General features: G+C 42.6%; 3 protein-coding genes, 2 long non-coding RNA genes and 2 pseudogenes across 14 annotated transcripts; 3 read left to right on the top strand and 4 right to left on the bottom strand.

Annotated features, from left to right (window-relative positions):
* The first annotated feature begins 40,554 nt into the window (after positions 1 to 40,554).
* LOC101525405 (heterogeneous nuclear ribonucleoprotein A3-like) lies at positions 40,555 to 41,775 on the top strand (annotated as a pseudogene).
* Positions 41,776 to 77,576: 35,801 nt separating this feature from the next.
* On the bottom strand, positions 77,577 to 88,858 carry SERTAD4 (SERTA domain containing 4). Of its 3 annotated transcripts, none has more exons than XM_058669144.1 (4): positions 88,363 to 88,858; positions 83,388 to 83,579; positions 82,132 to 82,247; positions 77,577 to 80,044 (listed from the first exon to the last, which is right to left on the bottom strand). In XM_058669144.1, the coding sequence occupies exons 2-4, from the start codon at positions 83,560 to 83,562 to the stop codon at positions 79,301 to 79,303; spliced, it is 1,035 nt and encodes a 344-aa protein (XP_058525127.1). In that variant the 5' UTR covers positions 83,563 to 83,579; positions 88,363 to 88,858; the 3' UTR covers positions 77,577 to 79,300. The 3 variants fall into 3 exon arrangements, with proteins under 3 accessions (XP_058525127.1, XP_058525128.1, XP_058525126.1); XM_058669145.1 differs by lacking the exon at positions 88,363 to 88,858 and adding an exon at positions 87,974 to 87,991; XM_058669143.1 differs by lacking the exon at positions 88,363 to 88,858 and adding an exon at positions 87,490 to 87,794.
* A 418-nt stretch (positions 88,859 to 89,276) lies between these two features.
* Positions 89,277 to 134,940, bottom strand: LOC131481236 (uncharacterized). Of its 6 annotated transcripts, XR_009246164.1 has the most exons (5): positions 134,652 to 134,940; positions 134,250 to 134,422; positions 133,716 to 133,817; positions 90,873 to 90,905; positions 89,277 to 89,291 (listed from the first exon to the last, which is right to left on the bottom strand). It is a non-coding gene; the product is annotated as an uncharacterized LOC131481236 (long non-coding RNA). The 6 variants fall into 6 exon arrangements; XR_009246160.1 differs by lacking the exons at positions 89,277 to 89,291; positions 90,873 to 90,905 and adding an exon at positions 105,510 to 105,772 and having other exon boundaries at positions 134,652 to 134,805; XR_009246162.1 differs by lacking the exons at positions 89,277 to 89,291; positions 90,873 to 90,905 and adding an exon at positions 106,557 to 106,592 and having other exon boundaries at positions 134,652 to 134,929.
* A 1,375-nt stretch (positions 134,941 to 136,315) lies between these two features.
* On the bottom strand, positions 136,316 to 318,748 carry SYT14 (synaptotagmin 14). 3 transcript variants are annotated; one of them, XM_058669142.1, is made up of 9 exons: positions 318,650 to 318,748; positions 307,558 to 307,605; positions 238,951 to 239,115; positions 229,205 to 229,420; positions 187,640 to 187,911; positions 182,332 to 182,781; positions 141,616 to 141,805; positions 139,130 to 139,207; positions 137,107 to 137,895 (listed from the first exon to the last, which is right to left on the bottom strand). In XM_058669142.1, the coding sequence occupies exons 1-9, from the start codon at positions 318,660 to 318,662 to the stop codon at positions 137,582 to 137,584; spliced, it is 1,746 nt and encodes a 581-aa protein (XP_058525125.1). In that variant the 5' UTR covers positions 318,663 to 318,748; the 3' UTR covers positions 137,107 to 137,581. The 3 variants fall into 3 exon arrangements, with proteins under 3 accessions (XP_058525124.1, XP_058525125.1, XP_058525123.1); XM_058669141.1 differs by lacking the exon at positions 139,130 to 139,207 and having other exon boundaries at positions 136,316 to 137,895; XM_058669140.1 differs by lacking the exons at positions 139,130 to 139,207; positions 238,951 to 239,115; positions 307,558 to 307,605; positions 318,650 to 318,748 and adding an exon at positions 234,042 to 235,156.
* On the top strand, positions 164,343 to 170,446 carry LOC131481237 (uncharacterized). Its single transcript, XR_009246166.1, has 3 exons — positions 164,343 to 164,914; positions 165,198 to 165,387; positions 170,118 to 170,446. It is a non-coding gene; the product is annotated as an uncharacterized LOC131481237 (long non-coding RNA).
* Positions 318,749 to 364,507: 45,759 nt separating the features above from the next.
* LOC101525645 (regucalcin-like) lies at positions 364,508 to 367,524 on the top strand (annotated as a pseudogene).
* Positions 367,525 to 387,489: 19,965 nt separating this feature from the next.
* UTP25 (UTP25 small subunit processome component) lies at positions 387,490 to 415,358 on the bottom strand. Its single transcript, XM_058669139.1, has 12 exons — positions 415,197 to 415,358; positions 414,927 to 414,966; positions 413,582 to 413,816; positions 411,402 to 411,572; positions 408,017 to 408,105; positions 405,624 to 406,034; positions 403,495 to 403,714; positions 399,448 to 399,650; positions 397,804 to 397,986; positions 397,581 to 397,693; positions 396,693 to 396,938; positions 387,490 to 388,236 (listed from the first exon to the last, which is right to left on the bottom strand). The coding sequence occupies exons 1-12, from the start codon at positions 415,301 to 415,303 to the stop codon at positions 387,993 to 387,995; spliced, it is 2,262 nt and encodes a 753-aa protein (XP_058525122.1). The 5' UTR covers positions 415,304 to 415,358; the 3' UTR covers positions 387,490 to 387,992.
* Between the last annotated feature and the right edge of the window lie 22,001 nt (positions 415,359 to 437,359).

Below are 437,359 nucleotides of genomic sequence, written 5' to 3'. Positions count from 1 at the left end.
GGTCCGGGGTGGAGTGCAGTAAGCAGGTGTCAGTAAACTGGTCGCAGATTTTGCCAATTTACTGGAAACCCAACTGAACTGCAGATGATGCGTGCTTTTTTTTTTTTTTTTAACTTAGTGTCTACATGGCTGTAGGGCGATTGCAGTATACTTCACCGCTTTTTAAAAGTATCTATTGTGTATCTGAAATCGAAATGGAACTGGGTATCAGGAAATGAAGTGGACCTGGGCCTTTAATCTAGCAGCTCTAGATCCAAAAGTTGAGATGCAAGAGGAACTCGGGAGCTGTTAGACTCAGGGAAGGTGGATCAGCTCCTATCTCTTGTAAAGATTGAAAGGCAAAGAGACAGAACAAGATAGCTTCCACTGATGGTTCATTCCCCAAATGGCCAACACTGTAGGGGCGGGTTCAGACACCCTACCCACACTCCCCACCCTGCAGCCACCGGTAACTCCAGCCAGCTCTCCCACTTGGTGGCAGGGACCCAAGCTCTGGCAGCTTTTACTGCTTTCCCAGGGTGCAGCAGCAAGAGCTGGATCAGAAGCAGAGCAATGGCAACTCCAGCCAGCCCTCTTTGGGGATGTCAGTGGTTAAGCAGGAGCTTAACCCACTGGGCCCCACCACCTGCCTGCCCCTGACACATACATTATGACATTGTCACATATGTTGGAGCTGCATTGACCTGAAAACACAAAGCAAAACAAAACCAGTCTCATCACAGGTAAACAGCAATTACACAAAAACAGCCAACACTTAAGAATAAGTAATAGACTGGCTGCTCTATGTGGAGGAAATATGTAAAGTGTTTTTATTCTATAGAGATTTAATCAAAGGAACAAGAAAACAGAAGCCATTTGTTATATGGACAAGACACATGAATAGACAATCCACTAGGGAAAAAGAAGAAACCAAATTAGGGATCAAATATATTGTAGAGAGCTCAGAGATGTATAGTTAAATAAGCGCATGCCATGTTTCACAATAAAATTGGCAACAAGTTAATAAGTGACATTAAAAACTGGCAAGAGTTCCATCGGATAACACACATAATTGTCAGGCAGACAGGCAATTTGGCAATATCTAAATCCCTAACATGTATCAAAACTCTTAAAAATGTTCAACAACCATTTTGAGTTTTGAATTCAGTTTACTGGAATAAATCCATAGGAAATAATTCATCATATAGAAAATATTCCTTTTTCACCTCTTCTAAGGTATAACAAAAAGTTGGATACATTCAAGGTATACAGTGTGGTGTTTTGATATTCATGTACAGCATGAAATGATTATCATGGTAAAGTTAATAGTCATCACTTCACAGTTACCTTTTTAAAACTTGTTTATTTGAAAGGTGGGAAGAGAGACAGATCTTATCTGAAGGTTCATTTCTCAAATGCCTGCAACAGCCTAGGCTGGGTCTAGCCACAGCGAAGGGCAAGGAATCCCATTCAGGACTCCCACATAATTGACAGGGACACAACCACTTGCCTCCCAGGGTACACATGACCAGGAATCTGGAATTGAGAACCAACCCAGATCTCCAATAGGGAATGCCGATGTCCCCAGCAGTGGCTTAACTGCTAAGCCAAATGCATGCTCCGTAATTACCTAGTTACTGTGTGTGTGTGTGTGGTGTGTGTGTGTGTACACCAAGAATACTTAAGATCTACTGTCTCAGGAAATTTCAAGTATGTACTGGCTGATATCAACTATAATCACCATGCTGTACACTAGGTACAGAACTCATTTATCTTAACTCCAAGTTTGTATACTTGGATCAATGGCTTCCCATGTCCCGTGGTATCACAGCCCCTGGCAATTACCATTCATTCCTCTGTTTCTACAAGTTCAACTTTTAGATGCCACATGTAAATGAGATGTGCAGTATTTGCCATCCTATGTCTGGCTTATGCCATTTAGAATAATGTCCACTAGACTAATCCACAATGTCACAACATTGCAAATGTTCCATCTGTTTTGAGGCCAAATGTTATTTCACTGTATGCATTGTTAAATACATAAAGGCCATTGATTTAGACTGTGAACCTGGACCAGGCCCACTAGCCCAGCCTGTATGGAGTTCAATCAGAGGATCTGAGCTTTGCTTGGTTGCAAGAAGCCCTAGAGCCAATTATCCAACTAAACTGTAACCAATTGACAGGTTCATCAAATGAACTATAATCAATTAAGTTTATATCAATGCTTCAATTCCATTTTTCTGTAAATGCTGTCTGAGCACCTTGTTAGCCAAAGTTCTCACCATCTGCTCTGGCTTCAGGAGCATCCCACTGTGTGAGTCAGTTTTGTTTTGTTTTTGCTCTAATAAATTCTATCCATTTAACTGGTTTAAGGAATTCTCTATAATAATAGATAAAATGACTTCTTCACCATTCATCTCTTGATGGATGTTTGTGTTGTTTCTATTCCCTGGCTATCGTAATAATGCCAAGAAAATGCTCTTTATAAACAAAGAGTTGAATATTCATAAATGTTATAACTATTGTAACAATAGCCAAAATTATTAATACAATGCATAAAAAAATATTTTCATCGTAATTTGTACAATTTAGGTCATGATGGGGAAAGTTTACTGCAACATGTCAAAACATAGCAAATAACCATAACAAAAACCAAACATCCTGGAAACTACAGTTTAAACTCTAAAAGGCACAAGTTTCATAATGCAGAAATCTTTTTAATTTTGTAATAAGATACATAAGATTCATTATCATCACCACTTTATGTACACAGGTCCACAGTGTTAAGGTCTCATTCCTTCACAAGGTTGTGAACCCCTAGGCTCCTCGTTTTGCAAAAACGGAAACTGTCTACCCATTAAACAGCCTTCCTTCCCTCTTCCCTCCAGGTCCTGACCACCACACCACACTTTGGATCAATGAAGTTCACATTAGAGCTTTGTTTAAAGTGCAATTCTGCAGCATTTCTCCTTCCTGACTGGCTAGCCTCACTTAGCAAAACTGCCCTTAGATGTATCCTTAAGGGTACAGCATGTGGCAGAACTTCTTCCTTCTTAAGGCTTGTCTTACTCCATTGTGTGGCATTACTCATTCGTATGTATTCAGCCATCCAGGATCTCAGGTTACTTCCACCGTTTGGCTATTGGAGATGATGTTGCTATCAATAACATGGGTACACAAATGATTCTTTGAGACCCTACCTTCAGTTCTTTTAGATATATATCCAGAAGTGGAATTAATGGGTCATGTTAAATTCCACTTTTAATAGTGATGGCATCATTTTACATTCCCTCTACCAGTGACCAGAAATCCAATTTCTCAGTATCCTCACCAAGACTTGTCATTTTGTATTTGGCTATTTATTGCCATGGTTATTAGGTGATATCTCACTGTGTTTTGATCTGTGATGAATGATCCTGATCATCTTTTCCTGTGTTATTGACCACTTACAAATATACTGGAGCAATAAATCTGATCAAGTCATTTGCCCATCTTTTGGTTGTATTGTTTGGATTTTTGGATACTATCAGAAACTGAATATGATTTGAAAATATTTTCTGTAGTTCTGTGGATTTCCTTTTCATTGTTGATTGTGTCTGTTGCTGGAGAAAAGTTTTGAGGAAGCCCAATTTATCTGCTTTTTCTTTTGTTACTGATACTGATACTTTTGATGTCATCTAAGCAATCACTGTGGGCCCAGCACAGTGGCCTACTGGCTAAAGTCCTTGCCTTGCATGCGCTGGGATCCCATAAGGGCGCTGGTTCGTATCCAGGTGCTCTACTCCCCATCCAGCTCATTGTTTATGGCTTGGAAAAGCAGTCAAAGATGACCCAAAGCCTTGGGACACTGCGCCCACATGGGAGACCCAGAAGAAACTCTTAGCTCCTGGCTTCTGATCAGCTCAGCTTCAGCCATTGTGGCTGCTTGGGCAGTGAACCAGCAGATGGAAGATCTTTCTCTCTGTAAATCTGACTTTCCAATAAGAATAAATAAATCTAAAGAAAAAAGAAAGAAATTATGGCCTAATTTACTGCCACCAAGGTTTTTTTCCCCCAGGTGTTTTTCTAAGTTATGTTTTAGCTCTTACTTTTAGGTGTCTGACTCATTTTAGTTAATTTTTGTATATAGTGTAAGATAAGCATCCAACTTCACTGTATTATCTGTGGATATTTGGCTTTCCAGGTATTGTTGAAAAGCAGAGACATCTGCTTTTGTGTATGCATAATTTTTTATTTGCACAAAAAGTTTTTTTAAAGATTCATTTATTTGAAAAGCAGAATGACAAGGAGAGAGAGAGAGACACAGAGAGACACAGAGAGATCTTTCATCCACTAATTCACTTCCAAATGTTTGCAACGGCCTAGGCTGAGCTAAATTAAAACCAGGAGCCAGTAATTCCATGTGGGTATCCCATATGAATGGCAGGAATCCAAGTGTGTGGGCCATCCTCTTAGCACGAAGCTGGATTCAGGACTCAATCCTAGCTCCTTAGATATGGGATGGGGCATCCCAAGCGGTGGCCACACTCTGCACCACAGAGCCCACCTGCACATACTTTTCAAGAACAGGATTTGGAGTTGGAGGAGTGGCCGGTAAGAGACCAAGTTAGAAATCAGAGATGAGATCTGTGAGAGTAAACAAGTAGCAAAATGCAAACAAACATTTTTAAAAATAGGGTTTAGGGAAGAGAGGCAATGGAAGAGTAGACAAAACAAAAAAGGATTTCTTCCCCTCCTTACTGCCTCACACACACACACACACACACACACACAGCAGAAGTGTGTGGCCTTCGAAGATTTGTGCTCTGAAGCTGCCAGGCCCTGGGGCTCGCCGACTTGGAGCCAGAGCAGCCAGCCCCGCGGCCAGACGTGCCTAGAGCTGCCTTGACTTGGAAGATGCTTCTGTTCTGATGGTACAAGCGAAGCCAAGGAGTTCGCCTGCCGTTGAGAAGCACGCTGGGAACACAGGCAACTGAGCCAAATGGATGATAATTGAGGCTTGAAAGAGGGAATCAATTTGTCCCCAGGGACTGTATTTCTTTAAAAGCAAAAATATCAGAAATTAGTATGTAAATGTGGGTAATTAATGGTCAGCCACTCTTTATGCCATTATTTTAATTAGTCATTAATCAGGCGCCTGCCCTGGGTGTGTTTTCTCTCTGGCACTCCTAATGATCAGGATCTGAGTATCCCAGCAGACAGACAGCCCTCGCTAGCACCTGGCAGCAGCTCTCCATGCTGCAGAACTGCTTAGCAGGGCTTAGCTGGGACAGCTCTTCTTTTCAATTTCACCATCACCAGTCACAGAAATCATACTCATTCAACAGAGACACAAATGGTCGTTAAGACTTAAAGACACTAAGACAAAAGAGTAAGATTTCTAATTACAACATTTCACACCCAGAAAATAACTGAAAGTGGTTCTGCAGGCGTCCCCGCCCGCTCCACCTGGTACAGACTGCTGTCTGCTCTACCTGTGAGAATGTCAGCCTGGGTTCCCGGGGTTCTCCACAGCCCTCATCAACGGAGCCTTTGTCCAGCTACCCAGATGGCACGTGCTACCTAAACTCAGCGCTTCACTTCACTGCATTCCAACTTTAAAAGTGAAGTTACATTCTAGCTGGGGATTCACCAAATCTACAAAAATGAACAAATGAAAAAGCACAATTATACCATAGTCCTGGGGTGGTCCCTTGGATTAGTGATGAAAATACTGGTTGGGGGTGCCTGCAACACATATCAGGGTGCTTAGGTTTGAGGCCCAACTCTGCTTCCTGTTCCACCTTCCTACTAACGGAGGCAGAAGTAACGGCTCAAGTACTTGTCCCCCTGATAATCACGTGGAGACTTGAAGCAGTTTGTGGCTGCCAGTTGGTGCCTGGCACAGCTCAAACAATTTTGAGAACCTAGAGATTGAACCAGACAATAGCACTCACTCTGATCATTGTCTGTTTGCCTCTCTCTGTCTCTCTGACTCTATGCCTCTCAGATAAATTAGAAGAAATATATAAATGCCTAAAACAATATATTTCAAAGTACCCATAAATACTGAAGAATACATTCCTATCAGCAGCATAAACTATGAAGAGCAAAGTTCATTGTCACTTTCTCCAAGAAGCATTCCAGCATTTACATTCTTTGATATTTTCCCAGAGCACTTACCACTCTATGAACTTCTCTTGTTTAGTTACATATTTATAAGTATTACTCAAGCTGGCATTATTTGGGCTATTTGCAAGACACAATGTATTAAACAGATTGAAATAAACTTGCTGACTTACAATTACATCGATTGATTGATCGATTAGAAAAACAAAGTGACAAAGTGAATAGAGAGAAGCAGAGAGAAAGAGTTCTTCCATCCACTGGTTTACTCCACTGAATGTCTGCAAAAGCTGGGGCTGGGCCGGCCAAAGCCAAGAGCCAAAAACTCCATCTAGGTGCCCCAGTAGTAGCAGGAACCTGAGCATTTAGACCATGATCTCTGACTCCCAGGTATATCAGCAAGAGCTGGACTGGAAGCAGAGGTGGGAATTTGATCGCAGCCATTCCTATATGGGCTGTGGTTGTCCCAAGCGGTGGCTTAACTGGCTCTGCCACAGCACCTAGGAAGTAGATGAGTCCCATCACTGGACTTCTAAGATTTGTACACAGTATTGGAAGTACTATACTAATTGCTCTGAACAGGTTTATGAAAGATTGTAATGAATATCAGTTGATTAAGACAAGTCATCCGATCTTCTAAAAACAAACTTATTTTATTCTATGATGTGAATATGGCCATCACAAGACAATTAACATTTATATTGCATATTGACTAACAGAAAAAGAATGATAAAATAGAAATTACAGGAATATTAAAATTCAATCACCAGATATCTAGAATTATAAATAATTATGTTAAAAAACATTGAGTCAAAGTAATAAGTTTTAACTTCATTTGAAGTGCATTTCAAAAAGAGAAAGAGCAGATAAGACTTTATGGGGGGCTTGGCAGTGTGGCCTAGTGGCTAAGGTCCTCGCCTTGATCCCATATGGCTGCTGGTTCTAATCCTGGCAGCTCCACTTCCTCTCTGTCTCTCCTCCTCTCAGTATATCTGACTTTGTAATAAAAATAAAATAAAATAAATCTTTAAAAAAAAGACTTTATGGGGACTTTTTATATTATTTAAAATATTTTTGGTGTATAAATTCCAACAAAAATCGCAGTCAACAATACTAGTATGCTACTTGTAATGGCATTTTCCAAACTAGCAGGGTACTTGAACACACAGTATCTGGGACTTGTCAATAAGCCCCTGAAAAACTGTTAAACAAAGGGCAAGGAATTACTGGAACAATTTCTTTTTTCTTGATTCTTATTAATTTGGGAGGCAGAGAGACCAAGTGAGCACTAACCCACTCATCCACTTCCTAACCTGCTTGTGATGAGCAGGACTGAATGGACATCAAAGCTGGTGCCAAGAACACAACCCAGGTCTCCAACATGGAACCCAGTCACTTGAGCCATCACCACTGCCCTCAGGATAAGCATTAACAGGAAGCTGAAGTCAGAAGCTAGAGCCAGAAATAAACCCAGGTATTCTGCTGTGCTTAGGAGTCAACTGCTAGGCTAAAAACTCTCCTCCCAGAACCAGGATAGATGTGGGACTGACTAGGCTAGGACTCAACCCCCTACTGAGCCATGTGTGAGCTGTATGTGGGTATGGAAGAGCCATGACTGGGCTGAAACATCCAACAACAAGAACCAGAATGGGGTGAAAACCAGCCAAGAAAAGCCACTGTTCCTGCCAGGAAAGGAGGTGAACTGAGTAGGGCTGGCTCATGGACCCCCTGGTATGCACAAAATCTGGCATTGGGAGGGGTTCTGATGGAGGGATTCTGATGGAGGAGCCTGGGCAACTCCTCTGGCAGGACACAATCCCTGCAGGTAAGCGCAAGAAGCAAGATAGGAAACAGCCCAGAGCAGGCCATGGAAAGTTTCCCACTGGCATACATTTGGCATGGGTCAGGGGCAGACCAGGCTGAATCATTTCACATCATCCACTGGCAAATCCGAACACCAGAACAGAGTGTGGGTTGAGCCAGGTTTGGTCGCGACAAAACCCAGTGCACAATATGGAATGCCAGGGTGAGGTTGCCTGTACTGGATGTGACTGCAGCACCCAACCAGCACGAGTGAGAACCAGGAAGGGAGGGGGCAGAACCGGCAGGGGGATTAAGAGGCGGGTCCCCTTGCCGGACAGCTACTCCCACTGGGGAGCGTGGGCTGGGATGGGGACAGTCCAGACTAAGCAGGGCTATAACACCTGTGTGCCGCATGTGGACTAGATCAGGGAAAAGCCAGGCTGGGCTGATTATTCCTACTGGTGCAAGCATAAATTAGAGTGGGTGAGGGTTGTTTGGGCTTAGCCACAGCATCAGCTGGCAAAAGCTGGCACTGGGGGTTAATTCTGTCAAGTCAAACCACAGAACCACCCGAAGAGTGCATAAACCGGGATTGAAAGAGACCCAGGAGGGAAATAGTGGGTTCCCCCCACTTGGGTTACTCCCACGGGAGGGCATGAAAACCAGGATGGGGGCTGGGTGGCTAGACAGAGAGGCACTCAACAACATCTGTGAGGGCTGGATAGTTGAGTTGGTTCGATGGAACTAAGCTTTAATACCCATTGATAAGTACAAGAGCCAAATGGGATGTGGAACAGACTGGACTAGTAGGCTATACATACTGGCAAATCAGGGTAGGAGGCGGGCGTGGTGGGGGTTATTGTGGGTCGCTCCGACTAGGCTGCAGCTCCCACTGGGTTATGTGAGGGCCGAGTATGTGCTGGGCAGAACCAGGCTGGACTGCAACACCCATTGGTTCCAGTGCAAGTCGGGACTGAAACCAGAACCAACCCAGCAATTGCAACCACCAGCTGATCGTGGAGATGGACTGTGCCGGGCCCTGTGCTTGCTAGAACATATAAGAATCTAGTCTGGGAATACCTCAAAGTATCTTTGGAGATCTCCCCAATCCAACTGCTGGACTCAGAACCCTAGCCAAGAAAAGATAGAAGAAAGAACAAGTCAATCAACCACCTCAGCTATATGTTGGCAGCGAAATATTGGTCAAATAAAGACTCTATGATGGACTATGTCAATCAGTGGATTCTTCAACGACCTCATGGTGCTTGGAATGGCGAAAATGGCAGCGATTCATAACTGGTGAACTATTAAAACCACTTGAGCAAGGATCTTAGAGCATGCCCCACATCCGGGACCTGGGGAGGGTGGGAAACTGGGTGGGGCTTCTCCCTCAATATCCCCCTTTACCTCAGATACAGGAAGGAAACAATATGGACATAATAGTCTTACCCACCTCCCTAATGCCCATGAACCTTTTTACCATAATTAACTATGTAAAGATTGCCAATAATATAATTTAAAAAATAAATTAAAATAATAAAAAAATTTAAAAAAAGAATACCATCAAAAGCTGAAACAGGGAAAAAAAATAAAAATAAAAATAAAAGCTCTCCTCCCCAGCACAAGGTCTTATTGGTTCCCAGAGCTATTAATGAGATTTAGTTGCAAATGACTTGGCAAAAGAAAAAGTGAATTGCACAAGTAGATGTAATACATGTACTATTGAATGCTATGTTAGCTGAAAAATTAAAATATATAATTCTTTAAGATAATACCAGACCTTGGGCCTGGCGGTATGGCCTAGCGGCTAAAGTCCTCACCTTGAAAGCCCCGGGATCCCATATGGGCGCCGGTTCTAATCCCGGCAGCTCCACTTCCCATCCAGCTCCTTGCTTGTGGCCTGGGAGGGCAGTCGAGAATGGCCCAATGCATTGGGACCCTGCACCCGCGTGGGAGACCTGGAAGAGGTTCCAGGTTCCCGGCTTCGGATTGGCGCACACCGGCCCATTGCGCTCACTTGGGGAGTGAAACATCGGACGGAAGATCTTCCTCTCTGTCTCTCCTCCTCTCTCTGTATATCTGACTTTGCAATAAAAATAAATAAATCTTTAAAAAAAAAGATAATACCAGACCTAGTTAAATGCACATTGCTGCACAACTTTCTAGAACCATGCTTCTCCTGTGGTTAAAATCCAGTATAGAGCTTGGAATCCATCCCTCAAGGAGCTAGATACTGAAAATTGTTCAACTCTTCTAGGATTCATAAAATGATAAAAATCTGTGTTTTAAAATTCTAACCCCACATACAATGGATTAGATGTATTCACAAAACTGGAAGAAGGGAAGAATGCTGTGCTGGTCAATATTTTGTAAGTTGGAAAAATAACAACGGCAGTATGAAAAATAAAGCCAGCATACAGGGCTAGGAAACTTAACAAAGCTTTTAAAATATTGTTCGACACTACCAATAACTGCTATGTTTCTACATCAATAATGTCATCTCTAAAATAATTTTTCTATGTCTCTTGAAGTGAAAGTTGTGAAATGTACTGATAAGGACTTGTTAAATAGCCAAAACATTAATGGGTTTTGTTCAGGTTGGAGCTAAATCACAATCAAGTTCACTAGCCATCCCAAAGGATTGTGTTAAACAGAGTGAAATAAACTCAAAAATCATCATCACATTTTTCTAGTTGAAAAGCAATCTTGGGGTTAGGATGCCCCTTGGGATGCCTACACACCATGTCAGAATGTCTGGTTTGGGTCCTGCTCCTCCACTTTTTTCTTTTTTTTTAAAGTAGATAACACTAGTTTAATTTCTATTAATATTCATGAAATTCACAAATAACTTCTCAATTAGATTTCTAAAAAAAAGCAAGCTAATTCATAAATTTCAGTTATGGAGAATTAATATTGATTATAATTAGCTATAGTTGACAGATTTATGGTAACAGAATTCTATCAAAAAAACAAACAAATGAAAAGCAAAATCCATCAAAGCCAGGAAAGTTGATAAGTTAACTAACATGTGTATCTTCAAAATCTAGCATTCTTTTTTGTGTGTGTGTGTGTCTTAGCTTCTCCACTTTTTTTTTAATTCATTTATTACATTGTATTATGTGACACAGTTACATAGGTACTTGGGTTCTTCCCACCCCTCCCCAAAACCTCCCACCATGGTGGATTCCTCCACCTTGTTGCATAACCACAGCTCAAGTTCAGTTGAGATTCCCCCATTTCAAGTGTATACCAAACACAGAGTCCAGCATCTTATCCAACTTCTTGTTAAATGGCACCATGAGAACCCACAAATGACACTTCCATTACTAGAGTCCCTGTCACCAACATGGGAGATGCAAATAGAATTCCAGTCTCAGTGGCTTTGGTCTTGTCCGGAACAGCTGTTGTAGGCATTTAGAAAGTGAATCTGCAGATGGTCTCTTCCTTCTCTCTCTCTCTCTCTCTCTCTCTCTCTCTCTCTCATTCTCCCTCATTCTCCCTCACCTTCACTCTCTGTCTCTCTCATTAGAAATAAAATGAAAATAACTTTTTTTAAAAAGTGATCATTCTAGTTTCCTTTTGTTTGAAATATTGTTGCAGCCTATTGAAGAGGAAATAAAATGAGGGATATTGTTACATTTCACTGCTCAGTTTCAAACTTGTAATCACTATTTGCCAGAAGAGAAATTATAAATATTAGGGAAAAATTTCAAATGAAAGAACCATTTTCTATTCAAAACCATGAATCAATAATTGACCTAAACTTGGTGCCCAAAGCAAGTGAATGAATTATTGCAACTGCATTTTCCATTTGCAGCAAGCAAACCATGATTACAGGACAATAGCGTCATTATCATTTTAGAGTAAGATTGAAGAATTTCCTTTTCTAGGGAAAAAAGAATTCATCTTATTCATCTTTATTATTACCATTCACAAGGGCCTATTTGTATGAACCAAGATTTTCAACCTTTCAAACAGATTACAACAAAAGAGAGAAAGAAACAGGCTTATGAGTATATGCACATAGTATTGTCCTTGTATATTCTGGGCTGGAATACACTTAGAAGCAGACAAGTACGTTCAGTGCATTAAATAAAACCTTGCCTAACTTATTTTGCAGTGCTTCCTTAGACCTTTTTTCTATTCTACCTTCAAATATTGAAAGATAATTTACTGCTATATTTTTAGTTCTTTACAATAAAGGCAAGCATTATTCTTTAAAACTTGTGATTCTATTGTGTGAGAGAGAGAGGGAAGGAATAATGTACTATGTTGCCATGCAAAATAGTATTTCCTAGCAGTAGGTCTGAATTTTAAGGCTGAAAATCAACAGTTTGTACCCATCCTCCTCTGAAACCAGTCCCTGTAGAATATAACTCCAGAAGGGCAAGACTTTTATCTTGTCTTGCTCGCCACCAGATCTCTGAGAGCATCTGGATCAATGCTTAGGCCCCAGTAGTTGCTGGGTAACTCAAAGAACTCACCATACTGTTGAGGGAAAATCAATAGTTTGTCATTCTCTTTTTGTTTGCATTGTTAGGGTCTCTCTTAGAAAAGAGAAGTGACTGTGGGCATTTCCTGATAAAGCCTGCAGGTTGCTAAGGAATGACCTTCAACCCCTGCTGGGTGGATAGACAATTGTGAGTGATCTTGGACTTTAAGCTTAGGTACCCTAGCTGGGGCATGACTGAGAGCACCAGGGAGAATGTGTGCAGGCCACATTGCAGCTTTGGGCAATAAGACCACCACTTTTCAAGGTTGGTAGAAGCAGCTGTGTGTTGGGAAGGCTGCTAAGCTCTTTCTGTGGTTCCAGAAATAGTTCTAGTCCCCAATTCCTCACTGAGTTGAGCCGAGAGGACAGATGTGGGAAGCAGTCTCTAGAAGTAGAGGAAAGGGGCACGGACAATTTAGATTAGTTTCCTTTTTATAAAATAGGAATGATACTCATATGGTAGCATATGGATGATATAAAGATGAACTAAAACACAAAGTGTGAAATCCCTGACCCTATAATATGCACTCAGTCCTAATGGGACATCCTTACTACTGCCAATTGAATATACATCATGTGGAAATATTAACCAAGATATTATTTTTGTGTTTCTTCATATTTATTACTCTTTTTTGATTCTGCCAAGTTCCTTACACGTTGTTCTCAGGCACAGAGTAGGTAAGACAGAATTTTGAAAATCTGTTGAATGTCTAAATGGGTTTGCTTTAAACCCATACTAGAGACAACAGCTTGAAAGACAGGACTTTCTTTTATTCTGAGAGCTGTATATTTTGGGAAAGAAGAAGAAAACAAGTGTGGAGCTGTTTCCTAATTTTTGGGATGAGGCCCAACAGCCACTTCCTGAACCAAATCAATTTACTATCGAGGTAGTGTTTTTTCCAACTTGAACTTAGACCTACTCTTGGACCATAAAATTAATTTACTGAGAGAAAACCAGCATGAAGAGCTACTAAATACATTGGAATAGAAAAGATCAGAATATATGACAAGGTACAGGTAAATATTGTTTTCCAAAGCTCTGGTTTATCTGGTTGTATGCATGTACTTAGCCATGATGGAAAATATATTTCCTATTGTGGCCACAGCCAAAGAAAATTGACCATCAGTGAGAACACATGTGTCTGCTTTCAGACCAGCTATGGAGAAAGCACGGCTCCTGCAAGGATTTCCGCATTCAGAATGGTGTTGCGAGAGCTGAGCAGCCGGGCTCCACAGCAGCTGCACAGAGTCCCAGCCCCTTGGAAGGCTGTAAGATGCGAAATGCCTCTGCTCACCAACAGGAATGCCCATGAGGCTCTGAACAAGCCAAAAAGGACCTCAATGAGATGGAGGCTGCACATAAGGATGTGGACAAAGAGATGATGTGGACAGGTGGACAACAGGAACTGCGACTGGCTCCGGGCAACAGGGCCAAGCAGGAAGTATCATCCTGTAAAGATCCAGAGCATCACAACCTGCCAGACGAGAGCGAGAGAGAGGAGAAATATGCCACTCGTCAAATGGCCTCAACAGGCCAGGCTCCAGGAAACCAGGAGCCAGGAATTCTACTCAGATATCCCCTGTGCCTGGCAGGGATCCAAGCACTTGGGATCATCTTCCCCTGCCTTCCCAGGCACATTAGCAGGAAGCTGGATCGCAAGTGGGGCAGCTGGTTCTCAAACTGGCAGGCCTTGCAGTGGCTTCACCAACCTGCTTCACCACTCCAGGCCCAAAAAATTCTTATAGTTTTAGGGGTTTGTTTGTTTTTTACATTTCACAAGGATTTTATACAGTATCAACTTGTATTGATTAAGTATTTACAGGATATGGTGTGGTATCTCAAGACCCTGATAAAATTATGGCAATTAGCCTTCCACCTCATCATTTGTTTATATTCAGAACTTTTTAACTCCTTTCTTCTCATTTTTCAGAAAATAAGTGACAGGTTATTGTGAACTACAGTTGAAGCCATGATTTTATTATATTTTAAAACAAAATTGGCCAAGTTTAATCACAAATTAGGAAAACTTCTGGATGCTGAATTTGTGATCTGAAGTCAATTCTAAATAGTTACATCCTTGAATACCAGGGCTATGACTGTTTGTAATAACGAATCTGATATGTCATTGTCTACAATTATTCATTCATTTATTTGAGGGGCAGAACGAGAGACGCAACTCCTGTCTGCTGATTTATTGCCTGCAACAAGGCCCGGATCCAGGAACTCAGTCCAGGTCCCCCCATGGGAGGTGCAAACCCAACTACTGAACCATCATTGCTGCCTCTCAGGGCCTGTGTTAGCAGGAAGCGGCACTCAGCAGCCACAGGCTGGCATTGAACCCAGGTCCTCTGCTGTGGCGTTTGGGTATCTTACCCACTTCTGGCAGGTTGTTGCTGATGAAGCTTTCAGGTTTGGAAACCAGAAAATTCGGAGCCATTTCCAGAAGGGAGAATGGTTAGGAATAGGTCACCGCTGTATGGCTGGAACACACTGCTCTTTGGAAATAATGGTGGTGCACGAGTATAGACAAGATCTTTAGGGAAGTTTTTGTTTTGTTTGCTTTGCTTTGTTTAACAAGGGAAAAGCCAAGAACTACCGGCCAGAATCAGCAGATGAAAAGGGCTTACACAGAACTGCATTGGGCAAATCTAAAGACCTGTGCATACCAGAAACACATTTTTAAAATTTATTTATTTGGAGTTGCACCAGATGGTAGGTGCTTACGTATTTGAGTCATCTTCCACTGCCTTCCTGGGAGCTGGATAGGAAGTGAAATAGCCTGGACTCAAACTGGCACACATCATGGGATGCCTGCATCATAGGCAGAGGTTTAACCCATTGTGCCACAACTCCATTCCACAGAAACATGTTTATCCAGGTGAAAACTGCTCAAATTAAGGAACAGAAGGGCATTCTATAGGTCCCTCTCATGCCACAGTACCACTTGCCCTGGTGCCTGCAGGGTGGTGCATGGGATGGCAAGCAGGTGTTCCTAATGCTGTATGTCTACTCAGCCCTGGCCTTTTATTGCCTTCTCCAGGGCCACCTTCTTCTCAGAGCTCAGAATCTGGGTGGGACGTGTGATGACTGAGCCACATGGAGACGCGCCAGAGATTCCTCCTCCTAGGAACCTCAACCCAGGCTGTAATCCAAATTCCTCCTCTGGAGACCCCAGGGTGCAGATGACGCTGAACGGCCCTGGCCCCCTCACCTCTAGGCGCCGCTCTCTCCCCCCAGGGACCCTTCTCTGAGTCCTGCACAGTCGCTCCAGCTTCTTCGCTGCCAGGCACTACTATTCCACAAAGGTGTTCAAGTGCAGAATTTGACATTGAGGCGAGGGATGTTTGAAACTTGGCTTTTTTCCCACAAAACAAGGAATATTTTTGTCCCACCCTGGCACTCACTTCTCCACACCCTCCCTCCTTTCAAAGGCACCGCTGAGTTGGACATCATGACATCACTTCCCTTGGGTGACTCCAGCTCACTGACCCCAGGAAGCAGAGCAGCAGAAAGAGCCGGCACACCTTCACTCACCCTCCTTGTCCCGCGGCTCACCTTTGAGGCAGGGCTCGGACGCCTTGAGGAAGTGGCCATCTTCAAAGTGTTCCTGTCCTAGCAGCTCCTTCAAACAGCTTCTTCGGAAGCCACGGGTCCCTGTAGGCGTGAGGACCTACCACTAGGTGGCCACACGAGACCTTACTTGTTTGTGTAGCTCCCAACCCACTGGCTGGAGACCAGACCCTGCTTGGGGAGGTGGGGCGGCGCACGGAGTGTGTCAGTATGTGTCTGTGTTAGACAAAAACAGGAGCTCAAGAAAAACCCATGTTACAAAGTACCAATTTTCAAAAGAGGCAAGTTACAGGCTTTTCCTTAATGTTTATAATGGAAGGAGTTAAAGGACTAAAAGTCCTTAATACTGTCCTTATGTAGGCCACCAGTTACTTAGCAGCCCAAAAGTTACTTAGCAGAGAAACTAAAGTGTTAGTCTATTAACGTTGCTAGCCACGGAAAATGAACCAGAAACGAGGTCACTGCATGAGAGCTGAATTTCCCTAGGAATCTGTCTCAGATTATGAGATCTCATGAGTGCCTATCCTGCACCCTGTCCCACTCTAGGTACCAAGGCTGCAGCTCTGCACAGCACCACCAGGCCATAGACACTCCTGGAACTTACATTTCGAAAAATGTAGATATATAGAAAACAATCACGACAACTTCTCCAGCTCTGTCATTCTCGCTTTCTATGACAATACCCTTGCTTTGCCCAGCCCACACATGTAGAAAATATGAAAGAATAAGACACAGTTTGGGCTTGAGAAAAATAATTCCATAATCTGCTAAAGTGAAATGCCACACAGATCTCCTGAGTTAGGATGCAGTATAACATGGTGACTTTACCAAAAGGAGTTCCAGGAAAACTTGGGGCCGTGGAATTTCCAAGTCTTTCTTCTTGATCTGTCACCATCTTGGGTAACACAGCCTCCGGGGTAGAGAGCAGTGTGCACGCTGAGGACCAGAGACAGCAGTATGCAGCAGAAAAGAGGAAGGAAAAGTATCCAAAATTCAGAACACTGGGAGGATTATGGGAAAGCTTGGAATCTGAAGGTGCGGCATTTCAGTGCGCTGCCAAGTTTATTTCAACAGCCAAGTTAAACATGACACAATGGAAGCTAGCTTCCAGACTGCTCATAAGAGAAAGTAGATTCCAGTCCGGAAACCTCAGGCGCATCTGGGAGGTGTCTGTCTTGACCTGCAGAAGGGTAGTGTAGGCCTTGCAACTCTGTGGGTGCACATACAAGCATGTGTAAGAACGAGTTAGGAGAAAGGCTGTTCATGTGGGAACAGCAACAGAGCTGGGAGGGACTTTATTGTAATGGAATCCATCAGACAGTTGGCAGAGGAAAGGATCTCTCCCAAGATCCTGGAGTTACTAAGATGATAACATCACAGCTTACTCCCCAGTTCACAACACCAGCCTAGTCTAACTGCTCTTAAGGCTATACACAGGTGTTCATTGCCTTTCTCTGGATTTCCTTTGTTTGTCTTAACATGTGCTGGTTGGATGGCGCTAGCCCCTCACTCCCTGGAAGAAAGATAGGAAACTTATAAATGTGATCTAATTTGGAAAAAAGGGTCCTTGTAGACATAATTAAGTTACAGGTCTTGAGATGAGATTCTTCTTGATCAAACTGAACCCCAAATCCAATGGCAAGTATTTTTATAAGAGAAGGCATGTCTTAGGTGCAATGGTTAAAACAATGTCTGGAAACTGGTGTTGTGGCTTAGTGGTTTAAGCTGTAGCTTGCAATGCTGGCATCTGAGCACCCATTCAAGACCCAGCTGCTCCACTTCTAACCTAGCTAATGTGCTGGGGAAAGCAGTGGAGGAAGGCCCAAGTTCTTGGACTCCTGTCATGTAAGAGACCCTGATGGAGTTCCAGGTTCTTGTAGGAGCAGTCATCTGGAGACCAGCGGATGAAAGCTACCTTTATGTATGTGTGTGTCTCCCTCACTGACTCTCTATAACTTCTTTAATTCTGCCTTTTAAACAGATCTTTGAAAAAAAAGTGCTGCTTGGGACACCCTGTCCCCACAGCAGGAGTGCCTGGCCTTGAGTCCTGACTCCACCTGATCCCAGCTTCCTGCTCCTGTGCACCTCAGGAAGTGATGGCTTGACAACCTGAATCGCCACCACTCAAGTAGAAGACCTAGACTGTGCTCCCTTGTCTCTGTCCTGACCCTGGGGACTGAACAGGTGAGATGAGATAGAGATCATTCTCCTTGCATCCACCCCTCCCACCCCATTGCCTTTCAAGTAAAATAAAGAGAAGGTATCATCTAGGGAAAAAAAGCAATGGGAAGTCTAAGAGTGGAGTGAGGCAGCTACAAGCCAAGGCACGCCAAGATCTGCCAGCACCTGAAGCCACGAAATAGACACAGGGTGGATCCAACCTCAGTGCTTCCAGGAGGTTCCATCCTGCAGGGACACACTGATTTTGGGTTTACAGCCTTTAGAACTGTGGGAGAATCAACTTCTGTTTTGTTTTGTTTTGTTTTCCTAATGTTGTTTATGCTGCAAAGTTCATGTCACCTTATCAAGCCAGCGGTATGAGTCAGGAACGAACGAATACACCTGTGGTTCTTTCACTGCCCTGGTTCCATTGCCTCCTCACCAGCAAAAATTCTTTTACAAAGGAGCACTCCCCAGTTGTGTGAAAGCTCTTTGTTACTGGCAAGAGGATTGCTTAGGGATGGTCTTCTTGGAAGAAGGTGAAAAGGTTGGGTTCTGAAAGCCCCTAACTAGAATCAGCCTGGAGAAGACTCCAAGAACTTCTCAGATGCCGCAATACTGTCTCCAGGATGGCCCAAAGGGAGAGTCAGTGGGAGCAGGAGACGACAGGCTCTTCCTGTCTGTGATGTTCAGGGTGGCCATGACTGGCTTTTACTGGAATTGTATTCTCCCTCCTGGCATGGGAGTTGTGGTGTGGGGTGAGCTACCACCTGTGATGCCGGCATCTCATATCTCAATTCCTTCTCCAACTTTGGCTACTACATTTCCAATCTAGCTTCCTGCTAATGTACCTAGAAGACAGTAAATGAAGCCTCAAAATACTTTGGCTCCTGCCATCCACATGGGTGACCCAGAGAGTTCCTGGATCCTGGCTTCAATCTGGCCCAGCTCTGGCAGTTATGGCCATTTGTAAAGCAGTAGATGAGATCTCTATGCTTCCTAAATAAACAAATCTTTTTTAAAAAAAATTGTGTTCTCTCTGGATATGAGACCATATTAGGGGATCATTCCTTTATCATCCACGTTTGTGAGTGACTTTGTATGGTGTTGAGCAAGGGGTTCATACCTCAAGTGAATTTAAATAGAAGTGAGTTGTAAGTAATACTGCAAGACAAGTCTATTGCTCAATACTGTGCCTTCCAATGTATTTTCCTTTTCATGTGGTTGTTGGCACATATCTGGGCTGGGAAACAGGATCATCCTTTGGGGAGGCTTTTTTTCTTTGTGTTTCTCACGTTGCAGAAACACACACACACACACACAACTTTAATTTGTTCTCCCAAAGGAAGGGATAAAAAGATACTCAAACTACTCAAGTTGCTATAAGAGCCAGGATGTAACTTTTGTGGTTTTGTTTGCTTGCTTGCTTGCTTGCTGTGCTTCATAGTTTGTTTTGTTTTTTAAGGTCTACACAAAACAGAAAAATAGCTGCCCTTCTGGTAACCCATTCATTCCAGGGACCAAGTGGATTACTGTTTTTGCAAAAGCTTACTTGTCCTGGCATCCCTCTCCCTCTCCCTCTCCTTCTCTCCCTTAGCTCCAGGCTCCCCAGGCAGGGGTAACAGGTCTGTGGGGTCGTTCTAAGGAAAGTAGGACAGCTCATTCCAAACTTGGTTAGAACCATGCCATTTCAGGAATTCCACTCTGACTCCAAACTAAGGTTTAGCATCTCACATCCCATTGTCTACACATGTCCAACAGTTTCATTGGGAATCTATCTTTCGTCTGAAAGCAGGGATGCATGTTCCATTATTCCCCCACATCTGTATGTGATAGACCCCAGTACTCCATCACTATATATTTCCATAATTGAGAAGCCATGAAACCAGGTCAACAACTGGTGTGAGTTAGAACAGCTACAACAACAACAACATCAACAACAAATTACAGCACCATGAAAAAACGCGCCACTGAGTAACCAACACATGAGTGACAAAAAGGAAACACAAAAGAATGTTACTTTTATATGCCCAAGGAACTACCACTATTAGAACTCCTGAACAAAGGGCTTGGAACGCAGCGCTTCTGAACCCATGTTGGAGGTTTTGGTCCCTGGGTTGATTGTTGTTGTAGCTCTAACTTGAAGCTTGAGCAATCAAGAGATGCCCCAATAGACTCCATAAAGGGTGTGGCCCTGGTGAATCTGTGTGTTGATGGTGATAGCAAAGTCACCTTTCACAGGCGCATGTGAAATAGAATTGATAAGGGTTGGATAGGACCTTATTGAAACAGGTAAAGAATCCTAACAGAGCACATGGTAAGAAGAGCTGATAAAACTTGGCTTACTACTACTAAGTTAACTCCCCTGTACCCAAGGAATAGGGGAGTTAAAATCACACCTCGCCAGGGACAGTGCGACTTTTAGGCTGTGCTCACAATGGCCTGGGTGTTCTGAGCAAAGCCTCAGGAGATGCCTTTGCATGGTGGGAACAGCCCATAGCAAGTTCTGAGACTTGCCTCATTAGCTCAGCCACAACAGTCGTTATTTCATCTACCCCACCTGCGGTAAGAAAGGTTCCATAATGAACAAAAACATCTTCAAACCTTCACAGGAGATCTCATACACCCCAGGCACAGGGTTTCCTTGACAGTCTAGAGATTTCATAGTAGGTTTTCAACGAATTTCCTATTTGCTAATACACACAACTTACCAAAAAGAGGATTTGAAACAATAATCACTTATAAGCCAGAGTGACAGAGAGAGGAAGAGACAGAGAGACTTTCCATCTGCTTGTTCACTCCCCAAATGCTTGCAACAATTGGGATGAGGCCAGGCTGAGCCCAGAAGGCAGGAACTCCATCCAGTGCTCCTACGTAGGTGGCAGCAACCCAAGCCCATAGGCCATCAAATGCTGCCTCCCAGGCACAGCAGCAGGAAGCTGGATGAGAAAGCGAAAGGGTCAGCACTTGATCCAAAGCACTCTATCCAATATGGGATAGAAATGTCTCGAGTGTCCGCCTGCCCTGCTGCAGTCACACTTCACTAATGGGGAAGAACAACTGACATATCTCTAAAATGCACTGAGAACGAAGCAGCTGGAATACTGAATTGGAACTGTACCCTAAATCACCATGAATAGAAAAAGGCTTTGAAGAAAATCCTGCAAGTCCTAACCTACAAATAATACATAATGAAAATACGGTGTATCTTGCACACATCAGGAATGAACAAAGACAAATTTGAGACATTTATATTGCTTCTATCTACTGGAAATGAGCAAAATAGTGAGCGGCCATGGATGTGTTTGCCACATCTCAGTGCTGCTTGCACAGATCTATTTGACTAAGTTTCCACAGGAGGAAAAAAATAGTGGCCAACTCTTAAGTTCTGTTTCCTTATGCATTTTGATTTACAGAGATTATTGGTTTTTAAAAAGGAAATTTGAAAAAAAAGTAAATCCCCACTAATAAATAAAATCTGTGTGGATGTTGCTAACAGATTAGAATGCCACTAACCTCATACTGCACAGCACACAGATCAACAAGCCTTTCCCTCCAGGCAGAAGGTCTCAATGGAAATAGATTTCAAAGTAGAAATACACTCTGAGACGTAACTAAAAGCCAGGCTAATTGTGTTTCTTTATGGTAAGTGGGTGGTGGACCATTTGCAGAAGCCTACCCATTTGTGTAACTCTGTCAGACCAGATGGACCTGATCCAGGGTGGAGCATTCTGAGGGCCAAAGCAAACTCGATCGACCCAAGCCAGATCAATCCATTTGCAAAGGACCTCCTCGTAAATCTATCACATCCCCCTCTGACTTGAGCTAAGCTGCTGAAGGGGAAAAAAAGTGATCTTCTAGAATGCTCTTAGGAACTTTACTTGGAAGGCTTCTGAGGGCTGATAGAGTTTTCTGGAAACCTCCTGGCTTGATAACATTTCTTTGTTTAGCACAGTCCCTAGCCACAAGGAATGATTCCAAAAGCAGGGTCAGCATTACCTAGCATTCCAGATTAGTGCCAGTTGCATGACAAGCTGGGGCAAGGGGATATCATGAATCAGAACATATGGACCAGACACAGCCCTTCCTCGTGCAGCCACAGACAAATCCAAGGGATGTGGCACAACCGCCGTCTGTTTCCAAGCAGGCAAAGTGATCCAGGAGGGTCTGGTGAGAAAGAGCCAAATGGGAATCCAGTTTCATGAGTTCTTGGCAGCAGCAGTGTGCGCTGTTAGGGGCAGACTGCAATGCTAACAGAAACCAGCAAGCTCCATGTGAGGCGTGAGACTGGGAATAGGCCCAAGTCCTGGGAAACTGAGCTGGCAACAATCAGCTCAGCGGCTGGAACACAGGCGAGGCCTACATCAGATGCCAAAAGGCCAGGACAGAAGGGACCAGGCAGACAGCCTGGCTTCTCCTGTGCCCGGTAGCCAACTTCAAGGCTGTGCTCACAACGCTGCAGCCATGGACAAAAGGCAGCAAAGTCTCTACACTCCAGCCATGATGGGCACGGAACACAGCTTCTGAGTGGGGCTTCTGTAGTCCCTCCTGGGCCCCAGCCAGGACAGGGTGGAAAAGGCTGGGAAATCATTCCACAGCATTTGGCCATGAGAAGGCTAGAAAGTCCAGATCAGAAAGAGCACATTGCACATCAGGTTTACCTCTTGGTTGGTCACCACCAAAGCCCCCAACTCTACGTCTGCATCTCAAAAACATGTTTTTACTGTAAAACCAAGAGCAACTTTTCTTTGGCTTGAATGGATGCAAGTGAATTCCACATTCAAGAGAGTTGAACCACAGTTCTCTGAATAGTGGTGGAATTCTGGGAGAAGCTGGCGGAGGTAGAGCTGGCTTTCCCATTTTCTGCCATAAGTGGACCACATCTTTGCTTTTGTGCATTTTCTCCAGAGACTGGGAACAGTGCCAAAAAATGTTGAAAGAAAGGGGTTTCTAATTGGAAACAAATCCAGGTTCTCATTTACACAACTCTGAATGCAAATGTGCAAAATCACGTCACAAGTCTCGTTCTTCATTTTTATCAAGTCCAAAAAAGCCAAGTATCCAGAAGCCACTCCAGGTCCCAACATTCAAAGCAAGTACCTTTTGCTGTCTGGAACTAGTTTGCACCATGCCACATAACCCCCTGGAAGCTTAGCAAAACCCGCTTTCAACTTACTACTTGCAGCTGTTTGGAATTCCACGCGGCTGCTCTGCTGAGCAGCAGAGCTGAACTGGGCGAGCTGTACAGTAAACAGAGGAGTCTCTGCCAGGCCTGGCATCTCCAGCACCGTGATTTGCAAACATGTTGAATTGCTATTTTATTCAATAAACAGAACTTACAATAGAAAATAGATTTGGAAGTTACATCAAACTTGTTTATCCTGTTGCAGTGGGCTGGGGAACGCTATTGAGCTTGAGTTATGAGGGAAATGCTGTTGGGAGGGAGTGGGCAGGATTTGCTGTCAGTCTCTCCCAGCCGTGTAGGAAGCCCTCAGTGGATGCCTAGGCCTCGCTCAACACACAGCTGGACAACAAATCTTTCTCTAGTACTAGTTCCATAACCCTTAAGACTGCGCATGTCTCGTAGTCTCAAGGTCGTTCATCAGAGGCCACTTTTCTACATGTGTTCTATGGTGCCCATATATAGAATAAAGGACCTCCAAAAATTCACGAAAAAGGAAAATATAAAAGTACTTGCCAAAAAGGTTGAAATCCATGTACTGATCCATAATATGCATTTTCAATGACTTCTTGGGAAGATGCCTCATGTGTGTAGGTTTCAGTGCTTAAAACTGAAATCAACTTACTTTTTCCAATTTTTTTGTTTATTTTCATTTTATATTTAAGAGGCCAAGAGACAGAGATAGAGAACTGTTCACTGGCTCATCCTGCAAACAGCTACCATGCCTACAGCAGCCAAGACAAGGTCAGGCCACGGCCAGGAGTTCGGACCTCAATCCAGCTCTCCCTCACAAGTGGCAGGGACCCAACTCCTTGAATCGTCACTTGTTGCCTCCAAGGATGTGTCTTGATGAGAAGCTTGAATTAGAAGCAGAGCTGGGTATGGATACAGGCATTGTGACATCTTACCACTGAGCCAAATGGTCATGCCTAAACATATCATTTAATTCCAAAGTTCACTTGATTTGAAAGGTCAAGTTGGAGAGGGAGCAAGAGATCTCCTACCTGCTAATTCACTCCCCAGTTGGTGACAATGGCTGGAGATGGGCTAGGCTGAAGTCAGGAGCATCTCCAACCAAATTCGCAACCTACCTGCTAAGCATCCAAGCACTCTGCTGCTTTCCTAGGAGAGTTTGCAGGATTCAGAATCACAAGTAAAGCATCCTAGGACTCCAACCAGCACTCTGATGGGATGAGAGCCTTGCTGGTGGTGGCTTAACCTGCTAGGTCCAGTCACTGGCCCCCTGGGGCTTTCTGAAGTGCCTTGGTTTGTAACTTTGCTCTTGTGTTAATCTCCTCACTCAGTCTCTGAGCCTCCATGCTCTGTCACCAGGCCCTCTGCTTGCAGACCCTGATCAAGAGGACTCCAAGGGGAAGGGGTAGTGCCTTTGTACATGTCCTGGGTGGATAGCAAGTGGAGAGCACACAGCACAACACAGAGGAGGAAGCAACTCAAGGGTTTGCCCACATAATAAGCTGCACTTAACTTTGCCAGCTCTTTCCATCTGAGTGAGTGGGTGTGGTCATTAGAGTCAATGCTGATTCCTGCAAGTAAATAGGGCTTGCTATTTGGAGGAAAGGGAAATTGTAAGAGAAAGTGTCTCATTCTGCAGTTTGAAAGCAGGTAATCTCTGTAGTCTGGGTTTCTATTTACACTGCTTTTCAGCAATAAAGGGTAATATTACCTTAACAACCCGCTAGTCAGAAGCACGCAGGATACTTAAGGCGTCAGAGAAAGAGGCATTTACTCTGATGAGCCACTTTCCCCAAACAGCACCAGATCGACACCATTCGCCCAGGAGATGGCTTTTTTTTTTTTAACATTATTTCTAAAAATATTTCCTGGTGTGACATATGATGTCACACACAGGCGCCCCTCATTGGCTTCGAATACAGAGCCTCGGGGCTCCCCACCCCCACACACTAGTCAGGGGAGAGGAGAGAATGGATGTAGCACTAGACCAGACTTTCAAAGCAGTACGTTCTACAAGTTAAAAACCCGACCAAGTGATTGTGAGGCAGAAATGGCTTAGTAATTGGATCTGGGTTCTTCCAGAAACACCTCTGGGAACTTGAGCAATCAGGGGAAGGGAGGGAGCGGCTGAACTTCCGGACCTGGGGACTTGGAGGGCCAGGGAAAGTTGGCTTTCTCTTTCCAGAGTTCTGACCTGGGTGCTGCACCCCCAGAAGACTGACTTCAAAAGGGCATCTTTTTGACACCTGTTCAAAAGCTCCAGTGACAAGCCACACCCACTCCCACACCCACAGCCACCAGGCATTGTTCTCTGGAATCCTCTTGTCTCAACTTGCAAGTAAGAAGGATCGGAGGACAGATTCAGGGAAGATTTCTCCCCTCCCTGGATATGGCCTAAGACGTACAATGTTTTTGGGGTTGTCTTTGTTTGTTTGTTGGGATTTTTTTTTTTTTTTTGGTTTTTAGTCATCAACAACTAGTACTTACAAAGCAAGCAAATGCCTATTCTTTGACTGAAACAGCTTAGCTGGGCACTTTGGCATTGATGGGGACCAGAAATCTGTACACTTAGAACTCTCATGAATTCAAAGTCAGTGACACCAAAATTTGATCATCTTGACCTTTGAAGAAAGGATTGGGTTTTTCTACACTTTTTTTTCACGCTGTTGGACATTATCATCAAAACTGCATTCAGGGCCCAGCGTGGTAGCACAGCAGCTTAAGTCCTTGCCTTGAACGCTAGGATCCCATATGGGTGTTGGTTCTAATCCCGGCAGCCCCGCTTCCCAACCAGCTCCCTGCTTGTGGCCTGGGAAAGCAGTCGAGGACGGCCCAAAGCCTTGGGACCCTGCACCCAGCTCCTGGCTTCGGATAGGCGCAGTACTGGTCGTTGCATTCACTTGGGGAGTGAATCATCGGACGGAAGATCTTCCTCTTTGTCTCTCCTCCTCTCTGTATATCTAACTTTGCAATAAAAATAAAATAATTCTTTTTTAAAAAGCTGCATTTGAAGCTTCTAAGTGGTGTTCACTAGCATGGAGGTGGATTCTGCTCTGTGCACAGCAATCTGAACAGCCTCTGGGAAACCCTACAAATGGTTAACTCAGCTGAAATTCCTTACAATGGATTCAACAGTCTCAGAGATGACTTTGGAAGACAGGTAGTGAGGGGAGAAAAGGTCCAAGTTGTGACTTCAGAATTCCTGGGTTCAAATCTTAGCTTACGAAATTCCTAAGAAACATTGGCCAAATCCCTTACTTCCTCAGAGTCTGAACTTCCTGCTTCATTGGAAGAAGTCCTTCTCTTGTGGGAAACTGTCTGTCAAACCCATCTCATTAAAAATAACCTGTTCTGGGCCCGGCGGCGTGGCCTAGCGGCTAAAGTCCTCGCCTTGAAAGCCCTGGGATCCCATATGGGCGCCGGTTCTAATCCCGGCAGCTCCACTTCCCATCCAGCTCCCTGCTTGTGGCCTGGGAAAGCAGTCGAGGACGGCCCAAAGCCTTGGGACCCTGCACCCACGTGGGATACCCGGAAGAGGTTCCTGGTTTCCGGCATCGGATTGGCACGCACCGGCCCGTTGCGGCTCACTTGGGGAGTGAAACATCGGACGGAAGATCTTCCTCTCTGTCTCTCCTCCTCTGTGTATATCCGGCTTTCCAATAATAATAAATCTTTAAAAAAAAATAACCTGCTCTTAGAAGATAAAACCTCTGAATCTAAGTTTCTTCAAATGGAGCCCAGGAATTTTTTTTAAATGTTATTTATTTACTTACTTATTTATGTATTTATTGTGGCAAAGAGGAAGCAGAGAAGATGGGAGAGAGAGAAAAAGATCTCCTTTCTATGGACTCATTTCCTAAATGCCCAAAGCAACTGGGAGCCAAACAGGGAATTCAATGCAGCTCTTCCCATGTTGGTGGCAGGAGCCCAATTACTTGAGCCATCAGCTGATGCTTCCCTGATTAGGGACCAGCAGAAGCTGGAGTCAGGGGCCGAAGCAGAGCATCTCAGCTGCTAGACCAAGTGCCTGCCCCAGACACCTGCATTTTTTAAGGATTATTTATCTACTTGAAAGACAAGTGACAAAGAGGGCAGGGGTATGGACAAGGACAAGAGAGAGGGTGGAGGTGAAAGTGGGCCCTCCTGCCCTCTAGATTGATTTTCCATCTGCAATTCACTCTCTAAATGGCTTCAATGGTCAGAGTTGGGCCAGGTTGGAGCAAGAAATTTCATCCTGATCTCCCATATGGGTGCAGGAGCCCAGATACTTGGACCATCTTCCACTGCTTTCCCAGTCATATCATCAAGGAGTTAGACTGGCAGCAATGCAGCCAGGGCTTAAATCCACACTGCACTATGAGATGCCAGCATTGCAAGCAGTGGCCTCACCAGCTGTGCCACCACACCAGCTCCATGAGTGTGTACTTGCAAATGCCATTCCGTTAGGTTTCACCTTGGAACAGCACACCTGCACCACCTGGCAACTTCCTGGACATGCACCTGCTTGGTTACAGCAGACTTCCTGAATCAGTCACATTCAGGATTTAACAAGCCTGATGGGTGGTTGTGAACCAGTCACATACTGAAAGCCACTGCTCACGGGAATCACTTCCCTGTCCAGAAGCTCACACAGGTCCCCTGGAGGCCGTGTTAGAATGCCTGGGATGTGGGGTGCAGGAGGGTGGGGAGTTTCTATATTGCTGGTGTTCCGAGATGATGCTCTTGGAGCTAACCACATTTTCAATAGTGAAAAGTTGAGAGACACAGGAGTCCTCAGCAGAAAGCAGCCCGTCCGGGCCAACACCTGACAAGACTGCAAGAGGAGAGAACTTCTCCCAGTAATACCGTATGTCCCCTCAAAATTGCTTCATGTCACTCCCTAGCGCATGGTGCTAAGTACAGATGCATGCATTGGGAGGCCAATTGGGTGCTGGGGAATCTGTCTAAGATAACAACTTCCAACCCTTACCAAAATGGAAGTCTCCTGGAAGTCTCCAACTCAATATCTTGTCTGAAATCTGTTGGCCAGGAGTTTTGGATAAGAGGGAAGAGCAAAAAAGAAGACTGGTCCCCAATTCCCACCCCCTGGGACGAGTTGTTTTGAACCCCACAACCTAAAGCAGTCATCTTGGTCGCCTCTGGGGGAAGACTTGGCTAAAAAGGGGAACGATATTGACCTAAAACCCAGAGGCTGTTTGCAAAGGTGGAGAAGCAGCTGTGAGCTCGGCCTGTCCTCCTGGTTCCTGGGGCCCCTGGGCTGGCCTCACGGATGGACAAGGCCCTCCTCAGAGCACAGGGCGCTGAGAGCAATTCTCCTGAAAGGGGAGGGGAGCAGCATCTTTCTGGGTTTTAATGAGATCATTTATTGTCTCTTTGCTCTGACGAAGATGGTAAATGTGACGGGGGAAATATAAAGGATAATTAGTCCCAGAGGTGACTCCATCCCCTACAATCTGTCTTGTCTTTCCCCTCAGCCTGGTGAAAAGTTTACTGCTTTCCAGATGCGCCTGGTTTCAACAGTGAGGGGAGCTGGTTCCTTGGGAGCGACAGGCTTGTCAGGGGAAAGCTGCCTTCTGAGGAAAAAGCCCGAAGCTGGGGAGAGGATTCCTGAAGCGAGGGTTGACGTGAGGAGGAAGCCGGGACCCCGAGTGGGGAGTGCTGCTGGCTTTGGTGGGGTTGGGGTTGGGGTTGAGGGCTGAGCCCATGGGAGGAGGCAGAGGAAGGCTGGGGTCAGCCCCGCGGTGGGAGCGACTGCTTGGTAATTAACTGCTGAGGAATCTGGCAGCCTCTGACAGAGACAGGAGACATGGCTGAGGAATGCTCGCCTGCAGCAAAGCCTGCAAGCCCCAGCCCGGCCTGCCTGCCTGCCTTGCCTGCCCACAGGGACTTCCTGCTTCATCCAAGGGAGGGAGCCCAGGGCCCAGGGCCCAGGGCCCAGGGCCCAGGACAGGCCTTGGCTGCTACCGTGTGCTCTGGAGCCCACTCAATGGTCTTTGATAAATGCCAATGCCATGCCCATTTTAGAAGCCTAGATGTCTTGGACCCTGCCTGTGGCCTCTGGTAGCTTGCAGAGAATCCAAGGAGCCGGGAGTCCCTAGGAAAGCATGGGCCAGCTAGCAGAACTACTCCTCTTAGGGGCACCCTGGTCTGGAAGCCCCCATGGGCAGGTAGGTGGTGGTTTGGTGGGAGGAGGTGAGTGGGAAACGGTGTCTGCCCTGAAGAGGGAAGGTGTTGATCGGGCATGGCTGCTGTCCCAGCTGTGGACCCCAGGAAGTAACACAGCACAGGCAGGGCAGTTTAGTGACTTCACCCCCAAGGCCATGGCATTGGACAGTGGAGCTGGGCCATGCAGTCACCAGTGGATTCGTGTAGTCATCTCCGCGGTGGATCAGTCACGGAGAGCAGGCTCTTAGCACAGCCAGCTGTGGCTCTCCGGTCTTGCCTCTCACACCTGCAGCTCTCCCCCTGCCCATGCTGTGACCCAGCCATGGGCCCATGTGCCCCTGCACTTCCCAGCTTCCCCTCTCCAGAAGCAAACAAGCCTGTGCTCATGATCAATGGCGCCAGGTGCAGGGTTCTGTTACAGCAACAGAAAGCACACTAGGATGGGGGATCTAGGGAAGGCTAGGCCGCTCCCTCTCCTGCCCTGGGTAGGCGCACAGGGAGTGCAGATTGAGGGCTGGTGGTCCAGCAGCACCTGCGGGCACTGCAATGCCTTGGAGGATGGCAGGAGGGGGTGCTGAGTTTGGGAAAGCCTTCCCCACATCCCCTTTCCTCCCTCATTATGCTCTGTGTGATGGTTCCTCCCACTAATAAACACACCCTGTGTCTCAGTTCAGTCCATCCCAAAGCAGACCCTGAGCTGGGGTCCAAGTGGGGCTGAGTCAGCCATGAGGCGCAGCACTGACAGCCAACAGTACCACTACAAACAGAAGAAAGAAATCAAATTTCAAATTAAAAAAAATTTACTCCATACTATCAATATATTCATTGTTACACCAGAGCAGTCGTAAAATACCATTTGGATAGAATGTTTGGGGAAGAGGGGATATGACAGAGAGCTTAGAGCCACAGAGGCCAAAATGCCTGGGACTCTCCCAAAGCACCATGTGGCTGCAAGGACAAGGACTGTGCCAAGTGAGTTATGCATACCACACAATCCCTGCTCACACTGCTGCCTCTGGGTACCAGTTCAAGAAGCTGAGACTTGCAGAGGTGGTGAGACACGGAGAGCTGCAGGTACTGGGCTGGGCAGCTAGAATCCCAGCTGCGTGGTCTCACTCCTGAGCTCTGGCCAGCAGAAGCATGAAGGACCTGGGTGGGTGGCATGGATACCGGGCAGGGTATGAGGAGACGTGCCTCCTCTCCCACTGTTTCTGTTCTCCCTGCTGGGGACCAGAACAGGCCCAGGCCTCCAGCAGCTCGCCATCTGCAAGCAGCCGTCTGGAAGCATGGCTGTGGTTCTTGGAGCCGCTCCGGCGGCCTCCGCCAGATGCGTGTTTGTGGCTTTCCTCCTTGGCTCATTTCCCCAGGTTTTCATTCCTTTTATTCTGAGTTGGAACTGAAGGTTTTCCAACAGGGTCCATGGTGGACACCCAGAAGTCAGTAGGGACTCCAAAAGGAAGTCAAGACCAGGGAAGGGGGCCAGGAAGAGGTGGGGGTGGGGATGGGCCTAAGTACACAACACTCAATCTGTTATTACTCACATGTGGCCTGACCGCCGGTGGACCAGCTCCAGGAAAATCTGAACCCGGGCTGAGCCTCCCGGCGGGCTGGCCAGGCCTGGATGCCCCCAACGCCCCCTGCCCCAGCCCAGCTTGTGTTTTCCAAATCCCCATTACAAGATGTACTGAGCTGGGGCTCTCTCCGCCCTTCGGGTCCCAGCCATGCTCAGTGAACCAGAGCTGTGTCACTTGGAACAAAACGCAAAAACCTTTCTGCTTTCCAGCTCCTTCCTCTGGCACAGCAGGCTGCTCTGTACCCTCTGCTTCTTCCCTTCCCTGTTCCCCCCCCATCCCCCCCCCCCCCATGGCTCACGGGGTCATTTCTAAGTTGGTGAGTCTGGAAAGCTATGTCTGTGGCTAGAAATAAAATCAATCTCCCAAGTCCCCAAAGGACATTAGGGTCGCCTCAGGCCACTGCCCTGTCGAGGACTCTCTGGCCGACCTAGTTGAACTATCCCGGCTGCAAAGAGCACACAGCCTCCCCAGACACCTGTGCCTGGCCTGGTCTGCAGAGCTCCGGCTGGGGAAGGAAGATCCAGGCAGTGCCTGCCACCAGGATGGGGCAGGGTGGGGTGGGGGCCTTGCCACAGAGGCTGCGTGGTCTCAGTTGGTTTGTCCACCTTCCCCAGCCATGAGTGGAGCTGAACTCCGATGGCGGGGTGTCTGAAGAGGCTGTCATGCTTGGGCACTCTGGTTCCCAGAATCCAGGGGGGACGGCTGCTGGAGAAACCCAGGCTGGGGAGGAGTGTGAACAAGGACACCTCAGGGACTGGGGCCTCTTTGTCTCCCAGCTGCCGGCAAGGGGCTGGCAGAGCAAAAGGGGGGGAATTAATTGCAGGGGCGGGGAGGGGAAGGGGGCCCGGTAGGGTAAGCCGAATGACACCTGACAGCTCTGCAAGAGCCCCCAACCCCCACTGCTGGGGGGTGGTCCTGCAGATCCCCTTCACGAAAAGAAGCTAATTGCTGCAGCCGGGGGAAGGCAGCATAAAAGGGAGCAGGGGGGCCCACACCCACCAGGCCTGGAGTCATGCTATTTGCTGCTAAATTAATATAATTATATTACCTAATGCAAAAACCACGTTAAGAACGGCTTTCGGCTCCAGCTAGGAGCTTCTGATGGGTTCAAGGCAACATCTTGGTTTAATCCTCCCCCCCTTTTCCACCCTCCCCCCCATCAACTACAAATGTCAGAAATAAATTATCGAAACCAGATGTGAGGTTTTGGGTGCACATTTTCAGGCAGTTCTGCACTCACAGATGCCTTGTATTAATAATGTACAGTTGTGACAGGAAATATGGTTTAGAGTCCTGGAAAAACATGAAAGCTAATTCCATTAGCCCTTTTCATGGTACCTACTTCTTCTCAAATGCTCAACTGGTTTGGATTACAGTGAAACTCGAGAGGAAAAACCGATTTGGTCTGCAACGGTAACGCGGCTCTGGTCTCCAGCCGCGGCCCAGAGCGACACCACCTTCCCAGGCACCTGTTGACCTACGTGCTTTAATGCGAAGAACCAGAAACGAGAACATCTGGGCCCTGTCACTGCTCAGGGGAGATGCTTCCAAACAACCCATCCTTTCTTGCTCATGGAGACCTGGTAGACCAGAGCCCAGCCACAGATCCCAGCTTCACACTCAGGTCCTGGGACAGTCACTGTACACCTGGCCTGTCCCCTCACACTTTACTTGGAGCTAAGGAAAAACAATAAAGCACTTTTATGCTCAAGGAACCAGATAAACCCTGGTAATTGATCTCGGGAGAAGGATTATTAAGGGGCTAAATGCAATGCTTTGCAGAACTGGGGGTATAATAAGCATGAAGCCAAACAAATGCACGATTTGTTATCTATATTTCATCATTTGATGCATTGCAAGCAACTGGCTTGAAAATGGCTTTTCTCTAGGAAGGGAGAAGGCACTGAAATAGCTGTAACACATCCACAGACAGTTATGCTCTGTTGCTAAAACATGTCTGCACACTGATGTGATACGAAGGCCAACACAGGTGGGAGGATGCTCTCACTGGTCTCCTCTAAGGTAGGGATTCTCTTCCCTTCCAGTTTATGCCAATGAACAGTGCAGAAAGCAGGAAAGAAAAAAAAAATAAGAAGAAAAAGAAAGGAGAGCAGGAAGGGAGGGAGAAAAGGAGGGAATGATGAAAGAAAGGAAAGAGGAAGGAAGAGAGAGAAAGAGAGGAAGAAGAAGAAAGGAAGGAAGGAAGAAAAAAGAGAAAGAAAGAAAGATGGAAGGAGGAAGGGAGGGAGGAAGGAAGGAAGGAAAAAAAAAGAAAACTAACTGTTCCCGCCTCCACTTGTGAGGAAGGAGCAGGGTGACCAGCAAGGCGTCTGACTGAAGGCTTTCCTACCCAGAGTGACTTTGAAGGTGTAGCATCTGACAGGATTACAACGTCCTCAACAACAACATTTAACGTTTATTGAGAAGCTACTACACACCCGGCATAGATCTGCCTGATCTCCCAACTGTGTCATCTCATCCTAATGCCACCCGATAAGGCAGGTGTTGTACACTTATATTCCTAATTTGTAGATCAGGAGAATGGGCTTAGGGATGCTTGAGTAACTTGCTGGAGGTCAGAGAGTTAGCAGCAAAGTGAAACCTGATTCCAAAAACTGTTATCTCAATACAATTTTGATGGGAAACAAAAGTGCATTACGAAGAACGGACAGATCCAAGTTGTACTATTCTGTTAATGAAACTCTAATTTCCAGCAAGGTACACAGTTAATATTAAGAATATTAACAAAAGGCTGCTCTGTAGACACTATATGCTAATGGTGCCAATAAGCCTGGGAGTGGAAGAAGCTACTGAGGATCAAGAATCGAAAGTTCCGGCTTTCAGCCCTCGTCTCAGCCTTCATTGGCCATAAAGTCAAAGCAATTAGCCTTTCTGGCTTCAGTTCCTCTACCTTTAAGGATGACATGATAATACTTGCCCTGCCTCTGGAGATCACTGGCAATAAAGGCCATTCAGATTTTTTTTTAATAGCACTGGGCAAACAGATTTACCTTTCTGACCCTCCTTTCTCTTAACTATAAAACTGTGGGACTAAATTCAAGACCATGCAGCTTCACCTCATGCCCGGAAACTGCACAGCTCGAAGCATGCCATGCGGAGCTGGCTCACAGGAGCCGGAGGGCAGACAGGGGCAATGCCTCGTAAGACAGAAGAGCTGAATACGTCACAGCACAGCCACAGCAATTTCCAGGAAGCGTTGGAACAACAAACGTGAAAAGCAGAAAAAAAAGTGCATCAATGAGCCCACACTTGTCAAAGACAGACCACCAGCCCCCTTCCGCCCCCAGAATATGTACAGGAATATATCCTACATACAGAACACTGGAAATATAGGTTCTGTATTGTATAAAGTAAATAGGAAACATAGGGTAAGGGTTGACCACAAGCAAGGAAATGAGGTAGGGAGAGAAGACTACATTTAAAAATAGGAATGACATATGTTTACTGAAGGTCTGCATTTCAGTGAAGAACGGAGTATATGGGTATTAGCTGTTTGTAAGAAGATGAATCACTCATTAGATTTTCCAAATTAGACATGCTTCCATTTAGACCACTTGAAGCGCTAAGTGCCAGTCATCACTATTGCCATCATAGTGGATAGTTCCTTAACACAGGCAGTTACCTTAGGTGCTCTGAATCTCTCTTTCCTTCAATCATGTTTTTACTAACATTTGCCCAACAGATCATTTTTCACACCTTCTCAAGTGCTTCATTTGTATTCTTTTTTTAATTTATCTATTTTTATTGCAAAGTCAGATATACAGAGAGACGGAGAGACAGAGAGGAAGATCTTCCGCGTCCGATGATTCACTCCCCAAGTGACCGCAACAGGCCCTTGTATTCAACAATACCTATTGATCTGTTGGCAACCATTGGCCTGGAGGTCTAACATAGCAGTGAGCAAAACAAAGTCCCTATGCCTGTGGAGTATACTTCCTGGGGTCTGAGGCAGCATAAGGAACAAAAATAAGTAAATAAAATACAAGTTGGTCTTTAAAAATTTATAGATTACATTTATCATTGAAAAAACTATGTAAGGAGTTTGGGGGAAAAAAGGGTTTTTTAAAAAGATTTATTTATTTTTATTGCAAAGAGGAGAGACAGAGAGGAAGATCTTCCGTCTGGTGATTCACTCCCCAAGTGACCGCAATGGCCGGTGCTGTGCCAATCAGGAGCCAGGAGAAGGGAGCCAGGAACCTCCTCCAGGTCCCCCACATGGGTGCAGAGTCCCAAAACTTTGGGCCATCCTGCTTTCCCAGACACAAACAGGGAGCTGGATGGGAAGTGGAGCTGCCGGGATATGAACTGGCACCCATATGGGATCCCAGGGCGTCCAAGGCGAGGACTTTAGCCACTAAGCCACACCACTGGGCCCTAAAAAAAAAAGTTTGTAATTCAAGATGAGACAGAGGACAAAGAGAGCTCCATCTGCTGATTCAATCTCCAACTGCCCACGACAGCTGGGGCTGGGCTAAAGCCTGAGCTAAGAGCTGGAAACTCAACACAGACCTCCTAGGTGGATGGAAGGACCCAAGGACTTAAGCCATCACCACTCCCTCCCAGACTCTGCAGTAGCAGAAGGTTGGAACCAGGAATTGAACCCAGGGATAAGGCAAACTAGGCTAAATGCTGATTCCAGATTTCAAAATTTTTGCATGAAAATAAATTTATCTTTTAATTCCATTTCCATGAACCTTTTTAAGTTTCCTCACTTAAAATCAGGGATACAGAGTTTGACTAAGAAAAAAGCAAGGAAAAGGCAAGGAAGTAGAATACACACACACACGTATATGTATATATATATACAAACTACATTAAAGCCGGCGGTCAGGAAAGACCTTTGAGCAAGTGATATTCGGGCAGAGATGTGCATGAAGCTCCTGATGTGATATGCAGTCTCATCCACAGGAATAACCAGGAAAATGCCCAGGGTTAGCAGGAGACCTGCTACGATTTGTTCCATCCCCACCACACACACCAGCCTGGGTTCCTGTCTCTTGCCTGGTTCCCTGTTACAGCACCAGTCAGTCCCATTTTCCATGTTGGATTTCCCACAGAGGCAGCCTAAAGGAACCTTTGAAAATGCAAACAAGATCTTGTAAGAACACTGTATAAAACGCTCTGGAGAGCTTCCCAGCGCTCAGAACCACAGCCCAAATCTTTACCTGCCTGACAACAACCCTGGACCAGCTGCCTCTCTGACCTCAGCTCCCACCCTGCCTTGCTCGACCTTGAACAGGCCATGTACATACCTGCCCGGGCTGCTGCCCGGGCTGTCTATGGGCCTAGAGTTTCAATAAATGGACTATGATTCATCCAACTGCTCTGGCCAGGGATTTTTTCACACCCCACAATCCCTGGGCAAGTTCTGATAGGTTTTCTTTCTAAAGAGACCTGAAGCCAGATGTACTTCTTGCCTCTGCTATCCAAGCCAGCACCATCCCTCCCCTGCAGGACAACAGCCACCTTTGCTTGCTATCCTATCCTTCACTCAGGAGCCAAAAAGCCTTTCAAAAAAATGTATTCAGTACTCAAAAAAGTATATGTTGAATCCAGCCATGGACTAGGATCGCTGCTGGTGATTCAGCAGTGAACAAAACAGAAAAGGCTCCTTGCCATTTAGGGGAGCAAGGATTTGGGGGAAAGAAATGAAGAAGAGCTCTGCTTTGCACTTGTTCAAATAAGCAACTAACTGGGTGAAATCACACACACACACACACACAAATATGCTTGTAGGCACAGACACCAGTAGCCAGGGACACTCACTTGTTTTCTGTCTAGGAGTTTAGTTCTGCAAAGTCAACATTCAGGATGCTCTGTTCTTGCCGGAATTGGAATGCTTTGCACCCAGCTGCTGAGAGATGCCTTGATTTCACATTCCAAATCACAGTATGTGTGTTGTACCTTAAGAGCTAGCTGAAAATCATAGAATTTCTACACATTTCAAACGTGAGAAGTATAGCTTTTGGGTAATTCCTATGAACATAAGCACTCCATTTGGGTGACACGCTCATGAAACAGGCTTTGCAATAAAATATGTAGGCAAGGAAACTGCTTTGCTGATACGTGTCACTTCCAACAAGGACTTGAGAACAGCCATGCAGAATTGGGTGATTTTATTTGATTTGAAAGGCAGAGGGACAGATGGACAAAGAGCTTCCATCCACTAGTTTGTTCCTCAAATGCCCACCACAAACCAAAGTCAGGAGTCATGAACTGAGTCTGGGTCTCCTACATGTGTAGCAGGCCCCAAGCACTTGAGACACTATCTGCTGCCTCCCAAGATGTGCCTTAGCATGCAACTGTATCAGAAGCAGGGTATCCAGCACTCGAACCAGGCACTTAGTGGACCATGGGCATCCCAAGCACTGACTTAACTCTTGCACCAAATGCCCACCTAAATTTTAACTATCATCAACTATAATTTTACTTTGGTTTTGATTAAAGTGCATCTTCCAAGTGACCCGAGTTTTACTTTGGATGTTTGTCCCCAAGCACCTGAAGTACAAGAATTATAGTGTATTCCTCATTTGAACTCAGTGCCTGGTAAAAGCACAGAATTAATGTCAGTTGAATGTATGCATGGAAGTCTCATGGGGCGACCTTTAAATCTATGTCTGCTAACCAAATTGGAATGAATATTGCCACAAAAAATGCATTTCTAGCTTTTCATGAGCTTTTCAGCAAAAACTTATTATAATTGATACTTTTCCAAGGCCAACTGCTAGAATTTTGTTCTCTCTCTCCAGTTCTTTCTGTCTTCTAAAGTCTCTGTTTCAAAATAGTTCAGTTTCAGGAAATAGAAATCTTGCCACCCATTTAAAATGTAAATAAATATCTCACTTTGGGCTTTAGGTGCTCAAAACAATGTTGGTAGGGTCAATGCAGTAGACTCAAAACTGTGCCTCTGGAATTGTCCTAGAACAGTACCTTAGAACAGGCAACATGTGGGACGTGCAATCTAGGTAGAGTGAACTTGAAGCTGATGAATTAAAAAAAAAATCCCTATGACCATGGCCATAGTTGGAATCAAGAATAAGAACTCTGTCACCACCATCACCATCACAGCCACTGCCTCCTGACACCTGAGGCTGCTGACACACTGCCTAGCTGCCGCTGAAAAGCACAAATCTACATCATGGTGTTTCCTGCTGGATCAGGGGATGGTCCTGGACAGGACCCTGTGATACAAAAGCTCAAAGCCTGGCTCAGGGCTAGATGTTGCACAGCTGCAGGAAGAGGCCTTGCCTCTCTGCACCCAGTGCATCCAACTGTCACCAAGAGCCCTAGCAACAAAGGGGTCTGAGAAGCATCAAGTCTCACTAACCAGTATATGTAAATCATTCAGGAATCATACCTGGGGAGGTAGAATAGATTTACTCAGCAGTTGACCACAGCCCTTGCAGCCCTTTCACCCATATGGGAGAAAAACACAGAGTTACACATAACATTGATCATATGCTCATTAAAAGAACGAAGAACTATCTGTGGCATCCACAGAATGAGAGCACTGCGATCCCTTAGTTCAGTCCATTTTCCATTTGCTGAAGCAGAATGGCAGAGTGGATAGCAGACACAGAACAGACGGGGTTGGGAAGTCCAACATGACATTGACACCTGGTGAGGGCCTTCCTGCTGCTTCATAACATGGCAGAGGGAGACACGGGGCAAGACAAAGAAAGCTGCTAGCTCTGTTCTTTCCTTCTCCTCTGCTTATGAAGCGACTAGGGCCATCAGAGGGGCTCCATTTTCATATTACCTGATCTTAGTTTCATTAACATACAACATTCAAGATTAGGTTTCTAACATGTGAACTTCAAGGGTGGGGACGCACTTAAATTCTAGCATCTTTCATGAACAAAGAAATACTTCAACCAGAGGAGGTATTACACAGGGTGCTTGAGCAGAGAGATTATGATTAAGGCAAGGACTACATATGACCCAGGCAGGAGGACAGGGATAGAGAACAAGATCGTACATCTGGGAACATCTGTCTTGGAATCCTTTCAGCTTCTCCTGTAACACCAGCTTAGAACAGCAAGGGGATGGGCCAACCCCATCAGGAGTCTGTTTCTTATATTTGTGCCCACATGCAGTGACTTGGGCAAGAAGAGGCTGTGCTTCACAGGTGAGTTTCTGGGGCCTCTCTGAGAAAGTTCTGGGACCTCCTTGATCATTGCGAGTCCAGCTCTCAAGTCCTGCAGGGATGTCAAGGATTTCTCTGTTTTTATTCATTACTGCTTGGGATTTCTGGAGTCCGAATTGTATCAGAATTCGTAGGAAGGGTACTGCCTTGTCACTCTGTAACTCTGTAACTCTGATTGCTCCATTCCAAGATGGAGTGAGAGGGTCAGTGCACTGGTGTAAGTAGACCAAGCCTCTGGCTGGGATGCTGGCATCCCATACAGGCTCTACTTCATGTCCTGGTGCTCCACTTCTGATCCAGTTCCCTGCTTAAGGCCTAGAAAAACAGAGGAAGATGGCTCAGGTCCTTGGGCCCCTGTACCAACGTTGGGGACTGAGAAGAGGCTCCTGACATCAGCTTGATTAAGTTTGGGTCCTTGCGGCCATTTGAGGAGTGGCCAGCAGATGGAAGATCTATCTCTCCCTCTTTCCGTAACTGCTTTTTTTTTTTTTTAAATGGAGGAAATAAAACTATTAACTTAGAAGGGTGTAGGAAGGTTCAATGAGATATTATTACATTAATTTTGTTAGTAGTTTGGAAAACAGCAATTAAGTGCCAAGTGAAAATTGTCAGATAGTATTGGTTTTTTTTTAAAAGATTTATTCAGTTTATTACAAAGTCAGATATACAGAGAGGAGGAGAGACAGAGAGGAAGATCTTCCATCCAACGATTCACTCCTCAAGCGGCCACAATGGCTGGAATTGAGCCAATCTGAAGCCAGGAGTGTGGAGCCTGTTCTGGGTCTCCCTAATGGGTACAGGGTCCCAACGCTTTGGGTCATCCTTGACTGCTTTCCCAGGCCACAAGCAGGGAGCTGGATGGGAAGCGGAGCTGCTGGGATTAGAACCGGTGCCCATATGGGATCCTGGGGCGTTGAAGGCAAGGACTTTAGCCGCTAGGCCACGCCGCCGGGCCCAGATAGTATTGGGTTTTGATGGATTCTTTTCAGAAGTTGGAGATCATGGATTGACTAGAGGCAGACTGTGGAGAATCTGAAATAAAACAAGGAAAAGAAATAGAAGCAGCGAGCCACAAAGGGCCTTTGGCAATGAACCATTAGAATAAATGTCAGAGTTGACCAGCCAGATGAAATAGAGCCTGGAATAGTAGAGCAGAATCCAGTTAGCAGGCAGAAAAGTGGCTGGTACCCATATGGATTCGGATGCAAATTTAGCTATCCTATCAATAGCAGAATCATGGCATCTCTACAGTGTTACATTCAAGTCTAGGTAGACAGTTCAGGGACATCATGGTAGTTCTGCAGTGTTGGAGATCCAGGCTTCTTAAGTCAATGAAGGAGACCACATTAAACTTGAGTTGGAAGAGGTGAGTCTGTTCTCAAAATGGAGGCTCATAACCCAAAGGAACCAGAGCAGCTGAGTTGGTGGTCTGAGCTTTGAAACTACAGATGATAGCTTGAAAGAACATTTTGAAAAATGGGGCACACTCATAGATTGTGTGGTAATGAGAGACACTCAACCCGACCCTCCCGGCAAAAAAAAAAAAAGTTCCATGAGGGTTGGTTTTGTGACTCACTCTTGTGTTGAAGGTGGTGTAGAGTAATGTGTACATGTCATGGAACCAAAGATACCTGTTTCTAGAGAGGATTCTTTAAAGCCTGGAGCCCATCTAACAGTGGGGAAGATTTTTGCTGGTGGTATTAAAGGGGATACAGAAGAATATAATCTGAGAGACTACACTAAGAAATACGGCAAGGTTGAAACCATAGAAGTTATAGAAGATAGGCAGAGTTGCCAAACAAACAAGGACAAAGAAGATTTGCTTTTGTAACTATTGACAATCATCAACCATGATACGGTTGTTTCGAAACACCAGACTATTAGGGACATAGCTGTGAAGTGAAAAAAAAAAAAAAAGCCCTTTCCAAACAAGAGACGCAATGTGCTGCTGGGTCACCAAGAGGCCATTGAGGTAGAACTGGCAACTTTATGGGTCATGGAGGGAACTTTGCAGGTGGTGGAGGTAATTCCAGCTGTGGTGGGAACTTTGGTGGAAGAGGAGACTGTGGTGGTGAAAGTGGGGGCATCAGAGGAAGTTATGGAGGAGATGATGGTCCTGGTTACAGTAGCAGGGGAGGCTATGGTGATGGTAGACCAGGATATGGAAACCAAGGCGGTGGATATGGTGGAGGAGGAGGATATGATGGTTACAATGAAGGAGGAAATTCTGGAGGTGACTATGGTGGTGGTGGAGGAAACTATAGTGGACAACAGCAATCAAATTATGACCCCATAAAAGTAGGCAATTTTGGTGGGAGAAGCTCGGGCAGTCCCGAAGGTGGTGGGAGAAGCTCGGGCAGTCCCGATGGCGGTGGGAGAAGCTCGGGCAGTCCTGATGGCTGTGGGAGAAGCTCGGGCAGTCCCAAAGGTGGTGGAAGAAGCTCAGGCAGTCCTGAAGGTGGTGGGAGAAGCTTGGGCAGTCCCGATGGTTGTGGGAGAAGCTCGGGCAGTCCCGAAGGTGGTGGGAGAAGCTCGGGCAGTCCCGAAGGCGGTGGTTATGGATCTGGTGGTGGACGTGCTGCATATGGTAGCAGAAGGTTCTAAGAACAGCAGTCAGGGTACGGGTCTTAGCAGGAGAGTGAGCAAGGAGTTGTCAGGAAAGCTGCAGGTGACTTTGAGATTCTCACCCCAAATGCATTAGAGGAACTGTAAAAATCTGTCACAGAAGTGATGATGAGCCACAGTCAGAAAAGTTACTGCAGCTTAGACAGGAAATCCTTCTTGTTCAGGACTGTCATAGCCAGAGTTGACAAAAAGCACAGCTATTGATTAGTGTAGTGTCAATTAGATACATTCCTGGGGTCCTTAAAGGAAATAAAATAACAAAGGAGAGTCCAGTTGCTTCTGTCCAACTCTGCTTTTCTCAGCCTCAACTCCACCTCCTGGTCTAAGATGGCTGCTCCAGATCCTGCCATCACTTTGATCTCCTTATCATGAGGGAGAGGAGAAATGTTATGGTGGGCACATCCTCTTCCAAAAGGAGGGATCTGGAGGGGGCATGAACTCTTTCTCAGCATGTCTGTTTAGTCAAAACTTAGTCACATGTCCATACTGAGCTGTAAACAAGGCTGGGAACTAATTATGAGTAACTAATTATGTACACAGCTATACCTTGGTGAGGCTGTATTAAAGAGAGGATGGGAAATGCACAGCGGGCCGGCCAATCAGTTGTGCCTGCTGAAGGACTAATTTATATTTGGGGATCCAAATGAACTCTTTAGTCCTAAGGATTTTTGAACATTCCTGGCAAAGTCGTGCTATATTGTTTATGAACAATACTCAAAAGGCCAAACCATATGCAGATCCAGAAGCTAAAAGTTTCTTACAGTGACCAAGATGCTACCTGAGTACCAAAGCCTTAACAATGTCCATGGAAGAGACACAAACTGTCCAATTCCCCTCTGGGAAAATATTTTGAAGAGCAAGTCAATAGCTGTTACGTTACTAAACTTTCTGTCTTCATGATTGATTCCATCCATTACCAGAGATTTACTACACAGCTTTCCTTTTCTGAGGAAGGATTATTAAAGGACTGAACAGGCCAAGCCCTTTCAGTTTGATGAAAATACTCAAATGATTATTAGACTTTGAGATATGCAGTGAAAGTGACGAAGGAGGGTTTTGGAAGAGAGCCAAATGCTAATGCTGATTTCAACAGCTGAGCGAGGTCGGTGCACACACTCCAGGAGAGCTCCGGTCCCTCTCCTGCTGTTTAATGCCTAAGATACAGGTTTGCAAATGTTGAAGTGTTTCCAGTTGCCCCGAGACCTTTAGGGAGGAAAGTGAGATACAAATAAACTATAGGCTGGATTTCCTTACTTAGAAAGGGAGAATGAGGTCATCTCTTCCATGTTTCTCCATGCTCTCCTGGTGAGGGACGTAAAAATTTTAAACAAATATGTTGAAAGTGGAGAAGAGTTTCATATTAGTGTCAGTGGGATTTTTTTCTTGTCTTGCAACTGCTGCACTAGAAAAACTGAGAAAGGAGGTAGAGAAAAAGGAAATGCAAGAAAATAGAGAGGCATTTGGTTCTTGCGCTTTTGAGCTTTCTTGGTACCAGGGGCCACTTGGATAATTGTGTGAAGCCTACAGATCCATCATTTTTTTTAAGATTTATTTATTTTTTTTTTCATTGGAAAGTCAGATATACAGAGAGGAAGAGAGACAGAGAGGAAGAGCTTCCATCCGATGATTCACTCCCCAAGTGAGTGCAACGGCCGGTGCTGTGCCTATCCAAAGCCAGGAGCCTCTTCTGGGTCTCCCACGAGGGTGCAGGGTCCCAAGGCCTTGGGCCATCCTCGACTGCTTTCCCAGGCCACAAGCAGGGAGCTGGAAGGGAAGTGGAGCTGCCGAGATTACAACCGGCGACCATATGGGATTCCGGGTATGCAAGGTGAGGATTTTAACCACTACGCTATTGAGCCAGGCTCTGGATCCATTCTTTAAATAATGTTTCCAAGCACATAAAATAGATTACACAGGCTCTCCAAGAAAATCAATTATATTGAGATTGGGCTCTTAGATGTGGAACACTATTAAAGAGATCATCTTGGTTAATGCAGGTGAGCACAAGGTAATACTACAGGCCCTTATAAAGGAAGGTCAGGGTAAGAGAGGGGAGATGGACAGGTCTCTGAACATGGAGGAACTGACCACACAGGTGATCTCAAGAAGATATAAAGAGACACTTGGCAACAGATCGTTGAGTGAGGATGGCTCTTCTAATACCTTGGTTTCAGTGAAACGGCACCTTTCAGGCCTGTCACAATGGCTCAGTGGCTACATCCTTCTCTTGTGTGCACTGGATCCCATATGGGCACTGGTTCATACCTCAGCTGCTCTACTTCCCATCCAGCTCCCTGCTTGTGGCCTGGGACCCTGCACCCATGCGGAAGACCTAGAAGAAGCTCCTGGCTCTGAATTGGTTCGGCTCAGCCATTGCGGCCATTTGGGGAGTGAACCAGTAGATGGAAGATCCTTCTGTCTCTCCTTCTTTTCATAAATCTGGTCTGCCTTTTCAATAAATGCATCTTTAAAATGTATCTTTGATTTCTGGCATCTAAGTGTTATTTCAAGCCACTACATTTGTGGTAATTTGCTTCATCAATGGTCAGAAACGCACAGACACACATATGCAGATAAACACCCTTACAGCAACAGTTACTACTTTTTAAAAAAACCCTTATTTTTATTTAATAATCAGGGTGAGAGAGAGAGAGAGATCTTCCATCTGCTGACTTACCTCCTCAAATGGTCACAACTTTGAATCAAAGTTGGGAGCCAGGAGCTCCCTCAGGTCACCCACATGGATACAAGAGCCCAAGGCCTTGGGCAATCTTTCATCACTTTCTCAGGGCATCAGCAGGGAGCTGGATTGGAAGCAGAGCAGCTGGGATTTGAACTGATGCCTGCCCAAATGGGATGTCAGCACCACAGGTGGTCGTTTAGCTAGCTATACCAGCATGCTGGCCTCTACAGTTACTGCTTTTGATAGCTTTGTTGTGATATAATTTGCCTACCTTAGAATTCAGTAGTTGTTTTTGAGTATTCAAGTATACATGCAAACAAACCAAAGAAAATTTTGAAACATCTCATCTCTTTAAAAAGCCTTTAGATCTTTCAGATCTGAACCACTAGCCCCCATACTTCCCAGCCCTAAGAAACCACACATTTGCTTCCTGCCTTGCAGAATTCTCTGTTCTGAATGCTACCTATGACTGAAGCATTCCTTTAGGAAGCACTGACATATGTCATAGCATGGATGATATTTGAAGAAGTTTGCAGTGAAAAAAATCAGTGACAGAAGATTACATGTCATGGATTAGAGTTTCACTTCATCCACAATTTCCCCAACACTGGTTGTTACCTGTCTTTTTGATTCTTGCCATCCCAGAAGGTACACTATGCTATCACCTTGTGTTTTTCATCTGCATTTCAGGGCCCGGCACAATGCTTAACTGGCTAATCCTTTCCTTGCAAGCACCAGGATCCCATATGGGTGCTAGGTTGTGTCCCAGCTACTGTACTTTCCATCTAGCTCCCTGCTTGTGGCCTGGGAAAGCAGCAGGGGATGGCCCAAAGCCGTGGGACCCTGCACCCACATGGAAACACCCAGAAGAAGCTCCTGACTCCTGGTTAAAGCCAACTCAGCTCTAGCCATTGTGGCTGTTTGGGAAATGAACAGGGGATGGAAGATCTTTCTGTCTCTCACTCTATGTAAATCTGCCTTTCCAAATAACTCAATCTACATTTAACTGTTGGCTAATAATGTTGTGAAGGTTTCCACATCATTATTAGCCATTTCTATGTCCTCCTTAGAGACCTATCAGCTCCTTCACCCCACTTTACAATGTGGTTTACTACGCTTTCTCACTTTGTTAGCAATTCTTGTCTTGTGATGAGATTACATCCTGGTAAACCCATTACAAATGAAAGTACCATAACTTGAAAAACAGATTTTAATATATCTGACCTACTGAATATCAATGACTTAGCCTAGCATACCCTAACATGTTCAGAACACTTATGTTAGCCTGTAGCTGTACAAATTGTCTAACACAAATCCCATTTTACTATAAAATCTTGAGGATTTCATGTAATTTATTGAATCTCTATATACAAAAAATGCTGTCAGCACAGTACACCATAGCATCTTGGTTGATTACTTTTGAGGTTCACTTCCATGGCCCAGCAAGAGAGGGGCTCACATTGCACATACTTAGCTAGCCCAGGAAAAGATCCAGTTCAAAATTTAAAGCACGATTTCTACTAAATGTGCATCACTTTCACATCACAAATCAAAAAAAAAATCACTAAGGAGAATAATTATAAGCCAAGTATTATCTGTACATTTGGTTTCAAGTCCCTTCTCAGAATAAGACTTGCAAATCTCTTCCATTCTGTGGGTTGTCTTTTCACGTTCTTGATAATGTCATTTGAAGCTGTCAAATTTTTAACTTTGATGAAGTTCAAATTATTTTTTTTGCTTTTGTTGCTGATACTTGGTGGTGTTAAGAGCACTTTGTCGTGAAGATTTCTCCCTGATATTATGGAAGAGTTTTATGATTCTAGGTTTTACATATAAGGTGATTGATTCATTTTGAGTTAATGTTTGCATATGGCATGAAGCAGGGGTCCAGTTTCACTCTTTTACATATGGCTATTGAGTTGACCTAGTACCACTTGTTGAAAAGCCCATCTAACATTTTGTCATTTTTGTTGACAAAAAAATCAATCATTTATAAACTGCTGGTTTGATTTCTCTACTTTCAATTTTATTCAACTGAGTGTGCGCCCACCCCTACCAGTACCACAACTGTTGCCCAGTGTTGCTTTGTAGAAAGAGTTATAATTAGGAAGTGTGCATCCTACTTTATTTTTCTTTCTCAAGACCGATGTGGCTCTTCTGGGTCGTTTGCAAATTAATTTTAGAATCAGCTTGTCAATTGAAAAAGCAGTGCTTAAAATATCATAGATTATTGTTTTTTCTTAACAAGTATTTACAGAATTTCTTTTTTTTAAGATTTATTTATTTTTATGGCAAAGTCAGATATACAGAGAGGAAGACCTTCTATCCAATGATTCATTCCCCAAATGACTGCAACGGCTGGTGCTGTGCTGATCTGAAGCCAGGAGCCAGGAATTTCCTTCAGGTCCCCCACGCAGGTGCAGGGTCCCAAGGCTTTGGACCATTCTCCACTGCTTTCCCAGGCCACAATCAGGGAGCTGGATGGGAAGAGGGGCTACCTGGATTAGAACAAGCGCCCACATGGGACTCCGGGCGCATTCAAGTCAAGGACTTTAGCCACTAGGCCACCGCGCTGGACCCTTCAGAATTTCCATAATATATGCCTCTTTGCCAATATTCCCTTAGGGTCATTGAGAGAGCCTTTAAATGTCTGGAACTTTTTTTTTTTATTATTGTATTGTATTGTTGTTGACAATCTTTACATAGTTAATTGCAGTTAAAAAAAAAAAGATTCAGGGGGTATAGGGAAGTGGGTAATACTATTATGTCCATATTGTTTCCATCATGTATCTGAGGTAAAGGGGGATATTGAGGGAGAAGCCCCACCCGGTTTCCCGCCCACCCCAAGTCCCGGATGTGGGGCATGCTCTGAGATATTTGCTCAAGTGGTTTTAATAGTTCTCCAGTTATGAATTGCTGCCAGTTTCGCAGCGATGAGGTTGTCCACTGATTGATATGGTCCATCATAAAGTCTCCGTTTGCCCCATATTTCGCTGCCAGCATATAGCTGATATGAATGATTGACCTGTTCTGTCTTCTGTCTTTTCTTGGTTAAGGTTCTGAGTCCAGAAGTTCGATTGGGGAGATCTCCAAAAAACCTTGAGGTATTCCCAGACCAGATTCTTGTGTGTTCTGTAAAACACTGGGAGTGTTCTGTAAGACTTTGCCATACCTAAAGCCAGTCTCTCTGGCAAAGCAGCACATAAACAAACAAAAACCTCCTCGGTGCTGGTGGGATAGTTCAACTGGCTAATCATCTGCCTCACAGCATCAGCCAGTACATGTCCTGGAGGCTCCACTTCACATCCTGCTCCCCGCTCACTGCTGGGAAAGCAGTGGAGGAGGGCCCAAAGTTACCTGGCTTCCTATTGGCTCAGCTCAGGCTGTTGTGGCCATCTGGGGAGTTAACTAGCAGATGGAAGATCTTTCTGTCTCCTCTTCTCTCTGGAAATGTGTCCTTCTGCTAAAAGTAAATAAATCTTTTAAAGATAAGAGAGAGAGAGAAAATAAAAGAAAAAGAGAAAAGAATTTCTTGACTAAGAGACAAACAGTCCAAGATTGATGAGGATATGGAATCACCAGAACTCTCATATATTGCTTGTGGGAGTATGTGAGAATATAACCATTCTGCCTAGCACAATGGTCTAGCTGTGAAATCTGTACCTTGTACCCAGATCTCAGATGGGCACAAGTTCTGTCCCAGCAGCTCCAGTTCCCATCCAGCTCCCTGCTTGTGGGCTGGGGAAGAAAAAAGGTGACTCAAAGACTTGGGACCCTGCACCCGCATGGGAGGCCCTCCAGAAACTCCTGGCTCTTGACTTCCAATTGGCTCAGCTCCAGCCGTAGTGGCCATTTGGGGAGTGAACCAGTGGATGAAAGATCTTTGTCTCTCCTTCTCCCTGTAGATCCACCTTTTCAATAAAAATAAAAATAAATCTTAAAAATAAGATATAATCACTCTGAAAAAAAAAAACCAGTTTTTGGCAGTTTCTTATAAACATTCCACCTACTCTATTAACCAGCAATTATACTCCAAACAAGAAGCCAAGAGAAAACAGAGTTAATATTCATATAAAGGCTTATGTTAGAATGCCTAGTGACTTTACTCATCATAATCTGGAAACTACAAATGTCTGTTGAGGAGAAGAGTGTGTAAGAAAGCAGTGATGCACGTATTCAGTAGAACATTCCTCAACAATAAAACGGAAACATGAAGTAAGGATGAACGTAGCACCATGGGCTTTGGAGTAAGATTTTGAAATTATTATGAAACAGCATACAGGTTTAAATAGCACGAAGAACTAATTTTAACTAAGTACACTGAATGTTAATCAGGAAGTGATGCTTCGGGGCTGGACTGGGCCTTCCTGCTTGCCCATGTCCTAAGGCACACATTGCTTTGTTCCTTATCTCAACTCCTTCTGCAGACACCCAGGGCAGGATGACCTGGTCAGGCTAATTCTAATCTCACGACCTGTGGACCTCTGGATCCTCACTGTGATGAAACCCCAAAGGAATGTATTGCCTCAGCTCTCAGAAGAAGCCTGGACCCCTGACATCAGCAATCAGACTTCTGGTAATTTCTCTAATCAACCTCTACTTCCTCGTAACTTCTTTAAAAACCTCAAAACACCGTTGTTGGTTCTTGAGACCCAGAAGTCCGCTACGGGCTCATCTGTTGACAGATTAAACTTTCTCTTTCCTTCATGCTCAAGCCTTGTCCTTGCTATCTGTGTGTGTGGGGCGGGGGGGGGGAAGGAGACAGGGGCTGAGCTCACAGAAGTATGAAGTAGGGCACCTTGCTTGTCCTTTCAGAGTCTCTATTGTATTTTTTTTTTTTTTTAAACATTTGTTTTTTTTTTTTTTTTTTTTTTTTGAAGATTTATTTTATTTTTATTACAAAGTCAGATATACTGAGAGGAGGAGAGATAGAGAGGAAGTGGAGCTGCCGGGATTAGAACCAGCGGCCATATGGGATCAAGGCGAGGACCTTAGCCACCAGGCCACACTGCCGAGCCCCCTCTATTGTATTTTTTGCTAAGTAGGATTGCTATAGGCTTGAGTAATGTCCCCCTAGAAAATTCATGCGTTAGTGTCCTGATCTCCTTAGTAACTGAATGGTTCACTATTCCTATGGTTTGGAGGCAGTCTTTTTAACTGGTGATGAAGTTGAAATGAAGTTATCGTGTGGGCCCTCATCCAACATGGCGGGTGTTCTTCTGGGAAAAGGAGGTGAGGACCCAGACACAATCCTAGTTCATTTAGGCTGGTATAACAGAGCACCATAAGGATTATGAACACTTACTGCTCACAGTGCTGGGGATGGGATCTGCAAAGGCAAAGGACCAGCACACTGGGTACCTGGCCAGGGCCTATTTGGCTGTGTCCTCAGATGGCAGAAGCCGTGAGGCAGCTCTGGGGCTTCTGTAATGATCCTGCCAAAAACTCAGTCCCTGTTCCTGGGACCAAGTCAAAGTAATGAGGATGGGCTTGCAGGTAAAGGAAAGAGAAAGAGGAATCTGCTGGCAAATGGGGGGGGGGAAAACAGATCTCCAAGTCTAAGGAATGACCGCCTTCCTGAGGGTTCTGGGGGCCTTTAGAAGGCTACAAGGAAGGGAGAATCAGAAGAGAACAAAGGATAGAGTAGGCCTCTGGCCAGGAGATAAGGGACTGCCTGGCGTCACAGTGCCTATCTAGTCTGGTTACATGTTTAACTTGTGTCCAAATTCCTGATTGGTCAGCAATGCCACATTCATCAAGGAAGGTTTATCCCTTGCCTAGCCCCCTCGAGACAATACTGGCCACCAAGGTGTTATCTATTGGAGAAGATTAGAAGCTTGTAGAGCCAGCTGAACCACTCCTTCAATTCCTTGAGTTAGGCTAAAGGAGGATGGCTAGGAGACCATTTAGGCTGGTATTACAGAGGGCTTGATTGTGTCTGTCATCTGCATTCAAGAAGGGAGGAGTTGGTTTCATTGGGGTCTGTGATCCCACAGAGGAGGACCCTGCCCTCATGACCAAATCACCTCCCTACACCATCATACAAAGGGTTGGTCTCTTGGCAGGTGAACCTGGGGAGGACGCAAACATTCAGTCCAAGACAGACACACTTGGAGAAGATCCTATGAAGCAGCGGCAAGGGTAAGACAAGTATGTACCAGTCAAGGAGAGGGGCTTCTTAAGACCCCCAAGTCTGCCACACTTTGATCTTGGAATTCAGCCTCCAGAGTTGTTGGGGGAAAAAAATCTCAGTTGTTCAATCCTTGTGGTGTTTTGTCAGGGCAGCCCTAACACACTAAGTACAGGAATCCTAATTTTTATGGATGGGGCTGTTGAGAGGATGACAAAAAGGCATGCAGAACACTGAGCATGGGGGAAGCCCGATCAAGGACAGCTGAATACTACTCTCCAAGGGGACATACACTGCCAAGCAAGGTGGGGAAGAGACCTTGGCTTTGGTGTGTGTGAGTCCATGAGTATTTGTTGTCAGTCACACCTGTGCATATCATGGCAAAGCCTGGAGGAGAGTATAAACTGTCCAAGGACAGCACTCTTGACAGAATAATCAGATGGCTCATCCTGCCAGCCAGGCCAGGGAAGCACATCTAGCCCTTGGTCTGTTAGCAGCTTAGTCGTCATTCGGAATGCCCACACCCCGCATGAGTGTGTTCGCTCCAAGTCCTGGCTACTCTGCTTCTGATCCCGCTTCCTGCGCATCTGCACATTTTGGGAGGCAGCAGGCGATGGCCTCTTTACCTGGGAACCAGCCACCCACATGGGAGACCCAGACTAAGTTCCAGCCTTCAGCTTTGGCCTGGCCCATCCTGGCTACTGCAGGCATTTGGGGACTGAATCCATGGATGCAAGATTGCTCTCTGTCTCTCTTCCTTTCAAATAAAGGAAATATATAGTACCTGAATGAAGTTTTACCATGGCACTGACATGCTTACTGGCTGACTATCCCCACTGCTTCCAGGCTGCACCTGCAGAGCTGGGTCACTGTGACAGAGACACTTGATCCCTGAGGCCTGGAATGTCTGCCATCTGCCCCATGTACAAAGACTTGACTGCCAAGACTGTCGAGCCTGATGCAATCAGGACTTGGTATATGCCTGAGTCTTCTCTGTGTTGTAGAAAGAGCCAACAAAAAGGCCAAGAAGTGGAGCTGAAGGATGCCTTAGATTCACCTTGCTGACCTCCTTGTATAGGCTTGAGGTCACACCGCCTCATGCCACAGGGGCAGCATGGAAGGACTACAGCTCTGCCCCATCTTCTTCACCTGTACATGCTATTTGGAGAAGGAAATGTCTTTGTATTTAGAACTCAATCAGAACAGGTGTGGCATGTAGTTTTCGCTGGGATTCCTGCCATTGTTCACTTCTGTCCTCTGCCCATCTGAAAGACTCATCCCTTTCTTAGTGTGCGTGTAGACAGCATGACGTCCTCCCTGCAGGAACCACGGCAGAGGGAGAGTCAGCATGGGGAAGGCAGAACCAAGCAAACGGAGGTGTCTGCTTGGCACCACAAGCCCTGAACGGCTCCCCCTCAACCCCTGCTCCCCATTTCCTCCTGCTAGCTCCCCTGCTTGCCTGCTTGTTAGAGCCCCGTGCTAATGAAATGCAGGAGGTAACACAATCCCCAGGCTCTGAATTCCTGGAGAATCCTGGCCAAAGGCTACCAGGAGCTGGCAGGAGGCCGGGAGGTGAGGGCTCTGATAAGGATCAAGTGCCCGTCTTAACATGGGCTGCCAGCTTAAGCCTGGCCTGTCAGCCTGGCCAGCACATGTTTGCAGATCTCACCCAGCCCTGCCCCCATGGCTGTCCGGCTTCCTGGGGAGAAAGTGCTCAAGCCCAGAGAGCCTCAGGAATGGGACTCTAATCAGACCCATGTGTGGAGAAAACCTCATGTCCTCTCATTCTATTCTCACCCCGGGGCGTGTGGGCGGGGAACAGGAGCTGCCCTGGAGTGGGGGTGGGGCACCCTGGTGATCAAGGTCCCTCCCACCTCCAGAGCCAGAGCCCTCCTCTCTGTCATCCTGCCAGGGAGCCCCATCACAGTCAAGGCTTTTGTTTCTTTTTCTTTTGCCAAAGCAGCAGCAATTGAAATGCAAGATGCTTGGGACAGAGCGAGGGGCAGAACACACAGAGAAAGCAAGAACATGTGTCTGCAGTTGGGGAGACAGAGCCCCTGCTGGACCTGAGAGGACAGAAACATTTCCACAAGAATGTCCAGTTCTGGTCAGTGCTGAGGCTAAGCCTCCACCTAGCCAGCATCCTATATAGGCACCAATTCAAGTCCTGGCTGCTCCACTTCTCACCAGCTCCCTGCTAATGCACCTGGGAAAACAGCAAAGAATGGCTTAAGTACTTGGGCCCCTGCACTCAAGTGGGAGACCTGGGGGAGACTCCTGGCTTCTGCCTTGGGACTAGCTCAGCTCCAACTGTTATAGTCATTTGGGGAATGAATCAGCAAATGGAAGATTATCTATCTATCTATCTATCTCAATCTGCGTCTAACTTTTTAAAATAAAAATATATCCTTTAAACAAAATCCAGTCAGTATTGCACACCTGTGAACCTGCATCCACAATCTTACAGGGCAGATCAAAGATATCCAGAGAAGGGACTGGAATTTGGTGCAGTTCAGATACAGCATGGGGCCCTCACATCGCATAGTGGATGACCTGGGTTCCAGCCCTGGCTCTCCATCTGATTCCAGCTTCCTACCATGCACTCTGGGGAATAGTGAATGACAGTCCTAGCCAGCCATGTGGGAGACCCGTATTGAGTTCCCGGTTCCTGATTTCAACCTGTTCAAACTCTGACTGTTGTGAGCACCTGGGAGTGCACTTTAATAAAGAAATTATTTCAAATACAAGAAGAAGTACACAAATTCAATGCAAATATGATGTCATTTTAGGGACTTGGGCATCCATGGATTTTGATATCCCTGAGGGTCCTGGAACTATTGCCCTGTGGGCACCAAGGGCCGACTGTGGTAACAGTTGAACAGAACAGTAAGGGATGATCAGGACCTTCCTCTCAGGAATACCAAGAATTTGTGCTTCCCGACTGCTTAGTGTCTGCACCACATGTGTCCATTCTACTGGTATACAGTGGGCACGTGCCAGGAAGTTGTTCCAAGCCCGAGGCCCCCACTCCTTTGGGTAGCATTAGATGAGGTTCCCCGGTGCTTCTGTGGCAGCATTTTCATCAAGTGCTTCCTGTAGCCCCTCATTTTCTGTGCCTCTGTTGATCTAACACACAGCACTCTGCTAACACAGAACTTACCAATGGTGGTAGTACTCATGAATGCATGAAGGTTATCAAATACATTTATTTTCTCTGTATGGCTCACAGCAGCCTTGCTGTGCCCAGCACCATACCCACCACTTCAGCACAATGCCAGGGGAACGCTTTAAACAAGGAAACACAGAACTTCCAAGATATGGCACCACAGGAGCTGCCAAAGGAACCCTGGGTTACCGTCTGAGAACTGACTCAAGAAGGCCAAGTGTGCCTTGGTAGCCTCAGCAGGAAGCATGGATGACGGGTGATTCAAGCACTGCTCTGTATAGGACCACAAATGATTCCACCCCCCAAAAAAGTTGAGAAATGTCAGTTAGGAGTTACAGATATTTGTAAATAAGCAAATTCACAAACAGAGTCAATTTCTTGAAATTAGTCCACTTCCTTCTTCTAACAGTTCCATGTGGTGGATATTATTATTCCCAAATAATAAACTGAAACACCAAGGCCCCGGACCGTACTGGGTGATGCAGCTACCCAAGTCATGCTTTGTGTGTCTCCCACATCGAGCACAAAATACGCAGGTGAGGACTATTCCGCATCCTCCTACCTAAGCACACCAGCTCAGCTCTTGCCATGGGTTGGCATGTTCTGTCTAACCTATTTGGGTGTGCTTCTAGGAATCAGGAAGCATATCCCTCATTCCTGTGTTGAATTCTAAGCACTTCTGCTGTGTAATTCCCAGGGATTCTGTAAACATTGTTGGGGGAGAAAACTCAGCCCATGTCCCTATCAAGGGAGCAGCTAGCGCTTCAGGGACTCAGGTGACATATGGTCTGGGGCACTGATTCATTCAACAGATCAACACTTATGAGGTTGCTGCCATTAGCCAAGTGCTAGCCTCTGCTCAGGATCGGACAAGACATATCTTGAACCCTGGTCCTTTTTCCAGGAGGTTACCTGTGCAATAGGGAGATTAAACATGACACACAGATCATGACCCAACCAGAACCAAGCATGGTGATTCAGAGAGGGTGAAGGCCGACAAGACAGTCCTTTCACAGAGAGGGGGTCTTGAAACGGACCTCAGACAGCAGGTAAGAGAGATGGAGAGATGGAAGCAAGTCCCAGCATGGGGAAGGCAGGAGGAGCGACACCCAGGGATGGGTCCTGGGTGACCAGAATATGAGAGGAGAGATCAGAGTGCGTTCTGGAACAACCAAATAACACCCATGAAGATGAATGAGACAACAGAGCCATTGAACAAGATTTTGGGGGGCAGGAGATACCCAGGGCAGCACCTTCTCACTTACCTCCCAGACAACCCTGGGTGGAACTCAAAAGAAGCCCATCCAAGTCACAGGGAGGCCTCAGTCACTTCCTGCCTGGAGTTCTGGGCATAAAACACTCTCAGGGAACAAATGACAGGGAAGATAAAAGGCCCTGCTGGAGGTTCTGCCTCAGAGACCCAGGACCACATCCACCGGCTGAATCCTCAGCCCCAATCCAGTCCTCATCTCACCCCAGGCCCCATTTCTCAATAAAATCCTTCTCATGAAGGTCATGTTCACCTTCATATTACTACATGCAAGGCACATCCTTTCCAGTTCTCAATTATATGTTTTCCTCGTAGAATGTAGTCATCCTGAATGCAGGAAATTGTGTATTTACTATTGCATTTCCAGACTCTGGAACATTCTGGCAAAATGGCTCTTGATAAATACTCTAGGAATGAGTAAATGAATTTGATTCTGTTGGCTTCTATGTGCCTGTTTCCCCTACCCTGTTTACTCTTTCTGTTCTGTGTAGACTTGTCTTTATCTTGCCCTGTAGGATCACTCCAAGCCACTACCCTCGGCTGTCCTCTCCTCCTATCTATACTTGCTTTCCTTGGAAAATCTTACTCATTACCATTTTTTAAACAATTATTTTCAGGCCTAGCGTGGTAGCCTGGTGGCTAAAATTATCACCTTGTGATTGCTGGGATTCCATATGGGTGCTAGTTCATGTCCCAGGTCCCTGCTTGTGGCCTGAGGCAGTAGAGGATGAACCAAAACGTTGGGACCTTTACCCACATGGAAGGCCTGGAGGAAGCTCCTGGCTCTTGGCTCCTGGCTTTGGATCGGCTCAGCTCTGGCTGTTGTAGCCACATGGGGAGTGAACCAGAGGTCAGAGGATCTTTCTCTGTCTCTGCTTCTCTCAGTAAAATCTAACAAAAATAAATAATAAATGAAATAAGTAAATAATTAAATAAAAATATTTTCCTTGGCAACTCAGATATACAGAGGTGAGGAGAGACAGAGAGAAAGATCTTGCATCTGCTGGTTCACTTCCCAGCTGGCCACAATGGCCATAGCTGAGCCAGGAGCCAGAAGCTTGTTCCAGGGCTCACATGCAGGTGCAGGGTCCCACGCCTTGGGTCGTCCTCCACTGCTTTCCCAGGCCACAAGCAGGGAGCTGGATGGGAAGTGGGGCCGCCAGGATAAGAACCAGCACCTTTATGGGATCCTGTCACGTGCAAGGCAAGGACTTCAGCCACTAGACTACCGTGCTGGATCCTAAACAAATCTTTTTTTAAGATTTATTTTTGGGTCCAGCACGATAGCATAGTAGGAGTGACATTCTATGACTTCCAAGGTTAGGTCATATTAAAGGACAAAGATTCTACCTAATTGTTTCTCTCTTTATCTCACTCTCTCAATTCTCATTGCTAAAACCATTCCTGTCGCGAGGGAACCTAGGCCACATGGACAGACCATATGCGGATTATCCAGCCAGCAACTCCAGCTGAGGTCTCAAGAACCAACATCAACATCAGATGATTGCAATTCCTAAGCATTCTGTCTTCTGAGACCTCAGACACTGTAGAACAGTTAAGTCAACCCCTCTCCTCCCTGTTCAAGATCCCAATACACTAAAATCATAAGAGATAATAATAAGTGATTGTTGCTGTCTTAAATCACCAAGTATTGAGGTCATTTGTTACTCAGCAATGGGTAACCACTACACAATCTGCGAGCTGCCATCTCCTAAAAGGAGAGACAGAAAGATCTTCCAACTGCTGTTTTATTCTCCAATGGCTGCAATGGCCAGATCTGAACCAATTTGAAGCCAGGAGCTTTTTCTAGGTCTCCCATGTGGCTGCAGGGTACCAAGGGTTTGAGCTTGCTCTACTGATTTTCCATGCAATAAGCAGGGAGCTGGATGGGAAGTGGAGCAGCTGGGACATGAACCAGTGCCCAAAAAGGTCTCAGCACAGGGGAAGGATCAGTCAACCGAGCCATCATGTTGGATCCAGTTCAATTTTTCCTTTGATCTCTGAATCCACTTGTTTACTTGCCTGCTCAACATCTGCTTCTGGATAACTTGAAGGGGAATGTGACCTCATTATGTCCAAAGCTAATCTCTAACTTTCGTTCAGACCCAGTCCTTTCAAAGTGTTTTCTTTCTTGGTAAATGGCTCCATCAGCCAATGATTCCTTCTAGACAGAATTTAGGAATAGTCTTTAGTGCTTTCTTCCCCCCACCCCACCCCACCCCCGCCTCCACCACCCCAGCCGACCTTCCTCAGGCCACATCAAAACCATCAGTAACCCGATCAGTCTTATCTCAATTTCTGCTTCCTCACTCTCCCCTTTTCCCATCCATCATCACTCTACCTGCCTCCACTCCAGCAGTGGTTTCCCCCATCACCACATGTAGCTTGCTTTTTTTTTTCTCTTTGCCTTTCACACTGCAATCAAAGCAATCCCTGTTTAGTACAGCTGAATGACTTTTCCTCTTAGGATCAAGATCAAAACCCTCGTGTGATATCCAGCTGCTCTTCTTCACCTCTTCCCTGGATCTCGGCTTTGCCACTGGACTGTCTCTGAATAGAACCGTGCTCGTTCCAAGGGTGGTGTGCACATGTGGGCCCTGTCAAGGAAACCCCCTGGCTCTTGTGTTTTACCCAGGACACTTTAAATCATTCTCTAGATCTTAGCTCAACCAAAGGAGCCCTCCTGTTGTGCGCTGTCATTCCTCCATGGGCTTGTCGATCACGATACATTTCTGCTTACATTTGCACGTCATCTGCGAGATTAATTGATTCGTGCCTCCCTTTCCAGTCCAAAAGCTCAGGGTTGGCAGGAATCACATCTGTTAGGGCCCTAGTGCCAGGAGAAAGCATTTAATAAATGACTGTTGTTTGGTTAAAAGGGTTGGATAAAAAGTGGGTAACCCAGCAGTAAATTCCACCTAGAAATGCATGTCTCAGGTGTCTAAGCCCAGCAGCACAGGGAGATTCTTTTGTTATTGTTGTTGTTGTTGTTCTTCTTCTTTTTAAAGATTTATTTTTTGTTGGATAATCAGATATACAGAGAGGAGGAGAGACAGAGAGGAAGATCTTCCATCCAACGATTCACTCCTCAGGCGGCCACAATGGCTGGAATTGAGTCAATCTGAAGCCAGGAGTGTGGAGCCTGTTCTGGGTCTCCCTAATGGGTGCAGGGTCCCAAAGCTTTGGGTCATCCTTGACTGCTTTCCCAGGCCACAAGCAGGGAGCTGGATGGGAAGCGGGGCTGCCGGGATTAGAACCAGTGCCCATATGGGATCCTGGCGCATGTGAGGCAAGGACTTTAGCCACTAGGCCACGGCACCAGGCCCAGCACAGGGAGATTCTATTGTAAAACCACAAAGGCTCATTTCCCCTTTCCAGAAGACACACTACTTTCTAACAGAACATAACCTTTGTCCAGGTTTCAGGTCCTCTACCCTGTGTCAGGCTATGGATGGCGATGAGAAGTCTTAGTTAGATTAATCACATGATCCTTTTGCCTAGGATGGATGTAGGAACAGTCATGGGATGCAAGACTAAAAAGGGACAGGAGAAAGCTATAGTCGGAGGCCTTGCAGCCTCTTATAGCCTGAAGGAGACCAAGACTCCACATACAGTAGTGGCAGGACTCCACAAAGAGCTAACAGAGTAACCAGCCTGGAGCTGCTCACTAGATGGGGCAAAAGTTGTTGCTTACTGATTTAAGCCTTCCACTCAACATCCCCACTGTCATGTGGAGCCAAGGAACTCCTTTCCATGAGCAGCTATCTTGTGCCTTATACAATGTTGAACAGCTCCTCTTACCTCTATCCATTAGATACCAGTAGCACCCCATTCCAGCTGTGATGACTAAAACAATCTACAGACCTTGCCATATATCCTTTGGGATGTGAAATTGGCCCTAGTGGAGAGCTATTGGTGTAAAGACAATTGAGCTTGAGTTTCTCTTACTTTCAGCCAAAAGTGCCTTAACTGACATGGCACACATGCATGCGTACGCGCGCACACACACACACACACACACACTTACTCATAGCAGATAAATCTGATTTTTATCTTTTCATATCCACATCTGCCTACTCTCCCAGACGTACTCACAGACCCATTCATACCATCACGCCTCTACCAATGCTTTCCTATCTTTGTTTCATACTAAGTCACAGTATCACTCACTTCCCCAACCACAAATCCAACTCTCACTGCTGCCACCATCTCCTGTCACTTGCTGTGGAAACTGACAACACTCTCAGTTACACAGCCTCTCACAGCTTTTGCTACTTCTCCCCGCACATCAGAATGAGGTCAAGAGAACTTTCCTTCAAACTTCTCTCAAGGCTTTCCTCCATCCCTCTACTACTCCCTCACTAGTTCCATCCATCCATCCATCCTTTCATTTATCTGTTCATCCATCTACCCAGATATTCATTTATCCAACCATCCACCTATCCATCTATCTACCATTTGTTCATTAACCCACATCTATCTTGTACACTTTTGTGCTGGGAACTACAATAGGCACTGGCTAGCAAGCAGGTAAGATACAGAACTTGTTTTTACAGAGCATACAGTTTGTCTAAGAAAATGGCTCACTGAGCCAGTAAGTACAACTACTGAAGTTATCTGACCTAGTGAGAAAAAGTGTGTTTTCACACCATGAGTAGCCTTCACATTTAATAAGGTATTTAACATGATGACCATAGATGATCTTCATCTATTCATGTAGCAAATCTGGCAGGATCATAACTGATGACATGGTTAGTGCATCTCCAGTAACTGGATGCACTTAGGAAAAGTAAGAAAACCCAAGTTTAACTGTTTTAAATCAGACTTTCCTTCCTCTCTGGACTTTTCCCCAACTGGTCTGAATTACTGAGGTCTAACTGTTTCTATTTAAAGAAAAAGGCAACAAAATCTGAGGGTGTGCCTCCCAAAACCTTGCCAAAAGACACACACACACACACACTCTACCACCACCAACTCCATCATCCAAACACTCTGCCCTCAGGACAGGGACGCACATGGACATATATTGTCAGGAAGTTAAAGAAAAAATAATAAAACAGAAATTGGGCACCAGTTCAAACAGCTTGAAGCCAACGAGGTGGAAGGATGGCCATAGGAGGGGCAGGGCAAGGGGCTGGCGAAGAAACTGCTCCAAACACAACAGCAAAGGTCTCGTCTGAAGATTTTGGATTTCCTCTTTGGGTCTTTCAAAGAAGGAGTCTCTGGTTCGGTTTGGCTGGGGGGCCAGCACTTGTGGGGTGTGGCCTTGGGCTCTGTCTTCCCTTGCACAGTAACTCCATTGTTCGAAGACTGCAGCCAATTTATGGAAAGAGGTGGAATGTTTATGTAACTGACTCCACTTTAGACAAGAAGTTTAAAAAGGGAAAAAAATGACGGATGGAAGGAAGCCAGTCCAAACAGGGTTTTTCTTCCTTTCTGGACACAGATGTTGGGGAAAAATTAAAAAAAAGAAAGAATGAAAGAAAGAGGAAAAAGGGAGGGAGCAGGGAAAGAGAGAGAGAAGAAAGCCAGGGCAGACAAGGAACGCCAATGTCCAAGTGGGCGGGAGACAGCCTGAGTCTGTCTTTGTGGCCAGGGGCACAGCCTGAAAGCAAAACCTGGATTTTTGGAAGCCACTGCTTTAATTAAATAGGTCAACCCCATCAGGACCACTCTGGTGTGGGGTCTGGACCTCATTAGTCCAACATGGGTGCGGTGGGGTTGACGGGCGGGGGGAGTGGATCCCCTGGTGTGTACAGAGGGGGTGGAGGCCTGAGATGAGGGAACTTCTTGACTGCTTTCCCCAAAGCCAGGCCCCAGGCAGCTGGAGCTGCCAGGAGGGCCAGACCACAGATGGAGAATGCGCTTCATTAAACACAAGGCCAATCTGCAGCCGGAGGCCCAGGCAGACTGGAAAAATCAGAACTGCTGTGAGGGGGCGTAGCAGAGACACATCTCACCCTCTAGCCAGCCCAACTGGGGAGCAGCTGGGAGAACAAGCCTACTTCCTGGACTCCCTGAATGTTCTGGGCTAACCCTGGACATGAAGGGCAAGCATTCCCATCCTTGGGAGCCTCATCGGGTAGGGGAGACAGACTCATGTCTTAAGGACCTGAAGGTTTGATGGGGGAAGACCTAAACCTGCACTTGAGAATGTCCAGTAAAGTCTGACCCTGGGATCGTGTCTAATGGCAGAGGCAATACTATGGTGAGCAAAGCAGTCATCTAATGCACCCATGAAACTGACATGAAGACAGGCTCCAGTGAATTCTATGCAAAATGAGGGTGTCACACACCCAACACTTCAGTGGTTGGGTTTAGAGATGATTCCTGCAGAATTTGGGGCCCTGGTTTGGTGAGGATGACCAGCTGTGTGTCTGTACTTGCATAAAGCTCTGGCACAGAGCCCAGAGGGCTTGGTGTGACTACACTGGGCAGGGGAAGATGAGGCAGAGTTGCAGTGTCTGAGCTCTTTTCATAGGAAGAAAAAGGTGAATCAACTGATGATCTTGTTTTCCCTAAGGCAATCAAATCCAGCCGTGGGATTTCTGGGCCAGATTAGGAAGACATCTCAGGGGCACATCCCAAAGACCAGCAGCCATCAGGTGTCCCCCAAGAACAAGGTTACCAAGTAATTGATCACCTACATGGGGGTGCTCTGGAGCTGATCATAGGGCTGGGTCCAGAGGCACAAACCAGGTTCTAGATCAATCAGGAGGGTGAGCCACATCTCCTGCCTGATTTCTCCAAGGGTCTAGGTGTGTATGCTGGGGAGTTTTGCTTTAAATACTCTCTCAGCCCCTCAATCCTTCTTGATGAATTTCTAAGAAACATGGATATTATGTAGCAAAACACATGTATATACACATACAGGGCATGACTTACACAAAGTATGAGTATGTGCAGGCTACATCAGCATCTACAAAGGCAGCTAGCTGCACACACATAGTCCTGCACGCCTATGCTTCGCAAGTCACATGAGCTTTGTAAGTCTCTAATGTGAGAGAATCTGTGCTTTGGTTTAGCACTAAAGATGCCATTGGGAACGTGTATTTTTCATTTTAGAGTCCTGGGTTGGAGCTCCAGCTCCGCTTCTCATACCTGTTCCTGCTAATGGACCCATGAGAGAGCAGGTAACAGCCCAGGACTTATGTCTCTGCTACCCCTGTGAGAGACTCGCATTGAGTTCCTGGCTCCTGCCTCTTGTAGGCATTTGGAAGGTGAAGCAGACACATGGCAGATTATCTCTTTCTCTCTGCTTTTCAAATATGTAAAATAACTTTTTAAAGAGACAGACTTCAGAAAGCCATTGCTGTATCAAGCCTCTGGGGGCCATGTCCCCAGGCTGCCAAGCAGCACTGTGACAGACAGGGAGTGCCCATATCTTGGCAGTCCCATCTTGCATTGTGTTCTAGGCAGTTCACCTTCCCAGTGAAGAGTGAAACAGAACAAAGCCACCTCCATCTTCAAATTTCCTTTGTGTCTGCACAGGGAAGCCATTTCCGTCCGACCCCTCTGAGTCCATCTGTGACTCAGAACAGAGCTACCTGGGGACAGGGGCACAGCAGGAAGGGGTCAGCACTCTTACTGAGGCCACAGCTCACAGCAGGCTCAGCGGGGCTTAGAGCCGGCAGCTTCCTGCTCCCAACAGAGGCAAGGCTCCACGGTCAGCCAGGTCTGCAGTGTGGCTTCCTCCAAGTGGCCCCATTGTTCTCATCCCCTCAATATGCTTAGTAAATTTCTTTTATGCTAAAACCAGATGGGTAAGACTCTAGCCTTTTTATGTTTGCTTCATTTGATGCACACAGACACTGACTGGTTCAGAGGATTTGGGGGCACTGTACCTGCAGTGTGAATGATGGGGAATTTTATCCCTGGCAGGGGAGAGGGGTGAAACAGAAGCAGAAAATCAAGCACTCATTTGCTCCCCTCTCTACTTCCTCTTCTCCTGCCCCATATCTGTGATCATCACATTTCACATCCCTGCATCCATGCACCGGTTCGCTAGAAGCAGGGAGGCCATGGGGACAGTTCAGCAATTCATGTCCAGGAGACCAGGATCTCAGCCACGCTTGTGGCAGTCTAGGGGTGAAATGGGGATGACATATCCATTCTCCATCCTGATCCCTCCCTTCAGGGGCTTGATGCTCCCCAAGATGGGACTCCCTGGATCCAGGAGGTGCTCAAGCCATGGTAGAAGTCCTGAAGCTGGTGCCTGGGCCAGGACGGTACCCTAAGTCAGGATTCCAACCCTAGCACTCCCCTGATGCTGAAATGAAACTGGCTGACTCTCTGGGCTACAGCTTCCACCTGCCAGATAGGATCGGATCAGAACACTTTTTTCTTTAAGATTTATTTATTTGAAATTCAGAGTTACAGAGAGATGGAGAACAGGGGGATCTACCTGCTGGTTCACTCCCAAGATGGCTTCAACTGCTGGAGCTAGAAGGATCTGAAACCAGGAATCAAAGCTTCCTTGGTATCTCCTACATGGACGCAGGAGCCCAAGGGTTCAGGCCATCTTCTGCTTTCCCAGGCCATTAGCAGGAAGCTGGATTAGAAAAGGAGCCACCAGGACTCAAATCAGAGCTCATTTTGGATGCTGGAACTGCAGGAGGTGGCTTTTCCTGCTACACCACAGAGCAGGTCCTGTATCACTTTCAGGCACAAGGGAGTCCATGGACGACCTGATCCTGGGGGAAGCATCTGGCTTAGTGGTGACACTGCCACTTGAGACATCTCAATCCCATAGCTCAGTGCCTGAGTTTGCATCATATTTCTGCTCTGGTTGCAGCTTCCTGCTAATGCAGACCCTAGAAGAGAGCAGGTGACAGCTCAGGAACTGCATTTCTGACATCCATTGGAGAGACCTAGAATGAGTTCCTGACTCTTGGCTCCGCCTACTGTGGGCATTTGGGGAGTGAACCAGTGGATGACGGGTCTCTATGTCTGTTAGTATGTATGGGGGCGTGTGTCTTTATATCCCTCTCAAATAAATATATAAAACTTAAAAAAATGAGATCCTCTTTCTTGTTCCCAACATCTCTTCACTTGCAAAGAAAGGCACGGAGTCCGCTAATGAAGAGGGTGCCAGGTTTCTCATCAGACTCCTGCTCTGGGGCGTCCTAGGGTCTCATGCAAATGCTTACCTGCTGATCCTGGCTCTGCCCTCAGAAGTCTTAGCCCTGCTGAACCACAGCTCCCTCACCTGAGAAATAAAGCCAGTGGTGTCATGCCAACTCCGCAAAACTGTCAGGAGGATTACATTATGAGGGGGACAGTATTTTGCTTTTTGTAAGCTGTCAAGTGCTTTATACATGAGGGAGGTTGGTGATCCAGCTCTCTGTCCCACTCTGAAATCCCATGGATGAGGACAGTAAGCCATGGCTGACAGAGTCCAGCCTCTCACCACTGGTCAACCCTCTCCTGACTTGTGGGACTTGGTGGAGGCCACATCATGTTCTGCTATTCCAGCTCTGTGAACTTCACTCTCCCTGGAGCACCCTGTACTCAGCACACCAACCGTGGCTGTCTAGATGTCCGTCGGGGTCCCTGGCCCTGTCTGAAACAGTACCCTATTCATTCATCTGCTGCTGTTCCACAAGGTAGCAGTGAGCACTCAGGAAGGACAAGCAGGGCAAATCCAGGGCCATCTGTCCCAGCCCATGTGTCCTCTGTAGAACCCTGTGTCTCTGGCTTCCCGTCTAACTGTGGGGTACAGAGCACATGAGCCCAGGACTCTTTCTCCCTCGGGATGCTTTCAGAGAAGGGACAAGTGGAGACAGGTACCTACAGCTCGATTAGGAGCCAGACACTCACCCAGACACTCCCCCTGTGCAGGGCTTTCTCTGTCACAGGCCAGGCCTACATGGCACCGAGGAGTACATCAAAGTGGCTCAACATGTGGCTCACCTTCCTGCCAGTATTTTCTCTGGACAAGATATTACTTGCCTTCCACCTTCTCCTCCCCTCTTGCTGGCAATGGCGTGGATTAAAGGCTCCTTCCTCTACTCTGAACAGGAGCTCTAGCTGCTCTGGGGGAACTAGTGCACCATGACGACCTCAGCTCCTGCACCTGATGCCTCCCTTTCCCCCACCCCACCGCCAAACCAACCCCTTCTGGAGTGTGGAATGATAGGGTTACCCCAAGAAGTTGACCCACCAGTACCATGGGGGTTTACCCTGGGCTGTTTTGGGAGTAACAGTAGCTCCCAATGCCTGCCTTTCTGTGTGTCTTTGGTCTTGAACTAGAGTGCAACTAAGGGGGTCCTAGCCACAAAACTATGGCTACAAAGAGGAGAGAGGATATGGCTGGGAGCCAGATGGAAGCTATCAGATCCCAGTGTGAAGGGTCATGGGCAACAGGCCTTGACCTTTTCCATATGGTAGTCTGCAGCCACATGTATCCAGCCATGAATGTGTCTTGTCCTGCCACATGCTGTCAGTGTAAGCTACACACCAAATTTCAGTAAGCACAAAACCAAAACAATCTCATTCATAATTTCTGTATTGACTGCATGCTGAAGTACCAATAATTTGCATACATGGAGCTAAATAAAAATGTATTATTAAACTTGGTATCTCTTGCTTCTTGGAACTTATTTTTAATGAGGCTGCTACATTTTAAAAATTTACATTCATGGTTCTTGTTAAGTTTTTACTGCAGGTGCTGGCCTAGCAAAAGCAAAGAGCCTACCCAGGGGCACATTTGTGACCTGGTGGTGAAAACCAGGAAGAGTGATGTCCATGTCCCATAGACGAGTACCTGACTCCCATACCCGAGTACTTCCATACCCAGCCCTGGCTCCTGCCTCCAGCTTCCTGCTGGTGCATGTGTTGAGACGCAGAGGTGATGGCTCAAGTAATTGGTCCTGTCACCCACATGGGAGACCAGAATTGAGTTTCTGGTTGCTGGCTTCAGGCCCAGCTCAGCTCCAGCCACTGCAGATCTATTCCAGGGTTCAACGAGCACATCAAAGTGTTCCCCAGCCTTGCTCTCAATTTTTGTTTTCAAAGGAAGCCAAAAGGCCCATCATGATCTCTGTCATGGAGACAGGGACCAGCAAGGCAGCACCTGCTACATCCTCAGTCATCATCTTCCATCGAGACCAGAAGCCTCTGAACAGCTTTGCCCAAGAGTGAGCCAAACCTGGATTGGAGCTCCTGACCCCCTCTATAGCATCTTCCCTCTAAGCAAATCCCCCTCACTTTCAGGTCTACGCAGATGACCTTGTGGCTCCTGGTGGAGGGCAGGAAGAATGTTCCCTGAGTGTCTAGGGACATCTGTCGAGTGCACTGAAGTTTTGGGGACCAGGGGCGGTAGTGATGGTGCCTGTTCCTTCCTGGCAGGAGGGCTTGTCACAGCCTCCAAGCTTCTAGAGGAGAGATACCCTTCCAACACAGGGCATGTTCTATTATTTATGAACCCCGAGGAGGCCTGCTCACGCTGGCCTTCCAACTGGTTAATTGGATTTCATGACAACTTTTTAAAAAGGAATGTTCTGAGGAGCAGTGTTGTGTCCTGCCCCAGGGGTCCTGTGAGGTTTCCTCCGTCTCCTTGAAAATGCAGCCACCGCTGTCTCATACGGAGCTTTAATCATACATGTCAGGCTAACTCCAGCTCTGGCGGAAGCCGTGGTGGAGCTGACACAGCCGCAGAGGCTTAAGGTTGGCGTGTAAGAGCCTTTCTGGGCTGCAATGGAGAAAATCACCCCTGTGTAAGATCGCAGGGGGCTTCTGGTGCTGTTGTGCCTCATTACAGTCCCCTGATGACACAGTGTGCAGCCAGGCAGGTTCAGAATGTCACAGGTTTGTTTCCCTCCAGGTGGACAGGGTCTTTCGATAACAGCTCCAGCTAAGGCAGTGGAGACCAGGCAACTGCACACCTGCCATGTCACGGGGTCCGCTTGCTGCCCTTCCTCTGTGATCAGTTTCACTGCGGTGGGTCAGTTCCCAGGCAGAGGATGTCTCCTAGGCATTCACTGTCCCACGGCCTGACCAGATACAAGGCCTGCTGTATAACATCTGCTCGTATTAAGTTATCCCTTTAAGAACAGGCAAGTGTTCTGGTGCTCTGGGGCATGCGGTCAGTGCAGCATGTTAAGCCCCGCTAGCCACGCCCATGTCCCAGGTTGGAGTGCCTGATTTGAGTCCTGCCTGCCACAATTCTGAACCAACTTCCTACTAATGCATATTCTGGGAGGCAGCAGAGAACGGCTCATCTCACCCATGTGCAAGGCCCAGGCTGGGTTCTTGGCTCCTGGCTTGAACCTGACCCAATCCTAGCAGCTGCAGACATTTGGTAAGTAAACCAGCAGATGGGGGCTCTCCGATGGAAGCTCTCTCCTGCCTCTTCTCTGTCTCTGCCTTTCAGAAAAAAAAAAAGATTTGAAATGTTTGGTGTGATGGTAAGATTTCTTGCAGAGTTCTATTAATTGGCTATATTCCTGCCAGGATGGGTTGTTTATGAGGCTTCCTAGGAGCAGAGGTTGGGAAAATTAATATTAGAAGACAAGGATACCCCATTCCCCCATTCAACACCTTTCTCCCGCAGTGTTTTGAAGCCAGGTACTTACAGGAAGAACATACCTAAAAGCCACTGTCCCGTGGACCCAGATCCTAAACGGAAAGGCTGGCAGGTGGGTTCTTGGGCTGATGAGGTTGAGAAAGGAAGCCCCCTAAGGGGCTCCCCCTTCTTGGCAGATCGTGTCTACTCCCTAAATTGGTCACCACATCAGCAAGAACAGCCATCATAACAGTAGGGCACACCAGATACTGTGAAACGTGACATACACATCTTACCTATTTGCATATCCCAACAACTTGGTTCTGGGGGTATCACATTCCCTTGGCGTTGCTCCTGAGGAAAGCAGAACATAGAGAAGTCAGGGCCTCCTTCAAAGTTACGTGAAGGAAGCTTATAGCTGAATTCTTTGACTCTGAGCCCCGCCTTTGATTCCTACTTCACCATGTCTTTAAAAAAAATGTTTCATGTATTTATTTTTTTGCATTCATGGAAGTGCCTCAGCGCACCATGTCTTTCTAAAAAACCAAGACTCCAACCACGATTCCAGTTAGATTTTACATTTGAAATGTCACAGAAAAGCACAGAAGTCGCCCCAGAAGTTTTCATACAAAACGTGGGTTTGATTGGCCTTAAGGGATGCGACTCTTGGCCTAAGTAGGGGCAGGGAGAGGTTATGGCTTGAGAGCTGGAAGGCCTTGCAAGTCAGGCCTGGCGATGTAGGACTATCAGCCACTGGACGGATGGGGAGGCAAGGCGTGGGTACCAAGGGAGTGATTCTGGGCAGAATCAGAGCAGGTGCAGGGGGGCACAAGTGCATGTCAATTCAAAAGTAGCTGGAGGACAGGAGCAGACTCACAATGGGAAAGGTCAGGGGACTGCAAGCCTCCAATGAGCTGCTCGCGAGGCCCTCCCTGCAGCCGACCCGAGTCTGGGCCTTGTGGCCCACATACTGAGCATTAGCCCTCCAGACCTGCCAGTGGGACTCAGGTCTTCCATCATGCCCACCTGCAGAAAAGCCAAAACAGCCCCCCATTTCTCCAGCCTCTTGTTTCCCTAATTTTATGATTGTATGAAAATAAGGTTCCCAGATTGCCTTTAATTAGCTTTAATAAGGCAGCCTTTTTGCTAATTAAAACTATTAAGAAACCATTTATTGAGAATGAACACAGTTGTTAGAACCTATGAGAATTCTGAACTAATATCAGCAGCCATCCCAGTCCATCCGGACACCTGCCCCATGCTTGAACTCAGGACACAGCTCAGGCTGCAGCCTGGGTTCCTTCAGGCTCCCCAGGGGTGCCACCAGCATTCCGGTGGCCCCTCTTTTCCTCAGAAGCCAAGTTCTCTGCAAAGCACGCTGGGCTGGGGCTGAGCAAGTCCAAACGCCAAGGCTAGGCCCAGGCTGCAAAGCCTCCATGGTCACTTGCCTGCCTGGACCTTGGTCTCTTCTGCCCTCAGCTGTGCCTGGGTGGCATAAAAAGCCTGTACCCCTCCAGATGTGGTGACACTAGGGTAGTTGACCAGGCTTGCATTTGCCTAAGGCACACCTTTGGGTACTTGGCGGGGAAGGGAGCAGGGTAAAAGCCCCAGGCAGGTGTTTCAGCTCTGGAGAGGGAACCTGTAGCCATGTGGGTGAGCAGCCTCTGCTGTCCACTCCTGCAACTCAGAAGCCAAGATACCTAGTGTGAGCAGCTGGCCTGAGACCCAAGGCAACGCTGACCTGCAGGTCCTGTGGGGGGGGGGGGGGTGGAGGCGGGGGCTAGGCACCTGCTGGCAGCTTTTGGGAGACCCAGGCACAGCTCGCACAGCACAGCTCGCACTTGCACTCTTCCTGCGGTTTGGGGTTAGAGCCAGAGTCTGGGGGCGAGGAGGGGGGCGGCATTTTGGGATGCTCCAGGCAGGGACTGGAAGGGACGACCCAGGTCGCAGGAGGTGTCCCGCGCCCTCAGCCCGGCTGTCTGCCTTCTCAGGACCCGGCTCCTTCCTGGAGCCTGGCCAGTGTTTGTTTGTTTGTTTGTTTGTTTGTTTGTTTGTTTGTTTTTTGGTTCTGGGTCAGAGGGCTGTGCCCTTCACCTCTGCTGGAGAAACGAAGGAAGAGCTCCCAAGGCCCAGCCTGCTCTGGGACCTGAGCTAAGGGCTTGGTGAAAGTGCTCCCAGGGCGGCGGTTAGGCAGAATCCTAGGGGCGGCCACGACAGGGAACAGGTGATGTACCGGGAGTCACCTCCGATTGCTGGAAGGAACAAAGGGAACCTCCAGGGCTAGGAGCTGGCATTTGCAGGTGACCCCCCATCACAACTGTACTCCCATGGCCAGAGCGCGGTGCCCCACATGCTCTGAAAGACCCACCTCCGCACTCCTTTGCCCTCTTCTTCCCGCACTGATCCCCCACCCCTCACACGCTGTCTTCTCCAAGGGTCTCTGAGCTGCTCCAAGGGTCTCAGTCCAGCGACCCAGGGTGCGAGGCTGCCACTGACTGCGCCGCCCCCTCCCCGAGCTGGGGGCGCTCACCAGAGCCCCCGCCGGGCCGCGCCACGCTTGCTCGGGCTCTTTGTTATGCTAATTCGCCTTCCCAGCTGGTGCCAGCTGCCAGCACAAAGAGCGCCCGAAGCCCTCGCCAGCCAGAGTGGGGGCGGGGGCGGGGGCACGGTCGTTCGGCACCCCCCATCCCCGCCCGGCGGGCCCCGGCTGTGCATGGGGAGCTACCCCACGTTCAGCCCTGCCCTACCCCCACGGCCTGCAGGGCATCCCCTGATTCACAGCCGGGGCTGCCCGCTCAGGTGCCAGGGCCTGATGAAAAGTAAAAGGCGGATGAAAGAGAAGCAGCCGCCCTGCAGACCACACAACTAATCCTCCCATAAACCTGGAGCAAATGAGGGGAGAGGAAGCATGGGCAGCTACAGATGTGGAGGGAGCCTCCGGGGATCCCCAAATTAAAACTCGTTGCAGGGAAGCCCTTGGACCACCACCAAATGACACTAATTGGGTTCTGGGACCATAATCTTGGCTGGTATGGGGCGGGGGAGCAGTTTAGGCACAGCTGCAAGGACTGTCTTCATAAAAAGAAGGGGGGGGGAGTCTGGTCTTTTATTAGGCATCAACCTGGGGGAGAAGGGGTCTTGGGGATCCCCGCGGTGTAGGCCTGCTGGCTGCTCCAGGCAAGGCCAAGCCAGGAGGAGCGGTGTAGCGCCTGGCTGGCTCCGAGCAAGCATGTGCGGGAGTTAATGACCCAGCCTTGGTGGGAGAGCTCTTGGGATTGAGGGTGAGGAGTGTGCGGATATGGAGGAATGTGTTTCAGACAATAGGTTAGCATCCATGCGCAGAAACCTCAGCAGCCGCGCCAGTGTCACCCCCGTGGGGGTGGGGTGGGGAACAGCACCCCGAGGAAGAAGAGGAAAGCAAGAGAAAACCGTGAGAAAGAGCCCAGGGTGTTAGGATCACGAATGCTTGGGCCAGAGGCCGTTGGAGGCCAGCCCCATCTCAGGGTGGGAACACTTCAGATCCCCCCAAGTTCAGGGAGCTTGATGCTGGTGCCGCAGCGGGAGGGGGCAGGGCAGAGCTCCGCAAGAACCTCCCACTTGGTTGTAACTTCGTGGTTAGGACACAGCATTTACCTTAGCATGAATCTGTCTGATCTGAAATGAGAGTTGTGTGATTAGGTACAGGTGTTTCCCTGAGTGGCTAAGAAGCCGTGTTCCACATCAGCGCAGCTGCACTTGGTTCCTGGCTCTGACTTCTGGCTCTGGCTTCCTGCAAACACAACACAGAGCCTGAGCTGCAGAGGGGAGGACTCAGACTGGGTTCCTGCCAAGCACGCGGGAGATGGTATTTTCGGTTCCCAGCGATGTCCTGGGTCCATTCTGCAGTCAGTCATCTTGGCTAAAACTGGCTAGACCAAGACTGGACTGACTGAAAATCCTAATTGGTCATCCTTACTCCTGGGACTTCTAATCACTGGATACAAGTATTGACCCCAGTGGCTGGATTCCCCCCACATTAAGAGGCCAAGGGCCTGGAGATGGCCAGCCTAGCTATCCAGGCTTCTTGCTGTTTCTCCCAGCTGACTCACGTGGCAACTGTTGTGCCAATGAGGAGATCCTGGAGCCTCATGGTGCTGGAGAAACACCTGTTACACAGAAGTCTCGGGACCCCAGCATGGTATTGCCTTTGTTTGAGCCACGCTCTGGTGGCCAGTTTGGATTTCCAAACCACCTGGGTCAGTTTTGTTCTCATTTTAAAACCCACCACTCAGCAACCATCACTGCAAGCATACCTTGCCTGGTAGAAAAACATACCCCTGAAACAGGGGAAGCAATGCACACGTAATTTTACAACCCTACTTTGAGACCCTGCACTGGGGACAAGTTTACTGGCAGCATAAAGTGATGAGTGTTTGCAGCAGGGACAAGTTCTTTCTAGGTGATCTGGTTTTTGAACTTAGAATTCATCAGTGGAAACTATCCTAGTTACTTCATGATCGGCCATGCCCTCAAAGTTGTAATTATCCAGAAAATTCTGCTTGGCCCAGAAAATCACAGAAGGAACATTGCTGAATCTAAATTAACACCCACCACCACCACCACCATTTCTTTTGCTTGCTACTGTACTTTTTTCCAAGTAAAGACAAGATCTAAGAGAATCATTCACTACAGTAACAGCGTGAACTTTGGCAAATCATAAGAATGAGTGAATGAGGGCCCGGCGGCTTGGTCTAGCGGCTAAAGTCCTCGCCTTGAAAGCCCCGGGATCCCATATGGGCACCGGTTCTAATCCCGGCAGCTCCACTTCCCATCCAGCTCCCTGCTTGTGGCCTGGGAAAGCAGTTGAGGACGGCCCAATGCTTTGGGACACTGCACCCGCGTGGGAGACCCGGAAGAGGTTCCAGGTTCCCGGCATCGGATCGGCGCGCATCGGCCCGTTGCGGCTCACTTGGGGAGTGAATCATCGGACGGAAGATCTTCCTCTCTGTCTCTCCTCCTCTGTGTATATCTGGCTGTAATAAAATGAATAAATCTTTAAAAAAAAAAAAAAAAAAAAAAAAAAAAAGAATGAATGAATGAGCCCGGCGGCGTGGTCTAGCGGCTAAAGTCCTCGCCTTGAAAGCCCCGGGATCCCATGTGGGCGCCGGTTCTAATCCCGGCAGCTCCACTTCCCATCCAGCTCCCTGCTTGTGGCCTGGGAAAGCAGTTGAGGACGGCCCAATGCATTGGGACACTGCACCCACGTTGGAGACCCGGGAGAGGTTCCAGGTTCCCGGCTTCGGATCGGCGCGCATCGGCCAGTTGCGGCTCACTTGGGGAGTCAATCATCGGACGGAAGATCTTCCTCTCTGTCTCTCCTCCTCTGTGTATATCTGGCTGTAATAAAATGAATAAATCTTTAAAAAAAAAAAAGAATGAGTGAATGACTTTTCATCTTTTCACTTGTAAGGGACATTCCCTCCACACAGCTAGTGTTCTGCAGGATTCTTCAAAACAAATTGCAGTAATTAAAAATAATGTCTTGGGGCCAGCATCGTGACTTATTGGGTAAAGGTGCCACCTGCAATGCTGGCATCCCATAAGGATGCCAGTTGGAGTCCTCGCTGCTCCACTTCGGACCCAACTCCTTGCTAATGTACCTGGAAGAGCAAGTCCTAAGTACCCTACATTCATATGGAGAACCCAGCTGAAGCTCCGGGCTCAGACAGTCCCTGTCCACCACTGCAGCGATTTGGGGAGTGAACCAGTGGATGATCTTTCTGTCCTTTCTTCTCTTTCTGTAAACTCTGCCTTTCAAATAAAGAAAATAAATCTGTTCGAAAACGCCTTTATGTTTTTCAGAGTTCCTTCTCAGGTGGTGATACATGTATTAAAGTGAAACTGATTTCATTCAAGCCACGGATAAGGAAATCTGGCATGGTTCAGCCTGTGTAGCCACTTTTAAGTAATGTTGTGGCTGCAGTGGGCTTTGGAGAACATTAGTCTAGACACACCTCAGGGATGATTACTTTTCTGTTTTAAACTATTTATTTATTTGAAGGGCAAGAGGTAGGCGAAAGAAATTTCCCATTTGCTAATTCATTCCCCCAAACGGCTGCAACAGCCAAAGCTGGGCCAGGTTAAAGCCAGAAGCCAGAAATTCCATTCAGGTCTCCTGTGTAGATGGCAGAAGTCCAAGAACTAGGGTCATCTGTTGCTGCCTTCCCCAAGCACATGAGTAGGAAGGTGGATTGAAAGCAGAGCAGCCAAAACTAGGAGCAACATTCCAAGACAGAATGCCAGGATCCTAACTGGCAGCCAACCTCCCAATGACTACTGTTTACATACCAAAAAAAAAAAAAAAACCCAAGCAGGGTAAAGTGGATTTGGTGGTGCGGGAGACAAGTTTGCACAACTTCGATGGCAGAGCTTGGATTTACATGGGCCTTTCTGACTCCAGACCCCACATTCTTGGCTCTCTACTGCATGTCAGGCTCAAGGAATCCTCTGCCTCTGAGTCTGAACTAACAGGAGAGACGCCCTGGACAACGGCCTACGCATAAGCATAGAGACGGTTTGGTGGGTTTATTGCAAAGCACAGCATTAAATAAGGACTGGGAGAATGAAAACAAAAAAACAAAAAACTCACCCAACTCCAAGAAAGCACATACCATTTCTCTGCAACACTTCAGGGAAAATGCTTCAGTTCCCGAAATGCTATTTCCTGTCTTTAAGAAGCTTGAAAAAGAAAAATACTTCTTGTCTTCTTACCGTTTTAGTCTTCACACTTTTTCTTAGAGAAGTGAACTCGTACTGCAAGATCCTCAGACTCCTTCCACTCTGCTGACTCCGAAAGCAACTCCCTGACCTTTGACCAAAATCCCTTCCTTAGCTTGATATTCTCCAGCTTTTCCTTTCTCTTCATACACAGGTGTTTTGAGTTTTGAAGGTAGTTTAGATATTTGAGTGCTGTGCCAGGTGCATTTCAGAGCCATCTACCCCCCTCCTGAGAGCAAGGCTAGGGCGACCCACACCTGAACCTCATTCCTTGCAATTGTTTCAGGGCTATCTGTAGAGAGTCAACCTGTAGGATATTAGAGCAGGGCTCCGGGGTGAGCTGGAGGGATGAGGCCTCCTGAACTCAGCTGCTCCCACCGAATGATCTGGATAGTCAGTCATCGACCACCTCGCGCTTCTTCCTCCCCAAGGTCTCGTACTTGCCTACTGACTTTGGGATTTTTACAGGAAGAAAGATTGCAACATCTCTCAAGTTCTGCTCGATGTGTACTCTCTTCCCAATACATGGCACTTGATTTTATAATTTTAAACTAAGGAAATAGTTATTTAAATGGATTGGAAAAATAGGGGGAATTTCATGAGACATGACTAATAACCTTCCTATCTGTTTCATTGTGGTCAAAAGCAGGTGTTTTCAGACTATGGATAAGCAGCTTGTATCTTCAAAATTAAATGAATCAACACCAATGGGGGAAAAAACCTCAGTCATAGACAGCCCACCAGAGAACTGTTTACCAAAGACGATGAAGCTCATGGCGGTGGTTTGCAAACACCACCAGACTAGCTTGTGTAAATTCCCTCCGTTTAGTCATCCTTCTTCAGCCTGTCACAGATACTGAGGGGAAATGCAGAAACAGGAAATTACAGACTATTTTAAACAGCATGTTTTATTAAACTCACTTGCCAATGCACTTTATGGCAGGATGCGAGCTTCAAGTGTTCATAACTTACATCTTCACAAGTACTTTTACTATTCTCCCAGCTAAAATATGGCAGGTACCCAGGCTGGAAACGAGCTCTAAACTACCTCTAAACTAGCAACTGTTTCACCCCAGGTCATGTCACTCTAGCACATAAAATGGAGATGTTTTAGAGAGATGCTACCATGCTTACACAATGTTGACTCTTCAGGAAGTAACAGAGGCATCTTGCAACTTAAAAAAAAAATCCTAATGCATTTATTTTAAACCACAAACTCAAAGCACAGCATTCATAAAATAAATGCCTAGAAACCACACATCGCCTTTTCTTTTATTATTTAAATACTGATTTTACTCTTCTAAGCACAGGACAATTCGGCATCTAGTTTATTCATTGCTAGCGCCTTCCTGAATCCTTGTCTTTGAGAAGACCTAGTGAAACCGGCAGAGATGTGGCAACCTTAACTACAAACAGAAGGATTTTAACTGCAAGGGTCCGTCATAAAGGTGGATTTCAAAACTAATTTTACCCCCCAAGAACATGTCCTGTTCAACTACTGGAGACTCGTAAAAGCTGCATCACATAGGTCCTGCTATCTTGGATGTCTGCTGTGAAAGATGCTGTCTCTTAACTGCTATGCCTTCTTTGAGTTGTTTTCTCCTCTCCTGATACACAGAAAGGAAGTGATCAAGTTCATGACTGGAGGGGCGGGTAGCCATGCCTTGCCAAAATTAACTAAGGGCTCTAAAAATATACGCCTTCATCCACTTGCTTCTGTATTTGTTTAGCAAAGTAGCTTGAAGCATTCTAAATTTGTATTGTCTTCAAAGGTTAGGGCAAAGCAGGAAAAGGTGCTTCATCGTAATGGTGGGTCGGCTGTCAGAGAGCAGCTTGTGCTTCTCCACGTGTCTGCTTTCCTCCTCTGCTTCCCTGCAAGGCTGGCCCCAGCTCCCCTTCAACGTGAACGCAGACCCCCAGGCTTTGAGGAGTGGAAACCTGGGATGGTTCCTTCCCCCTTCTGACATGTGTCTGCCAGGCCACCTTCTGTGAGCAGCCACTTTTAACAGAAAGGAGACAGGAGTGAAGGAGCTAGCACTCCTGAGAAGCAGGGCCACTTCTAATAAGCACAGATTTCCCTTAATCGACCTGGAAGTTTGGATCCTACCACACCAAATTTTCCCTAAAGGATGACACAGCAGTGAAAGGAGCTTCTTGCACAGACGGTGGTGAGCAGGGTAGGGTGGAGGGTGTTGTACCTTCTCCAAGTCTCTCCAGACCAAACCAGAGCACCAAGTTGACAGGTTTCGCCTGCGCCAAAGGGATGTCTTGGCCACTCTGCAAGAATCTAACTTGAGATGCCACGAATGGAAATGAAAAGGCTGGGCACTCAGAGACCATATAGTTAGGAGCCAACATAATTAGCATGGTGCTTCATGGTAACCACAGAAAAAGGTTTGTAATTGAGTGGGTGTTTGGGGATGACATTTGACGAAGGAAAGAATGTCTTTCAGTGTGTTGGTAATGTCCTGGATACAAAAACCTGAAGTGTAAAATATGCTTATGTCCCTGGATTCAAAGGCACCACTTGTTCGCGCACAGATGCATTCGAGTAGCTTCTGCTGAGCAGAGACCATGTCTCCGGTGAGACCTGTCCACCATCAGCAGCCTCTCATTGGGCAGCTGAGGCCTTCCAGGAGCACAGTGATAGTGGCAGGGCTCTTAGAAAGCAAACGGGCAAGTCTTCCATGCTTAAATCTCCATGAGGTGTGAAACACATAGTAAGAGTGCTACATTTGACAACTGAATGACCTCTCAACTTGCTTTCTCCCATTATCAAACACAATAGTGGCCTCTAAGAATAACGTGAATACAGAATGGTCTGGAATGCCACTGGCAAGCACTGGCAGCTGCTGTAACTGTTTATGGTTGGGTCCTAGTCTTTCAAAAGTCTGCCACTTCAAAAGGGAATCAGTGAGGATTCAGTGTTTACAGCTTTGGGTAATGCATTTTTTTTTTTTCCAGAAACTCTGTAAAAAAAAGGAAAACTCCCACATCCTTAGGATACAACCTTATTGATCACCACATCATCCATTCACACTGTGCCTCTTCACGGAAATCTAAATCTACACAGCTAGGACCATTCCACAACTCATGTGGGATTGCCTCTTAAAGGACTTTTAGTTTGAAACTGCTGTATGTCAGCTGTCCACAATTTCAGGATGCTTTAAGGCTTTCTTTTTTTTAAATGGGAAACAAAAATGGAAAAGAGAAATATAGCCAACAGCCATTAAGACAAACCTTAATGAATTTTGATCATTTTAATAAATATATATCAAGAAAACCTCACTTTATTACAACACATTCATATACAAGCATCTATCATCTAAATTGTCAACATCAAATGTTTATCAAATATTGAAAATAAAGGACAAAACATTACTAGGCTATTTCGCTATAACACAAGAACATGTTTCAAAAATTGGTCCTTGTGGACAACTGCCCAAATGATCCGACTCATACACTGTATGAATGAGACCTATATTTAATAGCAATAATCTTAAAAAGCTTTATCTTGGAGAAACCGGGAGGACTCACTTATTTCCTCTGTTTGGCATTGAGTTCTTATGAAGTTTAAACAGGCTCAAGTCAATGAGTAGCCTTGGCAACCGGCATACAGCCTAGCAGGAACAGTTGGCTGGAGTGGACGGAAGGCAGGCAGAGGGCCTCACCACACACTCCTGCAAACGCACAAATTAAAGACATCATTGCAGAGAATGTTGAGTAAATACACAGTAACTGTTACGGATGAAGTCCCATTTCTCCAAAATAACTTCTCCACAAGCTAAAATCTTTACATTCTTTAAGAGAAACCTTATTGATCACCACATCGTTTATTAACATTGTGCTTCGTAATCAATAGCAAAAAGTCATATAAAAAACCACATGCTTTTATAATCTAAACAAGTGAAATGATGCAAAACAGATGAAAGGATAATGCATGCCACTGGTTCATGAACTTCATTGGACAAGAAAACAAACCAAAACAAAACAACCCAAAACCCAGAAAATCCAAACCCAGCAACAGATGGTTGCCATAGAAAAGCCCAGGCAGCCCATGCTGGTTTCTCTCAGCTTTCTCCTTTGTCCCTCCATTCCCTATCCAAAAATGCCAAAGCCAAAAGCAATCAGGCATCGAAAATAAAGGAGAGATGTCGACTCAAAAGGTGAACACAATAGTTCAAAGTTAACAGTTTCCAAACCATACTGATCCACCCTGTTTTATTTTTTTTTCTCCTGTTTGTTAAATCCCTGCTGTAACTCTGATTCATCCTTAATTTTTACATTGGCAAAAATTAAGATAAAGTAAGGCACCAAGAATCGCCCTGTATACCACCTCTCTCAAAGCCTCAGCACCCAACCCACCACAGGCAAGCCAGGAACTTGCAGGGATCATGGTCTCCACGAACTGTGGGCAGGTGTGCTTTGTGACATCACGTCCCGTTTGCACATCACATGAGGCTGCTAAATACGAATACTTAACAGCATCAGGAAGCCAAATCACCTAGCTCCCTGTCTTCAGTCTCTTATGTAGAAAAAATAACTGCATCACATCGAAAAAGCAGACATCCTTTGCTGGTTACATGGCTTGGATGACCAAATAACCGTCTACTTAATTGGCAAACGCGTTGAAGGCTCTTAGCTAGTGTCAGGCTCCTTGGGGGGTAGGGGAGAACAGGGGCACTGGAGATGCCTCAGGGACACACTGTCCCCCAACCCAATCTATTGATCTTGTCTGTAAGAAAACTAAGATAGACTCTTCAGCATCAAGTCAACTGTTTTCTTGGGAAAATCACCACATTGATAAGTAGCTTGCTGATGCCTACTGTACAGATGTTTAATGCAACCTGCTCTCCAGGCATTACAACGACACGGCATGTTCATGGCATAATTTTTATCAGTTGTACAAAACTAGAAAATCCATTCAAAATAAAATTTATGAGAGCTAATTGATCATGCTGGGCATGCATCAAAGTTTCAGGGAAAAAGATGGCTCATATTTTACTTCCTTTGCTGCAACACAGTTTGTTACCCGGTGAAGGTTCCTTCTTCCTTAAAGACTTTTTCCAAGACTCACTGACATTGTGTTTTTCATTGTATCCAGTCTCAAAATAATCATAAAATTGGCCTTTGCACTCAAAAGCAAGGTCATGTCCCACAGGTTCATGGCTGAGGGGGCCACCATCTCTGCTGTCATTTGCTTTCTCATCACTCAGTGACCTGACATTGGTGACAAAGATTTCATTGGCAGGTATGTGGCCATCGCTTTTGTACAGAGGTGCACTGCCTAGGTCAAAATCAACCTGGTGGGAACAACTTGGTAATGGTAGAGGGGAAGAGGAAGAAGAAGATGAAGAGGAAGAGGAAGAGGAAGAGGAGGCGGTGTTGGAGGCACTTCCGACATTAGCATTGACAGAGAAGGGTAAATTTAGATAATGACCACCACATTCTTGGTAGAAGCAGCAGGCATGAAATTTCTCGCACTCCTCCTTGGCCATCCGCGGTCGTTTCCGGTACGGACAGTCTTGAGTCATAAACCACTCCTGGGCCGAGGTGCCGCTGAAGGAGCAGGCAGGGAGGCACCAGTTGTTCTGCATGATGATCTCTCCATGGATTCTTTTCATCAAGTTGTTGATGAGGACAGATCTTCGTAGGTACACTTCTGGGTCATCAATGAACTTGAGCTTTTCTAAAGACATATAAAGGATGTGGGCTCGTTCCTCAAAAATCGAGATGGTCTACAAGTCAAAAACAGAGAGAAAGCTTAGGGACACTGGCCATGTACGGCCACTGGCACGACACATTGCTTTCTCGGCAGTGTCTGAGTTTTAGAATGCTGAGGCCTAGCTTCCTCCAGCTTCACTTGCAGATGCTGTCCCCAGTCCCCAGGGAGGCTGAAATCCCTTTCTCTCACCCACAGGTGCTCCTGTCCCCTTCCTGACTTATTGTGTGCTCAAGCACTTGGGGACTAACCACATGCGGAGAGAGGTCGGGTGATGGCAGCGCCCAACTGGAGTGTTCACTCTTTTTTTAGGCCAATCAAAAAGATGTCCGAATTCACAATGGATTTAAGCTCTTAGAAGTCAGGAGAGCTGTTACTTAGGACAGCAGAGGGTTGGGACTAGAGCCAGGTGCAAGACATGATTCTGGCTGTTGCTGTGTTTTAGTTCTTGACCTGCCTGTTTTGTTATTAGGTGAATTTGTTATTAGGTGAATTTTGTCAAATTCACCAAGCTGCACTAGGATGTTTGCATTTTTAAATACATGCATAAACAGGCACACAGGCACTCACAGACTGTGTCAGTAACCTTTTTTTTTAAAAGATGCCGTGCTGCAGGTCAGACTAATCACCCTTCATGCCTGCTCTAGCCTTCAAAGAACTGATTTAAGTGCTGTCCCTCGTTTCACCCTCTGGGGTACCATCGCCCTTGCTAAAGAACAGAACAATAACAGAAACCATAAAGGAGACCTGGTCTACGAGTCCTGGGGACCACTTCTCCCAGGTCCTGGAGAAACCAAGTTGGCAGTCTAGTCAGGAGCTGGGAACCAAACCCAGCCAAGGCCAGCCCAAGAGAAGGGACTCTGCCTGCAGGGAAAAGGCCACTGGCTGGTGTCTTCGCAGCAGCATTTGAGGGGCGGGACGTGAGGCAGGGGTAGGAGCAGAGAGGAAAAATGAATAAAAAATTCTCTCTAAATTTCAGGTAACCACAAACTGGGGTTAGATTTTCCTTAATAGTATTTTTCTGGGGGGAGGGGATCTTTTTAAAGGGAGGTATTGTGAAAAAAAGAGCTATTTCAGAAGTTTAGTTTCCCACTTTCACAATCCTATGCACTTTCCCCCATTGCGTCACCTTCCTACTATATAAGAGAGCTTCAGAAAGTCTGAGGAAACATAGAATGAAAAAGCAACACAAGGGACACGCATTTGGGGTGAGGGCGAAGACACCCCACACTGGAGTGCCTGTGGTCAAGTCCCAGACTTGCTCTCTGTCCATTTCTCTGCCAACGTGTACCCTGGGAGGCAGCAGGTGATGGTCCCAGCAGCTGGGTCCTTGGTACCCCCATGTGGAAGGCAGACTGACTTTCTCTCTCCTGGCCGTGGACTGCCACAGTCCTGGCTGGCTACGGGCATCTGAATTGGCAGAGGGGAGATCTCTCTTTTGTCTCTCTCCCTGATCTTGTCCCTGTCTCTGTCTCAGACTTTTTAAATTAAAAAATAATTTTTTGTAAAACAATTTTTCATGAACTTTTTGAAGTTTCTTCACACATACCAGTTAGGTCCCCCCCCCCCTTGGGAATAATTGTGTATTTCAACAAACTTCACATATGTAATGAATGCATAATGAAGTACCTTTCCCCACTAGGAAGCACACATTGAGGTAAGCCTGCCTGCCAAAAGGTCAGAACAAGGCCTGAGTAACCAGTCCCACATAGGCAGGCACAGAAGCCCACTTACTGGGTTCAGGGCTCGGACTGGGGACAGCAGATGAGAGGAAATGAGTGTGCTCTCCCACTCGTGAAGGAGTTGAATCACCATAACCCTTAGCGCAACTAGGAAAATCCTAAATCATACGTAAAAAAGACATTTGTTGGCTTATATAATTTTGTTATTTCTGGGGGAAAAGATCTCTTTCTGGCTCTTTCTCCCAGTACTTATGAAAAATAACACAAGACCCAAGAAAGTGACAACGATTAATGTGGCTCTGCTGAGATATGGCTCATGCTCATTGCTTGGGTGAAACAATTTAATTTCTGGAACTGGATCAAGCAACTGTTACTTCAGTATCTTAAACTCTTAATAAAAATGACTATTAAGAAAACATACTTTATGGCTACAGCTGCTGAGTGGTGGGTGAAAATCCTCTTCTTCCACATACTTCCTCTTAAAGTATGTGATCTTGGATGTTGTTATAGGATTTGAAATTCCCCTGTAATGTGATCCTGTGGTAATAAATCAGATACGACAAATGACATGCGGTTTGCCAGAGGTTCTCCAAACAAAATACTTTCACTTCCTTTCCTTCTAGAGGGTAACTAGTCTGCATATTTGTCTGTACATGCAGTGATTAAAAATAAACGCTGGTCTTGATAGGTGCCATTACACACAGAATCCTGACCCAGGCCAGGTGAGGATTGCTGAGCAATGACAAAAGAAAATGACACATTTCAACATTTACTGCATTGACTTAATTCCAGGCACCGACATCAGCATTCGTACAGGGGAGGAGTGTTCCCAACTCTGAAATCACGTTAGCGCCCATTCAAATTGTCTAGGTGAATCCATGACAACATAACATTACTGTGCAAAGTACCCACATGCTTGACCACACCCACTGATGACGCAACAACCTCCAAAGATCACTGACTCTGGGCTAATAGACAAGTGATTGTCTGCACGTTCAAGTTGCAACATTCTCCCTTTGAAACTACAAAGGTAAAAATTATAAGGTATCTAAGATCCTTTCACTCAAAAATGTAATAAGTCAATCATGAATAAAAGTAGAGTCTGTTAAAGACCACAGCTTATAATACTTTCATTTTTCATCAGACAGGCTCTGTTAAATACTCACTTTATATTCTTTTTTTAAAAATAGCCAAGGCTATACAAAAGTCCAAAGGAATTCATCTTAGACTCTGAGAATAACAAAACCAGGAATAACAAATTTCTTAGCTCCAAAAGTGTTCCCCTACAAGAACCAGCACTGAGTATGTCCTACTAAAAAGAAGAGACACAAGGCTGTTGGCCCAAGGGCAGGTGCTTCAGGTCTCAGGGGATGCAGACTGCTTTGCCACGCCCACCACCAGGGCTCGCATACCTTGAGACAACCCTAACATCCACCGTCCGCAGGGTAGGAAACCCAAATGCAAATACTCCACTTGGCTGCTGGCAGGAGCGCAGGTGGATGTGGCAGATTGGACTGTGATTTAAATATCGCCTGTGGTCCTCTCCTTGGAGCCCTGGGCTGACTCCCAGCCCATGAAGCCTGACAACATTCGTTCTGGGCTCAGAGGAGCGCCCCCGCCACCACCTCCCATCTACCAGCCTGGCCCAAAAGGGCAACAGAAGGTCAAGGGGAGTACCTGCCAGAGGGGGCCCGGCACCCCGGTCTCCCTGCAGAGGGGCCTGCAGTGGGCCAGGGGGGCTCGGGCCTCTGTAGCTGTCAGCCTCCCATAGTGTCTGGTACCCGGCAATTTCAGCAGCTCCTTCCGAGACAATGGGCTCGCAGAATCTATTCATGGACAGAACCAGAGTCATCTCTGACAGCCTCAGACCTGCAAAGAGAAAAGAAGGAAAGCAGCCCTGGTCACAAGCAAGCCAGGGGATGGGCTCGGAGTCCTCATTCCTTTGCTTTGGGAAACTTTGACTCCCTGGTCCAATCCCTTCACCCTGCAGCATTTTGTATTTTTTTTTTTTCCTTCAGAGAAAACCTCAGCGAACTCTTGCTGCTATTAGCTCGGCCTCTGTGTTCAGCAATCTGCATTTCCTGGGCGGCTTTTGAAAACCCATTTCTTATTGTTCTCCGATTCCCCTCAGCCCTCTTCCAGACAGCTGCTTTGCCTCCTAAACACATTCTCCTCCTGACCTTCCCACGGAAAGTGTACCGCTAAGAGGCAGGGCCAAAACCCTTGCGCTTCTTTCCTATTAATAAGGCAAAATCAATTTTCTAGTCAATCCCCTGGGAGTCTCCTTTGATGAAATCCACTAATCAATCACAAGAAACTGGTGGGGGGAGCCCAACAGATGCTCAGGGGTTTGGCGTATTCTGCAACCTCCTCACCCCTTCCCCCCACCCTTCTCCTCCTCGGCTGGCCAAAGCCAGCTCCCCTCCAACACTCCGGGGCTCCCTCCACCTTCTCCTCCTGGGGCGCAGCCGATTCTGAGACACTTGGTAGTTGTTTCTACCAGCCCTGATCGGCCTGAACTGGATCTGCCTCCAGTCAAAACACTGCGAGATGAAGACAGAAAATTGGCTCCAGTTTCAAGCCCTGAGTTGCAGTCCCACAGGAGCCAAGCACAACATCAGCGGAGCAGGCAGAATATTAAACAGGAGCCAGGGCTCTGGGGCCAGAGGCAGCCAACAACTCTTCCCACAGCCAAAGACCAGACACCAGGCAAGAACTTTCCAAGAGGCAACACCTCCTGGCCGCCCTGCCCTCCGGTTCACGCCTTGCCTCTGGTCCAGCAGGGAGATGGGAAACTCTGCTCAGAGCCAGGGTAACACCTTGTACGGAGCGGGGGTGGGGAGACTCCTTGTCTTCACCTGGTCCTGGGCTGGGCTCAAGCTGGGATGCGGAGCTAAGTTCAAGGGAGATGGGAGCCTGTCATCCGGGCAAAGCAACTTGGGAGACCATGCCTGGATGGTGGGGACAGCAAAGCTGCCTCCCGGCCTCGTTAAGCAGCCAATTACTTAGGAGACCAAACAGCCATTCTCTCACTTGGCGGCTTCCAGAACTGTCACCGGAGTGACGTGGGGCTTGCTTTCTGAAGATTGACTGTCTTTAAGCTAGGGACTAAGGGTCTTGTTCTGCCTTTCTTTTCCCAATTACACAGCTCGTGATGTTCTGCGGAAAGGAGTGGCTCGGGGGAGACCATCATGAGACCATCATGAGCTACACGCTAGGACAAGGGCCACTTCCAGGTGAAAGCAGGGGGACCCGCCGGGAAAGGACAAACAGCTTCATTAAAGTGACAATGGCCTTGGGGCTGACAGAGCAGCTCTTGGCAGCAATGACTCCTGAGGTCTCCAAGCCAGGCCTTCTGACAGCCAGGAAAGCCATGCAGGTGGGCGGGGCAAAGGGGCTGCTCTGGGCAGTAACCCACCGTCACCTTCTCTTGTACAAAGCGCTTCCCAGAGCCATCAGCAAGGACTCATTAGGAAGCCTTATTAACACAGAGAGAAACAGGTTCAATTCATCTCTAGAAAGAAACAGAGTGGATCATGCCACTTATTTTTCTCTTTGAGGCATCAACCAAGACATTGAACCTACTACGTTAATTCAACAAACTAAGCTATTCTAACTTAAACTCCAAATCCAGGCAAGGCATCAGAATCTCATGGTGTTTTATTCTCTGGAAGACATTCCTTTGGTAGTTCGATGTGCTGTTCATCTATGCCTAGAGATAACTGTAGTAGAGAATGTTATTGCAGGGAGCTTTTATTACTCAGTAGCCCTCTGCTACTAAAGTCAGGATATTGTCAGCTTGCAATGTGCACACATTTTGTGCTGGACTCTGGGGTAAGATCCAACAACTGCCTGTGTAGAACTTTCCTAACACACAAACAAAAGCAGGTTGAACAGCCCACCTCCTTTCAGGAAAGCACCGCACGTTCCTAGCAGCAATGACTCGCTTGGGCAGGACATCACCTGAGTCTTGTTCTGCTTTGTAACAGTCAAGTTTGTTTATATTTTCATGACTTTGGGAGTAGTTTTTTTGATTGTTCACAATTCCAGTGTTTGCATTTGTTAGTCTTGTTCCCAGCATACGAAATTCTATCATTATGTATTCGAACTTGAAATGTGACCTAATGGTTTTTATCCTGGCTGTTTCTTTTGTTTACAATAGCTAATTTTGGTAAGTTTTTTTTTTTTTTTGAATTGGAACCAGTTATACACAACTGTTTAGGATAAACTGGAGTGGCTGGGTTCTGAGAGTGATTTATGTAAATCTGAATAAAACATGAATGAGTTGGGATTACTAGGGAATGGGGAGGAGATTTTACCAAAGTTTTCCTAGTCTATTTAGAATTTACAGTAGGATGTTAACAAATCAAGAAGGCAAGTTTGATGCTCTTGAAAAGCTGGCCTGTACAGTACTAAGCATCATTGTTTCATGTGAGTTTTTATCTGTAACACATGTAGAGATAGAGTTGGCATTCCTCTATGAGATTTCCATTTTAATTCTGCTACTGAATTCAGAAGTTCAAGTCCACAAATTCATGTGCTACTGATTGTTAAATTTTCAATGTGCTAATAATATTAAGTACCGCCCCAGGGATACAGATGGTAGTAAAATTGGTTTCTTTACCATCCCTCAGAGACGCACAGATTCAAAAGGAGGGCGAGCAAGGTGTGTTTTGTCTGTACTGGGACACATCTGCAGGCGCTTGCACCGTCTGTTTTGTCACCCAAGTGGACGTCCTGGGATGAAGGACCTCTCAAACATTCCCAGAAGGCTGGGGGCAAAAATGTCAAGTGTTTCTGGCAAATGTTCATAGTAAAGTTACCAGGCACGTCTATACACATTGTTTTTTTTTTTCTTCCCAGTTGAGTTGGGCTTGTGGCTTCTTTGGTGCCATTGTGATGCTAATGGGAGAGGCCAGCACACCAATGGGACAGCCCCGGGCTCTATGGGGACTCCAGGTCATTGTCCCCATACTCCCACGGCTGTGGGGAACACAGCATTTTCTTTAAAGCACTACAGCAGTTGGAGAACTGACTGCCGCTCTGCAGCCCAAGGGAGTGTGCCGGCTGGACCGCCACCAAGCAGCAGCCATACTGCCAAGTCTCACGGGTCCTGCCAGGTGGATCTAGGGCCCTGACCTCCACATTGTCCCTAACAAGATCTCAACAGCTTGTCTGGCTCGGGAGGGCGTTGGAAGGGTCTGGGTGGGTAGAATGAAATTCTTCAGCCCTTTAAGCAGACAGATGTCGCTTCTCTGCCGGTCCCTGCGGTACACCTGCCCGTCTGGGAAGTACGTTTCTCAGCCGCAGTCTCTCGAGGCTAAGGGTTTTAGTTTGGGCCGTGGAGCTGGGAACACTGGTGCTGGGTGCGGGGAGGCCGCAGTAGGGGACGGCGGAAGGGGGGTGTCGGGGTGTCACTCGGTGCTGACTTCGCCCAGCAGAAGCCGGAGGCGAGTGGGGGGATGTCTTAGGCTCGCAAGGTCGACCCCCTGCAGGCGGGCGGCGGCTGGCGCACAGAGCTCCGGGGGCGAGCGCCACAACCCCTGAAGCCCCTTCCCCCGCTGTGCTCGGCTAGCCGTGGGAGAAAGTCAACAGCACCCCAAGTGTCTGGGAACAAAGGCAAGTTGTCTTTCCACGGGGCCAGAACCCTGCGCCTCTCCTGCAGAATAAGAGCTATTATTATTCTTTCTTTTCGTCTTCCTTTTTTTTCCCCCCTTAAACCAAGTTTCCTTCTAAGGGAAATAAACACCAAAGGTAGGATTCCAAGGAAGTGACTCACGGCGGTTGGCAGGGCTCTGGCGAGGCTGGCCCGGGCCCCGCGCTCCAGCCCGCAGCAGATGCCGGCCCGGCCTCCCGGCCTCGCCTGCCCGTCCCACCCGCAACCGCTGCTGCCCGGGCGCCCGGTGCGCGCGGGGGACCCGAAGCGGGCACTCGGCCCGCACCTCCCCGCCGTCCGAGGCCGCCTCTGCCCTGCCGACGTGGCCGTAGCCGGGCACTCGGGAAAGTTGCTGGGACCAAGAAGGCGGGAGGGGAGGAAGGGAGGAGAGAGGCGGAGGCGTGGACCCGGCGGCCAGCAGCCTCAGCCCGCCCGGGGAGGTGAGCTAAGGACAGAAGAGCAGCCGCCGCCCGCAGCGGGGCTCGGCTGCCGGGGAGGAGGGCGCGGGGGCGGAGGTGGCGGGGGGGACAGAAGGTGTCAGCTCCCGCAGCGATTCCTTTTTCTCGCAACCGCGCGCCCCTGACATCCACAACCCTTCCCTGCCCACCTGCCGAGCGCCGCGGCTTCCAATTCTGGGAACCTCTCTCCCGTAGACCCCCTGTCCCCGAAGACAGACCCAGCTGCTTCCCCGAGCTGCTGGCCGCACCTGCTCCCCGGGGTCCGCTCCGTGCGCGCGCGGGCGGCACGGAGCAGCCCCAGCAGCCCCGGAGGCGGCGGCGGTTCCCGCCCTGCGCACGCCAGCCCCGGGAAAAGCCCGCGCCGCCTCCGCGCGCAGCTGTGCCCCGGCCCCCAAGCCACCCCGGCCTCGCTCGGGTCCTCGCCAGGCCACCCAGTTGACCCCGGAGCCGCGCGAGGACGCCCCCGGGGGCACCGGCCTTCGCCCTCCCCGCGGCCCGGCTCTCCGCCCCCGCGGCCCGCGCTCAGCCCGGCTCTTACCGCGGGGTCAGCGGGGAGGTGGCGGCCGCTGGTCCGCTTCGGGCTCGGCTCCAGCGCGGCCGCCGGTGCACAGCGGCGCGGGTCCCGACCCGGCGGCCCGGTCGGCGGCGGCGGGTGAGGGTCCCGACAGGTCCCTGCCGCGGCTGGGGCGCTGCGCCGCCGTCGCTGCAGACGGTTATGGTAATGAGCGGCTGTGTCTAGCGAGGAGCGCGTGAAACCCGTCAATCCTGTTTGCCATTTCCCCGTGGATTTCCGAGGAGAGGCTGTGCAGGATGCCCCCGGGGCGAGAGAGGGAACATGACAAGCGCCCGCGCTCCCTCCTCCCTCGCTCCCGCCGCTCCGCCGCCGCCGCCGCTCTTCAGGAAGCACACGGGGCGCCTTCCCCTCACCCCCACCCCAGCCCGCCCCTGCCTCCTTCCCGGCTTCCCGCCCGCCCTCCGCCGCCCCTCCCCGCCCCTCCTCTCGCGGTGCCCGGGGACACGCGGGCCCAGCTCCAGCCCGCAGCCCAGACCCCACGCGCTCTTGGGCTCCCTCCCTGGCCCCGGGGGCTCGACTCCAGCCGAGAAAAGGATTCGCACCGCAACCTTCAGGAGATGTCTTGTCTGTCTTTATTTGCTGTAGTTTTGTTGCTGTTATTGTGTGTGCGTGCGATTTAAAAAAATATATATATGCCTTTCCCACCCTTTGCAAAAGGAAAAAAAAAAAAGACTTTCTTCTCCTTTGCCACAGCAAACCGAGATGGGAAACAGATGTCCGTGCAAGACCCAGAGGTGGTTCTCCCGCCCCTGGCCGCCCCTGGCCGCCCACCCCCACAGGCAACCCCTCCCGGGCTGCAGCTCTGTGTGTATATATACATACAGAAAAGCAGTCTCCGTCCTGTGGCAACTTGAATTGGCAGCTCTTTCTGGGTGGGGAGCCTCGGAGAAAACCTACAGGAAAAAAAAAAAAGTAATAGAGGAGCTTGTCCTTGGTCAAGATCAGGTACCCGAAGCCCTAGAGTCACGTTACTTTACTAATGGTGATTCCCGCTTCCCCACCCCCATATGGGACTCTATCGGAGTTTGTGGTTTGAAACGTTAATTCCTAACTTCTGTCTGGGGACCCCTGCGTAGACGAGATGGGTCATTTCAGGTGTAATGAACGCAGAGGCGTGGAAGACTTAGCCCTGATAAAACCGAGAGATTGGGGGTGGGTAGGGAAGGCACCTGCGCGAACGTGTTACAAAGGCTATAATGTTTGTTTACTGCACTCCGCCAGATGTGCTAAATATAACAGTGCTTTAAAACAGTGATCCTCCGGCTGTGAAAAGCCCAACCTCTGGCTGCCTGGCTCCCTAGGCACCAAGCAGGCACAGAGCCGCAGAATCAGAGAGGAAAGGAGCGAGATCAAGGGTGAGGATTAGCATCTGCAAATTGAACTGTCTAATTTGCATGTTTATTTCTTAGAATTGTAATTAAATTTGTGTAATAAATGTTTTCTCTTTCATTTGTACACTTAAAATTTGGGTGATTGACATGCAGTTAAGTGAATTTCCTTTTTTGGTTAAAAAACAGTATAGTTTATTCAATAATACGAGTATTAAACGTAATTAGAAGTAATCTGTTCTGAAGGTGTTTTGTTGAACTTTGTACATTAAAGTCTCTTGGAGGGTTGAGGGGTATTAGGAAGCTGAGAGCAGGCAATTACGCCGGAAACAGGCAAGCCCGACAGACTACCAGGAGTGTTACTTCATTTTTTCCACAAGACATTCCAGGGTTCTGTGCCTAAAACTGGGAGTTGGCATCCATCTTGGCTTTATTCTAAACCATATTCAATTGCATTGGCTTGGGCACCTTATGGGCAGGCTATCACAATGGCAAGTTAAGGATTGTAAAGACGCTATTTTTTGGTAACCTGGTGGGAGCTGCATGTCCAGGTTTGTGGTAGAAGAATTTTCACTTGGGTAGGGAGAGAGGGTAAAGAAAGGTGCCAGGGCATTTAAAATAGAGCAAGTCCTTGCCAATCTAAATGAGTATCTAAAACTGGTTATTGTCTAACTCAAATAAAGAACTAAATAGGAGGGCTTGGAGGCATGGCTTATTGTTGTTTTTATCTCCCTATATTAAAGTTTTATAGCATTTAAAGGACTATGGGGAAATCCCCACACACACTTGGCTGTGTCAAAATACATAAAACCAAAAGGAGCAAATTACGCATAAAATTGAGAAATAAGATGAGACCAAGTATCAGCAGGGCTGCATTGGCATCTTTGGAGCTTTGACTCTGAAAAAAAAAAAAAATGAGCCTTCTGGGAACCTGCCACTGCCCTGGGTGGAGAGGACTCTTTCTACTAACGCTACCACCAAATGAAATCCCAGTACAAGTATCCAACCAATCCTGTTGACTCTGAACTTGACCCTCTTCTGTTCAGACACACTGGATTCACATGCCTTACAGACAGCTCTCCCTTCCCTGCTATTAATCCCAAATGCCCAAAATGTTACCAAAAAATAAACAAATAAAACACACACCTGTGTCTACAAGTAGCAAAGGCAGTTAAATGTCTGGAATGAAAAACATTATTTAAAAAGTTAAGTTGGTGAATGCAGCAATGGCAGGAGAAAAGAACTAACTGTAAATCAACAATATTCGGAGTATTATTTATGATGCATTGGAATATTCAATTGAAAAGTATGACGTTACTGTTTGGGTGTGTGTGTGTGTGTGTCCAAAGTTCTAAGACAGAAGTTTGATTTTAAAACTTGAAATACTGTGCGCTGTAAATTCACTGAAGGCAGTGATTGCTGTTTTTCAGTTAGAGAGTCAGACTTCCAACTGCTGAGGCCCATTTCACAAAAATGTTTCACATTTGGAAGAAATTTCTAAAGTAAAATTGGACTTTTTCAAATTACCACTGACATAGTGCTTATTCGGATGAATAAAAGTCTATGTTACTGGTTTGCAAAAACATGCAACATTTTTACAGTAAAAAGAGTTCAGCTCCCTCAAGTCCTCTTCTTCCACTCCCAAATCTTCTGCATCTAGCTTTTTGTCTTTCCTCATCACTCTCCCGAAACTGTCCTTGTCAATGTCAAAGGTCATTTCTTGGCTCTCACCTTGCTTTGCCTGTGAGCAGCATTTGGTTTAGTTGCTTTTTCCTTGGCCACCAGGACAGCCCTCCTGGCTTGCCTGGCATCTTGCTTAGTGTTTACTCTCTATGGCTCCTGTGCTGGTTTCTTCTCTTTTCTGTGAGCTCTGAACGCTGGGGTGCCTCCAGCTCACACCTTGTGTTACCAACCCCAGGTTCTTTGGCTCCACTGTAATCAGAAATTGAAAAGAGGCTGACCTGCAGCCCAGGCACATTTCACTGCATGCTTAATGCTTGAATGCATGGGAGACAGCACAATGGGAAGAGATTATATGGATGGCTCTTACACAGGAGCTGAGCAGTTGCTTTTATGGGTCTGGGGATCTGTGTTGGCTCCCCATTGGCACAAGGCATTTAATTGACACTCAGTTCAGTGTTCTGTGCAGGTGCTATTGATTTTGGGGGGCATACAATACACTTCAAGTGGCTGTGCGGTTCACTAAAGTCACCCCAGGAAGATTACATATCAGTGGCTTTTGGCTGTTCCAGTCATGTCTGCAGGCTGGAGAGGTCCCTAACAGGGCAATAGGGGGCCTTTTGAGGTTAGGATTTGGACACTCCTTACCCTTAATTGGTTTGGAGCTGGAACTGGGTGCCATGCCTAAGGAGGTAGACAGGGGCTTGGCGGAGTGGGTCCTGTCCCTCCCCCAACTGGGTCTTCCTGCTGCAGCATTTCAATCCCTCTACAGTTCAGTCATGTTCCAACAGCCAACAGCATTAGTTTTTGTTAAGTCTTTCCCTAGGACTCCCATTTCAAAGTAAAAGCTGGATCCTTGCTGTGATTTACGAAGGCTAGAAGTCTCTGTTTATTTCTCGGTCTCAACCGCTCCAGCCACTTTGGCCCCCTCTCCATTCCTCCACCATCAGGCTTTGCTTACATTCAAGACATCTGCCGGGCTGCTCTCTCTGCCTGGAGTGTTCTCTCCTAGCTTGCTGCAGATCATTGTCACCTCTGTTCAAGAATCACCTTCTTCTTTCATCAGATTTTACCCATTCATTTGAAAGTCAGAGTTGCAGGGAGGGAGAGGCATCGACAGATTTTCCCTCTGCTAGTTCACTTTCCACATGGCTACAACGACTGGGGTTGGGCAGAGTTGAAACCACGATTCTGGAGTTTCATCAGGATCTTCCATGTGGGTGCAGAGGCCCAAGCAATTGGGCCATCTTCTGTTGCTTCCCCAGGTGCATTAGCAGGGGGCTGGATCAGCACTGGAGCAGTCAGGACTCAAACCGGTGCTCATATAGTATGCTGCTATTGTAGGTGCTGGCTGTACTGACTAGGCCACGCTAGTCTCTTAAGCATATCAAGCCCTGATTGTTCTGCTCAAAATCCTTGTACTCCTACTTTCTTTGTGGCCAGATTGATCACATTCTAATAAGCTCTGTATGTTACAGATGTATTCCATTGATCACTTTTTCTCTTCTACTAGAAAAGTGAAGTCCATGAAGGCAGGGCTCTTTATGTTTGTTGTTTACTCCTGATCTTCAGCACCTTGCCTAGTACCTGGGGCATGGAAAGCACTCAAATATGTGTTGAATTGAGCAATTCACTGCTGATTTCATTGATGTATGGAAACCTGAACAAGGCTAAAACAAAGCTATTCTAGTCTACTGCATGTAGAATGGTGAAACATGCAATTAGTTTCATTAGCAACTCATTTGCTCCTTCTAGAATTCTGGCTCAGTGTTCTCATTTGCCCTGCAGCATTCCAGGACCTGAAGATATTCTTAAGACTTTTGGCACCCCATTATTTTATGTTTCCCCATCTGTCTGAGAATTCCCAGCACAATAGTTCATTAAAAGCATGCTGGAGTGGGAAGGGGTGTGGTTGCCGCACAATGGGCTAAATCATTGCTTTCAACACCAGCATCCCATATCAGAATGCTGGTTCGAAACTCCATTGCTCTTCATCCAATCCAATCCTATGCCAATGTGCTTGGGAAGGCAGCAGATAATGGTCCTCAGGCTTGGGTTCCTACCACCCATGTGGGAGACCTAGATGGAGGTCCTGATTCCTGGCTCTTGGACTCAGCTATCATATCATTTGGAGAGTGAGCCACTGTATGGAAGATCTCTCTCTTTTTCTCTCCCTCCCTACCTTCTGTTTCAAGAAGTTAAATATTTCTGTTTTAAAAAGAAGGCTGTCCCTCTCTTCACAAACAGATGTCTATTGCCAAGACGTTTGTCCCAAGTTGCAGTCTTAGACAAAGGTCCAAAGTGTGAAAGTTTCTCCATGATTCTGTCATATAATTTCTCAGCAAAACCACTCTTTCAGAAGCCAGGTACAACTCTACCTTCCTTGTTATTCTCTTCCGAAACTTGCTCAGCAGTGATTCAATAACTATGTGCTTTTCTGTACGAGATTTAAGGTAGGCACTGTAGGTGAGACAGAGATGAATAAGATACTGTTCCTAGACTTATGGGGTTGTCAGTATAATTAGTAGCATACGACAAGCATAGAAGTAGTGGTTCTATTTAGTAATGCAAGACATAAGAGATGCCAGGGAAATGCAATAGTGAAATGATCATTTGGCATTGGTGGGGTAGGAAAGAAAGACTTCTTTAAGAAAGTAAAATCGGATGCTGCTTTGAAATACAGGTAGCTCTAACAGGTGGAAATGGGGAAGAGTGGTGGGAGCAATTTGAGGAAAGACCCACAAGGTTGAAAATCAGGGACATTTTTTGAGAACAGGGAACCAGCTTCACTAGGGCATAGAAAAGTAGAGATCGATAAAGCCCTATTATAATATATGCTGGAAAAGAAGATGAATTTGATTTGAATTCAGTAAGCAGTGGGGAGCAGTAAAGATTTTTGAGCTGAAGAAAGATGTGATCAAAGCTGAGCTGGTGGAAAGTATTATCAGGAGTACTGAGTAGGACACTCTTTGGTTAGCCTCCCGAGGCAACATGCAGAGGGATGGCCTATACTTGAGAGCGAAACAGGAGTGACAGAATACTGAGGTAGGCTCTTTAACACATAGTCCCCAGGGCCCAGTGCAATGGCTCAGCGGCTAAATTCTCTCCTTGCACATGCTGACATTCTATAAGGGAGCAGGTTCATGTCCCAGTTGCTCCATTTCCCATTCAGATATCTGCTTGTGGCCTGGGAAAGCAGTTGAGGACGGCCCAAAGTCTTGGCACCCTGCACCCGTGCGGGAGACCCGGAAGAAGCTCCTGGCTTCTGGCTTTGGTTCAGTTCAGCTCCAGCCGTTGCAGCCACTTGGGGAGTGAACCAGCGGACAGAAAATCTTTCTATCTTTCTGTAAATCTGATCTGCCTTTCCAATAAAAATAAGTAAATCTTAAACAAAAAGAAATAAAGAAAAGAAAAAGAAACATGGGCCGGGATGAAGGAGTTCAGGCAGTAAGCAGTCCCTCCTAATTTCCCTGACAGCACAATACAGAAGCAACTACAGCATGCGCTGTGCTTCCTTGCATGACTGAATTGACTCATTTGCCATCACAGGTGAAAGTGATTTGATATTTCATCAGCTAATCCTAAAACAATCCCTGGAAAGATGTAAATCATTGATAATGAGCTTGGAGTGTTGTCTCTCTCGGGGATATTTGTATTTTAATAAGAGTATCATAATACTACAAAAATTAATCAAAGCAATGAATAATTAATAGCACAGTTTCAGATGTAATATCAGCCCATGAGTATTATTTCCAAATGGAAATCCCGCAACATGTGCGATCCCTTGCTTGGAGGACTGTTTGAGGAGACCTGTCTTGCTGAACAGACAGGGATGGCTCACAGAAAGTGTACCAGTTATTTCTAGAGTTGTTTTTCTAACATGTTTGATGACTATTTCTATTGAAATTCTTTTAATGCTAATACTATATTAGCCAAAATAATATGGTAACCAGGTAACATTCATCCCAAGCTTGCATAGTAGAGGGAGTTTCAGGCTGGGTATGAAATATGCATGGGGCCTGGATGATCAGAGAAGAGAAGGGGGCCCTGTCTGGTGATTCAGGGATAATTCACATCAGACCCATTTGGGAGGGAGAGAGGCACAGTCATCAAGGAGTAAGGGTGCTGGAGGAATCCAGGCCCACATTAAGCATTCCACAGGTTTACATTTGGGAGGAGAGAAGGGCTACTGTCAGAAGCCCAGCTGGTAGAAGCAACTACTTGACCAAAGATGGAGAAAGTACGTGTGTATAAGACTGGGTGGGTTTCAACTTTCTACACAAAGAACTAAGAGAATAAAAGAAAATGGTAACATACATATTTTTGGAAATATTACCCCCCTTTTTTTCCTTTGCTTCATCCATGGAGATACCCCTGTATCCCCTTTTCCTTCTTTTTGGGAGGAAGAACCTCAGTCTTTACTGAAACCCTAAATACTGGGGGGCAGGATGTGCGCGCATGCACACACACGCACACACGCACACACACACACACAGAGCCAGAGTATTGATTGAGAGTGAGATGACCACAGAGAGGTGCTGTGTTTCAGCTAAAACCCAAAGACAGCCTTGGGTGCAGCCCAGAAGAAATTTCCTAAGAGGGGACACAGTTAGCCAGCGGAATACACCCATGCTTAAGCCTAGCCATAACTCCGTATACCAAGAAGAAGCTCCAAGAATTCTGTCATCCTATTTCTTTTTTTTTCTTTAAAGATTTTATTTATTTTTATTACATAGTCAGATACACAGAGAGGAGGAGAGACAGAGAGGAAGATCTTCCATCCGATGATTCACTCCTCAAGTGAATGCAACGGCCGGTTCTGTGCCGATCCAAAGCCAGGATCCAGGAACCTCTTCCTGGTCTCCTACACGGGTGCAGGGTCCCAAAGCCTTGGGCCGTCCTTGACTGCTTTCCCAGGTCACAAGCAGGGAGCTGGATGGGAAGTGGAGCTGCTGGGATTAGAACCGGTGCCCATAGGGGATCCCGGTGCGTTCAAGGCGAGGACGTTAGCCACTAGGCCACGCCGCCGGGCCCTGTCATCCTATTTCAAAAAGTTACAAGGCAAAGAGAATGCATCCTAAAGGGGGCAGACTATGCAGAATCAATACCTACAAATAAGTTAACTTCAAAACTGGTTTCCTTCTCTATTTACCCCGTCTGTACATTGCTATAAAACAGGCAGGTGAACGCAACATGGTGGCATGGTGTGCCAAGCTCTCAGTTGCAACCAGGATCCCACACGAGTGCTGATTCTAGTCCTTGCTGCCCCTCTTCTGCTCCAGCTCCTTGCTAACAGTGCACCTGGGAAGACAGTGAAAGATGGCCCCCGGACTTGGGCCCCACTACCAGGTGGGAGACCTAAATGGCATTTCTCGCTCCTGGTTCCCACCTGGTCCATTCATGGCTATTGTGGACATTTGGGGTGTGAACCAAGGGATGGACTATTTCTCTCATTCTCTCTTGTATGCTCTGCCTTTCAAATAAATAAAATCTCGGGACTATTTACCAAGGCTGTTGCTTTTTTTAACCTCATACTAACATAATTCCTATTAGACTTTTTTATCTTAATGTATGACTATAGTCTATTTTTTGAAGGACTAAAGACTTAAAAAGAGCTTTGATAGCTGACAAAGGCAAGACTATATTCCAATTAAGTAAAAACTGGGCTACATAAAAATGTTTTGAGGTAGGTAGTTGGCTTCATGGTTAACATGTTGGTTGAAACATGTCATCCCATTTTGGGGTGTCTGGGGTCAGTACCTAGCCCCATCCTTGATTCTCTAGGAGGTAGCAGCTGCTAGCCCAGGTAGTTAGGTCTCTACCACTTATAACAGCAGCATGATGAGTTCCCAGTTCCCGGCTTTGGCCTAGTCCAGCTCTGGTCATAGTGGATATTTAGGGAATGAACCAGGGGACTGGGGATTGGAACTCTTTCTTTGCTTCTCTTTCTGATTCTCAAGTAAAGAGAAATAATTACATTTTTAAACAAAAAATGTAGAGATTTAAGCGGGATTCCAAATATGAAAGTCTTCAAAAACCTCAAGGAAAAGAGCATTGTCTTTTAACTGCATTTTCCATGAAGTTCTAGAAATACCCTTGAACTTATTAAGCATGATTACCTTTGTTTTCAGTAGTATGCTTTCTTGACGTAAAATAGTTAGCACCAGGTTTCAGTGTAGCATTGTATTTTACATCACTGCCTTTGATTTCCATAGGTCAAACACTTCACTGTGAAGACCTGGCATTGGGATGCCATGAAGACACTGTGCCCTATTGGGATGCAAATGAAAGAGAAACAGCACTTGAAAATCTTTCTTCCCACCTGCAGGCAGCAGCCAACTGGGTTCAGAGTTCTTAGAGGGGATGTCCAGACACATAGCATGAGTGAAGTGACTGTCTCATTGCCCGGTGGCAGGAACAAGGAACAAGGAATCGTGCCCTGGCACAAGGATACCAGTGAACATGTTAGTCTTGAGCATTTCATTCAGTGTTCCTGCCTGCTGGATGTGCAGATATGGTTGATGGCCATTTGGCAGAGCAGTTGAGACACCCCTTGGGACATCTGCATCCCATATTGAAGTGCTTGTGTTCAAGCCCTTGCCCCACTCTCGATTCCAACTTCCTGGAGATAACACTCCCCAGCATGCAGCTGTCTGAGTCCCTCCCACTCACACGGGAGACCCAGGAGGATTTCCTGGCTCCGGGCTTCAGGTTGGCTCTACCTCGACTATTATGGACACTTGGGGAGTGAGCTATTGGATGGGAGATCTGAATCTCTTGCTGTCTTCAAAATAAATTTTTACAATGTACAAGTATATCAAGATTCTTAAAGAAAACTGCTTACATGACAACATACACCATAACAAAGGTGTATTCTTTTTCAACAATGTAAAGGCAAAAGCATACAATTGGGGTGATTGGGGTGGAAGAGAGTGAGACAGAGAAGAGAATAAACCTGCAGCAGACATCACCTGAGCAGGAAATTACACATCCTGCACACACAGGCAGGCTCTGCACACACATGCACAGAATTCATCTCTGACAATTTAATTGTTTAATGGTAGGACTAACAAGGAATCCTTTCTAAAGTAATGGCATATAAAGGCTTCCCAGTGAAGTTAATATTCCTGTGGCATTTGATGGGTGTTTCCCATTTGTGCCCTAACAGACTCCTGGTGTCTGACGGGGGAGGTAGGAGGGACGGGAGCATATGTTCTACAGCGAGAGCTGGAGGGGGCCTCTGCCTGTGACCTTAGCCATGAGAGCCATAAATTGGAGGTTTTGATTGGCACCAGAGCAATGGCTTATGTCGGTTGTAATGTCTTGGCTTGCAGGCCTAAGGATCTGGTCTTCCTGGACTGGCGGCTGGGCGTTTTAAGTGCATAGTTGTCTGTTTTCTCTCAGTTCAGCAGAAGCAGGGTTTGGCAGCCATTTGCGCTCAAGTTGCAGGACTTTGGCTTGATCTACTCCCAGATAATGACATGCGTGATGCCTAGGCTGCTGAGGTCTGACTTCTTATCCTGAGCTGCAGTTTTTTCTCCTGTTTCCTTGTGGTCCAACCTTGCTTGTATCTGTGCTTTAATTGGATCACTGGGTGGCCTACCTGTTTCAGCAGTGTGCATAACAAGTCTATTCCAGGGCAGAGTAACAGTCTCAGGAAACGTAAAACTATTCTCATTTTATAGTCTCCCTTCTTAAATCCATATAGTTTTGTATTTATCACTCCGATGACTTTGGGTTTGGGTGGAGCATGGGGGCAGTTCGGCTGCTGATGTCAGAGTGGACACGTCCCTTTGGTCGGGAGCACGGTGTCCCTTTGGCTAGGGATAGCTGCCATGCTGGACTGGCTCCTGTCACTGAGGCATTCTCTGTGTCTTTCAGTATTAGGAAAAGCCTTAGTAGGCAGACTTGAAAATGACAGGCTATTTTTAACATGAGCTTTCTGCCCCACAGTTCTGGTTCTTCTATTATCATTACTTATTCATAGGCTTTTATTCCCAAATATCATTACCCTTTACAGTAATAGGATCAGCAAAGCAACCACTTAAAACCAAACAAACAAACGCAGGAATCCAAGTCCCCACGTGGAGCATTTCTTCCATTTTTGCAAGCTTTCAACTGGCTGCTCCCTGCCCACCGGGGGCCAAAGCAGTCCTCAGTCACCAAGCAGGCTGGCTGCTTCAGATGCGCCAGAGTATAAAAGGGCCTGGCCCCAGGGAATGGTAGGAAGGCACTGACAGTCCAGAGAACAAGAAGGAGTAAAAACAAGGGGAAAAGAAAGGTGTAGGGAGATGGGAAGCCAGCAGAAAATGGAAAAGGCGATATGAAAGGCTCAGGAAAATGTGTGGCATTAAAAACTAGACATATCCTTTTCTTTTTTTAAAAAAAGATTTATTTCTTTTTATTGGAAAGTAAGATTTACAGAGAGAAGGAGATACAGAAAGATCTTCTGTCCACTGGTTCACTCCCCAAATGGCCGCAATGGCCAGAGCTGAGCTGATCCCAAGCCAGGAGCCAGGAATTTCTTCCAGGTCTCCAACGTGGGTGCAGGATCACAAGGCTTTGGGCCATCTTCCACGGCTTTTCCAGGCCACAAGCAGAGAGCTGGATGGAAAGTAGAGTATCCGGGACAAGGCCCATATGCAATACCAGTGCATCCAAGGCAAGGACTTCAGCCACTGGGATACCATGCTGGGCCCAATTTCTTTGTGTGTGTGTGTGTGTGTGTGTGTGTGTGTTACAGAGCGAGCACGAGAGCAGGGGAGTGGGAAAGAGGCAGGGGTGTGGGTAGGGTACAGAGAGAGAGGTGGGAGAGAGAGAGAGAGAGAGAGAGAGAGAGAGAGAGAGAAAGAGAAATGTAAAAATCTTTCATTCGCTGGTTCACTACCCAAATGACCACAAGCCAGGCCAATGCAAGGAGCCTATAATTCCATCCTGGTTTCCTCCAAGTGATGGCTAGAGCCCAAGTATTTGGGCTATCAGTTATCTGCTGTGTTCCCAAGCACATTAATAAGGACATGGATTGGAAATGGAGCAGCTGGGTCTTGAACTGGCACTCATTCATATGGCATGGCAGCATACTAGGCTATGGCTTAACTTAACCCATTAGGGCCCAACACAGGCCCCAAGACATGGATGTCAAAACAGTCTTTCACAAAAAATAACCATCTTTTTAAAGTTTATTTAATTTCATCTACTGGAAAAACAGAATAGCAGAGACAAAGAAATTTATTTTCCATCTGCTGATTCACTCTAAATGTTCACAATAAACAGGGCTGGGTCAGGCCAAAAGACAGAGGCCAGAAACTCACTCCAGTTCTCCCATGGGCAGCAGTGGCTCAAGCACAAGAGCCATTATCCACTACCTTCCAGGATGGACCAGCAGGGAGCTGGGTAGGAAGGGGAACAGCCAGGGCACAATCTGGCATTCCTACATGGCATGTGGGCATCCCAGGCAGTGATGTCACCTGCCCCTAAAAGACACATCTTGTAACCTGATTTTCCACAAGCTTTCTGAAGTACCTGTGCACACTGTGCATTCCTTAAAAGCAGTTTCAACAAAGGAAAATCCATCTCAAGCAGACCCATTAAATGACAGTGGCTCTAAAGTGGGAATAATTAGTTACTTGCTGCCAAATACCTACAACATATAGAGAACCTACTATATTTCCTGAAGTTTCTATTTGCTATTTCATCTGCCCAACTTTCAATAGTGGGTATGATTATGCCCATTTCACAAGGAAATTGTGTTTTCAAAAGTCCAAGTGAGTTGTCTAAAGTTGTATGCCTTAATTCAGTGAACCTGAACTAATTTTTTAAAAAAGATTCATTTATTATTTTTATTGTAAAGTCAGATTTTACAGACAGGAGAGACAGAGAGACAGACATGTCTTCCATCCACTGGTTCACTCCCCAACTTGCTGCAACAGCCGGAGCTGAGCCGATCCAAAGCCAGGAGCCAGGAGCTTCTTCCTATCTCATGCATGAGTGTAAGGTTCCATGGTTTTGGGTCATTCTTAACTACTTTCCCAGGTCACAAACAGAGAACTGGATTGGGAAGGAGAGCAACCAGGACAGGAACTGGTGCCCATATAGCATCCCAGCACATGCCAGATGAGAATTTAGTCACTAGGCTATCCTATTAGGCCTATGAACCAATTTTTTTTTCCTATGAACTAATTTTTAAAAAGATTTATTTATTTGAAAGTTCAAGTTAGAGAGAGGGACACACACACACAGAATGAGAGAAAGAGAGATCTTCCATTGGTTACTGAATTGGAACAAGACCAAAGAAAAGTAAAAGAACAGCTTTATCATTGAGTAACCTGACAAACACTACCTGAGCCAGGTGATCAAGGGAAAACTCAAGCTGATAGCATACAGGAAGTACTGAAAATAACACTTTCCATCTAAAGTCTTCCTCTTAACACTGATTTGTTAATGGTGGCAAATGGACCATACTAGTGTTAAGATGGATAGGGAAACTGAGGCATGGTTTAGGGGAATTCTTGCTCTTGTCACCTCTACTTTGTAAACCTGAGACTGTTCTGAAAAACTTACAAAATCCATGCAAATATTTTGGTACACACAAACACAAACATTAATTGGCTAAGATTGGTGAATTAGTAATATGCTTAGATATAGAAAATATGTCCTGTTATGAAAATCAGTCTAGTCACAATGAAGAGATTTTTCCTTAAATGAATGCACCCTTGTTTCCCATTGCTGCCTGGATTTTCATGACTGGCTTTTGACTACCTGAACCTAGGACCAAATTGTTGAAGCATGCACTTTCTTCCTAGTTTCCACCAAATAATTAGTGTTGAGATAATGAACGAATGAATGTCATTGCACCATACACTTAGAGTGTGCTCTAGGATTCAAACCACCTAGCTTGGGTTTCAGAGTTTTCAGTGACAGAACTCCCTGTCCCTACACCCTGTCCAACAGCAAGCTACTGGGAAACATCAACAAATGATAATGCAGACAGGATGTACTAGGATTTTGAATTCAGACAATTATTTGATTAGTTGCAGTAACAATTTTAAATTTGCAAGACAAAGAAGCAAGAGGCAGAGAGAGAGAGAAAGAGAAAGAGAGAGAAAGAGAAAGAGAAAGAGGATAAAGAGAAAGAAAGAGAAAGAGAAAGAGAATGAGAAAGAGACAGTGTGTTTCCATTCACTGGCTTACTTTCTGAATAGGCACAAAATCCAGAACAGGGCCAGACTGAAGCCAGAAGTCCAGAATTCCATCCAGGTCTTCCATGTGGTTGGCAGGAACCATGGGCTATCACCTGCTGCCTCTTAGCAAGCACATGAGCAGGACATTGGAATAGGAAGTGAAGTTGGGTCTCAAACCCAGGCCCTCCAATGTGAGATGTGGATGTCCAAATGCTGGCTTAACTGCTTTGCTAAATGCTTTCCCTGAAAACATTTTTCTGTGACTAGATCCAAAGACTTCCTCAAATTACTAGAGAGGCTCATTAAACAAACAAACAAAACAAAACAAACAAACAAAAAAACCAAAAACCCCTCTGAATTAGTGGAAAGAATACAGAGCCAGCACTCACGAGTCTTAAAATGTGCAATCTCCATCTGATCCCTCCACTTCTGGGATTCTCAATTTTCTTACCAGTACCAAGCCCTTAAATGGATGGAGTTGCAATTATTTGTTGTTTGGCCATTAGATAAAAATGACTTTTTACTAGTTTTTAAGTGTAGTTCATTGCTAGGAATATTTCTCATCCAGTGATTTAGACCATGCTTACATGAGCAAAATGAAATGGAAAATGAGTCAATTCTCTGGATAGTAACTTACTCTAATAGATTCCTACATTTGCCTGCAACATCCAGATAATCAAATAAAATGTTTTTACCTTGAATTATCAGCATAGCTCTCTCACAGTCGTCACCTCTACTCTGAAGGCATAGATCCAAGTGTCAGAATTGAAATCCTTAATCGTAATAAGAGGAACAGGACTTTTTCAGGCCCTAATTTCAAGTGGGCATATTCAGTGTGCTCACATCTGTGGTTCACTCAGCAGCAAGACACACGCACACCATTGATTAGAGATGTTTTCAAGCTAGGCAGACATTTCCAATTCCACTTGATCTCTGAACTGATCAGACTTCTGTGTACTTATCTTAGGATCATGTTGTCAGTTCAGACCCCCAGCAGTTTGCCAGCGGGAAATGTTTTCAATGGGGAGGCAGGCTGGCTGTTGTCTTAGAGCATACATGCAGGAACTCAGCAATCTGTCCACGACTCTGTGTGTTCAAGAAAACTTATACACCAAATGTAAGCTGGAAGGAGTTCAAATAGTTAGCAAAGCAAGCAAGGAATGAAGGAGGGGAGACTTGGTGGATCTTTCTGCTCCCTGATGGAAAAGTCAGTTTATTAATTTAGTCTAGGAAATCAGCAATTGTATTTTTTCTGCTAACTCCATGTACAACTTTTCACACCTAACTATGCATAGGTCATTCTAAAGGAGAATTTAAGTCAACTGATAATGTAATTATACTGAGAAGACACACAATGACTACACTGACTCTGGATACTTTTTGTGACACAGAAAAATTCACCTGGAGAATGGCCCCATCACTCCTTAGAAAGAGCACCTGTCATGCTCTGTTAGTTTTCTAGGGCTACTGCCATGCAGCACCACAAACTGGGTGACTTAGACATCAGACAGGTGTTGTCCTAAACTTCTGGAAGCTGCATTTCCAAGGCCAAGGTGCTGGCAGGGCTGACTCTAAGGGCTGAGAGGAACAACCTTGCCCTTGTTGTGGGTACTTTTCTGGAAATCACTGGTCTTCTTTGGCTTTTAGATCATCATCCCTCTTTCTGTCTTCATCCTCACATGGTCTTGTCTCTGTGTTTCTCTGTGTGTATCCAAATATCCTTCTATTATGTAAAATAACACCACCAATGTCTATATCACCATCTCCCTAATATGGCCACACATTCTGAGATCCTGAGAGTTGGACATCAACCTGTGAATTTAGAGAGTGACAAAGTTCAGTCCAACACACACACCCCTCAATAGCTGTTTATACCGTAAAGAGCCAGTGGCTTGAGTTTCTCTTCTCGAGGCAGAGACAATGTCCTCAAATGCCCAGATGAGTTAATCTTTGACTTAGCAGCTGCAGCAATCCAAACCTCTTTCCATCCTTAATTTCTCTTAGCAGTAGTTCTCAGTTTTTTTTTTTTTTTAATTTCTGGAATCACCAAAAGCAAGAAAAAAGAGCACATTCCTCAAAGTTTCCTTTAAAAATATATCTGAATGTGCCACTGTCCTCCAGGACGTGGGAATGGTTTCTAAGACATTGAAAGAACCTTCCGGGCAGGCATTTGGCCTGTGGGTAAGATGCCAACTGGGACATCTGCATCCCATATTGGAGTGTCTGGGTTTGAGTCTTGGCTCCCCTCCCAATCCCAGCTTCCTGTTAGAGAGGCAGCAGGTGATGGCTCAAGTACTTGGCTCCCTGCCACCCATATGGGAGACCCAGATTGAGTCTCTGGCTCCTGGCTTTAGCCTGGCCCAGCCCCAGCTGTTATGCACAATTGGGAAGTGAACTAGCAGATGGAAGATGTCTCTTCCTCTCTCCATGCTCTCATCTCCTGTCTTTCCTCCTTCTTTGTCTCCCTCTTCTTTTCTCTGTTCACTACATCTCAAACAGATGAAAATGAATTCTAAAAATAAAAATGAGCATTTCAAATAAAATTGTAAAATGACCATGGTTTAATAAAAATACATACATAAGCAACATAGCTATTATCAAAATGAATATTATATGCTATAGCTACTGTATGTGCTTTATTTCTATGAGACTGGCAGAGCATGTGGGCTTCTATTACCTTTGCCACACACACACGGGAAGGATGCCTTCTGCTATGATGGCTACGGTGTCACTAGGGAATAAAAATATTTCAGCTCTGTTACATTCTCATAGGTCTATCATTGACCAAAATGTCATCATGCAGTGAATGGCTAGTTGTGCCATGATTTTTTTGGTTAGTTTAATATTTTATGTTTGGATTCTTAACAATACACAATACTTTCATGATTAGACATGTAATGAGCACAATTACATTTCCTTTTGTGTTAAACTTTTTAGTTTCTCTAGGATAAATAGATGTCAGTTTTGGTACAGACATTTGGCTTTGTAGTTAACAATGCCAGTTAAGATGCCAGCATCACATATGGCAATGTCTTGGGTGCAAGTCCCATGTGTGTTCCTGACTCCAGCTTACTGCTGTGCAGACCAGGCAGCAGGTGATGACTCCTGGCTTCTGACCTCTAAGAGTCCAGTCCTGGTTGTTGTTAGAATTTGGGGATTGAGCAGCTGGCAGATGGGCTGTCATCTCTCTCAAACAAATAAAAACCAGTGTCAGCCTTTTATTCACTTAGTTTCTATAATCAGTAATTTACCTTGAAACTCATGTCAGAATATGAATCTCCCACCAACATGTCCCAACATATTCTCTTATTTCCTTGTTCTCCTCTCTTCCTTTCTCCCCATCACACGTGTACATACATATTTTCTCCTTCTTTTTGGAAGCCTCGCTCTCATAGCCCTACCTTTCTATCCAATCAGAAATACTGGCTTCTTCTTAGTCTGTGGTCTCATCCTGGATCTTTTATTATCATTATTATGGCATTCACTTCACCACATTCCTCTGGTTAATCCCCTCTCCCTTGTTTTTTAGAGCTCATATACTCCTCTTACCTAATTGACTTCCTTTCTGTGGATTGTTAATTGTGACTGGATTCCTAAGAAAAAGCCCAAAGATGGTATATTTTCTGAGATTTTTGTGTGCCAATTACTAATTTATTGCCTCTTCATTCTTGACTTTCTTTATGATATTGGAGCTGGACATTTTTGCTTTGCCAATTGGAGCAAAGATTTTGCCAAAAGAGGGTCTTGCAAGGCCATCACCAGGCACAACAGAGAAAGCCTCTCTTCCCAGTTGCTGTGTGCAGCAGCCAGCAGGTCTGCAGGGATTCAGTGGCACCTGGCCTCCAGCAAGGTTTCTCCTCAAACTCCATTGAGTCCCTCCACGTCTGCAGCAGACAGCTCCAGCTCTCTCCAGCATGTTGCTTGCTGAACACTGATGCCAGCTTACCACTCCTCAGTCAGCAGCCTCCTGTGGACCAATTCCTTCTCAGAACTAGCAGGAATAATCCTAGAATTCATATAGAAACACAAGAGGACCTGAATAGCCAAAGTGATCTTAAACAGAAAGAACAAATGTGGGGGCATCATTCCATCAGGTTTCAAGAAATATTACAGGACTACTGTAACCAAGACAGCATAGTACTGGCATAAAAGACACATAGATCAATGGAACAGAATTGAGATCTCAGAAATGAATCTAAGCATCTATAGCCAACTGATACTTCCCAAAAGCATCAAAAAAATTCCACAAGAAGAAAGATTGGTTCTTCAATAACTGCCACTGAGAAAACTGTGTATCTATATGCAGAAGCTTGAAGTTGGATTTCCCTTCTCAACGTCTCTTTACAAAAATTAACTCAAAATGAACGAAATACCTAACTGCTAAGATCTGAAACCTTGAAATTACTAGGAGACATAAGGGATGACTTCAAAACATTGGGCATTGGCATGGGCAATGTATTTTTTGCTAAGACTTTAAAAATATATAGAATCAAAGCAAAAATGAATAAGATAACAAACTCAGAAGCATGGCAAACAATCAACAGAGTGAAGAGACAACCTATAGAATTGGAGAAAATATTTTCAAACTATTCATCTGAAAAAGGATTAATATCCAGAGTATACAAAGAACTCAAAGCATTTGACAAAATAATAACAACTCCCAAGCTACCTAGCACCGAAATAGCCAAGACTCTGAGCATTTTCCAGAAGAAACACGGATGGCTAACCAACACATCAAAAACTGTTCATTATCACTAGCCTTCAGGGAAATGCAAACCAAACTGCAATGATGCATTATCTCAGTCAAGTCAGAAGGACTACTGTGAAAAAGACAAAAAATAGCAATAATAATGAATTGTGGCAAGGATGTACAAAAAATTGGACTCCTTATACACTGAAGGTAGGAATGCAAATCAGTACTGTCAGGATGGAGAAGACTATGATGATGCCTCAAAAAAAAAAAAAAACTAAAAATACATCTACCATATGATAACTATTCCACTTCCGGATGTGTTTCCACAGGAGATGAAATAGCTTGTCAAAGATACCAGCACTCTTCTGTTCACTACAGTGCTAGTCACAATAGACAAGATATGGAATCAACCTAGATGTCTATCTTTCAGTGGATGGATGGATAAAGAAAATGTGCAGATATACAATGGAAACTATTGATTCACTAAAAGAATAAAATTCTAGGGTTAGCATTATGGTGCAGTGGGTTAAGCTATTGCCTATGATGTCGGCATCCCACATGAGTGTTGGCTTGAGTCACTGTTGCTCCACATATGATCCAAGCCCCTGCTAATATGCCTGGGAAAGCAACATAAGATATTCTGACTGTCACCCATGTGGGAGAACTGAAGAAGCTCCTGGCTCAGGCCTGGCCCAGCCCACCCAGATCTTTTTGGTCTCTTTTCTGTCTCTCCCTTAGTGTACCTTTCAAATAAATAAGTCCTAAAAACTTCTAAATAAGTCCTAAAAAGACTTCCTTAATTCTTATTTAAAATGGCTTTTTGCCTTTGTACACTTGTGAGATATAATAATTTTGACAACTTTAAACTCAAGTAGTTAAAAATTTCTCTAAAAGTGTGAAGCTGCTCTGTTGTCTTCACTCAGGAAATCAATGCTTCATTGTTTCAGAGACATGGCGGAAAGCAGCTGGAATAACAAGCTTGCTGCTCAGGTCTGTCTTTTTTGCATCCTGAATGAAAGAAAAGTCCTGAAAAGCAGGCTTTGTTGTGAGAGAAAATGTCAAACCTTCCCTTCACTTATCAAAACCAAAGCTTGGAGAATTGAAGTTAAATTTCTACATTAAGAGAATAAGAGACCTTAGAAATGAGATCAAGCAACATCCCCTTGATGGAGGGGTAGTGGATGGTACTTTTGGATGAAGAAAAGAGTGGCAGGAAGGAAGATGATTCAGGGGTTTGACTTGATGCAGGCTCTCCTAGGTCACCGAGAAGGGGCCTGGCAATTACAACTCTGGTGAAGGTGACCCTGGATATATGGGAACACAGGAGCCCCAGAGAAAGTCCAGGAGGTGGGAGGAGCCTCCATAACACCCAGGCTTTTGTTTTGGGTTATGAAGGCTAAAGAAAGGTAAATAAGGAACACCATCTATAAGTCAATAACATTTGGCATTTTTTCTTCTATTAAAATGGGTATTTTAAACAATAGATCAAGAAGAAAAGGTTTCTTGGCCTAGCACTGTGCTAAGTATTCCTCATGGATTACCTCTTTGCTTTTTCATAGTGGTTCAATCAGAGCCTATTACATAGAGGCCTAATGGAGATTGTAAGAAGACAAACCCCTTGCACAGGGTTTCTGGTAAGGGTTGAAGCCAGGACAGGATCCTAGATCTGACTGTCCAAGTTGACTGACAGGCTGCCTCATCTTGGTACCCTCCACTTCATTTCTATCCTCACTTCAGTCCTGCCTGCTAGCCTCATCTCTCCAAATTGAAGATGGTAACTCCGTAACTAAACATTCTGATTGGAAACTCATTCACACTGAACTGTTATCTCACCCAGACACTAGAATTTTTAAAGTTTTATTTTGGTATGAGTTACATATCATAAAATCAAGTGTTTTTTTTTTGTTTTTGTTTTTGTTTTTTTTACTAAAATAAATTCTGGGGCTGGTGCTGTGGGGTGGTAGGTAAAGCTGCCGCTTACGATGTTGGCATCCCATACGAGTGCCAATTTGTGATGCAGATGCTCTACTTCTAATCCAGTTCCCTGCTAACATCCTGGGAAAAGCATCGGAGCAAGGGCCAAGTGTTCAGGTTCTGAGCCCACAAGTGAGCTCCAGGTGAATCTCCTGGCTGCTGACTTCAGCCTGGACTGTGAGCTGGCTGTGGTAGCCATCGGGGAGTAAATCAATGAATGATGGATCTGTCCGTCTGTCTCATTCTCTCTCGTCCCATTACTCATTCAAAACCAATCAATCAAATCTTCTAGGAAAAAAGAATTTCAAGCAGCGATAGCAATGAAGTGAGTTATAAGGTTGGAGGGAGGCTGGGCCGTAATAAAAGAAAATTTTGATTTTGATCTTTGCCCTCACAGATGTGTCCTGTGCTGCCTGTATCAGTAAGCCCCTTGTTATTTTGGGAAAACTGGCAGATGTTGCGGGGAGCAAAGCTACTTTCTGGTGAGGGTTGAAGAAAGCTTTTCTTCCACAATTCACACTCTCCGACAGATCTGCAGGAAGTCTCCTTCTGGACAGTCAGGCTGCCAGTCTGTGGTTGCAGTACAACCTAGAGATTCATGATGCTGGTCTGCACAAAGTTTGAATTTTTTTATCTTTTTAATTTGTAAAATTATGTATTTGGGAGGGAAAGTACACAGAGAAGGGGAGAGCCCTCACTTGATGGTTGCATTATGCCCATTATGGGCTGAGGCTGGGTCAGGCCAAAGCAGGAGCTGGGATTCAACCCAGGTCTCCCACATGGGTGGCAAGCATCCAACTGCCTGAGTCATAACCTGCAGCCTCACAGAGTATGCATTAACATGAAGCTGGAATAAGGAGCATGGCTGGGACTTGAACCCAGGTACCCCTATATGGAATGGTGTTATTCTAACCAACATCTTAACCATTAGGCCAAATGCCTGCCTCTGCCCCTACACAATGTTTTAAAGATGATACACACTCAAAGCACATTTTCCAGTAGTCCCTGCTGGTTAAGATAAAACAAAAAGGATTAATTTCAAGATGTACCGTCAATTTTACAGTCATCAAGACAGGTGGTATTGATGGACACAGAGACCAAAAGGGAACAACAGTCAGTTTAGGAATCATACCACTGCTATGTAGTCATTTGATTTTTGATAAAAGTACAAAGACAATTTAGTGCCAAAGATCCCAGTCTCTCTCTTTAAGTTTTTAAAGATCTATTTATTTTTATTGGAAAGCAAGATTTACAGAGAGGAGAGACAAAGAGAAAGCTCTTTCATTAGCTGGTTCACTCCCCAAGTGGCCACAATGGCCAGAACTGAGCCAGTCTGAAGCCAGGAGTCAGAAGATTCTTCTGGGTCTCCCACGTGGGTGCAGAGTCACAAGGCTTTAAGCCATCCTCTACTGGTTTTCCAGGGTACAAGCAGGGAGCTGAATGGGAAGTGGAGCAGCCTGGACACAAACTGGCGCCCATATCGGATCCCAGTGCATACAAAGCCAGGATTTTAGCTACTGAGTTATTACGCCAGGTGCAAGTTCACAGAGTTTTCAAGAAATAATGATGGAGCAGATACTGTAATGCAGCACTTTTGAACACTGCTTGGGGCACAGGTATCCCATAGTGGACAGAGTACCAGCTGAAATACTACATATACCACACTTCTCATCCTATTTTCTGCCTTGGAGGCAGTTGATGATGGTCCAAGTATGTGGGTTTCTGTCACTCATGTAGGAGACCTGGACAAAGTTCCCGGATCCTCCTGGATCTGGTCCAGCCCAAGCCTTCCTGCCTGATAAGAGCATTTAGGGAATAAAGCAGCAGTAAATGTGTCTCTGTCTCTCTCTTTCCCTCTGTCTAGCACACAAAGGAATATTTCAAATAAACAGACCAACCTTACAAAAAAATAGTGACAGTACAACTTGATTCCCATAAGTAAAAAAACTCACAAAAACAAAAGTAAAAACCTCTATTCTTCAAAAACAATATTGAGAAAGTGAAATGCAAGCCATAAAACATGTATCTCCAATACCCCCCTAAAGACTGGTAAGCCACTAGAACCAGAAAAAGAAACAACACACTTTAAAATGGGCAAGAATTTGGAATATACATGACATCAAAGGACACATACAGAAGATGGCAAAAAAAAAAAAAGCCCAGGAAAAAATACTCAACATTATTAATCACCAGGAAAATGCAAACTGAAATCATGCAGTCACCGCTTCACTTACCAGAATGACCAACACTTACCTGACACAACAAAAACAGCTTTGGGACCAAATGCTGGAGAGGATGCAAAGCAACTGGAGAGCTCACACATGTTGTGGAGATGCAGAAATGGTTCTTCCCCTTGAGAAAACATTTGGCATTTTCTAAAAAACTAAAACCTACACTTGCCCTATGACCCAAAAACCTACTCTGAGATACTACCCAAGTGAAACACAAACTATGTTAGCACACAAAAATGTTAGTGCTTATCGCCATTTTCTTCACAATTGCCCCAACCCAGAAACAAAATTCTATCAAACTGATGCGTGGGTGTATGAACTGGTTCATCCATCCGGGGGAACACTACTCTGTAATAAAAAGGAGCAGATCTCTGAGCAACACACAATCAAGTTGAATCTTAAGACGCTTTGTGCTGAATAGGAAAAACCAGATCCCAAAGGGCATGCATGATTTGATTCTATTCACAAGGTATTCTCAGAAAGGCAAAACAACACAAAAAAGGCTGGTGGGTGTTGCAGGTTGCAAGAGGAAGAGGTTGAATAGAAAGCAGCACGAAGGTACATTTAGGGAGCTAGGATTGTTCTGTAACTGACTGTAGGCTGTGACCAGATGTTTGTCAAACTGGAGTTTATCAAAACTCATAGAGCTGTACAGTATCTAATGAATACATCTTCAATGGTGTATAAAATGTTCCACAGTGAGTCCAAAGAGCCTGCAAGATTATTTTCAACTTTAAGATAGTATTCTAATGGTTGCTAGTTGTTAAGTATTAATTATGAGAAAAAGTAGTTTTCCAAATTTAACTCTTAGAGAAAATACAATTGTAGAGTATTCCCTTAGCATGAATCTAAATAATGCTTTTCCGGTCATATTTATAGACATGCTCACATTTTCCCCCTCTCTAATATAGCTGTTAAGAATATGAAATCCTTTCAGTTTCTACTTCAACTGCAAGCACTTCTCATTTAGATTTTCTGGTGTGCCAGCAGTATAAATTCTGTTGCATCCCTGTACGCCTTTTGTTGTTTCTGTCTGCAGCATTTGCAAATCATGTTTAATTTTGTTTGCCCAGAATAATAATGACATGCTAAAAAATATCTATTCCATTCACACTTCACATTCTTATAGTCACACAAGAGGCTTAATGCTCTTCTGTCCTCTGAGGAAGCTTGTGATAAAACAGGAGAAACGTGATGAATAATTAAAAATGGTATATTTACTCCTGAAGAAAGACAAATCTTTGAAAAACCTCTGGCAGCAGAAGAGCTTCCCAATCAGGTATCATCTCCTTACACATAAATCGCTAGTGTTTTCAGGTGTCAAGGGATTTTAGAGTCAGATACTAATGAGCTAAAGATGCTCAACTTGGTCACTGAGAGTAGGAAGAATGAGGATTGAGTTACTTTCTGTTAATTCTTATCATTCTTCCATGTTGGTTAACAAGTAGACACTAGATGCTTAGCATTGTGCCAAAGCAGAGATAGGAAAGAATAGCAGATCTCAGAGAGCTTATTCAGAAAGACTTCATTGCAAAATATTCATATCATAGAAGTAGACTTCATTTGTTTTCATCATAGAAACAGATTTGACCCAGCACTGTTTTATATCTTATAATGAAAACATCTCTCAAAACAATAGTGTAGGTGAGGAATTGAGCATACTTGACAGAAGTGTCACTCACTCTCTATGGTTAATCAAAAGCTATACTGATTGGCTACGAACTTAAGACCCAATAGACTTTGAGACCCAGTGGCACGAAAAGCTGGCTCTGCAGCTCTGGAAATGTCACCACCTTTGTCCAACCTCAGTTTTAGGTACACAATGATGGTGGCTGACTTTAATGATCTCTAACATAAGTAACAGCTCTGAAAGCAGCGCTGATTCCGTATGCAACACCAGTTCTCAAATTATGTTAATACAATCTATAAACCTATATTACATATAATTAAATCACTGATAATTCATAACGCACTTCAAAATACTACATACTTTAGAGTCATTACTATGGATTTAGCAAAGTTCTAGTTAAGCAGAAATTTCAGACTAATGGAATCCTCATTAGATTGGCTTTTACAGGCCATTTACACAAATATAACATTCTAATTGTGGTGAAAATCGTACTATCATTTTTATAAGACAAAACTCAATTCAGCAATTAATCAGAAAACAAAGAGCTGTACTCCCTTCACACGATGCAGGGATGACTTTCTGACCAAGTGCCAGCAAGACCTGACCTCTCCGCTGCCAGGAGCTGCACACAGATCTGCTGGTGTTTACAGAAAACTGACCAACAGAGTGCTTTGCGTGCACTGTAGGTATTTGCAGTGAGTTTCAATACAGATTTAATAAGTCAATTAATTTAGAAACCAGTAAATTAATAATACAGTTAACTACCTTTAATACTTTGCTAATTGAAATTTGTAATATTGGGACAGGACCAAGTCGAAGTTTGCACTTCCTTCCTCGTTTCTTCATTCTAGATTTCCTTCACCAACCAGTTGTGGAAAAGTTACTATGTAACCTCTGTAATTGCAAAATCTTACATAATGTATCAAATACAAAATCTCTGCCCTTAAAAAGGCTCATAATATCCGGGACCTGGGGTGGGTGGGAGACTGGGTGGGACTTCTCCCTCAATATCTACTTTACCTCAGATATATGAAGGAAACAATACGGAAGTAATGGTCTTACCCATTTCCCTATAGCCCTTGTACCTTTTTACCCTAATCAACTATGTAAAGATTGTCAAAAATATAATTAAAAAAGAAAATAATAATAAAAGAAAAAAGAAAAAAGAAAAAGAAAAAAAGGCTCACAATATATCAGAAAACATATAATTTTAAAATGATGTGACAATGAAGTGATAGAGATTTTAGAGAATCATTCTTAATTTGTTATTCAAACACACACACACACACACACAATCTTTCCCCTTGATTGAAATGAACATTCCATATCAAATTTCAAAGAAAACCCTTAAATAAATTCAAGCATTTTCTAAGCACCAGTTTACACACAAATAACATCATTCTCTCTTGTTCTTGAAAGAAGAGGCAAAAACCTACACTTAAAAAAACACTTTTGCAATTGCTTTTCGTAGGAAAAACCCAAAATAAGAAAACTACATTGAAAAAGCATTTCAGATGGTAAGGATGGTGAGGAGACAGTCTGTATAAGCTGGTCTAGAGGATAAATGAGAAACTCCTTTTGAAGGGCTACACGGATGACTAATCAGGATGCTTTAAAATGTACACATCAGATGTAGCACATTTATTTCAGAAAATAGCTGAGGATGAACATAAAGATTCCTTTATTTGTTTACATACATTTACGACTGCCATGTCTTTTGGTGAATTGGCCCTTCATTATCATATAGCATTCTTTATTCTCCAGTTTTGTGGCTGGAGTAACTTTTTTTTGGAGGGGGATGCGAATATTTATTTATTTTTATTGGAAATACACATATACAGAGAGAAGGAGATACAGAGAAAAAAATCCTCTGTCTGCTGGTTCACTCCCTAAGTGGCAGCAACAGCTGGAGCTGAGCAGATCTGAAGCCAGGAGATTCTTCTGGGTCTCCCACACAGGTGCAGGGTCCCAAGGCCTTGGCGTATCCATCTACTGCTTTCCCAGGCCCTAAGCAGGGAGCTGCTGGGACACAAACTGGAACCCATATGGGATCCCGGCACATGCAAAGTGAGAATTTAGGCACTAGACTGATCACACCGGGCCCCGGAGTAACATTCTTACAGGTGGCTAACAGAGCAATGCAAATAAAGCAGCTGTTATAAGAAGTGGAAATCAGAAAAAGCATATTCTTTAACTTACTGTGTCAAATAATTACTTGGATTGTGCTTGAATCTGAGCAGGTACGTGCTAACTAGCAGTAACATGTATTTGTAGAAATAACTTTTGGCTGTTAATAGTCTGAGATGCATGATTTCAAATTGAGCATTAAACAAATAGTAAATTTCACATATTGCTCATAATTATGCTGGGGGCTTACTATCATATAAATTGTGTTATATATATTTATATTTATACGATACAATCATACTAGATGCTTTTCATTATTTTCCTATCATTTTGGATTTGGCCTTAATATTATCTCTGATCACCCTTTTGAGTTTATATTGCAGCATTTAAAAATGGTCAGTATTAATTAATCAAGCAGACTGCTTAACACAAAATAGAGATGTTAAGCTATGTTGCCATCTATGGACCAAACCCATCTCACCCAATCATTTGGATATTCAGAGAAAAATTATTGGAGCTCAAGGTTGTGCTGACACCTTGTGTCTAAACACATATGAGAAGGATTTCGTACAGTTCTAAGAATTCAACCGTGAAACCTAATGTGTAGCCATCTCCATGTCACCATTCCTATGGCTTGAATTTTTCTTAATTATATTTATGTCTCTTTCCATTTGCTCTCCCAAAATATGTCAATGTTTGGTGTGCAATACAGAAAACTCTTCCTGCTCCACATAATTTAATTGTATTATAAAGGTGAAGTAAAAGGTGTTACACTTTTCAATTCTCCTATTCCTAATTCATTAACTATTTAAAAAATAGCCATTTTAAATATTACTTATGTGTTGGTTTAGAAGCACTGAGAATAGGAACTATATCATTTACTGCAATCTAGTAAAAAAAATTTGCAGTTTTACAGGCATAGTTATTGCCATGGGAAAAAAAAAGATTCAGGAAACTGACTTTTACAGAGCATTTCCCATACGCCAGGCATTGTTCATGCATTCTATAAACAAGATTCCTAATACTTACAGCTGTCCTGTGTAGGTCCCATCATCAGTCTCCAAAGATAGCAGAAAAGGAACCTTTCCTGGGTTGGTCCCATTTTGAACTGCCCCAGAAGTGATAAACAGTCTTGGCTCACCTCTGCTTGAGGTCTTTGACACAGGGAAAACTTGGATGAGGATTTTGTTCTCAAAACACTCCTGAGAATCCTCAGGAGTGATTATATACATGTATCTGCCACTTCATCTTGGGTTTCACCTGGGTGGAGATGGAGAAGGCTAGATTCCATCTGGAAGTTCAGCTTTCTATCTGTGATGTGCTCCAAGGTCACTGGTAGTTAACAGATTTCAGTAGAGCTCTATCCATGTTCTAGTGACACTGAATTCATTTGTGCTGCTGTAGGTTGGCTCTCAGTTATCCGGGCACAGATAGTCTACAAGATGCCAGAATGTTTTTCGATCACTTCCTACAACAAACTTGGCCTCTAAAGAAGCCTTTAATGGTACACCTCTTTCTGTTCACATACATGGAAATACACATGTCCCAAGAGGGGAACCAAGCACCAAGGAAAATTGGATTGAGAAGTATTCCTCTGGGTGAGACTCTCTGCCACTCTCTGTCACAGTGCAGCAGCATCCTTCCTGAAGGTCAGCAGGTGACTTCTTGTAAGGACTTACCTGATTACCAGGTTAGGCCCACCCAAGATAATGATCTTTGCTTAATTACTTCAGTAGCATTTGTAAAAACCTTCACAGAAGAATAGTGTCTTCCTGAACAATTGGGAGTAGGCTACCTGCACCAAGAGGAATGGCTCTTAGGAGCCTTTTAGAATCAGCTTAACACACTGCCAGTTTAGCTGCATCCACAGTGTACACCAGATAAATACAAGGATACTTCATACCTTGTCACATCACTTGATATACCTGGTCCACATCGGTAAATCTAACAGTACAGAAAACTTACTTTTGTAACCTCTACAGCAAAAAATGATGACCATGCACCAATGGGCTTCAGAAAATAAAGCTTAAAACTCCTTGGATGACTCAAATGTTCCCTGCCCCCCTGTCTATGCCTCATGCATATTTGTAGTTTCCAGGGCACTTGGCACAACTTTAGTAGACACTTCATTTTCATGCCATGAACCCCAGTTGGATATTTTGAAATGTAGCCAAATGACTCCTATCTTATTTCACCCAAAGGTTTTCTGGAATATATATCCTTCTCTTAATATTACTGTATTCAGAGCTCCAATCAATCCAATCTGGCAGGCATTTTATTTCACAACCATCATATGGAGCAATTTCCCCTTCAAGACATTTCACTCTGTTGCTGTCAAAGGGAGACTCATTTAGTACAAAATCAAAATCAAGAGAAAATTAGGAGTAACTTTATTGGAAACAAAGTGGCAACAAGAAGACAGTAGCAACCATCTACTCTGGGATTTTAAGAAATAAAGACTGAATAGCTCCAAGTAACACAAATTACCAAATCCATGCTCACCTTCTAAAATTTTCTATAGACTATCAATAATCTATACAATGCTGAATGTTTCTTTTCTAGAAAATGTTCTTAGTAAGAAAAGAATCAACCAAAGGTCAATGAAAAGAGACCACATGACTTTGTAAAGGAAGTTAAAGCTGGAAGCTGGTGGTGGTGAGGAACAGAGAAGTTGCCATAGCAACCTTCCTAAGAATGGCCCACATAATGTAAACAGGAAGAAAACTTTGTGAGTTTTCCTCTGAAATCATACACTATTTTTAAAAACAAATCCATGTATCTCTCTACAATTATATTGGTAAGTCTGACACCCAAAAGGTTATGTCTCCTTTCTTCCGTAATTAGGATCCAGCAACAATGGATGGTGGCAAGGCCTTCACATGGTCACAAGTGAAGGCTGTCATTTTTAGTCATGCCTATTTGACATATGAATATGCAATTGTTGTTTGAATCTCTGGTTTAAAAGTTGAACCTGCCACTATTGCAGATAAACTCAAAATACTGCATCTACCTGGCAAGCATGTAAACACCCAAATAAAAACGGCTAATTTTTCACTAATGCATAATAATTCACTTTGAATAAGACTTCAAGTGTTTTTGTTTGTTGCTTTATTTATTTGAGAGAGAGACAGACAAAGAAAGGGGCGAGGGAGAGAACTAATTCACGTCTGCTGGTTAAATCCCCAAATGCTTTGGACTTAGGTGAAAGCCAGGAGCCAGAAACTCCATCCACATCTCCCAGGAGTGTGGCAGGATCTTAATTACTTAAGATATTGCTGCTGTTGTCCAGGGTCTCCACTAGCAGGGAGCTGGAGTCAGAAGCTGGATACAGCCCTCAAACCAAGGCACTGCATTGTAGGCATATAAACTGCTGGGCCAAATGCCCACCCAAGAGAAGTTATTTATTCATTTGAAAGAGAAAGGGAGATACAGAGACAGATCTTCCATTCACTCCCATAATGTCTACAACAATCAGGGGTGGGCAAGTTGAAACCAGGAACTCTTTGAGGCTGCCATATGGCAGGCAATGATGCACTTTGGTCGTCACCTGCTTCCTCCAATGTGCATTATCATGAAGCTCGATTGGAAGCAGAGGTGGGACTCCTTCCAGGTACTGGATATGGGCTGCAGGTGTTCCAGGTGGTGGCCTCCCCAATCAAACTTTTTAGAAAATTTACGTCACCCAAATGATGACTGTTTGTTCTAAACTGCAGAGAACAGAATTTTCCCAAAGTTAAAAAGATACATTTTACTTGAAAGGCAGAATGACAGAGTAAACAGTGACCTTCCATCTGCCCAAATGCTCACATCAGCCAGACCTGGACAAGTCTAACTCAAGAGCCTGGAATTCCATTTGAGTCTTCTATGTGAGTGGCAGGAACCCAACTACTTGAGCCACAATGTATACTCAGCTGCTGATTAGAAGGGAGCTGGATCACAAATAGAGTAGAGGGTATGTGAATGAGGCACTGCATGCAGGAATCCCTCATGGTGGCTTAACTTGCTGAATCACAACACTTGTTTTATAAGAAATATCTTTTTAACTGATTCCAGTATTCCAGTTTTCATTTTTAAGAAAGAGTTTACTTGGATCCAGCACAATGGGATACCAGCTAGATCCCTGTGTTGCATCTGCTGGGATCCCATGTGGGTGCTGGTTCGTGTTCATGCTGCTCCGCTTCTCATCTGGCCCCCTGCTTGTGGTCTGGGAAAGCAGTAGAGGATGGCCCAAAACCTTGGACCCTGTACCCATGTGGGAGACCTGGAGGAAGAGGTTCCTGACTTTGGACTGACTCATCTCAGGCTGTTGGAGCCATTTGGGGAGTGAACCAGCAGATGGAAGATCTTTCTCCCTGTCTCTCCTTCTCTCTGTAAATCTGCTTTTCCAATAAAAATAAACAAACCATTAAAAAAAGCATTTACTTATTTGAAATGCAGAGTGACAGAATGAGAGAAAAACACAGATTGAAATCTTCCTTCTGCTGATTCTCTCTCCAAATGGCTTCAATAAGCTGCGTTGGACCAAGCCAAATCCAGGATCCAGGCACGCCATGTTGTTCTTTCATGTGAGTGGCAGGTGCCAAGCACTGGAGCCACCTTTCACTGCTTTCCTCCATCACAATGCCAACATCTCCAGTTCTCTTATTTTTCAACTGAAAAGCCTACCAGCACGAGTACAACGTTCCTGACTCTCTGCAGTTGCCTTGGCAGCCAGCTCCCTGTGCTCATTCTTCTTCTGTAGTCAGTATGCTTCTTCTGTGATTGGCTCCAACCACTAAGATGCAGTGAAATGGCTGAGCTTCATTTAATTATTTATGCACTTCTTGCCCTTTGTAAATGGCAGCAGCAAGGGTTGAGTGGGACAAGACAAGTTCTTCCTCATTGACCAATGGTTTAATTATAGTTGGAGGTTTTCAAGAAAAGAGGCATCTTCACTATACTTACAAAACATTCTTGATCCAGGTCAGTGTCAGATATTTAGCAGAAAGCCAAAGATTTACTTTACTTAGCAAAAAAGATATTTAGGGCCAACTTCTCAAAGACTACTTCTTGGAATAATTATGTATGTGATTAGATTGTCATAGATTGTTTGGTAACATTCACAGACAATGTATAGCAGCTGATTGTTTTCAGAGAAATATGCTAATGGGAAAGAACAATCAAGCATACTATTAATTAGCATTACCGAAGATCTCATAATATTTTCACAAAATTGTTGTTAAGTGTTGAGAAGCTAAAGAGATTAGTCTACTCCTTGCCAGCCAAATTTAATTCTCATCTTGATAGTGGTAATTTAACTATTGTAACTGATAGTCAAAGTAGACATCGTATTTGATTACACATATAAATAAGCTACTTTAAAGAAATGGTAATTGAAATTTTATGTACGCTCTAACAGTATTTGCAAAGTGATAGTTTCATCCATAGTATTTTTAAATTTCTATCTATATAAATTTTCATTGAAAGGCAAAGAGACAGTGATCTTTCGAGTGCCACTTGACTAACCAATGCCTGATAAAGCCAGGACTGGGCCAGGCTGAACTCAAATCCCTCAATCCAGGTCTCTACATGTCGATGTCAGGGGTCCAAGAGCTTGAGTCATTGTCTGCTGCCTCCCAGCTGGATCAGAAGGGAAGAAGCTGGGACTTGAATCAGACACTTCAATATGGAACATAACTTAACCACTGTGCCAAAGGCCTACCATTGTTTAGTATTTTTAGAACTTGTTTGGAGTTCGAAAACTTCTACATTATTCTCAACGTCTAAATGATAATTCCTTGAAAATGGATTTGACTTTTCACCAATATAAACATATCAGTTGGCATCTAGACTTGTGATTAGGATATACATGAACACTACAGGTAAAACTAAGCAATATCCCTCAACAAAAATGTGGCAGATTTCACTTCCTAGAGACAACCCATTACATTCCCTGTTCTTGCACCTCTGCAGATCGTTGTGTCTTAGACAACACAGAACAGAAGTGATGCAGGAGGCTGGGTTGTATAACTGTTGCACATTTCCACCTTGTTCTCTTGGGAGAGCATAGTGCTCTTGGGACCCAGGCATTATGCTGCAAGGAAATGAACCCCGAGAGTTCACACATACGTGTCCCAGCTGACAGCTGTGTCAACTGCAACTGTGGTTAAGTGAACATTCAGGTGATTTGAGCTCCTACTCACACGGGTATTGCCAGTGAGTTATCCCAGCTGACACAAAAGGGAGCAGCAATGAGGTATCTCTGCTCCAGGGTACCCAATTGTACATTCACCAACAAAATAAATGATTGTTGGTTTTTGAAGCCACTAAATGCAGGCTGATTTGTTACTCAGAATACACATTGGAACAAACTTTGAAAACTAGACATGGGGAGATCCTGGCATAACACATGGCATCGGCTCTGGGTCCAGCTAGCAGGTATAGCTGGCAGGGCACTGATAGCATATTATGAAGGGATTTCAAAAGGTGATGGGAAAATGCAATTAAAACATTAATTTACTTTTGGTGCAAAAATGTTAAACCTATGCAGTTTATTTATATTACACATTTTCCACAAACATTTTGAAGATCTCTTACATTAGCAGGAATCTAAAGGACCTTGTGAAGGTAGGCAATGAACGTTGAAAAGTGGAGGGAAACATTATTAGAAGCTGGCCAAAAAAAAATCTTGGCTTCTTCATGGTGGAAAGCTGGCCCTAAGGTCACCTGCAGTGATACTGAAAATAAGAAATGTACTAACGCAGTGAGAAATCTCATTGAGAAGAATTGCAGGCAGAATTTTGAAAACAATACCTCATCTCCCACTGGCAATGCATCAGAAGAGAGGTAAAAGTGAATGAATGAATTAATGAATAAATATTTATATTTAGATATATGTAAATATATATTTATATATATTTTAAAGAAGAAAGGTTAAGAGAAAGAAAAATTAAATGTAGCAGCTAGGACTCACTACATGCAAAAATTCAGCCAGGAAGCCAGTTTGTTTCTCATTTGTAGTGTCACTTCTAGTCTCTCTAGATGGTACATGAAGCTCTAGGAAATAGCTTCTAGGCAAATCAATGGCACGGTGGAAAAAGCAGCCTCCATATAAGCCCAATGGAATGGAAATCTCTTTGCTAAGACCTCAGAATGACTTAAGGTGGAGTTTTATGGACATTTTCTTTTCTTTTTCTTCTTTTCTTTCTAAAGATTTATTTTATTGGAAAGGCAGGTTTACAGAGAAAAGGAGAGACAAAAACATTTCCATCTGCTGCTTTACTGCCCAAATGGCCACAAAGACCAGAGCTGAGCTGAGCTGATGCCAGGAGCCAGGAGCCAGGAGCTTCTTTGATGTTTTTCCAAGCCATAAGCAGGGGGCTGGATGAAAATTACAGCATCCAGACACAAAGTGATGCCCATATGGAATGCTGGTGTTTGCAGGTGGAGGATTAGCCAATTCTGCCATTGTACTGCCGCCTGGATATACTGAAACAGGCAAAAATCCTTCCAAGTGTTTTAAGGGAGTGCTTCACAGCCTCTTTTGTGAAACAAACATTTGCAGATCTTGAGGTGCTTGTCCCACAGCAGCTTCACAGATTCCTAGGTAGAAAGGGCTTATCTTGGAGTTATATGTGGGTATAGATTTTGTCTAATGGTAGAAAGTTAATACTTCCATGTAAAGCCCACAGTGTGGGGTGGGCATTGTGCACTGCAAGTTAAAACCACCTTGTGGGACACCTACAGACTTTAACAAGTGCCTAGTATCAACCTCCACCTAGTTCCAATCCAGCTACCTGGTAATGCACTGTCAGAGGGCAGATATGATTATGTGAATATTTGGGTTCTTGCCATCCATGTGGGAGAGCCACATGCAGTCAATGGTTCCTGACTATGGTTGACTTGGCCCAGCTGTGACTGTTGTCAGCATCCAGGGAATAAATCCATGCAGGGGAGATATCTGCCAATGTTTGAAGAAAAAGCCCACAAGGCCTTAAAAATTTATATTGCTTCAATTAAAGGGAAAAGAACAAGCCATTGGATCCCCAAATGTCTACAGGCAAGATAGTAGGCTGAAACTGCCCAGTTGCACACATGACCTACCTTTTGTGAAAAAGGCAGGCAGAAGTCTTTCTAGAGTAGGGTTTATAGTGGTTAGCTTCTGTCTGTTCATCACTGCCTGGTGAGTGTAGGTCAATGAGCATGGAACTTTTCTCTAGTTCTATAGAATGTTACTCAAGGAACTTCACCCATACTTAGATCTCATTGACATGACACATTTCTGAACTTTATATTAATGCCACAGTTGTAAGAGACTTAAAGCTCTTGGAAGAGGCCCTTCAGTAGATTCTGTACATGGAGAGATGTGCACCCTTGTGACCAGAGGAAATAGTGGGCAGATAGCACTGGCAGAAATGCCGGTCTAAGATAACCATGGTGACACATCTTTTCCCAAGCATTCACAAAATGGCAGTCATATTTCTTTCAGTGAATTGTGGAGTCTTTGCTTACTTCTTTTGAATCTAGGGAGAGCTTTATAATGGTATTGACTAATCAAGTGGTGCTCTGTGACTTCGGAGGACAAGCCACTATGGCCTGTCTGTTTTCTGAGTATACTCATTCTTGAAGTCTAGCTGTCAGACTGGGAGGAAGCCAGGCAGTAGAAAGGCCCAAGCCAAGACTCCCATTGATCACCAGCATCAACCACAAGGCATGTGAGTGAGTTTCACTCTAGTTCCAGTCACATAGCCATAGTCATCTCCAACTGTTGTCACCCCTAGTAATACCATGTAGAATAGATAGAAGTTCTCCTTGCTATGTCATGCATAGATTTGTTAATAAAATAAAGGGTTGCATATTTTTGAAGCCCACTTAGTTTGAACTGGCTTACTATGAAACAACAACAACAAAAAACTGAGTCAAGGAGAATGGAAAATAAGATAGCCACATATGATAGAATTATATTTAACCATAAAAAGGATTAAGTATTGAGTACAAAAACACAGAAGAACCTCAAAGACTGCATGTTTAGCAAAAGAAGCCAGGCACCAAAATTTCTATTTATTTGAAGTTCTAGAATATTCACCTATAATGAATAATTAAATACTGGTTGCCTTGGATCTAACTAAGGAAGGACATAGGGAAGCATCCTTGGTAGGTGGAAATAGTTTATATTGGACAAAAGGAGTGGGTCACAAAAGTACGATCATTTGTCAAAATTGCACAAGTGTATTTGTGCATCGCATTGTATGCAAAATTTATCATAAAATAAAAAATGTGAAAATTAATTGGGGACAGGCTGGAAATTGATCATACAAAACTGACAAAACGTTCATTGCTACGAAAGCTGATGAATGGTACCTAGATGTTCTTTGTTCTATTTTGTTTACTTTGTAGATACTTCAGCTTTCTCACAAATGCTTTTAAGAGAGAAAATACTGATTTTTGTCAAAAGGAGTTACTATAAAGCAGTACAATTTCTTACATGGCTGCTAAGTAGGCTGAAAAATAATACCAAAAGGATGTTTGTTGAATGTTTTAGCTAAGGTAGTATTTTATAAACAGGTAAATAGATAGCAAACACCAAGACTGCCAAAATGAAACACCCAATGCGATGTACAAATACTTGTTTCTAAAATGAATTTTATCATTCTATAGGGTTCAATCTTAAAGTAGCATGTACATTTCTCACTCTTTATTTACTAATTACTGTCCAACACCCAACGTTTGTAAAACATTAGTGGTAGAAAAAAGTTCCAAAAATAGAAGTCACTGCACACAAACAAAAACTAGTTCTGAATAATTGACCTGACAGAGGAATGGCACTAACTTATGTTACCAATAATTAAGATAGTTTATTAGCTTACATTTTTCTAGAAAGAATCGTTTACATGTCAATTTATTTTCAGCCTCTTCCAATTATTTATCAATATTCTTTACTAAATGGGGGGAAAGGGTAAAGATACTGAATCTATTAGTATGCTATCTTCATGTTGTGCTTAGTCTTATGTAACTGGTTTTTAAAAAATTCACCTATTATAATCTATTTTGGTTAAGGTATACACCACAGGCATACCACAAATCTCACCTATACATAGTAAACAAATATGAAATTTGATGAACCCCAAATTCATACTTTCAGTTCATATTTTCCTTCTGAGCTCTGGGCTTATATACGCAACATACTGGAAATCTTACCTGGAATCTCCTGACAGGCATCCAGAACCAAGTGACAATATTTCTTCTTTTAAAGAGGCTTACTCTGTGTGAGTGGATGGCAGCATCCTATATTAAACCACAGAGCCGGGAACTGAATGTCTTCCTGGATTTCACCCTCTCTCTAATCTCCATGCTGCATCAGCTCTGTCCTTTCCACTGTTTCCTTTTCTACATTCCTTCTAGAAACAACTACCTATGCTAAAACGTTTCTGACCAAGATGACTGCAACAGCAAGACCAAATTTTATGAGGAAACCGCAGATTGGTATTTCTCATGAAGAAGCTGTGAAGACGCTTCAGAAAAAGAAAACAGTAAACTGAATTCAACAATGGATAACAAAAATTATTTACCAAGTAAGATTTATTCTAAGTGTGCATGGATAGATCAACCATTGAAAATCAATGTAATTTACCAACTCAACAGGCTGAAGAAGGAAAAACCTAGATGATCATTACCAACCAGAAATACATGTGCCAAAACTCAACTCCTATTCACAATTAAAAAAAAAACAGACTCAGCAAGCTAGGAATAAATGGGGGCTTCCTTGATTTGACAAAAACCATGTACAAAATATCTAAGCCAACATCACACTTACTGGGGAGAAACCACACACCATCTCCTTAATACCGAGATCATGGCAACAATGCTCGCTGTCATCATTTCTAATCAACATCCAACAGGAAGTACCATTTGGAAAAATGAGGGGGAAAAAGCAAATTAAAGGTATATACACTGGGAAGGAAAAATAAAAGGTATTCATTATTTTTTGTAGAAAACATGATTGTCTATCTAGAAGTTTCCAAAGAATCTACAACAAAAACATCCTGAAGGATACAGGACATAAGATTAATGGAAGATGGGGCTGAATTGTGATGTGTGGCTTAAACTGCTGCCTGCCATGCTGGTATCCCATTTCAAAGTGAAGGTTTAAATAAATGGAGAAATATTTTATGTTTCTGGAATAGAGAACCACAACTGTGTCATTAGAACTGCAAAACACTATTTAATAGATGCCAACCAATCGGCTTTCAAGTTTATATTGATAGGCAAAAGACATAACATAATGTTGAAGAACAGTTAGGGTATCAGTAACCACGCTCCAACAAGGCACTACCCAGCAGTCAAGGCAGCGTGGGATCAGTGAGAGAACAGATGTGCAGATGAATGGAATACAGACTCTAGAAAGACTCACACAAGTCCAGGTAACTCTTCTTTGACAAAGAAGTTAAGGTGGGCCTGGTGTGATGGCCTAGTGGCTAAATCCTTGCCGTGCAACAGCCGGGATCCTATATGGGCACTGGTTTGCATCCCAGCTGCTCCACTTCCCTTCCAGCTCCCTGTCGTGACCTCGGAAAGCAGTAGATGGCCAAGGCCTTGGGACCCTGCACCCGTGCGGGAAATCCGGAGGCTCCTGGCTCCAGATTTCATATTGGCTTACTGGGTGGAAGATCCTTCTCTGTATATCTGTCTTTCTAACAATAATAAAAAAAAGGTACTCTTTTCAGCAACTGGTGCCAGAACCAATGAACAATCAAAAACAAAACACCAAAACCTAGACAAACCCTTACACCTCCCAATTTTATTTTTTACTCAAAATAGTCATAGATATAAATGTAAAGTACAAACAACAAAAGTTCTAGAATAAATTCTAAATGACCAAGTATGTGGTATTGAGATTCGTGGTATAACATAAGAAACACAACCTCTGAAAAGAAAAAAGGGATAAATCAAACTTTATAAACACTAAATACTTCTTTCAGTCAGACACTGTTTAGAGAATGGGAAGAGAGGCTGCAGGCTTGAAAAAACACTTGGAAAACACATAGTTGATTAAGGACTTGCATCTAAAATACACAAAGAATTCTTGAGTCTCACATTAAGAAAACAAACAAACCAATCACAAAAATGGGCCAAATTTAAATAGACACCTCACCACCAAAAAAGATACCCAGATGGAAACATTACATCCCATCTGTAGGAAACTGAAAATTGTAACAGTGAGATACTACTACATACCTAAATACATAGAATGGCAAAAATCCCAAACAAAAACAAAACAAAAAACCCCTTCACAATTTCAATTGCTGGCAGGAGTGTAAAACAGTAAGAATTTTCATTAATTGCTGGTGGAAATGTAGAATGCTACTTTGAAAAACAGTTTAAAAACATATTTATTTGAAAGGGAGAATTACAGGGAAAGAAAAAGTATCAGGGAGAAGGAGGGAGTAGGGGAGGGGAAGGGAGGAAGAGGGAAGAGAAAGGAGGAGGGAGAGAGGGAGAGAGAGCGGGACAAAGAATGAGGGGGGGACAAAGAAGAAGGGGAAAGGGGAGAGAGAGAGAGAGAGAAAGAGAGTGAGAGAGAATAACTTATACCTGTTGTTTCATTCTCTAATTGTCGCAAGGGACAGGGCTAGGTTCAGTTGAAGTCAGGCACCTAATATTCCACCTGGGTCTCCCACATAGGTACAGGGTTCCAATCATGTGTTATTTTCCACTGGTTTCCTAGGCACATTAGCAGGGAGCTGGAACAGAAGTGGCGCAGCCTGGACTAGAGAGAACACTCATATGGAATACCAGCACTGATAGCGGCAGCTTAACCCACAGTTTCACATATTGGCTCTATTGAGTTCAGGAGTTACTTCATGGCAATGGTAAATATGCCCAGTAATGCATTTCTCAGAAAGCATCCTAGTCAGTTGATGATCCATGACTGTGACTTGCACCCACTGATTTGGTATTTAATCATACAGAAGTAGTTGGAGTATCATACTTTTACAAATCATTATAATGTGCTAACCAAAAACAATATTCTACACATTTTACCGAGATCTTTTATTTTTAGATTGGGAATGAGTTTATTTTCAAAAGGGAAACAATATGGAGCATTTTGATAATTTATGAGGAGAGTTGATATAAATATTATTTTGCATACTAGAGATCAAAGCAGTTAAAGCCAATTAGTAAGTAAAACACAATCCTAACACATTATGATGAATAGCTACCCAATCTCTGTGTAACAGAAAACAGCTTAGTGATTTGCTAGCAAGAATGCAGATATGCTAATCTCCTGGAACTGCAATTCAATCAAACTTTCTCTGGAAGACAAAACAAGCCAAGACCAAGATGGAAGTGCTCTTGTTCAAAGTATTCAATAACAAATAAATTACCCCAAATAGAGACATTGCCTAGAATTCAGGAAAAAAAATGTGTGAGTACTCATAAGCAAGACTATCTTTTGCCCCAGTGGGAGCTGAAAATGAAAATTCAGCAGCAAGTACTAGAAAGCATGCAGGTCTCACACCACGAACCTATCTCCTTGGAGCAACAGTGGCATTTCATATTTTTATTGTGCTTCAGTAAACTTTACAAAAAGCAAAAAACAAGAGCAAAAACAAAAAACCTACACCAGCCCAACTGGGCATTGATATTCTACCCTTTCACAAAGTTAACAGAAAATGCTCTCATTTATGGGAGTAAGGATTCCAAGACAACCAGAGATTTGATGATGCAGCAACTTTAATTTCTGTCAATTTTAGAGCACCATATGTTTAAATTCCTTTTCATATGCAAAATAGTATTTGTTAAGTCTGTCGTTATAAATCTTTGTTGCTGGAAGTAAAACTGTCCAAAAAATGAGATGGGAAAAATACATAAGTCCAACGTCCTTGGGAAACAACACAACTATCTAATAAGACAAAAGTAAAAATTAACAAATTATTACTTCCAAATGGAAAATTACTTTGCTAAGCTGAGTGGATATGAGTGACAACGAAGTCCCATTAAAGGAAAGCTAAAACTACTTAATTTTGTTCTTAATTGATATAAATGTTAAAGCAGACTACTTTAAAATGTCAGAGATGTCTGTAAGTTTATTTTGGGGGGAGGCCAGACTTGACTTAGAAGAAAATAAAACGACCCAAACATTTTGATAGCAATATTTCATATCACATTTAAACAAGATTTCTTCTAAACCCAAGATTGCATAACATTTACATGTAACCACTTTTGCTAATGTAACTGATATTTTATTTTGCATAACAGTCATATTAATACTTATTTGTCAGTGATAAGAATTAGGGCTCATTTTTGTATATTATTATTAGAAAGATCAGATGTTTATCTATTCCATGTGAGTACTAAAGTATGAATTGATTTCTTACATAAAGGTGAAGAAAAGTAACTTTTAACCCACACAAAAATTTATTCTCTGAAAATTAAAATCTCCTTTGAATAGTAATTTTAACATTGTTTACACAGAAGTCAACAATTTCTTTATGTAGTACAATTATACAAAAGGAAAAGGCACCGAGACAATCGGTGTATATATAGTAGAAAAGTAGTTAGCAGAATAAAATGCAACATATAGCACAGATTCAATTATATGAAAAATGATCAGATAGATGCTCATTCTATAAAACAGATTTTTCACGCACTCATCTATTTATATTTTTGATCCAAAATGCAAACCACTATGTGACAATAATACAACACCTGTTGATAATCACACAGACATCTGTATATATTAACAAGATCCACTGATGGTTTAGAGTCACTAGCAAATGTGTTAGAGACAATTTAAGACCAAGGGAAACATTATTCAATAGTGAATTTCTTCAGGTTGTCTGAAAGAGTTTGCTCACAGAGCATTTAGACGTCATCATATAGTTATATCCATTATTAGAAAAATAAGTAAGAAAGCTCTGTAGAAACTATATTATTAGAGAGGCTTTATGCCTCAAAAAATGAGAGGGAAGAAAAAAGAAAGGCAGGAAGGGAAATAGTAAATAAAAGACCTGCTAATTGAGTTTTCCCCCAAAATCACATTATTTTGAGAAATAAAACGTATGAATTGTTGAGCAATGATGAGCCTCATGAGTTCTAGAAAAACAATAGACCAAAACCTTTAAAGCTCACATAATAATCATTCCTCCTCAAAACTAATTTAACTGAAAAGTAATATTTATGCACTTGTTTACCTTAAAATTCTAGTAAAAATCAAGCCAAGTTTGGCTGTCTCTTCTAATATCTTTAAAGATTCCTCAAAATTATTGTCACTATATTATTTTGCAGAAAATGTATTTAAAATAAAGCTATGCAGAAACATAATTTTATAATGCAAGCTAATATTGAAAATTTTCTCCTGATAAATATTTTAACACAAAGCATGGATATAGTATCACAATCAGTTTCTTGCTGTGCTTCTAATAATTGTTCAAACAGATCTAACACTAAGAGAGTCCATTTTTGTGCCAAAGCTAATCCGTTCTTCCCTCCTACAACAAATGTGACGTAATTGTGGGAATCTGTGGAATATTCTCAATTTTCATCTAAGAGGATTGTTCAAAGGAAATAAAATTTCTATACTCCTCCACCAAAAAAAAAGTTTTTCTATATTCCATAGTATTTATTTCAATTTGTTACTTTTGGAAATAGACTGGTTAAAGAAACATGAAATTTTAAAAACCAGGATTTTGAAAAAGGAATATACAAGCTAGAGAGGGAAGAGATAAGATCGAAAGAGAGAGATGACACAAGGACCTAGAATTCTTCACTTCACAGTTGGGGCTTTAATATCACTGAAAAATTATTTGGTCCCAAGGTGCCATCCTAGGTAGCATGTCTTCTCCTACGGGTGCTTACCGATTGTTCTCATCAACATTAATGAGGCATTCACACAGGAATGATGCTGAAGATCTACCCTGATGGTATAATGCCTTGGTCATTCCTGAAAATTGCATCTTCAACAGGAGGCTGGTAGCTCAGTGACGGACAAGGACCAGTTGGGATTAGGCTTATGGTAAATAGCAAAGAGAAGCAACAAACTAACAACTGAGGGGCAAGTACAAGCCTCACTTTCTCATTCAATAAAATATTCCTATTTAACATTAATTGCTCCAACACTATCTGAATATATAAATGAATTTTGAGAATATTTTAGAGGAGTATTTCATCTCATATATAGGACATTAATTTTAAGCACATTGTCAGATGACAGTAACAGGTTAAAGGAATTATCAGAAAGATGTTAAGACTTTTCTTTTAAAAGTAGTCTTGAATATTTAAAAAATTCAAAAGTCAAATACTACAAGTTAATAATGAAAATAACAAAAAAGATAAAGGAGGGCCCTTAAAATGCTGTCAAAATGAGGTTGCAATCATATCAAATATTTTGCACTATAACTAATACAGCCCTGACTTCATCCTCACAATTAATTATTTAGACATTCCTATGTACTAAGAGGTTTGAATTCCACAATAAAAGCATAACAAACCTTTGTTAGATTAATAATCAGGAATCTTCTTCAGTACCAGCCCACATAATATGATTTTAGGGTACTTCACACCATTCAAGACAAGTACATGCTAACAATTACCACGCTAACAGCAAATGTCTTAGGATTAGAGAACATCACTCTGCTTTATGTAGTCTCTGAGAGAGCCTGCTTGTCCTCCCTGCTGGCTGGTACTTGGGAGAAATGTATTGTTCAGCTTTTATGCACAAACTGTTACCTAGTGTGAATGTGTGTGACTAAGAGTGGGTAGAAAGGCAGGGAGGAAGAACGAAGCAGCACTGAAAGGGTTACACACTAGCTCAAGCAGGGGGAGAAAACAGCAAGTATCTCAGATTCATTTTGATAATGGACTAATAATCCCAGGCTACTGAACTATCATTTTAGGATTATATTAACCAGGTCTCAGATTATAATCAAATACAGAGATACCCAGCAGTTACAAAACCGTCTAATCCTCCAACAATATTATTTAAAAACTTCAAATAACTTCACATCTCAGTAGGCTGAGACAGCTTTCAAAATGTAGAACATATTACTATAAAATACGTCATATAAAGAAGAGTGACTGCATTTCAACTGAAAACATAGATGAGCCTTATCCATAGTATGTATTCTTGCTGAAAGAGGTTTTGAGGCTGTCCTATTTACTTGCTAGTTCAACTAAAGGACCCTGAGAAATGACAAAGCAATGAAGTAACTGCATGAAACTAGAGCAGAAGTGATCTACAGAGGTCCTAATGAGGAAGCCAGCACTGAAGGTCATCTGATCAGTGCAATGACAAGGAAGTCACTCGGGAAGATGCTAAAGAGAGGCAAGAAGGCTCAACCCCACACAAGAACGCAAAACTGCCATCACCCGTGGCTGCATCCGTACATGTGCTCAAAGTCCAGTCTTATTCACTTAGAACACTGACACAAACGCTAGCTCTATCACCCCAGGGATTCTCCTTGCTTAATAACTATCACTATATAGTTACAAGAAGACAGTAATTCAAAGGAATATTTAAGAATCATAAAACATAGCATATATTTACTTTAGCAAGAAACAATTGAAAAGCTGTATTATCTTTCCTTTTAAGAAAACACAAGACAAACATCCTTAACACTACTCCTGATCTTCATCTCTCTCTCTCTCTCTCTCTCTGATTTAGCTATGGTCACACCTAAAGATCTAGCCTATAAGGTGCTGGAGCATTGCTATCGATGTTTCTAAGTAGTAAGCTCATTATTCTGCACCATTATCTCAGGCAGAATTTCCTGGGGTGCATGTAGCTCCTTGGACTTCACCCCAGACCAAATGAAGCGGATTCTCTGGAGCTGGAGTTTGGAATACGAAATGAAGCTCTCAAGAAGCACTTGCTTCTGGTTTGTCCCTGGGAGGCACATAAATCTGGAGTTTGTTGTGAGTCTAACTTGTTTTCATTCTGTCAGACTCACCTCAGGAGTCACCTTCTCCTGGTGGGCCAGAGACACATGCAGCGAAGCTAGCTGTCACTCCCGCGTCTCTTTAAGGGGAAGCAGGAATAAACTGCAGTGAGTACCAAGACAGGCAAGAGGCCTCTGGCCAGGGACTTGAGCTAAGACACGGGTCTGACCGCTATGGGTTCCTAGGGTAGAAGGGCGCTCATGCACTGGGAAAATACTTCAGATGCCCAGAAGCAGTGAGAAAGCACAATCCACTGATTAATGCACTTCCAGAATATTCGTATATGTGTACACGAATCTCAAATATTTGGGAATCAAAGTCATCTACAAATACCATTTGTGTCATAAAAGAATAAACTCCTGATCATTTTTTGTCATTTATTTTTTCATACCTAATTTTGTCATTCAATTAGGGTGGGTAGGATTGTCATTAAACTCAATCTTTTAAAGAAACTGTTTTTTGCAAGCAGTGACGTGGAATGCAACCTGCATGTGTCTAGTACAGGTTTCAGAGTAATTTACAGTTGGATTCTGAGCCTGGTTCCATTTAGGTACTTACTGACTGATGACCTCGGCAAAGTCGCTTAACCCTTGAGCGGTGAAAAAAAATCACTGCAGTTTCTTCATTGACAAAATGTTCATAATTACTTCCCTCAGAGTACTGCTGGAAGAATCAACATAATAAGTTATGGAGCCGGCCCTTAGTAATTTATAGCCGATAGTAATATCATCTTTATGACATACTTTGGAGGGCCTAGCTGATATTTCAAATTCAACTTTGGAAATTACTTGTAGCATGGCTACCCTTGCAGTCACTACTAACTCTGGCTGCCTCCAGTGTAGACTACACGTGAAATAATATAAAAACCATCAACCAATATGAAAAACTTCTATGAGCCACCTGTAGACAAATGGCAATTTTGTGCAAATAAATGTATACCATTTGTATGCATATCTGGATAGGTATCCTGAGAAAACATGTCAACGACTATTTCTTTAGGTCATATGCCACCTAAAACACACACCTTCCAATTGCCTATTTTTAAGTTAATTTAAAAGACTGGTATCATTCGATCTCCATATCCATTCTCACCTTGAATAACATCTTCAATTCTATTCCTTCTCTCTCTGTCAGTGCAATCTTATTCTGCAGTCACTGATTATGCCCAATCGCCTATGATAAGTGACCTGAAAATGATGACGGTCTTAAAGAAACCACTCAATGGATAGCCCTGGGCATCAGCACCATGAAGTTCTTCTACCAGGCTGCAAATGTAAACGTGAATTAAATCAATACTTTACCACTTGATCAATTAGTTTTCCCCCTTTTTAAACTGTGGTACAATTCGTTATTTTTGTCAGCAAATATGATGCTATTGAGGATTTACTGACTGTATGAAGTGATGGTCAGTTGGACTTCAAGCACAATAATGGACAGGACTGAAGACACAGCACCACCCAACAAAGTTTCTGAAAGGTAAGATGATTATCTTACCGCACCAATACTTTACCAGCCTGAAATACTCTTCATTATCTGTGCAGTAATAAACATCTACGCTTGGCAGTGCATTTGGAAGACTGTGATTCTAGGACCAGGAGCTCTCACAACTGCCAGTCAACTGGCACCTTTAGACTGTTTCATTTTATTATAAAAGTGATGGGATTTTAACAGAATAATAAAGAAGTGAGTTGTCTGTCTCAACTTTCTCAGTCAACACTTGCTGCCCACCAGTGGGTCTCTATTTGCTATAATTACTGAGATATAAAATTTTGTCTCTAAGCTTTCATGCAAATCCAAGCACATAAGTATTGTGTCATATATCAGACTCAGTAGATGGAGTCTTTTGAGTCCAATGCAATCTCTTTCTAAGAAAACAGACAATTTTGGAGAATAATTACTTTAAGTGTGTAAAATCACAGGACAGTGGCAGCAAATATCACTCCAAACTAAACACAGTATCTGGCAAGTGTAAAGAGGGAAAAAAAAAGAATCCATAAGGTGGGAGGTGTTTTCCATTCAATTTTCTGAGAAAGCCAGGATTGATTCACCTTGGCCAATGAACACTCAAACGCACACATATGTTATTTAGGTGTGTATGTATGGGCATGTGTGTCACTTTACAGTCTTCGAGAAGCTGGGATGAAGAAAGGATCCTTCCTGACTATTTTAAAACAGTTGATTAATTTTTAGCCATACAGTGCTTGATCATTACACTGGCTTAACTCAGGTTATAACAAACCATACACCCAAATCTGGGCATAATCGAAAGAAAATGGTGCATTTGATAACGAATTAGGTCTTATCCTTACTGAGAGTAAAAGCACCAAACTGGTCTTTATTAATGTGTTTGATTAAGCTTGGTGCAGCTACAAATAAGTGAACTTATAGTCCACTTCCTAATAACTCTTATTTATTAGGACAATATCAGCTGTCAGCAATACAGTTGTTTCAAACCTGGGAAATACTGATCAAGTGTCAAATGCCTACGTCCCATTTCCTATAAAATCTATAGCCTCCTTTTAAGCCTTGCTCCCTACTGCTGCTGAGAAGACAAACATGAGATATTTATTTCATCATTTGATGAATGCGTCAACTTTACAGCCTAACTTATATTTTTAAAAAATTGGAAAAAGCTCATTGATACAACTGGAAAAGGATGGATTTTCCCTTTTAATGCAACCCTAAACTCACATCTCTAAGTTCCATGTTACCCAATATGACATTTGCATTTTTTAAATTTTTTTGTGTATGAATGCGTACAGCTGCCAGTTTATAAATAAAAAGATACAGAATTTTGATTTTTAAGGCCCTTTAGTACAGCCAAGCCAGAGTAAACAAATGATTTTGTTATTACAGTAATAACAAGCTTTAGCTTACAACTAAATATAAATTCCTATGAATAGGAATAGGAACAATAACACGCTGCCTTTTAGTAACTGGTAAATATATAGTTCTGTATAATTTAACCAAAAATGAGAAAGAAAAAAAATTTTTTCATATATAACACACAAAACATACTCTATTTAGTAGAGTATATATGCATGAAATTATATACTAGGTAAGAAGCAAAATTAAAAAGAAAAAGCTTATAATATTTTTGATAAACTGGAATTCCTAAATATAAAAAGAATAAATCAAAGTGTGCTGTCATTTAAAAAATTAGTACAACCTTTACATGTGTCTGAGGAAATAAAGATTTTTGTGACATTGTTCTGAGGAATCTTTATATTTATAAAAATTGAAGGCCTAATTTCGCAAATACAACTTTCAAGCTGTATGAGCAAATTTAGCTTACAAGAAAGGCACAGGATGACGTCACGTTGAAGCACGTTGTTTGTAAATTTCATAAAATCTCATCACAAGTCACTAGAAACTTTGTGAATCTCAGAGGTGTTAACAGGATGTTCTGAATCAAACTGAGAACTGGATAGTCTTTATATCACAAATACAAATTGAAATAAAAGTCAAGATTTAGAGAGAACAGTTTCTTATTCTGAGTGCTACCTGCTTTATGCAGTGTTGGTTACTAAGTACTCAGAGCAGACACTTCTCTAATTTGAATTGTTTTCAACTTTTAACAGCTTATCTACTGTATTTTAATTTTGTTAAAAAAAGTATTTTCAAATTACTATAGTTTTAAATAGTTAATTACTGAAGGGAATTTTAAAGTAAAGGCCTGCTCTATTAGCTTCCTACATTGGAATACAAGAATACAGGAAGTGCTTTCAACAGAAAGTTACATAGTTCTACAGTACAACCTGTCTAAAAGACTTGCAAGGGACCAGTACAGTGACTTGGTCTCTTTGGATCAGGCAAAAGCAGATGTAAAGGAAGACGTGAAGCTGAAAAAAAAAGGTAACACATTTAGAAAACTCCTTCACAAAAATGAGTACTTACATGCACTTGGATTTAGTGTTAGTAAAAGAACCAAGTGCACAAAAGGAAAGTAGCTGAAATAAAAGTTTTCAATGTGACTGCGACCCTTCATCATTAGATGTAACTTGCGATGTAGCTGGAGAACTGATTGTTTCGTGTCAAGAGCACATTACAAACACCAATTATAATGGATGTTACGGGTGATACTCAAATACTGTTACAACCAAAAATCTGACTTTGAGAAATACTGAATATTTCATTTTGCTAAAATGAAACTAACTTCAAATCAAAGGTGTGTCTCTGGAGGACTGTTAGTTTAGCAACAACGGTGTCAGATTCCCCAACAAGCTCTACCATATAATTTTTTTTTTCTTCATTAATGTCAGTGTTAGATGTTCTTTCCATTGGATTGAAAGCATTTTGGTAGATCATTGAATATGCTTCTTCAGAGTACAGCTCTTCTAGTGATGATTAGGTAAAAAGTAAGATACGGTAATCAGAAATAATACGCACAGCCTTGGGCTGTCGTGGCGCAGGTGTCCTGGCCATCACGACTCTAGCAGCGCATGCCATCTACACACTTGCTGTCCTTTCGACTCTTTCATTTCAGTCCAGTGATTGAGCTCCTCTTCTCCAGAGCTGTTGAGACCTAAAGAAATCCAGCCTATCATCTCTTTTCTTTTCATGCTGCGTTTGTTATACACAGACAGTATGAGTGTCACATCAGAAAGTTGAAACAGGGCCACTTGAAAAACAAAAGTCTCCTTGTACACTGGGTTGGGCTGCCCTCTGCGGGTGGCTGTCTTGCATTTGGACATCTCTTGACCCATGGAATCCAGCAGAGTTAACTTAACATACGTATCTGAAGAAAGGAATAACATACCACAGATATCACTTGAAACAAACTCAAAATCATTGTCTTGTAACATACGCTGAGAAGATGAAATAAACTTCACAAGGATATGGTGTATACCATGTTTAATGGTAATTCAAGTGATTCCATTTTAACATAGATGCTTATAAAATGTGATAGAGAACATTAAGTAGGCCAAAAATACTTTGGGGGTAATATAGCTTAACCTCACTATTACTCAACAATAATTGGAATTTAAAGGTATACCTCATAATCCTTCCTTCCCCGTCTCCTTCCCTCCTGCCCCCACCACATCCCTCACCACCCACCACCACCCCTGCCAATCCCATCCCCTTTAGCTTCACTAAGCAGGACGTCATAGCATTAATAAACACTTAGCAAGCTCAATTAGCCACAACACTGTAAAGCATTCCACTGTGTTTTCAGAGAATAAGAATAAACAAACAAATAGAAATGAAGGCAAATGGAGAGGAGGAAAAGAGGAGGACAAATATGCAAAAGATGACATCGAAACAGCTTAGGATGAAATGTCAAAAAAATCTCTGCATGGATGTGGTTTTAAAATATATCTTAAAAACATCGAAGTGCTAAAATGAAGCCAAATGCATTAAGAGTTCAAAGTTTAACAATAAAACTTTCTCTTGCTTTCATGCAACAGTACATTTAATGTGCTTTAAATAAATACCACAGAAATTCTTTTAAGCACAACTGAATGTGAAATTTTAAGTATGATAACTATTTTCTTGAATTAGAAAAAAGAACCTGATGTGATGCTTAGTGTACGAAGTGAAACGTAATAGTTCACTGCCTGATTATTTGGGAGAAAATCCTCGCTTTAAAGATTGTGCTTTCAAGTTCAATAGATCCATGCAAATGATCCTCAGCATGTTGATCCATCATGTGTACTTCGAATCAAAAGTCAATTCGTTTTAAAGAAAGTTGGAATATTTCTCATGAAATATCTTTCTATTACATGAATCAAAATACAGATAGATAAATAACTTTCATTTAAAAAAGTTTTGCCTGCTTTATAGATACTCCGAATACCATCATCCATAATCAGAGATAAATTCTACGTTAGTTTTTATTTGAAGTACCACAGATAATAAATGTGCATTTTTTCAGAAACCAACATGGTGGACAGCTTCACTGCTGGCAAGTTTTAGGGGATTTTGTTTTTGCATGAAAAGACAACATCCAATTAGCCTCTACAGGAACTCACCTCGGATTATATAAACCTGTCCACCTATCAAGTGTTTTAGACAACAGAACAGTCCATCTGACAACAGGGGGTGGAAAGCAGTAAAAGAAATAATGACCAGATGTCAATCGTTGGGTGAAAGAGGGTCAAAGGTTAGAATTAAAGAGGAAACACTGTTCACTGGGGTGGAAGAACACAAAACTTCAGCATTTTAATTCAGGCTGAGGGTTGAACAAAAGGGCCGTCAGGTAAATTTCATGGAATGAGAGTTTTTACGGTCATTGTGTAATCTTAAATAAAATTACACCACTTTAAAGGTGGCATCTTTATAATGATATCATCTTGGTATAAAGCACATTGAACATAGAATCATGCAAATTACCAGACTATAAAAGACTGAACAAAAGTCATTAAGGGTCATTATTATTATGCAAATGCTAAGTTTGTCCATCCAATATTTGAAATTTACAATACTTTCATTATTCCCAATGTGATATAAAATTAAGTTACACAAAATAAAATAGAGTTATTAAAATTTCTGTTCTTGAATGTTGCTATTGTTTCTTCAGCTAATACTGGGATTATTCAGTATGTAGCATAATTCAAACCTTAGATCTTTCGTATAAGTAAAAGGCTACAATTTTATATAATTTATTCAGTTTGTGAAAAACTGCTCCAACTGTTTTACATTTATGTTATAAATATCCTACTTTTGCTTTATAAATCCTTTGTGTTCAAGCAATTATTTTTAATGTTGACTTGTATTTACTTCCTAGTTACCTCCCAGCTAACACCATTAATCATCCTTGTACTGAAGACTGAATTCTAAAATCATGGTAATTGCAATCACTTATTTTTTTTTTTACCAAAAAGATTGGCTCTAGGTTGTAGATGCAAATCTTTCTTAATCGGTTTGCTACCTGCCCCTGTCCCTGCCACATTTCATTTTAGTTTGTGGTTCTCTGGTTTCATCAGACTGGCTACAGTAGAGATAAAAACAAAAAAAGCAAACCAACAATTTTATTCTCCTGCTTTTTAGCTCTCCAGTGAAATACTTATCAAAAAAGTAAACTATTCACCAAAGCATGATGGCGAACAGGTAGCCAGTACTGCATTGGAGCAGTTTCCAATCAATGTCTTACGGTAGGGTGTGCACTCATGTGTCTGCCGCAGGCCTCCCCCTGTGCCCTCTCTTTCAGGGATGATTTTACTCATTTACTTCTCAGCATATTTGAGTCTGCATTCCCAGTGCACATTAATGACGATAACCAAGTCATACTTCCAAATCTGTTTGTCCTAAAACTGTTTCTTTTCTGCTACTAACTTTTCCTTCTGAAGTGAGGAAGCAGACATCATAATCCCAGCCTTCTCAGACACCTTTCTCTGATGTGAGCCTCATAATTATGCTGAGACACATGGTATTTATTTTACCTCTAAAAAACCAGACTTAGGTCATTCATTTAAGGATAGAAATATGAATATTACAGTAGCCTTCAGCTTTTTGGTTCAGGGATAGATGTATTCCATGATATACCAACGAAGTGAGCTCTCCAATAATACTTGGGGAAAACCAAATATATATTTATGACTTTTCATTTCCGTGAATAAAGAACTTCCATGACATTTAGAAGTAAAGGCAATTTAATTCAAAGTCAGAAAAAAAACCCGAAACCTTTCCTTTTTCTTTAATAGCTACTTATTACTTGGAGTGAAAAACTGCACAAAGCAAGTCTGTGGGGAATCTTAAACAAATTTAAGGTTGTGTTAGTATCCAGGATTTCCTTTCAAATTTTCAGTTTAGGGTGCTGACAGATATAATTTTAGAAAAGTATGAAGACATACGTAGATAGCTTAAAGCTCATCATGTGAGCTTCTCTGTACTCACTCACCTGTCCCCACCCCAGGGACCTGTGAGATGCACACAGAGCAGGGCACAGGGTGCCCAGTCCCACTCCTGCCTGGCATCTGAGGTAGACAGCAAAGCAGAACTTATTCTGCCACAGGTAAAGCCCAATCCGTTCCAGACAAAACCCTGGCAGCAGTACTGGGTTGCAGTTTCTGCTTCAATCATTAATGGGCAAAAAGGGGAAGACTCGGAAGTAAATATATCAGTTCATAGTACTGCATGCACACAGGAAACACAGAAGTAATGTTTGGGTAATAACAAAAGCTACACACAATTCTAGTTTATATTTGGGTGTACTAGTTGCTTTTTTAAAACACTGAAACTTTTTCTGGCATTAAAACATAATGGTCATGACAGGCTTAATTTATTCTGCAGACACTATGAAAAATTAAAAGTCCTGTCACCTTACAATTAACATTTTGAATTTCAAATTTTCCTACTTCCCAAACGACTAGAAGTAGAAAACACGAAAGAGATTAGTTGACGATTATACCGTTTCATTTGATTGGCTAAGACTAAATGATAGGATTGAAGCTCCTAACGCTGAGAGTCCCGTAAGTACAGAAAACATTAGAATCAAAAAACTGTTTTTTTCACTCACTGGGTGGTCTGTTTGCTGCCAAGTTTTTGAAGTGGCTGCCTTTTATCACTTCTGCTGATAATCTTCCAGTTGTGGCATTATAAAGCAGGCCGACGAGAATTTCGGGAACTGAGCCGTGTTCGAGAGACTGACAGGAGGATGTACTCCCACTACAGGACATTTCTGACATGCTCATTTGGGAGTCACAGCCCTGGAATTAAAAATAAAATTTTTATAGTATCCTATAAAACAGATGTGTTAACAAAGGTATGTTATGTTTTTTGGACTTAGGGTAAATCACAATCAAAGAGTTACAAACCAAATTCCCTCAACTTCAAGTTAGGAAGCTTGTCCTTAGCAACATTTAGTACCTGGATCTTTTTTCATTATATAGGAGTCAAAGAATAGGAAATGATGACCTTCATAAGCTCCTGCATATTAACATATAAATAGAGAATTTTTCTTAAATTTATAGGTGTTAATGAACCATTTTCTAGATGGATGTGGAAAACTGTTGAAAGACTTAACCTATGAGGCAAGCATCGTGGCACAGTGGGTAAGGCTGCCACCTATGACACCAGCGGCCCACACAGGCACGTATTGGAGTTTCCTGTTAACAAGCCTGGGAGAGCAGCAGATGGCCCAGGTGCGTGGGCTCCTGTACCCAAGTGGGAGACCCTGGATAGCCTCCTGACTGAAGCTTCAGTCAGACACAATCCTAGTTGCTCTGACATTTGGGGAGTAAACCAGTGGACAGATCTCCCTCTGTAACTGCCTTTCAAATAAATAAAAATAAATATTTAAAACTCAAAAAGTAGGACATTAACTAAAAACAAAACCAAAAACAAAACCCAAACAAATCACTTTCTAACCCAGAGACTGATAGAGATTAAAACTTTAACTGGACTCTCAAAGATACACATACTTTAATAAAATTCTCTGTTATTTATAAATCAACACGTAAAATACAAAGATGCCTAGATGTTTTAAAGGATGGAAAAAAATTTTGCCATGCAATCAAGAATCAAATTAAAAACAAAATAAAAATGGATATATCTAAATATCAATCCGCGTTGGCTTTAAGGTAATGACTACTATTAGAAATGAAAAAGTATACATAAAAATAATAAAATATTCAATTTACCAGGAAGATAAAATAATTGTAAATCCACACTCATTTAATAACATGAGAAAGCAAAAAAAAAAAAAAATTGCCAGAACTAGAAAGAAAAGAGAAGCTCAAGCTTGTAGAAATGTTAGCACACTTCTCTCAGTAACTGACTAAACAAGCAAATATGGTAAACATGGAGAAGACCTGAATATCATCGTGAGCAAAACCTGGTCCAGTGGCCATAGGTAGAATGTTATGTTCAACAACTTTAGAGCAGACACTTGCAGGCAGCACGCAAGAGGATGCTTTAAAATCCTGCTAAGTAACCATGAAATTAAAATGATGAAAATCATTCATACTTTTTATTGATTAAAAATCCAAACTTTTCTAGAGAATAATAAAAATTTCTATATTCCTGGAAATTAAGATTATATTTCTAAACAACCCAAGGGCAACTAAATGTTAAAGACAATGAATTGTTTGAGAAGACTAATACAAACGGACAGGCTTCCGAGCAATCAGATAAAGAAAACAAAAAGGCACAAAAAAACAAAAATAAAGAGATTCAGGGATGGGCGCTGTGGTACAGTGTGTTCACCTGCCACTTGGTATGCTTGGATACCGTAAGGGAGGGCCAGTTCTAGTCTCAGCTGCTCCGCTTGCAATCTAGTTTTCTGCTAATAGGCCTGGTCACTCAGGGAGTGAACAAGAGGCTAGAAGATCTGTCTCTTTTTCAAATATGCAACTAAGTAAATAAGTAAACCTTTTTAAAAGATTTATATATTTTTATTGGAAAGGCAGACATACAGAGAGAAAGAGCAACACAGAGAGAGATCTTCCATCCACTCCCCAAACAGCTGCAATGCCAAGAGCTAAGTCGACCTGAAGCTAGGAGGCCAAGGACTTAAGCCATCCTACACTGATTTCCCAGTCCATAAGCAGGCAGCCAGATTGGCAGTGGAGCAGCTGGAACTCAAACCAGTGTCCATATGGAACGCCAGCACCAGAAGCAGTGGTCCAGCCCACTATGCCATTATGCCATTGCGCCAGCCCCAGTAAATAAATCTTTGATAAAATAAAAATCTAGCAAAATTTTAAAATAAAAACCAAACAAGGACATTACAAAAAAAAGAACTACATGAATTTTTCATTCATAAACCTAGATTCAAAAGGCCTTTATAAACTTTTAGCAATCCAAATCCAAGAATATACAATGTTATACTTACAGAAAAAGAAATGGTTAAGCTTCTCCTTTGATGCTGCCAACTACCCATAGTGTTACCACTTTGGTCAACATTCTGGTGGAGATAACAGCCAGTGAAAGGCCTAGACCTAACTACAGGCAATAAAATGAGATAAAAATTGTTGAGGGACAGGCAGTTTGAGCTAGTGGTTAAGATGCCCGTGTCCCACCTATGAGTACCTGGGATTGATACCTTGCTCTGCTCTGCAACTTCCTGTCAATATAGGTCCTAGCAGGAAGTGATATGACTGGTCACTGGTTTCCTGGTTTCCTGACTCCTGTATTGGGTTGCATAGAGGGGCCATTTCAGGTACCTGGGGAGTGAACCAGAGATGGGAGCACACTGTTGCCAACTCTCAAGTAAACTAAAGAAAAAGAAATTAAAGTATGACGATTTAGAATGGAAGTAGAGAAAATTGTCTTTATATGCACATGACATAAGTATGTACTCAGGAAGTCAAAATAAATCTATAGATGAATTACAGTTATCTGCAAAACTTAAAAATCCAAAATTACTGTATGTTAGCAATAGATTGTACCATAAAATTGAAATAGTAAGTATTCTAGTGTAAAATGTAAATATCTAGGAATAAATATAACAAATGATATGCAAGGCCTCTGTCCATTTATAATGAAATAAATGAAAGGCAGGCCTGGGCCTGGTGCCGTGGCTTAGCGGCTAAAGTCCTCGCCTTGAACACGGTTCTAATCCCTGCAGCTCCACTTCCCATCCAGCTCCCTGCTTGTGGCCTGGGAAAGCAGTCGAGGACGGCCCAAAGATTTGGGACTCTGCACCCACGTGGGAGACCCAGAAGAGGCTCCTGGTTCTCGGCTTCGGATCGGCACAGCACCGGCCGTTGCGCTCACTCGGGGAGTGAATCATCGGACGGAAGATCTTCCTCTCTGTCTCTCCTCCTCTCTGTATATCTTACTTTGTAATAAAAACAAATAAATCTTAAAAAAAAAAAGAAGAAAGGCAGCCTAGACAACATTATTCATACTGATCCAAACAGCAAATAGATAAAAATTCTGCAGTGAGTTCATAGAAAGATGTATTAGAAAGCAGTGAAAATCAGTTTTAACTACATTTATGCATGTCATTTTGAGTGAAAAAACACTGAACACAAAAGGATACCATTTATATAAATTTTAATCACACACACACAAAAAAATGACAACAGCAAGAATCTAGGCAAACTAAAGCATGTTCCAGACACATGACTAGCTGATGAGATGGTAAAAAAAAGCACAATAGTGACCAACATCAAAGTGAAAATAGTTTATCTCTTGGCATTGGAAGAGAAGGAAAAATGATGGGGGGGGGCAGGATTGGAGTTTTGGGGTGGGATGAGGCAGGTACTGGCTACATGTTTCTTTTTTTAACATTTATTTTTATTGAAGAGCAGATATACAGAGAGGAAGAGAGAGAAAGATCTTGCATCTGCTGGTTCACTCCCCAAGTGGCTACCCTGATCAGAGCTGAGCTGATCTGAAGCCTTAAGTTAAGAGCCAGGAGCTTCTTCCGGGTCTCCCAGGCAGATGCAGGTTTCCAAGGGTTTGGTCCATTCTCTATTGCCTTCCCAGGGCACAAGCAGGTAGCTGAGTAGGAAGTGGAACAGTTGGGACTCAAACCGGCGCCCATACGGGATCCCGGCGTACACAAAACAATGATTTAGGGCTCGGCAGCGTGGCCTAGTGGCTAAGGTCCTCTCCTTGATCCCATATGGCCGCTGGTTCTAATCCCGGCAGCTCCACTTCCTCTCTCTCTCTCCTCCTCTCAGTATATCTGACTTTGTAATAAAAATAAAAACAAACAAACAAAAAAAAAAAACAATGATTTAGTCACTAGGCTATTGCGTTGGTCCCTATGTTTTTTCTTCACATGTATAGCAGTTATGTTATTTATAATAAATAAATGGTTTACATCTCTGGTTTTTTTTTTTTTTTTGTACTTTTCTAATGGGAATTGGGTTTTACAAGACAACAGAATGACACGATGCAAGAACACAACCTAACATACAATGGTAAAAACATGCGCTGAAGACTTCCTCTGAAGATTCCTAGAAGGATTCACTCTGTGAGTAAAAAAAAAAAAAACTTCACATTCAAAATTTTGAAAATTTTTACAAATCTTCAAAGTTAAATCTACTGCTTTGTATATGAGTAATGACGGAGGACTACTGCATAACTGGGAACTGAATTAACTCATTGGACTAATGTTAAGGATAGAATCTCTCAGACCCAGAATGGAGAACCATAAGGAAGGCACATCTTACGGTTCTGAATTATAGAGCAAACAGCATAGTTTGGTATGATTTGAAGATACTTGGAGCAGACACAATTTTAGTCCGATTCAGTTCAGATCTATCATCACTGAGGAAAGCAGTGTCACAGCGTGCTTCCACACAGGTGCAGCATTTGTGACATAGCCTGTTAGACTGGCAGCATCTGCCTATATACCGTAACACACGTTTGTCATAATTCAGTATTCTTCACTTTGGCTGACTGCCAGATAATACGATTTGATCCCAACAGCTGCTTATCAATAGGGCCACATTGCTACCTTAAAGAAAGCCAGGGGCACCTCAAGAAAGTGATGGTAAAGGCCTGCCCACTCCTAAAGGGAAATACCAACTTCTCTCCCTGACTCCAATGCTGAGGAAATTCTCATGTCTGAGTTAAGCAAAACAGTGAGAGAGCGGGAGGATCCTTGGTGGTCACATTCTGTTGGGGAGATTGCAGACACAGTGCAGAACCCTACTCAAAGAGTTTCATTCTGAGCTCTACCTGAGACATCGTGCTAATCTCACAGCCTTTCCAAGGAGACCACTGCAGCTGCCTGCCCGAGGCGGGCCATGTGGAGCCAGTCCAAGGAGGCCTGGGCTCCAGCACACGCAGGACACACCAGCCACCTAAACGGGGGAAACAGCAGCAAGCGCAAATTAACTGCAGAGGCTCTGAGCGACACTGGCATCTTTCCTCAGACTATTCCTCGGGGCACGCTGTCGCTCCATTCTGTGTGGATTCAGGAAACTCTGCCTACCCCCTCCGCACATCCCATCATTAATTTATAAGTGGGGCTTGCCTGGGCGGCAGTAACTGCAGGTGATTAACCCAAAGTCAAACAAATTCCAGTCTTAACTAGGTCTCCTTAAAGGAATAGTCCCACAGGCTCCCCAAAGTGAAAACTCTTCCCTTCTTGCATAATATTTTATTTCTTTTTAATACTTCTCCTCCTTCCCCCCTGGGTCTTTTGCTCCAGGGTGTAGGATTGTAAGTCGTTCTGTGAGAATAGAGAAAAATCGATTTAATTTTTTCGAAAAATGAATAAGCGTGTAATGTTTACCGTAGCCAGAATACGAGCTTTAATTTCTTACTGGTGTTACTAGGTTAAGATTGGGTGGGAACTTGTCAGCACAGAGGGAATGACCATCACATGAAAAATACGACTGAATTTTTACTAACCAAACATAGTGGGCTTTTTATAACTGCTGAACTGATTCCAGCTTACTGAAAACTAGTTATACTTGGTATTTTTTAAGCTGAAACTGCTGAATGGCACAATGACAGTTACTAGACACTTGAACAGTTTCTGTTGAATGCTCTCTGATGGTGGCTGTTGGGGAGTGACTGCTTTTTAATTTCATTTATACATGAAATGCTGCCTTCCCATTTTTCTGAAAATGAGCAGTGTGTGTGCAGAGGGACTGAGCAGTTGCACGAGGGAGTCACCTGCTGAATGGCTGCAGCTGCCACCCTTGCCAAGCTTCAGCTCAGCGGCAGCATTGCCCCTCGGGGCTCTTCCTCAGCCCCAGGGAACTCAGGGAGAAGACAACCAGAGGCAACCTCAGCAGAGGGAAAGCCAGAGCAGCAGAACTCCTCCAATCCCCAGCCTCCCACTCACTGCTCTGCCAATCCAGGAAGGAAAGTGTATTTCCACAGGGCTTTGTTAAAACACCATGTGAATCCAATAGCCACTTGAGCCGAGCAGTGGGTGAAAGGGCAGTTGGAGCACTCCTGGAAGCTGGTCCACCTAAAGCAGTAGGCTTTATTAGGATCCTTCCGGTTACAAGACACCGAATATCTAATAGTTACTGGTTTAAGCTACATAAAGGAATCCAGATGCTTACAGAACACAAGAGCTTATACAGAGGCAGTTTCAGCTCACTTTATCCATTTCTTGGGTTTCCTCTCTGAATCTAGCTTCACTCTCAGGCAGGTTCTCAGAGTTGCCAACTGGTTTTCAGCAGTTCTGCCTGTTGTGGGTATGAGGAGGGTGGCTTCCTGATGGCTCACATCAGACCCCAGAACTGGCTAGCCAGTGCCCATGAGATTCACTTCTAGGGCTCTGAAACAAAGTTGGCCTCATTGGAAGCTCATGGCAGGCTGACTCCTAAGCAAACTGGGTACTGCGGACCCAAGAAAATAGATGGCTACAACTGCAGGAAAAACAAAACAAGACAAAACAAAACACAACACCAGATATTAACTGCGCAGTCCATTCAACCGAGCTGTCCGTCCTGGGCTTCCCAGACCCCTTAGCCTTCAGTGAGGACTGTTGCACTGCCGTGCCAACTGGGATTGCCTCCTTCAGGCTTTCTGCTGAGCCAGCGTGCAGACATGAGCCCTGCAGGAGCCATACAGTGGCAAGGTCACTCAGTGCAAGGGAATGTCACTACACTTTGAGCGCAGCTCCAACACTTAAGCGGAGGGAGAGTAAAAAATACAAGCAGAGAATTCTCACTCCTGCGTGTGCTGGAGCCTGATACTACACCTGTGTATTGTCACTGAAAAATTAATGTATCTGATAGTTTCACACAGATGAAAAATTAAAAATTGTTTATCCTAGAGGAAGAGAGAGGGAGCTAGAGTCTGAGAGAGAGAGACAGAGATCCCTCATTTGCTGGTTTACATCCAAAATGCCTGCAACAGCTGGGGTGGGGTAAAGCCAAAGCTGGGAGCTGGGAACTCAACCTGCATCCTTCCAGGTGGGTGGCAGGGGACCAACTACTTGAGTCATCAGCTGCTGCCTCCCTGGGTACGCATCAGGAGGTAGCTGCAATTGGGAATAGAGCCAGGACTCAAAGCCAGGTACCAGATTTGATATGGGACGCGGCTGTTCCAGCTGGCATCTTAACCAAGGTGCCAAAAGCCTGTCCCCAAAATAATTTACAACAGTAGCATTTGATGACAGCATCATGGGGAAATAATTTTGAAAAATCCCTGCTGTGATCCAAACTTTGTCTAACAGGGTATACCAAAAAGTTAATGGAAAGTGAAATTAAAGGCTGCAAAAATTTTGAAATTCATGCGCAGTAGTTTCATAATATGCATTTCAAGGAAGTTTATAAATTAAAAATATTTTAATTAGTCATTAACACTCAAAATAGTTTGTAGATATAATTCTAAGAATATAATATTATCCTTCTCCATCCCACTCACCCTTTCTTCCTCTCTGTTTCCATGAACTTTCTGAATAATCTGCAGATAGAGTTCCAAAAATCTTGGATCAAACTTCTCCCACAAAACTTTGAAAAATATATATTTATACACACGCATATATATGTGTGTGTACAAATACATATATATACCACATATATGTAAATACACACATGCATATGTGTGTTCTTTCGGGTGACTTTAATAAAAAACAATCTGAGAGTTCCAGCATATATAAATGGGACTAATGTGTAATTTCTTTGCTTCTCAAAGTTATACAAATCTCCCAAGAAAAGTTGGATTTCTCATTTGCTCAAATAGCTTACATGGCTCAGGAGTTACTTGTTTGGTGCACTTACATGAAACTCGCTCCTAAAACTCCACCATTGCTTTTTCTCTGTGAAAGGTGATCCTCTTGGCTACTGATTAATCAGGTTTTTTTTTTTTTTTAATTTCTTGTGTTCTATCATTCCTAAACTATCTTTTAGAAAGTTGTTTTCAAGAAAATCACTTGTTACAAATTTTTAAATTTACTTTTCCTAATTATCTTGAAATGTCCTAAGTTGGTGATTATGCCTTCCTTCTCCCTTTAACGTACTGCTTGTGTTTCTTTCCTGAAGTGTATACATTTTTCAAATAATTTCAAAGAACAAGTTTTTTAAGTCTTTTTATAATTTACTTTACACTGGTTTCCTTTTCTAGCTTTCTGAGTCAAAAGATGCTTAGCTGATCAATCTGCTCTCTACCTCATCCTCCCAAAGTTTCTTTCAAATTTCTAATATTGTTAGAAATGTTAGAAACCCCACAAACTTGCTTTCATTTTTATTAGATTCTAAATATTTCAAATTTCCACTATGTTTTATTCTGTGGCCCTCAGTTGAGTTGGAAAACATTCTGTTTGCGTGAACATCTCTAAAATACGTTTCAGGGGATGGAGGGAGGGGACTGCCTTTTTTATTTGCATCACTGAATGCTAGCTAAGTGTCCGTCCTTGGACACCACATGTGTGCTCTGGGTTCAGAGAGGTCTGTCCCATTCTGCTTACAGTGTTCTTTCCCCACACGCACACATGGCTAGTTTCTTGCATCTTCCACTATCCACTAATAGTCTTTCCAAAACATTTTATTTGATAAAGAGATACTGGGGCAACAGGGAAGGTGGGAGAGGTACCTTCCATTCATGGTTTGACTCCTCAAATGCCTTCAGAGCCAGGAGTTTAATACCTTGCACCAACCACTGAGCCATCACCTGCCTCCGGCCAGGATATACCTAAGAGGGGGAGTGGGATCTGCAGCAGAGCTGAGACTTAGATCCAGATGTTCTGACATGGCACAGGCTATTCCAAGTGACCTAGACACTGCCCTCTGCCAGCGTCCTTGGTTCTCTTCACCTTCTTTTTCCTTCCCCATAGTACTTTTCACCTTGTTACACATCATACATGCATTATACTTATCTCCCATCTTCCCTCTCCTACCTAGAATTAAATTCCACACAGGTTGAAATGCTTCACTCATGCACATAGAATATCTAGAACAATGTCTGGCAAGTATAACAAGTACTCAGGGGGCCCAGTGCAACAGCCTCATGGCTAAAGTCCTTGTCTTGAGTGCACTGAGATCCCATATGGGCGCTGGTTCATGTCCCCACTGCTCCACTTCTCTTCCAGCTCCCTGTTTGTGGCCTGGGAAAGAAGTAGAGGACGGTCCAAAGTCTTGGGACCCTGCACTCACATGGGAGACCTGGAGTCTCCTGGCTTTGGATCAGCTAAGGTCTGGCCATTGCAGCCACGTGGGGAGTGAACCAGTGGATGGAAAAATTTTTCTGTGTGTTTCTCCTTCTATCTGTTTATCTGCCTTTCCAATTTAAAAAAAAAAAAACAACTTTAAAAAAGAGGAAGTCCTCAGAAGGTTCATGGAAAACGTATATTATGAAAAAACTATCCATGTGGTTAAAACTTTTTCTGCACCAAAAACTGTCTACTAATTCAACATTTTTATGAAGCATTTAAAGTACTGTTGTAGATAATATATGTTTTTTAAAATTATTTATTATTTTTAATTCATTAATTACATTGTATTATGTGACACAGTTTCATAGGTACTTGGGTTCTCCCCACCTCTCCCCAAACCCTCCCACCATGGTGGATTCCTCCACCTTGTTGCATAATCACAGCTCAAGTTCAGTTGAGATTCCCCCATTACAAGCATATACCAAACATAGAGTCCAGCATCTTATTGTCCAGTCAAGTTCAACGGCTTCTTAGGTATACCCTCTCTGGTCCGAAGACAGAGCCAGCAGAGTATCATCCCAGTCAATTAAAATCTCCAACATACCATCAGCAAAAATTTACATCATCATGGAATTAATTGACATAGTAATGAGTAACCAATATGGTAAAAGTAAATGCGAGTTCTTAACCACCTTCTGTGACCACCTCATTGACATTTCAATTTTAGTTTATACACAACATATACCATACCCTGGCAATAAGGGAAATCCAAATTAAAGCATCAATGAGGTACCACCTAACGCCAGTAAAACTGGCCCACATGAATAAAAGCACCAACAACACTTGTTGGCGGGGAAAAGGGAACCCTACTCCACTGCTGGTGGGGCTGCAGGCTGGTACAGCCTCTATGGAAATCAGTATGGAGAACATTCAAACAAGTCAAAATCAACATACCGTATGATTCAGCAATAGCACTCCTAGGAATATATCCAGAACACTTGTTTTATGAGAAACCAACATGCACTCCTATGTTCATAGCAGCACAATCAGTAATTGCAAAAACATGGAAGCAGCCAAAATGCCTATCAGCAGAGGATTGGATAAGAAAGCTATGGTTCATCTACTCCATGGAATACTACTCAGCTACTAAAAAAAACCAAAATGCAGTTCTTTGTGGCCAAATGGGCCAAACTGGAAACCATAATGCTAAGGGAAATGAGCCAATCCCAAAAGGTTAAATACCACATGTTTGCCTTAATTTAAGATGATATGATGTTATGTATATGTTTAATCAATATATAATGGACTTCTAATTTTACTACAGTGTGGCCAAAGAATGAAGTTTATGTGATATAGATATTTGGATTTTTGTTTTAAAAATTTATTTTTATTGGAAAGATCAGATATATGGAGGGGAGAGACAGAGAGAAAGATCTTTCATCTGTTGGTTCACTCCCCAAATGCCCACAGTGACTGGAGTTGAGCAAATCCAAAGCCACGAGCCTGCAGTTTCTGCTGGGTCTCCCACACAGGTGCAGGGTATCAAGGCTTTGGATATTCTCTACTGCGTTCCAAGACCATAAGCAGGGAGCTGGATGGGAAAGAAAGGCAGCCAAGACATGAAAAACATTGCACATATGGGATCCTTGGCTCTGGCAAGATGAGGATTTAGCCATGAGCAATTGCACCAGGTCTTGATACAGATATTTATACAGAACTCCTCTGTGGCCTCACATATGGTTGATGTTATTTTTCTGTTATCAATTCTATACATATGCTTAGGAAGACTGCTTATTTTAAAATTTATTGGACCATGGTCCCACAGGTTTCCATTATGTCAGACCATCCACATACTTACTAGTAGGTATTCAGCTGAATCTATCTCTGTTTAGATTTTGCACATGATGTTTCTGCATCTTTAATAATGCCTGGGTGTAGCAACCACTTCTCTCATTTCTTCCCTTTGAATTCAATGCTTGGTTTACAAAAGGCTATGTTCTGGGAGTGATTTGTACAATGACCTTTGAGTGGTATTTTTTCTTGGTCTTTTGAGCCTGAGGTCTGGTGTTCGCGCTCTCCAAGCAGGGGTGACTTAGGTGGCATATTCCATGCTGGTGGTTATTTTGTCTTAGTACCTTACAGAGCGTAGGCCACTGCTGCTTCTTTGTGGCTACTGAGAAACCTGCAGTTAGTCCAATCACTGTTCTATGTGGCTGTTTTAGTCATTTTACCTTTGGTGTTTGACTCTTTCACAAATTTTCAATGGGTGTTGATTCATTTTAATTTGAAAAAAAAAAGTACTAATTTATTTTAAAGGATGAGAAACAGAGAGAAAGGTCTTAAATCTGCTGAATCACTTCCCCCAAAGTCACAAAATTCAGGTCTGGGTCAGGCCGAAGCCAGAAGACAGACACTCCATCCATGGGTGGTCTGGGCCAAAGCCCTTTGGCCATCTTCTGCTGCCTCCCCAAGCTCATTAGCAGGCAAGCTGCTCTGCAAGTAGAGTAGCCAGGACTTGAACTAGCATTCTGATATGGGACGCCAACCTTGAGAGTGGTGGCTTAACCCAATGTGCCCCTCTGTGCATTATTTTTAATAATCCTGTTTAGGATCTATGCTTTCTCAATCTGATGGTACATATATTTCAAATCTTATGTCTCATTTTTTTTTTTTTAGTTTCTCATTCTTGAGTGGTCATAGGAAAATAGGTTTAACAAGTTTTTCCATCCCTCAAATACTTTATATTTGTCACATTGTTATTGATCTTTGTAATGACTTTATTTTTCATCCCAGAAATTCCATGTGGTCATTACTTAGATCTGCCTCTTTCTCAATATTATCTGTTCTTTCTCTGTGTTTCCTAATACTTCCCTTACCTATTCTTTTAACATATATTTTTATCATCTCTTTCATAGTGTTCTATTGGCTCTACAGTTGCAAATACATTTCTTTTTAGGTTTGTACAATCTCATTGATGGCCAATCAGTTCTTCATGTTTATACTCTTCCAAATGTGACTTCAATGGTGAATTTTGTATGGAATTCTGTATGGCCTGGGTTTGGCTTCCTGAACAAAACAGCATTTCATTTAAGGAAAGAAGTAGTGTATACAGTAGACTGGCAGAAAACTGCAGTATCCATTGTACTGTAGTATCTACCATAATATTTATATCCTCACTTTAATACTTAAAATGTATATTCATGTTCATATCATAATCCTAATTTATTTTGTGGTTAAGTTCAGGACATTCACAAAAAGTAATTAATAGAGTACATACTGTTTTATCTCATTCAAGCAAACAGAATCAAAACATAGCTGTTTAGCCTCTCAGAGGTATAAGAGTGGATAGGATGCTTGTTCTTGACGAGGTACTACACTTGAAAACAGATGAACTGCTTTTGAGACAGACTACAGCAAAATTTACTGAGCAGTTTTGTGGGAGAAAATAGGCAAATCTGATTAACTCTGGATAGTAAAAACAATATTCAGGAGAAGCGATATTTGAAATTGGATTTCAATAGATATACCGAAGAACATTTTAGACAGAGAAGAATGAACTCCAGCACTCTGACTGGGCAGCACATTTAGCAGATGTAAGTTGATCTGGGGTGGCTGTTTTGCAAGTGGCAATGGGTAGAAAACACAGCCACCTAGGAAAGCTGAAGCCAAACTTTGCTCACCCAGCACTGCGGCAGCTGCTTCTGTCAGAGACCTACTGCGTGGTTCTGGATTGGTGCCCAGTCTCTCCCAGCAGCCTGCATATCCCCCGAGGGCTCAGTTTTTATTTTAGGCATCTTTGTACACACTGAACGAGCAGAGTCCCTATCACTCGGCAGCACACAACACCTACTGCTGAATGAAAAGAGGAAATCAGCAAATACATGAATGTGGTATGGTAAGAAAAACTGGATCTAGATGCAGTGGAAATGAGAGGAACATTTAGAAACAGGGGGTAGCATGCTCAGACTGATGTCTAAAAGTGAGAGGAGGCAAGACTGAGTACAAGTCGGAGATCTGTATCCTTAGTTGTGCTGGTGACACAGTAAGTCTCTGTGAGGCCGTATTCCTTGTCTCTGCATGAACTGCCTTAGCAAAAAATTGCAATTTGATTGTAGAGTAAAAAAATAGACTCAAAAAACATCGTCTTACTATAGCCAGTCTTGGAGATTGCCAACATAACATAGTGGTGGTAATCCTGTAAGATTTTGGTCATCGGAGTAGGAGTTTGGCCCGCAGTGTCACAGAACCTGACTCCACTCCCAAACTCACTGCCTGTTCATGTGCACCCTGGGAGACTTGAGTCCCTGCTTTCCATGTGTCATACCTGCACTGAATTCCCAACCCTGCAAGCATTTGAGGGCTCAAACAGTAAAACAGAACTCTCGGGGGTTTTTTTTTCTAACTCTAGAATAAAAATGAAAAAGAACAACTCTGACTTCCCTCACTTCTTATTGGTCTATCACATTTCTGAAAATGGCAAAAGCATTCTTTCTGGCATATCTGAGTCACCAGTGACACATACTGGGTTGTAAAGTAGTAAAGAGTCTGTGTGCCAGAAATATCCTCACATGTGCGGTGCAAGTTTTTAAAACTGGTGACTAAGTTTAGAGAATGCTAGAATCAGTTACTGCTGTGCAAAGTGGTATATAACAAATGTGTATTCCCATTAATAATGAATTTAAGTGGAATTATTGAAACCATTTTTTTCAATACAAAAACATATATTTTTACTATTAGGAAATGATTGCTAATTAGAGTGTAATGATCCCCATAGTACTTCTAAATACTGCCCATGCTTTAGCTTACACTTCATTGTCCACAGACTATTTGTATTCCAACTATAGTTAGAGGAGGATTTTTAAATTTTACTCTTAAGACTTAATTTTAACTACTTAAAAACTAAAATAAGAAAACACAAATACAAAAGTGAATAATCAAATACATAGGTAACTGAGTGCAGTGGTAAGGAAAGCAAATTTTGGAGCCAGGTTTCTGGTGTTTGTTAGGTCCAAGAATGTGAGTTTGGCAAGTATTTAGTAACTGTAGGCTTTTAAAAAATGTGGGATAACTGTGTCTGCTTCTTTAGTTATAATAGTTGCTAACAGAGAACACTAATGCATTTATTTGGATTGCAAATTTAAGGTATTATTTTTGTACAGATTCTCTAGATAGCCATTTAATTTAGAAATTAATTTAAAATTAGAAGTTGGAAATTGCAGAAAAGCTATATTTTTCGAAAAGTTACAATTCATAATTCCTTATCTATGCTGGATCAAAATTTTCTCTAAATTGTATAAAACAAAAGAAATGAATTGGATTGAATTGTAGAGCTATTCCAAGAATAAATATATTATCAACACTTCTATTATAAGTACTGGTGCTTTGAAGTAAGACAATTGAGTTTATGTGAAAGCTATTTTTTAAATATTTATTTTTTATTACTATCTGAAAGGCAAAATTACACAGAGAGAAGGAGAGACAGAGATATATATTCCATTTGCTGGTTCACTTTCCAAATGGCTGCGATGGCCAATGCTGGGGCGAGCTGAAGCCAGGAGCCAGGAGCTTCCTCTGGGTCTCCCATTTGTATATAGTGGCCCAAGGACTCAAGCCATCTTTCACTGCTTTCCCAGTCCACAAGCAGAGAGATACATGGGCAGTGAAGCAGCCAGAACACAAATTGGTCCCAGATGGGTTGCTGGCGCTATGAATGGAGGCCTAACCTACCTACTACACCACGGAGCCCATCTTTTTATGTGAAAGTTTTAAAATTTTGCTATATTTGACCTTGGGCATGTTTTAATATTCTTTGGAACTTCAGTTTATTCATTTACAAAAGGAAGATGCTAACACAGTACAATTTCTGTCCTTCCTTCCTTCCTTCCTTCTTTCCTCTCTCTCTCTCTCTCTTTCTTTTTGCAGGGGTAGAGATTGAGATCAAGTTTCTGTCCCAAAGTTCACTTCCCTAATGAGCAGGAACCAGGTCTCCTACATTCACAGGAGGCACTAAGCTACCTGGGCCTCCCTGAGGCCTCCCCTCTCAGGCTGCATATCAACAGGAAATAAGAACTGGGAGCAGAGTCACAACTGGAATACAGCCACTCTGATACAGAATGTGGGAGTCCCAAGTGATGTCTTAACTGCACCATGCCAACTCCTAGAAAATTTTATTCACAATTTTTTATTCACTAAAAATAATCTCTACTGTTTTCGGTGTTTGCTGCTACAAGTAAAATTTTCTCTAAAAATACGACTTTCATTTGCTTTGTATTTTTAGACTGTAAGTACCATTTAATTTGAAATAAAAGGTTTGAATGCTTGAAAGCTGGAAAATTCACACCATACTACCCTTGTTCTGAATGGTCATTCCAATGACCAAATCTAAAACACTGTTAAGATTGTGCTGCCCCCTGCTGACCTAGTTTGTCTAAAATATTTGAATCTGAGAAGTCAATACTTTTGCTTTAATATTGCAGTTAAGGAATCCAACCCTGCATGCTAGGATAGCTAAAATGAATGTGGTTCTACAAAACAGATGACATTTTCCAGGATACCACAGAACAGACAATCAGATGGTGGTAAGAATACAAAATATCCTCAACTGTACAAACATTTAACAAATCAAGACACTAAATTCCAAATAACCACCACCATTACTATTGTTTAAAGTGTTGCTGACACCTGGTGGAAAATTAGCAAAACATATACACTGTTGCCAAATAAAATTTCCAGTAATTCCGTGATGTCTTCATTGTACCAATGGCAATTTGATCGTTATGTCCCCAAATCAGAATAGCATTACCATTTAGCCTGGTTGTATTTTGTTAACATCATGTTTCCTAAGCATTCCACTTTACAAATCTGGTTCATCTCCCATTCAATCTTACATAACCAAGTCAGTCATATCTCAGTTATTTTTCCACTACAAATCATTTTTAAATTGGATTTTTCCCTTGCTACTAAAACTCCTTTAGACAGTCTTACCATCGAGTGGTGTAGAGTATTTACCAAGAAAGCAAAAGAATTAGGAATAGCTCTATCTGTTGTAAGCCCTAAGTCTTGGGGTAGTTTATCTTTTGATAATCTAATTTTCTCTATTATAGATAGCAGATTCTTGCTCACATCCTTTCAAATCACAAGGTGAAGGGAATGAACAGATTCATTTATGAAAACAGATTGCTACAAGACAACTTGCTCTTCTTTTAGAATCATCTTAGTCACCTCCTTTCCAGCCAGTGCTTTCTGTACCACTGTCCAGGCACTCTGCCATGGAGGTGTGACGAGACAGTGGGTCCCAGACCCATCTCCTAGACTCAGATAGCCAGGCCATCCTCCACATTCACTTGATGTTACTTACTTCTGAACCTGGAACTTTTAGCCTTGTAACCTTCTTCTGATAATTTCTTTAGGTCTCTCTTAATTGCAGGACCATTTTAGATCAGCTCATCACACCCCAACTTACTAAGCTCCAAGTCAGCGTTAGACGTTCATAAAACTGACTGATAGGGTAAAATGAGGACCTCTGAAAGGGATTCTTTGTAAAGCAATCACAATGAATGGCAAAAAAAGTAAAATAAGCTTTTTCAGAACTCTGAATTAACCAAAGGTTGCAAAAAAACCCCGAACAATATTTATTTAGAATAAGAGAAAGCTATTGCTGGCAATGTGGGCTCACAGGGTTAAGCTGCTGCCTACAATTCAGCACCCCTTTGGGACATGGGTTTAAATACCAGCTCCACTTCTGATCCAACGTTCTGCTGAAACACCTGGGAAGGCAGCAGATGGCTCCTGCCACCCATCTGGGAAACCCAGAAGGAGTTCCAAGCTCCTGACTTTGGCATGACCTAATCCTAGCCATTCTGGCCATGATCCAGTGAAATGAAAATCTCCTTCTGTAATTGTGCCTTTCAAATAAACAAATCTCTTTTTAAAAGAAAAAATTGCTGAATGTCTGTAGAATAATAAGATTTGCCACACTCAAAACGTAACCCATTCCCATTCTCTAGTTCCATGGTAGCCTAGAAATACAAGCAACTTCCTAACTGTGGAAGCTGTGGAAATCTGCTGCCTAGCAAACACTGGCAGGAGAACCATGGGTTTGAAATGTCCAGCTGCTCTGCTTCCACAGGAGTCATCTCCTGACTTGTCTGACAGCTCCCTGAACAGTTCCCTTCTCATGCTCCATCTTCACTCTACTTGATCTGTGTGAATGGAACAGCTGTACACTTAGGACAGTTGTTGTAAATAACTAGTGGCAACAGTGAGGAAGTGGTATTAGTTGGGGCTAATGAAGAGCTGACAAAACCTACAAGGAAATTCTGGGACATGGGATGTGCACAAAAAGCTCTGAAATGTTTCAACATGTTCTAGGATACCTAGAAATCAATGCACATGTGCAATGCTATCTGAGATGGTCCTATTCTCTCACTTCTCCCATGTAGGAAGTGCAAGCTAAGGCAGATCAGTAAACTGGCTGCTGGAGCACTGACAGCATGTCCTCACACACTTGGTTTCTTCAGGAAAGACAGGAGACTCACTGATTGGAGGCATTCAAGGATATTTCTGTGTAGTTGTAAGCTGGCCACTGGTTACCTGAAGAGTTCAGCAGAAGCTATACATAACAAATAATAGAGTTTACCTAAGTAACTCAAGTTACCAAATAAAAAGTAACAATAAAACAAACTGCAGGGTTGGGGGATGATTTCCAGAGTCAGCTCAATAAAGTGCTCAAAATACTTAGTTTTCTACATGCAAAAAGTCAGGGAAGCATGGCTCAAAAATAGGATCAACTATATGATGTCCATGAAAGTCATATGTTACAATCAATAAATAGGGCAAAAATGAAAAAAAGTCCCAAAAGATGTGCTATGAAAGCATAAGCAGTAAGGAGAGCTGCAGTGTCATATCAACATCAGACAAAAACATTAAAAAGAAACTGATATTAAGTTCTGGCATGGTGGCGTAGGCTGCTAATCCTCCACTTTGGTGGCCCCAGCATCAAATATGAGCACTGGTCCACGTCCTGACTCCTCCACTTCTGATCGAGCTGCTTGCTTATGACCTGGAAAGGCAGCGGAGAATGGCTCAAATCCCTGGGACCCTGCACCCCTGTGGGGCATGTGGAAGAAACTCCTGCCTCCCAGCATTGGTCCAGCTTGGCTGTAGCAGTCATTTGCATAATGAATCAGAGGATGGAACACCTTTCTATATCTGTAATTTTTGAAAAGTAAAAATAAAAACAAATCTTTTAAAAAGAAAAACTGATACTAGAGACAAAGAATAGCATTTCATGATGATAAATCAAGAAGATATAGTAACAATGTATTTATCTATATATCTATATATGTAATAATGGGACATTTAAAATGAGAACTGAGAAATAAAGCAAAAACTGACATTGAAAAGAGAATCAGTTCAACTCTAACAGCTGGAAATATCAATACCTCAGTTTTAATGCTGGATAGGACAACTAAAAACCAACAAGGTGTGAGATCTGAATATTATAAACTAATTATAACTAAAAGTATAGATACAACAGAATACATGTTGTTTTTAAGTACACACAGACCAGAACAGATCACATATTTTGTCAAAGAACAAGTCTCAATAAATTTAAAAGAAATCAAACAAGGTATATTCTCTAACCACTATGGAATTACTTAGAAATCATTAACAGAAGGAGATTTGAGATGAGAAATGCACATACCTAAATAATCAGTGAGTCAAAGAATAGATCAACAGGGAAATTAGAAATTGTTTCAGATGTATGAAAACAGAAGCACAATACATCAAATCACACTGCATATGGGAAAACTAGCTCAAAGGGAAATTGAGGGACTGGTGGTGTGATGCAGTGGGTTAAGCTGCCATGTATAACGCTGTCATGCCACATCAGGTACCTGTTCAAGCTGTGGTCGCTCTGCTTCTGATCCAGCTTTCTGTTGTGTGTGTGGGAATGCAGCAGAGGGTGACCCAAGTGCTTAGGTTCCTGCCACCCACGTGGGAGACTGCATGGAGTTCCAGGTTCCTGTTTTGGTCTGGACCAGCTCTGCTTACTGTGAACATTGGGTAGTGAACCAGCAGACAGAAGATTCTCATTCTCTCTCTCCCTTTCAAACATATAAAAATCAATCTTAAAAATGTAAGGAAAACTGATAGCCCAGCCTCCCAGACAAGGTCCTACCTGCAGAGAATGTTCTTGGTCCCACAGGCCCTGGCCGCTCGATCTTGCAGTTGCTGCGGGAGCAGTTCTAGCTAAAGTGACATAGCAGCATTCTTTCCTAACACTGGGTAGGGCTGGCCAAAGACTGCATGGAGGTCAAAGTCAAGAGAGTTCAGAGAACCTCACTAAAATTTGGCTTAGGAGAGCATCAAGACAACCAGATTGGAAATGAAAAGAGTAGTTATCTATTCAGACAACTTTGTCTTACTAATCATTAGTAAAGAGAACAAATGAGTATGTTAAGCGATATTGCAGCAAATGTGATTGATATACAAGATTCAATTACATTTTTTTCTAGAAATGAACAAAAACATCTTGAAAAAGAACCACAAAGTTAGAGGTCTCACACTTCCCAAATTTAAAACTCACTACAAAACTGTACTAATCAAGAGTAGTGACAGGCGTTGCACACATAAATCAGCACAACACAATCGAGAGTGCAGAAACAGAATTGTACATTTATGTTGAAACTGTTTTCAGCAAAGGTGCCAACACATTAAAAGAATAATCTTTTCAACAAATTGTATTGGGACAACTGGATATCCACATGCAAAAGAACTATTTTGAGCCTTCCCTGACACCATATAAAACTAATTTTTTTGGTTTTTAACAGATTCAACACAGTTCACAGAAACATTCTAAGAACATGATATTCTCTTCTTTCTTCCTTGCCCCTCCCACCTCCCATCCTTTTTCTCCCCTTTTTTCTTTTAAGTTTTTGAAATAACATTTTTAAAATCCACACACACCACAGGCAAGAGCTTAAAGTTCCACCAAATAAGTTTAAGAATAAAAAGCAAAAAGACCTCAGTTTAGTAGCAACATAGGTGATGATTATAATAATTTAATAGAAATATAATTTTATCCACACACAGTAAATTTTAGAATAATCAAATTATGAAAACTGTAGTAATATAATTTTTCTTTTAAAGATTTTTTTTTGAGAGACAGATTTAGAGAGAGAGAAATCTTTCACCAGCTGGTTCATTCACCAGATGGCCAGAACAGCCAAAGCCAAGCAGATCTGAAGCTGAGAGCCAAGAGCTTCTTCTGGGTTTCCCACCTGGATGTAGGGTCTCATGGAATTAAGCCATTCTCTAATGCCTTCCCAGGCTATAAACAGGGAGCTGGATCAGAAGTGGGGCAGCCAGGACAAAAACCAGTACCCATATGGGATGCTGGCACCACAGGCGAAGGCTTAGCTTACAATGCCATAGTGCTGTCCCCAGGAGTATATAACATTTTAAATCACAGATATAAAGATATAAAACAAGCATTTACATACTATATATTGATATATATATATTTTTAAATTTAGCTCTCAAATATAAGGGAGAACTTACGGTATTTTCCTCTATCCAGCTTATTCCATTCAACACAATGTCCTTCAGTTGCATTCATTTTGTTGAAAATGGTAGGTTTTAGTTAAACAATATTCCATTGTATATATACACTACATTTTCTTTATCCGTTCATCTGATGATAGGCCTCGGTAGATTCCATATTTAGGCTATTGTAAATAATGCTGCTACAAACATGGTGATGCAGCTATCTCTTTGATGTTGTATACACTTAGAAGTGGAATTGCTGAATCACATGGCAAGCCTATTTCTAGTTTTAAGAGCCATTGCCATATACTTTCCAGGTTGGCTGTACCCATTTGTATTCCTACCAACAAAGTGGAAGTGTTGCCCTTTCTCCTCATCCTTGTCAGTGTTTCCTACTGTCACCCTTCTGACAGGGGTGAGCTAATGTCTCCTGATTTGCATTTCCCTAATAAATAGTGATGCTGAACTTTTTTCTTTTTTGGCCATGTGCATTTCTTCTTATGAGAATTGTCTATTGAGGTCCTTTGCCAGTTTCTTCACTGGACTGGCTTGTTGTTGAGTTTGAAACATTGCTGATACATTTGAAATTATTTTCTCCCGTTCTATTGGGTGTCTCTGTTGATCACTTACTTTGTTGTGCAGAATTCTGAGTTTGAAATAATTCCATCTGTTTAGTTTTGCACGTATTGCTTGTGCTTTGAAGATGTTGACCAAGAGGCATTGCCTCCACAAATATCCTGAGGTGTTTCTTCTATATTTTCTTCCAAAAACTTTTTAGTATTTTCTTTTTATTTCTGTCTGACTGGGTTATTTCCAAAATCTTGTCCTTGAGGTCATAAAATCACCAGCCCCCGACTTGGTCTATTCTGCTGTTAAAAGCTCTCAATTTTTCTTTTTATTCCTCTGATTTCTTTTGCAAATGTTTTATCTAGTTCATCTTCATGATTACTATCTGCTGCCATTTTAAGGTATATAGCAGCCGGTCCTGTATACAAACTAAAATTGAAATGTCAATGAGCTAATCATAGGTTGTGGTTAAGAACTTGTTTTTTTTTTTTTTTTTTTAACATACTGGTTACGCAAAACCATGTCAATTCCATAATGTTACAAATTGCTGTTAATGTTATATTGGGACTCTTAATTGACTGGGATGATATTCTACCAGCACTAACTTTGGACCAGAAATGGTCTCCCCAAGAAACTGTTCAACCCATCTGGACAATAAGTAGCTGGACTCTTATGTTTGGTATATGTTTGCAAAGAAAGAATCTTGATTGAATTTGAACTGTAATACTGCACCAAGGTGGAGGAATCCACCAGGGGAAGGGGCGTGGGGAGGGGTGGGAGGATTCCCAGAGCCTATGAAACTGTCACATAATGCATAATAATTAATAAAAAAAAGAAAAAAAAAGAAAAATGCAAAAATGAGTTCTGCAACATTTAGGGTAATTCTGCACCTTAAAATTTGATAATTCAGAAATAAAATGAAAACTAATCATAAAAAAAAATGATTACTATCTGCTGAGGAATACCTCATGGTATCCACTGGTTTTGTCATTTCTCTAATCCACCTATCTGCCTTCTCTTACATCACACTGAGTGTCCTTACAATTACTATTTTGAATTCTATGTCTGGAATCTCACAGAATTCCGTCCCTTCGGGCGCAATTCTGGAAACTGTGCTCCTCTGGAGAAATCATGCCAGCTTGCTTTTTCGTGTCTCCTGTGTCCTTAGGTGGACATCTCCTGTGTCCTCTCATTTTTATGAAATATGTTCTATTGCAAGAGTTTAAGGTTTAGCTGGCATGCAGGGTAACATCTGGCTTGTTGCTTTGATTTTGGTTCTAGGTGAGCTGGGCAGTGTAGTCTGAGTGATTCATTTTGATCAATTTCAATTGTGTCTACAAGTGCTACAGTGATCTAACCAGATGTAGTTTATAGGCACAGAAGTGTGGCTTTCAGACGAATATGGATTTTTTTTTTTAGTATCTATCTTTAGTCCACAGAAAACCTGCTGTCAGTCTCCCTGGGGACTGGAGAAGGCTGAGGGATACAAAGCTGGTTGTTACCTTGCCCACTGGCAATTCTGAGTGATTCTAGGATTTCTGGTACCAATTGTGCAGCAAGGGTGGGCTCTTCTTTAGGTGCTCCTAGGAGAGCCCAACTCATGTGGTTTGTTAACACCAAGAACCCTGGTGATGGGACTAGGGGATGTGTTCCTGCTCCAGTCCCACAGGGTGACTACAAGGTATGCAGATCTTGATGTGGCAGATATGAGTCCAGGACAGTGAAATGCAGGCAGACTTCCAGTGGGACAGAAGAATTAGAACTAGTTTTACAGTCCTGCTTTTGCTACTCCCAGGGTGGGACTGGATTTATCATGGGCTACACTGGTTAGCCCCTAGAAGCTAAGAGGAAGTTTCCTGGCTGACTTAGCTCTGGTGTCAAAGTCCCCAAACTCGAACAGCTGCAGAATTCAGGGGATCCATCCTTTGTCTTTCAAGTTGCCCTGACTCTGCTTCTGTCATCAGTGGAACAAACATCTGCTATGTGACTTTCCACATCTCAGTCTGATGTTCTTCAAAGGTGAGGGAAGGGAAAAGAAAGAGGCAATTGGGCTACTCTTCTCCAGTTCCAACAGTTGCTCAGACCTCAGTTAGCTCCCCAGGCTGGAATGAAAGTCTGTGGTAATCCCACTCACCTGAAGCTGTGCTTGCTGGGGTGAGTGGCAATTTCTTCCTACCTTGAATTGGTAAGATGGTAGCTCTCAACTGGCAGCTGGCTGGGCCATGCACTTGCTGCAATAGGGTCTCTGTCCTCTATCCTCTTGTTCCATAAGATCCTGTACTATTTTATCACTTTGCACAGAAAATTTTTATCAATAGACCCCTGGAAACACAGTCTTTCCTTTATTCATTTTGTTTCCCATGGCAGCTAAAGTCAGTGTGGCTATATTCTATTCAGCCATCTTGGATCTCATGCCCCACATAAAAAATTAATTCAAACTGCAGCATAGCTTTTTTTTTTAAGATTTATTCATTTTTATTGTAAAGGCAGATTTGCAGAGAGAAGGAGATACAGAGAAAAGATCTTATGTCTGCTGGCTCATTCCCCCAAGTGGCTACAAAGGCTGGAGCTGAGCCTATCCTAACCCAGGAGCTTCTTCTAATTTTCCCACATAGGTGCAGGGTCCCAAGGTTTTGGACCACCCTCTACTGCTTCTCCAGGCCACAAGCAGAGAGCTGGATGGGAAGTGGCAGAACTGTGGAGACAGGCAGCAGTGAAATAGGTATGAGATTTTCTCTGGGGGATGAAAAAATATGCTGGATTAAATAATGGTAATAGTTACAAAAGTCTGTGACTATTTTAAACACCATGATTTACATACTTTCAAAGGATGGTTTTTATGACATTTGAATAATATCTCAATAAAGTTGCTCTAAAACATTTAAAAGTTTCCTACTGTAAAACAATAATATTCTAGGAAGAACTTCACTGACAATTTAATATTACTTTCAAAGTCACTGAGGCCCATTTTGTGGCACAGCAGATAATGGCACTGCTTGTGATGGCCCTATCACACATAGGCACCAGTTGATGTCCTGGCTGTTCCACTTCTGACTTAGCTTCCTGTTAATGGCCTGGGAAAAGCAGGGAAAGAAAACTCAAGCACTTGGGACTCTGTCACTCACATGAAAAACATGGAATTAAGCTCCTATCTGGCTATTGCAACCACCTGGATATTGAAGATTTCTCTGCATTTCTTCCTTTATAACTGATTTTCAGATATAGAAATCAATCCTAAAAGTAAACTTGTAGTAATAATGTTGTTTAGAAGACTAAAATCTTATATTAATTTCAAATATAGAAGATTATAGTAATATATGCATTCATTATTGCACTGAAGTTTAACACAGGCTATTTTAATAAAAAACAAAATCTGATATTTAGGTTTATGGGTGACAGCTGAAATTTTACATTAACTTGGCATGCAGTGTGCTCGGTTTTATGTACATTATGTACATATTAATGAATACCTGGCAGAATGAACTCCCTTGCCTCATGTCACTGCATTACTCCACTGAACTGACCAAGTTAAATTACTACCAATATTTAATAATTTTTTATACTTTAAAGAATTGCCCTGAATTTATAAATGCATAGCTCAAAAAAGCTCAATGAAAACCAGGTGAAAATATTGGACCTATGTGATGTGTTTAAGGCTCCTGGCTTTATTGGGTATTGGTATGGCAGTGTTGAAAATGAGACAGGAAATGAAGGCAGATAAGCAGTTTCAGGGGGAGGGGCAGAAAGTTCAATGCTGTGTTCGGTGAGCTTAAGGTGTCATCAGTACTAAAGATATGAAATTTCAAGGACACTAATTATATCTAAGCACTTCTCAGCCAGCTGAATTGTTTTACAAATGATTTAAATGTGTTTCACTAAAGCAGTAAACACTATAGTCTATTTACTACTAATTATGTGGAGTAAGTAACTTGAGACAAATGCTAACCTGAAATGCATAAAACCTAGACACAGATGTTCAAATCAGTAAATTTAACGCTTAATTAAAAATAACATAGTCAGATGACAATAACATATTTTGGGGTAGGATTTCAAGGATAAAACCAAACAACTGCCCCATAGCCAAAAGTTAGCAGTCAACCTTAGGATCTTCAGAAATTTTTATTTCCTCCACCAAACTCAAAAGAAGATAAAAACATACTTTAGAAAACACAGAGCTTTGATTGTTTTCTAATTCTGTGCCTAATTTATTAAAACATGAAAAGCAAGGGAAAGCATGAACTAAATACCCTGTACAGCACCACCAGTGCTGGCATCACTATTGACTAATGTCAGCTGTTCAGTGGTACTCATCTATTAAAAGGTACAAAACTATTTGCTATACAATGCCTGTTACTAATTTATAACATATTCTAAATATTTTTAAGGTTTGTTTTTATTGCAAAGGCAGATTTACAGAGAGAAAGATCAGCATCTTCTGGTCCACTCCCCAAGTGGCCACAACGGTCGGAGCTGAGCAAATCTGAAGCCAGGAGCCAGGAACCTCTTCTGGGCATCCCTCATGGGTACAGGGGGGTCTCAAGGCTTTGAGCCAACCTCTACTGCTTTTTAAGATCACAAACAAAAAGCTGGTTGGGAGGTGCAGCAACCGGGACACAAACTGGCATGAGATCCCAGCATGTGCAAGAAAGGATCCCAGTGCACGCAGGGCCCAACATATTCTAAATATAAACCTGTATTCCAAATACAAAGAGCAAGACATAAATCTGAGGATGTCTTCCGTAAATGCAACTTACCATCCCAGTAGCTGCATTATTATATGAATATGTTATAGGAATATTGAGAAGGCATTATAGGAACATTGAGCTGAAGAATCTTACCCCGGTGGGATGGAACAAAATTACCACTGTCCCCTAAATTGGGTCTGAATATCTAGGGAATTTCACCCGGAAGCAACTACCAAGAAGCTTTAAAAGAAATAAAACCTCTTAGGAAGGTCCTTCTAGAACGCGGTATAACCTTAATGTCTGGCTTGTATCATAACTAGGACCACACATGTATTCATTAGAAGATAGTACCTTTTAAAACCACCTAATCTTCAGCTGGACTATAGAAAGGCCCTCTTCCTAATGAAAAGGAAAAAAAGAACAGGATGAGATAGTACAATAAATTCAGAGAATGGCATCATTTATCTAAAAGACATATAAAAGCCTTTACTGAGTTAAGATGTAAGAATGAAGTCAAGATTAATAGGTCTTAATCTTAGCAACAAGATTATTAGATATATAAAGTAGATAAGATTCAATGACATGGTGTGGTAGGTTAAGCCTCTGCTTATGATGCCAGCATCTGGGAGAAGGCTGGCCCAGGATGTGGGCTCCTGTACCCACATGGGAGACAAAAGAGACTGGCCTGGGCTCCCAACATTGCCACCATTTGGTGAGTGAATTGAGCTGGAAGATTTTCCCTCTCCCTCTTTATCTCTCTCTCTTGCACATGTTGTAAATCTTTCAATCTTAAAAAAAAGTAAAAAAAAAAAATAGGAAGATTGAAAATGATTAAATTCAAAGCAAACCACATCAGAGTTCACAAGAGGGGTCAGGGATGTATCAGCACCATGGACAACTCCACATTTGACCAGTTGCTCTTTAATCCCAGGTAACCAAAAATTATACCTAATCTCAATACTGTAAATTTATACTTGGCCATTTTAAAGACACTAGAAGAAGGAAAGTGTTGCAATTATTTGTGACAGCATATTGCCACATCTGTATTAGTGGCAAATGTAAGCTAGTGACTATGAGTATCAGTATATATGCATAAACATTATTTATATCACCTTAGATACAGCAATATGTGTATATTTATATAAACTTACTACTAATAAAAAACGAATAAATATATCACACATTTTGTCTCTTGAAAAGTGTGAGCCATGTTATTTTAGAGCCATGCTATTTTATCTCAAAAACTAAAAAAATAAAACAAAACAAAAAAAAAAACCCACAAAGAATCAAAAGAGAAAGAAGGAAAACAACAAAAGAAAGAAAGGAATGTCAGGCCCTCAGGACTGTATCTATGAATTACATGGAATACATTCTTGTTGTGTCAGTAGCACATTAACATGAAAAAATAACACACAATTTAAAATGAAAGCCATGAAAGATGTTCAGTATGATCAATATAATAATGTAAAGACTTAAAAAATTAGTCCTGCATATTTATAACAAGTTTTACTTCCTTATTAATAAGATTACACAAAAAACCATAATTTTTAAAATTATTCATGAGCCATGTTAATAAACATAATTTTTAAAATTATTCATGTGCCATGAATTATGAACATAATGAATTATGAGTTCACACTAACGGGTGATGGTGGAAGTAATGGTAGGGGTGATGATGCTATAAGCAAAACTAATATTTATTGAATACTTACTAAGTCCCAGTTACCATACTAACTACCTTGTACAAATTAAACTCTTAAATACACTCTCACTAAGGAATTAGCACAATGATGATTTCAGTTCAAATTTATGAACACCTTGAGTTTCAGATTTCCTTCCTTAAAGTTTAAAATGGTAATTAAAATTCTCTTATGCAGAATACTTGAAAATTAGCTTGGATTCAAATTTTCAATGTTAACAATTTACTGACAAATGGAATAGCAAAATGTGATTTATACATTCATTAAATACGGAGATAAAGGAATATTTCTGAGAGTCTTAATGCAACTTCACAGAGAATTCTCTAGCTACCTGAGTGATTCCATGCATTATTACTGTTGTTTTTGTACATATCCTCATAGAGCATTAAAAGCAGTTCCCAGGAAATGAAATGATAATAGCTATAGAAATAGCAATGCTTTTCATTTCACATTATAAAAATGTGCTATTTTGGAAAAAATCTTTTATGTCATTTTACAGTGTGGATTTCAGAACTGTCCAGGTGTGACTACATTATACAATATGACCTTGAGGACATTCAATGAGCTACTTGGTGTATTTTCACAAATTTATGTTCCTAAAAGAACAATGAAGCCCAGGAAAGGATCTTTGTTTCTGGAAATTAGTTCTCATGTCTTCAGTGCCACAATAAACCTAAATAAACTGTATCCAAACAAACTTTGTCTATAATAATCAAGATTAGGGGTTGGCACAGTGCTGTGTCAGGCTAATCCTCTGCCTGCAAGTGTCAGCATTCCATCAGGGCACGGTTTCTAGTCCTGGCTGTTCCACTCCCAATCCAGCTCCCTGCTTATGGACTGGGAAAACAGCAGAGGATGACTCAAGTCCTTGGGCCCCTGAATCCACATGGGAGACTCAGAGGAGGATCCTGGCTCCCGCCTGCAGTCAGTTCAGCTCTAGTTGTTGCAACCATTTGGGGAGTAAACCAGCAAATTTTTTCTCAGCCCCTCCTTCTCTGTGTAAATACGCCTTTCCACTAAAAATACATACATCTTTTAAAATATCCCAAACTTATAATGGATCAAGGGAGACAAAAAATTAATACGTGAAATTTAAAATTTTGAAAGCCAAAGGCAATAAAATGTTTAACACACTGGCTGTAATTAGAAGTTTCCATTTATATCCATACAAACTAGTCAGCAAGACCTAATTCCCATTAAAAGTATTTTGGAGAGAAGTATTTGCATTAAAGGCATTTTTTTTTTCCTGCCTGCCTGATACCACTCTCCCCTCCCCCACCCCCAGGGAAGGAAGGAGGGAGGGGGGGAAGCTGTGTTTAAGTGATGGTGGGTGGGTCTTGTGCACATCTTGCAAGTCACCTCCCCCATCCACATCTCCTTTCCCAGGCCAGAGCTAGAGCCAAAGCCAGAGCCAGAGCCAGGTCTAGGGTACAGGGACGTGTAAGGAGAAGCATGGGGGAGGTAAAGGCGATTTTTAATAATAGCCTAATTGGTAGTAATTTCAGCCATTTGGATAAAATATTTATATCATTAGTATGTCTTATAGTAGTCTTCTGAATAATATGGTTGTTTCACATTAATTCTTATGCTTTGTCTTATGATCCAATAGATATTTCACAACTTGGCAAGGAATTCCTTTTGTCCTGTGGCTATCCAGGAAATAGCAGTGAAAAATAAGATGCAAAGATAGAATCTACAGAGCCAATGATAATCAATAGTGTTAAAGCAAAACTTTTTCATTTTTAAAGATTCACTTATTCTTGGGACCGGCATATTAACTTAGTGGCTAATTCCTTACCTTGCACGTGCCAGGATCCCATATGGGCGATTTTTCATATTCTGGCTGCTCCACTTCCCATCCAGCTCCCTGCTTCTGGCCTGGGAAAGCAGTAGAGGCTGGCCCAAAGCCTTGCCCTGCACCTGTGTAGGAGACACAGAAGATGCTCCTGGTTCCTGGCTTTGGATTGGTTCAGCTCTAGCCATTGTGGCCCCTTGGGGAGAACTTTCTCTCTCTGTCTCTCCTTATCTATATATATCTACCTTTCTAGTTAAAAAATTAATAATAAAAAGATTTAATTTTCTTCTGAATGGGAGAGTGAGAGAGCAAGAGCAAGAGCAAGAAAAAGAACTAATGAGCCAGGGCTGGGCCAAGTCAAAGTCACGAGCTAGCATTCCATTCTTGTCTCCAACATGAATGGCAGGACCCACATACTTTGGTCCATCAACTGCTGTCTTTTTGGTGTATTAGTTGGAAGCTGGTTCTGAAGCAGAGGTGGGATTCAATTCCATGTACTCCAATATGGGATGTGGGTAACCTGAATGGTTACCTACAATGCTGTGCTACAATACCCATCCCAGAACTTTCAATGAATACACTCATGTCTCATCAGTCACTCAACAGCTCTAAATGGTAGCCTGAATATCTTTATTTTTAAAAACTACTCCCATGTCATGCAAAGTTTAATCAATATTAAGGATCATAATTTTGAGGACTGAGCCATTTTTCCAAGTTAACAAATAAGACATGAATTTTGTGTAACACAACTCAAAATTCCTAAAGGGATGGGTAAGAGGTCTGCCTAATCCCGATGTAACAACAAACTGATTAACATAGGATTTTCCATAGCAGGTCTAAAACCTAAAGTTTCATCGATCTTTGTTTTCACAAAATTGAAGTAAACATTACATTAGACATTCAGTGGTTACCTCCCTGGCATCCATCCAGTCCTTACTTTCTCCCTGTTGTTATATCATGCACTACTCATTGTCAGCTTTCATCAAGTGTGATTTGGAAGTGAACCATCACCTAGCATGGGAAATAAACTCATCAATGCCACCATCCTTGGAGCCAGTGATCCAGTCTGAAATGGGCACATGACCCTGGGAGCCAGGAGTTTCAAGCTGCCACTCTGTGCAACCTGAAGCTGATACATGGAAGGCAGGAGTACCAGGAGTATAGAGGAAATCACTTTGGTGTTTGTATTACTTAAATTATGCCTGTGGAAGGAAAGGCCCACATTCTGGGACATCCATTATTGTTTAAGCCACTTTGAAATGGCTTACATTCACCTGAAACTGGCAGAATCTTAACTGTTGCAAACATTTACTCAATGTAATGACTCTTTATGAGTACTGCAAGTTAATTATAAATGATGAAGTGGGATTTTCCAAGGAAACTTCTCTTCATGTTTTTACTAAAATTTTCATGTATACTTCTTTATAATTCTATTTACATTGTTTTTTGGCTTTCTAATGAACAAATTTTGCCAAACATTTTAAAAGGAAAGCAAAACCAACAAAAGATGGAAACATGATGGACCACAGAAAATGAACCAAATATATCCTCAGAACTTAATTCAAAATGTACCCCAAAACTCACAACACAATGTTCTTTGAGAAAACACTATATATAGCAGTGGCTCTAGTATCTGCAAATATCATTCAGGCAACCCGTCTAAAATAGTCTTAAGCTGCTTCTACTGCTTTTTATTCAGTGTTACTTGTCCAAGCTGAGCCCGAGTAGCTGACACCATTTAAAACGGGCATTTAAAGTAAGTAGTCAGCCTGGCCATAACGCTGCTGGTTAATATGCATGTGTCCTATATAGCAGTGTCTGGTTTTAATTTGTGTCTCCGGCACCTGACTTCATTTTCCTGCTAATGTGGCTCCTAGGAGGATCAGGTTCTTGCCACTGACATGGGAGACCTGGATTGTGTCCCAAGTTACTGGCTTCCATTTGAGGAATGAACAAGCAGGGGGGGACTCTCTGTCTCTCTGAAACTCAAAACAGAAATTATTCCAGAAGATTCTAACGCAGGCTGGTAAAACTCACTCTGAGAAACACTACTTTAAACCACAGGAGAGAAAAGTGTAGTAGATCCTCTCCAGAACATTTAAACCTTCAATTTTGCATTTTAAATATTGGGTTTAATTATTTTTTCTTTATCTGAGAAGCAGAGAGAAAAGAGACACAGGGAGCTCTTATTTGCTGACTTACTCCCCAAATGCCCAGAACAGCTGGGGTTGAGCCCAGCTAAAACCAGGAGCTGCAAACTCAACCCAGGTCTTCTACAAGGGTGGCAGGGACACCAGCAAGAAGAGTTGTCACTGTTACCTTACAGTGTCCGTATTTGCAGGCAGCTGGAATTGGAAGCCAGAGCCATGATTGGAACTCAGGTACTCTGACTTCAGATGCAGGCATTCTAATCATTAGTCCCAATTCATTACCCAAAACACTGGAAGAAATTCTGAAATAAGTAAAATGAATAAAAGCGGGGGGGGGGGACAGCATTTGGCCTCACAGTTAGTGATTGAGGTCAGGGTGCCTGCAGTTCACACAGCAAAGCTGAGATTGGTTACCTAGCTCCAGTTTTTTGTTGTTTTTTTTTTTTAAATATTTATTTTTATTACAAAGTCAGATATATAGAGAGGAGGAGAGACAGAGAAGAAGATCTTCCATCCGATGATTCACTCCCCAAGTGAGCCGCAACAGGACGGTGTGCACCGATGCCGGGAACCTGGAACCTCTTCCAGGTCTCCCACGTGGGTGCAGGGTCCCAATGCATTGGGCTGTCCTCAACTGCTTTCCCAGGCTACAAGCAGGGAGCTGGATGGGAAGAGGAGCTGCCGGGATTAGAACCAGGACCCATATGGGATCCCGGGGCGTTCAAGGGGAGGACTTTAGCCGCTAGGCCATGCCGCCGGGCCCACCTGGCTCCAGTTCTAAATTCTGCAGTGGTGCTGGCCCAAATAGCTGAGCTCCTGGCATTCATGTGGGAGACCTGGATTGAGTTTTCTGTTTCAGGAGCCAGCATGGGGACTGCAGTTATTTGTGGAGTGAATTAGCAGACAGAAACACACATACTCTTACTCAGCCAAATACATCTTATATAATGAAGTATTGTTTCTTAGAGGCAACAAAAACCTATTGTTTTTATTTTGTATTTATTAAAAGATTTATTTTTTTTTTTACTGGAAAGGCAGATTTACAGAGAGAAAGAGAAACAGAGAGAAAGATCGTCCATCTCCTGGTTCATTTACCCATTAAACCACAATGGCCTGAGCTTATATAAGCTAGAAGCTTTTAAGTTTCAGGTTTTGCTTATATGTTAAGAAAACTTTATGGAAGAATACACGTAGAATGAGTTATTTCTACTTTTCAAGTGTGTAACATTTCGTGTTTAAAACAGGATCATCATATCTAATACATTCAGGGTGAACATAACACATGTAGTCTGTTCATTGCTGAACCATATTATAAAACAAAAACTTACAATTCATGTTGTGTTTGATTTTCCCCTTTTATATATTAGTCTTTTCTTACCTTTTAAAAACAGTATGTTTTGGACCCAGCATGGTAGTCTAGTGGCTAAAGTCCTCATCTTGTATGTACCAGGATCCCATATGGGCACCAGTTCCTATCCCAGCTGCTCCACTTCCCATCCAGCTTATGGCCTGGGAAAGCGGTAGAGCTGACAGCCCAAAGTCTTGGGAGCCTGTACCCATGTGGGAGACCCAGAAGAAGCTCCTGACTCCTGGGTTCGGATTGACTCAGTTCCGGCCACTATGGCCACTTGAAGGAATTAACCAGCAGATGGAAAATCTTTCCCTCTGTTAAGCGATCTTCAAGAGCCATTAAAACACTACTACATGCTCTGCCAAATCCCTCAGCAGACTCCCCAGCAGCTCAACTCCTGACAATCCCCATTTCCAGATTGCGCAGAGTTACTGCCATGCATGTGAAATATCTTTAGTGTTTAAGTGGGACATGAGTTCCCCTAGAATCCTTAGTGCTTTTTTAGTATCTAACCTTAGTTAAAACTTGCAGACACTGCATTACAAATGAACTTTTGACCTATAAATGAATTTAAGAACATAACACATTCATTACATGAAGTCTGGCCTATGAAACACACTTTGTCATCTTTCCCATTTGAAATATTCAAATCCATGCTTTGATCATCACATTCACTAAGGAATACAATATCATCAAATGCCTCTCCTCTGTATATATAACAAATTCAGCAAACCGTTAAATTATATCTCAGTTATGAGATTTTAGTATTGTTACTAAATTAACACAAATTACAGTCAGTGCCAGGTATTTAGGGCTTAGACTACCTAGATACAAATTTTCAAATCCAAAAAAATTCTCAGACCCAATTCTAATGTTAACACTAGGACTTTAAACTGTGAACAGTGTCCATCAGGGTTTAGTAATGTAAACAAATCACTTGGTGCACTTTATTTATTAAAAAACATTTTTAGAGATTTATTTATTTTTATTGGAAAGGCAGAGAGAAAGAGAGAAAGATCTTCCATTCACTTTTCACTCCCCAAGTGGTTGCAATGGTCAGAGCTGAGTCAATCCAAAGCCAGAAGCCAGGAACTTTTTCTGGGTCTCCCACATGAGTGCAGGGTCTCAAGGCCCTGGTGCATCCTCTATTGCTTTCCCAGGCCACAAGCTGGGAGCCAGATGGGAAGTGGAGAAGTGGGCAGTCCAACAGGGACCCATATGGGATCTCAGCAAGCTCAAGATGAGGATTAGCTACTGAGCCATTGTGCTGAGACCACTGGTATATTTTAGAAAGACATTTTAATTTAGCAAATTAGAACCTTCCAAAATTGTTGGAAGAATTGGAGAAGCAGCACCTAGACTGGTTCTATGCCTAAATACTGAAATACCTAGCTGCCAAAAGAGCTACTATGCTTACCAAGAATATGGGGAGATATGAGTTAAAAATTACACTATCTTCACTTAATCAGGGAATCAGGAAATCTCGGCTGCCACAGCAATTACCTCTTAGCATTCAGGAAGCTGAAAACTAGCTATTAGAACGTTGCTAGAGGGGGAAGACATCTCTCCTTGAACTTACTTGCCTGGAGCAGTAAGAAATAAGTTTCTACCTTACTTTCACCTCACAAACCATGAATAGATGTATTTCATTATCAAATCTAATTAGAAATGCAAGAATTTTTACTTATAGACTACCACTAATTGTGATTATCACAAAATTACATTATCTTTACTAATACATGAATAAGACCAAATAACAGCAATAGTTACTTTGTGCCATGACACTCTAAGTACTCACAAAGTTTTATGAGGCAAATATCATTATACCTATTTATAGACAAAGAAAGCAAGGCACCGAGAAGTTAAGTATTCATCCAAGGACACACACTAAGCCTGGAGTGGGGACCCAAGATGTGAATCCAAGGGCTATAATCCTTATACTCCAACCTCTAACCTATGATCAAATCTCCTAAAAGCAGACATAAACTTAATCTTGAAAACCAAAAAATTGTTGGCAATAAAATTATAGACCTGTGCTATATGGGTGATTATTACATCTGTAATGAAGAACAAACAGCTGGCACAAATATGTTTGTAACTGGAACACAGCTGAAAGGACAAGGTTTACTTCCATCACAGGGAGAAACATACTCTTCAACATAAGACAACTAACATGAAAAACATACTTCTAAAGATCGAACTCCCTTAGAAGGGTAAGATATACATATTTAATTCTATTATACAAATTTATTCTAAAATGTTTGCATATCAAAATCATGTGCATTAGGCTCTCAGTTTCTACAATAGCTTTTGTCTAGAAAAAAAAACCAATTTAGTATTATTGTATTAATCCATTGCCCCGAAGTGATTGACTATAAAAAAACACAGCAAAATGGTAAAGATACAGTCTATACAAACAATTCCCAATATAAGAGATATAAGAAAACTAATCATTGTTGATGAGATGACTTTGAACCAGAAAAATTATTAAAATTATAATAAGAACTCTTATCTCAGGAAATCAACTAAAATTTAGTTATAAATTATGTTTAATATATTACAACTTTCACATATATTCTCTAATATAGTGATCATAATCTTTCAAAACATTAAAACTGTGGGTTTTACTTTCAGCCCTACTGCTGATGTATATACTATAAAAAATGATCCTTTCTACTAAAACATCTTTGCACACTCAACATTTTGCACTGACAGGACTCTTGGTATTGACTAAGGATGCATGGCACAGGTGCTATCACATGCTTTTCCAATAATAGACACTGAAATCTGTCTGCTTAAAATCAACAACAGGATATTTATTAACTGGCTTTTCTGTGCCATAAGTTTATGAAGAGAAATACACGTTGTCCCAAATAAAAGCAAAATAACTTTCAAACATTTTTCTGGCTCCTGAAAATTTCTCTGGCTACAGAGTCCATAGCCCAGGGGTGATAATGAAATGGAAATCTACTAAACGATTTCCTTCCATTTTAATTTTTAAGATTACATTTTCTTGTTCTAGAGCTGCATTTAGTATTTAAAATATATATATAAATTCATATAGTTGTTTCATTTTAAAAACATATACATTTAAAAGATGTATTTGTATATCTCAAAAGCAGAATGACGGGGAAAGACAAGATCCTTGGCCTCCTGTTTCACTCCCAGATGGATGGGCCAGGCAAAGCAATGATTCTGGATTGTATCCAGGTATTCCATATGAGTGCGAGGGGCCCAAGAATTTGGTTCATTGTCCACAGCTTTTTCAGACACATGAAGATCCATAGAGTTACATCTTAAGAGGAACAGCCAGGACTTGCAATGTCCCTAGGATATGGGATGCTGGTATTTCAAGAGACTGAGTAAACTACTATGCCACAACACCAGCCTCAGAAGTGCTTCTTTAAAGGAAAATATTCATAGCTCTTGGTAATAATGAAGAGGGCATACTCAGTATGTCATAATGTAGATCCTCTCTAAAGGAATATATCTGAAAAATAATGGTTGCAGTGAAGCAAGTTAAACTGCAGCTTGTGACAGAGCATATCCCCATTTCAATGCTGACTTGAGTACTGAACACTGCTTCTGATCTGCTTCCTTGCTAACGCACCTGGGAAGGAGTGGAAGATGGAGTTCCTGGCTCCTGGCTTCACTTTGGCCCAACCTTGGTTGTCCTGGCTATTGGTGGAGGGAAAACGCAACCCCCATTCAGTATTTCTTTCGGAAATTAAATACAATAGTGAGTGTTTACATAAATATTTCTTCCATACAAGGAGATTATTTTCTAAATAATCCTCCTTTAAGTTAAATAAAGGAAAAGTTATGACTAGGAGGTTTGGCTCAGTAGCTAAACCCTTGCTTTGCAAGCACCAGGATCTCAAGGGCACCAGTTCATGTGCCAGCTGCTCCACTTCCCATCCAGCTCCCTGCTTGTGGCCTGGGTAAGCAGTAGAGGATGGCCCAATGCTTTGAGACCCTGTATCTGTGTGGGAAACACGGAAAAAGTTTCTGCCTCCTGGCTTCGGATTGGCTCAGCTCCAGCTGTTGTGGTCACTTTGGGGAATGAACTAGTGGACAAATCTTTCTCTCTGTCTCTCCTTCTCCATGTAAATCTGCCTTTTCAATAAAAATAAATAAACTTTTTAAAACAAAAAGGAAAACAATTATGGGGCGCACTGTGGTGTAGTGAATAAAACCAGTCTTTAGAACAGTGAACCAGAGGCTAGAAGATCTCTTTTTCCGTCTCTCCTTCTCTAAATCTGCTATACATACATACATATATACATACACATATAGATATATAAATCATTATATATAACATCTTATATAATATATAAATATTAGACTTTATATATAACACATTATATATACTATTATTTAATATAATATTAAACATTGCCTCAGCCAAGGTTATATGCTTTCACGGGCAATGTGCAACCACTGGCTGACTGATGCAGGTATCAGTCCAACTGGCAACAACATGGAAGCATGATGTTAGTTCCAAAGCCCTGCACAGGGTTGGCAAAGGCTGTCACTAAGCATGCTCTACTGCCTGACCCCTTTCCTCGTCTAGCATACAACCCTCTCCCCTAACATGTTGCTCCTCTACTCCACAAACACTGATAGCAACAACATTTTTAATAAGCATCTGGCACACTCAACTCCCCCTGCTTCCCAGAGATCCAATCTGTATAAAGAACCTCAGTTTTTCTCAGGAGAATGTTATTAGTCAGTTTCTGTTTGGTTTCTGAGCTTCACACACATTCCTTAGTCAGAGCAGCAAGCCTTGTATCTGTGAGGCCGGGTTTTGCTGTGGGGACAAACGCCTGCACATTCTGAGCAGTGTAATAACACAATTGTTGCCTTCTTGCTTACACAGCAAATCTCTTTCAGGTTGGCAAGGGAGGCTCCTTCAAAGCTTAAAGAACCTCCATTTTCACACACACATTTCCAGGCACATGAGAGGAGGATAAAAGTAAGTCATTGTGACCCCATCTGAGCTTAACAGGCTAGTAAAGTCTGTGTGTTCTACAGGGAGAGATAATAGAATAGCTGTGCATAGTAAGGAGTAGCGCTAACACGTGTTCCTTCTGGACACCACACAGTCAGACCCTCGTTCACCCATGTGTAGAACCCCGTCATCATTCCGTAAAGAAAACAAATCTCAAATGCTGTTTAGTTCTTTGAGATCAAAGTCAAGGATCTTTGGGTGTAAATCCTAGTCTTTGCATTAGTGTAAATACTACATTAAATCTCTATATAAAGGACAAATGTCATTCTTCTCAAAATCTGAAGACCCAAAAGTTAAAAAGCTAAATTATCACACAAACACCCAATATACAATTGTGAACCAGAGACTGGGCAATCACCACACTTTCACTCAGGAACTACATAATCTAAGTGGTCTGTTATGATTTTCAGCAAGCAATTATTAAGAAACTAGCAAAGTAAATAAATAATTATGAGTGCATGTTTTCATAAATACTATTACATCTTAGAAACGCAGAGCAAAATCCACCCAGGTAAACTATAACCTCAAGATTTCTGCATAAAGTTAATATTAAAACTTAGGCAAAGAGAACATTATCATTATAGTATATATGATACACACAAATGATCTACTGGCATTAAATTCTTTTGACAACTGATAAATACAATACTGAGTATAAGCCTCCTGTGGCATGTCAAGTTATTTTTGACACTGAAACTGAAAACAAACATTGAGAATGTAAGAAGACAGAGACAGAAGGAAAGTAAGAGAGGAACAATTAGACAGAGCTATTACGTTTGAAGAGTCTGTCAACAGAGGACAAACTTCTTCTAAGGGCAGATAATTTTATTCACATTTAAACATTATACTTTAAAAGCCACTCATCTAGCACATATTCCCTTAGTGAATATTACTCAGAAATTCATCATTCTTGTTGGTTGGTAAAAACAGACTGCAGAAACAATGATGACCAGAAGCTAACATGTGCTGTATGGTGAATACAGAAATTATTTAGTTTGCCCAGAGATAAAAGCACATTATTTTCTATGGCTTTATTTTTCTTTGTGAAATGAATATAATTAATATAGGGTTGGGAAACATAATTTGAAATAGACAAAATATACACCTCCTGATTATACCCTATTTTATCTTCTAACTAAAATCAGTTATTCAATATTAGGGTATACTTTGCACAGAACAAGTAGTGATCACTCACGGCAAATATGAAAGAATGATATCAATTCTTGAAGAATATTCAATTTTATAAAGATGTGTTCTCTTTCCCCTGAAATCCTGTCTGCAGGTTCTTTTCCCACCTTTCCTCTAATAACTGCTGATACTATTTTAAAAAAGCATTTTCAACAAAATGGTAATTCTGAAAATTTAAGTGATCAATTCTCCCAGCAAAGACGAAATTTTATATGGGTATATTATACTTACAATCAACTCCCTGTTTTTAAAGACGCTGAAATCAAGCCAAAATGGTTGATTCAATCATGAATGAATAAAGGTCCTGCGAGATCAACTGTTGCCTGGTATTAAGGCAATGGGATCCTAACCACTGGCTTATGCTTACACAGCTAAAACGAATCTAAAAAGCTGTAAAATAGGATATCTGTTTTGAGATAAAACGTATTTAAAAATAGGTAGGTTTACATTAAAATGCTTTTATTCAAAATGATCAAGAGAAATAAGTATATCATAATTTATACTTATTGCTCAATCACAGATTTTTCTCAAAATATAACTATGTGGCTTAAAGTATTCCCCTGGTTTAAAAAGCACTGCAGACACTTCTCTCATGATTGGAAGTGCACTGTGAGAATCTGCTGAAAGTATAGAAAATGAGAAATTTGCATGTGATTATAGCCTGGAGAAAAGAGAAAATTGTCTCCAAATATTATTTTACCAGGAATACATTAGAATCTCAATTTTAAAAAAGTGGAAAGTATGACCAAATTTTTTTTTAAGCAGTTCTAGGACAAGAACCAGTTAGGACCGAGGAACAGTACACATTCTGTAACAACAACTAATTTCTGGAGAGCAAGTAAAACAGGACTAGATCATTCTTAATATATCACCTAGAGTGTTGACCTGGAAGGAAGCCAGTAAATTCTATATGAAGTTCAGATGATGTCATAATCCATCTTTTACAAGCATTCAACAAGGAAGCAACATGTTAGACCTTGGACTAGAACACTGCAAAGCATAAAATAATACATAAATAAAGCATCATCTTCAAGGCAACTTTTACAGACATAAAAACAATATACCTACCTGCTCAGGGCTTAGAAATATTTGCAAAGGTGTTATTGGTAAATAAAAAATAGAATGAAAAAGTTGTTGGGTAGATTATAGGCTTTTAAAATTGTGTATTTCATATACCATGAATATAAACTATACGCAAGCCTTCGATGAGATACTCACAGAATGATTGTAAGAAGGTTCCAATATCACAGGTAGTGACATTTTCCCTTGAAGATTCAATTTTGTTAAATAAAAAATCTTTTCCCCCACAATCTTTTCTTTTTTCATGCGATGTACACCATACAGTCTAAACCGAACTGCGTAATTTCCAATCATCTCAGATTCAACATGATTAAATTTGAATGTTTCTGTGAAGACAGGGCATGGTCCTCTCTGGATGCTGGTTTTTGCTCTCTGTTTCTTTATAGGTAGAAGAACAAGGTGTACTTGCCATGAGTTGCCACCTGTCCTGTTATATGTTGGGATGTCTGTGACAGCTGTCACTGTTACCAGAAGCTTCTGTTCTTGTGAGTCATAGTCAAAAGTCACATCCAGTGTGCCATATTTAGCTTCTGGCTCAGGATCGAAAGGCTTAGGAAGCTGTGAAGACGATCCTTGAGCTGACAGATCCTAAGAAAAGCAAATTGAAATGTTTTAGTTTTTAACTCCATTATTTAAAATAGCATGTAAATAAATACATGATATTTCATCAGAAGGAAGATGTGAAAACAATTTTCATTTGCTGCCAAAAAGAAAATAATAAATAGTCAATTACAATCAAAAGCTACTCTGTGGTACCAGAGTAGTATGTGTATAAGTGTTAGGTTAAGCTAAGAAACTTATAATAAAGACTGATTGGAAATTTAATACGTACCACTACAACTTTTTCAGAAACTTGGATAAATGTTTTTAATAATGAGAATTTAAATTACATACTTTAACATGCAAACTTTACCTTCAACATTAAAAAAAATACAACTGACAGTTTAGTATGAGGCTAGAGAAAAAAAAGAACAAAAATAAAGTATAGTGCTATTGACAAACATGCTTCCATTTCCAGGGCTTGTCAAATAGGTAATAAACATATATAGGTTTAAAAATCAATGCAAATGTAAAATATCAAAGTCAAAATACAAATGTCTCAAAATATTTGCAGCCACATAAGCTTTCTTTTTAATATAGAACATATTTCCTTTAAAATCAGAATTAAAGGTAATATATTATTTTCTAATAATAATTACTGAAAACAGCATAATGCACAGTTAAAAAGTTCAATATCCAGATGTGAAGATACAATGCAGTATGCACCTCTACTTCCAAATCAAAGATGGAGTCTCAATGAAACTGTTGAATATACCTAGAAAGTAGGATGCTGGACTGTCTGACATTGTCTGTACCAGCAATGTCAGGACACACTTAAATAAAGACTGAAGGACTTAACACTGCATATGAAGTGCTACTATACTATTGTAACAGTATGGGAGAAATAGGTTGGGGGAAGGGACTATGCGGTAGGGGTAGGGGAAATCCCAGAGCCTATGAAATTATACCATAAAAGTAAAAATAAAATAGAGGAGAAAAAGGTTCAAGAAAGACTGAAACCATATATATTCACTACATAATTAGAAGACATTTTTACCTGTTTTCTAATTGTCTCAATTCCTATAAGTTTAACTATCTGGGAAAATTGGCTAGTTATTGACAGACCCAAATCTAGGCTTCTGATCTTCTAATCACACTATTTTTTCCCCTTCAAACAATCTGATATTCGGTGATTCCTATTTTAAAATGAGAGTCAATTTCATAATTTTCTATGTAACATTTCCTACAGCATTGTTACTACCGACCCTGAGTTTTCCCTCCTTTCATCTACTTGGAAAAATTCTGTGAGGGTTACTGGGCAACATACTGCCCACAGGGACCTGTCCATCTGAAGCCCCATTCTGGCTGTGCCCAAGTGACTGACTTTGGCCAAAGGCATCAAACAGAACTTATGTGTGACATCCACATCAGATTCACACTAAAATCACATGCTCCCTACTATCTTTTGTGCCACTTTTCCTATAAGCATTTCAGTTTGAACCACATGAACCGGAAACAGCAGAGTAATGAAACAGAAAAACATTTCCCTTGAAATATGCTGTAAAGCCATCTACTCACACTGGACTAATGTTAAAGGAAAGAGAAAGAAAGTTCTGTGTTTTTAACCACAGGGTGGGTGAGCATCTTCTTTGCTACAATAGCTTAGTATGTGCCCTAACAATTGCACCTACTACATGCCAAGCCTTACTTTTTTTAAGGTAGGAAGAATTCTTTGTTCTACAGAAACTTACAGGATGTGTGTGATAATGAATAAGTGACTTGTGAGACAAAAGTAAACATGTAAGATATATTAAATGCTAATCACAAAGTTAACCTGTATGACATGGCAAAAACAGGCTAAGCAGGAAATTCGATGTAGTAAATGGAGTTACCTAGAGAAAGAGTCAGAAGGCCCAAGCCATGATCACGGTGAATCTGTAATGACTACCTTACCACCCTTGTGTTCCGTTAAGAATTGATGATCACAATTTATAGCAGTTCAGCTGACTTAACTGGCAAGTTTCAGGGGTAACCTGGTATGTTTTCCACTTTGTCTCTCCCGTAAGACACATACATGTGTATTCAAATCTCATTGTTGTCCCGATGATATTGTAAATAGACATGCTGGCAGGGCAGAGACTAGGAAACAGGATATGCAGGCACTGGGTAAACCATGACTCGGAAAGCATAGTTCAGCCACCTGTACCCTTTGATATCCTATGGTAAGGTGCTAACCTACCTCATCTCATTCCTATTATGTCTTTGTATTTGAAACAGACTTGCACACACATAATTTGAACACCCTAATTTGGTCTGCGAATCCTCTGGGATAGTTTGCCTAGTGCGTGCTTGGAGTTTACCTCTGTACTGATATAATCTAGATGAAGAAGAGCAACATAATATAGCTGCTAAAAATTAATGGTTTTTTTTTCAGTCAGACAGACCTTGGTTTGAATTACAGTGCCATTACTTAAGAGCTCCATGTACTTGGGCAAAGTGTGTAACTCCTTGAGTCTGCATATTTTGATTTGTAAAGCTGAAAAAAAAGCTTCCTAAGGAAGTTGCTGGTATGAAATAAGCTATTATTAACAGTTGTTAATCCTACAGTCCAGGTTTCACTGTTAACTTGTTGCCTATCTAAACAGAGGCTGGTGCAGTCGCATAGCATTCAAAACTCCAACTTCAGTGCTGTCATCTCATACAGGCACTGATTTGAGTCCTGGCTGCTCCACTCCCAATCCAGCTCCCTGCTAATGACATGGGAAAGCAGCGGAGGATGGCACGAGGTCTTGGAACCCTGAGCTCATGTGGGAGACACAGAAGAAGCTCCTGGCTCCTAGCTTTGGATTTGCCCAGCTCCGGCCACTGGAACCATCTGGGGGAGTGAACCAACAAAGGGAAGAGTTCTCTCTTATGTCTCTTCCTCTCTCTCTCATATAACTCTGACTTTCAAGTAAAGTAAACAAATCTTCAAAAAAATCTAAAAAACAGTTTGCAAAACTATAAAATATCTGTCTCAAATTTGTTCAGGTGATAGAACACTGAGAAACAGTTTTGTGGAAAACCATAAAATACAGACATTTATATTAAAACATTAATGTAGCATTTTCTTTAGCTCAGATACCATAAGGTAAGAAATAGAATTCCAGTAATACCATGAAATGTTTTTTTAAATTACATAACAAAAACCTAAAATTAAGGAAATCCTATTGACAGCTTAACTGTTCTGTATATTAGGAAACCATGTATAATATTTACTTGGGAAATTCACCTAGAAAGAACATAGACACACTGTGGGATTACTTATCATTACTTGGAATAAAAGTTGTAGAAATTTACATCTAGGACCCGGTGCCGTGGCCTAGCAGTTAAAGTCCTCGCCTTGAACACGCCAGGATCCCATATGGGCGCCAGTTCTAATCCTGGCAGCTCCACTTCACATCCAGCTCCCTGCTTGTGGCCTGGGAAAGCAGTTGAGGACAGCCCAAAGCTTTGGGACTCTGCAACCACGTGGGAGACCTGGAGGAGGTTCCAGGTTCCCGGCTTTGGATCGGCGCAGCACCGGCCATTGCAGTCACTTGGGGAGTGAATGATCGGACTGAAGATCTTCCTCTCTGTCTTTCCTCTCTGTATATCTGACTTTGTAATGAAAATAAATAAATCTTAAAAAAAAAAGAAATTTACATCCAAAATATCAAAGGAAGCTAAATCCTAAAAATCAAAACACCTTAGGGAAATCTGTAGGTCACCTTTATTGTCTCTGTCAGAGAAAGGAAGCAAATCCTTGGTGGAACATGGTAATACTTAGAAATTGAAAAACAACTCATCTTGATGCCATTTTCATCCCAAAAAGGAACTTAAAACTAATCGCTCTGAATGCATGATGTAATAAATCCAATTTTCATTAGTTAAATTGACCATTTGCTACTTTCATATCCTATGATACAAAAAAGTAGTAAGTTTACTTTCAAAGACTCGTAAAACATTAATGAGGAAACTTCCAAGAGCAAAAATTCACTATAATAAAAAACAACTTTAGTGAAGACACAGAAACAACCCTGATGCCCATCAACAGATGGATAAAGAAACTGTGGTATATCTACTCTATGGAAGACTATTCACCCATAAACAAGAATGAAATCCTAACTGCAAACCAAAAAGCTTAGTGAAATAAGCCAGTCCCAAAGAACAAATATCATATGTGCTCTCTGATATAAGACAGCCTTTATGCAAAACAGAAAGTAATAGATATAGATCATCAGGTAGAAAAATACATTTTCATAGATGAAATGTCAAACAGAGGCTAGTACAGCAGGCAGCAAACATGCACTGCAACGTGTGTTTCTACTCCCACTTCCAGTGAAGCATTTAGATACACGTTTACAGTATGTTACTAGATTTACTATCTTTTCCTACATACACGCCATGATACATTTAAATAGCAGAAAGTTAAACTTGTTACTATAACTACAGGACTACAGTACTATGAGAATTTGGGAAAAAAATAGTAGGAGAGTAAAATAGAAATGGAGGGGGGAACTGTAAATCTATAAAACTATATCATGGAAAATAGTAATAATTCAAAAAAGACCAAAAAAGTAACCTTAAGATGAAATAAAAAGGCAGACAATTCAAGAATACCATCTGGAAAGTTTTATTATTATTATTATTATTATTATTATTATTATTATTATTATTTTAAAGCCCCACTTAGCTTTGCATCTTTCTTTTGTGGGGGAAGAGCTGGAAAACTAGTTGGGACAGATCTCTTACTGCTAGATCAAGATAAAGAACAAAAACCAGTACCATAAGCCTCCAAGGGACAAAAAGAGTGATAAAAACTCCTCTTCTTACCAAGAGAAGTGCAGGACTGTTATCCTTTCCACTCTCTGTGTTCTTTACTTACTTCAGGGCTCAGGACTGCAGTGCTGTCACTTGGAACATCCTCTTCATATCCTTTATTGGGGAAACTTTCTACTTCGTGACCTGTGCTTCCTTCACTTGGACACTTGTGGTATGAACGTCTTGGACTGTTGCTGCAGTGGGAAAATTCACATTTACTGTCTCCGATTTCTGAGGGTGTGCATGAGAGATGGGGAGAACCACTGTCATCATGATATGGTGGTGGCTGCAATTCATCCAAGGGGGGTGTTCTTCTCATTCTCTGAATGCAGTTTCCTGATAATAATTAAGAATGTGGTCACTGTTTCCAATTAGCCTCAACATGCAGTAAGTACAGTAGTCTACAATAATCACAAGTCACTGTAAAAACTAGATAAAAAATGTGCTGGGTTTTGTGTGTGTGTTTGTGGTGATGTAACTATTTGATTTCTTGACAAGTTTTTTTCATCCCTAGCTCAGAATATCAGTATTCTCTCCCCCTGGACAGTAAGATTACCCATATACCAAGAGAGATGCTGCTGCACAGCCTAAATAGGGACAGTGGTAGGTATTAGTCAGAGAGCTTATCTAAATGTCTTCTTTCTAACCAATTCTGTTGCACCGACATTTCATCTATTCTTTTGTGATCTGTGGCTTCACTAAGCAAAGCAATAAAAATATGATAGGTAAAGCAACATAACAAACACATCTCTTTACAATTACTAAGATGAACTTAAGCTGGCATTCAGTTTAGCAGTGGCAGAACTGTTTTCTCACACCTTTCTTGTATCCAGAATCCCAACATGAGGAGCAGTACAAATCAGAACTAATCTCTGCTGGCCATCATCCACCATCCATCAGTAAATATTAAAAGCCAGACTGTCTCTTTTCGATCACATGGGCCTCCCCATGCCATGCTGCAAGTCTGTGCCTTGTAAGGAATAGCTCAATTGGTTTAGATCAGGCAACTCCAACTCTAGCAGTTAATGTGAAAATTCATTTTCTTTCACTTTTAAATGACCTTTTTTTTCATATCTCCATGATCTATTCCAAAGATTATGAATACCCCAGGGGTGGGAGATTTGACAGGGCTCAGGTCACCTGGCCTGGGTCCTGGAGCTTACCTGTGAGGTGAGTGCCAGGCTTATGAGCCTCAGAAGTGGGGAATTTGGCAGGGCTTGGGTCTCCTGTCCCAGGTCATGGGGCCCGCCTACTAGGGAGTACCGGGTTCATGAGCCCCAGGGGAGGGAAATCTGGCAATGCTTGGGATGCCTGGCCTGGGTACTTGGACTCGCCTGCAAGGACATGTCTTATTTAATGAAAAAGGCGGAGCAGTGGACACAGGCCCTGTTGTAAAATGAGAATATGGCAGCTCATTTGGTGCTTTAGCAGAAGGAGAACAGAACAAACTGGACAACCACCCCAAATAAACGATGATAGAAAAAAATCTTGGTGAATGGAGCCAATGGACACCGCGAGGTTGACATCATCCTTGAATCAGTGAAAACGGCAGCATTTCAAAACTATCCTAACCACTTGGACAGAACCCTCGGAATATGTACACATGGAGACTCTGGGTTGATATGAGGTGGCGGTTCCTCACCCCTGGGTACTGGGATGTTTAGAAAGCCATGAGTGGTTTCCCCCTTTGTCTCTCCACTTCCCCCAGAAACAACAAGACGAAATAGCAAAATTGGAAGCAATGAGTTCACCCAATTTTCCCTAAACCTTGATCCTTCCCACCATGACCAACCATGTAATCATTTTTAAAAAATAAAATTTAAGAAAGATTATGAGTAAATACTCTGTGAACAAGGAGATGAGGGGGTCTAGAGTACAGTATCCAATTTATGAGTATCTAAGTCTATGTGGATAAATTCTGAAAGCAATTATGAGGTATTAAATTTATATACTGTTCATATTTTTTTCTTTTAATGGACCGCATCTTATTTCCCAAAAAGGATCCTGAAGAGGGTACCTTATGTTATAATTGCTACTGAGTTCGATCCAAATATTCAATAATTCCATTGCTTTTTTTATAGACAGAAACACTTGAGGCTAATGCCACAGCATGGTGGGTTAATAAGTCTTTGCCGATGATGCTTACGACCCATATGGGTGTGAGTTTGTGTCCTGGCTCCTCCACTTCTGATTCAGCTCACTGATTATGACCTGGGAAGGCAGTAAAAGATGGATCAAGTCCTTGGGCCTCTGAACCCACATGGGAGACCCAGAGGAGGCTCGAGGCTTCAGGCTACGGATCAGCTCAGTTCTGGCTGTTGTGGTCATTCAGAAGAATAAAACAGTGGATGGAGGATTTCCTTCTCTGTCTCTCCTTTTCTTTGTAGCTCTGCTTTTCAAATAAAAATGGAATGAGAACCTGACATGATGGCTCAGTGGCTAAATCTTCACTTTGTAGCCACCAGGATCCTGTATGGGATGGGCCAAAGCTTTGGGGCCCTGTACTCACATGGGAGACCCAGAAGAGGCTCCTGGCTCCTGGCTTTGGATCGGCTCAGCTCCAGCTGGCCACTGAGGCCACTTGGAGAGTGAACCAGCAAATGGATCGTTGTCTCTCCTCTCTAAATCTGATTTGTCTTTCCAATAAAAATAAACAAATCTTTTAAAAAATGGAATGAATCTTCAAAACACCCATCTACATAAAACTACAAACACCATTAAAAAATTTCCACAATGACTAATTCAAATGAAAAACGTCAATTTTCATGAACAAGTTTAAATATTTAATCAGAAGCCCTAATTTAGAAAAGAGAAACTAAAGGTCTTACCTTGTGATTCTAATATACTAACTTTATTTTATAAAATATAAACAAAACATTATTGAATTAATAGAACTGAAATTAGACCAACAGAAATGGATGGCAAGGAGTAGCCAAAACACCTACAGAAATCCAGAATAACAAGGAGACAGGTGGCTCCACAAGCCTGTGTGGTTTAGCCCTGTTGCATGGAAGGTAATTGTGTGGCAGGCACAACTGGTGAATCCCATCCACACTTGCTCTATCCCAAGCAGCAGGCTATCTGGGCTGAAGATTTCACAGGGGCTTCTGAGAAAGCTTTTATTTCCCTGACAAAAGCAGTGAGATGTAACTGGCAGGTCCTCTGCCCTTCCTTCTGATGGCAGTTGCAATAGCCACTTCAAGGCCATAAAATGACAAGCATGAGAATCAAAGTTAAGAATGGAGAAGCAGAAAAAGAGTATCTCCAATGTCACTAAGGAGGTAGAACCACAAGTCCTGATGTTCAAGATAAATTCCTTCTAAACAAAGTGAAACTTAGTTTGATTTTCTATTATTTCCAAATTCATTCCCAGATAATATACTTTGTAAATGATTAAATAACACCCTCTTCTTCAAAAATACTATGTAAGGTCCGGCACAGTGACCTAGCAGTTAAAGTCCTAGCCTTGAATGTGCCGGGATCCCATATGGGCGCCGGATCTAATCCCAGTGACCCACTTCCCATCCAGCTCCCTGCTTGTGGCCTGGAAAAGCAGTCGAGGATGGTCCAAAGCCTTGGAACCCTGTACCCACGTGGGAGACCCGGAAGAGCTTCTGGCTCCTGGCTTCAGATCAGATCAGCACCAGCCATTGCAGTCACTTGGGGAGTGAATGATCGGACTGAAGATCTTTCTCTCTTTCCTCCTCTCTGACTTTGCAATAAAAATAAATCTTTAAAAAAATACTATGTAATTTGCCACTGAACTAAAGCTAAAGTAACATAAATAATGTGATAAGAGGCAATACAGAAATCTTCTCAATGCAGCGGTGCTAGGCAACAGCATGCCATCTCTGCTGAGACAACACCTTCCCGAGCAGCCTCAGCATTCTGCCCCACAGATCACACTAGACAGACTGCGGCCTCTGTCTTTCCAAACCCACTACCAGTGGAGAAGCAGCAGTATCGCTACAACTGGTTTAATGAGACGCTGTGAAAATCTGAAACTAGCTTCACTGTTTCTGTTTACATGGGATGCCTGCTTAGAGGGAGGAGGAGAGGGTGTGTATGCAGGTTAACCTAACAACAGATGTAGCAAAGTTAGTGATAACCAGGTCTTGCTATTGGAAGAGTGAGTTACATATATGAAAAGAAAAAAAAACTAGAACAAATTCTGTTGCACTGGATTAGTTTTGTGTGATGCACACATAATATATGTATGTATATATTTACATACAAACCTAACATAAATTTCTTAGCTTTGTCCACTGAGAAAATTTCAGACTGACAGCATGTTAATAGCAGTTAGCATATTCAATACTCATATCCACTTCAAAATGAATTCTATATTAAGAGGAACAGACTTCTTAGACGAATGGTTTATTTCAAGGCATAAAAAAAGTGTAAGATGAGGCTAGAAAAGCTTGTTGTATTGGAGAAAATGTTCAATGAAGATGAAAACAGGTCAAAATGAAAACAAAAAAAATCCAAATGGAATGAGCTCCCTCAGACCAAATCTCCCTAACAATATCAGCTTCAAAATAAATAACTATAGTAACTCTGGTGAAAGCAGGAAACTTTGATACAAAATATCAATAAAAATATGAACAAATTGAAAGATCTTTTAGGAAGAGGCTACATATATAAAGAGGGTCTTCTCAAAAAATACTCTAAATTTACAATGGAGAAACTGAGTAGGAATAACCTCAGTGAAGATATCAGAGTGAACATGATGAAGAGTTGAACAAATTGGTTTCTACCACCTGATAAGATGCAATGAGAAACACCTCTCACAAAAGAGAAATCTCTACAAAATAACTCCACAACCTATCAAAATTTATCTAAGAAGAAACAGGAAAATTACATTATCTTAAATTTATTATAAAGACTAAATCTTTATTGTAAAATTTCCTCCATAAAGACAAGTCTAGTCCAAAATAGTTTCATTGATAATTATCACTTTAGGAAGAAAAAAAATAGCCAATCATGCACAAAAATACCTCAAATGATATAAAAATGCTGTATTACTTCTTAGTTTAAGAAGCCAGTATAAACTTAGCATCAGGACCTGAACACCTATATAATAATAATAATAATAGCATAAATATTCCCCCCATGAACATGTTGTGGGCTACACAGGGACTTAGTCGGGGAGGGGGAAGGAGGCAGCTAAGAGGTTTCAAGCAGTCTCTGCATTAGGCCCACACCATTAAAAACCCCAAGCCTTTTAGTGGCTCAATCTTTGCCTTGCTGGGATACCATGTGTTTGCTGAGCTCTCTGTGGAGAAACCATGCAATCTTATCAGAGATGTTTATAAAACCCTGTCCAAACTCCACTCCATTTGTATATTCACTTGCAGCAACGGCCCCTACCCAGTAAAAGGGGTGACTGAACTGGGGTGGGATATGATCCTCCAATTGAAGCTATTCTCATTCACTTCTAAGTGTGCACCATATCTTTAAATGAATCCTGTTCCCATTCTTGCACTACGTCTGCTTTGAATTTATCCCTTATACCTAGACAAGAACTTAGAATGAATCCAAGCAAGAACACAATATTCCCACAACAATCACAGACACAAAAAGTCTATACTAAATATTAGCAAATGAAACCCAGAGTTTTACAAACAGGGAGCTATTGCAATCTACCTGGATTTACATTAAGAATGTAGAGTGATTCTATAAAAGAAAAACAGATTAAATATTCAAAAGTTAATTTAAGTCATCATATTGAAAGACTAAAAGTAAAAATGTAGTATAATTGTAGATTTTAATGAACATCTGATAAAATTCATTATGCATTCATGATAAAATTTCCCTTATTTCAGAAAAGATATCTATAAAGTCCTATAGCAAACATCATACTTAATGATGAAACGTTGAAAGTTTTACCTCTGACATCAGGAATGAGACAAGGGTGCCTGTTATCACCACTTCTATTCAACAATGTACTGGAGGTCCTAGCCAGTGCAATAAGGCAAGAAAAAGAAGATGCAAAATGATTGGAAAAAAGAAATAAAACTGTCATTACTCTCAGATGATGACTGATGTAGAAAGCCTAAAGTAATTTAGAGATAATACATTATGCTTAGTTAATTTAACAGTCAGTAGACATGAGACTGATTTTTTAAAAATTAACTGGATTTCTATACACATGCAAGGATGAGTTACAAAACAAAATTTAAAACAATCCCACATATAAAAGTATCAGATAATATCAAATATCTAAGAATAAATCTAAAAAATCACATTGCTGCTATTTTCCAAGCTACAGGGATTATAATTAGAATGTATATTCTTACAGCAATTGGTAGAATTCAGACTTTGGCTTTTCAGACATTTATGCAGGAAGCGATGGTTAGAACCCATCAGAGCTTCCTTTGCTCAGTAAGAAAGCATCCCAAAGGAAGAAGGGATTGGTTTACCATCAGACTTGAGAGTGCAGGTTTGGTTAATGCCTTTTTCCTCATTTGACCAATGGAAAATTAACAGGTTTGATAAATGATGACAGATAATCATTTAAAATATATTTAGACAATGATGTTAATTGCAGTTTTCACCCCCAGATGGAGTATCATGACTGAGCAAATTAAGAAAGGATTATTTTCTGATGTGTAGTTTTGACCTAAAAAACGGTTTTCTAGACCCAACACAAAAGCCTAACACTGAAAGTTCTCACTTTGCACACTCGGGATCCCTTATGGGTTTTGGTTCTAATTCTGGCGGCCCTGCTTCCCATCCAGCTCCCTGCTTGTGACCTGGGGAAGCAGTTGGGGACAGCCTAAGGCCTAGGGATCCTGTAACCATGCGGGAGACCCAGAAAAAGTTCCTGATTCCTGGCTTTGGATAAGCTCAGCTCTGGCTGTTGCGGCCACTTGGGGAGTGAAAATGCAGACAGAAGATCTTCTCTGTCTCTCTCCTCCTCCCTGTATATCTGACTTTGCAATAAAACAGATAAATCATTTTTAAAAAGAGAATGGTTTTCCTTTTTAAACAATACACAGAGAACAAAATTTAACAGAAAGTTTACAACTAGCAAGAACAACATCACTGCTGTTCTAAAAGGAAAAAAAGTGTTCTTGTTAAGAGCTCGGCTGCTTCAGTATTTCATACTAAGTTTTCTCCCTCTTCAGATGACAGCAAGCCCTTAAGATTTTAACAGAAGAGCTGAGAGATGGAGTATTCTGATTGGATACATATTTGTGACAGAATTAAGAACTAAATCCTATACTTAACATTCCTAAGAACCTAAGGATACATTAGACCAGTCATCTCAAAGGCAAAGAGTCTCCTATCCATTGTCTGTCTCACACCAAGGAGATAAAATACTTAGCTGGCACTTTATACGTTAAAGTAGCATATTCTATATTTGACCATAAAACTTTGACCAAAGCTATTTTCTCTGAGCAATGCTCAGTATAAGTCTTTACAAATGATGAGAATACAATGGAAGAATCTCTATGTTTGATTATTAATAAATACCTAGTGAAACAAATGGTGCTCAAATATAGTAGGTCTTGATGCTAAAAAGCATTAATGGAAAATTCTGATGATAGAATTGCAGTGGAAGTGTCTTGATTTTTAAGAATTAACTTGCTTGTGCAACCCACTGTGGTGCAGAGAGTAAAAGCACCACCTAGGATCCTTTCATCCCATACCAGAGGCCCTGGATTTTGAGTCCTACCTCTACCTCTACCTCTGGTACAGCTTCTTGCAAAAGCATCTAACATGATGGCCCTAGTACTTGGCTCCCAGACACTCATGTGAGAGACCTGAGTGGAATTCTTGGCTCCTTACTTTGGCCTGGCCAGCTTTGATTGTAGTGGGGCTTTGGGAAGCGAACAGTGGCTGGAAGATATTTCTCTTTCTCCCTTTTTCCCTCCCTGGTTCCTTTCTTCCTTCCTTTTCATCACTCTGCCTATCAAATAAGTAAGTTTAAAAAAATCATTATCTTTTCTTGTACCTTCAAACACATTTTATTACAAAACCTAGTCAGATTATTTTTGTACCATGCCCTCAAATTCTCATCTTTGGTTTATTTTTCTGATGCATTGAAATAACCCTGACTCGAACTATTATCCATATATAACAACTTTCTGTTAACGCAATCTTACACAGCACATCTAGCACATGGGTGAAAAAAAATTAATTAATTGCTTCTCACTTCTTGACCCTTATCATTTGTAAGGCAGGTTTGGAAGAGGTACATTCTTTTAACTTTTCTTTACTGTGGAAGAATTTTATTTCATTTTCAAAGACAAATGAAAGTTTTGTTGGGGACATTATCCTGGGCCAACAATTTTTTGCTTTTAGAATCTGGAATATGTCACTCCATTCTCTTCTTGCCTGTAGAGTTTCCTGTGAGAGGTCTCCTGTGAGTTTAACTGGCATTCCTTTATATGTCAGTTGATTTTTTTTCACGTGCACATTTAAGGATCTTTTCCTTATGTTCAATGGAAGAGAGTTTGATGATCATGTGTGTTGGTGAAGATTGCCTTTGGTCAAGCCTGTTGGGAGTTCTGTGCCTCTCCTGGATCTTGTTTCCCAATTCTTTCTCTAGATTAGGGAAATTTTCCCTTATTATTTCATTAAATACATTTGTAAAACCAGCTTTTCTTTCTGCACCTTCTAGGATTCCCATAAATCTTATATTTGGCCTTTCAATAGTGTCTTTCAATTCTTAAATGTGTATCTATCTATATATCTATATCTATATATAATATAGATATATATATTTTTTTTGGCCTGATCCAGCTCTGCTTCTAGCTTTTTGTTTGCTTCCCCCTGGTGACAGGAAATATCTTCCAATTCTGAGATTCTTTCTTCTGCCTCCTTCATTCTGTTTTGGAGACTCTCCACTGTACTTTTAATTTGCTCCACTGTATTCTTCATTTCTGATATATCAGCTTTCGTTTGATTCATTTCCACTGTGACATATTCCTTGAATTCCTTGAATGCCTGCTTTACATGCTTCTCATTGTCGATAACAAGTTTTATAACAAGCGTTTTGAATTCTATACCCCCCATTTTCTCGATGTCTTCTTTAGTGAACTCTGAGGTTGGCAAACAGTTTTGCTCCTTTGCAGGGCAGTCTTCAGTAATATTCATTGTGCCTCTGTCTCTTCTTTTGCTCTTGGTCAGTGTACTTCTGGTTATCAGATTCTTCTCCTTGGGAAAGGTTTCTAAGCTCTGTCACTCACAGGTCTACAGTTCGATTTTACTTCTTGCAGTTGGCAGATGCCTCTTTGTTTGCAGTCAGTTGGGCCACCCCCTCCAGCGAGTTCCAGGTCTGGATTCTTATGTGAGATTTCCACCGTGGTCTCTGTAGCCCCAGCTCCTAGATCACCACTCTCCACCTTCTGTGATACCATGTTGAGGCTGCACCATTGTCTGTACAACCTTTCTTCCAAAATACCAAACTTCAAGACGTATTGTAAGACAGTGATAATTAGAACAGTCTGGTACTGGTACAAAACCAGGGAAGATGATCAATGCAACAGAATAGAAACCTCAGAAGTGAGCTTACATATCTACAGCCAAATAATATTTGACCAGAGAACTATCGACCTAGGGAGGAAGGATAGTTAGTATCTGCTTGCACAAGGAAACAAGACCTCTACCTTTTACTTCACATAGAAATCAGCTCTAAATGGATCAGGAATCTAATCCTACATCTAGACACTATCAAATTATTAGAGGAAAACACAGAGAACACCCACCAGAAATAGGTACAGGCAAAGACTTCTTAGAAAAGTCATCAAAAGCACAGGCAACCAAAGCCAAAGTAAACAAATCGGACTACACCAAACTAAAGCTTATGCACAGCAAAGGAAATGGTCAATAAAGAGAAGAGGCAACAACATAATGGGAGAAAATCTTCCTACACTACACAACAGATAGAGGTCTAACATGGAAGATACACAAAGAGCTCCAGAAACTCAACAACAGCAAAACAACCAACCCTGTTAAAAACTGGGCAAAGGACATGAACACATATTTTGCAAAAGATGAAATGCAAAAGATTAATAGCCACATGAAAAAAAATGCTCAGGTTCACTAGGCAGTAGGGAAACACAAATTAAAACTACAACGAGGTTCCATTAACTCCAGTGAAAATGGCCTACATACAGAAATAAGCAAACAATCATTGCCAAAGATGTGATTCAGTGTTAGTGGGAATGTTAACTAGAACAACCACTTTGGAAGTCACTATGCAGAGTGCTCAGACAACTGAAAACTGATCCATCATATCACCTGGTCCTGGGAATATATCCAAAAAAATGAAATCTGCATTTAAGAAAGCAACCTGCAATACTATATAGCAGCACAATACAAAATAATGAAGATATGGACTCAACCTAGACATCTATCAACAGAAGAATAATAAAGAAATTGTGGTGCATCTACCAAAGGACTACTACTCAGCCATAAAGAGGAATTAAATGTTGCTATTTACAATAAAACTGTCCTAGTTGGAAACCATTATGCTTTATGAAGTAAGCCAATCCCAAAGGAACAAATATCATATGTTCTCTGTGATATAAGATGGCAAACATGCAAAGTATTGAGTATATAAATGTAAACAAATATAGATAATGCGTATATATTCATATACATGAACTGCACACTGTATGAATGCATACTGGGAAGTAAGGTACTATGCAGTATACATCTTTACTTCCAAATAAAAGTAGGACTCCTAAATGAAACTCATAACTAAACCCTCTACATTACAATACTAGGTTTCTGCCATTGCTTGACATATTTAAATATCAGAAAGTTAGACTTATAACTCATACTAAGGGATTATGATATTAGGATAATATGGGGGAAAATGGTGGAAGTGGAAAATGGGAAGAAAAGAAGGGCAGGAAGTGGAGGGATGAACCCCAAAACCTACAAAATTGTATTGTGGAAAACAATAATTAACAAATACATTAAAATTAAAGCAATATTTTAAATTGAAAAAAATAAAATGTTGCATGTTTCATGTCTATAAATTCCATTTGCATCATTTTACATTTTTTTACACTTTTCCTATGTTCACGATTCTGTTTACACCATGAGGCTTATTTATATCATCCCTATTAGTTGCTTCAAAATACTTACTTGCTAATTCTACCATATTTGCCAATTGTGCTTCTACTGATTGTTCAGAAGCCCAGCTCTTAATTAAGTATTTAAGTTTCCTGTTAATGTTTTATGCCTGGGAATCTTTAATGAGATAAGGTTTTTCTGGCTCCTGCATTGCTGTAGTCCACTCAGGGGTATTTGACTTTACCCTGACATGCCAGGACATTTCTTGAAGATCAGTTCAATCATTTTCAGGTTTCCTTTTAACCTTCGTTAGGCTGATTCAGGGAAGGCTTCACTATTATGCAAAATTATCCCTACTACTAAGATACAGTCCTTCCAAGAACTCTGTTCAACATGGTATTTAATACAAGAGCTGACTGCTCTGGGTAATGGGAATGCACATTATTTTAATTTTTATTTGACTAGTGAGAATTGCTTTGGGTATTGCTTTTGGGCAGTTCTTTTCCTAGTTTTGGGATCAGATTCACAGATCAAAACTCAGTCAACAACATTACAAACCACTCTAAAGCTCTTTGGGGTTTTATTTTGGGCAGTTTCCATTTTCCAACACTGTTCACAAACTAATCACCTTCTGGTTCCTGAGCTTCAACCTCTGTCTTCTCAACTCAGGACACTGCCAACTTTGATAATGACCTCCCCTCCTTAGGCTACAGCAAGGCCTTCAGACAATGCCTCATATGTGCCTTCTCTCACAGGGCACAGTGCTGCCTCATCTGCCGGCCCATAACTAAAAAATAGTTACTTTTTTTCCTTTTTTTTTTTTTTTGGTATTCTAATTATCCATGGCAGGTTTTTATGTCTAATTTAGGAAATGGAAAACGGTTTTCTCCAACCAAAAAAAATACAACTTCAATAACAACTACAATAACACAGATTTATACTGTTTGATGTAAACGATGTACCTTGTTAGGGAGTTATAAGCCAGTGAAGCAAAGAACAAGGATTGATGAGCTTTTAGTTATGACATAAAGTTGAGATGTGATCTCAATTCTTTGAAGATAAAACAATAAAGTTTCATTCCCATTTTGTATTAAAAGATTTCAGGCATTTCAAGAACTTTTTCCCTTTCATTTTTATAATATCAAGTAATAAGACACTTTAAAAATAGATGGTTGAAATAGTAGCAATTTAAGATTATGAAGTCGTTAAGTGCTTCACAATGTTGCTGCAATATAGCAATTATAGACCTCTGTAATTCATCAAAAAGGTTTTTGTTTTCTTGTTGTTCCTACTAAAATTTTACAGTAATATTATCTCCCTGTTTTCAATGAAAAGAGCTCAGATTTTAAAAAAATCTTTGCATTGTTTTGACCATTGTTACAAACTCACACCACTGAAATTAATTATTTTGTAACTAAAAATAAAATAAAGCACTAAGGGGGAAAAGGTTTGTATAATACTGGAATTTTGATTAGCAATCACAGCTGCACCAGAATTAGTTTCTATAGCAACAGGAAGAAATAATGTGTTGAACTGCAATGCAATACAAGATGATTCTTTACAGACTGCAATTCAAAAGGAAAAAATCTTTGAAGAATTTGGTCTTAAAAGAATTATTGTTTTTTTAAGTATATAATTTTCTAACAAAAACAATTATTGTAGTCTGCTTTTTGTAACCTTGTTTTATCTCATTTAAATATGCTTCCAAAAAAACCTGAAAATTTAATATACCTGAACAGTAAGAATTTTGGCTACAATCTCATTTGCATTTCAAGACAAAAACACACAGAATCACCCCTGCACGTGGCGTAGAAGTACATTTCCTGAGTAGTTTAGAAACTACAAGAAAAAGCCTAAGGGGTGTGTTTTGAATAAATTATGTTGTAAGGATAAAAATTAAAACTAATAAGCAAATTTTACATTTATATTAGCCAGAAATAAAGTCTCCCTTTTATCAATATACTCTCCATATCTATATTATGAATAAGAAACCACATTATTATGAATATTTTGATTGACTGTCTCCTTGCTTTAGTAAGAGAATGGATAATCATTAAATTTCAAATGCTGCCCATAATATTTCTAACGATGAAAAATATGATTTCACTGCATGCTCTCCAGTTCTAGCTAGTTTTGGCAACTAATTAAAAGCATATGCCTGAACCTTTTATGTATTTTGCCCTTATAATGAGATCTATTACTGTGGCTTACGCTATGCCTCTGAGTTCCAAAGTATCTTTGGAGTTTCCATGGATACGAATGATAAGCACTCTCCTACAACTCCTTTATGTGTCTCATCAAACACACAAAAAACTGACATGGCAGGAATCAAGGCATTTAGACACTATAAACTGCTAATTGTTTGTTGCACTATTAATGCTTTTAAAATAATGTATGTATATATACATGTCTTAATTAAATAAACCAGTAAATTATTTTTTAGAATTTGAATAAACATCAAATCACTGGGTAGGATATACAAGTCACTATAAAAAGGTATAAACATTAAAATAAACCAATATGACAACCCCTCAGAATTAAAACTAAAGTTCAAAATGAACTAGGGTTTAAAAGATCTTCAGTAATGAGAAATATAATACCCTAGAAGAAATAATACATCATAGGAACACTGATTTTATACTCCATAACACATCAACGGCAGAAAGTGTGAGAACATACAGATTGGTGAGGATTAATTGCTGGCATATAATAAAACATTATTACAAATGGGCTAGTTTTCTTGTTATCAACAGACAACGTTATCAATAAAACTTATTTGGACTATGTAGGAATTCACCTCATTTTACACATTTTTTCTCCTAATTGTGACAAATATTTAATTATGTAAAATCTTTAACTATACACAAGATCCCCTTCAAAAAAAAACCAGAAATAATGTATCAACTTCCACAAGAGATCTTATCCAGTATTTCTTTTTTGACATGTACTTTAAAAATGTATAACCCGCCTATGAAACTGTCACATAATGCAAAATAATTAATAAAAAAAATGTATAACCCAAAGACCATATATGGGCCCAGGTGATGGCTCAGTGACTAAATTCCTCGCCTTGTAAGCACCAGGATCCCATATGGGCACCGGTTGGTGCCCTGCTGTTCTACTTCCATTCTGCTCTCTGCCTGTGGCCTGGAAAAGCAGACGGCCCAGGGCCTTGGAACTATGCATCAGCTTCTGGCTCCTGGCCCCAGATTGGTGCAGCTCTGGCCAATTGGGGAGTCAACCAGTGGATGGAAGATCTTTCTCTCTCTCTCCTCTCTGTAAATCTGATCTGCCTTTCCAATAAAAATACGTAAGTCTTTTTTAAAAAGACAACATAGATTGGTTAAACTGAAACATACTTATTGCTTACTGTAGGAGCATATAATTCAATCCTGAGAGCTCTTGAATCTCTTTTTCTTTCCTTTCTTCCTTTTTTCTTTCTTTCTTTCTTTCTTCCTTCCTTCCTTCCTTCCTTCCTTCCTTCCTTCCTTCCTTCCTTTCCTCCCTCCCTCCCTCCCTCCCTCTCTCTCTCTCTCTCTTTCTTTCTTTCTTTCTTTCTTTCTTTCTAGATCTGGCCATCCTCTGCTGCTTTCCCAGGTTACAAGAAGGTTGCATGATGGGAAGTGGAAGGGTCAGAACACACACTGGCACTCATTATAGGATTCTGGTTATGCACAGTGAGGATTTAGCCACTGAGCCACTGAGCTGGTCCTGAGCTCTTGAATTTCTATGCAGCATCTAAAACGTTTAAATCTAGAATGACAGTGAATTCTACATGCAAGTTCCAAGTCAAAATTCACAAGGCCTCAATTTTTCCACCTGCAGAACAAGAAAGCATCTTCTGTAGTTATTGAAATAACATGAAAAGTTTCTACATAGAAACTGTAATAATTGTTAAAGGAAACAACACTAATCAGCTTAAATGTACTAGCTGAGGGAAAAATAATACAGCTTTTAAAATTCTTATCAGAACTCAAAGGAGAGGTTTAAATTTGGTTTTTCCTCAACAAAAAGGACTGTTGCAAAAGTCTAGGGGAAAATTATACACAAACTATCCTTGTTGAATTGAGTTAATTAGCAGAGAAAATTTACCCATCTAAATCAGGCTCTTGCATGACGGCCATTAGAGATCCAATGCCATGTCTGTCAGAGTGATTCTGGGAAATAGTATAGGGCCCTGCACCAACAAGCACCCATTTGCCTTGTGTATGCCCACACATGACAGTATGAAAATCCGGAAGCAGCAATGCTAAACTTACCTTTCTCTCCCAGGAAATGATAAACAAAAGGAATTTATTTTAGGACTGTTTCACTAGGTATTACGTGAATTACTAAAACTTCATAGGTCTTCAGAAGAAGAGTGAATCTGTGAAGATTACCTTACAAAGATAGGAAAGTTAACACAGAACATTCATAAGGGAGGGAGTAGAGCCACTGCCTACAACTGAGCAGCTAAATGAAACTTTATAGGCTTGTGTCCATAAGATGAATACAACAGCCAGATCGTCAAGATTCTTGCACATTTAGCTTATATGAATCAGAAACACTTAATAGTTCCATTTTAGAACTGGAAGACAATAGGGGATTAATTTTCTATTTTTTAAAAGATTTTTTTTTCTATTGCAAAGGCAGACTCACAGAGAGGAGAGACATAGAAAAAGATCTTCTATCTTCTGTTTCACTCCCCAAATGAGCACAATGGCTGGAGCTGAGCTGATCTGAAGCCAAGAGCCGGGAGCTCCAGGGCTCCCAGGTGGGTGCAGGGTTCCAAAGATGTTGCTTTTCCAGGTCATAAAAGCTGGAAGCTAAAAGCAAAGTGGAGCAGCCAGGGCATGAACTGGCATCCAGATGGGAAGCTGGTGATTGTAGGTGCAAAGTCAGCCTTTTGTGACATGGCACGGGCCCTAGGGGTTAATTTTATAACAATGAAAACTGCTAAACCTACAGCAGATGATGAAAGGGAACTAGAAAATTTTCTAGGTAAAAAATCTACTCACTCTAACTAAACACTATCTTTTGAGATGTAGGCCTTCCTGCACAATTACATAAGCTCTCAAGATTCTACATAGCTCTGTGATTCTATAACTAAATGTATGATCATTGCACAACAAAAAAAAAGAAATTGATTGAGGGACTGGAGAAGCTGTGTGTTAAGGTCCACAGATGAAAAAAAGAGGATTTTTTCCCTGCTAAGATGTTTACACCAAACACTACTTAGTGACCACTATATTTTTCAGATAAATTACCTTAATGCAAGTATCATGATACAACTTACACATAAACTCAACACTACTGTGAAAATGTTTTGTTTAAGTTTTCCTCAATTCCTAACATTGCTTGGAATAATCTTTCTGGAAAATATTTCTAGAAACACCATCAAAACCAAACACCATTAAAAAGGCTGTTCTGGGCCTGGAGCCATGGCCTAGCAGCTAAAGTCCTCGCCTTGAACTTGCCAGTATCCCATAAGGGCGCCGCTTCTAATCCCAGTGGCCCCACTTCCCATCCAGCTCCCTGCTTGTGGCCTGGGAAAGTAGTCGAGGACGGCCCAAAGCCTTGGGACCCTGCACCCACGTGGGAGACCCGGAAGAGGTTCCTGGTTCCCTGCTTCAGATTGGCACAGCACTGGCTGTTGCACTCACTTGGGGAGTGAATCATTGGACGGAAGATCTTCCTCTCTTTCTCTCCTCCTCTCTGTATATCTGACTTTGTAATAAAAATAAATACATCTTAAAAAAAAAAAGGCTGTTCCAACATCAGACAAAATAGACTTTCACTTTCAAAAACTACCAAATGAGATAAATAAGAGCATTACATAATAATCAAAGGATTAGTTCAACAGAAAGAAATGAGTATAGTAAATGTATATTTACCCAATGCTAAAATATCTGGCTATTTAAAACAACTGTTAATGGATTTAAAAAGAAACACAGAAACGAATATGATAACAGTGGGGTATTTCCACACTCCACTATCATCAATGAAGAGATCAATGAGGCAGAAACTCAACAAGGAAGCAACAGAGCTAATCTATATCATGGGTCAAATAGACCTAGTTGATATCTACAAAATATTTCATCCCAAAGCTGCAGAATACACATTTTTCACTGGTTCATGAAACTTTGTCCAGGATAGACCACATGACAGGCAATAAAGCAAGTCTCAGCAAGTTCAAAAGAACTAAAGTAACAATCATGTTTTCTTTTTGATCACCAGGAAAAAAAGCTAGAAAGCAACAACTTAAAAATACCAGAAAACACACAAACACAAGGAGACTAAATAACAGGCCTCTGATGATCAGTGGGTCACGGCAGAAATGAAAAATTAAAAAAAAAATTTCTGGAAAGAAAGTAGATGACAATACAACATAATTAAAGCATATGGTATAGAGTCTAGTACCACGGCACAATAGGCTATGCTACAGCCTAACGCACCCTCATCCCATGTGGGCGTCAGCATCCTATATTGTCACTAGTTAGAACCCTTGCTGTTCCACTTCCAATCTAGCTCCCTGCTTATGGCCTAGGTAAGCAGCAGAGGACGGCTTGGTCCTTGGGGCCCTGAACCCACACTGGAGATCTGGAAGGAGCTCCAGGCTCCTGGCTTCACACCAGCTCAGCTATGGACATTGTGGCTACTTAGGGAGTGAGCCAATGGATGGAAAATTTCTCTGTGCGTGTGTCTCTCCTTTTCAGTAACTCTGACTTTCAAAAAAATACATGGGATACAGCAAAAGTGGTGCTAAGAGTGAAGTTCATAACAATTAGTGCCCAGATTAAGCAATTGGAAAGGTATCAAAAAAAAAAAAAAACCAAACAACTTATCATTGCATCTTAAGGAGCTAAAAAACAAAAACAAATAACCAAAAAAACAAACAAAAAAACCCAGCAAACCAATCCCAAATTAGCATAGAGAAATAATTAAAATTAGAGAAGAAACACAATTGAAACAAAAAAATTAATAAAATTGGTAAACCATGGACCAACTAACGAGACAGGGAGGGACAGAGACAGGGAGAAGAGTCAAATCAATATAAACAGAGATGGAAAGGAAAATAAAACAATAGAAATACAAAGAACCATCAGGAATTACTACAGTGTTATGCCAATAAAATGAAAAATGCAAAAGAAACGGAAAGATTTCTGGATACAAAAACTTTACTGAAACTGAGTCATGAGACATTGAAAACCTAAATAGAGCAATAACTAGGACAGAGATTGAATCAGTCATAAAGACTCTCCCAAAGAAGAAAAGCCCAGGATTGGTTAGCTTCACCGCTAATTCTTCACAATCTATTCTAAACAACAGAAAACAAGGCAATCCTCTTGAACTCCTTCTAGAAGGCCAACATCATTTTAATCCCAACACTTAAAAAAATTCCAATAGAGAAAGAGAACTATGGAATATCCCTGATGAATATAGATGCAAAAATCCTCAACAAAATATAAGCTAACTGAATCCAAGAACACAGCAGAAAGATCATTCACCCAGGACTAGGGGGGATTTATCCCTGCTGTACAGGAATGGTTCAACTTATGCACATCAATAAAAGTGATATACCACATTAAAATCGGAAGAATAACAATCATATGATTATCTCAACAGATGCAGAGAAATCATTAGGGAAAATAAAACATGCTTTCCTGCTAAAAATCCTAAGCATCCTGGTATAGAAGGTTCATTCCACAACACAATCAAGGCAATATACAAAAAACCTACCACCACCACCACCATATTGAATGGAGAAAAGTTGGAGGCATTTCTACTAAGATACAGAACCAGAGAAGGATGACCACTCTCACGCCTACTCATAAAGTCCTGGAAGTCTTAGGCAGAGCTATTAGACAAGAAAAACAATCAGAGTGATACGTTTGGGAAAGAAGGAACTCAAGCTATTCCTATTTGCAGATGACATGATACTCTATATTCAGGAACCCAAAGATTCTACTAAGAGACTACTAGAACTCATAGGAGAGTTTGAAAAGTTTGAAAGATAAAATCAACACACAAAAATCAATGGCCTTTGTAAACACAAATAACTCCATGGTTGAGAAAAAAATTATAGATCAGTCTCATCCACAATAATGGCAAGGAAACTTAAATATCTTGAAATGAGCCTAACCAAGAACATGAGGAATTTCTATGACAAGAACTACAAAACAGTAAAGAAAGAAATAGAATAAGACTTCAAGTCATGGAAAAACCTGCCATTTTCTTTTTTTTTTTTTCTTTAAGCAAATGTTTTTATTGAGATGACTTGCATCTGCTTATCCACATTCCCCAGGGGGCCTAAACCACAAGTGAGTCATCAGTAATGACCTGTCAAGTCCATTTAGATCAGTCGTCAATAATTTTATTATTACATATATTTTTTTATTAATTATTTTGCATTACGTGACAGTTTCATAGGCTCTGGGAATCCCCCCATCCCTCCCCATCCCTTCCCCCATGGTGGATTCCTCCACCTTGATGCAGTATTACAGTTCAAATTCGATCAAGATTCTTTCCTTGCAAACATATACCAAGCATAGAGTCCAGCTACTTATTGTCCAGATGGGTTGAACAGTTTCTTGGGGAGACCATTTCTGGTCTGAAGTTAGAGCTGGCAGAATATCATCACAGTCAATTAAGAGTCCCAATATAACATCAACAGCAATTTGCAATATTATGGAATTGACATGGTTTTGAGTAACCAGTATGTTAAAAAAAAAAAAAAGAAAAGAAAAGCAAGTCCTAACCACAACCTATGATTAGCTCATTGACATTTCAATTTTAGTTTATATACAGGACCAGCTGCTATATACCTTAAAATGGCTATAATGTACCATTCAGCTGTCTCGTGTCTATTTCATTTCAGTATTTAGCCATTTGTTGTGTTGAAGTATAATTTTGCTGATCTTGACAGATTTGGGGATAATCTAGACTGGCTTGTAACTCTAACAAGACATTTGTTGACATTTAAAGTGCAGAACACATTTTTTTGTTGTTGTTTTGGGGGGGGGGTGTACAGGAAAATCCTCAACACCATGGTGAGGAGTAACTAATCTTTGTGTCCCACCCAGCGAAGCATGAGCCAATCCACACCAGCTCTTTCCTGTCAGATTTCAAGCTCTACTTTCTGTTGTTTGTCTATTTATTTTAGGGTTTTTTTTTAAGTTTGTATGATTGTTTGTTTGCTGTGAGGGGTTTTCGAAGTGATCCCGATGGTCATTGCGAGGGAGGGCGGGGGTCCAGAGGTGGAGCCAGGCTCGGACCAGAGAAAGCTCTCCTCCCTGGTCCCGAAGGACATTTATTGTTCTTCTGTTTCTGCGGACCACTCAGGGCTTCTGGTTGTCTTTCCGATGACGTTGGTTTCTGCACGGTAGTGTTTGGACTTCTTCCATCCCCTGTGGAAGCTCCGGTTGAGGGTGGGTGACCTCAGAGTACTCAGCCTCCGAGGGCATCCAATTCCCTGTGGCCTCCTTGGCAGTTGGGATATAGTCCTTGTTGCTCGTATTAATAGTTTGTGGTGAAGATCTGGGAGTCTTCATGGTTGGGATCCAAGCTTCCTCCTTACCACCTGCTCCACTCTGGAGTGTCCCCCTGCTCCACGCACATGACCTCCTGTTAAGAGGTTGTCAGGGTCGCACCCGATTCCCTCCTCATGCATTGGTATAGTAGTTTTATTGTTGTTTAGTGCCGCTTTGAGTCTGTTGTCTATGAATTACCAGATTTGATCTTGATAGGCTATATTGTACTTTTTTCTCACTCTTTTTATGGTCCTGAAAGATTTCCCTGCACTCCCTCCCCATTACAGGTTAACATAGAGTATTGAGGGTATAGTAGGTTTTACAGTTTTTCGATGTAGATCTTAAGTATTCTGACATTAATTGTTGGTTTATAGATTCCATCGCATTATCTTATTGCATTGGATACAAAAAACCTGCCATTTTCACGGACTAATAGAATCAATATCATCAAAATGTCCATATTACTGAAAGTAATATATAGATTTAATTGGATTCCAATATAAATGCCTATGACTTTCTTCTCAGAACTAGAAAAAACAGTACTAAAATCTATATAGAAACACAAGAGGCCCTGAAGATCCAAAACAATCCTAAATGACGAAAATAAAGCTGAAAGCATCACAATACCAGGTTCGATGACATACTACAAGGCAGTTATAATCAAAACAGCCTGTTTTTGTCACAAAAACAGACACAAAGATCAATGGAAAAGAATTGAAATCACAGAAATAAACCCATAAATCTATAGTCAACTTATTTTTGACAAGCAAACTGCAATCAATCCAGGGAGGAAGAGTAGTTTCTTCAACAAATCATGCTGGGAAAATTGTATTTATATATGAGAAGTAAGAAACAAGATTCCTACCTTCATCTTACACAAAATCAATTCTGAATGGGTTGAGGATCCAACAAATTACTAGAGGAAAACATTGGGAACACTCTGCAAGACAGAGGTGTAGTCAAGTACAGGCAATTAAAGTAAAAATAAACAAATAAGATTACATCGTTAAAAAGCTTCTGCACTGCAAAGAAAACTGTCAATAAAGTGACAAGGCAGGCAACAGAATGGGAGAAAATATTTGCTAACTATACAACCAACAGAGGACTAATATCCAAGATCTACAGAGAACTCCAGAATCTCAACAATGGCAGAGAAAACAATCCAGTTAAAAAAAAAATGGGCAGAGAACACGAACAGATACTTTCCAAAAGATATAATTCAAATAGCTTACAGACATGAAAAAATGCTCAAGTTCTCTAGCTATCAGGGAAATGCAAATAAAACCCAAAACCTGGTTCCACCTAACCCCAATCAGAATGGTTATCATACAGAAATCAAAAAACCATCAATGCTGGTGAGGATATGGGTACAGATACACTACAGACTACTACTCAGTCATAAAAAAAATGACATCTTCTCATCCACAACAAAATGGACATAGCCAGAAACTATTATGCTTAGCAAAATAAGCCAATACTAAATAGGCAAATATAGTTCTCCCTGATCCATGACAACTAATACAAAGAGCACAAAAACATAATCTCTATGAGTGAGATTAGCACACTGGAATCTAATTGCTGTATACAGCAGCACTCTATACTTGTGAGCAATAGTAGGACTATCAGTTCATTTTAGTTTGTTATTTATTTAATATTAGTTATTTATTATTATTTTATTTTGATTTCTTTTTTCTCCTTCTACTTGCTATGTCATGATGTCTTCAAATACTCATAAGTTAAGTTTGTTGCTGTAAGGCAAATGAATATTGTAATCATTTGGGAAAAATAGTAATGGGTGAATTACGGAGAGCGGAGAGAGAGTGGAACACATATACATTTAAATACGTATTATGAAAAATGTGAAATTAAACCTACTCATTTTATATTAATTAAAAGAAAGAAAAAAACATAAAAAAGGAGTTTAGGCCATCTTAAAAAATCTCTGGCAGGTCTAATCAAAGAAAAGAATGTTCCTGGGGCCTACATTGTGGGGTCAGGTTAAACCACAGCCTGCAATGCTAGCATCTCACACTTGCCCTGCTTAGAGCTTTGACTGCTCCACTTCCTACCCAGCTTCCTACTAATGCACCTAGGAAAGCAGCAGAAGATGGCCAATGCTCAGGTCTCCATATGCAAACAGGAGACTCAGATAAAGTTCTTGGCTTCTGGCTTCTAAGCCCAGATCTATACATTGCAACCACCATCTGCGGAGTGAACCAATGGACAAAAGATCTATCTCTTCCTTTTTCTCTCTGTAACTCTGCATTTCAACTAAGTAAAATATAATGTTTTTTTTTTTTTTAAAAAAAAACAAGTATGCCTTTAACAACTTTATAACCAAAATATTCTGAAAACAGACATAAATCATTTCTGGAAAAATATATCAAAAGTGACTCATAAAGAAATAGATGATCCAATTAAAGCCTTAACATACTAAATAATTAAAAATTTATGACAAGAAAATCCTCAAAAATCTAAAAAATGATTTTAGAAATTGATTCTACCAAATATTGAGAAAACAGATACAACCGTATACAACATCCCAAGGAAATGACAGATAAATAACACAAAATGCATTCAAAGATTTTATCAAACTCTTGATTATAAGTTCAAACAAATAAAACATGAATTGGGAAAAGTTCATAGCAAGCTTCCATAGGACCACAGTTACAAAAGTCCTAAATTAAACAAAAAAATAAATCAAATAATAGTATGAAAAATCTATCTTTATCTCAAGAATGCAAGGTTGGTTTAATAAAAGGACTATCTCTTTAATATAATCTGGAAGACAAAAGATAAAAGCCATGTAACCTCAGGAACATCAGAAAGAACAGATCAAAATGGAACATCAATTTATGATTAAAAATAACCTTCAGCACACTAGGAACAAAGGACATTATTCCATTTCAGCAAACAGTATCTTACAACTACACAGAGCAAAGATCATGAAAGGGAAATATTAAGAAGCAATTGCTTACAAAATATCCACTCACTAATGTAAAACATGACCCTGCTATCCCACTTCTAGGAATATATCCAAGGGAAACAAAATCTGCATGTTAGAAAGTGACCTGTAATCCTATATTTACAGCAGCACAATCTACAATAGCAAAGATGTGAAAACAACCCAGATGCCCATAAAAGAGGAATGGATAAAGAAACTGTGGTATGTCTACTCAACAGAATGCTACTCAGCCATTAAAAAGAATGAAATTCTGCTGTTTGCAACAAAATGGTCCCAACTAGAGACCATTATACTCAGTGAAATAACCCAATCCCAAGTCAAATATCGTGCATTCTTCTAAGGCAATCTTTATGCAAAATACAAGATCAGCAGACATAGAGGTAAACATGTATATACATATATTTATCTAGAGGAACGATACAGTGAAGGCATGTATACCATGAAGTGCAGATACATCACAGTAGGCATCCCTACTTCTGAATACAAGATAGACTCCCAAGGAAACTGTTCAATATATTTTGAGAACAGAATGCTAGACTTTTCTTCCATTGTCTGCACCTATGATGTCATGACACGTACTTAAATAGCACAATGATGGACTTTGTTGTTGAAGGACTATATTATTGTTATAATATAGGGGAAAACAATGAAGAAGGGTGATGGGGAGAGTGGAAGGGGAAATTCCTGAGCCTATGGAACTGTATCTTGAATTTTTTAATTAAAACTAAAAAGAAAAGGTAAGTGGGAAAGGCAGGTAACTCTAAGCTGGGACACACCACTCTGGCCCCAAGGAGGGGAGGAGTGCTATAGATTGCTTGGAGAAGAGATCTGGCGACATGTTGGAGTGGGAGCAGCAAAGGACATGTTTGATAGGGAAGAAATGGTTTCTGGGGGATTCCACAGACTAGGCCACTCCACTCCCAGTTAGGTGAGGGAGCTGAGATGATGTGGTCTAGAGGGGGGAAACCAAAGGCCATGTCAGGCCAAGGCACCCACTCATGTGGGAGACCAGAGCTAAGCTAAAGATCATCAACCCCTCCCCCACCGTGGAACTTGCAAAAGCTAGGGCTGGAAGGCATACCTAGCTGGACTAGGTCACAATACCTGCCTGTTAGTGCTGCAGTAGGGGGTAAGCCACAACAGGCTGGACCATAGCACCCACCAGAACATGAGAGAACTGGATCTGGGGGCTTATATCGAAACTTGGGGAATTCCCCTGCTAGTCTACAGCTCCCTCTGGGGAGCATGGGTGCCAAGGCTGGAAGCAGGCCAGGCGAGGCCACACTGCAGCAATCATAAGCATTCGTGTGGGCCAGGTTTGGGCTAGGCCAAGAGCCAGGACCAGGTGGGGGCCATGTATGGTTGGGCTGGGCTGCAATATCCGCGAACAAGAACTGAGACTGTGGGTAGACCATGCCGGCTGGGTCAGAGCACCTGCCAGCACACAGAAGACCTAGGGCTGAGAACAGGACTAATAGAACTCGGGGGACTCCCTTGCCAGGCTTCAGCTTCCGTTGCTGGGTATGAGAGTCAAGACTTGGAGTGGATCAGGTTGGGCAAGGATAAAGCTTGCATCAGTGTGCGTGTGGGCTGGGTCTGAGGGTGGGTCAAACTGAGCTGGGCTCCAGCAACCACTCACAAGAGCCAGTACAGGTGTGGAACAAGTCAGGCTAGACTGTGGCACCCACCAGGTCACATGAGACCCAGCAGCATATTCCTACGTCTGTGGATGCACTAAGGTAGACTTTGTCAACATTAGACCTTGGAAAGACTTTCTTAACCTGGAGCAATGGAAGGACCATCTGCCTTCCAGGGTTGCTGATGTAGTTTGACAGCAAGGAACTGCCTTCTCCCTCTCATCCCCTGTGGACACAGGTGACAAAAAGAAGGAAACATGTGTCCCACCAGGCTTCATCCAAACTTAATCCTCCCCATCCTAATCAGAGACACACTTAGGCACGCATCCCTCTCAACTACATGATATTAAAAATAAAATTTTCTTTAAAGGAAGAAAAGAAATAAAGGGGGGGGGGGAGCCTGACAATTGCTGATTCAGTAATTATACTCCATTACAAAAAGAGTTGAAAACCGTTATTCAATCAGAGATTTGTACACCAACTTCCATAGCAGAATTCACAATAGCTAAAAAGACAGCAGTCAAATGGAAAAGGTAATGTTGTATATACACATGAAGTGCAAAATTAATGAGTCATAAAAAGGAGAAAGTTTAGAACCTAGGAGACATTATGCCCCATTTAAAAAATATTACATGAAGACCTAAAAGACAAATATTGCATGATCTCACAAATATTGCATGTTTCTATCCCTGTCTTTCAAAAACATCTTTTTTTAAAAAAAAAAGAGTAACAAATGATAAATTTTATATTTTGTAACTTTTCCACAACTAAAAGAAACAGTAACAGATTAAAGGCTCTTATGAATGTGTTAAGATAAAAATTGATAAAAATCTTAATACATGTCATAAGATGGATTGAAAACTTTACACTAAGTGAAATAATCTAGAAAAAAATCAAATATTATAATTCTATTTATATAAAATTCCCTTTATACAGGGGAACTTATGCCATGAACATTTTACCACAACAAAATATTACAAGATTACACTCGAGTGAGAGGATTTAATCTAAAATTCCAGTGATTTGGACTGTGAAGATGGAACAGCATTATGAACCAGCTTAACCTATCACAATTAGCTCGATTTTTAAAAATATTTTTAAAACCACTAGAGCACATTGTTCATACAGAAACCTTGGGGGATTTAAGAATAGAAATGAGTGAGTTACAGACAAAGCATTGCCACGTAACAATAAAAACAAAAAGATAACTGACTGCTAACAATCCAAGTTAAGATGTAACGAAGAAAGTGACAAAGACAGGAAAACCGTTTGATCTCTAACAAAGTGTGATAACTGATAAAAATAAAGATATTTTGAAATGGAAAGGAGGGACACAGTAAAAATCCTCATTAGAAATGAAAACCATCATTTAAAAGTAAAGTAAAAACCTCAAATCCATCATGATCGCAATCAAAAACAGCACCAGAACCATTCAAAAATTCAACAGAAGAAACTGCTGTGCAAGAGCACACAGTAATATTTAACAAAAGGGGCCCGGTGTGGTAGCCTAACAGCTAAAGTCCTCACCTTGCACATATCAGGATCCCATAAGGAAGCCAGTTCGTGTCCCAGCGGCCCAGCTTCCCATCCAACTCCCTGCTTGTGGCCTGGGAAAGCAGCAGAGGATGGCCCAAAGCCTTGGGACCCTGCACCCGCGTGGGAGACCAGGAAGAAGTTCCTGGCTCCTTGCTTTGGATCGCCTCAGCCCCAGCCACTGTGGTCACTTGGGAGTGAATCAACAAATGGAAGATCTTCCTTTCTTTTTCCCCTCCTCTCTGTATATCTGACTTTTCAGTAAAAAAAAAATTTAACAAAAACAAAATGCTGCATTGTTGGCATAACATAAAAATCAAGATCTAGAGTCCAAAAGGTGTTCACACATAATAAAGCAGTACTTCAAATCATTGGTTGGAAAATTAAAATTTTACAATATATTACACAGCGATAAATGGCTATCAACTTGAAAAAGTGGAAAGCTAGATGTCTACTTCATCTTTGCAGCAAAATAAATCATCACTGGGTCAAAAATAAAATGGGAGGCTGGGGCCAAGTTGCTGTTGGCTTAGTTTTTGCCTGCTGTGTCAACACTCCATAATGGCACTGCTTCATTCCTGATCTAGCTCTCTGCTGATGGAATGGGAAAGTAACAAAGTTGGCTCAACTCTTCGGGCCTCTGAATCCACGTGGAAGACCTGGAGGCAGCTGCTGGCTCCAGGCTTCGGAGCAGCTCAGATCTGGCAATTGCAGCCATTTGGGAAATGAACTAACAGATGAAAGATTCTCTCCCCCACTCTGCCGGCTTTACCTTTTCTATTAATCTGCCTTTCAAATAAAAATAAAAATAAGCCTTAAAAAATGAAATCAGTTTGGTATTGTGGCACAGACTGTAAAGCGGCCACTGCAATGCTGATTCTCCATATAGGTGCTGGACCAAGCCAGGGCTGTTCCACTTCCAATCCAGCTTCTAGCTTATAATCTGGAAAACAGAAAAAGATGGCCCAAGTGCTTGGGCCCCTGCACCCACATGGGAGACACGGATGAAGCTCCTGGCTCCTGGCCCTAGCCTGGCCAAGAGCTGACTGTTGCACCATATGGGGAGTGATCCAGCAGATGGAAACTTTCTCGAACTCTTGACTTTTCAAGTAAAATAAATAAATCTTTTAAATATATATAGTCAATAAGAATATATATATATACATATATATACACACACACACATATGTGTGTGTCAAAGATGCAGACGATACTAAGAATTGACTGTTTCCCCCCACCCAGGAAACAGAAGGGGAAAGTATGGAGTTTATCGAAAATAAAAATGTCACATTTCATTTGTAACTAAAAGTTCAGTTGTACCCATTGCAATTCCAAAATTCAGAATGGATGTGGTTCACGGCTATCAAAAACTTCCTGCCTACTTATTTAAAAATATATTAGAAGTGGCATGTCTGAACAATCAACCCATACTCTGTGAAATATAATCCTTATTCCCTTGCACAATACTGTGTTTTTGTTTTCCACTGTCAAAAGTTCAAAAATTAGGAAACTATGCATTGATTTTATCAGACACTACCTTTTATGTTTGTAGAATACAAAACAAGTTATTATATTTGCAATCAGCCATTTGCAGAGATCATCTCCGTATAGCCTTACACTGTAAGAATCAAATTTCCAAATATGCAGTTGGTTATTAGTTCTATTTTTAACCTGCCACTCATCTACTGTCACTTACTTAAAATTCAGAACATGTTTACATTATCCATCCAGCAGGCTAATGCAACTGCACACCAGACAGTCATGCATAATTCAAATCAATATCCTCAGGCTTGCAACTCCAAGTCAAAGCTGCCTTTAAAACAGCCAGGGTGTGACTTTAACATGAATAAAGTATATCTAATTTTTCTTCTTATGTGACAAATTGATACTTTCTGCAATGGATTGCCAAAAATGCAAAGCCACTGTATAATAGATCTTTACACTATTGAAGAAAGAGATGATTGAAAAAAATAAGGCAATTATAATAATCTTATAAAATTAATTCTGAAGAGTGAAAGAGAGTAAGCTGAGCAAGAGTCAAGTAGCAAAGATCACAATGCAACAATAGATTATATGAAATTTTTCATCAGCCAAAATGTATTTAAAATTACAAATTCAAAGCTCTGAATTACACTGCAAATTGAGCCTTCGTCCTATACTTAAACTCAGAATACAGTTTTAAATATGTCAAGTCAATTTCACTTATAATTTCTTAAATATAAGCTCCACGACTGAATTTCTTTTACTAATAAGTCTATAAATGGTCCAGGTTTAGAAAATCTTGAGTCCATCGACCTGAACTTGAGGCTAAGCATGCCAAGATACAGCACAGAATATCATTATGAAAAACTCCAATCTTTGCCACCTTTACAAAGTATATCGGCTTTAAAAAAAAAAAAGAAATGAGATAATTAGGTAATAATTTATATAGAAGTCTATTTTTGAGGATACTAAAAATATTTACTCATAACTTAAGCATGACACACAACTGACTAGTTCCTGCATTAAAATTCTCATAAGAATAAATGCATATATTTTGATCATTTTTCTTCCCAGATGCTTCAAATCTGACTCATCACTTAAAGAAACCCTCCAGATACGAACATCATTGCTCATGCAACACAACTCAATTATGAAAATTTCATATTACTCCTATTCAATATTACAGACAAACCAAACATAATATCCTCTACAATGACAGTCCATTAATGTCAAGGTGCAGTAATATGAAGGATGAAATTAACGGGATAGAGAGAAAGGATTCAACAGTATCAGAGATAATGAAAAAAAAGATTAAATGGCAGGCCTTTGGGAAATACAGTAAAGGCATGAAAGTCCGTTTGAGAAGATAGAAAATTTAGTTCAGGTACACAGACTATATCTTTAAAGTTTTCTTATAGAAAGGGAAAACTTAAACAAACATTTAAATGACAGTGTAGATAAATCTAAGATGTTGCAACAGAGTTTGAGCTGAATTTAATTAAATGCTTATAAGTAATGCTATTGGTCAAAGCTATTCAATAAAATTATCAGAAACATGATTTTATAGCAATTTCACTAGCAATAAAAGCTAGATAACCTGACACACAGAAATTCAAAATTCTAATAGCAACAGTAAATGAAAAACTGCCCTAAAAAAGGCAGTCCAGTCCCACTTAGCAAAAACAGCAGCACAGATGAGCTGAATATACTCTTATTAGAAGAATATTTCCTTTATATTTCCATAATGAAGTACAACAAAATAATAATTTAAAGTTCTTCAAAGATAAGTTATTAGCTCAGAGTTTCCCTTTCTTTATTTATAAAACTACTTTGGACTATTTGTAATATAGCATCAAAAATTGAAATAGTTTGGTATTTTCATATTTTGATACAGAGACGAAAGTTTTAGAAAAGTATCAAACACAGAAGAACTGGAAGAAAGACATTAGCACATAAAATGCATATTTAAATTATTTATTTTTCTAGATAACTTTACCTTTAATACTGGAAAGTATAATGGCAACACATTGGAAATTTAATGGCTTGATTTAGGCACAAGCAATTAAGAACATGAGACCTGATTAGTGTTATTAGATCATACTGCCAAATTCTATCATTTCTACAAAAGGAAATGCAGGGACTCTGTGACAGGCCCAAAATAATAGTTATCGGAAGGATAAGATCAGAAGCTGTATTTGCCACTTACCCTGCTGCTGAGAACAGATATGTACAAACATACATGGCAACTCTAACTACTTTAAGTAGATTTAAGGCAATATTGATACTGAATACCAAATCACTTGGAAATTCTGGTGTAGAAACAGCCAGAGAACTGAGATATCTCCACATGAAATTTTATGACCACTTTATCATAACATATTCTGCCTCCCAGTTACCAACCGACCACTCATTTCTCTGCTTCCTATTCTTTTGTGTATCTGTGTCCACTATTTCATAAAGGAAGGCATTAAGCCTCCAGGGAAAGCATCTCAAGCCAGGACAATGAAAGTATGAGGGCACTTCAAAAAGCTCTTGGAGAAATGGAGTTAAATCGTAAGCTGGTACCATGGCTCAACTTGCTAGTTCTCCACTTTCAAGCACTGGTGTCCTAAATCGGTGCTGGTTCACGTCCCAGCTGCTTCACGTTCCATCTGGTCCCCTATTCATGGCTTAGGAAAGCAAGAGAGGATGGCTGAAAACCTTGGGACCCTGGACCAGCACGGGGGACCCAGAAGACACTCGTGATTACTGGCTTCAGATAAGTTCAGCTGCAGCCATTGAGGCCATTTGGGGAGTGAAGATCTTTCTGTCTCCTCCTCTCCATAAATCTGATCTGCCCTTCCAATAAAAATAAATCTTAAAAAAAAGATAAGCTTACTCAAGATGCTAAAAATACTAAAGCCCATGCATAACCATCATCACAAGCACTTCCCTTGAACCTTCTGAGGATCACTAATACAATTCTGAAAAATTATACTCATATCTGAAAAATTAGAGGGGTAAGTGAATTAAAAATTCTAATATTTGAAAGGAGAAAGAGGGATTTTGACATTTACAATAAGGAATAGAGATATCTCCCACAGAAAGCCATTCTAAGCTACAGGGCTTAAGGTCAAAGGAAAGTAGCTAACCCAGTGCAAGGTGACACCCACGATAGGATTCTATGTAGCAAAACAATTCTAATAATGTGTTCACACCCTGGGGAAAAAAAATGTACTGCACATGAGCTGAAAGCAAGCTTTAAAACTGTTCAGACACTGAAGCCTGTGATTCTGAAAAAGGATTCCCCAAACTAAGTATAATGCAAAGGAGGATTTTTTTTCTTACTTGCAAAACAATGCTTAAGTAGTCATTTCTGAGCAATAAGGCAGATGTCATTATGGTACAAGTCAAATAATATACTTTAGAACAATACTGACAAAATATCCTAGATGGCAGAACTGGCTAAAGAAATTTTTAAAAGGAGTAGCAGCCTGGGCTAACTTGTGAAATGTAGGCAGTACAAGGGATTGAAGTCCCAGGGAAGTAGATAACAGCATTATTCAGAATTGTTTACACTATTAGGGCCCACTGTTTGGGAATTAATGCTAAGCTAATCTTATTCAGGCTTTTAAGCTGGAGAAACCTGGTGATTTAGGTTCCGTATATATCATAGGTGTGTGTATATAGGTGCGATGCGTACACACACACACATATGCATGCTATTTCTTGTATGCAAACTCTAGGGTACTTCGAAATGTCCATGGAAAACTGAATCAAAAGACAAATTAATGTCAATATAAAAAAGTTTAAATTGCCCTGCCTATGGCCTGGGAAGCACAGATTCTTCCACATCACACATTCTCCATGTGAATTTTCTGAAGTTCTCATGTGAATATGTATGCTTGCCTGGATAACTTTTCTTAATTTTGTGAGTATAACTATTTTTAAAGATTTATTTATTTTTCTTGGAAATGTAGATCAGATTTATGCAGTGAAGGAGAGACAGAAATATCTTTCATCTGCTGGTACACTCTCCAAATGGCCACAATGGCTGATGCCTGGAGCTGAGCTAATTCAAAACCAAGAGCCAAGAGCCTCCTCCAAATTTCCCACATGAATGCAGGGTTCCAAGGCTTTGGGCCATCCTCTGTTGTTTTCCCAGGCCATAAGCAGGGAGCTGGATGGGAAGTAGAGCAGGCAAGACATGAACCAGTGCCCATATGGGATCCCAGCTCAAAGTCCTGTTTTTCACTTATAAAGTTAATTAATTTTTATTTATTTGAAAGAGTGACAGAGACAGAGTTTCTCCATCTGCTAATTCACTCCTCAAATGCCCACAACAGTTAAGGGCTAGGCCAGGTTTAAAACCAGGAACCTGGAACTCCATCTGGGTCTCCCATGCAGGTGGCAGGGACCCAAATACCTGGAGCCATCAGCTGCTGACTCCCAAAATAAACACCAGCAAGAAGCTGGACCAGCCGCAGAGGCAGGACTCAATCCCAAGCACTTGAGTACAAGATGGGAGCATCCCAAGCAGCAGCTCCCAACTACAATGTCTGTCCCTAAGAATCCCCCAGTTTCTCTCTCCTACACCAATCTTTCCCCTAAATTACAAACTTGACTATCCAACTGTCTTCAGACATCTTTTTCTGTTTGTTTGTTTGTTTGTTTTAACATTTATTTATTTATGTTGGAAAGGCAGATCCAATTTACACAGAGAAGAAAAGACAGAGAAAAATGCCTTCCATCTGCTGGTTCACTGTCCAAATGGTTGCAATGGCTGAAGCTGAGCCGTATCCAAGCAAGCAGACAGGAGCCTTCTCCAGGTTTCCCACACAGATGTAGGTCTCAATGCTTTGGGGAATTCTCTGTTGCTTTCCCAGGCCTTAAGCATGGAGCCAGCTGGGAAGCAGAATAGCCAGGACACAAACCAGTGCCCATATGGGATTCTGGTGCTTGCAAGGTGAGGATTTGAAAATTGAACCATCATGCCAGGCCTATGTATAACTTTTCTTAATCAGGTTATCATGGGTAAATTTATCAATTCTTAACCACCAAATTTATTCCGAATTTGCTACATATTTTCTATATAATTCTGGTCCTCATTTATTGCAGAATTTTACATATTTTATAGTAACAGTAAAAAGATGATATAATATACTATCAGCAAGTATGTTTAAATACTAAAACCATCAAAACTTGATTTCAATTATGTGAACACTTCATTAGTGTCAACTTGGTAGAGTGTAACATTAAGCAGCTTAATTTTTACTCTACTCTCTTTTAATTGTGTGGCATTGAATTTGCCTCATTCTGTCCTTAATCTGAATCTAATACAGGGTTCATTCATGCTGAATCACTTTCTATTTGTAAAAATCTCAAACTACCAGAATTTAATTAAAACTTCATTCTCAGATCTACCTCAAATTTCTTCTGTGTTTCTAGCTTGTAAAACAGAACTAATAATAGTTCCCTGTCCACAGAGCTGTCAAAACATTAAGTAAATTAATTAAATTAAATTAAAATGTTACCTGTTGTAATATTATAAGCACTATTCAGTATTACTTCCTCCCTCCAAAGCTAGCCAACTCCACTTCCATTCACCCAATTCTAAGTGGAAGGACGGCACAGTGAGTTCTGTATTTTAAGCCTACTTCTACTCCAGCACCTTGATGTTTTAGTGCTGGGACACCTTCTCATCTCTCTTCCATTTGCAATATTTTGATGTATTAAAGAAAGAAAAAGGAACAGGAAAATTGATAGCATTATCGCTTGGCTGCCTATAGGTGGTAGGAGAGATTTCAGTCACATTTCAGTATGGCTGGCTGGGTAGCATTCGTTGACATGGTTTTTTCATAAATGATGCACTTAATTCATCTGAATGAGGTTTAGCTTCATCTCAGCCTTCACAGTCACCAAGGAATTTCCTTGAAGAGGACAGTCAAGTATGGCTTCCTGTGGTCAGCAGTTGATGCTTTCACCCATCTAAGTAGGTAGAGTTAGTTCCTGACTAGCTGGTTGCCTCATTAGTTTCACTGCTCTTCTCTCCTCTACAATACTATACAAGGAGCCTCAAAAACAACCATCACCATGCCTTCCAAGAATTTCAAACACCCAGAGAATTAGGATGGAGTAAGAGAACTATCAAACATACCATTGTCTCAATTTCCAACCTCAACTCTCTTTCCTATTCTTGGAAACAGAAAGTTCAGTCTGTAGGACTGTCAGCAAAACAGCTTCATAGCAGGACTTCGCCTTACTTTGGCCTTGAGATAGTAAGCCCAAGAAGCAAAAATAATTAAAAAGTTTTAGATTAGAGAAAAATACCAACAATGGTACTGAAGTCAGAAATAAGCATAAAGACTACATGAAACTGGCCAACTACAGGTTTAAAACAGAGAACAAGGACAGGTTAATGCAAATACACTACCTCATCCTTCAATTCTATATTTTCTATGATCAATAGTACTAACCAGACATTTTTACACATATCAAAAAACCCACCCATTTTTACAGAATTGTGTTCAAAGAACATGCAGTTTATTTAAACCAATAAATTAAAGTACAAAGCTGGGCCTGGCGCCGTGGCCTAGTGGCTAAAGTCCTCCCCTTGAACGCACTGGGAGCCCATATGGACTTGATCAAAATTATTACATTTTGTATATATAAAATAACACTACCATGGGTGGGGCTTCTCCCTCAATATCCCCCTTTACCTCAGATACATGAAGGAAACAATATGGACACTAAAGTCTTACCCACTCCCTATAGCCCCTGAACCTTTCTACCGTAATAAACTATGTAAAGATTGTCAACAATATAATAAAAAAATTAACAAAAAAAATAACACTACCAATGTAGTATTAACACAATCTACAGAAAGAAAAGATTTGCAAATCATGGATCTGATACTATCCAGAGTATATGGAGAACTCCTAAAACTCAACAACAATAGCAACAAAAACAATGCAAAAACAATGCAACTCAATGCAAAAAATGGGTAAAAGGGGACGAGCATTTGGTTCAGCATTTAAGAAACTGCTGGAGTGCAGGGTAGGGTGGCGTAGTGGCTCAAAAAGTTAATCCTACGCTTGCATTGTCAGCATCCCATATGGGCACCAAATCGAGTTCCAGGAGTCTGGGTTGAGCCTGGCCCAGCCCTAGCTACTGTCAGCATGTGGGAAGTAAAGCAGCAGATAGAATCTTTCTCTCTCTCCATCTCTCACAGCCCTTCATATTAAAACAAAACAAAAATGGGTAAAGCATTTCAATAGACATTTATCCAAATGTGATATTTCAATGGGCAACAAGCACATAAAAAATGATCAATATAGCTAGTCATTAGAAAAATACAAATTAAAGCTATAATAAGATACTACCTCACATCCATCAAGATGATTATTACTGAGAAAGGTGGGGAGAGATCAGGAATTTGGTACAGCTGGTAAGGAAGTAGTTGCCTGGGATGCTGGATCTCATATCACAACGCCTGGTTTACAACGGCCTTCTCGGCTTCTGATCCAACTTCCTGCTAAAGTGCACGCTGGAGGGCTGCAGCAGAAGGCTCAAGGACTTGGATCCCTGCCACTGCTGTGGGAGGCACAGATACAGGCCTGGTTTCCTGGCTTCAGCCTGACTCGGTCCAGCTCTTGCAGGTATTTGGGGGAATAAAACCAATGGATGGAAGCTCTCTCTATCCATCTGTCTCCATCTCTTTCTATGTGTCTCTTTAAATAAAATGAAATAATTAAAAAAACTGGCCATATTCTAAAAACATGTACACACAATAAGGAAAACTTCCGAAGAGATCTGTTAATGATCAAGAATGTAAAGTCAGAGAGAAGTTTACCAGGACTCTAAAACATGGAAAGGAAGGGAGGAAGAAAGGCAGGAGGGAAGGAGAGAAAGAGGAAGGAATTTTGTTTATAAAATAGTTGAAATGCACTTTGAGAAAACTTAACAAAATTCATTTCTCTTAAGCATTAAATTGCTTTAAAAGTAAGATTTAAATAAAAGAAACAAAGAAATGTCTTAGTACTCCTAATCTTAACATAAAATTAGGAACATGAAGATTCCAATACAGTCATAAGAGAAGGGAGTAACTGGTGCGTATGCAAACACAGCCTACATACCTTAAAAACACCTAATGATATTACTTATTTTCAAATGGTGTTTTTAACTTAATTTTCCTCAAAATAACATTTAATGTTAATAACATATCTTTCCATAATATATAAATGCTGCTTTTTAATCTCTATGGTAAACTAAGAATAAAAAGCTATGATGATATAAAGATATTCTGATAATTTCACACTACATTTCATTCTATATAAAATCATTTTAAGGTCCTTTATTTACTATAAAAATGAAAAATATTCATCAGTAAAATTAGAATTTCAGAGTTTGGTTTAGCTAACCAATTTATACAAGATATCCATAAATCACATTTAATTCTGATGCTTTTAAAATAAAAAATTTGTTAGAAAATGTCTTTAATTTCAATATACAGTAAAAATAACATTCTTGAATAAAAAGAATTTAGCAAATTATTTCATTATTTATATTTCATAGAACAATTTCTTCTAGATACTATCTCTTTTTTGTAGTTCTAAACTCACAGAAGATTAATATGGCCACCTAGAGGAGAAAATATGATCAACAAATATGCTATCATATTTTTTATTTCTAGAATATTTGAATTTCAGGTCTGTAAACCATAGACAGCTTTAAGGGACCAAAGTAAAGAGGACCACCATGTGTTGGAAAGGCTGAACAGCACTGACTGCCTAATAATGGAAGCCAAACACTTAGCCTGTAGTGTGCCTGTCAAGTACAGTTTTTATAATTTGATTTGTGAAGATAGGTTAAAAATTATTTAGTTGATCTACAATTTGTCCTTATTTATGTAAAATGGAACTAACCTTACCTATTAATCTTATCAATTAACTGTAATGAATAATAAAACTCACATGACAGTGTGAACTAAAAAGCAAGCAGAATTCAGTTTTGGTGGTTCTAACTGCCTAGTCAAATTCTCCTGCACTGATGTGCCCTGGTCCCTATCAGGCTTCCTCCAACTCTTTCTACTCTTGCACATGGGTTTCTAATGTGGCTGTTATAACATTCTTCGGTGGAATTCAGTAAGTCTTAATATGTGGACTTATATAACTAGTGAGACAATATCACACCATGTAAACATTGAACATGTTAAAATATTTTTCCTTCTATCTTAAAGTCCTCTTTAGTTACTTTGATCCATAAGATTCAGGTCTAGGTAACCTTTATAATCACGTATGATGCAAGATGCAGACTCAAGGGTCAGAGCATTGAGGGAAGTGCAGTCCCCAGGGTTCAGGCATTTACTTGGACTCAGGGAAGTGAACAATTGTGACCAGTGTCTGCTTTGGGGATCTGACAGGCAGGGAGCAGTGTGTGCAGAGGCAGCTGCACAGAACTGCAACCACTTGGGTAAATGCAGGCTATGTTACAGGCAAATCCCTCTCCTTCCAAATACACAACAGAGGAGGACAACTATTGGTGGCTGGGAAGAAGGGGGTGACCCTTTGGTTAAAAATACTTCAACTACATCTCTTTCTTGACTCTGAAAGCTGTTAAGGATAGAGTAAGTGAGCAGGTGTTAAGTGCCATTGACAAGTACTTTGTTCTGACTTCTTTCCTTAACAACATTCAATCTGACTTCTTTCCTTATTATTCTATTTTATTAAAACTAAGATCAAAAGTCACAGATAACCCTCAATTGGACAATGGAGCTTGTTTTGAACTCCTATCTTCTCAACATCTCCATTCTCCTTCTATGGTTGATAAAAATATAACATTCTCCTCACTGCTTGCTTTATTTATTTACTGTCTCTTCTGTTTCTTTACAGGACACTCTGCTCCCTTCTCTTTATATATTATCCTTCACCAATTTAATCCACTCCTACCGTTTCTCTTCTCTAAGTAGACATAATTGGAAAACCTCTAACTTCATTTATTATAACAAGTTCAATAACTATTGCCAAGTACTGAAATAGCCTGCTGCATCTCACACATAAGCTCACTGACCACAGTCCTCCCTTAACTGCAGGTTACGTCCCAGGACCTCCAGTGATGCTTCAAGCTACAAAGAGCACTGATATCTACCATCTTCCCCTACTCATACACACCTATGATACATTTTAATTCATAAATCAGACTCATTGTGGTATTAACAATGCACAGCACGTGAAACTGCCTCCTGCAACACAAGCACTCCAAATGAACACAGTCTGGTAGCTCCACTTTTGTTTCCTCTCTCAAAATACACTACTGTATTTTCACCTTCCAACTTGAAGAAGGCTCTTGATGGCTCCTCTTTGCTATTTCTGAATTTCCAGCATACTGCTCTATATCTTTAGGGTCATTAAGTAACTTAAGGGGACTTGAATACAACTCTCCTTCTGTTCTTCCCTACTCCACTTAACCTACATTAGGCTTTGATCTTTCACAATCTATGACACAAGTTATTTTCTCAATCTGCTGTCATTTCACATGATGCCTTGGTTCTCTCCCTATCCTAAATTACTCAGGTAGTATTTTAACATGAATGTCCAGTTCTGCTCACCTACACAGTCCACACACACCAAACTCAACATGATAAAACAGAATTATCTTACCCCACAAACTTATCCCTTGGATACTCTCACAGCTAATTAACAGCCTTGATTCTTCATTCATTCCTCACCACAGACTTTCATCATTCGGGAAGAAACAAAGAACCTATCCCTAAATCTACATATTCTTTGATTTTAAATCTTAAAAAGAGCTAACGAGGTTCTTCCTCCGGTAGCTCCTGCTTCCACTTCTGCTACACTAAATGATGTTTCTTAAAAGCACTGATTTGAAAGTGTCACACTTTCCTGCTTAAAACCCCCCTAGCACTCTCTACCTTTTTTTTATTAAAACAATATGAGGGCCCGGCGGCGTGGCCTAGCGGCTAAAGTCCTCGCCTTGAAAGACCCGGGATCCCATATGGGCGCTGGTTCTAATCCCGGCAGCTCCACTTCCCATCCAGCTCCCTGCTTGTGGCCTAGGAAAGCAGTCGAGGACGGCCCAATGCATTGGGACACTGCACCCGTGTGGGAGACCTGGAAGAGGTTCCTGGTTCCCGGCATCGGATCAGCACAGCACCGGCCCGTTGCGGCTCACTTGGGGAGTGAATCATCGGACGGAAGATCTTCCTCTCTGTCTCTCCTCCTCTCTGTATATCTGGCTGTAATAAAATGAACAAATCTTTAAAAAAAAAAAACAATATGAAACTCCTCAGCACTGCATTTAATCTTGTTACTTTGCCCCCTCTAAATACAAATAATAAGTGCACCAAAATGTATTTTTCCTTTGCCTCCATGAGCTCAAGAGCAGTTTCATTGCTTGCTGACACAGTTCTCCAGTACTGCAGTGAAGGTTCCATTGGACTTCTCCATATTTCTGCCTCTATCTCTGCACTCCCATACAACTCCATTTGCCTGACAGATCTACAATTAGATTTCCCTTGTTTCGTCCTGCAATCTGGAAGGCTATTACGAGAAATAAGCTTATTTTTATTCATATTCATGCTCACAACATCTGGTGTAGTATATAATCCATTAAAAGCTTGTCTATCAAATAAAAGAACATATTTCATTTTCTTGAAAACATAAAATCAATGCCTCCTATGGTTTCATCAAATTACCTTAGGTATTTATATGTAGAAAAGTAAAGACTGGGTCCTAAATATATGGTCAAATGAAATTAGAAGGTGATTCCAGGATACCTGTACAAGTTCCAGAGGTTAAGTCAGGACACAAACACAAGATAAGAGCAAGCATGGTTTCATCTCTCTCCTCACTGCTCTTTCTCTTGACTACACAGCTGTGCCAGCAACAGTGAACTTCAGGGTTGAGGCAATCATGACATCAAAGGGGTATGCATAATCTTAGGAAGAAAATGTAAAGAAAAAAATCCTCAACTACACCTGCAGAAGTGGGAATGTCCAGGGTTACAGATTACAAACTCAGGACAACCACCACAATGACTGCTTTCACTACCTTCAACTGTATTAACTGATCATTTACACATGAGGCACCAGATTATACACTCAAATCTGTACCATAGATACAATTTTGTTATCATGATGACTCTGCCAAGTTGGTATTTTCCACATTTTGGAAACAAGAAAAGAAACCTAAAAACAATAAACTATACTTTCCAAGGCTTCATAGTAAGTACATTAAGAGACAGAGCCGGAGGATCAGTGGATATCAGGTTCCAAAACGTACTCTTTCTCTTCTACAATCAATGTGCCAGACAGAGGTATACAGTGGTTGGGGACTGTCACTATTGTTTTGTTGAAATATTTTCTTTGGAAACACATGTCTGATTTTACCCAGTAAAAATAAAGTATTTTTGAGGGTAAAGTCACTGGTTAATCCTTATTACTTTGCATCTCATAATAAGACTTTTCTAGAGTAAGTAATCAATATTCGGTTGAATTATTATCATGCCTACATATGGACAGAAATGAAAATGATGTAATCGATCTTTAGTTGAGCTGAAGCTAAGTAAAAAAGATGGTTTGGTCTCTTTAAAACTGTATGTACTGGGGCAAAGTTTTAAGTCAACAGAACTAACGGATTCTAAAACACAAAACGAAGGTAATAATGTGTCAGTAAATGACAACAGTATACTATTCTTCCAAATCTGAGTAAAAATAATTACTTTGAGTATTCATACATTCTTTTGAGCAAATAAATAATGTACTTAAATGTAAAAGTAAACATAATTAAGGGTAAAACCTCTTAATTTCATTAGGAAGAATATAAGAACATCTGAGATTAGACTTCAATCTTCTAAATAGGTTGAGTTCTAATGTCAATACCAGTACAGCAGGTAAAATTAGACACAAAACAATCCTTAAAGTCACTGAAAGTAATTCTAAAAAAAAAAAAACAAAAAACTTTGGAAATCTCTGCTGCTGCTTTGTAGCATAATTCAGTACCAGCTCTGAATGAATCTGTCTCACTATTTCCTCATGCATGGAATATAACATTTTTTTCTGTTGTTTGACATGTGAAGCATTTGGCTGATGTTTGGGGACCATATTGAAGGAGAAAGCATTCATTTACATGGATCATACTCAACACTGTGAGATATTCAGGCTCTTATCCTATAACAGGTATATAGGAAATGATTTCATGTGAGAAAACAGGAGATTCACATCTTCCAACTCATGTTTGCCAGGTACGTGCTCATTATGGAATAAGAGCTCCAACTGTCACATTATTTAAATTATCTGGTGTCTTTGCTTTTCAGTGTTTTGGTATTGGCTTCATGTTTGGCTTCAGCCCAAAGACTTGGGTTTCTATAAAATATATTCTCAGAAATGTGAATCTTCTATATGTGTTCTCATTTACTGTGTAACTGAAGACGCCTAACATTCGACACAAATGCTATAAAATAGTCTATCTTACCTTCATCTACTGATGCTTCACTACTATATCCATCATATTCTGCAGACAGAGGACTGTACTTTTGTCTTGTCTCCCAAGCGTAGTTCTTTTGTCTAGAATCTGCCAGAGGCAATCGAGAATTATGTGTTCTGGATAAGGCCTCATGATATTTGCCCAGTGCTTCATCTTCACTTTCAGAGGATGAACCATGTTCATCTTTGTCCAGGTAAGAATTATCTATTTGGAATGATAGGGAGAGCAAATGATAATTTTAATGCAATAAAGCATAACACACATGCTAAACTATAATTCAATAAAGTCTAACACATGTGTACACACACAAATATACACTTATATATACATATATATACCTACAAAGCCCATATATATGTATATACACACATCAAAAAAGGACAAATAAATGCCCGCATAAAATGTATTTATGCACATATTCACACACAAATTTGTAAACTATATAAACAAAATTTTCAGCTCTAGAAAAAAATTTTTTTCACATATGAAGCCCAGGCTTTCTATATGTTTTAATATAATAAAGGCTGATTTGAATAATTATGTAGATGTTAGCCATGGGGTTTTTTCAGCCTAGTTTTACATAAAGGAAAAGGGTGTTTGCCATTTTACACAATTTTTTTCCCAAGTACCAGTAACACACACATTAAGCTGTAAGTATTGCCAGTACATATGGAACTAATTCAAGTAATTCATCTTAGAAGACATATTTTTGATTCTCACTTTGGTTAAAATTTTCAAAACTGGCAATGCTCAGTGCTAGTAATGGAACAGAGAAATGGGCAGACATAATTATTGGTAGAATTATAATTGGTACAAATTTTCTACTGAGCACTTTAGCAAAACATATTAGGCTTTTACATCTGTTTGTCTCTGATCCTTTCCTAAGAATTTACATTTCTCTCCTTTTTTTTTTTTGAGATTTATAAATTTACTTGAAAGGCAGAGTTACAGAGAGAAACGAAGCAGAGACAGATCTTCCTCTGATTCACTGCCTCAAGTGGCTGCAATGGTGAAGCAGAACACTGACCTCCATTTGTAATTCAACATTGGGCACTTGTGTTGTGGCACAGTGAGGGAAGTTGCCATCTGTGATACTGACATCCCATATGAGCTCTAGCCTGAGTCTCAGTTACTCCATTTAATCCAGCTCCCGATAATGCAGTGGGAAACAAGCAGCAATGGCCCACTGTTTAGGTCCCTGCCAGCTCTGCGAGAGATCAAGATGGCACTCCAAGCTCTTGGCCCAGTCTTTGTTGTTGTGGATATCTCGGTAGCGAACCAGAGAGTAAAGAATCTCTCAGTCTCCCTGTATGTTTCTCTCTCAAATCTCTGCAACTTTTTCAAAAAATCCTTAAAGAAAATTAAACCTTAGAAAATAATGAATAGGTCAGGAAAGATATGTTTGGGGAAATCCATTGCTCTGTATTAAATGCAAAAGAAAACCAAAATATACAACCAAATGTCCATCACTGGGCCTTGGTTAAGTAAATTATGATATATCAATGCCACCAAGTTATTGGGGAGGTAACCTACAAGTATTTACAGGAAAGAATAATTAAAACATTGAATTAAGAAATAAGAGAAGGATGTAATAGAGAAAATACAATTATATTCCTACTTTAAATGCATACACACATATATAATATATATACACAGTATGTATATATGCAGGCACATAAAAAGTGTCCAAAAAGATATGTATCAAACTGCTAACACTTTTTACCTGTGAAAGATGGGATTGTTGGGAAACCCTCACTAAAAGCTACTGAAATTGCAAATGAAACTTTCAGAAAGTTCCAGTTTCATATTACTTTTCTATTTTTTTTTAAATTTCATTGTTCATGATACAGTTCCCTTTCCGCCACCCCCAACCTGCTGTTTTCCCCCATATTATTACAATAGTATGATCCTTCAACAACAGTCACAAGTCCAACACTCTGCTATTTAAGTGTATCATAGCATTACAGGTATAGACAGTGGATGAAAGTCCAGCATCGTTACTCTATGTTTGGTATATGCTTGCCATGGGGGAATCTCAACTGAACTTGAACTGCGGTTATGCAACAAGGTGGAGGAATCCACCATGGTGGGAGAGTTTGGGGAGGGGTGGGGAGAACCGAAGTACCTATGAAACTGTGTCACATAATACAATGTAATTAATGGATTAAAAATAATAAATAATTAAAAAAAAGTAAAAAAAAAAAAAAGAAAGTCCAGCACCATTGACAACAGGATCCTGGACTTTATATTATATTTTAAAGCATTAGTTATCACTATTTTTAAAAGATTTATTTAAACTTAGATGCAACATCTTTAGGATTACAAAACAGCTCTTGAAAAACAGATTAACGGTTGTTAAAATCCATCAGCTCAACCTCATGAAATGTCCCCTTTATGCTCAGTAGAGATTACCTGTTGTGAAGGAATCAAGGTTGAGATTTAGGTGGAGAGCACAGAGGACTAATGTCACTTTCTACACTTCCCTACATGTAGCCAATAATCAAACACAGTTATCTGAAATCACTAACATTAAACAAAATTTTAAAATCAGTCCCCCATGCTGCTAACCACTTCCCAAATGTTCAGTAGCCACATGTGGCTAGGCAGGAGAGCTGGCGTAGAACCAAGCCCTGCTAATTCCCAGTACAGAGCTAGCTGTTGGCACTTTGTACAAAACCATGGTAGTAATGTGTTAAGGCAGTAGGAGGGCTCTGAGCCCTTTGAAAAAGGTAACAATTTTCTTGTTAAATTTTATCTGTTAGAAAGTGTTACCTAAATTTGCCCCCACATTCAGAAAGAGAGAAGAGGGGCAGGCATTTAGCCGGGAATTCAGTAATGTCAAGATGTCCAGGTCCCACTCTGAACTGCCTACATTCAAGTGCTAGACCCAGCTCCAGGTGATGCTCAAGAAACTGGGATCTTGCCCCATGTGAGAGAAGTTGCTGAGGTCGCTGGCTCCAGTCACGGCCCAGCTCTAAGCACTATGGAGTGAACCAAAAGATGGGAGCACTATCTGAGTTTAGCTCTCTCTCCAGTTGCTCGTTCATTCCCAAAATGTTTACAAAAGTTCAGCTAACCCCAGCCCAGTAGTTTCATGGCTAAAGTCCTTTCTTTGCATGCACTAGGATCCCATGTGGGCGCCAGTTCTTTCCCAGCTGCTCTGTTTCCCATCCAGGCCCCTGCTTGCGGCCTGGGAAAGCAGTAGAGGATAGTCCAACGCCTTTGGACCCTGCATTCACATGGAAGACCCAGGAGAAGCTCTTGGCTCCGAGTTTCAGATGGGCTGAGGGAATGAAATTGGGGAATGAACCAGCGGGCAGAAGATCTTTCTCTCTGTCTCTCTTTCTCTGTAAAATCTAACTTTCCAATAAAAATAAATAAATTTTTAGAAGAAAAAAAAAGCCTTGGCTTGGCTTGGCTTGGCTAAAGCAGGGAGCCTAGAACCCAATCGAAGTCTCCCATGTGGATATAAGGAATCAACTATTTGAGCCATCGCCTACAGCTTCCCAGGGTGCACATTCACAGGAAGCTGGAATGGTGAACAGAATTAGGACTCAAAACGAAGGCAGTCTACTATCAGATATGGTATTTTTCCCAAGCAACAGCTTCACCTCTGTGTCATACACCTACTGCCAATTTCCACCCACAGCAACAAGCTGCTTGATGTAAACACATCAAAGTTTAAAAATGTATCTTATAGTACATGTATTACTAGTGTCCTTTCTACTGTGAGTGGTAAAATAAAGTAATAAAGCTAACAGAACTAAATAAGAAGTACCAAAAGCTACTGAAACTGGCATGAAAAAAAACTACCAGAATAGACTCCAAAACGGATATATTTTCAAAAACTGGCATTTGTTTTCAATTTTGGATTAGCTTCTTCTACATCATTTAAAAACCATTCCTGCAATCAATAAGCAGCAGATTCCCATTATGTATGCAGTCATGTAGTGAAACTAAAAAAAAAAAAGTTTTTCTGATTTCTACTGCTACTCAGTATTATATGGGATTCGGAATTTCCAGATTAGCTCCATGTGTATATATCAAAATGAAGCCAGTACACTCTTGGCCTTATGATCAGATCAGATATATGGAAATGACTAACAGATTTAGAAGTAATTGCTAGCAATATGAACATGTTATGTTTTGAAAATATCACAAATATTGTGGTTGAAAACTAAATACTTAGAATCTTAATTCTGTACAGAGAACTCATGAGTAATTACAAACTGCTCATATATGCTCACTATAAACTAGAGCAGCCATACATATTCTTTAATGTAGACCTAAATGAACAAAAAAATCTACCCAGAAGCACGTTATCCAATAAAACAAATATTGCTCTCCAGGGAAAATATAAAATGTGATGTATATATAGAGAGTGTGATTTGAAAAGCAACAGTGTATAAATAACTTAGTAGTTAGTTACAAAGATACAAAAAATTTTTAATGTAGCTATAGCACAAGAATAAACTACAACTAAAGTATGCATGCTATTTAAGAAAATCATGGAGTTTCCAGTCATAAAATAAGGAACTTAAGGAAAATTAGAAGAATTTGACCAAATAGTTCAGGGACCAGGGGCAATAATTAGCAACCTATAAATAACATGCATACTCTTGAAACGATTGTGAGAGGGGAAAAAACAGTAATTTTTAAAATCTCTCAATAAAAGGATTCTAGAAATTCTTAGATACACAGATATGTATAAGAAAGCTTAAAAATTTAAAAAAAAAGAAAGCTTAAAAATTTGGATGACAGTGCCCAAATTTTTAAAAAATCAAGAAAAAAATTAATCACTCATAGCAACAGTAGGAGACCTCACCTCGTTCTGGTATTACATTAAAATATTTTTCCTCTTTACTCTTTTTTGTTCCATTCTTAGCAGAAATCATTTCATTTTTCTTGGATTTTAGGTCTCCTTTCAATCTGAAGTATTTTGCTGCACTCCTTTCTTTGCCTTTTCCCAGTAACTTCTCTTTAGAATAAACTGCAGGCTCTGGATGCACAGTTTCCTCCATGATGGGATTCTGCATCATGAGTCTACTGCTTGTCAAAATACCTTGTGGAGAGTGCTCATTCCCTCGGGATCCTTTATTCCTGTTATGTTTTTCAGCTTTCTTCAAATGATCAGAATGCCCTGTATCAACAGCATGCTTATTTTTATTCAAACGTCCCACTCTCACTTGGTCTTTTCTCAAAGACACATGTTGAGATTCGGCATATTCTTCCACTTCATGAGCAGCAATGTATTTCTTTTGCACAAACGCTGAGTTTCTTCCATTTGTGGTATTCTGATTTCCTTTCATTTCACAACATCTCATCTCTTTTAAATCACTCTTGCCATTACTAGAGATGACTAATCCAACATGATTATACCTACTAGTACCTTCTTGTTCTTGACAAGCAGATCTAGCTTTTGTATTCTGCCTGATAACAGATACCACACTATTACTTTTGCATCCTTCCAAAGAACTACCAGCATTACTAGTTTCTTGATAGCCTGACAGAATCTGCTGCCTGTCACTGACACATCTTAATACCTCTTCTTCATGCATTCCTCGATCATGCCTTTGTGAAATCGAAGGATTACAATTCATTTGCTTTGCTGTGTGCTCTACACTGGCTTGTGTTTTCTGACCCTGAGTGTCTTTGGAGACTTCTGGTAACACAGCATTGCTTGGTCTGGAAGTTTCTACAGCTTCTACTAGTGCAGAACTCTCCTCTTCTGGACGAAAGCCGTTTAGCATGCTTGTTACCTGCTCAGTCACGGAGTCACTCAAAGCATAGCTGACCTCCCCAACTGCAGTGGTCAAGTCTTCCACGGCACTACTGATCGTGTCCACGAGAGAGGACACCGAGGGCAGACTCTGCTGAAAACTTTTTAAAAATGCCATTTTCTAACTCTTTGGTTCTAAAAAGTGAAAAATGGAATTTTTCTCTTCTTGAAATACCATTTGGGACTTGAACTTAACATTTATTTAAATGTGGCTGTTTCACAGCAAAATAATCTTTCCGTAAAGGCATTCTGACTGGAAAAAATAGGTTAAAGTAAACTCTTCCAAGAAAAAAAAAATCAAATGACTTGGTTTACATATAATGACACTTGGCAGCAGCAAGACAATGTTTTCCCATTCAATGCTATCTTTTACTCTATACCTGAAAGAAGCAGTATGAAACAGGATTTCATTACATATTCCTCGCTGATTTAGGAGTCTATTGAAGGAAGCTGCCTTATTTTCTTAACAAATTATCTATACTATTCAAAATAACAAAATTACTAAGGGGAAAAGAAATAATCTTGCATACGGATTAACACTAAGAGAAAGCAGGCCAGCATGATGGTTCAATTGGTTAATCCTCACCCTTGCAAGTGCCAGCATCCTATTTGAGTGCCAGTTCATGTCCTGGCTGCTCCACTTCCCATCCAGCTCCCCTCTTATGGGCTGGGAAAGCAGAGAAGCAGAGGAGGAGGATGGCCCAAAACCTTGGGACCTGCACCCACATGGGAGACCCGGAAGAAGCTCCTGGCTTTGGATCGACTCAGCTACAGCCACAGTAGCCATTTGAGGAGTGAACCAGTGGTTGAAAGATCTTTGTCTCTTCTGCTCTCTGTAAATCTGCCTTCCTAGCAAAAATAAATAAACTTTTTAAAAAAAAAAATAGGGGAAAGTGAATATAAACATCAGCTGAGTGACTGTTACATGCAAGGCACCATAATGAAACAGTTTACCATATTTGATCTTGCAATAATACTAGGAGATAAATATTAATCCTACTTAATAAGTAAGTGAAAGAACAGCAAGGCTCACAACAATTAAGATCTTGAAGATCTTCCAATACCTCCTTAAGGCTAAAACTAGTTCTCTCTCTCTCTCTCTCTCTCTCTCTCTCTCTCTATATATATATATATATATATATATATATATATACATATATATATATCCCAGTGGGGGATATTTAACTTTTTCACTCTCATTTGCTCACACATTACCACTGAAGTTTTTCTGAGGCTAGATGACTAACTGCATGTAGAAACAGATATGAGAATCTAGCTGCCTCCTATTAGGCCAGTCATAAAGGAGATTTGAAAAAATGCAAAACAGTATCTCACTTTTCATCAAATATTTTTATTTCAGAACACACTTGATTTTAAAATTAAAAAGTATTTATGTATAATAGCTTTTTAAACAAATGGATAAAACATCTTTTAACTTTGTCAATTCTAACTTCTAATATGCTACATACCAACAGACATAACCCACATAAGCAAAAGCTCTTCGGGGTCCTCAATAATTTTGTAAAAGATCATACTGGTCACTAGTCCAAAGGAAAATAAGGAATACTGAACTAGAGAATTAGTGAAGGCTGATGAAAGAGGTATTTTACCATTTCAATCTACACAAATGATCAAAGACCAGGACTGGAGTCCAGTTCAAGAAACACTGAATTTAACCTCATCAAAATCAAATGAAGTTTTACAGTTTCCTAACACAAAAGTCACAACCAAGAAACTAACAGATTTTTGTTTATGTTTCAATTCTTTTTTTATTTGAAAAGCAGATTTACACAGAGAAAAGAGAGAAAAAGTTTTCCCTCCATTGTTTACGCTCCAAATGGCTGCAACACCAAAGTCAGAAGCCAGGAGCTGCTTCTGAATCTCCCACATGGGTGCAGGATTCCAAGGACTTGAGCCATTCTGCATTGCTTTCAGAGGCCACAAGCAGAAAGCTGGATGAGCAGTACAGCATCCAAGACACAAACCAGCAATCATACGGGATCCCAGAACATATAAGGGGAGGATTAGCTAACTGAGTCATCACACTATCAAACCCAACTAATTGATTATTTTTTAAGTACTGGGGTTATAATCTTTTGGGGGGGGTAATCTTTTTTTTCACATGATCGCTATGTTTAATTCAACTGTTACACCCAATCATGAATTGTAAAAATAACAAAACATTCCTATCAAAATTACACTGCGATGTTAAGTATTGTCTTTTTGTTTTGATATAGCTCTAGAAACATGTTAGCACCAAATGCACTTACAAAGTTTTAAGGCTTAATAAACACAGACTAGTAATTTCTTAATGCACCTTAGAGTTTAAAAACAGGATGCTAACAGTATTTCAGCTTCCAAATACAGGCGTCCGTCCCTCAGTGCAGACACAACTTGCAGGTTCCTCCCAGTGCTCAGCCTTGAGAAAGCCAGAAGCTCTGCTACTGTCCAGGGGCCACTGCTGTGCCTCCTCATCATCTCCCAGCCCAAACTTGCTGGTGGACAGAACTAGAGCCCTCCACCACCTGCCTGACAGCGGGGGTAGGGGCAGTCACGGGGTAATCCAATTGGGAATTCTCCAATTCTTTTCTCATCTCCTTCATTACAGCTACACATGTCAATGTGTTTGGGCTTCAAGCTCAGCAACATTTAAAATGCCCTCCACACCCCACCAAGAAAATGCTCTTAATTTTAAGCAGCTTTCTTACAGACATCTGAGCACAGGCACCTGCAGCCCTCCCAGGGTGACTGAAAGGTGCATGCTGGTCTTCGGTGGACAGACCTTTGGTGTGCCAGAAAAAGAAAGTGGAATGTGGGATCAGGCACTTAGATAGGTAAGGGTGAAGGGAGCAAGGCTGAACACAGCTGAGGTTCTTCAGTTCAGTAATGATGCAGGTGTTTCTAGCACCTGGTGTTAGTGTGTAGGAACTACCCGGACACCCCAAACATGGCAGGAAGCCTGGCACTGAGGCAGCCCTCTGGGGTGACTGGGAGGGCGTGTGCCTGACTCGAGCTGGCTCAGGGTCTGTGCTGAAGAACTACCTCGTTTCTGGTCCCTCGTGCGTATGAGTGTCAGGTTGTGCCAAGCTCTGCCAAAGATACCTACCCTAGGGCTCTCTCTGGCGCTTTCTGGAAAGGTGTTGGATGCAGACCAGAATAATCTTCTAAACTGTCAAGGAAAAACATTCCTCCAACACACATACATATACAAGAAAAGGAATTATTTCTCTGTAATAGGTCCTCAAAAATGCTTCTATATTCACTTTGCTTTTGTAAGTCTCAACTTATTCTTGCAATTACTTACATAAATCAAACCTGGTAAACAGCAAATAAAAATCCTCTGTAATGAACTTTTAAAATTTTTTTTTCAAGGAAAACACTTCTGCAAGAAAAAGAAACCTATCACAACCAGCTTTACTAGGTCTAGTAACATGAAATATCATGAAGCTTAGTGTCCTGGGAACACTGCTTTTCAGAATCTGAATTTACTTACACACTAAATTCCTGGGGAAAACCATCTCTTCCAAGCAATAAAATTATCCTTCAGCTGAGAGTTTAAGGAGCAGGCAAACAAAAAGGGACAATAATTTTAAAAGTTTTGTAGGGAAAAAGCTCTTCAGAGTTTGCTGGACGATGGTATCCAAGGTATTAAGTTGTTTTCCTCTTACTAATGCATATCTGCTCATCTTGTAGTCTCAAAAGTGCATGTTATATACAAAAAACAAAAATATCATTTTGTGATATCAGACAATTCATCTTTATAAGATATAGTAACAATTTGTAGGCAGTAGGAGGATAACTATATATGATTTACTTAATAGATCTTTTATTCACAGAGTGAAGGCTCAAATATTTGTTTGTTACATGTCAAAACCAACCTTTTTATTCTACTATTAAAATAAATAAGAGTACAGATTAAAGGAACAAACAAGGGAAGCAGCAACATGATACTTACAAATTTTATCTTGTGAGTTCCTCTTTGTACTGTATTCTGAACCAAGATCTGGAAACCCGCCAACATTTTCAAAACAGAACTTCTTATTAATATACAGAAAAAGGAGCAGCATCAAGATAATAAACACCCCAACAGCTGACAAAAATCCAACTGCCTCTGGAGATACTAGAGAAAAAAAAGTTACAGCTGTAAGCATTTATTTTTCTTTAAGCTACAAATAAGAAGGAAACCCCCATAAGTTAGATTACTTCTTTATTTAGATTTAATTTCCATAGTTTACAAAAAACAAACTGTAAAGTTTAATGCTATTGTTCAGTTCATTCAGCAATATTCGTTCACATTTAATTTCTAAAAGCTTTCCTATAAATTATACTGAAACGGCCTATAAGGGAAAACAATAGTCTGCAAACTAGGCATTTATCATGTTTCATCCATTGAGAATGCTATAAACATTTAACACAAGAATTAGGGGGAAAAAACTCTCTCATGCACACTACTTAACTTCATGACAACATGTATTGAATTCTGTCCTGACACATCAACAGCCTTTGTTAAAAAAAAAACACACGACTCCTCAACTTGGCATTTAAAACTCCAATCTCTCTTTTCAATATTATAGTCTGGTCAAACGGCATTACTCAACGGCCTTCACAGCAGCTATATTCAACACCACACTCCTAGTTTGGGGCTATCCTCCTCCCCTGGCCTGGAACGATGAACCCTTCTCTATTACACCCAACTCACGTACTCAATCAACAAATATTTTAAAGCACCCAGCCATACAACAGATATTGTTATATTTACAGTTCCTATTTTTCTTGAACAATCTGTTGCAAGCCATTAAAATAAAGCGCAACAAAGGCAACAACTGGAGAAAAGGGACCATGAGAACCACAGAACACTTACTCAGTGTCAAAAGCCCACTGCTTTCTGAAAGTTCACTAGGGGCTGCTGGACTGCATTTGAACAACCAGTCATCATCCAATTTAACTCTCTTCCACAAGGAATAACATGTATGAAGTCCCAGAGCTGGGAGATCATTGTTCACTACAGAAACTGAATGAGACTTCTCTCTGATGAGCTACTGGATGCTTAAGAGAATTTGGTTTCAATACATGAAATCATCCAAAGAAACTTTGTTATAAGAGTGACGTTTTGTATCTCCAGCATCTTACACATACTATTCAGCACAAATTGAAAATGAATCCCATGCTTTCTCCATAGCTCAAGCAGTAACCTACAGTTATCTCCTCCAAGGTTCTTCAATCAGAAGAGCCAGAGTATTTTAGCATCCAACTCATTTGTCAGTAGCAAGGTCACTTGTTGTGTTGCTGAACAGTGGATTAAGATACTGTTTGTGAAGCAGTAGAATATGGCTTGAGTGTTGAATCCCTGCCACACATGCGGGAGACCAGGATGGAGTTCTTGGTTCCTTTCACCTATCCAGCCCTGGTTGTTATGGCCATTGAAGGAATGACCCTCTTGGATGGGCCAATTCTGTTTCCCCATCTTTATCGCTCACTCTATCTTTCAAATAAATACATTTTAAAGAAAAAACATGTAAAGCATGAGGGAGCTCATGCCTTCCCCTCTCTGCTGAAAAGATAACTCTCTGCCAGCCCCAGGAGAGCTCTTCTAAGACCTCGGCTGACCAGCAGACTCAGACTCCCAGCTTCCACAACTATGAGAAAGAAAGGTCTGTTGAGAAAGAAAAGGATGTCCAACTGGTTAAGGAACAGTGCTTTAAATTTCACAGCTTGTTATTTGTGAAACCTAGGCATACCTTATGTGTAGATGGGAAACCGGGTTATGACATTACAGACTACTCAAAAGCTGGGCCAACTGTGCTGTTGCAGAAGGGGAGCAGAGCGTGATATTTAAAGGAGGAACCCCGAGTACAGAGAGTGGCAGGAGAGAATGGCAGGGGCATTGCATGGATACCAGGCTGGTGCTGAGAAATGGGCCTCACTGTTACCACCAGAAGTTAGTCCCAGACACCAGTCTGGACTCTTCTGCCATCAAAGTAGAGCATAGAGCGCCAGGAGAGAAAACAAAACTGCCAACAATGAAGCTATGTTTTCTGATGTACAAATAGTGGTGTGCACCAAGTGAGAAGCTGGGGTAAAAATGAAAACTGCAGGTTTATCAGGAACATTGTGAACAGGCAGTAAGGCCAGAATCAGGATGAATCCGGTACGAAGAGGCCAAAGAAGGCAGTACTTCAATATTACAACGCATCATGGCAAATGTTTATGCTCCAAACACACTCAGAAAGTTAATGCCTTAAGGATTGGGTGTTATACAACCAGCAAATCTCCCACCCCTTGAGAAACTAAATGAGGAAAAACTAGCTCATATTACTTTAAGAAACTAGTCACTGCTAAAAAAGGAAAAAAAAGTAACATAAATGTGCTATTTACTGTTTTAAGCACTTAACAACTATTAACTCATTTAATCTTCACAACTATACTATTGTTATCGCCATCATAAACTGAGATATAGAAGTACGAAACCACGTGATTATTGGAAGCTGAGGCCTCCCAGATTTTGTGTCATTGGGACACACAAAGATGTGAAGAGAAGAGCTCTCCACTGGCAAGTCCACAAGCAGCTTCCAGCTATACAGCAAGACCTGACAGATGTCCCTCCAGCTACTTCAATGCAATTTCACTCAACTACCACTGAAATCTGTTGATGCATTGTTGTTTGCCCTTGTGAGATGGTCTCTGTAACGGATGTGAGCTTAGGAACTAATGTCATTAACAATGTCTTGGTAAGCAGGCCTTTAACAAGTTATGCTGCCTTGGTCATTCCTATGACCCTTTGGCTGGAGGAGCTCAAGGATGTTTGTACTAACATTGTAAAACATGCTTTCAAACTAATTAAAGAGTTGCTAAGCCTGTGGTTGTAGTGGTAATTTACATTTAAAGCTTTTTGTTTCTGATCTTTACGTTTTTCCCTTTGCAATATATATTTTTCCCTTAAGTGATAAGTTGTAGAAGGAGAAATATAGCAGGAGTGTATTACTAATTAATATGTGCTGCCAGTTGAGACATTACTGGCTGCAAGGTCAGAATGGCTAATGGCCTTCTTTAAAGTGACACAAATGCAGAATTATCTTTGGAAACACCTATTTGACCATGATGTAAAAAGTCTGTGCAAAAGCTTATGAGTTTTTCCATACAAATAAAGAGAACAGCTTTCTTGCATTGTCCATTATGGTCATAAATTATATTGATCCATCTTTTCTCTTTAGCTCTTAAGAAAAAAAAAACCGACTCCACACATCTTCCGTGAGTTCCGAACTCAGCTGGAGCTGGTCTCCCGCACATGATCCCTTTCTAAGCGGATGAGTCAGGGCTCACACCCACCTGGTCCCTGTCTGTCCCTAGGCACTGATGGATTCCTAGGCTCACTCACTCCTCCCCTCACCTCTCCCCATCTGCTGCCTCAATCCTCATCTGTGTTTCTCTTTTGGCTTCCTACTTCCCATCTTAATTAAGCTTGTGGAAAGGGTCAACTACAAACAAGTAATTATAAATGTAATATAGTACTTACGATGGAGATATAAATGTGAATTACAAGAAACACAAAAAAGAAATACTACCTGAGCAAGTCACTAAATGCTTTAAGAAGGAGATGGTACTTAAGTAGTGTATGAAAGTTTAATAAAAACTTTATTACATTTAGCAGACAAATGACAAGGCCTGGCCACAGAAAAAACAGTGTGCCTATTGAACTAAGTGGCACCAGCCGCAGCCTTCACATTGAGCTCCCCATCCTCAAAGCGCTGAGCACAGAACCGTGATCTACATATAAGATGGCATGTCAGCAAGCTAGTGGAAAATGGAATTAAAAACATTTGCTTTGGGGAAGAAATTTGAAAACTATGCAGAGTATATTCATTATACATCTTTTCCATTGACTTTTTGAAGATCTCATATGAACATTTGTGAATAAAGGAATCAATAGGAAAAAATCAAGTATATATAAGAAGTATAAGTAGAGATGAAAGCAAGTTCCAAACCACCAATAAACCTTGAGTATCATCCTGAGGATTTTGTTTGTTGGGGAGTAATGTGATTGCAAGGTTACCTTGTAGAACTATACTGGTTAAAAATACAGGGGCCAGCAATTGTAGTATCAAGGCTGAGATGCAAGCATCTCCTATGGACACCAGTTTGCATCCTGGCTGCTCTACTTTCAAACCGGATCCCTGTTAATGGCTTCAATAAACACAAGAGAATGTGTCAAGTTCTGAGGCCCCTGTATCTACATGGGAGACCCTGACGAACCACCTGCTTCCTGACTTCATCCCAACTCCCTGGCTGTTGTTGGCCATTTGGGGAGTGAACCAGTAGGTGTAGACATCTCTGTCTCTCTTGCCTTCTCTCTCAATCTGCTTTCATATAAAGATATATATATATATATATATATATATATATATATATATATATATATATATTTTAAAGAGCATTTAGAAAATTTGGCTATTACAACAAAATATGATGCACCAGTGGTGGCAGAGAAGTGAATGCAAGTCTTAAAGAAAACTGTTAATGACTCAATCAACTTGGAGTAGAGACTGAGGGAAAAACAGAAGAAGCATTTTAAAGTTTCTAGTGTGAATGACTGGACAATGGTAATATCATTAATATTACTAATGAAAAGGAAAAACTAAAGAAGATATTCTGTTCAGGGTATAGAGAAAAAAGAGTGCTACAAAAGACGAGTAATATAGAATTAGTTTGGTTTTTGACATCTGACACAGGAAATGACAACAGAGTATTTCAGAGAACGAAAGATGAGGAAGGTATTTTCAAGAGAGATTAATTAACAAACATTTGGGATTTTTCCCTTCTGCTCCTTGATCCCATGTGAAACACTTGACTCACTTACAAAATCAAACTGGCAAATATAGGTGCTAGTTTTAATAACAGTATGTCTCCTAGATTAGAAATTTTTAGATAAATATATATTGTGACTTGGAACAAATTTTTAAAAAGCCTCCTTCACTCAGGAAAGAAACAATGTACTTTCTGTAAATCTATTAGCCATGTGGCTCCCTCTTTACTCAACAACCAAGTGCCAATTTTCTACATTCAATTTAAGCTATTTTATGTATTTATAATCTTAAAACAGTAATATGGTTAAGGGTAGGAAGCAAAGTAACATTTTCAACAGAATAGCCAAAACCAGATTGGTATGTGTGGCGTGGTGAGTTAATGCCTCCTGCAATGTCAGGTCCCATACAAGCTTTGAATCCTGGCACCTGCTCTTCTGACCCAGCTCCCTGCTAATGTGCCTGGGAAGGCAGTGGAAGACAACCCAAGTACTGGGAGCTCTGTCACCTAAATGGGACACCTGGGTGGGGATTCAGGCTTCTGGTTTCAGCTTGGTCCAGCTCTAGATTCTGGCCATCAGAAGAGTAAATCAGCGAACGTAAGATCTCTGTCTCTCCCTCTCTAACTCTACCTTTCAAATAAATAATTCTTTTTTTAAAAAAATAAACCTTCACATTTCAATGTTTCATCTTTATTTTACCTCAAGGGACAGGATACAAGCAAATGTCCAGTAAACAGTTCTGAGTATAAAAGCAATTGGTTAATCTCACCTGTGCACAAAACTAAAGAAGAAAATACAGTAAAATTTAAAAGGACACAAACTCTGCATTGCAATAAAAATTAAATCATACTAATATAACCTGGCTAATAAAAAACATAATTTCAATCAGTTTATGATGGGACTTTCTCCCTAGTCTCCTACTTCCAGTATATATTTTCTTATAAAGACATCATGCATAAATATATCTTAGGTCCTAAACTAAATGCTCTTCTCGAAGTAAAGTTTTTTTTCAATCAATAAATAAGTTTCTAATCAAAAGGAAGTAAGACAGGGGGCATAGGTGGTGGCACAGGACATCTTCTACATGCCCACAGCATCCAGGGCCGGGTCAGGCCAAAGTCAAGAGACTGGTACTCTATTTGCATCTCTCTTTTTTTAACTTCCTTTTTTTATTATTATTATCACTTTATCATACAGTTCCATAGGCCCTGGGATTTCACTTACCCCCTCCCAAAGCCCACTACCCCACCACCACTGAGTTCCCCTGTTTCACTACTGTAGGATATGTCCATCACTGTGGACATGGACAATGGCAGAGAGTCCTGCATCCTATTGTCAAGATATAGTTAACAGTTTCATTGGAGTCCGTCTTTGATCTGGAAGTAGAGATGCATACTGCATTGTATCCTCATATCTGGATATGATGGTCTCCATTACAGTTACTATGCATTCCTTTAAATGAAAAGCCACAATACAAACTCAACAACAGGAAAAAAAACAGAAATTTACAATGCCATACAATAACATGCTGGGTATTGATAGTCTCCATTACAACTATTGTACATCCCCTTAAATGAAAAGCCACAATACAAAATCAGCAACAGGGAAAAAAAAAGAAATTAAAAATTCCATGAAGTTGAATAACATGCTACTGAATGACTAATGTGCTGCTGAAAAAATGAAAAAGAAAGTCAAGAATCTTCTTGAAGAAAATGATGCTGCTGTGTGATCTATGAGCCACTGAAGAATTTAATGAGAAAGTGTTTTGAAGAAATGGAACTAAAAAAACATCAAAATCCATGAGATATAATTTCCTCTGATCTTTGTTGGTGAGATGTATCTCCTGTGGGCAACAATTAAATGGTTTTTTTTTTTTTTACCAAAAAAAGACATTATGCATAAATATTTCCAAGAATATGACTAATTTATCTATAACGCTAGTGTTTTAATGAATTAGATTATTCACTGTGGGCAAGCAAATTTATTTAAAACACATACTACTCTTTAAGGAATGCCTTTAAAGTATCCATTTAAAAGCACAATCAATAATTTCTTTAGGTTAATACATCACATGTAAAGAGTTAAATTTATTGAATGTAGGTAATAACCCCAATCCATTAAGGCGCTGTTTTTCTATCACCTAAGTTTACAAACTGTAATGTGAATGATAAAACTAAGACCAATTTATAACTATATTAAGAAACTAAAACTGTAAAGAGTGTTTATTATCTACCACAGACAGTTTCAAGTGTTTCACAACCACTATCTCATTTAATTTTTACCACAACTGAATTTCACAGACAAAAATATTAAGGCTCTTAAGAAAGGGTATTTTAAAAGAAGAAGAAGAAAGGATAAATAAAATGCCCAATATCTTAAAATTACTTCAGCTACACAATCTAGATGTGAATTGGGTAAATGAGTCCTGAACCACACTATAAAGCGCTGGCCCCTGCTTCCCACATCACTTTCATTCTTAAAAAGGAATGTCCAAAAGCACTGTCGTATTATTATCTTATTCTTTGGATTGGTGGATTGCACCCCAAGGAGTAATTAACTTGGCCAAAGTCACAAATACTTAGAAGAAAACCAGGATTTGAACTTAAATATTTCAACCCCAGAGGCCATGGTCTTAAATACCAACCTGCATATAAAAAATTAAGGGAACTTAGGTCACACAGCTTACTACATACCTTATAAGAAAATACTTATCATATGTTAAATGATTTCAGCTTACTTGAAATCATAATTTCCTTTCAGATACTTCCAACAATAACTGTAGAGCTACATCTAGAAACAAAAAACATCAATAACATATCCTGTCATATGCCACATTAGGAAAGCTAATAAATGATAATTTAAGAACTAAAAGTATTTAGAATAGTAAGCTTAATATTCAGCCATATTGTTCCATACAGAATGTAACTGAACTCTGAGCTATATGATCCACATGAATTGAATTAACCAAGGACCACAGTGCAAAGTCAAAAAGAGTAGCAGGTGTAATATCCACCAGGAAATCTTAGTTTAGAAATCTAATCTAAATCTTAATCTTAGAAAGCTTAGTTTGTTTAAGATTAATGATTGTATTATACATATTACATTGGTTTTGCTAGTGATCTTTATATTTAGAAATCAATATGTATTTACAAATACCAAACCTATTTTTAAAACCGATCTTTACTAATAGTGGCAAAATTAATTTTAATCTCTATAGGTAAGTAGGCCATTAAAAGAAAATTATAAAATTATAGTCCTATAAAAGTCAAAGCAAGGAAAATCCATTTTGACTTTGAAAGCATTACAGAATTCATTTAAGTTCCACATTAATTCTATAACAAAAGAACATTGTCCATGTGAGGTTTCTGGGGAAAATATCAAAAAATTACATTAAAATAACTGTGTGAAAGACATTTCAGTTTTGATTTACTTTTATCACAATAACACTTTAAAATTTATCTGTACCAAAACAAGTTATAGCAACTTCTAAAATTTAAAGACTATCATACTCATATTTTAAATGTAAAATTAAACAAAAGTATCTGTTTCACACAATACTTTTTTATATAAAATAAAGGATAAAAAGCAACAACTTACAATTTGTATTACAGGGTTGTACTGCTGATTTGTCCTGCTGGGCATGAAACATAGGCCTCTATTCCATGTCATGGACATTTTAATAATTCATTGAATAGGTGAAATTCTACCTCCTGACCAAATGTGAACTAGATGAAAAGTCACCGTTCATTTAAAAGAAACACCTGCTTTCTTTCTAAGTTTTAATTACAAAAATTTAATTAGAAAAATTCTAGAATTTGCTTTACTTTGGATATAGATACTTCTTAGTGATTTTCAGTTATGAACATAAAAAATTAATTTGATATGTTTAAATGTCCATTTATATCATATCAATTACTTCTACAAATAAAAACTCACTTCAAATTTTTTAATATTATATAAAAGGAATGAAGCATGTATTATCTCAAAATACACTATTTTAAGCTGAAATCACCTGATGAACTCTTCACTTCAGAAAGGGTCATTTGATATGTCTTTTCCTGTGTGCAAAAAGCCATAAAAATTATTCTGGGAGGGATCCCTTTCCCCCTATCAGAACAGAAAAATAGCATTAATCACTACAGACTGGTAATGGGGCTATAATAAAGCTCAATAAATAAATTCACTGCAGTTACCCACATCTTATAATACCTTTCTCACCTCCAGTACAGCTCTTAGTAAAATTCCTAGAATTTATTACCATTGCTTAGGGTTCCATTTGCCTTGTTACTACTTCACAAATGTATTGCTCTTAGCCTAAAAAGCATAAAAGATCTTTGCTTTCCTCAATTCTTTGGACTCCAGTCTCTTGGAGGATTCCCAGTTATATGCAACATTTGTGTGCTTCTTCTTCTTCTTAGTCACCCTTGCATTAATTTGGTTCCTAGATACAAACAGCCCATACATGAACTAAGGGATGATAAAAGGGATTTAATAGATGAATGAAACAAAACTGGAAAGATGAGATAAACATCAAAAAAGAATTCAATAACATAGATATTAACTCTGGATTATAAAAAAACAACCATAAAAAAGAGTTTTCCCTGATAAGTGACGTAATTTATCACTGAGTAACAGAGAAAAACCAGAGCAGAAGACACAGATGGCAATGATATGGAAGATTACCTTTGATTTTAGGGGGGAAATTCCTTCAGTGAAACAGCTACTCGGCCAGAAAAATAAAATAGATGCTACACAATTTGTTCCACAATTCAAACCGCCAACAGATTAAGACTATATTTATAATAAGTAATGTAATAAACAAGTTTCACTGAAATATAACAATAGAAATCTAAATCAATCTGAAATAAATGGGGAAAAAAAGAAACAGGTTTTTACAAGTGTGGAAAACCAAATACATATTTAAGCTATATACTTAATACTAGGAATTAATATTTAATGTACTTACAATAACACATTTAAACTAAATGCTTAATATAAAAATGCTATCAAATATCTTCTAGAAGATTCTTAAAGGACAGTATTCTCTGAGGTTTCAAAATTTCAATTCTAATAGAGCTTCGACCAATCTTTAGAGCAAAGCAGAGTCATTTTTTGAGCAAAAATTACAGTAAAGTGATTGAAACCTTTCCTGCTTATTCAATGTGTGTATATGAGTGCAGAACTACTAAAGTAAGAAATGGCATGGATGATATCTAAGGATTTTTCTTCCTCTCCTTTAATTTTCAGTAATTTCCAGTCTTCCTTTTCAGTAGCTTCTTCATTGTGGAACCACTCTAACATTTTGAAAATTCAACACCAACTGCTGGAGAATTTTCTAGTTAGTCAATCTGTAATATTAATCACAGTTTCAGATACTGTTACTTCAGGATGAAGTTCGAAATCTTCAGAATCATGATAAACAAAAGCAGGTCCCTTCGATATCACCTTCCTCCTAAAGGATGACATTATGCCATCTAACTCCCTCGAAGAGATGCAAGTTTTACTCATTCTAAACACCTTCTCCCTCCACAGTTATTGCATGTTAAAAAAAAAAAAAAAAACAGCTTTTTCTGGAAAATACCGAATGGTTCGAGACATACACACTTACCATGCTTGAACACATAGACTCACATACCTCAACAATTGATCTTGTTTTCTTCTCAAATAAACAAAAGGATCCAGCAGACATGAGTCAATGATGACAAGCCCACAATTCATTTTGAACCCCTTCTTGAATATAGCAATTTGAATGTTAAGGATTATTCCCTTGTACTCTTGATGCACACTAAATACAAAATGTAGGGCATCATTTACAAACTGGTATCTTTCTTTTTAAAAAAATTCTTTTGTTTTATTGGTAAGGCAGATTTACAGAGAATAGATTTTTAAAAAGATACCACTTTATACTCCTTCTCGTTGGAAAGTGGTATCTTTTTTTCCTCTAATTCTATGTCAGATATAGTAAGAGCAAACATATTTGAAATGTAATGAAAACTTATGTTAAAAGCTTTGCGAAAGAACTATAATTCTTCAGTTTCAACTACAGAGAGAGAAAGAAACTGAGCAACCAATAAACACATGTGGTAGTTCTGGAGCAAAATCAAGTGGGTAGAAGTTTATGTGCTGGTTCTTAGAACCTGTAAATGCAAGTTTTAAGTCAATACAACAAGGCATAATTTCATAAACAAAGTTTTCTTTGCAAAGAAATGAGTCATGCTGCATGTTAAGGACCACTAGCAAGCAAATTAGCATTAATTATTCAGCTGAAGAAATAATTTAACAATCAGAAAGAAACATAATAGGCAAAGAAATGATAAGACAAAAGTAAAATTGAATGTTGTGATGACAGATCTTAGTTGGAGATTTACAAAGATAATACATAACTTAATAAGGAAAATTTTATCTTAAATGAATAAAATAAGAAAATTTACTGAAATTTTAGAAAACAAAATGCAAAACTTCATTATCTTTGTGCTATCACGGGTTAAGTGTTTTTTTTTTAATATTAGTGAAAACATCTGAGAAGTACTACCTGCCCACAAATTTATTCAATAAATACTAAGCATCAGGAAACAGATCAAGGCTAATGTGGTCTCTGAATGCAGGAATCCTGACCTGGAAGATCAGGGAATATTTCCTGGAAGAAAGCTGACCTATAACAAACCTAGATAAAGAGGAAGAGGATAAGCCAAGGGAACAGAATTAAAAGAACAAAATAAAAATAATAAAACAGGGGCAAAAGATAAAACTAAAGAGTGAACCAAGGCAAAACCATGAAAGGTGTTCTAACACTTAAGGAGTATGAATTTCACAGTGAAGGTAATTAGGGATCACTAAGGCATTTTAGGCACAGGAAGTAGTAAGGTCACTATAATGGAGAGATACGGCTAATAAGAGACAGTTTAGAAACCACTGCAACAAAATAATTATTCCAACTGGACACCATTATGCTCAATGAAATAAGCCAATCCCAAAAACACAAACACCATGTGTTCTCTCTGATATAAGGCAAACCTCATGCAAAATACAAAAAAAAAATAGACACATAAATAAACAGGTATATATTCTTATAGATGAGCTGTAAAATGGAGACTAACAAATCGGAAAGTGAATATAAGTTGCAGTATGCATCTCTACTCACAAACAAAAGGAAGACTATATGAAACAGTTAAGTATACCTGGACAGCATGATTCTAGATTTTCTACTGTTGCCTATACCCAAGGTAAACTTAAATTGCAGAACATCAAACTTGTGACTGTCACTGAAAGACTATACGATTGTAATAATATGAAGGAGGTTGGCAAAATGGTGATATAGAGAGAGGCAGGTTTAAATTGACAGAGAATAACTAGCCATGGTGAAGCAGAGAAAACGGATTTCAGGAACTAGGAGAGGACAGGCCAGTGTCAGTCACCCACAGGCACCAGGAAGCATCAAGGACAACAGAGCAGTGTTGAGTTGACCAGACACACCAGCGGCAGTCAGCTGTCAGCAATCAATAACCAGTGTTCTACTAACAACCACGCTGGAAGGGGAGTTCACCAGATCAGGAGGTGAACTAAGGTAAAGAACTGCCGATTCTCCTGGCTTGTTTGATCTGGTCACAAGCAGAGAGGGAGTAACAGACCCCAAGTGGCAGTGCAGGAACAGGATGGATTTCATGGCTCAAATCCCACCAATGCCTAACTGAGTGCCATTTTGTTTACGACAACTAAGACTCCAGTGAGCTTTGTATGTACTAAGGCAGGAGCAATCAGGCACAGTTCTGTGCACTATGACAAAGGCTGAGAGGATTAATGAGCTGCGCATGTGCTAAGCCACGAGGGAAATCAATTCTGGCTCAACATATTGGATTGGTCCCACAGGGAAATCAGTACCAGGTTGGCATCCTACAGGTTCAAACCAAAATAGCTGCAGGGAGTCCTGAAACCTAAAGGCCAGCAGGCTCCAGCAAGACCAAAACCAGATGATTAAGATAGCTGGTGTCTCACTAATCCTGGGGTTGCTGGAGCCAAGAGTGAGAGAAAGGCTATGCAGGTAAGGGTGAAGCCACAGAGTAGAATCACAGGGGTTGGAGAGTGTGGGTGAGCCAGGAGCTGGGGCTACGGAGAACATGGTAGACACCTTGCACAAGAGTCTGGTACTGAAACATGCTGGAGGGTGTGGCACAAATGACTGCAAACAAAGAACCGGGAGCCAGACACAATTAATAAAAAATGACCTGTAGACCATGGGCAACACAGCTTAGAAACCAGCCCTAGAAGAGGAATCTGCTAACCAGAATAACAATGACCAAGAAAAAAAGAAGAGACAGGGACACAATGAATATTACTGAAGGCTCCCCTGCAAAGGAGCAAAAGCCTCTGCCAACCTCAAAATTAAGTGAGTAAGACACTGAGGAAAAGGGGGATAATGAACTGTAAAAATTTGCTATAAATTTATCAACAATGAGAAACACATACAGGAATTCAACGGATTTAAGGAATATGTTATACAGGAAAAAGCAATGAATCAAATGAAAGCTGTTATGTCAAAAATGAAGGATGCAATAGAGCAAACTAAAAATTCAGTGGAAAGTCTCAACAATAGAATGAGTGAGGCAAAAGAAAGAAACTCAGAATTGGAAGATATTTCTTGCCACAATGTGAAAAAAATCAAACAGCTGGGAGCAGAGCTGGGTAAAGCTAAATAAAGTATTCAAGAATTAATTCCACAACATTGTAAATTGTTGTTGATGTTATGTTGGGGCTTTTAATTGAATGGGATGATACTCTGCCGGCTCTACCTTCACACCAGAGATGGTCTCTCCAACAAGCCGTTGAATTTGTCTGGACAATAAGATGCTGGAATCTATGCTTGATATATGCTTACAATGAAAGAATCTCAACTGATCTTGAACTGTGGTAATGCAACAAGGTGGAGGAGCCCATGGGGGGAGGGTTTGGGGAGGGGATGGGGGGAATCCCAGTACCTATAAAACTGTGTCACATAATGCAATGTAACTAATTAAAAAAAAATGAATGAATGACAAGAAAAAAAAGAATAAATAGACATTATTAAAAGTACAAATGTAAGAGTCATGGGAGTTCCAGAAGGCACAGAAAGAGAAGCTGGGTTTAAAGATATGTTCAATGAAATATTAAATGAAAATTCCCCTAATCTAGACAAAGAATTGGGAAACAACAAACGGGAGGGGCACAGAATGCCCAGCAGGGGTGACCAAAAGTGATCTTCACCATGACATTTGATAATCAAGCTCTTTTCAATTGAAGATAAGAAAAAGATCCTTAAATATGCACATGAAAAAATCAATAAACATTTACAAGAGTCCCAATCAGACTCACAGCTACCTCTCACAGGAGATTCTATAGGCAAGAAGAGAATGGAACAACATACTCTAGATTCTAAAAGGAAAAAATTGTCATTCCAGAATAACATACACAGCAAAGCTTTCCTTTTTCCTTGAAAATGAAAAAAAATTCTTCAACAGTAAAGAAAAGCTCAAAGAATACGCCTCTTCCAGACGTGCCCTATAAATAATACTTACAGATATTCTTTTGACATAAAAAAGGAATAACACATACCATAACCAAAGGCAAATGTGGAGAACATCCCAATAAAAGGTCAACAGAAGATTAAATTAACAAGAAACAACTGATTGCTACAATGACAGGACCAAGTTACCACCTATTCATGTTAACTCTGAAAATAATGGCTGAAACTCATCAATCAAATGTCCTAGATTAGCAGACTGAATCCAAAAACAAAACCCATGTGTCTATCCCTACAAGAGACACCTCTGATCAACAAAGATAGGTGAAACTGAAAGTGAATGGATGGAAAAAGATATTCCAGTCTAATGGAAAGGACAAAGGAGTTGGTGTAGTCTCAGATAATACAGACTTTGACATGAAAAACATTACAAGAAATGAAAAAGGACACCACACAATGATAAAAGGATCTTTTGAACAGGAAGGGATCACCATAATAAATGTATATGCACCAAATGCCAGAGCACCTGTTAAGTGAAACAAATATTAATGCATTTAGGGGAGAAATAGACTCCAATATAATAATAGTGGGGGACCTTAATGCCACATTAACATCAATGGACAGATCTACAGGACAAAAACTCCACAAGTAAACAACAGTGCTCACCATGATATTAGAGCAAGTGGACCTGATTGGTATCTACTGAACCTTTCATCATACCGAAAGCGAATACACCTTTTTTTTTAATCAGTACATGCAACCTTTTCCATGATTGACCGTGTTATAGGCCACAAAATAAGCCTCAGCAAATTTGCAAAACATGGAATTATACCATATATCTCTTCAGGCCATCATGGAGTAAAACTGGAGACCAATAAGTCAAAATACCCCAGATGACATGCAAAGAACTACAGACTGAATAATATGCTACTAAATGAACAATGGGTTAGAGAGGAAATCAAACAGGAAATTAAAAATTCTTGAAACAGGGCCCGGCGGCGTGGCCTAGTGGCTAAAGTCCTGGCCTTGAACACCCCGGGATCCCATATGGGCGCTGGTTCTAATCCTGGCAGCTCCACTTCCCATCCAGCTCCCTGCTTGTGGCCTGGGAAAGCAGCAGAGGACGGCCCAATGCATTGAGACACTGCACCCACGTGGGAGACCTGGGAGAGGTTCCTGGTTCCCGGCTTCGGATCGGCGCACACCAGCCCATTGTGGCTCATTTGGGGAGTGAATCATCGGACGGAAGATCTTCCTCTCTGTCTCTCCTCCTCTTTGTATATCTGACTTTGTAAAAAAATAAATAAATCTTTAAAAAATTCTTGAAACAAATAAAGACATTAACACAACATATCAAAACTTATGGAACATGATCAAGGCAATGTTAGGAGGAAAGTTCACCTCAATCAATACTTATGTTAAAAATTAGATAAGCACCAAGTAAATGAGTTAACCATACATTTGGAGGAACTGGAAAAAAAGCAGCAAAGCAATAAAATATCTGCAAGAAAAAAGAAATAACTAAAACAAGGGAGGAAATAAATCAAATAGAGATCAAAAGAACACTACATAAGATCAATGAATCAAAGAGCTGGTTCTTTGAGAAAATCAACAAAATAGTCATCCTAGAGACTCGCAAGATGGCCGACATAGGAGGAAGACTGTGAGGTAGCTCACAGACAGAGAGGGCTAGAACGCGACAAAAGCGTAAGTGGAGCAGCATAGAGCTACAGGGAGAAGAACGTGAAGTTCCCTGGACAGTGTGGAGCCAAAAAAATCCACACAACTCGGAAGAGCAACCAGGTAAAAACAAAACAAAGGGTAGGGAAGACGGCTTTCCGCTCCTAACCTGCTGAGTCACCTCTGAGTGCAGCCGCTGAGAGCTGCAATCGACCCGCAGACCTCAGGACCCGCAGACGCTGTAGCCGTGAGGACCAGCAGTGATCAGGACCCGCTGGCACCTGCCCACCCTAGTTGCCAGGACCCGCCAGGACCTGCACCCGCTGTAGACATCAGGACCCGAAGTCATCAGGACCCGCTGGCATCCGCCCACCCTAGTCGCCAAGCCCCGCCAGGACCTGCACCCGCCGCAATCTCCAAGTCCCATTGGGACCCGCCAGGACCTGCACCAGACGCAGTCACCAGGAGACGCACCCGCGGCGAGGGTTCCCACCAGAGTAAGAGGCAGACTGCAAGAACCTGAGGTTTGAGTGAGTTGGGTGGGGACAGTGGTGGGTCGGAGGCTCCGGGAGTTGGCCCCCCAGGGGCATGCACAGAGCCTGAACACCCTTGGTGCTCATCTCCCCGCCCCCCCCCCCCCAGACTCCAGCGCCTAGGGACACAGGGCGAGTGTCTTGAAACTGCCAAAACTGTCTGGGAGGTGATGCACAGCGGTCCTGTGCGCAGAGGAGGAAGGCAAAAGGCACACTGAATACTCCCCCGTGCCTTTGCGGTCTGGCACTCAGCTGGGTAGTGCTATCCCACCGGAAACCGAGCACGCCTCTGGGCTGGGCAGTCCCCTGCAAGCGCTGGGGTGGGCGGGCCTGCGCAGGAGGCGCTTCCAGAGAGCACCTGGAACACCCCACGCCCTATAGTCCCGTGCTTGGGAGATGCACCAGGAGGGCACTGCAGGCCCGCGTGCAGGAGGCGTTCCCAGAGAGCACCTGGAACCTCCACGCCCTGCAGTCCCTGGCACTGGGGACACACCGAGAAAGCACCTAGAATCCTCCGAGCCCTGTGATCCCGCGCACAGGGGGCGTGCACAGAGAGTGCCTTCACTCCCCCACGCCCTGTGGTAGCATACCTGTAGGGGACGAGCTGAGAGTGAGCTTTGAATCCGCTGGGCCCTGGAAGTGGCGCCCTGGGGTCCAGTGCTCTGGAGACGCAACAAAAGTGCCTTGAAAATTCCCACACCCTGCTACTCCACGCCTGCAGACTCCAATCTCTACAGGATAGTGCTTGGAGACCCCTCAGCACACTGGTGCCTAGGTCTCTCAAAAAAGAAACACTAACACAATGGGAAGAAATACCAGAAAAGGTAATGATTCAGATGAGAGAGCCAACACCCCACCAATAAAGGATCAAAAGCCAAGGTCTATTTCGGAGATACGAGATGAAGACATAGAAGATCTACCAGACAAGGAATTCAAAAAAAATAATGTTAAAATATGTCAGAGACAATGAGAAGAATTGGGAGGACTTCAAGGAATTCAAGAACCACATAGTCGCAGAAATACAACAAATGAAAAGTAAAATCCTTGACTTAGAGCACAAAATTGAGAGACTAACCAACAGAACAAATACAGCAGAAGAGAGGATCTCTGAAATGGAAGACACACAAAACGAACACACCCAGTTCATTAAACAGCTGGAGACAAGTCTGAACAAAGCCAATAAGACCATACAAGAAATGAAAGACAACCTCAGAAAATCAAATATTAGGATTATTGGCCTTCCTGAAGGAGCGGAAAAAGAATCAGGAATGCAAATGGTGCTCGACGAAATTATACAGGAAAACTTTCAAAACACTTGGAACATGAACCCAGCCCAAATCCAGGACGGTCAAAGGACTCCCAGCAGATATGACCCAAAGCGATCTTCACCCAGACATATGGTGCTCAAGTTCCACTCCAACGAAGACAAAGAAAGAATCCTGAGACAAGTACGAAGCAGAGAAAAGATCACATACCGGGGAAAACCAATCAGGATCACGGCTGACTTTTCTGAAGAGACCTTACAAGCAAGAAGAGAATGGACAAAGATCTTCCAAATCCTGAATCAGAACAACTGTCAACCAAGAATATTGTACCCAGCAAAGATCTCATTCGTATTTGAGAACAAAATCAGATACTTTCACAGCAAAAAGAAATTAGAAGAATATGCCAGCACAAAACCAGCTCTACAAAATCTCCTTAGAAATGCACTAATTCCAGAAAAAAAGGAGGTGAATCATAAGCAAAGAGGGCAAACAGGAAGGTCTCCCCACTAAAGTCCACACAAGGAAGGGCAATTACACAGATATCAACAACCACAAAAACAAGTATGGCAGGGCAAAATCACAACCTCTCAATTTTAACTCTCAACACAAATGGCCTGAACTCACCAATCAAAAGGCATAGATTAACAGAATGGATTATCAAACAGCACCCAACTATCTGTTGCCTACAAGAGACACATCTAACCAGAAGAGATTCTAAGAAACTGAAAGTGAAAGGTTGGAAACAGATATTTCATGCCAATCGACGAGAAAAAAAGGCTGGGGTAGCTGTCTTAATTTCAGATGATGTGGACTTCAATCTGACACACATCAAAAAGGAGAGGGAAGGACATTATATATTGGTGAAGGGACTGATCCATCAGGAAGTAATTACCATTGTGAACATATATGCACCAAATTCAAACGCACCTAGCTACGCGAAGCAATTACTCACGGACTTAAGGGGAGACATAGATATGCACGCAATAATAGTGGGTGATCTTAACACCCCACTAACAACAATAGACAGATCAACAAAACAAAAACTCAACAAAGAAACAACAGAGCTCATAAAACAATAGAACAACTGGACATGATAGATATTTATAGAATTTTTTACCCTAAGACCACAGATTATACATTTTTTTCAGCAGTGCATGGCACCTTCTCCAGGATCGACCACATGATAGGACACAAAGCAAACCTAAATAACTTCAAAAAGATAGGAATCATACCATGTACCCTCTCAGACCACCACGGAATGAAACTGGAAATCAGCAATTCAAAATGCCCAAGGAAATACAGAAACTCTTGGAGGCTGAACAATATGCTATTAAATGAACAATGGGTCAGAGAAGAAATTAAAGATGAGATAAAAAAATTTATGGAAACCAATGAAAACTCTGACACAACATTCCAAAATTTGTGGGACACTGCCAAAGCAGTGCTACGGGGTAAACTCATCGCAAATGGAGCTCATGTCAAGGCCCAAGAGAGGCGCCAAATACAGGAACTAAACACACACCTCCAGGAATTGGAAAAACAACAGCAGAAGAGCCCCCCACACAATAGGAAACAAGAAATCATCAAAACAAGGGAGGAAATTAATCAGATAGAAATAAAAAAAATACACAAAATCAATGAATCAAAAAGCTGGTTTTTTGAGAAAATAAACAAGATAGACACCCCACTGACCCGACTGACAAAGAAAAAACAAGAGAACTGTGGTTATGCAACAAGGTGGAGGAATCCACCATTGTTGGAGGGTTTGGGGAGGGGTGGGGAGAACCCAAGTATCTATGTAACTGTGTCACATAATACAATGTAATTACTGAAGTTAAATAATAAATAATTAAAAAAAAAAAAGAAAAAAAGAAAAAACAAGAGAAGGCAAGAATTAACAGCATCAAAGATGAAAAAGGCAACATAACAACAGACACCGCATCCATTAAGGCCATAATTAGAAATTACTACAAAGCACTGTACTCCAACAAATCAGAAGATCACCAAGAAATGGAAAAGTTCTTAGACTTCTACCACCTGCCAAAACTTAGCCCAGAGGCAACAAATGACCTGAACAAACCCATAACTGAAGCAGAGATTGAATCAGTGATTAAAGACCTCCCAACAAAGAAAAGCCCAGGCCCATACGGCTTCACTACAGAATTCTACAAAACATTCCGAACAGAACTGACCCCAATCCTCTACAAACTCTTCAAAGCAATAGAAAAAGAAGCAACCCTTCCAAACTCATTCTATGAAGCCAACATTACCTTAATCCCAAAACCAGACAGAGAACTAACAGAGAAGGAAAACTACAGACCTATCTCTTTGATGAACATTGATGCTAAGATTCTCAACAAAATCCTAGCCAACAGAATTCAAAAACACATCAGACAGATCATTCATCCAGATCACGTAGGATTCATCCCTGGAATGCAGGGATGGTTCAACATTCGGAAATCCATAAATGTGATACACCACATCCAAAAACTGAAAAACAAGAATCACATGATAGTATCAATAGATGCAGAAAAAGCTTTCGACAAAATCCAACACCACTTCCTACTAAAAACCCTAACCAAGGTAGGCATAGATGGAAAAATCCACAACATAATCAAAGCAATATATGAAAAACCCAACGACAGCATCATATTGAATGGAGAAAAACTGGAACCCTTCCCACTGAGATCTGGAACAAGACAGGGATGTCCACTTTCTCCACTACTATTCAACATAGTCCTAGAGGTACTCGCTGAGGCCATAAGACAAGAAAAAGAAATCAGAGGAATCCAAATGGGAAACGAAGAAGTCAAGCTCTCACTATACGCAGATGATATGATTCTTTATGTAGAAGAGCCAAGAGACTCAATACAGAGACTCCTAGCACTTGTACGAGAGTTTGGTAGAGTGGCAGGGTACAAAATTAATGAACAAAAATCAACAGCCATAGTGTATGCGAACAGCCCCAAGATGGAAAAAGATTTAACCAGCAAGATACCATTCAAAATAACAGAGAAAAGTATGTAATATCTGGGAATAAATCTAACCAAAAATGTAGGAGACTTATTTGAAGAAAACTACAAACTACTTAAAAAAGAAATTGAACAAGACCTCAAAAGATGGAGTAACATCCCATGCTCCTGGATAGGTAAAATCAATATCATTAAAATGTCTATACAGCCAAAAGCAATATATACATTCAACGCAATCCCAATCAAATTGCCCAGAACATTCTTCATCGAACTGGAAACAATGATCCAAAGGTTCATCTGGAAACACAAAAAAAACACGGATAGCCAGAACCATCCTGAAGAATAGGAAGTTAGCAGGGGGAATCACAGTTCCGGACCTCTGGACATACTATAGGGCAGTGGTTATCAAAACAGCCTGGTACTGGCACAAAGATAGAGAGGAAGATCAATGGAGCAGAATAGAAACACCAGAAGGGAGCCCAAACAGGTACAGCCAAACAATCTTTGACAAAAAGACAAACGACAATCCAGGCAAATGGGAAGGTCTCTTCAATAAATGCTGTTGGGACAACTGGTTAATAGCCTGCAGAAACAAAAAGATAGATCCACATCTCTCACTATACACTAAGATCAGATCTAAATGGATAACAGATCTAAACCTACATCCAGAAACCTTCAAACATTTGGAAGAAAATGTTGGAAACACACTGCAACACTTAGGGGTAGGCCCTCACTTCCTAAAAAAGACTCCAAATGCAGTAGAAATCGAGACCAAAATAAACAATTGGGACCTCATCAAACTAAGAAGCTTCTGTACAGCTAGAGAAACAATCAACAAAGTAAAAAGGCAACCCACAGAATGGGAGAAGATCTTCGCACACGACATAGGTGATAGAGGGCTAATCTCCAGAATATACAAAGAGCTACAAAACAACCAAAATGTCAAAACAAACAAGCCACTCAAGAAATGGGCACGGGAAATGGGCAAACACTTCACAAAGGAACAAACCCAAATGGCAAATAAACATATGAAAAAATGCTCAAGTTCCCTGGCAATAAGGGAAATCCAAATTAAAACATCAATGAGGTACCACCCAATGCCAGTAAGACTGGCCCACATGAATAAAAGCACCAACAACACTTGTTGGCGAGGTTGCGGGGAAAAGGGAACCCTACTCCACTGCTGGTGGGGCTGCAGGCTGGTACAGCCTCTATGGCAATCAGTATGGAGAATATTCAAACAACTCAAAATCAACATACCGTATGATCCAGCAATAGCACTCCTAGGAATATATCCAGAACAATTGTTTTATGAGAAACCAACATGCACTCCTATGTTCACAGCAGCACAATCAGTAATTGCAAAAACATGGAAGCAACCAAAATGCCCATCAACAGAGGATTGGATAAGAAAGCTATGGTTCATCTACTCCATGGAATACTACTCAGCTATTAAAAAAAGCAAAATGCAGTTCTTTGTGGCCAAATGGGCCAAACTGGAAACCATAATGCTAAGGGAAATGAGCCAATCCCAAAAGGTTAAATACCACATGTTTGCCTTAATTTAAGATGATATGATGTTATGTATAACATGTTATGTTATGAATGTTATATGTTGTGTATAAACTAAAATTGAAATGTAAGTGAGGTGGTCACAGAAGGTGGCTAGGAACTCGCATTTACTTTTAACATATTGGTTACTCATTACTATGTCAATTAATTCCATAATGATGTAAATTTTTGCTGATGGTATGTTGGAGCTTTGAATTAACTGGGATGATACTCTGCTGGCTCTGTCTTCAGACCAGAAAGGGTATACCTAAGAAGCCGTTGAACTTGACTGGACAATAAGATGCTGGACTCTATGTTTGGTATACGCTTGCAATGGGGGAATCTCAACTGAACTTGAGCTGTGGTTATGCAACAAGGTGGAGGAATCCACCATGGTGGGAGGGTTTGGGGAGGGGTGGGGAGAACCCAAGTACCTATGAAACTGTGTCACATAATACAATGTAATTAATGAATTAAAAATAATAAATAATAAAAAAAAACAGCAAAAAAAAAAAGAAAAGAAAATACCAGCCAAAGTAATATTAGGATACTTTAGCGTGCGATCTCAACAAATTTGAACAGAAGCAAATTTTAACAAAGGTAAATTTGAAACATAGCAGTAGATTAAGGATCTTAACATGTTTATTTTACTGCTATTTGACACTATGATACAAAAATAAGAGGATTTACTTAACATTTTTAATAAATATCTCATGGGCAAAAAAAAAAAATAGTCATCCTACTACTCCAACCTATCAAAAAAATGAAGGAGAAGATACGAATCGATATGATCAGAGACGAAAAAAGAAATGTAACAACAGACAGCTTGGACATACATAAAAGTATTAGGAATTATTACAAGCAACTATATGCCAAGAAATCAGAAGACCTAGAAGAAATGGACAGATTTTTGCACACATACAATCTACCAAAACTGAATCATGAGGCAATCCTCCCCTAATACTCCAGAATCTATTCCAAACAATAGGAACAGAGGCAATCCTTCCAAACTGTATGAAGCCAATATCACCTTAATACCAAAGTCAGATAGAGATGCAACAGAAAGAGAATTAGAGACCAATATCCCTTATGAACATACACACAAAGAACCTCAGCAAAATATAACAGCCAACAGGATTCAACAGTACATCATGCAGATTATTCACCTGGACCAGGTGGGATTTATATCAGGCATGCAGGGATGCTTTAACATTCACACATCAATAAATACAACTAACCACATCAATAAATTAAAACATAAAAACCATATGATCCTCTCAATAGATGCAGAAGAGGCATTTGACAAAATCCAACACCACTTCTTGCTAAAAACCTCAAACAAGATAGGCATTGTGCCTGGCATGATAACCTAGTGGCTAAAGTCCTTGCCTTGCATGCACCAGGATCCCAAAAGGCTACAGGTTTGTATCCTAGCTGCTCCATTTCCCATCAAGCTGTGGCCTGGGAAAGCAGCAGAGGACAGCCCAAAGCCTTGGGACCCTGCGTAGGAGAACCAAAAGATTCAATCAAGAGACTATTGGAACTCATAAAAGAATTTGGCAGAGTAGCAGGATACAAAAATAATCAACATAAATCAGTGGTGCTACTATACACAAATAACTCCATGGCTGAGAAAAAAAAAAGTAAGCATAGTCCCCATTAAAATAGCCATTAAAATATAAGAAAGGAATCTCAAATACCTTTCAATTAACCTAACCAAAGATATGGAAGACCTATATAATGAACATTAAAAACATTTTTTAAAGAAATATAAGAAGACATTGAAAAGTGGAGAAACTTACTGTGTTCCTGGATTGGCAGAAACAATATAATCAAATCCATGTTACCAGAAGTAATATACAGATTCAATGCAATCCCAATCAAAATCCCAACAACATTCTTCTCAGAAATAGAAAAGATTATACAAAAGTTCATCTAGAAACACAAGAGACCACAAATAGCCAAAGCTATCTTGAACAATAAAAATCAAGCTGAAGGAATCACAATTCCAGACCTCAAGATATACTACAGGGCAGTTGGTATCACTCACCTGGTACTGGTATAGAAACAGAGAGGAAGATCAATGGAACAGAATAGAAACACTAGAAGGGAGCACACACATGCATAGCAACTAATCTTTGACAAGAAAACTGAAAACAATTCAGGGAAAAAGTCTGTTCTCTTCAACAAATGGTTTTGGGACAATTGAATAGCAGCTTGCAGAATTAAGATGCAAGACCTGCAGCTGTCACATTATACAAAAATCAGCTGTAAATGGGCCAAGGACCTAAATCTACACCCAGAAACCATTAAACTCTTAGAGGAAAACATAGGAAGCACTCTCCAAGATATAGGAATGGGAAAGACTTCTTAGAAAAGTCACCCAAAGCACAGGCTGTCAAAGACAAAATGAACAAATGGGACTACATCAAACTAAAAAGCTTCTGTACAGCAAAGGAGACAATTGACACAGTGAAGAAGCAACCAACAGAGTGGTAGAAAATCTTTGCACACTACACAAGTGATAGGGGACTACTATCCAGGATTTACAAAGAGCTCCAGAAACTCAGCAACAGCAAAATAATCAATCCTGTGAAGAGATGGGAGAAGGAAATGAACAGACATTTTTCAAAAGAACAGATTCAAATGGCTAATAGTCATATTAAAAAATGTTCAAGCTACCTAGCTGCCAGAGAAATACAAATGAAAACCACAATGAGGTTCCACCCAACTCCAGTGAGATTTGCCTATGTTCAGAACTCTACTAACAACACCAATTGGTGTGTACATGGGCAAAAGGTACCCTCCTTCACTGTTTGTGACAGTGTAGGCTTGTACAAGCACTGTGGAAGTCAATATGGAGCATGCTAAGATAACTGAAAATTAACCTGCTGTAGGGAATACATGCAAAGGAAATGAAATCTGCTTATGATAGGGATCTGTAATCCTACAGTTACAGCAGCACAATCTGTAACACCAGACATGAAAACATCCCAGATGCCTGTAAAAGAGGAGTAGATAAACAGGCACATCTACTCTATGGAATACAACTCAGCCATTAAAAAGAATGAAACCAAATGTTCCCAATTAGAGACCATTATGCTCAGTGAAACAAGTCAATCCTGAAAGGACAAATATGTTCTCTCTGGTACAAAGTAACCTTCACACAAAATATGAGATCAATAGCTCTTTCAGTACTGTTTTTGCTACATCTCAAGGGGTTTGATATTTTTGCTTTTATTTTCATTCAAAAAATATTTCTGTTTTTCTTAATTTCCTCACTGACTCATAGGTCATACAACAGCATTGTTGCATCAGGATTTTCTTTCTTGCTTTGATTTACTTTTTCAGTTCTTCAGTGACACATTGGTCATTCAGTAACATGTTATTTAACTTCGCCTTGTTGTGAATCTTATGTTTATCTCCCTGTTGTTGGTTTTGTTTTACGGTTTTTCATTTAAGGGGATGTATAGTAACTATATAGTAACAAGACTATCATATCCAGCTGTAAAGATGCAATGCAGTGTGCATCTCTACTTCCAAATCAAAGATGGACTCCCAATGAAATTGCTGAATGTAGCTTGACAAGAGGATGCTGGACTCTCTGTCATTGTCCTTGCCTAAAATGTCAGACACACTAAAATAGCAGAATAATGGACTTATGACTTATTATGAAGGATTGTAATGACATGGGGGAACTCAGTGGGGGGTGTGTAAAGATTTGGGGAGGGGAGGCAGGATATCCTGGAGCCTACAGAACTTTATCAATAACATTTTTAAATCAATAACATCTTAAAACAAAGAAAATAATATTGGGAAAAGCAGTGGAGGGAGGGAGAATGAGAAAGGCAGAAAGGAAGGAAGGGAATCACCTAAATCTATAAAACAGTATCATGGAAAATGATACAAATAAATATATAGAGATATATATAGAGAGAGACCATAATAAATTTTTTTAAAAGAAACCAATGCAATAATCCAGGCAATAAATAGTGATGGCCCACAGGCTGATGCCTCAGTGGAACAGGTTGCAGGAAGGGTGTTCTTCTGAAGCCTTCCTCCCCCCCCCCCTTTTTTTTTCTGGGCCTGGCTCAGCCCTGCAGTCCTCCAGAGAGACATTTGGGACTTCAGACACATAACAGGCTCTAACCGCAGTCACAGATTGTATAATGATGCCTCAGCCAGCAAGGGATGGTGTATGCCAGGCTGCTTTAACACACACCTCAGTATGTAGCAGTAGGTGGAAACATGTAGGCTTGGAGCTGGCACTGTGACAAAGCAAGTCAAACTGCAGCCTGTGGTACCAACTGCTCAACTTCTGATCCTGCTCCCTGCTAAGGTGCCTGTGTATGTGGAGGATGATCCAAGTGCTTGGGGCCCTGCATATGTGGGAGACCCAGAAAAACCTCCTGGCTTATGGCTTCAGCCTGGTCCAGCCCCAGCTGTAGCAGCCATGTACCAGAGTAAACTAGAGGACAGAAGATCTCTCTCTCTCTCTCTCTCTCTCTCTCTCTCTCTCTCTCTCAAACTCTGCATTTCAAATAAATTTTTAAAAACCCTTTTAAAAAATCTAAGCCTGTATAAGATAGGCTGTGATATTTTTAATACAGTGACAGAATTGCCTAAGGACACATTTTCATGACTTATGCTTGCCATAAAGTTATGTGTGATATTATCTATCCCCATGGTTCCCTGAACATGCCTCTTTCATGGTAACACAATGGATCACAACTGTAAGATTCCTGTTAGCCTTCCCTGAGAGGTCCGTGATGGCAGAGATTTGCACATGGGTGCCTTTCTAACACCTAGCACATCACCTGGAACAAGGCAGTCTTCAAGGACTGCTTCCTCTACCAATCAGGAATAACTTTGTACCACAGTAACATTGTGCACTATACTCAAAAACGTCATATTTGAACAAACCCTACCCTGCTGCATAATACAATGCCAGGGTTTAAAGGGAACAGGTCAGCATTGCCACTACATGATGGGGCAGCAGAGGCTTCCGAGAACAGCATCACCTGCTGAGTTCATCACTGACTACTACGTTATACTCACTTTTGGAAGTCCAAAAACCTACCCATTTTCAGAGTGTAGAAGGCCTAAACACAGAAGAAAAAAAAATGACTTTAAACAGAGGACTGGTTCATCTAGCTATCATGTAGATCCTATTACACTGGAGAGTCAGATTCAAATAGAAGAAAACATAGGAACAACTTTATAAATCTACACTGTAGAAAACTCTTTTAGAATAACAGAAATGGAAATATTAACATGATGTCCAATCAGGACATACATCTTCCCAACATTAGACCACCTGAAAAACACAATCAGTTATTTAAAATTTGCTTGGTGAACACAGAATAAAAACTAAAGGAAGGCAGCTCCTCTACCCAATGTCAAGAATTACTTTTGAAACAAGGTGATACTGACAAGGCGTAGACAACACACCAACAGGCCAGAAACAGACACATATACACATGATTCTCACATGATAAAAAAAAAAGGAGTACAGCAGGGAAAGGGGAAAGATTAAGTTACCATTTCTTTAACTGTGCCAGGAAAATTAGAAATATAATGGGAAAATACATCTATAAACAAATCAGTTTGACATGCAATGCAAATCTCAATATGAATGCTTTTGTCAGCACATCTTTTATTAAAAAAAAAAAGTCGCAATGGGTTAAGCTGTCATCTGCCAACACTGCCATCCCATTTCAGAGCACAGGTTCACATTCTAGATCTCTACTTCTGATCTAACTTCCTGTTAACTGGCGGGGAGAGCAACAGCAGATGGCCTCTACCCAACAGCATCAGAGACCCAAATGAAGCTCCTGGGCTTCTGGGTTTGGCCTGACCCATATGGGGCTGCTGCAGCCATTGCAGAGTGAATAAGCAGACTCCCTTTGTCTCTCCCTCTTTTTGCGCCACTCTGCCATTTTTTAAAAAATGTTTTTCTTCATGATCCAAGGGTAGATAAAAAATATCTTCCTAAACAGGCCACAAAACATACTAGGCAGAAAAGAGAATGCTGGCAAATTTGAGTAAAATTCAGAATTTCTAATCATAATTGGCAAGTATAATATAAAAAACAGACAAACCAAGGAACAGAATAACATATTTGCAACATATAAAATGAAAAAAGTTCACTTATAGAATATGGAAAGAATATGTACACTTTTGTTAAAGAAAGCACAGTAAGGGGCTGGTGTATAGCCAGCTAAACCACCTGCCAGCGCTAGCATCTCATATGGATGCTAATTTGTATCTCGGCTGCTCCAATTCCAATCCAGCTCTCCATTTATGACCTAGGAAAGGAGCAGAGAATGGCTCAAGTCTTTGCGCCCCTGCACCCATGTAGGAGACCCAGAAGAAACTCCTGACTCCTGGCTTCAGTTAAGTTCAGCTCGGCTGTTGCAGCTATTTGGGAAGTGAACCTGAGGATGGAAGACCTCCTTGTTTCTCCTTCTCTCTCTGTAAAATCTATCTCACAGGGCCCAGCACGGTAGCCTAGCAGCTAAAGTCCTCATCTTGAACGCTCCAGGATCCCATATGGACACAGGTTGTAATCCCAGCAAGCTTGCTTCCCATCCAGTTTCCTCCTTGTGGCCTGGGAAAGCAGTCTAGGACAGCCCAAAGCCTTGGGACCCTGCACCCACATAGGAGACCAAGAAAAAACTCCTAGCTCCAGGCTTCGTATTGGCTCAGTTCCAGCCTTTGCAGCCGCTTGGGGAGTGAAATCAATGGACGAAAGATCTTCCTCTGTGTCTCTTCTTCTCTCTATATATCTGACTTTCCAATAAAAATAAAAAATAAATCTTTAAAAAAACCTTTCTTATAAATAAATAACAAAAAGCACAGTAAAGTCAGGGTTATCACAAGGAAAAAACAGAGCATCAATAAACAAATGCAAGCATGTTTAACTTGGTCATTAATTTGGAAAATAAAAATTAAACCTTAACAAAGACCAGTGTTACTACTTCAGAATGACCAAAAATTAAGTCTGTCAGTATCAAGTATTCATCAAAAAGTTGAGCCATGAAAACCTTTGGACCACTGGTAAAAAAATAATAATTATAAAAAACAAAATAAAATAAAATAAATCTCATGGCTATTCACACAACAGAATCCTATACAGCATAAAAATTAGCAAAGCACTGGTACATACAACAAAATGAACCCTGAAACCTTAAGGCTAAGCAAGAGCACATCTACAAGATTCTGCCCACAATAGTAAAACCTAATTCATTTTGCAGGAATGGCTACTTCTATAGTAAAACTAAAGAAAAGAAAGGAAATTATTTCCATAAAATCAGGCAGAGAGGGGGTAGTAATAAAAAATACATGGAAGTTTCTACAGAAATGATAGCACTGAGGCTGACACATGGCTCAACTGGCTAATCCTCTACCCTCAAGCACTGGCATCCCATATTGGCACTGGTTCATATCTCAACTGGTCTACTTCCAACACATCTCCCTACTTACGGCCTGGGAAAGCAGTAGAGGATTGCCCTAGACCTCAGGCCCCTGAACCCATGTGGGAACCAGAGAGGCTCCTGGCTCCTGGCTTTGGATCAGATCGGCTCAGCTCCAGCCACGGCAGCCGTTTAGGGAATGAATCAGCAGACAGCAGATCTTTCTCTGTCTCTCTTTCTCTCTGTAAATCTTTTTCCCAATAAAAATAAATCTTAAAAAGGAAGGAAGGAAGGAAAGAAGGAAGGAAGACAGAAGGACAAGCAGAAAGAAATGGCAGCATTGTACCTTCACCTAGGAGGGGGTATAGATTTGTTTGGTTTAAAAAATTATTTATATATATAAATATATATGTATATCTATATATATAACATTTGATGATATTTACTTAAAAGCACAACGAGCTCCTGTCTATTGGTTCACTCCCCAGATGTCCACAATGATCAGGGCTCGGCAGCCAAAGCCAGGAGCCAGCATTCAATCAGATTCCCCACATGGGCAGCAGGAACCCCACACCTTGATCCACCAGCACAGTACCTATTAGCAGGAAGCAGGAATTGGGCAGAGTCAGAATTGAAATCCAGGTGAACTGACCACTGTGCCAAAGCCCTGAATCTGAAATTATTATTTTTCTATTTTCTTTCAAAACTTAAAGAATTGAAAAGTTGGGTGGTTTTGGGGAGCACTTTATCTCTCTTCTGATGGTATCAGCTGAATTATTCAAGCTCCGCAAGAACTCTGATCTGAACTACATTCTTCAGTCCTGTCCCTCTCTGTCAATTCTCACAACAGGACCCAGAATAATCCCTTCAAAAGCTCCTTCTAATCCCCATGCTCTCAGCACCCTTCATTTCAACTCCTCAGACCTTATTCCAACCAGTCTCCTCCCAGCTCATCTGCTGTATGTATTACCAAAATACCAGTCAGGCTGTTTTCACTTGGTTTGGATGGCAAATAGCTAATTCTTTCAGCTCCATCAAGTCTGTTGTTTGAACATGATACATTTGTAACAAGATCAACTCTGCCCAACCTATTTAAAAATGAAGCCGATTATCACCTACTTCTTCCTTTTCCTAACCTTTCCATTGGAAGGTAATTAAAATGGAGTAGCAGCTGGATCAGGATTCAGACACATCCACATACAAGCCATCCTTTAAACGGGGCCAGACTGCAGCTTTCTGAAACCCTTATTGCTGACCTGCACAAGGAAATCCTTCCAACCAATTACCTAGTGGCTGAGACTGCATCCCTTCTTACAAAACAGCTTACCTTTCACCAGCATCAATTATAATTCTTGACAAAACTGAAAAGAAACTACTAAGCCCCTTGCAGTGTTAAACACTTAAGATGACTTGAATTTGTGTCTCCCAGGTTATAATTCTAAGTAGCCCATTTTCAACCACATAGAATGTCAAACATGCATTTATCAATTTTTAAATTCACTATCATGTCTTTCTATATTAGAATTCAAGTTTCAAAATGCAGGAAGCTAGCTTAACCTCAGATATGCACAATACATGTTTACTTCCAAGTCACTGACCTTTGGGATGGACTGACATGCAGCATTACTGCAGTAATGGTTGGCCTCTATAAGCATGAATGTACATGAAAAGTTAACATTAAATACTAAATCCAGGGGCAGGTATTGGATCCAGTGGTTAGGATGCTGCTTGGGATGCCCACATCCCATAGTGCAAAGCACCTGTGTTTGAATCTGCTTTCCCTCTTAATCCCAGCTCCCTGCCAGAGTGCATCCTGGGAGGTAATGGGTACTGACTCAAGTGGCTGGGTCTCTGACATGTGTGAAACCTGGAAGGAGTTCCCTGCTCTAAACACAGGCATTTTTTCAAACAGAAAAAAAAAGCACATGAAATCATAATAGCCACCTATAATTTTAAAAATTCTCTGCAAATATGGAGCAGATGCTAATTTTCTTAAAATATCTAAACTAAATAATAGCAAAACTAATGAGAATATATCATAATTCTAAAGCATTCACTTTAAAATTAGAATTTTTAAAAGTCTGTGTGCTATTACTGATTATTTTTAACATGCAAATGAAGTTTTTGGGTTTTTGATGATTCAAAACAATATTCAATTTACAGTCTCCAGGAGTCTCAGTGATAATAAGAGTGTTCCTTTTTACTAACAATAAATCTTCATTATTCACAGGCTAATGAAAACCTAATTAGTCGTAAATGCTGTATGTTTAATTATAAAAAGATGACAACTATAAAGCATTTGGTGTCTTTAATCAAATAAAATAAAATTGAATATGCTTATTTTAAAAATAAGCATACAACAGGATGACAGTGCCAAGGGGCTGGTGTTATAGCACAGCAAGTTAAGCCACCACATCCCCATTATCAGAACAGCAGGCCCTGTTGTACCACTTCTGATCTGGCTTCCTGCTAAGGTACCTAGAAAGGCAGGAAATGAAGAGCCAAGTTCTTGGGTCCCAGACACCCACTTGAATGACCCAGAAGTTAAATTAACAGATAGAAGATCTGTCTCTTCCTCACTTTCCCTGATTTTTTTTTAAAGTAGAAAGGTGATATAAAAATAAAAACATCAGTGACTTAGGTAAAAACAATAAAAGAACTTCATCTTAATTTTATATGTGTTTGCATGTGTGTGGGTGTGTGTAACGATAAAACTATGAAAGACCTTTACCAAGCCTAATCAATAATTACAATAAATCCAGTATTAATGACTTATTCAGTGTCACGCACTATGACAAGAATTTTACGTGGGTAAGAGTACTTCAAATAAAAATATTTTTTAAGTTAGGGAAAAATAAAAGATAATTTTGATACGAAACCTTTCACTGAATTTTAATCACATTATTTCTATAAAAACAATGTTCTATGAACTTTCTGAAGAGTCATCCTGTTATTTTATTCAATCATCTCAACAGCAAAAGACCATGTAAGATGTATTTCTCTGGCCAAAAAAGACTGAAATTTGGCTAAACCTTGGATTACAATCTAGTTGGTAATGACAAACACAGAAACCACCAAATAAAAATCACTTAGATGAAGTACTGGCTCCCTGTCTTTGCAGTCTCAGTTCTGAAGCTACAGAATTCCAGAGAACACACAGAAACTCTGAGATCACTGTGTGATACCTGGGTTGGAAATTCAAATCCTGGACTCATCATTTTCTTTTCATACTAGGACTAGCTAGCCAATCTCACCACCATTGTCAGTTTGACCCATAAACATATTTCAAATGGTGATACTTTACATATCATTAGTGCCACAACACATACAATCTATCAGTTCTCTCTTTAATACTGAAAATATGGTCACAAACGCTTTTAATGAAAACCAGCTCACAAAAGCAATTACAGAAATGCCAGAACCAATTCAGAAAATCCATCCTCAACACCCTGCTCCTCTAAACCACTCATTACCAAAACCTGCATTAATGATGGAAAGATTTGCCTTAAGACATTAGCCCTTGTGCATCTGGGGACTAGAAAATCTGAACTCTGTTGGGCCAGCTGGAGGGTGCTGTAGTCTCTGGTTGCAAGGCAGTGCAGAGGGAGAATACATCCCTTCTCAGACTTTTCTGTGACAGAACTGAACTGACTAAATGAGGCTCACCCACGTTTATAAACAGCAATTTCCTTTTCTACAAGTCTACTGACTCAGGTGAGCCTTTGGCACCTAGTCTTCCATAAGATGCCTATACTTCAAATTTTATCCCTGGCTCGTCTCCTGCTTGTAGCTTCCTGCTCAAGTCGACCATGAGAGGGAAAGTAAAGACAAAACAAACTGGGTTCCTATCACCCAAATGGAAGACCTAGACAGCATTACTGATTCCTGACCCAGCAGACATTTACCAACTATCAGAGAAAATAACTTAGATACATTTTAAAGAAAAAGTTATGAACATAATATGTAACTTAAAATTTTCACATACAAATGCTTGAAATTCTTCCTACACAGAAACATGGAAAATCTGTGCATTTAATAATACCGAAATCCAAAAGTTAAACAGCAATGATGATGGCAATAATTGAACACATGGTTGAACAAAATGAAACTCTCTTAACATAACCTTTTTTTACTCTTAACATAACTTTTTTAGAGGATTAATAAGCCTCCAAGAGTAATTTCCAAAGAAAAACCAAAGAACTGTCATTAATTCCTTATTGTTAAATCACTGGAAAAGCTGAAAGAATATACAACTTTACAGTCTCAGAGAAATGCAGTTGAAAACAATAAACAACTTTTTTCGTACACTTAAAAACATAGGGAAATAGCCTTATGGAAGACAATATTCTTTGACCCAGAACACCCAATTTAAAATTTTTTTTCAAAACAGCTATTTATATTTTAAAACTCCAGGAATAGCAGATCAACTGACAAATAACAGGATATAATCAAATATCATACTGCCATTTAACATCAGATAAATACCAAAAAAATGAAAGCAGTTAATAATATCACAAAATACTCATATTAGCTAAGTAACACTTCAGAAACAAAGCAATTACAGAGCAAGGCCTCCATGTTGTTTAAATTTTGTCTGTATGTATACTTTATGCCAATTTCTAAACATTAATAGTTGTCATCTGTGGAAGGTGAAATTGTGTGTCTTAAGTTTTCAGAAATGTATGGATTTTCCTAATCTTTGATAAGCAACAATATTCTATAACCAGAAAAATTTATTCCATTACAAACATACACAATTATAAGAATTCCCTCTCCTGGATACTGATACTGAACTGCCATTTTACAAGACTGCTTCCCTTGAACGCTCTACAAAAGACACCTTAATATGCTTCCCTATTCTTTCCCTGCAAATTGTCCCCACATTATGCTTTAACTAAGGTTCTGACTATGTATTTTCACTGTCTGCCTTTTAGATCATGGCCACTCACTCACAGGGCATCCAGGCAGGAAGGGCAGCACTGGCATACACAGAGGGAAGATTTGATGGGAGTAACCAAACCAGTCACAGCAAATCTGGAACCTGAGAATTCAGGAGCCATTTCAGAAACAAGGGGAGTCCTCAAAATGGAAACCAGAAACTAGAAGTTCAATTTTACATGCTACCCTGAACCTAAGGCTTTTCCACTCAAGAACTGCCTTGTGGGCTTTTCTGCAAAGCAGCTTCCCCTGCCTAGTCTCTAGACCTTTCCTCATCCCTCACTGGGAAGGCAGATTTGAGACACACTTCTCCTGTTTGATTACTCTAGATCCTTTCTGCCCTCAAAAGCTGGTCCCCACCACCAGAACATGATTAGGGACACGAAAATAAAACAGTTTCCAAAATGAGGTCTTAGGAGCTCATGTGCTTTGTAAATGGAGTGGGGAGTCAGGCATTGTGATGCAGCAGGTTAGCCATTGCTTAGGACACCAGCATCCCACAGCGGAGTACCTGGTTTGAATACCTGTCACTTCTGTGGGTGACCTGGATAGAGTTTCTAGTGAACAGCTTGGGCCAAATCCAGCCTCAGCTACTAGGAGCATCTCGGAGTGAACCAGCAGTCAGTAGAGTCTCTGTCTGTCTGTCTCTCTCTCACACACACATTAAAAATTTTAAAGTTCCTTGATAAAAGTAGTCAGGAAATACTAGGCTATGCAGAGTTGAACAGTTTTCTTCAGCCTTCAGCATGCTATTTTTCTAACTTTAGTCATCGACATAACAAGCAGAGAACCCTTAAGAAATATTCAATGCCAATAAATATTCAAATATTCTCACATTTTAAATATATTTTATAAAATGTACAAAAAGAAGACGAGAGAGGAAGGAAGAATAAAATCTTTTTCTAATAGAACTGAAATTCCTCAGGGCACAGTTTATAACTGTATATTAAGACTGGGATGATGAAACAAGAACTAAAAACATAACATATAGGGGGTTTACAAACCTGACTTTATAATCAAAGTGGCTTTATATTTTACACATTTTAATAAAACATGATAATGGCATATGTATGATTCTAAAAGTGATAAAAAATCAGATATTGACATGGTTGATTTAAAAAATACTATGAATTAAAATGAAAATATATGTTTCAGCATTCAAACAAAAATTTCACTTTGGCCATTTAATACAACAAAGATTTCAATAACAACAGCCATCAGCATATATACACAGTCAAAAATTACACTATTTACTAAATAAATTTTCATATTAGCCATTAGATGGCACCATATATCTACTACAAAAAAATTTCCCACATGCTCCAGATAAAAAAGTATTTAACTTTCATTTTCTTTTTTTATTATTATTAATATTATTTATGGTACAGCTCCATAGTCTCTGGGATTTCCCTTACCCCCTTCCCACCATACTGATTTTGTCTATATTTATGCTCTTCATAAATAGTCATACAAAAGTCCATCGTTCCAGGAATGGACAATGGCTAAGAGAGTCTAGCATCCTATTGTCAAGATACAGTTAACAGTTTCACTGGGAATTCATCTTTGAAGAAAATGATGCTACTGCATGACCTATGAGTCAGTGAAGAATTTAAAATGAGAAACTGTTTTTGATGAAAATTAAAACAAAAACATCAAAATCCATGAAATATAGTTTCCACTGATTTTTGTTGATCAGATGTGTTTCATGGAGGCAACAATAGATGGGTTTTGTTTTTGGATTCAGTCTGCTAATCTAGGACATTTGATTGATAAGTTTAAGCCTTTACTTTCACGGTTAACATGAATAGGTGGTAACTTGGTCCTGTCATTTTAGTAATCAGTTGCTTCTTGTTTGATTTAGTCTTCTGTTGACCTTTTACGGGGATATTCTCCACATTTGCCTTTGGTTATGGTATGTGTTATTCCTTTTTCTGTCAAGAGAATATCTGTAAGTATCATTTATAGGGCATGTCTGGAAGAGGCGTATTCTTTGAGCTTTTCTTTACTGTTGAAGAATATGTTGTTCCATTCTCTTCTGGCCTATAGAATCTCCTGTGAGAGGTAGCTGTGAGTCTGACTGCCATTCCTCTATACATCAACTGATTTTTATCACATGCACATTTAAGGATCTTTTTCTTATCTTCAATTGAAAAGAGCTTGATTATCAAATGTCATGGTGAAGATCACTTTTGGTCAACCCTGTTGGGAGTTCTGTGCTCCTCCTGGATCTTTCCCATTTCTTTGCTCAGATTAGGGAAGTTTTTCTTTATTATTTCATTAAATACATTTTTCCCTTTTTTAAAAGATTCATTTATTTCTACTGGAAAGTCAGATATACAGAGAGGAGGAGATACAGAGAAGATCTTCCATCTGCTGACTCACTCCCAAGTGGCCACAATGGCCAGCACTGAGGCAATCTGAAGACCAGAGCCCAGAGCTTCTGGGTGCAGGATCCCAAGGATTTGGACCATCCTTGACTGTTCTCCTGGGCCACAAGCAGGAAATGGATGGGAAGCAGGGCTGCTGGAATTAGGACTGGTACCCACATGGGATCCCAGCATATACAAGGCGAGGACTCTAGCTGCTAGGCTAAATGCCGGGTCCATTAAATACAGCTTCTCTTTCTGCACCTTCTGGAACTCTCATGACTCTTACATTTGGCCTTTTATTAGTGTCTGTTAATTCTTGAATACTTTTTTTTAGCTTGACACAACTCTGCTCCCAGCTTTTTAATTTTTTTCCCATTGTAATAAGAAATATTGTCCAATTCTAAGCTTCTTTCTTCTGCCTCACTCAATTATTGAGACATTCCACTGAATCTTTAATTTGCTCTATTGTATCCTTCATTTCCAATAAATCAGCCTGATTTTGTTTCAGTGTTGCTATTTCATGTGTGAAATAATCCTTAAATTCCTGCATGTGCTTCTCATTGTTGATAAAAAAACTTTATAACGAATGTTTGGAATTCTTCATCCACCATTTTTTCGATGCCTTCCTTGGTTATCTCTGAGGTTAGCAAAGGCTAATGATTTTCTGTTTACACATTTCCCTACCCTATTCTGACATCTTGATTGTGTCAAAAATATATTTAAGTAAAAACATAAGCATTCTTAAGTTTTCAGTTTAAAAATGAATAATGGTATAAGTGATTAGATTTATGCCAACATTCCTGGAACATTAATTTTTTATTATTTAACAATCTTCATTGAATACCTATTATGTTCCAGACATTGGGCAAGACTATGGGGATGTACTAGTCAAACATCATCCTTTACATCAGGAACTCAGTTTATAGAATACAGAGAATTGAAATAAAGAGTGACACAGACATTGCAATATGTCATGAAGTTATTTAGGATGGGACTCCCAAACAGAAAATCACCACTCACTGTTCCAGCTATACTAATGTCAGTCTTCTTTGACAAGATTTAAAGTCTATGCCCCTTGTCCTTCACGTTAATCTTTTTCCATGACATGGATTCTTAGGTATAGGGATTCCCTTTCCACCTTTCTTTCCTCCCTTCCCATCCTCCTCTCAACACACACACCATTTTATTCATCATTACAAGAGTATAGTCATGCATGGAAATTGTATTTTTAAATGAGTTTGGAAATAAAATAGATGAATCAAGACAAAAGATCTAAAGTTAAATGCTTGATGTCTTTCCTTAAGCCAAATCTAAAATACAGTTAATTTTCCATATTAAGAAATTTTTGTCGGTATTTACTTTTCATTCATAAACCTCCTGTTTCTAAATCTTTTCTATGAGCCTCCTCTTCTTAACTAAAATTAATCACATCTTAGTCTCTAATCCAGGGCTCTACTAAGTAGCTTCCAGGTCTATATTCTGAAACTTCTGCTCCAGATTCTTTTTCAGTCCGTTTAAATATCAAAAATGTCCCCATTCTGATAACATTTTTTTCACCTCCATTTAAGACAAAATAATTAAGATCAGATTTACCCTACTATCTGAAAGCACTAAAATACGACAACACATATGAAATAGTATCTCAAGACTCTAAACTAGAAAATAAAGGCAAATATTATTAAGAGGAAGAAAAAAATAAAATGTATCACATTTTTACGATTTTCCAAGCTCTCAGCTTGGAGAAAGGGGAAGACAAGCTTACTACACACAGTGGAATAGCACAAAAAGAGTTCAGTGGTCTCAGTTGAAGAGACACATCTGGGAATGTGAAGAATGCAACAAGGCTTAAAGTCCACACAGTTGGACCCATGTGAGTGCTGGTTTGTATCCCAGCCGCTGCACTTCCCATACAGCTTCCTGATTATGGCCTGGGGAAGCAGGCAAGGATGGCTCAAAGCCCTGGGACCCTGCATGTGCGTGGGAGACCCGGAACAAGCTCCTGATTCCTGGTTTCAGATTGGCGCAGCTCCAACCATTGCAGCCACTTGGGGAGTGAATCAGCGGACAGATCTTCCTCTCTGTCTCTCTACCTCTCTGTATATCTGACTTTCCAATAAAAATAAATCTTTTAAAAAAACTTTTTTAAAAAAAAGCAGCCAGACTGAAAGAAAAAATTGTTTTCAGGTAATTCTTAGAGTATCTTACTCTGAAACTCAACAACTAATCAAATTATGCAATATTAAACAGGAAAGTTCATGTTTGGCAACTATTTAAAAAATAACATAGACAACAAAAGAAAAGCAACAAGAAAATAAAATTGTCCCAGAAAGTGAGTAGATAAGGACATAATTACAATGGATTTCATGTGTTCAAGAAACTTAACACTGCACAGGTTGAGAAAAACCACAGAAAATTTTCTGAGAAAGCCCCAGTCAAACCTTTGATGGTGAAAACTCTAATATGGTCAAGATAATAAACATGTGGGAAGAGACCGACCGCAGAGGGAAGCAAAGCCTCAGCGAGCCAAGGGTACCCCAGCAGAAAGCACCCCAATCACCACAAACAAGGCTCCAGAGGAAACCAAGGACTATCTCAAGGGACCAAGTTTTGTGTACTTGAGTCCATCAGAAAGAGGTAAAATGGGCAGAGAACAAGAAACATCTTAGGTAAAAAACGGTCTAAATGTTTTCGAATTTAAAGAATATTAAAAATTAAAAGCAGCTCAATAAACTCAAAAATATATATTTTATTTATGAACATATATAACATATTTAACATATATTTAATTTTTATTTTGTTTATTAAATATTTATTAATAAACTAAATATTAAAACCGCAAGTGTTAATCTATATTTTAATTAGCATATTGAATTAACACGTTAATATAATTTATAAACTTTAATATATTTAATGATATATGATACATTAATAAGACAAAATATATACATTTCTTATATATATAAGGAACATTAATTTCAAATTGCTTTGAGGTCAGTTGAAAAGACAAAAATCTCAAAAGTAGCTGGAATAAAGCGTGCATTATGTATAAAAAAAGGCTGACTAGAAATTATTCGTCAGAAAGAATACAAAAAAAGTGAAACACTACTGAAAGAAGAAAAAAACAATGGCTCACCTAGAATTCCATACCAGTGAAAATCTTGCTGAAAAGTATACGTGAAATTGAAGGGAAATTTTTTGAAGGGAAGCCTTGGTTGCACAGCAGGCTGGACTGCACCTAGGACATCTACGTGTCATATCAGAATTTCCATTCAGTTCCAGCTATTCTACTTCTAATCCAACCTCCTGCAGACAATGGATCGAATGCTAGGGTTCCTGCCAACTACATGGGAGACCCAGACAGAAATCCAGGCTCATGCTTTTGGCCTTACCCAAAACAAACAACAGATGTTCCTCTCTGTCTGGCTAGCTCTCTGGCATTCTTTCAAGCAAATAAAAATAAACTTTTTAGAATTTTTTATTTATGTAAGGTGAACAAATTTCATACATTTCATAATATAGATTTAGAAGCACAGAGATAATTCCCACTCTACCCTCCCTCTTGCCCACATTCTTCACCAACCCTCCTCCTTCCTTTATTGTTGTTTTTAATTTTTACAATGACATACTTTAAGAAAATGATTTATTTTACTTTTTTATTGGAAAGACAGATCAACAGAGAGAAGGAGATACACACAGAAAAATCCTCCATCCGAAGCTTCACTCTTCAACTCATCCCAACAACCAAAGTTGAGCTTATCCAAAACCAGCTCCAGGTCTCCCACACAGGTACAGGGTTCCAAGGCTTTGGGCCATCCTCGACTGCTTTCCAAAGCCACAAGCAGGGAGCTAGGACATGAACCAATGCCTGTATGGGACCCCACTGCATCTAAGGCAAGGATAAAGCTGCTTAAGCCATCGTGTCAGGCCCTACAATGACATACTTTTAATTCACTTCACTATCACAGGCATAACACTCCATTAGACACGGGTGCAGGGTCCCAAGGCTTTGGCCCGTCCTTGACTGCTATTCCAGGCCACAAGCAGGAAGCTGGATGGGAAGCAGGGGCACGGAATTAGGACCGGCGCCCACATGGATCCCTGTGTGTGCAAAGCAAGGACTTTTAGCCACTAGGCTATCTCGTCAGGCCATATTACTCTTTTTTGTATTCACTGTATTAGTTACTGCAGATCAGGGAAAACAAATGATGTTTGTCTCTTTGAGACTAGCATATTTTGCTAAGCATAATGGTTTCCAATTGTACCCATTTTGTTACAAAAAAGCAAACATTCTTAAAGGCCTTTGAAATTTAACAAAAGTTAAATTCACTGATAGCAAAACTGTTATTAGGAAAGTCCTTCAAGCAGTAAAAAAAAAATAAAAAGGAAACTCAGATCTTAAACAAGAACATAGAGCCCTATAACCAGTAAATGTCTAGAAAAATATAATACAGCAGATAAAGTAACAAGATTATTATTTGTATCTGTTTTAAGGATGATAAGAGTAATATCACAGACAAGGATAGAGTAGGAAGCCTCCACTGCAACAACCCTTAAACTGGGACACTGCAATCTGCTATACTGAAGCTCTGAAACCTGATCGGTAACATTTGAACCAAGGACACACTGGATAAAGGCAGAAAGCGTTTACTTTCAGTAGATGAATCATACGTGCAAACCATCTTCCATTATCCCATTCCTCAGAGTGGCTGGCTGCTATCAGGATTAGCAGGAACGACCATGACTTTCAGGAATGGGGCTGTGTGTTTTGGTCATTCTGGCATTCCCTGAAGGACCAGTACTGATACTTGCCTTCAATTTGGCCACTTAAGGCTACAGTGGCTATCCCAGCAGTGGCTACTGGCAGATGTAAAAACCACACACCTTTCATCTGCCTTACTTTTTCAAATCAGACACTTAAGAAAATAGCTCCAGAAAGTTTGCAAAGGAAAAGAAACTTAAGTGACTACAGACAAGAGAAAATACAAACTTTTCAAAACCAGTAGGGACAAGTCATTTAAGAGATGACGACAGCATTCTCCCCACCAAAATCAGAAATATCCAAGAAATGGGAAACCTTGACTTCCAGAGCTACCAGATTACAGTATTCAAAATGTATAGTTTTCCCTCTCCTTTCTCTTTTTCTTCTCTCTCTCTCTCTCTCTCTCTTTCACACACACACACAAATAAAGCTTACAAAGAAACAGAATATTATGATCTTTTCTCCATTCTTGGGTAAAAAGAGAATTTAAGACAAACCATCTCCAAGGAAGTCCAGGCATTAGAACTACTAGTCAAAGAAGTTACATCTACTGTCTTAAATACACTCAAAGACAAGCAACATGAGAAACCTCGGACAAAGAAATAAATGAAATTAGGAGAACACTGTATGAAGAAAAAATATCAATAAGGAAAAATAGAAAGGAACCAAGAAGTTAAAAGTAAAATAGATTGAATGATCGACTCACTAGAAGCCTTAAATGGCAGATTTGAGTAGGCAGATAAAAGAATCTATCAATTCAGCAACAACACTGGGCTCTGAGTCTGCAAGACTGAGCAGAAACATGGCACTTTCTTTGCTAGAGGACATGTATTCTGTGTGTTTCCTAATAACAGGGCAAAGGCATTAGGAACTCTGCACATGGGTTCACCCAGATGTTACTTGTATCTTTTGCCCTTATGATCACTTTGGCCATGAAGACAACAGTTGTAGTAAGTTGCAAGAGTCATGATAGCTCTGATCATAAGAATGTATGTTGAAGACCTTTGATGCACATGGTAACACAAAAAATATTAAATCTAATAATATGTTTAATTTCCCTGAATTATCCAATATTCCATAGTCATGGTCAGTTACAAAATAAAGAAATCACTTTTTTAAGTGAAAAATAAGAAGAAATACATACAGCTTCACACTGTACTTGGAGACATCAGAAGAAATTAATCATGTTCTTGAATGAAAGACAAAATTTAACTCAATTCCATGACTCCTGGGGAAAACAAATGGGACATGCCATGTAGGAGAGGACGCCGGACAAAATGATTTCAAAGTTCATCCAGAAAAACAAATAGAATAATCAACAATTTTTTACCAGCATAAATGCAAGAAGCCAGGTAACAAAAGTTGCAACATCAAAAAACAGTGTAATAGTGGTTACAGAAAACACAGATGAGTGAAAAAAATCTACATATTGCAACTGACCAAAGCATACGTAATTAGTACCTAACAGTGGCACTGCAATTAGCAGGGAAAGGATGAACTTATTATCTAATAACTGGTATTTGTGCAACTGGGGTTGCAAAGTGTGATCCTACCTTCATACCTTAAACTGAAACAACCTGCAAGTGAGTTAAAAACCTAAGCTCTTAAAGAAGCCCATTTTTGGAGTAATCAGAGATTCACTGAGGTAACAAGCAATTATACAGGAAGCCATCTCCAAACCTAAGACACATCACCAGGTGTGTCACTCGCATTTAGAGGGTCTACCCTATTGGGGGTTTGAGGTCCTCTAACGTCTGGGGTTGAAATATCAAAAAAAGAAAGAAGAAAGAAGAAGAAGGAAGAGGAGGTTAAAAAAAAGGAAGAAGAAGAAAGAGTAGAAGGGAAAGAAGAGGAAGAAGAAACAGCAGCATATTTCAACTAACCTGGAAATTAACCTCTGTGAGCATTCTCTCTCCTCTAAGAATGGGTAGGGGCTGGCACAAATTACTAGAAAAATTAAATTTATTGATCAAAAAATAGACAAATATATTTTCACATGTAAACTTCATTTAAGTGAAATAAGTTCTTAAGGAAATACAAAGTAGGATATGTCCAAGTCTTCTGCAGGTTCTTAGGATGAAAAAGGTTGATAATTAAAAGAAGAAAAAAAAATACTCCCTTCTCCTCTATTCTGTTTCTTATGGGAGAAAACCTTAGCACAGAGAAATCAAATGCCTGGACCCTCACCATCGACAGCACTCCCTGGCTCCCATGCATGGGTACCAATTCTGTCGGAAAACTTCAAGAATCCTAGCCCTACTCCTGTTCTCTCAAGGAGAATATGAGGGTAGGTTGCATACATCCCAGACACATCCCCACAGATTAGTGAACTGTCTAAACAAAAGGGTGCTCAGACCAATTCCTCTGGACCAAGGACTTGCCAGATAGAAACAGTGCAGTTCACCTGTTCCAGCACCAAGAAGAGAGCTTCTACTGTTTCAGTGGAAGTTATTAAAGAGCACAGTACAGAGAAATCTTCAATACCCTAGTGAGGAGTCACTAATCTTTGTGTCCCACCTAGTAAAGTATAAGTGAATCCACGCTGACCGTTTCCTGTCTGATTCTAAGCTTTCCTTGTTGTTCTCTATCTATTCTAGATTGTTTGTTTGTTTGTTTGTTTGTTTTGAGGGATTTCCGGAGCGATCCTGATGGTCATTGCCAGGGAGGGTGGGGACTCAAAGTTGGAACAAAGCTAGGACCAGAGAAAGCTCCCCTCCCTAGTCCCGAAGGAAGTTTACTGTTCTGTTTCTGCGGACTGCTCAGGGCTCCTGGCTTTTGTTCTGATGCCCTTGGATCCTGCGAGGAAGGATTTGGACTTCTTCCATCCCATGTGGTAGATCCAAGAGGGAGTGGATGACCTCAGAGTTCTTGGCCTCCGAAGGCACTCCAATTCCCCGTGGTCTCCTTGGCAGTTGGGATGTAGTCAGTCCTTGGTACCCATACTGATAGTCCTTGGTGAGGATCTGAGAGTCTTCAGGTTTGGGATACAAGCCTCCTCCTGGCCTCCTGCTCTGCTCTGGGGTCCCTCCCTGCTCCGTGCATATGACCTCCTGTTAAGAGGTTGTCAGGATCGCTCTTGATTCCCCCTATATGTCTTTGTAGTTTAACTATTGTCTAATGCTGATTCGCGTCTGTTGTCTATGAGTTACCAGTTATGAACCTGGTAGGTTATAATTCATGTCTTCCTCACACATTCTAGGGAAATGGAAGATTTCCCTGCTCTCCCACCCCATTATGGAATAACATAGGGTATTAAAAGTATATTAGGTTTTATAGTTCTTTGATGTAGATCATTTAGCAATTTGACTCACTTGGATTGTTGGTACATTGGTTACTTCACAATATCTTATTGCATGTGAGATGGGCTGTTTGAGGTTGAGATAATATTACATTTTAAGGTACTATTTTTCATACTGACATCATTTCATCTTAATGCTATAAAATGCTAAATACTATGATGAAAATAGACATGAGACAGCTGAATAGTAATCTATAGCCATTTTAAGGTGTATAGAACCTGGTTGTATATAAACTAAAATTGAAATGTCAATGAAGAAGTCACAGGATGTGGTTAAGAACTTGCATTTTTTTTAACATACTGGTTACTCAATACTATGTCATTTAATTCCACAATGTTATAAATTGTTGCTGATGTTATGTTGGGACTTTTAATTGATCAGGATGATACTCTGCCGGCTCTACCTTCACACCAGAGATGGTCTCCCCAACAAGCCGTTGAACTTACCTGGACAATAAGATGCTGGACTCTATGCTTGGTATATGCTTGCAATAAAAGAATTTCAACTGAACTTGAACTGTGGTAATGCAACAAGGTGGAGGAATCTACCATGGGGGAGGGTTTGTGGAGGGGTAGGAGGAATCCTAGTACCTATAAAACTGTGTCACATAATGCAATGTAAAACCGTGTCACATAATGCAATGTAATTAATTAAAAAAGTCAAATTACTTAGAAAAAATAATAATAAAGAGCACAGTGATTCAGGTGAATATTGCAAATGTGTTAAGACAAACAAAGAAGAGCTTTATTTAAATTTCCAATGCAGGCTCAGACATCATTCAGCAAAAACAGCACAATGCTACGCTCACAAAGCGCCAATATGGCCTTTAGAAAAGGAAATAAGGAGAAAAGAGAAAAGGGTCCTTTTGGACCTGAGCATTTCCAAGAAAGGCAGAACTTGGCAAGGTCAAGCACAGCCTTTCCCAGTCCTCATCGCCCAGCGCGTTCCATGTTGATTATGGTAACTACAGACTCTCACACTCCTATGACCTTCACAGTGTATGCCATTTTCCTTCACTCCTGAACTTCACTCCCTTCAAATACTCAGGGGCTGCTTTACTCACTATGTGCTTATAATAACTCACAGCAGCTCCCATTTAGAATATAACACTAAAAATAACAAGCGTGAGTCAGTGCACTGACTCCTTCACTCTGGGTGTACAGAAACCTCTCATTCAGAAGTTCAAGGAAGCTGAGGATGAATCAAAGAAAACATTGCTCCACGATCTCCACCTTATATTAAATTATAAATGAAAGTGTCATTTTAATTATAGTAGCAAAAAGTCCCATTATTTGCTACCATCAAGTACTATAAATTGACAACCTAATTGAAATTTCTGAAGCCAATAAAAAAGCTTAATATGTACTCCAGTAGACTATTTATGAAACTTCATTTGCCCCCTCAATTCACAAATATTGCTTATTAACACTGTTTTGATAGTGAGACACTGAGACATTGAGCTATGTCAAAGGCAAAGGTATCTATTCCAAGAATCAGAAAAACTGAAAACAGTACAAGTGAAAGAGCTAAATTATATCACTAGATACATTTTTCTTTTTTTTTTTTAAGATTTTTATTATTATTGGAAAGCCGGATATACACAGAGGAGGAGAGACAGAGAGGAAGATCTTCCATCCAATGTTTCACTCCCCAAGTGAGCCTCAACAGGACGGTGCGCGCCAATCCGATGCTGGGAACCAGGAACCTCTTCCAGGTCTCCCACGCGGGTGCAGGGTCCTAAGGCTTTGGGCCGTCCTCAACTGCTTTCCCAGGCCACAAAGAGGGAGCTGGATGGGAAGTAGAGCTGCCGGGATTAGAACCAGCGCCAATATGGGATCCCGGGGCATTCAAGGCGAGGACTTTAGCCGCTAGGCCACGCTGCCGGGCCCTAGATACATTTTTCAAATGAATTCAAACTGAATTCTATGTTAAGAAAAAAGAACACATTATTCAGCACATACTGTTTAGTAATAACAAAGGAGAGGAACAGGACAGAATTATAATTTTTACATAATTTTTTACCAGAGCACTTCTCTTACTCTTGGGGGATACACTTTAATACAAAATCCCAGACAGTACAAACCCTACAGATACTTCACTTTTTCCTATACAGATACAGCTTAGATAAAGTTTAATGTATAAATTAGCACAGTGTGAGATTAACAAGAGTAATGAATTATAAAACAGAATAACATGCACATTGCAATAAAATTGCCAACGTCTCTACTCTTTGGCTTTTTGGAACAATACCAAGAAAGACAAAGGATTTTTTTTAACACAAACATAGCAATACTGCAACAGCTGCTTGATAACCAGGATGGTTTAAGTGACTACAGGGTACGCAGTATGAACAGCTTGATTACATGGAACGAAGGGTCCAAAACATGTTACCGGCATTCTATGAGGGTGTGCTGCCTGGGAAGTGACTCCTTGGAGGCACCACACCACAGCAGAATAGAAAGGGGACTGGTCACATTACAAAGGGGCCAAGAACACAGGGTGGCCTCACTTTATAACAATTCATTCAAGGCCCCACTTAGCAAAGATTCTACTCACTCTCAACATTCACCACACAGGTAGCCAAGTCTCCAACACACCTAACATTGGGAGACAAACCACATCCAAACAGCAGCAACTTTCTTAATTACTCAAGTTGGATGAAACAAACTGAGAAACTTAAGCTGTGTCTCTGGATTGCAATTTTATAGAATCACAAATTATTTTCTTACACTATTTCTAGTAAATAAAAGCTGTTTTAAGTACTAGGAAAAAAGAAATGGCAACTTACATTGTCCTAATCTTAATAATTAATATTATAAAAAGTTTCTGAGACAAGTTTGGTCACAAAGCACAAAATTCCAAACTTACTCCATCACCTAAAATAACAGAATAGTTCTACAACTTTAAAAATTGTATATACAATATTATCTTCTATACTTTCAGATATTTAGCTAAATATGTCCCCAAAAAGACATTATTAGAAAATACCACCAACAGTGGGAAGGGCCCAGGATGTACATGAAGAGGGTTAGGATGAAAGAGAACCAATCTGCCCACTCTGCCGAATCATGAGAACACACACAGCCAAAAATGAAAATCTAATTGGCCTCCTATTCTTCACAAGGCAGCAGCAGCCAACTCCAAGACAAATGCATAGTTTACATAGAAACATTCCTTTGGCTGTCTTAAAGTTTGAAATCAACAGCATCAGGTTCTTCCTCTCTTCCTAGCTTTACTGAGCAGTCGCTACTGCTTCCAAATTCTCATTCTTTTATGCCTGTACTTTCTTACAATGTCACTGCTCTATAGCTGAGTTTCAGGATAAGAACCTAATAGAATTGGACAGATATGATAAAAACTCAGTGCTGTATTTTACACATCTACCAAAACCAAATTATAATCCTTTGTTCTCAGAAGAGAGCATTCTCCAAATTAGTGGTGATGATTGCACAGTTCTGTGAATACTGGTGGGGCTTGCCTTATGCACAGTGGGATAAGCCACTGTCTGAGGCTGGCATCCCACATAGGAATCAGTTTGAGTCTTGGCTGCTATGATTCGAATTCAGTTCCCTGATAATGTGCTTCAGAATGCAAAGGAAAATGGCCCAATTGCTTGAGTACTACCCACCCACATGGGAGACCCAGATGGAATTCCAGGGTCCTGGCTTTAGTCTGGCCCAGTCCTGGTTGTTGCCACCAAATGGGAAGTGAACCAGCAAACAGAAATCTATCTCTGTATCTCTGCTTCCCAATAAATAGATAAATCTTTGGCAAATAAATAAATAAATAAAGGGATGGGGATTGTGGTGTAGCAAGTTCATGTACCTGCAATGCCAGCATCTCATATCGGCAGTGTGTGTGCTCTGGCTGCTCTACTTCTGGTTCAGCTCCCTGTTATTGCGCCTTGGAAAACAGCAGAAGAAAACACAAGTGTTTGGGTCTCACACCCATATGGGAGACTGTGATGAAGCTCCAAGCTCCCGGCTCCAGTCTTGCCCAGCCTTAGCCACTGTGCCCATTTAGGGATTGAACCATGGATGCAAGATCAAACTCTCCCTATGTCTCTGCAACCCTGTCTTTCAAACAAATAAATAAACCTTTAAAATAAACAAAATGTTAATTGGTGAACTTTCTATCACATGAGACATTACTAATACATCTGGGATTCCTGGGCATAGCAGCCAACTATAATAAACTGGCTAATTATTTCCCACGAAAGAAAAAAAAAGCCAAAATTGAAATTCCAGAGAAATGAGATGTATGCAAATCAATCAAAAAGCAAAACAATGCAAAGGATGCAGACATGTTTGAGATGATGGAAGATTATTAGCGTAAAGAACAGAGAGCAGATTACAGAAAAAGATAGGGGCCAGGAAGTCAACAAGGTGGCATCTGGAGAAACCCCGAACACAGAGAAGAGATGACTATGGCAGAGCGGTGTTACAGGGAACAGAAAACCCGGCAGCCACCCGTGAACTGTAATCCAGACTCCAATGACAACCAGGGATCCAGAGGCGGCCACAGATCAGCTCTGCGGCAGCCAGGTGGGAGCTTGGGAGGTGAAGACATGCTGGGACTGGCCAATCCTGCCAAATACTTTGGCCCAGCAACGAATGGAAAGGGAGCTTCGGACTCCGTGGGGCTGACTGGTGGTAGCTCGAAGCTAACAACACAGGGATCAAACGCTGGAGTGGGCACCTTTCCAGCAAGTCACACCCGGCTGATCTCACGGGGAAGACAGTGCCAGCTTCTTGTCCTGCAGGATCTGTGTGGTCCCCGGATCGGAAAACCAAAAGCCCTGGCTCTGTGGTGTGCTCCCCTGGGTGCCATCCTGTGTGTATACATAAAATCAGTGCTGCTGATAAACCAGTTATCTGGGACAGTTGGCATCCTTCTAATCCAGGACACTGATTATAAAAACTGACTTCTAGGTAATACATCACAGAAAACTGCACTAACAAGAAAAATACACCAAATAGGATTGCAATGTCAAAAGTTAAAAGAGGAGACAGAGGCACAATGAATGTTACCGAAGACTCCCTGGTAAAGGAACAAGACATGCTCAGAGTTAACTGAGGAAGATATTGAAAAAATGGGGGACACAGAATTCAGGAAACTTATTATAAAGATCAACAATGAGAAGCATATAAAACAAGAGTTCAAAAAATTTAAAGAATTTGTTACACAGGAAATGAATCAAATGAAAGCTGGTATTTCAGAAGAATACAGTGGAGCAAATTAAAAGTACAGTGCAGAGTATAAAAAATAGAATGAATGAAGCAGAATAAAGAATATCAGAATTGGAAGACATTTTCTCTCACTAGGGGGAAACAAACAAAAAGCTGGAAGCAGAGATAGGCCAAGCTAAAAAAGTATCCAGGAATTGGGCCTGGGCAATGGCCTAGCAGCTAAAGTCCTGGCCTTTAATGCGCCAAGATCCTGTATGGGTGCCAGTTCTAGTCCCGACAGCTCCACTTCCCATCCAGCTCCCTGCTTGTGGCCTGAGAAGGCAGCCGAGGACAGCTCAAAGCCTAGGGTCCTGCACCCGTGTAGGTGACCTGGAGGAACTTCCTGGCTCCTGGCTTCGGATCGGCGCAGTATCAGCCACTGTGGTCTCTTGGGCAGTGAATCATCGGACAGAAAATCTTTCTGTCTCTCCTGCTCTCTCTATATATTTGACTTTGCAATAAAAATTAATATATCTTAAAATTAATATATCTTTTAAAAATGTATCCAGGAATTAAAAGGTACAATTAAAAAGTCCAACATAAGAATTATGGGAGTTTCAAAAGGCGCAGAAAGAGCAACTGGGATTAAAGGTGTATTCAAAAAAATAATACATGAAAACTTCCCTGATCTAGAGAAAAAATCAGGAAACAACCTCCAGGAGGAACACAGAACTCCCAACAAAAAGTGACAAAAAAAAAAAAGTTGACAAAAAGCAACCTTCACCAAGACACATGATAATCAAGCTCTCCTCAGCTGAACATAAGGAAAAAAATCTTTAAATGTGCACGTGACAAAAATCAAGTGACCTATAGAGGAACCCCAACCAAACTCACAGCTTACCTCTCAGAGGAAACACTACAGGCCAGGAGAGAATGGAATAACATATTCCAGACTTTAAAACGGAAAAATCTTCAGCCCAGAATAACATATCCTACAAAGCTCTCTTTTGTCTTTGAAAATGAAATAAAATTCTTCCACAATAGAGAAAAACTCCAAGAATTCATGCCCTCCAAACCAGCCCTACAGCCCATACTCAAAGATGTTTTAGTGAAAGAAAAAAGGAATAGCAGCTACCAAAACCAATGGCATATGTGGAGAACATCTCACTAAAAGGTCAACAGAAGACTCAACCAAAGAACAACACATTACTAAGATGACAGAACCAAATTGCCACCTATCCATATTAACACTGAATGTAAATGGTTTAAATTCATGAATCAAATGCCATAGATTAGAGGACTGGATCAAAAAACAAAATCCATCTATCTGCTGCTTACAGGAGACACATCTCACCAACAAAAATCAGAGGAAACTGGAAATGAAAGGATGGAAAAAGATATTCCAAGCAAATGGTCCTTGAGAGCTTGTTTGGAGGTTCTAGCAGGAGAGCGCAGCTACTCGTATACCCTTGACCGAAGACCAGTCCTCCTCTAGCAGGGATGGTCGTCCTCTTCAACCTAGCGTGCAGCAAATGGTAAGGAAAAACATGCAGGCAGCCATTCTTATATCAGATGATATAGACATCGATGTGAAAAACATTAAAAGAGATAAGGAAGGATACCATTTAATGATCAAGGGATCCATTCAGCAAGAAGAGATCACCATAATAAATATATATGCACAAAATGCCAAGGCATCTAGCTACGTGAAAGAAACATTAAAGGACTTAAAGGGAGAAATAGACTCCAACACAATCATAGTGAGTGACCTTAATTCCCCTTTAACATCAATGGACAGATAAAAAAAAAAAAAAAAAAAAAAAAAAACAGAAACTCAACAAAAAAAACAACATAACTCACCCAAACTCTTGAGTAAATGCACTTAGTTGATATCTATCGAACCTTTCATCCCACAGATAGACAATACACTTTTTTTTCATTAGTGCATGGAACCTTCTCCAGAATTGACCATGTTACAGACCACAAAGAAAGCCTCAGCAAATTTTAAAAAATCGAAATTACACCATGCATATTCTCAGACCATCATGGAGGGAAGTTAGACACCAAGAACTCAAAACACCCAAGAAGACTTGCAAACACATGGAGACTGAATAATATGTTACTAAATGAGCAATGGATTAGAGAGGAAATCAAAGGGGAAATTAAAAATTTGCTTGAAACAAATGAAGGCATCAACATAACATATCAAAACTGTAGGACACAATCAAGGCAGTGTTAAGAGGAAAGTTCATCTCAACCAACTCTTTTTTTTTTTAAAGATTTATTCATTTTATTACAGCCAGATATACACAGAGGAGGAGAGACAGAGAGGAAGATCTTCCGTCCGATGTTTCACTCCCCAAGTGAGCCTCAACAGGACGTTGCGCGCCGATCCGAAGCTGGGAACCAGGAACCTCTTCCGGGTCTCCCACGTGGGTGCAGTGTCCCAATGCATTGGGCCGTCCCAAACTGCTTTCCCAGGCCACAAAGAGGGAGCTGGATGGGAAGTGGAGCTGCCGGGATTAGAACCAGCGCCCATATGGGATCCCGGGTCTTTCAAGGCGAGGACTTTAGCCGCTAGGCCACGCTGCCAGGCTCCCAACTCTTACATTAAGAAATTACAAAGGCATCAAGTGAATCAGCTAACCTTACAGTTGACAGAACTAGAAAAACAATGGCAAAACAATCCCAAGATTGGCAGGAAAAAAGAAATCATCAAAATAAGGGAGGAAATAAACCAAATAGAGACCAAGAGAATTATACATAAGATCAATCAATCAAAGAACTGGTTCTTCGAGAAAATCAACAAAATAGATTCCCCACTAGCCCAACTAATCAAAAAAAGGAGGAAGAAAATACAAATCAATAACATCAGAGATGAGAAAGGAGATATAACAACAGATACCTCTGAAATACAAAGAAGCATCATGAACTAGTACAAATAACTATATGCGAATAAATCAAAAAGAGAGGCAAATAGAAAGAAAGGCAATCCTTTCAAACTCTTTCTATGAAGCTAATATCACCTTAATGCCAAAGCCAGATAGACAAACAACAGAAAAAGAGAACTACAGACTGATATCCTTGATGAACAAAGATGCAAAGATCCGCAATAAAATTATACTTAACAGGATCCACAACACATCAGGCAGATCATTCACCCAGATCAGGTGGGATTAATCCCAGGCATGCAGGGAGGGTTCAACATCCGCAAAACAATAAATGTGATACATCACATCAACAAATTGAAAAATAAAAACCATATGATCCTCTCAATAGATGCAGAGAAGGCATTTGATAAAATCCAACACCACTTCATGCTGAAAATCCTAAACAAGACAGGCATAGAAGGAACATTCCACAACACAATCAAAGCAATTGACGAAAAACCCAATGCCAGCATCACACTAAATGGAGAAAGATTGGAAGCCTTCCCACTAAAATCTGGAACTAGACAGGGACGTCCACTGTCATCACTACTCTTCAATATAGTATTAGAAGTCCTTGCCAGAGCTATTAGGCAAGAAAAAAGAATGAAAATAATCTGAATTGGAAAAAAGGAAAGAACTGCCTCTCTTTCTATTGTTTGGAAAAGCTTGTGTAGGATTGGAGGTAAGTTCCTCTTGAAATGTTTGTTAGAATTCAAGAGTGAAGTCATCTGGTCCAGGGCTTTTCTTGGTTGGGTGGGTTTTAATTACTGATTCAATCTCTATTTAGATTGTTAATTGCTTCTTGATTCAATTTTGGCAGACTATATGTGTCCAAAAATCTATCCATCTCTTCTAGGTCTTCTGATTTGTTCGCATATAGTTGCTGAATACAAACCTTGGATTTAGGTAGGAAGTATGTGGGCTCACTGTTTTGCCAACTTTTTCTGTCCGAAGTTTCTCATCACAACATAAAACTTGAAACTTGTTGCCACACTTCAATAGTTTTCCAGTACATTTGGAGATACCACACTATTTACTTGATTTTCAAGACACACAATAAAGTCCCCAATTACCTGTCAGCTTTCTCTGTCACACTGCTTCAGCCACACAAGGATCTTTCTCAGCATCTTCCATTTAAAAACTACACAAGTGTTCCTTGTGGCTGAACTGCTCTTCCATTAGACTACATGGTTTACTCCCTTCACGACAAATCATGACCTTCCCTGACCACACATTCGTGAAGAAGGGGATTAAAAATCCTATTCCCAATCCCTGACTGATTTTGCCCCACTTTACTTACTCATCACTTCCTTACACTGTACAAATTATTCATTGACTATCAGTCTCCCTGCTGTAGAGGGCAGCCATTTCTGTGCTGTACTCCCAGCAGCTTCAACAGTGATCCATGAACAAGGGTGATTTAAAAAGCTCATGGAGAGGGTGGTCATTTCACGCAACAGTTAGTCACCATTCAGAAGGCCCACATCCCTTACCAGAGTCCCTGGTGCGCGGCACAGCTATTCCGCTTGATTCCACTTCTGGATAATGCACACACCCTGGGAGGCAGCAGATGTTAGCTCGGGAACTTGGATCCCACCACACACATTAGGAGTCCTGAATGGAGCTCCGGGATCTGCACTTTGGCTGAGCCCAACACCGTTGTTGTAGGCATTTGGGAAATGAGCCAGTAGACAGAAGACTGTTCTTTTTTTTTTTTTTTTAATTTTACTGTAATATTCCATAGGGTTTCAGATTTCCCCACGCCCTTCCAAATTCCTACCCCCTGACTGATTTTCCCCATATTATTACAATAATATAGTCCTATATAAGCAGTCATAAATCCACCGGTCTGTTATTTAAGTGTGCCCTGACATTGCTGGTACAGACTACATCAGACTGTCCAGCATCCCATTGTCTAGATATAAGTCCAAAGTTTCCTTGGGAGTCCATCTTGATTTGAAAGTAGGGATGTATAGTGCACTGTATTTTCACATCTGAATATAATAGTCTCTATTACGCCATAACTGTACATTCCCTTAAATGAGAAGCCACAAAACAGTCAACAACAGGCATAAAGTTAAAACAAAATTTCTATCATCATGGAGTCAAAAGATGCACCACTGAATAACCAATGCATGGGTGAAAAAAAGAAAACATAAAAATCTCTTGAGTAAAATGATGCCACTATGCAATCCATGAGCCAGCAATGAATTCAATGAGAGAAGAAACTATTTGGAAGAAATGAAAATGAAAAAAATCAAAACGGTATGGAAAGGGTTGTTGATCCTCCAATTTGTATGAAGACTGCCTTGTATCAGAGAGAACATATGGTATTTGTCCTTTTAGGATTGGCTTGTTTCACTGAGCATAATGGTCTCTAATTGGGAAAATCCAGTCGCAAATGGAATGATTTCATTCTTTTTAATGGCTGAGTAATATTCCATGGAGTAGTTGTAGCACTCCTTTAACCACTCCTCTTTGAACAGGTATCTAGATTGCTTCCATGTCTTTGCTATTGTAGATTGTGCTGCTGTAAGTATAGAATTACAGATCCCCTTCTCATATACAGTTTTCATTTCCTTTGGATATATTCCTAGGAGCAGGAAGGCTAAGTCATATGACAGGTTTATGTGCAATTCTCTAATCACTCTCCATACTGATTTCCATAGTGGTTGTACTAGCCTATGCTCCCACCAGCAGGATACCTTTCTCCCCACAACCACACCAGCAAGTGTTGTCAGTAGAGTTCTGAATGTAGGCGAATCTCACTGGAGGTGTGTGGAACCTCAATGTGATTTTCATTTGTATCTTCCTGATGGCTAGCGAGCCTGAGCATCTTTTCCTATGTCTGTTAACCATTTGAATTTGTTCTTTTGAAAAATGTCTGTTCATTTCCTTTCCCCATTTCTTTCACAGGATTATTTGTTTGTTTATTCTGTTTTGTTTTTACTGTACGTGGGTTTCTGAAGCTCTTTGTAAATCCTGGATAGTAGTCCCCTATCACTTGCGTAGTGTGCAAACATTTTCTACCACTCTGTTGGTTGCTTCTTCACTGTGTCAATTGTCTCCTTTGCTGTACAGAAGTTTTTTAGTTTGATGTAGTCCCATTTGTTCATTTTGTCTTTGACAGCCTGTGCTTTGGGTGACTTTTCCAAGTCTTTCCCCATTCCTATATCTTGAGTGCTTCCTATGTTTTCCTCTAAGAGTTTAATGGCTTCTGGGTGTAGATTTAGGTACTTGACCCATTTACAGCTGATTTTTGTATAATGTGACAGCTGCAGGTCTTGCATCTTAATTCTGCAAGCTGCTATTCAATTGTCCCAAAACCATTTGTTGAAGAGAACAGACTTTTTCCCTGAATTGTTTTCAGTTTTCTTGTCAAAGATTAGTTGCTATGCATGTGTGTGCTCCCTTCTAGTGTTTCTATTCTGTTCCATTGATCTTCCTCTCTGTTTCTGTACCAGTACCAGGCTGGTGATACCGACTGCCCTGTAGTATATCTTGAGGTCTGGAATTGTGATTCCTTCAGCTTGATTTTTATTGTTCAAGATAGCTTTGGCTATTTGTGGTCTCTTGTGTTTCTAGATGAACTTTTGTATAATCTTTTCTATTTCTGAGAAGAATGTTGTTGGGATTTTGATTGGGATTGCATTGAATCTGTATATTACTTCTGGTAACATGGATATTTTGATTATATTGTTTCTGCCAATCCAGGAACACAGTAAGTTTCTCCATTTTTCAATGTCTTCTTCTATTTCTTGTTTTAATGTTTTGTAGTTTTCATCATAGAGGTCTTCCACATATTTAGTTAGTTTAATTCCTAGGTATTTAAGATTCCTTCCTGCTAAAGATACTCAATAAAATAACAGCCAACAGGATCCAACAACACATCAGGCAGATCATTCACCCGGACCAGGTGGGATTCATCCCAGGCATACAGGAATAGTTCAACATTTGTAAATCAATAAATGTGATATATCACATCAACAAATTGAAAAATAAAAACCATATGATCATATTAAGAGATGTAAAGAAGGCATTTGACAAAATCCAACATTACTTCATGCTGAAAACCTTAAGCAAGATACGTATGGAAGGAACATTCTATAACACAATCAAAGTAACTTACAAAAAAACCCAATGCCAGCATCACACTAAATGGGGAAAGACCGGAAGCTTTTCCACTAAAATATGGAACAAGAACAAGGATGTCTATTCTCACCACTACTTTTCAATATGGTATTCGAAATCCCTGCCAGAGCTGTTAGGCAAGAAAAAGAAATTAAAGCAATTCTAATTGGAAACGAGGAATTGAAATTTTCCCTATTTGCAGATGACATGATTCTCTACATAGGAAAACCAAAAGAATCAGTCAAGAGACTATTAGAACTCATAAGAGACTGGCAGTAGCAGGATACGAAAATTAATGAACACAAATCAATGGCATTTGTGTACACAAATAATTCCATGGCTGAGAAAGAAATTGTAAGATTGTTCTTTGGTCTAGCCCAACCCCAGCTGTTGTAGGCATTTGAGGACTGAGCCAGGAGATACAAGATTGTTCTTGATCTGTCTCTCTACCTTATAGTTCTTGCAAAAGGAATTAGAAATGTGAGTTTATTCTTGTACAAAAAAAAACACAAAAGTTTCATACACAGTTTTCCATAACATATATTTTTCCACATAGTATGAAAAAGATTATTTTATCCCAAAATTCTTGCACCAAAATAAACTCAGGATCTTTGTTCCATTTTTTTAACAAACTTAAAAATGTGGTGAAGATCATTGGTGTTTTGGACTTTTTTTATAATTACGATGCTTACTTATTTAGAACATATAGTGATGCATATCTTTTGAAATATATATATGTATATCTATATATATAATTTGGTATAAACATTCATCATCTTACAAAATTATCCTGTATGTGAAAAAACATGTAATGTCTTCCCAACTTTCACAAATGCATTGCTATTAACTACAATCACCATTCTGTTCAGCAGATCTCTTGAACTCATTCCTCTTACTTAACTCAAATTTCGTAACCATCAACCAACATCTCTAATCATTCTGCTGCTGACCACCTTTCTAGTCTGAATTCTTGTAATTTTAGCATTTTTAAGACTCCATATACAAGTGAGATCAGGTCTTTCTGGGTCTTGTTTATTTCACATAACACAATGTCCTCCAGATCCAACCATAATATTGCAAATGACAAGATTTCACTCATTTGTTAATGGAATACATGGGTTGAACTCATACATCGGTTGTTGTGGTAACAGTGAACATTATCTCTGATAATGATTTCATTTCCTTTAATATGTTCAGTAGTGGGATTGTTCATGTGGTGGTTCTACCTGTACTTTGGTAGAAGAAACTCTAAACTGATATCCACAATAACTGTAGCAATATCCATCAACAGTGCTCCTTTTTCACCACCTTCTCTCCAGTGCCACCTTAAGCCCTTTTGGTAATAGCCTTTCTGACAGGTGAGAAGTAAGCCCTCATTTGTTTTCTTCTAATTAATTTATTTATTTATTTTTATAATCTTACATAGTTGATTAGGGCACAAAAGGTCAAGGGCTACAGGAAAGTGGGTAAGAACATTGTTTCCACACTAATGTTATCGTTTTTCCCCCTCTGTATCTGGGGTCAGGGGAGCAACAAAGCGAGAAGCCCCACCCAGCCTCCCACCCATCCCAGGTCCCCGATGTGGGGCATGCTCAGAGGATCCTGCTCACGCAGTTTTGATAGTTCAACAGTTCTGAATTGCTGCCATTCTTGCTGTTCCAAGCATGATGAAATCTATTCAGAATCCACTGGCTCAGAGTCTTCATGGTTGGGGTTCTGAGACCAGCAATTCAGTTGGAGGAATCTCCAAAGAAACTTTGTCTGAGGTGATCCCAGACCTGATTCTTGTGTGTGCTCGCCAGTACAGGGTCTGGCACAGTCTGTCATCCCAATCAGCTAATGCACATGCTGCGGGTTGCAACTGCTGGGTCAATTCTGTTTCCAGCCCTGTCTTTCATGCAAACCAATGGTTGTTGCAGCGTAGCCCAATCCTGCCAATCTCATACTTGGCTCTCATGCAAACCAGTGGGAGCTGCAGCCTAGTTGGGGTGACTCCCCATAAACCTCCCAGGCCTGCCCCCTACCCTGGTTCCCATGCTTGCCAGTATGTACCGCAAACTTGTTCAGTCTGTCCCACATCCGTTTTAGCTCTCATACATGTCAATCAGCTTTGAAGCCTAGCTCAAGCCAACCAACTCTACTATCCAGCCCACACACATGCCTTTCTGTCTAGCCATCACTGCCCCTGTCCTGGTTTTCGTGCTCTCCAGTGGGAATGGTAACCCAAGAGGGAGGTGCCCACTATTTCCACTCCCACTCCGATTATGCACTCTCCAGGTGGTTCTGGAGTTTAACTTGACAGATTTAGCCCCCAGTGCCAACTTCTGCCAGCTGATGCTGTGGCAAAGCTCAACCAACCCTCATCCAGTCTAATTTTTGCTAGCACCAGTCGGAACAGTCAGCCCAACCTGGCTTGTCCCTGATATAGCTCACATGAGGCCCACAGGCATTGTAGCCGTGCCTGGTCTGGTCTGCCCGCATCTTAACTCACGCTCTCCAGTGGGAGTGGTTGTCCAACAGGGGAGCCCACAAGCCCTCATTTGTTATTTGAATTTATACTTCTCTGATGACTAGCAACTTTGAGCATTTTTTTCCCATTGGCTATTGGTTTTCTTGAGAATGTGTTCAAATTCTTTGTTCACTGTTTAAGTGAGTTGTTTTCTTACTACTGAGTTGTTCCAATTTCTTGTATTTTGACTATCAGCACCTTGTTGGATACATGGTTTGCAAATATTTTCTCTCATACTGTAAGTTACTGCCTCACTCTCCTGATTACTTATTAGACTGTAGAAGCTTTTACTTTGTTATAACCACACTTCTCTATTTTTGTTTCCATGCTTTTGTTTCTATACTGTTTCCTATGCTTTAGGGTTCATATTTTTTAAAAACTTCATGTAGACCAATGTCTACAGTTTTTCTCTAAGGTTTCTTAATAGTTTTATAGTTTCAGGTCTCATACTTAAGTCTTTAACCCATATGAAGATTTCAACCCACATGAAGTCTTGAACCCATATCCAACAATATGGACCCTAGCTTCACAGTGCAAACAGCATTTCATCTTTCATGGTTTGTCTTTTTCACTCTACTGAGAATGCTTTAAGTGCAAGTTTTAAACTTAAAAACGGTTTTTAAAAATTAGCAATTGTTTTCTTCATAGTTTCTGTTGTGTATAACTTAAGGACTTAAAACCCATAGTGAAATCATACAGCATTCCAAATATTCACCTCAATGTTTCAAAGGTAATCCAATTAGATTTTGCCTGTTAGTATTTATAGTACAAGCCACAGTCCTACTTTTTTTTTCCCACAAGAATAAGAACTTTTCTTGGTACCACTTAATAAGAAGTTCAGTTTTATTTAACTGTGATACCTTCTTTACGTAAATTAAGTTTCCAGGCATGTAAGTATCTGTTTCCATTCTACTCTGTTTCTTCATGGTTTTTTTGGCAGGGGGTCAATATCTGGGTCAATTCCATATTATCATAACAACCGTGATTTTACAACAGCTTTGGAGAATATCAGGGCAATATCTGCCTTCAGAGGTTGCTATCTCCCAGTATCCACCCTCTCCCTGATTTTTTAGTTATAATATAAAGCCATTCTCACTTCTGCAGCTAGGGATATCCACACGACTAAGTTCTAGCCAACAGTGCCCAGAGAAAAATGACTTGCTCGCAACTTTTGCATCATATGCTTTAAGGAAAGCTACTTACATGTTTCCCCCATCCCTCTGGTAGCCACCGGAATGTGGGCATGCTAACCTCAAATACACCAAGTAAGACCACATCCTAGGAAACACTGGATAAAAGGAACTCACCAAGAAGAGTCACCTAACTCCACTCTGTGAATTTGGACCTTTGCATAAAAGAGAAATAAACCAGTCCTGGTTAGTCACTTGTGCTCTGTGATGAAGTAGCCAAATGAATATCCTAATTAATAAATAATCTAATCACCTTTTAAATAAAAAATACTTATTTGGGAGGTAGAGTTACAGAGAGACAAAGAGATCTTCCATCAGTTGGTTCATTCTCCTACTAAAAATTATGTAATTATATAAATGATTTTTATCAATAGATGTTAATAAATAGGGTGACATCACTGTGACAAAGATGGGAGGAGCTACTTTAAGGTGGCTGGTAAAGAATGTGTGCATGAGAAAATAACACGTGAGATGAGACCTGCAAAATCAATGTCTGCAGAGAAGACAGACTGTGAAAAAAGCCTTTAACCGGAAACAAGACTAGTGCAGTTAATGAAGACAAAGAACCAAAATGGCTGAAGCACAGGGTAAGAATAAGCACATAGCCTCTAGATCCCCACCCTCTCTCGCAATGACCATCGGGATCGCTTCGAAAACCCCTCACAGCAAACAAACAATCATACAAACTAAAAAAAACCTAAAATAAATAGACAAACAACAAAAAGTAGAGCCTGGAATCTGACAGGAAAGAGCTGGCGTGGATTGGCTCATGCCTCGCTGGGTGGGACACAAAGATTAGTCACTCCTCACCAAGGTGTTGGAGATTTCCCTGCACACACCCCCCAAAAACAAACAAACAAACAAAAAAATGTTCAGCACCTTAATTGTCGACAAATGTCTTGTTATAGTTACAAGTCAGTCTAGATTACGCTAAAATCTGCCAAGATCAGCAAAATTATACTTCAACACAACAAATGGCTAAATACCAAAATGAAATAGACACGAGGCTGAATGGTACCTTATAGCCATTTTAAGGTATATAGCAGTCGGTTCTGTATATAAAACTAAAACTGAAATGTCAATGAGCTAATCATAGGTTGTGGTTAAGATCTTGCTTTTTTTTTTTTTGTAACACACTGGTTACTCACAACCATGTCAATTCCATAATGTTGCAAATTGCTGTTGATATTATGCCGGGACTCTTGGTTGAATGGGATGATATTCTGCCAGCTCTAACAACGGACCAGAAATGGTCTCCCCAAGAAACTGTTCAACCCATCTGGACAATAAATAGCTGGACTTTATACTTGGTATATGTTTGCAAGGAAAGAATCTTGATTGAATTTGAACTGTAATACTGCATCAAGGTGGAGGAAGCCACCAGGGGGGAGGGGCGTGGGTGGGCATTCCCAGAGCCTATGAAGCTGTCACATAATGCAAAATAATTAATAAAAAAAAAAGAAAGAATAAGCACATAGAAAATAAACAGTGCACCCCACTGGCCCGACTGACAAAGAAAAAACAAGACAAAGCAAGAATTAACAGCATCAAAGATGAAAAAGGCAACATAACAACAGACACTACTACCATTAAGGAAATAATTAGAAATTATTACAAAGAACTATACGCCAACAAATCCGATAACCACTTGGAAATGGAAAGATTCCTAGACTCCCACCACTTACCAAAACTCACCCCAGAAGCAACAGAAGACCTGAATAAACCCATTACCGAATCAGAAATAGAATCAGTGATTAAAGAGCTCCCAACAAAGAAAAGCCCAGGCCCAGATGGTTTTACCACAGAATTCTACAAAACATTCCAACCAGAGCTAACCCCAATCCTTTACAAGCTCTTCAAAACAATAGAAAAGGAAGCAGCTCTTCCAAACTCATTCTATGAAGCCAATATCACCTTAATCCCCAAACCGAATAGAGAATTAACAGAGAAGGAAAACTACAGACCGATCTCCCTGATGAATGTTGACGCTAAGATTCTCAACAAAATCCTAGCCAATAGAATACAAAAAAACATCAGACAGATCATCCATCCAGACCAAGTAGGTTTCATCCAGGGAATGCAGGGATGGTTCAACATAAGGAAATCCATAAATGTGATACATCACATCCAAAAACTGAAAAACAAAAACCATATAATAGTATCAATAGATGCAGAAAAAGCCTTCGACAAAATTCAACACCACTTCATGTTAAAAACCCTAACCAGGGTGGGGATAGAAGGAACAATCCACAACATAATCAAAGCAATATATGAAAAACCCAATGCCAGCATCATACTAAATGGAGAAAAACTGGATCCCTTCCCACTGAGATCTGGAACAAGACAAGGCTGTCCACTATCACCACTGCTATTCAATATAGTCCTAGAAGTACTTGCAGAAGCCATAAGACAAGACAAAGAAATCAAAGGAATCCAAATTGGAAATGAAGAAGTCAAGCTTTCACTATTCGCAGACGACATGATTCTCTACATAGAAGAACCAAAAAACTCAATACAAAGACTCCTAGAACTCATACGAGAATTTGGCAGAGTGGCAGGATACAAGATAAATGAACAAAAATCAACAGCCATGGTGTATGCAAATGGCCGCAAGATGGAAGAAGATCTAACCAACAAGCTACCATTCAAAATAACAGGGAAAAGCATGAAATATCTGGGAATAAATTTAACCAAAAGCATAGATGACCTTTATGAAGTATATTGTAATATTAGTACAATCTCTAACAACCTGTATCCAATGCAATAAGGTAACGCGATATAATCTATAAACCAACAATTAATGTCAGAATATTTAAGATCTACATCGTAAAACTGTAAAACCTACTATACCTTCAACACGCTATGTTAACCGGTAATGGGGAGGGAGTGCAGGGAAATCTTTCAGGACCATAAAAAGAGTGAGAAAAAAAGTACAATATAGCCTATCAAGGTCAAATCTGGTAATTCATAGACAACAGACTCAAAGCAGCACTAAACAACAATAAAACTACTATACCAATGCATGAGTGGGGAATCGGGTGCGATCCTGACAACCTCTTAACAGGAGGTCATGTGCGTGGAGCAGGGGGGCACTCCAGAGTGGAGCAGGTGGTAAGGAGGAAGCTTGGATCCCAACCATGAAGACTCCCAGACCTTCACCACAAACTATTAATATGAGCAACAAGGACTATATCCCAACTGCCAAGGAGGCCACAGGGAATTGGATGCCCTCGGAGGCTGAGTACTCTGAGGTCACCCACCCCCAACCGGAGCTTCCGCAGGGGATGGAAGAAGTCCAAACACTACCGTGCAGAAACCAACGTCATCGGAAAGACAACCAGAAGCCCTGAGTGGTCCGCAGAAACAGAAGAACAATAAACGTCCCTCGGGACCAGGGAGGAGAACTTTCTCTGGTCCGAGCCTGGCTCCACCTCTGGACCCCCACCCTCCCTCGCAGTGACCATCGGGATCACTTCGAAAACCCCTCACAGCAAACAAACAATCATACAAACTAAAAAAAAACCCTAACATAAATAGACAAACAACAGAAAGTAGAGCCTGGAATCTGACAGGAAAGAGCTGGCGTGGATTGGCTCATGCCTTGCTGGGTGGGACACAAAGATTAGTCACTCCTCACCATGGTGTTGGGGATTTTCCTGCACACCCCCCCCCCAAAAAAAAATGTTCTGCACCTTAAATGTCGACAAATATCTTGTTAGAGTTACAAGCCAGTCTAGATTATCCTAAAATCTGCCAAGATCAACAAAATTATACTTCAACACAACAAATGGCTAAATACTAAAATAAAATAGACACGAGACAGCTGATGGTACCCTATAGCCATTTTAAGGTATATAGCAGCCGGTCATCCTGTATATAAACTAAAATTGAGATGTCAATGAGCTAATCATAGGTTGTGGTTAGGACTTGTTTTTTTTTTTTTTTTAACATACTGGTTACTCAAAACCATGTCAATTCCATAATATTGCAAATTGCTGTTGATGTTATATTGGGACTCTTAATTGACTGTGATGATATTCTACCAGCTCTGACTTCGGACCAGAAATGGTCTCCCCAAGAAACTGTTCAACCCATCTGGACAATAATTAGCTGGACTCCATGCTTAGTATATGTTTGCAAGGAAAGAATCTTGATTGCATTTGAACTGTAATACTGCATCAAGGTGGAGGAATCTACCAGGGGGGAGGGGCCTATGAAACTGTCACATAATGCTAAATATTAATAAAAATATTAATATAAATATAAATATTAATAAAAATATAAAAAAAGAAAATAAACAATGCAATGTAGAGAAGGGCCAGATTATCCAAATGTGCTCATCTAAAACGGTACACTGTCCAAATCTCCAGAACCTATAAATGTCGTCTTCAATGCAAAAGGGACTTGGCAGATTTGGTTATGTTAAGGATTTTGAAATGGGAAAACTGAGTTGGTTTTTCCAAGTGGACCCAGCTGTAATTGGAAGAGGGCAATCTGAGTTAGTGGTGGAAGAGAGACAATGGAATCACAGGAATGATATACTTTGAACGCGTACAGATGGCCCCTAAAACTGGGAAAGGGAAAGGGATTCTCCCCCTGAAACCTCTAGAAGAAAAGATTACACTCAGCTCAAGGATACTGACTTCAGACTTGTAATCTACAGAGCTACAATAGAACAAATCTGCATTATTTTAAACCACCAACGGTGTGATAATTTGCTACATCAGCCATAGGAAACTAAAAATTTTGTACCTGGAAGTGGGATGTTGGAAACAAAACCTAAAAATGTGAAAGTGGCTTTGAAATTGGATAATGGGTAGAACTTTGGGGAATCTTGATGAGATTATTTAAAAAATCCTAAATATTCCTGAATAGACTTAAAATAGATGTATGGAACTGCATATTTCTAAGAAGGAAATTAGAAGCATTGTGGGAAAAGTCTGTATCATGCTTTCTCTAGAACACCTAAACCATCATGAACAGACCATGAGTACAGACACTGGTGTTAAAGGTGATGCTGAAAATGAAGACTGTGTTACAGAAATCAGAAGAAAGGGGATCCCTGTGACACAGTGGCAGAAAGCATGGGCGAAATACATTACATAGTTCAAAACAGCAAGATTTATAAAGACCAGCTTGGATATGTAGATGAGATTTCCAAAGAAAATGTTAAAAGTACAACCTGGTTAGTTTATGGCTGCTTTAAGTAAAATGGGATAGGACTCAAAATACACTGGGTAGGTGAAATTGACATAACTAACAAATACAGGAAATGAGAGAATGTGAGAAATAAAGATGATTCTTAAGGTAGCACTGGAGCAATTGCTATCCACCAACACAGATCATACTGAAGAAAGTATAGGTTTATGTGAGAAAATCAAGTTGTTATTCTAAAAGATACATAGACAGAAGTACCAAATATATAGTTTGAAAAACAACAGGTGTTCAAAAACAGCTAGAGTTGGATGTATAAATTTGTGTGACATTTAAAAAACAAAACTAGAAAAATCAAACAGGGGGGCAAAACTACAGAAATAAAGTAAGGTATGGTCGTTATTCACAGGTCAGTTGGAGAGGTAGGGCCAGCAAAGGAGAAAGAGAAACAGCAAACAGGTAAAAAGAAATTTAGTGTGATGATAGAGATGTCACTTACAGAATTACTGATCTGAATTACAATTAGTATTTTACTTTATATAATTATCACATGCTGGGCTATATGCAAACTCTAGCTTAAAATGAAAAAATTTCAGCCCTGAGCATTAATTCTGCCAGTATTCAAATATTAATGGAATAGTCCCTACGACACTAGGCTACAGAAGGTTGAAGACATACACAGATTCAGAGACTTATCCATGATACAGCTAGAGTGTGAATAGATTTTTTTTTTAATGTTAATCACAGAATTAACTTCCTACAGAAAAATGGAAGGAAGTGAAAACATTGGGCCAATCTACAGACCTCTTGGCGAGGCATTCTCTGTATAGGAATAGTGGAAGCAATAAAAAAACAGCAAGAGGAAAAAAAGTATATTCAGAGCATCATCAATATCCTTATCTTTAATTCCTCCAATGCAGCTTTCTGTAACCACAAGAGAAACAAACAAATCTCTGCATATTTTAGTTTCTTTTCTTCCAGTTGTTGCTATACATGGTTGTCTCTTCACCTGAACAATGCTACAGCAGTGTTTGATCCCAACTGATAATAGCTTCTTATTGTTCCATCAATTAAAGTTTTAAAGTGTTTTAGTTGGACAACATAGTAACCATAATTTATAAAATTCTTAATAATTCTGTGTTAGCACAGAAGAGTAAAAATGTTTACAAAGAGGAAATGCTAAAGTAAAAATGCGTACCCTTCTCTCCCTCCCTCCATCTCATATCAGCAGCCGAAGTCAAAAAGGGAATGGACTTCGATGTCCTCCTTTGTGATTCCAGAGAAATAGCATGGAATAGATAAATGACACTTCAGTAAAGGGAGAAGATCCTTTTTAAATGAATAGCAACTGCAGGTTCTGACACAAGGACAGGCAATGACATAAGGAAAAATTTGCATGACCATGTCAGCAGTAAAGTCACATAAATTCACTTATTTTTCAACTCTAAAGAAGTTGAGGCTCTTCGGAGCTGTTGGAGTTACTGAAATCATGCTGCAGTTCTCCTGGCATGTCAGTCACATCCATGTGCTACAAATCCCGACAGTGCTCCAGCCCTCCTCAGGATGAGGTGGAGTGGGGAATGCGCACAGTTGACCAGACTCAGGAGGGCTAAGTGAGTTTTCAAGAGACATGGAAGAAAAAAAATGTTCCCAGCATAACAAGAGACAGAAGTTGAAGTTTATAAGGATTCCTCCCCCTGGCCTCCCCAGGCATGTCTTTTCTTTCTCTACACCGTGTCACAGCTTTATAATTACTGAAAAGGAATTGTGGGGACTCCCAACATTCTCCTGATTCTTCCAAGTCCAGAGAGCAGCTGGTTGCTCGCCTTGCCTTTCCTGGGCCAGCTTGCTGAGCTGCCCAGGTTGGGGGGGGGGTGGGTCAGGCGGCTCCCTCTGAGGGTGCAGACAGCTGTGCTGTCAGAGGGCGCTGTGCTCCTGGGACATGAATCCAGTCCGAATGTCAACCAGCCGACCCTCCCCCCCATGGAGTACAGTAACAGAACAGAAGAGGACAGCAGCACGCACTGATTCCAGAGTCTGAAAGGGAACAAAAACCAAACCTCCATCCTTTGCCTCTTCACCAGGTCTCAAAACCAATGCGCTACTGGGGGGTGGGGGGAATCCCACTGCCTATTAAACCATGTCACATAATGCAATGTAACCAATTAAAAAAAAAAAACCAATGCGCTAAACACCAGCCTTTATCAACGCAAGAAAACTAAACATGAAGTAATAACTCCTAGTACTCACACTGACAAACAGTATGCGCTTTAGGAATGCTTAAGTCAACAACACAAATAACAGATAGAATGGTTAAATTAAAGGCCTTATAAATACAATCTAGCATCTTACTAGGTCATTATACACTATTAAGATTCCATCAAGATGTCCACAGCACTGACTTACCTTTTCTAATACAGATAAGTTCGTGTACTCCACAGGTTCTTTCTCCACCTGTTAGAAACATGTTCAGAAGTTAGGAAAATGGACTGACATTGAATTCTACAAAGAACCATTTTAAATTGGCACCTAGAAATAACCTCAAAAAGAATTCCCAAATTCTTCAATTTTAACTGCAGGAATATTACAGCCTTTCATCAGAATTTTCCTGAATCCTTTCTTGCGAAAGTCTTCGCTCAACTTCAGTCAGGAATGTTATTCTGAAAGGCAAGTTTCTCTACAGCACCAATTCTATTAGCCATTCCCCAGCACCTCCTCACAGCATCGAGAAGGAAACACCGTGAGAAAGGGCTCATTTCTTTCTGAACATTTATGTGTTAGGTAAGTTATTACATTTTATCACATATATTCATATGGTATAAAGTAAAATGTGACCCTTTCCACATTCTCCAGCTACTCATTGTTATAAATTCATAATACAACAAATATATGATCAAACAACCTTTTTAAAAATGTTTTACTTTTTAAACTACTTGGCAAAAAAAAGAGAAAGAGGGAAATGTACAGATTTGTTTTTAAAATTCCATGCAAATATTTATCACAAAGTACACAGCCAAGCTATAGCAAACCAACAGCAGCCACCTAGGCGATACAGAGTGCATCTTTCTAGACCCTAGCCTAGCCTCCAGAAGTGATTGTTCTCCTGAGTGCTACCAACGCATCTTATCTGGTCCGTTTATAAAACTGATATATTGGGCCTGATGCCTGGTAGCCTGTCAGCTAAAGTCCTCGCCTTACACACCCTGGGATCCCACATGGGCACCAGTTCTAATCCTGGCAGCCCCACTTCCATCCAGCTCCCTGCTTGTGACATGTGAAAGCAGTCAAGAACGGGCCCAAAGCCTTTGGATCCTGCAACCACGTGGAAGACCCAGAAGAGTCTCCTGGCTCCTGGCTTCATATTGGCATAGCTCTGGCCACTATGGCCACTTAGGGAGTGAATCAATGGACGGAAGATCTTCTTTTGTCTCTTCTCATCTCTGCATATCTGACTTTCCAATAAAAATAAATCTTTTTTAAAAACTGATATAAATGGAATCACGGAGGAATTTTTTTAGTCTTGCTTCCATCTGTAGAATCAACCCACTGTTTCACCTATGACTCTGACTTCACAGCTTAGCATTGTCTTGTAGAATTGTACTACATATAAACATACCCACATATGCACATATATTTGTATATACTGATACATACATGAATTTCAATTCCACTGCTCATAACATTTGGATGAGTTTAAACAACTCTTTGCAATTGGATGCCTACCTAGGAGAAGTACCACTGGCTCCCAGAATGAGTGTATGTTCAAAGGTATTAGCAAATGATGAAAGGAGAAAAGAAAAGGTGATATTTATACATACTAGAATAGAATAGTCTTTAAAAGGAAGGAAATTTTGTCATTTGCAACAGCATGGATGAACCTAAAGAACATTATGTCAAGTGAAATAAGCCAGACACAGAAAAAACATTACAAGATCTCACTTCTATGTAGATTCTAAAAATGCAAAATTTACAATGCAAACAGTATATATGCCATGATTACCAGAAGCTGGGAATGAAAGGCAGGGCCGGGAATAAAGTAGATGTTAGTCAAAATTTTAGACAGGAGAAACTGATTTTAGAAATCTGCTGTGCGACATGGTGACAACATGAGTACTAACGTATGATATATTTCAAAACTGTTGTAAATGAGATTTTAGGAGCCAGCAAAGTGGTGTAGAGGTAATCCTCTCCCTTCAGTGCCAGCATTCCATGAGGGCACAGCATGTGTCCCAGCTGCTTCGCTTCCCAATCCAGCTCTGTACTTATTGGCCTGGGAAAGCACCAGAGGAGAGCTAAAGTCCTTGAGTCCCTGTCCCAACGTGGGAGAAACATAGGGAACTCCTAATTGCTAACTCGAGTCATCTCAGCTCCAGCCATGTGGCCTTCTGAGGAGTGAACCAGCGGATAGAAGATTTCTCTCTCTTTCTTTCTTTACAAATTTGCCTTTCAAATAAAATAGTAAATTTTTTTTGAAAAAAAGAAGAGTAGATTTAAACTCTCCTATCATCACCAAAATAAATAAGTAGATGAGGTGATAAGATACATTAACTACTTTGATTTCATCATTCCACAATGTAAACATATATTAAAATATCACATTATATTCTATATATATACAAGTAAATGTTGATTATCTTTATCCATCATGAGTAATTTTCTCTAAGTTACTCTATACATACATAATGGTACTACTTTAATGTAAAGTAAACTACAGTATTTCATAAATGTGCAACTTTATAAATACACTGTGAATGTGAGTTGACCAGTTAGCTCAGTTGGTTAGAGCGTGGTGCTAATAAATACACTGTGAATTACTTAAGGACTTTGCACAAAAATATTAATCACTTGATGTTATCAAGACATAGTTATAAGACACAGAAATAGTTATAAGACATAGAAATATCTTACAGCAATAACGTGAGAACTAAAAACTACAACAGCCACTAAAAAAACTAGGTTATCTAGGAAGCAAGCTACAAAACTAGAAAACAATATTTCTATCACCAAAGTAGGTTAGAGCTACAGTCTAATTTGATTGTAACACCACTACTGCTTCTTTATTATCAATAACACATATTAACCACTAAAAGGGAGGCAGACTTAACAAGAACACTTAAACTAAAGCTGAGGCCTAAAAAATTATTATTCAGAAAAAAATTCTGATATAAAATAATATGGTAACACTACCAACAAACAACCACAGATCACCTGCTAAATAATTAGGGTAAGATATAACTATATATTATATATCTCTAACACAGGAAGGAGAAAATAGTCAAATAACTGGATATTTACCAAATTGTAAGAAAACAGAATTTTCAAGACAGAAGAATCATGTAACTGCAACAACCTAACTACAATGTATATTAAGGACTAAGATGTTTTCATAGGCTATATAAAAGTATTTTTTCTACATAATCATTAAGATACTCTGCATATGCTACATCTGTAATTTAAGATTTGAATTGTGTACTTAATACAGGTAACAAGGTAGCACTTCATTAATTTATTCTTATTGGAAAGGCAGATTTACAGAGAAAAGGAGACAGAGAGAGAGAGAGAGAGAGACAATCTTCCATCTGCTAGTTCACTCCTCGAACGGATGCCACAGCCAGAGCTGAGCCAATCCAAACCCAAGAGCAAGCAGCCTCCTCCAGGTCTCCCACATGGATGCAGGGTCATAAGGACTTAGACCATCCTCCGTTGCCTTCCCAGGCCATAAGCAGGGAGCTGGATGCAAAGTGGGGGCAGCCAGTACATGAACAGGCACGCATATGGGATGCCAGCATCTGCACACAGAGGTTTAGCCAGTTGGATTCACTGCACCAGCCCCAAGGCCATACTTTTAAAAGCCTGTAATTAACACTAGATTCAACGTCATATTTAGCTTAAATTGGTTAGGTTTTACTATATACAGATACTCTTAAATACAAGTGTAATAGCATAATAATTTTTATAAGGCCTAATTTTAACAGAAACATTAAAAACCATTATATTCTAAAACTTCTCTCAAAAGTACAACATGATAATGAAAGCTAACTTCTACTTTTGAAAGCATCCTACTTAGATAAAACAACCTCATAAAAAGCCAGTCAAATAATTACTGTATTTTAAATGTAATCACTTGGGCTGGCGTGGTAGCCTAGCAGCCAAAGTCCTCGCCTTCCAAGCACCTGGATCTCAATATGGGTGTCAGTTCATGTCCCAAAGGCCCCACTTCCCATCCAGCTCCCTGCCTGTGGCCTGGGAAAGCAGTCGAGGACGGCCCAAAGCCTGGGGACCCTGAACCCACGTGGGAGACCAGGGAGAAGTTCCTGGCTCCTGGCTTCAGATCGGCTCAGCCCAGATGTTGTGGCTACTTGGGGAGTGAATCAGTGGACAGAAGATTTTCCTCTCTCTTTGTCTCTCCTTCTCTCTGTATACCTGACTTTCCAATAAAAACAAATAACTCTTAATAAATAAATATATAGTCATTTGATAACTGTCAACTTTGTCAAAGTGCTCACAAAAAATGGTAAGATCATGATCTGCCACTCTTGATATATATCCCTAAATTTCTAAACATCACATAGGATTTCACTGATGTAAATGTGCAATTAAGAGCCATCACTACTATCAATAAAGGGAAAGTGAAATTAAAGACAAGTAAATCCCAACTGATTTAAACTTTTTTAAAATCTGATTTTACAAATACATAACAGAAAAAAAATACACAAGAGGAGGGCCAGTGTTGCGGCCTAACAGGCAAAGCCACAACCTGTGGCACCCACATTCCAGTGAATACCAGTGAAGTCCCAGCTCTCTGCTAACACATCTTGGAAAGGAACACAAGATGGGCCACGTCCCAGGGCCTCTGGAGGACTCTCCTGACTCCTGCTCAAGTGCTTAGAACTCTGCCATACATGTGAGTGATCAGAATGGAATTCCTAGCTCCTGGTTTTGGCCTGGTTAGGACCTGACTGTTAGAGCCATTATATCTAATGCACAACATCTAATCACAATATCTAATGCACAACAGGGAATGATTATTTCATGTAGCTGATTAGCCAGCATCTTTAGAAAGACAGAAATCTTCTACTAAAATTAATAATAATGGCCATAATAACTTGTATAAATGCAAATTTTCAGACATAAAAATTATTTGAAAAAAATGAAGATCTGAAAACCATTATCAGAATAACAAAACATGAGACCAGAACTCAGAAATAAAATTAGTCTAGCTCATAACCTCACAGTGTAAATAACCAAGATATTAATAGGTAAAATGGCCCAGGACCACTAGTTAATTGTCAGAGGGAAAAAAAATTGAGAACATTACAGTTAATGTAGTTAAGAAAGAAAAACCAGATCTTGTTTTTCAAGAAAAATTACAATATTATTTTTTAATCCTTTTAAAGCAGTTTAAGTAAAAGTAGATTTTCCAAAATCCACAGTTGAGAGATAATGTTAGCATCATTCTTGAAATAATCACCTCCACAACATGGAAACAAGAAACAGAAAATGACAAGCTTAGTCCTACTTATGGTCTCCCCTCAGGCAAATGCTTGTAGCAGCAGAACATGCACTGGCACCATCCTACAAGGCTGGCTTACATAAAGCACATAAGAAGGGACAGGTGGGGCCCGGCGGCGTGGCCTAGCGGCTAAAGTCCTGGCCTTGAAAGCCCCGGGATCCCATATGGGCGCCGGTTCTAATCCCGGCAGCTCCACTTCCCATCCAGCTCCCTGCTTGTGGCCTGGAAAAGCAGTTGAGGACGGCCCAAAGCTTTGGGACACTGCACCCGCGTGGGAGACCTGGAAGAGGTTCCTGGTTCCCGGCATCGGATTGGCGCGCACCGGCCCATTGCGGCTCACTTGGGGAGTGAAACATCGGATGGAAGATCTTTCTCTCTGTCTCTCCTCCTCTCTGTATATCCGGCTTTCCAATAATAATAAAAAAAATCTTTTAAAAAAAAAAAAAGAAGGGACAGGTGAGTCCATGTGTCTGTATATGGATGTACAAGTGATAGGGAACATGGTGGGAACCAGAATTCTTTTCAAAAAGTTCATAGAAAATAGTACTGAAAGATAAGTATTTCGCTACCAAAAAATAAAAAATACATGTATAATTTTTTTCACAAGGTGACATCTCCATGAAATTTATGAAGTCCATCGATATTCATTTCTTCTTGACAAAACAGTCAATGCCTGCTTTAGTAATGTCTTGTTTTCATTTAATCTAAAACTTTTCTTCAAAAGTATGTCCACTGAATTTGTCACAATCTTTCAGTTAACATCTAGGGACAGGCACTGTTTCACAGCCTGTAACTCCAGCCTGCATTACCACCCTCAGTATGAGTCCTGGTGGCTCCACTTTTGATTCGGCTCCCTGCTAATGCATCACTTTGGAAAACTGCACCCAGGTGGGAGACCTGGAGGAAGCTGCAGACTTCCGGTTTCTACCTGGCCCAGCCCCAGGCACTGTACCCATTTGGGAAGTGAACCAGCAGATGAAAGAGTCCCTTTCTCGGCCTCTTCTTCTCACTCTCTCTTTCAAGTAAACAATAATTTTAAAAATCTGTAAAAACTGTATAGCAAATAAAAATCTTTAAATTATTATAGCTAATTCTAGAGCAGATGTCTATATTGGCAAATCGACATATGACAAGTAGAAAATAGCAACAAAAAACTAAAACAAAACAAAAAAGCAAAAAACCTACTGCCCCTCAGGAGTACAAACAAGGCTATCTGTAATAATCAATTCCCAGAAAGTCCCTGTGCCATCCTGCCCAATGGCACTGGGGGAAACATGTTCAACGTCACTCCACCACCACACAGAATAGCCAACCACATTCACAACAATAGAACACTTTAAAATTTGCAAAGCAGGCTAATACAGCAAAGCATTTGAGACACATCGATTCCTATGTTTTTAAAATTTTTCTATGATAGATTTTTACTTTATAAAATTAAATGTATTGTTCATAAACTAACCAGTTTTTCCAATTTTTGGTCATTTTTAATTGCTTTAATTATACTTTTGATTGTTAGAAGCTCATTAACACCACAAAACCTTGATACTATGCGCCCACATGAAGTTCTATTTAACTAAATTTTCTACTTAACTCTTTTGACTATTATTCCAGATCATGTTTTTTATTTTAAAAAAAAGATTTATCTTCATTGAGTAAGCAGATTTACAGAGAAGAGACAGAAAGATCTTCCATCCACTTGTTCACTCCTCAAAAGATCTCAACAGCCAGAGCTAAACTGATCTGAAACCAGGAGCTAGGAGTTTCTTTGGGGTTTCCTGTGCGGGTGGATGGCCCAAAAACCTAAGCCATTGTCCACTGCTTTCCCAGGCCAGAAGCAAGGAGCTAGATGGGAAGTAGAGCAGCCAGGACATGAACTCACGGCCCTATGGGATCATGGCACTTTGCAAGGAGAGGACTAGCCTACTGTGACATTGCACCAGGCCCCAGATCATGTTTTTAAAGTTACAAATATGCATTACTGCATTTGTAAGTTCAGAATACTAAACACAATGTTTCACTAAAATATTGAATCCCAAAATGATTCCAAAAATCAATATCAATTCTAACACAGTTCCAAAAATATAAAAGAAAATTATGTTGTATATACCTTTGGCTCTTACCAGGTTGTGAATAAATTCTTAATAAGGACTTGCTCTGTTGTCACTAGTTTCCCCTTCTAAATAATGATAAATTAAAGGTTACCTTTTAATAGGTTTCAATTAAATAAGACACTACTAAGTACATATAAAACTTCAAATGTTTATAGTAGTTTGTCAAATCATATGTTATTTGTATATAAGTACTTTGATGTTCAAGTATTAATCAGCTAGGGTATGGGAGGAAAAGAATAAAGTCAACTAAGAAGACAATATAAGGAAATCAAACCCAGGAAGACAATCTACTGCTACATATATACTATGCACAAACATACTCTACCACAATGGCTCGAGCAGAGCTGATCTGAAGCCAGGAGCCAAGAGCTTCCTCTGGGTCTCCCATGTGGGTGCAGGGTCCTAAGCCTTTGGGCCACCTTCCTCTGCTCTCCCAGGCCACAAACAGGGAGCTGGATGAGAAGTGGAACTGCCAGGACATAAACCAGTGCCCATATGGGATCCCGGCACTTGCAAAGCAAGGATTTAGGCACTGAGCCATCATGCCAGGTATAGGTCCAGATCCTGGGAGGCAGATGATAGCTCAAACAGTTGGGTCCCCACCACCCAGGAGGGAGACCTAAACTGAATTCTCAACTCTCTGGCATGGCTAGCCCTGACCATTGTTGAGCATTTGGCAAGTAAACTTGCAGACAGGAAATCTCTGCTGATTATCTCTTTCTTGAAGCAGGAGAATGAAGAAGAAGAGGGGAAGGGAAAGGAGGGACAATGGATGTAATCCATGAGCACAATATAAAAATTCATCAAACAATTTCAGAAACGTGGATTGAGTATATATGATCTCCAGGTATTGTACAAAACCTAGGGGTACCTAACATGGATCTAATTTCTTTGCTTCTAACTGGAATTCCATTAGTTCAGTATGGCAGCATCGTCATCTTATATTTGTGCAAGGTCCTGATTAGTAGCTATATATCTGAGAAAAGAAGGTAAGAGATGACTAAATAAAATTATATTAAAACTTAGGGGCCCAGCGCCTTGGCCTATCGGCTAAAATCCTCACCTTGAACACGCCGGATCCCATATGGATGCCGGTTCTAATCCCGGCAGCTCCCAGCTTCCCATCCAGCTCCCTGCTTGTGGCCTGGGAAAGCAGTCGAGGATGGCCCAAAGCTTTGGGACCCTGCACCCACGTGGAAGACCTGGTTCCCGGCTTCAGAATGGCACAGCACTGGCCGTTGTGGTCATTTGGGGAGTGAATCATCGGACGGAATATCTGCCTCTGTCTCCTCCTCTCTGTATATCTGACTTTGCAATAAAAATAAATAAATCTTTAAAAAAAACTTAGTGCCATTAAAGGGTTTTACATAGAAAATAAAATAAAAGGTTTCAGCACTTAAATGTTTAGACTCAAGAGCTAACTCATTGGACTAGAGATAACAGAAGTGCATTTAATAAACACAGATGACTAGTTCTTCAAGTCCAAACACTGGTTAGTTACACAGGCTTTGAGACTGGTTTGGTTGACTGCAACCTTAAACCCCAGCCAACATGAAGCATCAAAAAGCCTACTCTAATATTAAGCTACATTGCTAGCACTATGTACAAGTCAGTAAGGATACAATATTTTTCAGGATGCTAGTTAACAGTAAAACTGGACTGGAGTAATCCCCTGCTACATTCCAAATATTAAAGTCTGTAACTGCAGCTCATCCAAAGGAGGTAACAGATATATTGTCTAGAAAGAAAATATTCTTCAAATGCTTGCAAGAGTCTCATGTACATACAAAGCCATGCGCTTCTGATTTGTTACCAGGGAGGCACACCTTGGCTAGGTGGACGTTTCTGAATGGATTTTTCTGGCCAAATACAAAGACCATAAAAATAGAAAATCTTACTGCCCCAACACCATCACTGAATATTGTTATTTTAAGTAAGAACATTCTTCCTTTTTATCCTATTTTACAACTGGATGCTTGCAATTATGTCTCCCCACTGGACCTGTGAACTCTGAGGGACAAAACAGTCTCACTCATCCTACTGGCCTGACCAACTCTAACACAATACTGAATACAGTTCGTGCACAATAAGTTGTCTACTGAAAGACTCACATGTTTTAACAACCACTTCACTGAGAAGAATGCTGGAGGCAACATTCTCAGGGGTCCCTGAGATTTGAGGTTCATCTACAGTTTAGTTGACAGTATAACACAATTGTGGAAGGGTATCCATTACTTCATTACATGATAAGAAACACAATTAGACATTCTGATTCCAAATGAAATTATCAACTGTAGTTTCTTCAACAAACTAGAAAAGACAAAATTCCTGATGTTTATATTAAAAAAAAAACCTTCAACAAAGGCTTATGTATGAAAATGTCTATGAGAGTACCTGAAACACAAGGATCTGAAAAATATAAGGATTGTTAAAAACCTGTTCTTTAAACATGCAAGCAGTAAGCAGAGCAAAATGCCATTAACTGTCACAGCAGAGGCTTCAGTAAAACTGACTTCCAGAGAAAAGAACAGAAGGACTAAGAAAAAAGAAACTAGAGAACACTTCTGAGAAATCCTAAGTTACAGCATCGTACCTGAATGCCCTCTGGCTAAACCTTCCTCACATTCTTCCTAAACCTCACAAGAAATCCTGTCACAAACTGGTTTTGGAAAATAAAAGTACACAGCCATCAATGACTGATTCTTAAACCTCTAGCAAAAAGCACAGAGAGGAAAAAGCATCAAGTGCTGCTCCAGAGAGCGGGAGTGCCAAAGGTCAAACCGGCCCTTACTCTGTCGGCTTCATCAAAGCACCTGGACCCATCTAACTGTGCTTAAATACATGAGATAAACAACACAGCTAAAGCTATTTTGGAGCTCACGGTATCTGACCAAAGCACATGCCAGATACGTGTGCTCCCAGTGATGGGTGACCCAGATGGAAAGCACTTTTAAAAGTTTTACCTAAGAGACACACATATTCAGTCTAGACAAATAATGACAGAGCTACGGGAAGCTGTAACCTATACAGAGAAATACACATGCACAGACCCATGAGGGAATTTCACAAATCACTTTTGCTGTACCCGAGTTCATCACAGAGTAAGAGAAGGATTGGAAGGTGCGCTAGTCTGTCCCCACAAGTATCCCAGATGCACGATACCAATTTGCACAGTATTTTCCTTAAAAGCAATGCAAAATATTGACACCACATGAATTTAGGCCAAAAGAAAAAAAAATAGACTTGAGTGCCAACTCAATTTTAACTAAGCTGGTTGTGGATTCTCGTGATAATTAAAGGCCGATGTATGCAGGATTCCGAGAGGGTGCGTTTGTGGTAAACATCTATTTACTTTCCCCCCTGCCCCCCAAGAGCAGTTTTCAGTATTGAGGAGCAAAACCAACCTCACCGTCCCTCAACCCCACCCCATCTCCCCGGTTCCCATAAAGGCAGACAGCAGAGGAACCGGTGGCGAGCGCAGTTCCACACCAAGCCCAGAGCAGCGGCAGGGAAGGGTCAGGAAGGGGACAGCAGCACCGGCTCTCGGCTTGGCAGGAAGCGCCGAAGGCGGGAGCTCGGTCCGCTGGGGCGGGGCCGAGAAAAGGGGTCCCTCGGTAGCCCTCGCTCCTCTCAGGGAGCCCCCCTCCGCGCCGCCGGAAAGAGGCGACGGCCACAGCCCTGGACCTGCCGGGGCCGTCCGGCTCTTCCTCCCGCGCGGCCACCGGCCCAGGCCCGGCCCGGGCGTCCCCGCTCCGCCCACCGCCTCCCGGGACGCTGACGGGACCCCGCGCCGCCTCAGGCGCAGCCCGGCCTCCCCGGCGCCCACAGCCGACCCGGACAGCGGGGCGTTCCGCTGCCGGCGGCCTCCGCTTACCTTCAATCGCCATGATGAGCTCGCCATGGACCGTACCAACCGAGGGGCGGGGGCGGTGGGCAGAGGACGCGCCGAGGCCGTGGCCAGAGGGGCGGGGCCCGGACCCGGGTTGGCGGGGCCTGAGCGGCCGCCGCGGAAGCCACGGGAGGGGCCGCGTGCGCCCGGGCGCGGGCCACCGAACGAATGGAACCTTCCCGGGCCGCCGCCGCCGCCGCCGGCAGCACGTGACGCCGCCCCGCCCCCACCACGCCGCCCCCACCGCGCCTCGCGCCGGGATTCGAAACCGGAGCCGGGGAGGCCAGGGCCGCGCCGCGAGTGGGAAGGGCGCGCTCAGCACCATGGACAGGGCCGCCAGGGCTTGTTCCCCACCCAGCGACTGTATCAGATCTGGCCATCTGGAGGCCTGTTTGGGGTTTGGTTTGCCTTTGCCTGAATCAGCCAGATGCTTGCCCCAGATCTCAGCTCTGGGATAGACAGCCACTTGGCAGAAAGCAAGCAGGCGAGAGGCATCCTGAGGACAGGAACTTCCCGCTCCCTACCTTCCTGGTCTTCTCCCCCCATCTCCCCACCCTTTCTTCTCTCCTCCACTGTCTGTCACACACACTCACGTTCACACACGTGCACCTCAGCCTTGAGTCTGGCCGCCACCCCGCTCTTGGGGGTTACTTCAAGCAGGCCCTGCCGTCCTTCCACGGCAAACACGCATTTGAGACAACACAAAAAGTGGGAGTCAGACCTTGGATGAACAGACGGCCTGAGAGGCACAGCACATGCAAGTGCAATTGCAGGATGAGTAGTCGCAAGCAGACCCTGAATACAGCAACAACCAGCTGCTTAATTATTTTTTTTTTTAACTGGGTTTTGGGTTTTTAGTTGAACTACCCCCTAAAGGCCGTAATGCTAAAGGTTTGCTCCCATGGATGATGAGGTTGGAAGATGATAAGACCACTGGAAGTAAAGCCTAATGAGAGGTCCATAGTCCCGTGCCCTCAGGAGGTAGTTCTCCCCAGCCCCCTTGAGCCCTGCCAACCTGCTTCCTGGTTCAAAGTCAGAACCTTCCTCTGCACCTGCTCCAGCACTACCATCCAAAATCTGCCACCTGCCACCTACCACCTACCACGAACTTGAACCTCCAAAACTGAAGTAAGTAAACGTTTTGTCTTTGTAAGTAGCTGCCTCTGGCATTTTATTGCAGTCATGAAGAGCTAAGCAATACATCATTTACCCAACTCTCAACTTCATTTGACACTGCAACAAAGACAGGAACAACACCAAGGAGTTGGTGATTCTTCCTTATGGCAAAAATCAATGTTAATTCCTAATGCAAAATAGCTGTGCTGGAGATTGACACAAAGAAAAAAGATGTTGTGCTTTACGCTTATGTAAGCGAAGTTGGGCTGTAAATCTGGAACATCTGCGTTTACATAACGTCTCCTTTCGTCACAGTTTATGTTCAATAGACTACATTCTTTACCACGTTCATTGGTTCAGTGGCTGCCTGTTGAGCCAGGCACTATGCTGAAAGCTGACTGGAAGCCAGAACTGTTACTGAAGGATCAAATGAGAGACTGTTCTGTGAAAACATTAAAATGCCCATAGGTTAGCCTGAAAAAATGTGTGTGTGTGTATGGTGTGTGGTGTGTGTGTGAGTGTGTGCGTGTGTATGTGCACACAAGCACATTTACCATAAATATCTATGGGATTCAGTTAATGATGTTTTTCCCAAGCAGTTTCCTTTAAGACAGTTTTGAAATCCCAGGCAACAATTTAAAGTTGAAACCACAGTCCTGGGTTTGTGGTTTCTGGCTGACTGATAACATAATTATTCAGCCCTTTTAAGAATTTAATATTGAAAGCCAGAGAAATTCAATCAACAATTATACAAGTAATTATATACATGATCAAGTTGTGTGAGCTTCCGTTACCTGGGTTAATATAACCAATGCTCAGAAAGTGGAGGGAGGGTGCCAGGGGTGAGCCACAGCACTGAGGTTGTTAAATCCTGGAATTTAAGCCAAGGCTATTTAGAACAGAGGCCATTTTCCCCCAAATCAGAATTCTATCTACCAGTGTTGCCACTGAACAGCACAAACAACAACAACAAACACTCGTTCTCTGAAAACATGTTTTACAAAGCTTCCTTGAGACTAACAACACTGAAAACTACATGGATTGTCTCAAAGCCCAACATTTCACTTTGCACCTGAATCTGCTCAATGACGACTTGAAATTAGCTTCTTATTTGGGCTGCTTATATACTCATTCTTCTAAAGCAACAGCAATTATGTAGAAAATACATATTTCATTTTACTAATTACAAATCATGACTAATGACAAAAATATCTCTAGTCTTGACCTAATGCCTCCAAACCATCTTTATCCTATACATCTTTACACACTAGGGATTTTCAAGAGCTGCTTCATTTTAAATCCATCTTTGTAATGAATTACTTGCAAAATAATTTGCAAACATGTAACTCAACCAATTATTTCCCCATCATGTGTTGTGAGCTGTGAAAGAAAAGAATATTTTTAAAGCCAAAGTAATTTTGTTCTTGTGATTATGACATGTAAATATTGTTTTTCATAGAAATATTATTCTTTAAAAATAGTTTGACTTCCAGGAAAGCCACAGTGCTTTATTTCCCAGTGACATGACTGAAACATTAGTCAAAAAATCAAGCACTGAAGGTGAATCATGTGGGAAGATCAAGTCAAAGGGGAAATTAAAAGTAACTTCATCTGAATTAGTTAAGTGGTTTTCATGTGCCAAACAAAACCATTAGTAGTAATATTACCTTGATAGGAAAGTATATTCCAAATTACAAAACTTCCCAGTGTACTTTTAAGAGGTCTGCTTTTTAAAGGCTGGAAGTATCCTTTATTCATTGTAAGCTATTCAACCTAAAAAGACTAAAGTCACTAAAAGATGGAGAAAACATACCTTGTACCAATATATAAACTCTAAGCTTTCCAACTCACAGGTGCCACCAACTTTCTGGACTCCTATTCCATAAAAAAACTGAAAAGATGCAGTGTCGTCCACTCAAAGGGATACCTAGTGGGCCCAGCGCTGTAGCCTAATGGCTAAAGTCTTCACCTTGCACGTACTGGGATCCCATATGGGTACCTGTTCGAATCCCGGCAGCCCAGCTTCCCATCCAGCTACCTGCTTGTGGCCTGGGAGAGTAGTCAAGGACCCAGCACCTGTGTGGGTGACTGGGTGGAGACTCCTAGCTCCTTCCTGGCTTGGAATTGGCTCAGCTCTGGCTGTTGCGGCCACATGGGGAATGAACCAGTGGATGGAAATCTTCCTCTCTGTCTCTCCTCCTTTCTGTATATCTGACTTTCCAATAAAAATAAATAAAATCTTTAACCTAGTAAATGGCCAATCAGAAAGCCAGGTATAAAATTAGCTCGCCTTGGGTCAGTTGCATGTATGAAATCAAAAGCTCAGTGGCCCTGATGGCAGGATCATGGAAGAATACAGTTCTCAGGGGCCCTACAGGGATAGAGGTGGGAAGTGGGGAGTTATCATTTTAGTGATGACAACAAGGTACCCTATTTTCTACCTTTATAGTTTCATTGTTTTCCAAGCACTTGCCTGTCAGCACACATCCCTGCAGTTCCCTTTGAGCAGAGTTGTCCAAAATTATTGTTTTCAACAATGAAAGCATTCTATATATTTTCCAACACAATAGACATGTAGCTATTGAGTAACTGAAATTTAGTTAGGACGAATTGAGGAAATAAATTTTTATTTGTATTTGATGTTATTTAATTGAAAGTTAAGGGACTGGCATTGTGGCTAGGATCCCATATGGGATCAGGTCCAGGTCCTGGCTACTCCACTTCTGATTCAGCTTCTGCTATTGCTAACTTGGAAAGTAGCAGAAGATGACCCAAGTATTTGGGCCCCTGCAGCCACCTGGGAGACTTAGATGAAGCTCTTGACCCAGTCCCACCAGCTGCAGCCATTTGGGGAGTAAACCAATAGATATTTTCTCTCTCTCTCTCTCTCTTTCAATTTCTGTCTTCTCTCTCTGAGACCTGGATTACAATTGTAGGAGCCAGGACTTGAACCAGCACCCATACAGAATGCTTAATATGCTGTGCCACAGCACCAGACCCTAAAAGGATCTTCAAAAAAAAATACAAGTTAAATAGGAGCAGATATGGTGGCATTTGTAGGTTAAGCTGCTTCTTGGGATGTCCATATCCCGTATCAAACTACCCATTTGAGTCCCAGCTCCTCTGTTTCCAATCCAGCTAATGCATCCTTGATGGTGTAAATTCTTGTGTTCTTGCTACCCAGGTGCGAGGCTTGGATGAAGTGTCAGACTTTTGGCTAGAAGATCTCTCTGGTCATCACACTCACTCTCACTCTTGATCTCACTGTCCTCTCCCTCTACCTTTCAGATAAATGAAAATAAACATTTAAAGAAGAACTGTATTAATTTTTTAAAAAGTTAAATGGCCACGTGTGGCTAGTGTCTGCTGTGTTGGCTAGCATAACTTTAGGACTACAGAAATGAAATTGCTGTGTTCTGGAAGGAACTACCAAAGAAGGTTATGTAATGGCTACTTGGGAGAGATAAACTATAAAGTCTCCAGTAGGAAGAAAACAGTAGGAATCTCCTATGTGTGGTGATGCTACAAGATGACCCGGTACAGTGGGGGATGTGTCCATCATGCTGTGCAGATCATTAAAGCTTGAGATGGGAAGAAAAAATAAACAGAAATCAGATTAAATTATTTTTCCTCTAGAATTTCCTCCAGCATTTTCCCCCAAGGACTGTCACTTATCCCACTATAAGCAGCACAGTAATCAGCAATAGGAAAACCAGACACTGAGCGATCTGGAATTGTTTTATTCATGTAGATCAAATGGTAGTTTTCTTCCTGACATTTATACCTTTAGAAGTAGCTTAAACTCTTCCCAAGATAAGAAGAGAGCAAATAGCACAGACACTGGTTTATTACACTGCACTTTTCCTTGTATTATATCTTCTAAGCCTTTCATATAGACAGAAAGGGCACCTGCACTTCTCTTCCTTTTCCTCTGTAATACAATGTTCTTGTATAATCTGTTATAATTTCCTTCTGGCTCAGTGAGGTCATTGCTATTAGCTAACGGCATGGAGGAGTTCACCAAAGTGAGAGAGCTGTAACACAGCATGCCACTGGCCTGCCAGGAGTGAGTAGAACTTGAAGCCTATAGACCAATTTGACACAAAACGATCAACAAGTCCGTGCTTAGTACGACACAAGCTGCAGTAGCTGAATGTTCTTATTCACAACAAAGAACTATTTTATTTTGTCCTAGGTAGGAGTACTTAACTCTATTTTAAAACCCCCTGATGGAACGTGGGCTCCCCTGCTGGACAACTACTTCCATTGGAAAGCGTGAGTCGGGATGGGGACAGATCAGAATAGGCAGGGCTGTAACACCTGTGGGCCTCATGTGGACTAGATAAGGGAAGGGCATGTGGAGACACCTGTAATCCCATAACAGAGTGCCGGGGTTAAGTCCTGCCTTGGTTCCCAGTTCTGACTTCTTTCTGATGTGCTCCCAAAATGGTAGGTAGCAGGTAGTAGGGTTGAGTAGCTAAAGTAGTGGGATTGCCGCCACTAACATGGGAAGCTAAGATGGAATTCCCAGTTCTTAGATGGGCCCAAACCCAAATATTAAAGGCATTGGTGTAGGAAACCAGTAGAAGAGAATTCTGTTTCTCTCTCTCTCTCAATAAAAATTTTGGTTATTGAAATTAGCCATAGAGAAAATGACTAATTTATTATTCCATTTATTCCATTTATTTTTTTTTTAAAAAGTTTAAATTTGTAAAGCATATAATCTATACTTAAAAAAATAGAGTGATAGCTACCTGGGAAAATAGAAATAAGGTAGGCTAGAAAGTAGCAGCAGACACAAAGGAACAGAAAAAAGATTTTGAACGTGTACTATCTCATTATGGCAGTGAATTCTTTGACACAGAGCTACATCAAAAGATATCAAACGCACACTGCGACTATGTGCAACTTACTGTTTTCCAATTATTTTTCAATAAAAACAGTTTAAAAAACACAGATAACTAGAAGAAAGAAAAGGTAAATGATGGAAAATTTGAAAAAAGAATTTGTGGATCAGTTTTGAAAGTTTCGGGTGGAAAGGACAGAGAATATATAACACAGAGAGTTAAAATATGTCTTTCAGGCTAGCAAGTTCATCATCTGCCTATAACTGCCAGCACCCAATAGGTGCCAGTTTGTATCCTGAGGCTTCGCTTTCCCAGCCACCTCCCTGCCTGTGGCCTGGGAAAGCAGAGGAGAATGGCTCAAAGCCTTGGGACCTTGCACCCACGTGGGAGACCCAGTAAAAGCTCCTGGCTCCTGGCTTCATAACAGCTCAGCTCCAGCCATTGCAGCAATTTGGGGAGTGAACCAAGATGGAAGACCTTCTCTATCTGTCTCTCCTCTCTGTAAAAACTCTGCCTTTCAATAAAAATAAATATATCTTTAAGAAAGTTGGAGAACAACAACTATGGAATCTTGAGAGGAAAGTAATCACTAAACTTTAATTCTCTCCCAAGCTAGACTCAGTGAGAAACACAAAACCATTTCAAACGTGTGTGATTTTTGAAAGAAAATTTACACCAACACGTTTGATTTTTTTAACTTTTCACTTACTAGGATAACCAAATAAAATGAGAAAGCAATGTAAGGAAGAGGAAAACTAGGCAATAAGTTGGGTGAAAATACAGCACAGGATGACAGACACCGAGTCCATCATCAAATTGAAATTAGGAAGCTTGAAGAACATGCTTAGGAAGAAAATTGTCACTCCCAGCCCAGCGCTGTGGCCTAGCAGCTAAAGTCCGCGCCTTGAACGCACTGGGATCCCATATGGACCCCGATTCTAATCCCGGCAGCTCCACTTCCCATCCAGCTCCCTGCTTGTACCCTGGGAAAGCAGTCAAAAACGGGCCAAAGTCTTGGGACCCTGCACCCGTGTGGGATAACCAGAAGAGGTTCCAGGTTCCTGGCTTCAGATCAGCGCAGTACCGTCCATTGTGGTCACTTGGGGAGTGAATCATCGGATGGAAGATCTTCCTCTCTGTCTCTCCTCCTCTATACATATATCTAACTTCGCAATAAAAAATAAAATAAATCTTTAAAAAAATTGTCACTCCACAACCAACATACTATCGTGCTGAAATGTCTTATTATTGTCATGAAAAAAATAAGTACTTCTTCATCCAGTAGAAAAAGAAAGGCAGTTAGATACTCCAGTGGGAAAAAGCCCACATATGAAACAAATTAAACATGGTTTGATTTTCAGTAACTTTTTGAGAGCAGGTGCATAAAATGCATTTGACTCTGAAACTTAAAATATTCTCTTTTGAGAAGTATCATATTGCTAAATGAAAAACAAACATTATATTTTCCAATTTAAGGTAGCAGTGGTCCAACCTGGATCTCAGTTAATAACATTTATCTAATCATGATAAGCAGATGCATTTATTAATTTTAAGACATTACAAAAACTATGTAACACTATAGAGAATAACATGTAAATGCTAGCAGTATTCACAATTTCAAAGAGAGGATGTAGCCATCAGAGGCTGAGACATAAGGCAGAGTATGACAAGTGGAGAACAACTTAGAGGTGATAATTTCCCCTATCTTCCGTAATAGAAAATTAAATGTGACTTTTAAAAATTGTCGTGGACCCGGCGCCGTGGCCTAGTGGCTAAAGCTCTCACCTTGGGATCCATATGGGCGCCGGTTCTAATTCCAGCAGCTTCACTTCCCATCCAGTCCCCTGCTTGTGGCCTGGAAAAGCATTCGAGGACGGCCCAAAGCTTTGGGACCCTGCACCCATGTGGGAGACCTGGAGGAGGTTCCTGGCTCCTGGTTTCAGATCAGCACAGCACCAGCCATTGAGGTCACTTGGGGAGTGAACCATTGGACAGAAGATGTTCCTCTCTGTCTCTCCTCCTCTCTGTATATCTGACTTTGCAATAAAAGTAAATAAATCTTTTAAAAAAAAAAAGGCCTAAGTTGAGCACAAGTTTTACTATATGTTAGAATTGCTTTAAATAAACATTAGGACACATTTATTATATGTTCAATTGTATTTATAGCAAGAAGATATGGAAAATAGTACACGTGAGAAAAATTTCATAACCTGGGGTCAATAGATGTTGTCTAAACTTATAAATCAGAAAATAGAATTATGACTATTTTCTTCATAATTAGGGTGATAATCACAAGAGCTAAAAACAGAAACATGAGGTTCCCTCATAAGAATATGGGGGTATGGAGGAATCTCCACGAAAACTATTTTCATTTTGTTTTGTATCATTCTGCACTGAACTTCTACTTTTATTAAAAATAAAAACATAAATTAGATGCCTTCCACTTCCTCTGTCCTTACAATAAGATCTGTACTCCTTGGCGTAGCTTTCAAGACCATTCACAGTTTAATTCCAGATGGTTTCCAGCACATTCCTCGGAACTTACGCAAGTGATCGCCTCACGATTTCCTCCCTCAACCTTCACGCCTTCAGTCTTTTGTGCAGGATTGACTTTTTGTTTATCTTACTGTGGAAACAGAAATATTTTCTGGAGAAATTTCTTTAAATTATTTGAGAGCAAGATCAGTAAGAAATAATTATTCAGAAAATAAAGGATAAATATGGTTGCCTAAAAAGTTTGACTTGCAAGATGGAAGAAAATTAACGAGAATGAAGTTTAAAGATGGTTAGAAATTGGGGAAAGAAAGGATTGCAAGGCAGTAGAAAATCCAAGTACACTGTGTGTCTGCTTCTCCGGGATGAACCAGGCATAATCGCAGAATCAGCTTGGTGGGTTGCTTTTGAGGAATAATTGTGTCAGTTCATGTAAAGCATTTAAAACAGCATCTGGCCTATACTAGATGCCAGTATTACTATAAAATATAAGTGTTCGCTATGCTATGCTGTTCAGGATTTACAAAAAAAAAAAAACTTAAAATCAAGAAAATAGCACAATCATATACAACAGAAAAGGAATTGTGGCTATGAATAGGCAATTAACAAAAGAAAAATTACTAATAGACATTAAGAAAGTGAAATTTCTTGTTTACCATTTGTAAAAGCAATGGAAATGAAAATAAATGAGCATCTTTTAAAAAGTATCAGATTGAAATGAAAATAGACACAAGACAGCTGAATAGTACCCTATAGCCATTTTCAGGTGGATAGAAGCTGGTTGTATATAAACTAAAATAAAATTGAAATGTCAATGGAGTAGTCACAGGATGTGGTTAGGAACTTGCATTTTCTAACATACTGGTTACTAAATACCATGTCAATTAACTCCATAATGTTGTAAATTTTTGTTGATGTTATGTTGGAGCTTTTAATTGGTTGGGATGATATTCTGCCAGCTCTGCCTTCAGACCAGAGATGGTCTCCCCAAGAAACCGTTGAATTTATCTGGACAATAAGATGCAGGACTCTATGCTTGGTATGTGCTTGCAATGAAAGAATCTTGACTGTATTTGAACTGTAATACTGCAACAAGGTGGAGGAATCCACCACGGAGGGAAGGTGTGGGGAGGGGCTTGGGGAATCCCAGAGCCTATGAAACTGTGCCACAAAATGAAATGTAATTAATAAAAAAAAATTTGTATAAGTCTCCATCAACTAGAATTTAATATCTAAATTCCAAATTTGTTAATAAAGACCTCTGGGCTGCAGGAGAGAGCGTCTTGCTCGGATCCCGATCCCAGCCAACATGTGCTCACGCTGAGCTGGGCCCGGGCCCACCTGGATTCAGGGGCTGCTTCCTTCCTGGTGAGTACACCGAGGGGGGGAGTCTCTGGGACTGGGTAGGTCCGGGATCACCTACCGCCCTCACTGGGCGGCGGACGGGATTGGGGTGGGGCACAACCTTGGGCCTGCGGGTTTAAACTTCCGCAGCCAGGAGGCTTTTGGGGGCTGCAGGAGAGAACGTCTTGCTCGGATCCCGATCCCAGCCAACATGTGCTCATGCTGAGCTGGGCCCAGGCAGCCAGTGCGCCATTTGGCGCCAGGCTGTGCCTGCTGGCCGCCCAGCCGGGGAGCTCTGGGGTAATGGATGTCCGAATCTCTGCTTAGATAGCTCCAGGCTGACCCCACTGTTTCTGGGATCTGAGTCAATCCTAAAGATTCCCAATGCCAGTAACTCTTCCTCTGAAGAACTTTTAATCACTTAATAATGCTGAGCTTTGAACACCTATCATGCAAAAGATAAGCTCCAGCTTATCTAGCAGGATATTTTTTTGCTTGACATGATGATTGTTCAGGAGACTGGTCACATTAGGCAGGGCCATAATATTAACTAGCACTCTAGAACCTTATCCTGGGGTGGATTCTGTGCAGGATGTGTGGGCCACACCCCGTAGAAAGTTTAGCCCCACTGATAAACCTAAAAGTTTGGGTGGTTATGGACAAAGCTAGGTGTGACCAAGGAGCCTGCCATCAATCACAGGTAAAGGGACTCACCACAGACTGGACTGGGCAAGGCAGCAGCACCCAAATGTGCATCCTGAATAGGGCGTGGGGTGGGCCGGGCTGCAACATTCACCAGCTCATACAAGGCCAAATGGGAGGCCAGAGTACACCAGGCACTGGCCTAAAACCCAATGGCATGTATGTAAACTGGGTCTGGGAGTGTCTCAAGTGGAGGAACTTGGGAAGCTCCCCTGGCGAGTCATAGCTCTCGCTGGTGAACACGTGGTCCAGACCTGGGGGTCGGACAAGCAGGGCATAGTAGCTCCAAAATGTGTAAATTGGTAATGGAACGGAATGTACTGGGCAGGACTGAGCAAACCTTTGCCTACAAGCAAAACTAGAAACCAGCATGGAGCACAGGTCATACCGAACTAGGCTCTTGCACCTAATGGTCCTCAGAGCGACCACGGGCAGGTGCATGATTTACGGCTAGGAACAGGCCCAATTGGGGAGGTAAGGGGGACACCCTAACTGGGTTGAGGTTCCCACCAAGGGGCGCATGTGCTGGAATGGGGGCTGCGTTCTATCTAGGAAACAGGTGTAGTCACCCGAGGCACTAGTGTGGGCTGGGATTGGATGCACCAGGCCAGTTCAGACCCCAACACCATCTGGTGTCATGGAGAACCAGGGTAGATGTGGGACAGACTAGGCTGGGTCTCAATCCCCTACTGAGCCATGTGTGAGCTGTATGTGGGTATGGACGAGCCATGGCCAGGCTGAAACATCCAACAACAAGAACCAGAATGGGGTGAAAGCCAGCCAGGAAAAGCCATTGTTCCTGCTAGGACAGGAGGTGAACTGAGTAGGGTTGGCTCAAGGACCCCCTGGCATTGGGAGGGGTTCTGATGGAGGAGCCTGGGCAACTCCTCTGGCAGAACACAGTCCCTGCAGGTAAGCGCAAGAAGCATGATAGGAAACAGCCCAGAACAGGCCATGGAAAGTTTCCCACTGGCACACAATCAGCATGGGTCAGGAGCAGAACAGGCTGAATCAGTTCATGTCATCCACTGGCAAATCCGATCACCAGAACAGAGTGTGGGATGAGCCGGGTTTGGTCGCGACAAAACAAGTACACATTATGGAATGCCAGGGCGTGGGTGCCTGTACTGGATATGAATGCAGCACCCAACCAGCACACGTGAGATGCAGGAAGGGAGGGGCAGACCTGGAAGGAGGATTAAGGGGCTGGTCCCCTCGCCGGACAGCTACTCCCACTGGAGAGCGTGGGCTGGGATAGAGACAGACCAGACTAAGCAAGGCTACAACACCTGTGCGCAGCATGTGGACTAGATCAGGGGAAAGCCAGGCTGGGCTGATTATTCCTGCTGGTACAAGCATAAATTAGAGTGGGTGAGGGATTTTGGGCATAGCTGCAGCATCAGCTGGCAGAAGCTAGCACTGGGAACTAATTCTGTCAAGTCAAATCACAGAACCACCTAAAGAGTGCATAAACTGGGACAGAGAGACCTGGGAGGGAAAAAGTGGGTTCCCCCTTCTTGGGTCACTATTCCCGTGGGAGGGCATGAAAACTAGGACGGGGGCTGGGATGGCTAGATAGAGAGGCACTCAACAACATCTGTGAGGGCTGGATGGTTGAGTTGGTTAGATAGAACTAAGCTTTAATACCCACTGACAAGTACAAGAGCCAAATGGGATGGGGGACAGACTGGTCTTCTGCTACACATAATGGCAAACCAGGGTAGGGGGCAGACCTGGTGGGGGTTATTGTGGGTCGCCCCAACTAGGCTGCAGATCCCACTGGTTGATGTAAGGGCCGAACCAGACTGGACTGCAACACCCATTGGTTCCAGTGCAACTCGGGACCGAAAACAGAACCAACCCAGCAATTGAAACCACCAGCTGATCGGGGTGATGGACTGTGCTGGGCCCTGTGCTTGCTAGAACATACAAGAATCTAGTCTGGGAATACCTCAAAGTTTCTTTGGAGATCTCCCCAATCAAACTGCTGGACTCAGAACTCTAACCAAGAAAAGACAGAAGACAGAACAGGTCAATCATTCATATCAGCTATATGTTGGCAGCGAAATATGGGGCAAACGGAGACTTTATGATGGACCATATCAATCAGCGGAAGACCTCATCGAGCGAAACTGACAGCGATTCATAACTGGAGAACTATTAAAACCACTTGAGCAAATATCTCAGAGCATGCCCCACATCCAGGACTTGGGGTGGGCGGGAAAACGGGTGGGGCTTCTCCCTAAATATCCCCCTTTACCTCAGATACATGATGGAAACAACATGGACGTAATAGTATTACCCACTTCCCTATACCCCCTGAACCTTTTTTTTTTCCTTTAACCGTAATTAACTATGTAAAGATTTTCAACAACAATACAATAAAATAGATTTAAAAAAAAATAAAGACCTCTGGATAATTATTCACCTTTTAAAAAAAAGTACCAGATTGGCAAAGATGTAAATGGTGGACAGTGCTTAACATTGACAAGAGTGTGGGCCAACGGGCATCCTCCCAAATGTCAGGTGCACAGAGAACAGCAGAGATAAATTATACTCACTTTTTTGGAGACCGAGCAGGTATATCTGTCAATGTTAAAGATATGTAAGATATGTAGTACTCTTTTTGACCTAGTTATTTTAATTTTGTGCCTTTCCCCTAAAGAAATAAATTCATAAGATATTTTTGTTTAGAAGAGTTAATAAGTAAATAAAACCTCAGTCTATCGGTAGGAATCAGTTAAATTATGATTCACCCCTACAATAGAAAACATTAGTTGGGAATGAATAGCATAGGGGCTGCTATTGTGGCATAATGGGTTAGGCTGCCACCTGTAACACCAGCATCCCATGTGGACACCAGTTTGAGTCCTGCCTGTTCTACTTCTAATCCACTCCCTGCTATTGTGCCTGAGAAAGCAATAGAAGATGGCCCAAATTGTTGTGCCCCTGCAGCCATGTAGGAGATCCAACTAGTTTCTGGCTCCTGGCTTTGGCCTGGTCCAGCCTCAGCTGTTGCATGCATTGGAGAGTGAGCCAGTGGATGGTAGACCTCTCCCTCTCTCTATCTCCCTCTCTCCCACTCTGTAACTCTGCCTTTCATGTAAATTAAATAGTAAACCTTTTAAAAAGAAAGAAAATGGACATTACAGAGTCACATTTACTGACATACAAAGATATAAATGATATGTTCTTAAAAAGCTGGCATTTTAAAAGCTAATTCTCTTAGGCATTTTATCTGAAACATTTTATGTTCATTGTTGTGTAGTTCTGTGAAGTATACTATGCTATTAGTAATCACAAATAAGGAAACTGAAATTCAGAGATATTCAGTGACTTACCAGGATTACAACTCAAACTCAGTTCACTACTGTAATACATATACATTATAGGTCAGTTCATCCACACACTCTAAGTCCATGTGTTATACACAGGCAATATGTTGTAAGGGCAGACCTTTGTCCTAGCAGTTAACATGTCAGTTCAGATATCCGTATTCCAGACCAAAGGGCCTTGGGTCAACTGTTGGCTTGGGATCCTGGTAGGCAGCAAGCGATGGCTCGGGAAGTAACTGGGTCCCTGCCACCCAAACAGGAGATTTGGACTGTGTTCCTGGTTCCTGGTTTCAGCCTCATCCTGGCTATTGTGGACATACGGGAAGCGAATAAACAGATGGGAGCTTTTATATATATAGTTATGGTTACTGTGCCATAATGTATGTAGATTATAGGTAACCTCTATGCTATGAGCTCATTCAGTATATGTAATTGGCCTTTAGGCTGTGTGTGTCTGTCACAGTGTTCTGGATGAGATTAACATTTGCACAGTTACCGACTGAAGCAGACTGTCCTCCCTAATGTCAACTGAAGACCTGCATGGAACACAAAGGTCCCTGTGTGACTGCCTTGAACTGGCACATTGGTATATTCTTGCCTTCGGACCTGAACGGAAACATTCACTCTTGTTGAGTGTTAAGCTTACCAGACTTCAGACTGATCTTATACTTTTTGCTCCTTCAGGGTCTCCAGATCTTCAGATTTCATTTCCTGCATAGCTGTATAAGCTAATTCCTTGGAATAAAATCTCTCTCCCTCTCTCTCTCTCTCTCTCTCACACACACATATAAATGTGTGCACTGTTTCAATGTATTTATGCATGTACATATGTCCACATATGAGAAAATACTTTTTAAAAGCTCATGGCAAATGGAATTAAAAGATAAGTTTATCTTGTTGCAAAAAAATTTTTGAAAAACTCATAAATTTTTCATAGAGTAGAGGTCTCCAAAAAGTTTGTGGAAGATGTTAGGAAATGTAAACCATCACACATACACATCTTATTGGATCTGTTTCCCTGGAGAACTTGATTAATACATACGAAACAGCACATTTGTAGGACATATGATATGAATAATAATACGTTTTAAAATTTTGACTTATTTTTATTTTAAATGCAGATTTGCAGAGAGAAAAGGAGAGCCAGAGAGAGAGATTTCCATTGGTTGATTTACTCCCTAAATAGCGACAATGACCAGACCTGGGTCAATCCAAAGTCAGGAACTTCTTCCAGATCTCTCACATGCATGCATGGGTCCAAAGCCTTGGGCCAGCCTCTGCTGCTTTCCTAGACCATAAGCATAGAGCTGGATCAGAAATGGAGCAACTGGGACTTGAACTCATGCCCATACGGGATAAAGGCGCCCATGACGGAGGCTTAACCTACTATACCAAAGTGCCAACCCCAGTAATAATAAATTTTTAAGGACCAGAAATCCGGGATATGCTTTCAGATTTACGTTTTATCTTTCTGTGGTCTTTTGATTTTTCATGACGAATTGTAATAGCACTTATAATTAAAGTATATAATTATAAAAATTCAGCAAGCTCCTCCCCTTCTCCAAAATAGCTAACTCAACCTTCATAAGTAAGAATTCTTACAACATTTTACATTTATATAGATTAGAGAATTGAGATGATCTTTTCATAATGGAGTGATCCCTACCCAGAGCCCTAAATAAGTGCCCTTTTACTGAGGAAGCTTGAATGGGACTTCCTCAAATAGATGTGGTTCCAGTTACACCAGGCAACCCAACCAGAGTCAGGAGGCATCTATTCAGCCTATGTTGCCTGCCACTTTCGCTTTCTTTCCTGCACTCTTTCTCTTTGTTTCCCTGGAAAGGGTTTTACTGGTCTCTCTTAGAGGCCATTCCCTTTGATTGGGCTTCCTTTTATGTTCAAGACTAAGTTACGTAATCACAGCTGAAGTTCTTTATTTTCTGTCTCAGGCTTTTCTATGGGCACTGATCACAGGAATCATTTAATGTTTTGATCTGTATTCTCCAGGGAGAGTCTGCATCCCACGACAATTTTAAAGAAAAATTGAAACGAGTCAGTGTTGTACAGATTAAGCCACCGTCCCATACGAGCACCAATTGTGAGTGTCCCAAGAGAGTACCAAGGCTGGTATCCCATATAAGCACCAATTCAAGCCCTGGCTACTCCGCGTCCCATCCAGCTCCCTGCTAATAGCCTGGGAAAGTGGCAGAGGATGGCTCAAGCCCTTGGGCCCCTCCATCCCCATGGGACACCTGGAAGAAGCTTCTGGTTCCTGGTTTCTGATTGGCTCAGCTCCAGCCATTGCAGCCATTTGGGCAGTGAACCAAGAGATGAAAGATCTCTCATGCGCTCTCTTCTTCCCTCTGTAACTCTGCCTTTCAAATAAAAATAAATCCTTAAAAAAAAGAAAAAACACAAAGAGCCAGAGCCGAGCCTCCTCAGAAGCTCAGACAGAGCAGTGGACAGCATAACCAGATGCACATGGAGGACATGACGGTCTATCAGAACCTGCAGAGGATACCTGGCAGCACAACAGAGGACAGAACAAATCAGTCAACTACCCCAGCCATATGTTGGCAGTGAAAAACTGGGCAAACGGAGATTCTAAGGTGGACTATGTCGATCAGTGGATTCTGCAGCAACTTCATTGTGTTTGGAATGGTGAGATTGGCAGCAATTCATAACTGTTGAACTATCAAAACCATTTGAGCAAGACCCTTGGAGCATCCCCCACATTGGAGACCTGGGATAGGTGGGAGACTGGTGGGGCTTCTCCCTTTATTTCCCCCTTTACCCCAGATACAGAAAAACTGTGGAAATAATTGTCTTATCCACTTTCCTGTAGCCCTTGAACCTTTGTGCCCTAATTAACTGTGTAAAGATGCTCAAAAATAAAGAAAAAAAAAGAGAAAGAAAGGAAGAAAAAAAATAAAGAAGAGACAATGATGTCAAAGACCCTCAGACCAAAGGAGGAAGAACAACCACAAACTAGACACATGGGTTGAATTTATATACCGCTTCTCTCTGTCCTCCTCTATTGGCATGGAAATCTCTAACAGAAATCCCAGTCATATTCTAAATGCAAACACCTTGCATAATGACTGCCATTTCCTTGCGTTTGTGTCCGTGTGATGCTCTGTGTTTTGTGTTAAAATGCCCAATGCCTGTGCCAACACCCATGGTCTATGATCTCTGCTCATCCCAACAGTAAATCAGAAAGCAGACTGGATCAGACCTCTTCCCAGGAGCATGCACCGTTTGTGCCCCACTCACACAAACCTGAGAATGAGTACCCCCTTAACCTCTGCACCCTGGGCACCTGGCTTTCCTTACCTTTATTTCTACCTCTGCATCACAGCCTTCTCTCACTTTCTTGGGTCACAGCACTAGGAGACGATCCCAGAGTGGTAACTCTTTCCCCACTCCCAGCACCACACCAAAGGTGGTCTCTGATTAATAAAGATGTGTTTTGTTAACAAAAAGTCCTCAGGAGGGCCCGGCAGCGTGGCCTAGCGGCTAAAGTCCTCGCCTTGAAAGCCCCGGGATCCCATGTGGGCGCCAGTTCTAATCCCGGCTGCTCCACTTCCCATCCAGCTCCCTGCTTGTGGCCTGGAAAAGCAGTTGAGGACGGCCCAATGCATTGGGACCCTGCACCTGTGTGGGAGACCCGGAAGAGGTTCCAGGTTCCCGGCTTCGGATTGGCGCACACCGTCCTGTTGCGGCTCACGTGGGGAGTGAAACATCGGATGGAAGATCTTCTTCTCTGTCTCTCCTCCTCTGTGTATATCTGGCTGTAATAAATCTTTTTTAAAAAAAAAAGTCCTCAGGAAATGTAAGGAAACAAAAAACGAATAAACAAACAAACAAAAAGGCGCAATCCACACAGGTACCATGCACCTGCAGTTTTATTTGCGAGTAAATTCAGTCTGTCCATATGTAATTCTAGGTGGTGATTTTAAATTCCTGTTATGTATTACAAAGAAGCCAGGAATCCCATTCTTCTCTGCCCTGGAAGGAAAATTCCTGGAATGAATTCAGCAGCAAGGTATTGCTAATTATATTTTCTTCTGAGAAAAAAGTTAAACAGCTGATTATGTTTAGTCTGAAAAAAGGAATGACTCAGGGACTCCATGATAATTGTTTCCTGATATTTGAATGGCTTCCAGATGAACAGGGATTGATTTTATTCTATACAGTCAGAGTCTGAGCCAAAACCAGTGGTGGCAGCTGCACAGAAATGGGTCTGGGCTTGTTATCAGCCCTGATGCCAAGACTATTATGATTATGAACAGTCCCTCCTGGTTTAGTGTGGATAGCAATTAGATCTTTTACTACCACAGAATCGGCCTGTCATCACACCCTTCACACTTCTCACAAGCGCTCTTGGAACGAAACCATGCCGACAGACTTGGTTAACAAAAGCATTAGGTGGATGAAAGGTTTGGGCAGCTGCCATTCCTTTTCCCTGCCTATTTGTCAATTTTCCCTCTCATCCTGTTATGATGGAGGCACCGCTTGGAATCACTGAAGACAATGTTTCTTCATGGAAGCCTGTATGTTTGTTCCTGCCCCTGCCTCTCCCACAGTGTGAATCCCCAGGTTTCATTTTGTATCAGACACCTGATTCAAAATACTAAGGCCCTAAGGACCAGACCTTGGAGATAGTTTCTTTCTTCCTCTCCCCCTCTTCATGTCCCACTCCTCACTTCCACTTTCCTTTCTTCCCCTCCAAGTTCACCCCTAGTTTCCTCAGATTCAATACATTATACAGAAAATTCCTGATGCTTACTCACATAAGACTTTCCATCCCTGGGATTATGTGATTTTTAAGACAAGCTTGAGATAGATATCAGTAGGATGTGCTAGAAGGCTGATGAGGTTTGCAAGAGTACAGGATAGGGGCCTGGTGCCATAGCCTAGCGGCTAAAGTCCTCGCCTTGAACGCCCTGGGATCCCATATGGGCACCGGTTCTAATCCCGGCTGCTCCACTTCCCATCCAGCTCTCTGCTTGTGGCCTGGGAAAGCAGTCGAGGACGGCCCAATGCATTGGGACCCTGCACCCGTGTGGGAGACCCGGAAGAGGTTCCAGGTTCCCGGCTTCAGATTGGCGCGCACTGGCCCGTTGCGGCTCACTTGGGGAGTGAATCATCGGACGGAAGATCTTCCTCTCTGTCTCTCCTCCTCTCTGTATATCTGACTTTGTAATAAAAATAAATCTTTAAAAAAAAAAAGAGTAAAGTTTAAGCATTGCGGAACAGTAAGAGTCATGATAGAAGACTGAATAGCATACAAAGGATTTGAAACTGTCCTCCTAATTCTTTTTTGTTTTCTTATTCCATGATACAATTCCATAGGCTCCAGCATTTTTCCCCTCTTCCCAAAGCCCACTCTCCCCTCGATTTCCCCCATGTCATTACAACAGTATGCTCCTTGACAATCAGTCATAAGTCCATCATTCCGCTATTTAAGTGTTACCCTGACAATGTGGGCATGGACAATGGCAGAGAGTTCAGCATCCTACTGTCAAGATACATCCCCCCTAATTCTTATAAGGCTTTTAGTCTAAAGGTTACTTGTTCAATGAAATATTGTAGGATGAAAATTACAAAATAGAGAAAATTACAAAAATTGCATGAAGGAAGAAAATAAAGGCACAAGTTGATTTGATGATGTCCTAGTAACCCAAAAATAAGATGATGGCAGACACAGCAAATGGGAGTTGCTGCAAGAATGGAAAAGGGAGTTAGCCTGGGGAAGGTGTTTGATGTTACTTGGCGTACTGGATCTCATTGCTTTATCTGCCCAGAAAAATGTCTCCCTTCTTTTAGGGAGCACCGCCCCTTCCCACTGCAGCTATATGATTTTGTGGGGGACAGATGTGCAGCCAGGGGAAGGCCCCTCATAAACCCCCTGCTGCTGCAGCCCACTTGGCCACTGGCTCCAACTACTGCCTTGGAAAACCCATCAGCTCCCCTGGAGAGCTGTGTGACAGGGATACCATGGCAGATCCATTCCTGGGAGATGAGGCTCTGATTTCAGCCAATTTTGCCTCAAGAACTGCCTGACAGCCTTGCTCAATTTTCTGTAGACTGCACAGCAATCTAGACCAAGCTGTTCTCTCTATCCTTACCGCAGGGTCAGACTGCATCTGGCTCCGGTGGCTTCCTGTCATTTCCGGCTCCCTCCCTCTGTTTCCTTTCACAAAAGCATTTCCCCTAGTAAAAATTTACATGTTTAAACTGTTTTGGCATCTGTTACTTAGAAGACATGGACACATGTAACAGTCTTTCTCTCTCTCTCTCCCTCCCTCCCTCCCTCCCTCCCTCTCTCTCTCTCTCTGTTTATGTCACTACAGAGATAGATAATGCATGACATAAGCTGGAGCAATCACTTTGTACGTCATCTTAAAACTCACAGTGACTGGCTGAGAGAATAAGCACATGACTAAATTGGACCAGTAAGAATGCCTCTCTGAAACTGGCTGAATTTAAACTAGAGCAAAACTCAGTTTTTAAAATGCACATGAGCTCAACAACAATACAATAAAATTGATTTAAAAAAAATGCACATGAGCTTGGGCCCAGCGCCGTGGCCTAGCAGCTAAAGTCCTCACTTTGAACACTCCTGGATCTCATGTGAGTGCCGGTTCTAATCCCGGCAGCTCCACTTCCCATCCAGCTCCCTGCTTGTGGCCTGGGAAAGCAGTGCAGGACGGCCCAAAGCTTTGGGACCCTGCACCCACGTGGGAGACCCGGAAGAGGTTCCAGGTTCCTGGCTTTGGATTGGCGCAGCACCGGCCCGTTGTGGTCACTTGAGGAGTGATTCATCGGATGGAGGATCTTTCTGTCTGTCTTTCCTCCTCTCTGTATATCTGACTTTGTAATGTAAATAAATAAATCTTTATAAAAAAATAAAAAATAAAATGCACATGAGCTTGTAGATTCATTTGGCACTAAAATCTCAGTCTCATAGAAAATATCCAGAAAGTAAAGTCAACCTTAGACAAAAGTGGAAACCACACGTTCTGGAGGTTCCCAGACAAACTCCAGCTGCTGCAATTCTTCTGTTTAGTGAACTAGCCCAAGAACCTGCATTCTCTTAAGCCAATTGGAGCTTCAAATTCTGTAACTAACGGAGTCTTAATTAATTTTTCACAGTGGCAAAACAGACAAATGAGTAAAGGATGAAAACAGCAAAGTTCATGGTATAAGCATAGGTAACCAAAACAGTGGTGCCGGTCACAGAGCTATGGAGGTGAAAGCATTTTGGGGGACATGATGGAGTCACAACAGGATACCCAAAGAAGAGGGATATGTTGGTTACTGAGATTGATAAAAGATGGAAAAGTCTTAGGGAGCGGTTTGAGGTATGGGAGGGAGACACAGCACAGGAAACTCAAAGGCAAGGACATTTAGTCAAGGTGGTATGTTTGACTTTTACAGTGTATTGAGATGATCATTTCCCGTCTTTGAAATTTTGTACCCTTAAACATAACATAAATAAATTCATCACCAAGGCACATGGCGTTCATTAATGTGCCTGCTGAGAAGTTTGAATTCTCAGTATTTTTATTCATTTCAATAAAGGCTAAGCAAGGTAAAGGAAAAAATGATTAAACTACATAATGGATAGCATGTACCATAAATGTTTTCCAAAAGAAAAAAAGGCAAAAAACAGGTTATAGTGACTTTAAATGCTACTTACATATGAGTTTTAGTGCAACATGATGTGTCATAATTATTTGAAAAAAAAAAGAAAATTTTCAATTCATTCTTAAAACTGAAAATTTGCAATTCGTTGAAACAAGGGATTATGCTTTTGAAAAATTTCCCCCATGAATCTATTGCAAAAAGTACTAAAAGGAATAGGGAAGGGGGAGAGAGAAAAGGATATGGAAAGAGGAGGGATGGAGGGAAATGTGATTTTCTTCTTGCAAGTGTATTTGTGGGAATGCATGAAATCTGTTCCGTTTGCATTAATGAAGCACATATCTCCTGCAAGAATCCATCCTGGCTTTATTTTGTTTTTCAAGATTTTTGTTTGAAAGGCAGAGTTACAGGAAGAGCAGAGACAGAGAGAGAATTTTCCCTGGAGTAGTTCATTCCCCAAATGGCTGCACAAGAATCAGCGCTGGGCCAGGCTGAAGCCAGGGTCTTGGAGCTTCTTCCAGGCCTCCCACATGGGTGCAGGCGCCCAAATACTTTCTGCTGTTTTCCCAGGCACATTAGAAAGGAGCTGGATTAGAAGTGGAGCAACCGAGATTCAAAGTGGAAGCCACATGGGATGCCGGTGTTGCAGGTAAAGCTTAGCCTGCCACACCAAAGCACCAGCCCATGAATCCATTCCTGAATTGCATGACAGCAAATCTTGCACTTGCCAGAAAATGCAAACAAGAAGAAGAAGAAGAAGAAGAAGAAGAAGAAGAAGAAGAAGAAGAAGAAGAAGAAGAAGTAGTCCAGTATCATGGTTAAAATAGTAATGTATTTGAGAATACAGAGAATTTTAAAAATTATTTCAAGAAATAAGAAACTCCTTTCTCCTGGCAAGTGAAGATACATTGCAGAATGTTATTCTAATCCAGAATAAAATGATTCTCAATGAATTAGTTAAATATGCCTTGACATTGTGATACTAGATTTTTTACCTTTGCCTATTCTGCAATGTCATGATACACTTAAAGCAGAATTGTAACTGTTACTAAAGGACTATACTACTGGGATCATGTGGAGGATGTTGTTGGTAGAGGAAAATGGGGAGGGAGAGAAAAGGAGGAATCCCTAAACCTACAAAACTGTGCCATGGCAAATAACAACAATTTTAAAAATAAATTAAAGTAAAAGAAATATATCAGCAAAACAGAAAAAAGAAATTCCTGTGTCAGAATACTGATTAGGCCAGCAGGCAAAGAAGTGATTTTGGTAATTATCATATTGTACAAGATCCCAATGGTGTGGATACTCAATTTGCATTCTTCGTAGACAATTTCTAACAGTCACTTGATAAGTTTTGCTAAAGAAGAAGGGGAAGGGGAAGAAAAAGGGGAAGAGGAAAAAGAGGAAAAGAAGGAGGAGGAGGAGAGGAAGAAGCGTTATTGGAGTTGATCCTGGAGCTGTAGCACAGAAGGTTAAGCCACCACTTGGAATTCCAGCCCCCCATATCTGAACATTAGTTGCAATCCTGGCTATTCTGATCTGGTTCCCTAATGACATACCTGGGAAAGCAATGGAAAATGGCTTCCATGGTTGGGTTCCTACACCCATGTCGGTGGTTTCTTTCCTCCAAGATATCAACCCAATAGCCAGCATAAGAGGAGAGGGTGGCTTTTCATGGGTCACCTCTTGCTCTGCAGGGGAGAAGACTACATGACCCCCTCCCTGCCCCGGCAATGGAGAAGCCAGTTCCCAAAAGCTGAGATTACTGTTACAGACCAGAGCATTTCTCAATTCTCTTTATGATTTTGTCCCCTGATAATTTTCTGTAGAATACTGATAAGGTAAAAAGTGCTGCTCAAGAGATCACTTAATTACAATCTATATATTTAGCAAAAAGGAATTCTTTCTAACAGCATGAACATGAGAGGGGAGGGAATTATTGGAACTAAGTAATTGTTATTGTAAAATACACAATAAAGGCATTTTCTCTGTTGATAAAGATTTTTCTAATTACATAAATGTTCTGCCACCTGCTGTTATCATGCACCACAATTGACAAATTAAGATACTTGTATTGAAAGAGCATCTTTATCTTTTCTCCTCAGCAATTTATACTGTGCTACAAGAAAAAGAGAATGTATCAGTGCCAAGGATTCCCTCTTCTCATTCTGCTAACTTTCACAGCTCCCCAGAAAATATGCATATAAATAGAAGACCTACAAATAAGACGTTTTGCCATAGAAATAATGAAGCAAAAGCTACCCTACTGTGTAGTCAGAGGGGATTTTGACAATCTGTCTTCTAAATGTATACAGCAGTATTCTAAGACTCTCTGCCATTGTCTGTACCCACAATGTCAGGATACATTTAAATAGCAGAAATGATGGACTTATGATTGCTTATGAAGGACTATACTATTGTAATAACATGGGGGAAATAGGGAGAGGATTTGAGGAAGGGGTAAGGGAAATCCCAGAGCCTGTGGAGTTATACTATAAAATTAAAAATAAAATAGAAGGAGAGAAAAAAAAGACTCATAAAACATTCAAAAGGTTTCACATCAAGTTCATTGGCCCTAAATTCCCTTTCTCTAAATTTCATTTTGCTTTGCAATGTGATAAAGTAGAGATAACCAGATAACTTTGGCCATTAGATCTTTCATTGGTGTAATTGTTCTATCTTAGGGGGAAGAATGGGCTCTGATTCTTGTTTTATTTTTGAGTATAAATTATTATTTATTGAACATCTAGAATGTATTATATCCTTCAACTCCCATCATCATATAAACATTATTATACCCATTAAACTGGTGAGGAATTGGAATTTCAGAGTAACTGACTTGTTCAAAGTCACTCAGCTGGCAAGCAAAAGTTTAATTGACTAAAGAGTACACACAGTTAACTTCTGCGTGACATTGTTGCAAATTAAAATACAGCCACAATAACTGATCTTGAGGATTTTGTATATTTTTTTCTTGCCAGGAATTAACCTTCCTTGAACAACTTTGAATAAATGGTGGCATCTTCTTCCTCTACTATTATGAATAATGAAGAGATGTGTGGAGGTGGGGTTCACTTTGGGTTTTAGCAGTTTAAGTCCTCTTTCTACGGATCACAGTTTTATGTGATAAATAATTGACTCTGTTGTATATTATCATAGTATAAAATATATTAGATATATAAAACAGAGAGGTGTCATATGTTTGTCATTAACAGCATAAAGGAATCACATGAGAGCAAAAAATTATTCCAGAAGGTAACTTGGATCTATAGGAACAAATAAAGAGAACTAGTAATGCTCTGTGGTTAATATAACAAAAGCTATAAGTATGTACTTGTGAGGCTGGCATTGTGGCTAGGGAGTAAAACCGCTGCCTGAGACACCAGCATCCAATAGGGGAAGGGTTGGAGTCCAGCATGCCCCACTTTCCATCCAGCTCCCTGATAATGGCTGGAAAAGCAGTACAGAATGGCTCAAGCGCTTGTGTCCTGCACCACGTGGTAGATCCAGAAGAAGTTCCTTGCTCCTGGTTTTGGCCCTGCCTAGTACTAGCTATTGCTACCACTTAAGGAGTGAATCATCTGATGGAAGATGTTCTGTCTCTCCCTCTATAACTCTGCCTTACCATTAAAGAAAATAAATCTTTTTTTATTTTTAAAGATTTATTTATTTTTATTGGAAAGGCATATTCACAGAGAGAAGGAGATACAAGGAGAAAGATCTTCTATCCAGTTGTTCACTCTCCATGTAGTCACAAGGGCTGGAACTGAGCCAATCTGAAACCAGAGCCGGGAGCTTCTTCCTGGTCCTACACGGGTGTAGAGTCCCAAGGTTTTGGACCACCCTCTTCTTTCTTAGGCCACAAGCATGGAACTGAATGGGAAGTGGAGCATCCAGTACACAAACTGGCACGCGCATAGTATCCCAACACTTGCAAGGTGAGGATTTAGCAATTCAGCCATCATGTCAGGGCCAAATAAAAACAAACAAACAAACAAACGAAAAAACTTGCTTTCTTCCTTCTGCTTCCTTAAAATACATAAATTATATTACCAAATAATAAGTACAATAATATATTATTGGGTTTATAACATTTGTCCAGGATATGTCACAAACATGAGGAAAAAGATCTGTGTAAGAATAATATTTTGATATCTTATTAGAAGTGTTGCTAAAAATCTGTGATTCCAATAAGACGCATATGGTAAGTTCTAAAGCAAATGCTAACATATAAATAGAAAATGATACCAATGCATCATTCAGAAATCTAAAGTATCCACTAGAAAACATTTGCATTATGCAAAAGAAAGTAGTATAGGAGGAAAAGAGGATCCCATTTATTGGTGAGATCATAATAACTTCATAAACCCAACTATATTACTAAGTAGTTTTTACTATATATTTTAACATTATGTATCATATATAGTAGGTGCAATGATCTAATATAACACATATCATATCCTATTAAATAATGATGTTATTAAATGTCAGTGGAACATTCTGGTCACAGGACAGAGATGTTCAGACTGGATAAAAATGCAAGATCTAACCACAGGCGGTCTGCAAGACTCACGTTTTAGATTCACAGATATGAAGCAGCTAAAAGCAAAAGGGTGAAAACTATCATGTGAACCACAACCACTGGAAAAAAATGGAACTGCTACTTATCAGACCAAATAGACTGTAAAGCAACAAAATAGTTTTAAAACAATTAAATGCTGCTCAAGATAAAGGACATTTCTATAATAATCAAAAGAACAGTCCATCAGAAAGATACAATAAATATGAATACATGTGATGAATAATAGAGTGCTAGAATACATGAAGCAAAAATATTGAACAGAAATAAAGGGAGAGAAAGCTAATTCAACAATAACAGGCAGGAACATTGAATATCCTACTCTCAATAATGGATGAAACAACTCAGTAGAAGACAAACAGGTAGAAGGTGAACATGGAGATAGATTTGAACAAATATATTGCAGCTCCATCCAATAGACACGTATAGTCAATTCTACCTAACAGAGGAATATACATTCTTCCCAAAGTGCATAAGAAATATTGTCTAAGTTAAATATATACTAGACCATTAAAAAAACTCAATACAAAATGTGTTCTTCAATGAAATGAAATGAAAAGTAGCAAAATATTTTGGAAATAAATATGTGGAAATTCAAGAATATATTCTTAAATAACTAACAAACCAAATGTGAATCAGAGCACACTTTAAAATGAAAGAAAACAAAGATGACATATCAAAACATCTGGGATGGAATTAAAGCAATGAATATAAATATTTTTATAACTGTAAATGCCCATATTAAAAGATAATAAAGACCATAAATCAATAACTTAACTTCCTACCTTAAAACATCAGAAAACTTCCAACAAACTAAATCTATATTGAGCAGAAGGAAAGAATAATGATTAGAATGGAATTAACAAAACAGAGAATCAAAAGGCAATAGAGGAAAAATGATCAAACCAAAAACGAATTCTTCAAAAATTTCACCAAACTGAGAAAACTTTAGCTGGGCTGAACAAGTAAAGGAGACTCAAATTACTAAAGCCATAAGTGAAAGAAGGGGAAAGAAATAGAAAATAATGAGGGCTGGAGCAATGGACTATCAGGCTATCCCTCAAGGGAGACACTGAAGAAACTCCTGGCTCCTGGTTTTGGATTGACTCAGTTCAAGCTGTTCTGGCCACTTAGGGAGTGAGCCAGAGGACAGAGCTTTTTCCTCTGTCTCTTCTTTGGGTATCTGCCTTTCCATAAAAAAAATAAAAATATTTTTTTAAAAATTGGAATCTCCTATGCTTCAAAGGATACTATCAAGGTAAAAATATACATATACAAAGGATGTATACAAGGTAAAAATATACATATACAAAATATGTATACAAAGGATACATAAAAGGTAAAAATATTTCCAAATCATTGATAAGAGGTTTTTGATATAGAGTTGGTAACGAACACTTAAAATTCAGTAAGAAATGTGAATCACCCAATTTTTAAACATGAGAAAATGAAGAAACGGAAGAACAGACTATTAGAGAATATTTGAAATAATTAAAAATGGAGAATCTGAGGGAGTATAATTCATGGTTTAAATAAGTATATGTAAAGTACATCCAAATGAAACACAAATTTTACTTAAAAATACATAGATTATTTCAAAGCACTTTTTAAAGCACTAGACTGTGGTAACGTCATATTAGACTAAATAAAGCATGAAAATTCATCACCACACTCGGAATTAAATTGAGAATTCTTCCCAGTCACTAACTTTTAAAGAATACATTGGATATTTCTTGTCTTGAACATGTTCAAATAACCAAAGTTCTAATAACCCAAATATTTGTTACCAGGTTTAATCTCCCTGAAACAAAATATTCTCGTGTTGCGCTATGGAGGGAAAGAGGGTTCACGCATAATGCTCATGAATTCTAAAGAGACCATCCAAAAGTCGATTGGGAGATGCATAAGTTTGTTCAACTTATGGCAGCCTATTTGTCAATAACCTCAATAAGCACAGAATCCACAGTGCTAAACAGTAACAGCACAAATGGCTCCCCAAGGTAATCAAGGCACAAGTGGCAGCTGAATCCCAGCTTCCTGTCACCCTCCCCATCAGATTCCACTTAGGATTCTTGCCCTGGGGTAGGGGGAGAGTGCCTTCTGGAAGCCACCCCCAGGGCTTAGAATACTCTTCCTCTTGGGAGCAGGGCAGCATTAGGAACCCTCCCTTCAAGTTACAATTGATCATGTTATTCAAAATAACCCAAAAGCAGTCAAGTCTCTTAAAATATCTCAAGGAGGCTCTATTAATTGCTTCCATTATAAGAAGAATATTTTATCTTGTTTATAAAAATTCCCTGTCATTAAAAACTATTTGAAAAAAAACTATTTGAATATTGTTTCCAAATGTTAGGGTATCATTTTCATGGCATTTATGAGCACTTAGATTAATTTACACACTAAGAAAATTAGTCCAGGAGCAAACCTTTGAAGAACTCCAGTAGCCACTTCATAGAATACGCAACACATTAGAGATAACTGTTCTGATCATTAATGTCTTTAAGGTTTTAATAACTCCTTCTCCCCAAAATCTAAACATTTGTCTACATAATATAAATTGACATTCAAATTGCAATTGCCTACATTATCTTCCTTTGGATTTAGAGAATCACTGGCCATGGAAAAGAAAGATAAAATATACAGATTATACATTATGAACTGGCCTCGGGATACGCAGGCAATTTGATTTGTCACAGCTAGAAAGTAAGATAAAAACGCAGAATGACTAAAATATCCTAGGGACATCACTGCAGTGGGATAGACTCTCCCCTGCCCCCTGCACTGGGCTACTTTTCGGTACTGCAGTCCTATTTACTGTCCTTATTTTGCTTCAGGTTTATGGAAATGGTGCACATAAATTGTATGAAGCTACTGTTTGCTTCCTGTCTGCCCTCTTTCACTCCTAGATTAAGTCATGGCTGACCTGCAGCCCTGCAGACCCCAGAGCCAGTTATCACTCATGTAGGCTGGCACACTGGCGGAAGCTGTGAGAGTTGCCTACAGAAGTCTTATGAGGCATACTTGAGGAGACTGGCCTGGAAGGAAGTGACGTCAGCAGAGTTGGGCAAAGGGAAATGACCCACCCACAAGGTAGGGAGCTCCTGAGGCCTGTGATGATCCTACGGGGAACCTGGCACCCAAACCAAAGAAGAGTTGTTTGGCATTTCTATCCCCACCTTCAGCCACTGACAAGAGCCTTGCATGAGGTAGTTTCATGAAGCTGAGGGCATGTGCTAGTAAGGATGCAACTGGGTCGCCAGCAACTCATATTCCTGGCACCTAGAGAGACCTGCATGGCAAACTCAGCGCCACAACATCTTCCACTCCTCCCATAATTCAGGTTTGCTTGCTTCTGGAGGAGGAAACACCCTCACCCCTCGCAAGAGTTTCTTCGGGATTTTTAATAAAGTATAGAGTCGTTACTTGTCACAGTAGCAGGTGTTTTGCTTTTCTTCATTGCTGTAACAAAATGCCAGACAAAGGCAACTTACAAAAGCAGGCTAGTGATGTTAACTCACGGTTCTGGAGGTTCACAATGTAAGATTTGCAGGGTTCCATTGATTAAGCATCTGTCTGGTGAAGGCACAAGATAGCAATGGCCAAACATACGCAGGGCAAAGATCCCAAGGTGCACCAGGAAATGAATAGACAAGTAGCGAGCTCTTCCTGTATGTATAGTCTCCTCTTAAAGTCATGGTGATTCAATCATGTGGCTCTGCCCTGAGCAATCTAACCCAACATATTCACTTCCCAAAGTTGCCACCTGCAGATGCTGTAAAGGTTCCACTCTTAATCCCACAAAGTTTACATTTATCCACCACCCTGCAACTTAAGACTTTGAGGACTAAGCATTTCACACATAGTTCTTTAGGGGTCCCGAACTAATACTCACATCCTAGCAATACCTGCAAAGAGAACTGTAGGAATTATGAAATCAGCAACAATCAGAAACATTACAGTACACCCCAGGGACTGAGGAAACAAAAGAAAGAGGCTTGAATGATGAAGTACCAGAAGTTGAAGAGTTGTGGCTCGAAGGGGCTGAAGACGTGAGGAGGAAGCATTGGTTCCGTTGCCTCTTGGGAGGAGGGGTTTGGTGGAGCTAGGAAGCAAGCCTGGAAAAGGAGACACCAGAGCTGGCTGATGCTGGAGGCTCAGAGGAGGATTTGATGAAACTTATTTTGCAACACTTGGAGAAGCTGCAAACTGAAATTAGTGTGTGATGTTCACGGGAAGCAGATGGGAAAGCTTCAAGTTCCCCCTCCAGAGTGCCTGATAACAGAGCCCAACACAGAGCCAGCTGGCGGAGCACCGCTTAGTCTACAGAGGCCAGCTCCAGCATAGTAAAGTAAAAAAGGATGGCTTTGCAGCAGAGAGACATTGATGTGATAAGCAAGTAAAGGCTCAGAATGGGTTAAATATTGATCAGTGTTTCAGTGAAGACTCAGGGTTTGGAATTGGACTTAGTTTTTGTTTTGTTTGTTTTGTTTTGCTTGTTTGTTTCTACTCTTGTACTTTCTCAGAATGTAACTTTGGGGATTATCTTGATTTTCTGTGTCTTGATTTCCTCTTTTCTCAAATGCTGTTAGCTAATACCTGCCTCCTGAAGTTGTTGTGAGAGACAGAGTCCCTAAAATACCCACCAGCCTGCTCAGCTCATGGTCATCGCTCAGTAAATGTGTTATTGTTATTATCAGGGGGAGACTGAAGGCAGAGAGATCTGTGGAAGACAAATGTTGAGGCACATGGTTTAAACTGTGCACTGTGAACTATGTTCATGGAAGGGGGGAGTGAAAAAAAGAGGCCTTTGAAATAAATTCAAAAGAACCCAACCAGTATGTATGATGATAACAGGAATGGAGACTAGAGGAAAGAGAAATATCCACTTTTGTGATAGTACTACTCCAATGAAAATGCATATTTTACGTAATTTTGTAGTGCCATTACAACTTTCCAATGGCTTTATGCCAAGCTAAACAGCTCTAGTAAACAAAGAATTGCCCATTAAACCAACACTGAGGGACTATTAGAAATAGGCCAAGCCATCAAATAGTCACTCAATGACATACTTTTGCTAAATGTAGTAGATGGTGGTAAATTTGATTCAAGTGTACACTGCTACTGGTGCAGTAAAACAGCATGATAGCTATCCAAAGTGGCTTAAAGGTTTTTTGATTTTGACTTAGTCCTTTAAAGATAGAAGAAGTTAGGACTGTAGTATTTCTGCTGTCTTTAGTGATAACCTTGGAGGCAACTATGACCAATCTCTTGAAGTGTCCATTGGCAGCAAAACTGACTTGACTCTAAATGTTGCATTGGCTGTGCTCTGGTTCTTATTCTTCACTCTGAATCCTGTAAAAGCACCAACAGGCGTTCTGTTACATAAGGAATTGTGTGGTTTGTCTCTAGTGAAGGCATTCCTCCTCCAGCTCCACGGCTGTGTGCTTCATCACTGTATTGTCATTTACAAGTCATATGAGTTCTGTCAACTAAATGATATGCTCCTTAAGAAATACCAGGATGAACCTACTGACAACACAGAATCTCGGATGGCTTGGGCTTCCGCCCTCCCAAGGCTCCAGCTATAAGCTTGCTCTGCACTCTTTCTTCCTGCGGTCCTGCTCTGCTTCCTTCAGCTTCTCTCTCTGAGTCTTTATCATTGCTGTGTTTTGTTGTTGTTTTGTCTTGAAAGCTTATAAGGACCACCAGCTTCAGCACAGCCTGGAAGCCTCTATTCAAAACTATAGTGACACGTGGAAATAATTTTTATTGGTGTTGTTAGCTGGCCCCTGGTGACACTTAAGAAAAATAAGTCAAAAGCATATAGAAACACATGCAGGAATCATTTGGAATGGCTCAAAAATGCCACTATAATTTTTTGTTTTGTCCATGATGTTATATAATATTATTCCAATTATAAGATGCTGGTGAAACAGTAGAAATCTGGAAACTCCCCTTCCCTTGGTGGCCTTCTCTTAGATACACATCCACTGTGTCCTGTCATCTCCACCAAGCACCCCAATCTTCTTTTTAGATGGTCCACAAAGCATTGTCTCAATGTGCCCTCAGTTCAAAGAATACTACACACACACCTTTGGTACAGCATTTCTTCTTTAGAATGTCTTTTTATCATGAAAAACAGAGAGTCCATGTAGATCTGGATTGCATTCCAAGCTCCCAGCTTTAGCTGGGCTCAGTGTCAGCCTTTGTGGCATTTGAGGGATGAACCAATGGATGGCAGAACTGTGTGTGTGTGTGTGTGCGCACGCACGTGTGCATCTACCTCTCAACTGAAAAGAGGCTACAGAATTGGCTTGTGTTAGAGTTTGTATTAGGCAGAATTATAAAAATGGCCATTCAAGATTCTCAACCTCCTGTTTATCCAGTCAAACACTAATACAAGGAAGACTAAGAAGGGATTTTTCAGATGTAATTAAGTTCCCCCAATCAGTTGACCTTGAGATACAAAGATGAACCAGGTTGGCTTGAAATAATTGATTAACTCATTAAGAGCAGAGTTTTCTGTGGCTAGCAACAAAAGAAGAAGGCAGAAGCCCATACAACCAGGGAGACCTGATGAGTGTTACTGTCTTGAAGAGAAGTTCCCTTAGAACAGACTCCTGACAATAGCCAGCGAAGAAATGGATCTCAGTCTAACAACTAACCAGGAACAGCATTCTGACAATAAGCCTGAATGAGCTTGGAAACAGACTCCTCTCAAAACTTGCAGAAAAAAGTGACTGCAAAATATCTTGATTTCAGCCTTTTCTACTCCTATAAAGAGGGATAGCTATTTGGAGATGCAATTTGGGATACCCACATCCCACATTAAAGTGCCCGGTTTGTGACCCTGCTCTGCTTTGGATTCAGCTTCCTGCTAATGCACACTTTGGGAAGCAGCAGAGAATGGCTCAAGTACTCGGGTTCCTGCTATTCACATGGGAGACCCAGACTAAGTTCTGGGATCCTGATTTTGGACTGGCTCAGATAAGGCTGTTGTGGACATCTAGAGAGTGAACCAGCAAGTGCAAGAACTCTCTCTCTCTCTCTCTCTCTCTCTCTCTCTCTCTTTCTCTCTGTCTCTTCCCACCCCCATTGTTCTGCCATTCAAATGAATGAGTGAATAAATGAATGAATGAATGAATTATATGTAAGGAACCCAGCAGAACCTATGCAAACTCCTGAGCTCCAGGGCTATGAGCTCATTAAAAAACGTTTTAAGCTGCTAAATTTGTGATAATTTATTACATAAGAATAGGCAACTAAATAGTTATATGGTCTGTATCCTAAAAGTTGCTTTTTTAACTAGCTGAGAAAGTGAAATTATCATTTTGACAGTATTTGATATATATTTGAATAAAAGAAGAATGATTTTGTGATGTGGTCAGTGATATTTATTTATGAAAATACTGCAAATCCAAGACATATAAGTTCTCTTTTGGGTGAAAAAAAATCTATAGCAGAATATCAAGCTTTTTTGCTAAGAGCAAAATAAATTAATGAGGATCCATAAGTCATATCATTGTCATTTGTATAAAATATTTAGTTTCAACTTTCTGATGTGTTATGAGGATAAATCATAACATGGTCAAACACCTACTGTTAAATACCCCAAGGACTCAAAAACTTATGAAGGAGATGAATAATTTGCTAATGCTTTGGAAATGAAGGCTTTAGGCAAGCAGAGCTGTGTTTCCTGTTCTTAATAAATGTAGATGGATGTGTTTCATGATAATTTAATATGCCTAGAATAAACTCCCACTTCGCATCTGGCAAGTTTCTTTCTTTTTAGTCATTAGATGTCTTCTCTAGATTCACTTATCTCCCCAAATCTCCTTCACCAATACACCCTGATGCCACTCCACACCCAAATGCTGGCCTCTGAGCGTAACTGGAGAAAAGGAGCAGGCTGGAGGTCAGGGTGGGTCTGGATCATAATACCCATTGTTTGGGTGCTGTGTCTGAAGCCCACAAATAAGTTCTGTCCTTGTCAGGGAGCAAATAGTGGAGGGTTGGGGCTAAACCTTTGAAGATGTTAAGTAGAAATACAAACAAAGCTGCCTGGGCTGACTTGTCAGAAATTAACTTATTTACAGATATCAAACAGAATAAGCAGTTTTTAGTTTTTCATTCTGAGCCCCTAAACAAAAATAATACAAAGCATCCTCGTCCTTTTAACTGTCAAATGTGGATTTCCAATGGCAGTCTGTCTTTGAGTATTGTTTAATAGTATCTGTATGCGTACAGCTTAAAGCCACTGAATAATTTTACAAATCAACGGATCTGGGAAACTAGGGTTAGCTTTGATGTAGAACAGACCAGGATCTGGAAAACTCCAGATAGAGCCACAGAGCCTGGGGTCTGGTACTAAAGCTGCCTTCTTTTCCCCCTCTGGGGCCTGGCCACTACATAACACACAAACCAGCAGCCAGAGAGAGAAATAGATCGTCTTTATTAATGACTTGTCAAAGTGCACAATAATCTGCCTAGTGCAGGTATCTCTGGCACAACTTGAAACAAACACTGCTTGCAGCTGATGCCAGAAGAGACACAATGGGCTCCGCTTCTCAGAGAAGGAAAACGGACGAGCATCCTTGGAGCAGCTGATTGGCCAGGCCTGTTCCTGATTTGGAGGATAATAACCCTGCTCACTATGAAAAGTCAGGAGTTACTCATAATTTTCCCTACGTGGGGGTGGGGGCAGTAGAGAGCGGACACCACAACAGCAGGTGGGAGCTCTCCTTTCTGAAGTACGCACAGATGAACATGCAGCAGAAGTCATGTGGAATCTCCTCTTTCTAAACTTGTTCTTTCCTCTTTAGGTAGGACTTGAAATCAGCTTTGCTAGCAGCACTAAACAACAATAAAACTACTATACCAATGCATGAGGGGGGAATCGGGTGTGACCCTGACAACCTCTTAACAGGAGGTCATGTGCGTGGAGCAGGGGGGCACTCCAGAGTGGAGCAGGTGGTAAGGAGGAAGCTTGGATCCCAACCATGAAGACTCCCAGACCTTCACCACAAACTATTAATACGAGCAACAAGGACTATATCCCAACTGCCAAGGAGGCCACAGGGAATTGGATGCCCTCGGAGGCTGAGTACTCTGAGGTCACCCACCCCCAACCGGAGCTTCCGCAGGGGATGGAAGAAGTCCAAACACTACCGTGCAGAAACCAACGTCATCGGAAAGACAACCAGAAGCCCTGAGTGGTCCGCAGAAACGGAAGAACAATAAATGTCCTTCGGGACCAGGGAGGAGAGCTTTCTCTGGTCCGAGCCTGGCTCCACCTCTGGACCCCCGCCCTCCCTCGCAATGACCATCGGGATCACTTCGAAAACCCCTCACAGCAAACAAACAATCATACAAACTAAAAAAAAAACTAAAATAAATAGACAAACAACAGAAAGTAGAGCTTGAAATCTGACAGGAAAGAGCTGGCGTGGATTGGCTCATGCCTCGCTGGGTGGGACACAAAGATTAGTTACTCCTCACCATGGTGTTGAGGATTTTCCTGCACACCCCCCCCCCCAAAAAAATGTTCTGCACCTTAAATGTCGACAAATATCTTGTTAGAGTTACAAGCCAGTCTAGATTATCCTAAAATCTGCCAAGATCAGCAAAATTATACTTCAACACAACAAATGGCTAAATACTAAAATGAAATAGACACGAGACAGCTGAATGGTACCTTACAGTCATTTTTTTTAACATGCTGGTTACTCAAAACCATGTCAATTCCATAATATTGCAAATTGCTGTTGATGTTATATTGGGACTCTTAATTGACTGGGATGATATTCTACCAGCTCTAACTTCGGACCAGAAATGGTCTCCCCAAGAAACTGTTCAACCCATCTGGACAATAAGTAGCTGGACTCTATGCTTGGTATATGTTTGCAAGGAAAGAATCTTGATTGAATTTGAACTGTAATACTGCATCAAGGTGGAGGAATCCACCAGGGGGGAGGGGAGGGGGAGGGGTGGGGGAATTCCCAGAGCCTATGAAACTGTCACATAATGCAAAATAATTAATAAAAAAAAGTAAGTTTAAAAAAAAAAAAGAAATCAGCTTTGCTTTAATATTTCTAGGTTCATTCCATCCAGCTCCCTGCTTGTGGCCTGGGAAAGCAGTCGAGGACAACCCAAGACTTTGGGACCCTGCACCCGCGTCGGATCGGAACAGCACCGGCTGTTGCACTCACTTGGGGAGTGAATCACCGGATGGAAGATCTTCCTTTCTGTCTCTCCTCCTCTCTGTATATCTGACTTCATAATGAGAATAAATAAAATCTTTTAAAAAAATTAAAAAATATATATTTCTAGGTTCAGAGAACTCTGAGTCTAGGACTGATGGGAAATCTGGGGAACTGATGTAGCAAATCATTGCTCCTCACCGTGGCCTGGCATTTAGGGGCCTCAACAGACACTGAAAACATGTAGTAGACACTTGACCAATGGCATTAGTAGTGATCTCTGTTTTTTTTTTTTCTCTGAGGATAGATACTGGGAAGATGAAGGAGGAAACATACATTCAAATTGGAGAGGAAAAAGAGTACAAGTTTAAGAGGAAGATTGTAGTTTCTTCTACCCATATTTCAGAACAAATGTTCCTAACTATGTGTGCATGTGTGAGGGTAGCTGCTTTGATGACTCTCCAGTTTCTGTAGCGTTAAACACCAAACATATTAAATGCTAAGATATTTAGCATATAATAGGTGCTTTGGCAAATAGACCATGTACATTATTTTGTTCTATCATGCAGTAGGCACATAATGAAGAGTATGGACTAGTTAGTGAATAAATTATCTTTATATTATAAAGTAATTATTACAGTTTTACTATTTCTATTTGCATACAAGGAAATGAAGTTGGATGTGCAGAGTGACTTGTCCAAGGTCACATGGCTGCAGGTGTAAGAGCTAGCAGAAATCAGTACATTGTGCTACTGTGTTACACTGCCACAAAGGCATGCACACACATGAATGCACACATCTGTTCATATGACAGACCCTTGACCTACATGTGTCTCCTTCACGCTTCCACTGTTTGTAAGAATTCTTTCTATGCTGTGGCAGTATATTTTGTCCGCAGGCTTGCTTGTTTTTTAAAGGTTTATTTATTTGAAGGGCAGAGAGAGAGAGAGAGAGAGATCTTCCATCTGCTGTTCACTCCCAAAAAAGGCTGCAATGATCAGAGCTGGGTTGGTCCAAAGCCAGGAACCAGGACTTTGTTTTCAGGCCTCCCACCTTGGCACAGAAATCCACAAATTTGGGCTGTCCTCTGCTGCCTGCCCAGGCTGTTGACAAGGAGCTGGATCAGAAGGGAGCAGCACAGATGGAAACTAATGCCCATTTGGGATACTGGTGCCACCAGCCCAGGTCCTGGGGCCTGCCTGTGAGGTGGGTGTTGGGTTCATGAGGCTGGGATAGGAGATCCATCAGGAGCAGATCACCTGTCCAGGGACCTGGGGCCTGCTTATTAGGTGGATGTCAGGTTTATCAGCCCCACGGTTGGGGGATCCGGCAGGGCTTGGGGCTGCTGTCCCAGGTCATGGGGTCTGCCTACTGGGTGAGTGTTGGGTTTGTGAGTCCCAGGGGTGGGGATCCGGTGATGCTTGGAATGCCTGGCCCAGGTCCTTGGGCTCACCTGCAAGAACATGTCCTATTTAATGAAAAAGGCGGAGCAGTGGACATAGGCCCTATTGTAAAATGAGAATATGGCAGCTCATTTGGTGCTATAGTAGAAGAACAGAACAAACTAGACTACTACCCCAATCAAATGATGCCAGCAAAAAATCTCAGTGATTGGAGACTTGAGGCTTACTATGTCAACCAACCAATAGACATTGGAGGGTAACATTACCCTTAGATCGGTGATATCGGCAGCATTTCAGAACTATCCTAACCACTTGGACAGAACCCTCGGAATATGTACACATTGCGACTTTGGGTTGATGTGAGGTGGCAGTTCCTCATCCCTGGGTACTGGGATGTTTGGAAAGTCATGAATGGTTTCCCCCTTTGTCTCTGCCCTTCCCCCAGAAACAACAAGAAAAAAAATAGTATATTTGGAAACAATTAGTTCACCTAATTTTCCCTAAACCTTGATCCTTCCCACCCTGATCAATTGTGTAATCATTATAAAACATAAAATTTAAAAAAAGAAGATAGGTGCGTACCAGATAGAAGAAAGAAGAAGCAGAGAATGGCACTTAATTATAGGTCAAGAAACTACAACTTTGTGCTGAGGAACCAGTGAAATATGGAAGTTTTTTTTTTTTTTTTAATGGACAGTAGCTTGATCCCAGGGCTATTTTAGGACATTAATCTAACAGTGACATGTGAAGTAGACCAGCTGGGGAAATGCTGGAGCAGAAGGGCCAACTAGGAGGGCATTAGATGGGCAGGGTTGAAGGCTGGCCATGAACTGGATCAAATGGCAAGAGGAAAGGGACAGTGGGGCCAAATGGACAGAAGCATGGGTGCAGGTGACAGACAGCAGGACCAGATCCAGCAGACAGTGTGTGACCAAGGGAGAAACACTGACAGGAGGCAAGGGATTGCCAGAACCCTGTAACGCACTGGTGTTATGTCCACTCAGTGATCAAGGATAACAGATTCCGAGTGATGTGTATAAGATTCATCCTGGACTGCCATGGGCTTCGATTTCTTCATGTTTTCATCTGTAAAATGGGAGTGATGGGATGGAGAACCCTGTAACCGGGCCTGGTGTGCAGGTGCAGTGAAGCCACTGTCTGCATCAACAGCATCTTATATGAGCATCAGACTGAATCCCAACTTCCAATCCATCTCCCTGCTGACACACCTGAGAAAGTGTGTGGACCGCTGCCACTCACAAAAGGACACCCAGATGGAGCTCTTGGCTCCTAGCTTTGGCCTGGCCCTGTCCCAGCTGTGGAGTGAGGAGTGAATCAGTGGCTGGAATTGCACTTTCTCTCTCTAACTCTGACTTTCAAATCAATCAATCAATCAATCTTTAGAGAGAGGTTGGTTTCAGTGCTCATATCAGGTGACTCTTTGACGAAGAAAACCAAAGTAGAATAGCAAATCCTATGACTAGTTAGGTTTTGGTGACAGGAGTGGGCTGGGAAGGAGTGCCCTTTTCGGAGGACACATATTCCTAGATCTGGGTTTTCGGATAGAAACCAGAACCACAAAGAAGGACCACGCTCATGGAAGAACACCTGCTGAGGTCAGTGTGGACAGGTGCAGTGGCAGGAGCTGGCAAGACAAATGGGCGGCGCCCAGAGGATGACGAGGACTCACATCTGTGAAGTCACACTTGTGCTCACTGGCGTCTGTCCTGCCTCATCGCTTGGTGTGGCTGGCATCCTCCTCTCCCTTACTCTCCCTCCTTTCCTTTCCCCTCTCTCCCTCTACCTCTTTGGCCTGGGCCAGCCCCTATTGCTAATGGGTATTTAGAGAATGGACCAATAGATAAAGGATCTCTTTCTCTTTCTCATTCTGTCTCTCTCTGACTTTTATACAAATAAATAAAATTTAAAAAAATGTTTATGGGCCTGGCACGGTAGCCTAGAGGTTAAAGTCCTCATCTTGCACACACCAGGATCCTATATGGGTACCGGTTCTAATCCCGGCAGCTCCACTTCCCATCCAGCTCCCTGCTTGTGGCCTGGGAAAGCAGTCAAGGACGGCCCAAAGCCTTGGGACCCTGCACCCACGAGGGAGACCCGGAGGAACTCCTGGCTCCTGACTTCAGATTGGTGCAGCTCCAGACTTTGCAGTCACTTGGGGAATGAATCAATGGATGAAAGATCTTCCTCTGTTTCTCCTCCTTTCTGTATATCTGACTTTCCAATAGAAATAAAATAAATCTTTAGAAAAATTAAAATAAAAAGAATGTTTACTTCAACGTGCCAGAGTAGTTTTATGTAACAATAAAAAAAGAAAATTGAGGTTGAATTTTGTGGGTTTTTTTAATCTTGTATTTTTTTTTAATTTTGAATTTTGAATTATGTGGTATAATTTCGTATAGGCTGGAATTCCCCACGAAACTCCCACCCCAACAGATTTTCCCCTTTTTATTACAATGGTGCAGTCCTTCCTAAGGAATCATAATTCCACCAGTCTCTTATTTAAGTGTACCCCAACATTGTCGGTACAGACAATGTCAGACAGTCCAGCATCCCATTGTTGTGGGTTTTTAAAATTTTCACTTTTCTAATAATTAATTTCTGCCAAATTCCACAAAAGCATATAATCATGACAGATTGGAAACAAAATAAAATACTGACTCATCATCACAGATAGAGGGAAAAGCACTCGGTGAACGAATGGAAAGCACTTCAAACAGGACCTGGCACTTACTGTTTAATAACTGCTAGCTAATAACCATAGCACTGTGTTCTGACAAATGGGGCTTTCACTCCAAAGATACATGTGGCTGCGATTTATCTTCTGTGTCATTTTAAGTCCATCCTCAATTCTATTAAATCTCTCCCACAGTGTGAGCCACTGAAGGAATGGCTGCCATCCTTCATACTCATCCATCATACATTATCAGATGCTAAATATTGTAACTGCAGGGGTCTGCCAGCTCAGTGCACAGCTACTCTGGAATCTTACACCATGCCCCAGCTGCCTAGGGTTGTTCTCCCTCACTCATCCCCAATAGGGCAGACCCCCTGGAACACAGAGTCCCCCCACCACCACCCCAGGCCACCCCATGCCTTCCTAGGGGGAGGGCCAGCATTCCCTTCCTAAGGGACAATGCTACTTGAGTGCCTAAGCCTTCAGGGTCCTCCCAGCACCTCCTCACCTTTGTTTGATAGAGCAATGGAGACTGAGACTTCAAATAGACCAGACGCGAATGCTGAAACGGCGATTCCTCTCCCTGATTCTAGGCTAGCAAGGCCCTGACCCACTGCTCCTCTGCTCTCTACCCGCTGATCTGAGTCCTGTGAGAATGTCCCTGTGGCCTTTAGCATGATCAAAAGCACAGGGAAGAGCTGCATGCACAGCCAGAACATCTAACACAGTTTCCTGAGGCCAGGCTTGGCTCACATGGCCAAGCACCAAACAGAAACATCTGGAGCAGCAGGATGCAAGTCCTTCCTTCGAGAGCCTTCCGTCTTTCCAGCTGGAGCTGGGGCTGATCTTTGAAGAGGCAGGGCACAGGGCTCACATGCTTCCTCTTTATTGGAGCTGGGGGTGCCTCTTACCCACTTCATCTTTCACATCATATTAAAATTTCTTTACCCCAGAGGAATGCAAGTAGATTCCTTTTGTTAAGATCTCATTAAAACCTGCTGTGGCATGTAATAATTTGTTCATAGATGGCAGTGTGATTTGGCTGCAATTGGGTTTTCTTTCATATCTTCTTAGGTCTTATAATTGTGGCCTATTTCCAGGGTATTTTGGCTGTCACTGAACTGTGACTGATACTAAAGCCACTGGATGCCACTGGGTGAGCATCACACATTGATTTCACTAAGCAGATGTCTCATTTGTTTCCTTCTTTCTTTCCCTTCTTCCTGTTGCAAACTGCTTCATCCAAGGAAAACACAGCTCTTTCTATACAACCAGAACTAATTCCCAGGTATTTTCCCTACCCAGGGTTTGGGGTAAGTCTAACAGCTAAGGGTCTCTTCCTCCAATTGCATCCACACACAATCACCAATGCAAACTGTTTAGATTAAATAAGAAAAACTGCTTTCTAAGTGTTCAGTCAAAAGGCTTTGGTTAATTGAATGCTGAGCAGAGAGGGGTGACTCGTATCATTTTAAGCAGTGACTCTTTCAGTTGTAGCACTGCAGAAGATGGATCAGGCACAGGTAAGCCCAGAGGCCGGGATACTGTTTATTGTTGGAGAAGCACAAGATAATACACGCCTAAACTGAGCCAAGGTTAGAACGATGGGACAGAAGGAAGGGATCGGGAACGGAGATGGTGAGAAGGTTCAAATTTTGTAGGTAGATATTGGACCACAGGGATGAAGAAACTGTCCGAGAAAGTTGTCAGGTTTGGGGTTTAAGAGATCAGATGGCTGCTGAGGCCCATATAAACAATGCAGGTAGAAGTGCAGGCCCTGGGCCCGGCGGCGTGGCCTAGCGGCTAAAGTCCTCGCCTTGAAAGCCTCGGGATCCCATATGGGCGCCAGTTCTAATCCACTTCCCATCCAGCTCGCTGCTTGTGGCCTGGGAAAGCAGTTGAGGACGGTCCAAAGATTTGGGACCCAGCACCTGCGTGGGAGACCCGGAAGAGGTTCCAGGTTCCTGGCATCGGATCGGCACAGCACCGGCTGTTGCGCCTCACTTGGGGAGTAAATCATCAGGCGGAAGATCTTTCTCTCTGTCTCTCCTCTCTGTATATCTGACTTTGTAATAAAAATAAATAAATCTTAAAAAAAAAAAAAAAGTGCAGGCCCTGAAAGGAAATCTGATTGAGTTCAGTTTGGGCTTGCCTACTCAGTCCTGGGTGGGAGGACCCTGAACTCAGACTGTTGGCCTTACAGTTGCATGTGGAGGCTGGATGATTAGAGAGTACTGACATCCAAGACTGAGTTCCAGCAGGTTCCAGCTTAGTAGCTGAAATGGGAGCACCCAGAAGCAACTAAGAAAAGACAGAAAAGCCGAGGACTGAGCAGCATGGGAGGATAAGCTGGCATCTAAGAGTGGGGAAGTGGCCCGAAGAACTGAGTACAATCTTGGAAACCGTGTGACACCCCAGGATTGTAACATCTCTGTATCCTCACTGTTTTTTCCTGGTGGCAGATAGGGACCCCAGGCTTGTCTATTAGGACAGCAAAGAGGACAGATGATGAGCTTAGAAGTTAGATTTACATAGAAGAGGTCTCAGAAGATGAGTGTGTGTAAGAGACCTCTGTGAGAGGCTAGGAGGACAAGTTTGTCCCTGGAGGGCTCTGGGATATGGGGAGGGGAGGCAAGGCCCTGGGATGCAGGCCTGGAGAGATGCAGGGAAGAACATGTCCAGCCTTAGCCAGCCACAACTGATGGCTTCAGATTCCAAGGCGGTGCCTAAAGGGCTTCCCGTGTGACAGACATGCGTGGTGGTCTCATGAGTAACTGAGAATCGTTCCGTGCCCCCTCTCAAAGGACGGCCTGGAGACCTGGGGAGAGAAGAGTTGGGTTCGCCCTGCTTCAGAACCTTCCTGACTTGGAATAAACCATCCCATGAAGACATGCATCATTTGGTCGTTATGGACAATACTTACCCAGGGCACATGGTACGTGCCTTAGCTCTGCAAACTCCAGGATGATTCTACACTTCTACTTGTTAAACTAACCTTTACAGGACTGTGCCACAGGCAACAGCTGTGTGCAAACTCACCATTCCTTATTTCTCTAGAAGTACATCTCATCTACTCTGTACTTTGTCTACACTCCTTTTCCCTCTACTCTGTCTCAGCGTCTCCCACTCTCATCCTCTCTTTCACCATAACTTTTTCACAGGACAGGTTTTCACACCAACTGTGCCGATTACACACCACAGGACCACCATACACAGCTGTGACAGTTGGCACCATGTAATTCCAGAGTCATGTGTGGCACTTCCAGGAGATAACTTTCACTGGACAGAGGCAAATATCCTACTTGTTCCAAGTGTATCCTGGTAGGCAATGGCGGTTAAACTCAATGTCAAGTTGCCATTAAAAACGTTAGTTGACATGATGTTGAAAGTCCTGTGTCAGCCATTTTCCTGAACCACCCTCTCTCTACCTTCAAAGCTTTTCTTCTCCACCAAAACTGGCTTTCCCACAGAGATTTTTACATATGGTAGAATCATTGTAGCTCATTGAACCTGTGGAAGTTTCTATCTCACAAGTAAATAACTGGCAAAATAGATCCAGCTCTTTGGAATACAAATCCTGCCTGGAAATTTTTTTTTAAAAGATTTACTTTATTTTAATTGGAAAGTCAGATTTATAGAGAGGAGGAGAGACTGAGAGGAAGATCTTCTGTCTGATGATTCACTCTCCAGGCAGTGACAATAGCCAGAGCTGTGCTGATCCGAAGCCAGGAGCCCAGATTCTCTTCCAGGTCCCCCTCGTGGGTGCAGGGTGCCAAGGCTTTAGGCCATCCTTGACTGCTTTCCCAGGCCACAAGTAGGGAGCTGGATGGGAAGTGGGGCCAATGGGATTAGAACCGGTGCCCATATGGGATCCCGGTGTGTGTAAGGCAAGGACTTTAGCTGCTAGGATACCGCACCGGGCCCCTGCCTGGAACTTTTTAAACAACAGATCCCTTGGCTACAGAGGCACACAAAATGTGATTTTGTTCATGAGTGTGTTTTCCTAGAAGCTAATAAATGGACATTACTTTGGAATGGATATATCCTATTACTTAGTTTCGTCCCAATATCACTGGCAAAAAAAAAAAAAAAAAAAATCCAATTGCTGCCTTAGCAAACAGCTGAATTCATTATGTCCAGCTTCATGAATAATACCCTGACGAATTCTTGTTGACACAGACAGAATGCCAGTCTCCAAGGAACGACAGGGCTGCCAGAGAAGGCAGCTGGGCCTGCCACAGTCCCTCCTGCTGCTCGTATGCTGTCCACTACCCAGAAACCGCCTGCTGCTGTTGATCAGGTGATGGATGCCGACTCATGACACCTCATTATTTCTGAGACAAGGAGAAAGAAAAAAGGAACCCCAGGAAGGAATCATTCTCAGCTGAGGTTGGGGAGAAAGGTGCTTCACAGCAGCGGATGAAAGTCTGCGGAGTTAACCACACCTGCCATCACCCAGGGCGCTGCAAACGAGGTCAGGTGATGAGCCAGGTGCACGCGGCAACCACTGACTCTTGGGCCAAATGGGCTCACTGTAGGACAGCTGGTCTCCTAACTCCTTTGGGGCAGAATCATCCACACCCTCATACCAGCCTGGGGAGGGAAGACCTCCCTAGACTACAATACAATCAGTCACCTCGTCGCTCCCTATACAACTGTGTGGAACATACTTGGAAAGGGTTCCTGGATTTCAGGGGTGACAACCCTGGAGAGAAACAGCACCCTTAGACTTCCAGGCAAACTCCAGCAATCCGTAGTCTTCAAGAGAGGCAGCTTTGTCCTGAGACAGAGCGTGACCCTGCAGGACTACCAGGCAGGTTCCCTGACCAGCCCTTGTATCCCTTGTTGTACCCATTTTCCTGACAACTCCCAGAGCCCACAGAAGGCAAGTGGAATCTTCCCACCACGTGAATGTCCTTTCCCTTTTCTCTACAAAGAGTTCATTGTCACAGTGTACATTAGTTTTAAGGTGTGGTTCCAACTGGGTATGTCCCTATTGGCTCTCAGCAGGAGGAAGAAGTTGCATTCTATGCTGTCATCCTTGAGATCCAAGCAAGCAGAGCCTAAGCTCTTCTCTGAAAACTAGACCCTTCAACTGCTTGTAACTACCCCTCTTTTGTAACCCCATAGCAATTTGTACTTGATGGTCACTTTACTCATTCTTTCTTTCCCTAAGTATCTACTGAGCTCCTGCTATGAGTGAATCAGGAACAGTTCTAGACAATAAAGACACAATTCTGAACAACACAGGTAATACTTTAATTTCATGGGTTTACCAACTAAGTGAGGGAAATATTCCATTAAAATGATCCACCAGTCACTGCCGAGAATGAGGACCAAAACTCTAACTAGAGAAAGAAATGGTTTCCTGTCCGGATCCTCAGATTCAGCCTTGGTTCAACTTAAACCGAGAGGCTTCGGAGGCATTGAAAGGAATCTCCAGCCTGATGAGCAGTGCTCTTGTGGTTGCTCCAAGTGCCTCCCAGAAGCCTCCAACCCCCTTCTCCTTCTTCAATCAGAATCTGTCTCATAAAAGCACAGCTGCTGGACTAGTGCCTAGGTGTCAATGCCCGAGTGTCACCTTTTAGTTATTTTCAAGACAGGTTGAAGAGGAAGTTACTGAAGCTGTGTCTTGTGACCATGTCGCCCATTAAGATTGGGTGTGTTCTGCCCGAGAAGTGCCACTGCAGTGAACCTCCAGTGAGGGAAGCATCAGGCCCTCTGCTCTTCGTGGATATCACTGGGAAAAAGCTTTGCCGCTGATGTGTGGGCTGGATAGTGGGGTTGGGTTGGGTTGAACTAGGTTTCAGTGCCCATTGACATGTATGAGAGCTGAATGGAATGTGGAACAGTCTGGACCAGTCTGCCGTAGGTACTGGCAAGCATGGGAAACAGGGCAGGGGGCGGGCCTGGTGGGTCGTTCTGAATAGACTGCAGCTCCCACTGGTTTGTGGGAGGGCCGAGTGTGTGGTGGGCAGAATCAGGCTGGACTGCAACACCCAGTTGTTTGTGTGGAAGAAATGGCTGAAAACAGAACTGACCCAGCAACTGCAACCATCAGCATATGCATAAGCTGATCGGGACAACAGATTGTGTAGGGCCCTGTATTGGCAAGCACACACAGAATCAAGTCTTGGATCACCTCAGGCGAAAGTTTCTCTGGGGATCCCTCTAACTGAACTGCTGATCTCAGAAACCCAATCAGGAAGAGAACTGCAGGTTCCATGGTCTGACCATGGAGTGCAGGTGTCAAAGCCGAGCCTCCTCAGAAGCTCAGGCGGAGCAGTGGACAGCATATCCAGATGCACATGGAGGATATGGCAGTACATTGGAGTCTGCAGAGGACACCTGGTATCACAACAGAGAATGAAGGACAGAACAAATCAATCAACTACCCTAGCCAAGTGTTGGCAGTGAAAATCGGGGCAAACAGAGACTCTAAGGTGAACTATGTCAGCCAGTGGATTCTGGAGAGATTTCATCATGCTTGGAATGGCGAGACTGACAACAATTCAGAACTGTTGGGACTATCAAAACCATTTGAGCAGGACCCTCAGAGTATGCCCCACATCAGGGACCTGGGGTGGGTGGAAGGCTGGGTATGGCTTCTCCCTTTCTCTCCCCCTTATCCCAGATACAGAAAATAATAATAATAACAAAATGAAACAATGGTCTTCCCCACTTTCCTATAGCCCTTGATCCATTGTACCCTAATCAACTATGTAAAGATTATCAAAATAAAATAATTACAAAAAAAAGTTTTGCCAGTGGAATCCACTGGCAATCCAAGGCAGTGCAGTGAATGACTGTCTATTCACAGCAGCCCTGGTGTCCTCGGTGGCCGTGTGCCAGTCCAGAGGCTATGTAGCTTGGGATATTAGTTAGAAGCTTATCCACTGGGATAAGGTTCTGCACTGTGAACTTAGAAGATCAGTCATTAGTTACCCTGGCCACAGTGGATAAAGCTAAGAAAAACAATCGATTCAATGATGGGAAGGTAGATTCTGCAGGATGATTTTTCGTTGGTACCATGGCCAAGAAGACGGCCCCAGCAGTGCTTGAGTGGCACCAATGATCCCTGCACGTCCTCTTTCCTGACCACCAAATAAAAAAGAACTTTGATCAGGTGGACATCTCCAACGGTTTGGATTGGTCCCTAGACCACAAAATCTTCTATTACATGACAGCTTGGCGTGCTCGGTGGATGCGGGACAGATCTCCAACAGCTGGAGCATTTACAAGATGGAGAAAGAGGAACAAATCCCAGGCAGAATGTGTATGATACCGAGGGGAAATTTGGGGTAGCCTGTTACAATGGAGGAAGAGTGATTGGCTTAGATCCTGAAACAGGAAAAAGACTTCAAAGTGCGAAGTGCCTGTAGACAAGACAACTCCATGCTGCTTAGCAGGGAAGGACTACTCTGAATTGTATGTGACCTGTGCCTGGGATGGGCTGGACCTCGGCAGTCTTTTATGACAACCTGAAGCTGGTAGAATTTTCAAGATAACTGGCCAGGGTGTCAAAGGAATCGCTCCCTATGTTTATGCCAGAGGAGTAACAGGTATTGCTTCGTGCCAGAGGAAGCTTTGGAGACAACAGAATTCTTGGACCAAAATTGCAATCAGTCAGTAAAATGAAGAAAGGAGGTAGTTAACAAGACTAAATTGCAGTCTCACTTTTTAAAAAGTACAGCCTTTTTTAATAAGCAATGATAACACACTATGAGACCGTTTGTAACATGCAAACAAACAAAAAAAAGTGTTCTAATATCTCCCAGCCTCTTGATTCTTCAAAAATTGGTTGAGAGGGTGTGGAAGTGACAAGTGGGACAACTGTTAATCTGCATTCCGTAGTCAACATCCCTAAGGCTTCAAGAACAAAAAAAAAAAAAAAACACTAAAAAAAAAAAAGAAATAAAGCATAGCTGCTTACCCAGGAATAAGAGCAAAAGGCATCTTGTTGCAGTAATTCATACCAACATGTGAATGGCTAATCATGCCACAATCCTCAAAGTGGTTTACTTTTTCTAAGAGCTTCCTCACTAACTCCAAAGAGCTTGTAGATTCAAAGGCCTCATTGTACCGGGAAGAAGGAAGAAGGGCTAGGGGAGGCTTCTACTTGGCTGGAAGCTGGGAACGGCCCGAGGACAGGGCCGGCCTCAGGCTTGGGTGCTTGGTGACTTCGACCAACCAGTCTGATCAATATTTCTGGACTTAAGCAGAATGGTGAGATGGAAAAGGGCCAAAACAAGGGCACAGAAGCAAGGTAAGTGAAGGGAGAGCAAAAGCAGGAGCAGAAAAGGAGGAAGGAAGGAAGGAAGGAGAGAGCCAGAGGGCACAATAAGAAAGAGAACTAAATATGCTCCAAATTTTCGTACACTTTCCAGTTGCTTTTGCAGTCAAGGCTCTCAGAGAAACTACAGCCAAAAGGAATTTATTTCCAGTAAAACTTCAAAGTGCCAATGAAAATGCAGCCAGAGATAGTGAGCCCTAAGGACAGATATTGATCAAAGCCATTCATTTCTGTTTTGCAGCATGATGCCAGAGAGTGGCAAGGGAGGACTGGCCACATCAAGCAGCTTCCCCAAGGGACGCCCCGTGGTCATCTTACAGTCACAGGAACTGAGGGGCTAACGCTGGTAGGGTTATAAAAATAGGATTACTGTAGATTCAATATCACTAAACAGAAGGCCACTGTGGAATTTTCCACTGAGGCCGAATTAAAAAGGAAACTTGCAAAGGAAGTAGAAGTCAGAAGGCGGGGCCACCAATTTTCTCTAGTGTGTCTGGAGATTAGGGAAGCAAAGTGAAGCAGTCGGTTGTGGCCACAGGCAACCCCAGAGCCCACATGTCCTAGATTCCAGACAGATGGATCCAGAGTTCTGAGTGCCAGAACCCTTGAGCAAGAATGGGCCTAAGGCACCCTGAGCAGCTGGCATCCTTTTGGCCAAGGTACCTCTCAGGTTGCATAAGCTGTGCACGGTGTGAACAGCCTGTCCTAGACAGAGGTACCAGAAATAACCACTCAGTTCCATCCTCAGTGAAATCGTATGCATTTAAGCTATCACTTCGCTCTGAACAAGCCTTGAGGCTACAGTGCCTTCAGAATCCTGCCCCTCCCACTTACCGCTTCTGTAACTGCTTCATTTCTGTAATCCTCCATTCCCTCTGCTGTGACACGGAGGTGGGGGGATCTCTTCTTTCTCCCATTGAACGAGTGTTTCCTTTTTCCAGACCTCTCTCACTCTACGTGTTCCTGACTCTTCACCGGACCCTGCAGAGGCAGGAGTATTATTGCCTCCACAGGTGAGGAAGATGACCTTGACGAATCGACCGCAATCTGCCCCAGGTCACGGAGCTGGTAGGGATTACCCCCAGAACTGGCCTCCACCTGGGCAGCTTCGCTGCTGCAGCTGGAGCAGAAGAACGGTAGGCCCTTTGGATGCTGGGGTTCAGTGGAGGAGCCCCGTCTTGCCTCATCACAGTAGGATCGACACAGGGACGGCTTCCTGTGCTTATCTTTCAGGTAATAAAATGCACAAGGACTTTTCCAGGGGCTTGTTTGGTTGATTTTGGCGCACATAGAATTATCCTAAGCATGCAGATGGGGAAAGACCAAGTTCAGTACCCACATCTCCAGCAACACAGAATTCTAAGGAGCGACCATTTGTCAGCTTCCTTGGTTCCTCCACAGGACAAGGGCAATGCCAAAACCTGGTCCCTGCTTCAGCCTTGGAATTCAACTCCGCCAGCTTATGCAAACAACAGGAGTGCATTCAGATGGAACATGCTCTCTTTTTATGAAACGATTTAATTAGGAGCAATTTTCCATCAGCTCAGTTGTCAGAGCAGGGCTGCAGCAGCCACTGAGACCGCCCTTGGCCCAGGCCTTCTGGCTCTCTCCTTTCTGCTGCCCCCTCTAGGAGCAGCCGGGGAAGCGGCAGACCAGGCCCGAAGGCCATGCTGTCCCAGGCTGGGCCGCCCCCGTTTGCAGTCAGGCTGTCCTGCGTGAGGACTTTTCAAGTCTGCCTTGTGGGGTACCCTTGGCGCCCCTTGCCCTCCAGCCAGGATCTCCCGCAGCCCCTGAAGTGAATTTCAAAGGGAACCCTGCTGGAAGTGTGTAACTCTGAAGGATGTTTGGAGACAAGGACAAGTGGAAAGTTCAATCCAGAGGAGCCTAAGCTCCTGGAAACATTTTGGAATTGCTCTAGAACTCAGATTCAGGAAAATAAGAACGCTTCAATGATGTCCATTTGGAGCAATCTGACTGTGACACTGTCAATATATGGTACTTTGTCATGGACAGATGCCCTGCCCTTCCTCCCTCCCAGACTGGAGAGTAAGAGGTGACAGTTCCCCAGAGACCAAAAGCAACTTATCCTGACTTTCCTAGAAGGAAAGGGTCAAGGAGGAGATTTGAGATGATGGTCTGAGTGTATTGCAAAAACCATGGCATAATAGGTTAAGCCTCAGCCTGAGGTGCTGGCATCCCATACTGGCACTGGTTTGAGACCTGGCCACACTACTTCCAATCCAGCTCAATGCTAATAACTTGAGAAAACAGTGGAGGATAATCCAGGGCCATGGGCCTCTGCATCCCTGTGGGAGACCCAGAAGAAGGTCCTGGCTCCTGACTTCGGAGTGGCTCAGTACTGGTTGTGGTCATTTGGGTAGTGAATCAGTGGATTATAGATGTCTCTGTCTCTTCTGCTTTCTTAACTGTTCTTTTCAAATAAAAATAAACTAATTGAAGGAAGGAAGGAAGGAAAAAAGAGAAAGAAAGAAAGAAAGAAAGAAAGAAAGAAAGAAAGAAAGAAAGAAAGAAAGAAAGAAAGAAAGAAATGGGCCTGGCACGGTGGCATAGTGGCTAAAGTCCTCGCCTTGAATGCACCAGGATCCCATATGGGCGCCGGTTCTAATCCCAGCAGCTCCACTTCCCATCCAGCTCCCTGCTTATGGACTGGGATGAGAGACCTGGAGGAAGTTCCTGGCTCCTGGCTTTGGATCGGCGCAGCACCAGCCGTTGCGGCCACTTGGGGAGTGAATTATCAGATGGAGGATCTTCCTCTCTGTGTCTCCTCCTTTCTGTATATCTGACTTTCTAATAAAAATAAATGAATCTTTGAAAAAAAAAAGGGGGGAAGGAAGGAAGGAAATACTAGACAAAGCTGGAGCTTGCTTTACAAATCCTTTTTTCTCTAAGCAAACTATAGTCGCAATTCATTCTACTCAGTTACATTAGGTGAGAGCGGGACTGTAATATTTCTGAGGGAAATATTCACTGATTGTCCAAAGCACCTCTGCTGTAATTCGGTGATTTAGACCTGTGTTTACAGAACACCCGCTGAGACCGAGACCGACAGTGGGTGTGATATCAATTTAGTGGGCTGAGTTCAGCACTTTTTTTTTAGATTTATTTATTTTTGTTCAAAAGTCAGCTATATATAGAGGAGGAGAGACAGAGAGGAAGATCTTCCATGCAATGATTCACTCCCCAAGCAGCTGCAATGGCTAGAACTGAGCTGATCCAAAGCCAGGAGCCAGGAGCCTCTTCTGGGTCTCCCACATGGGTGCAGGGTCCCAAGGCTTTGGACCGTCCTCGACTGCTTTCCCAAGCCACAAGCAGGGAGCTGGATGGGAAGTAGGGCCGCTGGAATTAGAACCAGCACCCATATAGGATCCCGGCACGTGCAAGAAGAGGACTTTACCTGCTACGGTATCACGCTGGACCCAAGTTCAACCTTTATTAAAAGGAAATAATCAAATAAGAGAGAAAAGGACATAACCCAGTTTTGTGATCGCGGGTGTCTTCTTACTCATCGGGTCCCAATGTAACATCACCCCTTAATAGGGGTTGTGGCATCAGCAAACCCAGATTCTGACCTCTGCTTTTCTGGGAACAATGTGACCTTCTTTAAACATCCTATTTGTTATCTAGTCAAGGAAAGGCTCAGGTCAAATGCTGAGCTTCTGTGAGTTTATAAAATGTGAAATACACGGGGCTCAGCGGCTGAAGTCCTCGTCTAGCACCTGTGGGGATCCCATATGGTCATCGGTTCGTGTCCTGGCTGCTCCATTTCCCATCCAGCTCCCTGCTTCTGCCCTGGGAAAGCAGTGGAAGCTGGCCCAAGAGGATAGTCTCCCCTGGGAGACCAGGAAGAAGCTCCTGGCTCCTGGCTTCGGATTGGCTCAGCTCCAGCCATTGCGGCCACTTGGGGAGTGAACCAGAAGAAGGAAGATCTTCCTCTCTGTCCCTCCTTCTCTCTGTAAATCTGCCTTTCCAATGAAAATAAAATAATCCTTTTTTTAAAAAATGTAAAATACACATTCCTACAAAGATGTGGTACATCCTTAGGTCAACCAGAAAGGGCTAAGGGTACCTGCAATGAGCTGTGCTGTAGCTTCTTCTGATGACGCTCAGGTGGATGTGCAAGACTCACCCAAAGAAACCTTCTAAACCAACTCACTGCATTGTCAAAGGAACTTTGAATTGACTGCTGGTTTTACGGAAGCAATCTATCAAGTCATGCTGACCTGACAGAAATAAACATGTCAAAGACAAAATCTGGCCACAGTAACTCATTTGTGGCCCAAGCACCTCATCTCCTTGAAAATATATCAAATATACAAATATATCAAAAAAATGCCACCTCGGGGAGTGCTACGCTTGCCCACTCACGTGACAGTCCCCAGCCACACCCAAAATGGTGTTCTCCATTCACACAGGAGAGCGTGAGAACAGGAAGATCCCCAGTCTGTGCCCAAGCTCCCTGCGTTAGAACAGAGCCGACATTCATCCCAGATGGCCACTCTTCCATCCATCCTCCAGTGTGTTCAAAGGGCCCAGGCCAGGGTCTGCCTCTCCTGCACGTGTGACGTTGTAGTACCCTTGAGTCTGGACCCTCAAGAACAGCTTGAACGCAACAAAACTTGAATTTTGTTTTGACTGTGGTTTCTAGCATGGTTAGGGTGATTATTGTAATGGTGTGTGATTATGTATGTGTCTCTTCATTATGTGGTGAGGAATTTATGTCTAGGACCTTGTCAAATGCCTAGCTACATTCCCCAGCAGCCAGAGTAACACCAGGCCTGGTCCAGGCCATCAGCGAATGCTGCTCAACTCCAAAAGAGCACTGCAAAAGAGAAGAAACGACGGCTGCAAAGATGCAAACTAAACTGCTGGGGGTTGTTACCGTTGCGACCGTGTGTTTAAATGAGCTGCAGGTGTGACATCCAAGAATTTTACTTCTAAACTGGATCAGAGGCGTTGATTGGCTCCAAACATGGAGGAAGGGTGGGGAGGTGGGCATGATGGCGGTTGGATCAGCTTACAATGAGGGCATCTGTTGAGATACTGCACCGTGCCTGTGAAGGCATTTCGCTATCGTATGTTGACCAAACAAGGAATAACGAAAAAGAGGGTTTTGAAGAACATATAGATCTGAATGTAACAAATCATGGATTGTGGACCAAAGACAATCCACTGCCTGTATTCATTTTTAAAGAATCATTTTTTTTACATATTTGAACAGCATAGTGAAGACAGAAAGAGAGAGAAATGTCTTCCATCTGTTAATTTGCTCCTTCAGTGGCCACAATAGCTAAGGTTGGCCAGGCCAAAGCTAGGGAGCAGCAGTGCCACACTGGGCGCCCACACAGGTTGGGGATGTGAGCATTTGAGCCATCCACTGCTGCTTCGCAGGCACATTGGCAAGAAGCTGCATTGCAAGTGGCAGAGCAGGAACTTGAAGTGGCACTCTGATTTGGGGTCCTAGTGCCTCCGTTGACCCCCACCTATTATGCCACATCACCAGCCCCCATTTCCTACTTCTGAAAATCGAAGTTGATTGGATTCATTGCCCTCATCATTGTCTGTGGCTGGTTCTGGTCGACATCTGTGGAGCTTGTGCCAGAGACTCATAGGCACCACAGGCTGAAGGATTCTCCTGTGGCCCCTTCCCACAGCTTGCTGACTCTGGCTGGAGACACCACTCCCACTGGATCACTGAGGATACCGAGGACAGAGAGGAGACGGCTCACCCATGCTGTGGTCTCTCCTGCTCTGTTCCTCACCTGGAGTGACAACAGCTCACTCCCAAGATTCAACACAGAAGGAGCCAGGAAGTCTTCCTGAGTTCCCTCTCCCACCCTCCCATGTTGCTGAGGAAGAGCTGAGGTGCCTGAGTTCAGAGCTGGAGGGCATTGTCCTGTCTGCTTACCCATGCGTGTCCATTTCAAGGCGTGACAGGGCCTCAGCATGTGCCATGATTTAGTTCACCTTGGGCTCACGTACCTCCAAGCATTTCTGGAGAATCGTGCCACAGGCCCCGCCGCTCAAGAGGCCTTGCCCAGGGGCCTCCTACAACAGACACACGTCTTCAGGGGCAGCCGGTAGAAGTGCAGCAGTCTGGGGGAGTGTGAAAGGAGCAGAGGATGCCACGGGGTGCGCGGCACACCTGCCTGAGTCCTAGGGAGAAAAGGCTACAATAAGAACAGAACGGCTTGCTCTCCAGCAGGGTTGTGGCAGGCACCAGACGGCATGGGGGCTGCTCTGCTGCTTCTGGGCGACTTCACAGGCATATGTGGTCCCTCAAATAGAACTGGGCACAGCAAGCCAGGGCTGAGCTAAGACATGGTGCTGCTGAGATCCCACAGGCTTTCTGTGTACCCTTTGGGGTCCCGCAACCTGCAGGGAAGAAGATGAAGCCAACGGAGCTGACCCTGAGAAGTGCTGTTTATGGATCCCACGCTGGTACAGCAGGTGGCAGTAATGGTTCCAAGTGCTCTGTCACCTGCTAGGATCTTTTGGGCTTTCAGTGTCCTGAAAGTGAATTTGGGCTCTTCCCAGGCCATAGTGACAGAGGTGGCCAAACGTCCAGCACTTCACCACTGAGTCCGTCAGTGCTGGCTCATAGTCACTCAACACACCACGCCACTCAACACTCACTGGAGCAGATGGATTGGTCCAGCCAAACTAAACCTGACTGAGATCCAGCGTAATGGCCTCTAGTTCATGAGGGAAAGAGCAAGACACCACACACTTGTTTGCTAACCAAGAACACTCTCCAAGCAGGAACCCCTGACTTCATAAACTTAGGACTTTGCCTAAGTCAGAGAGTCAAATCATCTCACTCCGTGAGGGCACTTATTTCCACTAAGCTAAAGAATCCACTTGAGGGCCAGGTGTGACAGCTCAACTGGCTAATCCTCCAGCTTCAAGTGCCACATCCCATATGGGTACTGGTTCATGTCCCAGTGTCCCAGCTGTTCCACTTCCCATCCAGCTCCCTGTTTCTGGCCTGGGGAAGTAATAGAGGATGGCTCAAAGCCTTGGGACCCTGCACACACTTGGGAGATCCAAAAGACGCTCCTGGCTTTGGACTGGCTCAGCTCTGGCCATTGCAGTCATTTGGGGCATAACCAGCAGATGGAAGATCCTTGTCTCTCTTTCTGAACATCTGCCTTTCCAATAAAAAGAAACAAATGTTAAAAAAAAAAAAAAAAACTAACTCTGGAAGGTATAAAGATGGCAACAAAGCAGAAGGAGGAAGAGGAGCAGACAGTATTTGCAGTGTGGACTGGCTCACCTCTGAGTCCAGCAGTGTGGATGGTGGCTTTCTTTACAGGACAGTGACCTCTCACTGAGTGGAGCAGTGTGCCAGGAAAAAGGATCCAAAGCTTAAAACTGAAATAAAACTTATCCATGCACCCTTCCCTAGCATGCCATGGTGGTGACCCACAAGCGCATCAAGGGGTCTCTGTAGCCCTCTGGGGGCTGCGTCAGGCAGACTCACTAGTGAAGAGGAGGGCCCCAAGCCTGCTGAGGGAAAGGGCAATGTGAGAGCACTGCCAAGCTGCAAATTACTTTGTCCAAGACGAATGCAAATAAATTCTCACAAATGGAAAACATAACCCCAGAGCGTCCGACCTGATAGTCACGCAGGACGTCGGCCAGGCTTCGGTCTTTGCAAACCTACTGCCCTTCCTTCCGCTTAATGATCAGAAAAAAAAAAGAAAAAAAGTCTTTTTTGTTTTCTCCTGTGATTTGGCTTTGATCTTTGACAATATATCTGTATGAAAATTATGGTTTTAATAGCACATGGAAACCTACTGTTCTAAAATTCACCAGGGGCTTCCCTATTTAGAATGATACATTCTTGGTTAAAAAAAAAAAATTGAGAAGCAGAAAGAGCTCCCATGCATTGGTTCACTGCCCAAATGCTTGCAACAGACGGGGCTGGGCTGGGAACTCGATCCTGGCCTTGGCGACAGCTGTCACTGCTGTCTCCCTGGCCCGCATGGGCAAGAAGCTGGAGCCCAGGCTGGATCTGTGAATCAAACTGAGGCATCCTGGTGTGGGATGTGGGGGTCTTCATGGGCATCTTAACTACAAGGCCAAAAGTCTACACCTAATTACACGTCTTACTTGGTGTATCCTAACGAATCAGACTCATCTGGCTTGTATTTTTCAGTTAGCAGATTAGACAAAAATCTTCGTGCAAAAAAAGTAAAAGATCCATTCCTGTGTACTCGAAGCCAGTGGACTTCAACAAGTTGCTTGGAGACATGTTTGGGCCCAGCAATTTGCTCCAGTGAGAGAAGAAAGGTCACAGAGCCTGTCCTTAGCGACTTCCAGCCACGGCGAACAGATGCGCCAGGGGCCTTTGGGTTCCGTCATCCACTCTGAGACAGTACCAAGCAGCTGACTACCCTGAGCTCTCAGGTTGATCCGACTTCATTTCAGAGTCTAGGCAAAAGGGCAGCAGGAAAGATGACTGGAGCTGTAACGAGTTTTAGACCGTCCTGGCTCACTCCCAAATCAGTCAGCCCGGGAGATGGATTTTGCTTCCAGCCAGCATCTTGTTCGGCATTTCTGCTCATCGTGCTCCTGGCGTTGCCTGTTCAGAGGACTGTCCATCATCCCTACAGCATCTGCAGCCTTCATGATAAACAGGTGGGCAGAGGCTGCGAGTGCAGAAGGGAAACTGCAATCTGCTTACACTTGCCTTCCCTCTTTCCTGCGAGCTCAAGTGCTCACATCAGGGAGAATCCTCAGGCGGCCGGGCAGGGAACGTGGACTGTGTGGGTGGGTGGGGGACAGTTAGGGGAGAGCCCTTGGAGAAGAAAGAAGGTTCCCAGGATGAATGTAGAGGAACCAACCTTCTAAAGTGATGCTTTCACGTCTCTGAGTTCTTATAGGCCCATTTTTTGAGGACTATTTTGGGAAATGATGTTGACTTTACTATCTTTGCAAAGGCAGAAACGAAGCCCAGCATGTTCAGTGCTAACCCATGGAGAGCAGGAATGAGGAGCAGGCCTTGGTGCCCGCACGTTCGCTCGCCTGGGTCAGAGGCCAATGGCTGGGAGTGGGGCGGGGAGGGCAAGAGGCCAAGTTGGCTGTCCTGCTGAACTAGGTTACAAATGAAAGCCAGCTGGGGGTCTGCCGGCCTTTGTGGATCCAGATGAAGCCTGTGTGAATTATTAGGGGCTCTATCAGATCTTATTAGCAATGGCTCCAGCTTTCCGCCCCAGCTGAGTTCTTGTTCTCTGCCCTATATCTTATGGCAGATCCTTGATTTTCACCCTGGCTTTGGCCCAACATAAAAGAGCTTGGCCCTGTTCCCCGATTTTCTACAAAATAACCATTCCCACATGCAGGCGAGGGAGGCTGATATGCAGCAATAGTATTCAGAATGGAAGAGTGGTTGGTCCTCTGGCCACTATGCCTTCTGGCTCTGCCATCCTCCGAACCCACTTACTCATCCATGCAAAGGCAGTGTGTTCTAAGGTTAGGGGCAGGGAAGCTCAAGTCCATGCCTGGTCTTTGCCTCTTGGAACCTCATTCTTCTCATCTGTAAAATGGAAAAAGTAACCTGCCTACTTCATAAAGTAGTTGGGGCTATGAAATGAGGAGTGAGCCAATGGATAGAAGAGTCTCTCTTTCTGCCCTTCAAATAAAACAAAGTTTAAATATTTTTAAAAATGATCCTTAGTCACTGAGCAGGTGTAAGTCAAAACCACATCGAGATAACATTTCACACCCTACTAAGATGGTTGGAATCAAAATACCAGAGAATTACACGTGTTGATTAGGATGTAAAGACATCAGAGCCCTCACACACAGCTGGCAGGAGCACAAGGTGGTGCTGCCATTTGAAAAACAGCCTGCCGAGGCCTCAGAGGGTGAAACACGAAGTTCACGGATGAATCAGAAATCCCACCCCAAGTGTACACAGAGGCAAGTGAAAGCATGCGTTCCCACGGAAACCTGACTGTGATGCCTGCAACAGCCCGAGGCAGCAGCAGCCAGCGCCCCCCAACAGTCAATGGGACCTGTGCATCCGGTGCAAGATGGCAGGCTAACAAGTGAACGCCATACGGGCAGGAGCTGCTGCGTGGAGGAACGTGTAATGCAACATGAAAGGTGCCACTCACGAAGACCACATTTAATTCATCGAAAGGATCCAGAATAGGGAACCTCCAGGAAGTAGCTGGAGGGGGTACTTTCAAGAGGTACTGTGAGGTCATTAGGTTGAGCCCTGAACCAAGAGAGGAGATCAGGTCACAATGGAAAGCCATAGGAGACCAGGTGAAATGGCCATGCCTGCTTCTTCATTTTCTTTCCTTAAAACAGGTTTAATCGGCTCTATGCCTCAGCTTTCCTCGTTGGCCTTGCTCACTACCAGCTGTTTAACCTTGGGGGACTTACTCAACTTCTCTGAGCATCTGCCTGGTCTGCTCTGTCGCGATGGGTCCCAGGTTGGTTTTAAGGGTTGTCATGAGATGGCGTACGTGAAGCACCTGGCTTGGCACAGGTTTTCAATAAGTATCCATTCACTTATCTTCCCTGCCAGTTCCCTGATGGTTGTTAGAGAAATCCTGCTCCAGAGGGGAGCCTAAGAGGAAGGCAGTGCCAGGAGGACACACTCCTTGCTACAGGTGCGGCAGGGGGAGTGTGAAGGGAAGGACAAGTGATGCTGAAGAGGCTAGGAAAGCGCCAACCCTTTTGGAACTGGCCGAGCAACCGGAATTCCAGGGCGAGCGTGTGGCACAGCATGTTAAGCTTCCGTCTGGGATGCCTGTACCTCATGGCAGACTTGAGTTCTGACTACTCTGCTTCCCACCTGGCTTCTTGGCAATGCAACCTGGAGGCAGCTGATGATATGGGCCCAAAGGCTGAGATCCATGCCACCCACATGGGAGACCCAAATGGAGCTCCTGGCTCCTGCCTTGTGTGCAAAAGCCCCACCATTGTGCCCATGTGAGAAGTGAACCAGAGGGTTCTGTCTCTCATTCACTGACTTTGAAGCGAATAAACACACATTTTAAAGAAAAATGGAAAGAAAAAATGAACTCTAAGGGACTGTTGCCAATCTCCTCCCTGCAGAAGAGGTGTATCTAGAGCCTGAGGGGAGGAAGCAAGGAGCCATTTGATGTGTGTGAGCTTGGCCACAACTCCAATGACATTATTCATAAACTGCTCATTTTGACCTTTTATTCGCAGTTGAGTTGGAAAAAAAAAACTTACGAGTTTGAATGTCATAGCACCTATTGGAGAGTTCTTGCTTTAGCTTTCAGTATTTTTTAAAGATTTATTAATTAGGAAGGCAGCGTTAGAGAAGGCAAGACAGAGAGAGGCTTTCTATCGATGACTGCAAGGGCTGGTTTGGGGCAGGTGGAAGCTAAGAGCTTCTTGCCAGTTCCTACATGGGCGGCAGAGGCCCAAATGTTCGGGCCACCTTCTGCTTTCCCGGGCCACTAGCAAGGAGCTAGAGCAGACATGAGGGATGCCAGCATCACAGGCAGCAGCTTAACCCACTGTGCCACGGAGCTTCTGCCAGGTCTTCCACATGGGTATAGGGGTTGAAAAACTTGAGCCACCCTCCACAGCTTTTCCAGGCCAAAAGCAGGGAGCTGGATTGGAAGTGGGGCAGCCTGGACTAGAACCGGCATCCATATGAACATCTGCCAGCTCTGCAGATGTTCAGCTTGCTGTGCCACTACACTGACCTACATAACATGATTAAATACAGGTAATTGAATTACATCACATTTTTAAAAACTGCTTGGGGTTCTTCATTTCCTGTGCATCAAAGTTGTGAATATAAACAAAGGATCTGGGTCCTTGAGTGTTTTCTAGCTTTGAGGCCCGCAAGGCTCCACCCCTGCTAAAGCCGCCGGCAATAGGGCGAGGTGGACTTCATTATTAGACCTGCTTGTTTACAGCGCCATCTGGTGTTCATGATGGGTAAAACCTCAAACTGCCTCTTAACAAAGTGTTGGGATTTGCAGAGTAAAATCTCACTACTTTCTGAGGTATTCTCTCTCAAGATATCTTTTCCTTCACTTCAGTAACATGAGGCATATAAGTAAGAATAATATTCTAAGACTTTTTTAGCTTTGTAATCGTGAAAGAGAAATCTATATGGAATGCCAAGCAAAAGTTTGAGCCTTCACCATGTGCCAGGTATACGCTCTCTACACGCATTAAGCCACTTAATCACGAAGTTCTGAAGATGCACACTGTTATCACAAGCCTGATATTTCAGACGTCAACAGAGGCAGGGAGAGTTTAGGGAGGCTGCAGACACAGACGGACCCAGGCAGCCCGGCACCGGGACTGCGACCTGCACCGTGGTCGGGCCGCATGACTGTGTCCGTGGGGCTGAAGGAAAGCAGGCTTCTTCACCGTCATTAGCACTGACGTGAAGGGCTGCAAAGAAGTTCTAGTCACACCCCAAGAATACTGCGGTGGAGATGGAGCTTTTCCCCCTTAGACTCTCACCTACAAGGTCAGCATACAAGCCACCTCCATGTTTACAACCACCCTCCCCAACAAAACGCCGCAACTTCCCTTAAAGCCTTCAAGAGCCTGACAGTCCAGATTCCGCCCTTAACCTTCCTGCTAACCGCAGTGAGTTACCTGCTGCCTTCTGTTTGGGAAAGAGTAATGATGTAGTGAGCAGCTGCCACTGGGCTCAGATCCCGCCTCGCCGCTCACTGGGCAGGGACCTTGCATCTGCAGCGGTGTGTTCCTTCTCTGCGGAAGGCAACGAACCATCTGGCCACCTGAAGTGGGTGAGAGGAGGGAGCCTGGGACAGTCCTGGGCACTTGGGGAACTCTCCAAAAACAGTGCCTGGTGTTATGACGTAACAGGTATATTGCTAACAAAACCAGCCCTTTGTGTCAGTCTGCATGCATAAATGCCTTTTATTAAGTATTAGGTACACTGCTAGTAAAACGAACCCTGTGTACAGAAGTCCGTATGTTTATATCAACTATTGGCTCTGATTATTCATGCAGAAAAGTATCTGGGGGACCTAGCCAGGTATTAACAATCACCATCACATACAGTCTGGTTGATTTCTTTCCACTCATTTTATTGAATGAGCTTGGATTGACAAAAATAACTTTTCCGGGGGAGGAAAAGAGAGTTGAAGGAAGTAAGGCTGCTGAGCCTGGAGGAATCTCCCAGCGTGTGGCTGCATCACCCCAGCACCGAGGGGTGCAGCTTCTGCCTCAGATCCGGGCCTGCTAGAAGGCACTGCTCAGAAATGACCTCTGGCGGGCCCGGCAAGATAGCGTAAAGGTTAGGGTCCTCGCCGTGAACACACCGGGATCCCTTGTGGGCACCTGTTCTAATCCCGGCAGCTCCACTTCCCATCCAGCTCCCTGCTTGTGGCCTGGGAAAGCAGTAGAGGACAGCCCAAAGCTTTGGGACCCCGCTCCTGTGCGGGAGGCCCGGAAAGAAGTTCCTGACTCCTGGCTTCGGATTGGCACAGCACCGGCCGTTGCGCTCACTTGGGGAGTGAATCATCGGATGAAAGATCTTCCTCTCTGTATATTTGACTTTTCAATAAAATAAATACATCTTTAAAAAAAAGAAGAAATGACCTCTGGCAAGGCAAGGATCAAGTGCAAGACCACATCACCAGGCCTGAGTCATGCTCTGATTTCACTTTGAAACTTACCAGGAGAGGACAACAGTTCGGACAGTAGAAATCTGTTTTCCTGCCAGCTCTTTTCTGCAACTACGACTGTTTCCTTGAACCTAAGAAAACACCTGTCCCACCTCCCGGTGTCCCAGAGGAGCACTGGCTGTTTCAAGTCCCTGCTGGTTCACTCCTGATCCAGCTCCCTGAGTGTGCCCAGTAAAGCACCAGAAGTATGCCCAATTACCTGGGCCCTTGCCACATACAAGAGACCCAAGGAGCTGCAAGGCTGCTGGTTTGGGTAAGGCCAGGCCTAGGCCTGGTGGTTGCAGCCATTCTGGGAGTGAATTAGCAAATGGAAGACATTGGTCTTTCTGTAACTCTGCTTTTCAAATAATGAATAAATAAATTGTAGTAGCATTCTTTTTTAACGACTTATGTATTTTTTTATGGGAAAGGCAGATTTACAGAAAGAATGAGATACAGAAAGATCTTCCACCCACTGGTTCACTCCCCAAGTGACTGCGATGGCTGCAGCTAAGCAGATTTGATGTCAGGAGCCAGGAGACTCTCCCAGGTCTCCCATATGAGTGCAGGGTCCCAAGGCTTTGGGCCATCCTCATTCGCCCAGAACAAGCAGGGAACCGGATGGGACATGGAGATGGGACATGAACCGGTGCCCATGTGGGATCCTGATGCATACAAGACAAAGACTTCAGCCACTAGACTATCATCCTGGGCCCATAAATAAATCTTTAAAACAGGGCCTGTCGTCATGGCCTAGCGGCTAAAGTCCTGGCCTTGAACGCGCCGGGATCCCATATGGGCGCAGGTTCTAATCCTGGCAGCTCCACTTCCCATCCAGCTTCCTGCTTGTGGCCTGGGAAAGCAGTCAAGGATGGCCCAAAGCCTTGGGACCCTGCACCCACATGGGAGACCAGAAGAGGTTCCTGGTTCCCAGCTTTGGATCGGCGCAGCACCGGCCACTGCGGACACTTGAGGAGTGAACCTTTGGATGGAAGATCTTCCTCTCTGTCTCTCCTCCTCTCTGTATATCTGACTATGTAATAAAAACAAATAAATCTAAAATAAATAAATCTTTAAAAAACAAACTCAGTTATCTTGTAAAACTATATATATATATATAGTGCCAGCAGACTGCTTCGTGCTTGCTCTCAATGCCACCACACGGGCCAACGTGGCCTCTGCCCTGGAGCCCTGGAGCCCAGCTGTGCGTGCCTGCAGAGGACGGCAGAACGCATGGCAGTGTCTTCACCTTTAGGACTCCCTGCTGCCATTTCATCTTCGGCATCACTTAGGATGTGCTGCCAGCAGAGGCCGGCCTGAGGAGCTGCGTCCAGCCCGGGCTTGCACAGGGAGGCCTGCAGGGTGGCCTGGCAGCTCGCCGCGCTGTGCCATGCGTTCCTGTGCAGAGCTGCCACCCCTTCATTCCAGGCAGGAGATGGGGAAGAACAGGAGGCCAAAGGGATTTCCCTTCCAGTTCCGCCTGATGGTGAGCATGGGTCCCACAGGCCACATGCTGCTGCAGGCGAGAGGCAGGTGACAGTCATCCCCCTCACGTCCAAGGCCGGCACAGAGGGTAGACAGTGCGTGAGTGACAGCAGCATCTTCCACCTGCACAGCCCTTGGAGGACAGTGGGACTTCCCCACTCCATAAGGGAACAACCCTGAGCAGGATGGCAAGGGTGTGATCCCGGGACGTCAGCAGCAGTGTGGGCGCCCACACCTCGCTCACGGCTCGCTCTGACAAGAGACCCCAAGCAGGGGAACTCACCAAAGACTGTGGATGAGCCCAGGGGACCTCTCCCTAGGGAGTCGGACTGGCGGGGGAGGCGCTGCCGAGCCCAGCGAGGTGGGGCACCACAGGCCGCTGGGACGGACTTCTATGGGATGGTGCTCCTTGTCACTGCCCGGGTTGGTACAAGGTAGACAGCTTGGCCTTGGCTCAGCCGGGAGAACAGATGGGCAGGAATTCAGCCAAGTGGCAGACTGCCTACCCTCCCTCCCTGTGTTGGCCTGGGCTGCAGTCCCCACCTGGTCCCAGCCAGCTGCAGAGCCCACAGGCCTGAAGGCCCTGACATCCCGGCCAGGAATGTGCCATTTCTCACCTCACTGCGAGGGGCGAGATGACAGGCAAGTTGAGGGGCTTCTCCCAGCAGCAAAGGCACACACGCCTTAAGCTGCCCACATGGGTCCCATGACTTTCTCCGTGCCACATGAACAAGTCCTGTGGGAGGATGGGCAGCCCCACTGTTCTGTCTCCCGCAGCCCACATCTCCCAGGACCCTGGCTGAAGCGCACCTGTACCGAGGCCCCTTCCCACAATGGCAGGCAAACAGAAGCAAGGCCGGCCTGATGGGCGAAGATGAGCCTGGGCTCAACTGGCACCACAGGAGGAAGAAATGCAAGTTTAGAAACACACTTTCTGCTGTCAGCTGAATGCAGTGGCCAGGCCCAGCTGTTCACCTCCCAAATACCACAGTTATGGACGACCCACCCCATGCCCATTCACTTGGCTCCGTAATTAAAAGCTCCACGAAATCTGTTCAGATTTCGACACAGCCTGGCTTCCTCTAGCAGGTGTGCCATAGGATGATGCATCCCGGGAAGCAGCAGATGACGGCTCAGGGCTCGAGCGGCTGGCCCTGCCACCCCCATGGGACGCCTACAGGGGAGCCTCTGGTTCCCGGCTTTGGCCTGGCCCGGCCCTGGCTATGGTGGGCATTTAGAAAGTGAAGCAGATCGCTCAACCTTTTAAAGAAATAAAGATTCTTTTTCCTAAATGAGAACTCTGGAACAGAAATGAGGGAAATGAGGTGATGAACACAACTGCTCTATTCATTGGAGAGTGGAGGGAAGGGTGAGAGGGAGCTAGCTGTGAAGACCCTGAGCCCAGGGGGAGCAGCGGGAAGCAGCAGCGCCCATCTCCAGGAGGTACTGCACAGCCACCTCCAGGCTGTCAGGCCCGCCTCCGCCCTTCCCCCAGCCTTCTGGGAACCCTGAACCCCCAGACCTCCTCTTACCTGTACACGGGCAGCCTTGAGCACTGCCCACATGGCCTTAGGAGGGCAGGGCAGAGGCAGCAGGGTCTGGCACCATCTGCCTCCTCACCTCGAGGCGGGCACGCACCACGAGGGATGAGAACCTTCACAAGCCTCCCTAGGAACGTACTCGCAATCCCGCCGGGCCATCTGTGCTCAGCCGCAAGCCTCAGCAAGGCAGCAGAGGGCGCTGTGGCTGCCGGTCCCCGGGATCAGCGCAGCCAGGGTGAGACGCACATAATTCACAGCTTTTCCCGCTCAAAACGCCAAGTACTAGGTTCATTGTGATTACTCGGGGTGTGGAACAAGTTGAGAAGCCTTCGTTTCTGGGTAAACTCTCTTCCCCCGGGATTGGGACCATCCTGTGCGTCCTGCCCACGGTCATTAACCAGGCACTGGCTGACTGCAAGGAGGCTTGACTGAAAAACACCACGGTACAGTGCACCACCAGCTCACCCCATGCTACCCACAGAGCAGCAAGCCCTTCCTCCCTCCCTGGCTCGGTTGTCTGAGAGGGACCAGATGCTCCATCCTGGAGCCCCGCCCGGACAAGCCAACCAAGCAGCTCTACCTTCTTCCTGCGTGCTGAGCCAGGTACCAAGCAGGACTGTTCTGCCCACAGAAAACCCTCAATATTCTCTGCTCACAAGCTGACTAGGTCTGGCTCTAAGCCAGCATGACAATCACTAGGGATGCCTAGTAAACCACCTACGTCCGAGGCTACAGCGACTTGAATCCCAGGTCCACAGAGCGCGAGGCACTGAGAAGTTAAGAGATGTGGGAGTCTTGTGAACGGGCATATCAAAAGCTACTTGCTGAGTCACGATTCACAGGGAATAGTTCCTCTGCTTGTTTTTCCAGAATAAGCTCATTGCTTTTTCTCTCTCTTTTCAAAATACATAGATTACACAGTAAATAGCTGCACAAATATGCCAACCACCAAAAGGTACATGTATAGATACAAAAAGTTCTTTGTATCATGGGTACAGCAGGTGTATGTGAAAGACCTTCAGAAAATGTACGGAAATTGAATTAAAAGGTCATGTGAGGGGCCAGTCGTTAAGGCTCAGCACATAAAGCCATTTACTTGGATACTTGCACCCCATCTCCAAACGCTAGGTCAAGTCTGAGATATTCTGCTTCCTATCCAGGTTGCTCCTCATGCGAGGGCAAACGATGGTTCAAATATCAGGGTCCCAACACCACACAGTGTGCGCAAGAGTCAGGCCTTGGGGGCATGCTGGGCTGGGCCGGGCAGAGCACCTGCCGGTTTAGGTGAAAGTCAGGGCTGTTGGGGGGAGGGGGGTACTGGCCAGCCAACTGCATCCACTGGTACATGCAGTTAGCTGGTGCGGGGGTGAGCTGAGCCTGACACATGAGAGCCAGATCTGAGGATCTCCAAGCTAAGGTTTCTCAGGAGGCTTCCCAACTGGACCACTGTGCACGTTCCCTGACCCCAGGCTAACAGAGACATGTGTGCCCACTGTGGAGCAAGTGCTACAGGTCTGGGCCACTTCCGCTGCTGACACCTGTGCAACAGAGAACACAGCCAGATGCACATGAAAGACAACACAGCCAGCTCACTTCAGCCGACACAGGCCTTCTGAGCGTCTCTTCAAAGCGTGCAAAGAACAGGTTGAAAACTACTCCAGGCCAGGCTCTATAGCAAGTATTTAGGTCTGCAGACACACTGAGATAAACACAGTGAGATAAACAGCCAATAGGCCTTAGAACTCCTCACCTCTTGTACAGGACAGCCGACAACTTCTCAGAATGACAGAGATCACTCCAGTAACACCCTCGAACATTCTCCCCTCACTGGGATCTCTAAGGTGACACCAAACAACTGTTTCCATCCCCAAGAGCAGATGCAGACAGGTGTGCTGCCCTGCCCTCCACCACCCCCAACCCTTTCAGTGGACTCAGGAGGGAAAATTAAAACATTTACCTCACCCATCTCCCCCTACCCACCCTAACCCTCTATCCTACTCAGAGGCCCACATGGGTCTGCAACTCCCTCAACCTTTGCAATAAATATTAAAGTGAATGTTCTTTAATGAGCTAAATAAATTAATTTCTCAGCACAAAAGAAGAAGAGGAGGAGGGAGACCCAGGGGCAGGTGTGATGGTGTAGCCCGCTAATTTCCACGCACAGCACCAGCATCGCATATGAGTGCCCATTAGAGAACTGGCTATTCCACCTTTGATCCAACTCTCTAATGACCCAAGGCTTTGGATCCCTGCACCCATGCAGGAGACCCAGAAGCTCCAGGATCTGTTTTAAACTAGCCCAAGCACTGGCCATTGCAAATGGAAGAACTCTATCTCTCTCTTTGTCTGTAACTCTGCCTTTCACATAAATAAATTTTGGGGGGAGGAAAAAAAGGATACTCAGTTGTAGTTTCTGGCTAACTGTTTCAAACTGGGCCAGCCCAGATGGAAAATCTCTTTTTGCGTGTCAATCTGCCTTTACAACAAGTAAATCCAAAGAGAAGAGAAAGAAAAGTAAATAACTGGCCTGTAATCTTGGAAGGTATTAAGGTCAGGAAGCAGCTGAGGTCCTATCTGAGAAGACAGACTTAATAACTAAAAGCAATCGGCAATTCTTAACCAGCAATAAGTATCCCTTTGATATAAAAGACAGTACTAGAACATCTGGCAAAATCTGAATGCAGTTCAGAAACGAGGTAGCAACATATATATTAAAAGTCAATTCCAGGCTCAGCGTGGTGGCCTAGCGGCTAAAGTGCTTGCCTTGAACGCACCAGGATCCCATATGGGCGCTGGTTCTAATCCCAGCGGCTCCACTTCCCACCCAGCTCCCTGCTGGTGCCCTGGCAAAGCAGTCAAGGACAGCCCAAAGCCTTGGGACCCTGCACCCACGTGGGAGGCCTGGAGGAAGAGCTCCTGGCTCCTGGCTTCGGATCGGCGCAGCTCCAGTTGTTGAGGTCAATTGGGGAGTGAATCATTGGATGGAAGATCTTCCTCTCTGTCTCGCCTCCTCTCCTCTCTGTATATCTACTTCGCAATAAAAAGAAATACATCTTTTTTTTTTTTTTAAAGTCATTTCCTTCTTTTGATGTTCACTTTATGGTTACTCCAAACAATGCCCCTGTTCCTAGGGGCAGCTCAGTCTCAAATGGTTGGGTTCTGCCCTTGGAACTTTTCTAAGAAAAGGCTTCGAAATAAAAGTTAAGTACAATCTCCTTTTCATGACTAGTCTTAATGAAGACAGTGACATTAAAAACAGATGTAATAGGAGGGTGGGAGTTTGGGAGGGGGGAGAACCCCAGACTCTACGGACTTGTATCATAAAATTCAAAATTTAAAAAAAAAATGTAATAGATGTTTTAACATCAAGCTTTCGCAAAATTGTTTCTTGAAAGAGTAGAAATTATTATTTTATGTAACATGATTTCGATAATAAAAAATGTTTAAAAAGATCAGTGAACAATGAACTCAGTTAAGGTAGAACATTTAAGGCTTGAAACAAGTTTGGGACAAAGTCAGTCCTCCAACTTCAAAACTCGTGCCCTCCAAATTCAAGATGAGAGACACGCAGAGGCAGGAAGCATCCAGGCTTGTCATAGCCAGTTCACACGGGCAATGATGGGCTCCTTTACAAAAAGGTCAAAGAGGTCACCCTGGAAGATCTTACCAAGTATAACAGAGGCAAAATTATAAGGAATTGTTTAGGGCTTAGAAAATCCATCACAAGCAGAAGCTGCTTCCGCTGACCCTTCAGAGTCCTCGGCTCCGTGAACTCAGGATTGGAGCTACCAATATCTGGTGTACACTGAACTCTTCAGGGACACATGACCTGAACAGGAAGCAGAGCAGATGACACAGGGCTGCCTGGCTCCTGCTCCACCTGGTCTCTTTCCTGTGTAAGTCGTCAGATGTGGGGCCACCATGTGGCACAGCATCAGGCGTCAGGACTGCGCTGCGTCCCCTGCCCAGCCCAGTCTCATTTCTCCCCAGTGACAAAGAGGTGCACACTCTTCTTGGACTGCAGCATCCGCGCCGCCCTCTCGGCCCCCACCACGGCGGCCAGCCTCTGCGCGTCGTACTTGGAGTAGAGGACAGTGCAGGTCCACGCGGCCTCTTCTCCTCGGCTCGTGGCTCTCAGCATGTTACAGACCTCACTGTAGAAGTGTGGGTATGTTGGCAGTTGATAGAAAATCAGGTTCCTGATGCCTTTGATTGTATACCTGTTAGAGTGGGAGAGACAGAGGGCTCAGGACACGAGAAATAACCAAAGAAAAGTCAGCTAAGAGCTGTGTAGGGGCCCAGTGCACTCCAGATGATTCTTGCTAAAGGAGAAAAGCAACAGAACAATAACAGACAAAGCTTGCTCCGTTAGAATGGGAAGGGCCAGTGGATTCTGGGAGTATTTCATCGTGCTTGGAATGGCAAGACTGGCAGCAATTCAGAACTGTTGAACTATCAAAACCACTTAAGCAAGAGACCAGCATGATAGCGTAGTGGCTAAAGTCCTCACCTTGAACACACCGGGATCCCATATGGGCACCAGTTCTAATCCTGGCAGCTCCACTTCCCATCCAGCTCCCTGCTTGTGGCCTGGGAAAGCAGTCAAGGATGGCCCAAAGCCTTAGGACCCTGCTCCTGTGTGGGAGACCTGGAAGAAGCTCCTGGCTCCTGATCAGCTCAGCTCCAGCCGTTGCGCTCACTTGGGGAATGAACCTTCGGATGGAAGATCTTCCTCTCTGTCTCTCCTCTTCTCTGGGTATCTGCTTTTCCAATAAAAATAAAATATTTAAAAAAAATTATTTTGACCAGTGCCCTCAGAGCATGCCCCATGTTGGGGACCCTGGCATGGGCGGGAGGCTGGGTGGGGTTTCTCCCTTTCTCTTTTCTCTTACCCTAGATACAGAAAAAAAATATTAATAATGTGGAAACAATGGTCTTACCCACTTTCCTGCTGCCCTTGACCCTTTGTGCCCTAATCAACTATGTAATTATTATCAAAATAAAATAATTAAATTTGTAAAAATAAATAAATAAATCTAAAAAGAAATAAAAAAAATGGAAAAGCTTATTTTTATGACAACATATTTGAATTCCTAATGTTTGGCTTAAAATAATGACAAACTCGGGCCCGGCGGCGTGGCCTAGTGGCTAAAGTCTTGCCTTGAACGCACTGGGATTCCATATGGGCACCGGTTCTAATCCCGGCAGCCCCGCTTCCCATCCAGCTCCCTGCTCGTGGCCTGGGAAAGCAGTCAAAGACGGCCCAAAGCTTTGGGATCCTGCAACCGTGTGGAAGACCCGGAAGAGGTTCCAGGTTCCTGGCTCAGGATCGGCGCGCACCAGCCATTGCGACTCACTTGAGGAGTGAATCATTGCATGGAAGATCTTCCTCTCTGTCCCTCCTCCTCTGTGTATATCTGACTTTCCAATAAAAATAAAATAAAATAAATAAAAGAAAATAAAATAAAAGAAAAGAAAAGAAAATAATGACAAACTCAATCTGTATTTCTTGAACTTACTCTGGGTAGGGGAGGTAAGGCAGAGTTAAACACCTGCCACGGAAAACTTAGCCAGGCACCTAATTTCATAATATCCTTATTATAATCAAACTAAAACAGAGACAAGGTCAGACCCGAGCCATACAGTAACTGCATGAAGTGTTAATACACTGCCATCATTCTTGCCTTGTCACGCTGCAGACATGTTAATTCCTCAGCAGATGTCCCAAGTTCATCCATCTACAAGAGCCTGCCCGAGGGCCCATTAGGCATCCGAGGAAGCAATTAGATTCCACGGTGTCTGCACTTCCACCTCCTCACGGCAGCTCAGTGCCACACGTCATCGGTAGGGCTGTGGACCCTAGAGACTCAGCACACGGTTCAGGTCCAGGCCAAACACTCTCCCTGGGACTCAGAACCCAAGGCTTTCTGGGCTGCAGACACTGCACACTTTCCCTCAAACTGCTTCACTGCTGCCGTGAGACTCCCTCGGTCCTGTCTTCCTGGTCTCTCTGTCTCCTGCTCCTCCCCACCTCTGGGACTCTTCCTTCTAACAGCAGCTGGTTCACTGTGTGTTTCACCTTCAGCATCACCCTTCCACAGAGCAGGCGCTCCCAGGGCTACAGGCCTTCAACCTGCCATTTTAATCTCACCAGGCACCAAAAACGAACAACATTTAGCTCCACTTGTGTTTAGGATGCTGAACAGGTTCTCACAGAACTCTGTCCACACATCAGAGAGAAGCAGCCAGCTCACTGCACAGAAGCATCCCTCTACTTGAGGCCAGAGAGCCGCAGGCCTACGGCATGCAGGGGCTGCTGCAGTGGTGGGTGAGGCAAGCAGTGCTGGACTGGATAGGCGGTGCCAGCGAAGTACGTGCCTTTCTGTGGTGCCGACACCCACCAGGCTGTACGGCTGCAAGCAAGAGCCAGAGAGCATGGGGCGCTCGAGCCAGCAAAAGCCAGCTCCCGTCTGCCGTGGAGGGAATTCCGCAGCATGACAGGCCCTTCTGGAGAGAAGCAGGACAAACAAGCTAGTGCGCCTCTGATGGAGGCTGTGGCTGCCAGAAACGGCAGTGGGAGAAAAATGCCACGCTCTGAACAAGTTTGTTTTTTTTTTTAAGATTCATTTATTTTTATTGGAAAGTCAAATATACAGAGAGGAAGAAAGACAGAGAAGAAGATCTTCCGTCCAATGATTCCCCAAGTGACTGCAATGGCCAGTGCCACGCCAATTCAAAGCCAGGAGCCAGGAGCTCTTCCGGGTCTCCCACGCAGGTGCAGGGTCCCAAGGCTTTGGGCTGTCCTCGACTGCTTTCCCAGGCCACAATCAAGGAGCTGGACGGGTAGCAGGGCCCAGCACAATGGCCTAGTGGCTAAAGTCCTCACCTTGAACGTGCCGAGATCCCACATGGGTGCCAGTTCTGAACATGTTCTTAAAGGGCAAGTGTCTTAGTGTGGTTTTTGTTGCCCTTAGAAAGAACTGAGGCTGACTCAGCTCACAGTACTGGACCATGTGGAGAGGGCTTCTTGCTACACAGTAACATGGCAATGGTAGCACACCACAGACAGCTGGCTTCAAAGCAGAGCCGCTCGTGGTAGCTCGTGGTAACCCATCCCAGTCATCTCCCAGAGGTCTCACCTTTCACATTGCTGCACTGGGGACCAAGTTTCCAGTGCATGAACTTGCCGGGGCCCACTCAACCACAGTAGCAAGCAGGGGCTTGTGCGACTGCTCTGAATCCCTGGGATGTTCCGTGAGTTCCCTTCCTTTCCAGGGCCTTCCAGGGTAGTCCTGGCCAAAGACTGCAGGCCAGGCTGCAGACCCAACCGGAGTAGCAAACATCCACATCCTTCCTAGCCCCTCGTCCACAAACCCACGACAAACACCTGAAGCAGACAAGGAAGGGGCTACCCGCTCATCTCAAGCAAAGGTATACTGGCTGGGGGAGGGAGGCAGAAGCAAGTTGTCTGTCACCAAGTGGGGGATGGAAGAGGGGAGGGAACTAAACCCCCTCCTCCCTCAATGGCATTTGCCCTTGAGAAGGGGCAAGAGGCCTGCTCCGCCCAAGTTCCTAGACTCTGGCCAGCAGGGGATTGCCTCCACTAGGGCAGAAGCTGGTGACTCCCTCCCACCAAGAGCTCTTACAGACACAAGGTAGAACATGGCCCGGCCAAGGGATGGGAGTCATGGGAACTCAGCAAAGGCTCCACCCTGAAGCCCAGGATGAATGTCGCCTGCCTAAATCTGGGCCAGACCCAAAGGTGAGCCCCCACCCCCAGCCCCCACCTCCAGCCGTGCAGGGAGACCAAGCACCCTGCTGGGGGGAGAGGTGGTATGGTAAGGTCTTTCACTGGCACAGGTGCACAGCACTTGCTGACAGCTGAAAGGGCAGGTCACAGAGAACAAGTCATCAACACAGAGCCCACAGTCCCTGGGGGAAGGTGGTGGAGGGTGATGGATAGTCGCCATAGCAACAGCTGACCTAGCTGCTCACAAGAGGAGGGTCCAGTGCGGTATCCTAGCGGCTAAAATCCTCATCTTACAAGCCGGGGATCCCATATGGGCACCAGTTCTAATCCCGGAGGCATCGCTTCCCATCCAGCTCCCTGCTTGTGGCCTGGGAAAGCAGTCAACGACGGCCCAAAGCCTTGGGACCCTGAACCTCCATGGGATCCTGGAAGAGCTCCGGGCTCCTCGCTTTGAATCAGTGCAGATCCGGCCACTGAGGTCACTTGGGGAGTGAACCAGCGAACAGAAGATCTCCCTCTCTATCTGTCCTCCTCTCCATATGTATCTGATTTTGCAATAAAAATTAAAAAAAAAAAAAAAGGTGGAAGTATGCCCAGATTTAAAAAATTTTTTACCTCAGCTTTGACTTGCAATCAAAAATGATTCTAAACACCAAAAGCGAGAATAGGACACGAGGACAATGATTGTGACTGTTAAGCCATTTTCAATACTTTTAGTCAGTGGGATTTTACTGCACAGATCAAGGAAGCAAAAATTGTTCTGTGTGTGAATGCCTGAAGGAAAGAGAAGGAAAGAGAAGAGAAGCCCAGGACAGGAGGGCACACACAGGTGGCAGCATGAACCACAGTGTGATGTGTCCAGCCCTTGTGCTCAAGTATTTTTCTCAAAACCTAAAGAATTAGGCAAGTGTGTTACCAAAATGTATACATGCTTTGTCCTTGGCGTGATGGGACACGGCCTTCCTTAGGTGCCTGCCGGAGAGGGCTCTTGGCCTCCGAGGACACTGGAGTCCGCAGGCCCTCCAGACCCGTGGACACAGTGTGGGGCAGCCACGCAGCACCACGTACATCCTCCTGCAAGCTTCCTATCACCTCCAGATTCTGTGGTGCAGACAATGAAAAGCCTACATAAATGTTATATGTATTATTTGGGGAAATACTGACAATAAAAAAGTCTCTACATGTTCAGTACAAACACACTTTTTGCGTAAGTATCTGTAATCCTCAGGTGGCTGAATTCCTGAGTGTGGAACCCACAGACACAGAAGGACAGTTATAGTAGAAAATGGAGAAAACCACAAGCCCAGGAAAGGGAAGCTGGATGACTTCCATAACTGAATGATGTAGCAATGCTCTGCGGCCACTAGAAAAGCTGTGACGTGCACCTCACACTTGATTCATTACTAGAAAATGTGCCTTTTGGTACTGGCATCCCACAGGGGTGTCGGAATGAGTCCTGGCTGCTCCACTTCCTGTCCAGCTCCCTGAAAAGCACTGGAAAATGACCCCAAGCTTGGGCCCCTGCACCCACACGGATGAGCCGGGAGAAGTTCCTAGCTCCCGACTCCTACTCCCAGCTCCACATCAGCCCAGTCACCGTGGCCAGGTGGGAAGTAAACCAGCACATAGGAGACATCCCTCTCTGTCTTTCCCCTCTAACTCTGCTTTTCAAATAAATCAGTCCATCTTTAAAAGCAACAACAATAAAATAAAATAAAGGAGAGGGAAGGCAAGGGAGAAGAGAGAAAGGAAAAAAAAGGAAAAGGAAAAGGTGCCTGGGGCCCGCATGGTGGCACAGCGAGCTAATCCTCTACCCGTGGCACTGTCATCCCATATGGCAGACATAAAAGTCTATGAAATTCCTGTCTCTCCTCCTCTCTGTATACCTGAATTTCCAATTACAAATAAATAAATACATAAATCTTAAAAAAAAAGATAAATACCTGTAAATGTATGCAGGCACACTTTTGTGAGCAAACATTTTTCATATAAAAAGACATGAAAAAAATCCATCAAAAACAATATGTACATCAAGGCAGTAAGATTTTGGTGAGATTATATTCTATGTTTTAAATCCTTTATTTTCCAAGATATCCAGAAAAATCATATATTATCGTATAATCAAGAAAACAAAATAAAACAGCAAAAAGATCAATAAAATTTAAAAGAAACAAAGAGGAGACACAGTTGTATAGCAGCTAATTACCACCACCATCTACAATGCTAGCATCCCACATGGCTGTGAGTTTGTGTTCCACTTCCAATCTAGCTCCTTGCTAATGGCCTGGGAGAGGCAGAGGAAGATGGTCCAAGTATGTGGGTCCCTGGCACCTGTGTGGGAGACCTAGATAAAGCGCCTGGCTTCAGCCTGGCACAGCTCTGGCAGTTCTAGTCATCTGGAAGTGAGCCAGCAGATGGAAGATGCCTCTGTGTCTTATTCAAATAAGTAAACAAATCTTAAAACAGAACAAAACAAGAAAACTTCTCCCAGTCTTATTTGCCATAATGGAGACAAGGAAACTCCTGGAAACAGTGCCAGGGCCTCTGCGGGGGGCGGGGGCAGGTGGTACTGATGCCCTGTATCCTGCACCCTTCCCCTCTTGCCTCTTCCCTCCTGTAGTCTGTGACTGCAGGGATCCCTGTGACAGCAGCAGGAGTGCCTGTCAAGACCTAACCCAGGGACAAGCTAGCCGCCTATCTTACTTAACCACTGTTAAAGGCCGCCTCCCGTGTGCGCCCCCTAGCACTCCATCACATTTAGAACCGCAGGAGCAGGGAGTGCTCAAGAGACACTCAGGCTGCCTTCCAATCCTGTTACTGTCCCCTCCAGGCCGGCTGAGAGTCCTCCCACTGGGCAACCCTCTGAACACACAGGAAAACAGCTGGGAACTATGCCTGGGAGCACAATCACACCCAATCCTGGAATTCTACAGACTTCATCTGCCCCAAAGAATGCAGGCCTCAGGCTGAAAAATGCTAGCTGGCTCCAAACTAACTCTTGTCTTCCTGTCGCTGCCAGCCTCATGGAGATTAGGAAAGCCTGAATTCAGAGCTGTTTACTACAGTTTAAAATACACCTACTTTAGGGACCAGTGCAGTGACAAAGCACATTAATCCCCTGCCTGCTGTGGCGGCATCCCACAAGGGAAAGTCCTGGCTGCTCCACTTCTGATCCAGCTCCTGTTACTGGCCTGTGAAAGCAGCAGAGGACGGCTAAAAGACTGGGGCCCCTGCGTCCACTAGGGAGATCAGAAGAAACTCCTGGTTCCCAACCTCACTTCATTCCAGCTCTAGTCATTGCAATCATTCAGAGAGTGAGCCAGTGGATTCAGGACCTCATCTCTGTCTTTCCCTCTCTCTCTCTAACTGAATCTCAAGTAAAATAAATAAATCTTCAAATAAATAAATAAAATATGTGCACTTTTTCCAAGGCCAAATAAAAACCAAACCAGAGGAACTGCCAGCCAAACACCCACCACTGCCTCCGTGGTCTAGCAAGCAGTTGTAGAATTGCAGACCAGGTCATGAGTGCTGCCTGAACCCTGGAGAGCATCACTGTAGTCGTAGGAAACACCCACACACCTGACCCAGAGCACAAAGCAAACAGCACCCTGCTGCGACAAGACGATTTGGGAACCAGGCAAACAGAATACAACAGGGCACTGTCCTGATTCTCAAGGGCTCCTATGACAACCATGCCCTCTCCTTGAAGAGCTGCTGAGGTCTGAAAGGCCAGCTGAGCTCACATCTGCTATAGACAAACACGCTCCCCGTTTCCCAATCCACCCACTTCATGTAAAAGGCTTGCCTTCACTTGTCAAGCTGATGGAAAGCTAAGGGCTTTTAATCCGCAGTGAGGGCAACTCCCTGCAAATACTCTCAACGTGAACTGAAGCAACTCCTTACTAGAACAAAACAAACCATCAGGCTAACAAGCCGGCATTCATTAGCACTCTTGGAGCAAACAGCTTTGAGTAGCCAAGAACAAAGCTGGGGAAATGCAAATTTAGTCGTCTCAATTCCTGTGCACAGAGGAACTGGTCACGGAATGCCTAATGAGGTGCTATCACACTGCACCCAGGCAGGCAGGTAATAAGGACACGTCTGTCGAGTGCCATCACCTCATGCGCTCCAAAGCCTGGAGATCGCTGGAGTACATGTCTGGGACTCTCAGGGCACACACACCCACATGAGCATCTATGACCGTGGGTCAATCAAACAGGAAAAGCAGCATATGGATTTCTCTGTGCAATTACTCAGAAATCAGAAGGAAGAGGTAACAGAATTCAAATTTTCTCTCTTTGGCTACAGATGAGGGTTTAAAACATTTGCCAACTGTTAGCCGAGAGACTTGGCACAACAGCAAAGTACCTGAGCTCTCGGCCCAGTGAGGGATGCAACTTTCCTGAATGGTACAGGCAGCTCACCACAACACACTCCTACCAGGATTCAAAAAAAAAAAAAGGCGACTCCATTAATTTTGTCATGATCATCTGGAAGGGAATTTACGCAAACACTGAAACTCCTCCTCCCCTTGCCTCCTCCAAAGGTCCACATTCTGGCTTTGCTGGTTCCCATGTGCACACTTTCTGGGGAGCACCTCAACCTCCTGAACCCCACTGCTGCGCTAGGCCTCCACTGTCCACGCCACACAGCCAGCTCAGGGCCAGCTCTCTTCCCTGTAGCGTCTTTCCTGTGCTGTCCAACCCAAGACATTCCACATCTATAAATGGGTTCTGGTTTCATTTCTGCAACCTCTGCCAATAAGGCTCATTATGTGTGGAAACCCACCAACCAAGATCTTTCCAGCCCAGAACTCTGAGCTTCTCTAAAGAGTGGAGCAGAGAGGACTGGCCCGGCAACGCCCCAAGGGCTACGTGTGTGCGAGGCGGGACACTGCCCTCCTGGACACCTGCCCTCTCCTACCTCTTGTAGAAATGGAAGCGCTCTGTGAGGAGCAGGAACTGCTTCTCGCCTTGCAGGAAGAAGTGTCTGGCCCTGGAGATGCCAGACTTCTGGGTGTACTCGCAGATGTGGGTGAAGTTCAGCTCCTCCTTCTTGAAGTAATTTCGGAGACGCACGAAGTCAAAGTAGGAGGGGACATAGACGAGTGTGTGGGACATGACGGCGTCGCGGTACTGAGGCAGAATCTTGTTCACAAAAAAGTTGAATCTGATTTCAAAGGGAAAACGGCAAAGTTAACAATCTTTGGGGGGAGCTTACAGTATCCACTGACTTAGGAACCGCAGGGAAGTCACAACTCCAGGTTCAGAGAGTCCCTTGGAGGCCGCTAGGACTTGCCTACTCCCGGAGATGATACAAGGATAAAACTTAACGGGCACATTTAAAGACAAGTCTAACACTAATGTACTGCAATCAGAAGATGCCCTGCCATTTTATCCCAGAGAACTGTTTCAGGAAGCACACAGCACACCATTCATGTGGCTGTCACATCAACACCTATCATTTACAAGCACATTCACAATAACATATAGTCCCCTAGATAAACATGATGAGGAAAAGTGGAAAATATGTACAGCAGTACAAAAATTAAGTGACTGACATGGGATACTCTGCAGTGCTAGGCAGTGTAATAGGACTTCAAATGCCACAGTCCAGGAAGGAAGAGCTTTTATTTACAGTAAACCTGTCACTCTCACAGCTGTGACACCCGCGCCACATCACAATTTCTTTCTGGGAGTCTGTTAAATGCCAGGTCTGAGGTAAAAAACAGAATCTCAAGATGGTCTTCAATAAAAGCAACTATTCACGTGCCAAAGCCAAGTTCTCCCAAGGACAGAAGCAGTGGCTTACCTTGTATCAATCGCTGAAGCCAGGCTTTCCACTTCCATCTTCTGGAACACATGTGGGAGCTGAACCAGGACGTGACTGATGGAGCCTGTCACGGGGGCATTCCTGACCGCCACCTGCCAGCAGCCAAGGAAAGCATTAAGCGAGGAGCCAGCTCTGAGCTCTTCTTCAAACTATAAGCAGTGTTTCATGAAACACAGATGAAGGAAACAAGGAAGGAACCAACCTGGCCTTGGAAATTGACACAGTACTGGTTGAACACGGAGTTGATCTGAGCATCCTGCAGGCCCCCAAACAGCAGTGTCTGGCGGTAGTACTTGGCCCAGTTATGGAGACTCCACATTCGCACTCGAGAAAAATCCACACCATGTGAGTCCAAGGGTAGCAGGTTCATGTGCTTCATCAAATGCTTTAAGCAGAAATAGCACTCTCACTAGTGTTTACTCAGCATTTATCCACTGGGTAATAATAAGCATGCTACAACCCTACTACTTCATTCAATCCCTTGGAGCACAAATTATCATGCCCCAAATGATACAATGAATACTGAGGCATGGAGGATGACTGCCTGGTCCTCAGCTAGTTGAACACCTCTAATGAGAAAACAAGCAAAAACTGCCCACAGCCTTGAACTTTTCATAAAGGATCAAAATGATACCTATTAGAGTATTTCTTTAAAAGAAACTTCTGAACTTCCACGCTGGTCACGCTAGGGACCCCTGAATCCCAGAAATGGACAACAAAGGAAATGATACCGGAATCTAAGCTGCTGTTCTTTGATGACTTGGTTCTCAAAACAGGAGCATTCTTAGTCACTACGCCTGCCTTTCCTTAAGCAACAGGACTCCACCGTCAATATGCCTCTTCTATTTAACTTTCACTTTGCAATATATGAATATATTAGAATAATAATGGATACTAAAACTTATTCCCCACTTAAACTTTCCTCAAGTTACAGGTCCTCAGATAGAAGAGGTGAGTTCTAGTATGTTTTAAAAACATAAACTGGGGTCAGCACTGCGGTGTTGCAGGTAAAGCCACTTGTAACACCAGCATTCCATATGAGCAGCGGTTTGAATTCTAGCTGCTCCACTTTCAATCCAACTCCCTGCTAATGCCCCTGGGAAAGTGGCAGAAGATGGCCCGAGGCCTTGGGGCCCTGCACTCATTGTGGCAGACCCAGAGCTCCCAGCTCCTGGCTTTCGTGTGGCCCAATCCTAGCCATTCTGGTCACTGAGGCCTCTCCCTCTGTCTCTGTACTCTGCCTTTCAAGTCAGTAAATTTTAAAAACAAAACAGAACAAACATCAAGTCTATGATAAGGATATTTAAAAGTATGGTTTGGAACCTAAAACTGACCTCACTGTAAGGTATGTGCAGAAGAAAAAAAAAACATGGCACAGATAACAGTAGTGGGCTTTCCATGTTTGTGTAAAACAAGCTCTGTGGGCTTTCTAAGCAATGTTTTCCAAACTCCACTGGAGACCAAACAAAGGAGGACGATCATGAGGTATCATGTCAAAGACGCTCCTGTGAGGAGGATTTCTATTCAGTTGTCCGTCTGTCCATACATCTAGCCATCTAATCCACCAACCAGAGTAAAGTGCACTAGGAATATTAGAAAAAGCAGAGCTGTAAGAATATCTTCTCTGGAGACCTAAAAATGTCAATAAGCATTTTTGCCTCTCTTCACAATTTAATTATTGACTAATCTATGTGTACAAGAGGGTGCAGAACACTTCTTCAAGTTGGAAAATGTGAAGTATTTCCCTGTTCTCCAACTTTTAATCTGGGCTTAAACGACCCTTTAAGACTTACGCCAATGCACTTCTACCTCCTGAAGTACATAAATGTGAAGTGAACGGCATTACCAGGACATGCTCCCAGTTCTGCATCAGATAAATGTCAGCTTGGTCAATGATGAGAAGCTCGATAGAAGACAGAAAGTCAAAATCTCTCTTCTTCTCTCCTTCTCCACCGATGATGGTCCTCAGGCCCAGAGGGGAGGCGATGAGGATGTCTGAGGAGTAAAAGGGGGCGTAGAGCCGGATGCTTCGCTGAAGTATTGCCACTCCTGCACAACACAAGCAGGCACCTGTCAGTTCATCAGTCACACCAAGTACTACCTCCTCCCTCACCTACACCTTCTTTATGTTCCCCTCTGCACAAAGTGCACTCAAGCTGTTTTCACTATTTAATAACGCTCCCTGCTTTCCATATATGTGGTGCTTCCTTGGCTCTCACTTTCCCTGCCTTTCTTTTGCTGCCAAGCTTCTCCAGAGAACTGTCTCCACCTTCGAGTAGCCCATGGTCTCCCCTGATTCTGTGGTCTCAGAAATGTCTGACTGCTAAGGTCTCAACTGCCCTCAGCTACCATTTCCTGATCAACCCCCAAGGCTCCTGCCCAGGAACAGTCAAGCAGCCTATTAAAACCTCCCTTCCCGAGCAGGCCTGGTGGGGGTTATGGGGAGTCGCCCCAGCCGGGCTGCAGCTCCCACTGGTTTGCGTGAGGACCGAGTATGAAGTGGGTAGGATTGAGCTGGACCACAATACCCATTGGTCCAAGCGGATGACAGGGCTTGAAATAGAGCTGGACCCAGCGGAGACTGGTCACATTAAGCAGGGCCATGACTTTAACAAACACGCTACAGAACCATATCCAGGGGAAGATTTCTGTGGAGGAGGTGTGGGCCAAACCCTACGGAAATTCTAGCCCCACAGGTTACTTCAAGAGATGGAGTGGTGGTGGACTAAGCTAGGAGTGACAGGGAGCCTGCCATTGATCACAGATTGGAGAACCGACGGCAATCCGGACTAGTCGGGGCAGCGGCACTCGAGAGTGCATCCTGAGTGGGGTGTGGGGTGCAACGTTCACCAGCTCAAGCAGGGCCAAGGGGAGGGCTGGATTGCACAGGGCACTGGCCTAAAGCCCAGTGGCATGTATGAGAACTGGATCTGGGAGGGGATCAGGGGGAGAAACTTGGGAAGCTCCCTTGGCGAATTATAGCTCCCACTGGTGAACAGGTGGTCCGGACCTGGGGGTCGGACAGGCTGGGCAAAGTTGCACCAATGGCTCATCAATGTATGAAAAGGCGATGGAACGGGCGTACCGGGTAGTACTGAGCAAACCTTAGCCCACAAGTAAGATTGGAAACCAGCATGGAGCACAGGACATGCCCAGCTAGGTTTTTGCACCAACTGGTCTGCGTGACCCACAAATGCTGAGCCACAGTGTCTAAGGCGGGGTCGCAACAGGTGACAGGCTGTACCAAGCTGAGTCTGAGCAACCACTGTCACGCGTGCGATCTATGGCTTGGAACAGGCCCGACTGGGGGCTAAGGGGACTCCCTAGCTGGGTGGAGTTTCCCACCAAGGGGCACACGAGCTGGAATGGGGCTACGTTCTGGTCAGGATACAGTTGTAATCTCCCTTGGTACAAGTGTGGACTGGGACAAGACACACCAGGCCGGACCAGACCTTCTGGTGTTCTGGAGGATCAGGGTAGATGTGGGAGGGGCTAGGCTAGGTCTCAACCCCTACTGAGCCATATATGAGCTATATGTGGGTATGGACGAGCCGTGGCTGGGCTGAAACATCCAACAGCAAGAACCAGAATGGGTTGAAGGCCAGTTAGGAAAAGCCACTGTTCCTGCTAGGACAGGAGGCGAACTGAGTAGTGCTGGCTCATGGACCCACTGGTATGCACGAAATTTGGCACTTGGAGGGGTTCTGATGGAAGAGCCTGGGCAACTCCTCTGGCAGGACACAGTCCCTGCAGGTAAGCGCAAGAAGCACGAAAGGAAACAGCCCAGAACAGGTCATGGAAAGTGTCCCACTGGCATACATTTGGCATGGCTCAGGGGCAGACCAGGCTGAATCAGTTCACGTCATCCACTGGCAAATCCGAACAGCACAACAGAGTGTGAGTGGAGCCAGGTTCGGTAGCGACAAAAGCCAGTGCACAATACAGAATGCCAAGGTGAGGTTGCCTGTGCCAGATGTGACCACAGCACCCAATCAGCACACGTGAGAACCAGGAAGGGAGGGGGAAGAATCGGCAGGGGAATAAAGGGTGGTTCCCTTGCTGAACAGCTACTCCCACTGGAAAGCGTGAGCTAGGATGGGGGTAGACCAGACTGCGCAGGGCAATGGCACCTGTGCGCCTCATGTGGACCAGATCAGGCAAAAGCCAGGCTGGGCTGATTATTCCTACTGGTGCAAACAAAATTAGAGTGGGTGAGGGTTGTTTGGGCTTAGCCACAGCATCAGCTAGCAGAAGCTGGCACTGGGGTCTAATTCTGTCAAGTCAAACCACAGAAACACCTGGACAGCGCATAATCTGGGAGTGGGAGAGGCCTGGGAGGGAAATAGTGGGCTCCTCTCTCTTAGGTTACCACCCCCCATGGGAGGGCACAAAAACTAGGACAGGGGCTGGGGTGGCTAGACAGAGAGACACCCAACAACATCCGTGAAGGCTGGATAGTTGAGCTGGTTAGATGGGACAAGGTTTTAATACCCATTGACATGTATGAGAGCAGAAGGGGATGTGGGACAGACTGGACTAATCTGCTACACATACTGGCAAACCAGGGTAGGGGGCGGGCCTGGTGGGGTTATTGTGGGTCGCTCCGACTAGGCTGCAGCCCCCACTGGTTTAGGCTGCAGCCCCCACTGGTTTAGGCTGCAGGACCCCACTGGTATGTGCTGAGCAGAACCAGACTGGACTGCAAACACCCATTGGTTCCAGTAGAAGACAGGGATGGAAACAGAACCAACCCAGCAACTGCAACCATCAGCTGATCGGGGCGATAGACTGTGCCGGGCCCCGTTCTTGCTAGTACATACAAGAATCTGGTCTGGGAACACCTCAGTCAAAGTTTCTTTGGGGATCCCCCCAACTGAGCTTCCGGACTCAGAACGCTAACCATGAAATGACAGAGGACAGAACAAGTCAATCAACCACCTCAGCTATATGTTGGCAATGAAAATACTGGGCAAACGGAAACTCTATGATGGACTATGTCAATCAGTGGATTCTCCAACGACCGCATCGTGCTTGGAGTGGTGACAGTGGCAGCAATTCAGATCTGTTGAAATATCAAAACCACTCTGCCGGCTCTACCTTTAGACCAGAGATGGTCTCCCCAAGAAACTGATGAACTTATCTGGACAGTAAGATGCTGGACTCTATGCCTGATAGATGCTTGCAATGAAAGAATCTCAACTGAATCTGAACTGTGGTAATGCCACAAGTTGGAGGTATCCACCATGGGGGAGGGGTTGGGGAGGGGGGGGAAATCCCAGTGCCTATAAAACTGTGTCACATAATGCAATGTAATAAAAATAAATTTAAAAAATAAACAAAATACATATATAAATAAAAATTTTAAAGTATATAAATATTTAAAAATTTAAAAAAAAACTCCCTTCCCACTTCCCCCATGAAATGCTATTCTCCTTGTGATGGTTTCTATCACTGCAACACCCCCTACTGCTTCTCTCACTCACCTGGCCCTCATCTTTCCAGACTCAAATGCCTCTCGTTTTGCGTAATCCTGGATTCACCTGCCACAACTCTCATTCTATAAGCAGCTTTCAGTAAATTTGTATCTCCAGCCCACAGCACTAGTGCAATCTAATATTGATGGCACCTCTGCCAGAATGCCTTCTCTATCCACTTGGCCCACTCCAACCTGGGGACTGACTTTAAAGGTGCCCAGAACACCTGCTGCGTATCTGGCATGCCGTGCTGTCCAAGACAGGGCTGAACTCTGCCTCTCCAGCCCCACTCTCCACCCCTCTCCCTCTCTCCTGGCAAACATGTCTCAGACGCACACGGGTTCTGTTGGGAGGCTGAGCAGTGGTCCATGGGGAGAGGACCTAATTCCAGGTGCCAGGTTCTGCCAAGAAGGAATTACCAATCCGGAAGTGGTCATCGATGTTGCCCACAAACACGGCTTCATAGTCTTCAGGTCTCTTCAGGTTGGGGGGCCTCTCCTCAGGATCGGATCCGTACTCTCCCTGAAACCTCTTCTTGTTGCTCACAATTATCTTCTTCTTGCTGTCCCCCTCAAGGAGGCTGATGAAGAGCTGCACGATCCTCAAAGCAGCTTCCCGGAACGGCACCACGATTAGTACCTGCAAAGGGGGCAAGAGCAGCTCGGGCTAAGCCTGCTGAAGAAGCAGAGCTCAAAAGCCAGGGACCACACCTATGCCATCGCTTCACACAGGGCCTGGCAAACCTCATTCATCCTGGAATCTGGTCCCTCGGTTCTGTGGGAAAAATCTCCCAACCTGCATTCAGAAATGCTTTTTAAGACAAACCAATGCCTAAAACAGATGTCCCTGATACCAAAAATTCAAGAATGCAAATACACAAACTTTGGGGGTAAGGAGCATTACCTTGCTTCTGTCTCCCACAAAGCTCTGTAAAGTAGTCTTATCCACGAGAGCCAGCTAACTAAGCATATACTCAGTACGTAAATGGACCAAAGGAGAAACAAAACAGGTAAAAACAGGGAAGGAAAACGATTAGCCCATCCTTACATCTCCAGTACATTCCACGGAAATTTTTTCAGAAACAATAGTAAGGTGTTTCAAAAATAAAATCATAATCCAACAGGAGAAAAAGGACTTGGTCTTCAAGTATTTCCAAAAATGCTTACAATTACTGCTGAGAGCAAAAATGGAAGACACTTAGTAAATGCTTCATTTCAACTATTGTTTTATAAATAACATAGTCAATGGACACAAGCCCAGTCCAACCATGCACCAAACTAAACTACGCTTCATGAGTAATTTACTTAGACCTCTATGAAATTTTATGTGGAAATAAACTTTTGATCTTGAAGTTAAAACAACTCTTAGGCAAAGAGCATGGTTGCTGGAGCAGTCACTCAGCCCACACAAACGTGGAGAGTGGACCAAGATTTAGAAGACACGTTTAGTGGGGCTAGCGCTATGGCATGGCTGGTTAAACTGCTAGCTGGGGCACTAGCAACCCATACAGGCACCAGTTTGAGTTCCAACTACTCCACTTCTGATCCAGTTCCCAGCAGACTGCCTGGGAAAGCAGCAGAGAATGGCTTAAGTGCTTGGGTCTCTGCATTCACATGGGAGATTTGGAAGAAGCTCCAGACCCCTGGCTCTGGCCTGGCCCAGCCCTGGCTGCTGCAGTCATTTGGGAGTGAACCAACAAGTGCAGGAACTCTGTCTCTCCCTCCCTCCTCTTTCTGTAATTCTGCCTTCCAAATAAACAAAATTAACTTAAAACACACACACACACTAACATAGAAGACAGTGTTATAGTCCCAGTGGTGACCGGGTCTTGTTCTCCCCTATCACACAGGGAAGGACAAATCTCCAATGGCCATTTCAATATTTACATTCAAAAAGAAAAATCTACCATGATAAGGCTTCTGCGATATGGAGCCACAAGCCCAGGGGATCAGGCAAGGGTAAAAGCCCCAGCTCTACAAGGCTAGGGGAAATATGGACAGAAATAAAAGGCATTTCCTTTCCTATGAGGATTCCGATCTACTGAAGCTTCGACTTGGCACAGCAATAATCCTCACTTGAAGCAGCAGCACAATGACAGAGACCGCTGTTTCCAAAGGCTCACAGGCTTACACCTCAGCTAGGTGAATGCTTGGTTCCGGTCCCTTTTCCACCACTCTCCGGTCATCTTTGGCAGGGCTCTCGTTTGAAACATGGGTTTCCTCTCAAGGGGAAACATGGAGGAATGAAGAAGGAACTAAATCCCATCCAGCCTTGACAATTGCAGAGACTTCTAGCACAGGGTCACCCCACAGGATCCAGGTTTACCTTTTAGGAGACCATCAACTACCAGTGTCCAGCTAGATCCACGGTCACAAACAGCTTACTGGGCCGTCTGCTTCACTGTTGTTACACTAACTGGCCCACTCAAAAGGGCTCACAATTCTAGACAATTCTTAAAATGCGCAAGCACCTGCTAAGTGCCAGGGACCCCCAAGCGCAGTGCCTTTCAGCCCATTCTGGAGGAAGCAGCTTTCCTGCTACCACTCACCTTGGGCCTTGTTAGCCCTTGGTCCCTGAAGTCATCATCATCACCCACTCCAAACTTCTGGCTTCGGCGTCTACCATTGTTGCCGAGCACCTGGGCGTTGGCTTTGAGCACGTGATTCAGCACGTGCAGGCAGTACACATGGCGGATCTCCTCCCCGTTCTTCAGGGCGGTCCGTTCTGGATAGAACAGGTCCCGGTAGGAATTCATGATTGAGAAGAGCTCTTTCTGGAGGGGGGTGAAGCAGCTACTTGTTTTTGGGGGGCCAGATAGGAACTGGCTGTTAGTCTTGGCCCAGGTGGCTTCCAGAGGCTTCTGGAGATGCAATGACTCTATGTTAACGTCCTTTGGTGGTTTAAACGTTTCCAACTTCTGAAATCTGGATGAGAAGACAAGCTGGCCCAGGACGGGCCACTAGGAGAGAGAGAGAGAGCAACAGCTAAGTTAAAAATAAGTAACAAGACCTTATGCTCACACACTTTGCCAGCACTTTCATGATTTATAGATATCTCATTTAATTTCCACAATCCTGCAAGAATATCAATATCATTAACAGCTCCGGAAAAGCCAAGCTGAATGATTCAGACAGGTGTCAGTTACGCAGGTGACTGGTCTAACCAGCTAAGGCATCAGTTTCCCATGAAGGAGGACCTGGGTGAACATCTAGCTCTGGCCCCTGAGTCCCCACCAGCTTCCGCCTGGGCCCAGCTGGGCTGCTGCAGGCGTCTGGAGAGTAGACCAGTGGCACTGGAAGTATCTGTCTCTGCCTTTCAAAAAACAATAAAAATGGTTTACACGAAGAGGGAATGAAGCTGAGGGCAAGGATCCATGACTTGGGACTTGGTGTGTAAGCTCTTCACTCTGTCAGTGGTTCCCACACGATTCTGAGCAAAAATCCATTCTAGAGGAAGACAGCTCCACATTGAGAAGCTCCGGGTTCACAGTTCCTATTATGTACTAATGGTTCCAGCACGTCCTGCGAGAACTCAATTCACTTCATTTAACCTAAGTTTTCCAAAAGTATTTGAACATGGAAATCAGTTTATTTTAAGAATCCTAAAGAATATTTGGTAGAAAAATCAGTTTGGGAATTTTTGCACTACAAAAACTGCTGACTCAAAATAGCAAAACAGGATGATCTCAGAAAAAAACAAACAAACAAAAAAAAAAACCAGAAAAAGTACTGGTGGGTAAAACAGCATGAATAAATCTCCAGGGAACTATGATACTGAAAAAAAAGTCATTCTCAGGGCCCGGCCTTGACTGCTTTCCCAGGCCACAAGCAGGGAGCTGGATGGGAAGTGGAGCTGCCGGGATTAGAACTGGCGCCCATATGGGATCGCGGGGCGTTCAAGGCGAGGACTTTAGCCGCTAGGCCACGCCACCGGGCCCTCGAATATTTTATAAATTGCAATTACGAGCACACACTCACAGTAGAGGAGCAAAATTAAGGTTTTTATTTGAAAAGCAGAGTGACAGAGAGATAGCAGCAAAGAAAGAGAGCGGCGAAAGGGAAAGCGACATCTTTTGCCCACAGATTGACTCCATAAACAGCAGCAACAGGTGGAGCTGGGCCAGGCTGAAGCCAGAGCTACAAATCCCACCCAGGTCTCTCACACAGGTGGCAGTGGCCTATGTACTTGGGTCATCTTCTGCTGCCTTTCTGGGTACATTAGCTAACAGCTGGACTGACAGCAGAGGATCCAAGACTCAACACAGCATTCCAATATGAGCTGTAAGAGCCCGACGTGCTATGCCCCAATTCTGGCTCCAGGGAGATTTTATTAATGTCAATTTCCCAGTAGTAATATTTTATAATGATTGAGAAAGTCTCATGAACAGTATCAGTTGTGAAAACAAAGAAATAAAAGAAACTATTCAATAGCTGAATAATTTAGCTGTGAGCATTTCACAAAAATGGAAAACAGTAAGTACTGTTTCACTAAACACTTATGATGGAAAACACTATGATGGACACAGAAAATACATATAAAGAAAAAATATGTACAAATTGTAAACATCTTTTGCACCAAAATAAATTTTGATTCTGTTTTCCCTGAGCTTTTTGAAGTACACTACATTCCCTTCCTTTGAGGTGGCGTTAGTGCCTCCTCTAACAGGTAAGACCAGCTAAGAGCAAAGAGTGGGTAAAGTCGTCAGGCAACAGCACCTTGCTAACTGTCCTGGCTCCCACTGCATTATGTGGCACCCACCCTCCAGGTTCCCAGTGCCCACCCGAGCGACACCAGGGTCCCACCAGGCACTCCCTGTGCCCACTTCTGACAGCCCATCTCTACCAGTGCACATCATTCATTCTGGGAACTAACAAAACCCAAGGCCACTGCAAAATAAAGAGCTTTCCCCATCTGTGGCTAGGATGGTCATGTAATACTTACTTTTATCTCACGAGTAGTTTTGGGATTTGTGGCAATAGCCTGAATTTCCTTTTCTTTCAGTTCTTTATTCACGTGCTGCAGAAATGGATCTAATTCAGAAATAAAGATTGTCAGCCCACGGTGCAAAGGGCAGGGGTATCGGCTTTTCCCCTGTGAACTACAAGCTGGTCTTCATGGTGCCAATTCACTCTTCTTCCCATCTCCCTCCCCTGTTCTCTAGCAAAGCCAAGGCTTAGAAGCTTCAGAGAGGCTCATATTCCTAGATCACTTCTCTAACCACATTTAATTTCCCTGCCCAAAAGCCTTTAACTAAACTTTTCAAACTGAGATTCAAATGGTTTTATAAATGTACCTCCAACCAGCCTCTCCATCATAATTTTGAATTGTATGGCCTTTAAATTCTGGTTTCTCTGTACATGTCCTTCCTAAAATCACATTTCCAACTTCTGCACCTCAGTTTTGCATACTTACTCTCAGTTCAATGCTACTCCTCTGACTCACAAGAAATATTTCCCAGGAAGAGCTAGTATCGTAGCGCAGCAAGTTAAGCCACTGCCTGCAAAGCAGGCATCCCGTATCAGAGCTTGTTTGTATCCTGGTTGCCCTGCTTCAAATCCAGCTCCCTGGTGCTGCATTTGGGAAAGCAGCAGAAGAGAGCTGAGGTGTTTGGGCTTGTGTCACTCACACGTGAACCCCAGAGGGAACTCCAGGCTCCTGGCTTCTGTCTGGTGTAAGCCTGGTCATTACGGATACTGAGGAGTGAACCAGCAGAAGGAAGACCCCCTTCCTCCATCTCTCCCATTCAGTCACTCTGTCTTTCTTACAAAAGAAAAAGAGTATGTCCCAGGAGCCTGTTATGCCAGGCAGCGTGGGCCCCAACAAGAGGCCGTCAATGGTCCCCTGAAGTCAGTTACCATTCTGTTCTCTCAAGCCTCTTACACCACCTCACCCATCTCAACACAACAGAATACTTCAGAAAGTTTGTGGGAAATAGCCTTAAAAGAGAAGTCTGAGACGTCACTGTAGTGAAGCCACCACCTGCTCCATTTCCAATACAGCTCCCTGCTAATGTTCCTGGGAAAGCAGTAGAAGATGGCTCACGAAGTTGGGTCCCTGCACCCACGTGGGAGACCCAGAAAGCTCCAGCTCCCTGACTTCAGTCACTGTGGCTATATGCGGAGTGAACCACAAGATGGCAGATCACACTCTGTCTCTCCCTTTCAAATAAGCACATAAATCTTACAACAAAATAAAGGTAACCTTATTTTGGTACAAAATTGAAATCCATTCAATTTTTTCATAACATATTTTCCACGAACTTGTGCATGGATTTCAAAATTTGTGCACCAAAATAATAGTATCTTTTTAAAGTTATATATTGGAGAGGCAAAGAGATAGAGACAGATAAAGACCTTCCATCCACCGATTCGCTCCTCACACATCCACAGCAGCCAGCGCTGAGCCTGGCCGAGTTGGGGCCATCACCTTAGACCCCAGCCTAAGGTGCACACTAGCAAGAAGGCAAAATCGGGAACAGAGCCAAAAACCAGAACCCTGGCATTCCAACGTGGGACATGGGTATCTTAACTAGTAGGCCACATGCCTGCCGCTTGATTTATTTTTTAATTCCATTCCCACAGCGCCTTCCTGTGGGCCTATCGTAACCTGTAGACTAGGTCACTGATGGCAGTTCCCTTCTGACTGACAGCACGACACCAAAATGCCCACCACACAGTAGACGCGGAGCAGTTTCCAGAGTTCCAAGCCCGCTGCCTGGCCTCTCCCAGTCCCCTTTACGAGACTGAACAGAATGGAATCTAAATGGTCAAACTTCAAATGAAACGCACCAAATAATAGGATCCTAGGATTAAACAAGAGGACATAACAACTCAAGGGGCAAATGTATTTGCATAGGCAAAATAGTCATAGAAACAGTAGACTTGGCAAGCTTCCTAATGTTTTCTCCAGTTTCTAGGTTTTTATGGCTCAGAACGAAGTCTGTGCTAAAATTCTGTAAATGTCACCAGCTGCTTCTCCCTCCCCTCCAGCCAGTGAAGATCACAACTTCGGCTTCACTGATGGCAAATCTGAGATGAAGAATGCTTCCGGCAGCCACGCAGGCAGCCGGAAGACAGCCCGGGATCACCTGACTTGCCCAGCCAGGCACAGGCTCAGAAACTGCTATGATTGGCACAGACCTGGCTAAGCCTGCCATGGGCACGTCATGACAGAGACCGCCATCTGGTTACCAGCAGTCAAGACGGAGAGACCACGTAGGACACGTGGCCTTCAAGGCGCTCCCTGGTAACAGACACCATCAGGTTAGCTACTCCTGGGCTTCGCAAGGCTGCAAAACTACAGCTCCAAACATACAAACCAAAGGAAGGCTAGAGAACAAAGTGGAATGGATTCCTCCTCTTCACTTTTCTGTCCTGCTTGAGGAACTCAGAAGTCTGCCCTAGACTCTCATAGAAATGGGAGGCCTGGGCCCGGCAAAGGGGCCTCTCAACTAAAGTCCTTGCCTTCCATACACTGGAATCCCATATGGGTGCTGGTTCTAATCCTGGCAGCCCCACTTCCCATCCAGCTCCCTGCCTGTGGCCTGGGAAAACAGCCAAGGATGGGCCAAAGCCTTAGGACCCTGCACCCACGTGGGAGACCCACGAGAGCTCCTGGCTCCTGGCTTCAGATTGGCGCAACTCTGGCTATTGCAGTCACTTAGGGAGTGAATCATCGGACGGAAGATCTTCCTCTCTGTCTCTCCTACTCTCTATGAATATCTGACTTTGCAATAAAAACAAGTCTTAAAAAAAAGAAAGAAAGAAAAAAAGAAATGGGAGGCCTGGGGAAGCAGCCTTCCCCACCAACAAATCGTTCTTGTTTTCTTGTTTCAAAAGGAAAAAAAAAAAAAACTATTTATTTGAAAGGTAGAGTAACGGACAGAGAGAGACAGATCTTCCACCCACTAGTTCACTCCCCGGTGGCCCTAACAGCCAGTTGTTGCAGTGCAAACTCCACTGTGGTTCTCTCTGTGGGCGGCACGGGCCAGGTGTTCTGGCCATCTTCTCTTGCCTACACAAGCACATTAACAGGGACCCAGTCTGGAAGCTGGGGAGCTGGGACTCAAACTGGCACTCCACTAATGGAAGTGACAGCTCAACCCACTGTGCCACAACACTGGGCCCTCCTACCACCAATCTGAAGCTGTTCTAAGCATCCCTCCTCTCCTGGGCTCCAACACGTATTTGTGAGAAGTAGTTTTCCCGAGCTCTAGACTCAGCTTCTAGACCTTCCGTTTTCACTGCTGCTTGTTCCAATAACAGAACATCTAACATCTATCCACCAAGCACCTGGCAAACTCAAACACCACACACTGAGCTCTGACCTCGCGCTCCTTCCTGAGAAGAGTTCCCTCCGTTCCCATCTTCGAGGAAGTTGGTCTCCAGGCTAAACAGTGACTCATGTTTTGCATCGGTGAACTCCTCCGGGCCCTCCTGCGACGGGCCAGGTGCTCCTTCCCCACCTTTCTCCTTAGCGTCATCAGATAAGGCCACATCTGTAATTTTGAGAAAACATGTTATAAAATTCACTTGCAAATATGCTTGTACTTCTCCGACAGCACTGAAATCCTTAGCCTGCATTAGCACTGAGAGTCACTGGGATTCATCGCAATTATCTCCTTTTAGATAATCATAAATCAAGTGGAAGATATTAAGTTCACTAATTTAGTATAATGGTTACTTTCATGTGTGAATCTGGTTGGGCTTCATGGCCCAGATATGCGGCAGAATATTATTCTGGATGCTTCTGTGACAGCAGTTTCAGAAGGGAATTCCATTTAAATCAGCGGGCTTCAAGCAAAGTGTGGACTTTCCACTGTGTGAGTGGACCTCATGCAACCACCTGAAGGCTAGACTGGAAGACGAGGCTGATTCTCCCTCACCAAGTGGGGATGCTGGCAACAGTCTGTCTTGGAACTTCAGCTGTAACCCAGGCTCCTCATGGACCCAAAATACAACTGCTGGGCTTCAGGCCTCCCAGCCTCTCTCCTTTGAGACTTGCTACAATCACACCATAATCACACAGCCAGTCCCCTAAAATAGGCCTCTTTCTCTCTATACACACATTCTGTTACTCTGCCTTCCTGGAGATCCCTAGCACACTCCGTTGTTACCCTAAAATGGTAACCAGACAAAACACTCCAAGGTGCACATGAAAGAAAGCACGGTCCACGCAGCACTGACAATGCTAAGAAATGACAGGAAAAAAGTGAGAGGCCTACCTAAGGGGACTAATGAAACTTCCACATACCACTGACCACTGACAACTGTGTAATCACGCAGCAGTGAACTCACATTCACAGACACAGTACAATCTATGGCACACTATTAAGGACAACCAATAAATTAGATATTCAAACCATCATACACACACATTCCCCACACTACACACACACACACACTTACGCTCACACACCTGTATCCAGAAAAATGGGAGCCTGAAAGGCTGTACACAACGTTTGAGGTGTTTACCTAAGTGGTGAGAAATGCAGCTTAAATTTTTGCAGACAACTAAGTCATAATAAAATAAACATTTTCACTGTTAACAAACCAAGCAAGCGTGTCACAAAACAAAAATAAACCCTGAATCTGGGGCAATAAATTGCATCTCACTGAAATGGATCCGTTAAATACTCAGGTCAGTTCTTAACACCTTAGAGTACAAGCAAGAAAAACAGGATGCAAGGCAAAGACGTTAGAACAGGGAGATGGGCACTCACCCAGATCCATTCAGACAATGGAACACTACTACACACTAAAAAAGCGACAAGCCACTGGGACATCAACCACACAGATGGATCACAAAATCACACCCAAAAGAAGCTAGACACAAAAGCATTTATACGGATGGTCTCATTAACCTATAGTAACAATTAATTAACCTGTAGTAACAGAATAAAACAGGAGGAAACTTGTCAGGAGTAATGGAAATGTTTTGTGACTCTGATTTTGGCAGTAGCGTGGGTGCAGACAACTGTCAGACTCGCCAAATTGTATACTCCAACTGGCACACTGAACTGGATGTAAACAATACCACAATGCACTTGATTTTAAAGTTAAATAAAAGTCATCCAGAAGTAAGAGTTCCCACTTTGAATTCCAGTTCTTCCCTGAATAGTTCCCTAATTGACGCTGGCAGCTGGCGACCAATCCACAGCTCAACACACACACCTGCACATCTACTACGCGTGTGTATACACAGCTGTTCATTAACTGTAGGTTTCTCTTCCATCAAACCCAGTCTCCCTAAGACCAGTGACCTCTTCTATAAATGTAAAACATCACAGAGAAAAACCTCATTTCTTCTCTATACCAGTAAGTCCTCCACTGGCACGGATGAAGTCCCTGAAACTGTACGTACAAACACCATTGCTACAGTATTCCGGTGGGAGGGCCCAGTGTTTCAGAGAGGGAGACTAGCAATGTCTGCTGGCTGACTTGAATTCACCCAGCCTGCACAGCATGGGCCCGTGTGGCCATCTGAGAGCCACCAGCAGACACTCACCCTCCTGCAGCCCTGTGGGCCCCGCGGCCATCTCCTCCACACTGGCATCACTGTCACCACCCTCATCACCGCTCACTTCTGTATCATCCGCGTCACTGTCTTCATCCTCCTCCTCCTCCTCCTCCTCTTCCTCCGAAACATTCTTCAGAGTAGCAAGGAGCCTGTGGTACCCAGAGATGTGTTCGGGCTCACTGCCCGCTTCGCTTTCAGAATCTGAGCTATCGGAACTCTCGGACTGCAAGAGAAACAGGATGTTACAGATTAGCATGAGGCTGCTGTCACCGCCACCCAGCGCTGTCACCAAGCCGGCAGGTTCAGGCTGCAGACACTGGGACTCTCTTCTCTTCCACCAAGCCCAGCACCAGAGTTAGACAAACAGCTCACTTAGCCTTGAGTCTAGCAGCTCTTCATATTCCCTGAACTGCTCATACCCCAAGTGGAAACACACTGATTGATAAAACATAAAATTTGATGTAATCACAACATTTTAACTTAAATCAGAGACACTGGGCTACTCACTTGAAGGTACAAGCAAGCAAGGAATTAATGCGGCCTTCGTCACGAGAACAGCCCTCTACGCAAACTAAAAAGCTTCCCCTCAGGACTCGCTCACAGCCCTGGCAGCTGCTTTCACAGGGCCCAGGTCTCTCAGCACAGCTTCAAACAACCGTTTTTATATTAACTGCCACAACACATTTTGAAAACGGATTATCTAAACGTAAAGCTAGTCTATATTCCTGAGATAACAGCTTACACCTAACATGCACTCGAGTTTTATTATGTAAATAGCTTGGGCGTCTGAATTCAAAAACTAAAAATGTTCCAATATGTAAGACTTTAAAAAACAAACAAGTTTAATTATCTGAGACGAAGGGGAGGAAGACAGAAAGAAAGCGAGGGATGTGGGCAAATGCCTACCATGGCTGGCACTGCAGCCAGTGCCAGAGCCGGTGGCTGGGGGCGGAATTCCCATGTCCCCTGTGGGGGCAGGCGCCCGCTGCTTCAGTCATCAACATTACACCAGGCAAACGTCAGCATGAACTGCAGGTGCACGCTTGCTTTCATTCTAGCAGAATGCAAGCTGACCTGGTAGGGCTGTCTTCACACCAGGGCCTGTTTATAGCACCAGTTTATTTCGGTTCAAAGAAAATTTTCTTCATCTAGGTACAACTTTTTTGATAAACACATTTTGTGAAGGTCCTTCAGAACTTTGAAAATCTAATAAATAAATAATCTGAAATCTGCCATACTTCTGACCTCAAACATTTCGGAGAATCATCAACCTGTATCATCTTAAAAACATTAAGCCACAGCCAGTTATTTTAAAGAAAGAACAACGTATTACCAGCTGACAAATCTGTGGTTTTTCTTCTCTTTTGGAAACCCTGAAAAGAACAGACAACGTTAACTCATGGGGAGTCCGTCCGCGACAATTAGGAAAAACACTCAGGACACGAGTTTTTAAAAGGCAGACGCCGTCTGATAACTGCAGTTCAGTACAAGGTACACGCGCCCTGGCACAGGGCTGGCCAAAACACACAGCGGCGCCCCCCAATAACTGCTCCTCACCCCCAAAAGACCCAGATAACACCAGACACGGCGCGCCCCACCGGACCTGTCGTAGAAGGGGTGCTCCTCGCCGAAGTCGCGGAGGTGCTTCTTCTGCTTCTTGCTCAGCGTGCTGAGCAGCTGGCTCTGGCCGCGGCGCCCGCGCTTGCCCATGGCCGGCACCCTGGGCACCCTGGCGGGCGTCCCGGCCGCCCTGTCGCCCGGAAGCCGGCACGTCAACACTCGCACGTGGGCGCTCCGCCGGCGCTTTACGGCAGAAGGGCAGTGCCGTCAAGCAGGTCGGCGTTACGTCGCCTTGTGCGACGGGCGGAGGGCGTGTCGTCCCGGCCCAGCACCCCGGAAGTGACGCGCCCTCGGCTCGGTGGGCGCTGCGGAGCCGTCCGAAGGCTTCTTTCCGGGCTGTGGGCATCAACCTGCGCCCGCGGAGGTCAACTACAGGGACCGTCCTACCGCGAACAAAAGTGCCAACCCTGCCCTCAGCCAGCCCACCGGAATGCGGATTTGTTCTGTCAGCAGGCCTGCGCTGGAGCTGCAGGAGAAGGAGGCTAGGAAAGGCCACTGACCCGCGACACAGGAGTGGGAGCCTGTCCCCGGGCCTGCCCGCTGCGTGGCCAGTGACCCGCCGCTGCCCGCCTTACCCACCCCTGCCAGGTCTGAGAGCCGCGGAGGCGGACCCTGGCAGGCCTGACAGTGTACCCCATGTCCCTCTGAGGTCAGCAGCAGAGGCACGTCCAGGGTGCTAAAGTGACGCTTCCCAGAACCGAATGCAGGGTTGCCAGGCGTGGGGGGTGGGGGAGTGCTTCCTGGTGTATCTCGCTGCTAGTGCTGGTTGCACCTTGCATGCACCACCCCCCGCCCCGCTGTGGATGCAACTGCGCACTTCCCGTGGGGGGAAGAGGGCTACTGTATGTAAATGGTTGCCCAAGGAAACAGAGCACAAAACCAGGGCTGGACACAGTGTGCAGGGCCTCAAGACCAGCAGATAGAAGAGGTGAGATGCCCCCTTCCCCCTTGGGAACTGCAAAGACAGCACGGAGCCCAGGCCACAGCACTTGTCTGAAACATACCCACCTGCGTAAGAAGAGGAGCAAGCTGGGCCCAGCGCAGTAGCCTAGCAGCTAAAGTCCTCGCCTTGCCCGCATCAGGATCCCATATGGGCCCCGGTTCTAATTCCGGTAATTCCACTTCCCATCAGCTCCCTGCTTGTGGCCTGGGAAAGCAGTTGAGGACGGCCCAGAGTACTGGGACCCTGCACCCGCTGGGAGACCCAGAAGAGGCTTCTGGCTTCAGATTGGCTCAGCTCTGGCCTTTGTGGCTGCTTCGGGAGTAAATCAAGAGGAAATTTGTTCCTCGCTATCTCTCCTCTCTGTATATCTTACTTTCCAATAAAAATAAACGAATCTTTTAGAAAAAAAAAAGACAACAAGCAAGCCACAGGGGGAATATTGAAAGTAGAGCTGCGGCCTGCTTCTGTGGGCACTTCTGTGGGGTACAGCCTGTGCTGCCCACTGTGTGCTGTCGTGGACACCCTAGAACCACCCAAGGGCTACTTCTGTCCGTTCTGACACTACTCGCTGATTTTTTAAATATTTATTCTTATTTGAAAGGCAGATTTTACAGAGAGGAGAGAAAAAGATCTGCTGGTTCACTCCCCAAATGGCCACAGTGGCCAGAACTGAGTTGGCATGAAGCCAGGAGGCAGAAATTTCTTCTGGGTCTCCTTCTGAGAATGGCAGGGTCCCAAGGACTGTGCCATCCTCTGCTGCTTTCCCAGGCTGTAAGCAGAGAGCTGCGTTGGATTGTGGAGCAGCTGGGACACAATCCAGTACCCGTATGGGATTCCAGCACTGCAGTGCAGAGGATTCCCCTGCTGTGCCACTGCGCCAGCCCTCACCAACCGCTCCCAATTAGGTGCCAGGGCAGCTGGGTGGGGAAGAGAGGATAAGCTGATGTAGGCAAACAGCATGGTTGTTGCTGAGCGGCTCGCCCAGCCAGGGGCCCATCTGTCTTCAAGATTAAGTGTACAGTCACTGGGGTCAATAAAAGGCTACTTGTGAAATGTTATCAGCTGGCGCAGAGCACAGTATATCCCGGACATAATCATACAGATCCATGATTTTCTCCTCCCACCGCAGCCCTATGGGCCCCGGCTTCCCTCCCCAGTGGCCACCAGTGCTCTGGGTTCAGCTAGGCGTCTTCTGTGCCAAGCCACACTCTTGAGCACTTGTGACGCCGAGTTGCCACTTCCCTGTGGGCCTGTGTGTGTGCAGACCTGCAGGGTTCTCAGGTCATGGAAAATGCACGGTAGCCCTGTCCAGCAGCCTCGCCCCGGACTCCCTGAACAACACAAAACGAGCCCCCTTTCTTCTCCTAAGATGTGTATGTGGAGCTTGAACATGGAAGCCGGGCGGCTAAACATTTTTCCCACTCCCAGTGAACATTCTTTTCAGTACAACCAACATGAAGGTGTGCATGCAGAAGAACGGAGGTCCTGGAGAAGTTGTAATAAAGACATATTCGTTTCTTCTCTTTCTCCCCGTTTCCTCTCCCTTGACCCCTCTGCCCCTCCTTTTTCTCCTGCCTCTTCTATTTTAAAAGAGTTACAGATTGGGGAAGAGAGACTCCCATGTGCTGGGTCACTCCTCTAATGGCCGCCATCCCCAGGCTAGGCAGGCTGGGCGGGCTGGGCGAGGCGGAAATCTCTCCTTCCTTCTGCCCTCCCTCGGCCCTTCCTCCTCCACTCCTAAGGCAAGAATTTCTTTTACCTTACCTCGAGGACACTTGTATTTTCAGAGTTAGGGGTGATCCAGGAGTGATCTATATTAGTTTACTAAGAAATACTAAGAAACATGTAAGTTACTCTTTTCAGGGCATTTACAATTTCTGCAGACTCCTGGCTGCTGATCTCACAGTGGGAGAGGGATGGCCATCCCTTAGGACAGGAATAGCTAAGGGGATTCGGGACACTGTTCATAATTTTAAAGAAAAAAAGTCTCTATGGAACGTTTCATGTAGTATACGGAAAAGCACAAAAACAAAATAGTGTCATGAAGTGCCACCTATTCATTACTCAGCTTCAGCAGTCACCGGCTCAGAGCACCTTGTCCCCCGTGTCATCCGCCCGCAGTCCCTGACCCACTCTGAATTATGGTTGAGCAGAGTACCAAGGACTCAGCCTGGCCCTTTGATGCGGATCCGGCCTAACCTTTAAGCCGCCTGGCCTGTCCCCCAATGTTTTGTTTTTATTTTTAGCATCATTATAAACTCACACAGTTATGCAAAAGGATGTTTTCATGCTTGCAATTTTTCGAATGTATATACTTTGGAAGCTGTCTAATACGAAAGACCACTAGGCAAGAATGCGTGCACACTGACAAGGAAACACACAACCTCACACACATACCTTCCTCACAGTCAGGGAGGGTGAGCGGGGATTGTCCTGTGATTTTCCAGAGCTGGGAGGAGCACAGCTGAAGGGTATGTTTTAAATACTAAGGATTGAGATGTGGAATTTGTGTAATATCAAAAGCATGTGATTCCCAGAGGAATGAAGAGAGACAGAGAGTCGTGTGCCAACTAAGTTACGACTCTCTGCTGGGGGAAAGTTGAGACACTTCATTTCTGGCTTGGCAGGAGTTTGGAAGAGGCGTGTGTGTGTGTGTTCTCCAAGGTCTTAAATCAGGTTCCCACATCCTAGACCAGCTTTCCCCAAACACGTAACAACATGCATCTCACTAAGAGTGCTCTCACTACCCTTGAAGAATAATGAGATCATTCTATTCATTCAAAACATTGTACCGTGCACTTAACATGTGCCAGGTGCTATATCAATTGGGTCTCATCTGGGTATAGATAACAACTACACAATTACAATCATTGTGGCAAATGCCAGGCTGGTCGATGACAGCAAAGGCATCAAGCTCGGGGAATCAGCTTTCAGGCTGAGCACTTGTCCATCACATTCATTAAAAAAAAAATGCTTGTTGGGCCCAGCGCAGTAGCCTAGCAGCTAACGTCCTCACCTTGCAAGCACTGAGATCCCACATGGGTGCTGGTTCCTGTCCCAGCAGCACCACTTCCCATCCAGCTCCTTGCTTGTGGTCTGGGAAAGCAGTCGGGGATGGCCCAAAGCCTTGGGACCCTGCACCCCTGTGGGAGACCTGGAGAAGAAGCTCCAGGTTCCTGGCTTCAGATTGGCGCAGCTCTGGCTGTTGTGGCTGCTTGGGGAATGAATCAACAGATGAAAATCCTCCTCTCTGTATATCTGACTTTTACACACTTACATGAACACTCACACACTTTTTTAAAAAAAATTGTTTTTATTGGAAGGGCAGATTTGCATAGAGAAGGAACGACAAAGAGAAAGATCTTCCATCAGCTGGTTCCTGCCCCAACAGTGACAACAGCCGGAGCTGAGCCGATCCGAAGCCAGGAGCTTCTTGCAGGTCTGTTACCTGGGTGCACGGTCCCAAGGCTTTAACCCATTCTTTATTGCTTTCCCATATGACAAGTAGGGAGCTGTGCCCATATGAGATCCTGGCGCTTGCAGTGGGAGGATTAGCCGTTGAGCCATCAGAGCAGACACCATCACATTCCTTGAACACCAGTACTGAACACAGGGTTTACATTCTCAATCTGAGGCTTTGCACACTGTCTGCATACTTCCTGAATCACACACACTGGGGTGGGGGTGGGGGTGGGGGTTCAGGATTTGAGGGTTGTACAGGCAGCGGGAAGTTAGAAAGCTGCACACATGTCAGATTCCATGGCATTTATTGGGTATGGAGCAATAGGGTTTCTAAGTGGAGTGGATTTTACAAAATGAGATTATGTGTAAGAATTAAAAAAGAGCTCTGTGGTACAGTCTGTGCAATGTAGAGATGTAACATACTGCCACACAGAAATGTAAAATAGGGCCCGGCAGCGTGGCCTAGCAGCTAAAGTCCTCGCCTTGAAAGCCCCGGGATCCCATATGGGCACCGGTTCTAATCCCGGTAGCTCCACTTCCCATCCAGCTCCCTGCTTGTGGCCTGGGAAAGCAGTCGAGGACGGCCCAATGCATTGGGACACTGCACCCGCGTGGGAGACCTGGAAGAGGTTCCTGGTTCCCGGCATCAGATCGGCACGCATCGGCCCATTGCGGCTCACTTGGGGAGTGAAACATCGGACGGAAGATCTTCCTCTCTGTCTCTCCTCCTCTCTGTATATCTGACTTTGTAATAAAAAATAAAAATAAAAAATCTTAAAAAAAAAAATGTAAAATATCCCTACCTTCCTGCTGATCTGTTCTCGCTCAAGGACCTGTTAGTAAACTCTATCCTGGAATAGAGTGACTTTTAATGAACAAGTGCCCTTAGGATTTTCAGGAGTTGGTTTACCTTATGTCTAGCCTGATCCTGAAAATATAGGATTTTTATTTATCTGATTGAGAACAAAACTAAAAGGCAGGAGCCTGGTACGGTAGCCTAGCTGCAAAAGTCCTCATCTTTGCAGTGCTGGGATGGCATATGGGCGCCGGTTCTAGTCCTGGCAGCCCTGCTTCCCATCCAGCTCCTTGTCTGTGACCTGGGAAAGCAATGGAGAATGGCCCAAAGACTTGGGACCCTGCACCCACATGGGAGACCCGGAAAAGGCTCCTGGCTTCCGATCGGCACAGTACCGTCCATTGCGGTCACTTGGGGAGTGAATCATCGGATGGAAGATTTCCCTTCCTGTCTCTCCTCTTCTCTGTATGTCTATCTTTGCAATAAAAATAAATAAATAAATCTAAACAAAACAAAACAAAAAACGATGCTGTGTCAGAAAGGGTCAAGTTTAATACTTCTCCATCTAGTGGGACATCTGTGTAACTACACCCCATTTTTTCACCTGTCAAGGGCTTAGCGTGCTAACATCCATAAACTCATCATTTAACCAAGCAGTTACCTTGTTCCAAGCATGACACGAGGATCAAGAACTAAAATAGTGGGCACAGCACGATAGCATAGTAGTTAAAGTCCTCGCCTTGAGCGCACCGGGATCCCATTTGGATGTGGGTTATATTCCCGGCAGCCCTGCTTTCCATCCAGCACCCTGCTTGTGGCCTGGGAAAGCAGTTGAGGATGGCCCAAGGCCTTGGGACCCTGCACCCACATGGGAGACCGGAAGAGGTTCCTGGTTCCCAGCTTTGGATCGGCGCAGCACCGGCCGCAGCGGACACTTGGGGAGTGAACCTTTGGATGAAGATCTTCCTCTCTGTCTCTCCTCCTCTCTGTATATCTGCCTTTGCAATAAAAATAAATGTCTTTTTTTAAAAAGAATTCAAATAGTGCAAACCTCAGACCTTCCCCTTGAAGATCCTTCCCTAAGTGTTTACAAAATACCTACAATGCCATGGGCTAAAGATATGCAAAGATTTACAGAAGAGCTTGTTGTGGTGGTCTGAAGGCTAAAGTCCTTGCCTAGCATGCACCGGGATCCCATAAGGGCACCGGTTCTAATGCCAGCAGCCCTCCTTCCCATCCAGCACCCTGCTTGTAGCCTGGGAAAGCAGTCGAGGACGGCCCAAAGCCTTGGGACCCTGCACCCACGTGGCAGACCCGGAGGAGCTTCTGGCTCCTGGCTTCGGATCGGCGCAGCACCAGCCATTGCAGTCACTTGGGGAGTGAATCATCAGATGGAAGATCTTCCTCTCTGTCTCTCCTCCTCTCTGTATATCTGACTTTGCAATAAAAGTAAATGAATTTTTTAAAAAAGAGAGAAATTGAAAGGAATTGGAGTCCCATCTTCTTAAAGGTCAGAGGCCCTGGAGAGACCCCAAGGCAGGGGGTGACACAATTCAACTTGTTCTTTAAAGAAATGGCAGTGTTTGGTGTAGGTGATAAGACTGTTAAGTCTTCCTTGTGGTTCTTATCAAGGCTCCCATATATTTACCAAAATGTCTCCTCCCAACTTGCTGACATTTCTGGAAAACGGGATCTCACGTCTCACAACAATCATCATTGCAGGCTACACTGAATCCTGGTGACCAGTCAATGCTGATGAGTGGTCTCCATGCTCGCCCTGCTGCTCAAGGTGTGAATCTGTTTCCTACATGATGGACCCACATGGGTAACCTGAAGGTCTAGCTCCTCATTGCTCTTAACGGCTGTGTCCCCCCATTATTCCGTGGACTCAGCAGCCCCACGTCCATCTGCCCAGCAAGTGTCTAGGTGATTCATTCCATGTCCTCAACTTGAGATTCCTGTTGGACAACTAAGTGGAAAGGGCCCAGGAGGTTGTCAGGCAGGTGTGCACATCTGGAGTTTGAGGGAAAGCTCCCGGATGCAAGGATGCCTGTGCACATCTGGGAGTGGCCAGCACTTGAGTCACACCGAATGACATCATGAAGAACAGCCTGAGAACGGAGCTGTAGGGCCTTGCCCGTGTCAGAAGCCAGGGAGATGAGGAAGAAAGAGGAAGGGAATGGAGAAGGAACAGTCATCGGAGGTGGAGAGAGGCTGGTGCTGTCCCCTCACTCACACTGATCCTTCTCAGGAAAGGGGTTCGCACCAAGCGGGCTGCTCTCAGGTGAGTTCTAATCACATCTCAGTTACATTGCAATTGCAGAATGAGTCTTCCACTGTACATGCGCCCCCTCTGTAGAGTAGGACTTGGAGCTTGTTTGCCAAGTGACACAGAGTAGGCACCCCTACCCTCTGGCCACACGTTGGGGGCCAGGGGAACTTGTACGCCACGCCCCTGGCCTCAGGGGGCTCCTCATCCAGACAGAGAGCAGTCATAGAAGTTGACAATTTTCCCCAACATCGTGATGCCACAAAGTCTTTAATGAAATCATGAGCCATGTGCCGAGAGAACAGGAAGCAGGGTGATTAATCCAGCGGGGACGGCCTGACTTGCCCGGTGTGACACACTTCTCCCCTGATTCATCTTTTACGTGCTGTCTTGCCCACGAGACTCGTGACCTTCTGAGTGCCACCTACTGATACGTGTGATGACTTACGAGATTTTTATTTCTTTTGAAGGAAACAAACATTTAGGGGACAGGTTGCGGCCTACATCATTCTTTCTTAAATTACCAACTACAATCTTGGGTAAAATGGGATCTGTCACTGGCTGTTAACCAAATCAGTGCTCTCCCACTGTGGACAGCCATGAAGTCATTTGTCAGGGCAGCCCTGCTGTGCCAGCTTTACCTACTGACCCAACTGCACCTGGCACAGACGGTGTGATGGTTTAGTCTTGTTCCTTGGGCAATATTTACTCCTGATTTAGAATCCAGCCTTTCTTTGCATAGTAAAGCTCCCCCAAAACATTAATTTTTTCTTCAATTTATCACATTTTTCTTCACGAACAGGATTTTTCTATTTTATTTTTGGGGAAAGGGGAGAATACTTTTTTATTTCCTCTTGTTTCTTTTTTTAAAAGATTTATTTATTTTTATTGGAAAGGCAGATATACAGAGAGGAGGAGGGACAGAGAGGAAGCTCTTCCCTTCAATGATTCACTCCCCAAGTGGCTGCCACGGCCAGAGCTGAGCTGATCCAAAGCCAGGAGCCTGGAGCCTGAGCCTCTTCCAGGTCTCCCACATGGGTGCAGGGTCCCAAGGCTTTGGACTGTCCTCGACTGCTTTCCCAGGCCACAAGCAGGGTGCTGGATTGGAAGCAGGGCCGCTGGGATTAGAACTGGTGCCCATATGGGATCCTGGCGTGTTCCAGGCAAGGACTTAAGTTGCTAGGCTATCACACTGGGCCCTTCCTCTTATTTCTTCTCCATACATTCACTCTGGCCAGAACTAAAAGCTTTAGAAATAAAACATGTACCTAAAAATATCCTTTAACGCCTCCAGTGGAAATCACACAAAGCCAGCTGCAAAGCTGCAGTTCAGTGTGTGGAGTATGCCACAGTGGAACCCTCGTTCTGTGAACGTATAACTCCTCTGGCATTGCCTGAAGGCATTGCTGGGAATTTTGGAGTCAGAAAAATGGACAATTCTGTTCTGCAGCCTAAATTTAAGTGTAACCATAGTTCCTTTAACCACTGAGGTTGGATGATGGTGAATATATTTGGGACAAGAGTTTTAGTGAACAGAGATGAGGGCAGTAGGAATAATCCACTGGGATCCAAGAAAACAAATTCTTTTTCAACCACACAGGAATGTATCTGAAACCTGAAGATGCCTGAGAAATCAAGAGAATTGTGTATCTCTGATTTAAATGAAAATACTAGTTTTTCTCTCCAAGAGAAGGTACAATGCTTTGTTTATGTAGAGTATATTATTTTAAGAATAATCAGTCTTCCAGGGAAAGGTACCCACTGGCAAAGGTTGGGGGTGGACAAGGCTGAACCAGTTCACATTACCCGTTGGTGAATCCAAGCACCAAAAGAGAATGTGGGTCGGGCCAGGTTCAGTGGCAACACATACCTATACACATTCCAGCTGGGATTGGGTGCCTGCTGGGCTGGGCTAGGCTGTCACCCTCACCGGCGTGAACTGGAATTGAGGGTGGACCGGGCTGGGCCTGGCTATGGCACCCACTGGCAAATGCTAAGGCAAAGGGGGGCCATGCCAGACTGGGCCGCAGCGCCCAACCAGGGAGGGAGGGGACAAAGCTAAGGGGGAATGTGGAGGGCTCCCCTGCTGCACAGCCACTCCCACTGGAGTGAGTTGGGATGGGGGCAGACCAGACCAGTCAGGACAACACCACCTATGGGCCTCCCATGAGCTAGATTATGGAAAAGCCAGGCTGGGCTGACTGTTCCTACTGGTGCAAGCATAAATTAGAGTGGTTGAGGGCTGGTTGGGCTTTTGCTGCAGCATCAGCTGGCAGAGGCTGGCACTGGGGTCTAATTCTGTCAAGTTAAACTGCAGAACCACTGGAGAGTGCATGGTCTGGGAGTGGGAGTGGCCCAGTAGAGAAATAGTGGGCACCTCCCTCTTGGGTTATCACTCCCACTAGAGAGCATGAAAACCAGGACTGGGGCAGGGGTGGCTAGATAGAATGGCACCTGCCAGCATGTGTGTGGGCTGAATAGGGGGACTGGTTGGGTTGAACTAGGCTTCAATGTCCATAGACATATATGAGAGCTGAACGGGATGTGGGACAGATTGGACCAATCTGCCATACATACTGGCAAGCATGGGAACCAGGGCAGGGGGTGGGCCTGGTGGGGGTTATTGTGGGTCACTCTGACTAAGCTACAGCTTCTTTGGGTTTGTGGGAGGACCGAGTGTGTGGTGGGCAGAACCAGACTAGACTGCAACACCCATTGGTTCGTGTGGAAGATAGGGCTGGAAATAGAACCGACCCAGCAATTGCAACGACCTGCGGGGCAATGGACTGTGCCAGACCCTATACTGGCAAGCACACAAGAATCAGGTTTTGGATTACCTCAGACAAAGTTTCTTTGGGGATCCCTCCAAACTGAATTGCTTATCTCAGAAACCCAATCAGGAAGAGAACTGCAGGTTCCATGGTCTGACCATGGAGTGCAGGTGTCAAAGCCGAGCCTCCTCAGAGGCTCCAAAGGAGCAGTGGACAGCATCCCCAGGTGCACATGGAGGATATGGCAGTACATTGGAGTCTGCAGAGGACAGCTGGTATCACAACAGAGAACGAAGGACAGAACAAATCAATCAACTACCCTAGCCAAGTGTTGGCAGTGAAAATCGGGGCAAACAGAGACTCTAAGGTGAACTATGTCAGCCAGTGGATTCTGGAGAGATTTCATCATGCTTGGAATGGCGAGACTGACAACAATTCAGAACTGTTGGACTATCAAAACCACTTGAGCAGGACCCTCAGAGTATGCCCCACATCGGGGACCTAGGGTGGGTGGAAGGCTGGGTATGGCTTCTCCCTTTCTCTCTCGCCTTATTCCAGATACAGAAAATAATAGTAATAATGATAATAATAATAATAATGAAACAATGGTCTTCCCCACTTTCCTGTAGCCCTTGATCCATTGTGCCCTAATCAACTATGTAAAGATTATAAAAAATAATAAATTTTAGAAGTGATATACAGAAAAAAAGAAAAGATTAATCAGTCCTTTCAAATATTTATTTTGAAAGTGGAGTGATGGGCCTGGTATGGTAACCTAGTATCTAAATCCTTGCCTTGCACGCACCAGTATCCCATATGGGTGCTGGTTTGTATCCTGGCTGCCTCACTTCCCATCCAGCTTCTTGCTTGTGGGCTGGGAAAGCAGTTGATGATGGTCCGAAGCCTTGGAACCATGAACCCACATGGGAAATACGAAGGAAGCTACTGGCTTCGAATCAGCTCAACGTTGGCCACTGCAGCCCCTTGGGGAATAAACCAGCAGTCAGAAAATCTTTCTCTCTGTCTCTCCTTCTCTCTGTAAATCTGACTTTCCAATAAAGAAAATAAAAAACTTAAAAAAATAAAAAAAATAAGTTTAGTGACATGCAAGAGGAAAGAGAGAGAGAGAGAGAAACAGAGCGATGTCCCTTGTGTTGGTACAGTCCACAAAGGGCTGCCATGGCTAGGCCAGACAGAGGCCAAAAACACCATTCTGGTCTCCCGCCTGGTCTCCTCTGCTGCTTTCCCAAGCATATTAGCAGGAAGCTGAGTCAGAAGCAGAGCAGCCGAGGCTTGAGCTAGCACTCTGATGAGAAATGCCAGCTCTACACGCTGTTGCTTCACACATGTCACCATGCCATCCCTGAAGGGTCATCAGTCTAAAGAACTGTCTTTTGCTTTAATCTTTAATTAAAAAGGATTGGGTGTTTTAAAATCTAGAGAAATCCTACTGACCTTGTGCTTCCAGGTGATTCGATAAGCAAGAGGCTCAGCTGTTCCTGCCCTGGCTGAGCCTCTCAAAGATGCTGAGCCTCTGGGGATGCTACAGGGGGGAAGTAGACCTCCTCCTCTGCTCTTTGCAGTTCTCCCAGCTCATCATACACAGCTTCAGTTCTACCATGCTGGAGCCAGTGCCCCAGCACTAGTACATCTCTGGGGTGCAAACGTGTCAGTTCACACCCTTACAGCCATCTCCCCAGCCCTTCCATAGTTTCAAGTGGGTGAGTTTGGATGGGGTTTCAGTGTCAGCCTCACCCTGCACCCAGAGCCTGACCTCTCCTCTAACGACCTCTTGGCTCTGTGACACCAGATGGAACTCTCCTTCTCTTGCAGTGACACTCCTTCCAGAGGCCTCATTGCAGTGTTGTCTTGGAACTTTTGTCAAGGCACCACCAGTTCATCTGGTGACTCTGACTCCCCGGGAGGATAGGTCAGACTCAGTCTACTGGCTGGCTGGGCACCCTTTGCCCTGTAAGCACTACTAGATTACTCTGCTGCTCCCACGTGACTGCGCGTGTGTGTGTGTGCCTGTGTGTATGCAGGGCTACCTAAATGGGTGTTGTTGTTTTTTTTCAAGAGAATCTAGGGAAGGACCAACAGAGAGCATTAAAGATAGATCGTGATTGGCAGGGAAATTTTATAACCACTTGCTCATATCATCAGGGTGTATAATCTAAAATTCATTATAAGGAAGGCTTATTTATTGGAAAGGCAGTGTAACAGGGATAGAGACAGGGGTTGGGGAGAGAGAAAGATACCTCCAGTGTGCTGCTCACTGCCCAAATGGCTGCAACAGCCAGGGCTGGGCCAGGCCTAAGTCAGGAGCCTGGAACTCCATCTGGACCTCCCACATAGTTAGTAGAGATCCAGGTACTTGAGTCATCTTCCACTGCCTTTCCAGGCTCATTAGCAGATAGCTGGATGGGAAGTAGAACAGCTAGGACTTGAACCTGTACTCAATATGGGTTGCTGGTACTGCAAGCCGTGGCTTAAAGCCCATATCACAATGTTGGCTTCAGTCTAAACTTCTTGAGCTTTCTGGCCAGTGTGGGGAGAGGTCTTGCACTGCCAACACTACATAATCACGTAACATCTTTCTGTGATTTTTGAAAATCCTGCCGGATACCAGACCCATTGTGGGTAAGCTAGATACAAATCCCAACCAGCCTTAGGAGGGGGTGAGAACGGGGACTGGTGCTGAGCTTGGGCTTGGAGTAGTTGGCCCTCTGCTGCGAGATCCAGGAGAGCCCTTTCTTCAAGAAGTGAGCTCCCCAGTTTTCTATGGGACTATGAAAAAAAGCACTCCTAATTATGTTAATTACAACAGAGCATTTCACGTCTCAGGAAACTTTTCATCTTCAAAGGGGCTCCAGGGTGGAGTGTTAATGGTTGACATGAAAGTCTCAGGCGTTTGAGAATGAAAGTTGGTGGTGGGGAAGGGGGCGCCGGTGGCCAGCTGTGCTGTATGGGTCCCTGGTAGTGGTAACCTCCAAAGGAATTCCTTTGCTTCAGGTTGAGGAGTGGGTCGGGGTCTGGAAACCAGAAAGACAAGGGAACGAAGTCCCTGGCCCTGTGTTAGTGTTGCCAGACAAAATCAAGGGGACGCCACAACATCTCAATGGCAGATAAACAAACTCATGACTTTCTTCAAACATGGGTGTTCTTGCTTGCAAACACACACAGGCAGAGCCCAGCTTCCTAAGAGGCCAGCAAGCTGGGGCATGTTCCCCCAAGGGGCACAGGAAACAAGAACCTTCCTGCCCAAGTCCAGCCTCTTTCCCACCCTCGTCTAGACCTGTGGGAAAGTCCTCCTCGCACCTTGTAGGGGCAGGGACCAGGGTCTGAGCTGCTGGTTGGACAGCCCACCCTTCCCAGCTCTTTTTTTTTTTTTTTTTAACCTTGGGGTTTGGAAATGAAGCAGCCTCAGGAACTGGTTCCCTCATGTGGCCCAGCCTGTCCCTCTGTCATCCCTTCTCCATCCCCTCACTTCCTCCCTTCACTCTGTTGGCCACCCACCCCCATCACCCCAAACTCATAATGGACATTCCTCTCTGGCAAAAACCAGGGAGCTGTGGGGCCTGCGCTGAGATCAGCTTCCTGCCCAGGTAGTGGAATCCCGCTGCCAGGACGGGTCTGGGCCTGAACGAGCAATGCTGCTGGCTTCCCTGGCTGGGTGGGGAAGGGAAGGCAAGCTGGTACTTGCCACAGCCCTGAATAGTATCTGGGAGCTTGCAGTGCCTGCTTTGAGCCAGAGCGAAACTCTGGCAGCCTCCAGACACTGGTGTGTTAGAGAAGTTCCCAGGCCCCTAAAAGTCAGATCCAGCCCCTAGGCTCGGTCAGGGTCAAAGACAGCATGTCAGCTTCTTCACAGCCCCAAGACAGGCAGATAATCACACATTTTCACATCCTGGGATGCTTCTGAGGCCTCTGGGCAAGATTAGCATTCCATGGCTCCCATCCTTGGGCTCCCCTCCATGACCTCACGGAAAAAGCATGGAGTCAGACCCATCAGGTGGCGTCAGCTCCTGCCTCACAGTTCGCCAGCTGTGGGACCTTGAATAAGACTTTTTTTTAAAATCAAATTAAAAACAAAATCCCCTGATATGTTTAAGAATAAAACTATGTGAAACAAATGGGAGTATCCACAAGGACTCCCACTGACTGCCTAGCAGTGCTGTGTGGGGGATTCCTGAGCAGCCGCTTCTCCTTCCAAGGGCAGGATTCTGGGAAGATTCCAGAAAAGCTAATACTGGTAAATCACTCTTTGAGTTGTATTGAGAAATGACAATAACAGGTTTCCCCCTGTGAATTTCTGCCGTTGGTAAAACATGCCAGTCTTTCCTTCCTTTCATAAATCAAAAGTATATGCATTTATGAATAATGCATGATACACTCAGCTTATGGGTATCATTGGAATTATTGCCTGCCAGTTATGGAGTGTGTGGATCATGGAGCCTATTTATTAAATGTTTATTGACTGACCAACTAGAGGAAGGGTGAAAGAGAGAAAGGAAGGGAAGAAGGATTGATCTTGTTTCAACCAGGTACTTCTTTTTTTTTTTTTTTTTAAAGATTTATTTATTTTATTACAAAGTCAGATATACACAGAGGAGGAGAGACAGACAGGAAGATCTTCCGTCCGATGATTCACTCCCCAAGTGAGCCGCAATGGGCCGATGCGAGCCGATCCCATGCCGGGAACCTGGAACCTCTTCCGGGTCTCCCACGCGGGTGCAGGGTCCCAAATCTTTGGGCCGTCCTCGACTGCTTTCCCAGGTCACAAGCAGGGAGCTGGATGGGAAGTGGAGCTGCCGGGATTAGAACCAGCGCCCATATGGGATCGGGGCTTTCAAGGCGAGGACTTTAGCCGCTAGGCCACGCCGCCGGGCCCTCAACCAGGTACTTCTAAAGTAGGAATCTTGACTCTGTTTTAGAAGCCTCTAGGGCTGGTGTTCAATTTCCTCAGGTGCCCCTTTGATAGAGCTACTGTTTTCCCATTTTCCTCTATTTTTGTTTTTGCAGCCATCATGCTCAACTTTGCTAATAACGTTTTGTAAGTAACAAACTGGAATGGAGAAAGACGGAGAGAGTTCTGTGACTTCCAGACTCCCCCAAGGGACCTCGCTGGCCAGGCACCTGGCCACTGTAGGCCTGCTGGAGCCTTTGGGATTCAAAAGGACTTGGAGAAACTGCTCCCACCAGCACCTCAACGTTCTGCAGGTGTCGCTGTGCTGGGGAGGCACAGGTGGTGTGTGGGCTGCCTCATCTCTGATTCCAGGCTGTAAACAAAAAGAGCAGAGATGCTGCCCAAGATCCATGGAGTCAGAAGTTTCCCAGGGGATTTAAAGTTCACACAGCCATGCACAGGGTGTCGGGAGGATACGGAGACACCTCAGGAAGGCGGAGTGGACTCATGGCTCGCCTGATGGGGAGCTGCTCTGATCTCTCGCACAAATGATCTTGTCTCTTTAGGTGTTCAGACATTTGGACTTGAACCTGAGTGTGGTCACTTGTCATGTAAGTTGGGAGATGATGCTCTCTGAGCTTCAGTCTCCTCAAGCGTAAGCTAGGAATGCTATGAACGAATCTATACACGTGCGGTTAGTGACTGTGTGTTGAGTACCTGCTTTGTGCTAGGCCTGTGGAGCTCAGCAGTGAGCAAGGAGCAGCTCCTGCCTTTTTGCCTGGAACTCTGCTACACATCAGAGCGGAAGACCCCAAATGGCAGCTTCCATGAGTATTTTGTATGGTTTATGTGATTTTTAAAAAATGTTTAAGGGCCCGGCGGCGTGGCCTAGCGGCTGAAGTCCTCGCCTTGAAAGCCCCGATCCCATATGGGCACCGGTTCTAATCCCGGCTGCTCCACTTCCCATCCAGCTCCCTGCTTGTGGCCTGGGAAAGCAGTCGAGGACGGCCCAATGCATTGGGACACTGCACCCGCGTGGGAGACCCGGAAGAGGTTCCTGGTTCCCGGCTTCGGATCGGCACACACAGGCCGTTGCGGCTCACTTGGGGAGTGAATCATCGGATGGAAGATCTTCCTCTCTGTCTCTCCTCTCTGTATATCTGACTTTGTAATAAAATAAATAAATCTTTTAAAAAAATGTTTAAAACTTGTTGCAACATATTAAAGAATAGTTGGATTTCATACAAATAGTTCTTTAAAAAAAAAAAAAAAGTGGAGCTGCCGGGATTAGAACCGGCGCCCATATGGGATCCCGGGCATTCAATACGAGGACTTTAGCCGCTAGGCCACGCCGCCAGGCCCCAAATAGTTCTTAAAGGCAAAAAAAAAAAAAAAAAAAAAAAAGCTTGTATTTCTGCAGGGCCACCATCAGGCAATGCTTGGTATTAACTAAACACCAAGACATTAAACTAGATAATGTCTGTTAATGAAAGTATATCATGTACGCAGAGCTTTTGATCTGAATAAGCAATAGCTTATTATTCTGGTTATTATTCATGTAACATTGGTGGCAGCTATCCTCAAGGATAGTAAATCAGCAGGCGCAAAGCCTATTCAAGGAAGACAAACCTGTTGTATGATTGAAAGGCAATGGAATGGAAAGAGAAGTGTCTGGAAAAATAGGCCAGGGCCAGAAAGGTCAGTCTCCCTGCCTGGCCTTTGCTCCCTTATTAAACACAGGCGCAAGGGTGGTCCTAAAAGCAAGTTCCCCTCAAGTGACATGTGCCTCCCCTGCCAAAAAGCCTGTCCAGCAGTCCCCACCACTATGAAAGTGAAAGTCCTCACCTTTTCTGTCCTGCACCCCATCCCACTCGCCTCCTTCCTTCCCCACTCTGCGGCAGCACCTGCTGGTCCTTAACTAATCATGCAGTCCCCTGCCTTGGGGCCTTTTCACCTTGCAGGCTTTCTTTCTGCAGTGGCCTTTGCTCTGATGTCCACACAGCACCCTCTATCACATTCTTGGATCTTTATTTAAATTTTGTGTCTCCCTGATGAGTCTATTTAGAATTTTACCCCAGCCCAACTCCTTCCTAACCTCTTGAGTTGTCTTATTCTTCTTAGAACTTAACTGTCAACAAACAAACTTGATTCTTATCTTGTTCCTTGTCTGTGTCTCCTGCTGGAATAGAAGCCCTGTGAGACACACATTTTTCTTCTTCTTGTTGACAGATCCAGCCCCAGCTCCTAGAATGGAACCTGGTACACAGCAGATGCACTGTCCACGGTTGTTGGTGAGTGGATGAAGTCTGGATTCACTAAGCATTAGGATATTGGGGACTATTTCTGAGGAGGATGGAATCAGAGCTTGCAGAGGCTCCAGATGAAGTGGAGTTGGGCTGGTAGTTGAAGGGTAGGACGTAGTCACAGCAGAAGGTCAAACAAGTGAAAGTTTAAACAGAGGGCTAGGGTACAAAAGAGAGACAATAGGAGGCAGTGAGTCTCTGTTTTGAATGGTAGGTGTCCAGTAAACATTGGCTAAAAGATAAACAAAAAGGTGATGCTCAGGTGGCATGTGGAGTGAACCCAGGGCATGCAGCTGAGTGTGTCTCAGCCAGATTTGAACCCTTGAGCTTCTTCAAGGCAGGACTCCTATAAGATCAGTTCTAACCTCCTGTATGTGTGTACTCATCTTCCCTTCCTTCCTCAACTGGGATAACTCTCCAGGGGCAATAACAACTGTTTAGGCCTCATCTTAGCTCAGACTAAGCTGGGATTCAAGCTGCGGGAGCCAAGGAGAGTTTGGAGCTGCACTAGTTGTCATGGCTTGGTGACACTTGGGCAGTACAGAGACATTTGTGTGCAGGCGAGCCTGCAAGACCTCTCTAGCCAGCCAAGAGCTAAAGAGTGGCCATCATCACTCTCTTCATCTCCCACAGAACCATGAGGTTACCAGATAGCAGGCCAACCTAGGAGGAGGATGACCACATGACTGCATTCAAAGAAAGTCCCCACAACGGCGAGGGATGGCACTGCTTGGCCAAGGTCTCCCTTGTTGATTCTCTTCCTTCTGCAGCCCTCTGTGAGCTAACGCCTTCTCAAGGGATTGTTCATTCACTGGTTTGTGAGTCCACACTTGGTCTGGCTCCCAAACCAAGCAAGGGAGAGAGGCTTTCACACCCTCTCTTCCCCAAGCATCAATACATGCTGGCATATTTCTAAGTATCCCAGGTGTTTATTAAGGGAACACTGAAAGCCCAGAACTGTGCCAGGTCCTTGACTAAAAATGGGGCTGGCAGGAAATGGATATAGCAGGAATGGCTATAGCAGTAGAGGAAAGTCGCGTTGGCTGACACCTATCACTGTTTTATTTTCATATAATCCTCCTGTCAGTCCTGACAAACAGGTAATATTCTATTTTATGAGGTGAGGAAACCGAGGTTCAGTCCCCCCATAAAATTCAGAAATGTGAGAAGGAACCCTCGGAGCAAGCTTCACCTCTTTCCCAAGCACAGTTGGCCTTCGGGGAGCCTCAGCGTAACCTCTAACTTAATCACAGAGCTTGGCATTGTCAGAGCTAGAGGGAATGGAGGAATTTGTTCAATTCTTTGCAAGTGCCTTTTCTTCTTTCCTAAACAAAAGTAATGAAAACAATATTTTTGTTAATTACTATATATATATATCTACTTTAGAGATCAAATGAAACTGAAAAGCTTTACAACCGAAACAACCTCAGCTCTTGGTACTCTCTTTGTGTTGAGACAATATTTTGTCTCCTAGTATTTCTGTTGGAACCGTTCATCCATCTGTACATTCTCATGCTTTGTGTCTTCTCTTACCCCATGGGTTAATGTATAGATTTTTTACTCTTTAGCTGTCATTGTATGGGGTAGACTATGGAGGGAGAGGAGATAAACACCTGGCCAACCTGTCATATTGTAGTTTAACTTTTAAAAGATACATTTATTTACTTATTTGAAAGAGTAACAAAGAGGATGGGGGGGGGAGGGAGGAGGGGGGGAAGAATGGAGGGAGAGAGAGAACATCTTTTACCTGTTTGTTCATAGGGTCGGAACTAGACTGAATCCTGGAGCCAGGAACTCTGTCTAGGTCCCCCAGGCAGGACGTAGGTGGGGCCCCAGCATGTCTCTGATGCATTAGCAGGAACCTGGATCAGAAGAGGAACAGCCAAAACAAGAAAGAAGAGGAGCAGCCAGAACTTGAGCTGCCACTCAGATGTGGGAATTGGTTACTTAACCTGTTGCATCATAATTCTGGGTTCAGCTTCTTCTTTTTATATAAATAATTGCTTATTTGTCTAAGACTCAGAAACAGATGGAGATTGAGAGAGAAATAAATGTCGTGTACCTGCTAGTTCAGTGTTCTAATGTCCACAGCAGCTGGTGCTAGGCCAAGCTGAAAGTAGGAGCCCACAGTTCAATCCAGGGGTCCCATGTATGTGACAGGGACCCAAACACTTGAGAATCATCATCTAATGCCTCCCATGATCTACTGAGCCTTCAGTGCAGGCACGGATATGGGCATTCCATGTAGTGTCAACTGCTACACTAAACACATGCCCCAGAAGTCTTTCTTGCCATCCTGCCTCTCATCTTAAAGAGTCTGTATCCACAATTAGCTCATTTTTCAGAGTAAGTGCTGGGAGCTCCTATTCTGTAAGATTCCTCTCTATCTTCCCTCAAGGACTTGATGGAGGCCTGGAGGGAATGATCAACACAGAGGAAGCAGTGCAGATAACAGCAGCAATGGTTGTTCTCTTCCATCCATAGGACATCCCACTAGCTCCAGAGGGTGTACACAGCTGCTCTCTCATTTCAGAGTGCCAAGTGATCACAGGCAGGTGGTTTGATATGTAGCCATGAAGCCAAAACCAGGCCACTGCTCTGTCCCAGTAGGGTAGCTTATTTGAAATAAAATCCATGAACCCTCAGATGCATGGTTTCTGTGGTTTCTTGATGGATCCTTTCTTGATGGATCCAGAGCCAAGGGAAGCTTTGCAGGCCAGGGGAATATGAGGTGGGGAGGGCAGGGGCAGTGGTGCCAGGGTTGGGATGGACTCACATTTGCACTGAATAGGAGGAAGAATGGGGGAGGCTGCAGGGGAGCTCAATTCCAAGTGACTGCGGGCCTGGCTTTCTCTCCTTTTCCCTTTAGATAGACCCAACTTTGGAAGAAAGCAAGGTACTTCTCTGAGAACACTAACCAGCGCTCAGCTTGATTTAAGGATTAAAAGAAGGTCAGAAATTAAAAACTTTGAAAAGTAAAGTGGGGAATTTTAGAGCCCCAGGCCAGCGTCTGCTCCCTGTTTGTGATGGGAAACAAGATTCATTTGGATATTTACTTCTGTTGCTAGCCTCTGCAACTCCCTGCCATACGCGTGATTCTAGGATTTGGAGCATAGTCCAGGAGGCAAACCACACAGGTTCCGGACAGAGAGACAGACAGTAAAACAGCAAGAGGCAATGTGCATTACAGCTCTGGCTGTGGTCTATACAATGGCAACCCTGGTACCTGGAAATACTTGGAAACAGGCAAATTAAACCAGAGCCAAGAAGAAGTTTGGGGTTAAATCTGATAGGCAGCAGAAGCCTGTTTGGGTTCTGAGTTCTTTAGAGACAGCACAGAATTAAATTGTTTAGCTTGACACCTTGCTCCCTTTCTGCAACCACACCAAAGTGCAGTCTGACCTCAGAGATCATTTTCCATTACTGGCTCCAGTGAAACTGAAGTCCCCCAGTATCTACCAAGCCTTAGAGAGAATTCTCAGGTCTCTGCCAAGGAGGGGATGGGTGTGAGGACCTGTGGCTTTCCTGTTCCACATCTGAAATTGTTGAGGTCCAAGTCTCTGGTGGTCCCAGAGACCCCTGCGGTGAGACAGGGGTTGACTGGCGGCAGGAGAGGGGATTTCCCTAGTTCTCACGGCTGTGAATCAGGGAGCCTGTGCTGAACAGAAAACACATCCTCCCGCCTGCAACTCAGACTCCACAGGTGAGTCAGCAGTGCCTCACCTGAGCAACACAGGATGGAAAAACCGTGGGGCATTGTATGGGGCCTGGGTGGGCTTCTGCAGGAGCTCTTTGAAGAATGCAGAATTGCTTTTTATAGCGTCCTTGGGGGATTCACAGCCTGTCCAGATGGATTCAGACCCTGTGGATGAGATGTGCGGGCAGCAAATTCTTCAATCAGAGTGGTCTGTTGTCAGGTCATCACTTGAAGACTCAGGAAGTTCCTGTGATTGCCGCTTTAATTCCTCCTGCTTTCCTCTCCTTTCTTTGATTCTTACAGTTGAGTGACGTGAGAGTCAGGAGTTTTATTCACCGCAACATCAACAGTGTCTAGATCCACAGGTGGTTTTTATTTTATTATTATTTTTTTGAAATAGTCAACAACCAGTGGCAGCACCAGTCAGAACAGACACAGGCTGGGGTGCTAAGCAGGGTCCACGTATCGGCTCTGTGGTTAATTTGCTATGTGACCTTGATCCGATCATTTGGCTTCTTTGGATCTTGTTTTTTCTCCTTTATTAAAAGGAGAGATGCTTCCAGGATTAGGCAGTCGCAGCAAGTGAGTGAGCCTGATGGGGTAGGGTGATCCTGACTGTTACGTGTAGACTCTCCAGCTGTTGCCAAGTGAAAGAGCTGGTGCCCAGGTGCCCAGAGCACTGATTCCATAGGCGATGCTGGGAATCTGTATGTCTATATGACATCTCCTGGCATTGAGAACACTGTATGAGTCAAACCCACATCACTTGGCCCATGTTACCTAGAACAGGAAAGGACCATCCAGCTCACAGGCCATGTAAGACCCATGAAGTCATCTGGTCTGGCCCTGACAAGGTAACAACCACAGGTGAGACTTGCAATGCAATACATCTACAAGCAGGCTAATTTTCAGGTTGATAATTCACAAAGGATGTTATAATATACCCACATGGCTCTTGGCAGAAAAAAAGGGCTTCCCACCCATCATCTAGAAGGACCC

Source organism: Ochotona princeps, chromosome 10, assembly GCF_030435755.1.
Source record: "Ochotona princeps isolate mOchPri1 chromosome 10, mOchPri1.hap1, whole genome shotgun sequence".
NCBI lineage: Eukaryota > Metazoa > Chordata > Mammalia > Lagomorpha > Ochotonidae > Ochotona > Ochotona princeps.
Note: the sequence above shows the minus strand (reverse complement) of the source record. Positions and strands in the feature narration are given on the sequence as shown.

Bases quoted from the DNA above. Each gene is read 5' to 3' on its own strand.
- SERTAD4 (XM_058669144.1), bottom strand. From the start codon at position 83,562: ATGACTCTGGTTCTGTCCATGAATAGATTCTGCGAGCCCATTGTCTCG. The intron at 82,248-83,387 runs GTACTCCCCTTG...TTATTACCACAG, and splicing joins TGCCGGGCCCCCTCTGGCAG to GATCACATTACAGGGGAATT. The intron at 80,045-82,131 runs GTATGTTTTCTT...TTTGACTTGTAG, and splicing joins TCAGCAGCTGTAGCCATAAA to ACCATCTCGATTTTTGAGGA.
- SYT14 (XM_058669140.1), bottom strand. From the start codon at position 235,113: ATGGCATTTTTAAAAAGTTTTCAGCAGAGTCTGCCCTCGGTGTCCTCT. The intron at 187,912-229,204 runs GTAAGATAGACT...AATTATTATCAG, and splicing joins TGAAGCATCAGTAGATGAAG to GAAACTGCATTCAGAGAATG. The intron at 137,896-141,615 runs GTGAGTGAAAAA...TCCTTTCTTCAG, and splicing joins GGCAGCAAACAGACCACCCA to ATACGTATGTTAAGTTAACT.
- UTP25 (XM_058669139.1), bottom strand. From the start codon at position 415,303: ATGGGCAAGCGCGGGCGCCGCGGCCAGAGCCAGCTGCTCAGCACGCTG. The intron at 413,817-414,926 runs GTAATACGTTGT...TTTCTCTTGCAG, and splicing joins AACCACAGATTTGTCAGCTG to TCCGAGAGTTCCGATAGCTC. The intron at 396,939-397,580 runs GTAAGCCACTGC...CTTTGAAATCAG, and splicing joins GCTTCAGCGATTGATACAAG to ATTCAACTTTTTTGTGAACA.